This window comes from Schistocerca piceifrons, chromosome 2 (genome assembly GCF_021461385.2).
Source record: "Schistocerca piceifrons isolate TAMUIC-IGC-003096 chromosome 2, iqSchPice1.1, whole genome shotgun sequence".
NCBI classification, from domain to species: Eukaryota; Metazoa; Arthropoda; class Insecta; order Orthoptera; family Acrididae; genus Schistocerca; species Schistocerca piceifrons.
This window is the reverse complement of record NC_060139.1, coordinates 563,723,604-564,300,319: the sequence shown is the minus strand read 5'-3', so window position 1 is coordinate 564,300,319 and position 576,716 is coordinate 563,723,604. Positions and strand designations below refer to the sequence as shown.

The window sequence follows — 576,716 nt, the reverse complement described above, 5'->3', positions numbered from 1 at the left end:
TCAAATCAGTGTCCGTAAATAAATCTTCATGTACGTTTCTATTACAAGTATTTCAGACAGGTGAAATAACATTATGGAATACAACAAAAAAACATATCATTTTACCTTCAAGTCATCCAGAAGACAATGATTTGCAATATCAGCAGAGTCCTGTGTTGTAGCTTTGTAAGCAATTTGGTCAGCACAGAATAGTCCGTTTCATGCAATCTACTCACATGCCAGGAAAACACTATCATTTCTAGGTTCCACAATGAGCCATAATACAGGTGGTGCCTACTTTATAATTAGAGGTTATGAAGTATGGAATAACACAGGGCTTGTGGTAACACATATTGTTAAACATGCACTTGTGACGATAATAATAAAACAGTCATGATTCGATGAGAATAGATATAGTCGACTTCTATTAGTTTTATGAGCAAAATCAGTGTAGTCTGAGAGCATTCCACATGTTCAAATTACAAATTGTCTCGCACGAGGGTATTACATTCATTTCAGACATAGGAGTTACTGATACAGATTATAATCTATACAGTCATTTAGTACATTCAAGGGCTCTCATCGTTATTTTATGACATCCAGAGTAGGTACAAAACTATAAGCTATCTACTTCCTAACATTAAATAGCCATACCACTCCTTGTAATGGAACCACCTATAAGATTTTACCGTGTCTCTCTCTTCCGATGTATCGGAAAACAAATACCGTCTGCATGTTGACATCATGGTTATTACATATACACGCATCGTTCCATTGGAGCTGGTGGCCAGTTATCGTAGTCGCTTGCACAGACTTGCATAAAGTTCTGTCAGCTGTGCTGGAGGAAGATCATATCCAGCAGACTATCAATCACAAGAGAGAGTTCCTCTGTAGTTCCTTTAAAAGCAGTTTAATGCATTGTTTTTCAGCTGTAACCCATACAAGCAGTGTATAACTACAGCTTTGTACATTGCCATACATTTTGTTTTTTTACCATGACTCTTAGGTATGTGTCAGGTGCTAAACAGACATTTACATGTTTCTAATCTTTGGCTCTCACAAAAACATGAACACCACATAGTGTTAATTATACTGTTCCCACAACACACAGGATGTTAGAAATGAAACACAGAGCCGACGTTTCTTATCGGCAAAAATGTGGAGGACAATGCAACATATGGAAACTGGAAAGTTTTGTAGCATTGTGAAGTTTTCGAAACAGGTGTCCAAAGGTGAAGATCTATACAGTTAATCTCATCTTCCAGAATGACGAGGTAGCAGACGTATTGGTGTTTCATTTCTAAGATTATTGTTTCCTCATTTCGTAGTCATGTACATGATCACTGTTCTGGTGTTGACCATCACCGGAAGGTGCTGTTCACAACACACCTGGAGTAGTAGAAATAAAAAGAGGTGAAACAAAAAAAAATTGTAGAAGCCACTGCAGCATATGGAAATAAGACGAGTCTACAGCATTGAGTAACACCTCCAAGCAACTGTCTCAAGGCCATGACCCCTACGTCAAACCTCATGCTCCACAGTGACAAGTAGCAGAGATCCAGTGTTTCGCCAAGGCTCTCTCCATATCAGACAAGTGGTGTCAGTCAATCATTATGTGGTAATCAATAGCGTGCCAGTGCATGGATGCGATGGAAAAGACACTGTTGATATGGGATGATGTACTCTCATAAGCAAGGCAAATGACAGAGAGATAAATTTCAGCAATTTCACCAGTTGTTCCATAATTTCAATGTCAGCCAATTATACAGCAGAATGTTTCCCAATTTCTGTATTAACACTAAACCCCCATTCACTACTTTGCAACTACCATATACTAGACTGCAAATGCAGTTAGATGAATGTGCAGTACATCCATTCGATCATATACACTAAAGTATACCAGAGAGTGTCCTCTAACGATGGAGTTAGGTTATTACAACTGGCCTACTTTACGTGGATGGGAGTCACAGAGTATTCTCGCATTCGTAGAATAAAGTCAGAGATTGAAAGATCCCCCCACATTGTCCTTGACCAACCCTGCATGCAACACGGTTGCTGGTTTAATCTGAAAGTAGAAGTAGAAGTAGGAGGGTACTATACTAGCTACATTCCACGTCTCGTGAAGGAACAGGGCGAGCTGTGTCCATAAATGCTGTTGAGCAAAGACTGTTCCACACTAGTCCTACTCACTGCATCTATCCAAGTCACAAGATCTCTCCAGATGTGTGCATGTCAAGCAGGTTAGCACCCCTCGTGAGTGTATAATAGACATAAGAGTGTTGTGGTGATATAACAGATGGCTAAGAAGAAACATATGGTTTATACATGATGGTACTGCGGTGCATGGCATTTGTGGTTGCAAAGATGGTCCTCACCATGGACGTTGGGAGTGAAGTTGCGCATCATGCAGCCTATTGCGCACAGTTTCAGTTATAACACGACGTCCTGTGGCTGCACGAAAAGAATTATTCAACATGGTGGCGTTGCTGTCAGGGTTCCTCCGAGCTATAATCCGTAGGTAGCGGTCATCCACTGCAGTAGTAGCCCTTGGGCGGCCTGAGTGAGGCATGTCATCGACAGATCCTGTCTCTCTGTATCTCCTCCTTGTCTGCACAACATCGCTTTGGTTCACTCCGAGAGGCGGGACACTTCCCTTGTTGAGAGCCTTTCCTGGCACAAAGTAACAATGCAGACGCGATCGAACCACAGTAATGACTGTCTAGACATGTTTGGACAACACAAGCCATATAGCTCCTTCCTGATGGAATGACTGAAACTGATCGGCTGTCAGACCCCCTCTGTCTAATAGGTGCTGCTCATGCATTGTTGTTTACATCTTTGGGCAGGTTTAGTGACATCTTTGAACAGTCAAAGGGACTGTGTCTGTGATACAATATCCACAGTCAAAATAACAGGAGGCAGTGGGAGAGAGAGAGATGCAAACTGTATCCTGCAGATGAATGTAAATGAATTTTATCATGATAATTCAAGTGTCTGGATAGAATTTAATGCCCTTGTGCATGACAATTTGTAATTTGAAGGTGATAAATGTTCTCAAACTGCAGCGATTTTGCTGATAAAACTAAAAGAAAATGGACTGCGCCTATTTTTGTGAAAACAGGCTGTGATTATTGTCGCAATTGTGTTTTCCTTTTTAATGAATGAAATTTTTAATTTTTTCCCAGCAGGATAACACCAGTTGTATGACATCTTCAATTTTTGAGCTGTATTGCGATTTTAAATACTCTTCATGTAGCGCTATGCATATCGTTGAGTAATTAGGACTCATCTTTATGATTAATTACGTAATTAGTTTCCCAAAATAAATAAAGTGCCCTAACCTAACCTTCCTCCCCTGCATCTGGACAGTTTCCATGTGTTGGGGGGATGTACTTGATCTTTCTGTCCAGAAGGACCGAGGTTTGAGTCCCAGAAAGGTCACTGTCTTTTTGAATTTCCCGCCAATTGCAGGGTGAGGGGTGAGGTGGGACGTCGTCACAGCTTTGGGACAAAGAAATTCCTGCCATTTTTGAAATTCCCACCATTTTCTGAATTTCCCATCAAAATTCGAAATTCCAGCCAATAGTGTAAGTGATTGACAGGGAGGGGAAGGGGGGAAGGGGAGGGGAGTGGGAGGGTGTGGGGAAGGGTTGAGGAGGGGGAGGTGTGAGGTAGGGGACTCACTGCCGGCTGAGGAAAACACATGATGTCCTCTGGGGTGAGGTGGGTGGTGGGGCATAATTAATTGATCAATTTGATATCAAAATTGGGGTGGTGCTGGCATCACCCTACTACTGTCATCATCTTGTTCTTCCTCATACTTCTCTTTAGCCACTGCCTGTCACAACTGCACAACACACACTTTAGTCCATGTTGCGGCTTTTCAGATGGTGTTTTTTCACTTTTTCTGTACGCTATGTAAGTCTTCAGTGTGGTGCCTCTTGAAACACCAGACATTTCGGCTATCTTAGTTATGGAAGGGCCAACGGCCTTACCCCAGCGGTAACACCAGTTTCCATTAGCACTGTTGGCCTGGGCTAGCACTTGGATGGGTGACCATCCAGTCTGCCAAGTGCTGTTGGCAAGTGTGATGCACTCAGCCCTTGTAAGGGAAACTGAGGAGCTACTTGATGGATAAGTAGGGGCTCCGGTCTCATAAACTGAAATACGGCCGGGAGAGCGGTGTGCTGACCACACGTCCCTCCATATCCGTATCCAGTGACGCCTGTGGTTGAGGATGACACGGTGGCCGGTCGGTACCATTTGGCCTTCATGGCCTGTTCGGACAAGTTTTTCAAGCTACGGAAGCACCCATCAATAAGACCACCAACAATTTTCCTCATCCGAGTCTACTTAGCTCTCGTGAACACAACTGAAGCTTGCATCATATTGAAGACATGCACAGGTGCAGTTCGAGGTCAAATACAACAGTTCAGCATGCAGGCTAGGCTAGCATCTGAAGCTATATTCAAGCATGCATTTCTCTCAGTATTCTCGTATTTTTGTCCAACCCCTGCAGTTTATAAAGTCCGCATTCGACCAGTAAATGAACGTATGCCCATTTCTTAACAATGTCCGACATACAGGCGTTTTAAAAATCACTGGCGTCAGTCTCAGGTCCTTCTTCACCAATACTCACGTGCGAATACAACCAGAGTGACATTAGGCTACGTAGTGCCTTTGCCGAGCATTTCAATGCGCACTTCATTTGCGCATGAGTGGGCGAAGAGTCCTGGAAGTACTGTATACAAGCTGTGTACCTCATTTACAGTGGCCTCCGAAGTCGTCCGATCTTAATCCATATGATTACTGTTTCTGTGGTTGGCTTCGGAGAGAAGTGTACAAGCGCAGAATGACAAGAAAGGACGAACTTCTCGCTCGTATTTTACAAGCTTGTGCTCAAGGGACCATAAGAATGAGCTCAGATCAGTGACAAAGCAGCTGTCCACAAGAGCTGTGAACGGCATTGCAGTTAACGGTGGACTTTATGGACATCGTTTGTGAGGAAATGTACACAAATAAACAAAACATTAGATCACAATGTTTCATTAACCATCACCTGCATTTGTCTAATTTCCCATTGTTTGCATTAGTTTCCGCGGAAAATGTTAAAAACAATACCTGTGTTCATATGACGTTTTTTGTTCAGAATCAGTATCACCTCTCAAAGCACTTACCTTTCTTCTTGACTTACCCTCTATTACTTCTCCCTAAATACATCTCGCGAAACGATCAAGGAGGTAAAATCAGAGAGATTCGAGCCCACACTGAGGCTTACCAGCAATCATTCTTCCCGAGAACCATTCATGACTGGAACAGGGATGGGAGGAACTGACAGTTGTACACGAAGTTCCAAACAGAAAACGCCGTAAGGTGCTTGGCGGAGTATAGATGTAATTGGAGATGTGAATGCTTTGACAACTCTCATTAATTTGTTTGCACCGTGACATAGTTAATCGCTTTAGTGCAGTACCCCCAGCCTTTCTTATACCATTATCCCCGAGTGCAATGTGCAATTAGAGACATTAGTTAGTAGCTCCACCGCCCCCCCCCCCCGCCCCCTGTTATCTGTTGCCTCCCCCCCCCCCCACTCTCCACCATATTATCACCAACTTTAGTTCCTACCTAAACTGTAGAATAAAGAATTTTCTTAGAGTAGTTGAATTTTTCAAATTATGAAAGATGAATTATATTTAGTTTGTGTATATGTGTTTGGAGGAGGGGGAGTTCGAATGAACAAGGAAACAATTCGTGGTGCATCATAAATGCTACCCACAACGCCTCCTCAGTGAGGGTAGACACTTGTTACAACACATACTTCCCATGCATTACTCCTCTCCATTGTAACATTTGCTGAACTTGCACATTGCAACCCCATTTAAAATGAGGGCCGCGCGGGATTAGCCGAGCGGTCTACGGCGCTGCAGTCATGGACTGTGCGGCTGGTCCCGGCGGAGTTTCGAGTCCTCCCTCGGGCATGGTTGCGTGTGTTTGTCCTTAGGATAATACACGTTAAGTAGTGTGTAAGCTTAGGGACTGATGACCTTAGCAGTTAAGTCCCATAAGATTTCACACGAATTTGAACATTAAAAAAAAAAAAAAATCAGGTTCAGACGTGTGCACTATATTTACCTGTGCGTAAATCACTTGATTGCTGCAATCCTTACTTCTGAACTGGCAGAAATTATAAGACTTCAGGCTATTAATGCTTTGCGTCTGACCACAGCCACTAACAGTAATAGTAATAATAATATAGTAATAATAATAATAATACCGTGTACAGCATTATAGTAGCCCTTATGTAGTTACTGCCGTTTCGAAGAGAGTAATGAAGCAATTTCTGGACTACTGCAGTTGTTACCTACGATTTGGAGGAAACATTTTCTTCAGATATTTGACATTTGTTACGTATATGTCTCACTTTTATCATCAGCGATGTACGGTACAAAGCACAACGTATCTATGTAGCGGGTGAACTTTGTGAGAAACCTGTAACCTCCATCGCATTAATGCTACTAACTGAGAACTTATACAATCAGTATTAGAATCTTGCAAAATTGTGATAATAGTAATGATCTTTTGAAAATAATTTAGCCTCGTGACTGAAGCAAAATCGCGACTTTTAGTTTTTATTCCCGGAAAATTCCATTTTTCCCCTCAGAGTGTAATTAGCCCCATGTTGGGAACCACTGCTTTAGCCTAACTAGCAAGAAACTTGCAATTCAGAGAAATGCAACATTGGAAAAGAATTCGTCCGAAAACTGAGGAACTGCATGTCACGCAAGTGATTTAAGAAGTATAACAGGAACTAAGTCTCACAAATTTACAACGCTTAGCGGTATGATTGTGAAGACAAGTAGGTCTTCAGCCTCTGGATATGCGAGGCTGGAAATGACGGGAATGTTGTAATGTTTTTTCTTTCAGTCGTTTCCACGTAGGTTCGGGATGTTGGTCTTTCCGCGTTTTTTCTCAGTAGTGGGCGTTTCCCTTTCTGTCCTACCTTTCCTGTGCTTTCCGGGTTGCAGACTCTCAGACTCTACGAACCGTGTCGAAGTTGTTGACAGCTGGCAGGGTCCGCCTAGCGGTTAAGCCGCAAGCCCATCCATGTGACCAAGCGCCGGTTGGTATGGTCGAGCGGTCCTAGGCGCTTCAATCTGGAACCGCGCGACCGCTACGGTCGCAGGTTCGATTCCTGCCTCGGGCATGGATATGTGTGATGTCCTTAGATTAGTTAGGTTTAAGTAGTTGTAAGTTCTAGGGGACTGATGACCTCAGATGTTAAGTCCCATAGTGCTCAGAGCCATTTGAACCATTTTTGTGAGCAAGCAAGTGAAAAGTGTCCTGTATTAAAAACTGATTGTGGTTTCTAGAATTCTTTGACGTTTTCGAGACTCTTAGTTTATTCGTCGAAAGTTAGATAACAAAAATGGAGAACGATGTACGGTATTTAAAATGTAAACATATTTACTATAATGTTCTTGGGGCAGGGAGAGGGGGGGGGGGGGGACATGCCTTCTTGCAGAAGGTCATTCATGTGGCAGAGAAACTGTGGAGCCTTTGCCCGAGCGCGCTGCTGAGCAAGTAGCGTTGACAGAGGCAGGTGCTCGGGCAGTGCTGCCACTCCCTCGCAACGAAAGCGGGGCGTCACCGGCGCTATCTGTGTCAGCAGGGGAAACCTCGCGCGTACTTTTCCGCTGGCGCTGCCCGTCACTCTTTGACAATGACTCAGCGCCCCGGCGCCGACAGCTGAACGGAGCGCCCGAGTTCCAACGAAAACAAAACTGATCGCGCTCTGCGGAATTTTTCGACTTTACTCCCGCCTCCTTAGCCGAGGACGCTGACGCGCTATTGTGCGGAGGCAGCTTCTTAAAATCCATATGGTGGTGGTGGTGGTGGTAATGGTGAAAAATTTTGACCGCCGTTATTTGGCCGTCGATGTGTAGAGGATAATCTCGATGATCGTCAGGCAGCTGGATCCCAAACTTTTCGGCATTGTCTTATAGAGTAGAGGAATGCGATACATTTGAAGATGATCCATTTAGTGCAGTGGTTCCCATTTTTGTAGTAATTACATCCTGAGGGGTACAACTGTTTTTTTGAGGGGTGAAAACCAAAGGATCCGATTATGTTTTGGTCACGAAACTAAATTACGCTCAAAAGATCATTATCATTACCACAATTTCATAAGATTGTAAGGCTGATTACATTAGTTACCAATAACTATAGTCCCCCCAAATACATCTACATTATTGTGTCCCCTACTTCACGATAATACAAAAGGAGCTGCCCTTTTGTAACTTTTTCCATATCCTGCCTCCCCCTCAGTCTTATCTGATGCTGATCCCACACAGCTCAGCAATACTCCAGAAGGGCGGATAAGCTTGTCTATGAACTCTTTTTAGTAGACCTGTTGCATTTTCTAAGTGTTCTGTCAATAAATCGCATCCTTTGGTTTGCTTTCCCCACAACATTATCTATGTGATTGTCTCAAATTAAATTGTTCGTAATTGTAATCCTCAAATATTTAGTCGTGTTTACAGCCTTTAGATTTGTGTGCTTTATCGTGTAACAGAAATTCAGTGAATTTCTTTTAGTACTCGTGTGGATGACTTCACACTTTCCAGTATTTAGAGCGAATTGACACTTTTCGTACCATACAAATATCTCGTCCAAGTCATTTTGTAGTTGCGTTTCATCATCTGATGACTTTACTAGACGGTAAGCGACAGCATCATCTACAATTAATCTAAGAGGGCTGCTCAGATTGTTCCCTAAATCGTTTATGTTGATCAAGAACAGCAGAGGGTCTAACGGTTATTTGGGGAACCTCAGATATCACTTCTGTTTTACACTTCTGTCTACGTTACTAAGAACTGTGACCTCTCTGGCAGGAAATCATGAATCCAGTAAAACAATAATTGAGACCATACTCCAGAGACATGCAATTTAATTAGAAGCCGCTTATGAGAAACGGTATCAAAAGCCTTCAGCAAATCTAAAAATATGGAATCAATTTGACATCCTCTGTCGATCGCACACATTACTTCATGAGAATAAAGAGCTAGTCGTGTTTCACATGAACGATATTTTCTAAGTCCGTGTTGGTTATTTGTCAAGGGAATTCATAATTCTCGAACATTGTGTATGTTCCAAATTCCTACTGCAAATCGACGTTAGTGACATGGGTCTGCAATTCATTTGATCACTCCTATTTCCTTTCTTAGGTACTCGTGTGATTTGTGCTACTTTCCTGTCTTTACGTACGGATCTTTCAACGAGTGAGCGGTTGTATGTGATTGCTAAGTATAGAGCTGTTGTATCAGCACACTCTGAGAGGAACCTGGCTGGTGATATACAATCTGGACCAGAGGCCTTGCTTAGCTTTGTTAAGCGATTTAAGCTGATTCACTACGCAAAGGATATCTACTTCTAAGTTGCTGATGTTGGCACTAGTTCTTGATTAGAATTCTGGAATATTTACTTCTCCTTGTGGCTACCGTTAAGTGGCTCTTTACACGCTGAGGTCTGACTGAGCGGATCATGTTTGCAACGGACTGTCTTCACATCTGGCCTGTAGTATTCAATTCGCATTAACATCTTCCAACAACAGTGTAGCTTTCGCAAAGTCCTGAGTCAGTAGTTCGAGAGTGCAAAGTATTTTCCGGCCATGGCCAAATTAAGTAAATTTATTCCATCCTGTGTTCCTGTTTCGGAAGTTATAAAAAGAGAAAAATTAGCACGGAGAAAATGGACAGAAGACTGGCTTCTAACAAGTGTGACGCTTTCCCGTGTTAATCTTTTGAAGGAGCTAAACATTGAAAAAGAGCACTGCTTTTACTACCTAAGACGAAGAGACATTCTTTGTGTTGCTGTAGTACGTTACACCGCAACCGTATACACGCAGAAAAGAAACTATAAGGGAAAAAATAATCATAAGTGCTTATGAAAGACATTGAGGTACTTGGCAACCGGCAGAAACTATAGTTATCTGAAGTTTTCTGTTGTGATTTCACCTTCATTGTTGAGCCACATCATTCAAACAAGTCGTGCCATATATGAAATTCTAAAGCACTTCATCTTGTCTGTACAGTTGGTCTGCGTTAATTCAAGCGCCGTCAGACAGCGCAGGCCGAACACAAGACGGTAACACAGACGAAATTTTCAGTCGGCGGTTCATTCACACGCAGCGACTTGTGTGTAATAACGTTGTCTGTCCAGACGTGTCGGTTCAAATATCTGAGCGTTTAAAGGACCCTTACGACGTGACGCAACGTCGTAGAGGTTATAATTTGTGAGACGAATGTACGAAAAACATTTTCGTCACATGGTCCGCTCTCTACAGTCTTACTTCGTAGTTTGTACCACGCATCTATGACAATACAACTAAGCGATACACGCCACATATGCTTAAATATCTCATAATAATGTCATCTCCGAGTTGTCAGTAGTTCCTGATATGGACCAGAAATTGCTTGATTATTCACTTTGCAATAGGTAAACGAACTATTTAAGAGAACAGTGGACTACACTGATGTAGAGCCTACACAGCATTATTACCATCATTATTACTACTGTTAGAGTCAATGTTCATAGATAAAGAATTGGTAGCCTGAAAATCTTCCAATTTCTGCTAATCCAGAAATAAGGAGTACAGCAATCGAGTGGTTTACAGACAGTAAGTATAGTGTACATATTTTAACTTGGTTGATCTTAATTGGGGTTGCAGGGTATAGTTGAAGCAATTGTCACTGGGAGGAGGAGTAATGCAGAGGAAGCATGTTTGTAACAAGTGTCTACTGGTACCCTCAGTTGTGAGTAGTTAGCTTTTTCTTTCTTTCCTTTTTTTATTTGGTTTCAGGCAGAGCCCGTTTCACCAGATATAAGCTTTCTTTTCTGAGAAAGAGTTGTAGATAGCACGTGTACTGCGCTGAGATTTGCTTCTTATTGCTTAAAACAAAGTTTTTAGAAATAAGCAGTACCAGTGATCTTAGTGACTCGTTAGTTCATGGTTCCATGAAACGTCTACGAAAACTGAATATAATTTACCTTTTCGTAATTTCAAAAATAAAAGTGTACCGAGAAAATTCTTTTTCATTCTAAAGTTTATTTTGGCGCTAATATTGATGATGGTGAGGTAAGGTGAGAGAAGGGGGGCTTAATAGCTAATATCTGATTGAACTCATAGGTAATGGTCCCACGAAAGCTTGGAAACCACTGATCAAGTGTATCAGGATGTTAGATTCGGCAACTATTAGATAGGTATAGATTACGGATAGGAGAAACATTCCAGTAACGGTCGAATGCGGTATTAACAACATGGTGCGCGACTCAGTCAAGCCAGTGAAATATCTAGCCTAAACGTTTCGGAATGGCTTGAAGTGGAACAAGCTCATAGGTCAGTTGCAGGGGAGGCGAATCTCCGACTTCAGCTAACTGAGAATATTCTGGGAAAATGTGCTGGTATCACATACTCTATGTCAACTAAAGTATCCGGACACCTGGCTGGAAATGACTTACAAGTTCGTGGCGCCCTCCATCGGTAATGCTGCAGTTCAATATGGTGTTGGCCCACCCCTAGCTTTGATGACAGCTTTCACTCTCGCAGGCATACGTTCAATCTGGTGCTGGAAGGTTTCTTGGAGAATGGCAGCCCATTCTTCACGGAGTGCTGCACTGGGGAGAGGTATCGATGTCGGTCGGTGAGGCCTGGCACGAAGTCGGCGTTCCCAGACATCCCAAAGGTGTTCCACAGGATTCCAGTCAGGACCCTGTGCAGGCCAGTCCATTACAGGGATGTTATTGACGTGTAACCCCTCCGGCACAGACCGTGCAGTATGAGCGGGTCGATCGTGTTGAAAGATGCAATCGCCAGCCCCGAATTGCTCTTCAACAGTGGGATGCAAGAAGGTGCTTAAAACATCAACGTAGGCCTGTGCTGTGATAGTGTCGTGCAAAACAACAAGGAGTACCAGCCTCCTCCGTGAAAAACACGACCATTCCATAACACCACCGCCTCCGAATTTTACTGTTGGCACTACACACGCTGCAGATGACGTTCACCGGGCGTTCGCCATACCCACACCCAGCCATCGGGTCGCCACATTGTGTACCGTGATTCGTCACTCCACACAGCGTTGTCCACTGTTCAATCGTCCAATGTTTACGCTCCTTACACCAAGCGAGGCGTCGTTTGGCATTTACTGGCGTGATGTGTGGATTATGAGCAGCCTATCGAACATGAAATCTGTTGTGACGTAACAAGACTGTTACGCCACACTGAAGTAGCCGAAAGAAAGGCACGCGTACACACACGCCGACTGGCGTCAAGTCTGGAACAAGATACGTTATGACTGCTATCAAGAAAATACGTAGCTTTGGAATATACTTAACTTTATTTACTCCTTGTGATACATCTCTCTTGACTATACAAATGAGACTCGTAAGATACATGCACTGTTACAATTGGCGCCTTGCTAGGTCGTAGCCATGGACTTAGCAGAAGGCTATTCTAACTGACTCTCGGCAAATGAGAGGAAGGCGTTGTCAGTATTGTCGCTAGCAATGTCGTCCGTACAACTGGGGCGAGTGCTCTATCGTATATCGAGACCTGCCTTGTGGTGGCGCTAGGTCTGCGATCACACAGTGGCGACACGCGGGTCCGACATGTACTAAATGGACCGCGGCCGATTTAAGCTACCACCTAGCAAGTGTGGTGTCTGGCGGTGACACCACATTCCTCCCCCGCAAATCGGCGAACGGTCGTGTTATAAGGCTTCCGCCTGCCGTGGGGAGGACCCCATGTTGACGTATGCGATGAGGTGGGGAGCCTAACAACAGGCGAGGCTGTGCCACCCGCACCCGGCCATTCGGTCCGAGGGGAGCTAGGAAACGCCTGAAAACCTAGTCCAGGGTGCACGTCAACATGCGGTGTATGCGCCCGTAAAGAAACAGGAGGGGCCGAAGGGTCGACCTCCATTGCGTCGGGGTACCCGACGCGCGATGACGTCATGTGGTCCGGAGCGGGCAAGAGGTCCCTGGCGGAGGACGGCTGGTCACGGGAAGCGATCGGCGGCGCGTGACCCAGGGAGGCGCTTGGCGGCTGCAGCGAAGCGTCGAATGCGGGCGGCGCCGGCGGGAGAACAGGCGGCGGCGGCGGCGGCGGCTGCTGCGGCGGCGCGTCGCCATGGGGCAAAATGGAAGGCATCGTCGGTAACACCTGGGGATGAGGCGAGCCAGTAGATGGGTCCCCAGGGCGCTGACCGGACGGCACCGTCGCTGAAAGCAGACGGGGAGCGGCAGAACCCGTGCGACGACAGAGGCGCAGCTGATTGAGATGCTGACGCACCTCACCAGAGGCCCCCAAAACCAAATACATCGCGCGGCCGAGGCAGCGAAGAATGCGCCCTGCGAGCCAACGCCGTGAACCTCGATAGTTGCGATAAAATACAACGTCGCCTGGAGCAAAAGCAGGAGTCTGCCGCTGCACAGGAACCTGATGCGGCGGATGCAGCAAAGACATCAGGGTTCGATGAGGACGACCGTGGAGTAACTCAGCCGGCGAGCGACCATCTCGGGGCTGAGAGCGATACGAGGACAAAAAGAGCAACAACGCGTCCTCCCGAGAATGCGACTCTTGCAACTTCAACATCTGTGACTTGAAAGTCCGGACCAATCGTTCAGCGGCACCGTTTGACTGAGGCGAAAACGGCGCGGATGTCAGATGTTGAATACCATTGGCCTGGCAGAATGACTGAAATTCTGCGGACATGAATTGTGGGCCATTGTCGGAAACAATAGTCTGCGGTAGACCTTCAATGCAAAAGATAGCAGACAACGCTTGGATGGTGGCGGAGGACGTCGTGGAAGACATCCGGACAACAAAAGGAAAATTACTGAAGGCATCTACCAGAACCAACCATCGAGCATTCCAGAATGGACCAGCAAAATCAATGTGCAAGCGTTGCCAAGGGGAAGTGGCTTTTGGCCATGCAAAGACTTTCCGCGGCGGCGCGGATTGTTGTTCGGCACACGTCATGCAAGAAGAACACATATTCGTAATCGCAGCATCGATTCCGAACCAAGTACAGTGCTGACGAGCAAGTTGTTTCGTTCGCACTATACCCCAATGTCCTTGGTGAAGAAGCCGTAAAACAGAGGACTGTAACGAACGTGGGACCACGACTCTGGACTGATCATTATCAGAACGCAACAACAAAACACCACGTCGAACAAAAAGTCTCTCCTTGTGAGCAAAAAATCGGCGAACCAACGGATCCGCAATCCGAGACTTTGACAAAGGCCATTGCGTAGAAACAAAACGCAAACGGTAGCAAGGACAGGGTCAGCAGCTGTGGCTGTAGCTACACGACGAAAATCAATCGGAAACGATTCGACCACTTCATCGGTTTCCGAATCAATGAACATGCAAGCAAGTTCGGAAGAATCGAATGCTTTATCCTCAGCAACAGGCAAACGGGACAACATATCGGCGTTTCCGTGCTTAGCAGTGGACCGATACAAGATATCGTAGCGGTACTGCGAGAAGAAAATAGACCAGCGAATGAAGTTCTGCGCTGTACGTGGAGGTACAGGCGTGTTCGGATGAAAAAGCGATGTCAAAGGTTTGTGGTCTGTGATGATGGTAAAGTGACGACCATACAAGAAATCACGGAACTTAGTAACACCAAACACGAGAGCCAAAGCGTCTTTCTCTATCTGTGAATAATTTCTTTGCGCAGACGAGAGCAATTTGGACGCAAAGGCAATAGGGCGATCATGGGAGCCAACTTTGTGCACAAGCACAGCACCGATCCCGAAATCCGATGCATCTACCATCAACAAAAGGGGTTTCTGGGGATTGAATGGCGTAAGGCAAGTATTAGAAAGCAACGCCGATTTCAACTGGCGAAAGGCGCGTTCGCATTCCGTCGTCCAGACGAACAGAACACCTTTACGGCGTAAGCAATGAAGCGGAGCTGAAATGGAAGAGGCATTGCGCACATTTTTATGATAATGGTTAATTTTACCCAACACACTCTGTAGCTGCTTCACATTTTGAGGGGAAGGCAAATCTTGTATGGCACGGAGGTGCTCTGGACTCGGATGTATGCCTTGGGCATTGATGACATGGCCCAGGTACGGTAAGTCACGAACAAAAAACACACATTTGTCCTTCCGCAAGCGAAGACCATTTTGTCGCAAGACCTGAAATAATGTTCGTAGGTTCGCAAGATGATCTTCTTCTGTCTGTCCGGAGATCACTATATCGTCCAGATAGGTTGCTGCAGTAGGGACCGACGCACAAATAGTTTGTAAATATTGCTGAAACAACGCAGGGGCGGATGCACACCCGAATGGCAGTCTTTTGAATCGGTACAATCCAAGATGCGTGTGAACCACCAATACGCGCTGGGAGTCGTCGTCCACCAGTATTTGCAAGTACGCAGCGGCTAGGTCCAACTTTGAAAAATATTTTCCCGGGCACAGTTTAGCAAAAAGATCTTCCGGGCGGGGCAAAGGAAAAGTAGCAGTCACTAGTTGTGGATTCACTGTGGCCTTGAAGTCCACGCAAAGTCTCAATTTTCCGGAAGGTTTTGGCAAAATTACTAAGGGTGAGGCCCAGAGAGAAGCTTGCACACGTTCAATTACACCCTGTGATTCGAGATCGTTTAATGTTCTTGCGACCTCATCACGCAATGCGTGGGGAACATTGCGCGCTCTGAAAAATTTCGGTTGCGCGTTGACTTTCCGTTCCAAATGTACTTCATAGTTTTTAGCGCAACCTAAGCCCGGTGCAAAAATGTCTGCAAATTCGTCACATAAGCGAGAAACACTGTCTGCAGGCACAGTCTGATTCACTGATAGGACCTGATTTACAATAGACATGTTAAACAACTGAAATAAATCTAAACCAAACAAGTTCACTGCAGAAGAAGAACGAAGAACGTAAAATGACACAAGTTTTGTTTGTCCCTTGTATGTTGCAAGAAGGCTGCACTGTCCTAACACAGGAATTTTCTGTCCTGAATATGTGGTTAGCTTAACATTTGCGGAACGCAACGGAGGTTTGCCCAGTTGTTTGTACGTGTCGTGATTGAGCAATAAAACAGCAGCTCCGGTATCGAGCTGGAATGGTATGACCGTGCCATGAAAGTCCAAATCTACAAAAAGTTTATTGTCCTGCTGACGACAAGAGCGACTGTCGCGTGCAATTTGAACAGACACTGGTACAGAATCACTTGCTAATTGACGTGATTTCCGGCGACGTCGACGCACAGTTTTTGCGGGACGAACACAGTCACTGTTAGAGAAAGTGTCACTGGACGAAGTGGAATTAACGACATGAATGTCCATGGGCGAAGGTCCACGAGCCTGAGTGTCCTTGGTTCGATTCCGGCGCGAAGCAAAGGGCCTGGAATGGTTGTGATTGTCTGAACTGAGCTTTTTCTGGCAAACACTTTGGACATGTCCTTTCCTATTGCAGAAAAAGAAAATAGCGTGGCGTGACGGGCAATGTTCACGCGAATGTCTAGTAGCACACCGCGGGCATGATTTCACTGCATTTGTGTGCTGGCGCGGCACACCTGGCTTAGAGCGCGGCGGCAGCTGAGTCGAAGTGCGCGAGGCCCGGTTACCGGGCCGCGCAGCGCGTCCAGCGGGCCGGTTAATGTTACACACGGCTGGCGAAGTTTCAAAAGATTCCTGAGCACAGTCAAGTGTGTCTTGTCTATCTAATATGTCTATCACTTGTTGAAGGGAGGGATTAACTAGTTTCAAAATTTGCTCCCGTATGCGAACATCAGAAACGTTCTGTGCAATTGCATCACGCATCATTGTATCTGAATAAGAAAGGCCACAGTCACATTCAAAGGCACAGTCCCTAGTAAGGCCTTGCAATGTTGCTACCCACTCCCTATTAGTTTGACCGGCTGTACGTTTTGTACGAAAGAAAGTATACCTTTTTGCAACTACATTAACTGTTTCTTTGAAATAGGCATCTAAAGCAGACAAAATTTCTTCGTAGGACAGAGTTGCTACGTCGCGTCGGGGAAACAATTTCACTATCACACGGTAGGTGGACACGCCAACACAAGAAAGCAAAAACGGCTGCCGCTCATTACCTTGAATTCTGTAGGCGGCGAGGTGAAAGCCAAACTGTCGGGACCATTCTGGCCACGATTCGTGCGCCGGGTCATAGTGCCTAAAAGGCGGTGAAACTGCGAGTTGTGGCTGCGGAAGCGGTGAAGCGGCGGCTGCCGCATCGGTTTGAATGGCACGTTGACCCTGGACGAGCTGTCCAAGGGCATCCAATAACGCCTGCGTCTGCTGATTCTGCAAGCGATAAAATTCGGACAGTACATCTGGCGAAGCCATGACACAAGTAAATGTGCGTCTGCTGATTCTGCAAGCGATAAAATTCGGACAGTACATCTGGCGAAGCCATGACACAAGTAAATGTTAGCAATCAGGAAAAACACTTTTCCTTCGTCGCCAATCTGTTGTGACGTAACAAGACTGTTACGCCACACTGAAGTAGCCAAAAGAAAGGCACGCGTACACACACGCAGACTGGCGTCAAGTCTGGAACAAGATACGTTATGACTGCTATCAAGAAAATACGTAGCTTTGGAATATACTTAACTTTATTTACTCCTTGTGATACATCTCTCTTGACTGTACAAATGAGACTCGTAAGATACATGCACTGTTACAATTGGCGCCTTGCTAGGTCGTAGCCATGGACTTAGCAGAAGGCTATTCTAACTGACTCTCGGCAAATGAGAGGAAGACGTTGTCAGTATTGTCGCTAGCAATGTCGTCCGTACAACTGGGGCGAGTGCTCTATCGTATATCGAGACCTGCCTTGCGGTGGCGCTAGGTCTGCGATCACACAGTGGTGACACGCGGGTCCGACATGTACTAAATGGACCGCGGCCGATTTAAGCTACCACCTGGCAAGTGTGGTGTCTGGCGGTGACACCACAAAATCCACGTTTTCTCACCTCCACCCTAACTGTCATAGTACTTGCTGTGGATCCTGGTGCAGTTTGGAATTCCTGTGTGATGTTCTAGATAGATGTCTGCCTATTACACATTACGACCTTCTTCAACTGCCGGTGGTGTCCAGCTTCTCAACAGCCCGTAGACTTTTGTGCTGTATGTGTCCCTTCACGTTCCCACTTCACTATCACATCGGAAGCAGTGGGCCTAGGGATGTTTGGGAGTGTGGAAATCTCGCTTACAGACGTATGACACAAGTGACACCCAATCACCTGACCACGATCGAAGTCCGTGAGTTCCGCGGCGCGCCTCATTCTGCTCTCTCACGACGTCTAATGACCACTGAGGTCGCTGAGGCCACCTGGCACCAGGTGGCAGCACAATGCACCTAATACGAAAAACTTATGTCTTTGGGGGTGTCCGGATACTTTCGATCAAATAGTGTATATGAAAAACGGCTTAAAGGCCTACTGAAAACTCCTTGATTTCGTTTTATGAGATGTAGAGCACCTATATAGCCAGAAATAAAAATTATAGCACATTCAAAGACGATGTTGACTTTTATCTGATGACTGAATGTGACACCCAATAGTAGATGTACTGATAGTGGTTTCAATGCCATCTGCCAGCAGATGGTGTAGTGGCATAGCTACCGGAGTGCCTTCTGTGTCCATCCATCAAAAGAGAGTGTCCAAGGCCATAACAGCGACTCTAGATTGAGGTACTTTTCGCGATTTTGGGGGAAAATATTTCTGTGGGGGAACATTTGCGGAAATGGAAACCTTTGGAGAAAGTGTTGGGCAAGAAAATTTCGGTGCCTGGGAAATTGGGGAAATACTTTATCTGCCCAGCCTTACTACTAATGCTATCGCTGATATTTGACTTCAAACAATAATGCTTAGTTTTCTTAATATTCACTAGACGTCACTCTCTCTTCAGATCAGTCGATACACCTTTTCTTTTGTAGGACACGTTAGCCTGACTGCATGATACTTCTTCGTGACGTCACTATGATGTGCACATCCGAAGTTTCGATTGCTTTCAATGGCTATCGACTTTCGTGGTTGTATCGTGTTCTGAGGAGACGCCATATCGATTTCGTCGTTTTAGTTAAAGCCTGTGTTCGATGGGTTGCATATCATAACCTTTGTCCTACGAATATATGCTGTTTCAGATATTGAGGATCTCTCGAAATGGCGTTGATATTGGTAAGAGTATAATTAAATGAAAGGTAATGAGAATTCGGCGGTTAAGAGCCTTAGTAAAAACACAGGGACTGATTGCATGAGTTCACAACAGTGTAGTGAATAGAGGAGGCGAGATGGAAACTGAGATGTATGTGTTGCGCTACTGCCAAATCAATAGAACAAAAAAAAGCATGCATAAAGCAAATGTTGTGCCCCTAGCACAGATATTTTACTTTTTATTTTTCTGTCAAGCTGTTTTTTATTTACAAATTAAAAATTTTAGTTTATGTTCTATTATTCTTTGATATGTACAATAATTTTACCGCATTGAACACACAATTCCACCTCTGCAAGCTGCCAACAGTGATAACAAATAGTAGTTTAATGGAATAGTTAGGTTAAGGTATTTAGGGAAAAGTTGCTGAAGATGTATCGTTTCGAGGAATTTTTTTGTCTGCTGTGAGAGAATTTCGAAAACTTGATCTGGGAATGCTGTTGCTTATCTGTTAGCACTGACAACTCTACACAAACGCTGCTGGTCTCTGTCGTTAAGTAATGGCCATCGGCCACAGCGTTATCTGTGGTGAGAGGTAGTGCCTGAAATTTTGTATTCTCAGCAGATACTGTGGATCTGGGAATACTGAATTCCCTAACATTTCCGAAATGGAATGTCCCATGCATTTAGCTTTAACTACCAATTCGCATTCAGAGTCTTAATTCCCATTGTGTGGCCATAATCACGTCAGACAGTTTTGACATGAATCATTTCAATGCAAATGCCCGGTCCGCCAATGCACTGCCCTTTTATACCTTGTGTATGCAATACTACCGCCATCTGCATATGTTCATATCGCTATCCCTTTACTTCTGTCACCTCACTGTATTGGACTTTAAATGACCGTATGGCCCCTGCCATGGACAGCAAATAGCAATAACGATACTTTTTGGGACGAAAATATTCTACCACTGAATCAGTATCGTTTGTGACTGTTTTTTAAGAGCTCTCCAAGTACCGTAATTAAAAAACTATGGTTGAGTCTCGGGAATGTTGATCATATACCGCCATTCTTCTTCTCAGTATATCACCAGAGGGCATGGTTGGTATTTTCAGAGTTTCCTAGCAATGATAATTCTTCTGGTCTACACCTCAATTTTACATTTACATTCTCGCAAAAGGAAGTGCTTGCGTTTCCTGGCTAACTGGCACTCAGCCTGTGTGATTGGTTGGTTTCAGCACTGTCCACTACAGCCCTGCATTTAAATTTAGGCGCCATTTTTTGCACCAGTATGAAATTCATTGATTGTTAGTGTTTCCTTCTTCATGTTAAGGCAATTGTTGTGCTTAAAAATTCAATTCCTTTGCAAGTTTCAGGTGTATAATGTTGCTTTGTATTAGTTAGACGTGAGTCACTTTAACTTTACCATTAACATACATTTACACAGTAACTGCTTCATCAGGAAAAGGGCAACACAACGAATTAACGAATATGGACTCCACGACTGGTGGAAACAGTGGCGACTGAACTTAAAATACAGGCCGACAATGGACAGTGACATAGCCAAATGAACTATGGGTGCTGTTGAATTAAACATTAGACTGTTTGTAGACTTATTTAAAGCTTTTGATCCGATCAGTTATGATCTCCTCTTCACGAAATTCCTACTGATATGGTATCTGTGGAGTTATCACTACTAGTTTGAGAAGTATCTTTCTGGTAGGCAACAGATTGTAGCAATACGTCACGAAAATAAAAGCTATTTTTCAGTATGTAGTGAAGTTAGGTATGGAGTACTTCAAGGCTCTGTATTAGGCCCTGTGTTATTTTTTTAAATGATTTGCCATACCACTCACAATATATAAGTGACCTTGAGTAGTAGTAATGTTCGCGCGCAAATTGTTCTGCAAGGGCCGTCCGTTTATTGCAGATGTGTTCGCAACTATACACTGGAGCAGAATGACAAAAATCAACATGGCAATGGTTGGGTGACTGCTGCAATTGTGCGTTATTCAGGAGATACAGTGAAGGTCGTGGCAGGCCTGGAGCAATTTAATTGCAGAGATGTTATTGCTTAGTGCGCCTTTTAAATAGCTGAGGTGTTCAACAGGGACATTGGTATGTCATATTTCATGTCAGATATGCCATTTGTTGTGAGGACGAGGAATACCACTTGTCAGCAACAGGGCCAATCGCGTTCGCAAGTGATACAAGCGATTTTACGGTATTGAAGAATAGAGTGAAGTTATTTTACAGTAGAAAATGTCTGTGATTGCGGAATAAGCAGAAATATGATTTAAAATCAATTGCATGGTGGTAAACGAGAAGAAAGCGAATTGAATGAGCTTTAGAGACATCAGAATAAAAACCAGTAGCATATAATATTGGAATTATGGGATTCCAACTTTGAACGAACTTCGCCACATGCACACTGCCGGCCGGTGTGGCCGTGCGGTTCTAGGCGCTGCAGTCTGGAACCGCGCGACCGCTGTGGTCGCAGGTTCTAATCCTGCCTCGGGCATGGATGTGTGTGATGTCCCTAGGTTAGTCAGGCTTAGGTAGTTCTAAGTTCTAGGGGACTGATGACCACAGAAGTTAAGTCCCATAGTGCTCAGAGCCATTTCATTTCACGTGCACACTGAGCCCGAAACATTGCAAACCGTGTTTTCGGCTACTTGATAAGGACACCATTTGGAAACATGTTTCGAAACAGAAACATCTATCCGTAGCAGTGTCGGTACACATCAAAGTAAACAATATTTCAGGCTAATAACCACTTGTCACCGTTGCACAGCTCTACCGTGTGTATGTATGTGTTGTCTACTGTTTAGTGGTGTTGCGTTTACTATTGTGTCGTTTTAGCTTTATTTTTCTAAAATAATGGAGCGGTTAAGGCAGCAAATTCTTGATGTAATTGCCATGTACCAGGCGGACGATTGCTTATGGAACGTCCAGAGCAAGGTATATAGAAACAGTGTTAAAAAAAAAACAATAAAACAAAAACAACATGATACACTTGCAAATACTGCAGCAGCTCGTGTTCCTTAAAACGTGAGAAAAGAAAAATTATTTCCAGCAGACCATCTGGAAGTGGTGCAGAGACTTCATAAGACTCCAACTGATTGGGCTGTCGGTTGCTGCAGTTCTTGGACGATGGTAATGAGCCAAAGGAGACAACAGATACTGTGGAAAATGAGGTACGAAAATTATGCTTGTTCGACTTCATTTTTACTTGATAGTACACAGTCACATTCACCTGTAGTTATTTTACCACGGTACGCTTCCTTGTGTGCTTAAAAATTAATTATCAAACTCGTCTCGAATTTGTTTATTCGTGGTAGCAGCTTTCCTTGGTATATTATGTGCTGCAATGAAAACTGATGCAGCGTTCATCTCATCTCCATGTGCCCGGAAACATCTCATCTGTTTGTGAATTGCAGGAATGGAAGCTTCCATGTGAGATGTACTGGTTCCTTGCCTCAGCATTTCGCCTCCAAAAATTGTGGAGATACACAGCTGCAAGTGTGACAGTTTTTGCCTTCTCCAGTTTTAGCAACATAGGTTTTCTAAACACACGAAAAACTGAAGCCATAATGCGGAATGTGTTTTCAACAGCCATTCGGGCCCTAGACAGTCTGTAATTAAAAACTCTCTCTTTCGAACCTTTTAACATATTTTCCTGGGTAGGGCTTCATAATATTTTCCCGTAAAGGAAAAACATCGTCTGCTACAAAAACGTATGGTGGTGCCTTTGCGCCATCTGGTAAACATTCAGTCTGTGGCGAGTTTGGTTTCTTTTTCATAATTAACTCACTTATGCTCGCGTTTTTGAACTCTTCACCATCTGATATTCTGCCTTGACAACCGATATCTGCGTACAGAAAGTTGTAGCTGGCACAATGCTGAATGAACCTTTATAAATATAATATTCATTTCCACAACCAACAGGGCACTATAGCACATGTTTCCCGTCAATTGCACCGACACGATGGCGGAACTGAAGAATATGTGAGAACAAACGTGCTGTTTCACCCAAGTCGTTTTCAGTCGCCTGTATCTGATAGAAATAAATTTGATTTCAGGTTTTCGTACCTTCGCCAGAAGATATGAATGAAGATCAAGAGGATATGGCTGCATCTTCCAGTCCTCCAGCATGAAAAATCAGAAGAGCAGGTGAGAAAAAAGATATGCAGCAACCCTACAAGATTGTGTCTCGTCCGGCCGCTGTGGTGGAGCGGTTCTAGGCGCTTCAGTCCGGAACCACACGGCTGCTACGGTCGCAGGTTCGAATCCTGCCTTGGGCATGGATGTGTGTAATGTTCTTAGGTTAGTTAGGTTTAAGTAGTTCTAAGTCTAGGTGACTGATGACCTCAGATGTTAAGTCCCATAGTGCATAGACCCATTTGAAACATTTGCGTCTCAATTATTAACTATAGCGCTGCAAAAAGCAGAAGATAACAAGAACAGTGAATGCAGCACAGATGTTTGTTGTGTTCGACTAAAACACTTCGGGTTGGAGCCATTCCATCCTTTCATTTTTAGGACTGTTATTTCCTCCACGATCATACCGTAATTAGATCTGTTTTTCTTTTCCCTGATTAAGTGATGCAGGATTTTGTATTAAATTTGGGACCCAGATTACTACAGAGATCATAACAGTCCTTTAATTACGTCATTTCAGTTAATTTGGTATGGGTTTGGATGTTGTTTTAGGATGGTAAGTTGATAGTCTCAGCAAGCTTTCACAACATCAAAGTGTCATGTTGATTGGACATTGAAGCACCTCCCTACCAGATGGGCTAGGAACAGTAGTCTGGCTGGGTGGAATAAAGGAATCACTAGAATTGCAGTTGTTCTGTGCATTTCTTTATGGCCTGCACTAATCATACAAATTGCCCCTGTAGCAATTGTTGGACATAGACAGGACGCTAGTCATAAATGAACAGACTGTGAGCAGTATACTCATGTGGTAAAATCGCTTTACCTGTGGTAGCGTTGAAATGTTTGGCCCATCTTTTAAAGAAGTGTCTCTGTGCCTTTCTGTCGCCAGGACTCGGAGAGGTTGTTGAACTGTCTCATGCTGAACTGAGAGAGATATGTTGTGACTGGACAGCACCAAAAAATTAGATAGAGTGGGAGCTAGGCACTATCTTTTGAGGAAAAAATGGAGTTGGTCACTCATATTAGTCTCAGCTGCAACATTTTTCTAGAGTGGGAGTTGGTACATTTTGTTAAAACTTGTAAAATTCATAGACTGGCTACTGGATAAATAAACTACACTAGTTCAGAGGAGAGAGGGCAAGGTTTGTTATGTGGCATCCCAATGGAAGCGTGTGTAACAGCCTTTGATTTGGCAAATAGACAATTTTTGGTGGCTTCTCCATGTAGAGCTCTGAGGAAAATCATTCTCAGTCTTTTCACATCCTGGTTGCCTTTCTGGAGACTCTTCTTTGAGATATGTGTGGGCATATCTATTGGGGGACTTTGACTGCAGCTATGACTTCAATTTCAGCCTCTGAAAAAGATGTGTCTGGAAACATCCCAGATGCAATGGGATACCAACCTCTTGCCATAAGGCTCAACAACCAGGAGTACTGGTCTGCAGTGTCATTTCATTTCATAACAGGACCCCTTACACTATATACATCGACGACGTTCTACACCCCCATCTTGTTGCCCTTCATGGCCACCCATCCTGGGCTTACATTTCAGCAAGATAATGCCTGCCTGCATATAGAGAGACTTCCTACTGCTTGTATCCATTCTTGCCAAACTCTACATTGGTTTGCAAGGTCGTCAGATCTCTCTCCAGTTGAAAGCATTTGGAGTGTTATGGGCAGGGTCCTTCAACCAGCGATCTAACTTGCCATTGGACAAAATCTGGTCTGATATACTTCAGGAGGAGGTCCAAAAACTTTATCAATCAATGCCAAGCCAAATAACTGCTTGCATAGGGGCCAGAGGTGGACCACACATTATTGACTCGGTCAATTTGTGAATCGCTTTTTCCAGAATAAATCATCCAATTTTTATGAAACTGTAATGATTTGTTTGTCTGTACATGTACATCACATGTACCAATTTCCATCTAATTCGAATAGTTCCTTCATGGTGCATAGTTTTTTCATGTAAATTGTAGGTGGCACATTTAGTTAATTCATACATTTTTCTTTTCAGTATTTTGTATCTTGTCTGATGTTTGTTTGTGTCTGGTCAACTTGTTTGTTCTGTTTGGCATTAATACAGCTCTCCAATTTTGTGGAAGGGTGTCCTGATGTGGTGTGTGTTTGAGGCAGGATGCATATATTGAATTTCGTATGTGATAAACAAGTGTTCGCAAACATGAAATTGAAGTAGTGTGGGAATAAATATGTCTCAGTATGAGGGACTAGATGGCAGTCTCATTGAACGGGGGTTTGCATGAATCACTAAGGAATTCAGAGATAGTACTAAGGAAATGAACGGTGGTCTGCACATCCTTAGGGGTGTGCAGTGAAATCTGACAAGGCATCGGGTTCCATGCAATCAGTCTATGCCAAGTTTCTGTTCAGTGTGCAGACAACACAGGCACCTTGCTGGAGCTAGTGGGAAATGTGTTTGGTTGAATATGAAATAGAGAAGTAAGCATACCTGTGGGATGGAGAATGCAGTGTGGTCTGAGAGGAAATGAGAAAGACATGTGCATTTGTATTATGTAATTAAAATGTAATGATCAGGGATAGGGAGTTTCCATTAGAATAATGTAAGTTTTGTATGTATCTGAACCTGTGGTATGTTAATTACCTGTTCAGATTTTGTGAATGACCATCTTGATCCCGATGCAAAATGGCCACCGACAAGTCTGGCAGAAATTAGGAGCCACAGCTTGCTGCTATATTACTTGGTCTACTTTGTGCTTCAGAACAAAGGGTTCAGTGTGTCAATTGAAGGTTTCATCCTGTTGGTTGTTAGTTACTTTATTTGTGGATATTGTATCAGTAAGATTCAATGCCCCAAGCCAAGGGATGTTCATGACCATTTTGATCTTTACAGTTATCAAAATGGAGCATGGACCAATAAGTTTCTGAGAGCAGAGAAGGGCAAAGCAAAGGGTCATTTTAACCAGAAGGTATAAAATGTAGTAGTTAGTAAGAAGTGTAATAAGTTAGGACAGGATAGAGTGGCCACCACTGAAAAGGGATGCATTCCCAGTAGTCTAGGGGTCAGTGAGAAGCAAGAGACGTAAAGCACAAGTGCAGAACATATTGGAGTGAGTGAGTAAGTAGACCTTCATGGGACAAAAAGCGAGAATGACAATGAGGCAGGTGGTATCACAAAAGAAGATGAGTTAGTTTCAAATGTGTGTATGGGTGCATCCGCAGTCTCTGACATTGAAAGTGGTGATAGGATCAGTGTTGTCACAGTTCCAGATACTCATTCAAGTGATCATGGAATGCCTTGCATTCAGTGTGATGGAGGGAAAAGAGAGTCTGTCATGGTAGAAGAAATTATACAGGACTTAAGATGAGGTTCAAGGTAAGATATTAGGGAAAATTTCAGGTATTCAGGGACGACAGTAGAGGAGCACATCCTAAGGCCCAGACTGGTCAGTTTGATTGATCCTCCCCCTGACTTGACCTGTAAGGCTCTGTTTGGATTTTGTGACTGACCATCTTGATCCCAATACAGCAACAAATTATGATCAATGAGATTAACCTGCGAGTCATACGAGGACTTTACAAGTGCATTCCTGACCTGTCATTTATCTAGAGAGAAGCATGAGAGAGTCAAGTAAGTAATGATTGTGAGACATAATATAGGAGTATTCATTAGCTGGAATCCACTGAAACTTTTGGAAGATGTGATACATGGAAAATCAATTCCTCAACGCTGTGTTTTGTACTACTGGTCTCATAAGAATTTGCTATGAGAAGCTACCATTAGGTTACAAACAAGGTCCGGTGGCTGACTACAAAAATAGCCTTGAAGAATTTCAGGAGATACTGTAGGAATTGTGGTAATTGTCCTCACTATGTAGAGTGGATACAGCAAGAAAAGATACAACAGAAGGCAAACAGGAGCATGTACATGATGATGTGATAATGATTGGAGGAAGATATCAAAGGAGAGGCGAGCCTCAAGCATTTTTATAAGATGCATAAGCATTGAGAGTAATGAGTGAAAAATATTGGTATCATTGTACACAAGTCTGCCTGATTTTTTTTTCATTGAGTGTCTAGGAATTTAGTAAGTATGTAGTGCTGTTTATGTTATGGCCATAACATAGTATCTCCTTTCTTTCTCTTTCTTCTTTCCTGGGGGCATTTCTTTCTTCTGTCTTGTTAGTTGTAAGTTGTATATGCTTGATTGGGAAGCTGTACTTCAAAGGCACTCTAGTTTGTAGATAAGTGCATGGATCTGTTTTGCACTTATGTGGTCTGCCTTGAGAGACTAATATTATTGTCACAGAGTTACATTCTCCTACCCGGCAGGTTAGCCGAGAGCGCTGCTGTCTGGACTTGGGTAGGCACACAGGCCCCGAATCGAATCCGCCTGGTGGATTAACGATAAGGGCCAGTGTGCCGGCCAGCCTGAATGTGGTTTTTAGGCGGTTTTCCACATCCCCCTAGGTGAATACCGGGCTGATCCCCACGTTCTGCCTCAGTTACACGGCTCGCTGACATCTGAACACTTTCGCAGTATTCCATGGATTACACTCGTTGCAGACAGTTGGGGTACACTAATTCCTTCCCGGGGGGTACAGAGTGGTGGCAGGAAGGGCATCTGGCCACCCCTTCAACTAACATTGCCACATCCGATTAACCATGCCGAGCCTGCGTCTCCGTGGGAAAAAAGGCACAAGCAAAAGAGAAGAAAGAGTTCCATTCTCCTGCTGACTTCTTTAAGTTTAAGGCGATGGTACTGCATGTGTCAAGTTGAGTAATATGTACAAAATTGGTGATGGTGGACAAGTCAAACCAGATGTGGATTTAATTACAAACCTGAATCTTGCAGAAGAGGTGGAGATTCATTGTGGTAGGCAACAAGAATGAGTGATGAAAAAATGAGTTAAATAAAAGAAAAGCAGTTACCTATAATGCAGGAATTAAGTCTTTGTTCACACAGTGGAGTTTTGTTTTGTGTTGTCTGTTGGGGAATAAAGAGGTGATTGACAGTCCTGACATATATTACTTTTTCAAACACTTTAGAAAATACTGTTACAAGTAAGACTGAACGATAGTTGGAAACATCTGTGGGATCACCTTTTTTATAGAGGGGCTTCACAGTAACATACTTCATTCTGTCAAGGAAGATACCTTGATTTAGAGAGGAATTGATTATATGAGCTAGAACTTTAGAGAGTTGATTACAGCTGGCTTTTAGCAGTTTGTTGGAAATGTTGTCTACATCCAATGAATTTTTACTTTTTAGAGACACTATGGTTTTTCTTACTTCTTGCACGGTTATGGGGGCCATACCTATCATGTCTATAGAGTTAGGGAAAAGTTCTTTCAGAGTTTTTATTGCCTTTGCATGCTGTTTTCTCAGCAACAGTTAAAAAGTGCTCATTAAAGATTTTAGCTACAATATCTTAATTTTGAACTAGCTTACCTTCATTGTTAAGAGCAATATTTTGGGTCTTCTTGGGATAATTTGCACCAGTCTCATTTTGTATCACTTCACATATAGTTTTGATTTTATTAGTGGAGTTATTAATACATACTTTTTAATTTCTGGATGACATTGTTCAATATTTTACAGTATTTTTTAATAGTTATTTAAAAGGTTAGGGTCATCAGATTTTTTTTGAGGCAATGTACAACTCTCTCTTTCTTTTGCAAGAAATCCTAATTCCAGTGGTAATCCAAGGCTTGTTGGTGGAGTTTTTAGTATGGGTTTTATATATTCTTTTTGGGAAGGTACTTTCAAATATTAGAGCCACTTCATTACTGAAAAAGTTGTATTTGGAATTGGCATTTTCTACATTATATACTGGACACAAGTCTGTCGTTTTGGAGAAATGATTTAAAGATCTCAATACTTTCATCAGTAGATTTCCTAGTAATTTTCCAGTTGGGACCACTATTAATCTCACAAATGCTTGAATTGTTAATGGTAAGTCTTTGTCCATCATGGTCAGAGAGACTGTTCAGGACTTGGCTGACAGCTATATCATCAATCTTGGTTGTGTCAATAAAAACATTATTAATTAATGATTTTGTTTGTGAAGTTATTACAACAGAAGCAAGATTATATGAGGACATCAAGTTCTCAAGATCTATTCTGTCTCTGGAGTTCATTAGGAAATTTGCACTGAAGTCTCAAACAACTATGACATCTCTACTGAGTTTAAATATGTATATTAAGAGTGCATCTAACTGTTTAAGAAATGCTAAAGTTACCTGAAGGTGCCCTGTATAAAGCTACTACTGCTATGAAAGAATTATTTAAAGACAGCTCTATGGCACAAAATTCAAACTGTTGATCTATACAAAAATTCAGCGCATTAATTACAGTACATGTGATGCTGTTTCTGACATAGGTCACTACTCCACCTTTTTCTATAAATTTTCTACAGTAAGATGTTACTAAGTAGTAATTATCTATAGCAAGTTTTTCAATATCTGACATAACATGGTGCTCACTAAAGCACAGAACATGGGCACAATCTATACCTTGTGGCTCCTGGATATTAATTAAGAGTTCATTAATCTTGTTCCTCAGGCCACATATACTTTCATCACTATATCACTTGTAGTCAACGATGACTGCAAGATAACGAACACTAACTATAGTGAAAGACTCGTACTTGAGCAGTGTATTTAGGACAAGAGGATTTTCTTTTATTTTTCCTCAATAGAGTTTTTGAAGTATTGATTGCTTGCATTTGTTACACTTTGTTCATTTGTACATGTTTAAATTGGTAGCTTTCACGTGTGTAATCATTTGATGTGAACCATATGCCTTTTTTTTTTTTTTTTTTTAATTGCATTATGTTGAAGTTTAAGATGTTTGTTGGCATAATGGCATATGTCTTTTGTAAGTTTTGTTGTGTACGTATTAGTGTTAATAATATTCTTGTTCTAGTTGCTATACTCATGTAACAATCTAGTATGGTTTTGCTGTAATTGTGTAAGACAGGTAATGTGCGATTCTGTTTCAATGGGACCATCTCTCAAATGAGTGGATGAGTGACAGAGACTAAAGACAGTGAGCAATTGTCCCTTCATCAGATTTATACACATGTAAATCAGGGACTGTTGTTAGCTAGTTCAGTTTAAAAGTGTGAATAAGGAATAGGTTAATGTTTTTTGGGAATTTTTATGTTTGATGCCTGTAATTGATGGGATCAATAATGTTAGCTTTGGCACATGGTGGCTCATAAAACAAATGCCTTTAAGGTAATTCTTATTTATTGTTCCCTCTCAGTTGCACATTTTTAATTAGATTACATATATCGATCACTCTGTATCATCTTCAGATCTAAAACAAACTAAAACTAAAAGTGTACCATCTAATACTCAACAATAAGTAGAACAGATAAGCATTGTACAAAAACGTAGAGTATTTTGTAGCTGCTGTCAGTGTTTTAAATAGGTATATGTTGATAGTAGGGTGGGAGGTGGGGTGGGGGGGAAGGAAAAATGGAGTGGGGCTGATTGGAGGAGAGAAAAGGAAGCAGGGAGAGTGTTATGGGGATGTCAAGAGTTTAACAAGAGAGGTCATGCTAAAATTATAGAACATATAATTATGAAATAATTCTCATTGAAACATTAATAGTGTAGAACAGTGGTTATGTAGAATGTAAACAGCATAAACTAGTGAAATTATAAGATGAAACGAAGGGGACTGAGAGCAGGCAAAGAAGGCAAGACAATTTCATAATATCAATTTGCATGTATGGTTTAAAACTAATGACATTATTCGTTTCAGACTAAGGCATCATGTGAATAGGAAAATCTCAAAATACATAGCAGCAAGTGTATATAAACTAAAGTGGGGAAACTGTCCAAAAGTTTATGTAGGTCAAACAGGCAAGGCCAGCCGGTGTGGCCGTGCGGTTCTAGGCGCTTCAGTCTGGAACTGCGTGACCGCTACGGTCGCAGGTTCGAATCCTGCCTCGGGCATGGATGTGTGTGATGCCCTTAGGTTAGTTAGGTTTAATTAGTTCTAAGTTCTAGGTGACTGATGACCTCAGAAGTTGTCGCATAGTGCTCAGAGCCATTTGAGCCATTCAAACAGGCAGGGAGTTTGAAATACACTTGAAAGAGCATGCTTCGATTCATAGTCTAAAACAGCATTTGGTGAGCATCTCCTAACACTGAAGCATGATGTTATAACTACTGATATGCATTTGAAAGTGCTGCACAATGAACCTTAGGGAAACCTCTTGATAATATTGGAAGAAACTGAGATTTTTACAAACCATCTACAAGAGCCTGGCAACGCATTAAATCAGCAGAATGATATTATTAACAGTGCATCTTTTAGAAACTTTGAAAGCCTCTTCCAGTCATCCATTTCACTGCAGCACATGTGTGATCAACAGCCCTATTTACCAAGAAGAGACAGTAGTGCATTGGCTCACACACCCTCCTTGCATCAGGCTGGTGTGCAGACTGGATTCTGTTCATACTGAACATTGCAAAAACCCATATGGTACATATCAAAACCAAAAATTCAAAATGTGTAGAACTTAAAATACAATATAACAATCAACCTGTGAAAGAAGTTGTTACTGTCAAATTCCTGTGACTAAATGTAGACAGTAACTTAAGCTGGAATACAAGTATTGACTTCAATCAAATAAACACAGCAATTTTGCGTTTGCAATGCAAATACTAGCAAATTCCACTGACTTGAGTACATGAAAAATTGCTTATCATAGTTATTTTGAATCTGTCATTAGATATGGGATAATTTTCTGGGGAAGTTAAAGTAGTGTATCTCAAATATTAAAACTGCAAAAGAAAATTGTTTGGTACATGTGTACTGCACAGCAAACAGAGTAATGTCACCCATTATTTCGGAAACTACAAATCCTAACTGTTCCCTCCATTCACACTAACTGTTCCCTCCAAACACAGTTGTGAAATTATAATCTTCCTACACAGCAAACAAAAATTATTTGAGGAGAATCATTTTAACCATACATATAACAAAAGAAATAACAATAATTTCATACTACCCACATACCAGGTGAAATTACGTACAGACTCCACGGTATATGGGGGATGACAATCAAATTTTAAGAATGATGCTGCAGCAGATTCTTGGGAGAAATGCTACTATTCAATAGAAGAATTCATAGAGGAGGAAATTATAATTTGAGCAAGGGAAAGTTAAATGTTAGATTTTATTGTATGTATGTATAACAAAATTGTGTTATTATTATTATTATTATGCTGTTTATTAACATCAGCTATTCTTTGTTTATGGCGAAATGTTACCACAATTTGACGTGTCTCCTGTACCTGAATCAAATGATTTCGATTGTGCACATTATGAGACAAATAAACCACAGTTCACAATTCACTGCAAAACTGTATACCATACAGTGCCACAAAGCAGGAGAAAATGCAATTAAACATAACTGTCACAACTTGATCTCTACAACTTTAGTTGCTGCCCATAGTTTCAGTTTTATAATTTATTGTTTTATATTTCTAACACCTTTATAAAAATTATGCAATTCTATTTTTATACTTTCAGAGTAAGAACTTATGATTTTATACTTTCAAAGGTTCTGAATACTTCAGATACTAATTCAGTTTTTGTTCCTTTATTTCTACTTTTATAATCTACTATTTTATCCCCCTTTTACAGTTTTATGCATTTATTCTGGTAGTATAACAGATAGATTTTACATTAGGTACTGACTTTTGCTATTTAGTGCAGATTGCTCTTTTGTTAGCCCCATAGCATTCCCGACTCTCTTCCAACCCTCCCTCCTCCCTCTCCCTTGTCTACTTTGCCCCTTAGCAATCCCCTTTTGTTCCATTTTTTAATTTCACTAGTTTATACTTGAGGGAGAAATTAATTGTTGGTAAGGCGGGTGTCAGGTTGAGATTCATTGGGAGAGTCCTTAGAAAATGTAGTTCATCAACAATGGAGGTGGCCTACAAAGCACTCGTTCGACCTGTACTTGAGTATTGCTCATCAGTGTGGGATCCATACCAGGTCGGGTTGACAGAGGAGATAGAGAAGATCCAAAGAAGATCTGCATGTTTCGTCACAGGGTTATTTGGTAAGCGTGATAGCGTTACGGAGATGTTTGGCAAACTCAGGTGGCAGACTCTGCAAGGGAGGCACTCTGCATTGCGGTGTGGCTTGCTGTCCGGGTTTCTGGATGAGGTATCGAATATATTGCTTCCCCCTACTTATACCTTCCAAGGAGATCACGAATGTAAAATTAGAGAGATTCAAGCATGCATGGAGGCTTTCCAGCAGTTGTTCTTCCCACAAACCATATGCGACTGGAACAGGAAAGGGAAGTAATGACAGTGGCACGTAAATTGCCCTCCGCCACACATCGTTGGGTGGCTTGCAGAGTATAAATGTAGATGTAGATGTAGAAAGTGCGGTGCCAGCACTCAACTGGCCCGTTACTTTGCGGATGATATGCTGTGGTGTGGATGTGCCAGATGCCGCAAATGTTACAAATCTCTTTGAACAGGGCCGACTCAAATTGTCTGCACTGGTCAGTCGTGATGATAGCTGGACATTCGAAATGTGATACCCATGACTCGACGAAAGCCAGAGCAACGGTTTCTGCCATAATATTGGTGGGGGTGGGGGGGGGGGGGGACAGGGACAGCCTCGACCCAGCGAGTTGTTCGGTCGATAGACGAGAGAACATAACGAAACCCATTAGAAGGGGGGAGAGGGCCCACAATGTCAATATGAATATGCTGGAAACGCCCAGGAGGGATCGAAAAGACGCTGAGGGGTGGTGAAGTGTGCTTGTGTACTTTGCAGCGTTGGCATGTGATGCATGAGTGTGCCCATTTCTGGCAGTCCTTGTTGACATTTCTCCACACAAAGCGCTCTGCTACGAGGCAGGCAGATGCACGAACACCGGGGTGGGCTAAATTATGCAATGCGTTGAAGATAGCTCGACGGAGTGTGGTTGGGAGGAGGGGGTGTAACATGCCCGTACTGTCGCTGCACCAGATCTCACCAGAAATGCCAGGGAAGGTGGTGCGGAAGAAGTGTAGTGAAGAGGTAGAGTTGAAATCAGGTTTTGTGTCTCCTCGTCGGTGGGTTGAAGGTTAGGCAGTTAAGAGAGGTCTAACAGTGAATGGACGGTGTCGACTCGTGAAAGGAAATCAGCAACTATATTGTCAGCACCCTTTATGTGTCTGACATCGATGGTGAACTGAGATATGAAGTCCGTGAATCTGAAGCGGCGAGGAGGCAGGTCAGCTGGCGGGTTTGTGATGGCCGCAGCCAGGGGTTTGTGGTCCGTTAAAACATAGAAAGGGCGTTCCTCAGCGTCAGGCTTAAAATGCTTGATTGCTTCGTAGACTGCGAGCAACTCCCTGTCAAACGCGGAATATTTCCATTGTGCATTGGTGAGCTTGCGCGAGCAGAACTGCAGAGGCAAAGTTTGGCCGTCGATTGTCTGCCTAAGGACAGTGCCCATGGCAGTATCGCTCACATATGTGGTGATGAAAAGCTGTGCATTGGGATGAGGGTGTGCGATGGTGCAGGCCTTGGCAAGAAGATTTTTGAGGGCAGTGAAAGAGTCAGTCATAGCAGACGTCGATGGAACGGGCCGAGATCCAGAAATTTTGGTGCCTGCCAAGGCATCTGTCAGTGGAGCCTGAATCTCCGCAGCCCAAAGTAGATGTCGGCGATAATAATTAACCATCCCCAGAAAGTGCTGGAGCTCTTTAAATGACGAAGGTCTGGGTAGGTTTAGTATTGTTTGTACTTTCTCAGGGGGCGGTGAAATGCCGTTGTCAGAGACCCGAAAACCAAGAAAAGTGACAGCGTTTTGATGTAGCTGCAATTTGTCCTGGTTGATCTCGATGCCTGCTGCCCGGGAGTGTTCATAACAGTTCCCACAGGTCGAATGTTGTCATCGACAGAGGAGCTGAACACAAGAATATCATAAAGATATGCAAAGCAGAATTTTAGTTCGAATAGCACTTTGTTGATGAAGCGTTGCCGGGTCTGGGTTGCATTTTTCAGACCAAAGGGCATGAATCAAAACTGAAATAACCCTATCGGGGTGGTGATTGCTGTTTTCTTGATCTCTTCAGGTGCCATGGGGATCTGGTGGTAGGCCCATTTGCAATCAATGACAGAGAACGTGGTCGCACCTGCGAGGGAACTGGTAAAGTCGGCAATGTTGAGTATGGGGTAGGTGTCCATAATTGTTCATGCGTTTAGTCGTCGGTAGTCTCCGCACATGCGCCAGGACCCATATTTCTTGGGTGTCATATGTATGGGCGTAGACCAGCTACTGGCAGAGGGTTCAATGACACTGGAGCTTAGTAGTTCAGAAATCTGATTTTTAAGGTCAGAGAGGTGCTCGGGACAAAGTCGACGTGGTTTACTGGAGATTGGGGGACCTGGTGTGAGGCGAAGCTTGTGAACCCTGCCGTTGTTGAAGATGGAAATGTTGCCGGCAGAGCGGGAGGCGGTTTGTTTACAATGTGTAGCGGGCGGGGCAGGCGAGGTGTGGTCGTGGTGTTCGGAGCCACTCAGCGGATCCGACGGGAGCGAAGGTGGCAAAGTGTCCCAGGAGATAGCGCGACAAGATGGCCGCCGACCCAAAGCAGTGGCACTGTGGTCGGGTGAGCTCAGTAGAGCTCGGGAGCCGTTAATGAGTCCATTGTCCGAGGGCGCGGCCTGTGGCAGCACGGTTGCGGGCGAGACGCTTGGCGCGAGTGCACTGTTGGGTGTGTTATCAGTAGCAGTCGCACGGCGGTGCGCAGGAGCCGAAGTTGCGAGGGGTAGCAGGAGGTAAACACACGGAGGCTCGATTGCTGGGACTGCAAGCAGATTCGGCGCACTTACTGTCCTTGCTTTGTCCTTGCTGTAGTGTCTGTAGTTCCTTTGTGCATCAGAGAGCTGGAGCTGAGTTTCGTGGAGCTGGAGGGAGAGCTCGAAGTTTTCCTTGTGTAAGCGAGCAATGTTTTCAAGCTCAACAAGGCACTCGTGCGTCATTTCTTGTAATGTCATCGACAGAGACGAGTATGTACGGATGAGATGAGCCCGGACCGATGTGTCTCGGGGGGGTTGCTCGACGGAACACAAGGGAAGCGAGTCTTGGACGGGTGATGAAACACGGTGTTTCACACTAGGTCCGGTGAAAGTTTGTGGTGTTGCAAGAAGTCAATACCTAATGAAGGTTCGTCAATTTCGCACACCAAAAAAGTCCACTCGAGTTTGCAGTTTGCGGAGAGTGAGACGATGTGGGAAGTTGAACCCGAGCATTGTAATTTAATAGAATTCACAGCTCACAGTGAAGTATGATGAGGGTGGATGTTCAATGACACTAAGGACATAGGCAGCAGCAAAACATCGGTGCCTGTGTTCACTAGGAAAAAGTATCCCAACGAAATGTCTTTAATATAAAGTCGTCCGTAATTGTTCCCGGACAGAATGGAGCACTGGGAGGTGCCTGTCATGATGTGTGCAGGAGGCGGCACCCGGAGCTACCTGCGATTTGCATTTGGGATGTAGCAGGGTGGTCTGCAGTTCCGTGCCGCCTCGCCAAACCGTGAGTGGAAGTAACAGTAAGGGTAGTGTGGTTACAGATTCGGCGCACTTACTGTCCTTGCTTTGTCCTTGCTGTAGTGTCTGTAGTTCCTTTGTGCATCAGAGAGCTGGAGCTGAGTTTCGTGGAGCTGGAGGGAGAGCTCGAAGTTTTCCTTGTGTAAGCGAGCAATGTTTTCAAGCTCAACAAGGCACTCGTGCGTCATTTCTTGTAATGTAGTGTGGTTACATTTCCTGCAGAAGGTTCGTTGCCAGTAATGGTGGCTGAGGTTCGGTGGCTGCATCCGGTTCAGTTGCAGGAGGGGGTGTGACCATGGTTGGTGACGTCCCAGTTGCTTGTTTACTGCTTCCCGGAGTGAGCAGAACGGTCGGCACAGTGCGGGCCCAGCTGCGTCCGGACGCAGGACTATGAGCCTGAACCTGAGACTTGTCAGGTAGGCAGTGGCTGGCAAAATAGAGCAGTGATGCATCATGTAGCTTGTCAGCAATTGTCATTCTTTGCTCGGCGGGTTCGGGAGATCTCTGAGCCAGAGCAAAGCGAATGTGAGGAGATAGTTTATCTAACCAGTTGGCGAGGAGCGCTGTGTCAGAGAGTAGATCGGCACTGACCAGGGCACGTAGCTGTCTTCAGATCTGGGAAGGTTTGTCATTGGCTAGTTGCTTGACGTGGAGCACTTGCCGTATTGCTGCCTCAGTTCAGCATGCAAGCTGATGTAGAACTGTCTTTTTGGCTTGAGTGTACTGGGTAAATGAGTCCGGGGTTTCGACCAGGTCAGCAATCAAGTCCTCCTGGGCGTGCAGGTGGGTGATGAGGCACAGAAACCTGGTCGACTCGTCAAGTTTGTAATGGTCGAACACTTCGTCCACAATTTTGAACCAGGTTGTTGCTCCGTCGGGATTAAACAGCGGCAGCGTTGGTAAACGTTGTAGAATGTTCGGAAGAACAGGTTGAGTTGAGTTCATCAGGGCACTGCCTGAATCGAGATGTTGTTGCTGTAGTATTCCAGGAGAGTGTGCCTCCCGGGGATGTGGCAACGACGGCTGTTCGAGTGGCAGCGTGAAGGTGACATGTTGTGGTTGAGCGCGATCCGTCGTGATGCGGAAGGCCGACGTGGGTGAGACACCATAATGTGTCGGTTGCGGAAGCTCAACACGTTGCGGGTGTGTTCGGATTGACGTGTTGCGGAAGACTGATGCGGATGAGGCACCGAGATGTGCCGAGAACGGTAGCGGAAGCTCGACTGGAGCCGGCGCTGGGGCGACAGGTGAGAAAAAGTTCAAAGTTTGAGAATGCGTGTTAGTCCGTGGAAATCTTGGCGTATGCTCAGAGCCGGGGCCACCTGTGTTGCAGGGAGGCTGCGGAAGTGCGGGCTGTCCAGAAGCACAGTGAGGAAAATGATGTCGAACGTGGGACGGAATGTGTGAATGTTCATTGTTCATAGTCACTCCACTCAAAATGGTGTGCGGATAAGGTGAATGTTGTGGCACAAAACACTGGGGCGTAGCAGTGGAACGGAGATGGAGGTCAGGCACAGATAACAAGTTATTGTTCCTGTTGCAGGCTGAGGTATCGAAGTAGGAAGGCATGTGCTTATGTTGAACCAAGGCAGGTGCGGGCGTGGTCGGATGCTGAGAAGTTAGACCTGTAAACGAAGCAGTTCCGGCCACATGGCAGTTATCCGTGTGGTACAGCACGGATTGCGGCATGGTAAATCGTTGTCCTGGCGGTGGTAGGTTGTCCAACGAAGCATTTGCAGAAATCAGCATTGGTTTTGCACTGCACGGAGATCCGTAAGAGGTAATTGCACAGTCAATGAGGGAGGGCACACGTGGTGGGAACAAAGGCGTTTGATAGCCGGTGTCATGCACACTCCTTACCTCATTTAGTGTTGCAGTCTCGAAAACGTCTGGTGAAATCGGCGTAACCGTCGAGTGAGAGGCATCGTGTTGCAGTCCTGGTGGGTGTACATTGCCCGCAACACGATGCATGTCGATCACAAAATCCAGCATAGGTGCTGGGATGAAGTCATTGTTCAAATGCTGTGTCGATGTAATACACGCGAAAATAACCGACGCGGAGGTTGCAGACACAGTAAAACGGCGAAAACGGAGGACGTTTCAACTCGGGGTCACCAGCGAAGGAGAAGTTCGGGTCGGTTACACCAAACAACCCTCCCATTTTGCAGTAGCTCATTTATTCACCCAAACACAAGCAAGGCTTACAAAGAACTGCTTAAAGATAATGCTTAGATTAGTTCAAAGACGATACTCAGATCAATGCTGGTGTCAACCTCTTCGGCGCCACATACTGTTTACATTTTACACACCCATTGTTCTCACTATTAGTGTTTCAACGAGACTTTTTACATAATTGTATGTTCTATAATTTTAGCACAACCTATCTTGTTAAGCTCATGTCATCTCTACCAACCTTCTCCCTGCTTCCTTTCCCAACCCCCAACCAGCCACACTCCATTTCCCCTTCGCATTCCCCCCCCCCCCTCCTACCTCCAACATATATGTACTTAAAAAACTGGTGCTGTTGCAAAACATAGTACTCTGGTAAGTGGTTCTGAGTAGACAAGAGTTGCTGACACAGCTATGTAGGTAAATTCTACATTTATGTGCAATTCTTATCTTATCTACGTATTTTAAAATATTAGATGGTACATATTTAGTTTTAGTTTGTTTTCGATCTGAAGATAATTCAGAGTGTTCAAAACATGTAATGTAATTAAAAATGTTCAACTGACATGGAACAATGAATGAGAATTATCTGAATTATGTTAACTGTTGCTGAATCTGTCAAGATAATTATGTTGACTGTAGTACAAGTGCCTTTACTTTAGTATGTAAAGTAGTGTACAGTTCAACAGCAAGGTAGTAGAGTTTTTTTTGGCAACAAAGTTGTGTCAGTGTTTATGTTGACAGGTCATGAAGCTAGGCATCAGCTGTATAGTGGCAGTCCTGAGAAATGAGAATTATCTCATTTACTTGTAAGAAGGAAAAAATAATATGTATGGCTTGTGACCTGTGAACAGAAGTAATCTGTCTTGAGGAGGGTAACGATACAGTCACTTTTTGTGTCCTCCTGATTTCCTCACAATCTCTCAGGTAAAACCTTGGGTAGTACAATGGCTTCAGGGTATCTGGTGATTTCCCCTCCTTCTGAAATGTGTAAAGATTGCCATGGGATTTCAGGATGACATCAGCACCTTATACATATAATAAAATTACCTTTGTTCATGTACTCCTTGGAGTGAAACTTTGACTCACTGTTGTCCATTATAACCAGGTAACTCCATCCTGCTGCAGTGTGATCTTGCATTCTCAATGAAGGGGAAGTAGGCCAACTGAATGGAAGACTATTTTCCTAGTCTGTCTCAATTTCACTATGCATTGGATACCTTCCACATCCTACTAGTATCCTTAGTATGTTATATCTATTCGCTTTTCAAAAAATATATTTATCACTGAACCAAAACTCTTAGTTTCTATATTTACATTATGTTATTCATGCCTACTTTGTACATTAATGTTAGACCCAAAGTGGGGCTGATCAAATCACTATCATATAGAACCTTGCAAATATCCAGTAACACCATTAAGATTACTCTGTTGATTGTTCCTAATTTTCACATTAATGCCAGATCCATATTGTGGCTAATCGAATCATTATGGTACAGAATCCTCCAATCATGCAATAACACCACTAATATTCCCCTATAGCTATTGACCTATGTTTTAAGTATATTCCCTCATTTCCCATTGAAGAGCAGAAAACCAGTGCATCAAATAGTAGAAATCAGTGTTGAATTCAATTTTTGTATTCATTCTGATCTAGCAAGCAAACTTCACTACATCATAAACTTAGTGCTGCTGCATGAACATACTGACAGTAAACGTCCACAAAGACACACAAGTGTTGCATGTCACTGATGTGCTGCTGCAGCTTGCCCAGCTCTGCCATTTTTATGCACTCTTCTTCTATCACTAGCAGCCGTCAATTCTTATTTCATTTTTCATGTCTTCTATGTATTAGTTTAACTTCGTTCTTGTAACCACCCACCTCAAGTTCAGTTTAGAACATACTGACCTGTTGCTGGAACTGACTAAATATGCTTCTGATGAATTAATTACTTTTTTAAACAGTTAGACTACAACAGAAGGAACAACTCCCGTTGAAAAAAGCAATTCCATATCAAAGAGTTGCATTCTGACTACAAAATACTTATTTCAATTTACCTCATTTACAGTCACATTATTAATCATAAGAATATTTGAACAATTGTAGAAAGAAATACCTTATTTCCTGTTGCTGCCTTGCCTGTTCCAAATATTGAAGGAAATTATAGCCCCCCAAGAATTGCAATATACTGATGTATAACTATGTGTGTTTAATCCAGTACTGTTTATGCTTCAAATGTGAAAACTGCTTATGTATATATGTTATTAGAATGTAAGTAAGAGGTTTGTTAAGTGTGGCATCACATTTCAGTTTGTTCCGTGTATGTTAGTTGTTGCATTTGAAGATATATTTTTAATGATTACTTTATTTTAGGAATTTATTCCCTAATGTATGTTTATCTCTGTTAAGGAGCAGATTATGCTGCATTCCCATTATGTGCTCTGCACCACTTCACTAGTTTACCCATTTGAGAGATTGGCATACTTAAAACAACGTACATGATATGGAAGACGTCTAAACTAACATTATCTCCTTCTCCCAATCCTCCCTCATTAATGAGACTAATTGTGTTCCTTGTAATTCACATTTTGCTTCGTGACTGATTCTTGTGAGTATAAGTAACTAGAGGAAGATATGGCTATCATGGGAACTAGAGCAGGAAAGCTCTCCCCTTTTTATCAGTTAAGTTCTGAAGATAAATTTGGTCATTTTGCTATACATGACGTAGTACTGGAGTATAAAACATAATATTGACTTTTTTTCTTAATCTAGTTTGTAGTAGTTAGCTTAGAAACTAATAAAGCTCTGAGAATATGTAGCTATTTAGAGACTTAGCATGCCACATTATGATGAATTAAGTAGATTTAGTTTAGCCCCAATTCCTCACATTTCCCAGAAAGATATATAAACTACTTGACTTTAATTTTGTTTTTTTGCTATTCTTAATGCAACAATGTGTTGTCACTTCATTCCCAAAGCAAAAGAACAAAAAAAGTAATTCCTGTAATTTCTAACTTCACTGTCCCAGCTACAAGTTTTAAATTATAATGATCGACTGCCATTCTTATAGGATGATAATGCAGTACCTCCCCAGTCACTGTGCTCATTCAAGCTGTACAAATTTCAGTTCATCTTCACGTACCTACCAGCCAGTACCAGCCTGGCAGTTACACTATCCTGTCTTACCATCTCCGTTGCATCACCACACCACAGCCACTGCTCATTAGAAAGCCAGTAATGTAACTATTATTCTTATTGTTGCTTTCCTGGCCTTCAAAAATTGCATATTGTAATATAACCCCTTTAAATTGTTATTCTTCTTTAATAGTCCCTCTCTTAGTTGTAAGCCTCTAATCAAAGAAAAATTTCCATATCACTTGGAGTTTTGGGAGGGGAGAAAGGGGAAAATGTATAAATATTGTTAAGTATAGTAAAAGTCTCAATATTTTCTATCTTTATTCTGATGCTGAGGCAGAGAGGGAAGGGCCATGTGCTGTACTGTTAGTGCTGATGCTGTGCTGTCAGCACTAATGCTGTGGCACTTCCCACGCGACAAGTGAGCTTTTACCAATCAGATCATTCAAGTTTTAGCAATAGCAAATCTGGGAGGCAGTTCACTTTCTGTTACTAGTCTTTGAACATGTACGATCAATCTTGGAGAGACAAGTTTTCCCTGATGCCTCCCCTATGTAGGACCTCTGTACCCCTTCTTCCCAATAAATCACTGTGGTGTCAATTATGCCTTCATCTTCTTACCCCTAAATTCACGACCTATCCTGACACCCACATTCCTAGCTTGTGCAGACTGTATATATATTCATCCAGTTTTTGAGAACGAGAGCACTTAGAGACTTCCAGCTAACTTTAAACATAATTGCAAAATTTTTTAAAACTTTTTCTCACATACATGCTTCACATTAAATATTTAACACATTAAAACATTTGTAAAGCTGTTTTATACAGGGGAGTCTGATTTTTTAAATAATTGGGATTTATGGTCACTTACTGTCTGGAAAGAAACATTTTGAAATTAAGAACCATATACTTCACATATGGGTGGTAAAGCAAAGGGTATGACATTGAAGCATAACTTGGTATCACCTGGGGCTACTTCTACCATATTTGCTAGATACATGGCTTATTGCTTGTTATTTGTATGAAATACTGTACTAGTAATGCTCCCCTTACTGCTGGGGATTGGGATATGGATGAGAACGGGTGATGTAAAAGTTTTTAAAATTGATATATTTGTATTTATTTCCTGCATTTAATTGACCTGGAATATTTTTAAAATCATGAAGTGCAATTTGTCCTTTACTTGTGCTGTTCATTGTGTCAACCAGGTCTTAAGAATGGTCACTGCAGTGAGCCAATCATTTTGTTAACTGTTTTGGGACCTAAGATGAAGCCACATAACTGAATACCACAGATAAGTTTAACATCCTCTGTGGGGTTGTATAGTGTGAAACAGAGGAGAATCAAACATGTATGTGTGCAATATATGCCACATACGTATATGTTCAACATCTCCTCCTAACCCCTTGGATCGATTTCAACCAAACCCAGAACATATTACTTACTATCTGGAAAGAAATGCTGTGAGGGTAAAAAGTGCAAAACTCCAATTTGGGACTTGGGTGATAACGCAGTTGCGAACAGAGGAGAGGGTGAAAGTAGGAGATGAACAGAGGGGAGAAGGGAGTAGAGATAGTCTGAGAGAGAGGGGGAACGGGAGATGGACTAATAGAAGGTTTGAATAAATAAATATCTGGGCAACACAGGGTTTCTCAGCTAGTAATACATAAAAAGCAGAAGCATTCCATCAGGTATGACATAAATCAAAATTGTCATGGGGAAAGCATAAACTAAATGTAAAAAGCTACCTCCTTTTGCAGTTAACTTAAAAAGAAATATTAAGTAATGTATAAAACACACACATACATGCACACACACACACACACACACACACACACACACACACACACGAGCACGATCTGTAATGCATGTGATTTAAATCTACAAATGAGATATTAGGGCAAAGCATATTAACTCAAACTGATGAACTTTTTACATTATTGTTCTTCTTGTGCTACTTATTGTTTTCCTTATTTTCTGATGGTGACACCCACATTAATGAATTTTAATTTTTTCTTAACTATTTTTCTCAGGGTGTACAAAAGCAACCTATTAAAGTTTTCTATACTTCTTCTTTACCTCAATAATAAAAGTCTGAGATACACATGAAGATATTTCTCACACATCCTAATGAATATGAAATAATCTCTTTTGTCTCCTCTCCCTGATACCATATCATTGGCAATTTTGAGTGAGCCGGTCCACACATTTTCTATAGTGCCTACTTCAAAAATGTCTTCTTTTCTGTCAGTAACACTCCCTGGTTAATATTTGCCTTTATAAATTAGAATTAAGTAGGTTTAATTTACTTCTGTGCCATCAAGACTGCAGATGGAAAGTGACTCAGCAGATGCTTGAAGCAGGTCTTATAAAAACTCATCTGAATGATGTTCAGAGATTGTCCCTTGATCATGTGAAGTGTCTTCCTCATCTTGCCTCACTTTATTGATGATGTGTTTTTCCAGGGATGCCTCCAGTTTTTGCTTCTTTTTAAAGTTTTCTCTTCTCTTTTCCTTTTCAGTTTTTCTCCTTTATCTTTCTTAAAGCCTTATGATATTCTTTTCATTTTTCTTAAGTAACTGTATAATAAGTTTATTTTTTATTTATTCTATTTTTAATTTTTCATCAACAGTTCTCAGTCAACGAAGGTTGTCCTTCCAGATTTCCTCAGGTTTTTAGTGGCCTTTCTGAGATAAGATTGTCATTTTGGATTTAGATTCATGAACCTGACACATATGAATACCTTTTGGTACTGGTACATCAAAAATGAATGTTTCAGTCTGAAGAGATGTAGCTAACGTGTTGTATTGTAAAATCATACCTTCTGTTTGATTGTCTGACGAATCTCCATTCTGCTGAAATAGAAGGGCATGTTTCCAACACACTGAGTCCAGCAGATCTTTTAAATTCAGTTTCCAGTGGGCTCACTGAGTGATTTAATGGTTCATCTAATGTCATGTTTGACTTTTCCTGTCTTAATCTTACTTTGATTAAATACTTCTTCCATATGGAAAATAAAACTGACTGTTTAATCTCCATGGATCTTGACTAGTCAAATAATCTGTTGTGAGCAATTCATGTGTATGTGTACGGAAATCTGATTGCAGAATCTGTAGAAATGTATGAGTTTCCTTCTGAGAACATAGCTTTCCATCATGCATTATGTTTTTCATTAGCTTTGAATAACTCTGTAGTCTACATGATTATTGAAATCTGTTTTTTCGACATTGTAAGAAAAGATTCAATATTTTTTAAAAGCTTTCAGTATTTTCTCCTTGTCTGCAGTAAATTCAATAGCTGCTTTGAAAAGAGAAGTGAAATTTACATCTTTTGGTATTCTTTGCTCCATCATGTTTTTGTTTCCAGTACCCGGCAGTATTCTGCCTTGATTTTAGTGACTGGAAAACACCCTCACAAGACTGAAGGTTATTTGTTGCATTTGGTGATAAACTGAAATTGAAGTTCTCTTCTCTCAACAGAACTTTAAATGAGAATTATGACCATCTAAAAGTATCAAAATAGGTAAAGTAATTTTTTTTCAGCAACTAGGAATAAAAACAGCTGGCACAGTCTTTATTACTCAGACAAAATGGATACAATGCAATCAATGATAGTTAATAATTCCAGTCCACATCCAGTCATTGTAAATTGCAGGACACAACAAGAGAATAATCCAGAGAGCCTAGGCCATGTAAATCTATCAATAAATCATACAACAGCATCCAAAATGTAGTCCAGTTGAAATACAGTAACCAGTTAGGTCATAGAAGTACAGTGGAAGTGAGCTAGAGACGTTAGCACATTAGACATTTGCCATTTGAAGTGTCTTGCACCTGCTCAGCATCCAGATTTTATCTCTCACTTGATGTCAGTGGCCAGACACATGTGAAACCTACTATTGCCTCTTAATGGCTGCTGGATGATTCATCAATAGTAGAAATCACAGGGTATGGACCTCACTGTTGGATTACAAAGAGACAGCATCTGTCCTCCCTTTAATCAGCATGTAAGACAGGAAGTGTCCATGGCAGTATCATGATTGCCATGCTGGAAGGAGGGAGCTGTGTGTGGGTAAGCTAGCTAAAGATACACTGTCCATCTCAGTGTAGGGTGTCACTGTGCCTTCTCATTGAGGTTGGTGCATGGTGCTGATGCTGGAGTCGGTTGGAGCTGATGTTCTGGACTCTGAGTCTGTCATGGAAGTCAGTGGTGCTGGAGATGGGAAATGGTCCCATCCCATTGGGGGGCCAACTCTGACAGTGTTGATCCTGGGGATGTGAGTCTGCCAGGCATCTAAATTTATGGAGGCAGTGGTGGTTATCTCAAGGTAGAAGTTACCAAGTGTGGGTGCAGCTGTTTGTCATGTCACCTTCTGAGGATGTGAGCCCAAACTTCTGTGTGCAGTGAGTAGAGAGGTTATGGCTTTTGTAGGCCTCAGGAGGCCCCAGAGCATCTGGTGTCACCAGCTTTTCAGCAGTTCCACTGGATTCCACCCCTATCAGTGTGGTCTTGTATGAGACCAGGAACTGGGTCAGGATCTCATCCTTAGGTGCAGCTGACAGAATCTTCTTCATTTGCATCTTAAAGAGCAGAAATCCTGAAACTTCTGGATGAAAATTCAGAGGCACTGTCTGAAATGACTGTTTCTGAAGCCTCTTCAATGGAGAATGTCTTCTGCAAGATGTTTCTTGTCTCCATTGCTGCAGTATTTGACAGTCATAGTGCATACAGAAACTTGGAAAATGAGCCTATGATAATGAGCCATGCCCTTATGAGAAAAAAGATGGCAAAGTCCACATGGGCGCAGTACTATGGGCACCTTGGCATTGGCCAGGCATGGAACTGTTTTGGGGGCTTGACTTGGATAGGATGCAAGTCTCTCAGAAGTGGGCTGTCCTCTTGGTGTCCTACATAATGACAGGGTCAGTACGCATGCCACCTTGCACCTGCCTTCATGCTTGTCATCACCCAGTGGTCAGTAAGTTTGACACACTGGGATGGCCAGCTGAGAGATGTCATTCAATGTAACTGTACAATCTGGATTCTGTTGTTTAGGGAAACATATGTGCAGAGTTCTGGAAGGAAGTGGGGTGGAAGACTTTCTGGCCAGCCTCGGTAAAAGTATTTTGTAACTTATTTGAGGGTTAAGTCCTCAGCTGCACCCTTCACAATTACGGACACACTAGCATAAAAGTCTTGTATGTGGTTTTTGTAAGGTACCATCTATTTGGAAAGACAGTGTTTCCCAGGAGTCAAATATGGAATCTGGTCCCATAGGTAGTGTGGATAGGGCATTGGCATTAGAATATTGTGCTATTAGCTGATAGTGAACTGAAGAATTTTATTTGCTGAGAAAGATGGCCCAGCACTCTAGTCATCCTGCGATTTTTCTGGAAGGTGATTCTTAGGACTGATCAAGGAAGTTAAATGTTTGTGGTCCATTATGAAGTGGAGGTTTCTGCCATAAAAAATGCTTGAAATTCTTGGATGCCAAATGTGACAGTGTTTCTTTTTTGATTTGTGAAAGACTGATCTTGGATAGAAGTGATGTTTTAGTCACATACGCAAAGGGTTGCTTATTCCCACTTCACTTTTGTGAGAAAGGAAGGGTCATGAGTCATGTTGAAATCACTTGGTGGCCAGGGTAAGGAAGGCATTTCTGTGGGTCATATGTTGCGACAAGGAGTGGACTTTACATAACACTTTAACTTGTGGAAAGTCCTCTTATACTGCTATGACCATTCACTTTTATACCTTTCTTGTGTTCATTATAAAGGCATCTGGGGAACTTGTTGGTATATTCACACAATTTAGTTCATTTTATTGTAGTGTCTGAAACAGCAGATGTAAGTATGCCAGACTCACTCTTGCAGCACCACTGACTAATATGTCATCCAGATAATGGACTGTCTTTGAGATGTTTTGAATTAGTACGTTTAAAAAAATGTTGAAAATTACTGCCTCAATAGCAAATTTGAAAGGCAACCTAATGCATTTGTAAAATCCAAATGGGGTGTTGATGATCATGAATTGCCAAGAATGTTTGTCTAGTTGCAATTGCAAATAAACTCTGGCAGATCAATTTCAGAGAAGTACTATCCACCTAATAGTCATCACATGAGTCCTTCTGTTCTTGAAATTTGAGGAGTTGTGAATTTATAATCCATTAAAAGTCAGTGTAAACAAATAGGGAGTCATTTGGTTTTCATAATACTATCAATAGTGTGGGATATGACTGGTGTACGAATGTCTTGTTGCACATGATGATTTAATTTGGAACTGACAGCTTCTCACATTGCCAATGGCACAGGTGTAACTCTAAAGTAGTGAGATGCTGCAGAAGAATGGAAGCTACAGAAGTATTTGCATACTCTAAGCCTGGTAAAAAAAACTGGTGCATAGTGAATCAAGATCATCAAATGGTACAACTGCTGGTTCAATGTTGATGTCATCTACTGTTTTAAACCAAAAGATGAAAAAGGAATTAGACAGCTGATTTTTTTGGTACAATGCCAGTCTGAACATAGGTTTCCTCTTTTACAATAGAAACTGGTGAACCATTATCAACAAGATATTTTATTAATTGGTTGTTGGTCATTTATGGTAGACAAAACTGCAGCAACTGCTCTGAGAAAGGGGTCACCTTTGGCTGTAATGTGTTTATGCTGCTGGAGCATTATTTGTGTGACCTGGTGCCACTTTTGCAAACTTCAGCCACTTGTCTGTGTTTAGAGCATTGTGCATAGTGCATTCAACTATATGGGTACGGACTGTGCATACGTTTAGCAAAATAATCTGGGAACCTTGCATACTGCTTCCTGCTCTTGCTATGGCAAGGTTGGGCAGTTGAGGAACTACATGAAGACTGTGAGGCAAATACATACCACTGCTGATTTGTTGCTTGAGCTCTGTCCCTAAATGGATGTTGGGGTTTGAATCCTAAGTTGAATGATGAAAGTGAAGACACTTGCTGTGATGTGAATGGCACTGCCAATTTATGAAATGTACCTGATTTTTATCAAAATTTTTCTGCACAGCATTTGATATTTTAGGTAGTTTTACAGGAGATATACTGCTTTTCCCAAAATATGGCTGTGCTGCATCTGGCATTTCACAAGATTTTGCTATTGTTAACACTTTTTCAAGAGAAGAATTTGTTAATTTCAGTGCCTGTGCAACCATATACTTCTTTTTAAGTGTTAACAGCTGTACAATCCAAGCTGTCAGGCAGTGTGGTTGTTGATGGGAGCGACTGTAAAGGAATTTGCAATATGCAGCCGTTCCCGTCAGCCACCACAAAGAGTGTGAACTTGGTTTGTGTGGACAATACCTAACTACTACATCACACTGTAACATTTCAGCAAGGATTGTTTACAGTTTATGGGTGAAGCTTTTGAGACCAGCTGCAGCATATGATTCACGCAACTTCTCATGATGACGAAAAGCGTAGATGCTACAATATGTATTTGCTGCTCATAATGCTTGGATGGCAAACTATGGATTTCAGACAAATCTCAATACTCAGGTTTATCAAGAGGATGTAATTTTTGTAGAAGACACAGTGTTTTGGGGTTAGTAGATAGCGCAGAAAAACTTCCTGTTGAAAAACACTGGTGGCGTTATTTGCCTAAGTCGAGATGCAGACACCTGTAGTAGGATTTTTTTATATGTCCATCCTTCTGATTGAAGGTTTAACAGGTTTCACTTATGCAATAAAATGGAACACCTGCAGCTGTCCTTTTGATGTTGTTTACTATATAGCTACCAGTTTTGGTGGTTCAGTACACCACTTTCAGGCCTTAACTGATGCTGAGGAAATAACTCGAATTGTATACATGATTCCATCAGTGGCCAACATCCAAGAACTTCTTTCTGTAGACTGTAAAAGTGATGTTGTGTCTCCAGCTGTCAAATATCAACTTATTGTGAATCTAAAGGCCAAGTGAGAAAGAATCTGAAGGTCAGGTTAAAAGAAACAAAAATTAGAAAACAAATGGTAAAAAAAAAATTTTGGTATAGACCTGTGGCGCCGATGAGGTCGACACCAGTATCGGTCTGAGCATCATCTTTGAACTAAGCAAAACATTATCTTTGTGTAGTTCCGCCATCCAGTTCATTGTAAGCCTTACTTGTGTAAAGAGGTGAATAAATGAACTCCTGATTATAAGGTGTTGTTTGGTGTATCTCACCCGAGCATCCACCTCACTGGTGACCCCGAGCTGTAACATCTTCTGTTTTTGCCGTTTTACTGTGTCCGCGGCCTCCATGTTTGTTATTTTCGCCTGTATTACATCAACACAACATTCGAACAATGGCTTTGGCCCAACGCCTAATGCTGGATTTTGTGATCAACATGCATCGTGTTGCGGGCAATGTACACCCGCCAGGACTGCAACACGATGCCTCTCACTCATCAATTACACCGATTTCGCCGGACGTTTTCGTGCCTACAACAATAAGTGAGGTTAGGAATGTGCATGACTCCGGCTATCAGACGCCTTTGTTCCCGCCACATGTGCCCTCCCTCATCGATGGTGCAGTTACCTCTTACGGATCTCTGTGCAGTGCGGGATCAATGCCGATTTCTGCCCACGCCTACCTTGGTTCAGCATCAGCACATGCCTTCCTGTTTCAATGCCTTGGCCTGCAACAGGAACAATGGCTTGTTATCTGTGCCTGACGTCCATCTCCGTCCTACTGCTACGCCTCAGTGTGTTGTGCCTCAACATTCACATCCGCACACCGTTATGAGTGAAGTGACTATGAACAGTGAACATCACACATTCCACCCAACGTTCGACATCATTTTCCTCACTGCGCTTCTGGACAGTCCGCACCTCTGCAGCCTCCCTGCAACACAGGTGACTCCGACTCTGATCATACGTCGTGTTTTCCGCGGACTGGCACGTGTTTTCAAACCTTGAACTTTTTCTCACCTGTTGCCCCCGCGCTGGCTCCAGTCGAGCTTCTGCTCCTGTTCTCTGCACATCTTGGTGCCTCATCTGCATTGGTCTTCCGCAACACGTCAATCTGCAACCTCAATTGAGACATTACGGTGTCTCACCCGTGCTGGCCTCCCACGTCGCGACGGATTGCGCTGAACCACAATGCGTCACCTTCACGCTGCCACTCAACCAGCCGTCGTCGCCACATACCCTGGAGACACACTCTCCTGGAATACTGCAGCAACAACAGCTCGTTTCAGGCAGTACCTCAATGAATTCAACTCACCCTGTTCTTCTGAACGTTCTAAAACGCTTATACCGACACTACTTCTGTTCAATCCCGACAGGGCAACCATCTGGTTCAAAATTGCGGACGAAGTGTTCGACCATTTCAAACTCGATGAATCAACCAGATTTCTGTGCCTTTTCACCCACCTGCATGACCAGGAGGACTTGATTGCTGACCGGACTCAGCTACTTGGTACACTCTAGCCAAAAAGACAGTTTGACATCGGCTTGTGCGCTCAACTGAGACAACAATATGGCAAGTGCTCCACGTCGAGCAACTAGGCAATGACGAACCTTCACAACTTTGGAGACGGCTACGGGTCCTGGTCAGCAACGATCTACTCTCTGACAAATCTCTCCTCGCCATCTGGACAGATAAACTACCTCCCCACATCCGCTTTGCTTTGGGCCAGAGGTCTCCCGAACCTGTCAAGCAACGAATGACAATTGCTGACAAACTACATGATGCATCACTGCTCTATTTCGCCAGCCACTGCCTACCTGGCAAGTCTCAGGTTCAGGATCCTCGTTCTGTGGCTGGATGCAGCCAGGGCCGCACTGTACTGACTGTTTCGCTTGCTCCGGGACGCAGTATACAAACAGCTGGGATGTCACCAGCTCTGCCCTCGGTCGTGCCCCCTCCTGCAACCGAACCAGCTGCGGCCACCGAACCTCAGCCACTGCCTCTGGCAATGAACTTTCCGCAGGAAATGCAGCCACACTACCCATACTGTTACTTCCACACACGGTTTGGTGAGGCGGCACGGAACTGCAGACCACCCTGCTACTTCCCAAATGCAAATCACAGGTAGCTCCGGGTGCCGCCTCCTGCACACATCATGACAGGCACCTCCCAGTGCTCCATTCTGTCCGGGAACAATTACGGACGACTTTATATTAAAGACATTTCGTTGGGATACTTTTTCCTAGTGAACACAGGCACCGATGTTTTGCTGCTGCCTATGTCCTTAGTGTCATTGAACATCCACCCTCATCATACTTCACTGTGAGCTGTGAATTCTATTAAACTACAATGCTCGGGTTCAACCTCCCATGTCATCTCACTGTCCGCAAACTGCAAACTCGAGTGGACTTTTTTAGTGTGCAATATTGAGGAACCTATACTAAGCATTGACTTCTTGTGACACCACAAACTTTCACCGGACCTAGTGCGAAACACCGTGTTTTATCACCCGTCCAAAACTCACTTCCCCTGTGCTCCATCGAGCAAACCCCCCCATGACACGTCCGTCCGGGCTCATCTCATCCATACATGCTCAGCTCTGTTGACAATGTTACAAGAAACAATGCACAAGTGCCTTGTCAAGCTTGAAAACGTCGCTCGCCTAGGCAAGGAAAACTTTGAGTTCTCCCTCCGGCTCCACGAAACTCAGCTCCAGCTATTCTACGCAGCAAAGGAATTACAGAGACTGAAGCAAGGACAAAGCAAGATCAGTAAGTGTGCTGAATCTGCTTGTAGTCCCAGCAATTGAGCCTCCGTGTGCTTACCTCCCGCTACCACTCGCAACTGTGCTATCAAGTCTACCATAATATGTACTGACAGTTCCACAGGCTCACACTCTGCTAACACGGCAGCATTTGCCACTCGGCCGGACACGAGTGCGCATGCGCAGCGAACGTCACATGTTCCCTTACTGACAGCTCCTACCCCTCCCTTCGCGGACAGCACCTCAAACTATGCAGCTTTGGCTCCTGCACGCTGCTGTGCGACTGCCACTGACAACACAAACAGTGCACTCGTGCCTAGGCTTCACCCGCGACTGTGCAATACTGCCATCGGTGCTGTCCTTAGCCAGACAGTCAACGGCCAAACTTCGCCTCTGCAGTTCTTCCCGTGCGAGCTCACCAAAATATTTGCAAGTGGTTTGAAAATGTAACATTTGTGAACATCAGCAATTTAGGGAAAAGATATCACACAACACACAGTTCTCATCTAAATGTACTTGGAAAAAACGTAATAGTAAGAAAAATTTTAGAACTAGTAAATAAAATCTCAAATGTGCAGTGTGATAGAAAAGGCATACCTCTCATGGACAGGAAGTGTGTGTTACCTGGAGACTCAAATGTGAAATCTGCTGGCAGTGAAGACCTCTCCAAGACAAATGTGAAATTTTATTAATGCAAATGAACACCCCAAATGTTAACAATTCACAGAAAGGCACAGCAGTTGTGGAACAACAAACACCAGAAATAAGTGAAACAGCAGCAGCACCGTCATTATCATCAGAAGCACCAACAGCAGCAACAAGAACAGCAGCACCAGTAGCAGAACTAACAACAACTGGAGCAGCAACACAGCAATGCTTAAGGAGGAGCCAAAAGAAAAATGCATCTGTGCTATTCAGTGATAATTTTTTATAGTTTCAAGCCAAGAAGAAAATAAAAATGTGAAAAACCAGCCTGCTAACTCACAGATAAGTCACAGCAACATCTTATTTTTAAACATTCATGGTCTTGAAAGTAAAATTGAAATTCTAGAGGAGTCATTGCCACAGAATAAGTATTCTTCCTTATGTCTATCTGAACATGGGCTTAAACCAGAACAAATACAGTACTATGTACCAGAAGGTTATAAACATGGAAACAGTTTTTGCAGATCTCAGTACCGTAATGGTGGTACTGTTATCTATGTTTCAAATGAAATAGAGTGTAGAGTACTAGATCTTAGTTGGGAATGTGTAGAGAAACACTTTGAAATTACCGTGGTCATATGTGATATAATGAAACTTATCATAGTATGTATCTATCATTCCCCTGACTCAGATGATAAAATTTTCTTAGATAATTTAGACAGTGTACTGTGCTACATAACAAAGTTGAAACAATATGTAACTGTAACTGGGGGACACTTTAATTCAAGCTTTGATGTAAGCTTACACACTACTTAACCTAAATTAAACAAACTTATGCTAAGGACAACACACACACCCATACCTGAGGGAGGACTCAAACCTCCGACGGGAGGAGCCGCGCGAACCATGATAAGGCCCCTCACACCGCACGGCTACAGCGGGCTTAATTTAAAGTTATTTGTGCATTGCCTTGTAAAACACTGCACCAGGCAAAATGATACCAAACTATGAATGCTGTTCTCGATCACAGGATGAGTTGGTTGACGTTTGTAAGCAGCTGAAAACTGCCCTGATTACTGTCAAACGATCAGTAGCTGCTCCAAATCAATGTGTTGGAAGAGCTCCTGAGAGTTGTGTGCCTCTGATACTGGTACCAGAGATACCTCAAGTACTATCCTCTTCTGCAGATCCTGTCTCCTCCGTATAATGTACGGTATCTGTTCTTACACATTCAGTTGACTGCAAGTGGCATGTCAATGATAGATTTATGCATTCTATACAGGGTGGATTGGGACCAGAGAAGACTCACGGTGTTGTACCAATTGGTCTAACTAACTAGTTTGAGGTGCTGTCTTTCACTAACAATTGAAACTGAGCCAGTGGGACTCGCTTCATCTGTTTTGGGGAAACCTGTTTCGTCCAGTGTCAAGAGGAGGCAAATACAAGAGTGTATAGGTCTATTAATCGACAGTAGTTCAAACGTATGGTGAATGACAGTACCCCTCATGGAAATAGCAGCGAGGGACAGGAAAGGACATCAGGCGCACTCAGTGTGCATGCCTGGAGGCCTCATTCAACATGTTGAAGGTGCTGCTCCGGAACAAATGATACCCGTCGTCTGGGCTCTGACTTCATACTTGGGTCATTCCAGCCACTGGCAGAGAAGATTGAGACCAGTCTTGTGCATGAAGTTTCAACGAAGCTCACTATTTGCAACGTTGTCCCCAGAACTGAGTCAAGTGGATGGACTGAACCAGAGACTTTGAAGGTTTTGTAACAAACTAGACTGCGAATTCTTGGACTTGCACCATAAAATTTGAGAACTGTAGGGGCCCCTGAAATGGGTCAGGTGTGCACTACACATCACAGGCTGCTATTCAGGTAGCTGACTGTGTGTGGGGTGCACACATAGGTGTTTTAGATTAGGCAACTCTCCATCCAATCCAAAATAAAATATCTTGAAACTTTCAGCGTAAGGCAGGAACATGTAGAGGAACTATGGATCAGTTTTAAAAATATAGTTAACCAAACACTGGATACATATATACCCAGTAGAATAGCTCATAATGGAAGGGACACCCCATACCATACTGTCACTGTAAAGAACTTCTCGAGAAACAGAGATTACTGCATAATATGTGTAAAACAAATCACAGGGCTGTAGATAGAGAAATGCCGAAAGAAACAAGTTTGGCTGCCAAGAGAGCAATCCCTGAAGCCTTCAATGACTACCACAGCAGAATATTGTCAAATGATCTTCCACAAAAGCTAAATAAATTCTTGTCATATGTAAAGGCTGTTAGGGGCCCAAAGTTAGTGTCCAGTCCCTAGTGAATGAGATGGGAACTGAAATTGAGGTTATCAAAGCAATAGGTGAAATGCATAACTCTGTTTTCAATTTTTCCATTACAAACGAAAACAGGGGGAGAAGATGCCCAGTATAATTCTCCTACCATTGAAAATATGAATGGAATAAGAATTAGTGTCAGTGGTGTTGAGAGACAGCTTTAAAATTGAACAAGACTCCAGGGCCCAATGGTACCTCTGACAGATTGTATATTTAACTTGTGACTGAATTAGCTTGTCTTCTAACTATGATCTGTCATAGATCCCTCGAACAAAAAACTGTGCCCAGTTCTTGCTAACAGACACAGGTCACTTCCATCTACAAGAAAGGTAGTAGAAGTGATCCACAAAACTACTGTCCAATATCCTTAACATCGATTTGTTGTAGAATCTTAGAAAGTATTCTAAGCTCAAACACAATGATATATCTTGAATAGAATGATCTCCTACATGTCAACCAGCCTGGATTTCAAAAACAACGATCATGTGAAACCCAAATAGCACTTCTGCCACATGACATATTGAAAGCTTTGCATCGAGGCAATCAGATAGATGCAGTATTTCTTGATTTATGAAAAGCATTTAACTCAGTATCGCACCTATGCTTATTGTCAAAAGTATAATCATAAGGGACATCAAGTTAAATTTGTGACTGGCTTGACTTTTTGGTACAGAGGACGCAACATGTTATCTTGGATGGAAATCCATCATCAGATGTGGAAGTAACTTCAGGTGTGCCCAGGAAAGTGTGTTGGGATCCTTGTTGTTTATGTTGTATACTAATGGTCTTGATGACAATATTAAAAGCAACCTTGTGCGTTTTGCAGATGAAGCAATTATCTGTAATGAAATAATCTACCTGAAAGCAGCTGTGTAAATATTCAGTCAGATCTTCATAAGATTTCTAAGTGGTGCAAAGATTGAGAACCTGATTGAAATGTTCAGTAATGTAAAACTGTGCACTTCACAAAATGAAAAAAACATAGATCTTATGACTAAATACCAGTGAGCCACTGTTGCAACAGCAAACTCATACAAATATCTGGGTGGTACACTTTGCAGGGATATGAAATGGAATGAACACAGAGGCTCAGTTGTGGGTAAAGCAGGTGGTTTAGTGGTAGAACAGTGGGCAAGTATGATCAGTCTAGAAACAAGTTTTACGAATCACTCATATGACCAGTTTTATAACATTGCTCAAGTTTGTGGGACCCGTACCAAACAGGACTAACAGGGTATATCGAAATTATACAGCGAAAGGCAGCACAAATGGTCACAAGTTTATTTATTCCATGGGGGAATGTCGCAGAGATAGTGAAGGAATTGAACTGAAAGACTCTTGAAGACAGATGTAAACTATCCTGAGAAAGTCTATTAACAATGTTTGAAGAAATAGCTTTAAGTGATTACTTTAGGAATATACTACAATCCCCTCAATATCGCTGACATGTGAATTGTGAGAATAAGAGTATAATAATTGCTGCATGGACAGAGGCATTCAAATACTCTTTCTGCCTGCACTCCATATGCGACTGGAATGGGAAGAAACACTAATACCAGGTAGAATGGGACATACCCTCCGCCCTCAGTTTCAATTGTTAGTGAAAGACAGCACCTCAAACTAGTTAGTTAGACCAATTGGTACAACACCCTGAGTCTTCTCTGGTCCCAATCCACCCTGTATAGAACGCATAGATCTATCATTGACACCTCATGGTAGTTTGCATAATATAAATGCAGATGTAGAAGTAGATTACAACAACGTATTTTTCAAGCTCAATGTGATGTAAACAGGCCTAACAGAGAATAGTACTTTTAGGGCAAAGCAATAAAAGAAACTGATTTAAAACGAGTATAGCATATGAAATTGAAAAGTGAACATACGCACATATGGGTGTAGCACCTGACATGTAGCAATTGCCATGATATATACACGGGCGTAGCAGTGAAAAGGTTAATGGCAGAAGTAAGTATGTAACATGTTTGCATTAAGTAAGCCACTTGTATCCAAATAAAAATTCTTTTCTTTATCAGAAAAAAATTTTTCAGCTTACGTACAAATTCATCTTAGCTTTCTGTTAGAAATTTAATATTACTGGATAGATGATCAAAGATTTTGTGTGCAACAGAGCTCATACCTTTCTGAGCTAAAATCTACTTTAATGAAAAGTAATTAAAGTCATTTTTCTCTTCTAATATTGTTGTTACTGATGCCATTATTCCATCTGAACTGTAGTGGATTATTTACCACAGACCTCAAGATGGAAAATATCTACTGTGATACTGTAGTTAAAATGTACACAACAGCTATACACATTATTCTTGTGGCTCATTTTTGTGTAGTGAAGAGTTTGTGTCTTAAAGAGAGGTACTGTAATATACAGTTCCATATGAATAGAAATAAGCAAAGTCTGTCAACATACTGATTTGTATCTTTCCAAGGATTACAACTGTATGACGTATAAAGTGTCTGACCTGAGTTCTTTAAGAAGCTCATATGTTTTTTTTTTTACCAACTTAAATTCTCATCAATACTAGCTAAACATTAGACATGGAAAGATTGTATGATGATGTAAATGAAAATTTAATTTAATGGCGGACTGGAACCTGATAGTAGGAAAATGGATACGAGAAAAAATAGTAGAAGACTATGGATTGGGGAAAGGAATTGAAGAGAAAATTGCATTGTACAATTTTGCACAGAGGAGAAATTAACTGTGGGAAATATTTGGAGTAAAATTCATGGAAGAAGGGAAAATTTAAGGCTATGCTAGAAGGACAGGCAAATGGAAAATGAGGTGGTGTATTTGTTGCAGCAGGCAAAAAACTCAAATCCACTGAGACAGAAATTGAACCTGCATGTGATATTGTTTGGGCAAGATTCAGTATCAGAGGTGGGCATAAAATGTTGTCTGGATCCTTCTATTGCCCACCAAATTCTTCTCTTGATGTAACTGAAAACTATAGAGAAAACTTCAGTTTGCATGTATGTAAGTTTCCCAGGCACACTGTAATTGTCGGTTGAGACTTTAATAATCCAACAATCAACTGGGAAAACTGCAATTTTGTTAGTGGTGAGTGTGGTAAGGGATCCTATGAAAAAATGCTAAATGCTTTCTCTGAAAACTATCTAGAACGGATAATTTGGAACTCCACTCATGATGAAAATACATTGGATCTGATAGCAACAAACAGATCTGACCTTTTTAAGGATGTCCACACCAAAACTGGTATCAGTAACCATGACGCTGTTGTGGCTACAATGATTGCCAAAGTACAAAGGAAAACTAAAACAAAGAGAAGGATATAGATGTTCAATAAACTAGATAAAAAATCAGCAGTGTTGTTTCTCAATGAGGAATTTGAAACTTTCAGCACAGGGCAGGAGCATGTAGAGGAACTAGGGCTCAAGTTTAAAAATACAGTTGACCATACACTGGATCGATATATACCCAGTGGAACAATGCATAATGGAAGGGACACTCCATGGTATACCATCACTGTAAAGAAACTTCTAAAGAAGCAGGGTCTACTGCATAATAGGTGTAAAACAAATAACAGGACTATAGAGGTAGAAATGCTGAATGAAATATATGTGGCTCCCAAGAGAGCAATCCCTGAAGCCTTCAATGACTGTTGTTGTTGTTGTTGTTGTTGTTGTTGTGGTCTTCAGTCCTGAGACTGGTTTGATGCAGCTCTCCATGCTACTCTAACCTGTGCAAGCTTCAATGACTTCCATAGCAGAATATTGTAAATGATCTTCCACAAAAGCTAAATAAATTCTTGTCTTACATAAAGGCTGTTAGGGGACCAAAGTTGGCTTCCAGTCCTTAGTGAATGAGATGGGAACTGAAATTGAGGGTAACAAAGCAAAAGCTGAAATGCATAACTCTGTTTTCAGATGTTGCTTTACAAAGAAAACCCCAAAAGTGTTACTTGAGTGTAACCCTCATACCACTGAAAAGATGAGTGACATAAATATTACTGTCAGTGGTTTTGAGAGACAGCTGAAATCATTAAAACTGAACGTAGCTCCAGCACTCCATGGAATCTGTGTCTGGTTCTATTGTGACTCTACAGGTGACTTAGTCCCCCTTCTAACTATAATCTATCATAGATCCCTCAAACAAAAAACTGTGCCCAGTAGTTGGAAGAAAGCACAGGTCACTCTCTTCTACAAAACTGGTAGTAGAAGAGATCCACAAAACTGCTGTCCAATGTCCTTGACATAAGTTTGTTGAATCTTAGATTTTAGAACATATTTTGAGCTCAATCATAATGAGATATCTCGAAGAAAATGACCTCCTGCATGCCAACCAACCAGGATTCCAAAAACAGTGATCATGTGAAATTGAAATCGCACTTTTATCACATGACATACTGAAAATTTTGGATCAGTGCAGTCAGGTCGATGGAGTATTTCTTCATTGCCAAAATGCATTTGATCCAGTAATCCATGCTCATTGTCAAATGTACAATCATATGAGGTAACAAGTGAATTGTGGCACTGCACTGAGGACCTTTTGATAAGGAGGATAGAGACTATTATCTTGCATGTAGAGTCATCAACAAATGAGAAGTAAATTCAGGTGTGTCGCACAGAAGTGTGTAGGGACCATTGCTATTCACGTTGTATACTGATGACCTTGGTGACAACATTAATAGTAATGTCAGACTTTTTGCAGATGATGCAAAAGTCCCACACTAAATAGGACTAACAGGGGATATTGAATATATACAAAGAAAGGCAGTACAAATGGTCAAAGGTTTGTCTGATGTGTGTGAGAGTGTCACAAGATGCTAAAGAAACTGAACTGGCATACTCTTGAAGACAGATGTAAACTGTCCCGAGAAAACCTGCTAATAAAGTTTCAAGAACCAGCTTTCAATGATGACTCTAGGGGTATACTACAACCCCCCTACTTATGATTGATTAGGATTACGAGAAAAGATTGGAATAATTACAGCATGCACAGAGGCACTCAAAAAATCATGCTTCCCACGCTCCATACATGAGCAGAACAGGAAAAAACCCTAATAACTGATGAAACAGAACGTACCCTCTGCCATGCACCTCATGAGGGTTCGCAGAGTGTAGATATAGATGTAGACGTATACTTGAAAGAAACCTGGAGACATCAGAAAGTTACTGATAGATTTTACAATCATAAGACATAGCTTTTAAAATTAGATTTTAAACTGCTAAGTATTTCCTAGGGCAGATGCGGCACATGCTTTATTGCTTACTAGTTGACCCTCCATACATTGTCCTATCCAATTTTTAATATATTTGTCTGTTATCGTGTTGTGAATTTGTGAAAAGCTATTGGTAATGTGTAAACAAAGTAAAAATGCGGAAAAGAAACATATTTTTGAGTGATCATTGTATTTAGTATCGAAAGTGCGCGTCGATATTCAGTTTCAGGAGGAGTACGTTCAGAAGTACGATTATGGGGTGTTTTATATGCGGGATTAGTTCCATCTACATTACAAATGCAAATGTGTGATACGTCTGGAACGTGATGGCCTAGAAACCATGTGCTATTGTTCCAAAGATTGTCTCAGCTGAATTAAGCTTAAATTTTAAGTCAATCAAATGATTTATTTTCTGCCATTATATTTGAAATCACAATGAATCTCGAGGTGTTTTATTCACATTTCGATTTCTGTTGCAAGATTGACGTTCAAGTAAAAAATCAAACCAAAGATATGCTTTGTTTCGATTGGTACGTGCCCTTATTTGCATGCATGTTACGAGCTGTGCCTTTATTTGTATTTGCTTCACGAGAGGAGCTGAGGCGTCTTTATTTGAATATACGTTACGAGAGTTACTGCGTCTGCGCTCCTTTCGGAGACATACTTTGGCTGGCGCACCTGTGTGAGGCCATATTGGATTTCTTCAGTATCGTACTTGGTGTGTTTTATATTATAATCACATTATCACTTATGTCCTATAAATAAATGCTGTTCCAAACTACTAGTACTTAGAGAATCTCTCGAAAAGATACAGTTTATTCATTTAAAATGTAGGATAAAGAGTTATTGGCGTTTAAAGATTTCACGAGTTTTTTGACACAGGACCAAGGACAAATTGCTATAATGTGTGTGGTGTAATAAGAAACACCTCTGGTAGTGAATATTGAGGTTAAATAACACAGACGGTTGTTTTCTCATTCATTGTTCTGAGTACTTCTGGGACTTGTCATTTTCAATAATTTAAAAATTAAGCTTGAAATATGGAAACGTGAGTGAATATTCAAAACACCTTGAGTATCTGGTAAAAACAAGCTGCCTCTTATCATCAGAACAAGAGGCATTGAAAAGACTGACACATTTGAGAAAGAACAAAGCGGTGAGTCAGTCTCACTGCCAGCTGGGTATAAAGTATAATAGAAAATTTATAAGGTAGTTGTTTTAGGAGACTTCATTTACAAACAAGAACGTCTTCAAATAATGCAAATATGCAGATGAAATCCATCCGGTACTGGTGCAGAGATGTTTCTGCTGATTCCTCAGTTACTTTCAAGAGCAGAGGTAGAAGTTTACTTTTCTAGCAGTGAACTGTAATTTTTAGTGCAAATTAGATCATACTCTACAAAACCTGCAAGTTTCAAGTACTTTTTGTAATACACACAACTATGTAAACAACTAGTATGTAGTTGACAGGTTCTCACTTTCAAAGAAAGAAAGTACAGCAAAAGTTGTAATTTTTCAACAAATTAGAACATACTTCACACAACCAGAAAATTTATGTAGTGCTAGGGGAGCTTTCCATACTATATACCACGAAGTAAATAACGAGTGTGAAATGGGAAGTTTGTCATCTTCAAAGAAAGAACAGATAGTAATGCTATCCATGTCTACAATGAATGAACCAGCCGAAAATATAAATAGTTCCTGTTGTGTTCGTCTGCTAGAATTGCTACTGCAGTCACAATGATGCCTTGACGACAGAGACATCAGTGGTTGACGCAAGGGTGGGGGGATAAAGGGGATGTATTCCCTCCTCTCACCCCTGGTATTAGAAAATGTATGATAATACAAACATTTTATAAATTTGCAGAAGTGTAACACAACAAGAAATGAAAATACTAACAAAATTGTTCACCAGCTGCTGTTCCTGAAAGACCAAACTGAAAACCTCTTCACTTCAAGAAATTTCAAACAGCAGCAAGGATAAACTTTCAACAAGAATATTTATGCTTTGTGCAAATTATATTTTAAATATTGATTTGACTCAAACCACCCAAACTGATTCATTCCCCTGCCTTCCCAAAGTTTTTTAGTTAAAGAGTAATCTGGGATCAGTAATTAAGGAACATAATTTCAAAATGTATTGAGTGCATTTTTGAAGTACCATCTATTTCTCATATGAGGCACTGAGAGCACAAGTGGACTAACCCACACTTTTTGTGAATTTGAGGTATTGACATGTTGTGATAACAGTATACGAGTATTATGCAATGCATGTTGATCTGTTTGTTTATCTGAAGGTTTGTCTAATGTAGCATCGTAAACATTGCTGTTGCACTCAACCGCCGATGGATACCGTTGAGAGCAGGAGTGGACTATGCGTCATAGTCCATTTGTGCTCTATGCTCTCCGTCCACTGCCATTGCGCGTGACGCCGGCGAACGAAAGACTTGTGTATTTAGTGTGGAACAACGTATTGGACCAGTGACCACGTGGACGTGTATTTCAGTTGATCAGCATGGCAGCCCCTGCGAAAAGCGTGGAGGAGCAATTGGAAGGTTAGTTTGTATTGTGTTCCATTCCTTTTTTGCGGATAACATTGTCGATTGTACACTAACGCGTTCATATGCAAACACGTCTAGATGTACCGTATCTCGAATGGTGACTTTGTTCAGAAAATGCAGGTTGTTTTCCATACGAAAACAGAATGACATACAAACAATACTTTATGTATTGCTATTTTGTGTAATCAAGTAACGATCACTTGTAATGTTATGTGTACAACAATGTTTTACCGCCCGCCGAGTTGTGTTGAGCAATTGCTTCGCCTGTGGATACCAATACACACGTTGACCATTACTGTAGTGTAGTTAATATTACATTGAGGGATGGATATTGTTATTACAGAGATGTTTGCGTCCGATGGGGAAGTGCCGGGAGACGCGAGAGCGAGCACGGCTGCAGCAACAACTGTTCCAGAGGACGTGCCAGAGACGAACGACGATGCCGTGGTACGGAGCCGAGGAAAGAAGCGCCTTAGAAACGAAGATAAATGGCTTCGTAACGTTAGGAAAGAACGGAGAGCTCTAGGTCAAGAGTATGTAAACCGTAAGGGTAACCTTGTACCTCGAAAGGAATTGCGGAAAATCAGCGAGTGTACGTGCCGGTATGAGTGCCACAAACACATCAACGAAGAACAGCAGGAACAAGTGTTCAATGAGTTTTATAATTTAGGCAGCCACGATCTGCAGTCGGCTTTCCTGTTTACCATGATTAAAGTCGTTGATAAAGCACGGTCTTACGTAGGTCAGCAACATTCACGTAGGGAGAAGACGAGATTGTATTACTTGCTCAATTCAAATGGGTCTGAAACGAGGGTGTGCAAAAGATTCTTTCAGAATACTTTAGCCGTATCTGCTGGAAGAATCGATAGGGTACTCAAGAATAAAGGGGAAAAAGCCACCCCTCCTCGTGATGGTAGAGGTAAAGGTGAACCTGGTAATAAAACACCTCGCCACAAAGTTGATGTAGTAAAACGTTTCATAGAAAAATTCCCGGCGTATGAAAGCCATTATGCGTATCATAAAAATAACGGTAGAAAGTATTTAGGACCAGATTTAAATTTATCAGTCATGTATTCACTGTACTGTGCAGAGGAGCAAATGCCCGTTTCTCATTTTATTTTCCGCAAAATTTTTTACGAAAACTTCAATTTGTCATTTCATCCACCAGTGTCCGACTCTTGTCGAACATGTGATGCTTTGCAGGTAAAAATAACAGCTGCCGATAATGATAAGGAGAGGACGGAGTTAATTGCAGAACGTGAATTCCATCAGCAAAAAGCTGAGTATGCACGGGCAGGTTTACATAGTGATACATTGCTTAGCAAATCAGATGGTAACGTTACAGTGATAACATTTGATTTGATGAAAACTTTGCCTACACCGATCATCTCAACTGGAGTTTGCTATTACAAACGTCAGTTGTGGACATATTGCTTTGGCATCCACAATATGCACAATGATGATGTATACATGTTTCTGTGGCATGAATCCATTGCGTCGAGAGGGCCACAAGAAATTGGTTCTTGTTTGCTGTACTTCATACGCAATTTTGTCAGGACTGAAAAACTAATTATGTACTCTGATCAGTGCGGAGGCCAGAATAGAAACATAAAGGTTGCTGTACTGTGCCAATACATTGTCAACAGCTCAGAGTTCTCTGTGAAGGAAATAGACCATAAATTTTTAGTTAGCGGACACTCGTACCTGCCCTGTGATCAGGATTTTGGCTTAGTTCAGAAACGAAAAAAGTATTTTCCTAATATTTACCGTCCTAAACACTGGAATGATGTGGTAGTGAGTGCCAGAAAAAGGAATCCATTCAAGGTAATTAATATGAATGCGGAATGTTTCTTTTCAACAAAACAACTCGAAAGAAACATCACGAATCGAAAATGTCTTCTGGCAATTGTAAAGTACAATGGTTGAACATACAGTGGCTGCGGTATGAAGCAACCAACAGATTCAAAATATTGTATAAATACTCGAACCAAAACCAAGAGCCATTTCAGGAAATTGATGTGGCCAAACGAACATCCACATGCATCAGCAATCTCGAACTGCTTTATCCTAATGGAAATGTAATTACAGAGGCAAAAAAGAAGGATCTGCTAAGTTTGCTTCCGTATGTACCTCCACTTCATCATGATTTCTACAAAACGTTACAAACGTCATCAAATGCTGTAGAAACATTGCCTGTGGATGATTTTGAAATGTAACACAATGCGTAACATTACAGAAACCAATGTAAAATGGTACATGTAATGTGTACAATGTATACTAGTAATGAATACTATTGTCACATGCATCAGCGTACTAACGGACCTGTCATTGAGAATGTTCAACTACTTGGAGCGAAAATGGACTAAGCCACAACAAAACTGCTAATATTCTACTATATAGTACTTTTGTAATTTATCTATGTCAAAATATTGTTCAATAAAACCACAGTTACATCATATGCATGTTACAAGGCTGCAATGTATCACAAACATACATTATTTGTGGGCCCGTATTATGAGACCTGTTTCCTCCATATTGACTTCTCCGGGGTTAGTCCGCTTGTGCTCTCAGTGCCTCATATACTCTTCAACTCTGCTTTTACTGACGGCTATCTTACGAAGTAAACTCTGGATTATTAATCTAATTACGACTTGTGTGAAGCAGAAAATTTGCCGAAAATGTTATCGTAAAGAGATGCGAATCCAGAACCCTTGAGGCCTTGGCTACTAATACCAAACCGACCTGTTTATTATAGTTTCGCCCATAAGCGTTTCATATTATGAATGTTTAGTTGCAACCAGATACTTTCAGGTAAGACCTGTATTACACTGTAAAAGGTCACATAAAATACCTAAATAAAAATTTACTCTTGATAAACATAATAAATTCTAGAAATTACATAGATTTAACGTGAAAAATGCGTAACTAGCGAAACGTTTCATTATTTAAATGTGAATGACACAGTTGCAGGCCTTCTAAAAATATCGATTGTCGCGAATGAGATTAAGAATCGGCATGTCTTAAATACGTTGTTTGTAAATATGAGGGGCTACTTTAATAAGTACAAGTGAAGCATTTAGTCGCCCATTCTAAAAAAAATTGCATAGTTAAATCCTCTCACTGTAGGCAATGTCACGAGTCAGATAGTGGTGAATGGCTTGAGCTTTTCTTCTCGCAATCCGCGGTTTCACGCGCATCTGTTTCCATTTTTCTCTATTTTCAACCAATGCACTCACCACCAACATCACATTAAATGCAGTTCTACAGATGATTCAAAATTCGGCTTCCATTCCCAAGCAACTACGACGAAAAATTTTGCTGTAGTGTAATAAGTCAACTGACTTGGTTTGGTCAAAGAAGTTTAACAATATCTTTGGCAAATGCCTTCATCCAAGATCTCTCCTTCTGGAATACAGGTCTAACAATGGACATGATAGCAATGAAACAATGTGAGTCAACATTCTCGTTACGAATTAGCAGAATCGCTGGAATCTGATAGCTTTGTACGTGTGGCAGCCGTACCACATAAGCAAGTGGACAGCGGCGCGTCACTATTCACACTCGAGGGCAGATTTCACCGTTTGGTCAACCATTACCAACGGTGCAGCGTCCACGGGCGCGGAAGAGACAAAATCGGAAGCTAGTGCGTGCTGGACCTCGGTGCCATATGGACGTTTACGGCGATCGTTGTTTCTGCCAGCCGCGGACCATGTGAGTCGAGTACAATGCGCGTTCCCCAATGACGCATACGTGAATTTTAACAGGCGCCGAACGGAGTCCCGTCCTGTCCGCGAATTGAAAGGCGCCCCGCGAGACGAGTCGTGTTTTGTGCATTCCGCTGCACGCGCGTCGTTCGTCTCACAGCAAACTCGTGACTACAACACACACTCGATCACTGAGGAGTGGGCACCCTCTGGGATCGGTGGCTGAGCTGTTTACAGCAGTCCAGCGACCGCTGTGATTGAACATTTCGGACCAACCATCGTCGATAAACATATTGTTGTTTAATCACGTGTTTGACTGATTTTTGCGAGCCTAAACACTGGACTTAGTGGGTGGATGCGAGAGTAAAAGTCGGCTCACAGCATGACGGATTTGAAAGCAGTAAGAACAACCCACCAGCTTCGCACGTTTCCAAGAGTCTTATGTGCTATACCGATAAGCATGTCTTCATAGCGTTCAGATTCAGTCAAACGACGTGCCACAAGTTACAATATATTGTTGATTAGTGTGTCGTATTTCGGAGGTTGCAGTGTTAGTTATTTAGCAATGGAGAACAGAAGAAAAGCAACTTTGTTCGGATTTTTTTCGTCTGCGAACAAAAGAAATTGTTTAAATCCAACAGAAATTACAGGTGTAGGGAACATTACTTCAGAACCTGATGAAGACATCCCTTAGCAGTTGGCAACAACAAAAGTAGATGGAAGTCAACATTACCAGTGTACTGAATCGCAGCCAGCCACACCTAATATTCAAAATACTCATTTAAACCCAAGACAAAAATACAGCCAGTATGACATAGGTACCTTTTCTTCACAGTAGTGCTGCCACAGTGATTGGAAACATATAACTACATTTTGAAATCCTGAGCTCCACCTAAAATTACAGATTTCATTGTGACAAAACAAATTTGCAATTTCGACATCGTTGGTTGTCAGAATTTCAATGGTTCTCTTATTGAGAAGTAAATGAGGGCGCTTTGTGCGAATTCTGCGTTACTTTTGCAGATGAATTCTATTCAGGGAAAGGTGCGCATGATCATTTGAGCTCGATAGTAAAAAATCGTCCAGAAAAAGGAAAAATGCTAAACAAGAATTTGGAGATAATGAAAAGAAGGGCATCAAGCTAAAGCCTGCATTTCATTTCACAATTTTATATAAGAGTTTCAAAATTAGACAGGTAATGTTAACATTCAACTGAACATAAAAAATGCATTAGGTGAAAACAGGGCAAAACTTTTCCTTGTTGTTAACACTGTTTTGTTTTGTAGATTAGAGGTATTACCATTAACATCACACAAAGATTATGGATAGCTGTCAGTAGGTGAAGGCGCAAGTGGAAATGACGGTAAATTGAGGGCACTATTAAGATTCTAAATTGAGGCAGGAGGTAAAACTCTAAAAATCCATCTTGATAGTGCAGGTACTAATGTGACGTTTCAGAGCAAAGGCTATTTGAATGAAATTATTGATGCTGTATGCAAACAACTTGTTGAGAAATTAACACATCTCAGTTTTTCAGTGTGGTGGCAGATGAAATTGCTGATATTTGTGGGACAGAACAGTTGGTGTTTTCTGCTCAATACGCCAGTAAAGACAAAAATATTTTCTTAATAGAGTTCCTCAAATTTGTTCCTGTTTATGATCTTCGTGGATTGGCTTTGGCCAATGTTATAAAACAAAACCTCCATGACCTGAGATTACATTGATACACTCCGCACAAAACGCAACACCGCTCCTGGTCACGATCGTGCCACCTACCGTCACCTTCGTGAAGCTCCTGTCTCTTTCCTCTCCACCCTGGCCAGGCTCTACAATGTAGTCCTGTCCACCGGTTACTACCCCGACCTGTGGAAAACCTCCCGTATCCTCATGTTCCTTAAACCTGGCAAACCGCCGTCCGCCGTCTCCTCCTACCGTCCCATCAGCCTTACCTCGGTCTTCAGCAAGGTCCTGGAATCTATCCTCACCTGCCGCATCCACCGGCATCTCCGCCAGCACCGCCTCCTTCCCGTCACCCAGTGTGGCTTTCGGCCATCCTTCTCTTCCGACGATCTTCTCCTTCACCTCACTCATCTCCTTTCCGAACAGCTTAATTCCCGTCGCTCCGCAATCTTCCTCTCCCTTGACCTCGAACGCGCTTATGACCGCGTCTGGCATTCCGGTCTCCTCTTCAAGCTCCAAACCTTTGCCCTTCCCATTAACTACGTCCGTCTGATCGGTTCCTTTCTCTCCCGCCGTCCTTCCTATGTCACCATCCATAACACAGATTCCTACACCTTTTTCCCCTCCGCCGGTGTGCCCCAAGGCTCCGTCCTCTCCCCCCTTCTGTACCTTTTGTACACGGCGGACATGCCGCCGCCGTCGCCCCCCGTCCACCTCCTCCAGTTTGCCGATGACACCGCCTTCCTCGCCCTTGCCCCCACCCTGCAACGCTCCCAACGCCTTCTCCAATCCTATCTTGACCGGTTCACCGCTTGGTGCAACCAGTGGTTGCTCAAGGTCAATCCCTCCAAAACCCAGGTGATCATTGTAGGCAAAACCACCCCTTCCTTCCGCCTCCTTGATTTCTATCTCACCGTCTATGGCCGTCCTATCGCCCTCACTCCCACCCTTAAGTACCTTGGCGTCACCCTCGACCGTCGCCTCTCCTGGACTCCCCATTTCCAGACGATCCAAGCCACGGCACGTTCCCGACTCCGTCTCCTCAAGCTCCTTTCCGGCCGCATGTGGGGTCTGGACCCCTCCACAATCCTCACAACCTATAAATCCCTCATCCATCCTATCCTTTGTTACGCTCATCCAGCCTGGATCTCCGCCCCCCCCTACCTTCTATAAATTCCTCCAAATCCTTGAACGCCATGCTCTCTGCCTTGCCTATCACATCCGTCTCCCCTCCCCCACGCGGATCCTGTATGATCTCATCCCCTTCCCCCACCTCCTCCTTTTCCTTGAAAGGATACGGATCCTGTACACCTCCCGTAAACTTGATCCTCCTCACCCACTCGTGTCCCCGATCCTCTCCCACCCCCGCCCGCTGCCGCGCCTGTATTCCCACGTCCCACCCGGTCTCCATCTCTCCACCCTCCTTACCCTCTCCCAAGGTGGCTTCCGCCAGCTCCCCCTCCCTGATGATGTCCTCCTCCCCTGCATCTATCCCTCCTATCAACTTTGATCCTCCCCCCCCCACCTCCTGTGTCCTTTCCTTCAGGCACCCTCCCTCCCCCCTTTCCCTTCCCTTCTCTTTCCTTTCCCCCCTCCCTCCTACCCTCTCCTCCGGGCTTCCCTCCCCCTTCCTCCCTCCCCCTCTCTCCTTTGCCCATGGCATCTCTGCTCTCCCCTCTCCCATTTCCCCTCCCACCTCCTCCACCTCCTCTCTTGGCAGGTCCCCGGACTCGTACACGCTGCGTGGACATTCGCGCGCCGGAGATCATCGCCATCAGTGTCTCGTGAGTGCCGTCATGTTTAGTGTTCAGTGTTCCCGCCGTACTCCATCGTTCACCTGTGCCATCGCCATCTTCAGTGTTAGTGCGTTGTGACAACAGTTTGTAGTGAATTATCGTCGAGTGTGAACGGCTCCGTGTTTGTCTTTATGTGTCTACTGTTTTATTACCCACCGTTATGTCACATTTGTGTATTCTTTCTGTTCTTTCTTTATCTCCTCTACGGCTGAAGAGTGGCGTATCATGCTGCTGACAGCCTGCCTGTTTGTACGGGTTTGAAAATAACAATAAAGAAAAAAAAACCTGAGATTAAATCTGGATGATGTCTGTGGATTGGGTTTTGATGGGGCAGCAAGTATGAGAGTTGTGTTCAATGGGTGTGCTGCAAAATTCCAAGAATCCTCTCTGCAGGCAGTTTATGTTCATTGTACTAACCATTCATTAAATTTTACTATTAGCCATTCATGTACTGTTTCTGCAATGAAGACCTCTTTATGCAGTGTAAACAAAATCATCATATTCTTCAGAGCTTCCCCAAACAGAGAAATACTGAAGGATAAACTATGAAAGATATATGCTAAAGCAAGAAGATCATGGCTTATGAAATTCTGTGAGACCTGCTGGCTAGAAAGGCTGGATTGTGTTTCCTTGTTTGTTGAATTATTTTCTCTCATTACTGAATGTTTGTCCAAAATACTAGAAATCCAAGATGCAGAAACTTCAAACCAAGCATTTTAATTTTTGGCAGCAATAAAAAAAAAAACAGACAATCTTGGTGCTAATGGTTGTAGCTAGTCAGGCTTTCAGCCTGTCACATGGTTTAGTCAATTTACTACAGTTAAAATAGGTGGATCTTATATGTGTGCTGATCTTTATGAGAAAGTAGAAAAGAAAATAAAAGAGTTTCGATCACATTTCCCTCAACCACACAAGGAGGCACAAAGTGTGGCTGAACATACTGAAATTAAACTGGAAATTCCAAGAACCATGGGGAGACAAACACAGGGCCCTAACTTGGAGGCAGAGAGTCAAGAAGTGTACTTTAGGCTTTCAGTTTTTCTTCCTTTCATAGACTATTTCATCACCCAGCTCCAGAATAGTTTTTTTAACCATAAGGGAACATTAAAAACATACAAACTTCGTTGCCAAAAAACATAGTGTGAGAATCAGATGAAAACTTATAAACTACTGTTGGTGCTATAGTAAATCAGTGACCTAATGATGCTGATGCACAACAAGAGAATTTGTAGAGAAGAAACTCCCTTAACCAGAAAGATCTCCAATTACTGCACACCAATTTTATTTACAATATCTTGGAATATGTGTAATTAAATTATTTTTCCCTGTTCTCATAAAGTACTGAAACTTCTCTCCATATTGCCAGTAAATACAGCAACATCAGAACGTTCGTTATCAACATTACAGTACTTGAAGATACATTCAAGGTGCACAATTGGAGTGGACAGATTAAATGAACTGGCCTTGATGTATATTCACAAATGCATAGAAATAAAAACTGATGAAGTACTGGGTGTAACGCCTAAGAAGCCTTGTCACCTTGTTCTGTAACTGCCATTCTGCCGTTGTTTGTGTATCAAAGTCATTATAATGTTTGTTACTATATTGCCTTAGTTTTAATTATTACATTTTACCAAAAACTCGAATCCCTCTTTTCCCCCTCCCCCCCCCCCCCAAAAAAAACGTTTATCCGCCCCTGAAAGACATCCATCGACGCATTCAAGAAAGGAGCACCTCTCGTGACGTACACACAAACAAAGGCAAGTTTGACTGATTTGCTGTGACAGCACCATGATGTAGTCACAGTCTAAAATAACAGTCATGCCACTTTGTCTAGCTTTTGTTACCAACAGCGATAGCAGCGCCACACGTATAAAGCAAGCGACACTCCTGAATTTGATATTTTTGTGTTATGGTTTTAGTCCGCAAAACAGCTACGCAGATGAGTGCGAATACTAACGTTTATGTTGAACTGCAACATAGTTTTTACAATATAGGATCATATGGTGCCATAGAAATCGACAGTAACTGCAAAGCGCCACATCGACTTTTTTTAGTTTCTAAGGACTATGGAAGATACAAAATGGTACATTACAGGACAATTTATTTACGATCCTCTCGTACTGTGCAGATGTTTACCGAATTGTGTCGTTTCCCTCTAATAACAAAAACTTGCTAGTAAACAGCGGAAGACCTGACGTTTTGCAGCAGGACATTGTGTATCTACCATACAAAGTGGAGTTTTGTTCACTATACTTTCAGCCAAATCATTGATTCTGAAACATAGAAAACCTATATGGAATGTGATACTCGCATCATTTAATATATGAAATAAGTCACCACAGCTGCAGCTTAAGAGAAAACGACACAGACACAATAATAAATCATCAAAAGCAATAAAACTGTTTCCCAACAAAGAAGAAACTCGTTCCACAATTGTTGCTAAATTTAAGCCAGAAACGGCAAGAATGTTCAACATGTTTGCTTGTGAAGGAAAAGTAATTACATTAACAAACTTATTCTTGTCTTGCTGAGTGAAGTGTAAGAATGGGCCAATCATTAGATTACATAAAAAATGTTTATGAGTCAAGGAAAGTCCTTATGAGAATAACACCAGACAACAATGGAAATATAGGCTTTCCATGCATGAAATACATATATATATTCTCTTACTGAGTAGCTGCAAATATACACGTATTAGTTAGTATTTCTTCATGAATAAGTTGTAGCTTATTTCATTGACTTAGCGTGTTTCGGCCGGTTTTACATGTATTTCACGATAATTCATATCTCTTGGTACTTTCCTAATGCATAGAGCATATAATTATAACAACTATTTCCTTAATTAAGCAGAAAATTACTATTACACATCAGTGGAGGATACATGTGGGAAACGTGCGCTCCCCCTTGCGGGGCTGGCCGCATTTCCGTTCTGCGCAAATCCCGCTAGTCGGCCCGCACACTATTTGTTTCGTCAATCGATTCGATTGAATCGAGTTGTCGAGTAAATGTACCTTCCTTCGTAGGAAGCGCGCACGCGCCATCGTATTTTATACGTTTCTGTCTGGCACATAGATAGCTAACACGTAACTACGAGAAAAGTCGCGGCCATTCTAGTGACCTTGATACGTTATTCTGTCTGGCATTTGTTCGGGAAAAGTCGCGAATGTTCTACTGTTTTCTTGCACAGAAAATATTCGATACATAGCGTTATAAACAGTGCTGTTTTTCTGGGGGAACGCTGGGGGATGCGTACCCCTAAACTTTTTCGTCGACAAAGTAATTTTTTTACGATGTTGAGAACTTGGAAGAGTGCCAAAGATTTATTTCAAGGATGTAAATTTTTTATTTCACTTTTTCATGTTGGTAATCATAATACAAATGATGCCAGTGCAGTTTTTGGTGGGAAAAGCGATGCCATTGACTGTTTCAAGCATTTAGAAGCTGTGGCAACCGTTCTCGACAACTTAACCGCTGGCAGCCAGTTCGACAAGCATCTAGTGCCGTCGCCCGCTAATAGTGGGCGATGGTAGTGCTAAACGGATTTGCGTACGCTCAAACGCCGAGCTACCTACCGATAGATGTCTCTACAGTCCCGCTACCATGACGGTGTTGATGACGTCATGGCTAAAAGCAGACGGATGGTATTCCATGCTTCAGTTATAAGTAATTTTCGCTGCATTATATCCAATGTTGGAGTACACTCAAACTCTTTTTTAGGAAAAAAAAACACTGGTTATATATACGGACTATTCACCGAATAGGGAGCTAGTTTACATTCGGAAGCAGAATATTAAGACTGAAGAATGAATAAGTAAAAAGTCCTAGTTGTAGCAAGTACAAGTGTGAAGATTAGTCAAGAGAGAGAAGTGAATCAGTGCTTCTCTGAATTACCGTTCTTTGAAGAAGAATCACTCTTTGCGATTAAAACGAGACTAATGGGAGAGATTCTTCAATACAAGCAAACGAGCATAAACACCCTTAATGATTGTGATTCTGTTATGCAAGCCTTGTCTGATTCTCGTAGATCTGACTATCCTAATTTGCACACGCTATACAAAATATTTGCTTGTCTATCTGGATCTGTTGCTACAGTAGAAAGAATTTTTTCTACATTGCAGTGAACAAAGACTTGGCTGAGGTCGAGAATGAAGGAGGATCGACTTAATGGCTTAGCTCTGTTGAACACTCACCATGAAAATTAATTGTCCTATTGACGAGGTTATTAACCAATTGCCAGGAGGAATAGACGCATAGATTTCATCATTTAAGGACGAGAACTGCAACTGGAACTTTTTTATATCATAAGATGGCATTGTCTTGTATATGTGTATAAACAGTTTAAATAAAACTTCCTTAAACTTTGCATGTGAGTTGATTATTTTTTATTACGGTAAAAGTAAAGGTAGCTCAAGATATCTTTACCACCCCCTCCTTGAGGCTTTTCTGTATCTGCCACTGCTATACATGTGACTGACTGCTTTCTCAATGCTTGGATCGCTAGAGCCCCTCCAGGTGTCAAATCATAACAACTTTCGCAGCACTGAGTGTCGTAATTGTATTTATTAGACTGTGATGTAGTAGTAAAATAAATAGTTCACGGAATAGAAATAAAATAAATACTTTGTTGGACAGCACAAAAGTAAAACCAAATTAAATTTTATTTTAATTTAGGTTGGAGTACGTTTTTCCAGATTTTTCTCCAGATTTTCGAGATTTTTTCGAATTGAAAACATTCAGTTGAGTTATTCCCATGCAAAAAAACAAAGAAAGAAAAACAATCAACTTAATGTGCAGTTCCTATCGTCAGTTATGATCGAGAGTGCATACAAAAATTATGAATTTTTGCAGTTTGTCGGATTTCCCTGACATTCTTTTGTAACTGGCTTGATTAGTTTCTGTAAACTATTCCAGGACCATAATAAACAAAAGAAGAAGAGAATTATGTCCATTTATCTTTCAAATCTTGAGGTCGTGAGATTATATAAAAATTCTATAGAAAAAAGCACTTCTACATTTTCCTGTAGGTTCCAGTTTTGTGGGGAACTTTTCCAATTTTTCTTTACCTAAAAACGTTATTCAGACTATTATAAACATTACAAAAGATAATCCAAATCAGTCCAGCCATTCTCAGTTGATGGACTTACCAACATGCAGCATTTAATTTTTATTTATACAGATGATGTGCAGGTTGAAACTGGATAACCTGTAGGAAAATTAAAGGAGGTGGAATCTGGATAAAATAAAACAACCTATGGTTGTTGAGAGTTTCAGAGGAAGCATTAAGCTTCTACTGAGAGAAAGAATTGGAAGAAATATGACAGAAAATGAAGAGACAGCTTTGAGAGATGAAATTGTGAAACCAGCAGAGGAAGAATAAGGCAAAATAATATAGTGCAGTAGAAATAGAAATCCATTGGTAACACATGAGCCATAGAACTTAACTGATCCAAGGAGAAAATATAAAAATGCAGCAAATGAAGCAGACGAACGGAAATACATGTGTCTATAGCATGATGTTAATAGGAAGTGCAAAACGACAAAGCAAGAATGACTAGATATGAATTTTAATAGCCATAAATGTGTCTTTGAAAAAGGAAAAGTTCTTAGCATCTAACATATATTTAAGAGCAAGAAATTCGTTCCTGGACACATTAATCTGTGTTGTATCTTTCTATGGATGTACACATAGATAAAAAATAGTATAGAGGAGAGAGTATACATTTTTGGAATGTGGTGCTACTGAAAAACGCCGAAAATTAGATTGGTAGATGAGATAACCTTTGACGAAGCTCTGAATTGTGAGGAAAAAAACTATAGCAGAACTTGGCTAAAAGAAGGGCTGGCTTGATGAGACACATTCTGAGGCATCAAGATCTGATCAAATTGATTATAAAGTGACATTGCAAGCTTCCAGGTTCTGTCAGCTGGAAGATTTTGGCAGACGTTGACAGTTGTAAGATGGAAGTTGTTTTTGTCAACGATCACAAGCTGTTGCTTGGTGTGTAAAAGAAAAGGATCTGACTGACAGGGTGCCACTGAAAATAACTACCTTGAATAAATATAATATTCTCGCATATTAATAAAAAAATAAAAAAATATTAATGAGTATATTCAATCTCATCATGATTGAATCTTAAATTTTTGACAAATCCATTACTTTAATAAAATGGCAAAGGTAATGTAAATCAGAAGACTGGGAGGAGTTGTGGTCTAAATAACAACCGATTTAGTTTTGCTTAATATTAACTGACAATTGATGGCTAAAGAAATGCTACACAAACATTTTATCTGACAATCCCTTTCAATAATATGTGGTCTATGGGTAACAAAGTTACCAACTGGGGATCAATGCACCCACACTAACCAGAACTACACATTATCTGACTTCATAAATATGAATCTGTGGTATGGCCCAAAAACTACGCTACTATCAAGCATGTATATTCAACTACTGGACAAAGAAAAATAAGGTGCTGAGAAGCATATATTGGAGCCCTCCCCGTAGCAGCAAATACTTTACCCTTCTGCAGGTGAGGTCACCCAGCACTCTAACGCTTTAAATGACCCGAAGTGATGTGAAGTTGGATCGCAAAATACACACCTCTCTCACATCAGTTGACTTAATTGATCTGCACAGCCGATCTTCTTCTTTGGATTGCCGGCCCCGTCGATCTCCAAAACCTTCTTCTCTGAAGAATAGTGCTGGTTACAGGAATTTATAAGACTCTCTCTCTCTACTTTTGAAATAATTTAGTACTCAAAGAATACTTTTAGTTCAGTCTTGGTCTATCTCAACATCCATCAATAATATATTCACTATTTCTCACACTAATATTCGAATGTTTACATGTCAACCAATTCGTCTCACGTTAGACTCGATAAAATACATTTGCAATAAAATTGGTTTCACAACCACAGAATTTATTAACCCGTCTTGCCTTTAGAGAGTCCAATACGTGAAATACTTAAAAGTCTCTATTCAATTGTTTATTTTTCTTTAACAATAATCACAGTCACTAAAACAGCAAAGAATACTATATTACTCCTTGTTCCTTGATTACAGCTTCTGTGGCGCTAGTGGCAAATACTTGTCAGCGTCGTTCGACCTCCACACTTACAGTCTTCCCATAACAAACTTCCACCCTGCACACAGAAACAGGTGGCACAATAGATACGTTTCCACTCTCCCACTTATATTTAAAATATCATGTGTTCGAGATGGTAGAATGACGAGTGATTGTAAAACTTACGCGGAAATTCTCAAAGTGCTACATATCCCTCACCTCAGCTCGAACACGCGATATTTTATACATAATCATCATGTACGTTAATATTCCACATAGCACTAATTCACATTTTAACCAGTATACATTCTATTTCTTTTAATAATCGAGAACAGCCTTTTTTAATACTTAGCTCTTCTTTTTTCATTCTAATTTGATAATAACAATTTGAGCATTTCACCTAATGTTGGAGTCAGTTCTTTTGCATCTAGGAATTGTGCGGACAACATTACTGATTTCTAATTGTAAACTCCAGGTGTCATAGACCCTTGATTATTTCATCCTTTGTTATAATTCTTTGTACTATTTTTTCTTTAGCACATACTAGTTTCATTATTCACAGTAGTTTGCAGTCTGGAGGAACTCTGGGCAAATGAAAGTGTTCTTTCCAACACTCATATCACATAATAATGCCAGTGGCATATAGAATTCAAACTTACCAGAATAATTCCTATAAGATGTGGGACTTCTGTCACAATACTGTACTTTCCCCCTAGGATTGGTACCTATACCTTACATGTGGGTTGACTGTATGAGTGCTCCTCCTCCTTCCATTCTGGAAGGTATGCCCCATCATAAAACATCTCTATTCATCAGGCCACAGGTCTTCCTATCTCTCTGCAGGTACACCTGCCCTATATCCTTGGCAAATGCCAGGTATGTCCCCTTATCCTTTATGAGTAGGCCTCATGGTTCATTGCCCTAGTATACATCTTTATGTATACTATAATTAAATATTTCCTGGTAAAAATAAAAATCTTTTTACAATTCACTCTCACTTCTTGATACTTCATTTAGTCCCTGGAGTCCTTATACTTATACTTACTTGGTATATACTATGTCTCTATACACTATTCAACATACAATATTTTTACTTTGGTTCTAAGAGTCACACTATCCTACAAATCATCAGAATATTTGTTAAGCTGACATTCCTTAATAATTATCACAATCGATTCCTCTCTGGCTTATGTTCTCTTTCTTTACACATGCCTCCTTCTTATATACTCTACGGAAATTCTTCAATTTGTTTTGTATAAATATGTTTTCCTATAAATGCGTGTGATGTAGAACCGTCACAATAAACAACAATGTGTGCATATTTACAGATGAACATATACCTTCCCCCTACAACACTTGATGGATCTCATCTTTTCACAGGTTTCTAGTCAGTAGTTTCATTGTTTGTGTAACTGTGTATCTTTGTGTGTATGCTGATGTGTGTTTGTGCAGCCTGATTTTTCGGCCTTCTTATCTGAAGATAAGTTGTAGGTTATTAGAAACCATAGAAACCAGGAAGGACTTCTGCTATAGAAGTAGATGAATATGGAAAGAGGGAGAAATATATAGGTCCTGAAACGAGAAGTAAGAAAGGACAAAAAATAGATGTGGTTGCTAAGATCGAAGAAGAGATGGAAGACAGCCCCAAAGAGAGGAAACCCCCCTTCCCCAGGACCCCTACCTCGCCGGTGCTTGAGTGAGAAGCCAGAGGAGTTATGGCGTTTAATGGTCTCCTACAGAATGGACATTCCCACCTTCACCTTCAAGGTTCCTGAGGAAAATCTTACCAACTGTATGAAAACAGCAAATGGTGAAGAATCAGGCTCACTTGTTTGCGAGAGTCGTTTGAAAGTTGTGATGTGTGTTTTGTGGTAGTCATGATTTATCTGTTGGTGTAAATCATGCTTTTATCTATACTACCCACCCCTTTCAACATCGATACAAACTCTCCTATCTACATCACATCTCACAAAACATTCTATACAAAATAGAAAATTATACACTACAGTGTAACAGTTGTTCAGTTCGTCACATTATATTATATTTTACACAGACATAATATTCTTATCCAGTTTTTTCATCTAGAGATCACTGTTTATCTGTGATACTTGTGGGGCGGCGGATGAGTTTGTAAAAATAAATTGCTGGATAAACACTTGCATGTAGAATCAGTTTCTGGCTTTTAGAATGTTGTTAATGCTGTCTTTCGCCGTTCTCAACACTGGCTCTCTATTTACTTTTTTGGCACCCAGAAAGTGATTTAATAAAATGTGGAGCCAGTACTTAGAGATCCTAGTGCCCACTTCATTTGAGATACCATTATAGCTGCAGCTTATAGCTCTGAGGAATTAGAAGATGGTCCGGGATTTCTAATCAAAAACGGTTTTCCAAAATAGTTGAGTATATTCTGAAATTCACTGATAAAAAACACAAGTATCCCTACAACCTAACTAACAGAGCAGTTCAGAGTCTAATGCGCTGATGCAACTATAAATGTCCGAATTAAATGTTGAAATGAATGCTCGCCATAATTTGATGAAAATATTTCATCAAACGCCACGCTAAATATTTGGTAGAATGTCTGTCCCGCGACGGCACGTGAAAATACGACAATACGCAAACTGAAGCTAAATAATGAAAATCATTCCAGAATTAACACTTCACTTGGAATGTTTTCATGGTTCCGCGTATCTCTAGTAACTTAATACGGCACCCGAGGCTGTTTGTAGCAGTGACACTGATGCGACGCGGCTCCCGACACAGATGGCGTGTCATTCAGCGTCTGGAGAGAACTGGGGCCTTCCTTCCTCACGCAGCGTCCTTATATATAAACCCGCGGTGCGGACGGCTAAGGGAACGCCTGATCAAATCGGTTCTCTCGTCTAGCCGCTGGGCTAGTAACGCACCACTTCAAGTTACATAATAATTTATAGCTTCTTTTGCTGATGGCCGATGAAGCTCTTAATTTAAACGTGCATTCAGCACGCAGGTAAGTATTGATAATAAAATTTTGACGTGGCTAAGTTAAATATTTTGGGCGAGAGAATTAATTTAATTGCCCTGCACGCAGTAGATGAGCTCTGAACTGGCCCTTTTGAGATCCGCTATCGCTATAATTTTATAGGTATTAAAAAGAAACTTTACACATCTTCATAGTCATAGCGGACCTCCAACCTATTTAAATCTAAACATCCTAGCCTTATTTATTAGCCTACTTAATCTATCTTGCTTCCTTCAGTTTTGAGCTGAAAACCAGAAAATCATGAATTTCCACTAAAATCTTAATTTGTGAAATCCAAAGTACTGTTTTTATTAAATCATTATGAAAGATGAATCTAAATATAAATTTTGAAGTCTCTAGCTCTTTTCTGTTGCGCCAATGATTTTTTCAGAAAAACGTCCAAATTTCGAAAATGGCTGAAGTTATCGAACTGATATTTAACACACATTAATTTAGTATTATTTCTGACATGGTAGAAAAGTTTTAGGTTCTTTGCTTGATTTTTAAGGTATTGCGCAACATTTATGACGTCAGAGCTAGTTACAGCAGACTGGCTGGCACACAATGGAAACTGATGTGAATTTACTACAGCGTGAGTAGGCTGCTTCCCTACATACTCTTAAACCAGTCTTTATCTTATAGTCTTATCCAGTTTTCTAAGTACTAACATTATAGGCTAGTTTAAGATTTTAGGAATAGATTACAGAATAGCTTAAGATTTGAAGGGAATTCAGTGCAGGAAAATTTTATTACAGAAGAAACACCAAAAACAACTCAGGATCTGACAGTCGTCACTCTGCCCGGTAACACAGAGAGTTAACGTCCATGGGGGACAGATGACTCCGCCTGAATCCCAAGGGTCTGATATTAACTTCACTTGAGCAAGTGCAGACCAGTACTTCTCGTTAAATTTTGTTTGAAAATCTCCCCACTGCAAAACATTCACCACTTCACTGGGTAACACAACATTATGTGAAGTTATTATATTTTCTACTCTGTCCTGGACAAGTTTAAATTCTTTCCACAAATTGTCTATAACCTTGCTGGTATTATTAAGTTTGGAAGAAGCATTAGGCGAAACGTTTCCAGAGGTTACTCTCGTGGCAACTCTTCGACCCAACATTTCTTCAAATGGTTCCTCCAAAATACATACATTTATAATATCGAAGTCAGATATATTCTTTTTGAAATTTTGTTCTATGTTATCTACTCGTGAACTGAGAACTTGTGTACTGGCACCTGTAATTTGCGAATCAATAATCGACATTAATTCCTTAGGCTGACCTACACTCTCTTTCAATGTACTTAAACCTTGTCTTACATTCTTGTATTCATTATTGTACACATCGTTTAAAGATTCAAAGTTTTCAATAGGTTTTGATTCTACATTATTACATTTATCTTCAATATCAAATTTTAACTTTTTTTCAAATTCTGGAAATGATCATTCTGTCTCTGATTAAAGTCAGTGAGCAGTTGATTTACATGATTGCTTAAAGAATTAGTTAGTTCACCTCTCAAATCTATTTTAAGACTTTCTACTTTAGTATTTAAAATGTCAAATTCAGTCTTCAAATTTCCCATACCTTCACATAAATTATCAAAGTCTTTACTTTGTGAATCTACCTTAGCACTTAACAATCCTAAAGTTTTATTCTGAACATCCAATTTGTTATTTAATTGAGTATTCACTGTATCTAATTCTCTACTTAAATTAGCACTCTATGCACCGAGTTTTTCACTTAAAGTCGCCCTTATTTCATTTCTCAAAGAAGCACCCTGGTCATCTATTTTATCATTTAATTGAGTATTTACTATGTATAATTTAAGACTTAGTTCCTTTCTTAAAGAAGATGAGATTCGCTAACTCAGACCAGTCTGGTCCCTCTGTACTAGTTGTCATAGCCACTGCTGGTTTGGAAGTCTGTTCAGCTGGCTGTACGTTTTCCATAGCTTTATCAACTTTAGATCTAGTAAGTATTTTAAAAAAACTGAGCATAATAACTACACTAATACAGTCTAGTAAACGGTTTCTTTAACTTTATACTCGAACAATTATTGTTTTTCGCTCACCCGGCGTAGAGTTTCTGGCTGCATCAGTCAGCAGGTGTGGAAACAGCACTGGTGAACAGTAACTCGCGGCGGAGGCGTCGGTTGCTGGTTTCCACGTCGGCATTGGTGAGTTGATGTAGAATCAGCACTGGTTAACAGCAACTGGTGCCGATGGTGTCGGATGTTGTCTCCGCGTCTGCGTCCCTGTGATGCATACACCGGATCTTCTTACTTGAATTATTCTCGTTGTATCTCTTCTGGGGTAATTCTTCTGATTCAAAAAGGGTATTTTTGGCTCAAAAACGGGCTGTTTATAGTGCTGATACAGTAGACGATAAATATGATGCTTTCCTCAAGACTTTTCTCGTGCCCTTTGAAAGTTGCTTTCCGTTAGAACGTTCAAAACAGGGTACTAGCACAAACAGGCAGCCTGGGTGGCTGACTAAAGGGATAAGAATATCTTGTAGAACAAAGTGGCAATTATATCAAAACGTTAGAAACAGTCAAAATCTAAATGCAGCAGCCCATTACAAACAGTATTGTAAGGTGCTTAAAAAAGTTATTAGGAAGGCAAAAAGTATGTGGTATGCAGATAGAATAGCTAAGTCTCAGGATAAAATTAAAACCATATGCTCTGTCGTAAAGGAAGTGGCTGGTCTGCAGAGACAGGTCGAGAATATAGAATCAGTTTGTAGTGGGGATGTCCGTGTTACTGATAAGTCGCATATACGTACAGTACTTAATAAGCGCTTTCTGAATATAGCAGGTGAACTAAATAGAAACCTAGTCCCAACAGGGAATCATATAGCGCTCTTAGAAAAAAGTGTTCCGAGACTGTTACCTGAAATGCTCCTCCATGATACTGACAAGAGGGAGATTGAGTTAATAATTAAATCTCTAAAGACCAAGAACTCTCATGGATATGACGGGGTATCTAGCAGAATACTGAAGTATTGTTCCACGTATGTTAGCTCAGTACTTAGCCATATCTGTAACTTTTCCTTTAGGAGTGGTCGGTTTCCTGACCAATTAAAGTACTCGGTAGTGAAGCCACTTTATAAAAAGGGAGACAGGGATAATGTTGACAATTATAGACCTATTTCTATGCCATCGGTGTTTGCTAAAGTTATCGAGAGGGTTGTATATACAAGGTTACTGCAGCATTTAAATTCACATAATTTGCTGTCAAATGTACAGTTTGGTTTTAGAAATGGCTTAACAACTGAAAATGCTATAGTCTCTTTTCTCTGTGAGGTTTTGGACGGATTAAACAAAAGGTTGCGAACGTTAGGTGTTTTCTTTGATTTAATGAAGGCTTTTGACTGTGTTGACCACAAAATATTACTGCAGAAGTTGGAACATTATGGAGTAAGGCGAATAGCTTACAATTGGTTCACCTCCAACTTTAAGAACAGAAAACAGAAGGTAATCCTCCACAATATTGAGAGTGGTAATGATGTTCAGTCCCAATGGGGCACTGTTAAATGGGGCGTCCCCAAGGGTCGGTGCTGGGGCCACTGCTGTTTCTTATTTATATAAATGATATGCCTTCTAGTATTACAGGTGATTCAAAAATATTTCTGTTTGCTGATGACACCACCTTGGTAGTGAAGGATCTTGAAACATTATCAAATAATGTAGTTCATGATATAAGTTCGTGGCTTGTGGAAAATAATTTGATGCTAAATCACAGTAAGACTCAGTTTTTACAGTTTCTAACTCACAATTCAACAAGAAGTGACATTTTAATCAGACAGAATGGGCATGTTATAAGCGAGACGGAACAGTTCAAGTTCCTAGGCGTACGGATAGATAGTAAGCTGTTGTGGAAAGCCCATGCTCAGGATCTTGTTCAGAAACTAAATGCCGCTTTATTTACCATTAGAACAGTGTCTGAAATAAGTGACATTTCAACACGAAAAGTAGTATACTTCGCATATTTTCATACACTTATGTCATATGGTATTATTTTTTGGGGTAATTCTTCTGATTCAAAAAGGGTATTTTTGGCTCAAAAACGGGCTGTTCGAGCTATGTATGGTGTAAGTTCGAAAACCTCTTGTCGACCCCTATTCAATAGTCTGGGAATTTTGACATTGCCCTCACAGTATGTATTTTCTTTAATGTCGTTTGTTGTTAGCAATATTAGCTTATTCCCAAGAGTTAGCAGCTTTCACTCAGTTAATACTAGGCAGAAATCAAATCTGCATGTGGAATGACTTCCTTGACTCTTGTGCAGAAAGGAGTGCAGTATTCTGCTGCATCCATTTTCAATAAGCTACCACAAGAACTCAAAAATCTTAGCAGTAGCCCAAACACTTTTAAGTCTAAACTGAAGAGTTTCCTCATGGCTCACTCCTTCTATTCTGTCGAGGAGCTCCTGGAAGAGCTAAAAAATTAAGCAAATTCCAGTGTTACATTCTTGATTTTCTTTATTTAAACTAACGACGTGTCGCCTGAATATGTTTCTTATATTTCATTTTATCTGTTTCTACAATCGTGTTATAATTTCATGTATTGACTCGTTCCATGACCATGGAGACTTCTCCTAAATGTGGTCCCACGGAACAACAAATAAATAAATAAATAAAAATAGGTAGAGGTCTTCTTTCCATTCTTTTAACGTTATTACTTTCGTACCTCTTTCACTGTGTTGCATTCACAAATTTTTTTATTTGATTTTTGGACTTAATACAATTACGCGAAACAGTCCTCTTGTCTTGTGATATCTGGTTGCTATGGCAACAAATCATATCTTCTGCTTCGACTTCCTCTCAAAATTCCCATTTTTTCCTGTCCTTTTCACTGTTCGCCACGTCCTACCGTCTTTTTGACGATAGAACGTGTGGAGTAAATATACAAACTTCATGTTTTCACCAATTAACAATGTATTGGACTATGCAGAATAACACTATCGCATTCCACATGGAAATATCTCCGTCTTCTTGTATTTCACTTGCTTTTCGAGCTTTATAAACACATTTACTTAACATTTGTAAACGAGTTAGTTTAAGAACCACTCGTAATTTATGAACCCGTCTTGGTGAAGTACTGAAAAGTCTCTATTCAATTATTCATTTTTCTTTAACAATAATCACAGTCACTAAAACAGCAAAGAATACTACATAATTACTCCTTGTTCTTTGATCACGACTTCTGTGGCGCTAGCGACAAACACTTGTCGGATTCGTTCGACCACCACGCTTACAGTCTTCTCATAACAAACTTCCAACCTGCACACAGAAACAGGTTGGCGCAGTAGATACGTTTCCACTCTCCCACTTATATTTAAAATATCGTGTGTTCAAGACGGTAGAAGGACGAGTGGCTCTAGAATATACGCGGAAATTCTCGAAGCACTATAGCACGACTCGTTTGCCGGGTGCAGTCGCGGACAGCAGAAATCTATTATTAACACAGCGCGCCCGGGAATTTGCAAGTACGTGGTCTCGCGTTCGGCTGATTTGGAACACATACACTTCCTTATGAGCCTCTGAGACCCCAGTGGATTCCAGTGCGCAAGTGAACCCGTTTGCTGGTCTGCCAAATCAATTTGACTCCGTGACATGATCATGTGTGACGGAATATGTCAAACATTTAGACGGTCAACTCAAAACAAATACGTACAGCCACCCACAACTTGTCATTTGTGTGATACAAGGAGCAGTACCTCTGACGGTTCAGATGGTGACTGGCACAGGCTCTAAGTGGTACACTAGCAAAGGACACAAGTCTCAAAAATGGTTCAAATGGTTCTGAGCACTATGGGACTCAACTGCTGTGGTCATCAGTCCCCTAGAACTTAGAACTAATTAAACCTAACTAACCTAAGGACATCACACATATCCATGCCCGAGGCAGGATTCGAACCTGCCACCGTAGCAGCAGCGCGGCTCCGGACTGGAGCGCCTAGAACCGCACGACCACCGCGGCCGGCGGACACAATTCTTATCGTCTAGACAAAGACCTGCCATTCTTTGCTAGCGAAGCGTCAGTACAAGAGAGATCTTCTCTACTGTCTACAGCTTTTCTCTGCAGCTCGTTAGCAAAGCACATCTGCATGCATAGACCACACCCACTTTGCACAAGCCAATCACGAGCTAGAGTTCAGCATTCGAAGTTGGGAGACAGCCCCCTGCTCTGCATACACAGATTTGACCAACCAGCGACTTTAAAAATTAATTGGGAGAAAAGGAAAAAAAAAATCAGCTTCGCGCCCCCATTCCCACACGTTTATGCCGTGTCTCTGCTAAAAGCATAACCTGGATGGAAGCACAGCCCTCCGAAAAAAGATCGCTATCTCCCTTCTGCGTCCGTTTTGAACTTTCTCAATAACGGCCATAAACTCGCTAAATGCATCCTGTCTTCACAAATATGTTTTGCAGCAGAGTCTGGATGCCTGGGCGCCACTGCCCTGTCCCAAGGAATTCGAAAAAACTCTCAGCCATCTCATCCGCTTTCTACCTAACAAGGGGCCATACTCAGCTTTATTGCTGCCCATCAGATCATACAATGCGCCGGTCAAAGCTGCAGTGACTCCCCAGCCCTAGTCAGCCTACATGGACGTGGCCGCCGACTGACCGGCACCACCTCCTGTGTCTGTACAATGAGACCAGGGGACTTGGCTGTCTGCAAACGTTTTCACTCAGGTTCTGCAGGAGAAAGCTCCCCTTGGGTCTCAACTCCCGTACGCTTTTACTGCTGTCATAACTCGGCACCCTCTTCCTTCGAGCACAGGTAAAGCCTACCGCTATTCCTTCTCTAGAGCACATAACGAAGAGCATTAACTATGCCAACCATTTCATCATATGAACGAAGTCAGCTCGTATCAAATGTAGGAACCAAGTAATAAAGATCACCTTCCCTATCGATATTAAGCAGTATGACACCGTATCAAAAGTGAGAATGCCCTGCAATCTCTCATAGTATGGATTAAAAATTGTAGAGGGAGACCAAGGACTGACTACAGTAAGTAGATTCATCTGGATGTGGGCTACAAAATAGATAAAGAGATAAACAGACAAGCACAGGATACACTAGCTTGGAGAGCCCATCATCAGTCTTTGTAGAACGAAAATATACATGTCTTGAAATTTTGGTGGTTCTGCTGTGTTCAATAACTTCTATTTTAAAAAAATTATTGCTGTGCTATGCCCTTTGAAGTACAGAAAAGGATGTTATACTATTTCGTAAAATTACGTGGGAGATCATTTGTAGAAAACCTGTCAATAATCCTTATAAATATATTTGTCTGCTGCTGCTTGCCGACTAAAACTGATAAGAACTTGTATCATCTGAAGGAAGAACTAATTCTGCTAGATTTGTATAAAATTAAGATCAATGAATATATGAGAAAAAAGAGGGGACTTTATATTGAGCCTTATGGAACTACATTAATGATTTCCTCCTAATCATAAAAAATATCCCCTGTCTATAGTTAATGAATTATGAATCAAGACTTCCTGATTTTTTTATGTAAGCATGACTTGAACCATCTGTTATTTATATCATTACTTCCATAAAAACTTAGTTTTCGTTACAATATCTTGTAATTTACACAGTAGAATACTTTGAATAGGTCACTGGTTGCTTTAACAGCACATTTCCTTCTACTGTAACTACTTCTACTGAGAAATCTCCATCAGCAGGCGTTTTTCCTCGCTTCGTGCCTCAAATCACTGTACATACTTCAATGCACATTACTTTTAGAATATCGTTAATTAACTGTGTTTGTGATTCATCACTTGAAATTATGCACATTTACAGAAGTGTTTGTTTGGGGGATTGCATAGTTTTCTATCTGTTGTGCTGTCTACTATTTCAAGTGACGAGAGGCGGTGTATATGTAGGACAAATTTCAGGTTTGCTATCTCCAATAGCTTCTCTTACTAAATTTTTATTGTATATTTTCACATAATGCCATATTTACAAAAAGTTTGCCTAAATTGGCGTATCACCTTAAATTTTTGTTACTGCTTGTTCAAAATTATCACATTGTCATGAAATAATGTCTCACTCTATTTGTTATTTTCTTTCCTTTTCCTCCCTTTGTACTCATAACATCTTTTGTTGTTTTCATACTTACCACTGTCAAAAGATTTCCCTGTATACCTTCGTTATCTAAGAATGCAATAACACCATCACTAAAGTGTTGTAAAAAATTCCCCCTATTCAATAAATTCTGATTATCTATATTTCTAATGTCCTGCTTAATGAGTCTGTTTTTTATGTCCTTATATCGAATTTGACTTAGCAATGTAGTAGCATATCATTGCATACAATTCAAAGGTGGTTTAATGTTGTCTCAGCCTGTCAAATTTAATTATCGTTTGCTAAAGTATTTTCATTGATATTAGTTCCATTTTGTTCTCATTATTTCCCCTTTCTGTTTGTAATTTTCTGAAGAAATATCCTGAGGAGCAACACTTCGTTCTCCGAAAGCGCTACTAATGTATGACCTGTGTCATATTAAGTCGATGTTGAAGAATTTCCTGTCATTTATTATGTTTTGTATCTCTTTGCAGAGCTTTTTAAGCCCCTAATCATATACTTAAATGCCTTATGTTTATTTTTTTTAAATATGATTTTTATTCTGTCTGAGGACCAGTTGTACAATCTATGTTAGCAGCCAGTTAAGCTCTATTCTCGGAATAGAGCGAGAAACGCGTTGATCGAACCCGGAATAAAGCCTAATTGGAGAATAAACTCGAGATAACGTAACCAGTAATTTCTGGCCTGTTACCGAGCTTAACTGGGGAATAACGTTTCAAGATGGAAGATGAGTGACGACGCCGACTCCGAATTTATATCTAGATTTTGCTAATCAAAGAAAGCCGTACTTTGTCTTGTACGTGCGAAACTGGAGCAGATGACGGACAGATGAGCCTATTTCTCTGTTTTCTTACATAATACTATTTATTTGTGGTAACATGCATTCGATTTCAGTGTCTCGTGAATTCCGTCATGTTTTTTATGTAAATCAGGCACATTAAAATGATGATTCATAGAAAAATAGTCTTCTCCATTCGGCAGCATGTCTTACAAGTGCTACAGTAGCAAAAAGAACTATTTCTTTATATTTAACAGTCACTTACATAATATATTTAAAGAAATCGAAAAACCACACCAGTTACGTTTACAAATTGCATTACCAGCTTTTTCTGTTTTTGTCAAACATCGATTTTTCGTGTTCCAAAACGCTTTAACAAAACAGTAGTGTCCCAATCCCACCAATAGCAGAAAATATTGTTCCACTCTATTTTCTATTGGGACTGTCCTTTTTTGTAACATCCAAAGCAGTGTCAAAATAACTTTCCACCTGTTACTGAAAATGTGAGGATTACAGGCCCATTAATGCTTCAGAGGAAGGAGATTGTCTCCAAAGTGCCATTATTTACTGAAGACAGTGAACTATTTGTTCTTACTCAGGCTACGTTTATCACAGTAAGATTAAGAGGAAAGTAAGACTTTTTTAAATTTGGTGCTTCCCCAGCTATAGAATGTAGTTGTTGTTTCTCTGTTTTCAGTATTGTCCACATAAGCCTATCCATATTTATCATAAAATAACAGCTGAATTTGTATGCTATAAGAACAGAACAGGAATCCAGTTATCTCCATAGTTGTAGCTTGTGGAAGGAGTGCCTGGAATACTATGTTTTAAATTTCCTTGAGTATAAAGTTACTGTACTGTCAGTGTTCTCCTTTCTGTCAAACTGTAACCAGCTGAAGATAACTTAAACTGAAACATTTTATATTGTTCTTGTGTGAGGTACCATTTTTTCTGAAATTGATGGCTGATTATGATTGTTTAATGTAACAAAAATTTGATAGCTCACTAATGCTCATAGTTCACTCAGCCAAATCTATAGCAGAAAATATTGTTCACTCCTATATCCCATCGAGACAATAACTTTCCATCTTTTAGCAATTGCTTCAGAGTAACAAAATAGACCACCACCTAGTATTATTCCCATAAACTTGTAAATTATTTGTATTTGCTCAAGCCAAGTTTAACACACTAAAATTAATAGGAAAGTAGTTTTTTTAAAGAAAGCTATAAAAGTCAGCTGTTGTATTTCTCAGTTATTAGTATTATCCACATAACAGTGGAAGGGGTCGCTGCATATTATGTTTTTAAATTACTCTTGAATTGTCTCATGTCATTCTTTTCTTTCTTTCAGAAATGACTCTGTTCTACCAATGAACCAGTTACTACAGACGCTCAGATATTTTGCCTCTGGTGATTTCTTTCTGTCCATTGGAGACTTCATTGGTATTGACAAAGGGACAGCCAGCATGATTATTAAAAGGATTTCTATGACACTGGACAACAGGCACAAGAGACAATTTTTCAATTATTTCAGTTCTCTGATGTAATTACAAGAGAGAAAATAAACAAATATATATGGATTAATATATTTTTATTCTGAAATTATTTGTATTAATTTTTATTTTCTCATCCTAATTTTGAGCTTTATGTTCCTTTTTTAACCAATACAGTTCCTTCTCCCTTCTCTAGTTCTTGTCAAGGTACTTTTGAAGCAGCACCATCTGCATCTCTGCTAATTCTTTCACATTTGAGAACAGCTATTTTTATTCTGAAAACAAAACTGACAGTTATAAGCTGAGATTACAAGAAAAGAAGAAAGAACACAGTGAAGGCGCCAGGCCTCTGGTTACTTCCCCTTTCCCTTCCTAGACCACATACAGGTGCTAGAGATGACTGCAGAACCCAAAATTACGTATAAAACAATTTCTCAACCATTTCTGGTGAGATAAAATAACAGAAGCCTCCAGTTTGGTATGTGCCATAAGTTCATTTTCACCCCAAGATTATAAAAAGATAAAGGATGATTATTGTAAATGTTGGCATCTTATTCTTCATATACATCCTCAATATAATTAATAATCATCTCATCACAGGAACATTATTCATATATGTCCAAGAACAGCAAAAATGAATGCACAAATAGTATTCAATAATTTAGCAAGGGTATTTTCTGTGTAACACCCATAGCAGCTGCAATGAATGAATCGTTCCAAGATGTAAATACAACCGAAACACCTTTCAGAATTTTCAGTCAAATCAGTCTCCATGATGTCACAGTTTGTTAGAGAGACTGTAAAGCAGACTGCATTTCACAGTTGCTTCTATTTATGTGCCTGCTTATAGATGAATTCACCATCTACCCTACAGCTATATTTGATGGAATATTATCGTGTACAAATGTTGCATCTTTCTGTTGACAACTTTATCAAATCGTGTATTTCATCGTACACAATTTGGAACTTACAGTCCACATATGGAGTGCCAACAATCTACAGCCACTGCCACCTTTTCTGTGCTTAATATTTATGTCTTTCTTTCTTTAAAATAATGATAATAATAATAATAATCGTACATCCGTTGTAGCTCCTCTGTCGATCTATGTGAGGTTGTTTGTGAATGGAAACTGTTGCATTAGTTTCCATATACTTTATTCGGAAATCTAGAAAGATCTCTTTCTGGTCAAATAGCAAACACCTGATTATTTAACTGAATTCAAGGTAGGAAGTTACACATATATGTACCATACCAATTTGGTTAAATGTTTTGCACTAATATTTTCACTGAACGAGACAGCAACAGTTATCGTTTTTTCTACTACACTTTGACCTCATTCACAGTATCTACTAGCTTCAAGGTGTTCTCAAGTGAAAAGTTTTGCGATCTGGAACGTTTATCGATCATGTTTCTCACGCTATTTCTGCAGACGACTACTACATAAAAGTGAAATGATGTACGCGACAATACCCAGAGTGCTCTTCAGTTGTTGCCAACTTAACTCAGGAATTACTAACCGAGGAATAAAATGGCGACATACAACACACACTCCAAGTTAACCAGTGGATAGCCCATTCCTCGTTTAGCTAACCCTGGATTTATCGTGAGATGTACAACTGGCTCTGAGATCCCTTCAATAATAATCGTTTTTATTATTTCTAGATTCCTTCCTTACTGCTTTCATCCGTACTAAAACATATATACTGATTTTAATTCTACACTCATGCTAATAAATTAAGGATAATGCTGATACATGGCGAAACAACGCTCTGGTGGGCGGTTTGCGGGTTTAAATCACTTTGGGGTATGACCATGTGGTGCATTTGATCTGCGGTCGTCGCACAGTGTCACTGGCAGCAGTCCACATATGCAGAGGTGTGTTGGGGCATGTCAGAGTATGGTGCAGCGAGTAAATGTGCAGACGTTTTCAGACGTACTAATGGTGTCTGTGTGTTGAAAATGGCTCAAAGAGCACATATTGATAATGTTATGAGGGGTAGAATACTAGGGTGACTGGGGGCCCTCCGTGTGCCACAAAATGTGATCTCAAGATTATGGCAACGATTCCAGCACGCAGGAAACGTGTCCAGGAGCTACAGTACGGGACGTCCACAGTATACAACACCACACGAAGACCGATATCTCGCCGTCAGTCCCACAGATGGCCGCGGAGCACTGCAGGTAGCCTTACTCTGGACCTTACTGCAGCATCTGGAACAGTTGTCTCCAGACACACAGTCTACAGACGACTGAACAGACATGGTTTATTCGCCCGGAGACCTGCAAGGTGCATTCCACTGACTCCTGGTCACAAGAGAGACCGTAAATCCTGGTGTCATGAACACAGTACATGGTCATTGGAACAGTGGTCCCAGGTTATGTTCACAGACGAGTTCAGATATAGTCTGAACAGTGATTATCGCCAGGTTTCCATCTGATATGAACCAGGTACCAGGTACCAACCCCTTAACGTCCTTGAAAGGGACCTGTATGGAGGTCATTGTTTGATGGTGTGGGGTGGGATTACGATTCGTGCATGTACACTCCTGCATGTCTTTGACAGAGGAACTGTAACAGGTCAGGTGTATCGGGACGTTATCTTGCATCAGTATGTCTGCCTTTTCTGGGGTGCAGTGGGTCCCACTTTCTTCCTGATGGATGATAATGCGTGGCCTCATTGAGCTGTCATCGTGGAGGAGTATCTTGAAACAGAAGATATCAGGCGAATCGAGTGGCCTGCCTGTTCTCCAGACCTAAACCCCATCGAGCACATCTGGGATGCTCTCGGTCGTCGGGCTACACGTCTTCAAACCCCTACGACACTTCAGGAGCTCCGACAGGCACTGGTGCAAGAATGGGAGGCTATACCCCACCAGCTGCTCGACCACCTGATCCAGAGTATGCCAACCCGTTGTGCAGCCTGTATACATGTGCATGGTGATCATATCCCTTATTGATGTCGGGGTACATGCACAGGAAACAGTGACGTTTTGTAGCACATGTGTTTCTGAACGGTTTTCTCAACTTATCACCAATACTGTGGACTTACATCCCTGTGTCATGTGCGTTCCCTATGTACCTATGCTATTAGCGCCAGTTTTATGTAGTGCCACGTAGTGTGGCACCAATCTGCAATTATCCTTAATTTATGAGTATAAGTGCATATGGTCCTCATATTTTATCTGCACTTATGATAGCCTTACTAAATCTCACTTCTTTTGTTGGAATTTTGAAACTGAATTTGGAATATTTACTGCTTGTTCTAGAAAATTTTGTCGATACAGAAATGCAATTAGGTAATTCATAGTTAGTGAGAAGACTATAGTTACCATAATTCACTTACTTTTTTAATATAATTTATGTGAGGTTAGACAACAAAATAACTATGAAATCGATTTTTGAAAAACTGACTCTTTGTGAGGTAATGAGATATTTGGAAATCATGTGGAAACAGTATGTTGGATAGTGTGCTGTCTTAAGGAAAACGATTAAATAATAAAAAATCTGTGTAATGCCTGAAATCAATAATTAAGATAGTAAAATTAAATCTATATGAGCAATAGTAAAAAAGGGAAACCTGGCAATCAGTTAAGTAATGGGAGGAAATCACTATTAAAAAAAAAAAGAATCCAAGTAATAAATGAGAGCAGTCAGGCTGCTGACATATTTAATAGTCATTTTCTTGAAATAGTTCAAAAGACTGGCATGCATAAATCCAAAAGAGTATTTTTCACTTTTACTGACATAGATGCAGCTTAGCTCCATCCTGATAAAACTGCTTTTCTTTAAACACATTAGATGATTTGGAATTTCCCTCCCCGAGCATTGTTCAATGCAATGGCCTTGCCGCAATGATAACACCAGTGCCTGTCTGATCACTGCAGTTAAGTGCATTCAGGCTAGGCTAGCACTTGATTTAGACAGGTAACAGTCCAGGTCTGCTGAGTGGTGTTGGCAAGCAGGGTGCACTCAGTCCTTGTGACGCCAATTAGGAGTCACTTGACTGAGAAGTAGCTGCTCCAGTTACGAAAACTTACAACAGCTGAGAGAGCTGTGTGCTGACCATATTCCCTCCGTATCAGCATCCAGTGACGCCAGTGGGCTGAGGAATTGGCGGTTGGTCGATACCATTGGGCCTTCTGTGGCCTGTTCGGGCAGAGTTTAGTTTTAGTTTTAGTTTCAGCATTGTACAATACGGTTGTGTGGGACAACTATCAAGAAATAAAGCAATACAATATTTCAAAGAAGCAATGTCTCATACATACAGTCAAATTACAATTACTGAATACTCTGCCTAGTAAACTGGAAATGTAATTAACTCCCTCAAAAACAAAAAACTCTCATGTACTTGACAATATTTCAATTAAAGTACTAAATTTCGTTTCCACGCATATATGCAATGTATTCAGCCACATATGCAACACAGTTCTGCAAAAAGGATATTCCCAGCCAGGCCAAAATATGTTGTTGTCAGACCCCTTTACAAAAAACGTACTGAGACAGACATTAATAATCACTGAACAGTCTCACTACTTACCTCCTTCTCGAAGGTACTGGGTAAAAAAATATGTATGAAAGAACCATAACACACCTCTCTCAAACTAAGATATATAGCCTTCATTAGGATTTCAAAGGAGTTGCTAAATTTAGATGAAACACAATACATACAATTTGGTACTGCAGAAGGACTAAATAAACCATAAGCAGTAGTGTATTAATACATGAAACAGAAAATTGTAAATTCTTTATTGTTTTGATGCAGAATCTGAGTTAGAAGTCACATGTTACAGATCTTCTGAAACATCTAAGTTCTACAACTTGTGCATAATGGAAAACATAACATTTTGGAGAGGAAACTGTCAAAAATAGACCTACTTTTAGTATTTTCATTCATTAATGTCTCATGGTATCATAATCTGGAGTAACTCGTCATGGCATGGAACTGAATCATAAGGATAATATTATGTGTTGTTTACTGTAGATCCAGCCTTGTCTCAATGTGATGTGCTCACCTGCAAGAGTGTAATGGAGAGCTAATCATAATATTCTGCTTGTAATGTACAGAGGTCTAATAATATCTAAAATCGATTATGGAAGCATGTTGCTCTGTAGAGGTAACAGAAAATTAATTTCGAAACTAGAAATACTCTAGTTTGGCTGCAACATGTCACACTCAGGAGTTACGCATTCCATGCAAACAAATGCACTCTAACAGAAGCTACAGAAATGCCCAAAGCCTTGTGACAGAAATTAACGATGTGTATATATTCCTACTAAAAAGACTTTCTGCAATTGACCACCCACTGATACAGAAACTTGACAGATTGTTTCAAGAAGAAATAAATCGAGAGTTGATTAAAATAGCTCTAAAATCAGAATTTTATACAAGCTTCATAAATTAAAAGGACATTCTTTCTAAACTCCAAAGAACACCAACATATCCTAATTCAAACTACAATTATAATGAAATAATATCAGAAGCTGATATATTTTACTTTCAAATGAAAGCAAATGACAGAGCAGAATGAATATTAAAAACTGACATTGCTGATAATTTTCCATAATATTTCCATACTTAAACTGATGACTCCAGAACCACAGATAATCACGATGTGGTTCGCAGTTTTCTATGCCCAAGCACACGTTACAAAAAAATTGATTTTGCTTCAAAATGAAACTTCTAGTTTCTCATCTGAAGCTACAGCTATATTTGCAGCTTTAAAGTATTCACAGAACTCTCCAGCTAGAAACATTTTCATTTTAACAGATGGAAGATGTTTAGCTCAAGATATGGAGACACCTGCAATACTCAAAAAATCTAATCCACTATCAATGGAAACTATCTCTTAAATATGACAAAATGTATGTGGATCAAAGGGCATGCTACGATTAAATAGAGGGTTGTAGCCAAAAGAAACAAAACTTTTACACTTATTATTCACATTTTAAATACAAATCTTTAATCCAATTCATAGCACTCTCCACTTGCACTAATAAACTTGTGTAAATCTTACTCCATTTTCAAAACATTGTTTAAGTTGATCTTCTGTAGTCTTTCATTGCACCGCCATCTTTTTTTTTCATCCTTGCAACACCACCAAAACTCTTTCCTACATGCAATTTTGTCATATGATGACATGTTGGAGACCGTGGCTGTTTTGAAGACAAATGTTGATCGTGTTAGGACAGCAACCAGCCACAAATTTACTTTGAGTTCCTTTATTCAAAGGAAACCGTTACCGGTTTCGAATCGTTGCGATTCATCATCAGACGGTTTACACGCTTTCTTTCTACATTTGGTGTGTTTTTTACAGATTAATTGTCGTGAAACGTCGGTTTCGAGTGATTGTTTCTATAACGTTCATCCAATAGATGTAAATGCATTCCCACTGCATCCTCGTTGTTGCACACGTAATAGTTCTCACTGTACACTTTAGATTTGTCACTGAGTTCATTCCAACCACGCACCACATTTTTTATGGAAAAGCTAGTCACCTATACCTGGGCCAGTAAACCATCTCACTTGACAGCTCGCGTGTAGTTGGCTATACTGTGATTGCATGGTTGCAGTAGCTGCCACCGCACACGCCCACTGCTCTGAAGTACACTTTGTAAATGTAAGCTACAATCGTCGCTTAGACGTAAGTACAACAAAGGTCGTTTTTCTAACAATGGAGAGAACGAAGAAGGAGACTAAGCGTTTGATAGTATATGAAGCTGGGAAATAACAACACCCGAAGTTAATGACAATATCTATGAAAAGTCGTTCCAAATTGTTACAGTAACAGTCGCATGTAAAACGTCATATAATAATGTACTCCACTGCATACCAAAGAACAAGCTATCCACACTCACAGAAAGAAATAAAGCAAGACACACATAGCCTACTCAATAGCAGAGAGAAAGAATTGATTCTGTACACATTTACAGTCACCAATTTACGATGTCAGTGGAGCAGTTCCATCCAATTCTTCTTCACTATCATCAGAGTCGCGCCAAAACCGTTGTCTTCATCTTCATCATCATCATCAAGAGAAATCATTAATTCTTCGTTTTCACTCATAATCCCATCTGTAGCCTGTGCTTCTCTTATGAGTTTAGCAACATGGTCCACTTTCTTCCTCCATGAGGTAGCGTCTAAAGTAGTAAGACGTTCATGTAGCAGTCTTTCCACTTCTGTTATAGTAAAAGTCTTGTTGTTACTTCTAATGTACGCCTTGACTTTACTTCAAACCAAGTAAGTTGGATTAAAATGGCAGTGTTAGGGTGGTAGCCTAATTACCAAGTTACGCTGTTTGCTTGCAATTTCATCCACAACATATTTAGGCGCAACAGGCTTATTTTGTTTTATGAGCGAGTATAACAGCAGCTTTGTCATGCTCATGTCAGCAGCAATGTCTCTCCCCTGTAACCACTGCACCATAGTTTCTTTATGGTCACTAGCAGTGGGAATTTTATCTAAAATCACGGAATGGTACGGTGCATTGTCCATCACAAACACTGTCGGAACACTTAACCCGAGCAACAAATTTTTAAACCACCACAGAATTCTCGGGTGGTCCGTATCCTCATGATAGTCACTGGTTTTCCCCATCAAAAAACTAAATGTTCTTCAGGCACAAAGCCATCTCAAAGCGGAGAACCATAGTTTAGAAGCAAATCAAGATTTTTAATTTGCACTGCCTACTCTCTTTCATGTGGAGCAGATGACTGGATTATAGGCAACACACTGCAAATGCACTCTCCAGGGTGCCTACACTCAGCTGCCTCTTAGGGGCATCACCTATAACAAAAGGCGACTAGCGCTGTTGGGAAGAGTTGGCGAACATTTCGTCCCTAGCAATTGTTGCTCCTCATGATGTGATAGAAAAACCTTCAAACATATGTATTCTAAGAGAAGCAGAGGTGGAGATGCATTGAATATATTTTAGTGTAAATCAGTGTATGTATGTAAACAAACATAACAAATGGCGTAAATGGTCAGCATGTTGTCATATTTCCTCTGGATGAATACGTTCTGTAATAGTAAAACTGAGTCACTCCGTAGTGTAGCGATAGGTCGCTGTTATGAGCCATAGAATATGCAAATAATTAACTAACTTCTCACTTAACATACATGGCTCTGAGCACTATGGGACTTAACATCTATGGTCATCAGTCCCCTAGAACTTAGAACTACTTAAACCTAACTAACCTAAGGACAGCACACAACACCCAGCCATCACGAGGCAGAGAAAATCCCTGACCCTGCCGGGAATCGAACCCGGGAACCCGGGCGTGGGAAGCGAGAACGCTACCGCACGACCACGAGATGCGGGCACTTAACATACATATTCCTTCACTATAAAATGAATATTTCCATTAAACTTCGCGTTTTAAATAAAACTCTGATTAAGTCATTAAAAACTTTAGATCCACTGTACTGATTTTCTCGTCATTGTGTGTATATTAAAGACAAACATGTTCTGACCGAGATTTTTAGGATCTTTTCCATGGTTGCAAGGGCTATGCAAGAACTGGAAATACCCTCGCAAATATTCCCAATTCATGCTCTCTTACCATCATCTCGCCTGACATTTGGCTGATGTGCTGGTAAAGAACCTGACTCTATAATGAGGCAGAAGTCGAATCCCACTTTGCCTTAAAGGATAGATTATGAAGAGCATTTAAATGAACGCTGAGTGACAGTTCAGATTCTGTGTTTGGAAACGAACGCCTGCCAGCATTGACCTGAGAACATCTCATACACACAGACACACACAAACAAAAATGAAGCGAAAATATACTTCGGGTACACACAATACCGAAGACAATTATATGATGGGCAGTGGATCTATGAACTGTCGCCTGCACTCCTGTAGTTAATTACTTCCGAATGTAGATGGCGGATGCTGTGCAGTGTGTTAACACAGTTGAACATAAGAGTCGCGACACTCCCTGCTATAAAAGTTGTTACCGTTTGACACCTGGAGCTACACTAGCGCTCCAAGCAGGGTGAAAGGAGAACTTCAGATGCGTCGTAAGCATGGCGTTTGTTTTACATCGCTTTCCTACGTGATTTACGAAATATTTGACTTTTTTTGCCTCCTAGAGTTTGTGTAATATCAGAAGACATAGATGTTTCTAAAAACATGGTAAAATAAGAGCAAGTAGGGGTAAAACTCATGAATCCAATGGCAAGTTACAATACATTCGTGAAGAGACAGTTATGACATTGGATGGAACTGCAGCTTACCACGTTGATATCAACGGAATATAAACACATAGATTCACACATAAGAAGCACATACATGTACTTCTACATGCAAAATGGACCGAACCCCTTCGTCGTCGTTCCATAGGCCTACTGTGTTTTAGCCATTTTCGCTTGTTGCCACACACAGTACGACGTTCATCTTTATTATGGGACAAGCATCTTTATTATGGGACAAGCAACTACCAAATAAGGGGAGAAATATACTGTAAGTGTAAACCTCAAGTTCTCGAAGCCAATAACACAGTCAGAAGTGCTGTCATGTATTAAATTTTCCGATAGAGACATTTCATCCAGTGACATATGCACTAGTTTATCAGTATCTGAGAAACGCTGTACCTTCTGCTTTGAAAGGGGAACATATTGTCGCTTATCCCACATTTTATCTCTATGCCTTCAACATACCTCTGTAATGTACACACGAATGCAAACATAAAACCCTCTGACAAAACCTGTATGCCTGAGTGCTGTAATATGATGAATTTAGAGCAAACAGCTGAGTTTTGTCTTTCCATCTTGGAGATGGCATGCTAATCTGGTTTAACAACAAGTCAAGGGCACCTTTTTTTTAAATATTGGGATCCTACCGTCTTCAAAGTTTGTTTGTCCTTCTTCACTTGAACCTTCTGGTACAGCTTCTGTTGCTGTCTGTACTTAAAATGATAGGCACTTTCCTCGTCCCATAACAGTTTTCCATGAAGTCCAGCGATCTGCACGTTCTGATACTCCATACGCTTTTTCTAAACACGAATAACTGCACTTAATTTTACCACTTCATCGTCAAAGCAGGTCTGCGTTGACGATTCAGATGAATCTGGCACTGATATATGTTGAGTTGAACTGACTGCTTTTGTGTCATATGAGTGTTTTACAGTTTTAGACGGATTGTCGAACATCTGTAGCAGTCTCCTCTGCATCGTCACTTGAGGTGGCGTACTTGGAATGTCAGACAATTGGTTAACTGCATTCTACACGAATTTATTATTGTCTGCATTCATGAACTAGTTTTGTTGGACGTGTAGCAGACAAAACTTAACATTATTATAAAGGTAAACAGGATCTTTTTTCATAAGATCTTCCAGTCTGTTATTCACTAGCCATTGTCTACTCCTAAAACGAATCAATAATCATCGATATTCATCTCATTTGCAAGCGAATCCTGACGATGCAGTTTAGTAACATAATGGTTTTTATCTCTCAGGTTCCTTAGGAAACCTAAAAAAAAGACATATGTGGCACCTTCTTCTTGATGTTGCTGGAATTTATTGCGCTACGGTACGGTCCCATTAGTAAAAACCATTGTACGAACAAAAATAAACATCTATTATTCGCTTTCGCTCCACGATAGATCCGAACTCAACAGTTACTGAGAGCTTGGCCCGTTGCTGGCACAGTAGGCAACAAAATCGAGGCAAAATGACGCGACTGTTATGTTGGACTGTGTTGTTAGACTGTGCCACAGTCTAACATAACAATCTCGACGCTCAATGCTGCAAAAGTTGTTACCGTTTGACAGATGGAACGACACTAGCGCTCCAACCAGCGAGTCATGTGAACCTCAGACGTGTCGTAAGCATAATGTTTGTTTTGCATCCATTTCCTACGTAATTTAGGAAATATTTGAGTTATTTTCTTGCCTCCAAGGGTTTATGTAGTATCAGAAGGCATATATGTTTCTAAAAATGATTCTAAAATAAGCGCAAGTATGGACAAAAACCTTGAATCTAGTGGAAAGCTACAACACATTCCTGAAGAAACACTTGTGACATTGGACAGAATTGCAGCTTACCACGTTGATATCAAAACAATACAAGAAGCACAGACATGCACCTCTACATGCAAAAGCGATCGAAAGCTCATTTATCGTTCTGTAGGCCTACCGTGTTCGTCATTGTCACCCGTTGCCACAAGTACGACCTTCATCTTTCTATTATTCTAAGTGGGACAAGCAACTGCTAAATAGTGAGAGAAATATGTTTAAAACATTCTGATGAGCTGATTACATTACATTTCACGCAAAATCAAATATCTGAATAATTTTCAGTGAACAAGGTGCTATCAAAATAATGTCATCACACGAAGTGACTAACAACGGATGTGAATGGCTAACTGCACTTAATCTAACCACTTAAACAGGAAAACTGCAGGTCTGTGTTGACGATTCACACGAATCTCACACTGATCGTTGAACTGGCTGCTTCTGTGTCATAGGATTGTTTTACAGCTTTAGATGGATTGTCGAATCTTTGTGGCAGTTTCCTCTTCATAGTCAGTTGAGGTGACTTATTTGGGAGGTCATACAGTGTGAGTACTGCACTCCACACGAGTTTATTATTGTCTGCGTTCATGAACTGGTTTTGTTCGAAATGTAACGAATAAAACCTAATATTATTATACAGGTAAACTGGGTCTTTTTTCGTAAGATCTTCTTGTCTACTATTAACTAGCTATTTTCTGCTCCTAAAACGAAACATTAATCATTAATACACATGTAGTTTGCAAGTGAATCCTGTCGATACAGTTTAGTAACATGATGGTATATACCTCTCAGGATCCTTGAAATGAAATGAAGTCCCATGCTTCTTTACAGAGCGTAGGGGAACGATGCGGGAGACCCGCACCGCCTTACTAGGCAAGGTCATAATGGAGGTGGTTTGTCGTTGCCTTCCTCCGACGTAATGGGGATGAATGATGATGATGTAAACGACACAACAACAGGCAGGAAAAATCCCTGACCCCGCCGGGAATCGAACCCGGGACCCCGTGCTTGGGAAGCGAGAACGCTACCGCGAGACCACGAGGGGCGGACTCAGGATCCTTAGGAAAACTAAAAAAAAGACAGGTGTGGTGTCTTCTTCTTGTTGTTAGATTAGATTAGTACTCGTTCCATAGATCATGAATACGACACTTCGTAATGATGCGGAACGTGTCAGGTTAATAAAAGTTGTCTATACAAGATATTACTTTACACAAAATATTACATGCCACGTAATATTTTTAATCTTTTTTTTGTTGGGGTTGGGTAAATTACCCACTAACTATATCAAAAAATTCATCTAATGAGTAGAAGGAGTTTCCATTAAGAAACTCTTTTAATTTCCTTTTAAATGCTATATGGCTATCTGTCAGACTTTTGATGCTACTAGGTAAGTGACCAAAGACTTTGGTGGCAACATAATTTACCCCCTTCTGAGCCAAAGCTAGATTTAACCTTGAGTAGTGAAGATCATCCTTTCTCCTAGTGTTGTAGCCATGTACATTCCTATTACTTTTGAATTCGTTCAGGTTGTTAATAACAAATTTCATAACTGAATATATATATTGTGAGGCTACAGTGAAGATCTCTAGCTCTTTAAATAAGTGTTTGCAGGACGATCTTGGATGAGCTCCAGCAATTATTCTGATTAAACGCTATTGGGCATTGAACACACTTTTACTGAGTGATGAGTTACCCCAGAATATGATGCCATACGAAAGCAGAGAATAAAAATAGGCATGGTAAGCTAATTTACTGAATGTATATCACCAAAATTTGCAATGACCCTAATAGCATAAGTAGCTGAACTCAATCATTTCATCAGATCTTCAGTGTGTTTTTTCCAGTTCAACTCCTCATCAATGCATATACCTAGAAATTTTGAATATTCTACCTTAACTACCGATTTGTGATCGAAGTCTATATTTATTAATGGTGTCATTCCATTTACTGTGTGGAACTGTATGTACTATATTTCGTCAAAGTTTAATGAGAGCCTGTTTGCAGAGAACCACTTAATGATTTTCTGAAAAACATTGTTTACAATTTCACCAGTTAATTCTTGCCTGTTGGGTGTAATAGCTATACTTGTATCATCTGCAAAAAGTACCAGCTTCGTGAATATAGAATGGCAAGTCATTCATATATATTAAGAACAGCAGAGGCACCCCATTCTTGATTGTTCCCCAGCTTGAGAAATCACCAGTTTTTTTGCATATTATGCGAACTGCTAATTTCAATTTTCTGCCCTCTTCCAGGTAGGTGTGATTTAAACCATTTGAGCGCCGTCCCATTCATACCACAGTACTTGAGCTTATCTAGAAGTATTCAATGATTTACACAATCAAAAGCGTTTGAAAGATCACAAAAAATCCCGACAGATGACTTCCGGTTACTCAGAGCATTTAATATTTCATTAGTGAAAGTATATATAAAATTTTCCGTTGAAAAACGTTTCTGGAAACCAAACTGAGATTTTGTTAAAACTTTATTTTTGCAAAGGTGTGAAGCTACTCTACAATACATTACTTTTTCAAGAAATTTGGATAAGGCAGTCAGAAGAGAGATTGGGCGGTAGTTGTTGACATCAGACGTATCCCCTTTCTTATGCAGTGGTTTAACAATTGCATACTTCAGTCTATCTGGGAAAATACCCTGCTTCAGAGAGCTATTACATATATGGCTAAGAATCCCATTTATCTCTTGGGAACAAGCTTTTATTATCCTACTGGAAATGCCATCAATTCTATGTGAGCTTTTATTCTTGAGAGAGTTTATTATCTTCTTAATTTAAGAAGGAGAGGTGAGTGGAATTTCATTTGTATCAAATGGTATTGGTAAGGCCTCTTCCATTAACTGCCTTGCTTCTTCTAAAGAACATTTAGATCCTATTTTCTCTACAACATTTAAAAAATGATTATTCAAAATGTTTTCGACTTTGGGCTTGTTGTTTGTCAAGGTTCCATTCGCTTTGATGGTAATGCCGTTACCCTGTACTCTTGGTTGCCCCGCCTCCCTTGTAGTAATATTCCGAATTGTTTTGAGTTTGTTATCAGAGGTATTAATCTCAGACATGATGCACATGCTTCTGGACTTTTTAATGACCTTTCTTAATGTAGCACAGTAGTTTTTATAATATGTGGCTGTTATTGGGTCATTACTCTTTCTTGTTGTTAGAAAGGAAATACTGAAGCGTCCGATCCCGCCCGTCTGCTTTGACCCATGACGTCGCAAATATGGCGGAAACGACCATAAACCACGATTCAAATATGGCGCATATAAAGTCGTTACGTACACATTATGAGGACGAAAATACATCGAAAAACAAACATACACACTTTCCACAAAAAGACTAATGACACTAACGGAACAAGCGCGGGAAATGGGGTGTTTTTGGGTGGTGGCAAACTAAATATAAACACCCACCCCTATACAAAACCACGCAAAACGACGAAAAGAACCTACATCACAAAATTGACACATCTGGAATCGGACACTTCCCTTGATCTATATAGCTCAACAGCAGCTCCCGATCCCATAAATTAGGATCAAATACTTTCCTTGGCCTATATAGCTCAAAAACATCTCCCGATACCAATACCAACATACACAGCCACACATTGGGTTCGAACACTTCCCATGACCTACGCACTTAATTTTATCCGTCATATCCATTCCTGAACAAAACAACAACCGATTAATTTTACTAAAATTACCACACGACGTACAGTAAACAACACTATATTAACCTTCACACAAAATCGTTAACTCATTGAAACGAATTCCACTACAAACACAGCCGACACTCTAACAATTATGGATAATGAGCAAAAGCAAACTGAGCCCATTACCCCACACAAACGAAAACCCCGAACATACCACCAGAGAGCCCAACAAACCACAACACGACGACATCTATAAACACGCCACACTCACGAACCAAACTCCGCGCCGTCATGACGTCACACACGACAACGCCCTTACGTCACGGGTCAAAGCCGACGCGTGGGATCGGACGCTTCTGTCGACCCGTTAGATACAGTTCCCTTTTGTGGTTACAAGATATTTTTATTCCTTTAGTAAGCCAAAGTTTTTTGCATAGTTTCTTATAATTAGATTTAACTACTTTCTTGGGGAAACAGTTTTCAAATTCTCTTACAAGTGTATCATGAAATGACTTATATTTTAAATTAGCATCGGGTTCCTTGTACACCTCATCCCAGTCTAACCGCTGAAAATTTCTTTGAAATATCTAATTGCTGAGTCATTGTTGCTCCAATTTATTGCGGTAAAAACGTTCCCGCTTGTAAAAACCATTGTAGAAATCGAAATAAACAACCACTATTCGCTTCCACGATCGCGCCGAACTCACAGTTTAACTTACTGGCCGCTTGGGGCGCTGCAGACGCGGTGGTAGGCAACAAAATCGAGGCGAAGTGTCGCGACTGTTAGACTGTGGACTGTGCTATCTCGTTGTCACGTGCTTACCTAATCTCGTTGCCATTGATATGACTATGTTTGTGTTTAATGTTATCTCTGAGACAGCCGGGAGTGTTTGAGTAATGGTGTAAATAATCACAGGTTGTGCTTGACGTTTAAGAAGACCGCTCTCTGCTAATTCGTGGGCCTGCGGGCAGAAAGCTTTTACACAACGTCGAAATTTACGCCAGCCATCATGAAGAAGAAGGTAATTGAAGATTTTCATAACAAATGTGGTACGGTAATGTTTTACAGAAAATGCGTTTCTGTAGTCTGTTTTTCTGAAAACTGTATTAAATTAAGGATGATTATCGCATCTATTTAAATTACATATTACGCTTACATATTTGTATCTCCCACAACTCTCTTGTTGACACACAGGTCAAGTATTATTATGTGCTGATAATCTTAAAAGAACACTTACAGCAACCTGCGACATCCTTGAACACTACCTTACGTACGTACATAATTAAGAAATGGGAGATGACTTCATATACATGCAGAGCCCGAAAATCAACTTCAAGTCAAAAATGTAGTATATTTGCTGAAATGCCCATGTCTGTGTATTCAAGGCATGTCTTAGTAGTTTCCTAGGTGTTCATTATGAGTAAACTGAAGTCGGTCGATAATGAATGACTGTTGGAATCTCCGTGTATGGGAAATGACAGGAAATAGATCTTCAACTTCGCCCTGCGTACCAAGATGTTGTAACTGCTGATTGATTCTACTTCCTTCCCTCAGCAGCACCATTGCTGAACTGTTTGGGAAAGGAAGACAATAAGTTTGTGTCGCAGTTAGCGATATGTTATTTATGTTTCTGAACGAAGGTTCCAAGATACCTGGCTGTTTTTGGAGTAAGATCTAGCTGATGACAGTGGTAATCAGAAGTTTGCTACAGTGTCTTGAGCTATTGTTAGCGACAAACAATTCTCTGCCTGTATTCTAGACTTGGAATGCCCATTGTGTGCAATGATATGAAACTGAAAACATTAAATAGCTCTTCACTGTCTGAAACTCATAATTCTGTTCATCATATAAATGGAGTGGGACCATAAACACACTGAATACTGATGAGACCACCATTTGACAATGTGGGAAACTGTGTGCTTGTTGATACCACCCACCTGTTTTGACATCATCAAAATGGTGGATGTAAACCACTATTTGGAATCCAATTTGCATAAAATATGGGTCATACCAAGAAATACATTAATGATGTCACAGACTGTCACTATCCAATGTAACCTGCATGTGTGAGCACATAGAAGATAAATCCATCAGCACGCCTTACGTATTAAAATACCATATAGAAACAAAAAAGATATTTATTCTGTTCTATGCATTTATGGCCTGACAAACACATCATCATTGCATCAAAAGTTGTTGAGCTCTAACATGAATTGGTATAGCCTATTTAGTCAAACTATTACAAGTGCTGGACAAGAATTTGCTCCAGTTGACAAGAAGAATGGACAGCATAGGTAATGAGGTGATGTTTTTCATAACTACAGGTCCATATTTATTCATCCATAGACCATTCAGTACAACAGTATTTGACATGCTAGATACATTCAGAAATAATATGATCATAGGCTATAGGAAAAAGATAGGGCAGCAAGTCAGCTATGGCCTAGTCCATCTCCTTAGAAAATTGGGGAAACCGTTGCGAACACAAGTCAGGATGCAGAGATGGGGAATAGACTGTGGGATATAATAGGCTTATGATATTTCGATGGAAAAAAAAACATTCCTGAGAAAGTGAAAATACATTAACATATCACACAACACTGCTGAAAAGTACAACATATACAAGAAGCTTCAAGTGAATGATATAATTAAAACATGAAACTTTTTATATAAATCACCCCTGAAAAAATAACACATGAACACACTATATAACATTGCTGCAAAGTAGAACACATGAACACACTAAACATGCCAGCATTAAAGCCATCACACCTAGTACAGCACTTTCTTAAAGACTTAGCACTGCATCTGAAACAGGGCAAACAGAAAACTAATAGCAGAACATTCTTTTGCAAAGACAGATCATATAGGGCACATCAGTTAGCAGAATCAAAAGACCTCTATCATAAATGAGGGCCTGGTGTTCCTGTAAGCTAACAAACTCGCTCACATTGCAAAAATTTAAGAAATGATTTTAACTGTGTCCTAATAGCCATTCCCTTCTCCAACTTCTTTATTTAGGGTGGTTGTGCATTATAAAGAATAATACTATAATGGCTGATGTGTATTTGAGTACATGTTGCTTAGATTTGATTAGATTCAGTTTTCGTTCCATAGACCCAAAAAAAGAGTTGATTCTCATGGGTGTGGAACATGTCAGAATGTATAACATGACCGTGCTCTGTGTGGATACTACCATAGTTGTGAGTATTATTGTTCGGTGTGGAGACTCCCATAGTTGTGAATATTAAAACTGTGGGTATTGGAGTTGGTTTGTGGATCACCAAGTTTACCTATCATCAACACACATCTGAATACGAACAAGGATGGCACAGCAAGCAAATAAGACTTATTAAATAGGGGCTTGCAGTGAGCCTTAGCAGAGCTTCAAATAGCCCTTTTTTGTAAAGAAAAAATTTCATTGAATCAACTATTTTATATTTAGATTAAAGTACAGTCTTGATCATGTTATGTCTGTTTTAATGAGTAACCGGTTTCGGTTTTTTCTATAAAACCATCATCAGATCCATTGGCTCCTTTGGGTTGGTAGGTGGAGCTCTCCTTGCAGTTGACTGCACAGCAGCAAGGAGAGCTCCACCTACCAACTCAAGGGAGCCAATGGGTCTGATGATGGTTTTATAGAAAAAACCGAAACCGGTTACTCATTAAAACAGACATAACTTGATCAAGACTGTACTTTAATCTAAATATAACAATTAATTGATCACTGTATTCCAAAAATGTTTACCGAAATTGTGCAACTATTTTATCACAGAAAACTATTTCATAAGCTGCTAGGGACTAGAAGTAACTAAAATGAGCCATTCTAGCATCATCTAAGGAACAAATGTAAGAAATAATTCTCAGAGCAAAACATGCTGAACTAAGTCCCTCCCTGGGAGACATTAGTTGCTTGGTCTTTCCAGTTTGTCTTGATCAAGATACATTCCTAAAATTTTTGTGCATCATACCCTTTCCAACTCGATTCTGATCACTGCCAGTTGTCTTGGTTTTGATTCACCTTGCTAAATTTTCTTCACATTAAAGATGAATCTGTAGACATTTAACTTTGATTACAAGGACTTGAGGACTTCATCAGTTGTTGAAGACAGAGATACCTTAATATTACTCTGTATTATACTAGTGTCATCTGCAAACAGCATGAGCTTGGCTCCAGTTCACAGGTGCGTATATCATTTATGTAAATAAGGAACAGGAGGGGACCTACCACACTAACTTGGGGTACACCCATTTCGACTTTCCTTGGATGAAATACTAATCTGATTTTATGATTATAGTGAGCTGATGTGAGCTCCAGAACCTGTGATTTATTTTGCAAGCATTGAAGGAAACCCAGAAGAATTTTAGAAAGTGAATTAAAAGTTGGGGAGAAGAAATAAACATTTTGATGTTTGCTGATGACATAGTAATTCTACAAGAGATGGCAAATGACGTGTAAAGTCAGTTGAATAGAATGGGTTACTGCTGATTTTTATTTATAGGCTTTGGGCTGTGGTCCAAGGCATATTTATCTGCCTAATGTTTTGTCTCTAGCACTGAGAGACAAACTGTTGGGCAGTGAAATATAGCCTAAAGAGCATAAAACAAAAATCTCCAATGGTGCAAATACCAGCCATGAAAGCCTGTGTTACAGTGGATGATGTCTTGAAAAGAAGTTGTAATATGAACATCAACAGAAGGAAACAAGGTTAATGGAATGTAGTCAAATTACAGCAGGCAAATGTTGCAGGAGTTGGGTAAGAAAATGAGACATTAAAAACAGTAGATGAGTTCGTTAAATGGACGGCAAAATAACTGATGAAGGCTGAAGTATAAGGGATATAAAATGCATATTGGCAGTAGCAAGAAAAGCATTTCTGAAAAAGATGAATTAGTTATCATAGAATATAAATTTAAGTGTCACAATGTCTTTCCTGAAGGCTAGATAAGAGAATAAATGAGTTTCTGAAATGGGTTTGCTACAAAAAAAATGCTGAAGATTAACTGGGTGGATTGAATAACAAATGAATTGAAGGAAGGTATCTTTTGATAGGATACAGCAAGGAATTGTCAGTTTGATAATGGAAGTGTGTGTGTGTGTGTGTGTGTGTGTGTGTGTGTGTGTGTGTGTGTGTGTTGAAGATTATAAAAACAACTATTAAACAACTACCACCATCAGAATAAGCTGTGGTGCTGAAGTGTTATGTGGTCTCATAAACAACATGAATCAACTGTAGTATATTCCTTGAAGTGTGATGTTATACGTTCTGTCGGTAACACCAGTGAACTTTATTTTTGTATTTCGATTGTAGATGTCAATCATATGTTTTGTTTGTAACATGTTGTTTATTTCTTGTGATGGAGGTTTTGATCTTATTGTTTCTACACCTATGTAAGCCCAGTGGATGTAGCAGTCTGTTGAGAAGAATGATGTTTCAGATTGTGTTGTAACCGAACCGTCCGATTCCACCTGTCGGCTTTGACGTGTGACGTAAGGCTGTCGTGGTGTGTGACGTCACAACGGCGCGAAGTTTAGTTTGTGAGAGTGGCGTGTTTGTAGGTGTCGTTTTGATGTGATCGGTGATGCTCTCTTGTGGTGTGTTTATGTGGTGTTTGTTAGGTGATGTTTTTGGTTTAGTTTGTGTGTGTGGCGTGTTTATAAGTGGCGTATTGTTGTGGTTGGTGGTTCTCTCTGGTGATGTGTTTATGTGGTGTATAGGGTTCATTTGCGTGGTAGCATTGCACATATGTGGTATTGGTGGTGATTGTGCTTTCAGCGGAATATTTTTCAGTGAGTTAACGATTTTTGTTTTGTTATGTCGGCATTAGTGTAGTTTTTTTTTCTGTTTGTCTTGTGTGAACTTTGGGAAATTGCTTTGTTTATGCCTTTGATAGGTATGGATATGACTGACAAGGTAAACAGTTTTCGGTTGTCGGCCATGATGGGGGACAGTGCGTTGTCTCTAATAAAATTACTCCAGTTATTCGGCCTGTGAAATCGTGAAGTGTTCAGTGAGTCGTGAAGAAATGAGGCTTACTAAAGTTCCGGCATCTTGGACCAGGAAACGGCTATATGTGGAGATGTTGTAAGGTTAGCAGGTCAAGGGAAGTGTTAGATTCCAATTTTGTTGGTTCGTTGTGCTTTTTGAGGTTGTGATGATTGTGGACGTGTTTTTAGTTTTGGTTTTCATGATTTGGTATTGGTAGTTTCTGTTGACCAATATAGGTCAAGGGAAGTGTCCGATTCCAGTGGATATTGTATTTAGTTGATTTTGGGAAGGTTGTGGTTGTTTTATTTTATTGTTTTTGTCATTTCGTTTAGTGGAATGTGTTTACGTTTAGTTTGTCCCCACCCAAAAACCCCCAATTTTTCCCGTTAGTTTCATTATATTTTTGGAGGAATATGTATTTGATGGTTTTTCGATCTATTATTGTGTTTGTTGTCATGTTTACGTAATGACGTCATAGTCGTCATATGGGAGTTGTTGTGAATGGTTGTTTCCGCCATATTGGTGACGTCATTGGTCAAAGCAGACAGGTGGAATCGGACATTTCCGTTTAACCTTTTTTTATTGGGTCATTTGAACTACTGATACCAGACATCAGTTTAGATGTGTGACATATGATGAATGTAACATATGTCATGTGCACAAACAGAACATTGGGAATATTAGTTTTGCATCTGTATAATATTTTGGAATACAAGCTGGGGAGGAAGGGGGGGGGGGGGGGGTGCAGATGGATCAGTAGTGTGATCCGGGGTCTAGATTAGCTTTTAAGGGGACAGTTTTATTGTGAGTTGATAAAACCAATGAATGTGAAGTTGAATTGACATAGTGATCTTTAGCATAGTACATGGTCTAGGTTAGATTAAAAGATTACAGTTTGACTGTGAGTTGGTGAACCCAACAGATATGATTTTATGAGAATTACTGTAATTCTTGTTGTGGCGTGTATGTTGTGGATGTTGGATTTCAACAATTCGTTTACGTCTGCCATCTCGATGATGACTTCACTTATAATACATACGAAAACATCACTTAATCTGACACATCTAAGTTGTAGCCTTGGGCCTAGTTTAGCTTGGAAGGTGACAATGTGGTTGCGTGTTACTGAAACCAATGAATGCAATAGAACAATCTTTTTCTAAATATCATTGTGCATGCCATAGTTACATTTCTGGCCTTGATCCAAACCACCATAACTCCTCTTTTCTCTCTGTGGTTACATGTTAGTTTTTTGTATGTTTGATGGCATAAATAACAAAAATATGCCCAGCACAAAATCCATCCATCCTGTGGAGATGTCAGAAGTATATCGTGTTTTATTTTGCTAAAATTTGTGTTTTGTTAATGACATTAACCATTGGCCTTTCTGTAAGGCATGTATCTCTGGCATGTTGATGACGATATAAACATCTTATCTTTTCAGTATTGCATTGTTAACTAATCCCACTTTATATTTACCAGACAATCTCCTAGGTATTCATTGTTCACCACAACATTGTGTTGTATGATAAAACTCAGCACTTGTAAAGGCATTAGAATAAATTGAGCTTTAAGGCTTTCTATTTCTCCATACCAAAGTCAATTAAGAATAGTTAAATTTTAAAAGTTCTTATTTCTTAATAAATCAGTCTTAATGTGAATATCTGAGTGGAGCACTTTAGGAGTTCAAGAGAAAGAGAAAGGCCTTTGCCGCAAGAGAGGCCACACAAAGTGAGTACAGCCATACAATACATACAAGTCACCAGCTGCATCACTGTTTTCTATGTTAAAATTAGCTTTTATAGGAGATACAAGTTTCTTGTAGTAACACAATCAATTTGGAAAATAAAATAAAAATAAAAACAGGGTTAGAACATGTTTGAATAATTGCTCTGGATGCTATTCAAATTTAAACTAAAGAATGATGTTCTTTTGGAGTTCTAGAAAGGTGGGGACCATGTAACTGCTTAGTGTGAGACCAGAAAGCTGTACTTTCAGGGCCCTTACCTGTTTCTACTGAAAGACCTACTGATAATTTTAAGGGTTTCAGTACTCTGATGGTTATACATACGTGTTTGTTGCAAGTGATATATCTCTATCTCCAACCAATTTCTCAATACAGATTATCGATAATAGGAATAAGAACAATCTACATACAGACCTAAAATCACTTACCTTGTTCCAAAAAGGGCTCCAATATTCAGGAACATACATTTTCTATAAATTGCTAGCAACCATTAAAAACTTGGTTTCAGACAAAGCACAGTTTACACAGAGTTTGGAAGACTTTTGATAGGCAACTCCTTCCACTCTATAGATTAATATTTTAACAGGTACTGTTAGACCAGCTTAAGTAAAAATTCTGTTAGATTCCACTTTTGACAGCACTTGGTCACAACAGTCAAGATTAGGCTACGTATTTTGTGTATGATAAATTTATTAAAAGTGCATTGCAGTGTTTTATTCTGGCATTGTACCAATTCTGTAAATATTAGCAGTTCCAGTTTATTGTAATATATTCATCTATTTCGACAGTCCCCTGAGAAATGATCAGGGTAGTAAGTATTATATTCAAATGTTTTATGTTTTTTTATGTTATACTTTCTGACATGTTCCACACCCATGAGAATCATCTTATTTTTGGGTCTATGGAATGAAAACTGAATCTAATCTAAGCAACATGTCAGTGTGCTAGTGATTTTTGTAATTTTTAGTACTGGTGGCCTTGATATCTTGAATAAATGTATACAATAGTGATCCAGTTAAATCTCTGACTTCTTTGTTTAATTTTAGTCTGTGTTACACATTCTGCTACTGTTAAAAAGAATTTGTTGGATTTGCTAGTTAATGTTTTCACCTTTTCATCTTTCTCACAACTAGTGTGAGATAAATCCATTTCAGTTACCACAACTTTTATTGTTTCTGTGTAATAATGATGCAGAGAATCATTGCCTTATTAGATTTTTGTCTTCCAATCCATGTTTTTTGCTGTTGTGATTACATAGTTGAGGATGTTACAGGTTTATTAATTTTTCTATGTACACATTATTAAGATTCAAATTACTAACCATTCATTTCTCAAAGTTCCGTTCAGACTATCACTAACTAACTAATTCTGAAGTAGTCTATAACTGACAGCAATGGAGTCCGCAGCTCGTGGTCGTGCAGTAGCGTTCTCGCTTCCTGCGCCCGGGTTCCCGGGTTCGATTCCTGGCGGGGTCAGGGATTTTCTCTGTCTCGTGATGACTGGGTGTTGTGTGCTGTCCTTAGGTTAGTTAGGTTTAAGTAATTCTAAGTTCTAGGGGACTGATGACCATAGACGTTAAGTCCCATAGTGCTTAGAGCCATTTGAACCATTTTTTTGACAGCACTGGAGAACTGATTGTGTCACTGGACTAGCATTCAGGAGAAGTAGTGTTGAAATCTCCATCTGAACAACCAGATTTTAGTTTTTTGCAGTTTCCCCAAATTGCTTACACGCAGTGCCGGGATTCTTCCTCCGAAGAGAGCACAACTGATTTTCTAGCCATTCGTTTTCGGTCTCGTGCCCCATATTCAATGACCTCATTATTGACAGGATGTTAACCCCTGAAATCACCTCTTCTTGAAGCATGTCCGTGTGTGAGAGAATTTCATAAAAATTTTGCTTGACAAACTACTGTATACTACCATTTCTGTAAATAGCATTTAAGTGGATTATTATTATTATTATTATCATCTTCACTTTCTCAGACGTTAAGTCCGGTTAAAAATGGAGTGACGCGGACCTTGATCAAGCGTCACTTACTTTTAACTGTACGGTATGTGTTATATTGCATTTAGGAACTTTCGGGTAATTGAACATGTATCAATAATTACGGATTTCTGTAGCTGTATATATATGTTTGGATGTAGCTGTATTGCATTGATGTACTGGTGGATATTGTGTGGTATGACTCCTGTAGTTGATAGTATAATTGGTATGATGTCAACTTTATCCTGATGCCACATGTCTTTGACTTCCTCAGCCAGTTGGATGTATTTTTCAATTTTTTCTCCTGTTTTCTTTTGTATATTTGTTGTATTGGGTATGGATATTTCGATTAGTTGTGTTAATTTCTTCTTTTTATTGGTGAGTATGATGTCAGGTTTGTTATGTGGCGTTGTTTTATCTGTTATAATGGTTCTGTTCCAGTATAATTTGTATTCATCATTCTCCAGTACATTTTGTGGTGTATACTTGTATGTAGGAATGTGTTGTTTTAAAAGTTTATGTTGTAAGGCAAGCTGTTGATGTATTATTTTTGCGACATTGTCATGTCTTCTGGGGTATTCTGTATTTGCTAGTATTGTACATCCGCTTGTGATGTGATCTACTGTTTCTATTTGTTGTTTACAAAGTCTGCATTTATCCGTTGTGGTATTGGGATCTTTAATAATATGCTTGCTGTAATACTTGGTGTTTATTGTTTGATCCTGTATTGCAATCATGAATCCTTCTGTCTCACTGTATATATTGCCTTTTCTTAGCCATGTGTTGGATGCGTCTTGATCGATGTGTGGCTGTGTTAGATGATACGGGTGCTTGCCATGTAGTGTTTTCATTTTCCAATTTACTTTCTTCATGTCTGTTGATGTTATGTGATCTAAAGGGTTGTAGAAGTGGTTATGAAATTGCAGTGGTGTAGCCGATGTATTTATATGAGTGATTGCCTTATGTATTTTGCTAGTTTCTGCTCGTTCTAGAAAGAATTTTCTTAAATTGTCTACCTGTCCATAATGTAGGTTTTTTTATGTCGATAAATCCCCTTCCTCCTTCCTTTCTGCTTAATGTGAATCTTTCTGTTGCTGAATGTATGTGATGTATTCTATATTTGTGGCATTGTGATCGTGTTAGTGTATTGAGTGCTTCTAGGTCTGTGTTACTCCATTTCACTACTCCAAATGAGTAGGTCAACATTGGTATGGCATAGGTATTTATAGCTTTTGTCTTGTTTCTTGCTGTCAATTCTGTTTTCAGTATTTTTGTTAGTCTTTGTCTATATTTTTCTTTTAGTTCTTCTTTGATATTTGTATTATCTATTCCTATTTTTTGCCTGTATCCTAGATATTTATAGGCATCCGTTTTTTCCATCGCTTCTATGCAGTCGCTGTGGTTATCCAATATGTAATCTTCTTGTTTAGTATGTTTTCCCTTGACTATGCTATTATCATCATTATTATTATTATTATTATTATTATTATTATTATTATTATTATTATTATTACTGGGTATGAAGTTATCATCATCTAACCAACCACCACTGATAAAGATAGTTTGTTATCTACCATTTGGCATGGATATGGATCTTACGCTGAAACTATTGAAGAGACATACAAACAAGACTAGAAAGTTGCTAAGCTTTTGGAAAGTGTCTGAAATCAAACTAGTAATTCTGACATGCATGCCTTTAAAATACGATCTCACAGACATAATTCGTCTGCACACTGGTATAATCATTGCCTTTTTCTTTTTAAAGTGTTATTAAATTACAAAGAGGTTTCGTATGAACAGCAGTTTTTTCAAGAGTGTATGATGATATATTTTAAAAGAAATCCCCCCTCCCCAGTAAGATTTACCACAAAAGAAAAGATTAAGTTGTAAACTTCTAGGATGCAAGTGGTTTAAGGATACTGTTTGGCACAAATATGTCATATTCTTCTACTTGAGTAGTTTGAAATGGCAGGGTCCCTACCCTGAATGAGAATATTAATACCTGGAGACCGAGACTGAGCGTAGCTCGAGCGACACACCTGTATTCAAAAGACCACACTTGAGTACAACTCTGGCTGCAATGTTCATTATGCGCAAGCCATGTATCGGTCAAAAACTGGTCTCATTTCATATGAGAACAGTGGAGACATTTTGCTACCTGTCACTTGACAGGTGCTGTCATCTGTTGAAAGAGACATTAGCATATGTAACAGCTGCTGTCACAGTGGCTGAGCCGATAAGTGATTGCATTGATGTAATTTTGTGGATGTACTCATTAGGTATTACTGTTTGCTACAAATATGTCAAAGCAAAAAATTTCGATGCTCAAGAGGAAGATATTGCTCAATAACTCACTTAGCTCTTTTTAAGGGCTAATTATACTTTCTGTCTTCATTATTTTAATATTTTTGATCTATCAAAGAGTTGAAGTAGACATGAAAAATAAATCTTGTGGCTTGGTTCTTTTCTGGCATGTGCTACTCTTGAAGATATATCAGTTACACATGTGCCAGTAATGCTTTAAATAACGGCACAAATGGCCGGTTTTTGTGGTCAGATATTGCTTTAAGTGACTGGTTGTCAAAGTGTTAAACATAGCACATGATAAATAGATACCAACTCCTAATTAAACATGTAGCTTCACAAGTTTGTGGACATACTTGAAAACAGGTTACATTAAGCAGATATTTCACTGGGCAAGTGACGTGGGGTGTTGACCCATCTTGTATGAAAACAAACAGTTGCACACTTCCATAGCAGGAAGCACGTCCAGTACAAAGAGGTCTCAATAACAAATAACATGCAGGCATCATGGTACAACCAACAGGTCCTCTGGGAGTATTCTCCTCAAACAAGAACAGATCTAGAATAAAGGTGTGTTTCAATCCACACCACAGTAATATACAGCGAGTACAATGGCACTTTGTGCACAACACATGGTTTAACACTATCCCAGATTAGCAGTTCTATGTATTTACTGCACCCTGTAATGTAAGATATGCCTCACCTGTCCATAGAGTATTGCCTGGCCCCATGTCATCATCTTCGACCCATGCCAGAAACCAAAGAGCAAATTCAGAACATTGCTGCTTTCAGTTGCTGCACCATCTGGAACTGCTGTGTGTATCAGTGTAAAATAGACCATGAAACGTTTTGTGCTATTGTCCTTGGGATGGATGATTCTTGTGACACTCCACAAGCACTAGCTCTACCCAGAGCACATGCTGCATGGTCAGTTACAGGAACAGCAACCTCGTCAATAAGTTTTACCGGGATAGGGTGCCTTCCTCTTGCAAGTGACACGCAAAGCTCAGCCGTGTTTCACTATCATCTTTAAACAATTTTTGTATATCAGGCCTCTCCTAGGGCCTTTCAGTCAGTGATATTCTCTTAATGCAGAACTGTACAAGGTCTGTTCAAAAAATTCTGGAACATTTATAATTTCGCACCAGTGGTGCGTTGGAGTGAAATGTGGTTAGCATCCCTGGACACACCTGTGTTTAATGTGCAACATCAGGAAATTTCATTGTTGTATGTTTGTTAGTTATTGTTCAGTGCTGTATAGAGTAGAATGTTCTGTTGCACAGTTTACGAATTTCGAAATGGCAGAGTTAGAGGAGCAACATATCTGCATTAAATTTTGCTTGAAACTCAAGAAAACATTTACAGACACACACCAAAGCCTACAGTGATGGATACTTAAGCTGTACTTGGTGTTAGGAATGGTACACACAGTTTAAAAATGGCTGGACGGAAGTTAAAGATGACCCTCTTTCAGGACACCTTTTGATGTCTACTGATGACACTCATGTCAGGACCATCAATGAAATTGTGCATGCCAATCAAAGCCTGACTGACTGAGAGATTGCAGAAGAATGTAATGTTTCAATTGGATCATGTAATGAAATCGTGACACAGCATCTTGAAATGCATCTTTTTGTCCCAACTTCATCCCACACCTTATGAATCAATACCAGAAAGACCATCCTCTTGCAATCTTGAAGAGCTTTTGGATCACGCAAATGCAAATGAGTTGTTTCTTAAGAGAATCATAACTGGTTATGAGACGTGGATCTACGGTTATGATGTTGAGACCAAGGTCTAGTATTCACAATGAGATGGGAAAGGTTCTCCAAGACCACAAAAAGCTTATCAGACCAGGTCAAATGTCAAAGCCATGCTGACACTATTCTGTGTCTTTGAAGGATTAGTTCATCATGAATTCATGCCACAGGAATAAACTGTTCATCGATGGTACTAATGGAACATGTTGTCACCCCCATCTCCGCTTCCATCTCCCCAGGTCTCTCTGGGCTCTGCACTCCTTGACCTACAGAAGAAGGAGAAGAAACATAAGTCCCTGGGACAATGCCCCTCTGGTGCCCCTGGAGGTATCGACTCCCCTTTGCAACCTGAGTCTGACCTCTTCTTTATGGATGTCACCCTTTCCTTGTTTGTGATGGATGGTGATCCAGTAGCATGACCAATTTGAGCCCATTAGCTCTCATTTGGATCCCCATTCTGTGCTTATTCAATGGTATTTTAACAGATGTCGCCTTTGGGAGTTGCATTCCCTTACTTCCTTTTACTCTGCAGCTTGTGTCATTCCACAGGAATCTCATTTTACTGATTCTCACTCACCGACCCTTCGTGGGTTCTGTGCTGTTTGTCAGAACCAGATCTACCCCTTGAGGGCTTCAAGTGTCTTGCAAGTTGGGTCATATGGACATTGTTAGTTCATGGATCCTCCTTCATTGGTAGTGGTTGCTGTCCAGGTCCACTCGGATTCTGCTTCTTCCTCCCCCTTGAGGATTTTAATGCCTATCATTTCTTTTGGGGCAGTACTGTGTTGCATTGTCGGCTTCTCATAGACTAGTTCCTTTCAGCCATCACCTATGCCTTCTTAACAGTGGTTCCCTTCCCTGCTGGGTGGCCTTTGTACAGATCCCTCGGTACTCGTGGAACACTTGGCAACACACTTTGCGATGGTGTCAGCATCGGCCTCGTATCTGGCTGCCTTCCTCCTCCTGCAACAGGGAGCCAAAGTTTCCCACTTATGTTTTACCGCTTGTTGAGTGGAATCCTGCTGTGAACCTTTTATTGAATTGTAGCTTCTAGTGGCCCTTTCCTCTTACCACAATTCAGCCCCTGGCTCTGATTCTATCCATAACCAATTGTGTAAATACCTCAATCCTCCACAGTGACAAGATCTCCTCTGTATGTTTAATCGTATTTGGCTCCAAGTGTTTCCCTCTGTCAATAGAGGACAGTATTGTGATACTTGCCCATAATCCCAGTAAAGACCTATCGTCCCTCGATAGTTACCAGCTGATCAGTTTGACCAGCATCCCCTGCAAGTTATTAGAACGGATGGTGGCTTGTTGACTCTGTTGCGTCCTTGAATCTCAGGACTTTCCGTCTCACTACAAGTGTGGCTTTTAGGAGGGATGCTCTATGATTCAGCATCTGCTTCGATTGGAAACTGCAGTTCAGCAGTCCTTTTCTCAGCACCGCCATCTTGTCGCATTTTCTTTGATCTTCGTAATGCCTGCAACACAACTTGGCACCATCACATGTTACTTACACTCCATGGGCAGGGTCTTTTATTCACTAGTTCCTGTCCCACCAGTCATTCAGGGTCCTCAGTTCTCTGCAGACTGAGGAGAATGGCATTCCCCAGGCTTCCGTGTGGAGTCTCTCTCGTTTCCTGTTCACTATTAATGGACTCGTGGCCTGTGTCAGACTGGTGGTCACCACTGCTCTGTATGTGGATGATTTCTGTATTGGAGCTAGTTCCCAATCAGTGGCCTCTGCAGTGTGACAGCTCCAGGATGCCATCCAGCATCCCTTAAATCATGGTGGTGCATTTCTGTCACTTTACTACAGTCCATCCTGGTCTGGAACTCTACTTCGACGACCAATGCCTGTCTGCAGTCCCCCAGTTCCATTTCTTCGGGGGTCTTTTTTTTGACAACAAGCTTACTTGATTGCCCCGTATCTGGCTTCTGAAGATTGGCTGTTTCCATAAATCCAGTGTCCTTTGCTTCCTTGCCCACATGCTTTGGAGCAGCAATCGTTTGACGTCCACTTTATGGCTCAGCTGCCCCTTTAATACTGCCCTTCTTGGACTCAATTCACCATCGTGATATCTATTTGGCCACCAGTGCCTTTTGCACCAGCCCAGTTTATAGTCTTCTGGTTGATGCTAGGATCCCTCCCCCTTTCTGTTTAGCAGTCACATCTCCTGGTTTCCTGTGCTATTTCTTTCTGCTCTTTTCCTGCTAAGCCCTCCTATTCTATTTGTGGCTCTGGGACGTCACCAACCCACTGCCCATCCTTTGGTATGTTTACCAGTTGGGTTCTCTCCCAAACACATCTCTTGTTTAGTCCCTTGGCCATGGATTCAGATGATTCTGTTTCTAGTTCCAAAAGGTTCCAGTGCTGTTCTATTGCTTGTTCTGCCTGCTTGTATGGGAGTTTCAGGATGCTGCTTTTTCTTACACCAACGGCTCTAAATCTGCCTATGGGATATGCCTTCAAATCTTCTGTTGGCACAGAACACCATCTCTCACCTGCAACTTGTGAGGTGTTTACTGTGGAACAGATGGCAGTTTACCAGATCCTTTGCTTTATTAAACTGTCTTCTTCACCCGAGTTTTTGTATGTGTGGACTTGATGAGTGGCCTTCTGGTGGTTTTTCCGCCAACGCTTGGTGTCTGCCACCCATGACCTTCTCACCAATCTTGACCATTCTGCTCGTTTGGTTGTGTTCCTTTGGGTTCCCAGCCACATGGGTATCCCAGATAATGAGCTTGCCGTTTGTCTGGCTGAGGGGTGGCCAGCCACCTACCCCCTCCTCTCCATGACCTCTTGGAGGGTAGATTTGCTGTTTCGTGTCAAATTTCTTTTCTCTTACTCATGGGCCAAATATTGGTTGGGCCACCCCACCTTTCTAATGAACTTCATGTAATTAAGGGGACTCCCACCACGTGGTGTTGTTATAACATCTTCTGCCATCTTCGAGTCAACCATACCGGGTTGACCCGAGGTTTTCACTCTGTAATGAGCTCCCGCCCCTCCTTTTGTAGCTATGGGCCTTCCTCATGGCGATCCAACTGAGTGATGTGGCGCAGTGGCTAGCAGATTGGACTTGCACTCGGAAGGACGACGGTTCAATCCCACGTCCGCCCATCCTGATTTAGGTTTCCGTGATTTCCCTAAATCGCTCCATGCAAATGCTAGGATGGTTCCTTTGAAAGGGCACGACCGACTTCCTTCCCAGTCCTTCCCAAAATCCGATGAGACCGATGACCTCGCTGTCGAACTAAATATGCCCTCCCACTCTCCGTCTCACAAGTGTTAGGAGACGACCCTCTCATGGTTACATCCTCCCAAATTTAAGTTCCTGAATTTCCTCCCAGAACTGGAGTCCCTTGGTAAATGTTGGTGTTTGTTTGGGAAGCCTTCCCTCTTGCCTCCATGCCAGCCAGGTATTCTCCCCCTTTTTCCCTTTATTTGATCTAGTCTTTTATGACAGTTAGTTCTTCTGTCTTCTTCCTATGGTGGTGTCCTCATTTTGTCGTGGTCATGGTATGGTTTGGGGATCAGGGTGGGTTGGCGGCAGTGCCAGTGTCCCATCACATGTAGCACCTCTAGGGTGCCCCCTGCTCTCTTGCCCCCTCCCCCCTTCATCTCCTCAACTTTTTCTTTCCCTGCCACCTTGAAGTTCTTTTGTGTCTTTTTTGGCCAGTTTCCTTTCCCTTCGAATTTATTGTGCTGTTGATGTTGTTCCTTCCGTAGCTTATGCCGCCTCGGATCATGGGACTGATGACCTCACTGTTTGGTCCCCTCTTCCACCCCTCACTCCAGTCAATCAACCAACCAACCTTTCACAAATTTCATTGAGTGAGAAGGAAAACTTTTTCACAGGTTCCTTTCAGGATTGCTCTCTGAGGGCACTGTATAACACTATGATCAAAAGTATCCAGATATCCCCAAAAACATATGTTTTTCGTATTAGGTGCATTGTGCTGCCACCTACTGCCAGGTACTCATATCGGAGACCTCAGTAGTCATTAGACATCATGAGAGAGCAGAATGGTGCGCTGCGCGGAACTCACGGACTTCGAACGTTGTCAGGTGATTGGTGTCACTTGTGTCATACGCCTGTATGCGAGATTTCCACACTCCTAAATATCCCTGGATCCACTGTTTCCCATATGATAGTGAAGTGGAAACATGAAGGGACACGTACAGCACAAAAGTGTACGGGCTGACCTCGTCTCTTGACTGACAGAGACTGCCAGCAGTTGAAGAGGATCGTAATGTGTAATATGCAGACATCCATCCAGACCATCATTCAGGAATTCCAAACTGCTTCAGGATCCATTGCAAGTTCTATGACAGTTAGGCAGGAGTTGAGGAAACTTGGATTTCGTGATCAAGCAGCTGCTCATAAGACACACATCAGACCAGTAAATGCCAGATGACTCCTCGCTTGGTGTAAGGAGCATCGACATTGGACAACTGAAGAGTGAGAAAACAGCGACTCGTGAAGGTCACTGTCCTTATCCATCCAGCCCCCTCCATGTTCGCATTCCAGCACTACACAGCCTTCATTTCACCGCCACACTCAGTTTTTTAATTTCCTTTTTATTTCTCCCTTTCTGCTACTCCCCCCCTCCCCCCGTCCCCCCCTCCCCACCTTCTCTCCTGCCCTCTGTCTAAACTGCAGCACTTCACTGTCTGCCACCCCCACCATACTATCTCTCCACCACCCTGCCCCAGCCTCCTCCTTACCCCCGTCCAGTTGCCACTCCCATCATGCACTGGTGATGTTGCTCGTGCTGTGGTTTTAGTTGCCTGAGACTGCAGACGTGTGTGCGAGTTGCATTTGTGTGCGCGCGCGCGCGTGTGTGTGTGTGTGTGTGTGTGTGTGTGTGTGTGTGTGTGTGTGTGTGGTGTTGACAAAGGCCTTAATGGCCGAAAGCTATAATTGTGTGAATCTTTTTGTTGTGCCTGTCGTGACTCAGCATCTACGCTGTATGGTGAGCGGCAACTTTCCTTCTCAATATTGTTACATTCCATCCTGGGTTTTCCATTGTTTTATTATAATAGAAAGGTGATTGAACCACAGTAGGCTTTTTGGTTGTCAAATCCACCTCTTTGTTGCCATGAATTGTGCCATACTGTCCTCCCAAAAATCTGTTAAGGGCTAGACAAGAACCATACAAAATGAATAATATGTTTTTGATTAACCCCCCACCCCCGTGACCAGTAACTGAAGCCTTTCACGGTGTTTGGTACTCAAAGAAAGGTTATTTTCAAATCCCATGATGTAGTTACAGAGTGAGATTGTTACAAAACGATGTGGAAACCTCACTGTCAAACTTTGGAAAGAGCATGCTGCCTGCAGTTCCCCCCCCCGTCACAAAAAAAATGAATGAAGTGTGCACTGCCCACTCCTCCAAATTCCTGTGTTAGTTGTAACTGGTGGGTTGCTATTGCAGAATCATGAATAAATAACATTTTTATTGTATGTCCGTTATTTAACTTAATGAAGATAGCAATATACTGAAATTTATAATGTTTAAATGCTTATGCTGTGACCTGTAGTAACTATAATGAAATAAAAATCTGTGTTTCCTGAACAGCAGAAGTTCAGTGAAGAACTGATGACAGTAAATTACTTTGTCAGTATGCTGAACATAATTCCTTTTTTGACACTGGGTAGGCAGTCATTGCTTTACAGCAGCAGATGTTATTGTGCTGTCAAAACATTATCAACATTGGGAGACAGAGCACTTGTAGAGATCATGAATATGTCATTCAGTCTACATTTAAACCATAGTTGAAGGTGGTTGCCCTGAATTGAACTATTGATTGTCAGAATAAAATAATGCAGTAGATGAAGTAATTTACTGTCTAGCAGAGTTCACATGATACTGATCATTTAAGGAAAGCTAAAACTGTGGAAATCCGGTACAGACATCTGCCTTTCATATCCATTGTCCTTGATAGTTCGAGCAATCCACACATTTCTCATAAAGTTTCTCAAAGCTTCAACTTGCCAACTTTCTCCTACATCCTTATTTACAGAACTTTTAGTCCCACATTACAGTGAGGGTTTGTCTAGGCAGTGTTGAAAATACTGATAGATACTGGACTGAAACTGAAGCTTTTGAGTGAGTCTGTAAGAAGTATATGGATTACTCAGTTGCCAAAAGTAGGAATCTTACTTTAACACCCAGTTGTTACAAGGTTTTGAAATACTTTTTCTTCATTGTTAACTATATTATTTGTTAATGTGATTTGTGCCTTTTAAATACACACATTTATCATTAACATTGTGTTGTTTCAGGTTTTGCTTATGGGTAAAAGTGGGTCAGGAAAGACCTCAATGCGATCCATAATATTTGCAAATTACATTGCTCGAGATACTCGACGATTGGGTGCTACAAGTAAGTAATAGTTTTTTTCCAATGTTGATATCGCATATTGTACCAGTAGCAGTACCAAATACTTTATTTTTTAATAATGACTTCTTTTATGACAGTTGATGTTGAGCATTCACATGTACGCTTCCTTGGAAATCTTGTTCTCAACTTGTGGGACTGTGGTGGGTAAGTTACTGCTCTAACCTTTAATGTTATCTGGTAACACCAGTATGAGATTGCTGCATTTGCCCCTTTGTTTTTAGGCAGGAAGCTTTTATGGAAAACTATTTTGCTAGCCAGCGTGACAACATATTCCGAAATGTTGAAGTCCTAATATATGTCTTTGATGTTGAAAGCAGAGAACTTGACAAAGATATGCATTATTACCAAAGCTGTCTTGAGGCCATTCTGCAGAATTCCCCTGAGGCAAAAATTTTTTGCCTGTTGCATAAAATGGACTTAGTTCAAGAGGATCAGAGAGATATGGTATATAAATCTGTGGCTTTCTTTGTTTGTCAACTAATTTTTAAATATAGTTTTGATGTGTGCGGCTTATTGTAAGTTATGTATATGGTAATCTGTAAGTATATGACTGTGAAATGTTAAATTAGTTTTCAGATTATTTTTTTAATTATGAACCACTTTTATATCGGAATGCTACAGATCTTCCGGGAACGAGAAGAGGATTTGAAAAAATTATCGAAGCCACTTGAATGCACCTGCTTTCGCACATCTATCTGGGATGAAACATTGTATAGGGTAACTTTCAGTGACATAATTTTTCTTTTATATTGTTGTTACTGTGTTAATCAGCTTTAGTGGTTATGTTTTCTCCAATTTTACTTATAGCAGTATGTTAAACATTTTGGCCAGCATATTTATTTATGCTTGTTCAGAAATCTATTGTCATTGCTCCAGCATAATTAGTCAATTTTGACTTTGTTCTGTTGCAGCATTATTTGGTGCACTGTATGGTGTCCAGGCTCTTAATTTAAAAAGGAATTGCCACAACATGTGAAGTCATCACATCCTTTTAGTTGCTATTAGTAAACAAGAGTTGAGACAAGTGTGGAAGATTCTCTCATGACAGAGGGGGGTAATTGCTTGGACTTTTATGTTACAAAATTCACTAATGGGTATCAAAGCAAACCTATGTATTAAGTTTCGAATGCTAGATCTCAGCTATAATTTCCATTTCTATAGAGAGGAATATCTTGGGTACCTACCCATATGTACTAGCAGTTCTTAAAATCTACAAACATGATACAGAATTTTATTTTATTTTGTCCTCAATATACAACTTTTGTGAAGTAAGACAAAGGAAATCTTGGTGCATCAAGTAATGCTTTGACAGAACAGAGACAGAATCTAGAATTGATATCATAGCAATGTAAAAATGTGTTAAGCGCGTGTAAACAAAAATATGTTTTCCAGTGTATTCCTTCGCTCTTGCTCCAAGGTAAATTTTTCAAATCATTGGTTGTTGGAAGTGCTGTGGAATAAGGTTGAGAACTTTTAAATACAAATCAGCTTTGCAATTATTTAATTAAATAATTACTACTAGGTACCAAATGGCAATAACTCAAGCAGAACTGACAGTAAGAGATTAAGAACATTGCTGAATCTCTAGCAGTTGCAACTTATAAATAGTAAACAAAACAAGAAAGGGCAACTGCTTGCTTGTTACACTGGTGGTTGGCAGATAAAAACACACAATAACATGCAAACTTTACCAATATTCATGTTACCTCTTTCTTTTTTAGCAGAAGTTCAAACTCTTCACCATGCTTTCATGGAACACTACCTACAATTCTCCATAAAAACCAAACCCACCACCTCCTTTCTAAACCTTTTGGCCAGTCCTGTTCTCACAAATAATTATTTTGCATCAAATGCTAAATCTACAACCAAAAATGTTGTTCAGTCAGCTCAGAACCAGATTTTCTCTACCTTCTCTTGCCATGATACCATCCTATGCTAACTAGGTTGTGGGCCACTTACAAGAATCCTTCCAACACACTAACACCTGGAATCCTTTGTTTGGTTTAGACTTGTTGACATCATGTTTGTAGTCTGGGTACATAGCAGGGATAGCCTTTGCCGTTCCTTTCAGAACCTCGACATGCACTCGCAAATCAGTTTCCCTAGCTCTTTTTAACCGGATAAGCTGTCTCCATGGATGTTTCTCTCTCACATACAAACACCTCCCTTTAAAAAGTTTATATTCAAGACAGACAGAAAACGGTACGTTCATTCTGACAACAGTCACTCACTCCATATTAAGCAGTCCTTCTCCTACAGCCTTCAACATGCAAGCAGTGCATGTGCAATGAGAAGCAGGTGTTACCCAAATGTGCTAGTAACCTTTCCAGGTCCTTTGCAGGTGGGTAATATCTTGTGTATTTAGTTCAGAAAGAGATGTTCCCCGCCATCTCTTTCCGTAACACCAAAACACCATTGACATGCTCAATTAGCGCAATATTCTAACCCATCCCTAAGCCAACTCTGCTTATTCACCACATGGTACCTTTCTTTGTGGACAATATAGTTGTACAAGATCGTAATTTCCTACTGCTATTCAGTCACAAGCATTTCCTACTCTATAAAAAACAGGATTGCATGTGAAAGGAGCTGTGTTATATACCAGCTGCAATGCAATCACTGTGCAACATTCTGTGTTGGGATTATTGCAAATCAGCTGTCTATCTCCAAGAATGACCACGGCCAAACTTTAACCACAAATGAGATCATGAAGTTGCCGTAGTGCTGAGTGTAGCACCACCAATACTTTCAAATTGATTCTCTAGTACATGTGTCATTTGGATCCTCTTCCTCCTAGAACCAGCACCAGTTCATCTGAGCTACATAGATGGGAACTATACCTCCAGTGTATCCTCCACTCTGTGAATCTTCCTGGCCTAAACCTCTGCCAGTCCCCTTAAAACCCCTGTACATGTACTCTCACTCTTTGCTCTCCTGTCATTTTGTACACCACATCTGCTTTGCCCAATCCTTGTACTCGCCTTGCCCCCACACCTCTCTACCTATAAGTCTTCCCTCTGTTACACTTTGCTACCCCCCTCCCACCTCCAGTCTTATTTGTTTTGTGATTGTCAACTTTTTCAGGCATACCAGCTGTCCCACTATCATGCCTCCCATAACCTCATCATACTTTCCTTGTCACATCTTATCTTCCTCACAGTATCCATACATCTTCCGTCTTCCCCGGCGCCTAACTGCCTGAGCAACCACACGCAAGCCAGTATCATTGTGGTTGTGCATTTGAGTGTCTGTATTGTAGTATGCACATGATGCTGTTTACTGAAACTGGGAAAACAGTGGTAGCTCAAAAGCTGATGAAATATTTGTGATGGTACTTTATTTCTGTGTATCGTGCCTCAACCACCTACAGAAAGGTTAGTGCCTTTCCTTACTTTTGTTTATTTTTTCCTTCCTGAAATTTCAGTTATTGTAATAGAACTCAAAAATAGTTGTTTTTGGAACAGAAAGGGAAATGGGGAAGTAGAAAGAAAGGCTAATAAGTAAACAAGGCTGACAAATTCACCCCAAACTGGGAAGTGGAGTCAGAAACTACAATGAGGTTCTACCACTTGTGACACTGTATTACTTACTACAGTTACTGCGTGGAGCTGGGAAAGTCACCAAGCAAGCCAGCCAAATAATGAACAGGGTCAAGTAACAGGTACCGAAGTATTGTATTGCAAAGAACTTCATTCACTACACTGCAGTGGCATCTAGTGAGCCATGCTGGGCATTTGAAGCAGCTCATGAGAGGCTGTACCTCCTCTAACACCGGCTCACTAAAGATTATGCCCACTATATTCTCCATGGTATCTTACGTAAATGGGACTAGAAGATACTGGTTTGAAAATTATTAACACATTTCATTTCAAGTCTGAATTGATATCGAGGTCATAGGATACTTTTGAGCTAACATTCAATATTTAGCATACATAGTATCAATAATGTCCACCTCATAGCTGAGCAGTGCAGCTGACTACCATTCGGAAGACCTATGTACAGTTCCCAGTACTTCGACGGATATTTTTTGTGCAAAGAACAGGTTGCATTCAGCCTCCTGAGACCAATAGAGGAGCTCCTAGAATGAGAAGTAGTGGCACCAAGGCTCACAAGACAAGCTGACAAGCCAAGAGAATGATGTACAGCCCCATGGCTCTCCTTACTACAGCCAACAAATCATGTTATTCAATTTGTACGTTGAGCAAGCAATAAAGGGAACCAAAGAAAAATTTGGAGTATGAATTAAAGTTCAGCGAGGAGAAATAAAACCTTTGAGGTTTGCTGATAACATTGTAATTCTGTCAGAGAGAACAAAGAACTTGGAAGAGCAGTTGAACGGAATGGATAACGTCTTGAAAGAAGGGTACAAGATGAGCATCAACAAAAGCAAAACGAGGATAATGGTACTAGTCAAATCAGATGGAAGTAGTCATATCGGATGATGCTGAAGGAAGAAGATTAGGAAATGAGACACTAAAAGTAGTAGATGAGTTTTACTGTTTGGGCAGCAAAATAACTGATAATGGTTGAAGTAAAGAGGATATAAAATGTAGGCTGGTTATGGCACAAAAGCATTTCTGAAGAAGTGAAATTTGTTAACATCGAATTATAGAGTTAAGTGTTAGAAAGACGTTTCTGAAGGTGTTTGTCTGGAGTGTAGCCATGTATGGAAGTGAAACATGGATGATAAACAGTTAAGATAAGAAGAGAATAGAGGCCTTTTAAATTTAGTGCTACAGAAGAATGCTGAAAGTTGGATGGATAGCATATAAGTAATGAGGAGGTACTGAATAGACTTGGGGAGACAAGAAACTTGTGGCATAACTTGATTAAAAGAAAACAAGGGATCACCAATTAAATATTGAATGGAAAGGGGGGGGGGGGACCTTAGAGGGACATCAAGAGATGAAAACAATAAACAGATTCAGAAAGATGTAGATTGCAGTAGTTATTAGGAGATGAAGATGCTTGCACAGGATAAGAGTAGCATTGAGAGCTGCATCAAACCAGTCTTTGGACTGAAGACAATAGCAGCAACAACAACAACAACAACCGCAGCAGCATTATAACACCGTCCTCAGGGGTCTGATTGTGTGTTTAGTTTTTTGTAAGAGTACCAATAATGATTTGCCAGGAATTAGTAGGTCAAAGATAGTAGTTAAACTTGAAAGAACCACTTATGCATTAGGTATAGAAAGGCAAAAAAAGTGTGGAAAAGATGGGGACAGGAAAGGAGGATACATGATGTAACTGGGGAAATAATAACAATGAAGTTTAATAGAGAAAAATTGACACTAAAAAGGAGGGAAGAAATACTGTGTAACTGAGAGGGTTAGGGTGTGAAGCCCCACATAAATTTAGACATAATGGGCAACATGTAAAGAGCCATTCCCCAGCTTTTTGTAATACTAGTGTGGGAAGGAGGAATACAAATAACCAGAGTGGTGAAATACGAACCCATATCTCAGTTATATTCTGTAGCATGTTCATTAATGCTTTGTATTTGATTTTATAGGCTTTTGCAGTATTCTGACTAGAGCACATATGCTATGGTTTATTTATAATGTGTCTCTCATGTTGTGCCTATCAATATATGCCATTACATTATTAGCATCCTGACTTTTGATATTCAGTTAGTTGTTATTTCTAACTTCTTTTTCACTCACTGCCTGTCTTCTAATCCAGTGTTTGAAATGATTCACATTTCATTCTTGCATATGTTGATATCACAATATCTCTCTCTTTCTTCTGCTGAAGGAATTATTTTAAAGTTCTACAAGCTACAGATTAAAGGCTTTATTCAAATCAATTTGTAAGTCTGGCTTCAGTATTTTGTCTCTGTAAATGTTTGTATTCATTTTTGACACCCACATTAGTTACGTTTTTTTGTTGTAGGCATGGTCTTCTATAGTGTACATGTTGATACCAAATGTAAAAGAACTTGAACAAAGTTTGAATCTGTTTGCAAATATAATAGATGCTGATGAAGTTCTTCTGTTTGAAAGAGCAACATTTTTGGTTATTTCTCATTGCCAGCGTAGGCCTCATAGGGATGTTCACAGATTTGAAAAAGTATCTAACATTATTAAGCAATTCAAACTTAGCTGTAGGTAAGTTTATTGTAAGTAAGTGCACTATCTTTCCTGAGTGCAAAAATTTATTGTGAATACCTGTGGATGTAATGTGACAATTCCAGTACTAACTTTTGTTATTATCAACAGCAAGTTAGCAGCACAGTTCCAGAGCATGGAAGTAAGAAACAGCAATTTTGCAGCTTTTATTGATGTTTTTACATCTAATACCTATGTAATGGTTATTATGTCAGATCCAGCAATACGTAAGTATATCCAGTGTGTTGTACCTATTGTTGTTAGTTTGTTTATGGGTGCTGTAAAGGAATAAATAACTGATACTGCTTTAAAAAATACAAAATTATATTTCAGGTATGTCGATCTCATAACTTTTTACAAATAAATATTATGGAATGTTCTCTCTCACATTATTTACAAATGAACATTATTTACATTCTTCATCTAATATATTACAGTTTCATAAAATAAACATTCATTTACACAGCATTCTTAAATATAATTATCAGTGAAAAATTGTATACAAATGTGTACAGATTGATGACACATTACTTGTACAAAAAATAGGAATACTGATACAGTAATTATTCATTTTTAGCATGATCTACATGCATTAATCACAGCAAGAAAACTCAACATTGTTCATACACAATGATTGTACACTTTTCACTATAAAAAACATGTACATGTGATTGTACTCAGTCAAGAGCAGTCTTTTTCATAGTTTCCATACTGTAGTTTTGATTTTGCCTGTAAACAAAAAAGAAAAATTGTTATTTTACGCGTGCAGAAATATTTTGGAAGTATTTACATCAATATTTTAGAGGGGCACATAGGAGTTTTCCCCACCATCAAGTAAAGTTTAATTCTTAATCAAGTTAATGATGTAAATTAATGAATGTAAACAGACTGTATCTTGAAACACTGCACCAGATTTATGCATTCTGCAATGCAAGCTAATTGTTTCAACAATTCCTCATTGTGAAAAAGCCTGTATCATTGTTTCTCATTTAAAATCAACTGTAAGTTAAATTTCTTCTGCTTCTAGGGTTCCATACCTCAATTGATATCACACTTAATCTAGTTTTTTTTAGGATCCTCTCTCTATTTAGTTTGTCGTCCTTTTTCTCAGCATAGTTAATTGCAAATATTTAGACCATCCATTGCACTTCGATAGACAGTATGTTTTGGACAAGGTCATTTCAGTAGTTAATGGAAATAATACTTTGAAATATAAAATGTTCCTTATTGTTGTTTAATAATTTTTACACTAATATTACACTGTAGTTGATAGCTGTAAGAAACAGCAACATTTTTTCTAGAAACTTATTTCATTTTCTGTTTTTTCAGCTTCTGAGGCTACACTGATAAATATTCGCAATGCAAGGAAACATTTTGAAAAGCTTGAGAGAGTAAGCCAAGCACAGAGTGCACTCTCTAAATAAGTTGGTCTGGACACACTTTGAGATTGAAACAATCCTCTGCAATGTAAGGTTTCATAAGCATATTTATGAAGCACACCATGTGGTAAAAGATTCATAAAGCAAGCATGAATCTCTACGCCTCGAATCTGCTGCGTGTGATTTCATTGTGCTATAATTTATCATATGTGCGTGTGGCTATTGTTTGAATTATGACTTTGCAATAGTTTTGTAGCAAAAACTGTACCATCTTCCAGTCTGCATTTTCTTTAACAGTGAGTGGGTTGAAGTATGTGGTCATAATGGGAAAGAAAATTTGCTTTTATGAAAAAAGCCACTGCTTGTCAAATATGCTACCAGTCTTTCACAATGTTGAGAGAGAGCGAGTGTGCTGTATTTCTTGTATTTCTCTGCTCTCTATTGTATATTGGTGCTATTAGAAATTCTATCAGTGAAAGCCAAGGGATCACAGTTTGCTACATTTCTTTCTGCATATTTTTATTTTTATATATTGGAAGTATTTGATAAGAGACATAAACATTTGTTGTTGCTGTCATAGAACAGCTGTTTGCTTATTTACTACAAACAGATACTGCTGATGGTTGCATGTGCATCTCATTGTTGGGTAGTATAAATTTTATATGTGTTACTTCAATGTATGCCAATTGTTGTTAAATAAAAAAAAAATATAATTTGCATCTTACTAATGCTTCATTTGTGTATCATACATATCACTCAGCCAGGCACACCGGTAACTTGGTTGTGAGGGACTAACTTTGTCACATGACCAGGTACAGTCATGATTCAGTGCCAAGTAGGACACATTGTCACCTTGTAGGATGAGCATGAGAAGAGATCAGAAAAAGTGAATTGCAGAAAATGCCTTTACATAAAGCTGTGGTAACTTGCTTAACCACTAATTCTGCTGACTATAAAAATGAGAAATATGAGGTAATGAACAATACAAGGATGGCGATGGAAGGTACAAGAAAATGACAAGAAAATGATGACAAGCAAATGTTCAGTAAGTTAATGGTATGCAAATCTTGCAACGAGGGACATTACGTGGAGTGGAGCAGGATTCATGTGCCTGCCCCAAAGCAGAACAAATGAAATGACACAGTTTATATTTTATTAAGTGTATAGATAAATGTATTATTACACAGCAAGTTCTAAGACAAACTTCAGAACTGTTGCCACTCAGAACTGGACTTCGAGGCTAGCAAAGAAACTCTGAGAAAACTGTTCCTTATATGGGATATTATTTTAAAGGGCACTTGCATGAGTCTGTAATTAAATGCAGATGAGGCAACATACTTGCAAAAAGAGCATAATACATTAATTTTTTTACAAAAAATTAAGCATCTGCATTATGCAGTCCAGTTGTGATTTACTTATTTGTGCATAGTGATAGTGCCCAGGAAGCATTGTGAAACTACAGTGCCAGGTAATGATTCATTACTGTGAATGCAGAATTTTGTTTTGTGGTCATTTCTCCTCTATGACTATAACACTATCATGTAGAAATGGACAGAACAAAATTAAAAATACAAAGAGAGAAGTAAAGCCAAACTTTTGACAGTTAAGGAGCACCAAAATTTGCCTCTTTATTCTGCTGACAAAATCTTGCAAGAAACCTGTTTCGTGCCTACTGCCTCCATACTACCTAGTCCTAAATCCTGTAGAACTGGTCTGGAGTTTTGCAACAAATAATATCTGAAATCGTAATACAACATTAAGCGTCTCACTCTTTCGGCATAACGCTACTTTAATGTTTTTTTCAACTTTGGTGCTTTTATATTAAAGTAGATTAAAGTAGATTTTATGTTGCCCTCACAAGGCTGAGATAACCTCCTTCTAAACCTTTCCACCACAAAAAATTTTTGTGGTAATCAGAAATCAAATCCAGGGCCTGTACATTACTAGCAAAAAGCATTAACATTAGACTATGTGGCCAGTTTGCTTTTGCTGCTGTGACATTATTACTTTTGTGACATTAGAAGACTTCCAGAAAGTGTATGACAACTACTGGGGAAGAGAGACTTTGACGGACGAAGAAACTGAAAATATAATAGAATCAACTGGCATTATCAACCATGACTGAAACAGCAGACAACAAATCAACTAACAAAGCTGTGAAAAATAGCGACATCACTGTGGAAGGTAGTTGTATGGATACTGCCAGCGAAGTGTCGTGAGGAGCTAAGATGAGAAATACTGTACGTTCTGTTTTCGTTCTAAATGAGTACCCACCAGATGTGTAAGTGTGTGACAGAGCTTCAATAGTAAAATAACTGAGCATACACTCTTGCTACATCTCTTCCCTGCTTCTTGGGCTAAACATCAGTGCTGCCAGCCACTCTGGCCAGGCAACCAGTTTGTTCTGCCAGTTAATACAGACAGAATGAGAGCACTATTACAAAGCCTCATGGCTTAGCACCATGGCTGAAGGATGATTGATATTAATACTTATTTTGATTATAGGATACAGACAATGAAAACTTGCAAATTGTCTTAGGAACAGTTTGGCAGTTAAAATTAAAGCAAAATTGTTTTGGAATGTGCAACTTAGTCAGTAGCAGTTGCAGGCAACAGGCTTGGCAAAATGAAGAGAGTGGTGATATACTTTAGTGAAACATTACGATTTATGGACTAAAAGTTCTAACATTGACATATATGACTAGTCATACCAAGTCCAGAACCAAGAGAGGCATGCCCTAATGTGTGAATGAGACGAAAAGAAAAGTATGAGATACCAATTTACTCTCTTTGAATTAGGAAGAACCCTCTCAGCGGACACCGCCTTATAGTAGGCACCTTCAGTGCCGGGCGGGAGGGTTTGCGTGCTTCGGTGAAGTCGAGAGCTATGCTGGCGGTAGCATAGCTACTGGCAGGGTCTCCCAAGCCGGACTGGTCCCGACAGAGGAGCCAGACAAAGTGTGTCCCACAACATAGGGCAGTGAGGGCTCTAGAGGCGTAGTGAAGCCAGCTTCCCTAGAGGAGTAAACCTCATACAAATCCTGGTCCTCCAGGTTGGGGGTTGGGCATGGGGCTAATAACCCCATACTGTAAAAAAAAGAATATTACGGAAATTCAACAGAAGCCTCGGAAACTGGATGGAAAGCATGTATCACAACCCCGGCAAAGGAAACGGATAAAGGATCTAACAGTAGCATCATGGAATGTGAGGACAATGCTTCAGCCTGGAAAGATGAAAGAAATAGCCAATGAAATTTTAAAATTCAAATATGATATTGTAGGGCTACAGGAAATAAGATGGCAGGGGAATGGGCAGATAGATAAACCTGAGTACTCATTGGTATATAGTGGACCAGAAGAAAGAACAGGCCAACTTGGAACAGGGTTTATAATAACTAGGGAAGTTAGGAAAAGCCTTCTAGAATTTGAACCCATAAATGAAAGGATGTGCAGACTCAGACTAAAAGGTAAATTTAGGAATATATCAATAGTTAATGCACATGCACCAACAGAGGAAAAAGAGGATATAATTAAAGAACAGTTCTACAAAGACTTGGAAAAAAGTATACGGTGCAGTACCTAAATATGACCTGATGCTAGTAATAGGAGATTTTAATGCAAAAATAGGGAGGAATGAACATCTGTATGGAGTTTATGGAAAATATTCACTACATGAAGAAAACAATGAGAATGGAGACTTACTATGCCAATTCGCAGCAAGGAATAATATGATTATTAAAAGTACCTGCTTCCCACATAAAAGGATCCATCTGGGTACTTGGAAGTCTGCAGCCAATGGAGTAGTCAATCAGATTGATCATATTTTAGTGATTGCAAGCCACTCCACGTCAGTTACGGATGTACGGAGCTGCAGAGGACCAAACTATGATTCAGACCACTTTCTGATAAAATCAGTCTTGAGAGAGAAACTGTCACTAAGAAATGGCAACAGAATGGGAAAGATGATGAAATGGAATACAGACAAACTGAACATCCCTGATGAAATAAAAAAATACCAAGTAACACTAAGCAGAAAGTTGAGCAATGAAGAGACCACAGTAGGAGTAGATGAAAGGTGGAACAGGTTTGAAAAAGCCATTAAGGATGCTGCAGAGGAAATAATAGGCATAAGAAGGAACAGAAGAACCCAGGAGTGGTTTGATGAAGATTGCAGGTCAGCAATAGAGGAAAAGAACAGGGCAAGAACAAAAATGCTACAGAGAGAAACCAGAAATAATGTGGAACAATATAGAGAATTAAGGAGAAGAGCTAACAGACTGTGCAAGAGAAAGAAAAGAGAGTGGAATAAGAAGAAATTTCAAGAACTAGAAGAACTAAAGGAACAGAGTGAAATAAGAAAGTTCTATCATGCCATAGACAAAATGAAGAATAGATTCCAACCAAAAACAATGGCCTGTTCCAGTAAAGATGGGAAAATGATAAGGGAGGAAGAACAGATAGTGGGAAGATGGGCAGAATATTTCAAAGATACACTAAGCACCAGCCTAGAAGATGAAGAGACAGCTGCACAGGAGGGAAGAGTGGAGCTGGAAGTAGACAATGAAACCAATGAGGCAAGAAAACCAACACTACAAGAGGTCTCCCAGGCTGTGCACAAGTCAAAAAACAATCGAGCCCCTGGGGAAGACAGCATAATTGCTAAATTAATAAAAACTGGTGGTGAGGCTGTAATAAAGGAACTGCACACATTAATATCAGATATATGGGAAACAGAAACTATGCCAGATAATTGGAAAATTGGAATAATAGTCCCCATTTATAAGAAAGGGGACAGAACAGCATGTGAAAACTATAGAGGTGTAACAGCTTATAAGATCTTCACAAGTATATTAAACGAAAGGATACGGAAGTGTGCAGAAGGCATACTAGGGGAATATCAGTGTGGCTTTCGACCGGGCAGAGGAACAACTGATCAAATATTTGTGATAAGGCAAATGATGGAAAAGTTCTATGAATATGATATAGATCTGCATTTCTTATTCATCGATTTCAAACAAGCCTTTGACAGCATAAATCGGCAAGAACTATACAGAGTACTGAAAGAAGTTGGTATATGTGCTAAATTAATAAGACTAATCAGAATGACAATGACAGAGACAAGAGCAAAAGTAAAGGTCCTTAGCAGAACAAGTGAAAGCTTTGACTTTAATAAAGGTGTGAAGCAAGGGGATAGTCTCTCCACTGTCCTATTCAACATTGCCCTGCATAGTGCAGTAAATAAAATCAACAAAAGAGGCACCATATTTATGAAAACTAGCCAGATATGTGCATACGCTGATGACATTGCTATAGTAGGAAGAAATACCAATATACTCCTAGAAACATACCGGGCAATGGAAACAGAAGCCTTAAAAATTGGCCTCATAGTAAATGTAAACAAAATATATGGTAATGTCACAATCTGAGGCCAGAAGAACCCCTAAAAACCTAAACATCAATGGGAAATGCTTCAATGGAGTGTCCTCTTTTAACTACTTGGGAGCCCTAATAACAAATGATAACAGTATTGGAAAGGCTATAAGGGAAAGAATACAAGCAGGAAACAGAGCTTACTTTGCAAATATGCAGCTTTTCAAAAGTAGCCTTGTTACAAGAAAAACTAAATTGCTAATATATAATTCCCTAGTCCGCCCAGTTATCACATACAGCTCAGAGGTATGGACGTTGACAGAACACGATAAAAATGCTCTAAGAAGCATTGAGTGGAAAATACTACACAAAATCTATGGGCCAATAAGGGAGGAAGAAGGCTGGAGAATACGCTATAATGCTGAATTACAGGAGTTAATACAAGGCAGGGACATAGTAAAATTTGTTAAATCGCAGCGAATACGATAGCTAGGACACTTGGGGAGAATGGCAGAGGATAGAATTCCAAAGAAAATGATGAAAGGTATGATCCATTCAGTTAGGCGAAAAGGGAGACCTAGAAGAAGATGGATCGATGAGGTAATAATGGATATCAGCAATATGGGAGTCCGGGGGTGGAAAAGAGCAGCAAATAACCGAGAAGTGTGGAGGAATATTGTTGAAGAAGCCAAGGCTCACCAAGGGCTGTAGAGCTACTGAAGAATGAAGAATTAGGAAGAATAAGAGGTTAACATTCCACTGATAAAAAGCCATTGACAACAAAGCTGCAGAAATATGGATAAAGTATTTATTTATGGTCTTGTCCAAGGAACTGGCAGTAGTTGGGGAGGGCGAACTAAAAACTGTGGTGAAGCCCAGAGACCCATGTGATGCCAACCAGTTGCAATGTCATCCTCTGCCAATTGTGCCTTTTGGACATGATATGGAGGTTATGAGGTCAGTATGACACTCTCGGTCACCAGCTTTCCAGACCTCGAAGCTCGTATTTCAGTAGCTCCTCAACTGGCATCAGTAAGCTGAGTGGACCCAGTTCCAGTACTCCCATTAATGAATAATCCATGGCAGTACTGGGAATTGAACTTGACTGTCGCACTGACCATTCGGGTACTGAGGGAGACTCTGGCAAAAACTAAATCGAGAAGATTTGAACACCAACACTCCTGAACTCTTAGTATGTATATTTTTGCTTTTGGCCTATTTTACAAAGAATAAGTTATTACTCTTGCATCCTTTTATTCCATATATATATTGGCTTATTAGTACTGTTTTCTTTTTGGCAGATGAAATTTTTTGTGTTTTATTCATTTGCAGAAAACTGAACAGTAAGCAAAACTGTGAAACTGTTAAGTGATATGTGCAAATTTCCAACACGCTCATTGCTGACAGATAGTGATTTTCAGTAGGTGGCATTTTCAAGTTGCCTCTGAAGACCCTGCAGAAGCTGGCAGTTTTTTTGCTGTTAAGGATATTATTAATACTTTTGTCAATTTTTATTAAGCTTTTTGTCCTTGGAATGGACCCATCCAATAGAATGTCAGGACAATCTTACATCACACACCATAAGACAGATAAACATGAACTCTGTTGCAGAGGACATAATGCAAAAGACAATTTTAGTGTTTCATAATGGTGAATGAAATGATTAGATGAAATTACTTTGGGAGAGTCTTAGGCTTTTTAGCTTTTTTATTTACTGGTGTAGAAAATATTTTAATTATTAGTTTGGGTGAATCCACTGCTGCTTTTAGATTATTTATAGTACGTGTTAAAAATGTGCGGTGCTCATCTATTTCGGTGCTACGTCCAATAATTTTTTGCAGTTTGTAGTAAATGTTTTGCTTTGTTTTTTGACAGTGCACAGAACTATTGTGAAATCATAATGGCAAACAGCATATCATGTCTATAATTAAGCTGTATTTGATAATAAGTGGCACTATAATGTACCGATTGCAGAATTCTTGGAGCAGCAACTACGTTCGGTAATTTTGTGGTGCTGTGGGTAGCAGAGATTGATCTTGACTATGACTTTAGCAGTGAGCATTTCATGCAAATGGGCAATGGCTTGTGGTGCTACTCTTACATTATGTTACACAGGAGTTGTAGCAAGGTTGACAGATTACGTAATGGCTCACGCATGCGACTGTGAGCCTGATAGTGGTACTATCTCTAATAATCTGCTTTGATTACATGAAGGTATGGCTATCACTGGGCAAAGCAGATGGTTGTGCATGAGGCAGATCTTTAGTAGTTGTTGTTTATGTGGTTGGATTAGAAGCAGGAGGGTTTGAAGGGTGGGTATGTTTGGTGGCTGTGAAGAAACTGCTCCACATGTTAAAGACATGATGGGAACTCCACAGACTTAAGCAAAAGTGAATAATGTAAGCTGAATTGGAAGATAGATGGAACCAGGCAAATACTTTAGAATAAGTTCTCACCTGTTAAGTTCTCCACTGTTTAAGACTTGGTGAAAGGGTAATTGTTTAGCAAGAACGGGAAATATCTGATATGAAGATTGAAATCTGTAAAATTTTTCATAACAAAGACAGCGCTGCCACTAGAGGAGTTCTGGAGATGATGATTGTAGTGAAGACTCACAAAGTAACATTCAGAGTAATCAGTTCTGTTCAGCACTTTATCATTCCTGTTTAGTGTGCATAATTACTGAGCCGTAATGAAAATCTGTCCAATCGTGCTGGAAGTTACTGCTTTTTTGATGCACGATGCTTTGTAATGGGATCCACTTAAAGTTGAGTAGTATAGCTTTTACTAATTTGTGTGCATGATTCCTGTGCTTATGAAACATACATTACTGATTCAGACTAATGCAGGGAAAGTGAGGGAATTGACATTTTTGGAGCTTGACTATTCGTTATCTACACCTAGAACAGGGAACAAATTTCAGTCTTTCTTGAACTAGACAAATGGGATGTTTCATTTATTGGGTCTTACACTCTCGCAACAAAAGTTATACTTAAAGGATTTGTTTATGTACTGGAGAAAGCTGATATAGAAATCATCTTCAGGGAATTAAGATTAATAACACTAAATTGCAAAATCTTCAGTAATTGATAAATGAATCGTAAGAACAAATCAGTCTGAAATAACTAGTGTAGTACAGGGGAGTCTGCTCTACATTTCTAACAGTGAATTAGAAATTAACACCAGTGTAATAAAGTTAAAATAATAGCTGAGGTGTCTTTTGGGACTGCTAGTTGTAGAAGTGGCCTGGTTTCTTTTCCTTAATCCTTCACTTTACACAGTTTAATTTAAGGAGCAAAATGCAAATCATACACAGCTGAAAATTTAGTAAAATAAAGCCTGTGTGTATCTTAATATAAAATAGTAGGTGATAAATGCTTTCGAGAGACGCGAGACAGGGCATTTGACATTGCTATCCTTCAATTCATGTTTGGATATTAGGCTTTTAAAACTTCTGTAACCCGGAGGTACTAATCAGCTGCATTAGACTGCTGCTGTATTTCATTAAAATAAATCAAAGTGTTTGGTACTTTGTGTTTGTATGATGAACTGTAGTGGCATGTAATTGGAAAACTGAAATAAAAATATAGGATGGCACTGACACGTTTATCAGTGAACAAAGTCAAGGTCATGCGAAATGGCTCGTAACGTTACAGAGGAGGCAAGACAAATAAAACATAAATCAATACCTAACAATGTATGTGCTATATGCCTATTTTTCTCTCTCTCTCTCTCTCTCTCTCTCTCTCTCTCTCTCTCTCTCTCTCTCTCTCTCTCCCCCCCCCCCCTCCTTTCTCTCCCTCACGTCCTCTCATATATTAAAGAGAGTCACTTGCGAGCCAAAACTACTCATGGTCTTAAACTTATTGTGCATATGTATTACAACCACAGTTTTCAAATTGCAGCTCTACATGAGCAGCAAAGTTCTTTTGGAAAAAATGAAATGTGATTTAGACATTACTTAATATTGCCACAGTTACTTAACCTGAAAAATTATTTATTATGGACCATCAGTTTATTTTCATAGTAGTCATCCAGACACTCACAAGAGCTGGGGAGCTAAAGCAGTAATACTGCTATTGCAAAATTTACCTCAAAAATGAAACACGTAACATTTTGTCAAGTTTTTCAAAAAATAAAATTTTATCCAGAAAAAAGAGAGGGTGGACTTGGAGGATACATTACTCATTAAATAGGGAAATTGCTCAGCCCACAAATCAAGGAAGACACAATAGGACATGATGGTAAAATCAGCACTGAAATGCTAGCTATAGATGGTATTTGAAAACCCAAAAAGTTAACAACATTGCCAATTAACATGTCAGGAATAAATGAAGACGAGATTGAAAATAAAAGCAGAGATACACCATAAACAGACAGTAAAATAGAACAATGAAATGCCCACACATTTTCTGTTCAGATACAACATCCCAACAACCACCACCACCACCACCACCACCACCACCACCACATTCTTTTCCAACTATTTCTTTGCTATACTGTTCTTTCCTCATGATTACTCCTGGTACAAAACATCCTCTTACCATTACCTACTCTGGCTCTTATCAAAGTAAGACCTGCTTCATTAATAGTAAAATTAGTTTCGAAATGCCGTATATCTGGTGATTCAATAAGGACTTCAGAATTGGTCACTTGTGTACACATTTATTGGACTGACTAGAAGGGCTGTTTACGGTGTAATTATGTGGCAAAATATTAGGGGCTTTCAATAAGTAAGGCAACACATTTTTTTTCCTGAAAATGCTGCTTCTTATTCCTCACTTTTTTTGGCTGCAAAACCCTATTTTTCAACATATCTCCATTCAATACAATGGCCCTATGCCACGTTACTCAGAGGCCCTGTATGTCTGCATGGTAGCCCTCTTCTGGGCGATGTCAGAAACGTTTGCTGCATCAGTAACTTATCCATCCTCTACGAACTGCTTCCTGTGGAGTGCATCCTTCATCGGGCCAAACAGATGGAAGGTGCGTGATCTGGACAGTATGTTGGGTCAGGAAGAACAGTCCAATGAAGTTTTGTGAGCTCCTCATGGGTGTGCAGACTTGTGTGAGGCCTTGCGTTGTCATGGAGAATGAGAAGTTCTTTTGCAATTTTGAAGTGATGAATACACTGAACTCATTTCTTCAGTTTCCTGAGGGTAGTACAATACACTTCACATTTGATTGTTGCATCATGAGATAGTACATCAAACAGAAAAACCGCAAATTTACTGAGGATGCAGCTTTGACCTTTTTCGTCGGAGAAGAGGTGATGTGGCATCACTCCATGGATTGCCTTTTTTGTTTCAGTTTGAAGCGATGGACCAATGTTTCATTGCCTGTGATAATGTTTGACAAAAGATTGTCACAGTCAGTTATAGCGTGCAAGCAACTCCATACATATGCTTTTTCATTGCTCTTTTATGGTCTTCTGTTAGGCAGCAAAGAACCCAGCAGGCACACACCTTTGAGTACCACAACTGGTGGACGAATATGTCAGTCCTACCAACAGAGAGGTCCAGTTGCGCGGCGAGGTGTTTGATTGTGATCCGCCAGCCACCTTGAATGAGTGTGTCTGCACATTTCAACATTGCAGGAGTCACAGCTATGTGTGGCTGGTTAGCAGGCTGGAGATCTGACAGGTCAATGTGACCTTGTTGCGATGATACAAATGAGGCATCTAGTCATCATCACCAAACAACTCACCATGCTTTTGTTCATTGCCAGGTCTCCCTAGACATTCTGCAAGCACCTATGAATATCTGTAATGCTCTGGTTTTCTGGTAAAAGAAACTCTATGACAGTTCTCAGCTTGGAAAGCACCTCCATTACAGATGCCATTTTGAACGCACATATAGCACTGCTACATATCAGGAGTTCATGAAACTGTAAGGGTTCAAGTGTGGATATTCCACGACATCTCACATGAAACACCGCATGTTTTGCATTACTTACTGAACGTCCCTCGTACGTCAAATTTTTTCATTCATAGTAATAAATCAGACTCCTCAAAGCAATAATGCCAATTGTTTTAATATGATTGTGTTCACAGCTTCTGAATGTGCTTTGTTTTGAATAATCAAAGAATGTAACAACTTTACAACAGAATATTCAAATCACATGATACATTTTTGAGTGTCATATTTGGTACAGTGGGGCCAGCTACTCATAACATAATATAGCAATTATGATTCCAAAAAGACTGCTAAGTCAGATTGCTTTATTTGTTACAATAAGCCCTACTTCTGCAAATAACCATTGTCAGGGCATCTGTAAGTGAATGGTGCATAATTTTGGCACAATATTTCCAACATTCTTGGTAAATATTAACTAGAAAACAATATTATAAAATTTGAATATAATAGAGGGAAACATTCCACGTGGGAAAAATATATCTAAAAACAAAGATGATGTGACTTACCAAACGAAAGTGCTGGCAGGTCGATAGACACACAAACAAACACAAATATCCACACAAAATTCAAGCTTTCGCAACAAACGGTTGCTTCATCAGGAAAGAGGGAAGGAGAGGGAAAGACGAAAGGATGTGGGTTTTAAGGGCGAGGGTAAGGAGCCATTCCAATCCCGGGAGTGGAAAGACTTACCTTAGGGGGAAAAAAGGACAGGTATACACTTGCACACACACACACACACACACACACACACACACACACACATATCCATCCACACATACACAGACACAAGCAGACATTTGTAAAGGCAAAGAGTTTGGGCAGAGATTTCAGTCGAGGCGGAAGTACAGAGGCAAAGATGTTCTTGAAAGACAGGTGAGGTATGAGCGGTGGCAAATTGAAATTAGAAATTAGCAGAGATTGAGGCCTGGCGGATAACGAGAAGAGAGGATATACTGAAGGGCAAGTTCCTATCTCTGGAGTTCTGGCAGGTTGGTGTTAGTGGGAAGTATCCAGATAACCTGGACGGTGTAACACTGTGCCAAGATGTGCTGGCCGTGCACCAAGGCATGTTTAGCCACAGGGTGATCCTCATTACCAACAAACACTGTCTGCCTGTGTCCATTCATGCGAATGGACAGTTTGTTGCTGGTCATTCCCACATAGAAAGCTTCACAGTGTAGGCAGGTCAGTTGGTAAATCATGTGGGTGCTTTCACACGTGGCTCTGCCTTTGATCGTGTACACCTTCCGGGTTACAGGACTGGAGTAGGTGGTGGTGGGAGGGTGCATGGGACAGGGTTTACATCGGGGGTGGTTACAAGGGTAGGAGCCAGAGGGTAGGGAAGGTGGTTTGGCGATTTCATAGGGATGAACTAAGAGGTTACGAAGGTTAGGTGGACGGCGGAAAGGCACTCTTGGTGGAGTGGGGAGGATTTCATGAAGGATAGATCTCATTTCAGGGCAGGATTTGAGGAAGTTGTATCCCTGCTGGAGAGCCACATTCAGAGTCTGATCCAGTCCCGGAAAGTATCCTGTCACAAGTGGGGCACTTTTGGGTTTCTTCTGTGGGAGGTTCTGGGTTTGAGGAGATGAAGAAGTGGTTCTGGTTATTTGCTTCTGTACCAGGTCGGGAGGGTAGTTGCGGGATGCAAAAGCTGTTTTCAGGTTGTTGGTGTAATGGTTCAGGGATTCCGGACTGGAGCAGATTCGTTTGCCACGAAGACCTAGGATGTAGGGAAGGGACCGTTTGATGTGGAATGGGTGGCAGCTGTCATAATGGAGGTACTGTTGCTTGTTGGTGGGTTTGATGTGGACGGACGTGTGAAGCTGGGCATTGGACAGGTGGAGGTCAATGTCAAGGAAAGTGGCAAGGGATTTGGAGTAGGACCAGGTGAATCTGATGGAACCAAAGGAGTTGAGTTTGGAGAGGAAATTCTGGAGTTCTTCTTCACTGTGAGTCCAGATCATGAAAATGTCATCAATAAGTCTGTACCAAACTTTGGGTTGGCAGGCCTGGGTAACCAAGAAGGCTTCCTCTAAGCGACCCATGAATAGGTTGGCGTACGAGGGGGCCATCCTGGTACCCATGGCTGTTCCCTTTAATTGTTGGTATGTCTGGCCTTCAAAAGTGAAGAAGTTGTGGGGCAGGATGAAGCTGGCTAAGGTAACGAGGAAAGAGGTTTTAGGTAGGGTGGCAGGTGATCGGCGTGGAAGGAAGTGCTCCATCGCAGTGAGGCCCTGGACGTGCAGAATATTTGTGTATAAGGAACTGGCATCAATGGTTACAAGGATGATTTTCGGGGGTAACAGACTGGGTAAGGATTCCAGGCGTTCGAGAAAGTGGTTGGTGTCTTTGATGAAGGATGGGAGACTGCATGTAATGGGTTGAAGGTGTTGATCTACGTAGGCAGAGATACTTTCTGTGGGGGCTTGGTAACCAGCTACAATGGGACGGCCGGGATGATTGGGTTTGTGAATTTTAGGAAGACGGTAGAAGGTAGGGGTGCGGGGTGTTGGTGGGGTCAGGAGGTTGATGGAGTCAGGTGAAAGGTTTTGTAGGGGGCCTAAGGTTCTGAGGATTCCTTGAAGCTCTGCCTGGACTTCAGGAATGGGATTACCTTGGCAAACTTTGTATGTAGTGTTGTCTGAAAGCTTGACGCAGTCCCTCAGCCACATACTCCCGACGATCAAGTACCACGGTTGTGGAATCCTTGTCTGCCGGAAGAATGACGATGGATCGGTCAGCCTTGAGATCACGGATAGCCTGGGCTTCAGCAGTGGTGATGTTGGGAGTAGGATTAAGGTTTTTTTAAGAAGGATTGAGAGGCAAAGCTGGAAGTCAGAAATTCCTGGTAAGTTTGGAGAGGGTGATTTTGAGGAAGAGGAGGTGGGTCCCGCTGTGACGGAGGACGGAACTCGTTCCAGGCAGGGCTCAATTTGGATAGTGTCTTGGGGTTTGGATCATTAGGAGCAGGATGAGGATCATTTTTCTTTGTGGCAGAGTGATATTTCCAGCAGAGAGTATGAGTGTAGGACAGTAAATCTTTGACAAGGGCTGTTTGGTTGAATCTGGGAGTGGGGCTGAAGGTGAGGCCTTTGGATAGGACAGAGGTTTCGGATTGGGAGAGAGGTTTGGAGGAAATGTTAACTACTGAATTAGGGTGTTGTGGTTCCAGATTGTGTTGATTGGAATTTTGAGGTTTTGGGGGGAGTGGAGCTGGAAGTGGGAGATTGAGTAGATGGGAGAGACTGGGTCTGTGTGCAATGAGAGGAGGTTGAGGTTTGCTGGGAAGGTTGTCTAGGGTGAGTGAGTTGCCTTTCCAGAGGTGGGAAACCAGGAGATTGGATAGTTTTTTGAGGTGGAGGGTGGCATGCTGTTCTAATTTGCGGTTGGCCTGTAGGAGGATGCTCTGAACAGCCGGTGTGGATGTGGGAGAGGAAAGACTGAGGACTTTTATTAAGGATAGGAGTTGACGGGTGTGTTCATTGGCTGAGTTGATGTGTAGGTGAAGGATTAGGTGGGTGAGGGCAATGGATTGTTCAGTTTGGAACTGGTATAGGGACTGATGGAAATATCACTGCTGGAAATATCACTTTGCCACGAAGAAAAATGATCCTAATCCTACTCCTAATGATCCAACTCCCCAAGACACTATCCGAATTGAACCCTGCCTGGAACAGTTCCGTCCTCCGTCACAGCGGGACCCACCTCCTCTTCCTCAAAATCACCCTCTCCAAACCTTCCAGGAATTTCTGACTTCCAGCCTTGCCTCTCAATCCTTCTTAAAAAACCTTAATCCTACTCTCAACATCACCACTGCTGAAGCCCAGGCTATCCGTGATCTGAAAGCTGACCGATCCATCGTCATTCTTCCGGCAGACAAGGGTTCCACAACCGTGGTACTTGATCGTCGAGAGTATGTGGCTGAGGGACTGCGTCAGCTTTCAGACAACACTACATACAAAGTTTGCCAAGGTAATCCCATTCCTGATGTCCAGGCGGAGCTTCAAGGAATCCTCAAAACCTTAGGCCCCCTACAAAACCTTTCACCTGACTCCATCAACCTCCTGACCCCACCAACACCCCGCACCCCTACCTTCTACCTTCTTCCTAAAATTCACAAACCCAATCATCCCGCCATCCCATTGTAGCTGGTTACCAAGCCCCCACAGAAAGTATCTCTGCCTACGTAGATCAACACCTTCAACCCATTACATGCAGTTTCCCATCCTTCATCAAAGACACCAACCACTTTCTCGAACGCCTGGAATCCTTACCCAGTCTGTTACCCCCGAAAACCATCGTTGTAACCATTGATGGCACTTCCTTATACACAAATATTCTGCACGTCCAGGGCCTCGCTGCGATGGAGCACTTCCTTTCACGCCGATCACTTGCCACCCTACCTAAAACCTCTTTCCTCATTAACTTAGCCAGCTTCATCCTGCCCCACAACTTCTTCACTTTTGAAGGCCAGACATACCGACAATTAAAGGGAACAGCCATGGGTACCAGGATGGTCCCCTCGTACGCCAACTTATTCATGGGTCGCTTAGAGGAAGCCTTCTTGGTTACCCAGGCCTGCCAACCCAAAGTTTGGTACAGACTTATTGATGACATTTTCATGATCTGGACCCACAGTGAAGAAGAACTCCAGAATTTCCTCTCCAACCTCAACTCCTTTGGTTCCATCAGATTCACCTGGTCCTACTCCAAATCCCATGCCACTTTCCTTGACATTGACCTCCACCTGTCCAATGCCCAGCTTCACACGTCCGTCCACATCAAACCCACCAACAAGCAACAGTACCTCCATTATAACAACTGCCACCCATTCCACATCAAACGGTCCCTTCCCTACAGCCTAGGTCTTCATGGCAAACGAATCTGCTCCAGTCCGGAATCCCCGAATCATTACACCAACAACCTGAAAACAGCGTTTGCATCCCGCAACTACCCTCCCGACCTGGTACAGAAGCAAATAACCAGAGCCACTTCCTCATCTCCTCAAACCCAGAACCTCCCACAGAAGAACCCCAAAAGTGCCCCACTTGTGACAGGATACTTTCCGGGACTGGATCAGACTCTGAATGTGGCTCTCCAGCAGGGATACGACTTCCTCAAATCCTGCTCTGAAATGAGAGCCATCCTTCACGAAATCCTCCCCACTCCACCAAGAGTGTCTTTCCGCCGTCCACCTAACCTTCGTAACCTCTTAGTTTAACCCTATGAAATCCCCAAACCACCTTCCCTACCCTCTGGCTCCTACCCTTGTAACCACCCCCGGTGTAAACCCTGTCCCATGCACCCTCCCACCACCACCTACTCCAGTCCTGTAACCCGGAAGGTGTACACGATCAAAGGCAGAGCCACGTGTGAAAGCACCCACATGATTTACCAACTGACCTGCCTACACTGTGAAGCTTTCTATGTGGGAATGACCAGCAACAAACTGTCCATTCGCATGAATGGACACAGGCAGACAGTGTTTGTTGGTAATGAGGATCACCCTGTGGCTAAACATGCCTTGTTGCACGGCCAGCACATCTTGGCACAGTGTTACACCGTCCGGATTATCTGGATACTTCCCACTAACACCAACCTGCCAGAACTCCGGAGATGGGAACTTGCCCTTCAGTATATCCTCTCTTCTCGTTATCCGCCAGGCCTCAATCTCCGCTAATTTCTAATTTCAATTTGCCGCCGCTCATACCTCACCTGTCTTTCAAGAACATCTTTGCCTCTGTACTTCCGCCTCGACTGACATCTTTGCCCAAACTCTTTGCCTTTACAAATGTCTGCTTGTGTCTGTGTATGTGCAGATGGATATGTGTGTGTGTGTGCGAGTGTATACCTGTCCTTTTTTCCCCCTAAGGTAAGTCTTTCCGCTCCCGGGATTGGAATGACTCCTTACCCTCTCCCTTAAAACCCACATCCTTTCATCTTTCCCTCTCCTTCCCTCTTTCCTGATGAAGCAACCGTTTGTTGCGAAAGCTTGAATTTTGTGTGGATGTTTGTGTTTGTTTGTGTGTCTATCGACCTGCCAGCACTTTCGTTTGGTAAGTCACATCATCTTCGTTTTTAGATTTATTATAAAATTTGTTACATATGTCAGATGGTTTTGACATCCATATATTATTGGGATTCTGTCCCTTTCTCTTTGTCTTAATTACACTCTGTTAGTGTCCTTGGAGTAATAATTGTTGGCTGTACTACAAATAACTTGTTAGTGGTCTTGTATAATCTCTGGTTGTTTCATAATATTTTGTGTCTATCTGTTTTCTTGATTGATAATTTCAATAAAGTTTTCGATGTATTTTCTTGTGTTTTAGGTTGATTTGTTTATTTATCTATGATGTAAGAATTATTTTACCACAATTATGTACTGAATATTTCCATCTTAAATTATACAGATACCCAATAGTGCAAAGATATGGAGCCTGTAATAATGCATTTTGTATTAGCTGACATGTAATACAGCATGCCTGCATGACAAGAAGTAGACTGTCAGTGAGAATACCATAGTGTCAGCAAGAGGATTGACTGTACCTTCTTACCTACTTAACCATGAAATGAATAATATTTATTGCTAGTTTCCCAGAAGTTTTTATATTTAACTTCGTATTGCACCATATGCCCTGATTCCAACCACCCACATGACATCACCTGTCCTAGTTGTTCCTCTCATTGGCCACCACCTTCTAATTCCTATTCTCCCTCTCCCTTCCACTTCCATCATTATTTTCTATTTATTTTATGTTAATATGTTTTGTCCATCACTTTCTTTTCTTTAATTAGCTGCTCCCCCTCAATATTTTGTACTTTCAACAATATTATGAGAAGGATAGATTGCTACTCAGCAAATAAAGGAGATGCTGAGTTGCAGGTAGGCACAACAAAAATACTGCTATACATTTAAGTTTTTGGTAAAAAGACTTTCTGAAGTAGAAAACACACATACAGTCACACAAGCACAACTCACACACACAACTGCTGTATCTAGCCACTGTGGGAATCAGGTTGTGTGTTTCCTACTTCATAAGGTCTTTTGGTGGACAGCTCAAATGCATACCACTACTAGTTTTTTCTCATAATGTTGTCCATACCCCCCTCCCAAGTCTGTGTAAGGCCTCCACTCATCAGTCTCTTTCATTACATTGTACACTCTTCGCTTTTGCTGCCACTCTCTCAAACTGACCATCATCACTGTCTCCTCTGTCCTTGGTTCCCATTGCTATTGCCTTCATTCACCCCTCTTTCACTGCACTTTCTGTCTCCCATCATCACTGTCTCCTCTCTCTTCCAACATCACTGTCTCTCTGCTGCTGTATTTCAGCACAAAAAAGTGTGAATATGTTTGTGTGTCAAAATTTTTGCTGAAGAAGGTGGGATGAAGATTGAGGCAGTTGTTCCCCACTTTTCTGTCAGAGCCTTTTAAGAAGGAGCATATTCAACTTTTTTTGTACTCTGACAGTAGCATTTTCAGGCTGGTTCCCTTCTTTGCCTTCTTACAGCAGGGTTTGCTGCTTATATAAAATGGATTTTGTAGGTCAATGAAGTTATGACAGTTTGTTTCTATACACTACTGGCCATTAAAATTGCTACACCACGAAGATGCCATGCTGACATGAGGAAAGTTTCCAACCGATTTCTCATACAAAAATAGCAGTTGACCGGTGTTGCCTGGTGAGACGTTGTTGGGATGCCTCGTGCAAGGAGGAGAAATGCGTACCATCATGTTTCCGACTTTGATAAACGTCGGATTGTAGCCTATTGTGATTGTGGTTTATCGTATCACGACATTGCTGCTCGAGTTGGTCGAGATCCAATGACTGTTAGCAGAATATGGAATCGGTGGGTTCAGGAGGGTAATACGGAACGCCGTGCTGGATCCCAACGGCCTCGTATCACTAGCAGTCGAGATGACAGGCATCTTATCCGCATGGCTGTAATGGATCGTGCAACAAGTCTCGATCCCTGAGTCAACAGATGGGGACGTTTGCAAGACAACAACCATCTGCACAAACAGTTCGATGACATTTGCAGCAGCATGGACTATCAGCTTGGAGACCATGGCTGTGGTTACCCTTGACGCAGCATCACAGACAGGAGCACCAGGGATGGTGTACTCAACGACGAACCTGGGTGCACAAATGGCAAAACGTCATTTTTTCGGATGAATCCAGGTTCTGTTTACAGCATCATGATGGTCGCATCCGTGTTTGCCGACATTGTGGTGAATGCACATTGGAAGCGTGTATTCGTCATTGCCATACTGGTGTATCACCCGGCTTGATGGTATGGGGTGCCATTGGTTACACGTCTTGGTCACCTCTTGTTTGCATTGACGGCACTTTGAACAGTGGATGTTACATTTCAGATGTGTTACGATCCGTGGCTCTACCCTTCATTCGATCCCTGCGAAACCCTACTTTTCAGCAGGATAATGCACGACCACATGTTGCAGGTCCTGTACGGGCCTTTCTGGATACAGAAAATGTTCGACTGCTGCTCTGAGCAGCACATTCTCCAGATCCCTCACCAATTGTAAACATCTGGTCAATGGTGGCCGAGCAACTGGCTCGTAAGAATACGCCAGTCACTACTCGTGATGAACTGTGGTATCGTGTTGAAGCTGCATGGGCAGCTGTACCTGGGCACACCATCCAAGCTCTGTTTGACTCAATGCCCAGGCGTATCAAGGCCGTTATTACGGCCAGAGGTGGTTGTTCTGGGTACTGATTTCTCAGGATCTATGCACACAAATTGCATGAAAATATAATCACATGTCAGTTCTAGTATAATATATTTGTCCAATGAATACCCGTTTATCATCTGCATTTCTTCCTGGTGTAGCAGTTTTAATGGCCAGTAGTGCAGTTTGATACATGCACAGAAACAACAAATAAGTACGGATAATGTAATGTTAACAAAAATTTGTCTTGTATCCAATGCAAGTTCATTTTACCCTACTTTAGATAAAGAAGCAAAATATTTTTAGGCTACAGCTAAAGTATACCAAAAGATGTGGCGTTTGACTAGTAAGTATGAAGAATTTCATTTGACAAATAATTTTTTTAAGATGCTTATGCCACCAGGTGCACCATCGAATAATTTCCAGTTCAAGACAGTCTGTATATGAGTGAAATGCTTGTTATACAGAGACAGCACTTCATAAAGTGTTATTGATGAAAAAAGGTGATAAAAGCATAGTTTGGTGACCCCAGAATGACCCAGAACCCTCACCAACGTGTTCACCACATCAGTTAAAACTACATTTAAGCCTCAGGCCAGGTATTAATGCATAAATTACGTAACTTTCAACCTCTGGATATCGGTAATGGATAATGATATCAAAAAAAGTTTCAAAGCCTGAGAATGTCATCTTAAGGATATTTGGTAAAAATGTCGACGTTTTGCCGTGGATAGAAAGTACAGAAATGGCTATCCCCACAAGTGGTACTTTTGGTACCAAAAAAGTCACAGATTTCCAGAGCTTTATTATCAAACTGCCCATGAATAAATGGTGCTTTTATGTCATCTAAGCCCACCCTAGACCACACGTAATGCAAAAGAATCAACCAATTTGTTCAGTTGGCCTGGGCTGGGAGGAAATGTGTGATCTTTAAATTTTGACTCTGTACTGAAGGATAGCTACAGTATGTCCATTATTCCAGTAGGCATACAAATGGTCACTAGGTCAAGGGCTATCCAGAACACTTGACTCACTTATCACTGTGATCAATAGAATGCGAGATATGACCATCTAAAAACTTGTCTTTTCATGCGTGGAGTTTTGGAACATTGGTACCATGCACAGTCATCGAAAAACTTATTTTTCATTCACTCATAACTTCACCCACTACTATTTCGCAGCTTTTCTTCTCGGTGCATATATCAATCACAGAAAAAGGAGTGTCACATTTCAGTTGCCATTGTATGTTACGTTACCTTTTACTGTTACAAATTTTGTATTAAAATTCTTTGGACATTATTTACTATTAAATGTGCAGTGTAACAGTTCTCATCTGAGCAATATTACAGATAAGTGGTGCACAGTAAGGTACTTTTAGATGCTTTTTGAATATTTGTCAACTATGTAAGTTGTTTAATTCTAAAAATAATGTGCCCCTTCTTGTTAATATAGTATTTTTGTAGCAGCAAGAAACAAATGCAATTAGGTTTGGAAAAAAAAACCAGTTCGTTACATAAAAGAACACTAAATACACATAACAGTATGTATAGATGGGTGCAATCATTCTAAACAGAAGTGAATAAAAGTCTTCACTTAAAAGTGGTAATATTAACTACAGTCAACTTGCAAATATGGTATGAATATGTCTTCTATCACTATTTTGTCTACTACCACTCTTTTGGCATAAGCTTTATGGGTGCCAAGATGAAGGAGAAGAAAAATTACCAACACAGACCCACATTATTTTTGAGTAATGAATATAAATAATATGTGGCCTGATACCGTATGTAATAAAAATATGATTTAATGCATATATTTTATAACAAAAAGAAATTGTGTTAATACGTAGGCCAGTGAATACTCCAATAAGAAAGCTTCAAAAGAAGGAAGCATTACTGCTCTTAAGTGCGGTGCAAGTTGGAGTAAGTGTTTGATGTTGGGTTACATGATGAAGGGATAGTGAAGAAACACATTTTTGTAACTAGCGTTATTTCTCTTTTGCTGCACTAAGTGACCATTTATCAGGAGGTGAAAAGGTGCCAACAGAAGCATAATAATCATAAACAGTGTAGGTGATTGCTATATTACTCTTACAAATACAAAAATAAGGGTTAAAATAAAATGTGTGTATATAGTTTTCTTCCAAAAGATCTCCTATCATTAGTAAACTTTCTCTCAAAAGAGAAGCTGCTAATAAAATGGAGATCAGAGGAAAGAACATCTGAATAAATAGTGGGGAGGGAACTCTGACACAGTATGGAATCTGCCAAAATGAAATTACATTGGCTGCTGTTTAACTTGGTTACCATAACAAATGTGAATATATGTTGGAGGGAGAACACTCAACTCACCTTACAGCAGTTCCATGTCCTCAACATCTTGTAACTACAGTATCATTTAAATTGGTTCTTTTTCTTCTAGGATTGAAATACTGCATTGCAGTTTGACTTCGCTCCTAAAATTAAAAATAAAAAGTTTGAAACAGAAAATGATCTTTTAAGCTTTTGACGTTTTATTTGATATAGTATGCTTGATTGACTGGTGAGAATAATGTCAAATAAAAACAAACTTGCATATGTTTGAAGTTATGAATAATTGTAGGATTATGATCAAAGAAACTGAGGAATTAGGCCTTTACTGACCAAAATAAATGACATAATTTCTATAGAATCTTGCAAAAGATGTAAATGAACACAGGCTTGTGAGCAATAAATCGATGTTGTTGTTGCTGTTGGCTTCAGTTCGATGATTGGTTTGATGCAGTTCTCCATACTGCTATACCCTATGCAAGCCTCATCACTTCCAAATAATAATTACAAACTGTAGCCTTTTGAACTTACTTGCTGTATTCATCACAATTTTTACCTCCTTCCATTTACTGCCATTAACAAATTGACAATTCCTTAATGTCTTAGGATTAACACCTTCCTATTACCCGTCTAATCTACAGTATTATTCTTATCTTGCACTGCCGGCTGCGGTGGCAAAGCGGTTCTAGGCGCTTCAGTCCGGAACCGCACAACTGCTACGGTCGCAGGTTTGAATCCTGCCTCGGGCATGGATGTGTGTTATGTCTTTAGGTTAGTTAAGTTTAAGTAGTTCTAAGTTCTAGGGGACTGATAACCACAGATGTTAAGTCCCATAGTGCTCAGAGCCATTTTTCTATTGCACTACATTGCACTACTTGCAGACATCTCTTGTCTGAATTGCTTATCATTCCTACGTCATCTCCACACAGTGTTACATTCCAGACAAACACTTGCTGATATTTGGAACATCCTGGGTGAAATAACAACAATGTTAACAATAATATCAATAATAATAATAATAATAATAATAATAATAACAACAACAACAACAACAACAATATCCTTTCCACTTTCTAATACTTGAATTCATATTAGATGTTAACAAATTCTTAATTTCAGAAATATTTTTCATGCTATAGCTAGCATGAATTTTGTATTCTCTTTACTTTGGCCTCATCAGTTGTTCTGCTACCCAAAGCCAATTTCATCTACTACTTTTAGTATCTCTTTTTCTGCTCTAATTCCTTCAACATAACATGAAGAGAGATGAAAATTTAATAGTCATGGGGGACTGGAATTCAATACTGGGAAAAGGAAGGGAAGGAAAATTGTAGGTGAATATGGAATGGGTGTAAGAAATGAAAGAGGAAGGCACCTGGTGGAATTTTGCATGAAGCACATACATCACTAAGGTATGATAGATACTGCCTAAAGGAAAATTAGAGAGACCTTTGGAGAAAAGAGAACCACTTGTATAAATACCAAGAGCTCAGATGGAAAACCAGTTCTACACAAGGAGGGGAAGGCAGAAAGGTGGAAGGAGTATATAGAGGGTCTATACAAGGACAATTTACTTGAGGGCAACATTATGCAAATGGCAGAGGACATAGTTGAAGATTAAATGGGAGATATGGTACTGTGTTAAGAGTTTGACAGAGCACTGAAAGACCTAAGTCGAAACAAGTTCCCAGAGGTACACAGCATTCCATTAGAACTACTGATAGCCTTGGGAGAGCCAGCCATCATAAAACTCTACCTTCTGGTGAGCAAGACGTACAAGACAGACGAAATACCCTCAGACTTCAAGAAGAATATATTAATTCCAATCCCAAAGAAAGCAGGTGTTGACAGGTCTGAAAATTACCGAACTATTAGTTTAATATGTCATGGTTGCAAAATATTAACATGAATTCTTTACAGACAAATGGATTACTTAGAAATGTTGGAACATGCGAGGCAATACTGACCATACGATTTATTTTAAAAGGTAGATTAAGGAAAGGCAAACCTCCTTAGAGAAAGCTTTTGACAATGTTGACTGGAATACTCTATTTCAAGTTCTGAAGGTGACAGAGGTCAAATACAGGGAGCGAAAGGCTATTTACAATTTGTACAGAAACCAGGTGGCACGAAAGGGAAGCAGTGGTTCGGAACGGAGTGAGACAGGATTGCAGCCTATACCTGATGTTATTCAATGTATATATTGAGCAAGGAGTAAAGGAAACAAAAGAAAAATTTGGAGTAGCAATTTAAATCTATGGAGAAGAAATAAAAACTTGGAGGTTTGCTGATGACTTAATTCTGTCAGAGATGGCAAAGGACCTGGAAGAGCAGTTGAATGGAATGGAGAGTGTCTTGAAAGGAGGATATAAGATGAACACCAACAAAAGCAAAACGAGGATAATGGAATGTGGTTGTATTTAATCAGGTGATGCTCAGGGAGTTAGATTAGGAAATGAGACACTTTAAGTAGTAGCTGAGTTTTGCTTTTTGTGAAGCAAAATAACAGAGAATGGTCGAAGTAGAGAGGATATAAAATGTAGACTGGCAATGGTAACGAAAGTGTCTCTGAAGAAGAGAAATTTGTTAACATCAAGTATGGATTTAAGTGTCAGGAAGTCGTTTCTGAAAGTATTTGTATGGAGTGTAGCCATGTATGGAAGTGAAACATGGATGATAAATAGTTTGGACAAGAAGAGAATAGAAGCTTTCGAAATGTGGTGCTATAGAAGAATGCTGAAGATTAGATGGGTAGATCACATAACTAATGAGGAGGTGTTGAATAGAATTGGGGAGAAGAGGAGTTTGTGGCACAACTTGACCAGAAGAAGGGATCGGTTGGTAGGACATGTTCTGAGGCATCAAGGGATCACCAATTTAGTACTGGAGGGTAAAAATCGTAGAGGGAGACCAAGAGATGAATACACTACGCAGATTCAGAAGGATGTAGGTTGCAGTATGTACTGGGAGATGAAGAAGCTTGCACAGGACAGTCTCTGGACTGAAGACCACAACAACAACAACGTCAAACTGGTTAACTTGTTTTGCTTTTGTTGATGTTCACCTTATATTCTCTTTTCAAGGCACTATCCATTCCATTTAATTGCTCTTCCGGAACCTTTACAGTGTCCATGGCAAATCTCAAAAGTTTTTAATTTTTATCCTTGAACTTTAATTTGCACTCCATATTTCTTCTTGGTTTTGTTTATAGCTTGCTCACCGTATAGACTGAAATAACATTGGGGGTAGGCTACAACCCTCTCTTGCTCCCTTTTCAGTCACTGCTTCCTTTTCATGTCCAGTGACTGCAGTTTGGTTTCTGCAGAAATTGTAAATAAACTTCCACAGCAGGGTGTTGATTAACAATTACACTTATTCTTCACTGTCCACCTTATAGTGTGTGATTGATAATTTCACAAGGCCATTCCACCAATTACTACACACATAATGTCTCTTATGGTTCACAGTGTGAATATCCTCAACTCTCGCATATATTACCTGACAGAGGTTTGATAATGTGAATAGTGCAAAGTTCCACAGTAATTCAGAGTGTCCTTTTAATGATATGTACCCTTACAATTGGCTAGTTAGGTCAGGTCGAAGGTTGGAGGAAGGCAGGGACATAATACTCCAATAAGACCATGCCTAATAAACACGCTGTGAATAGTTAAGGACAACTTCACCTTGTTTCTGAATAAATTTTTACACATCTCACCAGACTCTTTGTGCTTTGATCAATAAGTGATCCATGAGAAGAGATGTTAGATGCTCTGCTTAGTACATGTAAGTTCCAGTGATGTCATTGTCCTGGTCCAGGTGGAAAATATTAGGGTATAGCACCAAGATAACTCAGGCAATGTCTTGAGGCCAACTGGTGTGGTAAGCTATTTCTGTATCCACATCTTGCCAGATGAATTATCACTTAATAGGCTATAACATGACTTTAGAAGTCCAATTACTTCTAGCCGGCCGCAGTGGCCGAGCGGTCCTAGGCACCTCAGTCCGGAACTGCGCAACTGCTACGGTCGCAGGTTCGAATCCTGCCTCGGGCATGGATGTGTGTGATGTCCTTAGGTTAGCTAGGTTTAAGTAGTTCTAAGTTCTAGGGGACTGATGACCTCAGATGTTAAGTCCCGTAGTGCTCAGAGCCATTTGAACCATCCAATTACTTCTTCGTCTTTTTATTTAGGGACAATAAATTGCAGAGCTTTAGGATTCTGAAGGTAGGTTAGAGGAGTTTGATAGGGAGGTAAACAGATAAAAATCAAATGGGAAATAATAGACTGTATTATCAGAAGTATAGCAAGAAAATGAAGACCCAATAGATTTAAAATGTGGACTGATTTCATTACAGAGCAACAGAGAAGGGAGAAAAATCAAGTGTAAGCTTTACTGTAAACAGAAAATTAGACAATGTTACAGGTACTAAAGCAATCAGAAACAGAATAACAAGCAGGAGCTTTATAAATAAAAAATAAAAAATGTCTCATGGAGAGCATTCATATGTTGGCAATCACACTCACATCCTGAGAGCAGTTACAATACTTCTACGAATAATTACAGAATTTGATAAACGACTGCAAATCTCACTGCAATAAAAGTAATTAAAATGTCATTTTTCAGAGGGAAACTTTAAATATTACACTATATATGACATAATCCTATGTTAACAAAAGTTGGGGAGCACAACAGTATTTGTCCTTAACATGGTTACAAGAATGAACCAGACAAACTGTTTTTGTTACAAACCAACTGGAACAAAAAATGGAATTGCTTATATCTTATTTAAAAAAATAATAAAGAATGAAACTGTCCAAGATATGGTAGTCCTGAAGCACTCATGCATATGCAAGTGAATATAGACTCAAAAGATGATGGGAAAATAATAATTTTGGAGCTATACGTAATCAGACTCACCAGGCAACAAGTAAGAAATGTAAATTTTCAAAGTTTATTTTATAATGGGAAGCTATATCAGGTTAAAATAATCTTAGAAAATGGGATGAAAGTGGAAATTATTTAACAAAGGTACTTATGCAATCAGCAAATGATGTCACATGGATGAAGAAAGCAGAAAAAAAGAAAACACAAATAGAATGAGGCAAGTATTTAATGGTATGGTGCAAGTTTTGAACAGTGATAGAATCTGTTGAATTTCACAAAACTGTTCAAAAATATCTTCAAGACAGTATGAGAAGACACAATGAAAATTTGATAAGAGAAACACTAAGGATGTGAAGAAAATGAAACAAAAGCTGATGTTTGGATGATGGCACATTTCAGCTATTAAAATGGCTAGTGGCACAATAACTAATAACAGAAGGAAAATTGTATGAGCATTCAAAGGTTTCATTGGTATTTAAGAAATATAGATAAGTAATAATGAAAATTATGATGTTCCAGATGAAATGTTAAATGATGTTATGAAGTATAAAGAAATAAATGGTGCCTGGATGTGAGATGTTATAATAGGAAAGGAAGTTAGAAGCATAGTAATACAATGGAAAATTACAAAGTTCCTAACAGAATGCCTGTGGATCAGTGCAGTTCCCTGGAATTTGAATACTGTAACTATTCTTCTACACAAGAAAGGGGCAGGCAGGTGTAAGATTGAAGATGTAGTCCTCTAGGCCTCCTCTATATAATTTACAAAATATTCACTCAAATCATTACCAGCAACTACAGGAAAAATAATGGATTCAGTGAAGCAAAGGTACAATGTGATTTTAGAAGTGAATAAAGAACAAAGGACCATTTGCAAATCATGAAAAAAATTATATGATGCAGTATTCTTAGATTTTCCAAAAGCTTTTGACAGAAAGGTACATTGAGAATTTCAGAATTAGTAGAGTTGTCAAACAAGGTGACTCTATAGTATTAAAACTATCCTCAGCAGCCCTACAGTATTTTCAGATTCTTAAACTGGGAGCACAAAGAATGAATACATGTTGATAGATCATACCTAAACCATATCACTTTTCCTCTAGTGCAAATAAGCTTCAACAATAATGGTTGACCTTAAGAGAATAAATTTTAAAGGTGGTTTGAAATTGAATAACAATAGGAAAAAAATAATTTATAACCAACACACTGAAAAGAAAACAGTACTAATTAACAATGCAGTCATACACTGAAGAGCCAAAGAAACTGGTACACCAGCCTAATATCATGTTGAGCCCCCGTGGGCATGCAGAACTGCAGCAGTACGATGTGGCAAGAACTCAACTAATGTCTGAAATAGTGCTGGTGGAAACTGACACCATGACTCCTGCAGGGCTGTCCATAAATCCGTAAGAGTACAAGGAGGTGGAGATCTCTTCTGAACAGCATGTTGCAAGGCATCCCAGATGTGCTCAATAATGCTTATGTCTTGGGAGTTTGGTGGCCAGTGGAAGTGTTCAAACTTGGAAAAGTGTTCCTGGACCTACTCTGTAGCAGTTCTGGACATGTGGGGTGTCACATTGTCCTGATGGAATTGCCCAAGTTCGTCAGAATGCACAATGGACATGAATGGGTGAAGGTGATCAGACAGGATGCTTACATACACATCACTTGCAGAGTCGTATCTATATGTATCAGGGATCCCATATCTCTCCAACTGCACGCGCTCCACACCATTACAGAGCATCCAACAGCTTGAACAGTCCTCTGCTGACATGCATGGTCCATGGATTTATGAGGTTGTCTCCATACCCGCTCACATCCATCCACTTGATACAATTTGAAACAAGCCTCATCCAACCAGGAAACACGCTTCCAGTCATCGACAGTCCAATGTCGGTGTTTACAGACCCAGGCGAGGCATTATGATTCATGTTGCTCAATCATCAAGGTTACACGAATGGGCCTTTGGCTATGAAAGCCCATATCAATGATGTTTCATTGAACGGTTAGCACGCTGACACTTGTCGATCGTGCTATATTGAAATCTGCAGCAATTTTCCAGAAGGGTTGCATTTCTGTCACATTGAACGATTCTCTTCAGTCGTCATTGCCCCCTTCTTGCAGGCTCTTTTTCCAGCTGCAGCAATGTTGGAGATTTGGTGCTTTACCAGATTCCTTATATTCATGGTACACTTGTGAAAAGGTCGTACTGGAAAATCCTCACTTCATCATTACCTCAGAGATGCTGTGTCCCATCGCTCGAGCGCTCATTCAGACTCACTTAAATCTTGGTAACCTTCCATTGTAGCAGCAGTAACTGATCTAACAACTGTGTCAGACACTTGTTGTCTTATACAGGTGTACCGCAGTGCTGTAATCTGCCTGTTTACATATCTTTGTATTTGAATACACATGCATATACCAGTTTCTTTGGCACTGCAGTGTAGAAACAGTTGATGCGATTTTGTATTTGGAGCCATTGATGACAACTAGCTAAAAGGAAAAGATGTAAACAGAAGAATAAAAGTGGCCCTGTATGCTTTTGATAAACCAAAATAAAAACTGATTTTCCAGTATGTCCCAAAAGGAAAGCTTACAATCAGTATGTGCCAAAAAAGCTTATTTTCACATGGGAGTTAAACTCTGTTACAAACTTCACAATGTTAAACTCTACACTGAAACATCAACAATACTAGGAAAAGTACAGATTGCTACTCACCGTACAGGTGACCTGTTGAGTTGTAAACAGACACAACAGAAACACTGTTCCACATTTATATTTCGGCCAAAGCATTCTTCATCAAAGAAAACATACACACATTCACACAAGCAAGCACATGTCACACACGTGACTGCTACCACTACAGTACTGACTGGACTGTGACTGTCGCGTGAATAGCTATCTGGAGGGGAAGGGATAGCAGGGTACCTGCCAATGCTGCTCCTGGCAGTGTCTAGCGCCTGCAACACAACGTTCATCTCTCCTCCCACTTGCACCCTACTATCCTATCCCCCCCCCCCCTTCCTCGCGCCACTCCAGACTGGTATTCACGTGTCAGTCGTGTGGTTGAGGTGTGCTTGCTTGTGTCAGTTTGTGTGTATGTTTTATTCGGTGAAGAAGGCTTTGGCTGAAAGCTAAATATGTAACAATCTTTTCATTGTGTCTTTCAGCAACACAGCAGGTCAACTTTATGGTGAGTAGAAATCTATCCTTCTCCTAATATTGTTAAATGCATGTAGTGTATTATTTAAAATTTGAAATATGTGTGCATAGAAATAACTTTTACCTGCATAAATATTAAGTGACTTGTCCAATAACTAAGAAAGTTATTTTTGCTCTAGTCCAAGAAATAAGAAACGTCTGAGACAATAGCGGAAAGTAGGTAGATGACATTACAAAATATGCAGGGGCATTATGGCTAATGATAACTGCACCTCCTGATTGTCATAATAAAGGCTCAGTTAACCACGAGAAGTACTTGGGAGCCTTCCTGAATCATGACCACAAAAGTGTATCCTCAACAAACAACACACGAGTGTTGCTTGTAGGTGTCCCAAATGTTTTCAACAGACTGATGTCTCAACCTTGTGGACCACCTAATCACACTTTATTCTTGTCATTTTGGTAGCCATGAGCTGTTGTGTTTTCTTGATGAAAGTTACTCGTGGGTGCTGCAGGCCAGCAAGTGGATGCACTTGATGTGAGAGTAGGTTCATGTGTGGTTTACAATGAGTGACAATGACAGACTTTAAGGGCTCTTGTACTGAAGAAAGCAATAACGTGAAATTTATCAATCATACTAATCGTTGTGTTTTCAGATACACCACATTGTGGTAGCAAGCAGTTCCATATGTTCCGATAGAAAGAGTTGCCTACTATATAAACTGCTTTGCAATATTGTATACGTGTTCTTGTCCTTGAATTTAAGCAAACATATAACACGCAAAACTGAAAGGACACTCTGGATGGATGCCACTTTCTTCTGCCAACCTTTTAACTGTCAGTTTCATTCCATTTAAATACTCTCTCATGAGAATACCTTCACTGGATGTCTGGCCTGTTACCTGGTAGGGTGCCTTATGATTCATGATGTACTCCTACCCTGTGTATCAAGACTCATCCCTCATGACCTTTTTCCATGACTGTATGCCCCACAATGTGTTATGAGTAGAGAAATGTGAGTTGGATGACCCATGCTCAGTGGTTAGTATTATTCAACATTGAGATGGTGAACATTTGCCACAATTTTTTTCTCCTCAATTCTACTCAGTACCTCCTCATTGCTTACAGAATCTAACCATGTAATCTTCAACATTCTTCTGTTGCACCACATTTCAGAAGCCTCTATTCTCTTCTTGTCTGTTTGCCATCCATGTTTCACTTCCATACATGGTCATGCTCCCCACAAATACTTTCAGGAAAGAGTTCCTAACACTTAAATCTATATTTAATTTTAACATATCTCTCTTCCTCAGAAATGCTTTTCTTGTGATTGCCAGTCTCCATTTTACACCCTCTCTACTTTGGCCATCATCAGTTATTTTTCTGCCCAAATAAAAAAACCTATGCACTACTTTAAGTGTCTCATTTCTCAAGGTAACTCCCTTAGTATCAACGGATTTAATTCGACTAAACTCCATTATTGTTGTTCTGCTTTTGCTGATGATCATCTTCCTCCTTTCAAGACACTGTACATTCTGTAGAACTGCTCTTCCATGTCCTTTACTGTCTCTGATGAAATTACAATGTCATTGGCAAACCTCAAAGCTTTTATTAATTCTCCCTGAACTTCAATTGTGACTCTAAATTTTTCTTAATTGCTACTCTAAATTGTTCTTTCATTTCCTTCACTGCTTGCTCAATGTACAGATTGATTAACATCAGGGCTAGGCTACAACTCTGTCTCACTCCATTCTCAATCACTGCTTCCCTTTCATGCCCCAACTCTTATGACTGCCATCTGGTTGCTGTAAAAGTTATAAATAACCTTTCATTCACTGTATCTTAGCACTGTTAACTTCAGAATTTCGAAGAGAATGTTGCAGTCAACATTGTCAAAAGCTTTATCCAAGTCTACAAATGCTATAAATGTAAGTTTGCCTTTTCTTAACCTATCTTCTAAGATAAGTGGTAGAGTCACACATGAACCTATATTTCTCTGAAATCCTAAATGATCTTCCTTGAGGTCAGCTTGTACTAGTTTTCCATTCTCCTGTAAAATATTCGTGTTATTATTTTGCAGTTGTGACTTATTAATCTGATATTTTGGTAATTTTCACACTTGTCAGCAACTGCTTTCTTTGGAATTGGAATTATTACACTATTCTTGAAGTCTGAGAGTAATTTTCCTGCTCCACGCATCTTCCACACCAGGTGGAGTTGTTTTGCCATGGCTGGTTCTCCAAAGGCTATCAGTAGTTTAATGGACTGTCATTACTCCCAAAGCCTTGTTTCAATGTATGTCTGTCAGTGCTTTGTCAAATTCTTCTTGCAGTATCATACTTCCCATCTCATCGTCATCTACATCCTCTTCCATTTCTATAATACTGCCTTCAGCTTCATCTCCCTTGTATACACCTTCTATATACTCCTTTCACCTTTTAGCTTTCTTTTCTTTGCTTAGAACTATTTTTCTGTCTGAACTCTTGATATTCACACAGCTGCTTCTCTTTTCTCCAAAGGCATCTTTAATTTTCTATTAAGCAGTATCTATCTTATCCCTAGTGAAATATTCTTCCAAATCCTTACATTTGTCCACTCCTGTTCAGCTATTTTGCACTTCCTGTCACACTCATTTTTTCAACTTTGTATTCCCTTTAGCCTGCTTCATCTTCATATTTTCTCCTTTCACTAGTTAAATTCAATATCTCCTGTGTTACCCAGGGATTTTTACGTGGCCTTGTCTTTTTACATATTTGATCTGCTACAGCCTTCATAATTTCATCTCATAAAGTTAACCATTCATTTTCTACTGTATTCCTTTCCCCTGTTCTTGTCAACTGATACCTAATGCCCTCTCCGAAACTCTCAACAAGCTCTGGTTCTTTCAACTTGTCCAGGTCCCATTTCCTTAATTTCCTACTTTTCTGCAATTTCTTCAGCTTTAATCTACAATTCATATCCAATAAATTGTGGTCAGAGTCCACATCTGCCCCTGGAAAAGTCTTACAATTTAAAATCTGGTTCTGAAATCTCTGTCTTACCATTACATAGTCAATCTGAAACCTTCCGGTGTCTCCAGGTCTCTTTCACATATGCAACCTTCTTTCATAGGTCTTAAACCAAGTGTTAGTGATGATTAAAATATACTCTGTGCAAAATTTTAGGTGGCTTCCTCTTTCATTCATTTCCCCAGTCCATATTCAACTGCTATTTTTCCTTTTCCTACTATTGAACCCACGACATACTGTAAATTGTGCTAAATTGTACATAATGCCCACATAGCACTCACCTGTCATACCATTGGCAATCACTAGATCTGATGACATCCCAGTCAGGACTTGTACTGCATTATTCTGCTTGCCAAGGTGACAGAAGCACTTTTTCTCTCCAGAGTACACTAACAGTGTCTAATTTAATTGCTCATGAGTGTATATACACTGAAGCACCAAAGAAACTGAGTATAGGCATGGTTATTCAAATACGAAGATACGTGAACAGGCTGAATGTGGCACTGTGGTTGGCAATGACTATATAAGACAACAAGTGTCTGGTGCAGTTGTTAAACCAGTTATTGCTGCTACAATGGCAGATTACCAAGATTTAAGTGAGTTTGAATGTGGTATGATAGTTGGCACATGAGCAATGGGACACAACATCTCTGAGGTAGTGATGAAATGGGGATTTTCCCATACAACTATTTCACGAGTGTACCATGAATATCAGGAATCCGGCAAAGCATCAAATCTCTGACATCACTGTGGCCAGATAAAGATCCTGCACAAAAGGGACCAATGACAACTAAAGAGAATCATTCAACATGACAGAAGTGCAACCCTTCCTCAAATTGCTGCAGATTTCAATGCTGGACCATAAGTGTCAGCATACAAACCATACAACGAAACATAATCAATATTGGCTTTCATAGCTGAAGGCCCACTCATGTACCCTTGATGACTGTGTGACACAAAGCTTTACGCCTTGCCTGGGCTCAGAATTAGTATTGCTTGCTGCAGGTTATAATGCACAGGTAGTATTGGGAACAGAAAGCTGGTTGAAACCAGATGTCAGTGAAAACGAAATCTTAACTTCAGATTCGAATGTTTATTGTAAGGATAGGTTAGTGACAAATGGTGGCAGAATGTTGATTGCAGTAAAAAATTTGATAAAATCTAGTGATGTTACCATGAATGTGAATTAATCTGGGTGAAACTGAGTATCAAAGAACAGTCAAAAATGGTGATCAGATGCTTTTATAGACCACCTGGGTCAGGATCTGTAGTTGTAGAGTGCTTCAGGCAGAACTTGCAGAATATCATTAGTAATTTTCCTGATCATGCTGTTGTAATAGGGGGTGACTTCAACTTACCAGGTATAGATTTGGAGTGTTACACCATCAAAATTGGTGCCAGAGACAGGGATTCATGTGGTATTGTTCTGGATGTCTTGTCCAAAAAATTACCTTGAGTAGATAGTCAGAGGACCAACTCATAAGGGTAACATCTTAGACCTCCTGGCAACAAACAGACCTGAACTTATTGAATCAGTTAACATAGAGGAAGGTATCAGTGATCATAACACTGTGATAGAATCTATGACGACGGGTCCCTCAAGGCATGTTAAGAAAAGTAGGAAGATATATTTGCTCAGCATGGGTGACAGGATACAAATTTCAGAATATCTCAGCAGTCAGCATCAAGGACAAATATGTGGAGAACAAACGAAAAAAATTCAAAGGCTTCGTTCAATGTGCCCTAGACAAGTATGTTCCGAGTAAGGTTTTAAGGGATGGGAAAGATCCACCATGATTTAATAGCCATGTCAGAAAAGCACTACGTAAACAAAGAGCACTTCATCTCAGATTCAAGAGAAGTAAAAAGCTGAATGAAACAAAAATGAGAAAAGCGTTGCGTTCAATGATTTTGAAAGTAAGACATTGTCAATCAACCTGAGTAAAAACCCTAAGAGACTTTGGTCAAACATAATATCAGTAAGTGGGTCAAATCATCTATCCATTCTTTCAGCGACCACACCAGCACTGAAATGGAAGATAAGAGAGAGAAGGCCAAAATGCTGAATTCGGTTTTCTGAAGTTGTTTCACCACGGAAGATTGTAACATTGTCTCTCGTTTCGATCATCGTATGAAAGTCGAACTGCCAGATATTGAGATAGCCAATCACGGAACTGAAAAGCAGCTACAATTGCTTAGTAGTGGAACGGCGTCAGGACCAAATGAGATACTTAAAAGATTCTATAAAGATTATGTGAAAGAACTTGCTCCCCTTCTAGCAGTAATTTATTGTAGATCTCTTGAGCAATGAAAGGTACCTAACAACTGGATAAAAGACTGTAAGACAGATCGACACAATTATAGACCAATATTGTTGATGTCAATTTGTTGTAGAATTATGGGACATGTTTTATGCTCAAGAATTATGATGGTTTTGGAAAATGAACATCTCCTCTATAAAAATCAAGATGGATTCTGCAAACAGAGATCATGTGAAACTCAGCTCACTCTGTTCCTCCATGGGGTACGCAGCACAGTGGACAACAGCGCTCAGGTTGATGCTGTGTTCCTTGATTTCAGTAAGGCATTTGCCACTGTCCCACATTGCCGTTTAATGAAATAAATATGAGCTTACAGAGTATTTGAGCAGACTTGTTATTGGATTCATGACTTTCTTGCAGGTAGAAATCAACATGTCGCTCTTAATGGAACAAAATTGATAGATGTAAAGGTAATACCCGGAGTACCACAGGGACGGGTTGACGGAGGAGATAGAGAAGATCCAAAGAAGAGCGGTGCGTTTCGTCACAGGGTTATTTGGTAACCGTGATAGCATTACGGAGATGTTTAACAAACTCAAGTGGCAGACTCTGCAAGAGAGGCGCTCTGCATCGCAGTGTAGCTTGCTCGCCAGGTTTCGAGAGGGTGCGTTTCTGGACGAGGTATCGAATATATTGCTTCCCCCTACTTATACCTCCCGAGGAGATCACGAATGTAAAATTAGAGAGATTAGAGCACGCACGGAGGCTTTCAGACAGTCGTTCTTCCCACGAACCATACGCGACTGGAACAGGAAAGGGAGGTAATGACAGTGGCACGTAAAGTGCCCTCCGCCACACACCGTTGGGTGGCTTGCAGAGTATAAATGTAGATGTAGATGTAGAAGTGTGATAAGACAGTTGCTGTTTACAATATATATATAAATGATCTAGTAGAAGGCGTCAGATGCTCCTTAAGGCTATTTGCAGGTGATGCAGTTGTCTATACCAAAGTAGCAATACTGGAAGATAGTAAGAATTTACAGAACGACCTGCAGAGAACTGATGATTGGTGCAGGCTCTGGCAGTTAACCCTGAACGTAAATAAATGTAACATATTGCACACATACATAGGAAAAGAAATCCACTACTGTACAGCTACACTATTGATGACAAACAGCTGGACACAGTGTCTAATGTACAAATTCTAGGTGTAACTATCCGGAGCAACCTTAAGTGGAATGACCACATAAAACAGATAGTGGGAAAGCTGACACCAGACTCAGATTCATCGGAAGAATCTTAAGGAAATGTAACTCATTCACAAAAGAAGTGGCTTATAAGGTACTGTTTGCCTGATTTTTGAGTACTGTTCATCTATCTGGGATCCCTGCCATGTAGGACTGATAGAGGAGATAGAGAAGATCCAATGAAGAGTGGCGCGTTTCAGCATGAGATCATTTAGCTGGCGAGAGAGCATTAGAGAGATGCTAAACAAACTCCACTGGCAGATGTTACAAGAGAGGCATTGTGCACCATGGAGAGATTTACTATTGAAATTTCGGGACAGCACTTTTCAGGTGGAGTCGGACAATGTACTACTTCCTCTGACATACATCTCGCATATGTGTATGTGCGGATGGATATGTGATCCATCCGCACATACACAGACACAAGCAGACATTTGTAAAGGCAAAGAGTTCTGCCCAAACTCTTTGCCTTTACAAATGTCTGCTTGTGTCTGTGTATGTGCGGATGGATGTGTGTGTGTGTGTGTGTGTGTGTGTGTGTGTGTGTGTGTGTGTGTGCAAGTGTATACCTGTCCTTTTTCCCCCCTAAGGTAAGTCTTTCCGCTCCCGGGATTGGAATGACTCCTTACCCTCTCCCTTAAAACCCACATCCTTTCGTCTTTTCCTCTCCTTCCCTCTTTCCTGATGAAGCAACCGTTGGTTGCGAAAGCTTGAATTTTGTGTGTATGTTTGTGTTTGTTTGTGTGTCTATCGACCTGCCAGCACTTTCGTTTGGTAAGTCACATCATCTTTGTTTTTGGATGTATATTTTATTAGTTGCACCTTGTACTATTACGCTCAACAATCCTCACTAATACCACAATACAAAGGAACATGAAATGGTGTGTAAGGATTACATTCGACGTATACTTTCTACTTCTAACTTACTGTATTTTTATGGTTTTGCAGAAATTTTAGACTTGCCTCATTCACAGTTAACACAAGTTGTTCCACCATTAGCAAATGAGAGCCATGAGGGTATCATGAAGAACAATTCTTCTCTTATCATGAAGAACAATTCTTATCTTGTACTACTACACTGGTTCAACTTGTAACAAGTTTATGAGAACAACTATGATACCATTTTTAATTTCAGGTCAACTAAAAGTATAGCAGAAATATAAAACTCAAAATAAGGTTACTGTTTGTTTATACACTACTTAAACTTAGTTTTCTATTGTTTATAGACTACTTACACTTAGTTTTCTAAAGTATGAATTTATCTTTCCAAGTAACAATGGAAAAGTAACATCTGGTATGAGGCATACAACTGTTGTCAACACTGATATCAGCCAGAATGATGGAGATGCCAGTAACATGTTGTAAACCCAGAACAAGTTATATCCAAGGATAGACCTGAAACAGAAATGGGAAGGTAGTGTTAATCATCCAAGGCAATGCTGCTTGTAATTCTGTTATGTTTGATAAAAAGTAACAAGAAGAAGAAAGGCCAGTACTACAAGCAAATACATCAAATAAAAAGGAATATTAAAGTTTTGGAGCCAATAATAGTTTCTTCTGAATCCAAAACATAAGAGAATAAAAGAAGAAAGAGTACAAATTGCCTCAAGTAAAACACTAGCACATATTCTCTCTGTGTATACTACTTCTTCCTAATCAACAGTGCTTACAAATGCTGTACTGATTTGTCATGACTTTTAATATTATTTATTACTTATGAATTTTAATTTTCATACTACCTCTATGTCTTGTCTTTTAACTCAAGAATCAGTTTTTATCTATTTTTCTCTCTACCTGTGATGACACCTAAGTCCAAAATGTTGCAGTTTTCACATATTTCTTTACTATTATGTTACTGGCACCTGTTATTTGACTATGCTGAGCCTCCCTCTCTTTCAGTTCTCATGTTCAGCTATTCTTTCCAGATTTTATACAATCTCAAGACAATTTCAATCATTCAAATCAAACAAAGTGTATTTGTCAATTGACAAGTCATAATTATCCATATGGCCAGAGTCACATCTCTTCAACAGTACCAGTGGACTGGAATAGTTAAATTAAGGAAGGAAATAGACAAATATATCATCTCTCTGATCTTTATGTAGCACACTACTTACTGCTTCACCTAACAATTGATGATTAATGGCAGTCCTACTCATTGTGCAAAAGCATTGGAAGGAAAATATGACTTCATATTCTCAGTAAAATGAGAGCACTTGTTAACTGTATATGTGTGAATCCTTTGCTACAAAAGGGCTGATTATGTTTAACTGCATGCAACCTTATTCAGATACCAGATTAAGGTCTTATTAGATGCCTTTACTATCCAGAAGTACTCTTATTGCTAAAAATTACAAAACACCATCACGTAAAAGATAATTTTCTGGCAAAATGAAACAAATTAGGTCGGTCATAATGCAAAAGATAAAATATATTTTCTGTTCCTTGCTAATCTACTCTTCACAAGAAAACTAACAACAAGAACAACTGTTCTGGCCTTTCAAAATTTAAGTGCTTTTTCTACCCAAAATGATGTCTTTTACGTACCACAACAGAGGAAAAAAAAAAAATGCTCAGTTCATATTTTACATTTACCAATTAAGAAAAGATACACTCCTCTGAGACAGAGGTTGTGTTAATATGATAAAGGGAAGTCCTAGAGGGAATACAAACAAAGGAATAAGCTAAGCTACCATGCTCCAGTATGTCCAATATTTTTTATTCTGCCACACAAAAGTTCTTAAGTTGAGTTACCAAGTTAAAATTCTTGGTTATCTTGTATCTACAAATTATTGCCTCCAGTACGTGGGCAGTGCTTGTCTTTCAAACAATGGAAAGTCCAGGATTGAAGAACAAAAATATGGAAAGGATAGATTGCTACTCATTACATGGAGGAAGCATTGAGCTGCAGGCAGGCACAATGAAAAAGACTGCTAAAATATTTAAGGTTCCAGACAAAGAACTTCTTCTGAAATACACATAGTAAATGTAACACATTCATACGAGCACAATTTTCACACACAAGGCCACTGTCTCTGGGTGCTGGGCCCCTGATTGCTAATAATTTAGAAAAATGGATTTAAAAAATGATTTGTTATGTCCAAATACAAAAACAGAGTGAAAAGAAACTAGCACTTGTTCGGATATGTAGAGTCTTTTAAAAATTGTTGTAGTTTTGAACAGTTGTTCCATGTATGAGTGCCTAATGTTTTGAAGGTTATCTGAAATAATTGCCTATCTCAGAGACCTTGAAAATTGTGAAAGTCCTGGTGTTTTTTGGTGTTGCAGCCCTTTGCAGAAGCAGTGGACTCAAGCTTTTGCAGTCAATATTGCTTTGCCTTTTTGATAAGTTATCAGCAAACAGTGCTGTATGTGAAAAAAGAAATATGTAAGCAATTTTGAAATGCAATTTTTTCTTAAGGACTGACACTGGATCAAGGTTTTGAGAAAATATCTTCATTTTTTGAAAAGAGCACCCATGTCTCTCTACCATATTGTTATGTTTCAGAAGGTTTGAGGGGCATAGCTTCATTCAGAAGAATGATTTCCATTCTGGTGGTTCTTCTTCATGGGCAATTATGGAGAATGCTACAGCAGTAGACATGCTAGTGAAGATAACTGCTGGCCGGGGTAGCCGAGTGGTTCTAGGCGCTACAATCTGAGCAGGTTCGAATCCTGCCTCGGGCATGGGTGTGTGTGATGTCCTTAGGTCAGTTAGGTTTAAGTAGTTCTAAGTTCTAGGGGACTGATGACCTCAGATGTTAAGTCCCATAGTGCTCAGAGCCATCTGAACCATTTTTTTGAAGATAATTTGGTGTTTGTTATCTTAAGGTGAGGAAACCTTTGGCTTGCATCTGTGTGAAATTTTTACCATTCTGTACAAAATCAAACCATGGAACATCCCGGATGGAGTAATGACACTATCATAGAAAGGACAGCTACTACACAGCATATAGCGAAGATGGTGAGTCACAAATAGGCACGAATTTGGGAGGACGGCGACAGTTAAAACCCGTGTTCCTTAATCACAAACAGACAACTTGCACACCCCTGCACACACACACACACACACACACACACACACACACGCCACACGCGACCACAGTCTCCGGCTGCTGCGGCCGGACTGTGAGCAGCAGCATATGATGAGAGAAGTGACCTGGCAATGGGGTAAGGAGGAGGCTGGCACAGGGATGGGGAGCAGTAGCAGGGTAGGAGTGGAGGATGGTAAAGTAGGAGGATACAGGGATGAGGTGGGGAGAGAGTAGGGCAGCCAGGTGCAGTTGGGAGTTAGACAGAGGGTAGGGTGGGCAGTGGGAAGGGAAAGAAGTAAACAGACTGTGGGTGCGATGGTGGAATAGAGGGCTGTCTAGTGCTGGAATGCTAAGAGGGAAGGGGCTAGATGGGTAAGCAGAATGACTAATGTAGGCTGAAGCCTGGCACGTAACGGGAACGTAGGATATATTGAATGGAGAGTTCCCCCTTGCACAGTTCAGAAAAGCTGGTGTTCATGGGAAGGATTCAAATGACACTGACTCTGAAGCAGTCTTTGAAATGAAGAGCATCATGTTGGGCAGCAAGCTCAGCAACTGTGTGGTCCAGCTGTTTCTTGGCCACAATTTGTCAGTGGCTGGTTAGTCGTCATGCCCATGTAGAATGCAGCACAAGAGGTTGCAGCTTAGTTTATAGATCACATGACTGGTTTCACAGGTAGCCCTGTCTTCGATGGGATAGATGATGTTCGAGACTGGACTTGAGTAAGTAGTGGTGGAAGGATGTAACATACAACCACTGTGCTGCTTTCTATGTGGGTACGACAACCAACAATCTGTCTGTCCACATGAATGGCCACTGCCAAACTGTGGCCAAGAAACAACTGGACCACCTAGCCCAACATGATGTTCTTCATTTCAATGACTGCTTCACAGCCTGTACTATCTGGTTCCTTCGCACCAACACCAGCTTTTCTGAATAGCACAGGGTGGAACTCTCCCTGCAATATATCCTATGTTCCTATAACCCTCCTGGCCTCAACCTTTTTTAGTCATTGATTACCCACCAAACCCCACCCCTCTTCCCATTCCAGCACCAGACAGCCCTCTGCCCAACCAACACACCCCAAATCTTTTTACTTCTCTCCTTTTCTGCTACTGCCTGCCCCTTGTCTAACCTCCCAACTGCACCTAGCTGTCCTACCGTCTCTCCACCATGTCCCTGTATGCTCCCATAAGCAGCAACTTATAGTCTGCCACCCCTACCCTACTATTCCTCCCCCTCCCTAACCCAGCCTCCTCCTCACCTCCACCACCAGGCTGCTTCTCCCACCATGTGCTGTTGCTTGCACTCTGGTCTCAGCAGCCAGAGACTGTGGTCATGTGTGTGTGAATTGCATTTGCATGAGTGTGTGTGTGTGGGGGGGGGAGGGAGGGGGGTGTGGGGGGGGGAGGGGGGGAGGGGTGTCTACCTTTTTGGCCAAAGCTTACTTGCAGACAGTCTTTTTGTTGTGCCTATCTGTGACTCAGCATCTCTGTTATCAGGTGAGCAGCAACAACCATTTTTAAGGCTGCATTAAAATCAAAAAGCTTTGCTCATTCTGTACACCACATTCCATGACAGAGGAACAATGGCACATCAAGTGCTGTGAAATTTTAAAGAAAACTGACAGTGGTGGATATTTGTATGTAAGGTAAAACAGTAAAAAATCTTGACTTCAGTACTATGATGTTTCAGATGAATTACAAAAGAAAAAAAAGATTTTCCATTGCTTGGAAAGAAAGAAGAGGTTATTTGAAGATGAGAATACATCTGTTGCAATTCATAAAATCTGGTCTCCCCAGAAGAGAATGAAGAGGAACTTCTTTTCCATACGATAAGACACTGAGACATGTGGTGTTCAAGGACAATCACTGGAGGTGATTACAGAGTTGAGTTGTGGATGCACTGAAAACCATCTTTTGAAATCTGAAACTGAGAGTGTGGGACTTTTTATCGTGGTGATGCTCCAAAAATTTGTATTAACTGTCTACTTGCAATAGATTTCAAACATTTCTTCATGAGAATTCAATTATCCAGACACAAATGTGCAAGGCTACAATAACTATTTACTTTGCCATTGCTCACAATGTAAATATGAAGTAGAGTCACATAACGAATTGACTAGACATTATAAATTCTGCAGTAATGTGAAATACTCAAGTATTGTTCAATTCGTATTCAGACACGGCAGTAGTACAGAAAAGGCAGCATGGTAGCAGAATTTACTAAAATGATAATAGAGGCCCTTATAGAGGTAACAAAAATTTTTCTGGATTTGTCCAATGTGTTCATCACAGTAAATCATGAAATATTTCTCCACAGATTAGAGATGCTAGGAACAAAAGAAGCAATAAACAGGTGATTCATCTCTCACAAATATAGTATGCAGAGTAAACATTTCAAAGACCAACAGAAATCTCAGTTGCATAGAGAAACATCTATCAGAGGTTAAACATATCAAAATAGCTGTCCCACAATGGAGCATATTGGACCCAGTACCTTTTTTGCCAATATTAGTGCTTACCAAGTGAGTGTCATGCAACAAGACAGTACTCTGTTTGCTGACACCAGAGAAACACAATAATAATGCATAAGACACCAGGACTGGGCGGAGCTAATAACTTGCCAAGAGATGTACACAAATGATCAGAGGAAAATAAAGCAACACTTGATTTAAAGAAGTCAAGCAGTAACAATTTTGTATATATGCAAAAATAATAATGCTATTACATTAAAATTAAATGGTGACCCTGTAGGCTGTGGCACTAACACCAAGTTTTTAGGCGTGTGTATAGATACCAACTGAAGTGAAGAGAACAGATCACAAAGACAACAAAAAGAATTTAATTTTCACAATATTCCCTAAGGGCACTAGCATTAGTAATAGTAATTGCCTCAAAGTAACTTACTACACACATGCTCACTTAATGACTAGATGGCGTCAGTTGCGGAAGTATTGAATATAGAAGTTAATGAAAATAGTGTTATACAGTGTCAATCTTGCAAAAAGTGCACGAAACCTGTTAAAAGTGGCTTCATCTGTGTCCAATGTAACCATAAATTTCATTTTCGTTGCGGAAAGGTTGATCCTTCCCTGAGAAGCAACGATAATTGTGCGACTGTGGAACTGTGCGGATTGTAAACAAAAGGCTGCATCCCTTAATGATCAAGAAACGTATACGTGTGATGCAGCAAGGAAGACCGACAGTATCAAAAAGGAAAACCTATCATATATTACAATTATTGGACTCTTACAGGACGAATTAAAAAAACTGTACGAGAAATATGAATTAAATCCACACAAGTCGGAGCAATGGCGTGTTAAAACAAAAACCAAAGATGTGAAAATCAGTGCTTCATCCTCTGAAAATGCTCTGTTGTTAATTACTGCTGAGCTACGAGAGGACACAAAAAATCTGAGTGATGAAAACAGAAGACTCAAGCTTAAATTGGAAGAGAGTGGTCATCAGGTATGTCTTAATATCCCCAAACCTATGGAAGGATTGCCAGAAAGTGAAGCTACGACTAAAATGGCTCACAACAGGCATAGTAGTAGATGGGTAACTGTAAAATTGAAGGGGAGCGCTTACAAACATATTAACAATAAACATAGGCAGGACTTTGTGTTACCATTAAATAACAAATATAATTTGCTTCAAAACACAGATGACATAGAAACTGTATCAGCACACTCATCTGATAAGGTGGTGCAGGGCTCTCAAAACTTAGCGAACAGCCAAGTAAGGTATAAGAAAAAACGTAAAATCAAGATTTATTCAGACAGTTATGCCAGAGGATTAGCAGCAATGTTAACGGAAAGCGGACCTCGTGTGATTAACGAGTTTGAAATAGAAGGTACCGTTAAATCAGGAGCTGGTTTACAAGATGTTTCAACATCAATCAAGAAAGAAAGCACAGTCCTCGCGGACAGAGACTTTGTAGTGGTAATGGCCGGAGCAAACGACGTCAGCAGAAATGAAAGGAAGATTGCTACTTTGACACTGAAGAAGATTCTCGGAATGTTAACCCACACCAACATGATTGTTGTTAATGTGCCACATCGACATGATTTGCCCCAGTGGTCATGTGTGAATAAGGAAGTGGAGCAGACAAACAAGGAGTACAAAGCTATCTGTAAGCACTTTAAGAATGTTTCCTTAATTAACACCAGTAGTTGTAGCAGAGAATGGCATACCAAGCATGGTCAACATTTCAGCTATCTAGGTAAACGTGTTTTAAGTGATACAATTATCGGAATAGTATTGGATAAGCTAGAGAAGGAAAAAAGACCAGTAATGTGTTTGGATTATGTTTCAACTGAGATGACAAAAAACTTGTATGCATAGACCAGGTTGGGTGTTCTAGTAACATAAGGACACAACCTGGTCAACTTTCATGCAGTAACAGTAGGTCATGTCAACTAAGAGAATATGCAAAAAAAGAAATGCCTAAAGTAGAGTTTAAAATATGCTACCTCAATATTCAGGGCATGGCAGATAAAAACTTAATTGTCAACGAATTTTCAAATGAAAACGTGATAGATATTCTATGTTTAAGTGAACATTGGTGTAAAGAGGATGAGCTTGGGTACAAAGTATTGGATGATAGCACACTACTTAGTTGCTATTGCAGAAAACAGCACTTACGTGGTGGGGTAGCAATATATGCAAAAACACCTCTTGCACCAAACTGTGGCAGGATAGATCTCAATACCTTTTGTGATGAAATGCATTTTGAAATGTCAGGTCTAGTAATTGAGAGCCTTAAGCTAATGGTGGTGGTAGTAGTGTACAGGCCACCTAGTGGTGACCCCCATATCTTTCTGGAGAAACTTGAGGAACTCTTAATGTACATATGTATACTGAAATGGAAAAAATACAATGTTGTCATTGGAGGGGATATCAATTCAAGTTTTGATGTCCTGCAGGACAGAAAAACTGTGACAGAGCTCAAAAATGTGCTTCAACAATTTAACCTGTGCTATGTTAACTGCAAACCTACCAGAGGCTCATCCTGTCTAGACAATATATTTACAAATATTAAGACAACTTGTATGTCCACTGATGTAATTAGTTTCCCTTTCTCAGACCATGATGCAGTATATCTTAGTCTTAATAATGTAACTTCAGACTGCACCAAACCAGAATCTAAAACTGTGATTACTAGACCAGTGAGCAGAGAGAGGATGGATAGGTTTAGACATGCCCTCACTTATTTCAGTTGGGACACATGTTTTATTAGGCTTCAACACTGTTCAGCTGATATTGTATTCACAAAGTTTTTCTCCGTCTTTTTAAATGTATTTGAAAATAACATCCCGCTGAAAAAATGTACAGTGAATATTAGTAGTAATTACAAGAAAAGAAAAATGAAGGAATGGTATACTCCACAGTTAGGACAACTGAAAAATACTGTTATGCTGTATTCTAGTCAGTACAAAACCAGTAAATCAGAACTGTATAAAGAACTGTACGCTAAAGCTAAATGCAAGTACAGGGTTATTACAAATGATTGAAGCGATTTCACAGCTCTACAATAACTTTATTATTTGAGATATTTTCACAATGCTTTGCACACACATACAAAAACTCAAAAAGTTTTTTTAGGCATTCACAAATGTTCGATATGTGCCCCTTTAGTGATTCGGCAGACATCAAGCCGATAATCAAGTTCCTCCCACGCTCGGCGCAGCATGTCCCCATCAATGAGTTCGAAAGCATCGTTGATGCGAGCTCGCAGTACTGGCACGTTTCTTGGTAGAGGAGGTTTAAACACTGAATCTTTCACATAACCCCACAGAAGGAAATCGCATGGGGTTAAGTCGGGAGAGCGCAGAGGCCATGACATGAATTGCTGATCATGATCTCTACCACGACCGATCCATCAGTTTTCCAATCTCCTGTTTAAGAAATGCCGAACATCATGATGGAAGTGCGGTGGAGCACCATCCTGTTGAAAGAGAAGTCGGTGCTGTCGGTCTCCAGTTGTGGCATGAGCCAATTTTCCAGCATGTCCAGATACACGTGTCCTGTAGTGTTTTTTTCGCAGAAGAAAAAGGGGCCGTAAACTTTAAACCGTGAAATTGCACAAAACACGTTAAATTTTGGTGAATTGCGAATTTGCTGCACGAATGCGTGAGGATTCTCTACCGCCCAGATTCGCACATTGTGTCTGTTCACTTCACCATTAAGAAAAAATGTTGCTTCATCACTGAAAACAAGTTTCGCACTGAACGCATCCTCTTCCATGAGCTGTTGCAACCGCGCCGAAAATTCAAAGCGTTTGACTTTGTCATCAGGTGTCAGGGCTTGTAGCAATTGTAAATGGTAAGGCTTCTGCTTTAGCCTTTTCCGTAAGATTTTCCAAACCGTCGGCTGTGGTACGTTTAGCTCCCTGCTTGCTTTATTCGTCGACTTCTGCGGGCTACGCGTGAAACTTGCCCGCACGCGTTCAACCGTTTCTTCGCTCACTGCAGGCCGACCCGTAGATTTCCCCTTACAGAGGCATCCAGAAGCTTTAAACTGCGCATACCATCACCGAATGGAGTTAGCAGTCGGTGGATCTTTGTTGAACTTCGTCCTGAAGTGTCGTTGCACTGTTATGACTGACTGATGTGAGTGCATTTCAAGCACGACATACGCTTTCTTGGCTCCTCTCGCCATTTTCTCTCACTGCGCTCTCGAGCGCTCTGGCGGCAGAAACCTGAAGTGCGGCTTCAGCCGAACAAAACTTTATGAGTTTTTCTATGTATCTGTAGTGTGTCGTGACCATATGTCAATGAATGGAGCTACAGTGAATTTATGAAATCGCTTCAATCATTTGTAATAGCCCTGTATAGGAAGGCAATAAATGAAGCAAAGAAACTGCATAACATAGTAGACATTGAAAAATATAACAATAAATGCAAGAAGGCCTGGAGTGTAATTAACTCCACCGCACACACTAAACACAAAGAAGAAATTGCCATTACCCCAGAAGAATTTAATAAATATTGCATTCAGTCCATTGACGAAATTATTAGTTCAATAATCAAACCACCTGAAAATGCACTTACAAGGGAACCTCCCCATCGCACCCCCCTCAGATTTAGTTATAAGTTGGCACAGTGGATAGGCCTTGAAAAACTGAACACAGATCAATCGAGAAAACAAGAAGAAGTTGTGTGGAACTATGAAAAAAATAACCAAAATATACAAACTGAGTAGTCCATGTGCAATATAAGCAACATGAAGGTAAGTATAAGCTTAGGAGCGCCGTGGTCCCGTGGTTAGCGTGAGCCGCTGTAAAACTAGCGGACCTTGGTTCAAGTCTTCCCTCTAGCAAAAATTTTACTTTCTTTATTTTCGCATCCCTCGAGTGAAAATTTTACTTTCTTTATTTTCGCCAAGTTATGATCTGTCTGATCGTTCACTGACGTCACTGTTCACTGTAATAAGTTTAGCGCCTGTGTTTTGCGACCGCACCGCAAAACCTTGCGATTGTTATTGAAGTCGCGAGCTATATTTGCTGGATTCATATTGTCCACGGAATACATCTCACGTATTTAATGCACTCTCGTCCAAAGTAGTGAACAGTCAACTGCCAGCCAGGGAGCCTCGTTAGCAGGAATACTCTCTCTTCCATGCGCTGTAGTCAACTGACGTCGTGTGTTTCGATGTTTGTTTAGATGTGGCGTCCCCATACTACGGCGCAGTTACCTCGCATCGGACGGACGGACGGACAGATAATAATTGTCCGAAAATAAAAAATTAATCTTTTCAGTTGATGGACGACTTGAACTATGGATCTCTCGTTCTGCAGTCGCTCACGCTAACCACGGGACCACGGCACTCTAGAGCTCACATTGTCCGTGATGTTGCCTATGTTGCGCATTGACTACTCAGTTTGTATATTTTGCTTATTTTTTCATAGTTCCACACAACTTCTTCCTGTTTTCTCGATTGATCTGGATTCAGTTTTTCAAGGCCTATCCACTGTGCCAACTTTTAACTAAATCTGAGGGGGGTGCGATGGGGAGGTTCCCTTGTTAGTATTATGGACAGCTACTTTGAAAAGCTTCCCCCAAGCACCTTCACTTTCACAGAAGTGAGCCCAAATAATATCCTAAAAATAGTGAAATATTTCAAACCTTCAGTTAGTGTTGATTACTATGATATGTCATGTAATTTGTTGAAAGATGTTATTGATTGTGTGATTTATCCTTTAACCTTTTGTGTTAACAAATGCCTAGTTGAAAGTAAGTTCCCTGACATACTTAAAATTTCTAGAGTTGTGCCCATATACAAAAAAGGGGAAAAGAACTGTCCCGCTAGTCACAGACCTATATCCATAACCCCAGTTTCTTCAAAAATTTTAGAAACGATTATGTATGAGCAAGTTAGTGCCTACTTGGGTAAACTAAATATAATTAGTGATAAACAGTTTGGATTTAGAAAAGGTAAATCCACAATGGATGCAATGGACTCCGTTGTAAAATTAGTCCTAGATGTGTTCGAGGCTAGGGACTATGCCCAGGCTACATTTTGTGACCTGAGCAGAGCCTTTGACTGTGTAGAGCATGACACTGTGCTGAATAAGCTAGTTTATTATGGTTTTGATGACAACAGTATAAATATGTTCAGGTCTTTTCTAGAGAACCGTCAACAAGTTGTGTGCATTGGTAGGGAGAAATCAAATTTGGTTAATGTTAGGTACGGAGTGCCTCAAGGGTCAGTGCTTGGACCTTTACTGTTTATACTAATGATTAATGACCTGCCCTTATTCATAAATTCTCATACAATATTGTATGTTGATGACTTTTCTACATAACTTTTCTACATAAAAGCTCTGATCTAGGTACACTGAAAACACTGGCCGAAAATACCCTTGCTCAGTCCTCATTATGGTTCAAAGCTAATGGCTTCTTGCTAAATGAAAACAAAACCCAGACACTTTACTTTAGCCTCAAAGAGATTCCTAACTACCAGGAATTAGAAACTGTTAAATTTTTAGGTGTTACTATTGACAATAAATTGACATGGGAACCACACTTTAAAAATATATTGGCTAGGCTTTCAAGAGTTATTTATCTAATTAGAAATTTAAAAAGACATGTTCCCAATGACTATGTGAGATCAGCATATTTTGCCTTCTTCCAAAGCATCATCTCTTATGGAATTTTACTGTGGGGTAGTGGCTGGCATGTAAATGACATTTTACTTTTACAGAAGAAAATAATAAGAATAATAATGGATTCTGATAACACAGAACATTGTAAACCTGTTTATTAAATTGCAGTGTCTTACAGTAGTAAACTTATTCATCTACAATGTTTTAATGTACATTAGAAACAATGTGTCTATTTTTGTGTTGAGAAGTGATATTCATAGCCATAATACTAGAAACAGAACATCTGTAGGCATACCATATCATAGATTATCAAAATCGCATAACTCTTACCTAGTTCTTGGACTAAGGATGTTTAATAGACTAAGTGCTGACTTTAAAGAACTGCCTGTAAATATCTTTAAAGCTAAATTATACAAGCTACTAGTGAACAATCCGTTTTACACCATTGATGAATTCTTTGAAGATGAAAATACTGTATTCTAACGCGTACCTATTTTATGTAAACCAATTTACATCGATATAGTAGTTTCTGTAGAAATATATGCTCTTGACTTTGTCTATTGCTGTAATCAGCTGAACGACAATAAAATTATTATTATTATTATTATTATTATTATTATTATGGTATAAATTTCTGGAAAACTTAGGAAAAATTTTTAAATTACAAAAGATAAAAATGAAAATGAATAAGGGAGCTCACTGGCTTGAATGATTTAGAGAGATCATGGCTATGCCCTGTCAGTATATTTTCCAAACATCAGTGTATATCAAGAAAAATGTACATCACTATACCACAAATACCTGTACACACAAACCCAACACAGGAACCAGTGCACTTAGAAAGCAAACACAAAGTGAGAGCTCAAAATAGTATTGAATATTAGGGATTAAAACTAAAGTACCTCAACAAAAGTTTTTTCATATCTCCTTATAAAATGTTATTACACAGTGAAAGATTATTTAACATGTTGACTGCCATGAGACCAACAGACCCTAACCAGGATTTTGGACAACTTTGCTAAGCTCTATCCCTGTTCTTAAACCTTACCAGGCCTTTTCCTTCATCCCTCTTCCATCCCCTTCAACAGTTCTTGCAGAAGAAGGAGCCACTGGCTCTGAAAGCTTGCTAATTGAAATACCTTTTACATAGAGGGAAACATTCCACGTGGGAAAAATATATCTAAGAACAAAGATGATGTGACTTACCAAACGAAAGCGCTGGCAGGTTGATAGACACACAAACAAACACAAACATACACACAAAATTCAAGCTTTCACAACCAACGGTTGCTTCATCAGGAAAGAGGGAAGGAGAGGGAAAGACGAAAGGATGTGGCTTTTAAGGGAGAGGGTAAGGAGTCATTCCAATCCTGGGAGCGGAAAGACTTACCTTAAGGAAAAAAAAAAAAAAAACCAGGAAAACACTCGCATACACACACATATCCATCCGCACATACACAGACACAAGCAGACATTTGTAAAGGCAAAGAGTTTGGGCAGAGATGTCAGTCGAAGCGGAAGTACAAAGGCAAAGATGCTGTTGAATTACAGGTGAGGTATGAGCAGCGGCAACTTGAAATTAGCGGAGGTTGAGGCCTGGCGGGTAATGAGAAGAGAGGATATACTGAAGGGCAAGTTCCCATCTCTGGAGTTCTGACAGGTTGGTGTTAGTGGGGAGTATCCAGATAACCCGGACCGTGTAACACTGTGCCAAGATGTGCTGGCCGTGCACCAAGGCATGTTAAGCCACAGGGTGATCCTCATTACCAACAAACACTGTCTGCCTGTGTCCATTCATGCGAATGGACAGTTTGTTGCTGGTCATTCCCACATAGAAAGCTTCACAGTGTAGCCAGGTCAGTTGGTAAATCACGTGGGTGCTTTCACACGTGGCTCTGCCTTTGATCGTGTACACCTTCCGGGTTACAGGACTGGAGTAGGTGGTGGTGGGAGGGTGCATGGGACAGGGTTTACACCGGGGGTGGTTACAAGGGTAGGAGCCAGAGGGTAGGGAAGGTGGTTTGGGGATTTCATAGGGATGAACTAAGAGGTTACGAAGGTTAGGTGGATGGCGGGAAGACACTCTTGGTGGAGTGGGGAGGATTTCATGAAGGATGGATCTCATTTCAGGGCAGGATTTGAGGAAGTCGTATCCCTGCTGGAGAGCCACATTCAGAGTCTGATCCAGTCCCGGAAAGTATCCTGTCACAAGTGGGGCACTTTTGGTGTTCTTCTGTGGGAGGTTCTGGGCTTGAGGAGATGAGGAAGTGGCTCTGGTTATTTGCTTGTGTACCATGTCGGGAGGATAGTTGCGGAATGCGAAAGCTGTTTTCAGGTTGTTGATGTAATGGTTCAGGGATTCCGGACTGGAACAGATTCGTTTGCCATGAAGACCTAGGCTGTAGGGAAGGGACCATTTGATGTGGAATGGGTGGCAGCTGTCATAATGGAGGTACTGTTCTTTGTTGGTGGGTTTGATGTGGACGGACGTGTGAAGCTGGCCATTGGACAGATGGAGGTCAACGTCAAGGAAAGTGGCATGGGATTTGGAGTAGGACCAGGTGGATCTGATGGAACCAAAGGAGTTGAGGTTGGAGAGGAAATTCTGGAGTTCTTCTTCACTGTGAGTCCAGATCATGAAGATGTCATCAATAAATCTGTACCAAACTTTGGGTTGGCAGGCCTGGGTAACCAAGAAGGCTTCCTCTAAGTGACCCATAAATAGGTTGGCGTATGAGGGGGCCATCCTGGTACCCATGGCTGTTCCCTTTAATTGTTGGTATGTCTGGCCTTCGAAAGTGAAGAAGTTGTGGGGCAGGATGAAGCTGGCTAAGGAAACGAGGAAAGAGGTTTTAGGTAGGGTGGCAGGTGATCGGCGTGAAAGGAAGTGCTCCAATGCAGCGAGGCCCTGGACGTGCGGAATATTTGTGTACAAGGAAATGGCATCAATGGTTACAAGGATGGTTTCCGGGGGCAACAGATTGGGTAAGGACTCCAGGCATTCAAGAAAGTGGTTGGTGTCTTTGATGAAGGATGGGAGACTGCATGTAATGGGTTGAAGGTGTTGATCTATGTAGGCAGAGATACGTTCTGTGGGGGCTTGGTAACCAGCTACAATGGGGCGGCTGGGATGATTGGGTTTGTGAATTTTAGGAAGAAGGTAGAAGGTAGGGGTGCGGGGTGTTGGTGGGGTCAGGAGGTTGATGGAGTCAGGTGAAAGGTTTTGTAGGGGGCGTAAGGTTCTGAGGATTCCTTGAAGCTCCGCCTGGACGGAGGGTACGGAGTCATTCCAATCCTGGGAGCGGAAAGACTTACCTTAGGGGGAAAAAATGACAGGTATACACTCGCACACACACATATCCATCCACACATACAGACACCTGTGTGTATATATATATATATCACTTATCTGTGTATATAAATGTAAATATTTGTTATGTGTATCTACCTGGTGAATTCCATATCATGATCAATGGTTGATAAATAAATATGAATATGAAGATGTGGAAACGGGTTTTTGATAGAGGTTGGTTGTAAAGCATCATTCTTTAGCCGCATCTGGAAAAAAATCTCTAGGCACTTTGTATTTTGAGTGTGAGAATAATATATGACTCATGACTTTTTCTGGGATATTATCACAATCGCTAAAAGGGAGTCACAGTGTGATGTTGATGTAGATTTTAGACTTTGTACCTACAGTCCTCACATGTCTTACGTGACAGTAGCTGACAGATCTAGTCCAAAATTTGACACGCATTCCAGTGGTAGCACTGTTCTTACATGAATAATTGTGTAAGTTGGTAAAACAGCTAAGTGCACAAATAGCATAAATGCAGGATAAATAAAGCATGTATCTGCATAAACTTAAAATTCATATGTGTTGTATGGAATTGGTTGATGTCAGCAACTGTACTATAAATATAATGTTTACTGCTTCAGTCCATTTCTACTAATTTTAAACATAACATGTTTCAGCAACATGCTACCATCATCAGATGCTTTACAGTTACATGCACATTAGTCCGAAGTGTGATGAGGTTTATTTGCTGGGTGTGTCAGTGAGGTTACATACTGAAATTGAACCCTGTACAGAAAAATCAATTTATTTCAGTGTGTATCGTATATGAGTTGCATGTTTAAATCATTCATTGATGTCCTACTTTTGATGGATATGTATTTGTCTGGCACAAAGAGCATAGCAATAAACACAACTCCGTCGCTTGACACTTTCACATTTGGAATGTAAACAATTGAATGTAAAAGTCTTGAGTGATGGTGTTGTGTTTACTGCTGTACTCTGTGTGCCAGATAAATACATATACAATAAAAATGTAAGGGCATCAATGAATGGTTTATACATACAACTTGTTCAAGCTATACATTAAATAAATGGTCTTACTGTACAGAGTTACATTTCAGTAAGTAACCTCACCCATCAAATAAATGTTATCACATTTAAGACTTACACACACACACACACACACACACACACACACACACACACACACACACACACAAAGCACATGGTGATGGGAGCATGCTGCAGAAACAGCTTGTGCTGATAAATATTTGTGAAAAATGACAGAAGCAGTGGAAATAATTTCATAAATACATCTGCTTTATATTTTGATAACAGAAATTTCATGACTGTGTTGTAAACATGCATGATGTTTCAAAATTACGACGACAAACTTTGAAGATATGTAGAAGGTGTCTTGAAGAACAAAATGAGGATAAGAACCCATGCCCAAAAATGTCATCCTATGATGATACAGAACATAAAGTTACAGGTATTGGCACCTGCCTCTGGGCCTCTCCTCTGACAGCAGGCATGACTTCGTACGCAAACAGACCAGGAGCAGAACATCTTGCTATGTACGTGACAGCAGTCTGGACATTAGATGGTGCTGTTTCTAATTAGAAATCTATGTTATTTAACGTGACTGTTGCTACTTATTCCGCTTCTGTGGAGGGGAAAATGATACTTTTACATAAAGCTTAGTTTCTATGTCTTACCTCCTGTTTTAAATTCATAAATAATCATTATTATCCTAACAACTTACCAAAAGATGAAATTGTAAATCAGAACAACAAAGATTGTCCCAAAAACTGACAGTAGGAGTGATCCAATAAAAAGTGAAGTCCAATAATGGCTATGCAACCACAGCTGTAAATAAAGTAAGTCTAATTAATGCCTGTATAAAAGAACTATGTAGAAAGGTTATTCAGTAGTTGTTTAAGTGGAATAGACATTTACCTTAAGGTTGCAGACGACCATTACATTATGAAAAATTATTGTTCCAAAGCCAGCAAAATCAACTGGGCTACTGTCATATAGAAGCACTGGATTTGATGCCAGTAACAGCCATGGCAAGAAATAAGCAACCACTGAATGCCATATTCCTGCAAAGTAGAGAAATTTACTTTCTGTAGGCATTGCCAATGCATCAAATTCCTAACACAGCCACTATTAACAAATGTAAAATGCAAATTTCAAAACTTTTAATGGATAAATACAGTCAGCTGTTCTCAACAGCTGTTAATATTATGATACTACAGATATTGACATCACAAAATTCATATGATGATCATAGTGACATTCTGCCACTAAATGTATACACAACGAAACAGTATTATGAGAGGAGACAACTATTCACTGTGCAAAGGAAGCACAGGAGAATGTGAAGCCACATAAACAAGCAGTGACTATTGCAACACAACTTTGGAACTTATAATTTTCAATTTTCTGCCTGTCTTCTTCACTGAATCATTATTTCAGATGGAGCAAGTGAGATGAATGTGTAAGTTGAGGAAAATGGAGTGCTAGATACAATAAGGAGGAGAGGAAGAGTAAGTAGGAAGGTCAGCAATACATGGGTAGAGACATTTCCAACTGTAGACTTGAGTAGTCACTTACATAAATGCAATGAACTATGAGATAAAAGGCAAGGTCAATGGAGGCTATCAAGAAAACAGTGTGGAGGAAAATACAGCACACACAATATGAGAAGAGGCATAAAGAAGGAAGGTTAACATTTAAAGTCACATCAAAGTTGACGTCATTAGTGATAGGACACAAGCTTAGACTGAATGAAATAAGAGTGGTGGACAGCTATAGCTTATTTAAACATTCACTCTACTGTTTAGCCAAATGGAAAATTGGCCCTCAATACTCAACTGAACTGAGTCCTATGCATTAACTTCTCCACCAACCTACTTGGTGTGAGATAAGAAATAGAATGAGATTGCACATTAGCTATAATTAAAGAAGGAGTGGGAAGAAATATGAAATTGGTGGGGAGAGGGATGGAAATGAAATGGAAATAGGAGCAGAGTATTTTGGAGGAGAGGAACTAAGACTAGTGTGTGTGAGTTGTAAAAGCAGCCACTGAAGTTGACTAGTTAGTGTTGATCCACATGTGTTTCCATCTGTATGGTCAAGCATACCACTGTCCATAGTTTGGTAATAGCCATTCATACATGCAAATAATTTGTGGCCAAGCTCATATAGCAAATGGTGCAGTGGTTGCAACAAAGAATGTGCTAGATGGCTGAGTGCAATAAATAGATCTTACATCTGGTCTCTTTGGAGGATATATGGAAGTGGAGTTGAAGGTAAGAGTTTCATAAGATGGACTAGGGTATCTCAAAGGTAGTGCAAGTAATGGAATACCACTTTGGAAGAGACAGGTAGGATTTTTGGGAAAATATTTCTCCGCACAATTTGTAATAAAAGGCAACTGAAGCCACTTTCCTGACCCTGTTTCCAAATACTTCCTGTCCACTTCATTTAGGATTAAGACTCCTCCACACATCTACTTGTAATTAAATTGTTTGTCTATGTGTACATCTCACTCAACCAGTTAATTAAGCTGGGTGTGAGAGTGAACAAGTCATCAGGAATTCCAGGGTATGAATAAAGTGGACAGCATTGGACTAAATGTTCAATTGTCTGCTCTTCTTGATTACATTCACACACTGGTGAACTGATCCAGCCCCACTTCAGGTACAACAAGAGCAGACAACTGAACATTTAGTCCAACACTGTCCACTTTATTCATACCCTGGAATTCCTGATGACTTGTTCACTCTCACACCCAGCTTAATTAACTGGTTGAAAAACACAGACTTTAAGGTTTAATCTTGTCTAATATCATATGTATAAAATCATTTGCCTTATATCAACTGTATATTGTATAAAATCACCATACAATTAAATAAATAAATAAATTACTCTCCTCCTTTGTCACCATCTCACACCATATCCTCTCTTCCGTGCTCTACACTGTCTTCTCAACAGCCCACCTATATTCTGTCCCTACTCCACCATTCCTTTAGCCATGTTCTGCATTTCTGTGTGCAACATGTCTCTACTCCTGCAGCACCAGGTGTAGTTGTCTCTGCTGATGTATTCTTGGCATTTTCTTATGCAGCCTCTCACTCTTCCTACACCTGAATGTCCCCCTTCTTCCTTGCACATTCCATGTCCACACTGCCATGTCAATTAGAAACAACCATTTACTACATTTGGGCAATCACATCACAGTGTTTCAATCCTTGTTTATGTGGCTGTATGCTGATCAATGATTCCTCTGTATGTTGAGTGGTGTTCTCTCCCTTGTTCTTGAATGATTAGTTATAGCTTTATCAGAGTATAACCCTAAAAAGTGCTTCTGCTTGAAAACATTAACTACAGTGCAAAAAAATATTCGTTCTAGAAGAAAATAAAACTCTATGTACTGTTCAAATTTAAAAGTCTGCATTAGGAACTTATATAGTATTCATGAAATGTTTGTGTGATTCGTTATTTATGGAAAAGAATGAAAAACTTGAGACTGAATCTTTATAGTCCCAATGTTTTGTCTTTAAGATATTCCTTCTCAGGTGGTTTGTCATTTTCTGTTCATTCTCTACCTTACATCTGTATTTCCTTTCTAGCTGCAACTATCCTAGTTGTTGCCAATTATCTCCTTTCTTACTAAAGCCTATTTTGAGTTTTATTTCAATGTAGTTCTGCACCCATATTTTATGGGACAGTGAGTTCATGAACAAAGCTCTGCTGAACTCAGCCACATCCTTGCAGTGCTTCACATACTCAACCATTAAAAATTCTAATATTTCATTATAAAAAGAAATGTATTGTCTTACCCAAACATGTCCACTGGAAGAATGTTGACCAAGTCATATACACATTTCTTGAAATTTCTTTATAATAATGTGGGTAGGCAATTAATTTCGTTGATGGACGTGTTTGCTCAAATATACCATATATAAGAATTGGTAATGATGTGCAAATCACATTGAACATTGTTAAATACAAACTGTCATACAAGGCCTGAAAAATTAATGCCATACATCAATGTTTCATACTGTAATAACATGATATTAAGATATATTAAATAAACATAGAAATTTGAAAAGAAGAATGTTAGACACTTTCAAAACTTTTGTGTGTGTGTGTGTGTGTGTGTGTGTGTGTGTGTGTGTTAAGTGTCAACATGCAGTGTACAAATTTGATGTGATCTGTCTCAGGAAAGACAACTACACAGTTGTTAATCAATACTGCAAACCAATAAGCTAGAAATAAAGGCCCTTACAGAAAGGAAAATTTATTCTGGATAAATGTCCTCCAAATCAGAGAATCATATCCTCCTGGAAGAACCTTGTTAAAATCAGCTGGCAATTTTTGTCCTTACAATCCTCGAAGTTTCAGCTGTGAATGCCTATGAAAGCAAAACAATAATATTTCTGCATTTTATATTCTGACACTAAATCTACTACTCTAATGCTACTCTACTACTCTACTACTCTAATGCTTCCAGGAATATGATGCCCAAACAGAAAGACACTAAAATTTGTTCCAAAGTAAGAAAAATAGATTGGGAAGCATACAATATGATGAAAAGTGTGCCGGGTAATGGTAGACAGTCTCGCCAGTATTTGTCAGTGGTGTTCCCCATAAGACAGTAGGAATGCTACAAAAGTTTCTCCATTGCCATGAATACTGACAACACATAACCCCCCAAGAAAACATGAAAAAGGGGTGTTGTAATCTTCAAGCCAGATATGTGTTTGAGCAAAGATAGTTGGAAAGCTCCCAATAATACAAAAATGTACTGTGTTTCAATCTTTGAGGATCTGAGCAAATGAAAAGCCTTGTCATGATTCATAAGGGAATTATTATCCAATGGAAGATACTGAAGAGGTAACACTGCACAAGGACCAACAAAAGAGGAACAGGATTTTTGGCCATGCTGAAGTCCTGTTTGTTGAGTATCGTAGTTATGCAATTGTTACTGAGCTTAAACTTTGTCCTTACTCAGTGGAAATTTTCATCAAAATTGGTCAGCTCAGCGACTGCAGATGAGCAGCTTCCAGTTAATCTATCTTTTTTTCTATCTTTCTTTTTTTTATCAGTGGTGTTGACTGGTTTGATGCAATCTGCATCAACTTCCTTTTAGAGTCAGAAGAAAAGACAGTTTTAATATAGGCCTCTCATAAATTGCCACAGTGCTGTGTGCTTGATCCAAAGACCCCCAAACAGAAGAAAATACATAGGTAAAAGAATAGAGAGGTGACATGGTCAAATTTTGTGTTCAGTTGGAAAGGACTATTTAATAAGAAATTTCTAGCAGTAGGTCAAACAACAAATTCTCATTATCTTAAAGGCCTGGATTATTTATGGTTAGAATTCTTGGAATTCAACTGAATATTAAGGCCAAAACTCATGATTATGTTCCACAACAGTGTCCCTGACCTCAAATGGAAATTTGTATGTAGTTTTGTCTGCCAGAAAAACAATTATAGCCCTTGTCTGTCATATGTGTTCATCTATTTGACTCTAGATTCATGGTAATTCCTGCAACTCAAGCTGATTATGAACTGAGACCATGGTAACATCACACAGGGTATTTACAGGGAATGTACTTGAGTTTTTAAAGAGATCACACAAAAGGAGTTGAGTGGCTTTTACTTAAAAAATTTACATTTAATTAATGAAAAGTTGCTCCATTACCTGAAGATAAAGTTTCAGAACCAGCACCCTCCAAACACAGAGAAACTAATCAAAATTTACATTTATTCAGCTATTTATTGATTCTGTAATAAAAAAAAAGAAATTTTGAATATAAGTAGAGGGCCTGTCTTGTTGCTGTGCTTGTTGCTGCATCGGCATTTCTATATTTATCTGTTTCTGTAATTGTTTGCCAATAATGAAATAGTCCATTACTAGTGTAGGAGTTAGTGATTTTGGCACAAAATGGTCAGTTTTAAAAGTATTTCAATATTCTATCATTTAATTCTGCACACACACATACAAACACACACTGATTCCTCTCCAAAATTGCTTCCTACCAGAGTATTTGTTACACATATGAGGGTAAGGTAAAAAGTTCTTGGCCTGGCAGTGAAAACTTTGTTCACGTAAGTTTAATCTCTGAAGTGCAATTCTGAAATTCTATAAAATTCTCGTAACTGGCTGCTGTAACCTATTCAGTGGCCTGAAAAAACTTCAATTTGAAAATTTCTTTACATATGGAAATACCTATAAGTTAAACAGTTCTAGATCTGGAGAATAGGGTGGATGTAACATATATTTTAAATCCTTCTATTTTACCACTGCAGAAGCAATTTTATGGTCATTTGTACTGTCTTGATGACAGTCCCACCCCATTCACTTTTTTGTCCAGACCTCTTCTTGCAACTTTCTTTCTTTTTTCCGCCCAGAAGACTTGCTTATTGTTTGGTATTACTGTTTTATCCTTTTACAGTTAACCAGTAAGAAGAATCTATATTGCTTCCCAGGTAGGTGAACTGGTACAGAACTAGTGGCTTCCATCTACTGTTATGACAATAATTACATTTTTGTTTTGAAATGGAGGCTCGACACCACATCCACATTAATAGCTCAGGGCTGAAAATCTGTTGGATTCTTTTGAAAATGGTCCAAACATTTAAGAGAAAACTGTTTTTAGCCTTTGGTCAGCTTTCAAAAGTGTGACAATTATTTAGCACAAAGCTTTCTCATAATCAACTCTGCATGTCAAATATACTATTTTTTTGCTATGCTCATAGCCTCAGCTATTCCATAGAGCCTCTATTGACAAATGTTCAATTGTGCACTTTCTTAATGTTTTTAACTGTGATTGCACTTTAGGGATATCGTTTTTGTGCAGTTTTTTGAGGAAAGTTTGGCCTGGTTTCAACTTGGTCATCCATTTTGTAATTTAAAAAAAGGAAGAGTAGACTTCATCAACTTAGAATGATTTCTGTTAGTGACAATCCATCAAAAAGTAAGGATTTTGTGACAGTGCAGTGTTCCAGTCCATCTAGTTGAGCGACCGCATAAAAAAAAATTGTATCGATCAAGTTAAACACTTGGCTTTCATTACTGTGGAATGTGTACCAACATAATAAGAACAAAACCTCACTGATATCAATATCAGGTTGAGAACTTTTCACTTTGCCTCATATCAAACTTTAGTAATGTGTGAATTCGTGTTTCTGTAAATTAGCATATCAGCCTGGACTGTCATTGTAACATAATAATTCAGGTGTAGCTGTCAAACCACTTTTGTTTTTTAAAAAAGATAAAAGCCTTTTGTGACACATTTAAGTATGGCATGAATTACTTTAAATCATTACCTGTGTTGAATATAGGCAGTGGAACTGGAAAAAGACTTGCGGTGTGATGAAAAATATGTTTTTGTAAAAGAAGTACAGTACAAGTGTTGATATGCGCTCATAATACCAGTGGCCATGCACAAGAAGAGTGCGTCTCAGAAATCTGAATCGTGCAAATGCAAAATCTGAACACCTTACGGCTTGTCGACCTTCTTTTCCCACTATTCCTGAAAGAAAAAAATTATGCCTATATTAAAAGTAATATGCCTATGGGAAAAGTAATACAAAATACTGTAGTACTGTACTGGGGCTAAAAAATAAGTGGCACCAAACACAATGTCAGGAAAATTACAGAACAAGAACTTAATTACAAGACATTTGGCGGCATACAACAGTATCCACAAGATATAATTAGGAAAGTTCTAAAACTGAAGATAAAACATTAAAAAAATTAATAAAACTGGAGAAACTCTTCTACATCAAAATAACTAACAGGAGAAAGAATGGGAAATCCAGGATATTGTAACAGGAGAAAGAGATACACTTAGCTGCCACACCTGCTTTTCAGCACCATGAGGTTGTTCAAAAGCTCCATTACCAGTTTGTCCCATTACTTAGAAAGAGTTTTGTAGATGTCTATAACACTCCTTGATGGTTGCTAATGTGACACAGTTTGTCTCCTGAATGCATCTCTGTGATGTATGTTACTAAACGTCTAACCTGGATAATGTGCCTGTTGCAGGCTGCATATCTAATGGCTTCCAGGGGGAAGAAAAGTTTGATTTTCAATATCTCAAACAGTTATTGACTGAATTTAAAGAATTAAAATGCTGTCATAATCTACCCATTAAGAGCTATAATCTAATGTCAAAATTTCAGCACAATAAGTTAAGTATTATGGTTAAAAACTGTATAAATGTTGATACAGCATTATTTTAGTGTGTAAATTACCCAAACTATTCTAATCCAGTGCTTGAGAATGAGGGCATTAAGTGACTTCCAACAAACTTTATAAATAACTCCAATCCTTCACAAAACTTTCTCCGACTGACACCCTCCACAAAATGATGAAAGCACAAAAGCTTGTCGCTTACTACATTTTTGCTGTTCTTGCTGTAAAATTACAGCATCAGGCCTGACATTTTAATACATTGCTTCTTTACTACTACGTGTACAACTACATACTTACTCTGCAAGTCACCATATGGGGTATGGCAGAATGCGGCTTTACCACTACTAGTCATTTTCTTCCCTATTTCACTCGCAAATGGAGCAAGAGATAAACAACTGTCAATATGCCTCCATAGAAGCCATAGTTTCTCTTATCTTATTTTCATGGTCCTTAGGTGAAATGTAAATTGATGGCAGCAGAATCATTCTGTAGTCAGCCGCAAATGCTGGTTCTATAAATGTTATGAATAGAGTTTCATGAAAATGTGCTGTTGCCTCCAGGAATTCCCATTTGAGTTCAAAAAGTGTGTCCATAATTCTCACATGTTGACTGAACCTGCCAGTAACAAATCTAGCAGCATGACTCTGCATTGTTTCAGTGTCTCCATTTAGTCTGACCTGGTAGGGATTCCAAACACTTGAGCAGTACTTACAAACAGCCCATACTAGTGCTCTGTAGGAGGTCTCCTTTATAGATGAGCACAGTTAACCATTCACCTTTCCTACTGTTGATCTTATGTGCTTGTTCCATTTCATATTGGTTTGCAGTGTTACACCTAGAGGCTGTATTACACGGCAGCACATCACATTACTAATACTGTATTTGAATACTACAAGATTGTTTTTCCTACTCACCTGTATTAACTTGCATTTTTCTACATTTAGAGCTAGCTGGCATTCATCATAACAAATAGAAATTCTGTCTACGTCATCTCGAATCCTTCTGTAGTCATTCAACCATGATACTTTCCCATATACTACACTTTTTCAGACATTATCTACATATATCACTGGACATGTCAGCAAAATTATATCATTGTGCAACACACAGTTCAGGAGATTTGATGGTTTATACATGGAAGTTTGGTTCATTAAAGAATGGTGGTTGGGAGTTTACTGGTACTCTATAACATGAGTGGGGAAACTATAGCCTCTTGGCCAGTCCAGCCCTCAAACATCAATATGGAGGCACATGGATATCATTGAGCTACCTAAACCACAGAAGGTGGAGTGAATTTGTTTTTTATAATTCTTCTTCTGATCTGTATTTAAAAGTTTGCATGGAAGTCACCAACAGTATCACGATATTTCATAAAGTGCTTCCATAAAATGTTTTCATTGCATGAATAAACTTATTTCTGAACAGAGGTTTTTGCTGTTAGGGCACAACAGTGAAAATACTGTAGGAAAGACACATTAAACAAGAAACTAATGATGCATCTGACATGTGGAATGCAACAGTTTTCTCACAGTGATCTGTTATCTTAATATTTCAATGTGATGGTTGACACAAAAGGGAAAGATTGGACATGTTTTCTGATGATAAAGCTGTTGTTGCTTGGTTCTTATGAAGACAATGCAGTTTTTGAAAACTGGTGTCATCTCATCACAAAACATTCTGAGTGCTGCAGTGAACTGCTTGAAGATCAAGAGTGCAAAAGTCATGCCAAATGTTGGTTCATTCAAGTAATAACAACATTTTTCATGAAACAGTACAAAAATGATCCTGACAATAGACACATATAAAAGTATGAGTGACTCACTACAAAGCTTTCGGAACTAATAGTTCCTCTGTCTGTTAAGAGAGAGAGATACGTTAGGGAATTCTTTTCGTATCCTCATCCTCACAACAGGTGGATCTGTCATTCTTGAGTATAAGTAATCTGCCATTCCTTTTCAACCTGCTCCAACTTATTCATATATTCTCCCTGACAAATGAACTATTAGTTCTGAAAGCTAGGTAGTGTGTTCCTATTCTTTTTATATGTGTCTACAGACAGCAGTATATATTTCATCCCCTCAAATTAATTTCTGGCTAGAAATTCTGTCTCATAATCAGCTGAATTATTCTTTGATTCAAAAATGATCATGTAACTACAAAAGCTAGTTTTGTTGTTACATTTAATATTGCAAAATAGAACAAGTTGTTTAAATACACACATAAGTATCATGTGGCTCCACTTGATAAAATTTGTTAAGAGAGTGTGGGAGCTATGAGAAGAATGGCAAAAATATTCCTACCTAAGAATTATTGTATGGCATGGGCAAGTTTGAAAAGAAATATGATAAAATGTCAACTTTTCAGAATTTGAATACAATGATGATTGGTGCCTATGAAGTAGTAAAGTAGTGCATAAAGTTGAGTGGTCTGCACAATGAGTTTTTGTGCCATTTCAGAGATTCAGAAAATTGGAAAGTAAGTTCAAAATATTCTTAAGTATATTTATTGTAAACATGAAACATGTATGAGAAAATCTGCAATTTGAGCTGTTTACAGTTCAACAGTGTGCTTAAAGCTTCCTTTAATCCTGGTAAATCTTCCAGGTTGTATAGCCATGCTTCATGAGACATTTCCCTTCTTAACGACCACACAACCCAGAAGATTTACCAGCAGCTAAAACATCTGACCATGAAAGCCTACATTGTACAATCCCTTTAATTCTGAAAATATCAGTGACTCCTTCAAATTGCTAAGCAGTAAAGGATTTTGACAGGGGAATATGGTGATGTTTGCACCCCCATATACACTCCTGGAAATTGAAATAAGAACACCGTGAATTCATTGTCCCAGGAAGGGGAAACTTTATTGACACATTCCTGGGGTCAGATACATCACATGATCACACTGACAGAACCACAGACACATAGACACAGGCAACAGAGCATGCACAATGTCGGCACTAGTACAGTGTATATCCACCTTTCGCAGCAATGCAGGCTGCTATTCTCCCATGGAGACGATCGTAGAGATGCTGGATGCAGTCCTGTGGAACGGCTTGCCATGCCATTTCCACCTGGCGCCTCAGTTGGACCAGCGTTCGTGCTGGACGTGCAGACCGCGTGAGACGACGCTTCATCCAGTCCCAAACATGCTCAATGGGGGACAGATCCGGAGATCTTGCTGGCCAGGGTAGTTGACTTACACCTTCTAGAGCACGTTGGGTGGCACGGGATACATGCGGACGTGCATTGTCCTGTTGGAACAGCAAGTTCCCTTGCCGGTCTAGGAATGGTAGAACGATGGGTTCGATGACGGTTTGGATGTACCATGCACTATTCAGTGTCCCCTCGACGATCACCAGTGGTGTACGGCCAGTGTAGGAGATCGCTCCCCACACCATGATGCCGGGTGTTGGCCCTGTGTGCCTCGGTCGTATGCAGTCCTGATTGTGGCGCTCACCTGCACGGCGCCAAACACGCATACGACCATCATTGGCACCAAGGCAGAAGCGACTCTCATCGCTGAAGACGACACACACGTCTCCATTCGTCCCTCCTTTCACGCCTGTCGTGACACCACTGGAGGCGGGCTGCACGATGTTGGGGCGTGAGCGGAAGACGGCCTAACGGTGTGCGGGACCGTAGCCCAGCTTCATGGAGACGGTTGCGAATGGTCCTCGCCGATACCCCAGGAGCAACAGTGTCCCTAATTTGCTGGGAAGTGGCGGTGCGGTCCCATACGGCACTGCATAGGATCCTACGGTCTTGGCGTGCATCCGTGCGTCGCTGCGGTCCGGTCCCAGGTCGACGGGCACGTGCACCTTCCGCCGACCACTGGCGACAACATCGATGTACTGTGGAGACCTCATGCCCCATGTGTTGAGCAATTCGGTGGTATGTCCACCCGGCCTCCCGCATGCCCACTATACGCCCTCGCTCAAAGTCCATCAACTGCACATACGGTTCACGTCCACGCTGTCGCGGCATGCTACCAGTGTTAAAGATTGCGATGGAGCTCCGTATGCCACAGCAAACTGGCTGACACTGACGGCGGCGGTGCACAAATGCTGTGCAGCTAGCGCCATTCGACGGCCAACACCGCGGTTCCTGGTGTGTCCGCTGTGCCGTGCGTGTGATCATTGCTTGTACAGCCCTCTCGCAGTGTCCGGAGCAAGTATGGTGCGTCTGACACACCGGTGTCAATGTGTTCTTTTTTCCATTTCCAGGAGTGTATGTGTGAACCGATATTTTTGATCATAAAGCAATGTAAGCATGAACTGCATTTGTGTATGATGGCCAGTCATATTCAGATGTATCAGAAATCCAAAGAGATTTGGAGGAGTTCATGTGTGGATTCGAACACTGACATTAAACTTGATATATATATATTTGTTTTCAGTTTTGTTTAAGTTTGTTCTGTATTCACAAGATGTGGAAGATGGACAGTTACTAACATGGATATGTACAGGTGTCCTCATCTAATAGCCTCTTCTGAGACGCTTTAGGTAGAAGTATGTCATCAGCCCAAGCTGCCTACTCCTATTAGAATCTAGCTTCCTTCTTTGAAGACAGAGCCTTGACAGAGTTTTACATACACTTTCATAACATTTTCCTCCCTGACTGGCATGAGCTCCCTCTCTGTAGTTTGATCCTCGGCATGGCTTGGCTACTGGCCCACTGCATAACCAAGAACTCTGGAACTGGCACAAAAAGAGAAAAGTCTACCCATCCTTGCTCTATCGGACTGAGAATAGCAGACCATGCTGGCCAGTGTACTGTATTTACTCGAATCTAAGCTGCACTTTTTTTCCAGTTTTTGTAATCCAAAAAACTGCCTGCAGCTTAGAATCGAGTGCAAAGTAAGCGGAAGTTCTGAAAAATGTTGGTAGGTGCCACCACAACTAACTTCTGCCGTCGAATATATGTAGCGCTACACAGGCATGCTTTGCAGGCACAAAAGTAAATACTGGTGCCAAAACCTCGCCGTCGAATATATGTAGTGCTACACAGGCATGCTTTGCAGGCACAAAGGTAAATACTGGCGCCAAAACCTCTGTGTGTGTAAAAAAGTGGAAGACAAGCTTTTTTCTCTGCCTCGAGTTTCGACCACTGCATTTTCATACATTATCCAACGAAGTAAATACAAATTCTGTATTGTTCATCTTCGAATGTAGCAGCATTTCAATGTACTATGAAAATCCAACTGGCAAGACTGTTTGGGATGTTTGTCAATATGGCCAACTCTACATTCTGAATTTGTTCCTACCTATGAGAAGAGATGGTTGCTGATAGGAACTTTTATGAATTGTGAATCACATGCAGTGTTCTCCTCACCATAAGATTAATACGAATATAAACATTTTGCCATGTATTGTTTCGTGTTTGCTGCTATCTCATTTAAATCCTGTCTGCCTAATAAACTACAAAACTAGAGTGAGACAACAGCAAATGCGGAAGAATATACATATCATGTCATGTTTATATTCATATTATTATGCCTAATAGTGATACAGTTAGAAATTAAGCACGACAATTGACTAGAGTTTTAAATCTAAGATGACTCTAATTTCTGTGCGGAATGTAATGTACTAAAGAGACGTCTGCAAAGATTTTCAAACAGAGAAAAATTTTCACTAAACTCTCGTTCAGAACATCTTCTATCATACACAGTCTATCATTTGGTTTTTGTTGATCATTATCAAAGAAAGCAGCAGTGTGAGTAACAACAAATAGCAGTCTCTTGCCATTGTTTCGCCAATGAGACGATTCCTCTCTCTTTTATTTATTGTAAGCGGCAGTAGCGCGCACAAAAGCAAGCCATGCCGCGAGCGGCGACAGGCCGTAGACACTCATTATCAGAATGCGACAAACAGTGCAGGACACAGTACAGTAATGCATTTTCAGCTTAGAGTGACGTAAACACCTATAACAAAGAGAAAGGCACTTATCAGATCAAAGAAAAATAAGCAATCGATTCAAACCAGACGAAGCACGTGAAAAAGGAAGGGTACCCGTAAAATATGGATGGAGCGCCTGACGCATAGCAATGGCTACCTGGTAAAGCTTAACTGCTAAGCTCATGACTCGAACGAAACTACTGTAGCTGTATCGTCATTCATTCGACCTAAATTGTGTCTCATATTACAATGGACCAACTTTGTTTAGATATGGAGGTGCGGCCTAAAACTTTTCTCTCCCCCTGAATTTCGAGTCTCAAATTTCAGGTGCAGCTTAGATTCGGGAAAAATTTTTTTCCTTGATTTCGAGTCTCATTTTTCAGGTGCGGCTTAGATTCGAGTGCGGCTTAGATTCGAGTAAATACGGTGTATGGCAGATATCTTCATATGTGAAAATTCATTTATCAGTACTGCTTTGTAGGGATGGGGATTATCATCCCTTAAAAGGAGGCATGAGCTGTACGAAATTATGAAAAGTTGCATGTGTAAATGCATTAATTCATATCAGTAGCTCCATGCATTAAGGGCATGAATGAATTTATCTTTCCACAATGCTGAGAACACACAAAATAACTTGACTCATACCTTCACAAACAATGTGGTTAGGGAGGGGCAATGGTAATGGTGGCTGTGTTGTGAATGGCCATCATGTGTTAAGGAAGGTGCAGTTTAACAGCTGAAGCCTATGCACAAATGCATATCTCACATAATATGTAAGTTACAGCTAGCAAATCTGCAAATGAGCATATTAACAGGTTATGTGAATATGGGCAATAATTCGACAAATATAGACACTCAAAGTCAATAGTTTCTCACTGGAGTACTTGAAATGAAATAGCCACACATGGTGCTGACAATGTAAAATAAAGAACATATGTCATGTGGAAATTATGAGTCAGCCACATGACAACCTATTCATCTTTATTAACTAATAAAAATTTCTTTTCCTTTTCCCGCATCTTTCCCGAAGTAGTGAAACCTTGCAAGTACATGTAGCTATGTTTTCTCCCTCCTTTATCCTCTTTATTGTGCAGCTGGAACTTTGTGGTTTCTGAAATCCTTTGAAGCACACTTTTAATGGTATTTTTGCTTTCTCGTTTGCCTCTTTGTATGACATAAATTCAGTGGCATTACACATTATCACACTTTCCTGATTATGAAGAACTTTGCCTGCCCCTACAGTGCTTGGAGATTGCAGTGCCATGCTATGTAGTAAGAGAAAAGTGACAAGAAGTCTCTGAGTGTGCAGGTCAATTGATGACAGTCAACTTTGGTGACTGCCCCTTTGGATCAAAAGAATGAACTCACCCAGCACTCAGAATGACAAAAACCTTTCTGTGAGGAGCTAGCTTGTGTTGCACAAGACCTCCTAACTCCCACTATCCCCCCAATCAAATGCACAATGAGAATCATTCTGAAATCAGAACCAGAATTCATCTGAGAAGAGTATATTCCTTCATTCATTCATTCATTCATTCGCAGTCACATAGTGATATGCCTGATTTCTCAGTACATGAGTTTGTCTCTGCATTATTATCTCTCTCTCTCTCTCTCTCTCTCTCTCTCTATCTGTCTCTCTCTCTCCCTCTCCCCTGAGTGGAATGTCTAGCCAAACCAAGGCTTTGGTACACAATTTAGCATGAACCTGCAACTCCTTAAACAACTGTAAGTTTTGCTGGCTATCCTTCCTGCCTTTCTTCCTTCCTCCTGCTTTAGCCTATTATTTCAATGGGGTTAAACTTCCTACCGACTTCCCCCCCCCCCCCTCATCCATGTGTGCTCATTCTTTCTGCATCTAGAATGGTAAAATGTGGTATTATGCTACAAAGTGTTTGCACAATGTGTATCTCAGGCAGGACATGTTTAAAACTAGCTTGGTATTTACCCCTAGGTGGATATGGAAAACTGTCTAAAAACCACATCCAGGTCAGCTGGTACACTGCCAGCCCCATTGTTGATTAGTGTGGCATATTCAATCCAGGGCTGGCACACTTCTCAGAGTCCCAGGATGAGGCACTTTAATGGGATCAGCTATCTGGGAAGGTTTGCTGAGTATCTTCCTCTAGAAATAATTGTATTTCATTGTACTGTTAGTGCCAGATGTTGGTCATGTTGTGCAGTGGTTAGTTTTGCTCAACCTTATATTAGTCAGTGATGAACATTTATTGCAATTTTTCAGAAATGTCACACAAGCATTTAAATTATAGTTTGTGCACTTTCATCATGCGAGGACTTTCGGTCTGTTTCACGATGTCAAGGGACTCTGCCTTGTAATATAGGTCCAAACTAGGTGTCTGTTATATTAGATCATGAACTTAGACAAAGGACTACACTCTGCTCACAGTGAATACACAAACACAACTGAGATACTGTGTTTCAATGTAGTGTCTTTTCTTTTGTCTTTGAATTACCTGTTTTTCACATTAGGAAGTACTGCTTCCCTATCACAATGTACATTTCTGGTTTGTGTGCGATTCCTGGCAGCCATTGACAATCATATCTCACTTTTTCTCTTTCGAATTTCATCTTCCTCAACTTTACTTAAACATTGGACAACAGTATATTGTATATATGTTTTGCAAGTGATAACCATCACTCATTCTTTAAAATGCTTATGTAATGATTTAAAAATACATATCACTTAGAAAATATGTGAAGTAGTAACTGCTACAAAAAAAGAAAACATGACAGCATGCAGTATTTGCATATATTTAAGATCATAGAATCAACTAGTTGGAAGATATCCTTACCAATTCCCACATGTGCTTCCTGTATCATGGAAACATCATTAGCACCATCACCTATTGCAGCTGTGACAGGTTTCATAGGAGAATATTTCATTAACTGCACAACCTAGAAACCAATGATTAAAATAATTTCTTAACAGTACATGAAAATGGAACCATAGCCAATATCATATCATTTTAGAGGTTAATTTATTATACCTCACACTTCTGCAGGGGTGACATCCTGCAGCAAATAACTGCAGTACATGCTGTACATATTTCCCTAAAAGTTTCTGGGTGTCTAAGGGCATATCTCAGGCTCACTCCATCAACAACCAGTCCAAATTGTTTATGTCTTTCAGCATAAATTTGTGCCCTGTAAAGCAGATTGTAAAACTATCAGATGATTGCAAGGACAACAACTGTATAAAATAGACTTTACTTCAACAGTTAAGGTGGCAGATGGCACAGAAAATAACATCAGAGAGAAAATTGTACAAGCAATCAAAGTTTTCATTAAATTTTGTTGTTGTCCAGGACAGTTAGCAATAAAAACATTTGTACCACATGACAGGTGTAAAGTCGTTTAAAGTATGATGAAAGGAAACATGCCAGAAGATTGTGGTATTTCCACAGAAATGGTTAAAGCCAGAGGCAGAGTAAAACAAAAAGAATTTGCAAAATTATGTCGAGAATGTGGAGAAACACAATTAACCACAGCTGAAACAATACTATAGTTGCTCCACTTCACGAAAAAGGAAGCACACAAGACATAAAAAACAAACAAATTAAAAACAAAGATGATGTGACTTACCAAATGAAAGCGCTGGCAGGTCGATAGACACACAAACAAACACAAACATACACACAAAATTCAAGCTTTCGCAACCAACAGTTGCTTCATCAGGAAAGAGGGAAGGAGAGGGAAAGACAAAACGATGTGGGTTTTAAGTGAGAGGGTAAGGAGTCATTCCAATCCCGGGAGCGGAAAGACTTACCTTAGGGGAAAAATGGACAGTATATACAGACAAATGTCTGCCTGTGTCCATACACACGCGGACAGATACGTGCGCATGCGCAAGTATACACCCCCCCCCCCCCCCCCAATAAAAGTCCCCCCACCCCCAGAACCGGAACAACTCCCCACCCTCTCCCCCAAAACCCACATCCCCCCGTCCCACCCCCACACCCCCGACGAAACAACCGCTGGCCGCGAAAGCTTGAACCCTGTGTGCGTGTCCGTGTGTCCATCAACATGCCAATGCCCCCGCCCGGCAAGTTACATCATCTTTTTGTGTGTGTGTGTGTCCATATATATATATATATGGATACAATAGAGGGAAACATTCCACGTGGGAAAAATATATCTAAAAACAAAGATGATGCGACCCACCAAACGAAAGCGCCAGCAGGTCGATAGACACACAAACAAACACAAACACACACACAAAACTCAAGCCCCCGCAACCAACGGTCGCCCCACCAGGAAAGAGGGAAGGAGAGGGAAAGGCGAAAGGGTGTGGGCCCCAAGGGAGAGGGCAAGGAGCCACCCCAATCCCGGGAGCGGAAAGACCCACCCCAGGGGGAAAAAAGGACAGGCACACACCCACACACACACCCACTTCCAACCCCACACACACAGACACAAGCAGACATTTGTAAAGGCAAAGAGTTTCGGCAGAGATGTCAGTCGAGGCAGAAGTACAGAGGCAAAGATGTTGTTGAAAGACAGGTGAGGTATGAGCGGCGGTAACTTGAAATTAGCGGAGGCTGAGGCCTGGCGGATAATGAGAAGAGAGGAAGGGCAAGTTCCCATCTCCTGAGTTCTGACAGGTTGGTGTTAGTGGGAAGTATCCAGATAACCCGGACGGTGTAACACTGTACCAAGATGTGCTGGCCATGCACGAAGGCATGTTTAGCCACAGGGTGATCCTCATTACCAACAAACACTGTCTGCCTGTGTCCATTCATGCGAATGGACAGTTTGTTGCTGGTCATTCCCACATAAAAAGCTTCACAGTGTAGGCAGGTCAGTTGGTAAATCACGTGGGTGCTTTCACATGTGGCTCTGCCTTTGATTGTATATACCTTCCGTGTTACAGGACTGGAGTAGGTGGTGGTGGGAGGGTGCATGGGACAGGTTTTACACCGGGGGCGGTTACAAGGGTAGGAGCCGGAGGGTAGGGAAGGTGGTTTGGGGATTTCATAGGGATGAACTAAGAGGTTACGAAGGTTAGGTGGATGGCGGAAAGACACTCTTGGTGGAGTGGGGAGGATTTCATGAAGGATGGATCTCATTTCAGGGCAGGATTTGAGGAAGTCGTATCCCTTCTGGAGAGCCACATTCAGAGTCTGATCCAGTCCCGGAAACTATCCTGTCACAAGTGGGGCACTTTTGGGTTTCTTCTGTGGGAGGTTCTGGGTTTGAGGAGATGAAGAAGTGGCTCTGGTTATTTGCTTCTGTACCAGGTCGGGAGGGTAGTTGCGGGATGCAAAAGCTGTTTTCAGATTGTTGGTGTAATGGTTCAGGGATTCCGGACTGGAGCAGATTCATTTGCCACGAAGACCTAGGCTGTAGGGAAGGGACCGTTTGATGTTTAATGGGTGGCAGCAGTCATAATGGAGGTACTGTTGCTTGTTGGTGGGTTTGATGTGGACAGACGAGTGAAGCTGGCCATTAGACAGATGGAGGTCAACGTCAAGGAAAGTGGCATGGGATTTGGAGTAGGACCAGGTGAATCTGATGGAACCAAAGGAGTTGAGGTTGGAGAGGAGATTCTGGAGTTCTTCTTCACTGTGGGTCCAGATCATGAAGACGTCATCAATAAATCTGTACCAAACTTTGGGTTGGCAGGCCTGGGTAACCAAGAAGGTTTCCTCTAAGCGACCCATGAATAGGTTGGCGTACGAGGGGGCCATCCTGGTACCCATGGCTGTTCCCTTTAATTGTTGGTATGTCTGGCCTTCAAAAGTGAAGAAGTTGTGGGTCAGGATGAAGCTGGCTAAGGTAATGAGGAAAGAGGTTTTAGGTAGCATGGCAGGTGATCGGCGTGAAAGGAAGTGCTCCATTGCAGCGAGGCCCTGGACGTGCGGAATATTTATGTATAAGGAAGTGGCATCATTGGTTACAAGGATGGTTTCCGGGGGTAACAGATTGGGTAAGGATTCCAGGCGTTCGAGAAAGTGGTTGGTGTCTTTGATGAAGGATGGGAGACTGCATGTAATGGGTTGAAGGTGTTGATCTACGTAGGCAGAGATACTTTCTGTGGGGGCTTGGTAACCAGCTACAATGGGGCGGCCGGGATGATTGGGTTTGTGAATTTTAGGAAGAAGGTAGAAGGTAGGGGTGCGGGGTGTTGGTGGGGTCAGGAGGTTGATGGAGTCAGGTGAAAGGTTTTGTAGGGTGCCTAAGGTTCTGAGGATTCCTTGAAGCTCCGCCTAGACATCAGGAATGGGATTACCTTGGCAAACTTTGTATGTGGTGTTGTCTGAAAGCTGACGCAGTCCCTCAGCCACATACTCCCGACGATCAAGTACCACGGTCGTGGAACCCTTGTCTACCGGAAGAATGACGATGGATCGGTCAGCCTTCAGATCACGGATAGCCTGGGCTTCAGCAGTGGTGATGTTGGGAGTAGGATTAAGGTTTTTTTAAGAAGGATTGAGAGGCAAAGCTGGAAGTCAGAAATTCCTGGTAAGTTTGGAGAGGGTGATTTTGAGGAAGAGGAGGTGGGTCCCGCTGTGACGGAGGACGGAACTCGTTCCAGGCAGGGCTCAATTTGGATAGTGTCTTGGGGTTTGGATCATTAGGAGCAGGATGAGGATCATTTTTCTTTGTGGCAGAGTGATATTTCCAGCAGAGAGTATGAGTGTAGGACAGTAAATCTTTGACAAGGGCTGTTTGGTTGAATGTGGGAGTGGGGCTGAAGGTGAGGCCTTTGGATAGGACAGAGGTTTCGGATTGGGAGAGAGGTTTGGAGGAAACGTTAACTACTGAATTAGGGTGTTGTGGTTCCAGATTGTGTTGATTGGAATTTTGAGGTTTTGGGGGGAGTGGAGCTGGAAGTGGGAGATTGAGTAGATGGGAGAGACTGGGTTTGTGTGCAATGAGAGGAGGTTGAGGTTTGTTGGAAAGGTTGTGAAGGGTGAGTGAGTTGCCTTTCCGGAGGTGGGAAACCAGGAGATTGGATAGTTTTTTGAGGTGGAGGGTGGCATGCTGTTCTAATTTGCGGTTGGCCTGTAGGAGGATGCTCTGAACAGCCAGTGTGGATGTGGGAGAGGAAAGACTGAGGACTTTTATTAAGGATAGGAGTTGACGGGTGTGTTCATTGGCTGAGTTGATGTGTAGGTGAAGGATTAGGTGGGTGAGGGCAATGGATTGTTCAGTTTGGAATTGGTATAGGGACTGATGGAAAGAAGGGTTGCAGCCAGAGATGGGAACTTTAAGTGTGAGGCCTTTGGGGGTAATTCCAAATGTCAGACAAGCCTGAGAAAATAAAATATGGGAGCGTAACCTGGCTAGGGCGAAGGCATGTTTGCAGAGGGAATGTAAATAAAACTTAATGGGGTTGTTGTGGGGGTGTTGTGAGGGTGACATGGTATTAGAAGGTGGAAAGTGTAACATGAGGCTGAAATGAAAATGAAAATAAAAATATATGGGGAGCGATAAAGGTGAACTAGAAAGCAACTGGAGATCTGGTGTGAAAAAAGGCGAAAAAGTGTTGGTCAAAGCTGGGCTATGTTGATCCTGTGGTGAACTTGGGTTGGTAGACAACGATGTGTACAAAGGTTAGGTGGTTATGTTGCCGCCAAAACACATTAAAGGGTGGAGAAATTCAGGAAAATTTCGAAAAAACTGCGTGTAAATTTATTAAAAGGAGTGGTTTTGTGGTGGCAGATTATGAAAATGAGGCTAACAATTGTCTAACGAAGAAATAATGACGTTAAAACCTGTGGGAAGCGGCTAAAAATGATCAGTGATGTGGGAAAAACGGAAATGGAAATAAAGCGAAAGTTATTAGAACCCACCGAAATGGTTGTTTAATAGGTGAAAGGAACTGTTTGTGAACTAGAAATGGTGGATTTTATAGCAGTGGTAGTGTTGAAAGCGGAAAAATTTTTTTTTTTGTTTTTGGTTATGGTTTGGAAGTGGGTTACGTATTATTGGTATATATAGGGGGGATAAAATTGTATAGTAGATTACGGTAAAAAGGAGAAGGTGAATACAAAGTGAAACTAGTGGCAAAAACAGAGAGAGAAAATAAGACAACAGAAAAGATTTCGGAATGCAACAGTGAAATAACAAACGTGATTGTTGGGTTCAAATTAATAATATGGATATAATAGAGGGAAACATTCCACGTGGGAAAAATATATCTAAAAACAAAGATGATGTGACTCATTAAACGAAAGTGCCGGCAGGTCGACAGACACACAAACAAACACAAACATACACACAAAATTCAAGCCCCAACGGCCGCCCCACCAGGAAAGAGGGAAGGAGAGGGAAAGACGAAAGGATGTGGGTCTCAAGAGAGAGGGCAAGGAGCCACCCCAATCCCGGGAGCGGAAAGACCCACCTTAGGAGGAAAAAAGGACAGTATATACAGACAAATGTCTGCCTCTGTCTGTACACGCGCAGACGGATACGTGCGCTTGCACAAGTGTACACCCCCCCCCCCCCCTCCCCTCCCAAGGCAAGTCCCCCCTGCCCCCTGGACCGGAATGACTCCCAACCTCCCACCACCAAAGAACCCACGAAGCAACGGCTCACCGTGAAAGCTTGAACCCCATGTGCGTGTTCGTGTGTCCATCAACATGCCAACGCCCCCGCCCGGCAAGTCACATCATCTTTGATCTTTGTGTGTGTGTCCCCATATATATATGGATATAATAGAGGGAAACATTCCATGTGGGAAAAATATATCTCAAAACAAAGATGATGTGACCCACCAAACAAAAGTGCCGGCAGGTCGATAGACACACAAACAAACACAAACACACACACACAAAACTCAAGCCCCCGCAACCAACGGTCACCCCACCAGGAAAGAGGGAAGGAGAGGGAAAGACGAAAGGATGTGGGCCCCAAGGGAGAGGGCAAGGAGCCACCCCAATCCCAGGAGCGGAAAGACCCACCCCAGGGGGAAAAAAGAACAGGCACACACCCACACACACACCCACATCCAACCGCACACACACAGACACAAGCAGACATTTGTAAAGGCAAAGAGTTTCAGCAGAGATGTCAGTCGAGGCAGAAGTACAGAGGCAAAGATGTTGTTGAAAGACAGGTGAGGTATGAGCGGCGGCAACTTGAAATTAGTGGAGGTTGAGGCCTGTCGGATAACGAGAAGAGAGGAAGGGCAAGTTCCCATCTCCTGAGTTCTGACAGGTTGGTGTTAGTGGGAAATATCCAGATAACCTGGACCATGTAACACTGTGCCAAGATGTGCTGGCAGTGCAACAAGGCATGTTTAGCCACAGGGTGATCCTCATTACCAACAAACACTGTCCGTCTGTGTCCATTCATGCGAATGGACAGTTTGTTGCTGGTCATTCCCACATAGAAAGCTTCACAGTGTTTGGCAGGTCAGTTGGTAAATCACGTGGGTGCTTTCACACGTGGCTCTGCCTTTGATCGTGTACACCTTCCAGGTTACAGGACTGGAGTAGGTGGTGGTGGGAGGGTGCATGGGACAGGTTTTACACCGGGGAGGTTACAAGGGTAGGAGCCAGAGGGTAGGGAAGGTGGTTTGGGGATTTCATAGGGATGAACTAAGAGGTTACGAAGGTTAGGTGGACAGCGGAAAGGCACTCTTGGTGGAGTGGGGAGGATTTCATGAAGGATGGATCTCATTTCAGGGCAGGATTTGAGGAAGTCGTATCCCTGCTGGAGAGCCACATTCAGAGTCTGATCCAGTCCCGGAAAGTATCCTGTCACAAGTGGGGCACTTTTGTGGTTCTTCTGTGGGAGGTTCTGGGCTTGAGGGGATGAGGAAGTGGCTCTGGTTATTTGCTTCTGTACCAGGTTGGGAGGGTAGTTGCGGGATGCAAAAGCTGTTTTCAGATTGTTGGTGTAATGGTTCAGGGATTCCGGACTGGAACAGATTCGTTTGCCACGAAGACCTAGGCTGTAGGGAAGGGACCATTTGATGTTTAATGGGTGGCAGCTGTCATAATGGAGGTACTGTTGCTTGTTGGTGGGTTTGATGTGGATGGACGTGTGAAGCTGGCCATTGGACAGATGGAGGTCAACGTCAAGGAAAGTATCTGTCCGCACGTGTACAGACACAGGCATACATTTGTCTGTATATACTGTCCTTTTTTCCCCATAAGGTGGGTCTCTCTGCTCCTGGGATTGGGGTGGCTCCTTGCCCCCTCACTTGAGACCCACATCCTTTCGTCTTTCCCTCTCCTTTCCTCTTTCCTGGTGGGGCGGCCGTTGGTTGCGGGGGCTTGAATTTTGTGGGTATGTTTGTGTTTGTTTGTGTGTCTATCAACCTGCGAGGGCTTTCATTTAGTAAGTCACATCATCTTTGTTTTTAGATATATCTTTCCCATGTGGAATGTTTCCCTCTATTATAAGCAAATTAAAAAAATATATAAATTAGAATCTTAGAATTTTAATGCACAGTGTAATTGCTAAGGAGTCCTGTTCTTTCTCCATTCAAATATTGCATTATAAACATAATCAATATAATACCATTGAGCAAATAAACAGTGAAGTTACCATGGAACAATACTATTCAAAAAATGCTTAATAATCACAATTAAAGAGATAAGCCACAACCAAAACCATTCACAAATGACCAAGATGGATCAGCCAAAGATGAATAAATATCTAACAAGGTTGAGGCCGAGAGGATTATGGAAACATAGGATATATTTCACGGAGAGTTCCCACCTGTGCAATTCAGAAAAGCTGGTGTTGGTGGGAAGAATCCATGTGGCACAGGCTGTGAAGCAGTCATTGAAATGAAGGATGTCATGTTGGGCAGTGTGCTCAGCAACAGGGTGGTCCACTTGTTTCTTGGTCACAGTTTGTCGGTGGCCATTCATGCAGACAGACAGCTTGTTGGTTGTCATGCCCACATAGAATGCAGCACAATTGTTGTGGTTTCACAGATAGCTCTGCCTTTGATGGGATAAGTGATGTTTGTGACTGGACTGGAGCAGGTGGTGGTGGGAGCAGAGGTTGTCTTGAGATGGATGAGTATATTGTGTAGATTTAGTGAAATGAGAAATGTCCTGCCCACTATCCTTCCCACCCCTCCCACAGTGGTATTCCATTGTCCACCGAAACTACACAATATGCTTGTCCATCCCTAAAGAACTCCTGCTCCCACCCCCTTACCTCATGGCTCATATCCCTGTAACATACCTAGATACAAGACCTGTCTCATACATCCTCCCACCACCACCTACTCCAGTTCGGTCACAAACATCACCTATCTCATCAAAGGCAGGGCTACCTGTGAAACCAGTCATGTAATCTACAAGCTAAGCTGCAACCAATGTGCTGCATTGTATGTGGGCATGACAACCAACAAGCTTTCCGTCTGATTGAAACAAGTGGACCACCCTGTTGCTGAGCACACAGCCTAACATGACAGCCTTCATTTCAATGACTGCTTCACAGCCTGTGTCATATGGATCCTTACCACCAACGCCAGCACAGGTGGGAACTCTCCCTGCAATATATCCTACATTCCCTTAATATGTAAATCATACTTCAGTTTTGAGATACCATCCACAAAGCAATTCCTATGAAACAGCCAAGCATGAGCTACACAGGTTATGCAGAACCTATTATGCAAATGGACATTCAAGGTGGATGAAACTAGTAAAAGAGTTTGAAAATGTACTGAATGAGCTGCCACACTCCATTGCAAAAGTCTGTCCCGTGGAAACCATACGAGGACGAGTAGAAGGAGAACAAATTCTGAGGTGGGTTGAATGGCCAGAACAGAATGCTAATATTCAACCAGTACCATATAATAATATTAAGGAATTACTAATACGGGAGGCAGGGGAAAGACAAAAGAAGTGGGAGAGAGGTACCCCAATGCCATACAAGATGGGAGATTCAGGTTTGGTTAAAATAATAAGAAAATCATTAAAAGTGAGAAAGCCACAAGCAAATTCTGCTGATTAAAACGCCACACCTGACAGCAGTAATAGACCTATCAACTGTCCCAGATACACAGAAAGATAAAGGCATGTGTAACATCCAAGATTAAGTACCATTTTTAACCGAATGGGACAATAACAACAAATAGAAATCACCTTGTTCAAAATTTTTTGTATAAGAAGTATATTCCACATCTTATATATAACATGCAATATTAGGTTGGGCAGTGAACAAGCAATCTATTTTAAATTTTTCTAAAAGAATTTTTACCCAAATGGTGACAAGTGTGGATTGGAATAAAATCCCTGGGAAAAGGAAGACTGTTGGCAGTGTTGAAGGTTTTGTACCTGTTATCCTTGTATGAGTAATTTCTAAGGTGTAGTTAATTTTGTGAAATTTCTATTAGTACAGGCCCTGGTAGCAGGAATTATTACAGTGGTTAGCAACAAGACTGCACAATACATGCATGATATAATAGCCACACAATCCAGCCCAACAATACTTAAATAATAAATATTGAACTTAAAATTTTTCTTTGGATTATAGAGTAAGAATTTTTTTTACACTGTAATGTTAAGTTTTATAGGGGATTTTTTTCTTTCCTTTCCTAACCACACCTGGGGAGGGTTTATATAGGAAGGCAGCTGTAGTTTGATTAAGTTTTGTATGCTGGCTATGAGACAGTACTGTAATATAATTGGAAAAATATGTTTTGTGTTATTATACTAATCTTAAATGTAGACATTTTAGGATTGGTGTGAAACACTTTAATAACCATTAAAAAAACAGTTTGATCAAAATATTATCAAATATAAAATGAAGTTTAAATATTTCATAGGATGAATGAGCTATCTATTTTATTTGTATTCTTAATTGCCTATTTGGTCCCTTCCGCAGCATGATACGATAGTAAAAAAAAATGTATACTGGACAACAGTCCAACAGTTGTAATGTTAATAAATGAAGTTGTTTTCACATTAATTTATTATTTGTTTTGATGCTTGTCCATAGATATGGGGTAGCAAGTCAGAGGGTATGACACTTTCCGCTATTTTGTTGGTAACAATTTCAAGAAAGGGAACCATTTGATTAATAGGACAATCCTATACCAGCTTGATGTATAAATGAACTAGTGTACATAGTTGTTTTTTTTGATAAAATTGAGTACGAAGAACATTTCAAGGGTTGGAACAGTCCTTATCATGTATGAAGGTTTATTGTAGAGCACATTCTGTTGTGGTTGTTCTATTTATATGCTGAGGTATTCCTTATGGGCTATGTACAATAACTAGGACTGTAGTGCTGCACTTGACATCATCATAAGTGCAGCAAAGACTGCTGCATCATATGTGGATCTGAGGAATAACAGTGACCTGAATATAGTATACTGCAATTTCAATATATGGAACCCTTTTGTAACAACACTTCTCATTTTAATTGGTGGAATCTCTGAGTCTAAACCAGACATCAGCATTACATAAGGACAGATACTAATGATTAATCTGTTGCCTGATCTTCATTCGACTTGTCATAAAGTCTGACTTTAACTCCAAGTTGTCAGAATACTGATTTAATAAATGTTAACACTGAATCAAGACCTAAGAAGATTACATCAAGTTGGGAATTTGATGACTACTACAAGACAGATGCCTAGTGTACTTGTAACAAACATATTGACCAAACTCTTGCAGTATGATGCTATCCTTTTTGTTTTCATCTTTCTGGGTAAGCATAGCTCCTACCACCTGGGGAGGGTTTATATAGGAAGGCAGCTGTAGTTTGATTAAGTTTTGTATGCTGGCTATGAGACAGTACTGTAATATAATTGGAAAAATATGTTTTGTGTTATTATACTAATCTTAAATGTAGACATTTTAGGATTGGTGTGAAACACTTTAATAACCATTAAAAAAACAGTTTGATCAAAATATTACCAAATATAAAATGAAGTTTAAATATTTCATAGGATGAATGAGCTGTCTATTTTATTTGTTTTCTTAATTGCCTATTTGGTCCCTTCCGCAGCATGATACGATAGTAAAAAAAATGTATACTGGACAACAGTCCAACAGTTGTAATGTTAATAAATGAAGTTGTTTTCACATTAATTTATTATTTGTTTTGATGCTTGTCCATAGATATGGGGTAGCAAGTCAGAGGGTATGACACTTTCCGCTATTTTGTTGGTCACAATTTCAAGAAAGGGAACCATTTGATTAATAGGACAATCCTATACCAGCTTGATGTATAAATGAACTAGTGTACATAGTTGTTTTTTTTGATAAAATTGAGTACGAAGAACATTTCAAGGGTTGGAACAGTCCTTATCATGTATGAAGGTTTATTGTAGAGCACATTCTGTTGTGGTTGTTCTATTTATATGCTGAGGTATTCCTTATGGGCTATGTACAATAACTAGGACTGTAGTGCTGCACTTGACATCATCATAAGTGCAGCAAAGACTGCTGCATCATATGTGGATCCGAGGAATAACAGTGACCTGAATATAGTATACTGCAATTTCAATATATGGAACCCTTTTGTAACAACACTTCTCATTTTAATTTGTGGAATCTCTGAGTCTAAACCAGACATCAGCATTACATAAGGACAGATACTAATGATTAATCTGTTGCCTGATCTTCATTCGACTTGTCATAAAGTCTGACTTTAACTCCAACTTGTCAGAATACTGATTTAATAAATGTTAACACTGAATCAAGACCTAAGAAGATTACATCAAGTTGGGAATTTGATGACTACTACAAGACAGATGCCTAGTGTACTTGTAACAAACATATTGACCAAACTCTTGCAGTATGATGCTATCCTTTTTGTTTTCATCTTTCTGGGTAAGCGTAGCTCCTACCACATAGTTCTAAATTTATAGCTCTTTTGTACAATATAAATGCCACAAGCTTTGGGACATGGGCCAGTTATGGGCCAAAATTTAACTGAACAACTAAAATAGTCTGCAGACTCAACAGTGCTTATACACTCCTGGAAATGGAAAAAAGAACACATTGACACCGGTGCGTCAGACCCACCATACTTGCTCCGGACACTGCGAGAGGGCTGTACAAGCAATGATCACACGCACGGCACAGCGGACACACCGGGAACCGCGGTGTTGGCCGTCGAATGGCGCTAGCTGCGCAGCATTTGTGCACCGCCGCCGTCAGTGTCAGCCAGTTTGCCGTGGCATACGGAGCTCCATCGCAGTCTTTAACACTGGTAGCATGCCGCGACAGCGTGGACGTGAACCGTATGTGCAGTTGACGGACTTTGAGCGAGGGCGTATAGTTGGCATGCGGGAGGCCGGGTGGACGTACCGCCGAATTGCTCAACACGTGGGGCGTGAGGTCTCCACAGTACATCGATGTTGTCGCCAGTGGTCGGCGGAAGGTGCACGTGCCCGTCGACCTGGGACCGGACCGCAGCGACGCACGGATGCACGCCAAGACCGTAGGATCCTACGCAGTGCCGTAGGGGACCGCACCGCCACTTCCCAGCAAATTAGGGACACTGTTGCTCCTGGGGTATCGGCGAGGACCATTCGCAACCGTCTCCATGAAGCTGGGCTACGGTCCCGCACACCGTTAGGCTGTCTTCCGCTCACGCCCCAACATCGTGCAGCCCGCCTCCAGTGGTGTCGCGACAGGCGTGAATGGAGGGACGAATGGAGACGTGTCGTCTTCAGCGATGAGAGTCGCTTCTGCCTTGGTGCCAATGATGGTCGTATGCGTGTTTGGCGCCGTGCAGGTGAGCGCCACAATCAGGACTGCATACGACCGAGGCACACAGGGCCAACACCCGGCATCATGGTGTGGGGAGCGATCTCCTACACTGGCCGTACACCACTGGTGATCGTCAAGGGGACACTGAATAGTGCACGGTAGATCCAAACCGTCATCGAACCCATCGTTCTACCATTCCTAGACCGGCAAGGGAACTTGCTGTTCCAACAGGACAATGCACGTCCGCATGTATCCCGTGCCACCCAACGTGCTCTAGAAGGTGTAAGTCAACTACCCTGGCCAGCAAGATCTCTGGATCTGTCCCCCATTGAGCATGTTTGGGACTGGATGAAGCGTCGTCTCACGCGGTCTGCACGTCCAGCACGAACGCTGGTCCAACTGAGGCGCCAGGTGGAAATGGCATGGCAAGCCATTCCACAGGACTACATCCAGCATCTCTACGATCGTCTCCATGGGAGAATAGCAGCCTGCATTGCTGCGAAAGGTGGATATACACTGTACTAGTGCCGACATTGTGCATGCTCTGTTGCCTGTGTCTATGTGCCTGTGGTTCTGTCAGTGTGATCATGTGATGTATCTGACCCCAGGAATGTGTCAATAAAGTTTCCCCTTCCTGGGACAATGAATTCACGGTGTTCTTATTTCAATTTCCAGGAGTGTATGTGGGGGTACTCTTTTCTCAGTCTCATGCCACCTTCTGGAATGTTAACATCCACCTCATTTATGGCAACCTCCATTTTTAAGCACAAGTTAGTACCTCTAACAAACAATAATGGCTAAACTTTGACATAATTCTTTGAGATAGTTCTTGACGCACCGTGTTCACATTTGCATCCATTCCAATATTGATTCCATTCAAGGATACACACTTGATGTCATCACTGCCTTCAGTTCTTATAATTATATCTTGTGTCTAATTTACAGGATCCTATAACCACTACATTTGATTCTCATTATTATTAAGGCTTCACTAATCTCACAAAAGGGCAAGTATCACCTATGACATGATAAAAGTCATATGCCAACTGAATGTAAATGTTAGCAGTTGAGTGTCCTCCGCGATATGATGTAATGCACAATTTTGCTATCTAATTCTTGAATAATCCCCATTTTGACCTGTCTTTTCACTTTGTATACCTAATGAAGAAACCTGTGTTTTGAAAAGTAAGATTTTTTTTCCGCATTTGCATTGTGTGAATGTCAGCTGCAGTTGAACGACTAAAATTTTTTCTTTGATGTAGTTTCATTCTGTTGATTCAATTTCTATATAGACTATAAGGTGTTTCAAAGTCTTTGCATTTAACATTGAGGGTGAGATCACATAATGGGGAAAAACTTTCATTGGAGACAAAATGTGCACTGGCAATGCTGGTATCTCTTACAGAAGTTATACCCCAGAGAGGGAGCAGAACATAGGCACTCTGCAACATTCATATGAAATGATTGTTGCCTACCATCCAGATATCTGATTTGCATGAGAGAGAGCAAACAAAGCTTCTAAAATATCTTTCACTGATTAGAAACACTGATTCTTAAGGCTTACTTGTTGAAAATCAGTCTACCAATATACTGGGATAGGTATTCCACAGATGAAGCACAGGTTAGTAGACACTGTTAGTTTAGTGATATCTTGTTGTCCATGGGAAGTGTCAGTGAACATTTGATCTCTAACAAAAATTGTTCACTAAGATGTGATCTATCACCTCTAGTCAATTTATGCAAGGACTCTGAAACATGTTGTGCATATTTTAGCAATTGTAGTGCTTAGTCACAAATATATAAATGAACTATCAGGATATTGAAGCAAAGGTGTATGAACACATATACTTTACCTGAATAAGGCAAGTGTGGCTTGGCAGGATTCATCTGATCTTTGTTCAGTAAGGGATAGTTGCATAGTACCAGCCTTGAAGTGACCACAAGAGTAAGAGATGTTTACTGCTGTCTCTACTTTATCACCCGTCAATATCCATACCTGAAAAATTACAGTTTTCTCTGTATTTTACATCTATCTTAATCGCTTTGTTTAAAGTAGATTACCCTATACATTTAAACAGACTGGATATAAATTTTATTTCTGTAAACGTAAGGTCATATAAATACAGGTGTGCTCTTACAGAAAAATTTCTCCTACTACAACACATGAAAATATATAATTATATACATAATATATACGTACACTATTTTCAAATATTACTATGTGATAGCAACAAATATTTATTTGGACAAACTGGCTTTGTGAAACCACAGCCTCTTCATAAGAGCACTCATTATTTTATTATATATAATACACTACAATTATTTTCACTGTAAACAGTGCACACTGATCATGTGGCCTAGTGTGTAACATCACATGATCATGTAGCCTAGTGTGTAATATCACATCACAACTACATGCTCACTCAGGTTACATCCTTTCTTTCTCCCTGCTTACTGACATGCCCATGTTGTCATCTGGTTAACAGCATGGAAGTCTTCAACTTCTTAACCATTTAACTTACACCTACAGAGAGAAGTTGGGGAGTACCACTTACAAAGGACAGATGGGGAATATACAGCGGATCAAATAGAAGAAACACTTTTTATCTAGGGGTAAATATGTATCTGAGTAGAAGATTTATCTCACTTTATTAATGAAACTGATGGTGAACTCATACTTCATGGTATGCTGATCATAAGCAAAATAAATTCTCACAACAGTTTCTTTCTTTTATAGAAATTTCAAGGACTATTTATGCATCATGTAATAAATACTATTTTCTGTTCCTGCAAAACATGCAGTTGCTAATTCCTCATGTTACTTGTACAATTACTTCCATTAGCACTAAAACTTATATGCCTATTGCTACATTTTCTAAGAATTTAAATGTATGAAGGAGTAGCAGACAAACATGTTCAGTCCATTTTAATTGATCATCATTTTGAATGTCTAGGAAATTTATACAAAGAGTTTGATTGATTTCTTGCTTGTTAACTTCCTTTCCAGGGGCTTCAACATGGTTCTGAAACTGCACAAAATTCTTTTATGGATATTCAGAGTTAAAACATTTGCTGTAAATTTTTTGCACACCTGTTTTATTACTGATTTGATTGTAGCCTTGATTGGGACAATCCTATCATCAACAAATTACAACTATGTGTTAGGCCAGTACACAACCAGACACACCTGCAGTTTGTGCACATTATTCATCTACATGAGCCATCTAGGCATACCTCATAGATCAGCTAACAGCTCCTATATTTTACCACCTCTCTCCTTCTTTTCCAACCTCTGTAGTTACTCTTTGCAAAGTCAGGTCTGTAGTGCAATCATAATTTGGACTGATGACATTTAAGAAAGAATGACTATTTCACACACTTGAAGTCATTACTGGATTGAAATATTTTACTGTGTGTCAAGAATTCACTGCACTGACTATTTGCAGCAAGTTAAAACTGTATTTAGGCTGTAACTTGAATCTGAGCACCTGTGACTCTCATTTAAACTGGAATAAAGGTAATAGTATGTTGAAGCTGCATGTCGGTTCACATCATTTTTCCAAAATTTTTTAGAAGGTGTGTATAGAATCTCACCATAGGAACAATAATACCCTCAGAAAGTCAGTGTGAGTTTCAGAAGAATTCCTTTACTGCAATCTACCTAAGGCATTTGACTGGGTGAATTACAGTACTTTCCTAGATAAATTGAAGTTTTATGGGACTGACGGTATAGCCAAACAATGGATAATGTCACATTGAACCAAAAGAATGCACAAAGTTGTACTTAGTAATTCAACCAATATAGTCTGGGGCTGTAATTCTGACTGGAGAGATCAAGTTTTGGGTCCTCAAGGCTCAGTCTTCAGTTCATAATAGTTCCTCATATATGTTAACAATCTTCTGTCTAATATAAAGTTAGCAGAATTAGTTCTCTTTTGCAGATGACACTAGTATTGTAATCAATCCAAGCACACACATATAAATGGAAGAAATGGTAAAAAAAAAAAAAAATGTTTTAAAGGATCATTGACTGGTTTCCTGCAAATGTACTCACCTTCAATTTTAAAAAGATTTAACTTATTCAGCTCTGCACATCTAGGGGTAATAAGCCTATGGCAAGTGTGACACACGGAGAGGAAATAATAATAAATAGGGTGGAAACTTCAAAATCCTTGGGTGTCCATACTGATAAGAATTTAAACTGGAAAAAACCACATTTTAGAATTCCTTAAACAACTTAAAATCACTGCCAATCTTGCAGAGAGGCAAATCAGCAGGCTGACATATTTCCATTCAATAATGTCACATGGAATAATATTCTGGAGTAACTCATCTTTAAGAAAAGGAAACACACATGCACACACGCTCACATGTGCACGTGCATGCGCCCACACACATGCGCGCACACACACACACACACACACACACACACACACACACACACACACACACACACACTCATTCACAAATCAAGCACACCTCATGTGCACATGACCACTATCTCCAGCAGCTCGGTCCCAGCTGCCAGAGTTGGTGGTCATATGTGTGTAAGGTGTGTTTGCTTATGTGAATGAATGTGTATTTCCTTTTCTGAAGAAGGCTTTGGCTGAAAGCGAAATGAGTAACAGTCTTATTGTTATGTCTATATACAACTCATCGTGTACTCTTTATGGTGTGCAGCAATCTATCCGTGTCCTTATATTGTTGATACTCCAAGCTGGAGTTTTCATTGTTTCATCTCTAAGAAAGCAAGTCTTCATCGCTCAAAAATATGCTTCAAGAATAATATGTGGTGCTCACCCACTAATATCTAGTAGATATCAGTTTAAGGAGTTAAACATTCTGACAACTACTTCACAGTATATTTACTTCCCCCATTAAGTTTCTTGTAAATAATCCACTGAAGTTCAAAAGGAACGATGATGCACATAATTACAATACCATAAGGGAAAATGACATTCAGTACTACATATTAAGGTTTTCTTTAACACAAAAAGATGTGGACGATCCTGTAACAAAACTTTTTAATCACTTATCCAGTGATATAAAATACCTGATAAACAGCAAAGTAAAATTTGAAAACAATCTGAAGTTTCTCTTGACAACTCTTCTACTCCAGAGGAGAATTTCTATTATTTTAATGTGCAAAAGGTGGTGGGTGTGAATTACTGTATATTAAAAAAAAGAAAAAAAAAGAAAATCAAACCTTGACAGACTCTGCTGATAATATTTCTCATTTCAAATTAGAGTTACACCCTCATCTGATAAGTGTTACGGCAAAAGGCCTGTCCTTAATGCCAATGTGTCACCTTATACAGTAATGGGCTTTGGTCCAAACAATTAAAGGCTGTCCCAGAAAAACCTTCAATGAATGCTAGAATTATTTTAAACAGAATTCAATTAATGAGTCTGAATATAGCCTTCTTTATAGAATATCCTTTACAAAGGCCAAATTATGAATTTGAACTTCCTCGATACTTCCAAAGAACAGACTCTCAAGGGGGAGATGGACTAAATATAACATGCTGATGTCCACTCTTGTGAAGGGTTCCATAGATTTCATAACATGTGAATGACAAAACCTGCACATAATTTTATTACCAGACAGAATGCCTAGTCACAGCTATACCAGATGAAGATTTTAAAAGGCTCAAGGATCTGTTTTTATTTACTTCAAAATCTAGTTTTTCTTTTAGCTGATGTACAATGTATATCACTGAATAACTTGACAGTGTCTATGGAGAACCAGTTATCTGAGCACCTCATTTTTTCAGTTGTGTCAGTGGCACCATTTTTTTACAAGTTATTAAAAAATATTTGGTTTTTTAGATTGCAATGGTAACAACGATCATAGCTTAAATATTCACAGAATGAAATAACTAATGAACATTCACATTCCATGTATTTAGTTAGTTCATTAGCCTTACCTTGATACCTGCCGCTCTGAGACTCTCCAGAGTTTCTTGTACTCCATCTTGCAGTCGGTCCTCAACACCAGTAGCTCCTAGTAATATCAGTCCCCTTTCCATTTTTGTATAGCTTTTGGCCACAACTGACTCCCTTCTTGTGCTAAGAGTCTGCCTTGAAAGTTCAATCTGTGCCTTCAAGGTATTGTATTGAACCACATCCATCTTCCTACAGCCAACAACCATAGTCCGCAGGCCTCGCTGTAATTTACAATTTTTTCTCTCACCAATTGTATATATTTGCACTATAAATTATAAATAAGATTATAAAGAATAAGAAGAGGTACTGCCTGCTTAGGTAGAAAATTACACAATTTTATTCTGCATTGCAGCACACTCTTTAAATATTTGTTATGATTTCTGTACATACAAATGTAAGTAATTAAATATTAAGATACTAACACAATAAAAACAGCAGATATTTAAAATAATTGAGGAAGTAGTGGCCTTTTCTCAAAAAAGTGGATTTTCTTGTAATTTACTAGGTAAATTTAGCTGGCGTAAGCAGAAGTAGCATTAAGCTGAACATGAGCAGTTTTCTGTTGATACAGCATACACATTAAGTTGTATTTTGTTAATGTATATCTAGGCTCATTCCACACCATGAAGGTTCTCCTTCTTGGTGGGATCTACAGGTGCAAGACTTGTCCTATACACCCATCCAGCACATCCTACTCCAATCCTGTCACAGGCTTATCCTCCCATCGGAGGGTCAGGGCCTCCTGTGAATGCAGTCATGTCATATGCCAGCTCTTCTGCAATTTCTGCACAGCTTTTTATATGGGTATGACCACAAACCAGCTACCAATCTGAATGAATGACCACCACAAAACTATGGCCAAGAGCAGAGTTGACTGCAAATGACAGAACACACTGCTGAGCACAACGTACTCAACTTAAATGGCTGTTTCACAATCTGTGCCATCCGATCCTTTCCCCCTAATGTCAGCTTCTATATTAACACCAGCTTCTATAAACTACATAAATGTGAGCAGTTCTTGCAATATATCCTTCAGCCCCACAATCCTCCTGGCCTCAATCTCCTTTAGCCCCCTGCCCTACACCCACCTCCAGCTTGCCTCTACATCTACATCTATACTCCATAAGCCACCTTACAGTGTGTGGCAGACGGTACTTTGTGTAGCACTGTCAATGTCCCCCCCCCCCCCCTCCTCCCCCCTTTTCCAGTCATGAATAGTCCCAACAATTGTTGATATGACTTAGTGTGAGCTGGAATCTTCAAACTTCTATCATTTTGCTTTCATGGTCTTTTTGTGAGATGTGGATAGGACTATATTGGTTGACTCTTACAGGAACCTAGACCCTCAGAATTTTCACAGTAAAACTTACTACGATGCAGAGTGCCTCTATTGTAGTGTCTGCCAATGGAGTTGACTGAGTATCTCCAAGACATTTCTGTGCTTTTTAAATGAACCTGTAATGAAATGTGCAGCTTTTCTTTGGATCTTCTCTATTTCCTCTATCAATCCCAGAAAAACAGCAGTATTCGAGTATTAGTTGAATAAGGGTTTTGCAAATTATCTTGGTGTGTGGACTATGTTTTCTGATGATTTTTCCTATGAATCTCATTCTGGTATCTGCCTCATCAATGATTAGTTTTATGTGGTTTTTCCACTTTACATCACTCCATACACAGACTCCCACATGTTTTAAGCAAGTAACTCCTTCCACTGACTGTTCTGCAATTGAGTAATATTACAATAAGGGGTCTTTCTGTCTGTGTATTCACAATATGTTACATTTGCTTATTCTGAGGGTCAATTGTCAATCCCTGCACCAGGTGTTGATCCCCTGCTGGTCTGTCTTCATTTCTCTACAATTTTCCAGCATTACAACATCTCTATATCCAACAGCATCATCCACGAAAAGCCTCATGAGACTTCTAATTTTATTCACTAGATCATTTATACATACTGTAAAAGGTAATGGTCCAATAACAAAATCCCTTGTGGTACACTCAAAGTTATCATTACATCTGAAGATTTCTCTCCATCAAGAATGACATGTTGTGTTCTGTTTACTAGAAATTCTTCAATCCAATCACAAAGCTTGTCTGATATTCCATATGATTATAATGTTATCATTAGGTGATATTGTGGAATATGCTAATGGGCTCGCCGTAGTGCTAACACCAGTTACCATCAGATCACTGTAGTTAAGCACTGTTGGGCTTGGCTAGCACTTGGAAGGGTGACCTTCCGGACTGCTGAGCACTGTTGGCAAGGGGCTGCACTCAGTCCTTGTGAAAAAAAATTGAGGTGCTACTTGATTGTGATGTAATGGCTCTGGTCACGAGAACTAACAAACTAACAACAGCCGGAGGAGTGGTGTGCTGACCGCACACCCCTCCATATAAGCATTCTGTGATGCCTATAGTTTGAGGATGACATGGTGGTCGGTCAATACCATTAGGGTCTTCCAAAGCCTGTTCAAACAGAGTTTTTTTAGTATTAGGTATTGTGGAATTGTACCAAATGCCTTCTGGAGAGGATGAAAAAAAAAAAAAAACAGAATCAATATAGGTGCCATATCTACTGGGTCTTTCATAGATGAACAGAGTGAGCTGGGTTTCACATGATTTTTTTCAGAATCTGTGTTGATTCCAATGGAAGAGAGACTTCAATCCATTTACTGATTTAACATAATACCAAAACTTCTTAGGTTTTTTTTAACATATTGGTAAATAGAATTTTACTTTTGAATTAATTGAGCGTTTCATGCATGTCTTTCCTTGCATTAAATTTGGCTTTGTTCAGCTTTTGTTTCTCTGTTAGGCTCTGGATATTTTTAAATTTGAAGCAGGGTTTTCTTTTCTTTCATAGCAGCATTCTAACATGGATGTTTAACCACAGTATGTCTTTTCTACCTCTCAACACTATGCTCGGCACAAATCTGTCTGGGGCATATTGTACAATACTCTTGAACTCTGTCTATTTATGGTCAACATTTTCAGTCCTGGAGATGAATGTTACATGCTAACTGCTCAGCCATATTCAGTGATGCTATACCTTCATGAGCTGATTCTCTAATTATCTACTTGGTAGTTTTTGGTTAAGGCATTAAAAAAACTCACTATTCTCTGTCTCTCCTATGTGACCTAATCACTTGGGTCTCCCATTCTAGAGCTGATAATCTGAAATATCCCCTTAACACTACACCATGACCAAAAAGTTTATGCAAAATCTTCACCAAGTTTTTCCTCAAATGTTGTGCCACCACCGCTCTTGAGGCATTTAAGTATAATGTTTGATCCACTTCTAAGCACATCACCACCCAAATCAGTTCACATTTGGGATCTGTACTATCCTCACTATGTATAATTGTATTGCATAAAACACACCTCATCCACTTTGCATGAAACCTATATTTGCAACATACTTTCCAGTCAGAATTTAGAATTTCATTGCTGTGCATCTGGTGTCAGTCATCTTTCTGTCCCTGATACTACTTGGGCATTATTAGCATTTACATGTGATACTAGTACTGAGACCTTTCCAAGGATGCTCCTGCAGTTAACTAAAACTATATTAATACTTTCTTCTCCAGTTGGCATGTTTCTTTAATTTATGGGGCTGATACTCTACACTGTCTGAAACCGGAATATGCCTCAGCTGGTCTTTGTAAGAATGCCACACACAACCCACTATCATAGTAGCTGCTTCCTGAGTGTAGTGCACACCTGACCTTTTATGAGGGAGGGGGAGGTCCTACAATCATCCCTCTAACAGCAGAGGACAAGAAAACCACGTCCCAGATTTTCATAGAATTATCTGGGCCTCAGGTTTAAGCCTGCCCTCCAATTAGCTCCAAACCAGAGGACAATGACTCACTCAAGGAACAATGCTGCTTCCACCTCACTTTCTAGTTAGGTGTCTTCACCAAAATAGCCAGCCACCTACACGAAGCAAGGATGACCTTTGATTCAGCTAGCGGGTGTTATTCACGCCAATATGAGCCACAGCTTCTAGCTGTGTGCACCCAGTGTGTTGTCACTGCTGGAAGAGCCTCCCCATCTGCCTGCTATTTCCTTTCAGTCTCTATCACCCACCTATCATTGGAGCTCCCAGAGACAAGCAATGCCACCTTCTGTGCTCGTCTGGATCTTTGAGAAAGGGTAGCCCCAGTCCCAACAGATGAGGTGTCCTGTGCTACCTATGTACGTTCAGCAGTGGACAATGCCTAAAATATGTTTTTAAGGCATAAGGGGGCATCCATCTGACCAGTAACTACTCTTGCCTTCCACTTAGAGATTTGTGACTGTCAACTATTCACTGTTATGTGAGAGCCAATTGACCAGGATGCATGCATCTGAAGGTGCTGTGACATCAGGAATCCCAGGCAATACTGTAGGCACTGAAGCATTCATCTCAGGTGCCCCGATGTCGCTGTAGCCCTGGCCAATGGCCTGAAACCTTGCAACCATGCCCAACATAGCTTCAAGCTGTTTCCATTCTGTGGTCAATTCCTTCTGCATCCATACCCAGCAGACACAGTTCCTATTCATGTTTAATCAATGTTCATTTACACCACAAGGAATGTGGATGCAATCTAAGTACTGCAGCTATGCTGCGTCTGGTTATGAGTGTGTATGTGTACTCTAGCTTGAAAAAAAGGATTTGTCCAAAAGCTACAACAGTTAACAACTTCCTATTTGGGAACTGAGTAATATATGCTTGTTCTTTCTTAGGGAATGTCTCTGTGAACATTCCTTCTGTTTATATACAATATTCAAACATAAGTTCTGTATGCAGCATCAATTCAGGGCCACAGCGGCACCAGTTTTGGAAATTAGTTGCTCCTGATGAAGATGATGGAGGTAAATGTTGATAGCTCAGGGTTTTACCCTGAATTGATGCAGCATGAAGCCCAAAAATGTTTTATACATAAATTTTGCATATCCCATTTGCATTAAAAGCTCACCATAGCAAAATCTGTTATATGTCGCTGTGTTTCTTGCTTTGGACCATCATCTGCAAGTGGAATGACAGCAGACTCAGCACCCTTGCAAAAGAGCCATATAATTCCATCGTCATCTTCCACTATTACAGACATGCGTTTTCGATCTGTAAAGTAAATATACATAGTTTTTAAATTTAATAACATATTACATTTGTAATTTGAAATAAAAGGAAAGAAATTCAGTGCATATTAGCAAAGTGACAAGTTTATAAATGAAATCAAGTATGAAGTAACAAATTTTGTCTCAGTAGTAATCCCAACACTGGCCAAGTCGAACTCTCCATATTATCCTTTCTTCTGATGAAGAAACATATTTGAGTTTTAGAAGGAATGGATTGGTGCTTGTAGGAATTTAAGGCTTTTACTCAGTCCATGGAGTGTGCCTAGATGTTTCTACTGGAAGTGTGATGCCTCTGAATGGCTGGTGTCTGGATAAGTCTCAGTCGAGTGCACAGTTTTCGCCTGTCACAACACAGTTGTACTAAAGAGTACAAAATTTATATCAGTGTGGAAGACTGCTGCAGGTAAGTTCATTTGTATATAACATCTATTTGTAGAATATATGTCTTTGATTGTAACAATTTGTATGTAACATCATTGTACGTATTGTGGTACTTGATCCATTACATTTACAGGAAAAATGATGGACCAGAGGTGGCAGTAGAAACGGGTAAAAGAAATGCTTCCACAGCTGGATGGTTAGCATTGCTGTCCTTGGGGTAAAAGGACCCGAGTTCAATTCCCGGTACCTCAAATTTTTTTTAGGTTGTGGGTCTGGGATGGGGTCCACTCAGCCTCGTGAGGCCAAATAAGGATCTGCTTGAATAAAGTAGCAGCAGCATCATCCCAATATGTCCTATGATCAGAGATCATCACTCCTTGTACTGCCATGCAGACAGCAATCGGCCAGTTGGAACAGGCCTAATGTCTAATCTGTGAGTGGTGGTGGTGGTGGTGTTGGTGATTTTTCTCAGCTACTTCTTAAAATACTTCAAATAAATGTGTTGATACATAACTTTATTGCTTCTATAATATGGTGGTTATTTGTTAAGAAATTGGTTTTATTCCAATGGTTTATTTAATCATAGCAATCTTTCTCTCGATATCCATCAGCTACTGCTATCATCTGTCACTGTACTGCATAATTAGAAGAATGTATTTAATTGATTTAGAATTGTAGTTCCTTTCTTGTTATGTTCTCTCATTTGCCCCAAATTTCCTTAGTGCAACAAACACGGGAAAAAAAATAAATAAATAAAAAAAATGGCATCATTAATAATCAATCTCGGGCAAAATCATCAGATTCTTTGATTTTCAGTTTCAGAGTGACAGGAAGTGGGACAAGCATTTAGCATATCACAGAAGTTGAATAATGGTTCTTGTGTCGTACGGATCATAAATAGTAGCACAAATGAGCAGGCAATGCATATTTACAGACGTGAAAATCAATATCAGAAATAATTTTAGAGGCTAATGCATATATTTGGTTAACAAAAAGTATGTGTGTATGTAAATAATATTAATTTTCCTTGACAAACATGTAATTAGCAATGATAACATGACAACAAATTCAGACATTCACCATCACTATACAATAAGATTATTCAGCCAAAATATTAGGAAATATAATATCTATCACAGTTGTAAACAATTTTGAGAGATAAGGAAGGATGTACAGACCACTCTTTCAAGTAAATATGTTAATAATATGTAATGGTATACACTGAGATGACAAAAATCATGAGATACCTCCTAATATCATGCTGGACCTCCTTTTGCCCAGCATAGTGCAGAAACTTGATGTGAAATGGACTCAACACGTCATTGGCAGTCCCCTGCCTAAATATCGAGCCATGCTGCATCTATAGCCATCCACAATTTCAAAAGTGTTACTGATGTAGGATGTTGCGCAAAGTGGACTATGGTACTCACAGTGGAGCAGTGGGTGTTTGTTGTGGAAAGTTATGTGACAACAGAGTCGTGGCAACAGTGTGGTCTGTTGTATGCTGAGAAGTTTAATGGTGTCAAAGTGCCAGCAAAGAGTGCCTTGCAATGCTGAATCCAAAAATGGTGCCAGACAGGATCTGTTTTGAACAAGTCAAAAAACACTCCAAAATATGCCTGTACACCAGAAAATGTGGCTGCAGTTCACCAGAAAATACTTCAGAGTCTTACCAAATCAACCTGACACATGTCACAAGAGACCAGTATATCACATTGATCGGGCAGATGAATACTCCACCTAGATGAGAACATGCATCCCTACCAAGTGCCTGTTGTTCATGAATTAAAGTTAGCAAATGCTCTGCAGTGCCTCTAATTTTGTGAGTGGCTGTTCAATGAGATAACAATTAATGGCCTGGACGTGGATCTGTTCTTTATGTGTGATGAAGCCTGATTTCACCTGAGCGGTTATGTCACAGGTTCTGGGCAGCAGAGAATCTGTATAACTTCCACGAAAGATTGTTGCTTGATCACAAGGTTAGAGTTTGGTTTGCAGTGTCTGCATGTCATATCTTTCATCAGATGCTGACTTCAGTCCATTACATTACAAACATTTGGAAACCATTTGTGGGAGCATTAACAGAGGAGGAAAATACCTACTTACTTCCAGCAGTATGGAGCAACTGCCCATACAACCTTGGAACACATTTATGCAATCATCATGCCTTACAGAGTTCTTAGCAGAGCTCAGTCTGGTCATGGTCCTAGCTGGCCATCCACATCACCTGACCTGTCAGTGTGCAATTACTTCCTCAAGAACTGCGGCAGAACATTTTGGATGAGACTGCAGCAATTCAAACAGTCCAGCTCTGACCCACCTTCAGCAACTTGCTGACTGGGGTCTAAAAGTGCCAATAGATGAATGGTGGTCACTTTCAATATCTGCTACAGTCAGGTTAGTACTCTATTTCCTTTCCTCTGCTGTGCTTCATTGTTCCCTGTGTAATCTTACCCTCCCACACAACACTATTAAATTTTTCAAAGTGTCTTCATTAGTTTCAAAAGTTTTGTGGGGTGTAAGATATACAAAAGAAAAACTTTTTACTTATCTTCATTTTCTCTTGTTGTTGGCTCCAAGTCTTGTGTCTAGGGGCACATTTTTGCAGCTGAAATTCTGATTTAACGTTGTGGGTTCTTCATGACTAAATAACTGATGAAGAACTATCTGTTGCTATGATTTTCTTTTCTTTTATCCCATTCTTCTATATCACACTGACTTTACAATCTTCTTTTTCATAAAACCATCAGTTACATTGTTGTAGACAAAATTTAAAAAACACATGCTTTTCAATCAGAGGCATGCCCCCTACTATTCTGCAGTACGCATAATATTCCAAAGAGTTTACAAACTTTCTTGACCAAAGTAGAATCTTTACCACATTATATCATTATTTTGTAATTGATCCACAAATAAATTTAATAATTCATGTTAGATTGTGCAATTAATAATATATTTTGTAATTTCAAATATTTTTCAAAGAAGGGTAATTTTATGTACAGAGTATAACAAATCAATTTCTTTTTATAGATTTTAGCCTGAAATATAATACATTGTACACAAAATCAAATGAAATTCTTTCAGTGAAACAGCTGAGATGTTGTTGTTGTTGTGGTCTTCAGTTCAGAGACTGGTTTGATGCAGCTCTCCATGCTACTCTATCCTGTGCAAGCTTCTTCAACTCCAAGTACCTTCTGCAACCTACATCCTTCTGAATTTGCTTAGTGTATTCAACTCTTGGTCTTCCTCACCTAAACGAGATTCGAGATTAATCCTGGTATCGGCTACTTCTATAGAAAAAAAAGGTTATGGTAGAAGAGGGTGCCCCATTACACTTGGAACTCTGTGCCAATAGATGAATGGTGGTCACTTTCAATATCTGCTACAGTCAGGTTAGTACTCTTTTATTTCCTACTCTTAAACAGAGTATAGCCTAGGCCTAAGATGTCTGATATCATAAAGTATGCTATATTGTACATATTATAATAAAAAGATAAATAATAACTTCAAACTCACCAGATGTAAATTCGAGGCAATCTAGCTTTTTGTATCTACGTATTTTGCCTCTAACCTGAATAGTATTAATGTCACCTTCTTCTCCAAGAAAGACAACGCCACACCTGAAATGGGACAAAAAATTGAAATTATTTACAACTAACCTATTGATCTCACAAAATGTCATCCTGTGAATTCACTGAACTGATTTAAATATCTCATAAATGTGAGATTTGAAAATAAAGCCCGCTGAATTACAAACAATTTGTTGTAATTTTTTAATATTTTATGGTGAGAAATTGCCATAAACATTAGATGAAAAAGAAATTTTTAACACAGAATATAAATTCAATTTCCAAACTGTCCAAAGAGATGAAAAAGCCTTTTATTATTTTCAAATAGGCAGAATATGACCTTTTCAATGCAAGTGACTGCAGTAAGTATGGAAGACATAAATGAAACACAAACTGGACAATGTTTTTTTATAAAATTTATTTTAAATTACATAACAAAGTAAGTACGAGTGATGTTTAATTATTTGCTGTGGAATACAGTTGAGTCCTACATCTAACAATGATACTTCACACTTCCCATATAAACTTCCTTTCTTATCTATCACAGTATTCCCAACATAAGTATGGTATTATTTAACATATTAATATATTAATGTTTATTTCAAATTTCAAACTATCTGTAGAAAGTAAACATATATGAACAGAAGTGTATTTCGAAATGTCTGTTAACTCATTTAACTGATTAATATTTTCATATTGAGGGCAACACCTTCATTACATTTCTAGTATTGATTCCATGAATTGAGCTGTTGGTTTGAAAAAGTGATATATTTTTAATGACAAAATTCACTAAGGAATAAATATATTGGGAAGCTGTAGTTAGTATCCCTAGTTCCCTAAACAGGCTTCTGCAGGATGTTCTTGAGTTCACACCACATAAAACTCTTACTGCACGTTTTTGTGCCCGGAAAACTTTAGCTTGGCTTGATGAATTGCCCCAAAAAATATGGGATTATTTTTTGGGGCAATTCATCAAGCCAAGCTAAAGTTTTTTACATACTTACTGCTTAAGTGCAGATTTTTGCTGATGCCAGAGGCAACATTTGGGTCATGAAAGCCAAAATTGTTCGACTATATAAGGTCCATGTTATGGATGAATAACTTCAACAGTATGCAATTTGAGCATATAGTAGCTAGCTTGACATCCTGACTTGAGCACCATACAGTACTTTTCGGATTCTATCTGGAGCAATATTGTCATTCCAGAACTGTCACTGCACCAAGTGTAATTTTTAAAGGAAAATGGTATTCACTTCCTATGAAGTTCACAGACACTATCATTAATAATAATGCATACTACCACGTTTTCTGTACTGCTACTTGATGTTATAAGTTTCAACTGTAATGTTAATAGTGTTACGTCAAACCAAAATTTCAATTGTGTACATTTGAAACAGCTTTTAATACAAGCACAAATTCCTTATTCTGAACAATGTTTTCATATTTTATTTATGCTGCATTTGTTTAAGTATAATCGCATTTGACAAACAGTTTTATGAGCTACCATAGTTTTTGTGGACTGCTTTGATTTATGTAAATCTGCATAAATGAAGATTAATTATTTATGTAGAATGGGTATTGATCTGCAACTTAGCATTAACTATCATTTAATAAATTTCTTTGAGAATAAATATGCCAAGAATTGAAAACAGAATCAATGCTATGTATGTGTATATCAAAATCTTACCTTGCACTTGCCGACACTAGTGCCTTTTCATCTGGACTAGATGCTTGATAATCTAATTTTGAGTCCATTTCAACTTGGTCATTATTATTCACGCCATTATTTCCAGAAGTTATCTGCACTGAATGACACAAGGCCAAAGCGATCAAGAAGTGTTCTATCTCTGGCTGAAACAGATAATTATACTGAAGGCAAAACACATTACACTGAAAAGAGAAGGAAAATAACTTCAACTCTTTTTTCCCTACATTACCTAAATGTTAATATAATACAAGAGTTTGCTGCTTTTACCTCACAGCAGACATTACCATTATTTTGTAACTGTCAGTTTTAGTTGAACTTCTATCTTTGTTTATTAGTACTCTATTTAGTTTCCTACTCAAATCTCACTTAAACAAAAGTACAGGTTTCATAGTTTTTTTTGTGCATATCTGTTTTCAGATACATGATTAAAAAAATTGTTTTTCAGAATATAAAAATTAAGCAATGGGGCAAGCATTGCCTAAATAACAAATTCAGTGTATTATAAACCCATATCATTTGTCACACATTATGAACTGCTCACTGTATTACAAAAAGGATAGATTGCTGCTCGCCATAAAGATCACATGTTGAGCTGCAAACACGCACAGTGAAAAGACTGTTACACACTGAGGTTTTGACCATGAAGACTTCTTCAGAAAAGAAAATACACTCAAGCAAGGGCATATCATGCACACATTATCATGCTCTCTGGTAACTTTGGTCATGTGTGTGTGAGGTGTGCTTGCTTGTGTGAATCTGAGTGTTTTCCTTTCTAAAGAAGGCTTTGGACAATAGTTCAATGAGCAACTGTCTTTTTCACAGTGCCTGTCTGTAACTGAATGTGTCATCTTTGGGGGTGAAGTGCAATTTATCCTTTTTATAATATTGTTGATATTCAACTTGAACCTTCCATTGTTTGAACTACTCACTGTATAATAGGTGCACACTCTTTCTTGTTTGACCTTGGATGATGATAATTATTATCTTAGAGGGAGGTGTATGCAAACTCTGCCACGCTCAAACCCCTCACACAGTTCAGTTACTGTGCTCCATACTGAGCTTTGAGGTTGCACCAAACAATGACAAATCACTAATATTCTGACATCTTCCAAATCCTTCTGATTTAAGACTAGGGCATCAACATATCAAGAAAAATTGCATGAATAATAGTCACCCCGAGACAATAAAAAAATCATACTTGGGAAGATAAGCAATCAACTAACAGGAATTTTATCATAACTTTCATGGAAATGTATAAACATCACAGTATTGTGTTACAAGACCAATTATAGTTTCTCAAAAGTGCTCCACGTAGGTTTCATTGTGACTGAGTAATGTGTGCCTGCAGAGTGGTGCCCACAATATAGCTTCATGTATACCATACAAGAACGACTGAATGTTATTTGTCTTTGTTTTTTGACCCAGGGGGAACAAAATCATCTGAAATCTCAGAATAATAAAGGATCAATATGGATATAGTGCTTTAAGTAAAATTAAAATGAAAGAATTGGTGGAAAGATTAAAAACCAGAAGACACACAGTCACTGATGAAATGGAAGATTGGTATGGATCTGAGCTGAGACAATGAACTCATGTTAAACAAGGGATTACTGTTAATGAAATTTCATATTCGCAAATGATTTAAAGCAAGGCATAAATCCCCCCCCTCCCCCTCCCCAAAAATCAAGCATAATAAACATGGCTATAGAAGTACACGGCGTCACAAAAAAAGTAAATCACCCAGAAGAAATGGTTGGATGACAGTGTAACTTGACACACCACTGTAAATGATTAGAGTACCAATTCTCTATGACAGGTGGAATGGCCAAAAGCATGCGTTAGTGGTGCTTGTGCATAGTGTTGTTACTGGGCATTGTATGGCATATAAGGAGTGTGGAAAGCAGCCGTTGTCGAATGATCATTGGGAAGGATGTGGAGATGCTGCATACTCATATACAAGAAAGTTATGAGCACTAGGCAGAGTCAGAAAAGGGCTTCATTGTGGGTCTCCATTTGGCTGGCTGTTCAAATCCTGCAATATCCAGATTTGCAGGGCATTTGGATGTGACAACGGCCTGATATTGGACTATATGGGAATGTAGGTGCCATCTGAGAACAGGTAATTAACTCCCTCCAACTTTCTGTGTCATCATGCAGCATTGATGGCAGACTATCAGCAACTGGCCTATGTAATTTCTGTCCCATGAGTAGGCTACCATTAACACTACAATGCAACTGGCTGCGTTTGGAGCAACGTCATGACTGGGAAAATTGGACTGCTGACGAATGGCATCATACTGCATTCAGTGATGAATCACGATTATGTATTACTTCGAATAACCATCGTCATGTATGGCAATGTCCTGGTGAGAGACTGCACTCTTCCAATGTTTTGGAGAGGCACAGCAGTGTTACTCCTGGAGTTATGGTCTGGGGAAACATCCGTTGTAACTTCAGGTCACAGATGGTATGGCTGAAGGAACTCTAATGACACAATGGTACATCACAAACATCCTGTATTTTTGTGTGTTACCTCTCATGCAACAATCTCTGGTGCCATTTTTCAACAGGGCGACGCTCAGGCATATAACAAAGAGTTTCTATGAACTTTGATGTTGAGATACTCCTGTGGCCAGCAAGATCCCCAGATAACTCCCTGATAGAATGTGTACGGGACTATCTCAGGCTTCAACTACATCCCAGTTCCAGTATCAGGATATCACGGACTATTTACAACAGTGGTGGGCCAGCTTGCCCCAGAGAGGATGGCAATCAAAGGAGTAAACATGTTTCTGATGAAGAAAAAACACTTTTTTGACAGTCAAGGCCTCCATACTGGTCTAGCAGTGGTCCAGCAGAAGAGTTAAACAATGGCTAGTGTTCACTAAAGAGATACTTAATTGTAGCTTGTTATGAAATCAAAATGCTGCAGACTTCTCTCATAATGAGTACTGCTGCTTCTTGACAAAGTGCGTCTTTAAACATATGCACATATTAAGGATGCAATATGGCATCTAAAATTTGAAATGTTGGAACATTCACCGTAAAGCATGGACTTGGTGCCATCAAATTTTCACTGGCTTACACCTTTGAAAGAACATTTGATTGGTCATATTGTGCAGAGAACAAAAAGATCAAGGGACAGTGCAAAAGGAGTTGAAACCCATGTAAATAATGTCTGGAGGACATACACAATCTTGTGGATACACAGACCAAGTGTGTTGCCAAGCAAAGTGATTGTTGGGAAAATAAGGTTGAAGCTATTAAGTGATGAGAACTAGACAGTGATTTTTTATGGTGTGGGGCTTAAATTATATTCATAACCGTTATTTTAATGAACTGTTCTTTCATCAACGTTTGAAATTCAATAAACAGAAATAAATTCCAAATTTGACCTTTTTAATAATGGTTCATGGTGTGGGTTTCTGTAGTCATGTCGTAGTTCACGAACCACGGGCAATGTATGAGTGGCCAAGTAAGTGGTCCCGACAGTTGGGATACCAGTTACTTTGGAATAAGGCTGGGCATCTCGGACATATTCTGAGGCGTGGTCACCTTTGTGCTCATACGGCAAAGACTATCAAATCCACCGGTTAGTCCCTCAACAGTTAGGGGTAAAACCCAATGGGACTTGGGGCAAGTAAGGCTAGCAACCTGCGTCCCTGGTACTTTAAATATGATGCTGGCAACAATCAGAGCAAAATGATCGGACCTTTGGAGGTGACGGAGTCCCACCTCTAACTGACAGACCAGGGACTCCTAAGATACGACTTGGCAAACAAATGGTAATGAGATGGGGAGCTATTAATATCAATGGGGGATACTCTGGGAAGAAGGTAGAGCTGGCAGAGGCTGCAAGTAAGATGGGGCTGGACGTTTTAGCTGTTAGTGACATTCGGATAAGGGGTGAGAAAGAAGAGGAAGTGGGAGAATACAAGGTCTACCTGTCAGGAGTCAAAGCAGGAATAGCACAATGGAGTGTAGGGCTTTACATCAGGAAAGAAATGGAACCCAGCGTAGTTGCAATAAGGTATGTAAACGAACGATTGATGTGGATAGATTTGACAGTGTCTAGCAAGAAAATTAGGATTGTGTCAGTATATTCGCATTGTGAAGAGACAGATCAAGATAAGATGGATAGTTTTTATGAGGCACTCAGTGATGTAGTTGTTAGAGTAAAGGACAAGGACAGTGTTCTGCTCATGGGTGATTTTAACGCCAGGATTGGAAATCGGACAGAAAGGTATGAAAAGGTTATGGGTAAATTTGGAGAGGATATGGAGGCCAACAGGAACAGGAAACAACTCTTGGATTTCTGTGCCAGTATGGGCTTAGTAATCACAAACTCGTTTTTTAAACATAAGAACATTCATCGGTATACTTGGGAAGGCAGGGGAACCACATCTGTCATTGACTATATAATAACAGATCAGGAATTCAGGAAGGCTGTGAGGGACACACGTGTATTCAGGGGATTCTTTGATGACACTGATCATTATTTAATCTGCAGTGAAATTGGGATTATGAGGCCGAAAGTGCAGGAGGTCAGGTCCTTATGTAGGAGGATAAGAGTGGAGAAACTTCAGGATAAGGAAATCAGGCACAAGTACATAACAGCGATCTCAGAAAGGTACCAGTTAGTTGAATGTAGTCAATTACAGTCGTTGGAAAAGGAATGGACAAGGTACAGGGACACAGTACTAGAAGTGGCTAAAGAATGTCTTGGAACAGTAGTGTGTAAAAGTAGGATGAAGCAAACAGCTTGGTGGAATGACACAGTCAAGGCAGCCTGTAAAAGGAAAAAGAAGGCGTATCAAAAATGGCTACATACTAGAACTCAGGTAGACAGAGAAAGTTATGTTGAAGAAAGAAACAAAACCAAACAGATAATTGCAGCATCCAAGAAGAAATCTTGGGAAGACTTTTGAAACAGGTTGGAGACTATGGGTCAAGCTGCTTGAAAACCATTCTGGAGTGTAATTAGCAGTCTTCGAAAGGGAGGTAAGAAGGAAATGACAAGTATTTTGGACAGGTCAGGAAAACTGCTGGTGAATCCTGTGGATGCCTTGGGCAGATGGAGGGAATATTTTGAAGAGTTGCTCAATGTAGGTGAAAATACGATCAGTAATGTTTCAGATTTCGAGGTAGAATGGGATAGGAATGATGATGGAAATAGCATCACATTTGAGGAAGTGGAGAAAACGGTCAATAGATTGCAGTGCAATAAAGCAACTGGGGTCAGGTCTTAAATGGCTACACAGGATAACTGAAATGGCCTGGAAGTCGGGACAGGTTCCATCAGACTGGACAAAAGCAGTAATCACACCAATCTTTAAACATGGAAACAGAAAAGAGTGTAACAACTACAGAGGTATCTCTTTAATCAGCGTTGTGGGTAAAATCTTCTCAGGTATTGTTGAAAGGAAAGTGCGAGTATTAGTTGAGGACCAATTGGATGAAAATCAGTGTGGGTTTAGGCCTCTTAGAGGTTGTCAGGACCAGATCTTTAGGTTACGGCAAATAATGGAGAAGTGTTATGAGCAGAACAGGGAATTGTATCTATGCTTTATAGATCTAGAAAAGGCATATGACCGGGTTCCTAGGAGGAAGTTATTGTCTGTTCTACGAGATTATGGAATAGGAGGCAAACTTTTGCAAGCAATTAAAGGTCTTTACACGGAAAGTCAGGCAGCAGTTAGAGTTGACGGTAAATTGAGTTCATGGTTCAGAGTAGTTTCAGGGGTAAGACAAGGCTGCAACCAGTCTCCACTGTTGTTCATATTATTTATGGATCATATGTTGAAAACAATAGACTGGTGGGGTGAGATTAAGATATGTGAACACAAAATAAGCAGTCTTGCATATGCGGATGACTTAGTTGTGACGGCAGATTCGATTGAAAGTTTGCAAAGTAATATTTCAGAGCTAGATCAGAAATGTAAGGACTATGGTATGAAGATTAGCATCTCCAAAATGAAAGTAATGTCAGTGGGAAAGAAATATAAACGGATTGAGTGCCAAATAGGAGGAACAAAGTTAGAACAGGTGGATGGTTTCAAGTACTTAGGATTCATATTCTCACAGGATGGCAACATAGTGAAACAACTGGAAGCGAGGTGTAGCAAAGCTAATGCAGTGAGTGCTCAGCTACGATCTACTCTCTTCTGCAAGAAGGAAGTCAGTACCAAGACTAAGTTATCTGTGCATTGTTCAATCTTTTGACCAACTTTGTTGTATAGGAGCGAAAGCTGGGTGGATTCAGGTTACCTTATCAACAAGGTTGAGGTTATGGATATGAAAGTAGCTAGGATGATTGCAGGTACTAGTAGATGGGAACAATGGCAGGAGGGTTTCCACAATGAGGAAATCAAAGAAAAACTGGGAATGAACTCTACAGATGTAGCAGTCAGGGCGAACAGGCTTAGATGGTGGGGTCATGTTACACGCATGGGAGAAGCAAGGTTACCCAAGAGACTCATGGGTTCAGCAGTAGAGGGTAGGAGGAGTTGGGGCAGACCAAGGAGGAAGGTACCTGGATTCGGTTAAGAATGATTTTGAAGTAATAGGTTTAACATCAGAAGTAGCACCAGTGTTAGAACTGAATAGGGGATCATGGAGGAATTTTATAAGGGGGCTATGCTCCAGACTGAACGCTGAAAGGCATAATCAGTCTTAAATGATGATGACGATGATGATGATGATGATGATGATAAACACAACAGTGTAAAAAAATTACAGTTCTGCTGCAACCTCCTCCTTTTAAGATGAAGAATGTACTTAAATACTGGGTACATTTTAATCTTTACTGGTGTGTGGCTAATATTACTGTCATTACAATTTGTAAATAATGAGACAAATGTAAAAATTAGGTCTAGCTGGCATGAAAAAATACAAAATATGCAGGTCAAAAATTTGTTATTACATTCACACATATACACTTTGTTCACTTTTTTGTAATTAACACACTGACATTTGACTGTATTGTTGTTTATTTAATTATGACCTGGGTTTTGACCATTGTTGTATATTTAATTACGACCCAAGTTTTGGCCTTTTATGCCATTTTCAAGTGATTGAATGTATGTCATTAATATATATTGCACAGGACATCAAGCTCAAAATTGGCCATAAATTAAGAAAAATATATAATAAATTTCTAACTTATGGCCATTTTGAGCTTGATGTCCTGGAATATATGTTAATGACATAAACTCAATCACTTGAAAAACAGCATAAAAGGCCAAAACCTGCATCACAATTAAATGAACAACAATACAGTCAAATGGCTGTGTGTTCATTTATAAATTAGTGTATGACTGTTGCTCAGTAACATCACAAACTGTTTCCATTTTTTTTCTTTTACACAGTCACTAAAATTTTCCAAACACTTTTGAAACTGTGGAACAAGCTATTAAAGTATTTTATGACAAATATTCATGCTTGGGATGCCAGCCAGTACAGAGCTGAAGTTTTCAATGCTTCATTGTCATACAGATGTTAAGGAAGACTCCGCTATCAGGCTGTAGGTACAGATGACAGTCACTGCATACGAGATCTCTGTTATAAAGTGGTGTTCAAAAAGTTTCCATCTGAGTTTCTGACACACCTTATGTGCAGATTTTCATATAATGCTCTCCAGGACACCTGCAGTAACTTTATAGTGAAGTGACTAATTCTGCAGTTATGATTTTCTGATTTTCCACTACTTTATCACTCACATGCACAAAAATGTTTTCTTTTTTCCTCCTCATGCACATTTGTATGACCTTTACTAAGTACAAAACGCTTATTTTTCATTCACTCCCTTCTGGAGGTTCATAAATATCATACAATTATAGGTGAACATCAACCACATATCCTATTTTGTACTAAGAAATCAAATCAATGACCACAACTCACACACAGTTGTATTGTTAATTTTCCAGGCTATTTAACTCCCTACCACACAGACATGAGGATTGATCACTATCACACAGAGATGAGGAAACAATGATATGATGAATTTTGGTTACTTGTATACACATGGTCCATACTATCTGTTGTGCAAGTACATGCTGTTTATTGCTGTCACATTTTTTGGCTAAATGGCTTTAGATGCATCAAGTAAAGATCAGCAGTAATATCTGTTTAAAAAAACACTTGAACACTGACAACATGCATGGCATGTTATATACATTTGCTACATTTGGTCATAAGTTCATTGTACTAATTAAGAAAACAGTTTTTAACCTATAACACAACTTATCATGAAGAATACAAACTAACAAAAAACAATTTGTAGACACTTACTGTCATGCACTGTAAGAGAATACTGTTCCTTTCTGTGCCATCTTCTGTAAGCCTGAATAGTTCTCCATTATTCTCAACATATGCCACTCCCCCAATTGAACAGCGGCGAAACTGCATATCATTTTCTGTTAATGTTCCTGTTTTATCTGTAAACAGATATTCAACCTGTAACAAAATGACAAAAATTATGTGCCTGAAGCAATAATTACCACTATGTAGTACTCATTATTTTATTCACATAAGCATGAATTGTTAACCCACCCCATATTTATTAATAAGATTCAGTTCTCTACTTGTCTTCCTAATATTAGGTTATCAAATGGCTGCAACCAGTGACATAATTTTCACTTCTTCATACACAAAGATGATTCTTATTTAATTAAAAAAAGTGGCTGTAGCACAGCATTAAAAGACAAGCTTAGTGACAACAAATTATAATAAGGCTTCCTGACATACACTATGTGATCAAAAGTATCCAGGCACTCCCAAAAACATACATTTTTAATATTAGGTGCACTACGCTGCCACCTACTACCAGGTACTCCATATCAGCGACCTCAGTAATCATTAGACATCGTGAGAGAGCAGGATGGGGTGCTCCGCAAAACTCATGGACTTTGAATGTGGTCAGATGATTGGATGTTACTTGTGTCATAAGTCTGTATGTGAGATTTCCACACTCTTAAACATCCCTAGGTCCACTGTTTCCAATGTGACAGTGAAGTGGAAACATGAAAGGACATGTACAGCACAAAAGCAAACAGGCCGACCTCATCTGTTGACTGACAGAGAGAGGGTCGTATGTGTAATAGGCAGACATCTATCCAGACCGTCATACAGGAATTCCACACTGCATCAGGATCCACTGCAAATACTATGACAGTTACGCTGAAGGTGAGAAAACTTGGATTTCACAGTCAAGCGGCTGCTCATAAGCCACACATCACTCCAGTAAATGCCAAACGATGCCTCGCTTGGTGTAAGTAGTGTAAACATTGGACAATTGAACAATGGAAAAATGTTGCGTGGAATGACAAATCATGGTACACAATGTGGTGATTCATTGGCAGGGTGTGGGTATGGCGAATGCCCGGTGAGCATCATCTGCCAGTGTGTGTAGTGCCAACAGCAAAATTCGGAGGCGGTGGCGTTATGGTGTGGTCATGTTTTTCATGGAGGGGGATTGCACCCCTTGTTGTTTTGTGTGGCACTATCACAGCACAGGCCTACACTGATGTTTTAAGCACCTTCTTGCTTTCCACTCTTGAAGAGCAATTCGGGGGAGGCGACTGCATCTTGCAACAAGATCGAGTACCAGTTCATAATGCACGGCCTGTGGCAGAGTGGTTACAGGACAATAACATCTCTGTATTGGACTGGCCTGTGCAGAGCTCTGACCTGTATCCTGCAGAACACCTTTGTGATGTTTTGGAACACCGACTTCATGCCAGGCCTCAACGCCTGACATCGATAACTGCTCAGTGCAGCGCTCCATGAAGAATGTGCTGACATTCCCGAAGAAACCTTCCGGCACCTGACTGAATGTATGCCTGTGAGAGTGGAAGCTGTCATCAAGGCTAAGGGTGGGCCAACACCATATTGAATTCCAGCATTACTGATGGAGGGCGCCACAAACTTGTAAGTCACTTTCAGCCAGGTTTCCGGATAGTGTAGTTACTGTGCATCAAACTGGGATATGAACATGCAGTTTTGCCTTTACAGGCAATTATCTTACTCAAGACTGAGCTACCTAGCTCACTGCTTGAATTCTTTCAGTATTCCACTGTACTTAACAAAATTCACAGAAGCTCTCTTATACATCTGCAGTAGAGCCTCCAGTTCTGCGCACGTTTTTAATCTGTTGTGGAGTTTAACAAATTGGACATCCCATGGCATAGTAGAAGATTCATTTTGTGAACTTATAATAACTTTGAAATTACCAATTGTAAGAAATTGTACTCATAGGAATTGCTTCGATCCACAATGAGAAATAAAGGACTAATGTTACTCTCAAATATAATATGCACTTGTATTTTGTAGCTCCCTCTTTGTACTTCAAACTCATTGAACCTCTTAATCTGACAAAATGGCATTGTCTAATGCTGTGGTTACTGACTTATTTGAGATCATTACCCATAAATGACATCAGATATCATCCAATACCCTGAACAGAGCTTGGGACTTAATTAAACATTAGGCCCCAAAAATTTAACACTACTACTTTCAAAGTGACAAATTATTTATATTACTTACTTAATGTTAAAATAACCAAAATTCACACATTTTTTACATTTTTTTCGTAACCAAGAAATAATGGGTCAATGGGATGTCTGGTTCTGCTTATTTCTAACAACACTTTTCTGTATTTTGTTTGGTAACCACCACTGGACATCTTAAGTCATGATGCAAGTTCGCTCAGTTTTTCACTTTCATTTTCATTCTACCATAGTCAAAGGTCTACTTTCATACCTCTAAGTTGTGGCAAATGCAATATATATTCTTAAGTGTTCTTTCTGTAATAATATAACTACAAACTTTTTGCTTAATTAATGGCAGTTCTGTTTCATGAAAATCTATATATAGTAGGTTGCCTTCTCAGGCCCAAGAAATTATACTTCCACTTGAATTTCACTATTTGAAAATATTCCTTAATTCAGAGAAACTGGTCTTACAACTCACATATTTACTCATCAGTTTTCCAAATCAGAAGAAAAGTTACTATTCCAATTTTTTACCAATGATAAGTGATAACTACTACCAGTAGATGAACAGTAAGAGAAATAAACAGAAGAGTAAAAATAGTCTACAGTGCTCTTGGTAAACTAAATTACTTTTCAAAGTGAAGTTTTTGGTGTTTATGAAGTTGAGCATTTACAAACAGTTCATTCGAGATGTGGTCTTTTTACATGAAGGCCTTTCAGATCTGGGAGTGGTTCAGTTATGAACAGAGAGATGCATGTTGCAAATAACTAGGAAAAATTGCATCCGAACAGGTCTTGAATACCCAATGGCACTGACCGACTGTCATGTAATCATCAGACTATTGGTGTCACTGGATGCGGATATGAGCAGGATGTGGTCAGAGCACGACTCTCCCATTCGTTGTCAGTATTCATGACTGACTAGGACAGACAGGAATGCAAATAAATACATTAGGGGGTAGACTAGAATGAAAGACCTACATGTGATAGTGACAGAAAAAAATGAGATGTGAGGTGAACAGTAACCAGGAAGATGGATGGTAGATGGCCAAAGGAAGTTATTTTCTGGATTCTGAAAAACAAGAAAAGACTGATGAGACAAATTAATGGCAAGTAGGTAGAAAAGTAGAAAAAAGTTGTTAAGAGAAACAGGGATTTATATTGTTGAAGGTAGCAATGCCCGGATATACCTAGAGGAGGCTTTTGTCCTAATGGGAAATTGCTATTGCTGATGATCTGTCGTATATTAGAATCTACTGTAATAGTAATAACAGTGATTATCAAAAAATAATAATTTAGAGTGGTCACTAAATCTTCATCAAAACTATTTAGTAGTTACTCCTCATGAAGTTTGACTTTGCCTTTCAGACGTAATTGCCCCCAGGTTGGGAACCACTGGTCTAGCAAATGACAATACATGAAATGTACAAATGTTTTTAATCTCTCTCTCTCTCTGTCACACACACACACACACACACACACACACACACACACACACACACACACACACACACACACAGAGAGAGAGAGAGAGAAGAGACAGAGAGAGAGAAGAGACAGAGAGAGAGAGAGAGAGAGAGGGGGGGGGGGTAGGGGGGAGTGAGAGTGTTTGTGTTTGGTTAACAATATTTTTCAGTAACTCTTTTATTTATGGAAATAAATATTACTGAACTATGCATAATAACAAAGCTGTCTTAGCAATTTTTGCAGTACAAACAAAATAAATTTTGCTGCAGTCAACATTAAGTTCAGTTTTATACCTGTCCCAACTCTTCATTTAGATCTGAGGTGTTGCATATAGCTCCCTGTTTTGTCTCTTCACAATATAGCTCAAGATCCCATCCAAAGAAAAGAGAGCCAAGAAACTTCTGCAATTCTGGAACAAATTTCAATGAATTTTTTAAACTATCATCCTCACATTTATGAACAGGCACATATACATAAACACTTAAATTTACATCCTGTTTTCCTCTTTCAGAACTAAAACGTTTGTGCAAAAACCAACACATATGATGACTAATTATCACATATGTGTATAAATACTGAAAACAGGAGAACAATAAAACAAGTCTGGCAAACAAAGGCACAGTGTGATGAATGTATTTCTGGTTTTATAATACAGTTTAATTCTCTTTCCTTTTGTTAAAATTATTCACACACATAGCTTCCTTTTTAACAATTGTTCTTTAGCTTTGTGTTTACATGTCTAGTTTGTATCTTTCTTAAATGAACAATTTTCTAAAACATGTGTTCTTTTGTCCTGTCACTGGAGATCCTCCTCCACATTTTCCAGCTTACAAAATAAATTTGAAACATGTTCTTCTTCTTTCCTTTCTTCAGTGTTTTCAGTATATTTTATATTTCTCATCTGAGACTGATCTGTTAATAGACTGAGTGAAAAGTCTCCCACATCTGCAAAACACTATTATTTTCTATAATGTACTATGTCATTAAGTGAATATATTTATAATCCATTCTCTTATTTATCAACAACAGTTTCTCTGCGTGCTTCATGAATGTATTTTTTATGTATTACAAAATCTTAAACATGGCTGTGATCCAGCAACTGTGTAAATTCGAAGAGGTTGAAAAATCAGCCAAGCAGTTGAAACCAAAGGTTTATTTACTCCTTAACCTAGGTTTCAATATTTATAAAAATATCTTCTTCAGAAGGATTGGACCTTGTTACATCATATAGTAGTAAGTTACATTAGCTGTAGCTGAGTGGCTCTGGTCATATATAAAATTGGTATGAAAATCAGAAACATCACATGCCTTGGCTTGAGATAGCAGCCAGGTTACACACATTGTATGTCAGAATAAATGCACAAATTTATTCACCCACTGCTAAAGATTCTTGTCTACATAAAATTATAACAAGAGTCCAAAGAATAAAATGTTTATGTAATGTAGGTATTCACCATGCCAGAGACAAAAGAGAGCTTCTGAGGAGTTTTAAGATAGGGGGGAGGTACTGGCAGTGGAAGCTGTGAGGCAGGCCACAGCCTGTAGGTGAAGTAATTATTGGTAAGTATAAAGTTGATTAAGGTGAGCAAGAAGGATGTCAAACGTCTGGAATCAGGTAGGCACTGACTGAGGAAATGTTCAGCAGCAGACACACCATATACATGGGGAATGTTAGCATAGAGGGAGATAAGGTGTCTGGTGAGAGTGGGATGGACACAGATTTCGGACAATCTAGGAAATAGTTGGTGTCTTTAATATAGGAGGGAAATCTTTGTACTCTGGGTAGCAGGTGTTGATCAAATGAGGCATATATACATTCAGTGGATGCTCTGAAGTCATCAATTACAGGATGGACAAGATGATTGGGTTTGTGGATTTTAGGAAGAGATAAAAGGAAGGGGTGCATGGTTTGGGTGGGGTAAGAAGTTCTATGGACTGAAGTGTTAGTCCTAGTGAGGGGCCTGAGGTTTTTAAGGAGAGACTGCAGGTCAGTTTCAATTACAGGGATGGGATCTTAATGGCAGATGCTGTATGTAGAGGTGTCAAACAGCTGGTGTAGATCTTCACTAACATACTCCTGTAGGTCAAGTACCACAATGGTAGATCCTTTGTCTGCTGGGAAGGTAACAATGGAGTCAATGGATTTTAGGGAAAACAGAGCCTGGAGTTCTGCAGAGGACAGGTTAGGGTCATGTTGTAGGGACCTGAGGAAGGGTTGTGAAGCAATGCTGGATGTGAGGAAGGCTTGGAAGGGATGATTCTGAGATAGTGGTGGTCAATCAAGTTGGGATCATGGTTGGAACTGTTCAAGACAGAGTTCAGTGTCAGGTATGCTGTGGGAAAGGTTTTGAGAATGGGTTGCAAAGTAATATTTCCAATTGACATTACATGATTAAATGCAGGTTTAGGGCTGAAAGTGAGAACCTTGGATAATACAGATAATTCAGGAGGGGAGAGTTCTTTAGATGAGAACACTGTACTGGTTCTTGTGATTATGAGTTATTATTGGTCTGGAAGGCAGTGGTGAAGGCTGTGGATGTTAAGGAGGTTAGCCAAGCTTGGTTTGTAGGAGAGAAGTGGTGGCTGATGGTGTGGTTGTTTAGGGAGCTGCAGAGGGACAGGGCAGGAAATACCATTGTTGAGTAGTTTAGGAGGAGGTGAGATAGCTTTTTGAGATGCAGGTGTGGCATGTTGTTGCCTGCCTCTTCAACCCAGGTTCTGGGTGACTTTTCTGAGCTTTGCCCTTTTTTTTTTGCTAAACCTCTCCAGGCCTTTTCTTTCACCCCTCTTCCTTACCCTTCAACCCATCTACCAGAAGAAGGAGCCACAGGCTCTGAAAGCTTGCATACCTAAAAACTTTCTTTGTATGTGTATACTCATGCTACTGCTTGGTGAGTAGATATTTTGTCTATACAATTACTTTATACTGTCATAAGTTAGTTTAATATGATTTATTTCCTTTACTAGACATTTCATTCTGGACTAATTTTCCTTCTTGTTTCAACTGAATGTCATCACCATGTTCTGAACTGATAAAAAGGAGCACACAGGTTTATCCAGTGTTGTGATACAAGAACATTCCATTAATGTTTGTTCCATAGGTCATGAATATGACATTTTGTAATGATGTGGAACGTGTCTGTTTAACATAAATTTTCTTTATTCAATATAATCTTTCTTTCTTATTTTTTATTTTATTTATTTTTTATTTCATTTCTCATTTGCAACCCACTTAGTAAATCATTACAGTCTTTCACAACCAAAGAAAATACTGGTCTTGGCTCTGAATCAACTAATGATTTTCAGGAGAACATTTCTGTTTTTCAATGTTTCCTTTGCTTAAAAAGTAACACTAATTTTTTTATACGATATTCATATATGTATGAGAAGGTTTATTGCAAACTTGTTCAAATATAATAAAAGTTTGTAAAACAATAGAATTTAATGCTGTTTCCTCCAGTTTTTCTCAAAATTGTCAAAGTTTAACCAGAGCAATAGACTGTTGCAATGGCTAGTTACCGCTTGCAATAGTGCTGCATGAGTCAATGTCACACAATTGTTCAAGCAACATTGACACGGTATCAGGAGCATCAACGTATCAGGAAATCTGCAGCCTGTTGCAGTGTGTGTATTATTTGCCAAGCCCTGCCCCTTCCTAATTCTTCAAAATAAATTTGCACATGACCTCAATAGCCCAAGATGACCCCTATAAATGTAAGACTAACCCTACATATTCTAATAAACCATGTAAAAATGTTGACTTCAGCAGCAATAGTTTAATCTGCTAATATAAGATGGCCTCATATTTTTCAAATGATCCAATAATTATAGCCCAAACCACCCACAGCTTCCACCTCCATGACATTTACCTTATCATTTACAGCCTATCCAGTTAACTAATACACTCAAATATCTCAAACTAACACTTGACAATGAACTAACATGGAGATACCATCTATTAACCATACAACAGAAAGCCCACAATGAACTAAAATTACTAAAACTACTAACTGGCTGAACATGGGGATTGCACCCTTCCACAATCTTCCACACCTGTAAAGCTCTTATCTGACCCATCCTCTGCTATGCCAATGTGGCATTGACTTCCGCTCTTCTCTACTTTTACCACACCCTACACATCCTTGATCGCCAGGCACTCTGACTAGTCTTTCAGGTCCGCTTACCCTCCCTCACCCACATCCTCCAACAAGTCATAACATTCCCCAGTCTACTCTTCCATGTTGAACATCTCTGAATATCCTATGTTACTCATAAACTCGACGCTTCCTGCCTCCTGGTTTCCTGATACTCTGTCTCACCTCTATTACCACATTCCTCCAATACTGCACCCCCACTCTCTCCACATCCTCTCCCAATGAAACTTGAATCACCATCCCTTGATCGAGCATGAAATTTGCCTCGATACATTAGCTTGCTACCAGATCTAGGATGTCTGTACCACCCTCTCCTTCTCTGGGGTCCCTTCCCCTCCAATTCTCTCCAGCCATTTCCTAGATCTTGGTTTGGAACCGCATCCCTCTCTACTCGTCCCCTGTCGTTCCTCCAAACATTCAGCCACACAAACCCCCTCTTACACACTAAATTTAGATGCTACATTCCATCCTTATCCCTAGCACTCAACATCCACTCAGCTCTTCACTCATCTATGTATCTACTTTAATCAGTCATAATATCGGCCCTTCCATTTTATTTTATGAAATTGTCTATCTGTTTTTATATATTCGAGTGCAACACTCATTTTCCATTCATCAATGTCTATATTTTAATTCATCACCAAGCCAACCTTTTATATTTTAACTTATGTAACTGATGATCTGTCTTTTTATTGTACAAAACGTTTATTTTTGTCAGCCACCATGTCCAGCTTTTATATTATGTTTTAAGACTTTACTCTCATGTGGCTGAAGAGTGGCAAATTTTCTCCAGTGACAAACCACCTCTTGCCCATGTTGGGCAGTGGGGATGAAATGACAACAAAGAAAGAAAGAAGAAAAAAAAATAATGACAAATTTGGGGAAAAACCTTGTCTTATAATAATACTAAATGTGAAAGCAAGAACTTACCTCAGGAATATTTCAATAACAGACTCATATTATTTGGCACATAATCTGTACAGTGAAAGAAGAGCCCTGACAACTAAGGGGGCTTGACATGGCTTATTTGCATTATTAAATATTCAGTCATGTAACATGAGTATGTATATGTCCCAGTGTTGCCAAGGCTCTAACAATGACTACTGTTTGCAGTCATGTAGCTTTGGTACAGCAGGTGAAAATTGGCAACAGTGCTTCCATATGTCAGGGCTCTTATTTTTCTGTATGATGTATACATAGCCCTTAGACCACCAGGCTATTTTACTTGACAGTAAGAATAACAGATCCTAAATTTGAAGCAGCTGGAAAATAACACTGAGCAGTATTGGAAAAGAACATTGAGCAGTATCAGTGAACCATGAGTTACATCAAGAAGATGGCCACTGAATTACAGCAAACATTGCTTTTATGTAACGAAAATTTATCAATACATTATGTAAAAAGTTCTGTAAAATGGTGTAAATGTTGCCCATATTTAAAACATTTTATGGCTTGCTTCAATGGGCCAAACATATAGCGGGCTCCTAAAGTATATGGCTGTATGTTATGTCAAAAGGCAGCTAAATTTTGAATAGTTCTGCACATTCCCCTTCACCAACCACCAGACAGCTTACTGCAAACATCACTGGAAGTTTATAACAGCTCTCCCCTAGATTGCACAGTGGCTACATTTCTGTAGCAATACATTTTCTTTCATCACTGATGACATCAGCAGTTTGGTCCCTTAGGAATTCACACACATTTGAACACTTTTTCTTTCACTGACTTCCCATAGATTGCACAGTGGCTACATTTCTGTAGCAATAAATTTTCTTTCACCACTGATGACATCAGCAGTTTGGTCCCTTAGGAATTCACACACATTTGAACATTTTTTCTTTCACTGACTCCCGCAGTAATGCCTTGTAATGTTTGCCACTACACATAAGCAGAGCACTTCTCCTCCATACTTCCCTATGGATATCTTCTTGACAATCTGCTTTCTCATGTAACATGCACTATAATTATGGTTATGTGTGATATTAGTTTTGGTATTCAGAGAAATATATTCAGCTACACTTACCTATTGTAACATACAATGATATAGGTATAATGTAATTGAAGAGCACAAAGAAGGAAAACATGTCCCCCACTACTTGGAGGCCATTTAACTGTGGTAATGGACCCACATAATAATCTGCCACTGAAACACAGATAGAAAACAAATCAATGGCTAAATGTAAAATGTTGATATTAAACCTACAAATAAAAGGAAATAAAAATTACAGTATATAGATAACTCATGCATTCTTTATAAAAATTTGGAAGGATTAGTTTGATTAACAGCAAATAAACTTTCCTACCTAAGTGGAAATTTGCAACCTAAGTGTGCACTCTTTCATAGTAAAATAAGAAAAAAATAAGAAAGATGGCACATGCTGCAAAGAGACAGTATAGAACAATAAGACTACTGGAACTTATCAGGGTAAGGAAGCCAAGGGATCATGAGAGCAATTCATTGAATGATGCAATCTTAAGCCAACAGTCAATGAATTAAATAAGCACAGAATTATGATAGTAATCCCACTCTTAAACTCATGACCCCACAAAATGAATTATAGAACCAGTACTACCCCCTACTTGATTTTTCCGTTTGTGCACAAGATTCTACCAAATTCTGTTATCTACACTAATGTGCTAAAACAATTCACGCACTGCCCACTACAAGACTGAATGCCACCTGGTGGTGCTGGGAGCTTGCAGAAGTATATAAAAGGCATGGATATGAATCAGGAATCATTTTAGTGATGACAAAAAGGAAAAACTGGAATAAATCAGAGGATTACTTTTAATTGTCTTGTTGGAGACAGTATGCTGTTGTTTTTCTTTGACCTTTGAACTGACTTACACAGCCAGTTATAAAGTCACCTACAGCTTAAAGTGGATCCCAAACCGTAGAGCAACTTGGCATTTTTTGCATCAACGGACATTTCCATATGTGAAAGAAGTGATAAGTGACAGATAAAGATCCTAAGACTGACCAGAAATCAAACCCAAGAGCTTTAGAACCATAGTCTGTAACTTTACAATAGGGCCACAATAATGATAAGGCCCACTAGTGGAGAAATCCACTGACATAAGTGCTTTAAAAAAGGGCATATTGTTGTGGCACAGCATCTGGGGAAGAGCATCTTGGATACAGCAAAGCTGTTTGGCTGTAGGTGTGCCACTGTTGTGAGCATCTGCAGAAAGTGGACAACCGCATCCCATCATGGAATGTCAATGTCAGATTTTTGCCTGCTATGTAAAGCAGGACAAGCAGCAATCAGCGGCAGATTTGATGACAGAGTACAATGCTGAAATTAAAATGAAACCCAAACCATCAGCTGCTTACAGGCATTGATACATATCAATGGGGACAGTTGAAAATGTGTGTCCTGACCAGGACTCAAACCCGGGATCTCCTGCTTACATGGTAGACGCTCATCCGACTGAGCCATTGAGGACACAGAGGATAGTGCGACTGCAGGGACTTATCTCTGGCATGCTCCCTATATGACCCACATTTACAACTTACTGTCCACACACTATATTTTTAGTGCCCCTGCCCACTACACTCAGTACTCGCAGCAGTTAATCTACCGATTCCCGTAAGAGTTTGAACAATGTGAGTGCATCCGCATGAAGAAGATTATTGGCCAGTAAGCTTTATCTATATGAAGATGGTATCTATTCTTTCAGACAAGTCTGAAAGAACAGATACCATCCTCATATGGAGTACAATGCTGGTGCAGTCACATGCAGTCTGAAACACCTCAGCATACACTGCTGAACATGGGGCTCTGCAGCAGATGGTCCCTTGGTGTCCCCCTGTTGACCCACTGACATCATCAGTTACAACTGCAGATGGGCATGAGATTACTGAGGATGAACTGTGAATCAATGGAAATGTGTCACCTGGTCAGGTAAACCATGTTTCTAGTTACATCTGGTTGAAGTTACGTTTAGAAATGCTGTCACCCAGGCGAACAGCTGCTTAAAACCCGAAATGCGCCCTGGATACAGACCAGCTGGGGCAGCATTATGCTATGAGGGACATTCACCTCGGCTTCTATGATACTTGTGGGAGTAGCTGAAGACACCACGACAGCCATGGACTATGTGAACAATATTGCAGACCACCTGCACCACTTCATGCTTAATTTTTTCCCCTGGTGATGATGTCATCTTCAGGCAGATATTCAACTGCCAGTGTCACAAGGCCAAAACTGTACTATAGTTATTTTAGCAGATGATAGTGAATTGCCGATGTTGCCTCAGCCACCAAATTTTCCAAGTTTCTAACATATTCCTTTGTCCTGTATTTAGCCTTTGATATGATACTGGCAAGTACTGGGTGAGAACGGAAAAAGAACAGATAGTGACTCACAGTATCTTATTAGCCATTGAACAATAAGCATGCACATAAATTAGGTTTGTATCTTGTAACTTAGATACTGCAAAGTACTGAGCGAGACACAAAGAATGGAAAAAGAGCAGATAGGGACTCACAGTATCTTATGAGCCACTGAGCAATAGGCATGCACATAAATTAGGTCTATACCTTGTAGCTTAGCTGTTGGACAATGACGTTCTTCAGAGATAACAAACAAACAAACAAACAAAAACAGTAAAATAAACACAGCTACATTGAACCAGAAGAGTGGCATGACTGGTGTGAGAATTTATGTTGGGTAGACAGTGACTGAGAGGAATAAAGAGGTGAGGGAAAGGGATAGTTGAAGGGATGGGAAGGTAAGGGCTAGGGAAAGAAGGGGCAGTGAGGGAAAGCGATTAGAATTTGGTGCCAGTGAACTCATCCTGGTGCAGAACAGGAAAGTTATAGTGAAATCTTCTCGGGTGATCAGCCGAGTAAAGGCGTCGTCTTCTCGCAACGTTTCGAAGGGTTTCGTACCCATCATCTTCAAGCAAAGTGTCGAGATGCTGTGTTGCGCGGTCCTATAAAGGCTCCTGGACCAGTGACTGATTCCAGGCGCCGACCAATCAGGTACCTGCGGAATCGGCCGCCGCGCCAGTGGTGGGGGGTTCGCGGCGCGGACCGGGCGTCGAGTCCCTGCCGGTTCCTAATACGTCTGTGGCCGCTACCGTCTTCGTGCCGGAGCGTTCTCTTCTAATTTTAGTTATTGCGGGATTCCAAGCTGTACTAAGTTGGAAACCAGTGTCTCGATTGATCAGGTTGCTGTTCAACCGAATTTCTACAGCCTCTTTGAAAACTGAATCCCAAAATCCTTTAGCGTCACACAGCTTCTTCGTACCCTCAAAGAGGAAGGTGTGTCCTTCGTTAAGGCTATGTTCCGCTACCGCCGATTTTTCTGTCTGACCAAGGCGTACATTTCTAATGTGTTCCGAGCGCCTCTGCGTGATGCAGCGCTGCGTTTGTCCGATGTATTTCGTACCACATTCACATTCAATACTGTATACGCCCGGAGTCTGCAGTCCTAGGTGGTCTTTGACTGAGCCACGTATGTCCTTAATTTTACTTGGGGCATGAAAAATTGTCTTGATGTTGTGTTTCTCCAGAATGCGGGCAATCTTGGCTGTTGGCGGTCCCGCGTATGGTAGAAATGCGAGGCATCTGGTCTCATCTTCTTCTTCTGGTGTGTCTACCTTCCTGCTCTTGTGTAGGGCGCGCGAGATTTGCGTCTCATTATAACCGTTGCTGTGGAAGGTCTTCCTTAGGTGTTGTAACTCTGCAGGTAGGCTGTCATCATCACAGATAGACTTGGCCCTGTGCACAAGTGTGTTAAGCACTGAGTTGCGTTGTGCTGGGTGGTGGCAACTCTGTGCATGAAGGTATAAATCTGTATGTGTCTTCTTCCTATACACAGCGTGACCCAAGGTGCCATCAGGGTGCCTCTTGATTAGAATGTCAAGGAAGGGCAAGCTTCCGTTTTCTTCCACCTCCATGGTGAATTGTATGTTGCTGTGTATGCTGTTGAGATGTCGCAGGAAGTCTTGCAGGTTCTCTCTGCCATGTGGCCACACGACAAAAGTGTCATCCACATATCTGTAAAAGGCTTTAGGTTTCAATGGGGCGGTGTCCAGGGCTATGTCTTCAAAGTGCTCCATGTAAAGATTAGCGATGCCTGGAGCTAAGGGGGACCCCATGGCTACACCATCCACTTGTTCATAAAATTTGCCTCCACACTTGAAGTAGGTGTTTGTTAACACATGCCGGAACAGCTTTATTGTGTCCTCACTAAAGCGTGTTTCGAGCAGCGCTAGGGAGTCTTCCAGCGGTACTCGTGTGAAGAGTGAGGTGACGTCAAAGCTGACAAGAAGATCTTCTTTATCCAGGCGAAAGCCTTGTAGTACCTTCACAAACTCCGCCGAGTTCTTGACATGGTGCTCACAGTGACCCACGATCGGTTTGAGCAGTTGTGCTAGGTACTTGGCTAAACCATATGTCGGTGAGTTGATGGTGCTCACTATGGGTCGCAAAGGGACTCCGTCTTTGTGGATCTTAGGGAGCCCATATAGCCGTGGTGGTGCCGGTGCTCTGGGGTACAGCTTCCTGATGACGTCCTTTTCCAGTCCAGAGTCATTGAGCAAGGCGATGGTCTTGTGAGTCACGGAAGCTGTCGTGTCCTTGTCCAGTTGCTTGTAGGCAGTATCTTGTAGCAGTGAGTTTATCTTCTGCCAATAATCTTCTTTCCTCAGTATCACCGTGGCATTGCCTTTGTCAGCAGCTAGAACGACAGTGTCCTCATCCTCACGTAGGGCCTTAAGAGCCTTCCATTCAGCAGACGTTATGTTGTTCTTGGGCATTTTTGCCTTCTCCAGGACCCTGCACGTCTCTCTCCTAACTTCCTCAGCTGCCTCCGTAGGGAGGCCGCGCACGGCTTGCTCGATGCTGCTGATAATGTCTCGCTTAGGTAGTGTCCTAGGTACTGGAGCAAAGTTAAGTCCTCTCGACAGCACTGATATTGTGGTCTCGTCCAGTTCTTTGCCTGCCAGATTGATGACAGTCTTGGCATTGGTTGTGTGGTCGGCATGTTGCCGGGCTCCAGACAGTCTGGTGAACTTGCCACATTGTTTTTCCGTGGCTTTTCTCTTGTGGATCTCACTGCTTGCATATGTGTTTCCGTCGATCCACTCCCATGTGTGTGGTGGGAGATAGGATGCCAATCGAAGGTGTTGAGTAAGCAGCATCCTTGCGTTCTTATCTAACTCCTGCCTGGTGACCCGTATGTGTTCGCGCACCAGGGCCGCACCGGCTCGTTGTAGTATGCGTCTGGTACTTGTCGTGCTAACAAGGTGTCGCAAGTTGGCAAATTTTGGCAACACTTCTTTATCTCGACACCGTTGTAAGAAGGCCAGTCTGCTAAGCAGCTTGCCCGTCTTGAGTCGTAGTTTCTGTAGCATCTGGTAGCTGCGATGGATATCCTCCCCGTAGAGGTATGTTAAATGTGATTTGAGACTTTCTCGGCGTATTCCATTCGTGAAATCTTCTCGGGTGATCAGCCGAGTAAAGGCGTCATCTTCTCGCAACGTTTCGAAGGGTTTCGTACCCATCATCTTCAAGCGAAGTGTCGAGATGCTGTGTTGCGCGGTCCTATAAAGGCTCCTGGACCAGTGACTGATTCCAGGCGCCGACCAATCAGGTACCTGCGGAATCGGCCGCCACGCCAGTGGTGGGGGGTTCGCGGCGCGGACCGGGCGTCGAGTCCCTGCCGGTTCCTAATACGTCTGTGGCCGCTACCGTCTTCGTGCCGGAGCGTTCTCTTCTAATTTTAGTTATTGCGGGATTCCAAGCTGTACTAAGTTGGAAACCAGTGTCTCGATTGATCAGGTTGCTGTTCAACCGAATTTCTACAGCCTCTTTGAAAACTGAATCCCAAAATCCTTTAGCGTCACACAGCTTCTTCGTACCCTCAAAGAGGAATGTGGTACGAAATACATCGGACAAACGCAGCGCTGCATCACGCAGAGGCCCTCGGAACACATTAGAAATGTACGCCTTGGTCAGACAGAAAAATCGGCGGTAGCGGAACATAGCCTTAACGAAGGACACACCTTCCTCTTTGAGGGTACGAAGAAGCTGTGTGACGCTAAAGGATTTTGGGATTCAGTTTTCAAAGAGGCTGTAGAAATTCGGTTGAACAGCAACCTGATCAATCGAGACACTGGTTTCCAACTTAGTACAGCTTGGAATCCCGCAATAACTAAAATTAGAAGAGAACGCTCCGGCACGAAGACGGTAGCGGCCACAGACATATTAGGAACCGGCAGGGACTCGACGCCCGGTCCGCGCCGCGAACCCCCCACCACTGGCGCGGCGGCTGATTCCGCAGGTACCTGATTGGTCGGCGCCTGGAATCAGTCACTGGTCCAGGAGCCTTTATAGGACCGCGCAACACAGCATCTCGACACTTTGCTTGAAGATGATGGGTACGAAACCCTTCGGAACGTTGCGAGAAGATGACGCCTTTACTCGGCTGATCACCCGAGAAGATTTCACGAATGGAATACGCCGAGAAAGTCTCAAATCACATTTAGGAAAGTTATATGCGGTGCTCAATAAAATAGAAGGTGTACACTGGGGGGAAAAGGGGGAGGGGTAAGGGTAGAAGAGGGTGGAAAACGAAAGAGGAAGACCGCAGATTACTATACCTCTCATATGGAGATTGAGATGTAGTCAGGGGGGAATAGTTCCACTTGCTACAGTTCTACTCCTTAAATAACATTTTCCCAATCATGTACTAATACTTGTGCTATAGTTATGTGAAATGACTAATTCATTATTCAAAGTGGTGTTCAAGAAACCCTATAGTTTAGTAAGTTATTTCATAATCTCTAATATGGATGCCTAAAAACAATGTATTCCAAAGATTTATTAAACATTTTCAATATTTCTAGAAAATGTGAAGTTGAGACTTTTAATGAGAAAATAGCTAGTGTTGATAAAATTCTGTACCTTAATCAACAGCCCATTAATTTCTCTTATCAGTAAACTTTCCAAAATCTATCTATCTAGTTATGTAGTTCCAGTTTTTCTGGTTACAAAGATTCTCACTTGTACAGGGAAAGCATGCTGAGTTTGTAATTATGTAAATGAGCCAATTTTGGTGGGCTATGTCAATTTCCACAGAAGTATACATTATATTTACAACATAGTTACTTTTATTTTGTCACTTTTTCATTAGCAAAAAATATATTTAAATGGACTTGCATGTTGCTGACTGTAATTTTGTATCCTCTGAATCTGCTCTCTTTTGTGACAATAACTAATGTGTAACTCCATAGTTTGAAATTTATTCTTAGGCACATCTATAAATGTGCATAATGGACAAAACTACAGTGAGGCTGCACTTATGAGACATTTTGGGCAGTATTTCACAGTGTCTGTATTGTAAAACCTGCAGTTTGTCTAAATCCAAGGATATCCACCAATACACAAACAACTTACTGTCTAAATGTAAATATTATCTACGAGTTGCAAATAGTATTCCTCAAAGAGTGAACAATTCCATGTCAATTAGTCCATTAATAGCATACAGTTGATAAGTAATAAAAAGAGGGAAGTTTTTACAAGAAATTACTATGTAAACAAACATATGTCATTTCTCCTTCAGAATTGGAGAGTGAAAATGTGCCGAAATTATGTTGTCACTATCAAAATACTCCTTGGTGTAGCGGAATTACTAACCTGTAATGAATATCTTGCATGAATTCTTATAGACAAGTTTATCTTCATAAAAATACGAATGACAATAAATGTGGAAAGGTGTCAAGCTAAATAATACAGTGTTGCACCCACCATTTGAAACTTTTTAAGGATTCAGTTATGCTGTTTAGGGTTGTCATTTTGGATAAACCTCTGCTCTTTCCCTAAGATACCGTTCCTAAATATCACCTCAAAAAGGTATCTAATCTATTGTCTTTATTTTCCATTTTAACAACTACAAATTTGTTGGTGAAATTCACACATACACAACTTCATCTCTGATAGTCCTTCGATAAATACTAATTGGACTTGTAGTACCAATCAGTAATTTACAACCAGTCCACAACCAGAGTCCTCAACTAAAATGCACAATGAATCAATTATCCACCTCTCTGTTACATGTCCACGAGTTGCAATATAATGCTTAATATAACCCTCTAACCCTGCCCCCCCCCCCCAATCTGTCCCTGTTACCTCCTCATGGAATCCAGCTAAACCTTGATGGCCTTTTCCACCCGCCACATCCCTTTTCCATCTGCCACATCCCCAGAACCTCCCTCCCAACACCCAACAAAGCAAAGAATCCAAACTCACAACATCATTGTTAACCTATCTACCAGAACCTTAACCCTGCAGAAGTTTCAGCTGTTTACAACAAAGCCACACATTATTCACTCGTGCTGGACTGGTCAAAGCCATAATATCCTTTATCAAAGCCATACTATTCTTCATCCACTTTATTGCTATCTAACACAGTTTTGCTGACCTTCTGACTCTTATGACCAAAATCAATTCAAAGTTAACATAGAATTTCACCTCCCTCATAATGTAAGTTGATCCAACAGGGACCCTCTATCACCTCCACTCAAATAACCCCTGGTAAATTTACAGAAATTCCTCGCCTACAACATCAGTTTCCTTCCTTTCCTACATCTCTTTCCAAGGACACAAACACTCTGACAGAGGAACGAACAACTATTCACAGTCTTAAAACATATCCAAACTTGATCATTCTCCTTGCAGACAAAGTCTCCACCAATGTGATAATAAACTGCAGTGGTTACCTGACAGTAGGTACATGCCAACTGTCTGGCTCATTCTCTTACAACCTAGTTGACTCACACCTCTAACCCACTGTCCACAGCCTAATTTCATGTACCAAGGACACCAACCAATTACCTCAAGGCCTCTGTGCCATCCACATTGTATTGCAATGTGGTCTCCCAACTTGTGGCTTTTTTAACAGAAAAATTTTCCTAGTGTAGTATAGCCGTCTGCAGGGATGGGCAGTCCCTTGTCCAATATGATGATGATCTAATAAGGCCTTCATTGATACTTGCTACCAGTCAAACCCATTCCACAAACAGATCTCACAAGTAGTATTTACATACAGTTCTAGTACAACAATCCTCCACTAACCAGCTGCACTCTGCTAGTTACCAAATTCAGCCCCGAGTGGGATAGTTTAACCAGATCCTCCATCAGGGTACTGACTTCCATTCCTCAAAAATATCCTTGAAAAAATCCATCATATCTCTTTCAAACTGGTATTCTGTTACCCAGCCAGTCTCTGAAATATTTGGTCGTATCTGTTTCTCACTTCTATTTGCCACATGAGTCAATGATGAACTTCCTCCACTGCACATTAATATGCCTTTTCTACACCTCTCCTCCTTGGTCCTCTCACTCACTCACCCTCAGAAAATTTCTCACACTCAACTGAGCCACAGTCCAAAACACTGCAGCTGTATCTGGCTGTTATGTGAGTTAGCTCTGCAGAAGACATCGCTGGAAAACCAAATTACAAGAACCAAATCTTGGTTATCTGTCTGATTCTGCTTAAAACATCGACTAAATGTGATTAATTATCTTTATTCTTTGTATTTCTGTATTATTCACTCTCTTTGCAGTGTTTCACAACTTTTCTCTTCCCTACTATCCATCAAATTGTAAAAATCCAGTTTTTAACGTTTAAAGTCTAATGATATCTTTTGTCCTGAATATTGTTTGTTAGATCACAACAGCATCACAGTTTTCAGTGAGTGACTTGATGTTGCAAATGCTAATGCAAAAATTAGAGGGAATATTTTGAGCTAAATCAAATATTGAGAGGATATTCAAATAGAGAGGAACCTCTGAGGAAGCAAGATAGAAGTTGACAAGCTTGCATAGACAGCAAAATATGAATTTCATATCCAATTACCACTAATAAAAGTGAAATATGTTTGCATATAATTATGCACATTTTGTTATCATTACAAAATACCCAGCTTTGTACTTAATATGCTACTCTTTAAACTGTTATCAATATTAATGAGAAGATATATTGCAACTACAGGAATAATGCCTCACTTGTCATTTTTCAGATTCGTAGATCTCTGAATTAAATAGTGCAGTAAAATTCTCAATTAATGAATAAATTCACATATAATTCATATCTTATGTCACAATTTCTTTCTAAATTTCAGAGTCACATTCAGTGAATACCTAATTCTGTTTGTTGAACAGTTTTCTCAGTGACTATAGAAAGGCAGTGATTTATCAAATGAGTTCACTAACATTTGTGACTTGATGAATATGAAAGTATCTTGTAATATTTTAATTTTCTTGTGCAAAAGAAATTTTTGCCACAATTAAAAGTAATGGATGAAAGCTGTGTTTGGTATAACACTTTAACAGAATAATGCAATTAAACAAATGCAAATGAATATCAAATACTACATTATAAAAGCTCAGCTCCACCTGCTTGAGGAAGAAATATTGCAACAAACTAAAACTTCAAACTGTGCTTCAGTCTAATGTGTCCATCATTATCTTGCCTCATTATTTAAATATTAATAATGACAGTTAATAAAATCATGTATGTCTGTTGACTAACAGTAAATACACAAAAGAGTTCAAATATTTTTTAAGTTAAATATACTTGATTGCAATCATTTTACAACAATTGTATGATTACTGCTGGCAGTTATTTTTTCTAGTACTTACCATAATCACCAACAAGCTCAAATCCATATTTGAGCCCCAGACATAGAAAAACTTCCAGTAAGAGCAGCACAAGGAAGAACAGCAAGAAACCATTAATCGATCTGTAGATGAGAAACCAGACAAATTATATTTTTCTGAATTGTTCATTTTGTTTCCTCTGTGTTCAATGATTATTTCCTGACATGCTGAAGTAGTTTCAGATAAAATACTAATCATCTGGAAGGTCGTCATTATGAATGAAATATATTTAAAACTATAATCAGAATGTATCTAAAAACAAAGATGATGTGACTTACCGAACGAAAGCGCTGGCAGGTCGATAGACACACAAACAAACACAAGCATACACACAAAATTCTAGCTTTCGCAACAAACGGTTGCTTCGTCAGGAAAGAGGGAAGGAGAGGGAAAGACGAAAGGAAGTGGGTTTTAAGGGAGAGGGTAAGGAGTCATTCCAATCCCGGGAGCGGAAAGACTTACCTTAGGGGGAAAAAAGGACAGGTATACACTCGCACACACACACACATATCCATCCACACATACAGACACCTCTCCTTCCCTCTTTCCTGACGAGGCAACAGTTTGTTGCGAAAGCTTGAATTTTGTGTGTATGTTTGTGTTTGTTTGTGTGTCTATCGACCTGCCAGTGCTTTCATTCGGTAAGTCACATCATCTTTGTTTTTAGATATATTTTTCCCACGTGGAATGTTTCCCTCTATTACACTGATATAATCAGAATGTGTATGTTATGTGTTAGTTAATAGTCACAGATTATTGTGCCACTTAAGAAGCTTAAATTTCAGATGAGTTATGATTAACTAAGTACAGTTACGACATGAAATGTATTCACAGTTTCGAATATGGACTACCATTAGCTGTATAATGAAATGATGGCCATGAAGATTTGTGCTAGACTGGGACTCGAACACAGTACTCGCTGCAGTGCCTCTTCCTTCAGAGAGGCATGCAGTGCATTGCATTCCAATATCCTGTACGGAAATGTTTATTTAAACTTTACTCTTTTCTAAGTTTTTTGTAATGCTTCGGAACATTATATTTGTCTTTGATTTTAAAGAAGTTAATTATCCTACAAATTCCATTTATTTTATTTGATCATAATTGGCATACATTTCACACTTTGGCTACAAAATTTTCTCATAACATTCTATTGTCCATTAAACCAAGAACTGTTATAATCTTTCATAAAAATCCAGTCATGAAAAAGAAAGTACAAATTGTTTATCAATTCAACAATGTGACATACTTTGCAAATCTTACAAAAACTCAGTTTCAAAATTTTGTTAAGTAATATATAATCATCTCTTTTCACTCCTGCATCCAGAAAAATATGTACAAAAGTTACTTTGATCAATAACTGTTTCTGGATTATTCTAGAACTCCAAGCTGTAATATATCAATGGGCTACACATAAAAAGTTGGGCAATCTTTGTTTCATTCTCAAGTGAGACAGTCTCAATTTTGATCTCAAGTAATGCAGTCTTTGTTTTGAGCTGGAGTCTTTGTTTTAGAAGCTGCATAGTATGTATCGTCTTGGTACAGTGAACAGAGTGTGTGTCATGTATAATTCTTTTATTGAGGCTGTGATTTACAATTGAAAATGCGTCTGAAGTTTGATAAAGTCTTGTTAAGTGGAGGATGTTGGTTATTATGAAATCTGTGGAAGTTGGCAAGGAGGCTCTCTTTAGCAATGTGCAAAAAAGGTAATGCACGAATTTTATTGTGCAGTATCTGTGGACAGAAAATAAATCACAATGACAAGCAAATGTGACTAACTATCTTCACTTACGCTTACAAACCTGCACCTAAACATCACTCCCTAGGCAACAAGAAGACAATGTTTGGAGCCCTGAATATATCAACGAGGCAAGAAGAATATTAAATAGAGTATTAAATCTTTTCTATTCACTGAAACAACCATTTGAGAACTGTTTTTCTGCACTGCTGTTTCACACAAGTACAATTACACATTTAAACAACTGTTTTACTAGCTGAAGAAATGCAGTTTATTCTTATGAAGTTATGTAATAATGACATTTGAATGAGACATAGGGGACAGTAGTCTTAGGAACCTCACATAAAATAAAGGAAAGCCAACCACTCACATTTAGCAGACTGACTTGTGGCACATACATGCCATTAACAAACATAGTATTAACTAGCTTTTGAGCCACGGTCAGTCCACTTTCTTTGGTTGGTTTTCAGCGTATTACCTCTTTTGAGGTTTTCATCACTAGCATTCTCCTCTCATAGTGATGCACCAAGTGTCTTTAAATATATTTCAGTTTTGCCATGTTTCTTACTCTACTGTAAGATCATTGCCTGACAATGTGAATAGCATCACACAAGTACAGTGATGATTTAAGTCAGTTTAGGAATAGCAACTGCAAAGTGGTATGGGATGGATGTCATGAGTGTAGAACACATGCATAGCCACACAAAGTAAACTTTGGATTTATCTATAGCTGAGATGGAAATTCAAGATGTGTTGCCATTGGTGCTACATGATATAAACATATACAGAACTACTACGAGTAATTTTTTATGAACTCCAAATTCTAACAATAATATAATATGAAAGGGGTATGTGGAGTTTGGTATTTAAATTCGTCACTGCAACTTAAGTCACTTGAGTACTATCAATTTCATATTAGCAAAAGTTATTGTTGTGATATTCTATCCACCTGAGAACTAACAAAATTTATAAAATTGTGAATTATGGATATGCTACTGAGTCGTGGCAATCGAGATTAAGATAAGGGAATATGTGGAAACTTCATAGATGGGTGGAAGAATTTATTAAAGTGAGACTGGTGAAAACTGCAGTGTGACCTGAGCCTGGAATCACAATGTACTGGAATTTTGGTTGAGTGTAATTAGCAGAATTGATGGCAGATATCAGCCGCAATGAGACGTCATTGCTGAACAGGTGTGAGTGGGTACCAACAAAATATGCAAGTCAGCATGGTGGGAATTCCGAGTGTGGCATCAGGAAGTCAGAATGGCTGGTGTAAGAATACTAACAGTGTCAAAAATAAGAATACAGCTTAGTTTACGGAGGCAGACAACCCCTCAACTACAACCTAGTGGATTCATACGAGGCAGTCCAGCACAAAAGGGAAAAATATTCCACCATAAAATCATGTACTGCCAGAGTTAGGAGGCACGGGAAATTATTTAACTTATCATTCTGAAAGTGTTTCCACTGGAGCAAGTGAGCTAGGCCCTTATATTATGCGAAGGAATAACATTCCTAAATTGGATTGTCTGACTTCACAGCAGCCCAGAAAGGTTAGCAGTGGGAATGACCCACTGTTAGGACAGAACGCACATTCCTAAATTGGATTGTCTGACTTCACAGCAGCCCAGAAAGGTTAGCAGTGGGATGACCCACTGTTACGACAGAACGCACTGGATGTTGGAAGAACTCAGACAGATGGCAACAGGCTGCTCCACCTTTAAGTTTTTAGTCGCCTTTGTTTTCAGTCACCTCGTGTTAACAACATCCAATCAAGAACAGCCACGTAGGCAGCATATTTGATTGGTGTTGGTAAGCTGATTGTGACAATCTACACAAATTTAGATGCTGGTAGATAATGAGCAAAGCTTATTCCATGTGATACACCATCACTCCAACATGTGTCAGTTTGTGAGATGATGTGACTATCTAGTTACTTACTGCTTCTGTATTGCAACTATGTCATCACTGATGACCTCTTGGTCATGATGGCACATTGAGATTATTTTGTGTCTTGGAGTATATTGTGTTACTTACTGCTATCAGCTCCAAAACTATACTGATATTGTGGTCTTAAGTCCCATGTGGCAGAGAGCATAGCATTACATAGTACAACAGTGCTGTGACAGTTTAGAATTGTAAACTCATATGTGAGTACATGTTTCATTTATGATGATAGTGCTGTGTTGATCAGAAATACTTGTGGTAGTATGAGCTCTGTGAATTTTGATAAATGCAATTATCACTTTATGTAATTGCTGTAACAAATGTATTCCCACCAAATTGGAGGACACTGGGCCTCTACAACACATTAAGATTTTACCAGATCTGTTTGCTTTTCATTTATGAGAGTACCAATCTCTCCCAGAGGTTTTAGAGTTACAAGCAGTTTGTTCCACAGTTCATTGTTGGTTAGGGCTTATTTTCTCTCAATCTAAACCAATATATTTTGTTCCCAGTGGCGCCAAAAATGGCTAAATTCCATTACGTTCCAACATGAGAGGATTTAACAATACTCTATTATGACAATGGGCTGCCAGACTTACTGTATTTGGCTATGTGACAATGAACTTTGAATTGTTCGGTCAGATCAGTATGCCATTTCTCAGAATACACTTACAACATTAACCAGCTCATTATAAACAACTGACTTGGTATTTGTGAGTGTGTAACACTGAATAAAACAAGACCAACATAGAAGTCTAGGATAACTTGAGTAGGATAACTTAAGCAGGACCATAGAAAATTTTCCTCTAAAAGACATGGGACCGGATGTGGCTTCAAGTTGGTTGAATGTAAATCATTTGTGAACTGCGTAGATACACTTACAATATATTTCCACAATATGTGGAGCAAGCTTTTCCAGCCATTTAGTTTTTCATAGAACTGGAAAGCATTTGACAGAATGAGTTATAACAAAAATTGGCATATTACTGATGCAGTTACAACAAAGACACTGAACTGCTGTCAAATATACTTAGAAATACACATGATGAGTACTAATTGTCAACAATGAGTTACTAAATTGTTAGCATCTGAGAAGAACTTTCTACTCTACACATCAACTATGTGCTGCCTTCCACAGGGAAACTGAATTAAACTATAAGAGACACTTTGCATGATTTCTGGAAGCAGGTTACTCAGTTTGGACATGACATTCAACAACTCAAATGGGTCTGCCCTGATTTATTCTTTACATCATGCTCTTTATCTCTCATCAAGGAAGGGACTGCTCTTTCAAAATATGAAGATTGTATTAATTATTTATTGTTTATGTTTATTTCTGCCTTTTTCTCTACACTTATGTCTGCTTTTTCTCTCTAATTTATCTGTACAGTTGTCAATGATACTCACCTTTCAACAGTAGAAAACTTGTTGCTTGTGAGCTTTGAGTTCAGAGCAAGTTTGGTCTCTTGGCCAGTGTAGACTGCACAACCTAAAACAAGTAATTGGAAAATACCCTAATGACACTTTGTATAATGCAGTATAAGAAATTACTATGTGTAGAATTATGCAGAAATAAATTGTGGACAGAGAGCAACCTAACTGGCCAGAATAAGATACAAAACTTAATGGCTGCTTCACAACCTGTGACATTTGGCTTCTCCCTCACCTCCAGCACCTTCCTCCTTAATATCAATTTTACTGAGCTGGGAAGGTGGAAATTTGTCTTGAAATATACCTTTTACTCCCTCAACTTTCCTAGCCTCAATCTCCACTAGTTCTTGTGCACCACCTGTATTTGGTTCCTCATCATTTGCCATCTCCTCCCTCCTACCTCCACACAGCCACTCATTCTCCCTGTTACTTTTCCTCTATACCCTTCCACATCCATTGTAACAATTCTCTCTCTCTCTCCATATTCTTCTTCTACTCTGGGTTCTCTTCCTTCTCCATGAACTCTCCCTTATTTATCCCCTCAACAACAATTTCTTTTTTAAAAAGATTTAAAAATGGGCTTCGTCCAAAAGCTAGGGGATTCATAATTTTTCCTGTGCACAGCTCAGTACCTCAGTGGAAAGTATTAATCTGTCCTCTAACATATATTGTATACCACCAGTAAAGCTTATATAGTAAGGGCTTGATATTTATAACTTTGATTTCAAAAGGAAATATGATTTCACTAAACATTTTCTTTTATGCCAAATTAAGGTCAATGTCATGCCTCAGGTCAAGCAGCTTCAAAACATAGTTACACTCAATTAGCCTCTGAATTTAAACAGTCTCTAAACTACATTAGAAGGTTAATACTTCTCAACTGTGATGTTAAGTTCTCCTGATCCAAACGACAAACGAATCAGTAAGATACAACATCACTACATTTTTGTTTACTGATTTATACATGTCTATAAAGTTGCTTTACAGCAATTTTGCTCTGCTTACAAAAGCTGTTATAAATCAGTTTATAACACAATATATTTTCATCAGCAGTTAAGACAAATGATTAGCATTATGTTGTTATAAATCAAAATTTACTAAATGTTAGTATATTGTTGGTATATGTAATCATAAAACAATGGAATTTATAAACATATAGAGAACAAGAAACAAGTGACTGTACAATTAACTGAAGACTGAATATTAGAAAAATTCACCAATACATTTGGAGAATCCATGTTGAAAGTGGAGTGTGTTATGAACATAAATTGGGAAAAAAAAATCATTCACCATTAAATTTTTTCTGGATTGGATAGAGTACAAACAATGAGCTGAGGTGTTGAATGATGACAGTCACTTAGAAAAGTATTGAAAATCATAAGATACAATAAAATCATTGGTTGTAGAAAGTCCCTTCACTTCAGTTAGTGAATACATACTAGATGCAAAAAACTGGAAGTAGACATTAGTGTAATATCTGTGATAATTAAATAGCATACGTGATTATTACTTTCAAACTGACAATGCAAAACCTGTACCTGATCCCTATTTGCACAACAAAAACTGCAAAATTAATTAATTAATTAATCTTGAGGACAGTGACCTTCTTCATAGCTGACAGATATTCTCTCTCTCTCTCTCTCTCTCTCTCTCTCACTCTCTCTCTCACACACACTCACACACACACACACACACACACACACACACACAGATGTGCAGCTACATTTATAAAACTATTCACCTTCATTTATATGTTAACATGCAAGAAAAAATCAATTATTTCAAAATATTTGCCATTTTGTCTTATTTATCTAGCTCCTAACTACTACAGTTTCCAATTTGACAACAATAAAACTGTTGATCCATTGTTAATTCAAATAACTTTTAACAATTTGTGCCCTTTCTGAGACTGGGCTTGGATGAACCCTTCCTTCGCCATGGTACCTGTACTTTTTAGCCTTTATTCTTCTTTTCTTTATCCTTCTGTCAATGAAGAAGTTTGAAAAATGAGGAATATGTGTGTGTGTGTGTGTGTGTGTGGGAGAGAGAGAGAGAGAGAGAGAGAGAGAGAGAGGACATGATTTGTTACTGGTCTGCATATTTGTTGGAAGTTTTCAAAATTATTTTGATGACACCTTTTCAGGTAATACTAGCATACCAGTACTGGGTATCATTACATTTTTGGACTCTTCTTTGAGGAGATCACTAATGTTCATTGGAAATAATGTGAGATCTTCCTCAATTTCATACACTGACAAAGACAATACACTGGTTTTGGACAAAATAACATGGATACTAACAAAATGCACTGTAGTCCAACTTGTGAAACAAAACTCCCTGAATCCTACTGAGAATTAATTCATGTCAACAATGGCTACCAAGTTTATACTATTCATTGCAAAGAAACAGTTCTATTTTCTTGAGGCTCATCTTGCTAGATGATGGGTAAAAAATATGTATCTGTTTTTCCAATACACACCACAATTATGCAGTAATGATTGTGGAGACCTGCCAAAACACATTATTTCATTCTCAATTGGATCAAATGCAATGATTTGCTGGGAACAATGTGTGTGTCACTGTACAAACATGATCAACTAAAATGCTTTCATGGGTCTTATAAATTAATCAATGAAGAAGTTTGAAAAATGAGGAATATGTGTGTGTGTGTGTGTGTGTGTGGGAGAGAGAGAGAGAGAGAGAGAGAGAGAGAGAGAGGACATGATTTGTTACTGGTCTGCATATTTGTTGGAAGTTTTCAAAATTATTTTGATGACACCTTTTCAGGTAATACTAGCATACCAGTACTGGGTATCATTACATTTTTGGACTCTTCTTTGAGGAGATCACTAATGTTCATTGGAAATAATGTGAGATCTTCCTCAATTTCATACACTGACAAAGACAATACACTGGTTTTGGACAAAATAACATGGATACTAACAAAATGCACTGTAGTCCAACTTGTGAAACAAAACTCCCTGAATCCTACTGAGAATTAATTCATGTCAACAATGGCTACCAAGTTTATACTATTCATTGCAAAGAAACAGTTCTATTTTCTTGAGGCTCATCTTGCTAGATGATGGGTAAAAAATATGTATCTGTTTTTCCAATACACACCACAATTATGCAGTAATGATTGTGGAGACCTGCCAAAACACATTATTTCATTCTCAATTGGATCAAATGCAATGATTTGCTGGGAACAATGTGTGTGTCACTGTACAAACATGATCAACTAAAATGCTTTCATGGGTCTTATAAATTAATCATCTGTTTAGTATTACCATTCAACTTCCCAAATAATTATATGACTGTCAACAGTCATTGCAGTGCCTCCATTATGTTTCACAGTTGGTAGCAGAAACTATAGCTAATACTTCCCATTATGATCTCAATACAGATATACATTCTACAGCAGGTAATGGTGTAAAAATAAACACATTCTTTCATACTCCAGGTTTTGTGCCCCTGACCCCACATGAATTCACCTGCTTCACAAAAGGGTTGATGTTACCAATCCTACCATAAATCTTGCACTGGCCCTTTCTTGACAAATGTCTTCTTATTAGATGTAATAATTATCTTTAATATCCATCTGCCTCTGCCCTATAGTTCTGCCTCTGCTTAATAGTCCAGGTTTTCTTTTTATTACTGTATTAGCAGACAAAGAAAGAATTTTGTACTAGGCCTATGCTGCCAAACACTTAATACAGATTCACCACTGACAATTTCCCCTCACTGGAAATCTGGAAGGTCCCATATAATGAAAGGTCAATGTAAAACCACAACAATGAGAGATTTCCTGGTGAAACATCACATCCAGAGATGTCATACATAATACAAAAGGAAAACAAAGTTGGATTTTTTTGTCACTTTTCACTTATTTGATCTCTGACAGAGATTTATTACTCTGAAAAAGACCAGTTGTTCTGTGATTTGTTTTCTATCTTACATGGGGTAAGTAGACGTTTTATTGTCACTTGCTCTAGGGGGTACACCAAACCACAGGTAATCAAACATATATTCCAGTAAATCCTCAATAAACTGAATTCATGAAGTGAAAAAAGCACTAACAAGTGTGGGATGTAGCAAAAGTGACATAAAAACACAACAAAGAGAGTCAACCTGGCTATGCAAGGGTGTGATACAAACAGCTACAAAGTACAACAAGCAATGAGCCATGCTGTGATCTTGGGCCACAGGCTCAGTGTCAAACAGTCACTGATGGGTGGTGCCACATAACGTGCATATCTCAGCAGTGGCTCCCCTTATGACAGCTGCCCGCAGCTGCTAATTGCAGCCATAGTACCTCTGACATGTCCACGTCCATGCTAGGCAGGAAATCTAAATCACTGTTGGATGCAAAAGTTTGGTGTCCACATTAAACTGTATATTGCTCTATAACTGGCTGAGCATGCCAGTTCAAATGTTGGAGGAAGGTGATGGCACATCACTTTGATTGGGACAATACCTAGTGAAGTATTGTGGTATTCAAAAGAGACTTTGGATTACTGAAAACTTTACTGTTACTTACTGTCATTGTGCCACAGGTAAATCAGAAAACAAGTTTTGAGTGAGAGATTCTTATACTGAGATTTTGATTAATTTTATCCACTCCTCATAATGAATGTTGTCTCAATTACGAGCAAATAATACAAAACAACTTGAGATCTTCACAATAGCTATGGTATAAGCAGTCTGTGCAATAAACTAGATGCCAATGCAATTCTTAAAATAGTTTTTGTGTTTATTGATGTTCATTTATCTACTGTAACTAGGAAATAAGCACTTGAAGGAAATAAAGAATTTACGTGTACTAATGCAAAACTAGAAAAGATTTACAAATGAAGAAAATTTCATAACTCACCATATATGTAATCTGTGTTCTTGAGTCTTGTACCTCTAAGAAGTATGTTTTCTGGTCCCAGTGGTGCAGACAAGCTAACTGAATGTCGTCTCACAGAACTTATGCTCTGGACACTGTTTCTCCTCATTGTCACCCTCTTGCTACTACCTGCATTGTCACATTCTTCAAACTGTGTTGCTGAAGAATTCCTTTTCAAGCCATTCCTTAATGAAGTGGAATCCCTTGACACTGAGTCTTCTGCCATGTGACATGTTCTGAAGCTCAGTGAACTGGTTCTAATGCTAGCATCACTATTCACTTTAATCACAGAATTCCTATTCACTGGTGCATCAGTACTGATCTGGCTTGCTCTAAAACTCACAACACTATTTCGACCTATAGGAACATCACCATTAACACGAGATGAAGAACTCCTTAACAAATTTGAATCTTGGTCTGAATCACTTGATTTGATTGTCATAAGACTAGTTCGTCCAAGAGGTATTTCTCCATTTAGCTGGACAGCTTCATCAGGAAAAACTTCAATTTTTCCATAAAATTTGTACAGATCAGGTGTTGGCTGTTCACATTCTATTAATGCATGGAGTGTTGCTAACTGTTCTGGCTGTGAGAAATAACGAAGCAGCTTGGGACACAGGAGTGTCTGAAACGTAGGAAGTAATCATTCAGTGTTATCATGTTCATGTTAGTACTATTACTACTAAGAAAACATCTTGTATGAGACAAATTCTTGCAAATCTTAGTACCTCACCATTTCCATGATAACATACAATTTCTGAAATTGTCACCAGCTCCTGATTTTCACATTTTCATCATGCAAAATTCACATTACAAGAAAGAAATGATGTCATAAAGAAATGTTCACCATTAATGAGTCAAAGTTGGTGTTGTAAAGTACCATTAACTATTAGTACATAACTGTACAATACAAAACAACTCCAGAACTCAACACTGGTTAGATAATTTCAGAGAAGCAAGTTGACACAAAAGCTGTAAGACAGCAACCAGTATGCAGAAATTTAGATGTAACAATTGTAACAACTGCTAGTTATTTAACCATCCATTAATATTAAGTACATCACAGTTCTGTAGCTATGACAGCATCATTGTACAACAAAATTAGAACTGCAGTAGCTTTTGTATTTAGCTGTACAGTATTTTTTTATATCTTTATGGAATTGCTTATAAAATTTTATTTTACATTAATAAAAAGTAGTCTAAAACAATAAAAAATATTATGAATATTCATGTATTACATACCTTAAGGTTAGTTTCACCATCAAGATTTGCAGTGGTAACAAAACATTTCCCATCTTTCTGACTAGAGGATAAAAGCACCATATCACATGGAATGTCACTGTCATTTTCAATCCTTATCAGATCACCAACGCATAACAGTTTTGCCTTCACTTTCTGAAAAATGAGAAAGGAGAACCAGAATGACAGAAAATCCAATATATTTTATTTATTCTTAATTATGTTAACTGCTGTAGAATGAGAGTATAACCACAGCACAACAAAAAAACTCATGTTTGTTTCTAATCTTTCCACAAACTATTTTATGGATATGTTGACTGACTGCATCTTTCAGCATTCTGGTGGATAACTTCAATGACTGACTGTCTTATTCTTAGCTTTATGAATGCTGCAGTTCACAGTACACATAATCATTATGCTCAGTAATGATTCTATCAGCATACAATGTCCTTTCAAAAAATTCCGAGACATTCGTTATTTCATGCCAATGGTGTGCTGGAGTGAAATGCAGTTGGCATCCCTGCACATACCTGTGTTAAATGTGTAACAGCCAGAAGTTTCATTGTTGTACATCTTTTAGTTACTGCTCAGTGCCATACTGAGTAGAATGTTGTGTTGCACAGTTTGCGAATTTTGCAGTGTTAGATGAGCAACGTATCTGCATTAAATTTTGTATGAAACTTAGGAAAACCTTTACAGAGACACACCAAATGATGCAGAAAGCCTACAGTGGTGGGTGCTTAAGCCATACTTAGTGTTATGAATGATTCACAACATTTAAAAATGGCCAGACGGAAGTTAAAAATAACCCTCATTCAGGATGTCCTTCAACATCTACCAGAGACGCTCCTGACAGAAATGTCAACGAAATTGTGCATGCCAATTGAAGACTTGCTGTCCAAGAGATTGCATAACAATGTAACATTTCAGTTTGGTCATGTCATGAAATCCTGACACAGTACCTTGGAATGCACCAAGTTGCTGCCGAGTTCATCCCCGGTTGATGAGTCAAGACCAAAAAGACCTTTGCCTCGTAACCTGTGAAGAGCTTTTGGATCACACAAATGAGAATGAGATGTTACTTACAAGAATCATAACTATTAATGAAACATGGGTCTATGGTTATGATGTTGAGACCAAGATTCGGTCTGCACAATGGGTCGGGAAAGGTTCTCCAAGACCAAAAATAGCTCATCAGGTCATGTCAAATGTCAAAGCCCTGCTGAAAGTTTTCTTTGACTTTGAAGGACTAGATCATCATGAATTCATGCCACAGAGACAAACTGTTAATCAATGGCAATATCGGGATGTGTTGTGGCAACTGTGAGAAAATGTGGGAAGGAAATGGCCTGAAATGTGGAGAGACAATTCATGGCTCTTGCATCACAATAACGCATCCGCACATTCATCCCTGTTGGTGCATGACTACTGCACAAAAAACGAAATCATAGAGCTGCCTCATCGTCCATACTCTCTGGACCTGGCCCCTGCAGAGTTTTTTATTTGCAAATTTGAAAATCCCGTTGAACAGACAAAAATTCGCAACAAAAGATGAAATAAAAGAAAATTCACAGAAGGTGCTTTGCATGATCCAGCAACAGGTGTACCACAACTGCTTCCAGAACAGGAAACAGCATTGGGAGCAGTGTATCAATTGTGAAGGAGAGTATTTCAAAGGAGACCATGCACAATAAGAAAAAGGTAATTGTAGAAAAATTTTGTGGATAAAGTTCTGGAATTTTTTGGATAAACCTCATATAACAGTGAATATAAGAGTATGTACAAGACATATTTTACTGAGGTTAGCCGAACCATTGACCATTTCCAATAGTGAAATACATTTTGCAACAGCTAAACCCAAACCAAAATAACATTTAAAGATAAGGTATGCAATTAAACCTTTAAAGACATATTTTTAACATTGATTCGTGACTCCATGGAGTGCTGTGTGCACAACAACTGTATATGTTAAATTAAAAGGAAGGTCAGCGTTGGTTATTGATAACTTGATACCAGTGTCTGAGTTTAATTTGTACCCCACAGCAATGAAGATGATCACTATGTGATCAAAAATTGATTCTGCTATCAATAAAACATCAATATTATGGCCAATACTGACCTTCCTTTTAATTTAATATTTTTAACAGACATAAGCAAAGAAAAATGAAAACAAAAGATCAAATAATTTATTTCAAACCTTTTTAGTTTAGCTATGGTTAATAACACAGCAGTTACCTATTTCATCTGCCAAGACATCAGAGGAGGTGGTGGTTGGCTGAGAAGTAAGGATAACTAAATTTTCTAATGACTAAAACTTCCCTACTTGTTCATTTTTAATACAGTGATTCAGTTAACCTACACAGATATTTAACCTCACTTTACCATACACAGTTTTCTTAACTATGTAGTGGTAGAACTGGTGCACAAAACTTATAATTTTTACTTTTACTCCAAATAAAGAAAGCTTAAAGAGAGTAGTTGTAGAGTGATTTAAATGGAAAAGTACCCAGATTTTAGAAAAGACCTTAGCATGATGTCTGGCTGACACTGCTTGTAATATTTGTAATATCAAAGGAAAGATCAGCCAAGAAAACTAATAAGTAGCCATTACAGCTATGTCTACATCTATACTCTGCAAACCACTGTGAAGTGCATCGTAGAGGGTACATCCCATTGTACCAGTTGTTAAGGTTTATTCCCACTCAATTCACATATGGAGTGTGGGAAGGATGATCATGTCAATACCTCTGTGTTTGCTGTAAATATTTTACTCTTGTCCTTATGATACCTATGTGAGCAATACATAGGGGGTTTAGTGTATTCCTAGAGACATAATTTAAAGCTGGTTCTCAAAACTTGTTAGTAGACTTTCTCAGGATACTTTCTGTCTATCTTCAAGAGTCTGGCAATTCAGTTTCTTCAACATCTCTGTAACACTTTCTCATAGGTCACACAAACCTGTGATCATTCATGCTGCCCTTCTCCATATACATTCAATATCCACTGTCAGTCCAATTTGGTAAGTACCTCACACACTTGAGCAGTATTTTAGACTGAGTCAAACACATGATTTGTAAGCAATCGCCTTTGTTCACTGACTGCACTTCAAAAGCGTTCTGCCAATAAACTGAAGTCTACCACCTGCTTCCCTCACAGCTGAGTCTTTGTGATCATTTCCATTTCATATCCTTACAAAGTGATACACTTAGATATTTGTAAGAGTTGGCCAGTTCCAATTGTGACTCATTAATATTCTACATTAACATTATACTCATAGGATACTAGTTTTTTCATTTTGTGAAGTGCACAACTGGACATATCTGCACATTTAAAACAAGCTGCCAGTCTTTGCACAACTTTGTAATCTTATGAAGATCTGACTGGATATTTATGCAGCTTCTTTCAGACAGAACTTCATTACAGATAACTGCATTATTTGCAAAAAGTTAGAGATCAATATTAATATTGTCTGCAAGGACATTAATGCACAAGATGAACAGCAAGTGTCCCAACACACTTCCCTGGGGCATACCTTCTACATCTGATGATGACTCTCCATCCGAGATAACATGGTGCATCCTCCCTACTGAAAAGTCCTCAATCCAGTCACATTTTCCACTTGATACCCCATTTGATCATACTTTTGACAGTAAGCATGGGTGCCGTGTATACATGCCTTCTTTCCTGCCAATGCAGCTCACCTAGAAGTCCTTTCCTCTCCTACTTCTCTCCTCCCCCTCCCCTCCAGCACAACCCCGTGCCACCTCCAGATTGCTGCTCATGTCAGATGCAGTTGGGCCTTGCTGGAGGTAGTAACCATGGATGTATGAGTTGTTGTTGTGTGAAACTGTGGAAGTTCTACATCTGAGAAAGGCCTTTGTCCCAAAGCTTATATATTTTTAGTATTCTTTTCATTGTGCATGAAAAGCTCAGCAATGTCTTCTATTTTCTATTTGCACTTATCAAATGTTCAATGCCTCAACAACATGATAAGTGGTTACCATTCCTGCTTCCATGATTTGCAAAATAAATTATTTTTAACTTGTGGCAAAAGCCACAGCCCAAATAATAATTTGTAAAAAATAGCAAATTGCAGTACATTGAATGTTGAACGATGAGTTATCTATCTGTGATAGATCAACTATCTTCCTAAATGGCCCCTTCATCTCTGTTTAATAATTCTGCATAAATGTGTTGGCAACTTTCAGATATGCATTTAATTAAAGAATATCTTCATATACTACAATGTACATAAAATACATAAGAATAACAAAATGACATGCCACAAATGGGATGGAAATCAGTAGATGTGATGTGTGTGCACAGACAAACAAATGATTACAATTTCAACAAATTTGGTTGATTTATTCAAGAGGATATATAGACCATTCAATAATGCATTTGTCCATCTCTGGTCCTTATGATTTATTTGGTTTGGCATTAATTCATAGAGCAGCTGGATGTCCTTCTGAGGGACACTGTGCCCAGTTCTATCCAACTGGTGAATTAGATCATGAAAATCTTGAGCTAGTTGGAGGGGCCTGCCAATAACGCTCAACATGTTCTCAACTGGGAAGAGATCTGGTGACCTTGCTGACCAACATAGGGTCTGGCAAACATGAAGACAAGTAGAAGAAATTCTTGCTGTGCATGGGCAGTCATTAACTAGCTGAAATGTAAGCCAAAGATGGCTTGCCATGGAGGGCAACAAAACAGGGCTTAAATATTGTCAACTTAGAATTGTGCTGTAAGAGTGTCACCGATAACAACAAAAGGGGTCCTGCAATGAAAAGAAATGGCACCCCAGACCATTACTCCTGACTGTCGGGTTGTATGGTGGGCGACAGTCATGTTGGTATTGCACCACTGTCTGAGACATCTCCAGACACGTCTCCACTGGTCATCAGGGCTCAGTTTGAAGCAGAATTCATCATTAAAGACAGTCCTACTCCAGTCAATGGGATTCCAGGCTGAAGACGTGTCTGTAGATGCCATGGTCAGCAGTGGGATATCAACCTGATTGTCATCTGCCACATGGACCAACAACCAGGAGAGATGGCCGGGGGTGCCCTTTCACTTCACAGCAGGACACCTTTGGTAGTCATCAGTGACACCCTTACAGCACAGTGATACACTGACAATATTCCAACCCCCTATTGTTGCTCTTTGTAGCAAGCCATCCTGGGCTTACATTTCAGCAGAATGATCCCTGGCTGCACATGGCTTGAGTTTCTATTGCTTGTCGATATGTTTGTCAACCCCACTTCAGCCATCAAGCTTACTGGATCTCTCCTCAATTGAGAACATTTAGAATATTATGATGATCTAAACTGCCCATTGGACTAGATTTGCCACAATATCCCTCAAAAGGACACCCAAAGCGAATAACTGCTTGCATAAGGGCCAAAGGTGGACCAGTGCATCATTGAGTTACTCAATTTTCGAAACTCTTTCTCTTGAAAAAAAAAACATCTTATTTTTCTGAAACTGTAACCTTTTGTCTGTCTGTACATGTACAACACATCTACCAATTTCCATCCCTTTCAGGTAATTCATTTGTAGTGCATCATTTCTTTTTCCTCTTCTTCTTATTCTTTTCTCTTTAAGAGTGTATTTGAGAGTACTATCCCCTGAATGTATGTAACATATATAATTATTACTCTGACATTCCAGCAACTGCCATATTTAAAATGCTGAAAACAACTAACCTGAGCACATCCGTTGCGGATGACCGTCACAAGAGCACCATTTACTTCTCTGTCAGCACAGTGTCTCAGCCAATCCTCATAACCTTGTTTCACCATAGTCACCACTATCACAAAAACGAGAGGCAAAATACTTGTTAGTGGACTAACTGGACTTTCAATAGACAACTGAAAAAAGAAAAGAAAAGAAACAGAATTATAGCACAGTGAATAACAGGGAGAAATTTTTAAAATTATTATAATTCTCACCTCCTCCACTACAAGCTAAAGTATAGGAATATCTTACAGTAGTCTATCTAAAACATTATGTACAATATAAAAATAGAAAATGACAGGCAGCATTGAAACATTATAATTAATCTCAAATTAAGTGAAATGACTGTATTCATGGGAAGTAAACAATGGAGACCAAAAACCATGATGAGAATTTATGGAATTGAAACAGAAGAAAGAATGAGCAAAACAAAACATTGCCCCCTTAAGAGGGAAACTTGTTCTGTGAGTGTGCTCATGATTATTTGTTGTTTTGAGTGGGATAAATGAAAGATACAGAGTCATCTTTGGTACATTATTGTAGAATATGACACCAAAGTGGTTGCAGTTTCATGTATTTCTCTTGTTCTATATACATTTAGCCAACTTGTGGTTTTTCCTTTGTCTATACATGAAACTATATGGCTCAGAAAAATTCACTTAAAATTCTAAATTTTAACATCTTGCATGTGTACTAAATGTCACTGTTGTGTGACTGCATGGCAGATTGAAACTGTGTGCTAGACTGGGATTCGAATCTTGGACCTATGCCTTTCATGGGCAACTGCTCAACTGACTGAGCTATCCAAGCATGACTCATGACCCGATCTCACAGCTTTACTTCTGCCAGTAACTCATTTCCCACCTTCTGAACATCACAAAGTTCTCCTGCATATGTTGAGGGACTAGTGCTCCTATAAGAAAGGAAAAACCATGCAAAACCACAGCTTAGCCACAGCCTGGGGGATTGTTTCCAAAATGAATTTTTACTCTGCTGTGGAGTGTGCTTTGAATTGAAACTTCCTGGCAGACTAAAACTGTGTGCTGGACTGGGATGCAAACCTGGGACCTTTTCAAAGGAAACTACTCAACTGATTGAACTATCCTAGTGTGATTCACATCATTCTCTCACAGTTTTAAATCTTCCAGCAACTCATCTCCTACCTCCTACATGTCACAGAAGTTCTCCTGCATACTTTGTAGGACTAGCACTCCTTGAAGAAAGGATATTGTAGAGACATGGGTTAGTCATGCTCTATGTGCTGTTTCCAGAATGAATGAATCAGAACTTCAGTGAAGTTCACAGAGAGGTGTAGAAGCTCTGTGTGACGGGAAGAAAGCCAATGTACACTCCGTGTGCATACCAGGGGGAGTCATCCAAGATGTGGAAGGGTCCTTACGGATGCCATGAAGGGTACAGGGTGCAGCCAACTGCAGGTGGTGGTTCATGTTGGCTAATGATGTGTATCGCTATGGATCGGAAGAGATTCTCTCTGGTTTCCGGTGGCTATCTGAGTTGGTGAAGACTGCCAGTCTCACTAGCAAGATGCAGGCAGAGCTCACCATCTGCAGCATCGTTGACAGGACCGACTGTGGACCTTTGGTACAGAGCCAAGTGGAGTGTCTGAATCAGAGACTCAGACAGTTCTGCAACTGTGTAGGCTGCAGATTCCTCGAATTGCGCCATAGGTTGGTGGGGTTTTGGGTTCTGCTAAATGGGTCAGGTGTCCACTACACACAGGAGGCGGCTACACAGGTAGCAGGGTCTGTGTGGTGTGGACTGGGTGGTTTTTCTAGTTTAAACAGTCTTAGGAAAGATCAAAATGGGCTCCAGTCTCAAAGGGTACAGGGCAAAGAAACGATGAGAATTGACCAAGCAACAGTCAGTATTGTAGTTGTAAATTGTCACAGTTGTGTTGGAAAAGTACCAGAGCTTCAAGTGGTGATAGAAAGCACTGAAGCTAAAATCATTATAGGAACAGAAAGCTGGCCAAAGCCAGAGATAAATTCTGCCGAATTTTTACAGAGGCGCAAAACGTGTTCAGAAAGGATAGAGTAAATAAAGTAGGAGGTGGTGTGTTTGTGTCTGTTGGTAGTAGTTTATCTTGTAGAAATAGATAGTTCTTAGAAATTACTATGGGTAGAGGTTGTACTCAATAGCCGTACCAAAATAATAATTGGCTCCTTCCACCGACCTCCTGACCCAGATGACATAATAGCTGAATGCTTCAAAGAAACCTTGAATCTCGTTACAAATAAGTACCCCACTCATACAGTTATAATTGGTGTAGACTTCAATCTACCCTTGATTTGTTGGCAAAAATACATATTCAAAGCCAGTGGTAGACAGAAAACATCTTCCAAATTTGTACTAAATGCTTTCTCTGAGAATTACTTTGAACAATTAGTTCATGAGGCCACATGAATTGTAAATGATTGCGAAAACACTCTTGACCTCTTAGCCACAAATAATCCTGATCTAATAGAGAGCATCATGATGGATACACGGATTAGTGAACACAAGGTCATTGTAGTGAGGCTCAAAACCACTAAAAATAAATGTAAAATATATCTATTTAAAACAGCAGATAAAAATTCACTTGATGCCTTTCTAAGAGAGAGTCTCCATTCCTTTCAAGCTAATTGTGTAAGTGTAGACCAGATATGGTTCAAATTCAAAGATACAGTATCGACAGCAACAGATAGATTTATACCACATAAGTTAATAAGAGACGGGGCTGATCCACCATGGTACACAAAACACATCAGAACACTGTTGCAGAAGCAATGAAAAAAGCATGCCAGATTCAGAAGAACGCAAAATCCCCAACACTGGCTAAGTTTCACGGAAGCTCGAAATTTTGTGTGACGTCAATATGAGATGCTTTTAATAGTTTCCACAACAAAATATTGTCTCCAAATATGGTAGAAAACCCAAAGGAATTCTGGTCATATGTAACGTACACCAGTAGCAAAAGACAGTCAATACCGTCACCGCGTGATAGCGACAGAAATGTTACCAATGATGGTGCCACTAAAGTGGAGTTACTAAGTACAGTTTCCCATAATTCCTTCATGAAAGAAGACGAAGTAAATATTCCAGAATTCAAAATCAGACGAGCTGTTAGCATGAGTGAAATAAAAGTAGGTATCTTAGGTGTTGCGAAACAACTCAAATCACTTAAGAAAGGTAAGTCTTCCATTTCAGAAGAACTGTGCACTTGAAGGTTGCAGCACACCTTTTGCCCTGTATCATGGGATTGGGTTAATGGAATGATTTCAGTCAGGCTTGACTGGATCCATAGGGATTAATGTTGTCTGCAGATGTCAAAATTTGATTGCCTGTTGCCAAGCAGCCATCACTACCAAGGACAATTGCATGACATTCCAACGTCAACCTCTTGGAGAAAAATTCGGACGAGGCACTGCTGTCTACATTAGGTAAATGACTTCATTTTGCACCAACATCTACAGTGCCAGTTTTAATAAATTTTATGACTGGTGTTGAAGCATCCATACAGTGTCTTTCTTTGAAGACTGCACCAGAAGTGAAACTTGTCGTGCTCTTTTAAAAGCTCCTTAACGCCATAACTTAATGTCCACAGAAATGGCTGCACTATGGAATCTCTGAGAGGATCCTGACATAGTGGTTCTGAAAGCTGATAAAGATAATGCAACAGTACTGTTACTTCATAGTGAGTATGTTGATAAATGTATGATTGATTAAGCAATTATACCTATGGTAAGATTGGATCCTACACAAGTGCAATGGAATACTTCTGCGCTTCTGAATTTTTCCTCATTACCTCATGGGACCATCAAGAGGTTAATAATTGATAATAAGTTTCAGGTGGACATCACCGCTTTGTTTTGGTGTTATCGTTCATTAAGCTATTTCATGTTCAACCATGAATACTTTGGGCAGACTTATGGTATGAGCACAGATAGCCCACTGCCTCCCCTGGTGGTCAACCATTTTCTGTATAAAGATGTTGAAAATAGAGGGCTTCAATCAGTGGCCCTTAAAACAACTATATTTTGGAGGTATGTCAATTATAACATTCACAGTGTCGAGTCATGGAAAAAATAAATTAATGGAGTTTTTCCATTACCTCAATTCCATACATAGGAACATCCAGATCACTATGAAAATAGAGAAAAATGGTTGTCTGCTTCTCCTGGATGTTTTGTTTTAATGGATAAAAATTAGGACATTTGGTTTCTCGTAAGCCTACACATAATGACTTGTATTTACTATCATCAAGTTGTCATCACCTGTCACAAACTATGAGTGTCCCTACACCACTTGCACACAGAGCTCACACAGTCTCAGATGCAAGTAGTTTTTCTAAGAGCTTGCCCACCTAAAGACGGTGTTCAAGGAAAACAGATATTCTGTCCAGCAGATTAACAGGGCCCTACCAGTTTTAATCAAGAACCAGGGAATTGATAAAAAATAGGTCATACCAACAATGTCTTTAGCTTTTCATAATTTTGCTGCAACATTTCGTTTAGGAAGCCAAAAATCTTCCATAATTTTCAAGTGAATGTTGTTTGATGCCCACCATCTAAGACTGTCAGTGTGCTGGGATCAGTAAAGCACAATTTACTTTTGTGGAAGGCTGGAATTTACAAAACGCCTTGCCAGTATGGTATGGCTTACGTAGGCCACAAAAGGCACTCAGGGAAGAGTACTGCACTGAACACCTCTTGCCTTTTGCAACCGAGCAAGTCTTCTAATTGTCAAACACTACATTTCCACTGGACATTCAGTGGAGTATGATCAAACAATAATTTTGGTAATAGCACATCTTTTTGGGTCTCTATTATTAAAGGATCCAAGGAAACATGGTGTTGGAAAATCTGATGAACCATGACAGCATCTATCAGGCATGTAAAGCATGGAATCCTACCACCTCCATGATATTTGGCAGCTGAGGTGAGCTGCAATGCTAAGGACCACTGAGTTCCGTGGTTCCACCAACGAGGGTGGTGCCACCAGATTGTGTGGTCTGTCTGTCAATTTGGTTTGGCTGCACGCCCAAAACACCAACAGCATGCTCTACTTGTGGAATAGAGGACGTTTTCGTCAGTCTTTGATGTGTCAGCTGAAGATGGTAGGTACCCAATCAAAATATCAAGGAATGTAATAGGTAATGACAAACTAAAAAGCACAAAATTTCTTCAAACACTCAATTCACCAGGAAAAATTTTAAAGTTTAAGCTGGGTTCTAAGTCAGAGAACCTATTCTGTATGCTCGGACCTTCATTAACAGTCTGCAGTGAGGCACTGTGCCAAACAGTTTCCAGAAATAAACTTTGCCTGTTGCCCTTTATCTATGATTCACAGGATATCGTGTGACAAAAGGGCAAGCTGAGTTCCACTAGAGCAATGGACAGAACTTTTCTGTCTCAAAGAAATTTATTATATTCCAACTTAGAATATGTGGAAGAATTGTAAGTCAGTTCTTTCACCATTTTTATATGGGACTCACCAGCTCTTTTTTCCCGCCAATTGGGTCTTTGTGCTAAGCAAGAGATTTGTGATACACACAAGTGAAGTAATGGCCAATGCCAAGGAACACTCTCACCCGAACTGGGGTTCCATCACAAGCTGGTGACTTATTTGTTTTCAACTCTTTCAGTTGTTTCCCAATGTCAGGGATGCCTATTTCTTTGTCCTCCATATGGGAATCTGTGATAGGGTCAAATAATGAGATGTTTGTATAATTCTTCTGCATGAGTGATTTTTAAACACAAAATTTGAAACTTAAAACTTTTCCTTTGCTGTCTGGTTGATGAGAGACTGAATAGAAGTCTACGACCCACTTAGATATTCAAAATCATGTGACTGTGGTGCTGCAGGTAATGCTAAGGTACACTAAAAAACCAAAAGCTACAAAAAATGAAAACTATTATAAAAAATGAGCCCAGCTGTCTTTTACAAAAACATCTGCATTACCAAAGTCGTTAAAAACACATACGCAAGTAACCCTTTTCTAACAGTGCTGGCAATCGATTTATACATCAAGATGACATTAATGTTTATACAGCTTGCCTGTCCTAACAAGATGTAGGCGACATTTCTTGGTCTGCAAGCCTACCAAATTTATCAAAAATTACATGTTGAACAAAAGAGTAAGATGACAGTTATCCACAAGCAATCTTTCAGAAACATGCTAGATGATGTGATGGTTCTGTTGCAGGGAGAACTGTGAAATTTAAATTTTTTAATTAGTCAGTGATGGAATGTTCATCACTCATCTCTAGTACAACTAATCAAGTGGGTTTTAGGGTGCTGAAATTCTTGAATGGGATAAAAAACAAAAGAAGAAGTAAAGATAACTACTCAACATATAGCAGCTAAACTGAAATGCAATACTGGGATAATGAAGTAAGCTTAGAACATCTCATAATGCATACAAATTGTTCAGTCTCATTAATATGACCCCTGTCAAAAGCCTGAATAATAACCTGGGGCGCAAAAAGTAAGTCAGCGAGGTTCTGGAAGGTACTGACAGCGATGTGGGGACATGTTGACTCCAGTGCCGTGGATAATTGCACTAGGTTTCTCGGTTGAGCACCCACAGTGCGAAGAACAGTCTGATCGAACCACACACAAGCACTCCTCCTGGTAGATGCCATCTTATATAGTAAAAGCAAACTGCATGTAGGGGTGGGCCTGGTCCTCAGTGATAGACACATATACGTGTTGATCCACTGTGTCTTCCAAAATGATGAGCTCACCGAGGGAATGCTAGGAAAACAGTTCCCAGGCCATAACTCTCTTCATCCAGCCTGGGCCGTTCCGACGATCCTTGCAGGGTGTTTATTCTCAAAACATGATTCAACTGAAAAGGCCATCTGTTGCCATTCAGTGGACGACTAGTTGTTCTTCACTGCTCATGAACAGCAGTGAGCCTACTTGCATGAATCAGGCACCTGCTGCGGGTGCCCACATACAGCGATGTTAACTGAACAGTCACCGAGGGAACACTTCTGGTAGTTCCTTGGTTTGTTTGAGTGGTAAGTTCCTCAACAATTGCACATATATCCACCTGCACATATCTCTGCAGCCATCATTCACCCCTGTCATCTACAGCCCATGGTGCACCACAGTTGCTCTGTCACTGATGTTGGATAGGGCCATTTTGCCATGTATGGTATACATTAATTATGGCAGCATGGGAACAGTTTACAAACTTCACCATTTCAGAAATGTATCCACACTTGGCCCAAAAGCCAGTGATCACGCCCTTTGGATGGCAGATAAATCACACTGTTTCTGTATTACAACAACAACTGCGCTGTTTTCTGCATACCCTGATACACTTTATATACCCTCCACTGCTAGTGCTATACATGCCATCTGTGAGGGGTTATTGCATGCTGACATTGAGCATAGGCGGTGGTGTCATTAATGTGACTGGACCATGTATAATTCTCTCTGAAGTCTGATCCTTCATCTTTGTCTACCCTCATCTGTGTTTGTGTTTTTTATATTAGTTAGCTCCAAAGAAAGACAGTGTTCAAAAGATCAGCAACAATGTCAATATTTTTTATGTGCCTGTTGAACACTCAACATCTCAACTACATGGCAGTGGTTAGTCTTAGTGCTCCCATTACTATTGCTGAGTTGGCATAAGTACATCTCTGACAGTTGCAATGGGCTGGGTGCAACAGCTTCATGGGGCTACCTCGACTAGTAAGTAATATGATTTTGTAAATGTATTTACGGCAACATCTCAGTGTTATCACAGCTCTGTAGACTGCAGTTATTTTCACCTGCACTTATTAGCACTTCGCAGTTGAAAGCTGGCAACAGTACTGCAGGCTGTCAGGGGCTTCTTACACTGTCTCAACTATAGTGTGCTTTAGTTCATACTAAACTCTGTGTTTGCAGATTTACAAAAAAATCATTTAATTTTTGTGGACCATATCATTATTGATTTTTAGTATATTATACAAGCTTATAATTATTGCTTTATACAAATATACAGTACTGACGTAAGAGGTGGCCTTTTCTATGTTTATCATTATGAAAAGGAATGTTGCTACTCACCATATAGCACAGATGCTGAGTTGCAGACACGCCCAACAAAAAGACTGCCACAAATAAAGCTTTTGGTCAGCGCGACCTGCGTCATAAATAGATGACAGAGTCACACACACACACACACACACACACACACACACACACACACACACACACATGACTGCAGTCTCAGGCAACTGTAGCCACACTGCAAGCAGCAGCACCAGCGCATGATAGGGGTGGTGACTGAGTGGTGGTAAGGAGGAGGGAGGGGCAGGGAGGGGGAAGGATAGTATGGTGGGAGTGGCAGACAGTGTACTGCTGCAGGTTAGATAGAGGGCAGGGAACAAGGTGAGGACACCCTATCCATATTCCTCTAGAACCTCAACAACTTCTCCCCCATCTGCTTTACCTGGTCCCACTTAAACCCAACAAGCCACCTTCCTAGATGTTGACCTCCACCTCAAAGATGGCTACATCAGTACCTCCGTCCGTATCAAACCTACTCACCACCAGCAATACCTCCACTTTGACAGCTGCCACACATTCCATACCAAGACAGTGACAAGCAGCCGCTCTCAAAATATACTGAGGGTCTCACTGAAATGTTTGCAAATCGTAACTATCCTCCCAACCTATGAACAAAAATAAATCTCCTGTGCCTTATCTGTCCCACCTTCCACAACTTCCTGAAGTCCCACTGTCCAGCCTCAGAGGAACATTGCTGTTATAACTCAGTACCACCCATGACCAGAGCAACTGACTTACATTCTTCACCAGGGTTTGACTACCTCTCATCATGCCCTGAAATGAGAAATGTCCAGTCCACTATCCTTCCCACCCATCCCACAGTGATATTCCACTGTCCACCAAAACTACACAATATACTCATCCATCCCTACACAACCCATGCTTCCAACCCCTTACCTCATGGCTCATACCCCTGTGATAGACCTAGATGCAAGACCTGTCCCAGACAGCCTCCCACCACCACCTACTGCAGTGTGGTCGCAAACATCACCTATCCCATCAAAGGCAGGGCTACCTGTGAAACCAGTCATGTGATCTACAAGCTAAACTGCAACTACTGTGCTGCAATCTATGTGAGCATTACAACTAACAAGCTGTCTGTCTGCATGTATGGCCACCAACAAACTGTGGCCAAGAAACAAATGGACTGCCCTATTGCTGAGAACGCTGCCAAACATGACATCCTTCATTTCAATGACCGCTTCACAGCCTGTGCCATATGGATCCCTCCTAGCACAACACCAGCTTTTCTGAATTGTGCAGGTGGGAACTTTCCCTGCAATACATCCTACCTTCCCGTATCCCACCTGGCCTCAACCTTTGTTAATCATTGTCCTCACCCATTCAGCCCCTTCCCTGTTCCCACTCCAGAACTACACAGCCCACATTCCACCATTGCACCTAGTCTTTCTACTTCTCTCCTTCACCCCCCCCCCCTCCCCCACCACCCTGCCTCCCCATCTCTCCCCTGCCCTCCGTCTAACTGGCAGCACCTTACTACCCACCACCCCTACACTACTATCCCTCCCCTGCCCCACCCCAGCCTCCTCCTTACCCTCACCAAATTGCCACTCTCATCATGCACTGGTGCTGTTGCTCACAGTGTGGCTACAGTTGCCTAAGGCTGCAGTTGTATGTGTGTGTGTGTGTGTGTTTGTGTTTGTCATCTATTTTTGATGAAGACCTTACTGGTGGAAAGCTTTATTTGTGGCAGAATTTTTGTGTACCTACCTGCGACTCAGCATCTCTGCTATATGGTGAGTAGCAACTTTCCTTTTCATAATATTGTTACATTCCATCCTGGATTTTCCATTGTTTGATTATATTCCTTTATATTTAAGTACTGATGTCATTATTCACAACTTACCGAAATAATGGCTATGCACAGAAAGTAGAAATTTGCTATGCGGCGGAACTGCTCAAACAAGTTTTTTGGAAGGAAGTTCCATGGAGAGTACTGCAACAAATAGGAAAAGAATGTAAGTCACATATATATCTTCATTATTAAACTGTAAAGATGCAACTTTACCATTATTATTGTTACAAAGCAAGAAGTTACAGATATAAAACACGTTTGTCATAACTTTCTAGCAAGTGTATTTCTGGTTGTGGTTGGAGTCTTTTATCAATTGATTTGACAATGCACCTTGTAAATTTCTTCTGAAGCAGGTAATGGAGAAAGCAAGTGCCGCCCAACAAGAGGACTGGTGTGAAGGGACCAGTTCCTACATCCCTCTTGCAGTGCAGCTACTAACTATGCTTTGTGCCTTATACCAAGCACCCTCTCTCACTGTGATTGATGAGCTTTCTATTCTATCAATAAATGCTTAAAAGGAAGAAAAAACTGCTTTCACACTAATTATAACACAAACAGGTCAGCCGTAACATGGTGAAATTAAAAGTGAAATTCAACAATGCCTACCACATTGTGAATGCACATAGTACTAGTAGCCTGATCAGAAGCTAGATCCAAATGGGATTAAGCCTTTCAGCTTCTGCACAATCAAAACAAAGGAGCTAAACATTGTAGAAACAGTTTACAAATCGTAATTTGGATGCTGTCAAGACATTTCATGAACAATTTCAACAGTGTATTTTTTTATATAAAAGAAATAAGATGTCAAGACTTTAGCAGATTGAAAACTGCATGGTAATGAAGATATTTATAAAATGAAAAGGAAGCAATGTTGATTTCATAGTTACAGTGTAGCTGTTTGGTCTCTATCTTCCATCATTACTTTATGTCAATTATTTAAATCAGACAAATTTTTTGCAGCTTGGATATAAGCAAGCACAACCAGTCTCGGCACAAACAAGCCCACCAGGAACTGACTGACTGCTGCGTCATCCTCTGCTGATGGTGTCATTTGGATGTAATTAGGAGGGGTGGTGACAGCACACAGCTCTCCCAACAACTGTCAGTTTAGCAGACCGGGTGCTGCTACTAAGTAGCTCCTCAACTGGTGCTACGTGGCTGGGTACACCCTGTTCCAGTCCTCTCACCGAGTAAAATCCCTGGCAGTACTGGAAATTGAACCCAAGCCCTCTGCCTGGTAGGCAGCCATGCTGACCACTCAGCTATAGATACAGCCAGCTAGGATACGGGCTTGCATAATTACTGCAACCATCATTACAGAGATAATCAGCACAGGGATTAATGTAAATTTTAAATTATTCCATATGTATGATACTGGTGAAGGCATTGCAGCTACTGCTATCACTTTCTCAGTATGTGCCTTAGAACAGATGGTGCAGGGATACCAAGTCAGACACCGCAAATCATTGTAGGACTGCATCGGAGATTTAACAATAGTACCCAATGCAATGTGCAGATGAATGAAAGTTCCTAGTCTTATGATATCAGTAAACAGACTAGATGCATCAGTCTACACTGACATAGAATAGCAATGTGCCAAAACATTAACATACAAGGACATGTACTATTAGTAATACTTAAATGGAGCAGGCATTAAAAAGAAATCTAACCATGAATATCTTTTTCAAAATAGATTACAGTTGTTGCAACACTGATTACAATGTACAGAGAAATAGTCAGTCCTACCCCAACTCATACAAATTGTTAAAGTACAACATAAAGTATTACATGTGTGCTCTCGTGCAATGAAGACAGTGCCCATCAATTCATTTCTGGTGGAGGTATTAAATCTGCCATAATTTTTATGCCATAGATACCTACCTGCTACTGGATGAAGAAGGAACTTCCACCAACAGTACAAGAATATATTGAAATTAAACACCTAATTGATCATTATCATTGATCTGCAGTGCTATTTACATATAATACATGTGAACTTGAAATATGTGATGTTCCTTACATGACAGCAGCCTTTGAAGACTACAGAATCATTATTATGAGCTTGGCTGCAAAAGGAGATTCTGCTACATGTGTCAGTGGAAAGGAAGCTGTGTAGTGCTGGAGTAGGAGCAGGGAAGGGAATAGGTGGGTGATCAACAGGAACTAGTGAAGATTCGGGTAAGAGGGTTATGAGGACATAGGATAGATTGCAGGGAGAGCTCCTATCTGTGCAGTTCAGAAAAGCTGGTGTAGGTAGGAAGGATCTGGATGGCCCATGCCATGAAGCAGTTTCAGCAACTGGGTGGTCCTGCTGTCTCTTGGTCACATTTATTGGTAGCTTTTCATGTAGACAGACAGCTTGTTGGTTGTCATGCCTATGTAGAAAGCAGAACAGTGGTTGCTACTTGGTTTGTTGATCACATGACTGCTTTCACAGGTATCCCTGCCTTTACTGGGATGGGTGATGTCTGTGACTAGACTCAGGTAGGTGGAGCAGCAGTGGGTTGGGAGAAAGGATGTATTAGGGATGGACACAGATATTGCGTAGGTTCGGCGGGCAGTAGAGCAATGGAATACAACAATGGGAGGGGTGCGAATGACAATGGGTAGATACCCACTTCAGAGCACAATAAGGGGTAGTCAAAATCTTGGCAGAGAATGTTATTCAGTTGGTCCAATCCTTTGTGGTACTGAGTCATGAGGGGAGTAGTGCTCCTTTGTGGCCAGATTATGGGAATGTGGGATGTCACTGGAGAGACACAGCATGGGAGGTCATTTCTGTAGAAGGTTGGAAGGGTAATTTAGGTCAGTGAATGCCTCAGGGAGACATTTGCTACATTTGGAGAGGGACTGTTTGTATTAACAAATGCAACGGCCATGGATGGCTAGACTCTATGGAAGGGAGTTTTTGGTATGGAATGGGTGACAGCTGTTGAAGTGGAAGTGTTGCTGGTGATTGATAGGTTTGATATGGATGTAACCATCTCTGAGTTCGAGGTCAACATCAAGGAATGTGGCTTATTCTGTTGAGCAGGACGAAGTGAAGGGAATGGGGGATAAGGTGTTCAGGTTCTGATGGAACATAGACAGGGTTTCCTCACCATTAGTCCAGGTCACGAAGATTTCATCAACAAATCTGAACCAGATACGAGGTTTGGGATTCTAAGTGGTTAGTAAAGATTCCTCTAGATGGGCCATGAGTAGGTTGGCATAGGATGTAGCTATGTGATTGCTCACTGCTGTACCAAGGATTGTTTCAAAGGTGAAGTAATTGTGGGTGAGGATATGCGAGGGTTGAATGAAAAGTAATGCCGCCACCTTCATTAATTGGGTCTGGATGGGAAAATTTTAATAAATCAAACCCATAAATAATCCTTAGAATGTGGTCTTTAATTACCAATATTCATTTTTCCACATAATCACTAGCCAATTGGATATATTTCTGCCAATGATGAACAAGTTTTCTGAAGCTGTCACGGAATAAGTCGACACACTGTTTCCGCAACCACAGTGTCACAGTTCTCTCAACGTCTTCATCAGAAGCATAATGATGTCCCCGCAGATTGTCCTTCATTATCAGGAACAGATGGAAGTCAGACAGTGCTAAATCTTGACTGTACGGAGGAAGCCGTACGATGGTGAGATTCGTTATCTGAAGTTCTGCTGTGGTGACACTTGAAGTGTGTGGCCTGGCACTGTCATGCTGCAGGAAAACGTTTCTCTTTTCCTTTCGGACCCTTGTTAGCCGTCGTTTCAGAGTTCGCAGCATTGTGATGTAATGCTCTGAATTTATTGTTGTTCCATGATCAAGGAAATCAACCTGGATAACACCATCTGCATCCCAGAACACTGTGGCCGTGATTTTTCCATCTGAGGGCTGCGTCTTGAATTTTTTTTTTTGCGGGGCGAGTCTTTGTCAATATTTCATAGACTGACGTTTCGGCTCTGGGTCGTAATGGTGTTTTGTCTCCTGTCATAACTGAATGGAGAAAGGCGTTACCTTCATTCTCATAATGCGAGAGAAGTACCTGGCAAATTTCAAGTCTGTGTGCTATCATTTCTGGAGTCAGCATCCAGGGTACCCATTGTGCACAGATCTTCCAATAACCAAGCAAAGCAATAATGTAATCCACATGTTCTTGTGAATTGCCGATTGTGCTTGCAGTTTCTCTCTGAGTGATACAACAATCGACCTGAATCAATCTGTCAACATTTTGCTTGTGACGTTGCTGGACATCCAACTCTTTGTTTGTTATGCAGGTCAGATGTTCCCACCTCAACATCTTTAAACTTACCCACCCAATGACGCACAGTACTTACATCAACACAATCACTATAAACTGCTTTCATTCTCTGACGAATTTCCATTGGGGTGACACCTTCTGCTGTCAAGATTTCAATGACTGCACGTTGCTTAAATCACATTGACCGACTGTCTGTGGAGGGTTCCATACTTTACACTGTAACAACACAACCGCTCAATGATAAGGATTCCCGCCAACTGGAGCTGTAGAGAAGAGGCTACGGAGCGTGCCAGTACCTGCCGCATACCAATGCTGCCAACTGTGGAAGAGTTACGAAGGTGGAGGCATTACCTTTCAATCAATCCTCGTAATTAGTCATGGTGCCCAGGAAGGAGGTTGCAGGTTTGGTGCCAGTCAGGCTCCAGGAAAGATAGTGTTCACCAGTGGTAAGGCCATGGGCGTTAGGGAAGTTAGTGTAAAAAGCCATCATCAATAGTGATGAGCATTCACTGTTTGGCAACGGAACAGAAACTGTGGAGTTTTTGTGGAGGAAACAGATAGCATATATTAAAGAGAAGGGTAGATTACAAATAAGATATTGAAGGCATTGGTCCATGAGAGCAGAGATTCTCTCAGAGGGGGCACAGTAACTAGCCACAATGGGGCATCCTGAGTGGTTGGGTTTATGGACTTTATGAAGCATGTACAATGTAGGAGTGTTGGGAGTAATACAATGGAGTCACTGTGGCAGGGTTTGTAGATGGGCAAATCTGAGAGGTGGTGCTGTCCTTCCACAGTTCAAAATCATAGTGATGGAGCCTTTGTCTGCACTTATGATTATAAGGTTAGAATCAATTTTTAGGTGGTTGATTGCAGTTCTTTCTGTGGATGTAAGGTTAGTTTCCATGTTGAGGGATTTGGGAAGTGATGGCAGGCAAGGTTTGAGGTTAAGAAATTCTGGGGTGGAGAGGGACCACAGTTGGATGGAGGAGTGAACTAAGTCGGGCAGGGTTCAACATTGGCTTTGCATTCAGTCTGATTAGTAGGATTGGTGGTGAAAAGGTGTTTCCACTGTAGGGTCCCGGAGAAGGATAGAAGACATTTAATAGGTCCATCATGATTGAATTTGGGAATGTGGCAAAAATAAGGCCTTTGGAAAGGAATGGTACTTTTGTGAGAATGAGGTTTTTGGAGGAAAGGTTTTGAGTCTCTTAAGGTTCTGGATTCTGTATGGTAGTGGGAGTGAGTTTTTGAGGGTACGGTAAATGTAGTTTGCTTCTAGTACATAAAATCTTTTTAAAACGAATGTGAACAGTCTAATGAACAGATTTGAAAACATGGCTGAAAATCTAATACAATAAGACAAAAATAATGTATAGCCATTATGATGACAAGAAAACAGTACAAGTCAACAAAGAAATCATAGAACAAAGTCATTACTTTTTTGCTTGAGGCCAGTTGAAGACTAAGACAACACAGACAGGAATAAAAATAAAAGATTAAAAATGGCATGGAGTACCTTGGCAAACACAATGGAGTTTACAAAATATCTCCCACTGTGTCTGAAGTGAATGTTTACAGATCAGTGTGTAGTGATAATTTTGACTTAAAGCAATGAGACATGAACTTATAAGCTGAAAACCAAAGAAAAGTGTGAGTTTCTCTGCAAGCAGTGGAGAGGTACAACTTAGGAATTACTAGGAGAAACATGGAAGTAAATAATAGGATTAGCAAACAGACTGGAACAGAAGACATAATTATGGTTATAATGAGAGTGGATAGGACATGTAGCCAAAGATGGAGCAAGTAAGTCCTTCGCTACATTCCAAGACATACAAATAGGCTGAGATGGGTACATGTCATGACATAAGAAAACACACAGGAGTAATGTGAATGCTTAGAGCTAATGACTGTAATGCATCCGAAAGTCCAGATGAGGGCTTTATATAGCAGTGTTTATCAAATGGCTGTTAGTGCTAATGATGGTAATATATGAGATTATGAGCAGATGAACAATAACAAGATTGTTATATTATGATGGCAAAAATATAAATAAGTGACAAGAAATATGTAGATGGATGGGAATGCAAGTCCAACTGACGACTGACTGTAAGACTTCAGTGGCTTCAGTATTCAACAGTGCGGCAAAATCCCTGCAGTATGCTTTTGAATCACTAATAGCTCGCTCAGAAAAATTACCCTGTGTTTAAGTTAGGCATTTTCGTAACTCTTGTTTGCAATATTAGAATACCGTATCAGGTGAGAACGAGAGCATTTTATGCTTTCCGTCGGGTCACCTAAGAATCGTGAGGTAGTGCTGGATCTTTGCCGAATATTATTTCATTCTCTTCAAAAATTAAATGACATTCGAAGCTATATTGTTTCTTTGCTAGTCCCTTTTTACGTCTGAACTGCAACTGCTCACATCATTGCTGGTTAGTTGGACCGCTGGTTTGCCAGTACTGTCCAAGTTTAATGCACCGGTAAAGCTATTGTCCTGCTTAGTCTATGTGCGTGTAACACAGCATAAAACGTATCCTTATGAGCGTACTTGACTGTACTGGTCACAGCTTGGCTTCCAATGAGATTCAAGCAAACGCAGAAGAATACATGGCGCCGGCCGGAGTGGCCGTGCGGTTCTAGGGGCTACAGTCTGGAACCGCATGACCACTATGGTCGTAGGTTCGAATCCTGCCTCGGGCATGGATGTTTGTGATGTTCTTAGGTTAGTTAGGTGTAAGTAGTTCTAAGTTCTAGGGGACTGATGACCACAGCAGTGAAGTCCCATAGTGCTCAGAGCCATTTGAACCATTTGAATACAGGGCGTAATGTTTACAACAGGTTATTCTTATGATGAACGGAGTACAGCTAAAGAGTGCAGAAATTTTTGATCGGCCTTCTTATTATCTTCAGAATTTTCTTAAGGTATTATAAAAACTGCTGTGTTTTGTACAGTTTTGTTCGTGATCGAGACATACAGATTTGAAGACACTTTAAGTACTTACATGAGATATCAACAGACCCAACACAAGCGGAAAGAAATGTGAGTGACGCTCACCAATTGTCCCCTTCTTTGCAGAACGTTTGCCTGTAACGTACGGTGGAATATTTAATTTTTGCAGTTTATCTGAATATCCCTCACTCTTCATGCTGCGTATCGATGGATGTTTTTTCAGATTCACACATGAAACCTTCTGTATTGACTTCCATCTCTAGCCAAAGTAACAGTGAACGGTCCTTTCAAGTGGGAGACCGTGCTTCTGGATTCAGTGAGCTGTAGGTGTGGCGTGGTACCTAAAAAGAATTGCTGCCTGTTGACGTGTTGTTTCTAGAATCAGAAAAGAAAGCATTGGTGCTACCCAATAACTATCGATTAGATTAGGAGCTTTTTCATTGCTTTCACCTAATACTTCGAGCACCTCCTGAGAAATTTTTCGATTTCTATCGTGTGTCATTAACTTCATTCGATGAACTATGTGAAACACTGAAATAATTCTTTCGGTTGGTGGACACCAAAATGAGGAAGCATAGAGCAATGGAACAGAGGGTGGCTGTTACTCTGAGGTGGATGCACAACAAATTTCTTTGTTGTAAAAACCTACTCGATCGTACTACAAAATAACAGTGAGCAGCAATCGCAATGCGTCAACGAGCCCATACAACGGGCCAGGACACTGTCGCAGAAACAACGAAAAAAGCACGAAAAATTTAAGCGAACTCAAAATGTTCATGATTGGCGATCTTTTACAGAAACTCGAAATTTAGCGTCGACTCCAATGTGAGATGCTTATAATAGTTTCCACGAGACTGAGTCTCGAAACCTGGCACAAAATCCAAGGAGATTATTGTCGTATGTAATGTACGCTGGCGGCAAGACACAATCAATTCACGACAGCAATGTAAATACTATCGATAACAGTGCTACTAAAGCAGAGTTACTAAACACAGCTTTTCCAAATTCCTTCACCAAAGAAGACGAAGTAAATACTTCAAAATTCGGATAAAAAACAACTGCCACCATGAGTAACTTAGAAGTAGATATGCTCGCAGTAGTGAAGCAACGTAAATCTCTTAATGAAAGCAAGTCTTCAGCTCCAGACTGAATACCGATTAGGTCCTTTCAGAGCATGCTGATGCATCTCATATAACCGCCCGCTCCACGAGATATCCATGTTCAAAGACTGGAAAACTGCACAGGTGGCACCAATATTCAAGGAAAGTAGTAGGAGTAATCCACTAAATTACAGGCATGTATCATTAATGTCGATCTGCAGCGGGATTCTGGAACATATATTGTGTTCGAATATTACGAATTATCTCCAAGACAGCGGTCTATTGACACAGTCAACATGAATTTAGAAAACATCGTTCTTCCGAAACATGGCTAGATCTTTACTGACACTAAGTGGTGAGTGCTATTGACAAGGGATTTCAAATTTATCATGTATTTCAAGATTTCCGGAGGGCTTTTGACACTGTAGCTCACAAGCGGCTTGCATTCAAACTGCATGCTTATGGAATGTTATGTGACTGGATTCGTGATTTCCTGCAGAGAGGTCACAGTTCGTAGAAATTGACGAAAAACCATAGAGTAAACCAGAAGTGATTTCTGGTGATCCCGAAGGTGGAGTTATAGGCCCTCTGCTGTTCCTTATCTATATAAACGATTTAGGAGACAATCTGAGTAGCCGTCTCGTTTATCGACTAGTAAAGTCATCAGAAGATCAAACCAAATTGCAAAACGATTTAGAAAAGATATCTGTACGATGGGAAACCAGCAATTGACCCTAAATAATGAAAAGTGAGAGGTCATCCACATGAGTGCTAAAAGGAATGCGTTAAACTTCGGTTAAACGATAATTAGTCAAATCTAGAGACAGTTCATTCAACTAAATACCTTGGAATTACAATTACCAATCTTCATTGGCGGAATACCTAGAAGATTCAACAGATCTACTAAAGAGACTGCCCACAACTACGCTTGTCCGTCCTCTTTTGGAGTACTGCTGCGAGCTGTGGGATTGTTACCAGGAAGGATTAACGGAGTACAGCGAGAAAGTTTAAAGGAGAGCAGCACGTTTTGTGTTATTGAGAAATAGGGGAAAGAGTGTCACTGACATGATACAGGGATCGTGTTAGACATCATTAAAACAAAGGCGTTTTTCGTTGTGCGGAATCTTCTCACGAAATTTCCAACAAATTTCTCCACTGAACGCGAATTTATTTTGTTAGCGCCGACCTACACAGTCAGAAACGATCATTATAACAAAATAAGGGAAATCAGTTCCGGAACAGCTGCCAAGTCTTTTAGCAAAGATGATACTGTCCTGCATTCTTGCTAATTTAAATGCTTCGGTGTAAAACATTACAGAATTTGTCTATGTCTGATTTTAGGCCTTGGTTCGTAATTCTTCTTGTTTTAGAAGGGATCCGTTCTCCCTCACTAATACTTAACTCGCAGATGATCGCTATCCGCTTCAGCTTCGTCGTTTCTAATTGTGCTATCTTCTTCACGTAAGTTGAGTATGTTCTGGAAAGAATCATGTATGTGACAGCATTTGAATGCGTTCTATTATTTAGAATAAAATACACGAGTATCGTATACTTTGGTTATGCATATTTTGTGCTGAATAACAGGTGATAAAAATGGCAGGAGGTTAGAATGAATATATTTAGTTTTTTCAGTTGCTACAGAATCACTCTTTATTTCTCTACATCTTTTAATGTGCCTCAAATATGAAATATCAGATAGTTCTACTTCTTTTGTGTATCATTCTCTAAAAACTTGATGGCTGTCATTAATATATTTTTGTAAAACTATTCTTCTTACAGGTACTTAGCATCTGGCTGATTCAATTATGTGTACTGAAACGCAGCGCGAAGGACGACAAGCAATTAATTCACTTTATCTATTGTGAAAGCTCCCATAAGGCTCTGTGTAAAGCTGGTAGCAGGCGATTCACTTGACAAGCTAAATTGCGGCTCAGTGAGCCGAGGTCGAAGCTCTGACTCCCTCGTGTGAAAGGACGCAATGTAACGCGAATCGTCTAACGTAAGCTCTCTCCAGCTGGAAGCACGGCCTCGCACGTGAAAGGGCCCTTAACGTGGCGACGTTACCCGCTGCTTGGTCGATCAGCAGTACCACCGAAGGGCGTCGTAAGAAGCCGACGTTGGAAACCAGTCGCAATTCTGGGCTACTGGTGGTGGTAGTCCGCCACTGAGCGCCACAGGAGCCCAAAGCGTTGGCAGGCTACTGTTTACCATTCAATTTCGAACGTTTTTCTGTTCTTGAATGTGTATTTGTCTAGTAATAGGACGCAGAGTGACGTCATGGGGAAGTGTCACCACGGTGAACTATGGGGATATGAATCTACATCTACATCTACATCTGCATCTACATTTATACTCCGCAAGCCATCCAACGGTGTGTGGTGGAGGGCACTTTACGTGCCACTGTCATTACCTCCCTTTCCTATTCCAGTCGCGTATGATTCTTGCATAGTCTGCCACTTGAGTTTGCTAAACATCTCCATAACGCTATCACGCTTACCAAATAACCCTGTGACGAAACGCGCCGCTCTTCTTTGGATCTTCTCTATCTCCTCTGTCGACCCGACCTGGTACAGATCCCACATTGATGAGCAATACTCAAGTATAGGTCGAACGAGTGTTTTGTAAGCTACCTCCTTTGTTGCGGGACTACATTTTCTGAGGACTCTCCCAATGAATCTCAACCTAGCACGCGCAGTGGTTAGACACTGGACTCGCATTCGGGAGGACGACGGTTCAGTCCCGCGTCCGGCCATCCTGATTTAGGTTTTCCGTGATTTCTCTAAATCACTCCAGGCAAATGCTGGGATGGTTCCTCTGAAAGGGCACGGCCGACTTCCTTCCCCATCCTTCCCTAATCCGATGAGACCGATGACCACGCTGTCTGGTCTCCTTCCCCAAAACAACCAACCAATCAACCTAGCACCCGCCTTTCCAACAATTAATTTTATATGATCATTCCACTTCAAATCGTTCCGTACGCATACTCCCAGAATGCGGTGAACCTAAAGTATTGGGCTAGTTAAGATGGCGGCCAATGGCTTCACGTTTGTAACGTAATGCCATCTTTCCTCTTTTTTTTATCTCCATGGAAGAACCCATTTTAACGAATACTTTGCCAGCGGAAGAGCCACTGAGAAGTGCTTCTCAGTGGCTCTGTGTGAAGGCGACTTTAGAAAGGTGCGTGAAATTTTGCCACACTCTTAAATTTCTGTTATCTGTCCTACTGTGAGACCGGCGTAGATCCAAAGAGGGGGGGGGGGGGGGAGGTGTCATGAGGATCATCAAGCTGCCCCCCTCCCCCCCCAAACGCTAAAGACGTGTTATTTTTATGTTTATCAATTTTCAAGTTTCGTAGACAATTTTCGAAAGATAAAGTAGCATGAAAATGGTGTTAAAATGGCAACGAAAGCAGCTATGCAGGCTGACCGGCTGCAGAGAACATTCCGGCCAGGCAGGGGCGTCTATTCACAAGCTGCTGTCAGCAGCACCCGACACGGTTCGTGAGTCCGCGAGTAGAAGCAGCAAATGGCAGAATTTCAGTAAGACAACACAGAAAGGGAAAGACCTTCCACTACAACTGAAAGCAACAGCAAAACTTATTCGAAGGTTTGCAAAAATTGCATCCACCGTCTTGTCTCATAGAGGGATAAACGAACTAACAGTTATGACGATTACTTTTGCATAACAAACGGGTTACTTACTTTTTCCATCTGCCTAGTTTTCATTTGACTGCCCCTATATAATAAAACATTTTATTTTGCTATTATTTTTAAATCCTTGGCAACTGTGGCACGTTAAAAGTGGGAGTGACAGTAAATTGTTATTTGAGGGAGGAGAAGGTGAGAGGAGAAAGTAGGGACCTATGACCGTCTCACCTTTCCTCCTCCTTTTCCTCAAGGAGACAACCCTGGTACAGTGCCTTCTGCATCAGCCAACCAGGGATTAATTTCGGCCGGAACGCCGTTGCGGCACCTCCCACGGATTTTTCTTTAAATATTTCGGTTTTATTGTTTTTATTATAAGAAAGTATCTCTTAAAAACCTGAATTTCAGAACACCATTTTGTAAAAAATGATTTCAAATTGTAAGTTTTATAAGTTTTACAATATCGGAACTTGTGATTTTTGTGGCTGAGAGGAGGAGGAGGGGCGTTTTTATACGGTTGAAGAAATGCGTTCGGGAACCAAAAATGTTAGAAATCAAGCACAGTTACCAATTAGTTCCTCAACAGTTTCTACTGTGGATTCAAATATCAACAACTTCATGTAACCCCATAGAAACACAAATCATGTAGAATTGTGTATTATTTTATAACGTAACGCCACAATCATCATTTCAGTAACATATGACTCACATGCATTGCTCCCTAGGGACTGCCTGAAATCTTCATTTCCTATTATTGCTTTTTATTTCAAAATACTCAATTTAAACTCGTCTGGGGTCAGTATAAATTTATCTCTAAATGCTTGGGAGTAATCTGTATTTAGATCTCAGATTTTAAATCAAGTCTTTAATTTTTTGATTTTGTAAGACAAAGACTTAATTTTGCAGACGATTACATAATATTAACAAGAGATATGGAAAATCTATGTTATACAAGGAGTCCCAAGAGGAATGGACAATATTCAGGATTATGGCAGGAACGATCATTCTAGGCAAAAAGGTCTAGTAAACATGGGCTCTAAAACGTATACCTTAAGAGCTAAGAGCACTTCTTCATCTTCGATATTGTAAAACAAATCTCTTCTGCTGCAAGCTCTTTGCTTTCTATATTTTGGCAGGTGGTAAAGTTCACGGAAACTAAGTAGATAGTCGGCGCAGTGGCTGATGGAGGCGACCGTATAGACATGTCCCATTTAAAGTCACTCTCATTAGCCATCGTGCCGAAAGTCAACTTAGTTCGCGCAGTCAGTAGTATAGACCAAAACATGAAAAAAATGTCCAGTAAACATGGGATCTAAGGTGCATACCGTAAGAGCTATGAGCACTTGTTCATATTCCCCACTGTGAAAGACATCTCGTCTATTGGACAGTACGTATGGTGTAAATAAAAAAGTGTCGGAGGTCAACAGCGTTAAGGGTAGAGCATCAGTATCACAGATTCACAGAGACAACGTTTCTACACACGTAAACCACCGCGCAGGATGGGCTCAAGTGTTTGGCGAATGATGTCACCAAGGGCGTTCATGCCCAGAGGCAGAGGAGGGTGGGGGGGGTGTGGGGGGGGAGGTCGAGAGCACCATCGTGCAACTACCCCTTCAAGCTCTCATGGAAAGAAAAAAATATAGTGTAGTCAGAGGCTATTCAGATGTTATTCTTTCAAAAACTGATTGAAAAGTCGGTATTACGTATGTTGGAGCTGTAACTTTTTTATGGCGACTTAAAAGTCACCTTTTGTCTTCCATAATTTTAAAAATACTCGTTAACCCCCAGGTCTAGGTGCCGTCCTCCCCCTCTACAACATATCGTACGGGCGCCCATGGAAGTCATGTCGCCTCTATAGAGGCACACGGGGTGACAGTCCGCATGCTGTGTCAGATCGCCACCCATTTGAATGTGGGGGAGTAAGACACCCATTTTCACCAAGACTACAAGGAGACGAATGCACCACACAGGCTTCAGCGGCAGATGAGTGACTATTTCTACATCTTCATCTATACTCTGCAAGCCATCTTACGGTTTATGGCGGAGGGTACTTTGTGTGCCACTGTCATTTTCCCCTTTCCCTGTTCCAGTTACATACGGTTCGTGGGAAGAACGATTGCAAGCAAGCCTCCGCGTGGGTTCCAAACTCTCTAATTTTACCTTCATGTGTTTTCGCTGGATATACGTAGGAGGAAGCAATATATCTGTTGGCTCTTCTAGAAACGTACGCTTTCGGAATTTTAATGTACCATACCGTGATAAGGAACGTGAGCACCTTCGTGACACTTTTGCACTTACTAAATGAACCTGTAACGAAACGTGCTGCTCTTCCCCAGATCCTCTATATTTCCTCATTCAATCCTATCTGGTGCGGATCCCAGACTGACGAGCGATATCCAAGTATTGGTCAAACGAGTGTTTGGTAAACTGTTTCCTTTGTTGATGGACTACATTTCCTGAGGATTCCTCCAACGAATCTCGGTCTGGTATCTGCCTTACCCGCGATCAATTTTATGTGATCGTTCCATTTCAGATCGCTCCGTGCATATACTTCTAGATATTTTATGAAAATAACAGATTCCAGTGATTGTTCTGTAATCATGTAATCATACAATAAAGAGTCTTTCTCTCTCTATGTATTCGCAATACGTTACGTTTGCTTGTGTTGAGGGCCAACTGCCACTCCCTGCGCTAAGCATCGATCCTGTGCAGGTCTTCCTGCATTCCGCTACAATTTTCTACCCTTGCGACTTCTCTATATACAACAACATCACCCACGAAAAGCTTCACGGAACTTCCGACGTTATCTATTACGTCATTTACCTGTGCCGTGAAATGTAATGGGCCCCTAAAACTCCCTTGGGTCACACCAGAAATTACTGGTATTTCTCAAGACTTCTCTCTATTTAGAATGACGTGCTGTGAACTATTTGATAGAAACTTTTCAGTCCAATCACACAGTTGGTCTGATATTCCGAACGCTCGTATTTTGTTCACTAGGTGGCAATGCGGAACTATATCGAACGCTTTCCGGAAGTTAAGGAACACGACATCTTCCTGGTCGCTTGCTTTCTTTCTGTGTCTCGTGGACGAACAGAGCGAACTACAGTGGTGGAAATATTTACTGCATCACCATGAATTACTTCGTCTTTTTGTCTTATGCAGCAGTTTGCATCAGGTTATACCAGTGCCATTGTTGCTAAACTTTATTGACATATTCTTGACTTAATAGTCTGACTTCTTCACGCATGTTTTCCTACAATACACAACTCTTCGTAGTTGTTTGGTTTTACAATGGAACCAGTGTTTATACTGCCATTTTGAGTTGAGACTTTACAGTGAGAAGATGGGCAGGTCAGTTGAATTAACGCCGGAAAAGAAAGCTGCTATAATTGCTTATTCGTCTGTTGGTATCAGCACCAGAGAGATACCTCTAACACAGGATTTAAACAGTCTACGATTTCGAGGTTACTGAAAAAATACAGGAAAAAAGGAAATGTTGATCGTGAGAAAGGAAGAGGTTGGAAAAGGGTGTCTACTGCCAAACAGGGCAGGGTATTAAAAAGGCTTTCGCTCAACGATCGTCGCCTGTCATCAACTAAACTAAAGCGAGATTGGGAAGAAATGTGCGACATCTCAGTAACCAGTAGAACTGTAAGAAATAGACTACTGGAGGCTGGACTCTCAGCCCGTCGTTCTAGAAGGAAGCCTTTATTGACCAACATAATGCTACAACAGCGACTGCAATGGGCACAGGCAAATGCGACATGGACAACAGAGATGTGGAACAACGTAATCTTTTCAGATGGGTCCAAATTTAGTACTGCATGGCTCAGATGGAAAAGTGTTCGTACGTCGAAGAAAAGGTGAAGAATTTTTGCCATCATGCATAACACATACAGTCAAACACCCACAAGGACAGATGGTCTGGGGGTGCGTTTCCAGTCACGGAGTAGATCGTCTGGACTTCACCAATGGCACTGTCAATGCAGATGCCTACATAAGCATCCCTGAAAGGAAACTTATGCCAACCATTAGAGACCAGTTTGGAGATGTTTCCAATTGCATTTTTCAGGAAGACTCCGCTCCTTGCCATAGAGCTTTGAAGGTGAGTCCTATGACTGATATTTGTACCAAACACGAAGCAGATTACGTTCTTGGTTAATTATCACTTACTTCTAAATTTCAGGTAAAATTTTTCCTTCGACAAAATGGGGTTCGAGTATTAGAGTGGCCTGGAAACAATCCTATTGAAAACTGTTGGAAGGTTATGGGAAATGCTATCACCAAAAATAAGCCACGAAATACACGGAGCTGTTGAGACCCTTGTGCGTGTGTGGTTTCATGAACTGAGTGGGAAAAACATTAAAAAGTTAATTCTTTCAATGCCTTCACGATGCCAAGCGGTGATTAAGGCGCGTGGTGGAGCAACAAAGTATTAAATACAAACAGTGTGTTCATATAGGGCAACACAAACATTGAAATCCATCAGTGTTATGTTACAACATTAATATGCAGTGTTTATTTCAACATTAGTATTCATATTTCAGAATACCGAACAGAATAGCTGACATATCCACTTAATCTCATTTTTCAGGTAAGTGTTAAATTATAAAAAACAAACATTTTTATAGAAACAAAAATTAATAAAACAAATTGACAAAAATTACTGTGTATATTCATTTCTGATAGAAATCAAGAGAAATCAGGCAAATGTAGCTCAGTTATTCAATTATTGTAACAAAAATTTTTAATTGTAAGATGTGATGCAAGAAATATTTCCACCACTGTAAATTTCACACGATCGTTGCTTTCGGAACCCATGTTGATTCCTAAAGAAGAGATTTTCGGTTCTGGAACTGTAATACGCGAGGATAAAACATGTTTTAAAATTCTACGAACGACTGGTGTCAGAGATATAGGCCTGTAGTTTTGTGCAGTCTGCTGGCCAATAGTTTTGTGCGCTCTATTCGACGACTGTTCTGGTGTGTTAGTGGTTTCCCACGGCTTTCGGCTAATCACTGAGCTGGGTTTTTTCAAAATAAATATCGCGTTCTCAAGGCTTAGTAGCATTTAAATTCAGTTAAAAATTATAAATAGTTCATCAAATGAAAGAGCAACTCAAACAGATTTTATTACAAGCATTCAATGTGAGCACCATTTGTCACGTGGCACTCGGTGAGTCGATAGGTGAATTCTTCCGAAACCTTGATCAGTTTGTCTGAAGTAATTATTGCAACAACTGCTTCAATCCTGTTTCTTAAACTTTAGAGCTTGTAACTCACTCGTTCAACAAGTTGTTCGGTCACTCTCTCCTCAAGACTCAATAGTGTCTTCAAACTGATGGTATCTCTCGGAGGATTACAATGGAACTTAATACCGAACGCACGTTGCGATGTGACAACAGCTCCAGTCCTTTCAAACTATAAAACGCAAGAAGCTCTCTGTTCATTAGTAGCCATCTTTGCTACTAGCGCTTTCTAATGGAAGATACTGGAAACGTGCATGCGCATGTGCACAGGTATACAAACAAAACTGAGTTAGTCTTTCATTTGATGTATTATTTATAACCGTAAGCTGAATATAATAATGATACAATGCCTTAAAACACCAATATTCATTCTGAAACACCCTGTATATCAGAGAATAGGGAGCAATAAAAGAGACAACTAGAACGAAAGTCTAGTTTTAAGCAGATCGCCCGAAAAGGGGCAGTAAATGGCTTATCTCCTAGGAATAGAAGGATTAAATTTTTTCCACAAACGTAATTAATCAAGAATCCAATTTACCTTTCGTGTTTGACTGAATTTTCTCATATTGAGAACTTAGAAGGAGCGAACTAGGTTTTACTTACAAAAAACTTTCAAAATATCAATCATTATTGCTGACAACCGGTTTCGACAGTTGTAACTATCTTCCGGTCTTCAGAAAGTTTTTGTTATAAAACGTACTCTGGGGAAGAGACAAATGTCTTCTATACCGTAGCATTAGATTACTTAGCGAAAAGGGCTGTTTCTGTTAATAAATATCAAGTATTTGACTGGATGATGCTATATGAAAACCCAGATTGGGTATTGATTGGAAACACTATTATATATCTGACTAATATAGTGTGAAGATTTCAGGTGACATTTGATTTCAGGAGTATACACTATGTAATCAAAAGTATCCGGACACCCTCAAAAACATACGTTTTTTTATATTAGGTGCATTGTGCTACCGCCTATTGCTAGGTACTCCATATCAGCAACCTCAGTGGCCATTAGACATCGTGAGAGAGCAGAATGGGGCGCTCCGCGGAACTCACGGACTTAGAACGTGGTCGGGTGATTGGGTGCCACTTGTGTAATACGTCTGTACGCGAGATTTCCACACTCCTAGACATCCCTAGATCCACTGTTTCTGATGTGACAGTGAAGTGGAAACGTGAAGGGGCACGTATAGCACAAAAGCATACAGGCCGGCCTTGTCTGACAGAGACCGCCGACAGTTGAAGAGGGTCGTAATGTGTAATAGGCAGATATATATCCACACCATCACACAGGAATTCCAAACTGCAACAGGATCCACAGCAAGTACTATGACAGCTAGGTGGGAAGTGAGAAAACATGGATTTCATGTTCGAGCGGATGCTCATAAGCCACACGTCACGCCGGTAAATGCCAAACGACGCCTCACTTGGTGTAAGGAGCGTAAACACTAGACGATTGAACAGTGGAAAAACGTGTGGAGTGACGAATCACGGTACACAATGTGGCGATTCGATGGCTGGGTGTGGGTATAGCGAATGCTCGGTGAACATCATCTGTCAATGTGTGTAGTGCCAACAGTAAAATTCGGAGACGGTGGTGTTATGGTGTGGTCGTGTTTTTCATGGAGGGGGCTTGCACCACTTGTTTTGCGTGGCACTATCACAACACATTCCTACATTGATGTATTAAACACCTTCTTGCTTCCCACTGTTGAAGAGCAATTCGGGGATGGCGATTGCATCTTTCAACACGATCGAGCACCTGTTCATAATGCACGGCCTGTGGCGGAGTGGTTACACGACAATAACATCCCTGTAATGCACTGGCCCGTCCAGAATCCTGACCTGAATCCTACAGAACACCTGTGGGATAATTTGGAACGCCGACGTCGTGCCAAGCCTCACCGACCGACATCGATACTTCTCCTCAGTGCAGCACTCCGTGAAGAATGGGCTGCAATTCCCCAAGAAACCTTCCAGCACCTGATTGAACGTATGCTTGAGGGTGGAAGCTTTTATCAAGGCTAAGGGTGGGCCAACACCACATTGAATTCCAGCATTACCGCTGGAGGGCGCCACGAACTTGTAAGTCATTTTGAGCCAGGTGTCCGAATACTTTTGATCACATAGTGTATGTATCTGGAGAGCTGTTTAGAAACTATGCGTGACTCGGAAGGATGAAGTCCAAACACCCCGTGGAAGAAAGGTGGACTTACTTTCTTAAGGAAACCGAAAATTCTGAGCGCAAATGCCAACTACTAAAACATGCGAGCATTTGTTTTCTAATTCCGCACACAACGCCATTGTGGAAAGAGAATTTTCACTGATGTCCGACCAGAGGACTGATGAAAGAAACAGACTGCTGCCAGGGACTGTGGAATCAGTCGTATAGTTCCAGTCTGACAAGCTGACTTTCATGGAGTTTTATAAAAACGCAAAGAGAAAAAAGACTCACTGAAAAAGGTAAAAATCTTCCGAAAAATATGGTGTACCGACTACTTCTGCCGCAACAAGTTCCATGCAATCGTGTCCTAAATAAAAAGTAATTACATTAAATAAATTTATTACTTCATTTCTACACCTCCATCTCAGAGTGTCCCGACGAGGTCCCAGCTAGACAAGGCAATCCTATACGTATGTGAAAATGTCCATGTGAACAAAGTGCTTTGTTAAATGTAAATGGTTTTTTGTCCACAGGCCACAGTATAACGAGCTGTATTTTATTCACCATAATGACAACATGGCATCAGGTACTAACTCACACTGGACTAAATTTTATAACAAAAATGTTTTGAAGACTAAAAGATGACAGTTACAACTATCGAAATTAGTTGTCAACAATAAAGACTGAAAGTTTTTTCCGTTCTTGTCTTTCTCATGTACATGGTATCCAGGAAGAGCGACACAATAAAAAGAATAAAACTGGACGTGTGAAGGGTTACCTTGGCAGAGATGACTCTGTTGTCGGGGTACTTGATGCGTTCTCCGGTAGCTGGGGCACCTCCAATCCACACGCTGCGGGTGTCCCCCACAGAGGACACGCGGTTACCCTGCAGACATACAAATACGGCTCACCTCACATACACTTAAACCACAAACAACATATTCACAATCTATTACATCATGAAAGTGTTTATGACGAAGTGTAAATTACACACTCGCCGCGCCTTTTAACGCCATTACGCTTTCAGCCTTTGTAGCATCTACAGCCTCTCAATAGCACCACTTAATTTTTTTCGCTTCTGAGTCACGAAACACGACAAATTAAAGGATATAAAACACTCTCTTACTTTGTTTCTATATTACTATTAGATGAATAGCATGCGTCTTGCGTTTCAAAGAGTACATCGCTAATCGTAATCCTACAGTGTTGATCTCATAGATTATCAGGAACTAAGATAACTCGCCAACTCTAAGGAAACGAGAAACAAAACTCTACAGAGGTATATGTATATCAGTGAAACGCGTGACACACATTTAATTCCTATACATCATAGACACATACCGTAGCGTCAAGTCAAACAACAATTCCTGTGTTGCCATATCGCACTCACTCAGTGCTACTACAGACGACAACGTTCAGAGAAGTTAAACATGCGTCTTACGCAGATAATAATCTGGAGTTTAGATACACAGACAATAATTGTTATTTTATTGAAACTCTCGGCTCGGTTTCGGATTATTTCTACAATTATTCAAAATCACACCAATTAGTTAAGATTCATACATCATTTATGGAAACTAACACTACAGTAACATGTACAACATGTAATGCAGTAGAATCGCTGGAGAAAGAAGGATAATGAGGGAGATTCGAAGGAACAGAAAGGGTTCTTTGAGACCCGGCCCATTTAAGAGCCGTTTTTCTTTCCACTTCATGTTCCAGTGTGCTGGGCGTGAGTCAGAGGATACACAATTGGGAATATTTGAGAGAGGGTTTCCAGTTCTAGCATCCGCCTGATAACCAAGGGAGAATTTGATCGGATGCGGGTGTTGGTAGCAATTTATTTCTGAGACAATGTTACCAATTTTTACCAGACAAAAATTAAAAATTAATCTCTGTCTCTCTCTCTCTCTGTGTGTGTGTGTGTGTGTGTGTGTGTGCGCGCGCGCGCTATGGCAAGAGAGAATGTTACACACGTTACTGTCGCTGCAGAACCGATGCTATTAATGGCAAATGATCTGTGAAAATATAATAGGGTATATTTGCATGGCCAGTGGGCAATGGTAATTTGGATGCTGGATATAATTTCTGTAGTTGCCTCAACAAATGCGAAATCAGAACAGCAGAAACAGTTATCTCAAAATATCCCAGTTCGCAGAAATACAGCCAAAGACGTTAAATCGACAGTGCGAAGCCATACGTCTCTTCCCAGTTCGGGTCTGAGCAGCGAGAGAAATGCTCTAATCACGTTCGTGCTCAACAGTCAAGCGCGAATCCATCGCTTCTGCTGCTTCGAGATGGCTGGGTGTGAAAGTGGCGCGATTGGGCTGAGCAAAGGTTGGGACTTTGTACGGGCGCTGATAACCGCGCAGTTGAGCGCCCCACAAACCAAACATCATCAACATCATCGCTTTTGTGTAACTGCATGGGGCGACGTATTTCAACTGCATGGGACGACGTATCTCATATCGCTTACTGATAACGGCACGGAAGTTTGGAATCGGACCCTACTGTTGTAGTAACAATACGTCTCTGTAATTTTATAACAAATTTCCGAGAAAGAAAATCAGCACTTGTTGCCGGCAGACACAAAATGGGTATGAAGAAGTGTTCATCGAATTAGTTTTAGAACCTGTTCCCAAATACCGGCAACAATCTTGGTTGCTTAAATACAAATAGCTAAAAGTGCGTTGCGTGTTGGAACGTAGGCGTTTAAAGTCCTTTTCAGCTAGGTATACGAAACTTTATTTAGTTCGAGATTTTCGCAAATGCGCTTAGCCAGTAGGCTATATGTATACAGATTAAAGTGAGGGTGATTTTAAAAGTATTTGTTTATCATTATGGTGAACCTCGACGTTTTGTGAGAGATAAAATGCCAAACTACGTTGCACAGTAATTACGCGTTAAAATAGCTTCATAAACGCTTGGATGAGGTGGATCAGTATAATAGAAGAAGACAACTTCGCAACACTACTGTATTTGACTTCTCACTTTCTTTTCATGTATCCTTTTTTGTGCTCTATAGTTAACTCTTTCTTGCTTAAAGCTACACACCTTGTTGAACGGCCATCTCATGGTAATTAGTGAGATCTATCTTCCAATAATACTCCTGTCGTATTTCTACAGTGTATCATGCACTATTCGTCATTTATTTTTCGCATTTTCCGATATTATTCGACATAGTTTTGTTGTTAAAATCATATAGTCTGTTTATTACCTAACGCACAGAGTCAGTTATAAGCTGACATAGTATTTCATCAAGATCTTTGTTTCGTTCGTTTTATAGCAAAACGGAATCCATTTAATATTTGCTTGGGACAGTGCGGACTTTGCTTTTTTTTCAACGGGTAAAAACTGGGCAGTTGGATTCAAACATGACTTACTTCTCTTGAAGACGGCTGACATGAAGGTCATTCCAAAAGTGCAGCCAAGCAGGAGATCCTCGAGAAGAGCACAGTGTGGTACCGAATGATCGTCGGTTAAAAGAGTACGAAACAACTTATGTCATCGACGTACCAGAACAAAGAATACGTTACGTTTTATACCTCTGTAGAAGAGTTATATCGCGTTTGTTGAATGCTGACCAAAAGCTAATGCAAAAGCGTGTTTTTCTCCAGCATTATGTTATCAACATGCCACCTTTGTGCAGTACAAACGTCGTTATTAGCGCAACACGTTTGAGGTATTCCTTACATCTTCAGGCAATTGTGATACAGCATCAAGACGCTTCAAGTGTGGTATATTGATAATAAAAATTGCCAGTAATAAACTGCTGTCATGAATCATTGCTGAAAATTATGGCTGAAGGTTTGGTGGAAAAAAAGAATCGCAGAGGCACTCCTAGATATCAGTATACAGCTTGTTTCAGGAGGAACGGTAAATATTTTAAGAGGTGGGAGTATATGCTAATTCGAATAAAACCTTCGATACAATATGTGTTCAGTTTTTACTGGTTACAGCTGTTAGAATGCAACCGAAACTAACTGGTAAGTAAAGGCAAACAATTAAGTTCGAAGTTGCTTTTCATAACTTTCGTCTCCAACTTCAATATACTATCGCATTCTTTTGACAACAGTACTGTGTAGCTGTTCTGAAGTCGCCTTATCTTCCTTTTACGACTGGAGCATTATTAATAATTCGAATGATGAGTTCATCTCTTGTGTTTATTTTGTCTTTGTAGATTCCACCCTTAGGGTATCCCCACTGACAAAAATCTTACGGAGTAAGGTGCGGGGATCTTGGTGGCCCAGAGACGTGACGGTCCGGCTCTTGAATCTGGTACTCTGTGGTTTGGGAATCATCTATCGTATTCTCTACAAGCAGCAGCAGCGCTTCCATTGTAAAACCCATGTACAAATACCGTATCGGCATACTAAGCATTTGTAAATACGTGCAGTGTGCTTAAACGATACGTAGAATAAGCCAGCAAATCACGATCATAACTTGAATTTCAAAACAAGATTGACAGTCGATAAAAAACCCATAGAGAATGGAGTACCAATACCATGACCATGCGCTAAATGAAAACTTATCTGTATCTCTGGCGCCATTAAAAACTCGACGTATGATACACTATGTTCTAAAAAGTATCCGGACACCCACAAAAACATACGGTTTTCATATTAGGTGTATTGTGCTGCCACCTACTTCCAGGTACTCCATATCAGCGACCTCAGTAGTCATTAGACATCGTAAGAGAGCAGAATGGGGTGCTCCGCGGAGCTCAGGGACTTCGAACGTTGTCGGATGATTAGGTGTCACTTGCGTCATACGTCCGTACGCGTGATTTCCATACTCCTAAACATCCCTTAGTCCACTGTTTCCGATGTGATAGTGAAGTGGAAATGTGAAGGGACACGTACAGCACAAAAGCGTACAGCCCGATCTTGTGTTGACTGACAGAGACCGCCGACAGTTGAAGAGGGTCGTAATGTGTAATAGGCAGACATCTTCCAGACCATCACACAGGAATTCCAAACTGCATCAGGATCCACTGCAAGTACTATGACAATTAGGCGGGAGGTGAGAAAACATGGATTTCATGGTCGAGCGGCTGCCTTAAGCCACACATCACGCCGGTAAGTGCCAAATGACGAATCGCTTGGTGTGAGGAGCGTAAACATTGAACGACTGAACAGTGGAAAAACGTTGCGTGGAGTGACGAATCACGGTACACAATGTGACAATTCGATGGCTAGGTGTGGGTATGGCGAATGCCCGGTAAACGTCATCTGCCAGCGTGTGTAGTGCCAACAGTAAAAATCGGAGGCGATGGTGTTATGGTGTGGTCGTGTTTTTCATGGAGATGGCTCGCACCACTTGTTTTCTTTTGCGTGGCACTATCACAGCACAGGCCTACATTGATGTTTTAAGCACCTTCTTGCTTCCCACAGTTGAAGAGCAATTCGGGGATGGCGATAGCATCTGTCAACACGATCGAGCACCTGTTCATAATGCACAGTCTGTGGCGGAGTGGTTGCACGACAATAACATGTCTGTAATGGACTGGCCTGCACCGAGTCCTGACTTGAATCCTATAGAACATCTTTGGGATGTTTTGGAACGCCGACTTCGTGCCAGGCCTCCCCGACCGACATCGATACCTCTCCTGAGTGCAACACTCCGTAAAGAATGTGCTGCCGTTTCCCAAGAAACCTTCCAGCACCTGATTGAAGGTATGCCTGCAAGAGTGGAACCTGTCAACTAGGCTAAGGGTGGGCCAACACCATACTGAATTCCAGCATTACCGATGGAGGGCGCCACGAACCTGTAAGTCATTTTGAGCCAGGTGTCCGGGTACTTTTGATCACATAGTGTATGTATCTGGAAAGCTGTTTAGAAACTATGCGTGACTCGGACTCCTAAAATACACCGACGGAAAGAAATCGCAGTACCAAAAAATAATTAATGTAGAGTAATGAAATACGTTTGTTTAGGGAACATATTTAAGTGATTAACGCAGCAAGAACACAGGTTAACGTAAGCGAGAGGTAAGCCATTGCAAAAGTGAAATGCTGGTACATTAATAATAACTGGTGTAACCGTCAGAATGTTGAATGCAAGCATGCAAACATGTTTGCCGCATGTTAGTTTGTGGGATGAAGTTCGATGCCTGTTGCACTTGGTCGGGCAATACTGGGACTGTTAATGCTGGTTGTAGATCACGATGGCGTTGTACGATGATGTCCCGTATGTGCTCGACTGGAGATAGATCTGGTGACTTAACAGACCAAGGCAACATGACGACTTCAGGCCATATGGTTTTTATATTTAATGAAAATCGATTTATATCTTACGTCAAATTTAGGATTCTCTTTTGTTCGGAATTATCTGTAAATAATAAGAATTTTGTCGAAGTTCGAAATATATTTTTTTATTTCGGAGATCTGTTTGTTAATTTATGATGTTATTTGGACTCTTTTTTGCCAAGTGTATGTAGATTTCTATTTTCTCAAAGATGCTCATGGAGCTTCCATTTTGGGCTTTATGAAGAATGTAAAGACTATATCTTCTGCAGAGCGTTGATTTCCGCGAAAATGATGGACTATCATTACAGTGCGTTTTGCACAATCTGTAGCTGCAGAACAGCATATAAATTAAAAATTGGAACATAAAAACTCAGAATGACTGAAAAAATCCTTTTGGATAGTAACAAAATTAATCAACAAAAAATGCCTCTTCAATGTTTCACAAAGAGAAGAAACAGGGAATAAACCTTTAAAAAAACACTTGTTAAACTTTGGTGACGTCTTCAATTCTTTGTTTGCTTACGAAACTTCATATCTGATCACGTTAACAGATTATCTGTATTACTTCCATCCCATTTGTTTTTAATGTTGACTGGCATAACTAAAGTTGAATAAAATGTGTTTTGGAAGCTACGTTTTTATTTTCTGGAAAAGACCTAAAAAAAAGACCAGCATTGGACTGAATAAATGAGAGTAATTTCCCAAAAGTACCCTTAATTAGCACACAGAACCGACTTTTAGCAGCGTAGGACAGAACCACTTCCTCAGTTTGAGACATTATTGTTAAGTCAGGCCAACTAGATTGCAGAATTCGTAGCTGTAAGACGGTATTTGGTGCTGTGTTGCATACCATAGAATTGAGAAAGTCCAAATCTATGGCGATGTAATCTCTTCTGCTTCAGGAAACAATACCATCTTTTTCCGACTGATGTTCTTAGCTCAAATGTACATACATACAGTGGTCGTGTTCTTCGAGGGCCACTACAGAAGCTCTGCCGTGTAAAACTGAGTGTATATTCAGAAAGCGTTCACGGAGCTTCCTTGTCCATATTAAACGATAAACTACTGTTGTTATTCCGTTGTGCAGTAAAGGGAGGTGGCGTCTTTATGGGAACTGGAGGAAGGACGAAGGAAGTTTAGACTGCTGGGCCATGTTTATGTTCTCCTGGGAATTGGCGTCGGAATCTGAGCGCCACGCAATCAGCAGATCGATATGGGCGACAGAGAGGAGATCGAGAACATAATTTCAGCATGGTTCTATAAAGTTACGCAGCCATCTTGTCTGCATATCAGCGCCGAAATCGCCGCCGCGTCTAGGAAACGGTATAATGTTCCGGGAACAGAGAGACAACCGAAAAAATTCAGAATGTGTAATTATTGCTAAAGTCACAATGTTTTCCGTCTGGCTCAACAGAGTTAAACATGCAATTCTGTAGAGTCGTTGTTAATCACTGCTAGGAATGTGTGAGAATTCTGAAATGAATAAAATGCTATACCCAGATTCCAGTGGTGGGTGGGGATGAAGGGGGGAAGAGACAGGTTCCCCCTCTTGCTGCCCCTTGCGGACGCATATGATTTGAAATGAAAGTGTCAGCTACATTTTGCATGTTGAATAGCACATGAGTAAACTTTATGCAAGATGGTAGCCAGGCCTGCTCACGACGAACCAGAAACGAATTCGTACGACAATTTCCGAACAGTGTCTGGTTCGTTTTCGAAAAAACAAAAGCGATTATTCGCGTTGGTATGCGGCAATGGGTGCAACACAGACATACCACTATACTCCTGAATGAAAATGGCAATAGAAATAATGAACATGAGCCGGTTTTTCATCTCCAGAGAAGGTGAAGACGATGTCACCAGTGGGAAAGGCCATAGCACCGGTATTTTAGGATGCGAAAGAAATTCTGCTAGCCAACTGTCTTCAAAAGAATGAAACAATAAATGGGGAATATTATTTTTGTGGTGTCACCGCCAGACACCACACTTGCTAGGTGGTAGCTTTAAATCGGCCGCGGTCCATTAGTACATGTCGGACCCGCGTGTCGCCACTGTCAGTGATCGCAGACCGAGCGCCACCACACGGCAGGTCTCGAGAGACGGACTAGCACTCGCCCCAGTTGTACGGACGACTTTGCTAGCGACTACACGGACGAAGCATCGCTCATTAGCCGAGCAGCTAGTTAGCATAGCCTTCAGCTAAGTCAATGGCTACGACCTAGCAAGGCGCCATTAGCATTACATTGCATTTATCTAGAGAGAGTCTCACTTGTATCATCAAGAACGCTGTATACAAATGATGGATTAAAGTTAAGTATTCCAGCAGCTACGTACTTTTCTTTATAGCATTCATTACGTATCCTGTTTCAGACCTCACGCCACCCTGCGTGAGTTAGCGCGTGCATCTTGGCCGCCTCTTTCTATTAGTGTACGTAGTGTTGGCAAGTCTGCCGACACTACAATTTTAACCTTCTAACGGATCTGGATGCAAAAATTCAGAGAGTTGTTTTGCAGAAGAAAAATATTATCTTTCATCAAGATGATGCATCCGCTCACAAAGTTGTATTGAGAATGTGCAGGATCTGCGCTATAAAGTGTTGGAACATCCGCCCTGTTCCCTTGGTGCGACTGTTCAGACTTCAGTCTCTTTCCAAACCTTAAAGTCTTCCTTGCTAGTAAACGTTTTTCGTCCATACAAGAGGCGATGCAGCTGCTGACGAGTATCTTGCAGCACTTCCACAGGAATATTACAGGATGGAATAACGCCTTCTCAGTATCTGGCTGAAAACTTTTCAGATCATCCTCGTAATGTGAATCGTCCTCGTAATGTCGACACCAACAAATACCTGTTGAAACATGGTGCGTTACTGAACATCTTACGTTTACTCTCGAATTTCTAACAGCCCGAGAGGATGCTGCTAAAAAGACCACCATATCGTCTTCAGCAAACAGCTGTATTTGGTAACTTAGTTTCTGAGAATGTAAATCATAGATGTTTTGCAAATACCCCCGAAACAAAGGAATTAAGAATGCTGTTTATAACAGCATACGATGTAAGGACGAAACGATGCACGGAAAAGGTAATGCCATGTTGTAAAAATAAGCATAACAACTAGCTACACTGAAAATTGAGATAGATATAGAATGAGAAATAAAGGAATTCTGTTTTTGACAAAATAAGATTACAGAAAACGGGTGCATCAAAGAATAGCCTAAACAAAAACCCAGCAAACATCGATTTTGTTTTTCTCTTGATATCAACTGTTGCCTAACATTGTGCCAGAATCGAATATTTAAAAAAAAATTTTGAACAGATTGTGAAAACGACTTTGTTCAGTTGACCAAGCAAACCTTTTACAATAGGCATCACTACGGAGGCTTGGTGTTCGTAGTCTCAGATGGGCAGTTGTATCATGTCGTTTACTGTGGTGAGAGTGTATAAAGTGTACGAGGTTGAAACCTGGTGTCGCAACATAACCTATGCCTCTTGAGTTCAAGCAAGGGAACAACTGAGCTTAAGGTTCCAACCTGACTTAACAGTTTGGCATTTAAAATGACAAATGCCCTGCCTGCTTGAAACACTGCGACCAAGTCTGGAATTTAATCCAGAATACTGGCGTACTGTCCGGTGATTAGGAACTTCACATCACCACTTCTTTCCCTCTCGCCGGTCGAATACTAGCAACGAAATTTTCTTTGATCGCCAAGGTCCGAACGTCTACGACTAGTTTTTGAGCCACCTCACTAGCTTGCGTTAGCGATCTTGGATACGGAGGCGAGTGATTTGCATTTTACGTTGAATCACTGAAGTCATATGCACACTACAACTATTCATAATGTACCTGCCAGAGGGAAGCAAAAGAGGCGCAGACGGAAGTCCTATTCCACTCCCTTGACTTGCTGTCGGAAAATGCTAAAAATAAACGGGTTCGACAAAATATAAAGTGGCTAGAGTTGAGAATTCATAAAGAGACGAACATATGAAAAAGCCATTGCATAAAATGAGGTATGCTTAAATGTTCTAGACAAGTTAGGTTAGCAGTAGTAGGAGAAGCAAGCAGAAGACTTCTGGGAATACATTTCCGCCTATTACGAACCAATTATTCTCTTCAATGCCCAAACCTGTTTCGGCACTTCGTGCCATCACCGACCTACTCAAAAGACAGGAGACTCAAAAGAAACGTTTAATAAATATAAGCTACACATATTTGTGGGTGTACATCCAGATAAGAAAGGCAGGGGTGTAGTGTGATCGAGTGTCTTCAAAACTGTTTATCGAATCAACATTTAAAAAAAGAAAATTACGTTTTAAGTTCAGACTATAGCACTGCAACGAGACAGTCTACAAACAGATACAAATGCAAATAAGTAAATTAGAGGCATTGTGTGCTGTACGTGTGATAGTTGCTGGCGTACTGAGGAATAAGTGGCCACTGTATGAAACTAATGTCACTCATAAAAGGAAGATATGCGACAGTGCTTCCCATAAACGGTGAATAATATATTTACCTTTATCCAGGGCTGTGGGTGTTTCTTCTTGCTTTTCTTCCTCCAGGCTCTCGCTTGAAACATGATGCGAGGTGAGCCTCTGCAGTCAGGGACATCCCTATCGTCCTCAAAACGTACGCAGACATCCTTTTGCGTAGATAAGATTTGCAAGTACAGCGAAGTTTATTATGAGATGCATTTTGCAGTACATAATGAAATTTCGGTGCTTTCAAGCTTTGAACACAGTCCGGCTACACTTTCACTAATCTCGAATCGCCAAAAGATACTGTAGCTTAACTGATGACTACTGTTTCCAGTCAACACTTTGCGAAGCCCTAGATTTGCGACGTGCGGTTGATTCTGTTGCACATCCTACAAACTGTATAGCTAATTTCGACCGAGTCAGACCCTCGTCTAATTAGCAAAAACTTTTGTGACGCAAATCCTCAAGAGATCTGACGACCACTGTACAACAAACAGATGAAGTGCACTTGAATTCCAAATTGGCACCTCGCAGCCACTGTCTCGAACTGAGTTTTCTTGGAGTTCACACGGGAAACAATTGCACCGATAACTTCTCCTTCACTTCGCAGGACCAATACTCGATTATTGAAACTGCAGGCTATGACGTCCAAACACTTTGCTACTTAACGATTGCGTGTAAAAGAGCGATTATGCCACTTAAAGCCACTTTCTGGCAAACGGACTCGCCAACGCCACTCAGGGCACTGACAGAGTCAAGAAAGTCGACTCGGCTGAACGTCAATACCAACAGGCAATTATCACCTGTTGCGTCCTCCTGGAGGCTGTTAAACCAATCAACAGCGCGGTAATGAATGTGGTGGGAGAGGGAGCGTGGGAGGAAGGCGGAGGGGGGGGGGGGGCGGTTGTGAAGCGTAGGTTCGTACGTACTTTATATTCAGTTAAGGAAGGGAGCTACTTTTAAAATAATTAGATCGCCACGTTGCGTCGCGCCGAATGAGAACTTATTGTAGACGAATCTGTTACTCAAACTGAACTTTGAAGCACACAGTTGCTATGCACTTACTGTTGTATGTTTCACAAATGTGTTGCGGGCTAGGGTATTAATTTTTTTGGATATTCGTTTCATACCTTAACTGATACGTCAAAAGACAACAGTTTTCAACTGTTGATGGAGTAAAATATAAAATCGAGAGTCAGGGATTAGATTGCCACTTTCTAGAAGAGAAGACTATTTGAGTTTAAAGTTCTGTCCATGCTCAGTTCATTAGCAGCATAGTGTAAACTCGAAATGGACAGGGTCAACGGCCTTGCCTCGTTGAACACAACGGTTCTCGTCAGATCATCGAAGTTAAGGAACGTCGAGCGTGGTCAGTACTTGGATGGTTAAGGAACGTCGGGTGTGGTCAGTACTTGGATAAATAACCGCCTGGGTACGCCGCAACTTGCTGTTGGCTACTTTCCCCTTGACATTACGGCAAAGGGCAGCAGGGGTTAGCTGGTCCCGGCGGAGGTTCGAATGTTCCCTCGGGCAATGGTGTGTGTGTTTGTCCGTAGGATAATTTAGGTTAAGTAGTGTGTAAGCTTAGGGACTGATGACCTTAGCAGTTAAGTCCCATAAGATTTCGCACACATTTGAACATTTCTTGCAGCAGGGGTGGTGGCATAAAGTTCCTGATCACCAGACTTTGTACCAATTTCTGGGATTAAATTCCAGTCCTCTCGGCAGTGTCTCGTGAAGTGATGGCATGTGACACTGCTGACAGTGATCCGTTCATCGGATGAGGACGTTAAGCTCGGCGCCCTCTTCGTGATATTCTAGAGGAGTGGGCTACGTGTCTGCAGCGCGTTTCACCTTCTCCATCTTATCAACACACAAACATGACACAACACTACACGCGCGCAAATTACAGTCACCTACTCTGTAAGATACACTTAAACACACAAATATACTTCACGAAGAAAAGATGCCATTGTCTTGAAGGACAAAACAGGCTCTCCAATAAGGCGGCTGAACGTGTCCTTCAGGCGCTCCCAGCCAACAACGCCATAGTACTTTACCTTTTAACTGCACAAAAGTAGGGTAGGCTTTTTCGGGGTAAACATCCTGCGGTTCGCCCGATGAAATTTAGGGAAACCGCTGATCCAAGTCCTGTTCCTCAGAAGGACCACTGTTCAATCACACATTTTGTTAACATTCAAGAAATCGTGCCGCGACACGTTGGTAGCCCAGCATTCTGATTATATTGACCTCTTGTTCAAAAGCCGTTCTGGAGCACTATTAAGAAAAGCTACAGCAAGCACAAGCGTTAGCAGGCAAAGTACATGACAATGCGTCAAAGGAGCCAACTAAGGTTAGACAAACACGAAATCGTAGCTAGAAATAGCGTCATAGCTAGTATTTGTATTTCCTAACATCAAAAACACAGTTGACTTGATGCAGCGTCACGTACTGGCAGTTGAAAATGTTTTACGAATCAGTTATCAAGAAATGCATGGTCAGTATCAAATGGTTCAAATGGCTGTAAGCACTATGGGACTTAACATCTGAGGTCATTAGTCCCCTATACTTAGAACTACTTAAACCTAACTAAACTAAGGACATCACACACATCCATGCCCGAGGCAGGATTCGAACCTGCGACCGTAGCAGCAGCGCGGTTCCGGACTGAAGCACTTAGAACCGCTCGCTCACAGCGACCAGCGGTCAGTATCTTGACAGTAACATCTACAATAGTGCATCATTTAGTAACATGGTTTTCGTAATTTGAATATGAAAGATCTTTATGCCTGGATGAGTCTGTTTCGTTCTGCCGACGACTATTTGATTGGTGATCTAACGTTTCGTTTGGGTGTTATTGTGAAAGAACTCTCCTCGATTGCTCGTGCAATGGAGGATAACTCGTTAAACTTCATCTATCCAAAAATCTATTAGTTTATTCCACTCGTAGAGAATTTCATCTCTGTTTCAACAATTAAGGTTGTAGAACATCTGAAGGCACATCGGGAACTTTTTAAAATAAAAAAAATCAGAACAGTCAATTGTTGAACTACGTTAATTCAGAATGAAAATAAGAAATAACATTATTATAATAAGAATGTATGAGAATCTACACTATCGGGTCAGAAGTATCTGGAGACTATTAATGGGCTTTAATATGAGGTGTGTCCACTCTCCCTTTTTACGACAGTTTGAACTGTGCTGGGGACAATGAAGTGACTTAAGGCCCGTGAAGGATGGCACTCCGTTCTTGCCGGCCGCTGTGGCCGAGCGGTTCTAGGCGCTTCAGTCCGGAACCGCGCTACTGCTACGGTCGCAGGTTCGAATGCTGCCTCGGACATGGATGGGTCTGATGTCCTTAGGTTAGTTAGTTTTAAGTAGTTCTTAGTCTATGGGACAGATGACCTCAGATGTCAAGCCACATTATGTAGAGCCATTTGAACCATTTTTTAAGCACTCCGTTCTTCCTCAAAGAGTCGAAACCAGAGAAGGTTGGACGCTGGGATCTGGAGCGAAGTCGACGTTCTGCCTCACCTAAAGAGTGCTCCCTTGGGTTCAGGTGGGGACTCTGGGCAGGGCAGTGCATTTCACGAATGTAGGAAAGTTTTTTTACCATAAAACACTGCCTTACAGATGCTGCTTTGTGACAGGGTAAACTGTCATGCTGATACAAACAACCATTGTCTCCGAACTGTTCTTCAAATGTACTCAGTACACAGTACCGTAAAATGAGTCACTTTCTGTCGCATTTAATATTTCCTTAAGCGCCATATGGAGAACAAACCCTAACCACGAAACAAGTGTCCATAACGTAACACCACACGTCTGTACTTTAATGTTGACAATACGCATGATGCCAGGTAGCGTTCTCCAGGCATCCGTCAAACCCAAACCCCCTCGTCTCATTGCCACAGGATATAGCGTGATTCAGTCTCCATATCACTCGTTTCCAGTCATTCATTGTCCAATGGAGTCCCTCTTTACAGCTCCTCAAGCGTAGCTTAGCACTGACTACAGAAATTTGTGGGTCACGAGGAGCTGCTCCACCATCCTACCCTATTTTTTTAACTCCCTATGCACAGTCATTGTGCCAGCTGTACTACTGGCAGCACTTTGAAACTCATGAGTGGTTTCTTCTGCTGGTTTCAGCGGTGTTTTTAAACAGCCTTCACAATGCGCGACGGTCCCCGTCTGTCAGTACATGAGATCTGCCTGGTCTTGGGTTAGCTGTGGGTGTTCCTTCGCGTTCCCACTTCAGAATCACATTGCCAACGGTCGACTTGGGCAGATGTAGAAGGGCTGAAATGTTCTTGACGAATTAATTACTCAGATAATATGCAATGACTAGTCCACATTTGAAGTCACTGAACTCTTCTGACCGACCCATTCTGCTGCTACGACGACTTCTCTGTTGTCAACACAACACTCCCTACCTCCTTTCATTCTAGCAGTTCCGCCTCTCGTGACATTTTGTGTTCAGTTCCGCATCACGTAAGCGTGTCCGGATATTTTCAATCAGCTATCATAGTTCATTATGCCAAAGGCCTTGCCCTGTGGTAACACCAGTTCCCGTCTGATCACCGAAGTTAAGCGCTGTTGGGCTTGGTTAATACTTGGGTGGGTGACTGTTCGGCTCTGGACAGCGCTATTGGCAAGTGGCGTGTACCCAGCCCTTGTGAGGCCAAAGGAGGAGCTACTTGACTGAGAAGTAGTGGCTCTGGTCACGAAAACTGATAACGGTCGTGACGCCACTCGGCTGAGGATGACACGGCGGTCGGTCGGTACCTTTGAGCCTTCCGAGGCCTGTTTGGAAGGACAGTGTGTGTGTGTGTGTGTGTGTGTGTGTGTGTGAGAGAGAGAGAGAGAGGGAGAGAGAGAGAGAGGGAGGGGGGGGGGAGGCAGAGTATTTTACTGCATGAGGGCTATTTTGTTTCGACCTCCGATTGACTGCGAAAGTTTTGCGCAGATTTGTTGATCAAGAGTCTCTATTATGCCGTGGCCGAGCGGTTCTAGACGCTTCAGTCCGGAACCGCACGACTGCTACAGTGGCAGGTTCGAACCCTGCCTCGGGCATGGATGCTTATGATGTCCTTAGGTAAGTTATGTTTAAATAGTTCTAAGTTCTAGGGGACTGATGACCTCAGATGTTAAGTCCCATAGTGCTCAGAGACAGTTGAACCAGTCTCTAAAATGCCAGTCTAAGGCACTGCAGTCACAGACTGTGCGGCTGGTCCTGGCCTAGGTTCGAGTCCTCCCTCGGGCATGGGGGTGTGTTTGCTTTGTCCTTAGGATAATTTAGGTTAAGTAGTGTGTAAGCTTAGGGACTGATGACCTTAGCAGTAAAGTCCCATAAGATTTCACACACATTCTAGTCTTCTAATATGCCCATCTATTGCATCACATCACACTTTTCAGTTTCGAGCGTATGGTGTGCACCTAAAAATATATAGAAAGTAGTGTCTCCTGCCAAGTGTAAGGTGCCTGCTAAGAGATTTCGCCTCATTTCATGCAGCCCACGTAACGCAAGTGTCATGCGTCTCCTCCTTCGACACAGTTGTCGGTCGCGCACTGCCGGCGTAATCAAGACGCTTCTGAATCGTTTTCGATGCGAAGTGTTTGATCTCTCAAAACACGGCCCGGACTTGGCTACCTCTGATTTTTATCTTTTCGTTCACAAGAACCACTGGCTACGAGGACAGCGTTTTGACAGACGACGAGCTTCAGACAAGCGTAGGGAATAGGCGGAAATCATAGGTGGTTGCCTTCCATCACGAGGGTATTGAAAAGTTGGTACCACGCTACGACAAAAATCTATGTCGGAGTGCGATTATGTAGAGAAGTAGCTGGAAGGTGTAGCTAAATGCTGCAAATAAAATATTTGCGACATTGGTTTCCATTTCGCGACCGATCAGAGGTTTTAAAAAAATAGACCTCGTACATTTCAATAATGAGAGAAGAACCGGAAAGTGTCGATAATGACCTGTCAGGAAGAGCAACTATATTGTTCACCTGGAACTATTTCGGAAAGCCCAAACAAACCTGAATTCTCTTTACAGGCACAGTTTTCCTACGTTGCATAAACTTAGTGAAATGCTCTTGCTTTAACAATGAATGTAGACAACGCTCGATTTGGAGAAAGAGAAGTCACGACAACACTTTGCGATATCCACTGGTATTACTAACGGCACGTGCAGTGCGGAGGTTCCGACCACATAGGAACGGTTTGCAAGTTTGGAGGTCCCCGCGTCACTCACCTTGTGCGGGAGCACTTGCGGAAGCACACAACAGCAGAGGGGCTCACTAAGTGGGAGGCAGGAAGCGATGCGCCGGATTTAGCGGGCGCGAGGGCGAACGAGTCAGTGCCCATCTGGTATAAATACCTATTCGCGTCCACCGGACTACCAAAATCCAGAGGAAGATATTGCAGGAGCTCCCGCCCATTTTTGTTACACACTGTGACAGAAGCACTGCAAGTGGACAGTACAAAGATACACTGTCTAATGCGAAATCCGATGACGGTGAATAGCGCCGTTTATATTGATATGTAACTTGGTTTGTTGATAAGGGAGTGTATGTAACACAATAAATTGCAGCTATAACAAGAAAGGCGCTAAATTAATTGTTTGATTATCTCCCTTATGACCGACAGAGGTGTGGAACAGAACATCCACATAAGTACTAAAAGAAATCCGCTAAATTTCGCCTACGTGATAACTCACACAAATCTAAAGGCTGTAGATTCAACTAAGTACTTAGGTATTACAATGTCGAATAACTTAAATTGGAAAGATCACATAGATAATGTTACGGGTAACGCAATAAAAGACTGCGATTTATTGTGAGAACACTTAGAAAGTGCAACAGATCTACTAAAGAGACAGCTTACACCACGCTTGTCCGCCCTCTTCTGGAGTATTGCTGTGCGGCTTGAGACCCACATCAGATAGGACTGACGGTGAACATTGAATAAGTTCAAAGAAGGCAGCTCGCTTTGTACTATCGCGAAATAGGGGAGAGAGTGCCAGGTACATGATACGTGAACTGGCTTGGCAATCTTTAAAACAAAGGCCTTTTTCGTTGCGGCAGGACCTTCTCGTGAAATTTCGATCACTAACTTTCTCCTCAGAGTATGAAAATATTCTGTTGGCCCTCATTCACGGAGACATGATCATCATCATAAGATAAGAGAAATCAGAGCTCGCACAGGAAGAATTAAGTGCTCGTTTTTCCTGCGTGTCGGTCGAGAGTGGAACCCTCTGCCAGGCACTTAATTGTGAATTGCAGAATAATCATGTAGATGTAGATTGCAGCACTGTTTAGTTACGCTTTTCTTGTAACCTACAGACATTTACTCAAATATAATGTTCCGTTGAAGAATAAGAAACAGAGAGTAAACAGCCGATATTGTATTTCTACACAATAACGCAAAGTTTCGTTCTCCATATTTTGAGATAAATCAGTTAATGAATGCGCATAATAGGAAACTAGTATCAAATGCGGTATTTAAGTTATTTAACGTACCAGATAAACCACCATAGCTGTAGCTGAAGAGAAAATTACCGTACAAATGTGATAATCAAACGACAAAAAAAAACTGTTTTCCAATTGCCGGCCGCGGTGGTCTAGCGGTTCTAGGCGCTCAGTCCGGAACCGCGCGACTGCTACGGTCGCAGGTTCGAATTCTGCCTCGGGCATGGATGTGTGTGATGTCCTTAGGTTAGTTAGGTTTAAGTAGTTCTAAGTTCTAGGGGACTGATGACCACAGATGTTAAGTCCCATAGTGCTCAGAGCCATTTGAACCATTTTTTGTTTGTTTTCCAATTAAAAAGAAAAAATTTCCGCAATTGTTGCTGCTTCAGACCCACAAATGTCAGAACTTTTCTATGCAATCGGCATTTGGAAAAGAAGTAATTATATTACACAAATAGGCCTATTCGTGAATCGGAAAGTCGACTGAAGTGTAGCAATATGTAAATCTTTAGACTTCAAACAAAATTGTTGCGTCATATGAACAGCAAGAAAAATATTTGTGTCTTATTCATTCCTTTCAGTGCAGTTATATGCAGTTTCGAGAGAATTTCTTCACGAACACATTGTAGCTTATGTAATTTCATTTATGAGTTTTGGCGCTGTTTGCATTTATTTTACAGTTACTCATGTATTTTTATATTTTACTGACACTTGGCATGCAAAAATATAATAACTATTTCGAAAATTAATTAGAAAGAGAATTATAAACAAACATTAATCTTACGGCAAATTTGACGGTAAGGCTTCCTTGTTGTTGTATTACCGAGCGAAGTAGTGCGGTGGTTACCGCACAGGAGTCGCATCGGCTGCTTGGCGGTTCAAGTCCCCGTCTGGTCACCTCGATCACGGTTTTCCATGGTTTTCCTAAGTCGCTTAAGGCGAGGACACTACTAACCTCCTTCATATCCTTCCTAATCTTCCTTCCTTCCATTCTTTCCTCACTCAGGCTCCTCAAAAATGAGGGCTTCAGTCTGTGACGTTACGCAATCTGTCCAGCTGCAGGACCAGAAGGGTGGCCTAAGCCACAGGCGTCAGTCTGTCGGCATTTGTTAGGCCCACCAGGAAGACAACTGCATCCGACCTCAGTAGCTCTCCTTAAGAGGTAACTGTCCGGTCCGACATTTCGTAATTGCGACCTATAATTTTTTATACAGGAAAATATACCGAAAGAAAAACCTTGTCAAAATTTTAACTTCTAAGTGCTAAGACGCAGTGCGAGTATTAAAAAAATAATGACGAGATTTGTTCAAATTCGTAGCTCGCCAGGCACCTGGATAAATGTATACTCCTGTCGTAGCCTTAGCAGACAGCCCGTGCGTAACACGACGGGCATGGTTGACGGCGCTTCGGTAAACAGACAACACGACACAACGCGATAGAAATTTGTAAAGCGAATTTTAGTTTCCGTTGATAGTTTCTCTGACACAGTTGTTTACGTTATTATTCGCTCGGATTTGCAACTACTATAATACCCACAATTATCAGCAGCTGTCTTTGCGGTCTGAGGAAGTGTTAGCAAGGAGATAAATGTGAACTAATTTTCATTGTCAACTCTTCGTGTATGCTTGTTAATAGCATCTGGCGTTGTATAGGTTCCAATGGTTCACAGTAGTGTGGAATCCAGTTAACCTTTTCAACCTTGCAAAGATGAAATACGAAGAACTCACACTCCGTCTGCAGGCCACGAGTGGCCTACTGGGACCATCCGACCGCCGTGTCATCCTCAGAGGAGGATGCGGATAGGAGGAGCGAGGGGTCAGCACACCGCTCTCCCGGTCATTATGTTGGTATTCTTGACCGAAGCCGCTACTATTCGGTCGAGTAGCTCCTCAACTGTCATCACGAGGCTGAGTACACCCCGAAAAATGGCAACAGCGCATGGCGCCCGCTGTACGCAATCGAAATCGCCTACTTCTCTTTAAGACTTACATACGTTTTATTTATTAGTTAATTTCTTCGTCATTCATTCGAATGATGTCGACATTTCGTTAGAAATTGTGCAAACATTAGAGGAAACGGAAAATACTACGGTCGATTCCGTGAAATGTGATTCGAACTTTAATTGTTGTGCTAATTAAAGTACAGAACGAAAACAGTAGACTTGTACCTTCCAAGTCCACAGAAAAAATGTACAGTAATAGCTTTCAATGAGAAAGAAAAGGCTATAAATCTTTAGTTAAAAGAAGGACGGCGAAAACGCTTATACAGAAGCAGTGTACAAAGCCGGTTTCATTTGTAAAATCTGAACCTTAATTGCATAAATAGATGAAAGTTTACACGAAGCACGAAATATGCGCCAAATTAAAACTCGCATAAGTGTGAAAGAAAACCTATTCGAAAGATTTGGAACTGCTCTGAGAGTCAATGCATTACAGAGGGAGATTTACGAGTCTGGACGCTCTGGTATGCACGTGAGATGAACATTACGATTCAGGAAATTATATGGAAAAGAAAGTTACAAGATTACGAAGCTTACCTCAAGTAAATGTGTAGAGGAGATATCATTAATAGGTAATACTATAGAGAACTTCGTAGCTGACGAGAAGACAAAGTTTCTTGTTATCCTCTACATGCTGCGCAGAAAGCCAGTCAGTCAGGTTTCGTGCAAACCGCACTTTATCATTTAGAGGGAAAAAAAGATAAGAGTCGCTTGTGCATTCCATGAATGCTGTGACACATTCGTACACAAAAATGTCAGTCATAAGTAACAGTGGATTCTGATTCCGCTGCTTTATATTTGTCTTCACGAACATAAGGCAAATTAGTGCCATAAATTGAAAAAAATGGCTGTTTAATTGCAAAAATCTTGTAGTCGACGTAGCAGAATCTGCAAAAATAATTTTCAATGTTACATCCGAAACGTCTTGTTACCATTTGCAGAAAATAATTCATTGCTTTTGTTGGACTCTTGGTCTTGACTTAACGACACCCCTGTCTTTAGAAGGACTACGAAAAGATTGCTAATATAATTCAGGTTCCAGCTGGAACTAATAGTGTGATTGAGCCTCACGATAAAAAGTTTTCAACGGTCTATAGCATTTTTTAAAAAATGTCGTGTAATATAATTTCCGTTAGCTCTTCGTCATTCGAGGTTTATCGGAAGAACGGTATTGCAAAAATTTGAGTCATTTCTGCACTGTCAGTTTGCATCACCACATTTTACGGTAAACTGCACAATATGCAGAACAACAGCCACAACCGTTTAGTCCATTCCAGTTCTATCTAAATAAAACTAATAACTACTGTTAAGTGCCTGAATGTATTAATTTTCTTTTATAAGATGTGCCTGGTATAAGGATAATTTTTGTTTTCGTCATCCAGTACACACTTTGCATTTTTGTGGCGATTAGTGGGAATAAACAAAGAATTGTTTCAGAGTACATTATTCAAAACTTATCATAAGAACTGTGCTACAGGAATTGTTGTAGAATACTTCAAGTCAACAAATTAAAGTCTCGCCTTATGAGAGTCATATTTAATGGAATATCATGCACTGCCTTGATTTTCCTTCTTCTGCTAGTCACTTGTGTAGCAATTACATCTGCAACAGCTTAGCAGTCGAAATGAACTGCAAATTATTTAAAAAATGTAATGATTTGAGGCATTTTTGGTAAGGTTTAAGTACTTAAAATTCATGTGTGTGCGCTTTCGACTTCGTGCTACACGACGCTACATCCTCTTGTCACAGCTGCATCTGCTTACTTGCCGACTCGCGCGCTAGGCAGGAAAGGCTGTACAAATCGGTGTTATAAGCCGCTCTTCGTGCGGCAAACATGAGTAATTAAAACATTTTTTAAAAAATCCTTGCAGTCCGCCTTAGCAGATAAAATTTCGGCAGTGCATTTCTTTTGGCTATTCTCTGTGAAAAATCTTACGGTAGATTTCGGCATGTTGGATTGGACCATTTCCTTGTTAGACCCAGCGGAATCTAAATTTAACAGTTCTGTTGGCAATTCATGCCGTTGTTTAATTGACAAAGAACAGCTGATATTCCCTTTGTACACGGTTTGCAACTAAAATTAAGACCTTATGAAGACGATATGCAAGATTAGATGGGTAGATCACATAACTAATGAGGAGGTATTGAATAGAATTGTGGAGAAGAGGAGTTTGTGGCACAACTTGATAAGAAGAAGGGACCGGTTGGTAGGACATGTTCTGAGGCATCAAGGGATCACAAATTTAGCATTGGAGGGCAGCGTGGAGGGCAAAAATCGTAGAGGGGGACCAAGAGATGAATACACTAAGCAGATTCAGAAGGATGTAGGTTGCAGCAAGTACTGGGAGATGAAGAAGCTTGCACAGGATAGGGTAGCATGGAGAGCTGCATCAAACCAGTCTCAGGACTGAAGACCACAACAACAACAACAACAACAACAACAACATGCAACGAACATCAAATTGGTATGACGTATAATACTTGCTTGCACACACACACAAACACACACACACACACACAAAGCCTTTCAGATCAACTGTGAAAAGCGGGTAGGAGTAATTGGAAAGATTATACCGTAAGCTTCTTATTCAGAAATTGCTTTTCGATGTAGTTTGTTTGTATGGGGATCGTGATACGCCTCGTGTAAGAAGGTGGAATTTCTGCCAGCACGTTTCGGAATTAGGGAGTGGCACGATCATGGCCGGTGGTTTATCGTTCAGTGACACTGCTGCTATCGTAGGTCGGCATTCCACGACTGTAACGCGAATATTGAAATGATGTGCTCAGTAGGGCCTTACTCAGTGCCATGCAGGATCTCAGTGGCTCCACGCGACTAGCACCTGAAAGGACAGACATACTGTTCCTATAGCGTGCATTCTCTATCGTCAAACACATGCAGTAGCTGACATAATGTTATGGGATGCCACTGGGCACACAGCACGATCAGCTCCTGTTCTCATAGCCGCTAAATTGGACAGCAGTCGTTAAATTTCAGAGGTTTTATGGCCACTGGCTGTTCCGCCTTTGAGCTCTGTTTTGTGCTCTCCTACAATAAGATAACGCAAGACCACATGTTGCCCACGCCGGCATGACCTTGCTCGATATACAGGGTGTTCGATGTTGTGTTGGATAACATGTTATGCAGAAATCTCACCTTCTGAAAACAATTGGTCGTGGTTTGCCGAGAGATTCTCTCACCATCACTTATCGCCATTCCAGCTGATGGCACAGGTTTGAAGCAGCCTGGATTGACGTACCCCTATCTGTCATCCAAGCACACTGTGATTCGGTGCCCTAAGTTAGGACCGTTGTTACTGCCAGAGGTGGCAGTTCTGTTTAGTAAATTTCGCACCCCGTACACCCCTAAATCACCCACAGTTTTAATCATGTGTTCTTCATACTATACCGTACACGCACCATATCAAAGCTTCGTTATTTTCCATCTCTACTGGTGTTGCAGTTTTAATAGACACCAGTTTACACTAGCAGTCGACATCTAAACTTGTCCTCAAATTCTATTAACCTAAGCTTCGAGGGGAATACGAGTGCGTCAGGGTAACTGCACCCCTAGAGAAAATCTGAAAACTGTCGTTAGAGTTTAACTGCACAAAATGTTTTCTGGATAACCATGTATATTTCTAGGAGACATCTGCAAAGTACTGGGTAAGCGGTGGTCACCCAAAAGAGGATGCCGCCTCCCACTGTAGCTGCCAATGCCAGGGTCCTGCCTTGCAAGGCCAACAAACGATTGCAGGAACGCCTCGCGGCGCCGTCCTTGGCGATAATTGTTGTCGCAGCTTGAATGACGCACGGCTGCAGCGTATCCTTTCACTGCACCAGCAACAGCTACCTAGCATCGAGTTTCATGTGTTTTCTACATTGTGCGCTGCCACGTCTCAGAGCAGTCAAATTATTTCAAACTTCGCAAATATGCCTCTCATCGAAATACATCCCGACGATTCTATTGCTTCAGCTGACCGCCCATCGTCATACAAGCACGCTTACGGCTCTTCAAGTCTTATCAGTTATACGTGGTCGTCGCGTCCGTCTCCAGTAGACAGCTTCCAAGAAGAACCACTTAAGCGTCCAGTTTGGGAACTCTTCAGGCCGCATCATTAATACTGTCGTGCCGCAAGGATCTGTGCTAGGGCCCATTATCTAAAATCTTATCAAAATCCGACGTGTCAGTCGCCAGCCGCGCGCACTACTAAATGTGTGTAGACGACACTGTGGTCTTCAGACGCAGCACTGGCCGACACTCCAGAGACACGGTTGATCGCGTAACGACGTTGGTTCTCTGGTGACCCTCGGCTTTCAACGTAGAGAAAAGACAAGACATTATCACCTGCCATTACAACACCTCGATTAAGATACAACACGCCTACGTTGATGGGAACCCAGTGCGACAGATCAGTCTCCTGTGTTACCTCGATGTCACGTTGGACATTCAGTTTACATGATGCCAGCACGTCCAGGAACTGTGGGGGAAAAGCGGAGGGTCGCCTCAAGCGTTTACATACGCTGGAACCCATTTTCAACGTTTACGTGACACTTCGCTGTCATCCTGCTCAAATAGTACACCGACTTGATCTGGAGTATGCCGCCGTAGTGAATGGGAATTCAGCGGAGCCACAGATCCAGCTACTACAGCGTGTCCGGCAAGATCTGCTGCCACAATAATCAGCACGTCATGAATGAAAGAATTAAGGAGACCATCAATAAAAGACAATCAAATGCAGCACGAAAATCACGGACTGATCGAAACGGAAGAAAAACCCGGAAGACTTTAGATTCAATACAATCGGGGCATATGGAAGAAGACTCTGCAAGGATTTCATTCTGCGCTACACTATGGGGATACGCCGCATTAAATCGTCTTCGTCGCCGTGTGTTCTGCCCGCATTATGTCGCATCCCTCTTAATAAGGGTGACTTAGAGTCCCTCAACCGGCTCTGACCCTTGCGAAGATTGTTGCATCGTGCTTGCTTTCAGACATTTCACGATGTACGCGCCAACAGCCATCTGTCCGATGGAACATAAAACATGATTCTTCTAAAAACGCTGTCACCACATAGTGGTTGCACAGTTGCGATATGCCGCACGGGATTAGCCGAGCGGTGTCAGGCGCTGCAGACATGGACTGTGCGGCTGATCCCGGCGGAGGTTCGAGTCCTCCCTCGGGCATGGGTGTGTGTGTTTGTCCTTAAGATAATTTAGGTCAAGTAGTGTGTAAGCTTAGGGACTGATGGCCTTAGCAGTTAAGTCCCATAAGATTTCACACACATTTCAACATTTTTTTGAACAGTTGCGATATTGGCGTGCAAACTCCAGCCATCGTTGCCGCCTGCTGCGGAGCCCCATACACAGGAACGTTCGCTTAACGGTCTTTGAGGATACGCTGTTGGTAGCCATTTGGTTCACCTGGGTGGTCGGTTGCTCAACAGTTGCACCTCTATTCGACCATACACATCTCCGCAGCCGTCGTGCACCCCAGCCATCTATGGCCGGTTTTGTATAGCGCCATTTTTTCATGCACGGTATACTTTAATCACGGCGGCATGTGAACAGTTTACAAAGTTAGCCGTCTCGGAAATGTTTCCACCCTTAGCCCGAAAGCCAATGATCATGCCCATGCCCTTTTGGACGTCGGATAAGTCTCTCCATTTCCGATCTACGACAAAGACTGCACTGTTTTCCGCAACCCGTACCCGACACTCTTTACACACCCTCCACTGCTAGTGCTGCCACCTGCGTCTGTGAGTGGTTACTGTACGTTGACGATGAACATAGACGGTTGTCACCTTAATGCGACTGGATCTCGTATAAGGGGCGATCAAAAAATATCCGTCTGAGGGCGTTTCTGCAGCTTACATGCAACCTAGGGCGAGTCTTACGCGGGTATATCCGCGACCATTTAAGGTCAAAAGTCCGGGGAAACTGCGACAAGGGGTGCCGCTGCTTCATGATAACGCACGTCCCCATATCGCAAATGCCGTAAAGCAGAAGTTACGCCCACACAAGTGAGAATATCTCGAATATCCGCCCTATTGACCCCATTTCTCCCCATGCGATTACCACACCTTCGGTCCCTTAAAAATGGCCTTGAAGGGTTGACGATTCCTGTTGCGCGAGGATGTGCCGCAGGCAGCAGGACACGTGTGTTTCACCAAACGAATATCAACCTGGTCCGTTTGTGAGATGATTCTCTCAATGTTCACGGCCATTTTGCTTGGTTGGCATGCCAATCCTGGGCTGTACGGCTTTCGAACGGAAACTTGCAAGATCCCCCCGCTTCTAAACTGATACTGTTATTACTCAGCTTAGCCGCGAGTCCGTAGTGGGTGGTATATGTGACGTACAGTATAACTGGTCAGCATTTCCGCCCGGAATTTGCGAGTGTAAGTCGGACCTTCCGTGATCCGCCTTGGTGGGTCGTGTCGTCGGATTTCCTCCAACCTGTGCGCGGTGCATCTCTAGTAAATGTCGTCCCGTGCACATTCTTCATTGGCCCATTGGATGTCTCTGTCGGTGGAAGCTAATTATCTGAAATTGCTGTCGATCAACTTTGGGGTATCTATTTACTCGAAATTAAGATTCAGAATCCAGTAATATCACTTTTATTCCTATTAGATCAATAATGAAACACTCATGTCACAAACTACTCGTAACCGAGAGCACGGCTACCATCGAACAAGACAGGAAGAGCTCTTAACGCCGACTGCCGACTTTGGCGCGCAGTCCGTATCTCTTACTAGTTTCGTCACAGTTCGTGAATTTCCGATCAAGTTCGTGCTTACTAAGATATGCATTTGTTAATGAACGGGTGTGAATTTTAACGAGGCAAAATTATGATAAATAGTTTTAAACATCCAGAAGCTCCTCCTAGTATTCATGTTGGGTTGGGTTGTTTGGGGAAGGAGACCAAACAGCGAGGTCATCGGTCTCAATGGATTAGGGAAGGACGGGGAAGGAAGTCTGCCGTGCCCTTTGAAAGGAACCATCCCGGCATTTGCCTGGAGCGATTTAGGGAAATCCTGGAAAAACCTAAATCAGGATGGCCGGACGCGGGATTGAACCGTCGTCCTCCCGAATGCGAGTCCAGTGTCTAACCACTGCGCCACCTCGCTCGGTAGCATTCATGTTGTCATAAATGACTTTAATTATTAAATATAAATAAACAAAATCGATGACTTTGGCGCCAAGATGGCGGTACTATCCGTCATGTATATTTCCCAGGCTAACGCTTGTTGCTACGGTTCAGCGCTGAGCCCCACTCCACTACGCGCGACATATGGTCGCTTCGTCACCTAGCCAGCCAGCGTGGGAAATGCTCTCCGACTCATGGCCGGCTACGGACTACAGCACTTCCTAACTATCGTGAATACATCAGTAAGAGACAATAATTTATTAAAACTGGTAAAAATGTCTTCCTCACGTAAGAGCCACCTTACAAACTTTTTGATCACCCCTGATATTATAAAGCAGCTGTTCAGTATTCCTATTAATTAGATGGAACTGCACTTCGTTGTTATCTCGTTGCCGCGGTTAAGCTCAACGGTCCCAACAGAGAATGAACAGACAGGAGGGAGGTCTGGCGCTCTTCACGGTTACGATTCCCATGTACATGGAATACTACTTTGTGATTGCAGCTAATAGGTGGAGTAATTGGTATTATTTATCCTTGTATATGTTCAACTTAAGAGATAACCCACCACACCTTTCAGTTACGGGCTACATTTTCACAAGACCTTCACTCGGCTTTGTACTTCTACCTTCATAAATTTAATGATGCTCACATCACTTTAGACTAGCGGCAGAAGTACATTTAAAACAGCACACGCGTAAGACTTTTGCAGAGGCCCGAAACCGGTTAAAACACATGGGATTGTATTACATACTTATATGGCACTGAAATGTAGAGAAGAAGTACATCCACTATTAAAAATCATACGATTTCCAATATCTAACGCTGAATATGATATTTTGAGAAAAATATGAGAAATACGGGATGCCATTTGGCAACGAAAGATGTTGACTGATTATTTAAGATGACGGAACCACTAATACAACGGCGTCCGATAAACTTCATACTGATGTTATCTGTAGGGAGATACGAGGCGGCTCAATTAAATGTAAATATGTACGCCATTACATGAGGGGAACGTGTAATTGTATGTCAGATATGCTCTTACGCCCCCGAACTTAACCACCACCTCGGAAGTCTCTACAGGTTTCTAAAAGAAGCGTGCGCCTTGCATCATGCAATAACGCCTCACTGCTAACCAAAGCCTTAGCACTTTTTTTCTTACGAAATATCCCAGCAAATCCCGTTTAGTTAATATATTTTCCACAAGACGCGCTACATCCGCGACGATTCAAAACAATTTCGTAGATTATCCGAAAAGACGCTACTACAGCCTATGTTTATCGTGGCTAACTTTCCTTCCGTCCGGACTATAATACTGAAGTTTAGCCGACCGTAATTGTTCGGTTTCGCGAATGAGGTGCTGGAGGCGACGAGCACAACATTTGCTGGCGTGTCCGCTCCCCAGCACGTTATCACTCGCCGGAGGCTATTCATGGTCACCTGACTGGGAGGGGCAGATAAATCCGTTAGCGAAGGCCGACCCGACCCGGCGTAGCCACGTTTGCTTTTCTCAGGCGCCGTGGCGGCGGAGCGGAGCAGCCTTCCGTGTAGGCAGCCACGCGTCGCACCGACCTACTCGGTCCTACCTAAACGCTCATTTGATTTCTTCCCAGAACAGGTATCTCGCGGTGTCCTCGTAATAAATATGGGAATTAAACGAGTGTCGGAAGTGAGTCACAGGCTCAAAGTGTTGCAACATAAAGGTACTACAAGCCGCGATGTCGATACAATCTGTTAGTTATTTACTTCGTATATTTTCCGTCTTATGTGCAAAAACCAAATTTCAGAACTGTCCAAACATCAAGTGCAGTTGAACTTTGTAAAGCAACAGAAATGGAGACACAGATTGTACAGACGCTGCTAATTCAGACATTTGGCAAATTTAACGATAATCACTAGTAAATGGCTTCGAAAAAGAAAAAAATGCTGCATTCATTTAATAAATATCTGATGTGGTAACATCCATGAAGAAATCACGTACTTGTTCCACAGATCAACTGGTACATACTTTTATGGGAATGAGTCAGCTTACAGCAGCAGTTCCCAACCTGAGGCGTAAAACTAAATTTTCGGACGGGTAAAAACAATAAGCTTCCATCGTGTTTCGATCCCGGAATTACATAATTTTTAAAGGATCATTACTATTATCACTATTTAGTACGATTATAATAGTGATCATATAAGTTACCAATAGTTAATTTTTTCAGATATTAGTATTAAACTGTGACACAATATAGTGAAATGAATGTATTAATTCCATCTTCCTTCTATAGTCCACCCATCAGACATACTTTGTACTTTTTATCATGCATCCATGACAGTAACATTGAGAGATACACATAACTTGTGTTCAAACAATGAAAATGTTCTCCGAGTTGTAGGTAGTTCCTGCTGTGGACCAGAAATTGCTTCATTATTCACTTCGGAAGAGATAAACGAATTAAATGGCAGCACAACTCAACAGTAACTATGCTGTAGGGCCTATAAATTATTATTATTACTATTATTATTACTGTTATTGGTCATAGACAAAGCATTAGCAGGCTGAACTCTCCCAATTTTTGTCATGTCAGAAGAAAGGGTCCAGAAATCAAGTGGTTTACAAATATCGAGTATAATATACACAATTTTAACTTGGTTGATTTTAAATGGGGGAGCAGGTGAAGCAAATGTCGGTAGGGAGAGTAATATTGGAGAGGTAGCATGTTTTCAACAAGTGTCTGTCCTGCATGTGGCAAGAAGTTACAGGAGTTGTAAATAGCACTCGAAACGCACTGAGAATTTGCTTCATCATTCTATAAAAAAAGGTTGCCAGAAATGAGCAGTACTAGTCGTCTCACTGTCTCATTAGTCCGTGGTTTAATGAAACGCTAATATAATTTACCTTTCGTTATTTTACAAATAAGTGTTATAAGAGAAAATTCTTTTTCATTGTAAGGTTTACTTAGGCGCTAATACTGATGATGATCAGGGCCGAGGGCGGGTGTTCTAGCTAATATCTGCTTGCACTCTGAGATGTTGGTCTCGAAAAGGTTGGGAGCCACTTGTTTACAGTATATGTACACATTATTAGTATTATTATTGCAGAACATTACTTTTTAGTTCTAATCACTCAACTGCATTCAAAAACTATTTTTTAATTCTTTTTACTGGCTTTCAATTTTTAAATAAAATTCCGTCCATGGAGTAGAAGGAGTTGTCCATGAGAAATGATTCTAGGTTAGATCTGAAACTTGCTTTAATACCTGTTAGAGATTTTAATTTAGTAGTAAAATCATCAAAAATTTTAGTTGCTGCCTACTGAACTCCGTTCTAAGCCACTGACGGGTTTAATAGTGAGAAATAAATGACATTTTTTTACTCTAGTGCTTTAGGTATGGACAGCACTATCGTTCTAAAAATTGTGATGTATTGTTAATGACGAATTTCGTTAGCAAATGTATGTACTGTGACGGCGCGGTTAAAATGCATAACTCCTTGAAGAGGTACCTACGAGACGACCGCGAGTGAACACCCCAAATTATTCTTACTGCTCGTTTTTATGCAATCAATGCTTTCTTTATAAGTCGTGAATTACCCCAGGGAGTTATTCCGCCAGACATTATTTAGTGGAAATATGGAAAATAAGTCAAGAGGTTGATTCTTTTTCTTCGAGACTAGCAATTACACGATGAGCAAAAGTAATTGAACGTATTTGTTTGAGGAGCTCAGTACTGTGCTTCTTCCAGTCAAGAGTTCATCAATATGCTCACCCAAAAGTTTGGAGCAGTCTAACCTGTTTACTGACTCATCATTATGTGCTACATCAGTTGTTGGTATGTTGTACAGACCTGAATGCAGTGTGTTTTCTCAAAAATTAGGGAGACTACATTTTCAGAGGTTCATTTAACAATTCTTTGAAAAACATCATTGTCAATCTCTTCTGTTGCTTTATATCTCGTGGGGTTTATTGTAACTCCAGTATCATCTGCAAAAAATACTAGTTATGCTTGTTGGCTGTTAAGTAAAAGGTCGTTCACATAGTGTTGAATGCAACGCCCTCAAAGGTAACGTTATTTTATTGACTACTGAGGTGACCGATAGTTCATCATTGTAGGAATATATGGCAATAAACTGAGCCCAAATGAAACACACATATCACAGTAAATGGTACCCAAACAGTGTACCCTTCCCCCTGGCGACAACACAGGCGTATATTCTCGCATGCAAAACGATCGTAAAGATGACGAACGGCATCCTCCGATAGATTGTCCCAAGTATCTTGTCCCTTTTGTTGCAATTCGGCAATGGTTCATGCAGACGCTGAAGAACGAGTAAGTTCTCGCTTTGTCATGTCACATACGTGTTCAGCTGGCGAGAGATCATGTGATCTCGCTCAGCAGGGCAGTAGTAAACCAAGAAGAGCACGGCTGCGTCGCAGCAGCTGTATGTGGATGTGCCTTGTCCTGCTGAAGTAGCACACCACCTTCCTGCCGAAGAAACTGCTGTAGCATGGAGATAACAGCTTTCTCAATGTAGCTAGTTACATTACCGTGCAGATACAGCAGATGTGACCAGGAGTTATAGGTGATAGCCTCCCACACCATGAAGCATGGGATGAGGCCTATGTACCGTGGGCGAGTAAACTCTGGAATATGCAGCTCACTAGGTCCACGCCACACGCGTATATGTCTATCACTTGCATACAGACAAAACCTATTCTCAACAAATTCAAATGGTTCAAATGGCTCTAAGCACTATGGGACTTAACATCTGAGGTCATCAGTCCCCTAGACTTAGAACTACTTAAACCTAACATCACACACATCCATGCCCGAGGCAGGATTCGAACCTGCGACCGTCACAGCAACGCGGTTCCGGACTGAAGCGCCTAGAGCCGCTCGGTCACAGCGGCTGGCTATTCTCATCACTGAAGACAACAGAGTGTCATTACACTCTTCAGTCTTCTCTTTCACGACACCGGAGCAGCCATGTTTGGCGGTGTTGTGGTGTCAGTGGACAACAGAGTGTCATTACACTCTTCAGTCTTCTCTTTCACGACACCGGAGCAGCCATGTTTGGCGGTGTTGTGGTGTCAGTGGTAGCCTGGCCAGATGCACATGTCATCTTAATCCTGCCGCAAGCAGTGGTCCCTGATGACACAACTGGTGCTACATGTGCCCGGATTTCGTCGCTGGATGATGTTTGCTAGGCCATCGCTGTTCGCACAATGCGTCAGTCTTGACGTTCGTCTGTACTACGCGGACGTCCAGAACCTGGTGTCTCGGTGTGGGAAAGTTCCACAGAGACTGTTGAAAGCAGCGACATACCACCGATATATAGTGTGCAACACATGCAACAATCCGTCGATACGTCCATCCAATTTCCCACACGCCCACAATGCGACCCTGCTCAAATGGCTGAAGCTGTTCAGTACGATGATGCACCGGTGTGTTGTACCCTAGAATGAGTGTTGTTAAACTCAGTACAGTTACTGCCAGCAGAGTCAAAACAGAGGGTGCACAAACAGGTCTCCTCAGCCCTATGATCGCAGATGACTCACTAATACTACAACCCCTCAATATGTACACATTATAGCCTGGCGCCATTGAACACAACCTTTGAGGGTGCTGCATTTTGTCCTCCAGCAGTATACATAAAGTATAGAAGTGGACCTAAAATTGAACCTTGTGTGACTCTCTTCGTTATTTCTTCCCACTTATCAAAATTTTCTCTCCTTATTTTATCTGAATTATTCAGCACAACTTTTCCTATTCTGTTTGTTAAGAGTGATTCAAACCAGTTGTGTGTAATCCATCAAATCCATTAAACGTAAGTAACGTAATTTACACAGCCAAATGCCTTAAAAAGATTGCAAAAACACCAAAGGGCGATATTATTTAAGGCTTGTAATATCTGGTGATTGACTGTATAAACAGCATTCTCAGTCGAACAACCCTTCCGGAATCTAATCTGTGATGTACCAAGCAAATTGTTTCTTTTTAAATGTGAGACTCCTGTTGAGTACATTTATTTTTCAAAAAATTTTGGAAAAGGTGTCGGTAGGGAAATACACCATTGCTTTTGGGGCATTCATTGGGTGTTTTAGAAACACATTGCTCGAAAGATGAATTCGAAATAGTTTCTATCTATGTGAACTTCTTCCCCAAAGCAAATCATTAAAAACTCTCAATCTATCCCCCTACGAGTAGTACTAATATATTACTATCAGGCTCTTTCTAAAATAAATTTTAATATGCATTGGTTCAATAAGTGTTTATTCTTGTCTCTGCATAATATCAAGTGTGTGAAGTAAGTAGTGTTATAAACATCAGGAGGCTATTCCTATGTCCTGCAGAACAAGAGGTAGATACAACCACACTGTCAAAAAACCTCCCATTCCAGAATAATAGCCCATTGAATATTTGCGACTTGTCGTTGGCACGGATGGCAAAAATACTACTGAGAAGCTTGCACGAACCTGGTTCTAGGTGCTTCAGTCCGGAACAGCGCTGCTGCTACGGTCGCAGGTTAGAATCCTGCCTCGGGCCTGGATGTGTGTGATGTCCTTACGTTAGTTAGGTTTAAGTAGTTCTAAGTCTAGGGGATTGATGACTTCAGACGTTAAGTCCCATAGTGATAAGAGCCATTTGAACGATTTGAAGCTTGCACGATGGTAACAGGCCAAGACATTATTTAGTGAAGTTACGTCGGTTCCCACATTCTGGCAAACTCCAGACAGGTACCAAGGCTACGCTACATGGAAGAATACAGTATGGTTCCTGTTGTACGTCGCAACGTAGTACAAATCCTTTTATGGTAACTTTGATGTGAATGTATTTCGTGTGTGATTGCGCCTCAGTCTATTTCCTGCTACATTCACACGTTGTTTACCATGACTATTGAACGGGGTCCTATGTTATGGCCACCTCGCGCGCAAGACCTCACCCGAGTATTCTGTTATCGGAATATAGCAAGTATCTTGTCTACACTGACAGGCTGGATTGTGTGGATTGTCTTAGGCAAAAACACGGTGGCGATGTATTTGTGGTGCATTTGGAATACTAATAAGCGTAAGGTAGTTCATGAAAGAATAGAAGATTAATGTTTAACGTCCCATAGGCGTGAGATTATTAGAGACGATGCACAGGCCAGGACAAGAATGTAGAAGGTAACGGCCGTGTCCTTTTGAAAGCCGTCACTCACGGAAACCAGCGGAAAGTGTTGAGGTCGAGAGTGAGTCTGGCCAGGATTGTTAAGGAGTGCTCATCTTTAGGCAAAGATAAAATTTTTCACTGGCCAAGAGGAAGTTTGTATCTCACACATGGCGCAGATAGACACGCCCAGGTGGAGCCGAGAGGTGGTGCATTAGACACGTTTCTCATTTCGGATATAAGACCACGAAAGGGTTTAGAAGAAAACACATCGTAGCTCAATGATAACAATGACGAAGCGAACTTGCAATCAGCAGTGAAAGAGTGATTCCTGTCTCACGTTCCACATTGGCTGTACAACTGAATAAAAATGGGGGATATTCGCCGTCAGCAGTACAGAGAAACAAACAACCTCTGCTGAGACGGCGCCCTTGCTTAGTATGTAAGCCAACGTGAATTGCACTGATGAGCCAAAATATTGTGACCACCGCCCACTGCGTGATTTAATGCGGTATGGTGGCGTTGTGGGCACATGACGCGATTAGAAATGTATGTGGGCTAAGCAAACATAAATGAGGAGTCATTCTAGCAACGATACAAGCCGCAAATTAAAAAATTCACTGACGTAAGAGACTTTGAAAAGGGGCAGATTGTTTTGGCCCAGCGCCTGGGAACAAGCATCTCGGAAACGGCGAATCCTGTCGACTGGTTCACGTGCTGCTGTCGTAAGCATCTATGGGAAGTGGCTGAAGGACGGTGAAACAATGGGAAGGCGACGAGGTGCCCACGTCTCACCACAGAACGTGTCCGCCCCCGGTAGCTGAATGGTCAGCGTGACGGATTGTCAATCCTCTGGGCCCGGGTCCGATTCCCGGCTGGGTCGGGGAGTTTTCTCCGCCCAGGGACTGGGTGCTGTGCTGTCATCATCATCATCATCTCATCATCCTCATCGACTGCAGGTCGCCGACGTGGCGTCAAATGGAAAGACCGGCACCCGGCGAACGGCCTGCCCGACGGGTGGGGGGGGGGGGGGGGAGGGGGTGCCCTAGCCCTTAGCCATACGATTAAACAAATAAATAAATCACAGAACGTGGCTGTCGGAGGCTTGCCAGCTCTTAGGGACAAAGTTTCCATGTTGACCCAACGTTACAATTGCTGTGGGCACGGAATCATCGAGATTGGACCATGGAGAAATGTAAACGTGACGCCTTGTCGGATGAATCACGTTTCTTGTTACAGCAGGTCGATAGTCGTCTCCGGAGATATCGTCATTCAGGCGAACTGTTGCTCGAAAAATGCAGCACATCAGGGCAGTTGGGGCAGTATTACGCTATAGGGGGCATTCAGCTGGTCTTCCATGGGACCTGTGGTAGCTGTCGAAGGCACCATGGTGTCTGTGGATTACGTGAACATTCCAGCAGACCACTTGTACCCCTTCGTGCCCCGACGGCGACAGCATCTTCCAACAGGATAACTGTCCGTGTCACAAGGCCAGAATTGTGCCGTAGTGCTGAACTGATGTCTTGACCACTAAATGCGTCTGATCTGAACCCTTTGAAATACTTCCAAGACGCTGTGTGGTGTGAAATCCAAGCAGTCAAACCAGCGATTCGTAATTTAGAGGTATTACGTGACCTGAGAAAGGCCATCTGGTGCCACATACCGCCTCCGGAAACCTTCCAAGGGCTTGTCGCATACAAGACATGTAGGATCGATGCTGTCCTGCATTTCAAAGGTCAACCGACACACTCTCAGTCAAACGGCCAAAACGTTTTGGGGTCCCTGGTGTATAATTGAATAATACAATAAAAATTAAGGAAAATTTAAAGATAATAATTACATCGATTGGGCCACTTGTACAAAACTTAAATTTGGATGGTCGGGTGGGTATCGGAAGCCCCATCCTTTTTAATGCGAGTCCAAAGTCGAAAACATGCGCTATCTCGTTTGGTAGCAGTCAACGTAGAGCAGATGCGAAAATTGTATTTGATTAGGTGGGTTTTCATTTTGAAGAGAATAATACGTTTCAAACATGTCAGGGACCGTTAATCTCGAAATAGAGACGTTGTACATTGTATATTTTATGGAATTTTTCTGCCTCGTTCTCGATAAGTAGTTTTGTTAGCCATGTGGTATGTTGTTAGACTTTCCTGTATAAAATATTGGTGTGGATCGCTATTGTTTGATCTCCTTACACATGTGTCAAGCTGTGCAACAAAACTAGTTTCATGATGTTCAACTTTTGTACTACATGTCATGTTCTCTGCAACACGGTCATTGGAAAGATAGACCTTGCAATAAAGATCATCTTTAATAGAGCATCACCTGTTTTCGGCGCGTTATCTTTAGTTTACATAACCTTGAACGAAACATTATGTGAAGATTAGATTTCACAAAGTTTGGTTTGAGATACGAGTAGTCAATACACTTCGTTCTTTTACATATTTTTGGGCTTTCAGTATTCAATCCAATTTCGTTTTTGCCGTAAAATGCACATTTACTGAGACATCAATTAATGAGCAATGCAATATCTAAGAAAGGAAAGGAGAAAGGAAAATTAGAATTTTAAGTCCCGTTGACAATAGCGTTTTTACATACTAGGCAGAAGTGCGGAATGAAGCACTATGGTGTTGCAAATCAGTCATTGGGTTTTCAAAAGAGTCAGCCTCGCTTTCGCATTACGTGAATTAGTAAAACAAAATGTATAAATACGGATGTTCGGAGTGGTTTTTATAGCAAGCCCTTTTCAATCCCGAAGAAGGAGTGAAAGTTATGGTTCAGCCCGCCTTTGATGACGATGTCCTTAGAGACATGCCCGGATTGAAGAAGTACCATGAATGAAACCGGCTGTGTATTTTTCAAAGGAACTACCCTGGTATTTGTCATGAGCAATTTAGGGAAGACACGCAAAACCCTAATCTGGATCTTTGTTTGCAGATCTGAACCGTCGTTCTCCAGAACACGAGTCCAGTTTCTTACATCCTGCACCAGCTGATTCGCTAACACCGAAGCAGCTCATGCTGACAGAATGACAGGTAATGAACAAAGTATTTATTTTTAAAGTATCCTTGAGCGTGGTTCCCCCTCTGTTCACGGAGAAATAGTGGATAACACTAATCAAAACGCCTCCACAAATAGAAATCTGCGTCTGTCACAATGGCCATGCAGAAACCTCTCACCGCTCGCAGTCGCTGCGACACATGAGTGCTGTTTACAAATTGTTGCCAGACTGATTCTAAACTGTTGTCAAATTGTTTCCATGTCTTTAATTTCCGGAAAGCTTTTGACACCGTTCCTCACAAGCGACATCTAATCAAATTGCTTGTCTATGGATTATTGACTCAGTTGTGCGATGGATACGTGATGACCTGTCAGAAAGGTCCCATACGTATTAATTGACGGAAAGTCATCGAGTAAAACAGAAATAATACCTGGCGTTCCCCAAGGAAGAGTTATAGACCATCTGCTGTTCCTGATATAAATTAGCGACATAGGAGACTATCCGAACAGCCCTCTTAAATTGTTTGCAGGTGATACTGTCATTTACCGTATTGTTAAGTCATCAGATGATGAAAACCAATTGCAAAATGATTTAGACAAGATATCTAGATGGCGCGAAAAGTGGCAACTGACTCTAAATAATGAAAAGTGTGAAGTCATCTACACGACTGCTAACAGGAATCCGCTAAATTTCGGTTACACGGTAAATCAAACAAATCTAAAGGTTGTACGTTCGACTAAATACTTACGGATTACAATTACGGATAACTTAAATTGGAACGATCACGCAGACAATGTTGTGAGTAAAGTAGGACCGCGTTTTATTGGCAGAACACTTGGAAAGTGCAACAGGTCTATTAAAGAGACTGCTTACACCATGCTTGTCCGCCATCTTCTGGAGTATTATACGTTTCCTTTAATTTACGTTTATGGTCACAGACTTTTTGTAAACAGATTACCGGTTTTGTTCTATAATGACCATCATCAGATCTGCAGCAAAACATGGGAAAAACATAAATACACTCGCAGATTGTCTACAGCTTAAAAACAATACATAGACCATAATGAAAATTACTACTGACAAATATATGCATTTGTGCGCTTTAAGTATGAAGAGGCATACCTGTTTTGTAAAAACAAAGTCCTAATGTACTGCAGCCATCATGGCATCGTCAATCAGAATCAGAATCAGCAACAGCATCGTCAAATATATATAAATAACATCATATGCACGAGTCATGTTGTCAGTAGCACTACTGTTCAGAACAAGCTGCCGTACAGTAGACACAAGATGTTTGTGTTGTAAGTTCACCAGATGTCGCTAATGTCGGCATACACTAGTTTTCAATAATTAATTGAACAGCGAAAATAAAGGGGGATACAATAGTTGAAGTCTGTAATGAGCTGGAGTATTCCTGTGCAGTGTGAGATTCTCACCAGAGTGGATTGTCGGAGGGCATTGAAAAAGTTAAAAAAAGTGCAGCTCGTTTTGAATTATCGTGATACAGGGGAGAGAATGCCACGGACATGGTACATCCATTGAGGTGGCCATCATTAAAACAAAGGCGTTTTTCGTTGCGACACTATCTTCTCATGAAATTTGTCACTCACTTTCTCCTCCGATAACAAAAATATTTTTTTGGAACACACCTCCATAGGGAGAAATGATCACATAATAAAATAAGACAAATCAAAGTTCGCAAAGGAAGATTTAGATGCTCGTTTTTCCCGCGCGCCGGTTGAGAATGGAACGGAAGAGTAATGGCTTGAAGGTGGTTCGGCGAACTCTCTCTACTAAGCACGTAACTGTGAACTGCGGGGTCATCATATAAATGTGGATTTATGCTGTCGTACAACCATGCTATAGTATCTTCAAGCTAGAACCTCGCTATCCTGGATGGAATTTCCCGATACAGTTCACGTGAATGTACCGGGGTTGGGCAAAAATACGGAAACACGGCGAGAAATGCATGTTTGAATATAAATGCAACTGCTAGCTATACCTGCAGGTTGCGCTGTTGCATTTTACCACGAAGAGCACCTTTGCAATGTTCTCAGTACGTTGCAAGTGTCCGTCGTAGACATAACAGTGGTGTGTGTATCTGGGAGTGCATGATGTCAGAGCTAAGTGAATTCGAACGAGTGCAAGTTCTTGGTGCTCGTGTGACGGGTGGTTCCATAACCAAGGCAGCCGAAGTGTTTGGTGTTTGAAGAGGCATCTTATGGAAGATTTATACCGCACACAGGGAAAGCGAAAAACATTATCTACTTCTACATCTACATTCATACTCCGTAAGCCACCTGACGGCATGTGGCGGAGGGTACCTTGAGTACCTCTATCGGGTCTCCCTTATATTCCAGTCTCGTATTGTTCGTGGAAAGAAAGATTGTCGGTATGCCTCTGTGTGGGCTGTAATCTCTCTGATTTTATCCTCATGGTCTCTTCGCGAGATATACGTAGGAGGGAGCAATATACTGCTTCACTCCTCGGTGAAGGTATGTTCTCGAAACTTCAACAAAAGCCCGTACCGAGCTACTGAGCGTCTCTCTAGCAGAGTCTTCCACTGGAGTTTATCTATCATCTCCGTAACGCTTTCGCGATAACTAAATGATCCTGTAACGAAGTGCGCTGCTCTCCGTTGGATCTTCTCTATCTCTTCTATCGATCCTATCTGGTACGGATCACACACGGGTGAGCAGTATTCAAGCAGTGGGCGAACAAGTGTACTGTAACCTACTTCCTTTGTTTTCGGACTGCATTTCCTTAGGATTCTTCCAATGAATCTGTCTGGCACCTGCTTTACCGACAATCTATTTTATATGGTCTATTCTTTCGCTTGCGCCTTTGTCGCGCATTTTGCGCGGGGTTGGCGTGGTTAAATCGGATTTGGCATGTTAATGTGAAGGGGTGGCTGGATGCCCTTCCTGCCGCCACCCTGTACCACCCGGGACGGAATCAGAGTACTCCATCTGTCTGCGTCCAGTGTAAATCATGGAAAAGTGCGGATGTGTTTCAAAAGTCTGTGAGTCGTGTAAGTGAGGCGGGACGTGGGACCAGCCCGGTATTCACCTAGGGGGATGTGGAAAACCGCCTAAAAACCACATCCAGGCTGGCCGGTACACCAGCCCTCGTCGTTAATCCGGCGGGCGGATTCGATCCGGGGCCTGCACGCCTACCCGAGTACAGGAAGCAGCGCATTAGCGCTCTCGGCTAACCTGGCGGGTGATCAATTTTACATGGTCATTCCATTTTAAATCATTCCTAATGCCTACTCCCAGATAATTTATGGAATTAACTGCTTCCCGTTGCTGACCTGCTATATTGTAGATAAATGATAAAGGATCTTTCTTTCTACACTCCTGGAAATGGAAAAAAGAACACATTGACACCGGTGTGTCAGACCCACCATACTTGCTCCGGACATTGCGAGAGGGCTGTACAAGCAATGATCACACGCACGGCACAGCGGACACACCAGGAACCGCGGTGTTGGCCGTCGAATGGCGCTAGCTGCGCAGCATTTGTGCACAGCCGCCGTCCGTGTCAGCCAGTTTGCCGTGGCATACGGAGCTCCATCGCAGTCTTTTAACACTGGTAGCATGCCGCGACAGCGTGGACGTGAACCGTATGTGCAGTTGACGGACTTTGAGCGAGGGCGTACAGTGGGCATGCGGGAGGCCGGGTGGACGTACCGCCGAATTGCTCAACACGTGGGGCGTGAGGTCTCCACAGTACATCGATGTTGTCGCCAGTGGTCGGCGGAAGGTGCACGTGCCCGTCGACCTGGGACCGGACCGCAGCGACGCACGGATGCACGCCAAGACCGTAGGATCCTACGCAGTGCCGTAGGGGACCGCACCGCCACTTCCCAGCAAATTAGGGACACTGTTGCTCCTGGGGTATCGGCGAGGACCATTCGCAACCGTCTCCATGAAGCTGGGCTACGGTCCCGCACACCGTTAGGCCGTCTTCCGCTCACGCCCCAACATCGTGCAGCCCGCCTTCAGTGGTGTCGCGACAGGCGTGAATGGAGGGACGAATGGAGACGTGTCGTCTTCAGCGATGAGAGTCGCTTCTGCCTTGGTGCCAATGATGGTCGTATGCGTGTTTGGCGCCGTGCAGGTGAGCGCCACAATCAGGACTGCATACGACCGAGGCACACAGGGCCAACACCCGGCATCATGGTGTGGGGAGCGATCTCCTACACTGGCCGTACACCACTGGTGATCGTCGAGGGGACACTGAATAGTGCACGGTACATCCAAACCGTCATCGAACCCATCGTTCTACCATTCCTAGACCGGCAAGGGAACTTGCTGTTCCAACAGGACAATGCACGTCCGCATGTATCCCGTGCCACCCAACGTGCTCTAGAAGGTGTAAGTCAACTACCCTGGCCAGCAAGATCTCCGGATCTGTCCCCCATTGAGCATGTTTGGGACTGGATGAAGCGTCGTCTCACGCGGTCTGCACATCCAGCACGAACGCTGGTCCAACTGAGGCGCCAGGTGGAAATGGCATGGCAAGCCGTTCCACAGGACTACACCCAGCATCTCTACGATCGTCTCCATGGGAGAATAGCAGCCTGCATTGCTGCGAAAGGTAGATATACACTGTACTAGTGCCGACATTGTGCATGCTCTGTTGCCTGTGTCTATGTGCCTGTGGTTCTGTCAGTGTGATCATGTGATGTATCTGACCCCAGGAATGTGTCAATAAAGTTTCCCCTTCCTGGGACAATGAATTCACGGTGTTCTTATTTCAATTTCCAGGAGTGTATGTATTCGCGGCACGTTACACTTGTCTACATTGAGATTCAATTTCCATTCCCTGCATCATGCGTCAATCGTTGCAGATCTTCCTGCATTTCAGTACGATTTTCCATTGGCACAGCCTGTCGATATACTACAGCATCATCCGCAAAAAGCCTCAGTGAACTTCCGATGTTATCCACAAGGTCATTTATATATATTGTGAATACCAACGGTCCTACGACACTCCCCTGCGGCACACCTGAAATGACTCTTACTTCGGAAGACTTCTCTCCGCTAAGTCACAGTGAGGACGAAAGTGGGATTTAAGTGATGGTGAGGGAGGGTCTGTGAAGAAAATTATGACGAAAAATAAGGGGATGGCAGCTGCATAAATCACTGCAGAATTGGATGGCGCGCTCGCGAACCATGTGAGCACCAAAACAGCACGAAGGGAGCTCAATAAGCAAGGAACTGCAGGGCGAGCTGGAATACAAAAACCTCTCATTAACGATGCAAATACCCGTAACAGGAAAACATGGTGCTGAAGTCATAAAAACGGGACTGTGGAACGATGGAAGAAAGTCATTTGGTCGGATGAGTCTTGTTTCACATTGTTTTCAATTTCTGGCTGAGTTTACGTCCCAAGAGTGAAACATGGCGAGGGTTAGATGGTGATCTGGACAATCATATCGTGGTATTCCATGTCCCTCCACGATTACTCCGTAAGGTCGCAAGACTGCTAAGGATTATGTGACCATTTCTGCTGACCATGTCCATCCCATGGTACAATGTATGTTTCCCAATGATGATGTCGTGTTCCAAGACGACAAGGGCGCTGTTGATACATCTCACGTGGTCCAGGACTGGCTTTGTGAGCACGGGGATGAATTGTCGCGTCTCCCCTGGCCAACAGATCTCAGTATTATTGCTTTGGAGAGAAGGGTGCGTGACGAGTATTCACCTCCAACATCGTTATCTGAACGTGCCGCTACTTTGCATGAAGAATGGTATAAGACTCTCTTGATAACCCAACAGGTCCTGTATTTATCCATACCGAGAAAGAATTTGGCACAATATCCCTAAGGAGGACATCCAACAACTCTATCAGTCAATGCCAAGTCTGATAACTGCTTACATAAGGGCAAGAGGTGGAAAAATGAATGCGCCATTGACCTGCTCAATTTGTGAAGATCTTGCTCTTGCACTGAGGCTTCATGAATGCTGTTCCTTTGCTGTTATACTATTCGATACACGCCGGCGTATAATACGAGGATGGTTTGAAAAGTTCTCGGAACGGAATAGAAAAAAAGCACTTACATCACTGAAACTTTTTTTATTTTTCAATGTAGTCTCCTTGTAGATTAATGCACTTGGTCCAACGATGTTGCAGTGCCTTGATCCTATCTCGAAAATGAGTTTCCTCCAGGCCTGCAAAATAGTTTTCAACTCCGGTTATCAATTCTTCGTTTGAAGTGAATCTTCGTCCACGAAGAAAAGTTTTCAGTTTTTGGAAGAGATGGAAGTCTGACGGAGCCATATGAGGTGAATAAGGCGAGTGTGGCAACAATTTATACCTTAGTTCGTGTAATTTTGGCATGGCGACAGCACGTGTGTGGGCGCATTGTCTTAATGGAAGATGACTTTCTTCCCTGCTAAATCAAGTCTTATCCACGTATATTTTGGTGCAATTTATCTAGGAGGTTAGCACAGTATTCTCCAGTATTTTGTTTCCCAGTGGAGGGATAATCTACAAACAGAATCCCCTTCGTCTCCCAATACACTGATGCCATGACCTTTCCCGCCGAAGGAATTGTCTTTGCTTTCTTTAATGGCGGAGAATCAGCAAGTTTCCACTGCTTTGACTGTTGTTTTGTCTCTGGGGTATAGTAGGGCACCCAAGTTTAATCTGTGGTCACAAACAGGCGCAAAAAATCTTGTTCGTTCCTCCTAAAACGGGCCGAACATTGTTCCGATGTGTCCATCCTCATGCGTTTTTGATCCAGGGTCAAGAGTCGCGGCACCCATCTTGCAGATAATTTTTTTCATTTCTAATTCTTCAGTTAAAATGTGATATACCCTTTCAGATGACATCTGGCAAGCGTGAGGAATTTCGCACTCTTTTAATATACGCTCCTCCATGACCATTTTGTGCACTTTTGCAATGATTTCTGGAGTAGTGACACATCTTGGCCGACCACTGCGCGGAACATCATATAAGCTCTGCCGACCAAATTTAAAGTCATGTGTCCTCTTGGCAACAGTTGAATATGAAGGAGCAGAGTCCCTCAGTATTCTGGAAATCGGTATGAATGTCGTTTGCTTTCATACCTTTCTTTACGCAGTCCTTAATCACTGTCCGAATCTCGATTTTTTCCATCTCCGAAATCACTACGCGGGAACAACAGAACCACGTCACCATCACAGCTCTCTTCCAAGAGCACTGACGTGGTACGTGTTTACAGGCAACAGTTCAATGAATACCACGTGAACAACTCGTTGCGCTAGCGCTGACCTCTCGTGGTGATTCCGAGAACTTTTCAAACCACCCTCGTACAACGCTCTCATTCCTAGGTCTTCGGTATTGTCCCACTTCGAACATATTTATCCACCAAATGGAACTAAAATTAATGTAGCAGAGTAGCAACGTTATCTCCCAAATGGAAATTCAATGGCTCGCTAACAAATCGTTACTACGTCAACCAGGCTCTCGCACAGTGATCGATGTAAACAACAGCCAGACGAATATAGCAGCACCATTCATTACTGCACGCAGTGGCTTCTTGCCACTGCACACGTTGTTCACGTAATCGTTGAAAAGACGCTTGGCAGAACCATATTTCGCAACTGAGCAGATCCAACCTCTACCCTTAGGCCCAACTCCCGTGTTCTAGTTTACGCCGATGTGTGTCGGATCGTGTGACATCATGTCAACAGTGTCATGAAGCCTTAGTACAAACAGTTTGCTCCCAATATTTTCAACAAAGGCAAGTGTGCGAATTGCTTTCGTCCGAAAGAGGAGCACAGCGCTGAGGTTCTGGAAAGCAATAGATTCAACATACCCTTGAGAACGGCTATAAGGACGAAATCATGACTGTGTAAAATAAGTGAACAATTAACCGCCAAATGGCGGAAATCTCTTTTAAAAAGCAAATATAGCTGTGCGTGTGAGATTTCCATGTTCGATGCTGTATTAGCCCCAGGGCACTTGTAGAGTCATCACAGTACTGCAGCACCAGGCGATAGCCACCTGCCACAGTGTAACTCCGTGACGCGGGAACTGGAGGTCGTGTTTACGCCAGCACTTGTACGTGCGTCAGAGGGGAGAGTGCAGCTCAGCTGAGTACCGTGGGAGGGGCGGATCTCCTTGACTGCGAATCCCTGGCAGCCTTGAGCCACTGGGTTCAAGCCTCGGCGGCGGGAAACGGTACGCTAAGCGCGGAACGCAGACGGTGGCGCGGTGTGCTGACGCTGTAAAGAGATAATCGTTGTCTATCAGGTGGCCTGAGTGCGATTTACGGAGTGGTACACTCATACAAATTCTTCTTTACTTACTCGTCATTTACAGTGGATGGCTTATTCAGCAATAAGTGGATCAGTGATATCTTCGGCATATCGAGATAAGAGGAGCGAGCTAAAGATGTTCCGATTGTACAGCTGCCAGTGAGTCTTAAAAATAAGGACGTAAGAGGCGCTAGATAAGGATGTTCCGATTGTACAGCTACCAGTGAATCTTAAAATAAGGACATAAAAGGCGCTAGATAAGGATGTTCCGATTGTACAGCTGCCAGTGAATCTTAAAATGAGGACAGAAGGCGCTCCATATCATATCACCTAGCATTTTTTGGCCAAACAAAGTATACCTGACGTGTAAAATTTTATAAAGTAAGTTTGTAATGGTAATAATAATTCATGCCGAAAGGGTCAAACTTGTTACGATGTGAATGACGCGGTAACTTTTCGTGAGCGTTAAATATCCGCAAGATAATTCGAATGTATTAAATCAAACCTTTTGGCTATAAGAATGTTTATATTACCGAGTTGTTATAATTAAACTTTCCTATTTAACACGTTATAACACGTAAAACTAATTAGCGTACTAGTAACAAACTTGGTAGAATTAATATCAACGACATGGAGAAGAGAAATAATGCAGAATCAGTTGAACTGAAACGCACTCAATGTGCTGCTACGGTACATCATATCATTATATACCAGTACCATACTGCTACAAAAGAGGCTCAATATGGCTCCCATCAGTGTTCAGAAGAGTCTGAAAGCGCAGGATTGCATTTTGCACAGCAGAACGAAGCATGTCCGTAGGTCTGCTGGCTACCTCTCTTGATATGCTGCGCTTCAGATCACCACATTTGTGAATGTTTACCTGGTAAACGCTCTCCTTCAGGTGGCCCCGCAGCCAGAAATCACATGGAGTGAGATCAGATGATCGTACCGGCCAAGAATTTGGAAACGACCGGCTGATAACATTTCCAAATGTGTTTCGGTGAAGTAGGTGATCTTCACGAGCGATGTGCGGTGGGCCAACTTGCATGAAAACTGTTCAGTTCAATGCGTCTCTTTCCTGTAGGGCGGGTATGACATGCTGGCGAAATATATCGCAGTAATGCTGGCCAGTCACACTGCACGTCTTTACTCCTTGAGCGCCAACTTGTTCGAAAAAGAATGGGTCAATGATGAACGCAGCCGTGAAGCCACGCCGTACAGTGACAAGTTCACCACACTTCATGCACAGTGACTGGAGGTGAGGACCTCCAGTCTCGGCAGTTGTGTGTGTTCACCTCACCCGTCAGAGAAAAATGAACTTCGTCTGCCCATAGGATGGTCCAGGGCCAACCCTCGTCAAATTCAATCCTTGCGAGAAAGTGGAGAGCAAAGTCAAGACTCCGTTGTGCGTCCTATGGTGGATCCTGCAGCGATACCATTTGAGAATAGTTCGAAGTATTTTCCGTACAATGGACCACGGGATGTTCAACTGTCGTAAAACAGCACGCGCAGGGCCTGACGATCTGGAATTGCGCGCAGCGTTGTCTATCATAGCAACAGCGATTTCATCAACCACCTGTGGTACATCTTCTTCATCATGCTCCGCACAGCAGGTGGAGAAAGGGGATCCTTCTGTAATCTTTTCAGTAGGCGATATTCTCAAAGTGCATCTGCAGAGTTTCGTTGTTTAGATTATAGAGCTTCATCAATAATGCCTTGCTCCTTTTATCCAAGCTCATGCTGACACGTCAACAAGTGCACTGCGGCCGGCCAGGTCTATGGGAGTATGATTCACGATGGCTAATTACGGCACCTGGTGGCCGTAGCTGGAACTTCACGGTGGTGCTGTGAAGCATGGGAATCATGCACCCCCTATTCTGCACATTAACATTACCAAGTTTGTTACTCGTACGGTAGTTAGTTTCCGCGCTATAACGTGTTATATAGGAGAAGTTTAACTGTAACCACCCGGTATATTTAGCGCTACGAACATTGACTCGTCAGTGTGTGTAACAGATAGAGTACGCAGGTTAACATGCACTATCTGAACGAAAGTACCGGTGTTGACCACTAGATGTAACTAAAAGTGGACCCGCCAGTTCAAAAGGAGGCGGATAGTATTGTTTTGACGGTAGAGAAACGGTAACTGCAGAATGGGTCGATCAGGAGGGTTCAGCGACTTCGACCGTGGACTAGTCAGTGGATGTCACCTGAGTAACAAATCCATCAGAGACATTTCAATTCTTCTTAACGTGCCCAAGTTGATTATTGGTGGCATGATTGTGAAGTGAAAACGCTGAGAAACAACCATGGCTAAAGACCTTGTGTACTGACGGATGGGGTCCATCGAGCATTTTGGAGGGTTGCTGTAAGATATCGCACGAAATCCGCGGAAATTCTCACTCTTGAATTACAAACTGCTAGCAGTAGTCCGCCAGCATAATGTGGGTAGGGATTTAAAAACAGTGGAGTACAGTGGTGGAGCAGCTCTTCTTCAGCCGGATATTGTTGTAGTCATTGCTTAATGACAATTGTGAATGACTAGTGATTTGGAGTGATGAATCACGATATACTCTGTGGAAACCCGATGGAAAGGTTTTAGTTTAGCGAATACCTAGAGAATGTTGTTTAGTGCCAATAATTAAGTATGGAGGAGACGGTGTTATGGTGTGGGGGTGTTTTTAACGTGGAAAGTATGTGGTCCTCTTACTGCGCTTAAGAAAACACTAAATACCGAAGGATGTGAACACATCTTCCAGCAATCTGTCCTGCGTACAGTAGAGGAACGTTTTAGAGACGGTGATTGTTTGTATCAGCACGACACAGAACCCTCCTCATAAAATAGCACCCGTAAGGCAATGTGGACAACATCCCTCAAGTGGACTAGCCTACCCATTAAGTCTCGAACTGAACCTAATGGAACACGTTTGCGACGAGCTGGAACGTCGACTTCGCTTCAGATCCCATCGTCCAACATCACTTTCTCTGGTTTCGGCTGTTGTGGAAGAACAAGTGCCATTCCTCCACAGAGATTCAGACGCCTGGCTGTAAATATCTGCAGCCGAGTTCGAGCAATCATAAAGCCGAAGAGTGGACACGCCTCATATTACTTTTGATAAGATAATGTATGTGATAGAAAATAACCGTACAAAGTACACAGAGGACAGCAAAATGAGCAGAAGTAGAGGCTGTATAGTTGTCACCATTTTAACTTTCTCTGTTTACCCCTTTAACTAAGTATCTCGAAGCAAAATAGTTCTGTTCATACGGAATGCTTTTTCTTAGTTGAGTAATCAATGTATGAATCCAACTGCTAGCTGTAACGTCACATGTTGCTTCTTGTTCGGATGGCGAAAAGCAGAGCAGGCCCGACATGTGTTTCATGAGGTCTTCTGCAAGCAAGTACTGGGATCACAGTAGATAACTGAATGTGAGATGTTTCAAGAGTTAATCGATGTGGAGTAAACACCTGAAGATTATCATTTTAAAAACAAGGAAATATCTATGTTTGACTGAATTATGAGAGTCCCACTCAGAGATCCTAATGAAATTTATGCGGCAAGACATTTCCTTCACAAATGGGTTCCCTGTTTATCTGTTTTCAGTGTTTCTGAATATTACATTTCTGTGCGTTCTTGCATGACTCTCTAATTTCCTCCGTGTGTTGCAAGGTTTACTATTTTAGTTCTAGAGAAGAACATGGAGTTTACATACGTGCAACTAAAGTATGATACGATGCACAAAAATGGTTCAAATGGCTCTGAGCACTATGCGACTTAACTTCTGAGGTCATCAGTCGCCTAGAACTTAGAAATAATTAAACCTAACTAACCTAAGGACATTACACACATCCATGCCCGAGGCAGGATTCGAACCTGCGAGCGTAGCGGTCGCGCGGCTCCAGACTGTAGCGCCTAGAACCGCACGGCCACCCCGGCCGGCCACGATGGCCAATTCACGGGATTTTGTATTCAGTCTTGCTCTTTTGCAACCAAGACGGAAGTGATTTCCTCTTACTGTATTCTTACGGTGTGGTAGCCGATGAAGATATTCTGTAAAAATATGTTCTGTATGTCTAAATATCTACCGGGAATTACTAAAAGGTTCAAACTCAGTGTAATTAATTTGACGAAGGCAGTGAGAATACCTGTACCGAAATTGTACTTATATTACATCGTTCTTGAAATATATTCAACTAATTGAGAGTTTGTACAATTTTCGTACTACTAACAAATTCTCCGTTGTCACAACTGCCTAAAATTATCGCTATTCGAAAATGCATTGTCTCCTTACTATGCCTTAATATCTGTTGCTTAATAACATTACCAAAACTTCTCTCATCCTCAGAGTGCACTACTCTCTACGACTAAACATGTCATTATTCGAATCTTTCACCACGTGGCAGCTATTTACTCAATCTACTGGACAAAATCCTTTTATGTACAGCATTTTTCCAACATAGATGAACTGTACTTCTCCTTTATATTTCTCTTCTTTCCTATTTATTTAACACTAGCTTAGCGCCAGCTGATTCGCTCACGTAGACTGTATTGTCTGCACAGATTTTTGGTTTTTATTTAATCGACTTTTTATGTTGTACACATAATTAATTGCAACATATTTTAAACTCTTCGCTATCTTGGCCTGCAAGGTCGCCGGGTGTCTCGCCAGTTGAGAAGGTTTGGAGTATTATGGGGGACCCTCCAGCGAGCTCGGGATTTTGACGATTTAACATGTCAGTTTGACAGAATCTGGTGCGATATGCCTCACGAGGATATCCAACAACTGTGTCAATCAGTGACAAGCCGAACAACTGCTTGCATAACGGCCAGAGGTAGATCAACACGTTATTGACTTACTCAATTTATGAAAGTCTTTCTTCTGAATAAATTATCCAACTTTTCTGAAACTGTAATAATTTGTTTATCTGTGCATGTGCATCACATCTACTGATTTCCATCCCATTCGGATAATTCCTACGTGGTGTGTCTTTTTTGTTTTAGAGAATATTTGCATAAATATTTTCGTCCCTTATTTTACCCCCTTAGGGATTGAATTTCCAAAAGACACTGAAAAACAATTTTTTTACATTTCTAACCGAGAAGGCAAGTACAAAATTTCAGAGATTTAGTTCGAAAATGATTTCACAATGCAATATTTCCATTAAAATTTTCATCCCCTATTTTATCCACTTGGGGTTGAAGTTACAAATACACTGGAACTCGTATTTTTTTAATTTCTAACCGAGAAGCCAAATAAAAATTTTCTTAGATTTGGCTTTAAAAATATTCACAATGAAATATTTTCATGAAAATTTTCAGCTCCTATTTCACCCCCCTTAGGGAGTGAATTTCCAAAAACATTGAATCACTTTTTTTTATTTCTAACCGACAAGTCAAGTACCATTTTCCATAGACATATCTTTAATATTTAAAAATGCTTTAGTAGCTATTTACAATGATTTATTTTCAAGGAAAACTTTCACCCACTGTTCACCCACGTAGGGGTGCTAAAACACGTCGTTCGAACTTCAAAATTTCATCAGTAGCGACATACTTTCAATAAACCTTTCATCCCGTATTTCACAACCTTAGGGATGCAATTTCGAAAAATCCCTTCTTAAGCGATGCCTACAGTACAAGATCAAACCCTTTCCAACTTTCAGTGATGTATCAGTCAATCAGGATGTTCGCGTTTATAAACGAGTATATTGATTGAAACTTCCTGGCAGATTAAAACTGTATGCCGGACCGAGACTCGAACTCGGGACCTTTGCCTTTCGCGGGCAAGTGCTCTACCACAATCTATATTGATTAATTCCGACTGCCAGTCCCTTTCGTGTTTTGACGTTATAACATTGACTAAAAGACATTTCGTCGAACTCAGAAAACAGTTAAATTTATAATCAAGTGATCCCTTTACTGTCGGAGAAATCAACATGGATGTCCCAATTTTAAAAGTACAACAGAGTGTAGGATATCCACGTCGGCATTTTCTCTACGAAACCTGTGGCTGGTTTCGGAATCACGACAAAATACTGCCTGTGTGAATCGTAGGAAATGTGGGTGTGGGTGTGCGTGCGACCGCGCCTTCTAGAAATTCCGTACAACCGACTGTCACATATACGAGGCACTTTCAGCAACAAATTTTTTTCTGGACGCAGGTTGTTCAGGATTCCAACACATGATATTATTCTCCACTCTTTTGAATGCAAGACCCCATTTTTTTAACATAATCTCCGTTCAATTCGCCGGCCGTTGTAGCTGAGCGGTTCTCGGCGCTTCAGTCTGGAACGGCGCGACCCCTACAGTCGCAGGTTCGAATCCTGCCTCGGGCATGGATGTGTGTGATGTCCTTAGGTTAGTTAGGTTTAAGTAGTTCTAAGTTCTAGGGGACTGATGACCTCAGATGTTAAGTCCCATAGTGCTCAGAGCCATTTGAATTTTTCTCCGTTCAATTCGACGTCCTTACGCCTGTACGCCTGCATTGTACCACTCTTCTAGTAGACGTCGAAGGCAATTCCTTGTTGCATCAGCAACCTCTCCACCATCCACATACTGCTTCCCGCGGAGTGCATATTCCATTCGGCCAAACAGATGGAAGTCGGAAGGTGCGAGATCCGGGCCGTAGGGTGGATGTGAAAGAAGAGACCAAAAAGTTTTGTGAGCTACTCTCGGTTGCGCAGACTTGTGAGAGGCCTTGTGTTGTAATGGAAAGGAGAAGTTCGTTTGTATTTTTGTGGAGACGAGTACGCTGAAGTCGTTTCTTCAATACGCTTCAGAGATGGTCCTTGCACCATGAGGGAGGACATCGAACACAACCCGTGGTTCAGCGCCTGTGATGATGTTCGACAAAAAAGTGTCACGATTTGACTCGTAACGCGCAAGCATCTCCGCTCAGATGGTCCTTCGTTGCTCTTTATGGTCGGTGGCGAGGAACCTAGCGTGTACACACCTTTGAGTTTGTGGACGATTGTGTCAGCACTACCAACAAAGACGTCCAGTTGTGCAGCGAGGTGTTTGATGGTGATCCGTTGATCACCTCGAATGGGAGTGTCCGCACGTTCCAACATTGCAGGAGTCACAGCTGTTTGCAGCCGGCCGGCACACGGGAGATTTGCGCGACCTTGTTGCGATGATGACAGACGCGTCGCCCAACGACTCACCGTGCTTTTCTTCACTGCACGTCACTGCGAGCGCCTGCGAATATCTGCGATGTTCTGGTTTTCTGCCAAAAGAAACTCAATGACAGCTATGTGATGGGAACGTACCTCAGTTACGATGCCACCTATCGGACTTTCATGAAAACTGTAGGGTCTGAAGCCGGAATATTCCACGATGTCTCACAAAAAATTCCACATTATATGAACCGACATTGGCCGAGAAAAACTAATTGCGCGTTACTTATTGAACGCCACCAGTACAACGCACAGACTTACTAAAACTGATTAGACCGCTCACTGGCGCTAGTGTAGAGCTCCCGCAGTGAGGCCGCTATTTGCAAGGCAACGCTGTTTTTGCACTTAGTAAATTATGTCTTATATCCGATGAATCGTCACATATACAATGACTTAACAGATTCAAATAACGTTCATGTGGATTTTGCATCCCTGACCTTAGAAAAACGTGTGAAAATGAAATGGCTCGTTCATGTGGTAGCCGAGATTACAATTATTCGAGTCCAAGCTAGTTGAATGAAAAATTCGAGAAAGGAAAGTACGCAGATAAAATAATATCATACAAGAATGAAAAATAATCGCAAAACACAGACGCAGAGTATGTCCCGGGAAATATTAAACAAGAAGCGACAGTGAAAAATTTAGCGAATGATAAACTAATCTACTATACGCTGCTTCATAAGTTTATGCAATTATCTTGAGTCGAAAACTTGACAGATTTTCGCTCAAACTTGTAAGAAACGAACCCCACGTTCTTGAATAGATATTTATAACCTCCCGTCTGTTGACGGAGATCTAATACAAAAACTTAGGAAACTACATTCGTTTGAGACAGCGTTGATTACCCACGCAGAGAACACGGCAACTGCCATAACCACATTTTCCAGAGACATCGTTCAGTGGACGAGGAGTCAAAATAAGCGAACACATATCTCGGCTTATCCTAGATACTCTACCTGTTCTGAGAAAACGACGGTCAACGTTTTCCATGTAATTTTGAGGCGTTTTCTGGCGCGACACTCGTGGCACAGTGGCTACCGTCGTGATATGTCATTTATGCGCCACGTGTTCGTAACCCGTTATGGTTTTATTCGTGTTATTTTATTTTTTTCATGCATCTACCGACGTTCATAGAAGATCACTAAACGAATGTTTCTCTTTAAGTTAGCGGATTGTAAAATTACGGATGAATTGTAAAATTACAACTGGGTTTCACTATGTCATACATTATGTATGGTACTTTCGGGGGATACAACATTTTTAGATTCTCATATTCTTCTATTTCATTTTTACATCTATTTTTTTAAATTCTTATATTTCATTCTTGTCTTCACTCTTCAGAAAGATTTGGCGCAACACTTTGGATGATAACTATCGTAGAAACATCCGAAAGACAGAAATTACGAACACCACTAGTATCGCGCAAAGGCAAATTTGCCAGAGCGACATTTCTTCGTATGAACCTCACTCGCGAAAGACACGTCGGTAACATCGCTGAAAATTCCACGCGCTGACAATAATTTCATTGAAAACCACGCACAACGGATCATTTTTCCGAAAACTGGCGCCTGCAACGGATTGCGAATCAAGACACTCTAAAGTAATTTCAACGAAAACCATTTCGAATAATTTTGTCATTAATTTAATGCTTTTATAAATTCATTCATCATACAATTAGTAGACCAATATGGACAACGTTATTTCACTATACATTGGAAAACATTCGTGAAGTAATCTCCTACTGACATGGGTGCTGTTGTGGTCTTCAGTCCAGAGACTGGTTTGATGCGGCTCTCCATGCTACTCTATCCTGTGCAAGCCTCTTCATTCCGAGTAACTACTGCAACCTACATCCTTCTGAAGCTGCTTAATGTATTCATATCTTGGCCTCCCTCTACGCTTTTTATCCTCCATGCTTCCCTCCAATATTAAATTGGTGATCCCTTGGTGCCTCAGAACATGTCCTACCAATCGATCCCTTCTTCTAGTCAACTTGTGCCACAAATTCCTCTCCTTCCCAACTCTATTCAGTACCTCCTCATTAGTTACGTGATCTACCCTTCAAATCTTCAGCATCCTTCTGTAGCACCACCTTTCTCTTCTAGCCTACACTGTTTAACGTCCATGTTTCACTTCCATACATGGATACACTCCATACGAATACTTTCAGAAAAGACTTCCTGACAATTAAATCTATATTGTGTGTTAACAAATTTTTCTTTTTCAGAAACGCTTTTCTAGCCATCGCCAGTTATTTTGCTGCCCAAATGGCAAAATTCCTAGTCTAATTCGCTCAGCGTCACCTGATTTAATTCGACTAGACAAATGAAAAATAGAAGCCGGCCGGAGTGGCCGAGCGGTTAAAGGCGCTACAGTCTGGAACCGCACGACCGCTACGGTCGCAGGTTCGAATCCTGCCTCGGGCATGGATGTGTGTGATGTTCTTAGGTTAGTTAGGTTTAAGTAGTTCTAAGTTCTAGGGGACTTATGACCACAGCAGTTGAGTCCCATAGTGCTCAGAGCCATTTTTTTTTAAAAATAGAAATAATAATCGGGCTTCGAAGACGGGGCTCAGAATTACGAAGCCGTGATGCTTGCCACTGCGGAAAAACGTGTTCACTTATCTTATCCCCTCTTGCAGTGACCGAAGTTTCTGGGAAATCGTATTCCTTGTCAGTAGGAATTATGAAGTAAACATCCTTCTATTTTGGTCTTCGCTTTCTTTTCGTTGTCTCTTATATCCTTTAAATCACAGGGCAGTAATCATATTTGTAGCCGAAAATGGCGGTCTTCAATTCGGGCACAGTTTCCTAATTTCTCCACTGCGGTGTGGTAGGACTTACAACGCTACACTGCCATGGCTTACGTCAGCGGTGGAGGGCGAAATGATCACCTGGTACCTGTTTTACACCATCTACAGGGATCCAAAGCGAGCAGAGTGCTCTTTTAAGGGGGTGACTAAATTTTTGTCTGGTAAACTTAGACGTCGCAGATGGCCCAAAGGCACATACAAACGCACAAACGTTTTTCAGAATTGAAGTTTTTTTCTCAAGTGCGGCAACACATCATGTCTGTGAATAGTAAATAAAGCCAACATGCCCATAAATCCTTTTGCAGAAGTCTCAGCACGACTAAAATACGTAAAATCGACAGATAACTTTTTAGTATAGCTGTAGCACTGAGACAAGGCGACGGACAGACACATTGACGACACATAGCGTGGTATGTTAAAGTGTTAGTTGCTACCTGAAGCACGCGGAGGAGTCGCCTCCACCAGCGGGCCATGACTGGGCCCCAGCTCCCGCAACAGCGAGCTTTACTTTGCGCCGCCGGTTCCTTGAACACATCGAAAAAAATAAAGATAAGCACTCATTCATGTACCTTAATCATTTCTCAGTATTACATGTACTGCGTCCAGTACGAGAGTAAATCTTATCTGCGTCATTATCGTCAGACTTGAATGGCAACATCGACAGTCTACTTCCGGTAGATAGAGTCGGTTGATCAAACTATCAGCGAGTAAGGGTACGTGTACCGATACCAGTACGTTTAATCTGTCAGGTGAAGTATCCACTCCTATACAGGGTGTCCCAGAAATGTTACGATAACTTCGAGGCGTTATGGAAGGTGTCTTGAGGAACAAATCGAGGATAGGAACTCGTGTGCGGAAACGTCATCCTATGTCGTTACGTAGCGTCGAATTTGCAGGTACCGGTGCCTGCCACTAGGCCATGCCTCCAGCAGCAAACGTGACTTTGTAAGCTGAAGGATCGTACGCTGAACGTCTCGCAATGTTGTTTGTTATTCAGTGATCGCGTCTGATTGCTGTGATCGACACTGGAGAAGATGGAGCCAGCTGCTGTGTAGACATGCTTTGTCTCCTATGAATGCGATGCTCTGTTGCCTAGGCGGATGACGGATTCAGATACTGGTTTCAATATGCAGTTTATTTTTCTTCTGGCGATTTTAGAGGGCTACTGGAGAAAAATAAACTGCATACTGAAACTCATATCTCAAACCGTCATCCGCCTAGGCAACAGAACATCGCATTCATAGGAGACAAAGCATGTCTACGCAGAAGCCGACTCCATCTTCTACAATGGCGATCGTGGCAATCAGTCGCGATCACTGTCTGAACAACAAACAGCACTGTGACACGTTTCGGCTACGGTCCGTCAGCGTACAAAGTCACGTTTGCTGCCGAAAGGGTGGCCTAGTGGCAGGCGCCGGCGTCTGTAGATTCGACGCTCTGTAGCGTCATAGGATGACGTTTCCGCACACGGGTTCCTATCCTCGACCTGTTCCTCAAGACACCCTCCACAGCCCTTCGAAGTTTGTGGTTCAAATGGCTCCGAGCACTATGGGACTTAACATCTGTGGTCATCAGTCCCCTAGAACTTAGAACTACTTAAACCTAACCAACCTACGGACATCACACACATCCATGCCCGAGGCAGGATTAGAACCTGCGACCGTAGTAGTCGCGCGGTTCCGGACTGAGCGCCTAGAACCGCTAGACCACCGCGGCCGGCTCGAAGTTTGTGGCAACGTTTCTGTGACACCCTGTGGAGTTACACTACTGGCCATTAAAATTGCTACACCAAGAAGAAATGCAGATGATAAACGGGTATTCATTGGACAAATATATTATACTAGAACTGACATGTGATTACATTTTCACGCAATTTGGGTGCATAGATCCTGAGAAATCAGTACCCAGAAAAACCACCTCTGGCCGTAATAACAGCCTTGATACGCCTGGGCATTGAGTCAAACAGCTTGGATGGCATGTACAGGTACAGCTGCCCATGCAGTTTCAACACAATACCACAGTTCATCGAGAGTAGTGACTGGCGTATTGTGACAAGCCAGTTGCTCGGCCACCATTGACCAGACGTTTTCAGTTGGTGAGAGATCTGGAGAATGTGCTGGCCAAGGCAACAGTCGAACATTTTCTGTATCCATAAAGGCCCGTACAGGACCTGCAACATGCGGCCGTGAATTATTCTGCTGAAATGTAGGGTTTCGCAAGGATCGAACGAAGGGTAGAGCCTTGGGTCGTAACACATCTGAAATGAAAAGTCCACTGTTCAAAGTGCCATCAATGCGAACAAGAGGTGACCGAGACGTGTAACCAATGGCACCTCATACCATCAAGCCGGGTGATACGCCAGTATGGCGATGACGAATACACGCTTCCAATGTGCGTTCACCGCGATGTCGCCAAACACGCATGTGACCATCATGATGCTGTAAACATCCGAAAAAATGACGTTTTGCCATTTGTGCACCCAGGTTGGTCGTTGAGTACACCATCGCAGGCGCTCCTGTCTGTGATGCTGCGTCAAGGGTAGCCGCAGCCATGGTCTCCGAGCTGATAGTCCATGCTGCTGCAAACGTCGCCGACCTGTTCGTGCAGATGGTTGTTGTCTTGCAAACGTCCCCATCTGTTGACTCAGTGATCGAGACGTGGCTGCACGATCCGTTACAACCATGCGGATAAGATGCCTGTCAACTCGACTGCTAGTGACACGAGGCCGTTGGGATCCAGCACGGCGTTCCATATTACCCTCCTGAACCCACCGATTCCATATTCTGCTAACAGTAATTGGATTTCGACCAACGCGAGCAGCAATGTCGCGATACGATAAACCGCAATCGCGATAGGCTGCAATCTGACCGTTATCAAAGTCGGAAACGTGATGGTACGCATTTCTCCTTCTTACACGAGGCATCACAACAACGTTTCACCAGGCAACGCCAGTCAACTGCTGTTTGTGTATGAGAAATCAGCTGGAAACTTTCCTCATGTCAGCACGTCGTAGGTGTTGCCATCGGCACCAACCTTGTGTGAATGCTTTGAAAAGCTAATGATTTGCGTATCACAGCATCTTCATCCTGTCGGTTAAATTTCGCGTCTGTAGCACGTCATCTTTGTGGTGTAGCAATTGTAATGGCCAGTAGTGTATTAGTGACTTACGACTGTAAGCAAAGATAGTGTCGTCTTTAGCTTAGTCCAGCTCATTCCTGTTACAGATGTAGCATACGCATGATTTCTGTAGTTACTATCCGCAATTCCTTGATATTTCTCCAAAACGGTTGCGTTTGCTGTTCTATCCACGTAAGGAAAAAGGAATGAACACGGCAACACTATTGGATGAAGATACCATTAACTTTTCTTCCTCCTACCTTTGAGTTTTCATGTCAGCTTGGAACCAGTCAAAAATCATTCACTGGCATCGTGCAAATTTATTTTTGTTTCCCACGTCCAGAAATGAAAAACTTGGAACGCAGAATACTGTGTATGCTCTGTATATTTCAGGGACAAATAGAGAAGGCTACAGCAAGCATGACTTAGAAAACCTTGACGCAAAACTGACTCTTGTTCTAACTGACGGAACATTGATTTTCTTTGTCTAAATTACTTGTCTGTTCATCAAATGCCACAGACACGCTTCAAACTGCCCTTCCTTACTCTCCTTGCGCTTGCCAGTTTTGTTCTGCCTAAACCTTCCGAAATGAATGGACAATGAATGGCTGACTATTGCTGCATTAGATATAACTGAACAATCTAAAGATGAACGTTGAACGTCATCACTACACGTATATGTCCGCCCCGATAACTGAGTGGTGAGCGTGACGGATTGCCGTCCTACGGGCCCGGGTTCGATTCCCCGCTGGGTTGGGGATTTTCTCCGCTCAGGGACTGGGTGTTGTGTTGTCTTCATCATCATTTCATCCCCATCCGGTGCGCAGGTCGCCCAATGTGGCGTCGAATGTAATAAGACCTGCACCAAGGTGGCCGGACCTGCCCCGCAAGGGGCCTCCCTGCCAATGACACCAAACGCTCATTTCCATTTACTACACGTATATAAGATTTCATCTTCAGGAAACTATATATAGAAATTTGGTGACCAGTTCTGAGCCCGGAAAATATCTACGGTAGTACTCACAAATTTTTCGCCTGCAGTTTAAAAATAGCAATGAATAAAATGATTATTATCAAAAGACTGAGAAGAATTTATTCTTATCTGTGACTGATCATTACCTTCTGGTGCTTTTGAAGCCAGCACAAACATTCTCGCGGCGATCGCAAAAAATACTAGGTGTGGAGGCACTGTGGCAGATAAGATTTCTGTTGACTTCGCTTCACATGAATGTCAAAGTTTATGACGCAAGTCTGTGGATGTAATATGTGATATCGCCCTAACGCATATGCGTTCTACGAATAATATCTTTCAGCTAATGCGATATGGATAACTGCTATCTTACCTAAACAGAAACGAGATCAGACATCCGGAGCATCTATTATTAAAAGCGTTCGCGTGCTGAGTCGGTGCTGCATTCGAGAATGAGGGAAGATTCGCAGCCACAGAGAAGGGGTACCATAAATCGCTAGAATCAGAAGCTATGGGAAATAGGTTAAAACCCGGGATCGATGGTCCCAACGTCCAGAGTTCATTTACACAATGACATTTGAAATATTATGTCATCAAAGACATAAACAATGAACAAGTCAATTATCGTAATATATGCATGCAGCCACATTTTTACGGTCTAGTTTAACTGACAAATGATTTGTGTGTGTCTGCAGTACCTTTTCTGTATATACATATTTAGATAAAAGTTAACTAATAACCTCAAAAATGATGTGCATTATCCATGCTGCTTCGCTGGTCTATGCTCTCATCACCTCCACTTACATTAAACACACACACACACACTACGTCTACACTCTCAGCGCGACCTCCGTTAAAAATCGCCGGCTGCCTAGTTCGTATGTTCTTCGCTGACGATTATGGACTAAAACTAACTACTGCTACGTTCGACCCGAAGGCTGACCTGAAATTCCTGATGTTATACAAGGCCATAAGAAGGAAAAGAGAAAGAAAGCAAAATGGGGCTCCTGCCTTTCCGTCGGGGAGACGTTCGCTTTTTTGTAAACATAAGCAACTTCATCAGTAGTAACAGGCTCTTCAGAAATCTATGGACAATCGATGTTGTATGTGAAAATGAGATAACTTAAGTCTTTTCTCACTAGAGGGTAACTTCAAAAAGAAAGTTACACATTATTGTGGCAGGCCAAGTAATTTTTATTGAATGCTGCGCTACACTTCTAAATGGCACCGATACGGGACATTGTTATCCGTGGTTATTGTCGGTGGCCTTCCATCCCGATCAGTACCACCCACATCCCTGCAGCCATGGTTGGTTGGTTGTTTGGGGGAAGAGACCAAACAGCGAGGTTATCGGTCTCATAGGATTAGGGAAGGATGGGGAAGAAAGTCGGCCGTGCCCTTTCAAAGGAACCATCCCGTAATTTGCCTGGAGCTATTTAGGGAAATCACGGGAAACCTAAATCAGGATGGCCGGACGCGGGATTGAACCGTCGTCCTTCCGAATGCGAGTCCAGGCGGCCTTGATCAAATTGCTGGCACCATTTCCTTACGGCTGGACGCGGCATTCCACTCGGTCCATATACTGCCAGAATTTCACGGTGACTCTGTGTGCAGTTTAGACGTTTTGTCCGCAAGAATAACTCTGTCCCGCGTACTTTCACATTAGAGTGTGTGTCCTGCAGCCGCGCCGTGTCACTCACACACTGTGAAGCAGCTGTCATCTGTACCGCGGCAAAACTATCTGCAGGAAACTCGGAACATGTACTCTCTTTTGAGAATGCGCCACTCTCGTTGCGCGATGGTCTTACATGTGTAACTTACTTTCTGAAGTCCCTACGTGTTTGTTTAATGTGCTCAGAAGCGTTGTTGGTTAAGACCACGTCACTAATTCGGAAGCCACGCGGGCTAGCCGCGCGGTCTGGGGCGTCTTGTCACGGCTCACGCGGTTTGCCCCGTCGGAGATTCGAGTCCTCCCTGGGGCATGCGAATGTGTGTGTGTTGTCCTTAGCGTAAGATACACTCCTGGAAATTGAAATAAGAACACCGTGAATTCATTGTCCCAGGAAGGGGAAACTTTATTGACACATTCCTGGGGTCAGATACATCACATGATCACACTGACAGAACCACAGGCACATTGACACAGGCAACAGAGCATGCACAATGTCGGCACTAGTACAGTGTATATCCACCTTTCGCAGCAATGCAGGCTGCTATTCTCCCATGGAGACGATCGTAGAGATGCTGGATGTAGTCCTGTGGAACGGCTTGCCATGCCATTTCCACCTGGCGCCTCAGTTGGACCAGCGTTCGTGCTGGACGTGCAGACAGCGTGAGACGACGCTTCATCCAGTCCCAAACATGCTCAATGGGGGACAGATCCGGAGATCTTGCTGGCCAGGGTAGTTGACTTACACCTTCTAGAGCACGTTGGGTGGCACGGGATATATGCGGACGTGCATTGTCCTGTTGGAACAGCAAGATCCCTTGCCGGTCTAGGAATGGTAGAACGATGGGTTCGATGACGGTTTGGATGTATCGTGCACTATTCAGTGTCCCCTCGACGATCACCAGTGGTGTACGGCCAGTGTAGGAGATCGCTCCCCACATCATGATGCCGGGTGTTGGCCCTGTGTGCCTCGGTCGTATGCAGTCCTGATTGTGGCGCTCACCTGCACGGCGCCAAACACGCATACGACCATCATTGGCACCAAGGCAGAAGCGACTCTCATCGCTGAAGACGACACGTCTCCATTCGTCCCTCCATTCACGCCTGTCGCGACACCACTGGAGGCGGGCTGCACGATGTTGGGGCGTGAGCGGAAGACGGCCTAACGGTGTGCGGGACCGTAGCCCAGCTTCATGGAGACGGTTGCGAATGGTCCTCGCCGATACCCCAGGAGCAACAGTGTCCCTAATTTGCTGGGAAGTGGCGGTGCAGTCCCCTACGGCACTGCGTAGGATCCTACGGTCTTGGCGTGCATCCGTGCGTTGCTGCGGTCCGGTCCCAGGTCGACGGGCACGTGCACCTTCCGCCGACCACTGGCGACAACATCGATGTACTGTGGAGACCTCACGCCCCACGTGTTGAGCAATTCGGCGGTACGTCCACCCGGCCTCCCGCATGCCCACTATACGCCCTCGCTCAAAGTCCGTCAACTGCACATACGGTTCACGTCCACGCTGTCGCGGCATGCTACCAGTGTTAAAGACTGCGATGGAGCTCCGTATGCCACGGCAAACTGGCTGACACTGACGGCGGCGGTGCACAAATGCTGCGCAGCTAGCGCCATTCGACGGCCAACACCGCGGTTCCTGGTGTGTCCGCTGTGCCGTGCGTGTGATCATTGCTTGTACAGCCCTCTCGCAGTGTCCGGAGCAAGTATGGTGGGTCTGACACACCGGTGTCAATGTGTTCTTTTTTCCATTTCCAGGAGTGTAGATTAAATAGTGCGTAAGCTTAGAGACCGATGCGATGACCTCAGCAGTTTGGTCCCGTAAGAACTTACCACAAATTTCCAAATTTTCTAATTCGGAGGTTTGTTTCCTCCTGATTATAGATTACTTTCTGACATTGAACGTAACTTTACGTCGCGCATAACGATCTGTGCAAGAAAAATTCTAATTATTTCTATGTAGATCCGTGCTTTCTATGGCCAGCAATTTAGACTAGATACGAGTCTGTAGAGCTATACAAGTGCAGAGAATCGTACCGACCATGACAAGCCGACGGGGCGAGCAAACATTGCACACTCATGTTCAGAAAAAGCAGATCGCCTTGAACGACTAGAGATAGGACGTTCATATTCACGGGACATGTGCATTGCATGTTCTGCAGGAATGATTGCCAACTTGAACCATGTCGGCCCACGGGTTCAAGGTCAAATTTGGTATCGCGGCGCAACACCACCTACCGGTAAAATGTGCCTGCGGCTCTCGATGTCGATACAAACCGAAGGTGACTTGAGCAGACGAGCAGGATGCCTCGCAGACTTATGTGTCAACCGTACCGTCAAATCAGTGAGTCTGAAAGAGGCGCATTATTGGCATGAGAAAATGTGGCATCCATCCGGAAAGTTGCTGCTTATATGGGAGGAAGTGTTTCGGCAGTGCAATGGATGTATGCAGAATGATTCATAGAAGGCCGTAGAACACGGAATGGGTCAGGTCGCACCACACAGACCATCTCCCTTGAAGATTGACATCTCATCCGAATGGCGTATGCACGATAGATTTGCATCCTCCTCGGCTCTGGCGCAAAGTAGAACAGTGTAACGCAGAGGTGACAGTCTGTCGCCGTTTATTACGGCGCGAGTCACCTGCGCGTCGTCCATTTCTCTGCCTCCCTTTGATGAGTGTGCAGAAACATGCCGGACGGCGACGGAACATGGAACGACGTCACTGGGGACAGGAAAAGCATCAGACAGTGTTCTGTTTGTTTGAAAATGATGGTCGCATTTTGGTTCGTCTTAGACAGAGGGAGAGGCATCACAGCGACCGCATTCGCACAAGAGATACAGCGCCAGCGCAAGGCCTTATGGTGTGGGGTGCTGTTGGGTACAACCGAAAATCGCAGTTGGTGTGTGTCCAGGACACTGCGGCCAGTGTGATCTATGTGAAAGACGTCCGGTGGCTCGTAACCATGCCCTTCTGCATAACACCTCAGACGCCATTTTTCAGCAAAACAGTGCATGACCACTTGTTGCACGAACACGTGCCTTCTTGGTGTCACATGGTGTCAGCCCTTCGCCCTCACCCGCCAGATCACCAGACTTGTCGCCAATAGAGAATGTGTGGGCTATGGTCAATTGACGGGTGCTGCACTGTGACCCAATGTCAACCACCACAGAAGAACTTTGGAAAAAGGTGAATGCAGCATAGATGGCTGTACCACAGGACGCCAGTCGCACCTTATAAGCATCGGCTCCATCGGGCATGGAACAAGTTATCAGGACCCATGGCGGACCCTGTACCTGCTAGGCAACAGGCAAAATGCTGAACCTAGGAGACTGAAATGCTAATAATTTCTGCAGAACATACTACTGTACATGTAGTCTTTCAAAGTGTTCTGTTTTTCTCTGCACACGAGTGTATATATCGAAGGTCTATTTACGAACAGAATATACAAAATGGTATCTCGTTATTAATATCTGTTAAAGTTGTAAGTTATAGGCGTAAGAAAAACATTTTCAAAGTGCTAAATGATCATTTTTCGCGTGCTGGCCAACGCTCCCCAAGTCAATTCGACAATATGAAACCTGATTCCAGATTTTTTGTCTAAATAACAGCACCATGACTGGAAATTTAAGAAAAATAAACACATTGCTCCCAAGCATTAAGAATAATTCTGATAGCCTGTTTTCGACAAGGATTTCAAAAAATGGTTCAAATGGCTCTGAGCACTATGGGACTCAACTGCTGAGGTCATTAGTCCCCTAGAACTTAGAACTAGTTAAACCTAACTAACCTAAGGACATCACACACATCCATGCCCGAGGCAGGATTCGAACCTGCGACCGTAGCGGCCTCGCGGCTCCAGATTGCAGCGCCAGAACCGCGCGGCCACTTCGGCCAGCTAGGATTTCCAAATTTCTTTTTAACAATAGGTTACACAAAGACATCAAATCCTTTGTTAGGTAGGCCATTACATAAAACTCAAAGAACAAATGTAATAATAGTAATTAGTTAAAGGGGATGTTCTTCAACGTGATTTGTGGAATTTAGTAAAAGATCGAACAGTACATGTAGGGATTTATTTTATTCAGTAAACAGATTTTGTTTACCTCTGACTGCAATAAAACTTAAGTGAATAAAATATTATTATTATTATTATCCACTCTCATACTCCGAAGTTAAGTAAGGAAAGTTATTTATAGTGTTCAAATGTGTGTGAAATCCGGGACTTAACTGCTAAGGTCATCAGTCCCTAAGTTATTTATAGGCCACTGCGTAAAATACGAGCGTAAAAAATAAGCAGACATTTATAGACAGTCACAAATAATTTTATCAGTACAATATAATTCATTTTCAGGCTCAAACTTTTATCTTCTGGTATTTTTGTTATATATTTCGTGTACGGCATGTATGTAGGTATTCATCTTAATGATGTCTTTCTGATGTTTTGACAGGATATACTGTTTTTGAATTTGGTATATATGTTTTAAAGTTACTCTGTTGAATGATAGTGAATCACTAGATACGGAGACAACAAGGAGAAAAGTGTAAGACTTCTGATATTCGAAGAAAGAAGAAAACTCCAGACGTTTGCAATGAAAGGGGATGTTACTGATGCTCTCGAATCATGGTTCGGGTACTATCACTGAAGCTATTTGTGTCCTTGGGACGATAATGAGTTACCATCAGTAGCACCTACTTAGTCAAGTAGGCCTCAAACAGCAGACTGAAAGCGGACGTAAGATATATTTTAATTCGAACGCTAAGCTATCATAACCGTTCGTACGGTTCAAAGTGATCTCCCTAGTGTTTTATTTAGTGAGATTTCGATTGATACGTTGTCTCTTAGTCCCAAACAATTGAAGTATCTCCGGCAGTTCTACATTTCAAACCAAACCATTGTCCAAGGTAAGCCATATTAATTTGTCACTGTGCCATGAAGCCAATTTATCCAGTGTGTTCATTAAGTATACAGGATGAACCAGAACTCCACCGACAAAATTTTGGAACTTGTTCAGGGATATTTTCTGAGTATATTTGTGTATGGCTCGTTACAGAGGTATACTGTAATTATGGTTCATTCGGTTTGTTATGATAGTTACCATTGCTTTCATGACAATGCCCTCGCAACAGCGAAAAAGCGTGTAATATGCAATGAACAAAACATCCAGCACGAAACACGGAGTAATGCAACATCCGTCAGATTCAAAAGTGCTGTGGTGTGATTGCTGTTGTTGCGGGAACAGTTCAATATATGTTAGCGTCGTTGTGTGGCGCTCTCTCATTGCATTCTGAGAATCCTTGCACGGCGTGCGTATTGGACAACTTTTTATCAGTCAAACCACCCACACTGTTAACGGTCGACTAAAACTGCCGGAAAAACAAACCCGAGAGGCAACCGAGCAGCACTGAGTGCAAGGTCGAGAGCGAAGCGTAAGGTGGGCGTTATCACTGTGCACAGCACGTATAGTGACTGAATGGAAAGCTTGTTAACAAACAAGACACACAGCGCATACCATCAAAATGTGTACTCTTATGAGATATTTTCAGTGCAGTAAAGATACAAAGACATCTACGAGTTCCTTCCTCGGGCATGGGTGTGTGTGCGTTGTCCTTAGCGTAAGTTAAAGTTAGATTAAATAGTGTGTAAGCCTAGGGACCAATGAACTCAGCAGTTTGGTCCCATAGGAACTTACCACAATTCCCCCCCCCCCCCCCCTCCCCTCCCTAAAAAAAATCTACGAGTAAGAAATCAAACGAACACAATTTCTCTGTGACGAACCATCTCAGAACAGAGCCGTCCCGAGGAGATCCTGCGTCTCTGGTAGTATTACCAAAGACACCCCCCCCCCAGTTAAACTAACTTTTTTCTGCTCAGATTTAACAAATTTTATAAGTACATTTACTAAAACTGAAGCATTATTGAAGAATATTACGTAAACGAACTGTACTGATGAAAAATATTCCACACAACAAATGAAATGTATCATTGTAGTAATTGCAAATTGTACAAAAATTCTAAAAAAAACTGAAAGTGAAGTAAAATGTATGTCGAGAACCAGAGGAAATTCTGGTCCTACGTAAAATCCCTGAACGGACCTAAGGATTCTCTCCAGTCTGGTGTGGCAATAGAAGACAGCAAAAGGATATCAGAAGTTTTAAATTTCGCGTTCAAGGCATCGTTCACTTAGGACAAGCGTCCCAAACATACCGTCGTTTGACCATCGCACGAACTCCCGCATGGAGGGCTTACTCATAGATATAAACTTAGCTGGCATAGAGAGACAACTGAAATAGTTGAAAACCAAATAAGCCGCCAGATCCGGATGGACGCCAATTTTACAAACAGTGATCTACGGTATTATCCTATTACTTAGCTTACTTTTATCGCGAATCTGTCACCAAGAGCAGAGTCCCAAGCGACTGGTAAAAAAGCTCGGATGACTCCTGTATACGGAAGGGTAAAATGACGGAACCCCAAAATTACAGACCAACATCGTTAACATTGGTTTGCTGCGGAATTATTGAACGTATTCTGAATTCGAATATAATAAATTTCCTTGAAACGGGAAAGCTTCTATCCACGAATCGGCACGGTTTTATAAAGCACCGCCCGTGCGAAACATAGCTTGCCTTTTTCTCACATGATATACTGCGAACTATGGGTGAAGTGCAACAGGCAGCTTCCAAATTCCTAGACTTCCGAAAAGCATTTGATACGGTATCTCAATGCAGACTGTTGTACAAGGGTATAGGGTAGGTAGCCAGATATGTGAGTGATTCGAAGACTTGTTAAATAACAGAGCCCAGTATGTTGCCGTCGACGACGAATGTTCACCAGAGACAAGGATTTCGTCAGAAGTGCACCAAGGAAATGTGGTAAGAGTGCTACACTTTCTATATACAAAAATGATCTGGCAGACAGGGTGAGCGGCAATTTGCGACTATTTGCTGATGAATGCTGTGGGTACGAGAAGGCGTCGTCGTTGAGTGACTGTAGGACGATACATGATGACTTGGACAAAATTTCTAGTTGGTATGATGAATGGCAGCGAGGTCTAAATGTAGAAAAATGTAAGCCAATGCAGATGAGTAGAAGGAGCAAACCAGTTATGTTCGAATACAGCTTTAGTAGTGAAATGCTTGACACAGTCACGTCGATTAAATATCTTGGCGTATAGTTGCAAAGTGATATGAAATGTAACGAGCGTGTATGGGTTGTAGTGAGGAAGCTGAATGGTCGACTTCGATTTATTGCGAGAATTTTAGGAAAGTGTGATTCATCCGCAAAGGAGACCGTATAAATGACACTGGTACGACACACTGTCGAGTACTGCTTCAGTATTTGGGATCCGTTCCATGTCGGATTAAAGGAAGACATCGTAGCAGCTCGGAAGCGGGCTGCCGGATTTGTTACCGGTAGTTTCGAACAACTCGTAAGTATTATGGAGATGATTCGAGAACTCAGACGGGAGTCCCTGCAGGGCGGGCGACGCTCTTTTGAAGGAACACTACTGAGAAAATTCAGAGATCCGACCTTTGAAGCTGACAGCAGAACGATTCCACTGCCGCCAACGTACATTTTGCACAAGGACAACGAAGATAAGAGAAATTAGAGCTGGTACGGAGGCGTATAGACAGTCGTTTTTCTCTCGCTCTGTTTGCGAGTGGAACAGGAAAGGAATTAGCTAGTAATGGCAGAGGGTACCCTCCGCCACGCACCGTACAGTGGCTTGAAAGTTTGTGTGTAGATGTAGATGCAGATCTTAGTGTTTACTGCAGATACAGTACATTGGCTTTAGCGTGATGTATACTAAACAACAGATTATGTTTGCTCCTCCTAAATTATTATTCGTGCATAAATTATAATGACTTAAATGAAATATCTATAATTAAGAGTTGAGATAATACCCGTTTTCAGGAATTATGTTTTTATTATAATTGCACTTTATATATGCATGCTTTGAGCTAAGCAAACTCACTGATTAAGTCATTGTCAAGTTAAGCACCTGTGTCATATTCTGTCGAGAAGATAGATACAAATTTTCACCTGGTGGCAGAAAGTGGAATTATTATTTTTTTCAGCTTACTCTGTGAGTGCACCGATTAATGAACACACCTAAGATGTTTCTGCTCCCTGCGATGTATGCAGCCCACATTGCAACACTCGGAACACCGCAAGTCTACCACCTGGTACTTTCTCCAAATCTGCTGGCAGTATCAGTTCGTGGGTTGCCAAGAGACTGGAGCACAGTCCCCCCGCCACTACGATTTATGAACTCTGTCATAGAGTTAAAGCTCCATGGAATGACGTAGCCGTTTCCGTCATCCGACTCGACGCCCAGTCTCAGTCGGGTGAGAGTCGTCATTGTTGCCAGAGGTGACAGCTCTGTGCACTCAGTCTCACACGTTGCGTTTCCCCTAATCACCTACAAATGCAGCCATGTGTTCTCCTTATAATACCTAAAATTTCGTTATTTTCCATCCTCAACGAGGTTACAGTTTTAATGGGCTGCTGCGTATATGCAACTGATACGCGTTTATCTTACGTGGTATTTGATGAAATGTGAATTCATGTTAACATACAACAAAAATAATAATTACGAGGGCGTGCTGAGAAGTAATGCCTCAAATTTTTTACGTGAAAACGCTTAAAGCGTTTTAAGCAAAACAAACTTTATTAACATTCTGCATTGTATTTTCATGTCTACGTATTTATGTCCTAAAATAGTCATTCCGGCGACGAACACATTTCTCCCAACGAGAGCGCAGTTTGTTGAACCACTCCTGTAGAATTTTTGGCTTTATTGACTTTATTGGAAACTGATGAGAATCAAATGGAGCCAATCGGGACTGATCGGCGACAGTGAACCCAAGACGTCGATTGTTGAAGACGATGCAGCGCTCGTCTGTTGTCTGGCATTGTAATGCTGTAAGAGAGGGCGCTCCATGTGCGGACGGACTCTTTGAATTCGTGCTTTCAGTTTTCTGGGGGTCTCACAGCACCCTGCAGAGTTTGTGATGTCACCTTTAGCCATGAATTCCGAATGTACCATATCTTGAACATGAGCATGACTTTGCCTGCAATGGCACAGTCTTGAACTTTTTAGGTATCGGTGGCCCTTTACGTCGAAACTCCATTGGTGCTCTGTTGTTTTCGTGTCAAAATATCCAAATTAAGGTTTCGACACCTGTCGAAATGTTGTTAAGGAACCCATCACCCTCATGCTCAAAAAAAAAAAAAAATCGTTGACAGATGTCCAATCTTCTCCGTTTCATGCCAGGAGTGAACATTCGAGGCAAACACCGTAAACACACTTTTCTGTACCGTACCGCAGTTCTGGAATGGTGGGCTCTACACGCTCTCATGAAAATCCACACTTACCTGTGTTATCCAACGATCTTCTCTGACCAGTTTATGAACATGAATCTGACGAATCTCGTCTTTTACCATACGTGGTCGGCCCGGGTTCGATTCCCGGATGCGTCGGATATTTTCTCCGCTCAGGGACTGGGTGTTGTGTTGTCCTTATCATCATCGTTTCATCCCCATCGACACGCACGTCGCCGAAGTGGTGTCAACTCGAAAGACTTGCACCAGGCGAACGGGCTACCCGACGGGAGGCCCTAGACACACGGCATTTCCATTTTACTGATGATGCAATCATCACCGTACACAGCTCTCATTCTTATCCAGATTTCAATTGGAGGCATGTTCTCTGCGGTTAGGATCGCGAGTACAGCACGCTGTTTCTAACGCACCGACATAGTACGCGGTACAGGTAGCAACTCTTCGAGCGACAGACGGTTGCAACCTGCGTCAGCTAAGCGGTAAAATGAGCCGAGTAATATGCGTGACATGTAACGCCTCAACCAACATTACAACAGAATAGTATATTCGGAGGCATTATTTTTCAGCCTGCCCTCGTTTTGCATAGGCAAAATGGTAGTCCAATTTGTCAACTTTTTGCGCTACTTCGTCAACGTGTCTCTCATTTGAATTCAGCATAAGATATCGTGTCAACGTAGCAGCCGTGAAATGGAATTTATACGCTAGGGCATGGCTGTCATTGTTGCGGAGGATTCCTACATTCCTATTGATCAATGCTCTGATTACCAATTTCGATATGTTGATTCACTTTTTCTTCAGTGTTATTTACGCAGATGTTGGGAGCTATTTAATGGTACTGTGTATTATAACAGGTAATGAACTCGTGATTCGTAGTATGCCCGTTGAAGCATCTGTCCGCTTCGTATGAACTGCATCAGCGATTAGATGGCAAATTTATAGTGGCCCAGTAGCCAATCACACAGAGGTAGTGGCTTCGAAATCAGGTTGTGGGAAAGAGTGTCGTCGTATAAATCTGTCTGGAGAGGAAAAAACACGTTGTGGCTGGAGTTCTTCATCGCCGAATTAGGCGTCAAGATCCGGGTTCAACACACACATTTTTTCCACAGTGTCCTTTGGAGGCAGGGCGGGCTCGAGAGTCTCCTTGGTGATGTTGAAGAAGAGGAGGCTGTGCAACGTTCCCAGATTTCATTCTCTACCTTCCTTTCGTTTCATATTCGTCCTTAACTGTACAATACAACAGTTCATCCCTAGCTAAGGTCAGTTATCGTCGCCTTACAGAACCACATTCGGCGTTTTATATACACAGGTCTAGGGAAGGCAATGGAAAACTGCCGCTATTAGACTTCGCCACGAGTGCAGCGTAGGCTTTTATGTATTCTAACCGAACTCTCACTGAGATCATGATGTCGATTTAATTGGTAAAGTGTGCTTTTGAAAGGAAGGGAATTGCAATATTACCTTCGTCTGCAAGGTTTCACACGTCAAAGATTGATTTGTGGGTAATCGAAAAATGGCAGACTTTTATCGGTATTGCGATGCGCACTGGCCACTATCTCCGAGAGCAAACAGTGGTCAGATAAGGCCCTTCTACAGCTACATGTCCGATCGTGCGTGAGCGCAACCAACGAGCCACTTTACCTTTGAAAAGCTTGGACAGTGCTAAACACGACGTTAGTGTCAAACGTCCAGTGCGCTTGAAACTCCGTGGAGGAGGGCGGGGGTTGAAGAAGGGGGAGTCTGTTACAGTTCTCAATAAGGTTTCAACCTGTCGTTTCTTCGTACAATCGTTCTAAGCTCTGCATGTATCCCACAGATGTATTTCCCGTTGAAATGCACACACGGATAAAAATTGGATGTGGTCGGGCTCTCCAGTCTGCGCCCTTACTTTGAGTAAATAACGACTCTCCGACTGACTTAACTAGTCACGCGTCACGGCTGGGTTAAAAAGGTTGTCTACCAGTACCTCACCTCTGCCTTCCACGCTTCCCAGAGCCTCTCATTCATCTCTTGCTGGACGTTCATTCTTGGAAGAACGTGTATATCTTGAACTGGCTTAGCCGCAGTTTGTGGGTCGTTTCTAGAACTAAACCTCCAGTCTTCATAGGCGAGCACGCCGAAATGAAACTCCATGGCAGCATGGAACTGTGTATTCGGACGTCTTGGGTTTATCGACAGTGCTATCCACAAATGAACTCCTGTGCAGCTCAGAGCTTCAGTCTGTCAGACCAGCTCTCTAAACCATTTCCCACCAAGTCCTTTCTCATCGGGGTCCTGGAAAGTATGAAGCAGAACCTATGCGAATTTGGTAAGTAGAAGAGATATGCTAGTAGTCTGAGGCTTGAAGGTGGGACGCCAATCGTGCCTGGATACCTCAGTCAGAAAGCGCACTGCCCGCGAAGTCTAAGAGTCATATACACATCCAAAAAAGTTTTGCATAACCCCGGTTCACAGAACTCCTGAAGATAGACGTTGGCTGTAGATATTATATCACAGACAGTCCCTTTGACTATTCAGAGATGTCACTAAACCCGCCCAAAGATGTAAACAACCATGCATGAGCAGCGCCTATTAGACGGACGGAGTCCGACAGGCGATCAGTTCCAGTCATTCCACCAGGAAGAAGATATACGGTTCAGTAGTTCAACCTTGCCTAGACGATCAATATCGCGGTTCGATCACTTCCGCATTGTTACTTTGTGCCAAGAAGGACTCTCAACAACGGAAGTGTCCACGCGTCTCGGAGTGAACAAAAACGATGTTGTTCTGACATAGAGGAGATAACAGAGAGACAGAAACTGTCGGTGATATGCCTCGCTCAGGCCGCCCAAGTGCTACTGCTGCAGTGGAAGACCGCTACCTACGGATTCTGGCTCGGAGGAACCATGACAGCAACGTCCCCATGTTGAATAATGCTTTTCGTGCAGCCACAGGACGTCGTCTTACGACTCAAACTGTGCGCAATAGGCTGCATGATCATCGGGCGCCGAGCAGCGCGAGCTGTGTGACGGTCACAAAGGGGTGGCGTTTTTACATCGCACCGTTGTGAACGTATTGCGGAATTGTCGTGTCGATAGGTTGACAGGGCGAAATAGGACTCAGGAGAGCCTCCCTGGAATAGCTGGGGATAGAATGGATAGCGAAGGGAACGATGAAGACCCAGGGCCTCAGACGCAGGGGCCCGACCGAGAGCAGGCCGGCCCCCCGCCAGCTGTACGTCCGCGGCCTTCCAGGCAAAGAATTAGCAACAGGGCTGAGGTAGATCTCGCGAGTAGGTTTGAGCCAAACACCACCAACACACAGGAAACAGATGTCAAATATGCACTCAGACAACAAATTCAGAAGCTACAACAGGCACAACAAGACAACAACATGGCGACTTCCCGCAAAAACCAACCAACCAACCAATCACGACGCACCACGACAGGACACAGAGAAAAACTCGACCAATGAAGACACAAATCAAACATACGACGATGACAACATTTCACAGTACTACCGCTCTTCAGAATCTGAATCATCTGAGCAAGAAGAGATGGAACAAGACGATGGGGAAGGGGATTTCCAAACTCCTCCCCCACGGAAAGCAGCAAAACGGAAGATCACAGAAGACGACACAGCACACCACAAACAATTTAGCATTCAAACAGAAATCGATTTGAACCTCTCTCACCTCCAACACAACGAAGCAATAGTACCAGAAATCCAGCAACTGCAACCCAACCAACTCCATCATCATCAAACGCTCCTCAAGCCATCCCAAAGAAACCAAGGATCCCCCCCATTACTATCCAGTACAAAGTCCACTACCTAACGCTCAACGCAGCATTGAAAATACAGGCTATCTATAAAGGAGACACTATCAAATATCACTTTGACTCAATGAAAGACCAACGGACAGCACTCGACTTTTTTCATCATCACAACATTTGCAATTTTACTCATCAACCGCAAAGTGAAAGACACCTAAAAGAAGTGATTAAAGGTTTACCAGAAACAGTCACAGAAACAGAAGTGGACAAAGACTTACGATACCTCAACTTCAAGCCAAGAAACGTTCACCAATACAAGAAAAGAGACAATAATACAAAACAATTACGACCCATGGACGTCTTCTGCGTAACACTTGACAGAAAACCAGAAAATGACGCCATTTACCACGTCTGCTACATCCTTGACACAAAGGTGACAATTGAATCTTATCAAAGTAAAGACGGTCCATCACAATGTAAAAAGTGACAGGGTTTCTTTCACACCGCAAACTATTGTTCTATGCCGACTCGCTGTGTCCGCTGCGGTGCCGCCCATAGAGCAAGAGAATGCAGCCCACCAGTAAATGCTACATCACACTGTATAAACTGCAAACAAGATGGCCACCCCGCGTCCTTTCGCGGCTGCGAAGATTCCAGAAAGCAATACGCATTTATCAAGCCCAACGACCAAGAACCACCACTCCAGCAGTAGCAACAATTCAACCAGCCATAAAGAACACACAAATGCCAACTCCAGCTGAAGCCAGCCGCAGAGGACGCGAAACATTGGCAAATCTCCAGACAAATCAGGAATCACCCTCAACTACCCAGACACAACAGGGACCAAATTCAACCTCAAACCAAACAACTGGACCTGCTTCCTTCCTCGACTTCCTGAACCATATTAAAAACTTCTGGCAAAACACACAGTGGACGAACATCATATCAATCATCACCACCACATTTCAGCAATTTATGACTGCACCAGACATCCTATCAAAAATAATGGCAATTGTCGGTGGAGTAATGAAATTATTTGGTACCGACAATGGAAATTAGACCTACCAGGAAACAAAACCTTCGCCGGCCGGAGTGGCCGTGCGGTTCTGGGCGCTGCAGTCTGGAGCCGAGCGACTGCTACGGTCGCAGGTTCGAATCCTGCCTCGCGCATGGATGTGTGTGATGTCCTTAGGTTAGTTAGGTTTAATTAGTTCTAAGTTCTAGGCGACTGATGACTTCAGAAGTTAAGTCGCATAGTGCTCAGAACCATTTGATCCATTTTGAAACAAAACCTTCGTTTTTGTAACTTTAACGCCTCAGGACTACACAACAAAAAAGACATATTAAATGAATTCGTAGAAGAAAACAAGATCGACATACTATTTGTTACTGAAACACATTTACGTCCAACACAATCTTTTAAACTGAGGAATATGGTATGCCACCGAACAGACCGAACCAACCGACAGGGAGGCGGAATGGCCATCTTCATTCGCTCACATACACGACACAATCCTGAAATTACGCCACAAATGACATCATTAGAAGCCACAATAGTAAAAATAGAAACAGACAAGGAAAAATAACCCTGGTGGCTGCATACCTCAGCCCCAGAGCAATATTCGAAGAAAATGACTTGCTACAAATATTTGATAACAACAACAAAATCTTACTGGCCGGCGACTTAAATGCAAAAAACACCACGTGGAATGCCCGACGAAACAATGCACGCGGAAACACAGTATATAACCTACAAGGACGACTAAATGCTGCAATTTCCGCTCCTGAAGATATTACCCACATTCCATTCAATCACCGCCACCAACCGGACGTCCTAGATATCTGCATAACAAAGAACCTCGATCCCAACCTGCATCTCCGAACCTTTCAAGATCTCACCTCTGACCATCTTCCTATAATCGGCCACATCGGTAACGCAATAGAATCGCCTCAACCACGACACAAAACCACAATAAATTGGGACCAATTCCAAAGATGACTAAATAATAACATTCGTCCCACACTAGACCTAACAACTACTCAAAAAATAGAAAAAGCCATCGGCTCTCTAACAGACAAAATTAAAACAGCCTATAAGAAAGCATCTACAACTAACATATTTCCTGAAACAAACGTTAACACTCTGCCACCACTTATACAAGGTCTCAAGTACCTCAAAAACGCAGCTAGACGCAGATGGCTCCAAACACGCAATCCGGAAGATAGAAGACAATTAAACAGACTCAAAAAACAAATACATCACCGTGTACAAGAATGGAGAGCCGAAGTCTGGGAAGACCGTATGAGCACCCTGCAACTCCGAAACAAAGACGATTGGAAATTAATTAAAAACCTGCGACGCACAAAAACACATAAACCGGCCTTACTGCACAACAACAACCAACCTCATCTTCGACGCCTTCAGTCAGGCAGAACTGTTTGCAGCTACCTACGAACAACAAAATACAATAGAACCTCAAGGAAACCAACAACCTCACATACTGAAATATCAACAACATGTGACAGCTACAGCCCAGAATATACGTCAGACACCACCTCGCGACCTACCAGAACTAACCACTCCTGCGGAAATAAAAATAATTATCAACCGACTCGGCACAAACTCCGCTCCTGGACCGGATCTGATCTCCAACATTCAACTCCAAAACCTGCCTAGAAAGCCCTTAGTCCTACTGACCAGAATCATCAACGCCTGTTTAATCAACCATTATTTCCCACAAGCATGGAAGATCTCCAAAATAGTACCTGGAAAGGACTTGAAACAACCACATACTTACAGACCGATAAGCCTACTCCCAACAATGTCAAAGCTCCTGGAACGCATCCTGCTCCCAAGAATTCGACAAACCATTACTTGACGGCAACATCATCCGACAAGAACAATTCGCATTCCAAGAAAAACTGTCAGCAGAACTCCAGGTCCTCCGTATTACAGAATATATTGCACAAAACATGAACCTCTCCAAGTATACAGCCGCAGTTTTTCTAGACGTCGAGAAAGTATACGATAAAGTATGGAAGGACAACCTTGTCACAAAACTAAAAGACCAGACCGACATACCTGAATGCTATATCAAAATGATTGCTAGTTTTTTACACGACCGGAGATGCTTTGTGCAGATAGATAGCAAACGATCAGCACACAAAGTACTACAGGAATGAATACCGCAGGGTTCGGTACTTTCGCCAACCCTATTTACCGTATATGTAAACGACATCCCGAAAACAGAAACCTCGACAATAGCGCAATTCGCAGACGATACAGCACTTCTAGAAACGCACAGACGACTATCAACAACAATAAATAGACTACAAAAACAAGTTGATTACACAGAAAAATGGGCCAAACTAAACAAGATCAAAATAAACCCAGAGAAGACAGTCACCATCATATTTACACGCCGTCGACCACAAATCCACGACCAAATCGAGTTAAACGGAACGCAAATACCATGGACAACATCAGTAAAATACCTTGGCGTAACAATAGACAATAAAATGTTATTCAAGCAACACATAGAACAAAAACGACAACGCATATCAAAAACCATCCATGCAATTTACCCTCTTCTGGCCAGCAAAGAAATGTTTCAAAGAACAAAACTAAACATATACAAACCAATGATGCTCTACGGCTGCTCGTCGTGGGGCATAACCAGTAAAACCAACAGGAAACCACTTCAGACACTTCAAAACAGATGCTTAACGCTCATTCTTAACGCCCCATGGTGGACGAGCACAAGTCAAATACACGAAGAACTAAACATGCCGACAGTGGACAACCAAATCAACACCTCTACAAGAAGACTCATTGAAAAAATAGGCCCGCATCTCGTGGTCGTGCGGTAGCGTTCTCGCTTCCCACGACCGGGTTCCCGGGTTCGATTCCCGGCGGGGTCAGGGATTTTCTCTGCCTCGTGATGGCTGGGTGTTGTGTGATGTCCTTAGTTTAGTTAGGTTTAAGTAGTTCTAAGTTCTAGGGGACTGATGACCATAGATGTTAAGTCCCATAGTGCTCAGAGCCATTTGAACCATTTTTTTTTTGAAAAAATAGAAAGGCTCAGACCTACCAGACAGCAATTACAAGAATTGTCAACTGTAGAACCAGCCCCTTGGCACAAAATAAGAGTTCCGCTATCCATATTACAATACAACTAAGAACCAAGATGCAAACCAAATCGGAAAGATCACAACAAAACAACGAAGCAACAATAAGTATATATAAAATACCAAGACTGTGGGCCTCAAGGACCAATAAACTGTGCCCAAAGGGTCTTTAATGAATACAAGGTGTCCCATTTTTTTGTTTCAAATAAATAGTGTCCCCAGAAAACCTACCCCGCACACTTGAGGGACCAACCTCCTCCGGAGGTAGAGCCCTTGCCAACGCACAACACACAAAAAAAAAAAAAAAAAAAACCACGACACCACGCAGCGTGGTGCAGAGGGCCCCAACAACATGCCGAATGGACCACTCAGGATTGGCATCACGTTCTCTTCACCGATGAGTGTGGCATATGCCTTCAAGCAGACGATCGTCGGAGACGTGTTTGGAGGCAACCCGGTCAGGCTCATCGCCTGAGACACACTGTCCAGCGAGTGCAGCAAGGAGGAGGTTCCCTGCTGTTTTGGGGTGGCATCATGTTTGGCCGACGTACACCGCCGGTGTTCATGGAAGGCGCCATAGCTGCTGTACGGTACGTGAATGCCATCCTCCAACCGATAGTGCAACCATATCGACAGCATATTGGCGAGTCACTCGTCTTCATGGACGACAATTCGCGCCCCCATCGTGCACATCTTGTGAATGACTTCGTTGAGGATAATGACATCGCTCGACTAGAGTGTCCAGCATTTTCTCCAGACATGAACTCTATGGAACATGCCTGTGATAGACTGAAAAGATTATGAACGACGTGACCCACCAACCACTTTGAGGGATCTACGACGAACCGCCGTTGAGGAGTGGGACAAACTGGACCAACAGTGACTTGATGAACTTGTGGATAGTACACCACGCCGAATACAGGCATGCATCAATGCAAGAGGCCGTGCTACTGGGTATTAGAGGTACCAGTGTGTACGACAACCTGGAGAGCTACTAGTAGTCACAATAAGATTGGTGTGATAGTTGTTGGAGGAAGGCTGGTGCTCGCCAGAATGTGGCAAGAATGGTAAACTCTCTCTCTCATCACAGCCTTCTTGGCCAGGGAACCAAATGATATATTCCAGCAGGATAATTGAAGACCTCATACTGCAGTCCATACCATAATGTCCGGATTCTGCGCTTGACTGCCTTGTCCTCTGGTATCTCATCCACAGAGCATGTCCAAGATGCATCACATACTTTCACACCAGCCTCCAGCTAATAATCTTCAAAAACAGACACGGCATGTGTTTCAGACATGACAGGGAATTCCTCAAGATTACATTCGCAGGCTGTTTGCTTCCATGCTACATCGAATGCAAGAGTCTGTGTGTGCTACACCTCACACTGATGTTGATTATGGACATCAGTTCCAAATGGAATGAATGATTAATCAATAAATACTCATTATGTAATGAACGTGTCGATAAAGTTTCATAAATTTCGAGCTGGTGCCCCTTAGTACAAGAATTTCCATTGCTATCAGTTTATTTCAGTGGAAGTAATACGAACTTAAATAAGTGATCTCTCAGTTGTTAAAACAGCTTTTCAGCCCAAGACAACGAAAGAAATGGAGGATCCTACCTGAATCCCAGACACAGCTGCTTTAATCATTCGTTCAATACAGAGGTGCTATTCCAATACGGTTGGAGAGCCTCTGCAATGCTGTTCGAATTTATGCCGAGTACCTAGTGAGCTGAGGAGTGAATGGGAATAAGTTCGAGGAGGAAGGCATGCTAGGGTAGTTGGGCAATTGTGCAAAGCCACTGTGCCAGCCAGGGTGGTGTAGTGGTTAGCGCATCTGCCTAGTGAGAAGGAGACCCAGGTTCGAACCACAGCCTTGGTACAAATTTTCATTCGTCGCTTCAGTCTGTTTATATACGTCACAGATGTTTGAGACCTGAAAAGGTCTGCGCAACCACATAGTTTCATTTGAACACTGATTGTCATACAATCCAGTAGAAAGGTGTCAGCTTTCTACCCGCCAATAGCCTTTCAACCCCCCCCCCCCCCTCCCTCACTCCAAACTCCTTAATTGTTGCCGTCTCTCACAGAAATTCTGACCCACATCATAATTGTTTTGTACTACACATCTCTATGGCTACCGGTTGCTTTATTTTCAGAACGACCCTACACTTGGTGAGGATTTTACCAACCGAATAATATTTCCACAAAGCGATGGTGGCTGGTCTGCTTCCACAATATTGTCGCTACACCAGCACATCACAACAGTCACAACGTAGCGGTAACTTTGCGGTACAGTCCACTTCAAAGAAGCGGCAGTGCAATGAACCTGACACTGTCACCGCTGCCCCACCACATTACTAGCCGAGTCACGGTTAACAGCTAAACAGGTTGCCAACGACCATCAGCGCGCCGGGACACTGATGTGATTATGACGACGAAAGCACATTTCCGAAGAGCGGGACTACAACCCGCAGCTTCCCTCGCCCCAGCACTGGTCCTGATTTTGGGGTTTCCCTGATGTTATTTTCACAAGTTCTCACCCTCAACCCTCATCGATTACCGATTACTCTGAGTTAATGACCCGTCTCTAACCATCTTCTAACCGACGCACTAACAATCTTTTAACCGACTTTACGTCAAATTCTTTAGTTTCCTAATGCTTTCAGTATTGATTGCCGCCGTCATATTTAGTAAACCAATTGTAGTACCGCGAGATTATAATTAAAGTGCTGTTACTCATGAAGGTCCAGTGTGAGCTGTAATTATTGCATGGAAGCGAAATTTGTTAGATATACTGATGCTTTAACGAGAAACAGATTTACTCTCGAAAAAAATTAGTTCTAATTTTGGTTTTGGCCACCACGTGTAAATCTGGCGCTGTACACTGTGTGAGACTGTGACATCCACGCTGTCATTTGACAAGCCATAACGGTTAATAATAAAATCAACATTATGGCTTTCTCACTTGTTTGACCTTTTCAGCACACGTCCCGTTCCTATTTTATTACGTATGGAAACATTTCTGTATATCTTTCTTGCGTTCACCGCACCGCACCTGGTGTCCAAAATTGGAACTAATTTTTTTCAGAGTAAATCGGTTCCGCATTAATGCATTAGAATATCTGCCAGGTTTCGCTGCCATACGATAACTACAGCCCACAATGGACCTCAGTGACTAGCTGCACTTTATTTATAACCACCCGGTACCAGATAGCGGAATTTCACATTTCGCGCCGTTTTGTAACACCAGTTTAAAGTCGGGTAGCGCTTTGTGAATACCACAGTACTTCAGAAAGAAATAGTAACAATCTCTGTTTTTCTGTGTAAAAAGAGATTAGAAAATATTACAAATAGCAAAACTTGTTACGTGCTTACTTGGAATCGTCTGTAACAACCTGTACGGCGCAACTGTGGCGACATACTTTGTACGAAATAAAGATCTCTCCTTCCTTACCGACACCAATGCAGTGGTGCAATGCTTCCAGCATCAAGATTCAAACCATATAGTTTCGCGTCCAATCCCACCGCATTAACTTGTGGAAGTAGCTGTTCAACAGCTAAAAACTTCTGAGCTCTCTCTTGTCTGTTAGCGACTAATCGTAATATATGTGTAGATCGAAGGTTAACCGTCATAATAATAGTTTTCCTTTATTCTGAAATCAGTAGTATCTGAACCAGAGCGGATTCTCCCCCCCCCCCTTTTTCCATTTAACTTTGCCCCTTTCCATTTAGATGCAGTCTTTAACATATCAATGCGTGAACTGCCCTTTATGTTTCACGTTGTTGGTTTATGAGTGTAACGGAAACCACGTGGGGAATTCCCATGTTCTCTACCCCTCTGTCGGTTCACCACTTTTATGTAAAATCAAATATACTGATTCATGGTCGAACTACATAGAACCACTGATTGCTAAAACCTTTTAACTATCCACCGTGGGCTGTCAAATTCTTTAAACAGGATGAATTCTACTGCATCAAGTATTACATTAAATTTCTGGCCAGTTTTAACCGGTGACCATTTTCAGATTCCTGTAATAACAATTCCAGCACAGTAAAAACATAAAATAGTTCTCTGGCATCGTTACGCTTTGCATATTGTAACTGCTTTTACACTAAATGCTGTTTCTTCAGTGATATGCGTGTCGTATTTAAAAACTATTTAGTGTTACGAGTGCTTAGCCGAAACATGTCAGTAATTTAATACACGATGCAACAGAGGTCGTCTGGTATAAGGATTTGACAGTCTACTGAACACATTTAAAATGTTTTTCGGATTCAGAGGCTATGGGCCCATACATGAAGGAACTAACATACAAAACCAGTTAACAGCAATTACTAATTTTCTGTTACGAATGTCTAACTATAGGTAAGAAATTATTGGAAGATAAAATCAGTGATATGCCATATCTTACCTGATTGTTAGACAACTTGTCATTATTTTCAGACACGGCGCATAATTACTGATACCGTTATCACTAAATCGGCATCATGAATACATTTGCCGGAAATGTACCGTTATTTTATACAAGTCCCTTACAATGAATTGAAAATCGCAGTGCTTGCAATCAATTTTTACCAGCAGTGGGAATTTCGTCCACTTAATTCATAGGTAATGCACTCGGAATCGAATTTAGAGTTATTATACACGATCCAAAATTTCGTTCTTTCGATAACCAGCTTAGCAGTAACATTATTCCAACGCTGAAAGTTCTTTTGCGACGTTTCTTTTAGCTGCTACGGGTAAAACAGTTGACTGTATTCTTGAAACTTACGTATCGTTATCTGTACTGAGCTCTTGTGAACTGCCTAAAAACTCTCAGCAGTAAAACATTTAAGATGTCACCACGGAAGTTACTAGTGTGAAGGTTTTGCGCATCATCCTACCCATTGCAAGCTACCGTTGCCCATGAACAGAATATTTCTACAACGCAAAAAAAAAAAAAAAAAAATGTAGCTGCCTCGACCTCCATCCCAATCCACGAACATTTTTTGTAGACTCAGACGGTGAACGTAAACGTCACTTGTGACCGCGAATTTCTAAACGTAGATAGCTGAACCTTCTTATGCGGTTTCGTAATATACGTTTGCTGACGTGAGACATTCTTGGGCGATTGTAAGTTATCTTATCGATTTCTATGCCAGCAGCCTTGCCACAGTGGTAACACTAGTACCCATCAGATCACCGAAGTTAGGGGCTGTCGGGCTTGGCTACCACTTGGATGGATCACCGTCCGGATCTGCCGAGTGCTGTTGGCGAGCGGGGTGCACTTAGCCTTTTTTTTTGGTCATCAGTCTACTGACTGGTTTGATGCGGCCCGCCACGAATTCCTTTCCTGTGCTAACCTCTTCATCTCAGAGTAGCGCTTGTTACCTACGTCCTCAATTATTTGCTTGACGTATTCCAATCCCTGTCTTCCTCTACAGTTTTTGCCCTCTACAGCTCCCTCTAGTACCATGGAAGTCATTCCCTCATGTCTTAGCAGATGTCCTATCATCCTGTCCCTTCTCCTTATCAGTGTTTTCCACATATTCCTTTCCTCTCCTTATGAGGACAATTGAGAAGCTACTTCACTGAGAAGTAGCCGAGACCCTTCATGAAAACTGACAAGGGCAGGGAGAGCCGTATGCTGACCATATGCCCTCTGTATCCGTATCTGGTGTCGCCTAAGGACTGAGGATGACACGGCGGCCGGTCGGTACCGCTGCGCCTTGATGGCCTGTTCGGACGGTGTTTGTTTTATTCCCCTTTGAAGGGGGAACACAGCTTACCTCACGTTTTTATAGCCAGAGAGATGAAGCATTCCTCTCCTTTTCCTTGCAGAGTTTTCACTTCATGTTCCGTCAACGTTAGAGTTTAAAATGGACTTAAACTTCTCCAGTTATTCCTTTAAGTATCATGGAAGAAAGAGTTGCACTTAGTTCTTCCGTAGAAATCATGCCGACATTGAACTAACGTCATTTATGAAAAAGTAAGGGGAACACAAAACGGAATATCCTGATTCTGTTTCCACCATCTTCGAGTTATTTCTGAAATATAGCATCACAATGTTCAGCTAAACGGAGCATAATTCAGAAAATAGATTCTAATGCTGAAGTGGCAGCGTCGTTGAACAAGAACGCAGCGAGTACAGAACCTTCCATGTTTCTTCGGATGCTACAAAACTCAGTTGAAGACCCATTACTTTTTTTCGTTTTATCCTCTTCTAATTGTCACCAATGTGTTGATGATTCCCAGCTGTACGTAAGTGCCAGCGTTAAGAATCTCTCTATCATGAACTATGGTCTTCGTTCGGCATAAGGGTGTGTACAAAACTTGGACCTCAAAAGGAGCAAAGGAGCCACATGTTTCTCACCGCTTTTATTTTTCTCTGCCCTTCCTCTTCCTCCATTTTTTTTCTTCTATCTTCATTCTCCTTCCATTTCTCCTCCTTTGCTGACTTTCCCCTTTACTTCTCCTCTTTCTCTCTCTGAGCCTGTCATCAATTAACTCTGCAGCGACGGTTAATTTCATCATCGTCGTAGCTACTCTTCGTATAAGATTACTTTGATCTGGTGTAAATGCTTTATATTATTATTATTATCGTCTTTACATAACTGTAAACGCACTTTCCGTTGTATTTGTAACAAGAGCATCAAGAAGGATGCTTTACCCATGAAAGTGATGCCGATAAGGCTCCATTCTCGCCAGATAAATTACATACATTAACAAATAGAGAAGCCGAGGTGACATATTTCGGAGTGCCAATGTGTTGAACATTTGAGAAATTGTATAATGGTACGGGACTGGAACCCAGTGCCTACCTTTATGAGCCACTGCGACACCGATTTCACTCAGCTTGCACACTTGACAGATTGACACAGAGCTTCAACTTTCCGCTAGCTTCGTGTTAGAAGAAACGTCTCTGTGCAGTCTAGAAGATATGGAGAGGGGATAGTGACAGATTGGAACCTTCAGTGAGTCGGTCTGTGGGGCGCACGAGTAGATAACAACCGGCAGCGCACCGTCCGCGGAAGACAGGTTTCTCTGTTCGATTTCCAATGCAGTAAGCAATTTTAAATTGGTAAAAATGTTGAAATAAATACATACTTTCGTTGTGTTAGTGGCAAAAATCGCACGTCACCACGAATATCGAATAACAAGTGAACTGGAAACTGAATCCAAGATACATCTGGAGAAGAACAATCGGTTTATATAATATAAAACGCTAATGCTTTCTATAAAATCTTCAACAAATTTTGGTTCTTTTAGTTTATCCCAGTTCCATCTCCTTAATTTACTAAATTTCTGCAATTTCCTCTATTATATGCTGCAGTTCGTAACCAATGAATTATCGTTAGAGTTCATGTCCTGCGCTGCAAATGTTTTGCGGTTTAAAATATAGTTTCTAAATCTGTGTCTTCGCATTATACGATCATTTTAAACCTTCTGGTGCCTCCAGGTCTCTTTTACGTATGAAATGTCCTGGCATGGTTCTTAAATAAGTATTGGCAATAATTAAATTACGCTCTGTTTGAAACATCAGTCACCACACATATGGCTCTACTATTATACAAAGACAAGTCATTGTTTAACGTTGTTACCAAAAATCTCGAAAAGCTTTTACTTCAGATTTTTATACAATTCTCTAACAAACATTCGGATAGACATAAGCTATATATTTTGAATATATTTAATATACACTGATAAGCCAGAAGCCGGCCGGAGTGGCCGTGCGGTTCTAGGCGCTACAGTCTGGAACCGAGCGACCGCTACGGTCGCAGGTTCGAATCCTGCCTCGGGCATGGATGTGTGTGATGTCCTTAGGTTAGTTAGGTTTAATTAGTTCTAAGTTCTAGGCGACTGATGACCTCAGAAGTTAAGTCGCATAGTGCTCAGAGCCATTTGAACCATTTTTGAACCATAAGACAGAAGATTATGACCACTGCCCACCGCGATGCTGGATGCCGCCTGGAGGATTTGCGGGCACGTGGCGCGGAAACAAAAGTATGTAGGCGGAGCAGACACTGACGGGGGATCAACCTAGCGAAGATATTGACTGCAGATGGGGAAATCCATTGAGATAAGCGACTTTGGCAAAGGTCAGGCTATTATTACGCAGACCTGTGAACAAGTATTTCGAAAACGCTGAAGCTGGCCGAACACCTGCTACTTTCGTGAGCATCTAAGGAATGAGGTAGAAGGACAGTGAAACAACCACTAGGTGCTAGATGGTTGGACGTCCACGACTCTTCACAGACGTGGGGTTCAGAGGCTTGTCTGCTCTGCAAAGTAGGACCGATGGTGATCTGTGTCATCACTGCCGCAAAAGCACAATGCTGGTGCACACACTTCGCTGTACATTGTTGAACTTGGAGCTTCGCAGCAGACCACCCCTATGTGTTCACATGTTGACCCAACGACATCGTCAGCTACGGCTGTAGTGGGCAGGGGACCATGGGATTCGACCGTCGATAAATTGGTACGTGTTGGCTCTTCGGATGAATCACATTTTTGTTCCACCAGGTCGATGATCGTCACCATAAACGCCGTCATCGAGGGGAACCACGGCTCGAAACGGGCTGCGCGCCCCGGACGCAGGCTGGTGAGATAGTGCTGTGCTTTGGGAGACATTCTCCTGCGCTTGCATGGGACCTGTGGTAGTAATCGAAGACACGCTGTCAGCTGCGAACCAACTGCATTCCTTCATGCTTCATGTATTCCCCGACGGGTATGTCATCTTTCAGCAGTATAACAACAGTCCGTGTCTCGGAGCCAGAACCGTGCTACAGTGGTTTGAGGAGCATTATAGTGAACTCACGTTGATGTCGCGGCGACAAAATTCGCCTGATGTAAATCCTATGGAAGCCATCTGTGTCGCTATCGGGCGGCATCGCTGTGTACGCAGTCCGCCCCCGGTAGCTGAGTGATCAGCGCGACAGAATGTTAATCCTAAGGGCCCGGGTTCGATTCCCGGCTGGGTCGGAGATTTTCTCCGCTCAGGGACTGGGTGTTGTGTTGTCCTAGTCATCATCATTTCATCTCCATCGGCGCGCAAGTCGCCGAAGTGGTGTCAAATCGAAAGACTTGCACCCGGCGAACGGTCTATCCAACGGGAGGCCCTAGTAACACGACATTTACATTTACTGTGTATGCAAATCAGCGGCCCGTTATTTACGCGAATTACATGACTTGTGCGTGGACATCTAACGCCACATACCTTCACAAACCTACCAACAACCTGTCGGGTTCCTGATACGCAGAATCAGTGACGTACCTCGTTCTAAAGGCGGACAAACAAGCTCTTAAGCAGGTGGTCTTAATATTTTTGCTCATCAGTCTATAAATATACGAGTATACTTAATATATAAAGGGGAAACGTGTTAACAAAAATTTCGAAAAGTTCTTCACCGATTTACCTCCAATTTTTACACGACAATCTGATGAACATTCAGACAGATATACGGTGTACATTGTTTTAAACAACGATCAGCAGGTTTTCTTTGAAGACCAATTACGTGAAAAAAAATGCTGTGTTTTGCTTGAATATGTGCGCTTCCAATTTCTTTTTCGCAGTCAGTTAAAAATACGATAGCAGGACATGTAAATCATTACAAAAGTTACTCATCCCACATTATTCTGTCTTTTTATATACACATTTTCAAACAAAATTTGTATTCACAACAAAGTGTGGTTTCGTTTTCTTCTTTGTTGTCAGTTTTACAGAAAATAGGAATATTGTACTTATGGTTTTTCGGCTTATGATTAGAATACTACCACGGAAAGTGAATCGTCCGAAACTTTGTAATTTCATCCATTCGCACATTGAAACTATGCAAAATACTGCCACTGAAGTTACGTGCTCACGGCTGCAGGAGCTGGAGGGGTCTCTCTCACTCATCGTATACAACAAGGCTCAAGATCTGAGAGACGGAATAAAACTGGAGATTTGTATGAATTACAAACAAACACTCTTATATATATATATATAGTTACTATAATAACATTAATTTAATTTGATAGTGTAATAATTTTATGTAATATTAAAATTAACTAAATTGCTTCAATTAATGTGCAAGTCAAAGAGAAATGCCAACTTAACATAAAGAAATTAGATGATTGTTGCGAGTTCTGCGTCACAGCTATGATCATAAAGTGATTGGAAGAGGAATAATCAGAAATGTCTATTTACGGTTATCAGGACAATATTTCGAGTTTACAAAGAGATATCTTGGATTATATAAACAACTGATAGGAGACATACAATGGATACCCAATGGAAGGCAACCTAAGAGAATGTGGCATATTTTCCATATTGGATAGTAAAACTACATGTCAGAAGGAACAAAAGATGAGTTCTGCATATACAGAATTGATATCAAAATGTGCCAAATTATCTAATGGCTGATGAAAGAAGAAAAGCCAATTTTACATGTAACTTGAGTCCATTTCGTACAACCCCTGCGTAGCCGAGATCGACAAAGCGTGGATGTGTAGTGGCTGTCGATTCGAACGTAGACGATAAGAATTCTGGTGGTGGACGAATTTTTCACTGTAATTGTTTTGTTGGCAGGAGGACGAGAGGTTGTGGCAATGCTGTCCCTTTACGCCAATGTTCTTGGTTAAATTCCAAACCTGTCTAAAGTGTCACATGGAATGAAAGCGTGTGACTCTACCGATGGTTATGCATGTTGAGATTGGCAAACCCATTGGTGTTATCCGAGAAGAGCAGCTTGTGTGTCGGAAATGGGTAGTCCTCTCTCCCTACTCTTCCGTTAATATCAGCAACACAAACACGTCACGAAAGTTTCACATGGACTCACCACAGTAACCAACTTTCATCTACACTTACTACAGAACACTCACATTTTGCGAAGGAAATATGGCAACATACACGAAGAAAAACTATGTATCCAATCAAGAGCCCGCCAACGGCCTTGCCACGATGGTACGGAATTTGAGCAATGTTGAGTTCTGCAAATTCTGGGATGGGCGGCTGTGCAGGGAAAACTGGGTGCCGTTGGTTTTAAGGACACGCAAATCGCCAGAATGGTGTCCAATTGAAAGACCTACCCCAGACCGTGGTGCCACACGACATTAATTTATTGTTTATTAAGCGGCTGGACCCGCCCGTCAAGATTTCGACAGTCAATCATGAGATCCAACTTTACTTCATCGACCTCCCAAACTATAGGGATCAGCAGTGGCTGGCTACTGGACTAGCGACTCACCATGAGGAGGAGTACGGGTCAGCGTGGAGAGATACGGCCCGACAGGCCAGCGCCGACGTCGGTGTCGCGTGCTGCGACGCGGAAGACCAGCTGGTGCGCACTGTCAGACCTGCGGCGAGGTCTGCCGCAGGCGCTGGCGTGGGCAGGTGTCGTGATAAGGCGGGCCCGTTGCCAGGCGACCCGCGATAGCGCCGGCTTAACCCGCGCCGCCGCCTTATCTGCAGCCCGCGATTGACAAGTCGTGCACAAGGGGGGCCGACGAGATGACAGCCCGCTCGTCTAACCCCCCTTCAGCCAATCTCAGGAAAGCCGATTGCACTACCGGAACAGAAAGCACTCTGAGACAAAAAAACGACACATCGTGAAGGAATTGTCCACATGGGAAGGATATTGGTAGATGCGGTGTACATGTAAAGACAAACAAATGATTATAATTCCAGAAAAATTGGATGATTTATTCGAGAGAAAGAGCCTCACAAATTCAAGAAGTCAATAAGGCGTTGGTCCACCACTGGGCCCTATGCAAGCAGTTATTCGTTTAGCATTGATTGATAGAGTTGTTGGATGTCCTCCTGAGGAATGTCGTGCAAAATTCTGTCCAACTGGCGCCTGAGATCATTAAAATCCGGAGCTGGTTGGAGGGCCCTGCCCATAATGCTCCAAACGTTCTCAATTAGGGAGAGATCCGGCGACATTGCTGGACAAGGTAGGGTCTTGCAAGCACGAAGACGAGTAACAGAAACTCTCGACGTGTGCGGGCGGCCATTATCTTGCTGAAATGTAGGCCCAGGACGGTTTGGCGTGAAGAGCAACTAAACGGGGCGTAGAATATCGTCGACGTACGGCTGTGCTACAAGACTGCCGTGAATGACAAGCAAAGAGATCCTGCTATGAAAAGACATGGCTCCTCAGACCATAACTCCTGGTTGTCGGGCCTTGAGGCGGGTGACAGTCAGGTTGGTATCCCGTCGCTGCCCGAGCCGTCTCCAGACACGTATATGGCCTGCAATCTTATTGACTGGTGTAGAATTATCTTCAGCGATGAGTTCCACATCGGACTGATCCTCGATGACCAGCGAAGACGTGTCTGTTAATGTTCGAGACTGCGGAGCGATGGAACCTGACCTCACCCTCCACATTGCCTGACAACCAGGAGTGAGGATCTGGGCTGCCATTTCACCTCTTTGGTTGTCATCTGCGGTACCCCTACAGCACAGTGCTACGTCGACATATTATACTCCCCGTTTTGTTTGTCCTTCATGGCAAGGCACCCCGACTTACATTTCGGCAACACAATGCTCGCCCGCACATGGCGAGAGTTTCTACTACTTGCCTTCGTGCTTGCAAAACCTACCTTGGCCAGAAAGGTCACCGCATCTCTTCCCAACTGAGAACGTTTGGAGCATTATAGGCAGAACCCCCCAACAAGCTTGGGATTTTGACGATCTAATGCGCCAATTGGACAGAATTTGGCACGATATCCCCCACGAGAACATCCAGCAACTCTATCAATCAGTGGCAAGCCGAATATCTCTGTGCATAATGTTCAGAGGTGGACCAACGCGTTATTTACTCTGCCAATTTGTGCAGATCTTTATCTTGAATACATCACCCAATATTTCTGAAGCCATATCCATTTGTTTGTGTGCACATATCCACCACACCTACCGATATCCCGTTCCAGTCGGATAATTCCTTTGTTGTGTGTCGCTTTTTGTCTTAAGAGTGCATTAGTAACCCTCTGAAAACAGCACATTGGTCGCTTTGGTACGCTGTACATGCTACAGAATTGGTACAAGGCGGTGAATTGTCTCTCCGCCGCTGACGCAAATCGTAGCGGGGAAATGGTGTGTTTACGTTGCTCTGTTGTATGGAATCAGCTAGGTAAGGCGGGGTCGACGTAGAGACGTGACAGAGTGGCAGAAATTAGACATTATATTTGGGCGAGACCTTGAGTACATCGTGCCCAATTTCTTGGTGTTTCAAAGCGGACTGGCCAAAGTGTCTACAAGGAATGGTGTACCACTAGCAGGCAAGTAACATGACGTAAAAACAGTGGTCGTATAAACACCTAATCAATGACAATAACTTTCAAACACGACAGCAATTGCAGCTGTCACTGAATGCATGGCCATCTCCGCCATTTTGCGAGCCAACATTGCGAAGAAATTGCGTGTAATGGGCGTTTGGAGCGGGGAACCTCCCAAAAGGCCGTTGCTAGCAGCAGCAGCAACTGAAGCTGTACGTTTTCAATGAGCCGTACAGTAAAAAGTGGATATGAGCTGACTGGAAACGTGTAGTGTGTCCAACAAGTAGCTACTTTGCCTCTTTTCAAATGATTCAAGGCGTCGAGAGTCCAGGCTGGCCGCAGTTTAATGAACGGTGTAATTCTAGACGGAGGTGGTTGTGTGATGTTTTGAGGATGTCTGCGTACCAATACTTGGTCTCACTCATTCATGATGCCGTGAAGATGAATCAGGATGTTTATTTAAACATTCAAGTGGCCAAGTGTTTCCGTTTCTTCTACAGCTTTGTGATGAGTATGTAGTGGACACTCTAGTGTTCCAAACTGACTACAGCAGTGTTCACTGGGCTGGACATATGCGTTCCTGGTTCATGGATACTGAGGCACTATAAAGCTCCAAGGTTGGTGCGCTAAGTCACTCAAACGCACAGAAAATGTCTGGGACTATTTGAACAGCGGGTGAAATGCCCGGGCATCTATGAATTTTGGGCATTTGTCCAGGCATTTACCCTGGGCATTTGCCCCAACTTATGAATGCCTAGGCATTTTACATTACTATGTCTTACCATGAAAATATCAGCCCAACAATGTAAATGTCGACGGTATTCACCGAGTGTCTTGGTTGGAAACAAACTTGCATTCATTCGCAGTATCTACTATTGATAACAGTAATGCCTACTTTACTCTCGTCCTAAAAGTTTCATTCATTATTGCTCGGCTGTGTCTCGGCTTTGCTTTTCCAGCAGTGTAAGATGACACATAGCAGTATGGGTATGTATACTGGTGATGGGTTGGCCGATATGCACTTGGTGCATGTGTTCACTGAAAGCAATGGAAGAGTGGGGCAGCGACGCAACCCGTAGCGACGGCAACCACGTCACAGTATTTTTGCGTCTGACGATTGTTTCATTACGCTGTGCTTTGGTTTAAGTTTTCCCGATAGCATGTGGCTACCGTTATATGGTAGTACCCCTCATTCACCAGTAGTACGATCTTGTGGAAGGACTCTGACGACCAAGCTGTTTAGCATCCAACTACATTAAATTCGTCCATCCATCCAAGAACAGACACCACTCTGTCACGACTCTGCGGATGCATACACGCACGATGAAAGATAATACCGACATCAGCCGCATGAGGCCATTGATATAATTCAGTGACGACAAGCGAAAATTTGTACCGGACCGGGACTCGAATCCGGATTCCCCGCTTTACGCGAGCGGTCACCTTAACTGCTTCGGCTGTCCGAGCACGCAGAACTATTGTCTGACAAGTTGGGTATCTGGGTTGGATGGGTAGCGTGATCGGATAGCCGAAGAGATTCAGGCGACCTCTCACGTAAACCAGGAAATCCGGGTTCGAGTCCTGGCACAGCACAAATGTTCCTTATCGTCACTGAATTATTTCAGAACACTCGTACGTCTGACACCGGTATTTTTCTTTCAGCATGCATTTTCACTGTTGCGAAGGCATTTTAGTAGCAACAAAGTTAACTTGGGTAACAAGCCGAGTAAATCATGACTGGAACAATTCAACAAAATGACGCAAGACCGTGTGTTGCCTTTGTGGTCTTAAGCTATCTGGATGCGGGGGGTGCCCGACTGTTGCCCTGGCCAGCACGTTCTCCAGATCTCTCACCCATCTAAAACATCATGTCATGGGTTTACGAGAGACTGGCAAGCTTCCACTCACCAGCCACCACGACTGATGAGCTCCGTCACCGAGCTGAAGCAGCGAGGAATATCATGCTCCTGTATGCCATCCAAGCTCGGTGCGAATCGAAACTTGCACCCTTTTTACCCCCATATTACCTACAAATTTAGTCAACTATGTTCATACTACAACGTACGTGCACAATAAGCAGAGCTTCGTTACTTGCTATCTCTCCCGACGTTGTAATTTCAATTGCCAGACGTGTAGGTGGCTGTATTTTACACTGTAGAATAACACTGCATCAGTAATCCTCTAACAGCTCAATTATACGTGCTGTGGCTGTGTGCGGCGCAGAAAAGTGAATGCGGGTAGCTGATGTGTTACGCCATGTCGTCCACAGCTACAGGAACAAGCGAAAGTGGATCCTCCGTTTGTGGATTGTTCAGAACGCGGCCGCTGGGCCTTTCATTTATTGATTGATTTGGCAGCTAACGGCCATTTAGACAGCTAAAAGTTAAATAATAGACATGTAGTGGAAACAATGTATTGGTTACATGATAGTAATACAAATATAACAACACTAACGATTAACATGGTTGTAGTGGCACAAATACAAATAAAGGTACACGTATATGTTCAACAAATGTGTTGAACATGTCGTGTATGAAGTTAATATAGAAAATTAATATATACAACAAAAAAAATAGGAGCACTAGAAATACAACCTCTCAGAGCCTCCCCGTGTTGGGTTATTATTACAAAGAGATATTGGCTGCTTCTATAAATTTGAAAAGTTCTTTGGTATATGAAGCATTATTCAGAGAAGGTACAACGGTGCCACTCGTAGAAAACTCTACTTTCAGACGACGTAAATGTCCATAGAAGAGTGTGTGAGTCCCATTTTGGACATGCAAAGAGGATGCGATTGAAATCACCTTCGCCGGCCGTTGTGGCCGAGCGGTTCTAGGCGCTCATTCTGGAACCGCGCGACCGCTACGGTTGCAGGTTCGAATCCTGCCTGGGGCATGGATGTGTGTGATGTCCTTAGGTTAGTTAGGTTTAATTAGTTCTTAGTCTAGGGGACTGATGACCACAGCTGTTAAGTCTCATACTGCTCAGAGCCATTTGAACCATTTTTTTTTAAACGATGGAGCGTGGGAGTGTTACTGGTGACAATCTAATATGTTAGTTGGTAGCTACACCAAACAAATCGGCAGCAGCAAGTAAAAGTGCGTTAAAAGTACACGGCGTAGGGTGGAAGTAAAGCTGTGAGGGCGAGTCGGAGTGCTGGCTGGCTAGCTCAACTGGTAAGAGCACTGCCGAGGAAATCGGATGTTCCGGGTCAGAGCTCACGTCTGACACGTTGTTTCATCTGGCAGGAAGTTTCAAACAGCGCGCATTACGCTGGAGAGTGAAAGATTCACCCTGGAAACAAATCCGAACTTTCGGTTTTAAATCCTGAGTCAGTCCTCGGATTTCAGTCGGTCACTAAACAACCACTGCCAATTGGTCGGGGTTTAGGTTGAACTGTATGTGCCGCTGTAACGCGAGGGGCAGTCAGTTCACAGGTCAACGGCGTACCACCTCCACCAGCACTACGCCTAATTAATTACTGCGGTGTTCAAACCGGGGAAATGCTCAGTATTTTGTTCAAATGGTTCAAATGGCTCTGAGCACTATGGGACTTAACTACTGTGGTCATCAGTCCCCTAGAACTTAGAACTACTTAAACCTAACTAACCTAAGGACATCACACACATCCATGCCCGAAGCAGGATGCGAACCTGCGACCGTAGCAGTCGCGCGGTTCCGGACTGCGCGCCTAGAACCGCTAGACCACCGCGGCCGGCTGCACAGTATTTCAAAGACACCATCCGACGCCACACCTAAGACTCTATGTAACAGTCCGATTACATTCGCAATTTTTATTCTGCCTTGAAGAAATAACTTAAAACGTAAATCTAGGATGATGTATTGAAAACGTTTGCTATGTGGTAGTATAATAGCTACAAGTGGGAATTCTTTTATTATTGTTTCTGGGAAATTTGTCATATTTCAGCAGGCTTTATTCACAAAGTGAGTGAATTATACATTAGTAAATGCCATAAACTAGTGCTCCCCACTCCGTCCCCCTCCATGGGGGAGCTTACATAGGGCGTCGGTTACCGGTGTTCGCGTAATCGCCAACATGACGCACTCACATATTAATATCTAATTATAAAGCCGTAAAGAGAAACAAGTACATAAATAATAAGATACACAATATTAATTTCGACAAGTGAATTTGAAGCCAGTATTGCTCCAGAGTACTAAAGCCCCAGAAGTCAGGGCAAACTAGTCAAGACCATATCCCTAGCCCACGCCTTCCCTGAACATCGGCCGGTGGGCTGTCATTCGTTCAAAGAGGCCGAAGACCCACACGGTTCCAGTTCTCTCACGCTGAAGCCTAGCTTGAGGAATTAGCGGGCAGATGAAGGTGTCCATGTCCCCCTCCAACTGAGCGACACCGTCGAGAACTCGATGCTGGAGCTGCCGGCCGGAGAGCGACGGGACGTCGTATTTTTCTGCCTTCTGCCGATGACACCAGTCGGTGTCTAGGTAGTTGCCGACGATCTGCGCGTCCACGATGTGATCCATGCCGTCCTTCGCCGCCACGATGTCGGGCTTGCGGACTTCCTCTGGTGTGCAGAGGTGAGGCTCGACGGAGAGGTCAAACCCCTACTGATGGTGAGACAGCCCGCGTGCGACGTACTTCACTACGGCGTCATGACGCCGCACGCGGGCTCTGCTGGTAAGCACGCAAGCATGGACGATGTGGTTGGCAGTCTCGATGGCGTTACACCTCGCTCGGCACTTCTTCTCCCTGTCACGGCCGCGGCTCCTACGGGCTCTCGATGGCAAGGCGTTGATGCGCGTGCTGGTGCACGCCACATAGTCGCGGCCCGACACGGAGCGACCGCTGTCCTCGATCCAACAGTGTTGGCCAGGTATCTTAGCCGACGACAGCAGGGAAGCCCCGTCGAAGGCGAGATGCAAGCGCGCGGCCCACATCTCCCCGCCCTTTGCAGCCGTCTTCAGGAGGTGACCCTCCCAAGTTACGATGCCGCTCCACCGCCACCACCTCCCCCAGGCCTGCGTCGGTGGCATGGGGACCGAGCTGCAGCAAGGCAACGGGCCTGTTCCGCCTCAAAATCGGCCCCATGAAATGAAGTGATCGTATGGCATTGTTGGCTGGGATGTCTCACTCGGATTCGGCCGCCAAGTGCAAGTCTAATTTCATTCGGCGCCACATTGGCCGACTTATGGCCCATTATGAGGATGAAATGATGATGAGGACAACACAACACCCAGTCCGCGAGCGAAGCAAATCTCCGACCCGTCCGGGAATCGAATCCGGGCCCAGTGAATGGGAGGCAAACACGTTACTACCCAGATAAGCAGGCGAACGTCGGCCCCATCTAGTGGGCAGGCGGGATACCGAGGCCCCCCTGGCTACAGGAGCGTGGAAATAGACCAGGGGAGTGTTCGCTGGGAGGAGGAACCATCTCCTTGCCGCAGCCCGAACACAAGATGTCCGGGGCCTAGAGGGCGCCGACACAGGTGCGACTCAAGGCGAAGCCACGGTACAGGCCGGGGGAAGTACGTCCCTAAGTCTGTAGAGCCGCTGCTCCGGCTTCAGTGGCGCACGTGGTATGACACTCAGTTGCTCCTCGATGTGGCGCCTCGGATGGAAGAGAACTGCAGTCCCAGGTAGCGGAAGGTCTCACCCACACCCAGTGCCGGCAGGGTTGTGTCGCCGGCAGTGAAAGTGACGTCGGAAACGACCTTCACCTTCTTATCGCGGCCAGACGCCACGAGCGTGAGGGTGAAACACTTCTGCGGGTTCCCACGCAGCCCCAGCTGGTCGAGGGCTGCTACCGCTGTATTAATGAGAGACTGTAGACTCACCCCTTCGTCGAAGCAAGCGAAAAGCCGGATGTCATTTGCAAAGACCGCTGCGTTAATGTGGCGACCCAACACCTTGGCACCTGAGGGCTGCTGGCCTAAAACATAGTCGACAGCGAAGTTAAAGGGGGAATTCTTTTATTATTGCTTCTGGATTATATGTTAAGAACATCCGAGTCGTCACCCAGCTGCACACTCCAAGGAAAGTAGTACCTGCACGAAGGATGAGAACTCAGTGGATACCAGGAACAGTGAGCCAGGCAGGATAGAGTGTACACATGCAAGTGTCGTGCCAAAAGAAGATTCGATTCAAACTAAGTGCACGTCAGTCTTTGTGTTGTGTTCACCTCTGACTGGCGGTGTTTTTATTTGCGTCCAGCCAGGACAACTCAACTCGATCTTGATTGATCTGTCTTTAAGACAGATAGTATTCAGATATTATGAGGCGCAGCTACTGTATTTTTTTCTGAAAGAATATATGGGTATATTTGTGGTCAGCAGTATATCGTTTTTCTTTCATTTTTAGAGAGGATACTGTGACGGTCAGATCACTTATTTATAATTAATTAAAGTGTAGAGTTTATTTTTATTAGTAACTGTTACGGGAAGTTGAGAGAGATGTTTATTCATTGACTAGCTGTTACCCGCGGCTGCGCTAACGTATCAGTAGCTTAATTACGTTGAGTGATTGTAAGTAAACTGTTATACGTGGAAATGGAAATGAGCGTTTGGCGTCATTGTCCGGGAGGCCCCTTGCGGGGCAGGTCCGGCAGCCTTGGTGCACGTCTTATTACATTCGACGCCACATTGGGCGACCTGCGCGCCGGATGGGGATGAAATGATGATGAAGAAAGCACAACACCCAGTCCCTGAGCGGAGAAAATCTCCGACCCAGCCGGGAATCGAACGCGGGCCCGTAGGACGGCAATTCGTCACACTGACAAGTCAGCTATCGGGGCGGACACTGTTATACACGCAATAACGTCAACGGCCCTCAAGTGTCTGACAGTAGTTGGCAGGTGTGCGCATCTATGCATCTTGCTATCGAAGTAGCTATACATTATACAACGCCTACCGGGGTGGCCGAGCGGTTCTAGGCGCTACAGTCTGGAACCGCGCGACCGCTACAGTCGCAGATTCGAATCCTGCCAAGGGCATGGATATGTGTGATGTCCTTAGGTTAGTTAGGTTTAAGTAGTTCTATGTTCTAGGGGACTAATGACCTCAGAAGTTAAGTCCCATAGTGCTCAGAGCCATTTTATACAACGCGTACATCATGCAACAGATTTAATAATTTCTTAACATGATTTATGCGTACTGATCTAAAAAACAAAAAAGGTGTTCCGTTTCCTGCCTCAACCTCTTATGGATAGCTTTTTTTTGTTTTGCTTTCTTTTTTCTACATTCTGAACAAGCCTTTGTTCTTCCTCAGGGTTCAAGCTACCTCCATACTAAATTTCACCAAAATCGAAAAAAATGTATGTGAAATCTTATGAGATTTAACTGCTAAGGTCATCAGTCCCTAAGCTTACACACCACTTAACCTAAATTATCCTAAGGACAAAAACACACATCCGTGTCCGAGGGAGGACTCGAACCTCCGCCGGGACCAGCCGCACAGTCACCAAAATCGGTTCAGCTGTTTAGTCATAAAATGACAGCAGACAAAAGCACGTTCGCATTTATAATGCCACTATGGATGGTACGGATTGAAGCGGACCACTCCTTGAAATTGCTTATTCACACTCGGGGTGGCGGAACTCAATCGCCACAGGAAGTTGTAAAATAAAAAACCGCGGTCAGATAGCATATTTTAGAACCTTAGTGTGGTTTTGGTGTTGAAACATTTGTAATATCTGGTATTTTTGTGTTAGGCCCCTGATAGGCAGGTTCACTGGAAAAAAAAAACTCTTATGTTTGGAACTCTTGTGATTAAAACTGACCATTCAGTAGAAATAGCGGACCGATACATGTTCCAAACAGCTGTTACGTAGAGAAAGCTTCGAATGGAACAGCTTTCTTTTCTTTTCATTTTTAATTTCCAACTCTTAATGGCCGAGATAAATGAAGTGTTGCTTCATATGCCTGTTGCAACAGATCTGTCACTCAAATTCGAGGTATCCGCAATGGCTAAATACTAACTCTCAATAAAACAAATTTTTTGTAACAAGAAAGCCAATGAACATGGTAAAATATAGTACTCTTTACTGTGATTGATGGTGTTGGACTCCTTTTTGAACTGGGACAAGCTACGATTCTCTCCTGATCACACGGTAGGGAAGCTGAAATACTGTCTCGATGCTGTGCGCAGAAGACATCCACGTGCTGTCCAAGATTTGGTGACAGTCACTTATTCCGCAGTGAAAAAGACAAATACATACTATGATCATTACCTCCAGCACCAATTCGACAGGGTTACGTTGTGGAAAGATACCTTCTGTACAGAAACGATGCAGTGGTTCTAATGCTGCACTGTGTTGTCGCCTGTGGTCACTTGTCTCGGCCTGGCAAGTTCCTCGCAAAGCGGCATCGCGTGTCAGCGTGCAAATCGAATACATGACGAGTGCGCCGTCCCATAAAACCGAGCGATACGGCACAGCTCCCATATTCGGCAGTAGTGGGGTTAGAGCGCCGCTGGATCATCAGGATTTACTATTTCTGATTGGTTTCCCTAAAGTACCTTACATGAATGCTGGGACCGTACCTTAAACGAAGACACGGTCGACCGGGAAAAGTGCATTTACGGTGTCGGCAGCATTTCCGTGATGGGCAGATGTTGCCAAAGGCGGCATGAATTTCGGGAAATCAAGACGACCAGTCATTAGTCAGATGTTGATAGCCATTGTAAATGTCGTTCTTAATTTATTTCGTTTCTTAAATGAATTTAATTTATATTTTGTTTGTCGCAGGAATTAAAAAATAATTTTTGATATTAGTAGTAGTTATCGCAACGAAAACCTCAAAAATGGTGATATGTTTGACATTAATAGCCAAATACCTGAGAACTAACAAAATAAATACGAGCAGTCGTGATAAATTTTCCGGCATTTGTGAAACGCTGTTGTGTCACCGACTTTCTCGTTACATAATCGTAAGAAAGTGAAGAAAGACTTGGGCAAAATTTACGCGTGGTGTAGTCAATAACAGCTCTCTTTAAATGTGGAGAATTGCAGGAAAATGTCTGCAAAAAGTAAATAACTGGATAGTATGCTGCTTCAAGATTAATTATGAATATCTGGAACACGTAAAATCATTTAAACTTTCAGAGGTAATACCATGAACCGATATGAAATGAGATGAACCCCTTAAATCAGTATTTGCGAAGGCGAATAGAGAACTTAAATTTGTTGGAAGCACTCCGAAAAGTGTAGTACACCTGAAAGGAAATCGCATACAACACGCTACTGTAACTAATTCTGGAGTACCAGTAAATCCACGATTCTTTAAAGAATCGAAGTACCACGTATAAAATAGCTTCAAACGTCTGATTATTTTAAAAATGAATTAATTTGTTGAATATTTGACATTAGGTATGTAAGGGAGAAAAGTTTAGAAAAGGATTGAAATTATGTTTAAAGTATGTTGGAAGTTACTAAATGCTCTCATTATGAAACAATAGATGGATACAGTCTGGGTAATTTGCGCTCCATTTCAAGCAAAAGCAAGTTTTTCACGCATATCAATGTTTATGACGTCATATTACCTGGTCTATGTGTCTTACAACGATATCATTTTGCAGGTACATTCGGTGGTATACGTGGATTCTGTCTGCAAATTGCGTTGCGAATGGAGTTAGTAGTAAAGACGTAATAAATTAAAAATTCGTGTCTGATGCTGAAGTTTTCTGCGTGAACGGATAAAATGTAGTAAGCGACAAGCTTTTTTCTTTTTGTCATGTTAAGGGAGTGTCAGCGAGAAAAAGTTTTGTAAAGGTTTGAAATTGTGCGTACAGCTTGTTGGAAGTCGCTTAGAGCTTTCATTCGTAAATACTGGACGAATAAAGTCGCGATGATTTGCGAGAATTGAGCTACGCTACCTCAAGACTTACAAGTATACACTATTTCTAACTGTTGTCTTACTGTGTTGAATCTTCGTTATACATCTTTGTGAGTAGATTCTGACAACATTTAAAATTTTTAAATTCGAGCAATAACTACGCGAAATATTGAAACACGAATTTTGTTGTCGTTGGAAGCCGTTAGATGGACAAATTGAAATTGAAGCTGGTTTCCGGATTCCGTGATAGTCGCTTAGTTATCTACGCAGGTTGCTCCAGCTCTAGGAATCCTTATAGAGTATGCAGGACAAGAGGTATCGAAACGAATGCAGAGACGCCATGGATCGTAATGGGTCGTTGAGTCAATACGAAAGAGTAACAGAAACACACGGGACAGAACTTAAACGGGGATCACAAAAAAAAGGCGACTTGCTCTTGCTATTGAGGAAACTTCGAGTAGCGGAAGATAGTGCTGCAAGTCTCCTGCTACCTCGCGTAGTGACTAAGTTAAGAGGGATTAACTCACGCAGAGGCTTATAGACGGCCGCAACTCCCTCGCTCAACACGCGAAATGAGTACGTCATAAAACAATAATCCACTACGAAGTAACCACCACCCCGTCACCCGCCACATGTCTTGAAGTGTCTTGGATACCATACTGCAAGAAGACGAGAAGTTTTGGGCTGCACAAAATATACTTAACACTAACATTAACAGACCAGCAAAAAAAAGGGGGGGGAGAGGTCGGAGGTATATATAGCTAACACATATCATCGTGTGGCTGCAGTTTCAGAGTGAAAAGATTGAATTTATTATAACTTTACAAAATCGGATTTTTTTCCCACGGATCGTGTGACAGACGCTCACTTCTTGGGCCGCATTGATACTTGATTTAGACCGCATACAGACCATGGGCTGGGCACGTCCGATGTAGAGCCATTCCTGCGCTAAACGGACGCCGATGTGTTGTCATGTTGATACAAACATTTGCCGTGCATAAAGAAGTATAACATTACTGCTTGCTCTCAGCCACACGCTGCTATAAGCAATAAGGAACGATTAGCTGTAACGTATCTGCCGGCCGGGATGGCCAAGCGGTTCTAGGCGCTACAGTTTGGAACCGCGTGACCGCTACGGTCGCAGGTTCGAATCCTGCCTCGGGCACGGATGTGTGCAATGTCCTTAGGATAGTTAGGTTTAAGTAGTTCTAAGTCCTAGGGGACTGATGACCTCAGAAGTTAAGTCCTATAGTGCTCAGAGCCATTTGAACCATTTTTTGTAACGTATCTGACACGCAAAAATCAATACGACGTTCCACGTCTACGATTTCTTGGTTAGTCTCTAGTCAGTTATTTGACGAAAGCAGCAAAATCAACACTGAAGTGCCAAAGAAACTGGTATAGTCATACGTACTCAAATACAGAGATACGTAAACAGGCAGAATACGGTGTTGCGACCGGCAATTTCTATATAAGACAAGTATCTGGTGCAGTTGCTACAAGCGCAGGTTATCAAGATTTAAGTGAGTCTGAACATGGTGTTATAGTCGGCGTACGAGCAATAGGAAACAGCATCTCCGAGGTAGCGATGAACTGAGGATTTTCCCGTACGACCATTTCGCGAGTGTACCGTGAATATCATGAATCCAGTGAAACATCAAATCTCCGACATCGCTGCGGCCGGAAAAAGATCCTGAAAGAACGGGGCCTATGACGACTGAAGAGAATCGTTCAACGTGACGGAGGTACAACCCTCCCGCAAATTGCTGCAGATTTCAATGCTGGCCCCCAGCGTGCGAACCATTCAACGAAACATCACCGATATGGGCTTTCGGAGACGATGGCCCACCCGTGTACCCGTGATCGCTACACTACACAAAGCTTTACGCCTCGCCTGGGCCCGTCAACACCTAGATTGGATTGTTGACGACTGGAAAACATGTTGCCTGGTCGGACGAGTCCCGTTTCAAATTGTATCGAGCGGATAGACGTGCACGAGTATGGAGAAAACCTCATGAATCCATGGACGCTGCATGTCAACAGTGGACTGTTCAAGATGGTGGAGCCACTGTGATGGTCTGAGGCGTGTGCAGTTGGAGTGATATGGAAACTCTGATACGTCTAGATACGACTCTGACAGGTGATACGTACGTAAGCATCCTGTTTGATCACCTGCATCCGTTAAAAAAAAATGGCTCTGAGCACTATGGGACTTAATAAAATGGCTCTGAGCACTATGGGACTTAACATCTGTGGTCATCAGTCCCCTAGAACTTAGAACTACTTAAACCTAAGTAACCTAATGACATCACACACATCCATGCAGGAGGCAGGATTCGAACCTGCGACCGTAGCAGTCGCGCGGTTCCGGACTGCGCGCCTAGAACCGCTAGACCACCGCGGCCGGCGGGACTTAACATCTGTGGTCATCAGTCCCCTAGAACTTAGAACTACTTAAACCTAACTAACCTAAGGACATCACACACATCCATGCCCGAGGCAGGATTCGAACCTGCGACCGTAGTAGTCGCGCGGCTCCGGACTGAGCGCCTAGAACCGGTAGACCACCGCGGCCGGCGCATCCGTTCATGTCCATTGTGCATTCCGACGGACTTGGGCAATTCCAGCAGGACAATGCGACACCCCACATGTCCAGAATTGCTACAGAGTGGATCCAGGAACATTCTTTTGAGTTTAAACGCTTCCGCTGACCACCAGACTCTCGAGACATGAACATTATTGAGCATATCTGGGATGTCTTGTAATGTACTGTTCAGTAGAGATCTTCATCCCCTCCTATTCTTACGGATATATGGACAGCCCTGTAGGATTCATGTTGTTAGTTCCCTCCAGCACTACTTCGGACATTAGTCGAGTCCATGTCACGTTGTGCTGCGACACTTTTGCGTCCTCGCGGGGGCCGTGCATGATATTAGGCAGGTGTACCAGTTTCTTTGGCTCTTCAGTGCGTATGCGGTATATAAATATTAGTGCAACAAAACCAATCTGTATGTTTTTCACCCCTAAATACTGGCTACTATCCCAGTACGGGTGAATCGTGATTCATTCTGGGTGTAGGTAGTAACGCTGTTTGTACAGGCTACGGTTTGGTCATGATTCAATGGCCGCTAGGTTTATACACGTCAAACTATACGGGTCTGTCTTAACGTAAGTAGCAAAGGCTTAATTCGATATTTACTGAGACAATTACGTTAAATAATTAAATGAAAACAGTTCACTAACGTAGTTATCTCTATTTTATTCATCCATCGTAACAACAGAAAAATTGAGCCTACGCTTGATTCGAACCCGAATTTACTGCTTCTCAAGTTACATGTTTCGTACAGTCAGACCTGACTGACATGTAAGAGAAGAGCATTTACTTAGTACCGATACTCCTAGAGTAATCACCACTCTAAAGTTTATATCGAAGTCGTTAACAATAGCCGCATCCTGTTGCTAGAGAGTGGAGGGCTATCGCGATCGGGAGCCCGCAGACATCGCAGATGCTACGGTTGGTACACCAGCGCCGGCCGCGGTCACCGGAGGGCACTTGAGTTTAGCACCGATCACGCCAGTTGACCCTCGCAGCCCGTGACGTCACCGAGATCCTTGGAGCGTGTATTCCTGTTGGGCCACACAGGGCAGCCGCGGACTCGGCCAGCCGTGTGCTGCCATGATAACAGCCGTTCGGTTTAAAGCGTAGCTTCTGACTCCGGCCTGGAGTAAGAATCTGCCGCAGACTTCCCACCGACTACATTGTATTTCAAACTTCCCGGTCAGATTAGAATTGCGTGCTGGGCCGAGACTCGAACTCGGGACCTTTGCCTTTCACGACTCACGACCCGGCCTCGTCCTCATAGGTTTACTTCCGTCAGTAACTCACCTATCCTCCAAACTTCACAGAAGTGCATCTGCGTAACTTACAGGACTAGCACTCCGGGAAGAAAGGATATTGCGGAAACATGGCTATGCCATGGCCAGGTCATGTATCCGCAAAATTCTTTCTTCCTGGAGTGCTAATCCTGTAACTTCCGCAGAAAAACTTCTGTGAAGTTTGAAAGATACGTGAGTTACTAACGGAAGTAAAGCTATGAGGACGACAACGGGTCATGGGTCGTGAGTTATCCTAGGTTAGTTCAGCCGATAAGAGCACTTGCCCGTGAAAGGCAAAGGTCCGAGTTCGAGTCTGAGCTCGGCACTCCAGGAAGTTTCATATGTGCGTACACTGAGCTGCGAAGTGAAAGTTTCATCTGCACACATTGTATTTGCTACAACAGCACCTGGAGCGAAGCTCCATTTCACCGTACGCTTTCAGATGTTCCAGTTTTGGAACACGGTCTGTGTGTGTGAAGGCTTTTGGGACTTAACTGCTAAGGTCATCAGTCCCTAAATTATCCTAAGGACAAACACATACACCCATGCCCGAAGGAGGACTCGAACCTCTGCCGGGATGGAACACGATCTCTTCCACTCTCCAGACACAACTAATTATTCACAAAAAATGGGAGGGACGGAACACTGGAATTTAAGATTCCGCCTACGACGACGTCATTACAGACGGAACAATTAACTTGGATTGGACGAAAAGGAGGCAGTCAATACAGTGGCCTCTCCGTATAGATCTTCCGTGAAACCGGAGGCAATGTAAGGGAGCCACAGTAAACATGAATATGGATCGCCGGACAGGGCTGTGAACCCCGTTCCTTCCATTTCTCGGTCCACTATTTCAAAAGCTGCATCACCACGCTCGATATTACTCTTGTTCAATCACTGCAGGGTTTTCCCTGAGAATCGAGTGTTCTTGCCAAACTGGCATGCTTGCTACCAACTAAACACCACCCTTGTTCAAATGGTTCAAATGGCTCTAAGCACTATGGGACTTAACAGCTGAGGTCATCGGTTCCGTAGACTTGGAACTACTTAAACCTAACTAATCTAAGGACATCACACACATCGATGCCCGAGGCAGGATACGAACCTGCAGCAGCGCGGTTCCGGACTAAAGCGCCTACAACCACTCGGCCTCAGCGACCGGCCTCACGCTTGTTTCCAAAGTTATACTGATGACTTTATCTTCTTATCTTATTTCGTTTTTCAGTCTTAGGAGGTTCACACGATATCGGAAGTTATTTTCGCAACGTTGTCGTACTTTTAACGAAGAGAAGAAGGTATCAACAAAATAGTTAGTTGCAACTGTTCAGTTAATCGGTTCTGTAACCGCATATTGTGCGCTCGGTCCCGATGGAACTATTTCGGATCTAGTTAGTAGTAACTCATCTCCGGAACGTAGTCAGCAGCAGGAAAAACCGTAAAACATGCGTTCCTAATCACCACACCGTACGCCGTCTCCGGGATAGAATCTTAGACCTCTCTCTCGGAGCTGATTCGTCCGTAGTAGGCTGTGACGAATATCGCGTTTTATTCTCAACCTTCCTTCCTTTTCTTTACACTATCATCCGCAACCATATAAACACAACAGTACATCTGCACCGGAGCCCATCATAAACATCTACTCTTTACAGACACACTTTTGACTTACTATGCTGAGGAAATCAAAATTCTGCAACACAGGTTTTCAACAAAAATTATAACAACCTTGACATGCGAACTAATCATTAGGCGAGGTTAAACATATAACCGACATGAGAATCTTTTTTTCTATAATTGGGTAGCACAGGGTAGTTCCCTTCGAAACGAGCGTCACGACAAGTTCTTACCATCTGACAAATATAATCTTTGTCACTGCACAACGTCATTCGCTCTTCTAGACTCGTATCCAGATGGCTTCTGCTTCCCCCTCTTCTTCTTGTTCTTCTTCTTCATCATCCTTACGTACCCACCCATTTGAAAGATTATTCGGCTGTACCCACCCATTTCAAAGATTATTCGGCTATTTGCTTCGGTTTAACACTCGTCAGAATACACTGGGAGACGAAAAGTGAGGCCTCCAGAAGACATGCATGAATGTCAATGTAACACCGCACAAGCGGTATGTAAATAATCAGAGTTACAATTCTCTGTGCCAGGTAGCGCGGTCACCAGGGTGCATTAATGTTGTTCGTTCTTCCTATTATTACCAGGCCTGGTAGGGCATATAAGGGCTGTGAACAACGTCAGATGTTGAGTAATTACTGTGAAGCGCACGGAGATGCCGCGTACTCGTCCGAGATATCGTTACGAACACCTGGCGGAGTTTGAAAAGGGTCTCACGTGGGTCTCCATTTGGCCAGCTGGTCGAATAGTGCAATATTCCAATCTGTGGGGCATTCGGGTATGACAGAGGCCCTATGCTGGACTGTTTGGGAACGTGTGAACAGCCATACTCTTCGTCAAGGTTTCAGTCGATCACGTCTGACCACCACAAGGAAGAGGCCCCTTATTTTGCTCCGAGCACATCGTAATCTCTTGTCATCTGTGCCTGCCATTCAGGAACAAGCAATGGACTCCCAGAAACATTCTGTGTCGTCATGCACCATTTATTGGAGACTAGCAATATCCAGACAAGCGAATTATCGTCCCAAGCGTAGGCTGACCTTAACAACACAACACAATCTGCTGCATTTGGAGTGGTGCCGTCGCGGGTTGAGTTCTGCGGTAAATAGTGGTTCTGCCTTACCTCGGATGACCATCGTTGGCGAGTATTGCGTCGACCTGGGGAGGGGGGTGGGGAGGGGGGGCATTCTTCCACTGTTTTGGAGAGGCACGGTGATGTTGCTCTGGGCGTCCTGGTGTGGGGAGTCATCAGGTACGGTGTCAGGTCACGGCTGGTAGTGACTGAGGAAACTCTGACGCCACAGTGGTACGTCACGGACATCCTGCGTCCCCATGTCGCATCTCTTACGCGGTAGTACCATTGTGATATTTTTCAAAACGACAATACCCGTCCACACATACCACATCTCTCCATGACCTGTCTGTATGATGTTGAGGTACTCCCTTGGCCAACAAGACACCCAGATCCGAACCCGATAGAACATTTGTGGTACAAGCTCGGGCGTCAGCTCCATCCCAATGCCAGTACGAAGGATATCAAAGACCAGCTACAAAAGTTGCGTGCTACATCTCCTCAGGAGGGGATACACTGACTTTATGACACAATTTCCTACCGAATCAATGTGTGCACCCAGGCCAGACGGGGTGCAAAGTCATACTTACAAGTGGGTTCATAATGCCAAGTCCTTCGTAAATCTGGATCGATTTTGTAATCACCGAAATAACATCACGTACGCTCTTCACCCATGAAGTTTAGTTGCCCCCTCCTCTTCTCAGAGCTTCACTTTTTATGTCAGGCAGTGCACTTACAAGGGGACCTAATGGACTGGCCCTTCTCGACTTTCTTCATTCTTATAGTATTTAAAGCTGCGCACGTAGACATCGATTTCCTAAGGCAGTAGCCGTCAAGCAAGTCACAAAAAATCGCATTTGAATATTACAATATTTCCCAGCGCTTTTACGCACAAAACAACTCCAGTTTAATATCGAATTCGTCGGAAACACGACGCAGTTGAAGGAACAGGAAAATACAGTGAGTGAGTGAATGTCTGTGTGTGTGTGTGTGTGTGTGTGTGTGTGTGTGTGTGTGTGTGTGTGTGTGTCAATGAGCGTGTAGTTACGGTCCACTGTGATGATATTCTTTATTATAACATCGCCCGGAGACAATATTTGGATGACTTCACACGAGGAACAATCATCGAGATATTGGGAGCAGACGAAGAGTGACGATATAGCCTAGGAGGTCGGTATTGCTTACAGCATTGTTTCACGTGTTGCTGCTGCCCAAATGAGAGGTGGTGGTCGACCACGGTCAACTACAGCAGCAGATGACCGCCACACTGTGCAACAAGCAGAAAAGCACCCGCTTCGAACAGCGGGTGCAGTTGCAACCATATGTAACGGGACTGCAAGGCACGCAATCTCACGTTCCACAGTGGCACAGCGACAGTAGGGGGTGGTCTTTTTGCCCGACGACCAGTGCGTTGCGTTCCGCTGACAGCCGCACATTGATGGCACACTTGCCAATGGTGCCAAGAACATTAGGACTGGACCAACGAGGAATGGGTGCGTGTGTTCTTCTCCGATGGGAGCAGATTCAGTCTGAGTAGGGATTTTGGACGTACTCTCATATGGCGAGAGGTGGGAACACGTTTGTCCCCTGGAAGATTGTCGAACGTGATCGTTTTGTGGTCCAGGTATTGGCGTGTAGCAGCATATTGTTGTAGGAGCATACTGATCTCCAAATCCTTGAACGCTGTGCACTCACGGGTCAATGTTATTGTGACACTACGAGGTGCGACAATAAAAAAATGTTGCTTACCGATTTAGTCAAGTTTAGTGTTGTCTCCATCAAAGTAGTTCCCTTCTGATTGCACACACTTTTTCCAGCGCTTCTGCTATTGATGGTAACATTTCTGGAACTCATCTGTAATATCCTCCATGGCACTCGTCACAGATTTTTGGACATCTTGTGTTGTTTGAAAATGGTGTCTCTTGACCACCGTTTCGACTCTTGGAAATAGATAAAAGTCGCACGGAGCGATATCTGGTGAATAAGGTGGCTGTGGTAGTACTGAAATTTGTTTTGAGGTTAAAAATTGCTGTACTGACAGAGTAGTATGGGATGGCGCATTATCGTGATGCAGAATCCAATTAACAGCAATGTTGCACAGTCATGAAGAACTCTTTTATGAAGTCTTTCTAAAATTTCTTTGTAGTAGTATTGGTTAACTGTTTGTCCAGGTGGCACCCAATCTTTATGAACAATTCCCTTGGAATCAAAGAAGCACACAAGCATGCATTTCACTTTTGACTTTGACATGCGAACTTTTTTTGGTCTGGGTGATACCCTTGAGCACCATTGCGAACTTTGGCGCTTTGCCTCTGGATCGTACTGAAAAACCAGCTTTCATCACCAGTGATAACACGGCTCAACAGTTCTGGATTGATTTCCGTTTGCTCTAACAGATCGACTGCCACGTTTTTCCGTGTTTCACGCTGTTGTGGTGTGAGATTTTTGGGGACAAATTTTGCACAAATCTTTCTCAAACCAAGATCTTCAGTTATTATTAGACTAACCGTTTCTCGATTGATGTTTAGTTCTTCTGCAATCATTTTCACAGATAATCTTCGATCAGATCATACGAGTTCACGCACCCTGGCCAAGTTGACATCCGTCTGTGAGGTTGATGGTCGTCCACTGCGGTCTTCATCTCCAACAGTCGTTCTGCCTTCTCTAACATTTTATGCCAACGAAAAACTTGAGCTCTTGACATAACCTCCTCACCAAAAGCCTTCTGAAGCTTACCACAAGTTGTCGCGTTTTCACCCAACTTAACGCAAAAAGAAATGGCATACCGTTGCGCAATATTATGTGGTTCCATTTCCGTGACGAGAGACACAAAGACGTTTTAACTTATTTCATCAAAACTTACGAATGAGCAGTTGCATCGATGTGACGCTTGGACTAGAAGCAGCTTAAAGACCAAGTTCAAAGATATTGTGCCTACGCAAGCCTGCAGGGTTGCCACATCTTGCAAAGAAAATCAGTCTCATTACTTTATTGTCGCACCTCGTATACTTCTCCGCCATAAGCATCTTTTCAGGGTTGCTTTCGAGCGTGACTACAGTTTTACGAGTGACAACGCGAGACCGCATCGCCGGTCGAGGAGCTCTTAGGAAAGGATATTCGGCGAATGGACTGGCCTGCCTGTTCCTCCGTTTTAAATCCTATCGAACACGTGTGGAATGCGTAAGTGAGACTTACAGCAACACGCCCACATGAACCAACGACCATTTAGCCGTTATCAGCCGCGCTCGTGGGCGAATGGAACGCCCTATCACAAGAACTCCTTAGCAAACTTGTGGCCAACATGGGACAACGTAACTCATCGCCGTTCGTGGTGATCACAGACACTACTAGGAACCATGCCCCGCCTTTTGTAATGTCTACACGAGCATCATAAATCGCGATGGCTTCAGTGTAATTATTGTCTTTGAATAAAAATATCATTTCTGTTCGTCCCATAGAGTATTTCTTTCAGTTAGCTTCTGTACTACACTGTAGCAATATTTTATCCATCTTCAGTGACTGTAGTCGTATATAATAAAATAATAAGCAACCAGTTGCATACAAAAAATTTAATTTCTTGCGATAGGCATAACCTTCTAAAGAAGAGCACTAAGTGCCCGAAACCGGTAGTGAAATTAAATTTCTTGTATGCAACTGGTTGCTTATTATTTCATTATACACTGTAGCAGTTCTTTCTACGTATGGCCGAAGTTTTATAAAGCTATTTTACTTGGCAATGACACAGAATGTGAAAGTTACTTTCGTCCTTAAGTTTAGCACACTAGCGTATTTGACTTTCTGTTTTATGTTTGGCATTTCTGCACCAACATTTTATTTACTGTAAATACTCGCATTTTTATATGAATAGTACCGATATAAAAATAAAAGTTTCATTTTAAAATTACTATTCCGCATGCTGCATCCCAATACATCTTGTAAACTCACTGGGTTACAATGTTCTGATGAATTTGAACGTCCGAATTCCTGCGTGACAGCTGAAGGGGCGCTGTCTCCCAATGGCCGTGTTCCGTAGTGAGATCTCATGTGAGCGCCTACCTCTGTGCAAATTTTCGCTGCTTTTTAGCAGGATGTTTCAATGTTATCCTAGAGTAACACACACCACGTCAGCACTTTTCTCTCAAAAATCATGTAGTTTCCTGTCTATTTGAGTCAAGGAATCTGTTCACGGCGGTTTACCCCATGATATTGGAGTACTCTATACATTAACACAGCAGAAACAATGGAATAGTTTAGTCTTCTAAAAGATGTAGCTGCCTAAAATCAGAAGGTTGCCTTCAACACTACAAAACCGGAAGGTTGCACCGCAATGCTTCCGAATCGAGATTGGACTCCAAATTTTTAGTCTTCTGTGTCACCTTAAACGCGTATCCACACTTAAACACACACACACACACACACACACACACACACACACACACACACCCACACACACAAAAGCGCGCAAGGATACGGACAAGAACAGGCAGAGACTATTAATACCCGTAAAATTATCACTCATGAAGGAACTACCGAGTACCTCACGGAAGCCTAATGCATCTTCTATCACTTTAGTTTCTCCGTCTGCTGAATTCTGTGCCCCATTCTTGCAATGTAGCTCTCTTGCTAAAAAAGAATGCGTGAAATTCGTCCCCGTAGCATTGGTCAACTTGTAACGTTAAAACGTGAGGTATCTCCTCTTGCTACAATTCTAATCATTAAATTAATATTTTTAATGCCTTGTTTTCCAGTATACACGTGATGCATACACCATGTTTATGGAATAGTCAAATTCTTATTCATGCGGTACCTCACTAAACTTTATTATTCACCATATAGGTTATCGATTGCTGATGATAACAGTATGTTCAGTTCACATACAAACAGTTAATTCAAATAAAATTCATAATTTACTACACCAATGAATCATGTGTACGTCGAAATTCAATCTCCCTAGATGTTTGTTTTAAGATTATTAAGTTCTCATAGCTTTTTGAAAGCCCTCGTTGTCCTCTTCTAAGCAAAAGTTTTGCTTTTCCTGGAAACTTAATAGCTAAAATTGTTCGCATTCAAAATTTTCGTGTTCCAGGATGTTCCAACCTTAAATCGAAATTCATCCCAAAATCTTGTGTTGTAGTTTTCCAGCCCCGTTTTTTCTGTTTTCTAAAATGACGCGTTAATTTCTTAATTACTCCAATTAGAAAATTACGCTTTCTAGAAAATAGGGGATGAAAAGTTTTATAGAATTATTTAATTATGAATTCATTTTTAAAGCTAAAGCTATGAAAATCTGTATTGGTCTTCTCTCTTAAAAATAAAAATATAAATGAGTAAGTGTTTTTGGAAACTGAACCCCCCGGGAGGTGAAATGGGTGATGAAACATTATTAAAAAATTTTAAAGCTGTATTTATGAAGACTAGTACTTCACTTCTCGGTTAGATATACAAAAATGTGTGTTAGGGCAAGAAAAGTTTCTATTGAAATATCACCACAAGAAAGCAAAAGGCATGTTTAACGAAAAGCTTGGACTCCAGCATCTAGAATTGCCTTTTGGTCAGAAGTACATTAAGAAAAGACAACGCTTCTATGGCCTTAACTAGTTCTAAAAATTTAGAAGATGTTGCGATTTGTGAACATAAAAATTCGGTTAAAGGAAAACAAAAAAAATCTGTGCAGACCATACATCCTACGGGAGCGAAGCAGCGGCCCAAAGCTAGTACAAAAATAAAGAACAAAATTAGGATTAATAGACAAAGAGGCTTGAACATGACTTGTAAATTCAGATATACCGCGTCACGCACCTTCGATCGGCAGACCACGTACTCTAATCACAACGCATGGCACAGAGCCTACCATCAGTTACCGATATTGATCATGGCTAATAAACGATGTTGTTTGCCACAATCCTAAACTAAAACAATGTCCTGAAAAGCATGTATCATTCACTTATGCTAGCGAAGTTTTCAGAATTAAATAGTCGTTGTTGCTGCCAAACCGCGCACTTGATTATCATGGGTTAACGTGCTGTACTGTGTCACGTCAAACTATTCGCCTGTGAGCGTAACTGCTTCTCTGGCCTGCGCGCCCGTGCCGACGGAATTTGCAAGTCACGTCGCGAGATCAGCAAACAATGCGATGCGTCGTAGTCGTAATCACAGTCGGGTGTGGCAACGGCGTGACGAACTGCTCCTACGGCTCGCTGGTTGTTTCTCCGTATTCTCTCCAGCACCTCTCATTTATGCGCGTTGCTTATTTCCTGCCAGTTAACCTAGGGGTTATCTCAAAGCAAACGACGCGACAGGAATCAAAATATTATGTCTCAAAACTCCGCGTATCGCTAAAACAACGCGTTGTCCCTCTTTCGGTAAACAACCGTGTCGCAGCTGCCAAGGAAAACAAAAAGAGAGTACGCACTAACAGTCTCTCGAGAACCCAGCTTAGGTTTCCACTGTTACGGTACCATAATGTGTCTGTCAGAAAATAACGATCTATGTCTACAGCTGCATACACTCTCTGAAAACCACTGTGAAGCACATGGAGGAGGGTACTTAACGTGGTAACATAAGTCAGGGTTTCTTCCCATTCCAATCGCGTCTGCTGAATCTGCTAAGTCGCTTCTGTCTCTTCTGCAGTTAGCCTGATCTTGTCCCTACAGGAGCTATACGTAGTATGTTGAAGATCGTCTCTAGATTCTTCACCTGATACTGGTTCTAAAAACTTTATAAGTACATTTTCGCAGGATAACTGATTGCCTGCTCTGGTTTTCCAGCGTTTCCGTGACGCCCTCCAGCAGGTCGAACAAGCCTGTGACTATTCGAGGCGTCCTTCTTTGTGTACGTTCAATATTTTGTAGAGTTTACTACACTCGAAAGTATACGGTTCATAGAACTAAAATAAAACTGGGGAATTAACTAATTGTAGGCCTCAAGCCTGGCTTGTGTCCGACAAAAATTGCTCAAATTTTAACCCTGGGTTACCAAACTCTCGCAAAATTTACGATTGCATGTCGTATCCCTTCGTGGTTCCCACCAATCTGGAAACATTAGCGACACGTGCTCTTGACTACCTTCGTGGGAAACGTAGTTGTTAACAATGGCTCAGTTATTTACTGCCTGACTCCTGCGGTTTGCTGGCACTGGTGCTCATGTCGTAAATATTAAAAATGCTTAGTAATGGTGTGCTTGTTTTCTAAAATCGACACACTTGAAATTTCCTAGCAGATTAAAACTCTGTGGCCGACCGAGACTCGAACTTGGGATCTTTGCCTTTTATGGGTAATGCTCTACCAACTGAGCTAGCCAAGCACGACTCACGGAAGCTATTCACAACTTCACTTCCGATAGTACCTCGTCTCCTTCCTTCCAAACTTCACAGAAGCTTGCAAGATCCCCTCGCTTCTAAACTGATACTGTTATTACTCAGCTTAGCCGCGAGTCCGTAGAGGGTGGTATATGTGACGTACAGTATGACTGGTCAGCATTTCCACCCGGAATTTGCGAGTGTAAGTCGGACCTTACTTGATCCGCCTTGGTGGGTCGTGTTGTCGGATTTCCTCCTACCTGTGCGCAGTGCAGCTCTCGTACATGTCGTCCCGTGCAGGTTCTTCATTGGCGCATTGGATGTCTCTGACGGTGGAAGCTAATTATCTGAAATCGCTGTCGATAAACTTTGCGGTATCTATTTACTCGAAATTAACATTCAGAATGCCGTAATATCACTTTTATACCTATTATATCAATTATGAAACACTCATGTCACAAACTACTCGTAACCGAGAGCATGGCTACCATCGAACAAGACAGGAAGAGCTCTTAACGCCGACTGCCGACTTTGGCGCGCAGTCCGTATCTCTTACTAGTTTCGTCACAGTTCGTGGATTTCCGATCAAGTTCGTTCTTACTAAGATATGCATTTGTTAATGAACGGGTGTGAATTTTAACGAGGCAAAATTATGATAAATAGTTTTAAACATCCAGAGGCTCCTCCTAGTATTCATGTTGGGTTGGGTTGTTTGGGGAAGGAGACCAGACAGCGAGGTCATCGGTCTCAACGGATTAGGGAAGGACGGGGAAGGAAGTCTGCCGTGCCCTTTGAAAGGAACCATCCCGGCATTTGCCTGGAGCGATTTAGGGAAATCCCGGAAAACCTAAATCAGGATGGCCTCCGGAATGCAAGTCCAGTGTCTAACTACTGCGCCACCTCGCTCGGTAGTATTCATGTTGTCATAAATGACTGTAATTATTAAATATAAATAAACAAAATCGGTGACTTTGGCGCCAAGATGGCGGTACTTCCCGTCATGCATATTTCCCAAGCTAACGCTTGTTGCTACGGTCCAGCGCCGAGCCCCACCCCACTACGCGCGACATATGGTCGCTTCGTCACCTAGCCAGCCAGCGTGGGAAATGCTCTCCGGCTCATGGCCGGCTACGGACTACAGCACTTCCTAATTATCGTGAATACATCAATAAGAGACAATTTATTAAAACTGATAAAAATGTCTTCCTCACGTAAGAGGCACCTTACAAGCTCTTCTGTGGAGCTTGCAAGACTAGCACTACTGGAAGAGAGGGTATTGTGAAGACATGGCTTAGCCACAGCATGGGGAAGTTTGGAGGTTATGAAATGTGGTATTGGAGGAAGTAAAGCTGTGAGGACGGGCCCTGAGTCGTGCTGGGGTAGCTCTGTCAGTCGAGGATTTGCCCGTGAAAGGCAAAGGTCCGGCATACAGTTTTACGTGAAATTTGCTGAAATTTGACATTTTCTGTTTTCTACTCTATAATGTACTTTGAACTTTCCTGAACATTTTGGTATATAATACATTAAAACCAGACAATTGTGAGACCTTCAAATAATATTTTGAATGTTGACTTGTGACTGTCAAATTTTGTGGCTATGCATATACTGCCAAAGTTGAGCAGTCATATCTTGGGAACTGTACCGTCTAGAAGACTATGAATTGCTTTGTTTTTTGCGTACTGCTACGTCTCAGAAGTTGGCATTACGAATAAACAAATCAGTCCTGTGTTTCTGCTAGTTTTCGTTGAAAGTAGTAGGATTGAGGGCGATTTTTGTAGTAAGCTAACTTCTATTGCTTTTTATACAGAAATAAAATGACTAAGCGTAAAAGTAACTTCAAGAAACGCAAATTTGCGGGTAACAGATATGTGAGACCTGCATTTTCAAAAATGGTTCAAATGGCTCTGAGCACTATGGGACTTAACATCTATGGTCATCAGTCCCCTAGAACTTAGAACTACTTAAACCTAACTAACCTAAGGACATCACACACATCCATGCCCGAGGCAGGATTCGAACCTGCGGCCGTAGCAGTCACGCGGTCCCAGGCTGAAGCGCCTAGAACCGCACGGCCACACCGGTCGGCACCTGCATTTTCTGCTGAAGTATTTGAAAACACGTGTGCTAGCAGTGAAGGAAACCACTATAATTTTTCTGAAGTGACCACGCTCCCTAGTGTATCGAAAAGGAAAGTAACTTTACAAACGGGTAACAGTGGTAAAAGTAATGATATTATAGACAAAGTCATTATTGATCTGCAAATCGTTGTACAAATTCTTCCTGAAACTGTCTCTTGCTGCCTTTGTGGTGGTGAAGTTAAACTTAATGAGGGTAATGGAGCTAGAATAAGTGTTGTGTCTAAATTAAGTATTAAATGTCAGAAGTGCAAAAATGAAAAAGCATTTCGTACTTCACCAAAGTGTTCAGGCAATGAATTGTATGAAACTAATGTGAGACTGTTCTATGGCCTTAGATGCATTTGTAAAGGTGCAAGGACTGGTAATGTTCTCTGCACTGTGTTGAATTTGCCAAACCACATTCTAGGTACACAAAATACGTAACAGCAATTGGGGACTCTGTAAATGCTGTGGCTGAAGATTCAATGGCTGCTGCTACATCAGAAGCTGTTGAACAAAATGAGAGTGACACAGACATCGTAACTGCTGTGGCTCGATCCTGGCAAAAGCGTGGGTTTAGTTCTAAAATGGTTTTACATCTACAATAAGTATTGACACTGGAAAAGTTTTGGATTTTTAAGTCCTCAGTAAGTACTGCCAAGGTTGTACTGTGAACCAAAAGAACAATATACTTCATAAGCAGCAGTGTATACATAATTATAATGTAGTGGAGGACTGGAGGTAAAAGGAGCAGTAACATTTTTCAGCGTTCGCAGAAGGAGGGAGGTGTCAGATATGTGAATTACTTAGGTGATGGAGACAGCAAGGCTTTCACTGCAGTACGAAACAGTAAGCCATATGATGTTCCTATACAAAAACTTGAGCGTGTACGATATGTCATGAAAAGGATGGGAACAAGGCTGCGTAACCTAAAAACCAAGCTGGGTAACACAAAACTGTCTGATGGAAAGACCATAAAATGTATTGGAAGACTAACGGACAAAGTAATTGATGAATTACAGGAATATTATGGGAAGGCCATTAGAGATAACTGACAATTCAGAGAAGATGAAAAGAACTGTGTGGAGCACTTTCTTCCATCGAATATCAACTGATGAAAAGTCATCTCATGCTTTGTGTCCACCTCCATCAAACACTTGGTGTAAATATAGGCAAGCTGAATTTTCTGGCACCTTGCATGAATTTACACATCAACATTCTCTTCCTTTGGCAGTAATGGGGGTAATCAAACCTATTTATAGAGATTTGTCAAATCCTGAGCTACTAAAGAAGTGTTTACATGGGAAGACCCAGAATGTGAATGAGTCCTTCAATAACGTTGTATGGTGCTGTGTGCCTAAAAATGTATTTGTTGGCCTTATGACTCTAAAATTAGCAGTGTCTGATGCTGTAATGTCTTTTAATGGTGAGAACTATGAAAGACTTATGGTTCTGAAGAAGTTAGGGATAAGATTTGGTCAGAACACAGCTAAAGGACTGCGGGAACTGGATGAGCTTCGTGTACGTGAAGCAGAGTTAGCTGCTCAGCAAATGACAAAAGAAGCAAGAAAGAAAAGGAGGAGGCAAGCACTGGATTGTTGTGACACTGAAGAAGACACAGACTATGGGCGCGGGCAAATCTAGTGCATAAAAGACGTAGAAATGTAAGTCTGTATAAGAATTTGTAATAAAAAAGTTTTAAACCTCAGTATCTCTGAACTACCTTTTTTGCAATAAATGACCCGTTTTCTAAGAACGTACTGATGGTATAGACATGAAATTTACAGAGCATGCCAAGTGTGAGATTCAACACATGTGGAACTAGAATAATTAAAATATCCTGAATTGTTTTGGTTTTATGTTCATTTATTTACAAAACTCTGTCAAAAAATTGAGTGTTTGAGAAAAAAGATAACATGCCCCACAGTACAATTTTAGTAATAATTCTAGTTCAGTGTATCTAGAAAGGTGCATTCAATAATTATGGAAAACTGTAAGTTGGTGTCTTAAAAAGTTTCTAAGATAATGTGTCACAAAATTCGATAATTTAACACTGGTGGCATAGGACATACAATGTCCCCTTAATCTGCCAGGAGGTTTCATACCAACGCAAACTCTGCTGCAGAGTGGAAATTTCATTCTGGAGTCGGCATACTTGTTTCATAGCTTTTAATTTATCTCGGTGTGGCAGTCCAGGGGAAATATCAAACAGTCACAGTTAGAAGACTGCTAGCGTATATCACGTTGGCTCTTCAGTGTTGATCTCGCCTTTTGCTACTGAAATTAGCACATTATGGGGAGATTCATTTTGGCACTAATGTACTGGGTCATTTGCTTCCAGAAGCCGATAAAGGCACAGACATTATAGAATTAGGTAAAGAGAGATTTTCTTTAAGAAAATGATGTTGAGTGTACAGATGACAGTTGTGTGGACCCAGACGTCGTAGCAGCAAATGAGGAGTCGGATGAAGAGCCCGGAGTGACCGTGCAAGAAAGCAGAAGACTCTCTACTCTCATTTTGTGTGTAAAATACTCTTGGAGAAACAGCGCTTACAATAATTCGAGAAAATGGTTCAAATGGCTCTGAGCACTATGGGACTTAACTTCTGATGTCACCAGTCCCCTAGAACTTAGAACTATTTAAACCTAACCAACCTAAGGACATCACACACATCCATGCCCGAGGCAGGATTCGAACCTGCGACAGTAGCGGTCACGCGGTTCCAGACTGTAGCGCCTAGAACCGCTCGGCCACCCCGGCCGGCGCACTTACAATAATTTGTAATTACTGCATAGCATAAGTTATGACTTCTTTTCCCATAAAATTCTGAGCAGTAAAATTATCATTATACAGTATAATGCAGTACATTTTGTACTTATTTTATATGTACCATACCACTGGATATCTAATAATCGTAATTAACTAGTGCATAACTTATAAATTATGACTTCCTTTGATTAAAATTTGGAGTAGTAAAATTTACGATGGATTAGAAGTAATGTAATATTTTTCCTCCTTTATACAGTTTCACAGTAAAAGTCAGACTGTCGTTGCGCTTGCTATTAACGTTCTTCCTCGATTAGGGCAGCAACATTAATTTCGACAAAGTATTTTATAGAGCACTGCATATGAAGTCGAGCGAGTTGGAGCAGGTTTTAAACGCAGAATCCAAACACGCAAAGCTTGGGGTCGAAATAACAGTCAGATAATACCGATTTAGCTTTGGCGTGGTTTCCTGAAAACTAATGCTCGATAAACTAAAGTCTTGAATGCCTCACATAACTTTGTTCTTTTGCAAAAAGTAATACGAAGATAAAAACCGGCTTCATCTGAAACTCATGTGAAACGTTTAATAGACATTTATGTTTCAGCGCATGACCACAGTTACAACATCAAACTATTCTCAACGATGCAGTTAACGTTACCAGTGCTGCAAAATACTTTTCTTCACACGACCTTCCGAAGTAGATATGTTGTTTGTGTTTCGTACACATAGATAAAATGAAATACCATGTGTTCAAAAAATTCATTGCACTTCTTAATTTATATGTTAATACGCTAAGCATGTAAAGCTCATTGTCAGTCAGATAACTCAGTGAATATCGAAGAAAGACAGTTGGCACGACGTTTCTCACAGACTGCGGCCCTTTTAAGCTGCTTTGTGTGAATTGAGCGGTACACTTCTACTACGAGCTTTCCGTCTGACTCAAAGAAACTGTTAACTCTTATTGTTTAGTGCCTCTGATACTGAAGTGTTTAGTCAGTAAATGCGGTACCCACTGACACAAAAATTTCCGGAACACAGCTTATGAGAGACAATGCAATATGTAACCTTAGTATACATATTGGAAGCCGGCCGTGGTGGCCAAGCGGTTCTAGGCGCTTCAGTGTGGAGCCGCGCGACCGCTACGTCGCAGGTTCGAATGCTGCCTCGTGCATGGATGTGTGTGATGTGCTTAGGTTAGTTAGGTTTAAGTAGTTCTAAGTTCTAGAGGACTGATGACCTCAGATGTTAAGTCCCATAGTGCTCAGAGCCATTTGATCCATATTGGAACTCAGCGATCGCAATGAACTAGTAATAAAATATTATGTAGAACAATCTTGATCGCACAATAATACTTTTATTCGTGAGTCGGTATCTGCCCAATGTGGATCATCTTCGGACTGTACTCCAGTGATGAGGAGTGGAGACGATGGCATTGAGCAGGAACCGTGGGTACCTCCCGCTGATGCGACTGTTCGCAGCATGACACAAGCTGCTCACTGCACAGAGCAGTCGGCAACCCATGACAGCTTCCGGGCATGGGCTCCTATTCCAAATATTACGTACTCTCTCCCCTCTTCAAGTCCTAGAAGTTTGTAATGGGCATTTCCGAACTCCCTTATGCGTTAAGCAACAAGAGCTGATACTTATTCAGAACATTAGTAATGCTAGCATATGCTTGTGCCCAAGACGAAAAGATATTCGACCGATACGAGGGTCATTCCAAAAGAAATGCACACTATTTTTGTAAAAATACAGTTTTCATTCTGCATGTGCGAAAGTTCTACAGTGTGTAGACACATTCTTCCCGCTTGTTTTTAAACTTAGTTCAACCTGTTCCCGTGAGTGGTGCTGTCACAGCATGTCTTCAAGGTGACTGCTACACTTGACGTTCGTCAGAAGCGACGTGCTGTCATAGTAATTCCTGTGTTGTGAAAACGAGACAGTGGGAAACATCCACAAGGTAAGGAGATGCTGCTGTCGAACGCCGTACAGTTTGTCGGTGGGAAAGCAGGTTACGTGATGAAAGCGGGAACGGCAACATTGAGGATTGTCCCCGCAGCGGCAGGACTCGTACTGCACACACTCCATACAATGTGCAGAGAGTTAACGAACTGGTGACTGCTGACAGACTCATCACAGTGAACGAACTGTCACGCTACATTGGGATAGGGGAAGAAAGTGTTTGCAGAATACTGAAAGTGTTGGCGTTAAGAAGGGTTTGTGCCAAGTGGGTTCCCAGTATGTTGACAGTGGCTCACAAAGAGAGAGAGAGAAAAAAAATAACGGTATGCAGCGAGCTTCTGGAACAGTACGAGAATGGTGGAGATGAATTTCTTGGGAGAATTGTGACAGGTGATGAAACATGGCTCCATCATTTTTCACCAGGGACGAAGAGGTAATCAATGGAGTGGCATTATGCAAATTCACCCAAGGAAAAAGAAATTCAAAACCACATCTTCTGCTGGAAAAGTTATGGCTGCGGTGTTTTTCGATTCCGAAGGACTCTTGCTTGTGGACATCATGCCAAGTGGAACCACCATAATTTCTGATGCATGTGTGATGACACTGAAGAAACTTCAAGCTCGACTGAGTCGTGTTCGACGACATCGGCAAAAGCAAGATGTTTTGCTGTTACATGACAATGCATGGCCACATGACAGTCAAAAAACCATGGAAGCGATCACAAAACTCGGATGGACAACACTGAAACACCTGTCTTACAGTCCTGACCTGGCTCCATGTGACTGTCATCTCTTTGGAAAACTGAAAGACTCTCTTCGTGGAACAAGATTTGAAGATGATGACTTCTTTGTGCACACTGCCAAACAGTGGCTCCAACAGGTTGGTCCAGAATATTACCGTGCGGGTATACAGGCGCTGGTTTCAAGATGGCGTAAGCCAATTGAGAGGGATGGAAATTATTTGGAGAAATGGAAATAGTGTTCCTAAAGGATGTATCTACACACTGTAAAACTTTCAAATATGTAGAATAAAAGATGGATTTTTAAAAAAAATAGTGTGCATTTCTTTTGGAGTGACCCTCGTAATAAGTAAATAAATAGACAGACAGATTATAACGTGTGGCCGCACGTGGTAGCCGCGCGGTATAAGACGTCTTGCCACGGTTCGCGTGGCTCCCCCTGCCGGACGTTCGAGTTCTCCCTCGGGCATGGGTGTGTGTGTTGTCCGTAAGTTAGTTTTAAGTTAGATCAAGTAGTGTGTAAGCCTCGGGACCGATGACCTCAGCAGTTTGGTCCCTTAGGAGCTTACCACAAATTTTGATATATATATAACGTGTGACTGGACGCGTCCGGCCATCCAGATTTAGGTTTTCTGTGATTTTCCTAAATCGCTACAGCCAACTGCCCGGATGGTGCCTTTGAAGGGGCATGGCGGATTTCCTTCCCCATCCTTGGTTCATTCCGCGTTTGTGCTCCGTCTCTAATGACCTCGATGTCGACTGGACGATGAACCCTAATCTACCCACCACCACATGTAGTCGATGCACAAGGTCTAACTTATCTAGTATCCTACAAGCTCCTTCTCTGTTGCTGCTGTCTGCTATAGAACACGCTACCCTGCACTCTCTGCACAATTCAGTGTTCCGATGCATCTAAAAGAAACAGAGGCCCTTCCATCACCCTCATACCATTTCCCCCCAAAATTAATGTGTGTATCCAATTTTTCTTCTCTCAGACAGTAAAGCAAACGCTCCCGCGTTCTCCCAGTTACGCTTCATTCTCTTTTCATTTCCCAATCAGCCATATGAATTTCTTTCCTCCAATGTTCATTAATTTCAGTTTATCACCTTCCTCTCTCTCTCTCTCGCTCTCTCGCTCTCTCTCTCTCTCTCTCTCTCTCTCTCTCTCTCTCTCCCACCTGTTTCCTCCTAATGCTCATACTTTCAGTCTACTTGCCCGTAATTTGTTTTCCATTTTTGTACTTAATCATGAACGAACGTTAACTGTGTTTCTTTTCTGCAATATAACAATTTCTAACCACTATATTCTATATCCGCTGTAACTTAAAGCACGATTATCGTAATGAATGTAATGTAAAATACGTGGAATGCCTATCTGGATGCAAGAGAAGGCCCGAATTTTGCCAGGTTAAATAAATGAAACAAATAAATTACCTTCTTCTGCTAGTGTCACTATATGTGACATTGCTGCAATATCTCATTGCACATCCATATATGGAACAGAATGTTTCGATCCGGATACCATTCGAACACGTGTCGTACTTCTTAAGAGTTATTTCGCTGGTTCAGGTGCCTTACGCGCAACGTCCTTAGCAGAACAATACAAAAAGCGACTGGAAGGCGCCCTTCAACGCGCCCAAGGACATTGCCGGCACGGTTGGCATCGCCCGGAATCTGCAGGGGCCAATTCTGTCCGCGATCCGCCATTTAGATACGCCAGCCGAGGCCGCTGTTATCCTGGACCGCTGTCTCCGTGTTGGAGGCGACTTCTCGGAAACGTTAAAACACTGCCTCTACTACAGTTTTGGTCGGCTTGTTGACGCTGCGAAAGCGGTTTCTTGAGTCTCTGTTCCGTTTGTTGATACTGTTCTCATCGTACGCAGCGTTCTCGTGTTCTCTGATGCGTCGTAAGAGAATAGTGTTTTGGTGTGCTTTCGTTGTTAACAGCTAATGCTTGGTTTTGTTGTTCTCTTCAGTCAGGCCTCCATCCTCTGCAAGCCTCTTCAACCCCGAATAACTGCGGCAACATATATCCTTTTGACTCTGCTTACTGTATTCCTCTCTTGCTCTCCCTCATGATTTTCAGCCCACCCCCCTCCCCCCCAACACACACTTCCCTCCAATACCAAACTGCCGACCCGTTGATGTCTCAGAATGTGTCCTATCAACAGATTCCCTCTTTTAGTCAAGTTATGCTACAAATTTGTTTTCTCCTCATTGTTTACGAGATCTACCCATCTAATCTTCAGCATTCATTTCAAAAGCTTCTATTCTCTTATTGTCTGAAATGTTTCTCTATCACATTTCAGTTCCGTACAAAGCTACACCCCAGACCAAAACATTCAGGAAAGAGTCCCTATTTCTTAAATCTATATTCAAAGCTAACAAATTTCTTCTCTTCAGAAACACTATTCCTCCCATTCCCAGTCTATATTTCATATCCTATCTATATCGGCCATAATCATTTATTTTGCTTCCCAAATAACAAAACTCATCTATTACTTTTAGTGTCTCGTCTCCTAATCTAATTCCCATAGCATCGCCTGATTTAACTCGACTTCATTCCACTAGCCTCGTTTTGCTTTTGTTGATGTTCATCTTATATCCTTCTTTCAAGACACCGTCCATTCCGTCCAATGGTTCTTCCAAGTCTTTCGCTGTCTGTGACAGAATTACAACGTCGTTGGCAAACCTAATTTTTTTTTATTTCTTCTCCCTGAATTTTAATTCCTTCTCCAAATTTTTCTTTGGTTTCCTTTACTACTTGCTCAGTGTACCAATTCAATAGCATCAGGGATAAGCTAGAAACCTTTCTCCCTCCCATCTCAATCGATGTTTCCCTTTCATGCCCCTGGACTCTTATAACTGGCGTCTGGTTTCTGTACAAGTTGTAAATAGCCATTCGCTCCCTGTGTTTTACCCCTGCTACCTTCAGAACTGCAACCTACAGCCTTCTGAATCTGCTTACTGGTCTCCCTCTACGATTTTTACTCCCAACACTTTCCTCCAATACTAAATTGGTTATCCCTTGAAATCTCAGAATGTGTCCTGTCAACAGATTCCTCTTTTAGCCGAGTTATGCCACAAATTTCTTTTCTGGCCATTTCCATTCAGTACCACCTCATTGATTACATGATCTACCCAGCTAATCTTCAGCGTTCTTCGGAAGAATCAAATCTCGAAACTCTCTATTCCTCTATTGTCTGAACTGCTTGTCGTCCACGTTTCACTTCGGAACACGACTACATCCCAGACAAGTACCTTCAGAAAAAAACTTCCTATCATTAAAATCTATATTCGATGTTAGCCAATTTTTCTTGAGAAACGCTTTTCTGGCCATTACCAGTCAATTTCTACATCTTCTCGACTTCGTCCCTCATCAGCTATTCCACTCCCTAAATAGCAAAACTCATCTACTACTTTCAGTGTCTCTTTCTCATGTATTCGATTACATTCCATTCTCCTTGTTTTTCTTTTGGTGGTGTTATATCCTCCTATCAAGACACTGTCCATTCCGTACAACAGCTTTTCTAAGCCCCTTATGGTGTCTCGCAGATTAACAATGTCGTCAGCAAACATCAAAGTTTCCATTCAACTGTTCTTTCAAGTCCTTTGCTGTCTCTGACAGAATTACAGTGTTATCGGTAAACCTCAAAGTATTTATTTCTTCTCTCGGAACATCAACTCCTACTCCAGATTTTACTTTGGTTTCCTTTACTGCTTGCTCAGTGTACAGACCCACTAACATCCGGCATAGGCTACAACCCCGTCTCCCCCCTTTCCTAATCACTGCTTCTCTTTCGAATCCCTCAACTCTTATAATTGTCGTCTGGTTTCTGTACAAGCTATATATAACCTTTCGCTCCTTGTAGTTGCACCATGATAGTTTCACAATTTCGAAAAGTGTATAGCAGTCGACACCGTGAAAAGCTATAAACATAGGTTTGCCTTTCCTTAGTCTATCTTGTAAGATGGTCGTAGAGTCAGTATTGCCTCTCCTGTTCCTACATTTCTTCGGAATCCAGATTGATCTTCCCCGTGATCGGTTTCTACCGATCTTTCCATTCTTCTGTAAGAAATTTGTGTTAGTATTCTGTAACAATGGCTTCTTAAACTGATAGTTTGATAATATTCAAATCTGTCAGTACGAGGTCTCTTTGGAATAGAATTATTACATTATTTTTGAAGTCTGGTAGTATTTCACCTGTCTCGTACATCTTGTATAACAGATGGAACCGATCTGTTGTTCTGGCTGTCTCAAAGGTATCAGTGGTTAGGAAGCAATGTCGTCTACTGTGGTGCCATTTTCCGACTTCCCTCTTTCAGTGCTCTGTCAAATTCTTCACTTAGTATCATATCACCCATCTTATACGCGATGCAGTGCATCAAAGTGACCACCGCCTATGTTCGACGTCAATGTGCAAGAACCATTCACAGAAGGTGGATGGCAGCACTAGCTGTAGAGGGTATATAAAACGTGTTTGGGGGGATGCGATATACAGTGCAGTCGTTGTAATGTGGAAATGAAGCGGTGTATCTGACGTCCAAATTGGCATGATCACTGATTTTCGGGCCAAGGGTGGATGCATGCCCGAAACGGCTAAGTTTGTAAACTGTTTGCGCGCCGCCGTGGTTGAAGTATACCATGTACGGCAAAATGGCGCTATCCAAAACCGGAGCCGAGGGAAATGTGATGGGCCACAGGCCATAGATGGTAGCGGTGAACGGTGGCTGCTGAGATGTGTACGGTCGAATAGGCGCGCAACTGTTGAGCAATTGACCTTCCAGATGAAGGAAGGGGCTACCAACAGTCTCCTGAACGACTGTCCAGCGAACACAGCAGTGTATGGGCCTCCGCAGCAGGCGTACGGTTCGTGCACCCATGCTACCTGCTGCTCGTCGGCGACGAAGGCTGTAATTTGCACGCCAGTGCTGCAACTGTATGTCTACTGAGTTACGACAGGTGGCCTTTTCAGGTGAATCATTTTTTATGTTCCGCCGGACAGACGGCCGTTGTCGTGTACAGCTCTACAACAATCGTCGGAAGGGTCCACGCCGAAGGAGGGAACGTTATGGTCTACGTGATGTTTTCGTCGCGTCCCCTGGGTGATATCGTCATTCTGGAAGGCACAATGAATCAAAATAAGTATGTATTTATTCTTAAGGACCACGTCCACCCATACATTCAGTCTGTTTTTTTCCTTGGCACGGATGGGATATGCCAGCAAGACAATGCTATGAACGACAAGTTCGCAGCGTATTTCTCAGGCAGCCAACTCCCCGGATCTAAAGCCAATCGAGGGTCTGTGGGACCAACTAGATCGGGCTGTTAGCGCCATGGATCCTCAACGGAGAAACAGGTGGCAATGGCGCTGGAGGCGGCATGTGTTCCACATACCTACGGTACATACCAAAACCTCACTGAATCTCTCCCTCTACGTTCGCGCTGCAAAAGGTGCTTTTGGCAGGTTGTTGCAGTAATGTGACTGGACCTCATATGAGGGTTGGAACTTTAGTACTGGCAACTATTCATTTACAGCTCGTACAAAACAGATACGTGTTTCAAAGTTTTACTGACCTTTATAGTAGTCACCAGCATTGTGTATAACCCGTTGCTAGCGATGTGGAAGTTGTAGGACACTGTTAACAGTGCCAGTTGTGTTGACAGTTTGAGCGGCGCGGTCTATTGACCAACGGATTTGTAGCTGTTCTGAAACTAATGCATTGAAGTGTTTCCTTCAGTTTAGAAATCGAGTTGAACTTACGAGGGCTTAAGTCAGGGGAGTGCAGTAGGTGGTATAGCACTTAGCAGCCCCATCAGTCAAACAAATCAGTAACAGTTTGCACTGTACGTGCTTGAGCATTGTCCTGCAAAATGATGATCAGATCCTGTAGAAAGTGTCATCACTTCTGTCCCTATGATATTCATTTTTGGAACACAACCTACGACCAGCTTAGAGCTGAGGAATACGCTGCGAACTGTGTCGTTCATAGCATTGTCTTGCTAGCATATCCCATCCGTGCCAAGGAAAAAAACAGGCTGAATGTATGGGTGGACGTGGTCCTTAAGAATAAATACATACTTATTTTGATTCATTGTGCCTTCCAGAATGACGATATCACCCAGGGGACGCGACGAAAACATCACGTAGACCATAACGTTCCCTCCTTCGGCGTGGACCCTTCCGACGATTGTTGTAGAGCTGTACACGACAACGGCCGTCTGTAAGGCGGAACATAAAAAATGATTCATCTGAAAAGGCCACCTGTCGTAACTCAGTAGACATACAGTTGCAGCACTGGCGTGCAAATTACAGCCTTCGTCGCCGACGAGCAGCAGGTAGCATGGGTGCACGAACCGTACGCCTGCTGCGGAGGCCCATACACTGCTGTGTTCGCTGGACAGTCGTTCAGGAGACTGTTGGTAGCCCCTTCCTTCATCTGGAAGGTCACTTGCTCAACAGTTGCGCGCCTATTCGACCGTACACATCTCAGCAGCCATCGTTCACCGCTACCATCTATCGCCTGTGGCCCATCACATTTCCCTCGGCTCCGGTTTTGGATAGCGCCATTTTGCCGTACATGGTATACTTCAACCACGGCGGCGCGCAAACAGTTTACAAACTTAGCCGTTTCGGGTATGCATCCACCCTTGGCCCGAAAATCAGTGATCATGCTAATTTGGACGTCAGATACACCGCTTCATTTCCACATTACAACAACGACTGCACTGTATATCGCATCCCCCCAAACACGTTTTATATACCCTCTACAGCTAGTGCTGCCATCCGCCTTCTGTGAATGGTTCTTGCACATTGACGTCGAACATAGGCGGTGGTCACTTTGATGCACTGCATCGCGTATAAGATGGGTGATATGATACTAAGTGAAGAATTTGACAGAGCACTGAAAGAGGGAAGTCGGAAAATGGCACCACAGTAGACGACATTGCTTCCTAACCACTGATACCTTTGAGACAGCCAGAACAACAGATCGGTTCCATCTGGTATACAAGATGTACGAGACAGGTGAAACACTACCAGACTTCAAAAATAATGTAATAATTCTATTCCAAAGAGACCTCGTACTGACAGATTTGAATATTATCAAACTATCAGTTTAAGAAGCCATTGTTACAGAATACTAACACAAATTTCTTACAGAAGAATGGAAAGATCGGTAGAAACCGATCACGGGGAAGATCAATCTGGATTCCGAAGAAATGTAGGAACAGGAGAGGCAATACTGACTCTACGACCATCTTACAAGATAGATAGTCCGTCGAGGAAATATTGCGACAGCATCAGAGATGACTTTGCAAACTACTTCGTTAGCCCTGAAGGTGAAGTGGCTTGGCAGCTGCAAGAAATGTAATTGCTAGAAATGTTACTTGAACGTTAATGTGGTTAGGCCTCATTGTCCATCTGGCATTGTATTTGTGATGTGCATTGTGCAATTATTAGTATGTTAACTGAAAGAAGTCACATTATTGTATTCACTGAACTGAATGGAACTTACAATTAAAATTATAGTGTGTCGGGAACTTGTACCTCAATAATATTATAATGTTGTTGTTGTGGTCTTTAGTTCAGAGACTGTTCTAGGCGCGCAGTCCGGAACCGCGCGACTGCTACGGTCGCAGGTTCGAATCCTGCCACGGGCATGGATGTGTGTGATATCCTTAGGTTAGTTAGGTTTAAGTAGTTCTAAGTTCTAGGGGACTGATGACCACAGATGTTAAGTCCCATAGTGCTCAGAGCCATTTGAACCATTTTGAAGTTCAGAGACTGGTTTGATGCAGCTCTCCATGCTACTCTATCCCGTGCAAGTTCTAGGGGACTGATGACCACAGATGTTAAGTCCCATAGTGCTCAGAGCCATTTGAACCATTTTGAAGTTCAGAGACTGGTTTGATGCAGCTCTCCATGCTACTCTATCCCGTGCAAGCTTTTTCATCTCCCAGTACCTACTGCAACCTATATCCTTCTGAATCTGTTTAGTGTTTTCAACTCTTGGTCTCCCTCCACGATTTTTACCCTCCACGCTGTCCTCCAGTACTAAATTGGTGATCCCGTGATGCCTCAGAATATGCCCTACCAACCGATCCCTTCTTCTAGTCAAGTCATGTCTAGTCAAGTCATATTGTAATAAATAAATGAAATTCATTTTTGTAGAAGCCACATATGCGTAAATAATTGTAATTAAGAATAATATTTTAACTCTATATTCTGGACCATAAGGTGGAACGCCTTAAGATGCAGAAGAAACGGGGGCGAGGGAAGCAAATGTGCTTGAAGGTTACTACCCTCCTAGGCACCACTTCGTCGCTATAGTCACCGCTTTTGACATCCCAAATAGCGGGGCAACTTTCTACTTCACTTATAAAATCTTCCGTGGTAATGAAATCTAAACTCATGGCTACAATGTGCACTGTACAAAATACAATGAATGTGTCGCGGTACTGTCTCAGAAATGACTGCCTGTCTGTTTACACATCTGCAGCGCCGTGTCTGTGATCTGTGTCCCAGTGCGAACACTCCAACTCAAACTAATGCATGTCCGGCGGTGACTGCTGTGAACACAGTGACCGTGTCCGTCACATGTGGCGAGGGTGAGTCACTGCTGCGTCTCAGTGGCCCGGTGAGGCGGTGTAGTGTTCCGGTGTGAATGCTCCAGTTCAAACGAATGTAACTCTGTCGGTGACCGTCGCTGGTGACTATCACCAGTGTCCCAGTGTGAAACGGGCATAAGGGTTCAATGCTGTAGAGTACTCTTTGTAAAAGCGAATTGTGGTAACGAGTGCGGTTTGGTTGACTTCGTGATCCTCGGAGTCTCTACACACGGATACGGATACGTAAATGGAATCGATACACGTCTGGGAAGACGGCGCGGCGACGCAGTGCTGTCGTTGGAGCGCTGTCGGCGCTCGCGTCTGCCCAGCCGTGCCAGAGGAAGGCAAAAGCAATACTGTGCTGCGCTGACAGCCCGCGATGCGTCAGACGCCTCAGTACATCCTCCGAGTTACTTGTCAGTATGGGGCCCTTACTAGTTAGAATGAGGAGAAACAGAGAAGATCCAATGAACAACAGCCCGTTTCGTCACGGATTCGCGCGAGACGGGCACGAAATGCTAGTCAAACAGGGCAGATACTACAAGACAGGTGTTGTTCATCATAGAGAGGTTTACTGTTAACATTCACACTAAGGATGTCACGCAACATGTTTCTTCCTCCCACATACGTCTTGCGATATGACTAGGGGAAGAAAATCTGAAAAATGGAGTCCATATTGTTTACACGCAGTCGCTATACGCGGATGCCTTTCGCGAATGGAACAGGGAGGTACACAAATTGCCCTTTTCACACTTGATAAAAATACAGGGTTATTTTCAATTTTAGCTAATTTAGTTAATACATGCCGATTCATCTAGCCCTACCGCTGTCGTTTTATGCAACCTGCAATGTTATATCTGCCCTCCAAAAACCACGCATATTCTCTCGTTCGCTAAGCGCAAAACTATTAGTCCTACAGAAAAAGTGAAGAGGACTCTCTTTGAAGGAAATTTAATGTAGTTAAATTTTGTACCGTGATACATTTTCGCCAGAGGCCGTAGTTTTCGAGTTATTCAAGAGAAACGTACGAAAAGTGACCTTCAAACACACCACTACACCCACACTCAGCCCCTACCTTTCGGGATTTCTAGTATATTGTTCATAGCATTCATTCCGACTAGTGAACAAACAGCGTAAACAATTACATCGTTGTATTTGTCAGGCCTTCTGACTACGAAACTACAGTGCTTGCAACGGTGAAGTTTGGATCGAACTGTCAACGAAATTAGCTTTTAACGTAACAGTTACATAAGTCGTTCTTCTTACGGGCACGGCCCGCATCTCGTGGTCGTGCGGTAGCGTTATCGCTTCCCACGCCCGGGTTCCCGGGTTCGATTCCCGGCGGGGTCAGGGATTTTCTCTGCCTCGTGATGGCTGGGTGTTGTGTGCTGTCCTTAGGTTAGTTAGGTTTAAGTAGTTCTAAGTTCTAGGGGACTGATGACCATCGATGTTAAGTCCCATAGTGCTCAGAGCCATTTGAACCATTTTCTTACGGGCACGTTTAAATTAACAATATCAACGAAGTAGCCTACTATGCTGGCGGCATAATAGCCAAATCGCTAGCGCCCAAAACAGGACGAATATCGGAAATAGGTTGTCTACTCGGAAGTTTTTGAACAGTGGTAGGAGGGAGTGCCGTGGACAACGTACTAGAAATCCTTATTGGTGAGGGATGGTGTGGAGGTGGAGGTGCGTTTGAAGGTCACTGTTGTAAATTTTTTCTTGAATAACTCCAAAACTGTGGCTTCCAGCGAAAACGCACCCAGTGCAAAATTTAACTAGATCAAATTCCCTAGAAAAAACGTCGTGCTCTTTTTTTCTGTAGGACTAACAGTTTGCATGTAGCAAGCGAAAGAATATGAAAAACTCGCACGTGGTTTTTGAAGGCGAAATACGACATTGCGGGTTGCGTAAAATGACAGCGGTAGGGGCAGTTGAATCACCTAGCAGATGTACACATCCTTAACAGACACACAGATTTAGCAGCAATCACACACAGACCTAAACAGTGCACAGGATCCACCTTGGGGGACACAGTAGACCGAACACCAAATGAAAAATGCATTAATACATTTCTTACACTATTTCGACAGTGCTCTCAAGTAAAACATTATGACAGATATTTACGTAAATAAATATTAACATAGTATTTAAAAAAACCGACAATTATCTTTTTTTATACTCCGTATGTTCGGAGGAGGTATCACAAATAAACGATGCTGAGAGTGAGTAGCGAATACGTGGGTACTGTTACGAATTATGACATACAATATGAATTTTTTGCATGAGATTCAGAGGTGGCAGGATACCCTTCCTGTCGACTACCCCCCCCCGCCCCCCCCCCCGTTAATAATCAATAATCCGTTGTTATATTGTGAAAATCTTCGTATCGGGCTAGGACATCCATAACCGGCGATATCTTCGCAAATAGTGCAGAACCTTCTGGAAATTCTCTGAAATTTTGCAAGCTTTTCAAAATCCACTGCACTCTGGGCATTACCAATTAATTAAATAAATAACAGCTAAATAACAGAGCTACATACACTAGTACTTCAAGGGAAGAACTAAAAGTAATAATAATACTAACGAAACAATGCATTTTAATAATAAACTTAAAATCAGTTTCTTAAATAAAACTCAGTGACGTGACATAATTCATATAATTTGATGGATTGCCGAGAGAATGGCGCGCCAGTACTCATCATCCATTGCAGTTGACGAAGTCTGGCACAGAGTCGAAACAGCATGGACTGACGTACTCGTGTCTGTCACCTAAGCTCACTTTGAGTAGACACCCAGCTAGCCAAGAACCATGACTGGTGCAGGGTGGCAAATCCGTGTTGTAAATTTCGCACGCTGTACATCTCCGAATCACCTACAAATTTAATCACGTGTTACTGCTATACTGTATAATAATATACCCATATATATATTTGATATCCACCGTGGTGTGCAGTTTTGGTGGCCGCCAGGGTGTATCCAGCTGCCGTTTTCGTGAAGTTGTAGAAGCGAATATGAATTTCCTGACTTAGCACGTAATTTTTAACGTTTATAGCTGCCGTTCAGACACGGACTTAAGTTTTTCTTTTAATGCATGTATATACTTTTTTCTAAGATGTTGCAAAAGTCCTTCGCAGAAAACTTCAACGGCACAACATGTGTGGAAGTTAAAATAGCTGCAAAATAACAGCCCCGCTGTCAGGAGATGTATCCCGCACTGTGCCAAATGTAAGCAAACTCTGGCCTGAGAGCATCAATCTGCGCTCTGCTGTTGTAGCGATCAGAAAACTCAGTCGTGAAGCTAGTCACACTTTCATCATGTATACGATAGTCTCAAACGTAGATATGGTTTTCGTTTACGGCGAATGTCATCAGACTATTAGAGCAGTGTCGTGTTTGCGCAGTGAAAGGTATCCTGATCACGCCAAACTCTCACGATCTGTCTTTGCAAACATTATTAAAAATGTCATGAAATTGGAAATGTGATGAAGAATATGCACGGAATAATTAGGTAAATAAGTATAAATTTTTAGTATAATGCGTTTTTAAATCAGACTAAAAAGTATACAATAATATATCTTAGTTCCATACATTTTCCTAACCCCATTCAGATAGTTCTGAAGATTTGAACTTGTGAATTTATAATAGCAGTGAGAATAGTTGTAAGAATTATAGCAAAAAAGTGGAGCTCATGCGACACATAACTGCTGCATGAATATTTCAGCTCCTACCTACTATCTATTGATGCGCCCAACGTTTTTCGTCTAAGTCTTACAACTAACGTCACAGCTATAAAAAATTCACAAGCGAAAATTTTCAGCAATATCTGTATGGGGCTAAGAGCAATTACTTTATACTTTTTATTATGATTTAGAAACGTATTATGTTAAAAATGTATTTTTATTTCAATCATTATCTTCTGCTTTTAGTCTTATATGTGTGAAATTTCTCAATTGGTCTTAAACAGTTTGATCTGACTACACTTCTTATTTAAATACTTATTTATGTATATACTAGCTTTTTACGAGCGGCTTTGCCCATTTGCGCATATTTCACTTATATTGCATACACCTCCTCCTCCCGCACTGTCTGTCTACCTTCTCGTCCCTCCTCTCTCTGCTCAGCTGTGTCCGTCCGCTCGTATACCATCTGGAACACATTCCGAAACTACCCAGATAATGCGCCAGTCCTGTAGAGTGCTGAGACGTCAGGTGTTACTAACGTTTTCACCCCCGCCTCTACCAAACAGACTGGCAAGAAAGCGAGTTGATATAGCACTTTTATCCAGTTCTGAGTTATGCTTAAGATTTCAAGTCTGCAGCTCATCCAGAAGTTAGTATAATATCAACTGCAAAATTTGTACCAAACACACAGACAACGAAATGACCTAATAAAACGGTTTTAAAAAGAAGAGCAACTGAGAGAGAAGTGCAACTTATGTTTTAGGATGCTATCTCACACCGTTTTTCGTTGTTTGTCCAAATCGCTTAAGGCAAACCCCGGGATTGTCGCTTCGAAAAGGACACGGGAGATTTCCTTCCCCATCTTTCCTGAATCCGAACATGAACTCAGTCTCTGATGGCCTCGCCGTCAGCAAGTCGTTGAAATCTTTCTCCCATCCTTCTGCTTTGTTCCCTAGAACGACATTTGGAGGCACTGACGGCAGCACAAATAGGCTGTCCACATTGCGTTCTCAAAGGCACGTATCTTGTCTGTTCTGTAGTACTAAACACAATATAGTGACATGTATTCCTCGTGTTGTCGCAATTTTCACAAACGATAGGGTATATAGACCGTTTCAATGAGTATTTACGTCGAGAAACGTAGGATACGAATTGTAAAGAACATACAAAAATCGGAAGAAGGCACCTGATATGGTGGGAAAGTCTGCAATACGAGTCAAAGCCACGGCCGCAACTCAGTGAAAATGGCGCACCTGTCTTTGTCACAACCCAGAGTGACTGACTGTTCACGCAGACAGATGAGGTGTGAGGGCAGTTTCTCCGATTAGCGCGCGAAGGCGACTCCAGAATGGGAGCGGTTCGTTGCTCACTGGCGTGAGCGCCAACTAACCTCAAAGGCCGCGGGCGCCCAAGCCGTGCTAAGGCGGCTCCACAAAGCGCCCCGCCGCACACTTGCGTAAGCGCCTGTTTCACCGATATTGCTGATATTTTATCACAACTGAAGATAGGAAACAGAAAACGCTGTAAATGGCAAATCTGACATTTGTCAGGACAATGAAATACGTTGTATCGTTATTTGTCCATAACTGATTTCTGTTCAAAAAATTCAGAAGATATTCTGATACCACAGAGTTATACTGCTCAGTGCAGAAAATAATGAGACAATTACAGGGCGTAACACGTATAAATGCAGATATTTTTATATGTGGTACCTTAATATGTACGTGCATCGGTGTGTTGCCTAGTTTTTTCTCTGAGTCGAACAGTGTTCTCACAAACACCTCACAAACGTGCTTTCTGCACGATTGTACATCAGCATTAAGAGAATTACGCCTGTCAGTAGAGACTAACTGTTTAGCATCGATGCGTCTACGCTTCAACACCTGACTTGCTGCTTAGGGCAAAAAAAGCGTTAATGGCTTGCTTTTGTCGCACGTACTTGCAGGTTCTAGCCAACCTAAAACCGTACGACTTGTAATGGCTATAATTATCAGCCTGCAAAAGAGGTAAATACAGATGCAATGTTGTTCAGTACGCTGACCTCAGTCACCAATAGAAATATCTGCACTTACAAGGGGAAGGCCTCAGACACGGCCAACCGATTCGGCTCAAGGTCGCTTGTGTACAGCCTAAAACGAAGGACTCCAAGATATTTTTGGTCGACACCCCCGCAATTTTGAGAAAATTGCCCCTAAAAGTTATGACGAGCAATCGACTCAGAATTGGCAGGATCGATAGATAATTGTAAATAGAGCATTTTCATCATCAGGTATGGGGTCCTCAAACGCAAACTTTTCCAGAAATCGAGGAAAGAAACTTTTACAACTGCCGCTTCTGTACCCCCATGGTAAACGCCTTTCGCCGACAGCACCGATAGTCGCCGGCACGGTAGCTCGGCATTGGACAGAATTTTGTGCGGCGTCTCTCAAGAAGACATCCAATAACTCTTATCAATTAATACTAAGCTGAATAACTGTTTGCATAAAGGTCAGAGATGGACGAAAGCGTTACTGACATGGTCAATTTGGAAGCTCTTTCCTTTTAATAAATCATCCAACTTTTCTGAAATTGTAACTATTCCAGACACCTCTGAATAATATATCGATAATCATACAAAGATCATGATGTGTAATTAGCCTAAATAGAAGTGAAACAAGGGCACCGCTCTCTTTTTGCTCTGCTCTTTGGTTCTTTCCTTTTGGCTCTTTACTCTCTTGCCATCGTACGTGTCTCTCTTGGTTAGTTTGACTCATGCTACGCTATTAATTCTGCGGATTTGATGAAGTGCTCCTAGGAGATCGTTCTTGGATAGTTGCTTAATTATTTTCAACAGGAACTGTTATTAGAAACCAGAATATCAAGTATGTGTATTTGAATATCGCGCGTTTCATGTAAAGGATCTTTTGTTTTAAATATGAGGCATCAAATGTTTTCTGTGAGGAATAGTATCAGTTGACTTTTATTTCTTTAAAATATACTGTTACAATTTAATTATGTTTCATTTACAAACCTGTCCTTGCTTTACAGGTTCACAATTTTGTGTGTTTTCTTAGATACGGAAGCATTTCTTTTGGTTATTATAGTTTGCGTGGGCCCTTCATGCGCCCTAGTCATTTGTTGTGAATTACGATAGAACTTGCAATCGTTTTAATATTACGAAGTCCGATAGTCAACTTAATACTAATTTTCGCAAGGAAACATATTTAAATTCACGGCCAGTAACAAATTCCACACACATTTGCTCTCCAAGCCAAAACTGTCAGCCGTTGATACTTCTAGAAACAATCCCATTAACTTCCGTAAAAGTTCAGAATTAACTCAGGCATTTAATGAAAGAAGCCCCAGTTTCTTTTAATGGTGCCGCCACTACTTTTCATTTTAATATAAAAATAGATAATTGTCACCCCGAAATTTCCTTCCATATTAATTGCAAGTAAAATAGTTAACTCACAATTAACGGACGATGACGTTAAGTGTCCCATTCGGACAATTCCTTAGTGATGCACAGTTTTTTCTTCTTTGTCATAGAGTGTACAAAAGTGAACAGCCGCCTGAAGATGAACGTGTCGGTTCGAAACCGTTAATGGCGATGTTTGTGTAAATAAGCAGCATTAGTAACAGTGGCTTGTTACTGTTTCATTTATTGCAAGAATCTGCTTGTGTTTTGTACATAGCCACGATCTCAAAATTGTCATTTTTAGACAAAATAATAGGAAGAAAGCGCTTGTTCCAAGTGCCATTTACACGAAGGCACTCCATTTTACTTTTGCTATGGTACAAATAGAGCATTACGTTCTAAGTAGTAGAACTGTAATCACCAAAAACCACTTCTCATATCTTTTAAAATTTAGACCTCCAGAGAGGAGCACAGCTTAGCACGAAGACCATACGCAACTATCAACGCATGTTTGGAAGACTTTCTCCATAGTTTTCCACCTGGATCAAGTCTAGGATCATGCTAAAGAGTACTCAGATCACAGTAGCACCGAAAATGCGTTTTGTGATAAAATGGCACTTAGAACGTTTTTCATTTACACTGCTGAATTGTCCAGCCTACTAAATCGCCACGTTATGTCTGTGCTCAGTACTTCGTTGAGTCACACTAAACAGAAACAAACTGAAATGTGGAAAGTAGCAATTAGGGTTGGAAGACGTGTGCCCTAAAGCTTGCGTCGGTCACCGAAACATCTCGGTACTTGCAACATTATCTGTAATCCAAAAATTACTGTTACGGGCGTGACAGAAGTGAGAAGACATCTCATATATCGTCCCATTCTCGTATGGAGCACACGAAGAATGATTGCTTAAATGCCCCCGTACGCGCTGTAATTAGTCTAATCCTGTCATCGCGCCCCTACACAAGAGATTCGTAGGGGTTTGTAGTACAGGGCCCGGCAAAAAGACCTCCCTTATTTCAAAACAGAGATACAGAGGAAACACTTTTATTTGCGAACTATTACGTTATTTTACATTAGTTGGTTTTAAAAATTATGGCCAGTAAATTGCTTCCTCCATTGTTGAAGCACTGACTAAGCCTTTACCGCAAGCTGTCCACAGTTCTTCGTGTCATTTTCGGTAGAATGGCAGTCGCTCCCTGTTTGTTTGCCCCCTTCGAGTTTGCAGGTTTGTACACGTGAGGCATTAAGTGTCCCCTACGAAAAAAGCAAAATCACACGGTGATAAATCGGGTGATCTTCGGGGCCAGGTGATGTCTCCTCGCGAAGAGAAATAAGATGTTCTGGAAACAGCTCCTTCAGATTTTCTGGAGAACGCCAAAAAGTGTGAGCAGTGTTTGGTATTGCTGGAACCAGACTTCTTCCTCTTCATGGTCTCCAACAAAATGGTTTAACATACCTGTAGGTCTCTAAAATGTCGTAGTAGGAATTTGAATTTTTCTTCGAGAAAACACGGATACCACACACCCGATTCAGCAACAGTGCACCAGACTGTCATACAGTGGCTGTGAAGTGTTCGTTGGCGAAGTTCCTAGATGTTTTCTGCTGCTCAGTAGCGGCAATTTTGCTTATTCACCGTATCAGACAAGTGGAAGTGGGTATCATCAGAAGAAACCAAAATAGCGCATGGGGAAATGTTCTGAATAATTTCCTTACACACAGCTCTGCAAGTTTCAGAATCTCTCACATTTCATTGTTGATTAACCATCATTTTCTAGGGGTGCATGTGAAGATATCTGTGTTGGTCTTATCAGACAGTCCCAGAGCAGGTGCATGTTCAAGTGCCGAACGCTTCTGAGACTGCTGGACGGAAGCTCTCACACGAGTCACATTTCCGGCGTTGTTACAGTCCGAGGTCAGCCAGCAGATTATTTTGCAATGCAGAACCTGATGCTTTAAACTTTGATACCCGAACTCGAATAGTTTTTGTATAAGGAACAGAATCTTGTTGCCCAAGTTTGAACTGAATGCGAAATGCTCGCTGAGTAGTAATCACAGAACCACCATTACGGATATACTCCTCTACAACCAACGCACGATGGCCACCAAGCCAAGCCATTGCGACTTCTGAAAATGGCACGTACACCGCTATCGATCGATACCTCCTCCACAGCTGCGCGGTTCCCCCCGTCGGAGGTTCGAGTCCTCCCTCGGGCATGGGTGTGTGTGTTGTCCTTAGCGTAAGATAGTTTAAGATAGATTAAGTAATGTGTAAGCCTAGGAACCGATGATGTGAGCAGTATGGTCCCATAGGAACCACCTCCTCCACAGAAATAACCACACCGCAACTCACACAGGTGTCCCTTCAAATACGGTAGTTCTTTGTTGCCGGGTCCTGTGCGTTAGTAGATTTCTCACATAATGATGATTCTTGAAATTTTTTACGTAGGCTTTTGCGGGATGGTTGCGTCTATCTTCAAGCGTCTGCCAGATAATAGTTTTCAACAGTTCCATGTCGCTCCCATGAGTCAAACAAATTTGCAACTGTTAGTGCTGCCCTACTTTGTACATTTTCAATATTCCCCGTTAGCCCTGTTTCGTATCGGTCCCCAAATCTGAAAAATGTTGCAAGATGGATATCACAAATGTTTTGTTATCTCCTTTGCAGACAGACTGCATTTCCCTTGTATTCTACCAACGAATAAAAGTCTGGTATCTGCTTTATCTGCGATTGAGCTTATGTGATCGTTCCATTTCATATGTTACAAGTTGTTGCACTCAAGTATTTGTATGAGTTAAATAGCTCAATTTGTGAATTATTGTCCGCAGCTCGTGGTCGTGCGGTAGCGTTCTCGCTTCCCGCGCCCGGGTTCCCGGGTTCGATTCCCGGCGGGGTCAGGGATTTTCTCTGCCTCGTGATGACTGGGTGTTGTGTGATGTCCTTAGGTTAGTTAGGTTTAAATAGTTCTAAGTCCTAGGGGACTGATGACCATAGCTGTTAAGTCCCATAGTGCTCAGAGCCATTTGAACCATTTGTGAATTATTGATACTGTAGTCATAGAATATTAACAAGCAACCCCTTGAGTGCGAGGTCGCGGAAAGCCATAGATGTTTACGGCATTCTACGCCCCTCATATTGTGTACCATGCAACCACAATACTAGCTACTAATGGCAACAGGGGTGGGACTGGAGGTATCCAATGATGCACACGGCGCGAGGCTTCGGACAACAATTGCTGAAGGAACACAACGAATTTCCCAGAGTGATAAAGAAGTGGCATTTGAAATATTAGCGTTTCTATAAGATGAATCAGTGGACTGTGTGGTGCCGTATACGCTCGAGTGTGCGGACAGTGTACGTTGAGGATTACAATGATGACGATACCTGCTTAACAAGTGAAAGTGATACTGAAACAGGTGCCGAGCCATGAAGTTCATCACCCTTGTCGGACAGGGAGCTACAAATGCCGTCTCCAGTGAAACGAATTAAAAGACAACCGTTTTCCAAGGAGCGGCTGCTAAACATGATTACGTGCATGGAAGATCAGCAACAGAATAGTAAAAAAAGAGAAAGAAAAAAGGTTTAGAACAAGCCCGCAGTAATGTGACCGTGTAGTGCATAAGAAAAACTACGGATATTCAAGGAGGCACAAAGTGTACTTGTTACAAAAACTGGTGTTTGCGCGTCTCAAGGATGCTCGATACATTTTACAGGATGTTCTCGATAGTGACGTACTATGTTATGCACATCAAACTGCGCGTGACGTAGATTATAGTGGTTTCAAGGGAGGAACTGGATGGTTGCATAACTTCAGACAGTTCTACAGAATTGGAAGACGTAAGAGAACTAAATTTCAGTCAAAGCGTCAACTTGACTGTACACATCAAAACGCGGAATCGGGCCGAAAATTTGTAGATGAGATAAACAAACTTACCCCACTGTTCAATAAGGAATTTGTTTTCAACTATAGCCAGTCGTAATCTGAAGAGGAAATGAATATGAAAGGAACCGTGGAAATCAGATGTACAAAGAGGGCTGTACGAAGATCAGCTAACATAAATGGCTTATCGTGTTAATCTGGATGGTAAACTGGCTGGAAAGTTATCTATTGTGCTACGAGAAGTTGGAGGTGCTCTGCTCCCTAGATTCTTTCTCGTGTGAGTGATCTTGCAAGGGCAGCAGGGGATATTTACGTCACAGCAAGCAAAAGTGGGAAAATGAGCATAAGAGAACTACAATTATGGTATGAGCACTGCTTTTGGACAATAGCTGGTCAAAATAGCTTGCTTTTTCTTGATTCCTGGTCTACGTATGAAAATCATACTCCTTTAGAGCGAACTATCCCTCCTGAAAATTATGTGACATTGTAATTCATACCACCTGGAAGACTGGACAAATTCGGCATTTGGACTTTTGTTTTTTCCGTGCTCATGAAACATATTGTCGCACTGTCAGCAGCTACACCTTAAAGGATAGCCCTGTTCATGATAAGCTCCATGATAATTTCGTATTCGGTTGCATGCCACCACATTCCGTCAGTTCTCGTCACCCAGTAACACAAATATGATTCTACGTTCATTCTTTAAGAGTGGATACCTAGCTGAACGTCATGCACGGTTTGTAACTTCGAAGGAGTTCGCCTTCAATCTTCGTGGTGCAAATCTTTGGTATCATTGTGGCACGACATTTTTCATTCATTGTTCATGGTGCGAGTTAATGCTTTGTTTTGAACATTTCTTGAATGTCAACGATGTCCATTTTGTGAAGTGTAATACATACAGTCCATAGACGGTTTATCTCTGCAGCCTCAAGACATTCGTTTTCTGTAGCCCTCCTGATGCACATGGTGAGTCATTAACAGCTAATTATTTTTCCTGTCATGATTGATAACACAATACTTCCAAATGAACTTTACTGAAGACTGGACTTGCGATCTCGAACTCAAGGGGTTCCTTGTGAGTTTTTTCGGTTGGTGAAGTGCACAATTTTACATTTACGAACGTTTAAAACAAGTTGCGAAAATTTTCGTCACTTCGAATCTCATCAAGGTCTGAGTAAATAGTTGTGCAGTTTTCTTCAGACATTACTTCATTAATGTAAGTGCATCATTTTCGAAAAGTGGTAACTTACCGTTAATATTGTCAGCAAGGTCATTAATATGAAACATGATTAGCAAGGCACCCAACATGCTTCCCAGCGGCGAGGACAAAATTACTTCTACATATGTCGATGATTTAACAACGAAGATAACATGCTGCGCTCTCCCTACTAGGAAAGTCTCAATCCAGTTACGAATGTCGTTTGATACCTCACATTATCGTATTCTCGTTAATAAGCGTCTGTGTGGTATTGAATCAGACACTTTTCGCAAGTCAAGAAGTACTATGTCCACCTGTCTTGCACGATGAATATTATTTCTTCGAGCCGTTTGTTTGTCTCCATGTACGCTACATTAATCTTGTATTGGCGATTGTGCCTTCAGTTTATTCAGCAACATTCGTCACATGTCACTAAGTATGATAGGCTCAAGTATGTATCGCTTAAGAAAGCAAAACCAACGGGCCGACACGAAACCATGTCATCTACATCAGTGAAAAACTTCCGCTCTCGCAACTACCGATTCTGAAAGTTGGCGGCTTTTCACGTACTACAAAGGCACGACGTATTAGAGTACAAAGTATTACAACGCGTCACAAGTGGATTCTTCAGCCCCTCGGAAAACTTCCACTTAATTCTTGAGACGCTTGCAAACAGATATAAGCCCACACACTAGGGCTACAATACTAGTGACTGGGTGACAATTGTCTCAGATCTAAATTAGAATTAGTCCTCCGTCCACCCTCCATCCCTCCACCGAGATCCGACTAAGGGTTTTCGAAGTTTCCCCATGGCTGCAATGGAAATACCCTCCCAAATACTTCGAATGAAGAGCGTCGTACTCTGCACTTGGGACGCTGGGATTTTACTGGAAAGAGCCGAGCTCTACAGGTGGCTAAATTCCACAAATAACCAGCCAGCGCTGCCCAAGCCGAAAAAAGAAAACACTCGAATGACAGCTCACAGTTTGCTGTCTCAAATTATAATCGTCGGTATTTAATTTGTACTTTTATGGATTTTATGAAGTAACGATTGTGTTATCATTTTAATTTATTCATACAGATGAAATAATGCAGAGGAGTTGCAGGCTGAGTGCCAGAGGGTAGCAGAAGAGATAAGATGTGGAAAGGGAGGTAAATGATCAGTGGTTGAGCAACAGGAGGAGTACCATAAACTGGGATTTTCGATCTTTGCCACGTTAAAGTGCACCTGATACTCGTGCTGATAAAATTAACAGCTCTCTTCGTTCGATTTTTTCCCTGGTGAAAATCTGAAGGTAGCATTAAGCTCCAATTGTGATTACACTCCTTGAGCAAATAGTTTCAGCTCCGAGAGATGGATATCATAAAAGCAGTAAACGTATAGCGAGATGAGACGGGTTATTGCTGTAAAACAGCAACTTATAGTAAATGCTGTCTTTGTAATTTCAAGCCCTTTTCATAACTGCATCGTGTGATACTCTGAAGCTCCGAAGTAACTGATAATGGTATGCGTATTCAAATACAGAGATATGTAAACAGTCGGAATACAGCGATGCGATCGGCAACGCCTATATAAGACAAGTGACTGGCGCAGTTGTTAGATCGGTTACTGCTGCTACAATGGCAGGTTATCAAGATTCAAGTGCGTTTGAACGTGGTGTTATAGTCGGCGCACGAGCGATGGGACACAGAATCTCCGAGACAGCGGTGAAGTGGGGATTTTCCTGTACGGCAATGTACCGTGAATATCAGGGATCCGGTAAAACTTCAATCTCCGACATCGCTGCGGCCGGAAAAGGATCCTGCAAGAACGGGACCAAAGACGACTGAAGAGAATCGTTCAACGGACAGAAGTGCAACCCTTCCGCAGATTGCTGCAGATTTCAGTGTTGGGCCATCAACAAGTGTCATCGTGCGAAGCATTCAGCCAAATATCACCGATACGGGCTTTCGGAGCCGAAGGCCCACTCGTGTAACCCTAATGACTGCACGACACAAAGCTTTACGCCTCGCCTGGGCCTGTAAAACCCGACATTGGACTGTTGATGACTGGAAACTTGTTGCTTGGTTTGACGAGTCTCGTTTCAAATTGTATCGAGCGGATGGACGTGTGTGGGTATGGAGACAACTTCACGAATCCATGGGCCCTGCATGTCAGCAGGAGACTGTTCAAGCTGGTGGAGGCTCTGCAATGGTGTGGGGCGTGTGCAGTTGGAGCGATATGGGATTCCTGATACGTCTAGATACGACTCTGACAGGTGACACGCACGTAAGCATCCTGTCTGATCAACTGCATCCATTAATGTCCCTTGTGGATTCCGACGGACTTGGGCAGTTCCAGCAGGACAATGCGACACCCCAGACGTTCAGAATTGCTACAGAGTGGCTCCATAACACTCTTATGAGTTTAAACACTTCCTCTGGCCACCAAACTCCCCAGACATGAACATTATTGAGCGTATCTGGGATGCCTTGCAACGTGCTGTTCAGAAGAGATCTGAACCCCTTCATACTCTTAGGGATTTATGGACATCTCTGCAAGAGTCATGGTGTCAGTTCCCTCCGGCACTACTTCAGATATTAGTCGAGTCCATTCCACGTTGTGTTGCGGTACTTCTGCGTGCTCTCGGAGGGCCTATACGATATTAGGCAGGTGTACCAGTTTCTTTGGCTCTTCAGTGTACACAGTTGTACTAGTTCTTTTATATTTAACTATCGGTCTTTGTCAACTTCAGACAACTCACGGGTTAGCTGTATCAAAGGAGAACAAAGTATGAATAAAGTGTATACAGTTATTAAAGATAGTGCTCATAAAAAGATTATTCATACATACATTATACGAACATTATTCACAGACTGTTACACAAATATATGAAGAGTATAGTTAGACAACGTATTCATTTATGTACTCCACAATTGAAATAGCTACTCAATTTTAAATGTTCTACTGTAGTTTAACGTATTATGTCCTGCATCTTGCAATGAAAATAAAATTAAAGTGCCTGGTACAACCCCGAGAACGAGTCTTTTGTTGCCATGACCAAAATATATTAAATTATAGTCTCAAAGGTATTCCAAACAGTTGAACTTGGAAATTCACTTACTGTCTAATTACAACCAGGGGGAGCTCCATGACCTCGAACGTTAAGCAGTCACTGGATGTCACCCGATTAACAGATCCATAGGGGATATTTCAGCTCTTCTAAAGCTGCCCACGTCGGCTGTTGGTGATGTAACTGTGAAGTGGAAACGCGAAGGACCACACCACGACTAAACCAAGACCTCACGTCGAGCATTCTACATCTACATCTACATCTACATTTATACTCCGCAAGCCACCCAACGTGCCACTGTAATTACCTCCCTTTCCTGTTCCAGTCGCGTATGGTTCGCTGGAAGAACGACTGCCGGAAAGTCTCCGTGCGCTCTCGGATCTCTCTAATTTTACATTCGTGATCTCCTCGGGAGGTGTAAGTAGGGGGAAGCAATATTTTCGATACCTCATCCAGAAACGCACCCTCTCGAAACCTGGACAGCAAGTTACACCGCAGTACAGAGCGCCTCTCTAGCAGAGTCTGCCACTTGAGTTTGCAAAACATCTCCGTAACGCTGTCACGCTTACCAAATAACCCTGTGACGAAACGCGCCGCTCTTCTTTGGATCTTCTCATTGCGGAGGAAGCTTGTAAAAAATCGGACGTAATGAGTGGAAGGAATCACTCGTGAGTCCCAAAGCGCTATCAGCGTGCACCTGGGACAATGACTCTGTATCGGGAGTTAAAAATAATGGTGTAGAACGGTCGAGCAGCTCTTCATATGCCACACATTTCTGCAGTCAGTGCTGAGCGACGCTTTAGGTGGCGGAAACAGCGACGCCACTGGACACTGGATGACTGGATGTGGAGTGATGGATCACCATTTGCAGTGTCAACAGCGGAGTACGGGGGAGGTGCTGTTGCGGTGTTGAGGCGTCTTTCGTGGTTGTTTAGTGGTTCCTTAATTGCGCTTAAGAAAATGGTAAATGTGGAGGCATATGAACACATTTACATGACTGTGTACTGCGTACGGTAGAGGAACAGCAAGGAGACGATGTTTGTATCAGTATGACAACACACCTTCTCAAGAACTAGTATCTGAGAGCCAATAGTTTGTGGACGATGACATCCCTGAAATTGACTGACTTGGCCAAAGTCCCGACCTGAACCCAACGGATCACCATTGGGGCGAGTTGGAGCGTCGAGTTCGCTCCATTCCCTCCAGGTCCAGCATAATTCACTTTTCTGGTATAGACTCATGTGAAAGAAAGGGCTACTATTCCTCCAGGCATTCAGACAGCTCGTTAAGGATCCCCAGCAGTATAACGCATCCCACATTACTGTCCACTAACATGTGTCCGGTTACTTTTGATCAGCTAGCGTACACGCAGTTGGAAAATTTCACTATAAATGAGAGAATGAGGGTACAATCAGTTATCTATATATAGGGTACGTCAAAAAGAATCGTCCGATTTGGCGCGTCTATATTTCTGAAACTAATAAACATGTATAATGAATTTTGTATTTTGATGAACCAGAAACTCAAAACTTTTTTTTCGTACATTTTCATAGGTGTTCAATATGCCACCCTCGAGACGCACGGAATCTGTCAATCGGTATTCAAATTGTTCCCACACTGCAGCAAGCATGTCTTGAATTGCACCTTCCACAGCTGCTGTTATGTGGTATCTCAGTTCATTCATTGTTGGTAACGAGTCACATAAACAGAATCTTTTATAAGCCCCCACCAGAAATAATCACATACAGTCAGGTCCGTTGACCGTGGAGGTCAGTAATGTAAGGCTGAATCATTTGGTCCAGTGTAACCGATCCTTTTTTTTCTCTCTATTGTATTTCAGTTCCCCATAGGGGCGGGCTGGCAGCAGCATATGCACTGCTTTTCAGCCGAAAGACATAGAACAAACAATAGAAGACATTTAAAAATATACGAAGGAGAAAATATGGTGAACATAGATGTAAAAAAGGGAGAACATCATGGAAGGCAATAGACAAAAAAAGGGGCGACTGTAAAATGGAGATAAAAACCGTAAAAAAGTAGCACACACAAAAAACCATACACTGGGACAATTAAAAGAACACAAGGCACAGTATGACCGGAGCATAAAAGTATCGACAGATGACGTAGCACATAACAAACACTGACAGTGAAACTCAAGGCAGCACACAATTAAAATCACACCTCTTGACGCACAGGAAAAACAGCACTAAACACAACACTGACGTGGCACATTGACGACGATCAAAACGGAGGATCTGCCAGGCGCAAGGAGATCAGGGAGACCGGAGAAAAAATGGTACAAATGATTCTGAGCACTATGGGACTGAACATCTGTGGTCATCAGTCCCCTAGAACTGAGAAATACTTAAACCTAACAAACCTAAGGACATCACACACATCCATGCCCGAGGCAGGATTCGAACCTGCGACCGTAGCAGTCGCGCGGTTCCGGACTGAGCGCCTAGAACCGCTAGACCACCGCGGCCGGCGGAGACCGGAGAAAGGGAGGGAGGGAGGGGAAGAGAGGGGGGGAGATGGGCGGGGGGCGCGCTGAAGAGGACCAGGTAGGGAGGGATGTGGGCAGGAAAGAGGCAAGGATGGGGTGCAGGGTCTCAGGGGGGGGGAGGAGGAAAATCCGCTCTGGGAGAAGGAGGAGAGAGGAAAAAGGGGGCTCTGGGGAGGGGGGAACAAGGCCAGGTTATAGTTGGAAGGAAGGGTAGATGTCACGGCGATCATCCGGGAGGGGGAGGCGCTGGAAATTGCCCTGATGAAGGAGATGGAGGGTGTGGAGGTGGAGAGAGGGAGGGATGAAGGATACAGCGATAGAGGCACGGCAACGGGCGGGGGGTGGAGACGAAGGAGGAAACCAGAGGGTGGGGGGGGGACCAAGCCTGCGGACAGTGTAAAGGATGCGGAGATGTTGGAGGAACAGGAGGAGGTGGGGGAAGGGGATGAGTTCATTCAGGAGCCGTGTGGGGGAAGGAAGGCGGATACGGAAGGCATGGCGGAGCACATGGCGTTCGGGGATTTGGAGGGCCTTGTAAAAGCGGGTGGGTGCGGAGATCCAGGCAATGCTGGCATAACAGAGGATAGGACAGATGAGGGCCTATCCATCGTTCAGTAACCATTTGATTTAAAAATTCTCGCACTTCCAGATACCAGTGTGGCGGCGGCCCATCCTGTTCGCAAGTGAAGTCGTTCGAATCAGTCTCCAACTGTGGGGAAAGAAAGTTCTCAAGCATATTGAGATATGTGCTTCTTGTAACAGTGTTCTCGGCAAAGAAAAAAAAGGGTTCAAATGGCTCTGAGCACTATGGGACTCAACTGCTGAGGTCATTAGTCCCCTAGAACTTAGAACTAGTTAAACCTAACTAACCAAAGGACATCACAAATATCCATGCCCGAGGCAGGATTCGAACCTGCGACCGTAGCTGTCTTGCGGTTCCAGACTGCAGCGCCTTTAACTGCACGGCCACTTCGGCCAGCCGGCAAAGAAAAATGAACCATATTCTGTTTCCCGTGAAACTGCACAAAACACAGCACACTGCTGCTACCTAGCGGGAACCGTTTAAAACTTGAGAGCTTGCTCTTTCCAGCAGTACATTGTTCATGCACATATCTCAAATAACATAATAGTTATGATTTTTTTTAACTTGGATCATTCTGTTTGATACACCCTGTATTTCTATTAGTCGCAACTTAAATTGCAGTAAAGCCATGCTACTTACAACTTTTTATCCCACAGTCAACGTTCTATCAAAATAGTCAAATTACATTAAAAGTATAAATACGGTACAATTACAAAGAGCGTACTGTACACAGATGCAACCAGCCACATAGGAAGTAGTAGTCTAAGAGCTGGATCTGCTGTGAATGCCTTCATTTTGCATTGAGCACCAAACCTGACTAAAGTTTATTCTTTATATAATTATGTGACACTCTCTCCATAATTCCTATATAATGTATGTATGAATACTCTTTCTATGGGTTACTAGCTGTAGTTACTGTATACGTTTTACATATAGTTTGTTCTCCGTTGATACAGGAGACCCGTGGATGGTCTGAAATCTCAGTCAATAATAAAACTGGATTACACAAGACAGTTTCTAACATTCAGGAAAACTGTCGAACGCCGACTGCATAAAATATTCCAATGAATTAGAACATTTAAACATTAACTCAGTGCAGTTTGTGCTTTGCACAATATCTTCTGACCTGGCAACAGTTTAAAAAAAGTCCGGCCGTGATAATGAAAGGAAGAGGGCAGTTTCGGTTTAAAACAGATACTGGTCAAACTATTCTTCTGTGGCCAATAAAAGCACAAATGCAACTTGCTACACACACGAATAAATGTTATGTATCGATCTGCAGAAATGAATTTAATCGAAGTAGCCCCAAAAACTATTAATACGTGATAAAACAATTGCAGATTTAACCGTCTATCACGGACGGTGCGGGAAGAGCGCGCGACGGCCGGTACACACGGGACGTGGAGGCGGGCCGCCACCCGTCAGCCGGCAGACGCTGGGGAGCGGCCGTGCAGACTCGCGGGCTGACACCCACGGCTGACCTCAGGGCGACGCTAATCTGTTTAGATCCCGCGCCTGTTAACGTGCCTACACTACGTCAGCAAGCGTTGACCTTACAAAATACACGTAATAACTTTTTGCAATCGCGTGCTCCGCGCTGCGTCAGTGTAGCCACTGGCGCCATGCGGAAGTTTTTGTGACAGGCGCAGCTGAATCAGAACTGGCATCACTCTTAGATACGAACACAGTCAAAAACAAATTTTCCTGAGGAATACACGAATAAGTGTGCTATGGTTTTAAAAAACTCACAGCAATAACAGAAAATAGTCCAAAGGAACGTCTTTTGACTCACGGGTTCTTTGGGCAAAGAATTATCGCAGTGAGTGAAGGAGATAATAAATGACTCTCACTCACTCGTGTAAAAGCATTAATATTACCAGTAGCATTATCACTCTAAGCCATTGGCATTTGTTCGATTAAGAATCCTACACTGCACTATCCCATCAAAAGTATCCGGACACCTACATTGAAGCGCCAAAGAAACAGGTAGGCGTATTCAAATACAGAGATGTGTAAAGAGGCACAATACGGCACTGCCGTCGGCAACGCCTATATAAGACAGCAAGTGTCTGGCGCAGTTGTTAGATCGGTTACTGCTGCTACAATGGAAGGTTATCAAGATTTAAGAGAGTTTGATCGTGGTATTATAGTCGGCGCACGAGTGATGGGATACAGCATCTCCGAGGTAGCAATGAAGTGGGGATTTTCCCGTATGATCATTTCACGAGTTTACCGTGATGTCAGGAATCCGGTAAAACAACAAATCTCCACATCGCTGTGACCGGAAAAAGATCCTGCACGAACGATACCAACGATGACTGAAGAGAATCGTTCAACGTGACACAAGCGCAAGCCTTCCGCATGTTGCTGCAGATTTCAATGTTGGGCCATCAACAAGTGACAGCGTGCGAACCGTTCAACGAAACATAATCGATATGGGCTTTCGGAGCCGAAGGCCCACTCGTGTGCCCTTGAACACTGCACGACACAAAGCTTTACGCCTCGCCTGGGCCTGTCAACACCGACATTGGACTCTTGATGACTAGAAACTTGTTGCCTGGTCGGACAAGTCTCGTTTCAAATTGTATCGAGCGGATGGACGTGTACGGGTTTGGAGACAACCTCACGAATCCATGGGTTGTGCCTGTCAGCAGGGGACTGTTCAAGCTCGTGGAAGCTCTGCAATGGCGTGGGGCGTGTGCAGTTTGAGTGATATGGGACTCCTGATACGTCTAGATACGACACTGACAGGTAATACGCACGTAAGCATCCTGTCTGATCAACTGCATCCATTCAGTCCATTGTGGATTCCGACGGACTTGGGCAGCTCTAGCAGGACAAGGTGACACCCCATACGTCCAGAGTTGCAACAGAGTGGCTCCAGGAACACTCATCTGAGTTTAAATACTTCCGCTGGCCACCAAACTTCCCACATATGAACATTACTGAGCATATCTGCGATGCCTTGCAACGTGCAATTCGCAAGAGATCTCCACCCCTTGTACTCTTACGGATTTGTGGACAGCCCTGCAGGATTCATGCTGTCATGTCCCTCCGTCCCTCCAGCACTACTTCAGACATGTCATTTTGCGGCACTTCTCCGTGCTCGCGGGGGCCCTGCACAATATTAGGCAGGTGTACCAGTTTTGTTTGACTCTTCAGCGTATTAGTGGACATTGATAGGACGGCTTAAAGTCTGCTGGGGACTTTCAGTGAGGTATATGAATGTCTGTGGAGTAATGGCAACCCATTTGTCACAAAGGTTTTCGACTTTGTTCAGATCGTGTCTCTAGGTATGAATGTTGTTGTCCTTAAACCACTGCCTCACAGGTACTGCTTTGTGACATGCGGCATTGTCATGCTGATACAAGCAATTCTAGTCTCCGAACTGTTTGTGCACTGTACGCAGTACGCAATGCTGTAAAATGTGTATATCCTTGTGTCTTTAACATTTTCTTAAGTGCAATAAGGAGGCAACGAAAAACAACCTCCCCTCACACACACACCTTAGCACTGCCTCCCCCGTACTTCGCCGTAGGCACTGCACAGTTGGCAGTTTGGAACTTACGAGTGACTCCCCTTCGCTGATTTCGGGGATTTTTATACAGCCACCCTCCGCACTGCTCGACGCTCTCTGTCTCTAGCCGAAATTGTGAGTAAGGTTGAAGTCAAATATTTACTGATTGATCACTGTCACTCCCATAATGTATTCGACGGTTGAAGTCGTTTGGGTGAAACTTACGTTACTGCAAACCAATAACGAACATTGGAATCAAAATATACTGAGGGAAACGAAAAATTGAAGCCGCAAAATTTACGCTCAAACATCATTATTGCGCCATCGGCAGCTAAGTTAAAGTAAGACTGCCAGCTTCAAGAAGAAATATAGTTCACGAAATCAATGCACTGAATCCAAAATGTGTTTATTCTTTATTTGTAGTACAGTGTAGTCTCTTGTTGAAGACAGAATTCTTGGACGCCTAACATTAAGTAAGATAATGACCACAGCTCAGCAACCTTGATGTACCATAAACTGCGATTTCTATGTTTAGTCGACAGTTCCGAGAGGAAATTTTTCCACGTACACCAGCAGAAGGTCATCCAAGAGTAGCTGCTCCACAGCAGTGCCAATACCTGATTTTAACTTTATCATAAAAACCAATACCACGGCAAGACAACTGTTTTAAAAGCTTACAGATGTTTCTGGAGTTTCAGTATTCCTCTGTCTCAGGAGAGTTGGCTTGTACGTCAGACGTTCAACTGTGTGATTTCCGCTGACAAAAGTTCAGGGGTAAGTCTCTTCATTGGTCACCAACATCAAGATTGAACCACGAATGAATAGAGGGGCGTGCTGTTCACATAGAATTATGGCTTCAGTTTGCAGAATCATTCTCGAAGCACTTTCATCTGGAGAGAAAATGGTAGTCGATACAATTAACGCAACATCTTGGAAAGACACGGTGTTGGTGAGGGCATAGTGCAGGGAAGGAATGCGTTAAGTGAGCGCACAGAATCTCACATCTTTGTTGGTGGCCAGGGGAATACTGTTCACATCCATAGGTACGTAGATTACGTACTGTAATCGTATGTTTCATTTTTCCGAGGTGCAGTTACCTCAAGTATTCTATTTACGAAAAATATTCTCCATCTGCATCGAGCCGTTATGGGGGGACTGGCCAGAAAGCTCTTAAACCACGTCAGTGAGAACATGTGATGTAGCTACCAAGTATGTGTGGCGGCTATAAAAGAGATGTAACCATATCCGCTATTTGTTGTTGCGAAAGAGGTTTTTTGGTTTTATTATATTACTGTAAAAAAAGTGTATCGTCGTTTTCAGAACTACGCTAAATACATGTTTTGGACGTTATTGTGTATCCACATATCCCGTAACCGAATTTCGCTTCGTTCTGTATAACCATTCCAACATCCTATTCACGTAGTATGCACTCAGTTCTTGATTATGCTTGACTTTTAGTCCCTGCGCTGGAAAGAGATCTTAAAGTAGGTGCAATGCTTATCAAGAACGGAGTTGGATGCCCGGAACTGGTTGTGCACGTCTTCAGAATGAAGTGTAGTGAGTGGAGCAAAATTGATTTAAAAGAAAGAAAACTTTTTTTTTCAACGTCCGATTGGTTGCGCAGTTAAAACCACAGTGAGAATCCGGCGAACCGTTTCGCAGATGTGTGTCTCTAGTATACCCTCCCATCGCCTCACGTCGAACTTAAAAGTTCTGAACGTACCGCGAGAACGTGAAGATGCCTAGAGCAATAAATAGTCTCCCGCCAAATGTGAAATGCATGCTGTCATTCAGTTTATATACGCTGAGGGTTTCCCCCTGATTTCATGCAATGCACATAATGTTAACTGTCATGCTTGACAGCTAAGTGCGGCAATGGTGCAGGAACTTTGAATTAGGACGTTCATGATGCAGGCGGTCAGGGAAGGAAGGGAATGTCAACCGACGATCTTGTTCGGCGAGTGGATCAGGCGATTCGAGAAAATCGTCTACGAAAGGCACTTCAGAACATGCGAAGAGGAGTGTTGTCATCAAGCATTACCCTTCTTCATGAAAATGCTCGACCGCAGCTGCAACAAAAACGGGACAGTTTTTATACAAGGTGAACATTAATTAAGCCGACAAACAGCAGGGATTGATTTCTGACTGGAATGGAGGAAAAAAGTTTTCTTTATTACCTCAACTGTCGCTAGCTTTTCTTGTAATACGCAGTTCCTCGGCCAAAAGTACACTAGTAAAGTAATTATCTAACATTGTATTTCTACCAGAATTTTTTGCCAAGTTCCTTCAGTGGTTACTATCCTTTCTTCTTTCCAGTGTATATGATGTCATCCACGGCATAACTACTGTTTCACATCTGTAAGCCAAAAGACTTGTTAGGTTTTTTACGAGTACTGTACGTCATACTACACTTTCCTCTAAAAGAAACGCGTTGTTAGTCTGCAGTAAAGATTTGCACTCGGATCAAGGGCAGTTTTATAGCTATAGGTAAACAATCTCCATGTATTACTGACATGTGCTAATCTGTCCCTTTCAAGTGGTGTTCTAGACCTCGTCATACTGCGCATTTCTTCTAATATTTTTGCCGAGAAGCAAGATTGATAGTAAGAAATCATTTCACCAGACAAAAAAAGTTTCCTTATAGTAATATGAGAATTCTTTTTTACGGTAGGTTAGATCAGTATCCCAACAAACGTTTATGGTTTGTCATGGTAACATCTTGCATTTTCCCTTCTCGCTAGGCCAGCATCTTCCTTTTTGTTTCTATTCTTTAGAATTTCGTCCCACATTTCTATTGGGAAAAAATATTGACAGAACCGTTTCATATCCGTTTTATCCCTCTAGCAGGTTCTTGGTAATTATTAAATGTTAGTTTTCCTCTCTGTCCCTGATTTAGCAACTCTGTGATTCATTACGAATTGGTAATAACCTGTTATCTGTACTGGATATCAATCTCCAACAAATGGCACCTGGTTCTCGGCGTCTCTATCCAAATATTCATTTGAAGCATTAGTTAACTTTGCTGAAAATGGTGATCATCAGTGAATATATGTATGTTTCCTTTCTGAAAGATACCGCCGAGTTCTCTCCGTCTTTGTCCAGTATGAAATTTTTGTTCGTTCCTATCGACTTCCATGTCGCCGGGACATCGAATAATGATCTTTCTTGTGAAATGGCAAATGAAAGGAAGACCAGTAGTTGCGATGCAGCAGAGGAAAATATGGATAAAAGATAATAATCTTTCAACTGACTCGAGGAACAAAACAGAAGCTATTTATGAATTAATGGATAATGGCGATCGGTAAACAGTTATGTTTAAATTGTCCTTTTAGCTGCATTTGTACTATCATCATACTCTGTTTCGGCAACATAGAATCGAACACTGATTTTTTTTCTTTATTTTTATGTTTTGAAAATGCTGCAATACCCCGTTTCTTAAGGAATAAAAAAACATTGAGTTCCTTTGAGCCCGTGAATAGCCATTCTAAGAATCTGCTATGTAGTGTTATAATGTTTATGTGTAAGCACCGATGAAATTAATATATAGCTAGAAAGATTTTGAAGGAAACTTCATAAACGCGTTCACTACGGCGCGAACTTGAAAAAACGGAGAAATGATCAACAGAGGAAAAACATTATCATATTTTTTCCGTAGTGTTACTTGTCACTAATTAATAGCATATGTGGACTATAAATTAATGTGATACATCACAGTATAATCAGACCAAAGTCTCATCCAGTTTGCACTGTGACACGCTGTTCCTTTCGGCGTTAGTAAACAATACAGGCCCTAAGTAAACTCTACTGGTGCTAATTTTCAAAAGAAATGATAATGTTCATCAGATAAATCAAAGTGAAAACTGTTATCACATAGTACCAAAACTTTAAAGAGTGTCGGTATAGGGAAATAAGTACAATATCTCGTCAAGCTACATTCAAGTCAGTTTTTGTTTTTTCTCGATTGCTAAACTCACAGGTAAGCTTCAGTAAAGGTGATTTCTTTAACTACAGGAGACTTCAGCATATCGTAGGACGTAGGCCATGCTTATACTCGCTCACTGTCACTGGACGCATTATCTGTATGCCATTGCTCATGTGCGGTATTTGAATTAAGCGCAAGCCACCACGTGCGCGCGCACTTTGCCGCACTCCGTCCTTATTTTGTTCTCTATCATAGGCTGCCATCTGGTGGCAGCCACGAGAACGTCATACTCCCGTCGTTCTTTTGTTCTCAACGCCATATTGATTTGGGCACGGTGTTGCTTCGCGTGGTGCTGTTAGTTCAGTTTCTCTGGCCGGTTTCACGGGAATATTACGTATATTGACTAGTACTGCGACTTATTCGCTCATTGAAAGTAAGTATTGAATTTCTCGTGATCGTAATTATATAATATTAACACGACCATCATACAAATCACGTGCATCTTTCCCACTATAGTAAAATTTTACGTTTTCCTTGTTTTAGTTGCGGCGTTCGCGTTACAGTAGGAACACATTTGAAAATTCAGCATGCCAGAGTTAACAGAGCTTGAAAAGGCATCGTCCTCAACAACAGAGGCGCGGACGGAAGCAGCTGCAGCCGGTTCGGGAACCGAATCCGACTCGGACGATACAATCCCTGAGCTTGAAGAAACTGGTGAGAGTACAGCTAGCAATGCTTTTCCGAGTGCAGCGTCTGGTATACCTGTGGACGCCATCAGCAAAGAAAAGCAAAGTCGTGCTGAGAAGAAGGCGCGCAAGATAATGTCGAAGCTTGGCTTGAAGCCGGTTCAGGGAGTTAGTAGAGTTACCATTAGAAAATCAAAGAATATTCTCTTTGTAATAAGTAAACCTGATGTTTTCAAGAATCCGGCATCCGATACATACATTGTGTTTGGCGAAGCAAGGATCGAAGATTTGAGTCAGCAAGCACAAATGGCAGCTGCGGAAAAGTTTAAGGCAGCAGACGTGTCGGGTGCTGCTGCAGCTGTTGGAGGAACTGCAGTTGTCTCTCCCATACAGGAAGAATCGGAGGAAGAAGATACTGATGAGACTGGTGTCGAAGAGAAAGATGTAGAATTGGTCATGTCACAAGCTAATGTTAGCCGTGGCAGGGCCATCAGAGCCCTTAAAAACAACAACAATGATATTGTGAATGCAATTATGGAACTAACAATGTGAATATAATACTTCGTTATTGTTTTTGGCATAAATGTGTTTTACAATCCTTCAAGCTGAAGGATTTTCTCCTTGGCTGATAATGTGCACTGCTCTGTTTGTAAATTACAGTGATAAGTGTTGTTATTGGCGCCTGCCTGGACAAATCTCCTAAAAAGGCACAACAAATGAACTTTCCTCATTTTGTGCGCTCTGTTGTTATGATTGCAAGAATTCTGATTTATTAATTTTGAGGTATACGAAGTGTGCCAATGTGTTCCCATTAAAGTATTTAATTCACGAAAAAGTTTTTGTTACTTTCATCTAAAGCCCTACAGTCATAATGTTAGTAGTGTGAAGCAAACCCTCTAGTAAATGTGTGTGCTGAACAGTGCAGAGCTTGTAAGAGAAACGCAACTTTGAGAAATGTGGGTTATGCTATTTGTTACAAATTGTTTACTTAGAAACATACTCTCCTCAGATATGTGACATCTTGTCATCTACTGCTTTTTATCCTTAAAATTGTTCATACATTATGCAGCTTCTATAGGATGGTAAGTAAATGATTCTACAGCCTGTGTGTTTACTGCTGTGTAAACTGCAATGTTAATCAGCACCACTGAGTAAAAGTTTAATTTTGCCATGAAATAGTTGTCATTGTAGTATGTTGTATTTGATAAACATTGAGAAAAGGTTGTGCAGCAGTTGTCAGTGACTAGACTGAATTGCTATACATATTCCTGCTGTTTGAATTAATGTGAACAACTATTATTATCAGTGGTTCATTGGCATATTATGTTTACATTATTTATGTGAATATGCTAGTTGGTTCTCTGATATATGGAATAGAAGTGTTGACAGTCCCGATTTTAAGTTAATTTATTAATGGTTCTCCTCCTTGCTCATCCATCAACTGTTTAGAGTAGAGTGATATGTTGTGTAGTTTGAGGCTTATGTTCACCATTTGTGCTATGTTTAATGCTTATGATTATGATATGTAAACACTCCTTTGTGATTTGTTCACAATTTTCCATTTTCAGAATGAGTCGGCAACATGGGTTTGATAGAAAAATATGATAGGGGAAAGGTTATTTACAGAAGTGGCAGCAGTGTGCTGATTTTGGCAATGAGCAGCCAGGAAGTTAATAACTAATGCTGTTCCTGCTCTGTAGTTAACAGGATGTTGTTTATACCCCTGTGTGCTCTGTTAATTACTCTCATAAAGTGAACATTTCGTAACAAAACACTTGTGTTAATACGAACATCACATAATTCGAAGCACTCGGCTGTCGTTGCCAATATAGGGGTCGACAGAAGCGTCCGATCCCACGCGTCGGCTTTGACCCGTGACGTAAGGGTGTTGTCGTGTGTGACGTCATGACGGCACGGAGTTTGGTTTGAGTGTGGCTGTCTCCAGTTCTGTTTTATCTTATTTTATTTACTTTTCTGATCTGTTCGTTCTATCTCGTGAGATTTTTTTTTTTTTTAATTTAAAAACTTATTACTTATTTTAATTATGTTTCCTCGAATTTCTGTTTTAGTTTATTATATTTATCTTTCTGATCTGTTCATTCTATCCCGTGAGATTTTTTTTTTAAATAGACAAAAACACTAATCAGCTACTGAAGCATCTTTATCTTCTATGGGTTGGAGGGGTTACGACCCCTGGGGGGGTGGGTGGGTATTCATGCATGGCTGTCTTCACTTACACGTTGTAGCTACGCAAGGCGTCTAAATTTGTTTATATTTAGTTTGCCCCCCACCCAAAACACCCCATTTCCCGCGCTTGTCCCGTTAGTGTCATTAGGCTTCTAGTGGAAAGTGTGTGTGTGTTGTTTTTTTTTTTTGTTTCCGCCATATTTGTGACGTCATGGGTCAAAGCAGACGGGTGGGATCGGGCGCTTCCGTATTTCCCAATATAGCACACAACACTGCCTCTGCTGTAAGTAAAATTTAACCAATTTGAGGATATTGTGTACATTAAAATGGAAGTTTGTGGTTGGGGTGGGGGTCACCAAAATTTTGTTAACAGTTTCTGTTAGTAGCATGCATTATGTTGATGAAATATTTGACCTGTTAGTTACTGTTATGTTTTTAGCACGTACAGGATGCAATGTTTTTTCATTACTTACAGTGCAGGAATGTGTATGGTGCTGCCCAAGTTTGGAGTAATGTCTGCCTAGAGTATGCAGATATTAGTTAGAATAATTCGTTACTTGTGGAAATTATTTAGATATTGAAAAGCAATTTACAAGAGCGTTGTGTTTTACCTGTGACATCAGTCTCTCTCTCTCTCTCTCTCTCTCTCTCTCTCTCTCTCTCTCTCTCTCTCTCTCTCTCTCTCTCTGTCTGTCTGTCAAAGGTGAAAAATTTGGTATCCTGATCCCCTTGAAATCGTTGTGGTGACAGACTGATCTATAGTGCAGCACAAAGTGTATGTTGGAAAGTAATAATATGGTTGAAAGTTGGTGAAGCAAGTGAATGTGAATCACAAATAAAAGGTTATGGTAACAGACTGATCTGCAACATAACTTACTGTAATATTTATGTTCATGCTACATATTTCACACACTTTCCATCAGAAAAATTGAAACTTCAGAAAAGGTATGTTAGGTAATAACTAAGCTTCCGAGTATTTCGGTGCATACTATGTACATATATTATTCATAAACTACAATAATGCAAGGATGCTCACTACGTAACTTAGCTCTCATATTGTTCTTGAATATTGTAATCAGGAGATCAGTGTCGTGTATTTAATATACAAATCTAAGCATTATTTCAGAATAGGCATGGCTATTTTTAGAAAATAGTTGAGTACCAAAACCAAATATTGGTTGTGAAATGGTCTACCTTACTGCTATATTAGAGATTTTTTAACAACCTTCATATTTTTACTGACCCTGAGACATGGTGTCAGGCAAAACTTACTTTTTACAGGGTGTGGGACATACATCTGTTGTGGTCACCTAACAATATGGTACAGGTACTAAACTGTTTATTGTGTTACGGGTCTAAAGAAAACTAAAATGACTGCTAACCTTTCTGACAATGTTCTTCAAAAGAATTAATAGACTAACATAACTAAACTGTCCACCCTGTCTGAGCAGCCAGGTAGCAGTACTGGGACAATGTGCTCCTCCCTCCCTGTCCTCTTTTTCTCTGAAAAAAACACATTCAAAAGCTAGGTAACAATTTTAATTTTCTTTAGGTGCCTGACAACAAATCATCTTCACTCCTTCAGTTATATGTTGTTGTTGGCCCATGACCCACGATAAAGTTGTACTACTGTGGTGGGTTTGGCTTTTGTGTCTATCTTGGCTGCATTCTCTGTGCTGTTCATTGTAGGTTATGTGGATTCCTATTTTCTGATCCATTATTAAACCAACTCCTGTGTTACCCATGTTTGACTTTGTATTTATAACACTATATTCACCACACCAAAAAGTTCTGTTCTTCCTACCACCAGATTTAATTAATTCCCACTATAACTTTAACCTGTCCCTTTCCATTTTTAAATTTTCTCACCTACCTGCCCAATTAAAGACTACAACATTCTGTACTCTGACCTGTAGAATGCCAGTTTGTTTCTCCTGATGACATCATCTCCTGAGTCATCCCTGCCTGGAGATTCTAGTGGAGGGATGTTTTACCTCCAGAATATTTTACCCAAGATGAGGCCATTGTCATTTAACCTTACAATAGAGCTGCGTCCCCTCGGCTGTAGCTTCCCCTTGCTCTCTGCCATTCGCAATTCCAGTACAGCAAGGTCATTTTTGTTTGTGTTAAAAGGCAAGACCAGATCAGTCGCTCACCCAGACTTGCCCCTGCAACTACTGAGAAGGTGTCTGCCCCTCTTCAGGAACCACATGTTAGTCTGGTCTCTCAATAGATACCCCTCCATTATGGTACACCTATGGGAGGGCTATCTGTATTGCCGAGGCACACAAGCCACTTCACCAACGGCAAAGATTGACGGATCAGTTGTGTTTTTATAAGTTTTCCATAAAATATCGCCTTAAGTGCAATAGCCTTGTTTTCTAAAAAAATAAATAAAAATAAAAAATTTGAATGTCTGGATGTGCAAACTTTTTTATGTTATGAAATTTATCAAGTCCAGTCAGCAACTAGATTTAACAGATATTAATCTGCATTATACTGTGTGTTTGGCTATATCACAGCCCATTGTTGTTTATAGTTAAATCCAAACACATGTAAACTTACAGGCTTTGTGTCCCAGTGTTAATTGCCTGTACATAGTGTTATGTCTAATAAATAATATACATGGTTCTGGTCGTTACATGATCGTTATCTGCTGTATCTGTTCAACCAAGAGAGAAATTTGTTGCACTAGCAGAAGAACAAAAAGTTGCAAATACATTTGTTGATAATATTCTGTAGTGCAAATGTTTCTTCATTTGCCACAGTCTTCATCTTAGAGCCGTATCTTTAAGACATCTTTTCCAAACAGCAAGGTGGTGTGGAAAGATGAAGTGCTAACCACGCACAATTGCTTTTGTGGAAAGTGAGTGCGCGGTGGGAGTGTAATTCTTGGCCACGTCTGAGGCAGAACACAGTGACATTGGTCTGTGTTAGAATGTATTGGAATTCATCACTCTGTCAGCTATGTTCTTTTAGAACATCTAGTGGCAGTTACGTAAAATTGCCTGCTGTCACTCTAATTGTGGGGTTTGAGTGATAAGCCCCTCATATTCTGCTCACCCCAGTCTCTTTTTCCTCTCTGAGAGTTCTAAATGTGTGTGTAGCCAGTTGTTGGTGATTTCCTGATAGTTGGATGTATGTACTGATCAGCTATCCTGTCTCCTTATAATTTGTTTTCATGAGTAATTTTCCCTTTTCTACAGTTAATGTTATTTTGAGCCACTTGCATAATATGTAACAGTCAATACAAAATATGGCTTTCAAATAATAAACTGTATATTATTTTATTGTCCTAGAATGATTTGCCATAACAGAAATACAGAGCTAAAAGAAAATTAAAAATATCAAATTTATTTTCTGTGCAAGGTGTGAATAAATCCTAAGATGTATTTATGGGATATGATCTGCTACAGGAACTTAATGAAGCCAAATTCCAAATGCAGTCGTAGCAATGAGAGTAAATTGCTAAAGCTAAGTTCTGGTAAGCAGTGAACTAGGTGAGTGGGTAGTCAGTCAGCAATTTGGGAATAACCAGAATGCCATGTGCTTTTCACCCATTGGGTATAATATATAAACAAAGGGTTCTCTAATTATTGAAAAATTGTATCAAAAAGCATGAACTGTAAAGAGTAAATAATTTAGGCGTGAAGATTATCAGTTACCAAATAGCGTGGTGGTGTTGAATTGTCGATAGGCACACATTAGAGAGAAGGAAAAGTTGCTAGCTTTTGGCATAAATCATTCCTTAAACTAGAGTACATTGTGTGGTATATTTGTGCTCTGACTTCAGAATGTATTTATTCTGAAAGCTAACAACTCTCCTGCCCCTCGTCCCCCCTACTATTCCACTATTCAGTGAGAGGGGTCCTTTACTTCTAAATTATGTTCTACCAGAACTTTCCTACTATATAAACTGTAGTGACTTTGACTCCTAAATTGACTCAAAGCAGAAACTACTGATAGTCATATTACACTTAAAACTAGTAGCAACAGTGTGTGGTAGCATTGGGCAAAGAGATGGGATTTTGCTACTAGTTTTAGTGCAGACTTCTCTTTGAGAGAATGCTAAAAAATTTAAGCTACTGTTTAATCATGCATTTATAATGTTTCTGTAGGTCTTATTTTGAAGAACAACCTTCATGGGTGTGAAATGAATCATCTGAAAGGAAAAAAAAAAACCTAACCTTATTTGTTATTACTACACATATCATATCCATAATCATATAGTTGGTCTAGTAAGCTTCCAATTTTTCATTCTTGCAGAAAAATAGGTTTTGTTGAACTCTACAAAAGATGGCAAAGTTTATGCACTGATTTGAAGCACATTTTGTCTCACCAAGTCAGATTTTATAGTTCGGAATAAGAAAAAAAATTACTGCAGAAAAGGGTGGGTGAGGAACCAATTCAAAACACAATTCCCACATATTTGTTGTTGTGAGACATACACTACTAGCCATTAAAATTGCTACACCATGAAGATGACGTGCTACAGATGCGAAATTTAACCGACAGGAAGAAGATGCTGTGATATGCAAATGATTAGCTTTTCAGAGCGTTCACACAAGGTTGGCGCCGGTGGCGACACCTACGACGTGCTGACATGAGGAAAGTTTCCTACCGATTTCTCATACACAAACAGCAGTTGACCGGCGTTGCCTGGTGAAACTTCGTTGTGATGCCTCGTGTAAGGAGGAAAATGTGTACCATCACGTTTCTGACTTTGATAAAGGTTGGATTGTAGCCTATCGGGATTGCGGTTTATCGTATCGCGACATTGCTGCTCGCATTGTAGAGATCCAATGGCTGTTAGCACAATAAGGAATCTGTGGGTTCAGGTGGCTAATACGGAACGCCGTGCTGGAGCCCAACGGCCTCGTATCACTAGCAGTCAAGATGACAGGCATCTTATCCGCATGGCTGTAACGGATTGTGCAGCCACGTCTCAATCCCTGCGTCAACAGATGGGGACGTTTGCAAGACAACCATCTGCACGAACAGTTCGACGACGTTTGCAGCAGCATGGACTATCAGCTCTTTAGACCGTGGCTGCGGTTACCCTTGACGCTGCATCACTGACAGGAGTACCTGCGATGGTGTACTCAACGACGAACCTGGGTGCACGAATGGCAAAACGTCATTCTTTCAGATGAATCCAAGTTCTGTTTATAGCATCATGACGGTCGCATCCGTGTTTGGCGACATCGCGGTGAACGCACATTGGAGGCGTGTATTCGTCATGGCCATACTGGCGTATCACCCGGCGTGATGGTATGGGGTGCCATTGGTTACACGTCTCGGTCACCTCTTGTTCGCATTGACGGAACTTTGAACAGTGGATGTTACATTTCAGATGTGTTACGACCCCTGGGTCTACCCTTCATTCGATCCCTGCGAAACCGTACATTTCAGCAGGATAATGCACGACCGCATGTTGCAGGTCCTGTATGGACCTTTCTGGATACAGAAAATGTTCGACTGCTGTCCTGGCCAGCACATTCTCCAGATCTCTCACCAATTGAAAACGTCTGGTCAATGGTGGCCGAGCAAGTGGCTCGTCACAATACGCCAGTCACTACTCTTGATGAACTGTGGTATTGTGTTGAAGCTGCATGGGCAGCTGTACCTGTACACGCCATCCAAGCACTGTTTGACTCAATGCCCAGGCGTATCAAGGCCGTTATTACGGCCAGAGGTGGTTGTTCTGGGTACTGATTTCTCCGGATTTATGCGTCCAAATTGTGTGAAAATGTAATCACATGTCAGTTCTAGTATAATATATTTGTCCAATGAATACCCGTTTATCATCTGCATTTCTTCTTGGTGTAGCAATTTTAATGGCCATTAGTGTAGAACATTGTCCTAGCATCTTTATGTGTACCAATCCCTGCCACTTTCCAGTCAACTCTTATTTCGTATTATTCAGCTATGAGGTATTATAGATGCCAGTAATGCTTATACTCTTTTCCAAGCTATCTATTAGGATTATTCCTTAGTAATCCCAAAAAACAGGCTACACCCGTACCCACTGATAAAATGTTTGTGCTTTCTTTGTTGTACCCTTACTAGGTTTTGTTGTTATTTTGTCTGCTATTCCAACTCTGATCTAATGATGGATGCATTTTTCATCAATAATTATGAGTCAAAGGAAAATGCCCTGGAGTTTGTGACAGAACATTATGTTTTAACATTCTCACACACAGCTTTTCTGTGATTAGTTTTATATGTAGGATATTGTGTATTCATTCAGCTGAGATGCTTGCAGCCTCAGCAATTTCGTGTACATTATATAAGTGATCTCGCATTATATAATCAAAGATTTTTGTAATGCTCTCCATTGTGGAAACCTCAGCAGCACAATTAGAAACACCTTTTCTCTTCAGTGTTTAAGTGATCATATTTTAATCTCATTGAATCAAAAGTAAATGGGCTTCAGCAGAGTGCTCACATTAACTCAGGTTGTCTGTCTAGCAGCTCAGTCCTTAAAATGAAAGTGCTTAGTAATAGCTAGAAATTAATTTTTTTGTGATGTTCCACTGTACCTCCTATGAGCTACATCACCACATGGGATTATTATCAATATTTAGCTCATAGGCACACCCACTTCAATAATTTGTTTATAGTTGCCAAATAATCGTGTTTGTTGACAGTGACACTATTTGACAAAATTCATCACTATTTCATGGGCATATAGACTTATCAGAATACCCTTATACATAGTAAAAATAAATGCAACTGTTATAGTGGTGTTCACATGAGAAGGGGAGGGGGGAAGGTGGGATGATGTGCAATGGAAAATAGTAGTTTACCATGTGAAATTCCAGCCAGCAGCACCATTCTGCTGTAGCAGTTTACAGAGCTCACCTTGAGTGCATGTAGAACAAACATTTAGAACTGATTTTTCATGTTAGGTTAGGTACGGCGAGGTTACTGAGCCACTATAGTATTCATTACAGGTTGCATATAGCAAACATGGAAAGTATTATGTTAAGAATCAGGGTAGGCAATGGCTGGAGCGATGACGTGTGAGAGAGATAGAGAGCACACTGCTGAATCAGTTAAATGTCCTCCATCTCTCACTGTGCAGAAGACACAATGTGGCTGCCTTCTTACATGAACACTATTGTACCTTCTGTAGGGAGGTGTTCACGAGATTAGTGCTCTGTAGTCATACATTATTATTGTGAAAGATGAATATGACACTGAAATATTGATTGTAGAGTTGGTCAAAAGGCTGAAGATTCCTGGCCTGAAGCTTAATACCGCTCAAATTACCGTTGACAGCAATGAAAGGTTCCAACATTGGTACATGAAATAGCGGAAAACATGACTGAGATACTCCCTGCTGAAACCATGGCATGGCATGTATAAAATGGGCATTATTACCTGGCTGTTTCTACACATTTCTACAAAACCAGCATGTGTCGAGACAAATCCTGTGTCTGTCAGTATAGGTGAAGAGAACATTTTTTTCTTTTGTTTATAATGGACAGTTAGCGGCCAGGAGCTAGCCTCATGTTCGGCCATTTTTACTGCAAAATAACAGCACACAGTCCTCTAGAGTACTCTCCAAGATATCGTAGATACATAATTTGTATTTAAGGCTCGTGAGTTGGTGGTGTTCACTGCAGACCAACACTATGAAGCGGATCTTAAATTTTTATGTGTCATAATAGCGGCTGAATGTTAAAATGATGTTGGATATGTTTGTCAATTTGATGGGCAGGTTCCCAGGTGACAAAAATTCTTGCTGTAAAGTGACAATGTGCACACACTTTCTTTGAGGTGTGCTGTGGACACAACAGTATGACAGAAGCCACATTGTCCCATCCATTCTACTGATCTGCACCAAGACTGTAGGTTTACACTCATCTTCATAATGCAGCTGGCTGTACACACAGGTTTCCTACAGTTGATGTTTCCAATAAAAATTATTAAATGAAATACAGGGTGATTCAAAAAGAATACCACAACTTTAGGAATTTAAAACTCTGCAACGACAAAAGGCAGAGCTAAGCACTATCTGTCGACGAATTAAGGGAGCTATAAAGTTTCATTTAGTTGTACATTTGTTCGCTTGAGGCGCTGTTGACTAGGCGTCAGCGTCAGTTGATGCTAAGATGGCGACCGCTTAACAGAAAGCTTTTTGTGTTATTGAGTACGGCAGAAGTGAATCGACGACAGTTGTTCAGCGTGCATTTCGAACGAAGTATGGTGTTAAACCTCCTGATAGGTGGTGTATTAAACGTTGGTATAAACAGTTTACAGAGAATGGGTGTTTGTGCAAAGGGAAAAGTTCTGGACGGCCGAGAACGAGTGATGAAAATGTAGCATGCATCCAGCAAGCATTTGTTCGCGGCCCAGGAAAATCGACTCGCAGAGCTAGCAGAGAGCTGCAAATTCCACAATCAACTGTATGGAAAGTCCTACGAAAAAGGTTACCTGAACGTCAACTACCCAAGGCGATGGATCGGCCACCAGGCAGCCCGTGACAGAGCACTTCATCACTGGCCTCCAAGAAGCCCTGATCTTAACCCCTGCGATTTTTTCTTACGGGGGTATGTTAAGGATATGGTGTTTCGGCCACCTCTCCCAGCCACCATTGATGATTTGAAACGAGAAATAACAGCAGCTATCCAAACTGTTACGCCTGATATGCTACAGAGAGTGTGGAACGAGTTGGAGTATCGGGTTGATATTGCTCGTGTGTCTGGAGGGGGCCATATTGAACATCTCTGAACTTGTTTTTGAGTGAAAAAAAAACTTTTTAAATACTCTTTGTAATGATGTATAACAGAAGGTTATATTATGTTTCTTTCATCAAATACATATTTTTAAAGTTGTGGTATTCTTTTTGAATCACCCTGTATAAAAAACACAAATGATGCAAGTTACGAGGATGATGCCAAACTCTTTTGAGCAGTTTAAACATTATTTGTGGAAGAAGAATGTCCTGAAGTATTGTTTTGTTTTTCTTTGAATTAGCTTGTTGAAGATGATCACAGAAGAATATAAAATTGTACACTAAAACATACGGCAAGATAGGAATTTTGGATGGGTATTATTTTTCTGTCTTTTACTGGAATTGAGTAAATCACAATTTAGCTGAAAAGTGTTTTCATTATTACCAACAAATACTATTAAGATTAAAATGTACAGTGTCTGATATGATTGTGTTACTTGTGTCATCAACCAAAATTACAGTTTTAAAGTCACTGAAGTGTTTTTTTTCTGTAGGTCACGAGCCAAGAATGGTCTCAGTTCTGACATTGCGGCTCTTAATAGATAATGTTCCCACAGCATGAGGCTGGTTTTTTTCTCAAGGTGCAATTTGTCATTGTGGTCCCTCTGATTTCTGCCATCCATACGAGTGGGACACCATTCTTCTTATTTTAATTTCCCCAACTAGAATTTTATGGTCCACAAAATCATAGTCTATGCCAGGATCATAGAATACATCATGACAATATTTTTGTTGTTTAGCTTGGTCAGGACTCCATCTAGAGACTGGATATGGTCTTCTCTGTAGATAATACTTAATAGGAGCCAAATTGAGAGACAGGTAGCAAGTTATGCTGTGAAAAAGGATCAGTACTCTATTTCATTCTACTTTGTCAAATGTTTTGGAAAGATTCCAGGTGGGACAAAAGGCCTGTAATCAATCATTTGTATTGCGGGCTAACACTGATACACACTGAAGTGTTCCAAGATACATCCCATAGCCATTGACTGATTACAAAGTTAACTAAGGAGTAGTACTATAAAGCAGATTTTAATGCTTTTGAACATTTTGATAGAAAGAAGAGTTAGGGACCTTATGGTCTTCGTAGATTGTATTTTTGAAACTGTCTCTCGCTGGAGCTAGCATCGTCTGCCAAAGTAAACCTAATGCATCTGCTTTTGGATATTTATTAGCAAGTGAAATGGTTGCTGCTGCTGTAACACAGTAACTGTCAAAATTGGTTGCCAATGACTTTAGTGTGTCATCATTTCTGCTAAAACTATTACCCAGAAAATCAGTTTCGTTTGCCACACTGTTTTCATGTCATTCTTGTTTAATAATGCCCCAGATGGCTACACCTGAAGTGTTATCCATCCCTTGTCTCTAATGCTGTAACTTTACTATCATTTGTTTTAGGGTAAAACATATCTCTATCTGCCAAGGAATACATTCAAGAAAGAGGTAAGTTTTATCTGCATTACAGAAAAAAATTCTATAAAGAATAAAAAATTATTCTTCAGTGCTTCTCTGCTGCTGTCCTTTACCTGTGCCACGCACACTAATCTCAAAGCATTGCAGGAGACAGGATGTAGCAGAGATAAGGAGGAACACACTGAAATAATAGTAACATATGAATGGAGTTTCATTAATGAATTGCCTTTTCTGCATTTCCATCTCCTGGTTGGTGGCTTTTTTATTCCCTGAGCATTGAGGCAGCCTATACTGGATGTGTCAGGTAAAGTGTTTTTCTCTGTAATTTACAAAATAATAAGTGAAGGGAATATTTATTTGGAGTGCTAAAAGTAAGAAACATTACTCTTTCTGCAAAGTTATGAATATTGTTTATTTGGTTATTGCAAGCAGTTACAGTTCTTTTAATCACTATTTCCTATCATGCAGCATATACATTTAAACCAATGTTTTACAAATTATTTTAAATCAAATTTCCACCAACTTTAGTTTGGGAGCTAGAAACGTTCAATATTTTAGGCATGAATACAGCATGCTGTGCGTAATTAGCTATGTTCAGAATGATATTCTGGTGGCAGAATGTTCATGTGAGTGAGGACTTCAAATGTATGCCAATTTTCCTGAATGGAACAATTCGATATGCCTTCTAAATGATCTGCTTATGAGGTGAAAATTGCTGGCATCACAGAGGGACACTCCCACTGTTTGAAGTCATCGTGGGCTGTGAATTCAGTAACATAAACACAGTTATTCAGGTATCTGCTCCCCCCTCCCCCCCCCCCCCCCCCCCCCAACCTTCAAAGGAAGGAAATCTACCAGTGTTAAATTGGGTGGCAAGTCAGCCATTCCTGGGACCACAGTGTATTAACCATCTTCCAGGAAATCTGTTATTCAGTTCTTGCACACCATCATACACAGAATGGGCTGTGTGCCAATCACACTGCATCTAAATATGGTCTCTAATGTATAGACTGACATTTTCAAGGCAAGCACCAATTATGTCAATGAGAAAAGCTTTTTACATTGCACTTGTCAGAATATTTGCGAAGCAGTGTTGACCGATGATTTCATCTCCAAGGATTCTGCAGACACATTAATGGACTACCATCTTAGGTGACTGATGAGGCATACTCATCCAGGATTTTATGTGGACCAGTAATACATATTGTGATAGTTCACTGCACCATAATTTATGAATATGGATTCATCAGGGAACATAACATTTTGTAAGATGTTCACAGTAAAATTATCCATGATACATTCACAGAAAGTAACACTCTGACTGAAATCATTCCCTTGACAGTTTCTGTGACAGTGGCAGTATTAGCCACACAGATGTACAACTGATACCAGTGACTGTAGGAACTACTTGTAACAAGAGGATAAGAGTGTATTGCAGCTAAAAGAAAGGCTTTCATACTCTCACTCCTTGCTTGGTTTTTTGTGTTACCACTGCACCTTAGAATGTAATGGCTGATGGATCTCTCTGTTCAGGATATCTCAAAGCATAAGCCATGGCTGCTTCATTGGCATTTGCTGAGCATCAGCAATATGTCAACATACTTGTTAGATGTAAATGCCGTGTTTATTCCTTCTTGGTATCTGTGGCAGACCAAACATCTTTTTCGTGCGGCCTGAGCTGCCTTGTATACAGGAGTATAAGCATCACTTCAAACAGTGCATTGAGGAAACTTGTTGCTCCATAACACCGGCAACTTCACATCTCATGTGCAGGTCAGTTGTTGAGTTGTGCATTCAGGAAAATGGGCACTCATTTGAACCCTCATCCAAATCGAGAGTCCACCACCAAAACATCCACATGAACAAACCCAAATATATACAGCATGATGCACCCACCCCAAAAACTTTGAACATTTATAGCTCACTAACTAAAATGGATAGACATTTGTTTTTAACTGATTTGTACACAGTTCACATAAATATATCTTCTATGTGACTGAAAAAGGTAGCTTTCATTTTAAAAAAATTGTAACTTGTTGCGGTATCTCTCTGGAAGATAAGTAAATAAACTAAGTTCATAACTGCACATAAGGAATAATGTTTCTTATGCTTACCTATCGAGATAAATATTGTTTCCTCTTGTTATTTTGTAAGTTACAGAGGAGAAACCTTGTTTAAATCACTATAAATGTGTATCCCAGGTTGGATTTTCTACTGATTTGTTACATAGATGTTGTTATTTCAATTGTAGTGTCATGCCAATGGACAGACTGTGCTGAATAACATTTTTAGTATCTCATATAGAATTATCTGTAGCTGCAAAGCAAACCTGCACTTGTGTGTAGGAGTAAATAAAGATGTATCTGATGTCATCTGGTGACACATTTTTCTTCACTTCTTCCAATTGATGTTGCAACTATTCAAGGCACATTATCAGTATGCAAACTAGGCCAGACTCCTTCCCATCATGTGCCCCACAACCTGAAGGGTGTGGGTCTGCTGATCATGGTAGGCATGATAGGTAATGGAAGTCTTGGAGAACAAACTATGTAATGCAAGAAGTGTGTACATGACCGTACTACCACAGTAAGTGCACATGTCTCCAGTGAAGGAAAAGCAGCTGACCGGGTGGGTGTGCACATGAGTCTTTCCTGCTTTGTTTTGCGTCCTCAGAAACACAAGGTATGCTCACATAGAGGAGGTTTTAGCTCTCTCTACCATCATGCCTGGAACTAGCTCAGTATGTTACCAGCCCATACATTCTCAATGTTGTCACCTTCATAAATGTCCATCACTAAAACTGAGGCAAAGTCTATTCTCATCACTAAAAAACTTCCTGTCACTACGTCGTTGGCTACACTGTCAGACACTTATTTCATGTTTTTAAGTGTGAGAGGAAGCTGACAATTAACACCTGTAATCCCAGCCCAGCTTCCAGCAAATGGTTCCTCACTGTTCCACCAGATACAACTAATCCCGACTTTTAAGCACTTTACTCTGAGATTGTTCACTGGAACATACTGTGTAAAATTATGAAGATTGCAGGGATAAATAAAAAGAGTGATAAGTTATCTACAACTGGATTTCAGTTATGTTCGTCAAGGGACATGAAAGAGAAGCAAAGTTGAGAAGGGTGGTAGCAAGCAGTAATGGAAATCAAGGCGAGATTTGGAAAGAGAATAGGTGAATTAAAGCTCAGGGAGAAGAAATAAAAACTATGAGGTGTGCCAATGACATTGTAATTCTGTCATAGATGGTAAAAAAATTTGGAAGATCAGTGGAACAGAATGGCTGATGAATTAAAAAGATGTATGTAAAAAAGTAAAACAAGAGCAATGAAATGCAGTTGGATTAAATCAGATGAATTAGTGAGACACTGAAATTTGTATATGAGTCTTCCTGATTAGGAACTAAAATAACTGATCATAACTGAAGTAGAGAGTATATAAAATGCAGCTGCATAGCAAGAGAAATTGTTCTGAGAAATATAATTTTGTTAACATTGAATGTAAATACAAGCTTTATGGTATGTTCCTGTAAGGTGTTTGTTGTGCTGTAGCCATAACATGGAAGTAAAACGTGGATGATAAACAGTTCAGCAAGAAACTTCTGAAATGTGTTGATATATGAGAATGCTGATGTTTAGATGGATATATCAGTTAACTAATGAAAGAGGTGATTACAAAATCGAGTCAAATTCATGAAGAACCTGGCATTACGAGTCCACTCATCAGAATGACATTGCACCTCCTCTGGCTTGGATGCACACACTGATTCTGTTGGGAGGAATCTTATAAAGCCGTTGTACCTTTTCCTGGGGCAAGGTGGCCTTCAACTGTTGTAACTGGTCCTTGACATCCAGGATTGTGCCACTGGGATGGTATCGACATGTGCCCAGACATGTACTATTGCTGAGAGGTCTTGGGGGGACCTTGCTGGCCATTAGTGTACCTCAAAATCATGCAACAGTTCACAGAGACATTGGCCGTGGGTGGGTCAGCACTGCACCATTGAAAAATTGCCACCATGGCGTCATGATTATGCTGCATGAGAGGTAACACATGAGGACGCAGGATGTCTGTGATGTATCACTGTGGCGTCAGAATTCACTCAGTCACTACCAGTCATAACATGAAGTCATACCCAGTGGCTCCCCACAACATGACGTCAGGAGTAACTCCTCTGTGCCTTTCCAAAACTATGGTCATTGTGCTGCTACAAAACTGTGATTCATCGCTGATCACGATGTGATGCCATTCATCACCATCCCAGTTTGTGGGTCACGATGACACAGCAAACGCAGCTGTTTGTGTATGTGGTGTTAATGGCAGTCTATGCACGGGATGATAATTTCCTGGTCCATCTGCTGCTGGTCACTGACGAATGGTGTGGAATGATACAGAACGTTGCAGACAGTCCATTACTTGTTTTCGGATGGCAGCCACAGATGTGAAGGAGTTATTATGTGGTTGATACACAGTGCGGCGACACTCCCCTGTCGTGGTCAGAAGTTGTCAGCGGGAATCTTGACAAGGATTATGCCTGTGCTCACTTTCCCATGCAGTTCAACATCGAGCCATTGTCACATCCGATTGCCCCACAAATCTGGATATTACATGATACCAGCTGGCCTAATGGAGACCGACAGTGAGGCCTCTTTCAAACTTTGCTAGATGCTGTCTCACGCTAGTGTGTGCCATCTCCGTGTCCTTCACAGTGATACAGTGATAGCCAATATCTGACGCTGTTCAAGCTTCTTATACACCCTATTCTGCTTGGCAACAACGCCAAACACGAACAATACTAATGTTCTGTGGTGCACGTAATATTGCAAATTATACAGTTTTCTGTTGACATTCAAGTGCTGTAAGCTTTTTCCTAACAATAATAGATTGTCCCACTCTACTCAGTCCTTTCGACGAACATGAATTCATATCGTGTGCCATAGACGTAGTGAGGGGATCGGCTACATTTTTGAGGTTTTTACTTACATTGATATCCAAATTTCTCTCAAAATAGCCAGGTCTGGTAGCAGATTTCGACTTAAAAACTTCACTTTTTCTACGAGTACACAGTTCGTGATTAGTAATGTTGTATTACAATGCATGCTGCATAACAGTTCAACATCGCTGACGTTCCTGGTGTAACTTCAAAAATTATTAGTAATGTGGAAAATCGTCAGGATACGTGCCAGTAGCAGAGGCAGTGTTCCCTGATTCCCTCTAAATAACTGTGCGTGCTGCAGTGTGTGATTGTGGCGTTCGTTGGGCGTAACGACGCTGACAGCACCAAGAACGGGGATTTTCCGCCGTTGCTGCGCAGCGAGGGGCACGTAATAAAATTTAATACCACACACACGTGTTCTCAGGGCGGATTTACAACACCTAAGCACCTATAGAAGTTCAGGTGCACGACTGTTGCTGCAATAGAGCGGAAAATCCGACAGTAAACAACGCATTGATTCCTGCAGTGCTGGAATGCGACGACGAAAAGAAAGCGATAGCGGCAAGAGGAGGACAGGTGAAAAACACTTATTGTATGCTGTCGTTTATAAGCTGCTGCTGGTAACGATGGTAGACACAACTCTTATATTTATTAAGGAATTAATTTCTCAACTTTCACTATCCAGTATTTAGTGGCACGACGCGTTTCGGCAGCTGCTGCCATCATCAGATGCGTAAATGGTTCAAAAATGATGGTTCAAATGGCTCTGAGCACTATGGGACTCAACTGCTGAGGTCATTAGTCCCCTAGAACTTAGAACTAGTTAAACCTAACTAACCTAAGGACATCACAAACATCCATGCCCGAGGCAGGATTCGAACCTGCGACCGTAGCGGTCTTGCGGTTCCAGACTGCAGCGCCTTTAACCGCACGGCCACTTCGGCCGGCAGATGCGTAAATATAGTAGATACTGCTATATTAGCTGTTAAGGGACAGCACAAGAGTCTAGAAATTTTTTTATTTTAGTATGGTGTATTACGAGAATCTTTATGACGTGTAAAGTGCATAATATTTCTGACTACAGTAACTTAATTTTTCTGCACAGATGTAGAATATTCAAAACAGACCTCAATGGCATACCTGGAAAATAAATCATCTCGTCACGTCACATGCACAGGCAATTAATAACTGATGTATAAATAACATTTAGTTACCCAATGACGGCAGCATTCGGTCGAAATGCATCATTTCAATATATGATGGATAATAAAAATGACTGAAACTGAGAAATTTGTATTTCATCAATTTCGTAACAGAGTCGCAGAACTCAACGAATTTCACGCGATATAGGCAAATTTATAGTTCTGATGCGGTATCCGCTCCTGTTACTCGTGTAGACGGAACATTGTATAACTATTTCTGGTCCAGTACAGTAAGATATGCAATGTACCAGTTATGCGTAATACTTTACGATGTTATGATAGTAGTCGTCGCTGAAATCTGTATGAGGGGAAGTCAAATGAAAGCCTAACACCCGCAACAAGGGGACCATGGAATGGTTCCATTCGAAAGTAATCACCACATACGTTAAGCCGTTCATCCCATTGGGAGACGAGACGATCAATTGCGATTTCGTAGAACGCGGTCGGCTGTTGACGAATCCACAACGCTGTTGAAACCGCCGTCCACACATGTCTTTCGCCACGTGGCCAAAGATGTGAATATCACACGCCGAAAGATCTGAAATGTACGGAGGCTGTTACAGTGTTTCCCAGTCAAATCGCTGACAGGCAGTGTGGGGGTGGGCGTTATAGTGCAAGAGGACGATTCCGTCCGACTGCCCGAGGGCAAACGGCAAAGCCAGCCAGCAGTGAAATCACTCCACATCTCCCCTGCCGAATAAATTCAAAACTGTTCACACAAATTCCGGTAAACGTCATGATGATCTTGTTCTTTGGCTGAAGGGGCCCTCTGCTCGTCGAGTTCCTCGAGAGTGGAACCACAATAAATGCTCAACGCTATGGAGACTCTTTGCAGAAAGTGCGATACGCCATGAAGTCAGAACTCCCGGAATTATCCTGTTGCACAATAGTGCCTGCCCCCACACTGCCAATTGGCCGAAGGCAACGCCTCAGTGATTTGGTTGGGAAACATTGCAATATCCTGCGTACAGCCCAGATCTTTCGCCGCGTGATTTTCCCTTCTTTGGTGACCTGAAACAAGACAGGCGTGAACGTCGATTTTAATCGGATGAGGAAGTGCAAGAATGTGTGCTGTTATGGACACGCCAGCAGCCCACCTTGCTCTTTGTAACAGGAATTGATCGTCTCGTCTCCTGGTGGGATATATGTCTTGACGCGTGTGGTGATTACTTTCGAACGGAACCATTCCATGGTCCCGCTGTGGCGGGTGGTCGGTTTTCATTTGACTGCCCCTTATAGCTGAAGGGATGGGGAAAAGGAAGTATCGTAGGAAGGGAAGGATTAGGTATACATATCTACAGCAGGTCGGTGATGATGTAGGATTCAGCAATATGCTGAAATGCAGAAGATGCTTGACAAACGACCAAATTGGAGAATTGAATTAAACCAACTGTAGCGTTGATGGTCATCACAACAGATTCTGTACCTAAAGTTGCAACAATGGACTATGCAGGCGCGTCGTATGCATCCGCGGACCCGCGTGTTTCTCCGCAGTTTCGGTGTCTTCGCGGATGCTAACGCCATACGAACGTCATCCGCATACAAAGTTAAGGAAGGCTGTTTTGCTTCTTCGAATGAGAATAACTACGAACCTCGACGCCAACAAGGTGTGAAACAACAAAATACGAGAGCCATTTTGCAGCCCCGCTCGCTCAGCTCGCGTCAAGGTGAAGGCCTGCCGCTGCCCGCCTGGGTGGCTGCGCGCTCACCGCATCGGTCACGTCCGCACTGCGGACCCGGGCAGCTGCAGCTGACAGCGCTCCGCTCCTCCCTGGCCTTCCCTGCGGCACGACTCGCTGCCCTAGCTCTTAACAGCTTACGGCTATGTCCCGCGGCAGACAGCTCTAGCAAGAGGTCGATCTAGAACGTGAGCCGCAGGAGGTTTTGCCCCCACTTAAAACAGACCGGGTTTCGTTTTGGATGAGTTATACTTCGTTAAGAATACCACACCAATCCCTTGTCTAAATGTCGGTGCTTATACACCACTGGCCATTAAAATTGCTACACCAAGAAGAAATGCAGATGATAAACGGGTATTCATTGGACAAATATATTATACTAGAACTGACATGTGATTACATTTTCACGCAATTTGGACGCATAAATCCGGAGAAATCAGTACCCAGAACAACCACCTCTGGCCGTAATAACGGCCTTGATACGCCTGGGCATTGAGTCAAACAGTGCTTGGATGGCGTGTACAGGTACAGCTGCCCATGCAGCTTCAACACAATACCACAGTTCATCAAGAGTAGTGACTGGCGTATTGTGACGAGCCACTTGCTCGGCCACCATTGACCAGACGTTTTCAATTGGTGAGAGATCTGGAGAATGTGCTGGCCAGGGCAGCAGTCGAACATTTTCTGTATCCAGAAAGGTCCATACAGGACCTGCAACATGCGGTCGTGCATTTTCCTGCTGAAATGTACGGTTTCGCAGGGATCGAATGAAGGGTAGACCCAGGGGTCGTAACACATCTGAAATGTAACATCCACTGTTCAAAGTTCCGTCAATGCGAACAAGAGGTGACCGAGACGTGTAACCAATGGCACCCCATACCATCACGCCGGGTGATACGCCAGTATGGCCATGACGAATACACGCTTCCAATGTGCGTTCACCGCGATGTCGCCAAACACGGATGCGACCGTCATGATGCTATAAACAGAACTTGGATTCATCCGAAAAAATGACGTTTTGCCATTCGTGCACCCAGGTTCGTCGTTGAGTACACCATCGCAAGCGCTCCTGTCTGTGATGCAACGTCAAGGGTAACCGCAGCCATGGTCTCCGAGCTGATAGTCCATGCTGCTGCAAACGTCGTCGATCTATTCGTGCAGATGGTTATTGTCTTGCAAACGTCCCCATCTGTTGACTCAGGGATCGAGACGTGGCTGCACGATCCGTTACAGCCATGCGGATAAGATGCGTGTCATCTCGACTGCTAGTGATACGAAGCCATTGGGATCCAGCACGGCGTTCCTTGTTACCATCCTGAACCCACCGATTCCATATTCTGCTAATAGTCATTCGACCTCGACCAACGCGAGTAGCAATGTCACGATACGATAAAACGCAATCGCGATAGGCTACAATCCGAACTTTATCAAAGTCGGAAACGTGATGATACGCATTTCTCCTCCTTACACGAGGCATCACAACAACGTTTCACCAGGCAACGCCGGTCAACTACTGTTTGTGTATGAGAAATCGGTCGGAAACTTTCCTCATGTCAGCACGTTGTAGGTGTCGCCACCGGCGCTAACCTTGTGTGAATGCTCTGAAAAGCTAATCATTTGCATATCACAGCATCTTCTTCCTATCGGTTAAATTTCGCGCCTGTAGCACATCTTCGTGGTGTAGCAATTGTAATGGCCAGTAGTGTATACATGTACTGGATTCGCGCTACTTTGCATATAAACCGCAGCAATGCCGTGAAACGAAAACCTTTTGACCGCCCCTTGTACGTGATTATGCAATTGATTTTGAGTTAGCAGACCTCTACAGTGCCGAGGAGACGTTACTCTGCCTCAATGACACCATCGTGTCACGATATAAAATCAAAGTGTGTGTACACCGTTACCAGTATTTCACTTAGCACTACGAGGGTGGCCAAGGTTCTGCAGACTGTGGCTACGAGACCGAGTCAATGGCTGGGAGGGGAGGTGAGAGGAGATGGCAGGGGGATGCTGTTCTTTCAGTCTTTCCATCTGTGTTCGGGGAAATCAGTCTTTCTGTCCATTTTTGCCAGTTGACTCACAAACCGTGTTGAATTTGTTATTGGCAACAGATATGGGCACCGTGGGAATCTGGTATCTTTATATGCCTGGAAAGTTGTCTGCAGACGATCGGGCCGGTAACCAGTGGGCTACCAACGTATAAAGTATACTGTGTCCATCCTATTTTGTAATTTTCTAGAGTCCTTGCCATTTTAGAGACCCTAACATTTCATGCTGTCTCATTCTCTGCAAATTAGATGTGAAACTACTGGGTGTCCGTTGTAAAAGTCGTCAGATGCATTTTTTCTGTCGGTTCGGCATACATTTTCAATTTCGCTTTTGAAGTGTGTAGCTAGCCCAGACAAATACTTCTCATCCTGTCTTTTATGCGACGCTTAGCATCGACGGAAAGTGTCGGTTTGTTTTCTGTTACAAACAAAATAATTATTAACGCTAACGTTTACGTGCCCATTCGATAGAGTGGTCGCAAATTAGTCTAGTGCGATACGCTTTTTATCGCTATATATTAACAGGAATATTTAAATACGATTACTAACCCATACTACGGCATCGACTGAGTACTGCTGCTGCACGACAGTAGCAATAAGCGTGTGCCAGGATGGTGCTGCCGCTGCTGGAGTACTGGTTACTATTCGTGTTTTTCTAGTTCTGCTAATACGTATCGATAAAACAAATATTGTACTACACTAATTTGGACACTTAAAATTCCGCTTTAAAAGTAATTTTGTTTGTAATGGGAAAAACAGACACTTTCCCTTGACACTGGAAATTTTGTTTGTAATGGGAAACAAACACGCACTTTCCCTTTACACTGGTTGTTGCATGAAGACATGATTAGTACACTACAGGACATTAAAATTGCTACACCAAGAAGAAATGCAGATGATAAACCAGTATTCATTGGACAAATATATTATACTAGAACTGACATGTGATTACATTTTCACGCAATTTGGACGCATAAATCCGGAGAAATCAGTACCCAGAACAACCACCTCTGGCCGTAATAACGGCCTTGATACGCCTGGGCATTGAGTCAAACAGTGCTTGGATGGCGTGTACAGGTACAGCTGCCCATGCAGCTTCAACACAATACCACAGTTCATCAAGAGTAGTGACTGGCGTATTGTGACGAGCCACTTGCTCGGCCACCATTGACCAGACGTTTTCAATTGGTGAGAGATCTGGAGAATGTGCTGGCCAGGGCAGCAGTCGAACATTTTCTGTATCCAGAAAGGTCCATACAGGACCTGCAACGTGCGGTCGTGCATTATCCTGCTGAAATGTACGGTTTGGCAGGGATCGAATGAAGGGTAGAGCCAGGGGTCGTAACAATCTGAAATGTAACATCCACTGTTCAAAGTTCCGTCAATGCGAACAAGAGGTGACCGAGACGTGTAACCAATGGCACCCCATACCATCACGCCGGGTGATACGCCAGTATGGCCATGACGAATACACGCTTCCAATGTGCGTTCACCGCGATGTCGCCAAACACGGATGCGACCGTCATGATGCTATAAACAGAACCTGAATTCATCCGAAAAAATGACGTTTTGCCATTCGTGCACCCAGGTTCGTCGTTGAGTACACCATCGCAAGCGCTCCTGTCTGTGATGCAACGTCAAGGGTAACCGCAGCCATGGTCTCCGAGCTGATAGTCCATGCTGCTGCAAACGTCGTCGATCTATTCGTGCAGATGGTTATTGTCTTGCAAACGTCCCCATCTGTTGACTCAGGGATCGAGACGTGGCTGCACGATCCGTTACAGCCATGCGGATAAGATGCGTGTCATCTCGACTGCTAGTGATACGAAGCCATTGGGATCCAGCACGGCGTTCCTTGTTACCATCCTGAACCCACCGATTCCATATTCTGCTAATAGTCATTCGACCTCGACCAACGCGAGTAGCAATGTCACGATACGATAAAACGCAATCGCGATAGGCTACAATCCGAACTTTATCAAAGTCGGAAACGTGATGGTACGCATTTCTCCTCCTTACACGAGGCATCACAACAACGTTTCACCAGGCAACGCCGGTCAACTGCTGTTTGTGTATGAGAAATCGGTCGGAAACTTTCCTCATGTCAGCACGTTGTAGGCGTCGCCACCGGCGCCAACCTTGTGTGAATGCTCTGAAAAGCTAATCATTTGCATATCACAGCATCTTCTTCCTGTCCGTTAATTTCGCGTCTGTAGCGCGTCATCTTCGTGGTGTAGCAATTTTAATGGCCAGTACTGTGTTTGTTTGGGCTGACTCCAGCTACACATTACAGGAAGGAAACTGCAAGTATCTTCCGAAACGCCAGAGAAAATGCGCCTGCTGTCTCTTAGGAGGGACTATATGCTTGACGAAAGAAGTGCTCAGAAGGTGAGGAGGAAAAACATGAAACTCACAGGTCAAGAGGATATGCGCTATTATTACAGCTATTATAAAATCGAGTCAAATTTACAGTATGTGCCCATTTATCAGTTTTACGATGCACCCCTCTGGCCTGGAGGTATGCAATGATCAAAGCCATCGTATCTTCTCCTGAGGTAAGCTGGACCACAGCTGTTATAAATGGTCCTTAATACCCTGCATTCTGGCAGTGGAATGAAATTGACGCCTGAGCTGTTCAGAGACATATTTTACTGGGGTAGGTCTGGGGATCTTGCTGGCACGTTGTGGAAGAGCATTTTCAAGTTGATAAGCCGCACCACAATACTGTCACATGAGAGGGTGTGCCGTCGTCTTAGGTCCCTGAAGCACTAGAAGCTGTGTTATGAAGTAATACCTGATGGCTCTCCACACCATGACGCCTGGACTAACACCGCTGTGCCTCTCCAAAACATTGGACGAATGAGAGCTCCCCCCAGGTCGCCGCCATACTAGCCAACAAGGGCATCTGGGGTAGGGCAAAACCGTGATTCATTACTGAACACAGTCCGACGTCATTCATCAGCAATCCATGTTTCCCAGTCATACCACTGCTCCAACCACAGCTGTTCGTGTTATGGAGTTAACAGCAGTCTACACATGTGGTGGTATTTCCCTTGTCTGGCTGCTGTTAGTCTCCATTCAATGGTGTGGGATGATACAAAAAGTTACAGGAGTCCATTACTTATTCCTGTATGACAGGTGCAGATGTGAAGAAATGGTGATGTGTTTGGGGCACTGTACGGCGATCATCCCTTGTGGTGGGCAGATGTGATTGGCCGGAACCTTGACAAACAATACTCCAGCCTTAAAGTTCAAATGTTGTGCAACATTGAGCTGCTGTCATCCCCAGATGCCCCACAAATCTAGACATTGCACAGGTCGACTACATGGCCAAATGGAGGCCCGCATTGAGCTCCCCCTCAAACTCTGTCAGGTGTAGGTAACACTGTGTTGCACAGGTCCATGACATCATATCTTTTACAGTGATCATTCAACATTAGACACTATTATGCTCCTTATATATCGTACCAGGTCTGGTAACAACAGTAAACATAAACAACACCATTGCACTCTACTGTCCATTCGACCTGTCAGAAAGAATTACAACTCTACTCATTTAGATACCGCCCGATGGCATGTACATGTACTCGTACAAAGTTACATTGACATCTGACTGTGGCTTCTGGATGCTTCAGTCTTCTGTCAGGCAGTGGATATAAAAACAATTTTAGAGAAATGTTCTTTGTGGTTGGGATGTTGAAAACCTTCCTTCCCACCCCCTACTCCTCCTCACCACCTTATGGATGTGTACCCAAGCTGAACTACCCAATAAGGTTTTGCGTCATCTGCAAACATGTGTGAGGATCACTCAAAGGGGGGGGGGCAAGGAACAAAAAAATTAGTCTTCCGAAACAAGACAATAACCAAATTAAAGGTAGCCTACTCATTTGTCAAATCACAATCTGCTGCTGTGCAACATCTAATGTTTTACTGCTTCATGGCATGCATTGTAACGAGCTTGGATCCTCCATGGCGTACTGGCCACAAGGTGGTCAAGGTGTTGCTACAGACTTTGGCCATTCTGAGGTCTTTCAGTGCGTGAGGGGGGTTTGAGCGATGATGCACCGAAGTTTCATCTGTTCCAAGGACGCTCTGTCGGGTTAATATCAGCAGATAGCAAACCTGTAGTCGAAACGTTCACTGTAAAGGAGGATCATGTCCCAATAGTGCGCATCCCTCAGATCATAGATAGGGTTGAGGAGAGCCTGACATCGGTATGTGGTACTGCCCCAGAAGCTGAAAACCACCGCCTCACTGACACTGTGAAACAGTGTGCCTAACATGTGCATTGTTACCTGGCCTAGTCCGCGCTCTTATACAAAAATCATCAGCCATCGAACAAATCCTGTACTCAATGGCGAAGAAGAGTACCTGGAGTCAGTTATTCAGTTTCCATTCAAGAATGTTCCCTTGCCCACCTTCCTCGCAATCAGTGCTGGAGCATTTGTACTGTTGTTCATAATAGATGCCTAGAGCCCAAATCGATGGGGGCAGATGGATGTATGTTGTTTTGCTCAAGACACCTTTCCCAATTGCCTCCAAAATTCAGCGTGCTGTTGAGTTAGATTCTCTCCTGGGTTTCTATGAGCCATAATTCGTAGACAACAACCAGCATGTTGTTGGACTTGGGAGATATACTACAAAGCAGATGTTCCGTGTTTTGTGTACTGAACGTTCGAATGACGTCATTGTCGTATACACCAATTTGCCCGGGCGCTGATAACCTCGCTGTTGGGCGCCCTAAAACACTAATAATAATCATCATCATCATCATCACCAATTTGCCGAGCGACAAGCTGGTTGCAGCATTGTGGCTGTTTGGACAGCATGAGGCAGACTAGGCCAAGTGCAACAATAAGGTAGCACAGTGGTAAAACAGCCGTTTGCACATCACCAGGTCACGGATTTGTTGTTCCAAGCACAGCTGGAAACAGTGTTTTGGTATGGCAAGTGGGCTGTGGCCGAGTATAAATAACAATTACTTTCGGCAGCAGTCCAGCATCGCCTCCAGGGATGAGAGGGCCTCGCTGGACGACCGAGTGATCCGGGACAGCATGCCGCTGCTACAAGTTCGAGCCTCCATCGCAGCTCCATCTGCTAGTGCCAAGTTCTCCTCCTCCGTTCCACTGGCGGGCTGCCTCCTCGCCCTCTCCAGCAGCGGTCAGAGTCCTGTCCTGGAGGGCAGTTCCATGCTAGTATGGAAACGTACGCTCCACATTCCGTCACTTGCTGGGATGAGTTCCACTGCTGGAGGCTGGCAATCTCTGCAAGCAACTCAGCAGTCTTCAGCTCCACTGGCTATGACCGCGAGTGGTCATGTTCCACTAACAGGGCTGCACACCACTGCATAAGTTTATGTAGTAACCATTCCAACCTCACAGCACGGTAGCCGTCAGCATGCCCTGTCATGCTCCAGTCCCTACCATGTGCTGCAAGGGGGTGTGGCCGCCGTCTACAGTGTAGTCGAATAAGCGGTAATATAATGTATTACTTTAGATGCTGTCTGTCTATGAGCACCACAGCTTGCTCCCACGACTTTGCCACACCACCACGGCCTAATGTTGCACAAAAGTTGTCCTACACTCTCGGACCACTTCAGTACAATGACAACGTGTGGTCAATCTCAGTTTAAAATGATCCTTCGTGGCCAGCTGGTAGACTGGACAGTCTACAGAAGCCACATCGTCCCATTCACGATTAGAGGCACAGCAAACACCACAGCTCTGAGATTGCAGATATACTTTTAGCTTCCTTAGACAGACAGCTGTAAAAAGTGATTTATTATTGTCAAAAGTCTTGGAAGATATGTTTCCGATAAAAAGTATCACAAAATGTCAGAAACTGTACAAATCATGAAGATTGCGAAAATTTAGTTGAGCAGCATTTTTCCTGTTCCTAACTCAAGAACGCGCCGATGTCTGCCAGGGATATCGGCTGGGTGGTTATAATTAAAGTGCAGCTATTCACAGAGATCCACTGTGAGCTGTAATTATGGTAGAGCAGCGAAATTAGGTAGATATGCTAATGTGTTAATGTGGAACCCATTTACACTGGAAAAAAATAGTTCCAATTTTGTCCACCAGGTGCAAATCTGGCCCTATACAGCATCTCATAGATGTCTTCGGTGCTCATATTGAACAAATTGTCTAAGCGACGGTTAATAATAAAATCAATATTATGCCTTTCTCACTTGTTTGACCTTTCCTGCCCACGTCCCTTTCCTAGCTCGCTATACAGAGTGAAGAAAAAATTGGCACACTTGGACTTCGCAGCGCGAGTCCTCACATACTAGCAATACAAAAATGTTCAAACAACTTCGGGAATTCAGCCAGGTAATATGTACAGCGACCGCCGATATTTCGGCTGGACTACACCCCGCCATTTTCCAAATGGAGTGTACTCCCGCCGAAATATCGGCGGTCGCTGTAAATATTACCTGGCTGAATTCCCGTAAGTTGTTTGAAAATTGTATACGCCAGGAGAAACTCAGGTCTCACAATACAAAAATGTCTCTCACAGTCCGCAGCTCGTGGTCGTGCGGTAGCGTTCTCGCTTCCCGCGCTCGGGTTCCCGGGTTCGATTCCCGGCGGGGTCAGGGATTTTCTCTGCCTCGTGATGACTGGGTGTTGTGTGCTGTCCTTAGGTTAGTTAGGTTTAAGTAGTTCTAAGTTCTAGGGGACTGATGACCATAGATGTTAAGTTCCATAGTGCTCAGAGCCATTTGATTTTTTTTGTCTCTCACAAAAGTTCGTCCTGCGCATATTTCGGGTAGTAAATGGACGTTGAAGACTGGCAATCTGGCAACACTGTAATATCATGTATGTATCTGCCAGCATGCAGCAGTAGTGCAGCGCAGCTGGTGCGGAGGATAGCGTTTTGGGTTAGCATGCAAGAGGTCGAGAGCTTATTTGTTTACGTTTGCCAAATGTAGTCTGCTTGTTACCGTATCTGGCGTCTTAATCGTCATATAGCGATTAAGCGTGTCGTCTACAAACCATTTGTAGTTACATACTACGAACACAAAAATGGAAGTACACTCGTTTTCATTGGTCAGCTTTTAAAGAAGCCTTTTGCACATCGTGAATGCGAATTGTTTCGCATCACTGCGTCTTCTAGATTCCAAACTTGTTTTGTGTGTACCCTCCCCCAATGGTCCCATCGATTAATACCAGCTGTTAATCTTGCCACGTTCAGGTCCATTACATTTCGTTAGGGCCTTGCGTCACCAGCAGGACTAGCAACGTGCTTTGCAAATAATTTCGATGGGATCATTGGAGAATGGTACACAAGAAGCAGGTTTGGAATCTAGTAGATGCAGTGCTGTGAAACAATTCGCGTCCAAGACGCTGACCAATGAAAATGATTCTACCTCGTTTTCTGTGTTCGTCATACGTAACTGCAAATGTTTTGTAAAAGACGCACTGCAGACGCCGTATGATGATAAAGACGCGAGATATCGTACCACACAGACCATATTTAGCAAATAAAATAAATACGCCTCAACCCAAAAACGAACCCCGGATCTCCCACATGCTAACCCAAATCGCTATCCACAACACAGCACTACGCTACTGCTAGTCTCACAAAGTTAGTTACCATACGTGTTGTGGTATCGATAGCTACGATGCCACGGCGTAGGTGCAAGTTCGTATGTTGGCACTACAGCACCGACACCGACGACAGCGCCCTCTAGCCGGCGCTGTTCAGCTCTACGAGCGCCGCTGCAGATTCTACCCATTTGATTCCGAGAAGACGACCTAGCAACATTGTTTCTACTTCATAGGGGGCTAGCGTTACTGACTTTGTTACTTCTGTAATAGTTTGTCCAACTATTAGTAGCTGTTAGATTTGATGAACGGCTTCGCACGTACGTGCTCAACTGTACGCTAAGTTAAGTAAAAGAGTTATAACCTAAAAAGCTGCACCGAGAATCTTACCTCACCTGCTGCTACTCACTTCCTACATTCGGCCTACCCAATCAGCTTACAGGGGCAGACCTACGCGCCGCCTTCCAGGCGGGATACAAAACATGTTATTAAAGCGTTGCCAGATTGCCTATCTTTAAGGTCCATTTACTGCCCAAAATATGCTCAGGACGAAATTTTGTGAGAGACATTGCTAGTATTTAAGGAATCGCGCTGCGAAGTCCGAGTGCATATCTACCAAGCTTCGCTGCCATACACTGTGGATCTCTATGAGTAGCTGTAGTTTAATTATAACTACCCGGTATTACGTCCTTGTGGGTATCCACTCAAAAAATATTGAAAAACATAACTGGACGGTCATGTATGAATACTTAACGAAAAGCTAACCAGTTTTGAACTGTATATAACTCATTGACAGGCAACACGTTATCCTTGGATGGACATCCGCAGACGCAGAAGCAATTTCGGGTGTGCTCCAGAGAAGCGTGAGAAGGCCGTTACTGTTTATGCTGTAACAGTTTAATGGCTTAACGGATGTGTTCATCGTTAACTAAGACCTTTTGAAGATGATACAATTGTCTATGAGAAAGCATAAACATTTATAATGCCCAGAAATATCTTGACAAAATAAAACCGTGCCTTACGTTTAGCGAAAAACTATCTACAAAATTCGAAGAATAACTTTTGAAGATGGCACGTACACTATCTGGTTAAAAAATATACGGACGCATGTTAGTGCACATTAATGTGGAACGGAACACTATATAGCTGTTGGATGAATTATGACTTAAATTAAAAAAAATTACATTTTGTCTGACATAATGAATTCACGTTAGTCTTCGCTTTGATTTGTGTTACTCTGTGACTGGAAACTTCGAGAACTTCTTTCTTTCCGGTTCTCTTTCTCGAAAACGAGTATCTGCCTATTCCTCAACTGCAGAGAACGCTTTAGTAGCGATTTCTAAGAAACATAGAAGTATTTGTTTTGGACTACTCTCTGTGAGACATGGGAATAGTATTCGGGAGGACGGCGGTTCAGATCCTTGCCCTGCGCTTGAGACTTAAGCTTTTCATGATTTCTCCAAGTCACTTAAAGTAAATCGTGCGGTGATTATTTTGAAAAGCACTCGTCCAATTTGCTTTCCCACCCTAATATTCCTTCATTCTGCGAAATCAAACTAAAACAATCTTGCAATTGTTGTAAATTACAGCTGATCGTCCACTGGGAGTAAAGATCATGGCTAAGACTGATGTATTGGGAATCTTCTGTTTCCGCAGCGTATTGAGTAACCCATGACCTTTCGTGCACCCGGCCGGATGTAGTTAACTTAGTTTGCTTTTGAAGGACAAGGCCCTCACGACATAAAACATTTCTGCACGTAATCCATACTGCGCACTCTGAATGAGCTTCATGGGAAGGCGTTCTCTTCAAACTCTTTCGTTGGAGATTAAAATCACGCGCTGGATAGAGCATCGAAGAAAGAGTAGCCTTTGTTGCCACTTCTACATCTGCATCTACACACTGCAAGCCACATATTCCTAAACAGCACGTCAATTTTATGCAGCTCGGAAACGATTAGTGGTGGAACACTGCTACTAGAGCTCATGAGTCCATATACCGGCATTTGGATCCAGTCGTAAAAGATTTGTAGTCTGTTAGCGACATTTCAGCGGCATGTATGATGGAATTGCTTCTATGTTTTGAATTCCCAGTTCGCGGAAGACCTCAGCATGCTAGCAGAGCGTGTTAAGTAGCTCTCCACTCTCATCCAAGACAGCGCTGTTATACACATCAAAAAAAGTTTTGCACCACCTCGATTCCGAGAGTTCCGGAACCTGTACAGAAAATTGCAATAGAGATCAATATAAACATCATTTCTACCCTATTTATTGCTCATGAAAACCACACATTGCATGTTGTACCACCATACAGCGAGACCTTCAGAGGTGTTGGTCCAGACTGCTGTACACACCGGTACCTCTAATACCCAGTAGCACGTCCTTCTGCATTGATGCATACTATCCACAAGTTCATCAAGGCACTGTTGGTCGATATTGTCCCAATCCTCAACGGTGATTCGGCGTCGATCCCTCACAGTGGATGGTGGGTCTCGTCGTAAATAAACAGCCCTTTTCAATCTATCCCAGGCATGTTCGATAGGGTTCATGTCTGGACAGCATGCTGGACACTCTGGTCGAGCGATGTCGTTATCCTGAAGGAAGTCATTCACAAGGTGTGCACGATGGGGGCACGAATTGTCGTCCATGAAGACGAACGCCTCGCCAATATGCTGCCGATGTGGTTGCACTATCGGTCGGAGGATGGCATTCATGTATCGTACAGCCGTTACGGCGCCTTTCATGACCACCAGCGGCTTACGTCTGCCCCACATAATGCCACCCCAAAACATCAGGGACCCTCCACCTTGCTGCACTCGCTGGACAGTGTGTCTAAGGCGTTCAGCCTGACCGGGTTGCCTCCAAACACGTCTCCGACAATTGTCTGGTTGAAGGCATATGCGACACTCCCCGGTGAAGAGAACGTAATGCCTATCCTGAGCGGTCCATTCGGAATGTTGTTTGGCCCATCTGTACCGCGCTGCATGGTGTCGTGGATGCAAAGGTGGACCTCACCATAGACGTCGGAGTGAAGTTGCGCATCATACAGCTTATTGCGCACAGTTTGAGTCGTAACACGACGTCCTTTGGCTGCACGAAAAGCATTATTCAACATGGTGGTGTTACTGTCAGGGTTCCTCCGAGCCATAATCCGTAGGTAGCGGTCATCCACTGCAGTAGTAGCCCTTGGGCGGCCTGAGCGAGGCATGTCATCGACAGTTCTTGTCTCTCTGTATCTGCTCCATGTCCGATCAACGTCGCTTTGGTTCACTCCGACACGCCTGGACACTTCATCTACATCTACATCTACATTTATACTCCGCAAGCCACCCAACGGTGTGTGACGGAGGGCACTTTACGTGCCACTGTCATTATCTCCCTTTTCTGTTCCAATCGCGTATGGTTCGCAGGAAGAACGACTGTCTGAAAGCCCCCGTGCGCGCTCGAATATCTCTCATTTTACATTCGTGATCTCCTCGGGAGGTATAAGTAGGGGGAAGCAATATATTCGATACCACATCCAGAAACGCACCCTCTCGAAACCTGGCGAGCAAGCTACACCGCGATGCAGAGCGCATCTCTTGCAGAGTCTGCCACTTGAGTTTGCTAAACATCTCCGTAACGCTATCACGCTTACCAAATAACCCTGTGACGAAACGCACCGCTCTTCTTTGGATCTTCTCTATCTCCTCCGTCAACCCGATCTGGTACGGATCCCACACTGATGAGCAATACTTAAGTATAGGTCGAACGAGTGCTTTGTAAGCCACCTTCTTTGTTGATGGACTACACCTACCTGGTACCCGCCTTACCAACAATTAACACTTCTCTTGTTGAGAGCCCTTCCTGGCACAAAGTAACAATGCGGACGCGATCGAATCCCGGTATTGACCGTCTAGGCATAGCTGAACTACAGAAAACGCGAACCGTGTACATCCTTCCTGGTGGAATGACTGGAACTGATCGGCTGTCGGACTCTCTCCATCTAATAGGCGCTGCTCATGCATGGTTGTTTACATCTTTGGGCCGGTTTAGTGACATCTCTGAACAGTCATATGGACTGTGTCTGTGATACAATATCCACAGTCAATGTCTCTCTTCTGGAGATCTGGGAACCGGAGTGATGCAAAACTTTTTTTTGATATGTATATTCTCAAATACCACGTCAATTACTGTACTTATACTAACCTTTCTTGGTCTGTTACATCGTTAACGACAAAATAGTTGTATTTCCATTAGGCGTAAGGGTGTTTATTAACATTCTATCGAACAAATGGCCCTTTGAAACGCAGCACCAATTCGTTAAAATGGGGAATGCCCTGGCTGTGACATCGTTATCGTACAGGTTTCCCAAATAAGGATTTTGCCATCATCTCGAGCGTCGTATAAAACGCTAAATTTTGCACTGACGCTTAATGCTAAATCCTAACATACCGAGCAGTACCACAACTTCAACAAAAATACAGGAAGGAACAGATCTTTATGGAACTGAAGGAAATACTGGCCTATTACGCAAAATTTTCTATGTAGATCAGCTGAACATTAAATCAGTAAGACCACAGGCACTGGCCAAATTCTTTATATGGTAATCTTCTCCTGATTTCCAGTCATGCAGGCGTTGGCACGATAGGTTATTGTGAAGCCTATTTCTCTTGGAGCACTTTTCTCTCGAAGTAACATCGTGGTCTAATTACGCTATAGACGACAAATGGCTGACAACAGTAACTACCGTAAAATACGTAGGAGTAACCAGCGAAGCAATCTAAACTCGAATTATCAAGGTTGTAGGAAAAGCAATTGCCAGGCTGACAGTCATTAGAAGAATTTTAAGGAATGTCTTTTACTTAGAATAAAAGTGGATTACAAAACATTCATTCGACTGCCTGAATGCGACTGAGTATTGCGCAATAATATTGACGGTCTGGGAGCGGTATCGGGCAATTCCTGCAGAGAATTTGTGATTTTTGAATATACAGACAAGTGATACAGCGAAGCCATATGAATACATCAGGAAAGAAAGATGAAATGAATCATCTGTTAAAGTGTATTGAAGGGAGTAGTTTGGTTACATGTGTAACACTTATCCAGTAATGAGCTGTATAAACATTTGACAAAAGTGTTCAAGCGCAGGGAAATACACTCAGCAGCTACTATCGATATAAACCCGTCCAGGCGATAGCAGCGTCCCCTGGCGAGGAATGACTGCTAGTCAGACATACGCACGGTGCATGTAGTATTAGTGAGCGTGCTGTCCTTGTGTAGAATGGGGAATGCGCGCGATCTGCCTGAGTTTGACCTAAGGCAGATTGTCATGGCCCAGAGGCTTTGCACGAGAATTTCGGAAACCGCACCACTTGTCGGGTGTTAGAGGAGTGCCGTAGTGAGTGTCTTCAATACGTGGCGAAACCAAGGTGAAATCACGTCCAGACGTCGTGGGGTTGGTGACCACCCCCATTAGAGATGTCGCACGTCGTAATCCGGGCAGACTGGTGAAAAGCATAGGCGGCTAAATGTGGCGGAACTAACATCAGACTTTAATGCTGGGCAGAGTACAAGTGTGCCTGAATACACAGTGAACCGAACGCTCCTACAGATGTCCCTCCGCAGCTGACGACCCGTGCATGTGCCAACGTTAACACCATGTCATCAGCAGCTACGACTGAAATGGGCACCTGATCATCGGCACTGGAACTTAGTGCAGACACAGGGCATTGCATGGTCTGATGAATCCCGACAGCTTCTTTATCACGATGATGGGAGAACGCAAATCCGTCTTCTTCGTCAGAACAGCTTCTTGACGCCTGTCTTGTGGAACGGAGACAAGCTGGCGGCGGCTCCCTTATGCTCTGGGGAACATTAACGCCGGCATTCATTGATCCAGTTGAACTTGTGCAAGGCAACCTAACGACCAAGGAGTATCGTACACTGATTGCAGACCACGTACACCCCTTCACGACTATCATATTTCCTGAAGGCAGTGGCATTTTTCAACAAGATAAAGCGCCATGTCACAATGCCAGGAGTGTGATGGAGTAGTTCGAGGAACACAGTGGCGGGTTCCAATTGATTTGCTGACTTCCCCGCGCAACTCGCTAGATTTGAGCCCGATCGACTGCATATGGGATGTGATTGAACGTGGCGTCAGGGTTCATCGATCCCCTCGCCGGAATTTACGGGAACTGAGTAACTTGTGTGTGCAGATGTGTTGCCATCTCCCTCCAGCGACCTACCAAGGCCTCATTGCTTCCATGCTAGGACACGTTGTCGCTTTTATCCGTACCAAAGGTGGGCATACTGGCTGTTAGGTAGGTGGCCATTATGTTCTGGATGATCAGTATACTTATTCAGTATTGTTAGTAACATTTAAGTGCAGCAAAATACTTATTCAGTAAACAGCTGTAGAAACATTTGACAAAAGTGTTTAAGTGCAGGAAAATAACACTGCAACTGCTTATTTGTTCTTTTCAGAAGCGTAGAATTATTTACTGCAGAAATACATAGCAGCACTACCTACCGATGCTTTACATAAATGTGTCTTACTCTTTTTCGAGTGTACATATCGCTTTCAGCAATCCTACAAGTATATGAACAGTATCTTTACTGTGGACATGAGGTTTAACGAAGTTGAACAGTTTGTTGAAAACTTCCTCGTTCATGTTTAAATTGCCACGTGCAGAACACCTTCCAATCCACTTTTTCGTCCCATCGCCTCCACCTCTTGGTTTTTTTCAGCATGAAGCGATTGCAATCGCAGTACAGGGCCTACATATTTGCTGCGACGACAGAGTTCTAACTGAAGTGTCCAGGGCATGAATACTGGGCAATAATATGTGCCGTTCTTGACCTCGCATTTCGCTCAGTGATTGTCACAACATTATTACTCAATAAATATTGAGAGAATGAGGGCCCCTTGACGGAGAAACTCATTAAACTCCAGCCACAAACGCTACAAGAAAGGTCTACTCTTCAAACGCCAAGAGAATACGTTCCGAGAACAGTTGGGCAACAGCCGCCACTTTAAAAGAGTAAACTGGTCGCTTTGGAGCACTGCACATGGTGTAGAACTTGTACAAGGGTATCACGTCACGTGTCACCTCTGACGTAGATCATGCCAGTGAAGCTGTGTGTCCGTGGCAGTCGGTTGTATGATACCGGCGCAGTACGATCGTTCGATGTGCGGACGTGACAGAATGGCAGAAAGGCGCTATCGTGTTTGGATGTGCCCATGACGACATCGTCAACGAAGTTGCATCATTTTTTGTTGGCTTATCAACGCGTACTGTCGAAGATGTCTACAAGAAATGGTGTACTACTCGTAGGCATATGGCATAGCTTAAGAAGAGTGTTCGTAAAAATAGGCTAACCGACAGGGATTGGAGTCTACTGTCAGATCTTGTTAATGACAGTTGGTTTCGAGCCCTACAGGAATCGCTGATGTCAGTGAATGCAGGTCCATCTCACACAGCGTCCGAGCGAATACTTCGGGAACTACATGCAATGGACGTCTGGAGTCGGATACCTCGTAAAAGATCATTCACATACAGCTGCACGTCTTCAGTGAGTCAACAACAAATAAATTGGGCAGTAGCTGGTTGGGAGCGTATAGTGTGGTCTAACGAAATATGATATTGTCTCTTTTCAAATAATGAAAGGTGGGAGGAGGGGGGGGGGGGGACGTTCACTGATACCCCAATGATGCGTTTAACTCGCGATGGGTGGAGGGTGTAGCGCTGGTTCTGTGATGTTTTGGGGGAGTTTGTCGTACCAAGACTTGGTCCCACACATTCTGATTGCCGTTAACGTGAATGGCAACGTTCTCGTGACAAAGTGTTGCCCTTTCTTCTACATATTCGTGACGACTCCGCTGCGGACATTCCAGCCTTGGAAGACATCAACAGGCGTGTTTACAGGTCTGTCCCATACATTCCTGGTTTGACGAACACTCAGGTGCCTTACCGCAGTCGACTGGTCTGCTAAATCATCCGATCTTTATTCCATAGAAAATGTCTGGGTTACTTTGCAACAGCGAGTGAAACGTATCAATCATCATCCCCGCAATTTGTTAACTCTATGGAGTCTAATCAGCTATGAGTGGTTTCAGCTGGATGGGGCATACCCGAAGAAATTCGTGGACGCTCTTCCCTGCGAAATGAGGCCATTATCTAGGTGGTGTCAACGCGGTGTCTGTGTCGTGTCTTCCCAGGGAGTGGTTGATTATTTTGTACTGTGTGCTTATTAACTACCACGATTCGAGTTCCTCTGCTTTGTGATGGGCTAGTATCAAACAAGCTATTGTGTTTGCATCTATTGTCCAGCCAATGCGTGGTCCAGTCACATGAATGTGACCACCGTCTATGGACGACGTCAATTGCAATAACCACTAGCAGGCCACCCGCTGGAAATACGCTTACCTTTTGAATAGGACGGGCATATCTCCTGTATCGGGAGAAAACAGGCAGTGTGATATTGCAAATCCAACGTAGATTTCGGATGGAACTACAATTACTGTCTGATGTAAGTGGTTCTCATCGAAAGCGCTTATGTGTGTCGTACTTGAGTATTCTCTAACACAAGAGGTGCAAAGCCAATGTTTGCCATTCTGACTACTGCATTTAGAGAAACCCGTCCACATGTGTAGTGACTGGGAAAGTGTAGCATCTATACAAGCCAAGGGTCTGAAGTCTGGCAAATTCTAAAAAAAATATGAAACTTAGTTCTTATGAATGATGTGACTGGGCCACGTTCCCCCGGAACAATGCGGAATATACATGCTTTCTCGGCACGATCCTCGCACTGGATGGAAACAGAATGGAAAGCATATCTTCCAACGATCACAGTAGGCGCTGTCGTTCGTGTTCAGGGAAAGCTGAAGTTATGTGATTATGTTTCATCAATATTATATTGCTCGGTTACGGTTTGCCTGGCCGCTTAGATAGCCGTTATCCATGTACAAGAGAGATATTTATCACTGCCCAAGAAACGAAAATGAACGCTCTCTCTCAGTCTGTGTGTGTGTGTGTGTGTGTGTGTGTGTATGTGTGTGTGTGTGTGTCTGTCACTCCAAATCAGCGCGAGCGGGGAGGGAGAGAGAGAGGTTTTTTTTAAAGTGTTAACAAATGCAAAATATGATCCAGGAATGAAGGTAAACTATTTATGAGAATGCGCTGGAGTAACTGGGTAACAGGAATTCCGTTCTTTTCTATCGATAGTCGTTTATCTGGTGAATTAAAAATAGTAAATAATTAACAGCAGTGAAACGTCTGCCATATTTTGCTCTGTTTTAATGTGGTTGGAGAGTTTCTCTAATATAGCTAATTCTGTCGATTCGTTTTAGTTAAAGGAATATTTTGTGTGGAAAATTATAAAATCGTTTTATATATTACGTGAACAGAGGTCGACGCTTTCTGTCTATGCTTCTGGCCACGAAGCTGGGAGGATGCAAGCGGTGTCGATAAAGGTTGGAGAACACGTCGTAAAGGACTTCACGTGCCGCGATATAACAAAAACGAACTATGGGTACTAAAAGTTTTCCAGGAACGAAATGTTTATAATGTTTATGTTACGCTACACCAGCTATTTCCCGTTTTCATAGGAGCTGCCGTAGGATAGATGTTTTTGCTACTTATGTACTTTTAATTAGCGCTGATTATGACGTAGTTTCGAGAGAAGAATGTGTTAAGCGATAAGACATAAGCACTGGGCTCAACGGAACAGGTAGTCCCACACAAAGCAGCAGCTGTCGATAAAAGTGAAATAAAAACTACTTTTATTGCGTCGTTCTCTGTGAAACTGTTGCATTTGGTGCCAAATGTCTTCCTCCCATCATATGTACATTCATTTATGACTTGTACAATAGCTTACCATAACTGCAATTTTATGTCCACTTTATCGCGGCTAACACTTAAAAAGAAACTAACAAATTTCCTTAATTGTTTTTATTGCAATATGAAGAAAAGTGTATGCTTCAATATTATTTTAACCGATTTGTTCCATCACAATTATTTACTTTCTTTTCCGTTTATTTTGATTTTTAGAGATCCGCACCACAATCAGTAAAAACGGAACCATTATAGGATCACTTTGTTGTCAAATGGTTCAAATGGCTCTGAGCACTATGGGACTCAACTGCTGTGGTCATCAGTCCCCTAGAACTTAGAACTACTTAAACCCAACTAACCAAAGGACATCACACACATCCATGCCCGAGGCAAGATTCGAACCTGCGACCGTAGCAGTCACACGGTTCCGGACTGCGCGCCTAGAACCGCGAGACCACCGCGGCCGGCTCACTGTGTTGTCATCTGTCTGTCTGTCCGACTAGTAAAGACCCTTTTCCTCAGGAACGGGTAAATGTATTAAGTTTAAATTTGTGTCATATACTTAAGTGTATGTTCCCTTGGCGGAGCAATAAAACTGAAGCTTCTAAGTCAATGCAATCAAAAAATACGCCCATTTATGTCACATATTTTGATACTCGCAAGTAACTCATCAAACCCTATAGGGTACATCCCGTTGGCGTAGAATTATAGAATTAGGCAAGGAGCAAGGTTTCACAATACAAGTACAGGAAAAAGTCCGGAAGCTGTTAATCTGATATTATCTCACGCGGAAAAAATTTTCATTTGTTATCATAACGTGCAACCATAAGTTATCGAAACATCTTCTATGCGATTTTGTTGTCTTCATATCCACTGCCTGCCTGAATCGAAATACTGTACCCTAATAATAGCTCCATTCGTGCTGAAAAGTTGATTTTTTTGTTTTTGCGAAACACGTTATCCATTTACCCCATTTCAACACGTGGACTTTATGATATAATTTCATAATCGATTATCGATTACTGAAGCAAAGTCAATCGTGACACTTAGCAATAGATTCCTTGGCCCTATCTAAACTGATATTACTTAAATTCTATTTTTTAAGCATAAGACATGTTTATAACGACAACACAACCTTGTTGATTTTTTACTGATTCCATAGATATTATACGATTCTTATGAACCTGTATTTTGGAGTTCCTGTAAGAAATTCATGTTACGAATGTTGAAAACAGTTAAATTCATCGTCCCATATTTTGAGACCATGAACTGATTATTTACAAAACTAAAGACTATAAAGGATAGCAGACGTCAAAGGGGACGTACTCATTCGGTTAATTCGAAAATTGTCTCACATATTAATGGAGAAAGTTATGACGCAGTACTGAAATTCCATCAAAAAACTCTTTACAAAAGTACCGTTCTTTCGACTAATGCTAGAGGAGAAAAGATCATGTTTTACAAATACAATTGTAACTCAAACGCATTACGTTAATTAATGTTAATAAAATATTTGTCACAATACTAAATTCTCCAAAACATCGGAAATATTACAGACTCCTAAAGCCTAAGACTAGTCTTAGAACCAGCACAAAAATTCCTCTAAGATGAGATATTTTACTCCTCATTTCACAGTCGTTTTAAATTTCTTAAAAATTATATTTATTTTATTTTTACAGGTTGGCGGAATGGGTTGGGAAAGGAATACTTAACTGAAATGTGGTAGCTACCACATTTGTACACTTTACTATTAATTTAAAATACAAAGAAAGAAACTCATTTTTAGTTAAAACTATTATAAATGAAAATAGTGCTATCAAATGGCTCTGAGCACTATGGGACTTAACTGCTGTGGTCATCAGTCCCCTAGAACTTAGAACTACTTAAACCTAACTAACCTCGGACATCACACACATCCATGCCCGAGGCAGGATTCGAACCTGCGACCGTAGCGGTCACGCGGTTCCAGACTGTAGCGCCCAGAACCGCACGGCCACTCCGGCCGGCATAGTGCTATCATTCAAGGAGCTTGATTCGACTTTGAAGTACATATCTGTACTTAGTTTTTGAGATCTCGCGTCTATACACAGTACGGTACAGGGCAGTTCAATGCGAGGTGATGTTGAGGTAGGCCACTGTGACCGGCAACACCTGTATTTTTGTGAATGCATTCCAAAAGTAGGTTGACAACAGTGTAAAGTCATGGCCAATGGCTGTTGTTATTATGAGCTCTGATTGTGATTTTTGTTTACGCAATAAACGTCATAGAATGAATACATGGTTCTGACTTACTAATATTTATACCTAGCACGAGTGAACTTTGGAACCAAACTCCTGGAATCGACAACAACTCGTTTGATTCATCACGGTATTGCAAAACACAAAAGCTGTAATTGTAGCATCTGTTGAATGGGGCCTTAGAATTAAATTTTTTTTATTGACGTCGATTTTAGAAAACATCACAAGTCCTTTTACGAACTACGTTCAAATTCTTTTAGAGGGTTTTTCTCATTGGTACACATCCAGCAGATATATATATATCCACCTTTGTCTCATTTGGTTCTTCATCGACGAGGAACACACACTGCAATGGCACATTTAGAAGCGACACCCGTGTCCGAACCCACGACCTCCGCTTCACGGTAAAGCGACGTGCGCAGCTGCGAGTGGTTTACACGGAAGACATGGACCGTGAAGACTAAATAAATGGAAAGCACGTGCTTGTAACGCCGAGAACACGCCGAAAACTGTTTTCATGTGCGCGCTGACAGTTTTACGGTCTGCAATGTAAACGGAAAGCCGTACACGAAGCAGTTCCTCGCAGAGATATATTGCGGTGGAGGTTTATCGCACACAAGTTCGCCTCCGAGGCGTGCGAGCGAACGGATAATTTTGGGAAACTACCCGGCCGTTTCCATGCCTTAACGACTCACAACAGCTAAATAAAGAGTTTGGTCATTGCTGTCGATAAACCTCTGCGACGTTTATCCCAAGGAGTCGAGGATAATCGACTGTGAGGTCACTGATAAATAACTTCATGAAATCATTGTCGTGCTACTCCTGTAATCTGATGTGATCAGCGAGTTCACTGATGACATTAAAAAGCGACTACAGATGTAATTCCACGTTATTGTCACAAGCTGACAGGTTGATGGCCAAGTAATAGTTGTTCGTCACCTGGGGAGAACAGCTTCCTCAGCTCCACGGGAGACAATCAAATTCGTAAAACAACAAGCCAAGCAACGCAAGTTAATTTTTACCAGCCTCAAGATTTCTACGACTCTCGGATACGGAGGAGGAGCTGACTTATGAGAATGTCTACATGTACATCTGCATCTACATCTATACTCCACAAGCCACTTTACAGTGTGTGGTGGAGGGTACATCGTCTGCCGTCATCACTTCCGTCCTTCATGTTTCATTGACGAATGGTGCGTGGTAAGAGCGACTATCGATTAACCTCCGTATGAGCTCTTTTTTCGCTGATTTTCTCGTCATGTTTGTTTCGCTGGTCATCTACAGGAGGAGGTAATATTTTGTCCGACTCACCTTGGGACGTAAACTCTCGGGATGCCAACAGTAAACTGCTCCGCGATGCACAACGCCTCTCTTGAAGCATCTGGCACTGGAGTTTTTTGAACATTGTTGACAGTCTCATGCTTACTTTCCGCTCCTCTTAGTTCTACGTTCTGATGGGCAACTTTTTCTACTCTACTGAAAAGTAATTTCAGAGAAAACCTTCAATTTTAATTTTTTTTCTAATTAAAATTAGCACTGTAGTACAGTAATGTTAAGTAATTTCCGGCATTGCACTTAAATTAAATTAAATGTACATCTTGACTTCTTTCCACGTTCCATATCCACGGGATCCACGTAATACAGTACAATAGTAACCCACTGTTACTATATGAACAGTCCTCCTCTTTGAACAACATGGAAACTTACTTAGAATATTAAAAAAAAATAAAAAACAGGATTTATTACATGAAGTGTTCTAATGTTTCACAGCCGTCGAATAAACTGATGTATATACGCCATTTGTCCATATCCCTAGTTGAGTGGTAGCGCACCATACTGCCATACGGAGGATCCGAGTTCGATTCCCACTACTGTCAGGTTTTTCTCCTTGGTGAAAGGATTGGAATAGGTTGCACTGAGCCTCGTGATGCCAGCTGAGGAGTTACTTGTCCAAGTAGTAGAGGCTCCACGTCACGAAAATTGACAACGGCCAGAAGGTCGGTGTGTGCTGAGCCCAAGTCCCTCCACGCAGCACCTTTGACGTCGTTGGCATAGGACGACACAGCAGTCGGTCGGCACCGATGGGTTAGCCACGCCCTGTAGACTGAGTTTACGTTTATATACGCTATCTGATCAAAAGTTTCTGGACATCCCTTGTGTGATGCGGTGTTAATCACTAGATACCACGAGAGACGGACCCACCAGCATAAAAAGGAGGCGAGGAATATTGCGTTGGCAGTAGAGAAGCACTAACAGCAGGTTGGACCGGTCAGAAGGGTCAGTGGGGCTCTAGTGTACATCTGACCCGAATAACAAATCCACCAGGGTCATTTCAACTATTCTAAAGCTGACAAAGTCGACTGTTGGTGACGCAGTTGTGAAGTCAAAACGAAAAGGAACAAGCACAGTCAAACCGAGACCCTGCACACGTCATGTACTGACGAATACGGACCGTCGAGCATTCCGGAGCACCGTTGTAAAAAACTGCATGATATCAGCGGAATGAATCACTCGTGAGTTCCACCAGCAGACCAGCTGGCATTATGAGAGTGCGTAGGGAATTAAATAGAATGGCGTACAGTGATCCAGTAGCTTCTCATAAGGCACACATTTCTGCAGTCAGTGAAAAACGATGCTTGAGGTGCTGTTAAAAGCGATGCCACTGGTCAGTGGTTGACTGGAAACGTGTTATTTGGAGCGATGAATCACGCTGCACCCCGAGGCTGCTCGAGGGAAGGGTTTGGGTTTCGGCGAATGCATGGAGCTCATTACCTGCCGTCATGTACAGTGCAAACAGGAAAGTACAGAAGAGATGATGTTACGATATGGAGGTGTTTTTCCTGGCGGGGTGTAGTCTCCTTATTACACTTAAGTAAACGCTAAATGTGTGGGATGTGAACACATTTTGCAGCACTGTGTATTGCGAAGAGTAGAGCGATAGTTCGGAGATGTTGACTGCCAGCATCAACATGACAACATCCGCGAAGCACAAGCTATTTTTTGACAAAATCGTCCCTGAAGAGGATTGGCCTGTCCAGTGTCCCAAGCCTGAAACCAATAGAGCACGTCTGGGGTGAATCAGAAAGTCGTATTCGCTCCAGACAGCAGTGTCCAGCATCACTACCTTATCTGGTTTTGGCTCCTGTGGGAGAATGGGCTGCCACCCCTCCACAGACATTCAAACTCTTCACTGAAAGTGCCCGTAGCAACTTTTAAGCCATCATAAACTGGATGGTTGGGCACTCCCCGTATTAATGAGCACTAACAGGTGTCCAGATACTTTTAATCAGGTAATGTAGTTCACTGACTGGTGCAAACCTTTTATACTAGGCGTCACTACGGAGGCTTGGTGCCCGACAATAGTGTAGATACGAGGAGCGTTCAATAAGAAATTCGACACTTTTTTTCTCAGCCTGTTGCGGTTGAAAAAAGGCAGAATTGATTGTGGGATATCCTTGAATATTCTCCTTCCAGCCCCTGAAGTTTCATGAACTTCCGATAGACGGCGGCGCTATAGATAGCCTTCAAAATGGCGTCTGCAACGGAGGTGCGTTGCATGCAGAGAGGTGTCATTGAGTTTTTTTTTTTGGCGGAAAATCTGAACATCGCAGATAATCATAGGCAGCTGCAGAATCTCTACGGAGACTTGGCAGTGAAAAAAGCACGATGAGTCGTTGGGCGAGGCGTCCGTCATCATCGCAACAAGGTCGCGCAAGCCTGCCCGATTGCTCGCACTCAGCTGTGACCCCTGCAACGTTGGAATGGGCGGACAGTCTCATTCGCGGCGATCGACGGATCACACTCAAACATCTCGCTGCAAAAGTGGACGTCTCTGTTGGTTGTGCTGACACAATTGCCCATCAATTGGGGTACTCAGAGGTGTGTGCCCGCTGAGTTTCTCGCCGCCTAACAGAAGTCGATAAAGAGCAACGAAGGACTATCTGTACGGAGTTGCGTCGCGTTATACGAGGCTGATCCTGACAGTTTTTTGTCGAACATCATCACAGGCAATGAAACGCCGTTTCGTCACTTCGAACCGGAAACAAAACGGCAGTCCATGGAGTGGCGTCATACCACCTCTCCTCCGAAGAGAAAGTTCAAAGCCGCACTCTCAGCCGGTATAGTCATGGATACAGTCTTCTGGGACTCTGAAGGGGTTATTCTGTTTCATATTTTTCTCGTGGTGCAACGATCAATTCTGAAGTGTGTTGTACCACCCCCAGGAAAGTGAAGAAACACCGAGCAAGGTGGCGCAGTGGCTAGCACACTGGACTCGCATTCGGGAGGACGACGGATCAATCCCGCCTTCGGCCATCCTGATTTAGGTTTTCCGTGATTTCTCTAAATCGCTCCAGACAAATGCCGGGATGGTTCCTTCGAAAAGGACACGGCCGACTTCCTTCCCCACCCTTTTCTAATCCGATGAGACCGATGATCCCGCTTCTGGTTTCCTCCCCCAAAACAGCCCAACGACAAAGTGAGGAAACGACTTCAGCGTGTTCGTTCTGACGCAAATGCAAACGAAATTCTTCTTCATGACGACGGAATATCTCACACAAGTATGCACACCCGAGAGGAATTCACAAAACTTCATTGGACTGATCTTCCTCGCCACGCGGGATGAGCCGAGCGGTTTAAGGCGCTGCAGTCATGGACTGTACGGCTGGTCCCGGCGGAGGTTCGAGTCCTCCCTAGGGCATGGGTGTGTGTTTTTGTCTTTAGCATAATTTAGGTTAAGTATTGTGTAAGCTTAGGGACTGATGACCTTAGCAGTTAAGTCCCACAAGATTTCACGCACATTTGAACATTTTTTTGGTTCTTCCTCATCGACCCTACAGCCCAGATCTCGCACCTTCCGATTTCCATCTATTTAGCCCAATGAAGGATGCACTCCACGGGAAGCAGACATGGATGATGGGAGGTTATTTCTGCAGCAAGGCGTTGGCTGCGAAGTCAACCATTAGAGTGATACCTATGCGGCATACAGCCCCCCCCCCTCCCCCCCCTCCCCCCCCCCCCACCCAGTAAGATGTCGTAAGGGCGTCGCACTCAACAGAGTTTATGTTGAAAAGCATGGTTTTGTAGCCAGAAGAATGGGGGATAACATGGTGATTGGGATCCTGAATAAAACCAACCTGAATTCAGAAAAGAAAACGTGTTGTATTACTTATTGAACGCCACTCGTAAGACAATTTTCCCGGGTTTTATGCCTACGTGTCTACGTTTATTTGAGTGACCCATCGAGTATGAATGTCTGTGAAATGGGTATTGAGATGAGTGGAAAATAATTTTTTGGTTATCTAAAATTGCTCTCATAATGTCATGTAACTATAGTACGGTGTAAGTTTTGCCCATAAGCGCTCGGCAGAATTAGAATGTCATTACTTCATTAATACAGAGAGATATAGTTCAAAAGTATTGTGAATTTTGTACGGGCAATTCATGGGCATCTCAACAATTCGCATTCGGTATTTGGAATGAATTTGGCTTAAGGAGTCGAAGACATAAATTTAAGTGAATTTTGCTTGTGTACGACAAGCGCAACGCCTCAGATGTTGCTATATTTTGCTTATCGTGGAGGAAGGGGTATCCAGCGTTATTATTGTATTTTGTGCTACAATTTACGTGCCGGCCGGAGTGGCCGAGCGGTTAAAGGCGCTACAGTCTGGAACCGCACGACCGCTACGGTCGCAGGTTCGAATCCTGCCTCGGGCATGGATGTGTGTGATGTCCTTAGGTTAGTTAGGTTTAAGTAGTTCTAAGTTCTAGGGGACTGATGACCGCAGCAGTTGAGTCCCATAGTGCTCAGAGCCATTTGAACCATTTTTTAAAATTCACGTTACAATGTTCTGCAAATTCTGAGGACGAGAAGTAACATAACATATTAACTATTCGGTGGAAACGAATGAAAGTATCGGAGCATTTTGCCGGAGGTCTCCCATTCGTGCACAGAAAGCTGGACGTCACATGACGTGAGATCAGAGTGACTATAGTGCCACAGCGCCAAATGGGGCTGGCCCCACAACACGAAGCAGTTGAAGGAACGGGAGAAGAATGTGTGTGTCAATCAGAGAGCAGTTACGGTGCACTGTGGTGATGGTCTTCAGTATACCATGACCCAGGGACGACATTTGGATGACTTCACTCGGGGAAGAATCATCCAGAAACTGGAAGAAGGACGAAGTGGGTGAATGTAGCCCATGAGTTTGGTGTTGCTCACAGCATTGTTTCACGTGCATGGGGAGCGCTCTGAACCGCAGGCGCTGCTACCACGATCAACTAGACCAGTAGATGACCGCAACACTGTGCAACAGGCAAGAAAGGACCTACGTCAAACAGTGGCTGCAAATGCAACTGCCTTCTAAGAGGAGTGCAAGGGATGCAATCTCACGTTCCTCAAGGGCACGCCTACTGCATGGGAAAGGGAGGGGGGGGGGGGTGGTCTCTCCGCCCACGATTAGTACGCTGTATTCCGTCGACATCCGCACTCTGGCGAAACCGTTTACATTGCTACCAAGAGCATAGGGACTGAACCACAGAGGGGTAGGGTCGCATGCTCTTCTCAACTGAAAGCAGATTCAGACTGAGTAATGATTCTGGACGTACCCTTATACGGCGAGAGGTGGGAACACGTAATGCACCTAGGAACATTGTACAACACGATCGTTTTGCTGGAGCAGGTGTTATGTCTGGGAAGAGATAACGCTGCGTGGACGTACTGACCTCGAGCTCTTCGAACATGGTATGCTCACCGGTCAACGGTATTGTGACAGTGTAGCCCATCCCCATGCGCGGTTTTTCAGGGCTGTGTTCGTCTCTGACCTCATTTTTATGGGCGACGATACGGCACCGCATCGAACAGCGCACGTGGAGGAGCTCTTGGATCGAGAAGATGTTCGGCGAAGGGACTGCCCTGCCAATTACCACGACTTAAATCCAATTGGGCACATGTGGGATGCGTTGGGGAGACACATGTCACCATTCAGCATGTCACCATTCAGCAGCGACTATTTAGCTCTGTTAGAGGAATGGAAAGTCCAACCACAAGAATTCCTCACCAACCTTGTGGCCAGTATGGGAGTACGTTGCAGAGCATATGCCTTTTGTAACATCGGGGAGACCACCATAAATTGGGATGAATTTAGTGTAATTATTGTCTTTGTATAAAAATTCATTTCCGTTCGTCTCGCTGCGTATTTCTTTCTATTATCTTCTATAGTATACTATACTATACTGTAGCATTTCTTTCTATGTACGTTCCGAGTTTCATTGATGTGTGTTAGTTGGTCGTGACACATCACGCAAAAGATAAGTTTTGCACACCAATATATATTCGACTTCCTTTTTTAATAAATTATCCTACCGTAGCTTTGTGGAGTGCCTTCCTAGTACGCCAGAGTGAAAGAGGAAAAAAATGGTTCAAATGGCTCTGAGCACTATGCGACTTAACTTCTGAGGTCATCAGTCGCCTAGAACTTAGAACCAATTAAACCTAACTAACCTAAGGACTTCACACACATCCATCCCCGAGGCAGGATTCGAACCTGCGACCGTAGCGGTCGCTCGGTTCCAGACTGTAACGCCTAGAACCGCACGGCCACTCCGGCCGGCGTGAAAGTGGAGCTATGACGTTCGGCAAGTTAGCAATTTACCACACAGTGAAATATATTTAGGGATGGAATTCTTCCGTTTTTCCTTCCTGATGGCAAATGTTTAATCTTTGTTCATTTGTCGAGAACAACATTATAAATTGTACGACATAGATAGTAATACTACGTATACTATTGCGTCTACTTTAAAATAAGCGGAACGGTTTGGACATCAGTGTAATCTGGAGGTGATAACTCAGATTGCAGTATAGAAATCTTACCTGTGGATGAAAATTGCACGAAATGTATACACTTCGTATTATTCAATAACTGGTTGCCAGTAGACCCACGCCGGCTGGTTTGGCCGAGCGGTTTTAGGCGCTACAGTCTGGAACCGCGCGACCGCTACGGTCGCAGGTTCGAATCCTGCCTCGGGCATGGATGTGTGTGATGTCCTTAGGTTACTTAGGTTTAAGTAGTTCTAAGTTATAGGGGACTGATGACCTCAGAAGCTAAGTCCCATAGTGCTCAGAGCCATTTGAACCAACCAGTAGACCCACCTGGGCAGCGCGCTTTAGTACGCCGTTTCCGAGATTAGGGGAGGCGTGCTGACCCGAACCAAATCCACCCCGGCGATTAACGGCGAAGGCTGGTGTGCCGGCCGGTTCAAAAAATGGTTCAAATGGCTCTGAGCACTATGGTCACCAGCACTCTGAGGTCACCAGTCCCCTAGACTTAGAACTACAGGGTGTTTCAAAAATGACCGGTATATTTGAAACGGCAATAAAAACTAAACGAGCAGCGATAGAAATACACCGTTTGTTGCAATATGCTTGGGACAACAGTACATTTTCAGGCAGACAAACTTTCGAAATTACAGTAGTTACAATTTTCAACAACAGATGGCGCTGCGGTCTGGGAAACTCTATAGTACGATATTTTCCACATATCCACCATGCGTAGCAATAATATGGCGTAGTCTCTGAATGAAATTACCCGAAACCTTTGACAACGTGTCTGGCGGAATGGCTTCACATACAGATGAGATGTACTGCTTCAGCTGTTCAATTGTTTCTGGATTCTGGCGGTACACCTGGTCTTTCAAGTGTCCCCACAGAAAGAAGTCACAGGGGTTCATGTCTGGCGAATAGGGAGGCCAATCCACGCCGCCTCCTGTATGTTTCGGATAGCCCAAAGCAATCACACGATCATCGAAATATTCATTCAGGAAATTAAAGACGTCGGCCGTGCGATGTGGCCGGGCACCATCTTGCATAAACCACGAGGTGTTCACAGTGTCGTCTAAGGCGTTTGTAACGCCACAAATTCACGAAGAATGTCCAGATAGCGTGATGCAGTAATCGTTTCGGATCTGAAAAATGGGCCAATGATTCCTTTGGAAGAAATGGCGGCCCAGACCAGTACTTTTTGAGGATGCAGGGACGATGGGACTGCAACATGGGGCTTTTCGGTTCCCCATATGCGCCAGTTCTGTTTATTGACGAAGCCGTCCAGGTAAAAATAAGCTTCGTCAGTAAACCAAATGCTGCCCACATGCATATCGCCGTCATCAATCCTGTGCACTATATCGTTAGCGAATGTCTCTCATGCAGCAATGGTAGCGGCGCTGAGGGGTTGCCGCGTTTGAATTTTGTATGGATAGAGGTGTAAACTCTGGCACATGAGACGATACGTGGACGTTGGCGTCATTTGGACCGCAGCTGCAACACGGCGAACGGAAACCCGAGGCCGCTGTTGGATCACCTGCTGCACTAGCTGCGCGTTGCCCTCTGTGGTTGCTGTACGCAGTCGCCCTACCTTTCCAGCACGTTCATCCGTCACGTTCCCAGTCCGTTGAAATTTTTCAAACAGATCCTTTATTGTATCGCTTTTCGGTCCTTTGGTTACATTAAACCTCCGTTGAAAACTTCGTCTTGTTGCAACAACACTGTGTTCTAGGCGGTGGAATTCCAACACCAGAAAAATCCTCTGTTCTAAGGAATAAACCATGTTGTCTACAGCACACTTGCACGTTGTGAACAGCACACGCTTACAGCAGAAAGACGACGTACAGAATGGCGCACCCACAGACTGCGTTGTCTTCTATATCTTTCACATCACTTGCAGCGCCATCTGTTGTTGAAAATTGTAACTACTGTAATTTCGAAAGTTTGTCCGCCTGAAAATGTACTGTTGTCCCAAGCATATTGCAACAAACGGTGTATTTCTATCGCTGCTCGTTTAGTTTTTATTGCCGTTTCAAATATACCGGTCATTTTTGAAACACCCTGTACTTAAACCTAACTAACCTAAGGACATAACACACATCCATGCCCGAGGCAGGATTTCAACCTGCGACCGTAGCAGCAGCGCGGTTCCGGACTGAAGGGCCTAGAACCGCTCGGCCACAGCGGTCGGCCTGTGCCGGCCGGGCATCCTTCATGTGGCCTTTAGTTGGTTTCCCTCATTCGACTATGTGAATACCGGTATGGTGCCCACGTCTCGCCTCAGTTTAAACGTTCGCACGCTTTCATATTTAACAACAGGAGACACAGACAGTTGGGGTACACAACGTACATAGCGATAAGGGGGGAGGGGGGAGGATGAGGGGAGGGGGGTGGAGTGGCGACAGGAAGGGCATCCATTCACCTTCTGCTTTGTTCATCGCCAAATCCAGTGATTAAGATGCCGACCACGTGAAGATAAGGGAAAAAAGCCATAAAAAAGAAGAAGAGATTGATTGGTAGCACACACGAACACTATCGAATTTATCTAACTCTCACGATCTGATGAAGATACCCTTAGTCGGAGTCGAAACCAGGTCAATGCGATAAAATTTGTGCAACCGATTGGCCATTTTCATCCTTCATTATCTAACTCTTGTCACATAAATATATATCCATACATCCACATAAGTTAGCGTTACAATATTAGTTCTTTATAGCTCTGAGCCTATATATTTTCAACATATTGAGCGGCTTTTTTGTATGAACTAGACCTTTGTAGTGCATACCAATGAAAACTAATTTTGTCTCATTTGACGTATTTCGATTTGCGTCCGTAGCATCCAGTTATTCACCACTGCTGTTACTATTGGAATAATCTACGAAGACATGGCAAATAAATGTGAATTTAAGTCTTAGCTCAAAATGTAAACAAACATGACAGTTTAGGTTGGCGACAGGCGCAGTACGCGGTGCTCACGCCATACGTATTCCTGCTCCGTGGTGTGACCGTACGACAGTGCCGGCGGCCAGCGTTGTCAGAGGATACGGGGCTGCCGAAGCACAGAGTATCTGCTGCTATGCTGCAGCTGCGCCACCGGATGGAGATTGTATTAACGCGTAGGCGCGTGCAATGTCAACCTCCACTGCGGTTACGCTTCGTACTCACAGCCTAGCGGAGATCATAATGTTGTAACATTCGAACCCACTTTATGTTTACTTTAAAGTGTCCTTCTTTGCTACTAATATGCTAATGCTGGAGTCTAGGTTTTAATGTGTAGCTATTAGTTTGAACGGCAATGGGTTAAGGAAAACGCACTTCACTGTTCTATAAACCCCATACTATTACGTCATTACGGTTAGCGTAAGAATTGCATATTTCCTATAATTCACTTAGTTTATTATTTGCATTATTTTATGTAACAGGTAAAATTTAAAAATTTCATTATTAATAATATTTTCCAATATTGTAACCGTAAGACTCGGAAATACACATATCAGGGAAGTGAGCTGTAATAAAAATAACTAATGTGAGAGAAACAAGAGAAGACGACATACAAGATGATAGTTGTAGCGGTATTTCTCCTTCCTTCTTGTTGAAAAAGCGTACACGCCGTTGTAAGTTAAACATTGGAAGGGTGCTGAAATTTTTTGGTACCTTAGGGGACGCATTGGTAAATCACGCAGTCACAGTGCACATACGGAGCAAGTTCAGATGGCTCTGAGCACTATGGGACTTAACATCGGAGGTCATCAGTCCCCTAGACTTAGAACTACTTAAACCTAACTAACCTAAGGACATCACACACATCCATGCCCGAGGCAGGATTCGAACCTGCGACCGTAGCAGCAGCGCGGTTCCGGACTGAAGCGCCTAGAACCGCTCGGCCACAACGGCCGCTTACCGAGCAAGTAACTGGCTTTATTCTGTATACATGCAAACAAATACACATTAAATTAAGCTAGACCTCATAAATTTTGTCTGGGACAAGCCGTCCCAGAATTAAATTTAAAACTGTTCCCATTCCGTATCCCCAGGTTCATTTGGTTGTAAGGCAAGTGCCTGAACTGGAAAAGAGTGTGAAATCGCAGTGAATTCTAAAGAATGCGAAGTGAAGAGGAATGGTAATTTTTGAAAAATAAAACAGGATATTGGTACCAAGTAGCTTGCTATACTGAGAGCATGTAACAACATGTAAAGTTAAAGCTGCACTACAGTGATTACGATAATATGGACTGGATTATACATGAAAAGGAATGGTGCAGCTCCATTTGGTATAATTGTGTGGTCGTCGCCTTCTCGCTTAAATAATTTGAATATTTTTTTTGTTTGATAAATTAGAAGTGCTGGGTCGTCATGTTGACAGTCGCGTAAATTTCGAGAAACTGGTTAATATCACTGTTCATTTAAATCATAGTACCATATTTTAATGAAGACTAGTTGTTGCTGTGAACATTTTGGTTTTTCAGTGCATGTACAAGAGAGAGTTTTGATACTTCAAAAACAACACTGCAACTGACTGCATAATGGAACTGTCTTACGAAAAACTGAAGCCCACTATGCCAAAAGTGGCGATCTGTTCCTGAAAACGTCAAGCGAGAGATTCACTAAACAGCAATGGGCAGCCATACTAACGACAAAGGAGGACGATGTGAGGAGCTTTGGCTATGGATAGCGAGAAGGTCTACATAAAATAGCCCAAGTGAAACTCAGGACGTGCTTTAGGCCATGTACACCAGAGCAGTTTACATAGTTTCGTGTACTATATTCAAAATAATTCAGAATAAGGTAACGTATTTTAAAATACTCGCTCCAAGCTCCTTTGCCGCACTCGAGGTATTATTACAAATTGTGAGGATGACTGTGGATGGCGAAAACAGACTCGTTAAGAAAGGCACTTTTCGAATCTCTGAAATACGACAAATACAAACAAAAATTTCATATTGTATTTTGATATGCTAACTGCACTAAACAGAATTTCATGTAACTAAATGTAACGAATGTCCAATTTCACTGCTATTTCCGTTTATTTTATGATGTTCTCTGTTTCTATATCTGAATATGTGTTATGTTATTCACATTTTGTTATATCTGTTTGATAGCAGCGCCGTTTGATGTGGAACTGCTGGTGTTTTGTTGGTGATGTATTAGTACGAACGGTAATCAACAGAAAGGCAGATTGTAGGTATCTGAATGAGTTTCGAGAGTTAGTAGGCGCTCGTACACGTCATTCAGGTACTGTACTCGTATTGTGTTTCACTGTGACTGGGCGCACTCTGTCATCGTGCAAGACCACAACGAATTCCAGGAGACTTTGTATTACACTGGTGCTGCAAACCTTTGTTACACTGATACGACCATTACGCACATATGATGGTATGAAAATCACCAACAACGCCTGTTGATATTTTTATTGACTGAAATTTGAGCGAATAACTTACAACAGTGTAAATTAAATGTTCTTAGGGCAACTTTGATACTGTTTTCGTATCTGTGCCCTATGAAACATAATAACCCATTTTGTATTTGTCTCGAGATTGGTTCAAATGGTTCAAATGGCTCTGAGCACTATGGGACTCAACTGCTGAGGTCATTAGTCCCCTAGAACTTAGAACTAGTTAAACCTAACTAACCTAAGGACATCACAAACATCCATGCCCGAGGCAGGATTCGAACCTGCGACCGTAGCGGTCTTGCGGTTCCAGACTGCAGCGCCTTTAACCGCACGGCCACTTCGGCCGGCTGTCTCGAGATTATCTTATGACAGTATCGTGTTAAATGGTGGATTAGATAGTCTATTTGTTTTTTAATTATTCTTTGTATGTCGCTTTCCATCCATCCAGACACATATAAAGGTATAATGTAATTCAATCAAAGGGCTTGATGGCAAAGAAGTTCATTGCCGTAGCTGATGTAGTGTTCGCCGCACATAAGGCTTACCCATAGGTGACGTAAGCCTCGTACGCAGAATGTATCAGTAGTTCCGCTATCCTGGAAGATTTATGTCCTGTGTTGTACCAGGAAACAAGTTCCAGTTATATGCAAAACTCATTTTTCAGGGAGCCCAAAAACAAAACTGCAACAGTGTTTGAGAAGACATAGCCCCAGAAAATTAGACTGCACGATACTTTTGAGATAAGTAGTGTTTCGATAATGCGCCTGAACAGTAGGAACATTAAAGACTGTTGCGGATATTTTCTACGGCACTGCTTTCGGTATGTGACCTTATGGCCATCTAATTCTGGAAATATAATTCTACAGCTTCTTCTGACAAAGCAGAGTATATATTAGTTTAAGTTGTTTCCTCGTACGAAGTTACATATGCTTAATAAATGGCAGATTCCGACAAATAGCAAACTTTACATCCACAGTATACTGAAACGAGTAAACAGGACGGAAGTGGAACCCATGTTACACAGCGATAATATGCTGTAAAAGTCCTACTGGTAACATAATAAAAATGGTAAAATGCCGTTGATACACTCTTTGGATATTTCCAATTCAAGTCATGTTAATGACTGTGTATCTAATTTAACAATAAAATGTTATTTTGCACGTAAGAATTGTTTCAAAAGCTTTGGATAGATAAGCCAGTATTTGTGTAAGTCTGTAAGTACCATATGGCAGAACATGAGAACAGTAAAATAAGAGATTATGGAATACCTATCGACAAAATACTGGTCGTGGACGAGTTACACTACCATGGGTACCAGTACTGACGTGAGTGCTTGTACAGGAGAGTCCGAGTCAGTGTTGTGTTACGTTTTTAATGACGTCTTGTTTACGTGAACTGTACACTCTGATACGTTTTTGAACAGGTCTAGAGGAGAGAAAGTGGATTACCGAATAATAAATACGCTCTAAGACAAAAAAGAAAAAAGAAAAAAAGACGACGCGCCACGAAGGAATTATCCGAATAGGATGGAAATTGGTTAATGCGATATACCTTTACAGACAAGCAAATTAGTACAATTTCAGAAAAAATGGTTGATATATTTACGAGAAAGAGCTTCACAAATTGAGCAAATCAATAAAGCTGCTACGGTCGCAGTTCGAATCCTGCCTCGGGCATGGATGTGTGTGATGTCCTTAGGTTAGTTGTGTTTAGGTAGTTGTAAGTCTAGGGGACTGATGACCTCAGATGTTAAGTCTCATAGTGCTTAGTGCCATTTGAACCATCAATAAAGCGTTGGCCCACCTCTTGCCCTCATGCATGCAGTTATTCTGCTTGGTATTGATTCATAGCGTTTTTGGATGTCCTCCTGAAGGATATTGTGCCAATCGTGCCAAATTATGTCAATATTTTAGCGCACACTCAGGGCCATTCTTTTGAATTAATTATTTGAAGTCAGGTTGTAATTTTTTTGAGCAGTCAGATTGCGTTACGCTAGAATATTGTGGGTCAGTGTTGACATGATAAGAAAAAGGAAAGAGAAAGTAGGCTCAGTACCAGAATGAGATTTTCACTCTGCAGCGGAGTGTGCGCTGATATGAAACACAGTTTTAATCTGCCACATTGAACCATTTTTTGAACCGGCCGGCACACCAGCCTTCGCCGTTAATCGCCGGGGTGGATTTGATTCGGGTCAGCACGCCTCCCCTAATATCGGAAACGGCGTACTAAAGCGCGCTGCCCAGGTGGGTCTACTGGTTGGTTCAAATTCTACGCCTTTCATGGTAAGGCATCCTGGGTTTATATTTCAGCGAGATAATGTGTAAGTGGGCTGTTTCTGTGTTGGCAGCGCTTTGCATTGGATCTCTGACTGCGCTTTCTTTGTAAGAGACTCTGTGGCTGGTTGGACTCGTTGTTGCAATCGCCAGTAGTGTTGGGCAGTTGGAAGTTAGTCGCCAGCAGTGGTAGAAGTACTGTTGAGCAGTTGGAGGTGAACAGCCAGCAGTGGTGGATGTTAGATGTGAGAAGTTAGCATTGATGGAGGGTAGAGGTCTGAAGTGTTAGCGTAGGCTAACGATCCGTACATGTTCGACTTGGAGATTGAATATTATTCATGATTATGTACCTTTGACTAGGTGTCAATGACGATTTTAAATCGTGTTTGAACTGGTTGTCACATTATTAAGGTAAAACATACATTATTTGGTTTGTAACAAAATCTTTCCTTTGCTAACCAGATGCCTATTTGTAGATAGTGACTGTAGTAGTTAGAATCTTTTATTTAGCTGGTAGTATTGACGCATGCTGTATTACAGTAGTTCGCGTAATGCAGATTTTTGTGAGGTAAGTGTTTAATGAAATGTATAGGTCATTGTTAATATTTCTTTTTAGTCAGGGCCATTCTTTTGAATTAATTATTTGAAGTCAGGTTGTAATTTTTTTGAGCAGTCAGATTGCGTTGCGCTAGAATATTGTGGGTCAGTGTTGACATGATAAGAAAAAGGAAAGTGAAAGTAGGCTCAGTACCAGAATGAGATTTTCACTCTGCAGCGGAGTGTGCGCTGATATGAAACACAGTTTTAATCTGCCAGGAAGTTTCATATCAGCGCACACTCCGCTGCAGAGTGAAAATCTCATTCTGGAAACATACTCCAGACTGTGGCTAAGCCATGTCTACGCAATATCCTTTCTTTCAGAAGTGCTAGTTCTGCAAGTTTCGCAGGAGAGCTTCTGTAAAGTTTGGAAGGTAGAAGACGAGATACTGCCAGAAGTAAAGCTGTGAGGACGGGGCGTGAGTCGTGCTTGGGTAGCTCAGTTGGTAGAGCACTTGCCCGCGAAAGGCAAAGGTCCCGAGTTCGAGTCTCGGTCCGGCACACAGTTTTAATCTGCCAGGAAGTTTTGTTAGGCTCAGTACGTTCAGCTTTACTCAGCTATTTCAGAATCAAATAACGTAGAGTTTCATCTTCTCAGTCATTCTGCAATTTAAATACAGACACACTCATTTAGACTAAGTAAAGAAGTTTCGTATGAACGCCCGTACACGGAGAAAGTGTCTCCTGATTGTCTCGTGTTTGCCAAACCCTACCTTGGCCAGCAATATCGGCGGATCTCATCCAAGATGAAAACGTTTGGAGCATTATGAGCAAGACCATGCAACTATCTTAGAATTTTGACGATCTAACGTGCCAATTGGACAGAACTTGGCACTATATCCCTCAGCAGGACATCCAACAACTCTGTCAATCAATGGCAAGCCGAATAATTTCTTCCGTACGGGCCAGAGGTGGACCAACGCATTACTGACTTGCTCAGTTTGTGAAGCTCTTTCTCTTAAATAATTCATTAATTTTTCTGAAATTGTAATCATTTGTTTGCATGTACACATACATCACATCTACCGATTCCTCCCATCTGCTTTTTTTTTGTTTTGTTTTAGACTGTATATTTGTTTCTGTAGAGATTGGAGGCTGATGTTTTCCTTTGAGCTTTTCCTTTACTTGTGTTGAAGTGTACTCCTGTTTTGTCATGTGGAGACTATCGGTGGGAATTGGATGCGGTCCAGGAGCTGTGAGCTGTGTGGTCGGACCGCGGAATGTTGAACTGCTGCAGCTTCTGATTATTGGCATTGCAGTAGTGAGACACCAAATCGACTATATATTAGTAAAATCGCGTTTTAAAAACCAAATCAAGGATTGCAGAAGCTACCCGTCTGCGGATATTAATAGCGATCACAACCTTGTAATGATGAAATGCTTACTCAAACTCAAGCGATTAGAGAGAAAAACGAACAAAGTATGGAACAGAGATAACCTAAAGTCTGAAGAACTAGTGATCCCTTATGCACGGAAAACTGATGAGATGGCATCAAACATTATTCCCGGGAGTACTAACGAGGAGTGGAAACAAATCAAAGAAGGCATACATAAAGCAGCAGAAGAATTTATTGGGAAAGCCAAACCTGTAAACAGGAAAGAGTGGATAACACCTGAAATAATTTGTCTAATGGAAGAAAGAAGACTATACAAAAATGCCTCTGACGAGCAAAGCGAAAACAAATATAGAAAGCTTAGAAACCAAATAAACAGAGAATCTAGGAAAGCAAAAGAAAATTACCTCAACAGCATTTGTAAAGAGGTGGAGGAAAACATGGTTAAAGGAAAAACTGACTTGGCCTACAGAACAATAAAACAAAACTTTGCTAAACGGAAAGTAAAATCTTCAGGAACTATAAAGAACAAAGAGGGCAAGGTACTATTTGGGTATGACACGCTGAAGAGATGGCAAGAATACATTGAAGAGCTATATCAAGGAGACCCTCTAACAGATAATATGATAGAATTAAGCGAAGAAGTAGAGAAAGAAGAACTAGGGGACACAATTCTGAAAGATGAATTTGAAAAAGCACTAAAAGAACTACCAGATAAGAAAGCGGCAGGTGTTGATGATATACCTTCTGAACTAATTAAGAAATCAGGAGACAAAATGAAAGCTACATTACTGCAACTCATACAGAAAATATACAAAACAGGTGAAGTTCCTGAAGACTATCAGAAATGCATCATAGTCCCCATACCTAAGAAAGCATCTACTATGGACTGTGAAAACCATCGAACACTCAGTCTTCTTTCACACGCATCAAAAATTCTAATAAGAATAATTTTGAAAAGAGTTGAAAACCAATTGAATAGCACTCTAAGTGAAGACCAATTCGGTTTTAGAAGCGGTGTAGGGACGAGGGAAGCAATCTTATCTTTAAGACTAATAATTGAGAAACAAATTTCCAAAAACAAACAAGTATTTATAGCCTTCGTAGACCTCGAAAAGGCATTTGACAATGTTGTATGGCCAGAAATGTTTAGAATTCTGAAGAAGGCTGGTCTGAAATATAATGATAGAAGGATAATCTTTAAAATATACCAAAATGAAACAGCCTTAGTTAAGAAGGAAAACAAAGAAGAAACAGCAAAAATAAGGAAAGGAGTGAGACAGGGATGCCCACTATCTCCAGTAATTTTCAACGCATATATCCAAGAAGCAATAGACAAAATAAGAGAGAATATTGAAGTAGGAATAAAACTTAACGGAATGAAAATAGATATGTTGCGACATGCAGATGATATCGCCATAATTACAGAAAGGAAAGAAGATTTAGAAGCCGCACTCAATGAAATGGAAAACACCTTAAAAGAACAGTATGGAATGAAAATAAATAAGAAAAAGACTAAAGTGATGGTGAGTGGCGCCCTGAACTACAATGAACCCATACGAATAACAATAAAGGGAGAGAAACTAGGGCAGGTTACAGAATTTAACTACTTAGGTAGCAAAATAACAGCAGATGGAAGGAGCAAAAGTGACATTAAAAACAGAATACAACTTGCCAAAATAGCATTCAATGGAAAAAGAAACTTACTGACGAGTAGAAATGTTAGTTTAGACGTAAGAAAGAGAGTCATGAAAACCTATGTGTGGAGTACAGCCCTTTACGGATGTGAAACTTGGACTAGCGGAAAAGAAGAAAAGAGAAGATTAGAGGCATTCGAAATGTGGTGCTACCGGAGAATGGAAAAAATCAGCTGGCGAGACAAGGCTACAAACGAAGATGTCCTCAGAAGAGTGAAAGAAAACAGATCTCTTTGGCGAAATATACAGAAAAGAAGAATAACCTTCATAGGTCACATTTTACGGCATAACAATTTCATTAAGAGAATATTAGAAGGACTCATTGAAGGAAGAACTCGCCGAGGACGACCTAGATTAAGCTACATCCAACAAGTAATAAATGACATCGGGTGCCAGACCTATGCAGATATGAAGAAGAAAGTTGACAAAAGAACGGAATGGCGTGCTGCTGCCAACCAACCTGTGGGTTGATAACCGAAGAAGAAGAAGAGAAGAAGAAGTAGTGAGAAGCTTATCCATGTGTCGCAGGTCAAAGCGAGGCAGGCGACCCTAATTTAGACTGATTGTACGTTTGCAGCAGTGCAGAGAATCATCCTGGTCCGCCAGTAGACATATCAGATTAAATCCACAGGGCAGTATGGCTCTGAGCACTATGGGACTTCCCCAGCATCTGAGGTCATCAGTCCCCTAGAACTTAGAGCTACTTAAACCTAACTAACTTAAGGACATCACACATATCCATGCCCGAGGCAGGATTCGAACCTGCGATCGTAGCGGTCGCGCGGTTCCAGACTGGAGCGCCTAGAACCGCTCGGCCACACTGGCCGTCCCACGGGACAGTACTTTGCATAGTTCGTTCCGTGCGCCGCGCATCGCCAGAAGCACGTCGACTTGGCCGCAGCTGGTAATACGATTTCGCGCAACGACACGGAAATTTAGAGGACGGACGAAAGGAACGTCTCAGAGTTTTCGCAAAAATATCCAAGAAATGGACTAAAATTGAAAGTCAACGCAGCTAGAATCGGCTATTTCTGTGCAAACACTGCCAAGAGAAGCTATCGTACCGGGCTATGTCATTGTATCGAGCCTTTTGCCTGTGTACTCGTCTCCATTACATCTATTCAATTAAACGTGAACTTTTACATACATTTAAAATAGTTTCCCCAAACACCTTCTGGTATGCATGAAGTCATTAGTTCCAGTTATATATATCATACCTGAACCTGTAAGTTTTTCGTATAAATTAGGTTTAATCTTAGTAGCATAGGCCCCTTTCCTTGCTGCGTTAAGTACATAGCCTAGTATGAGAGCCTTGGTTACCGGAGTTTACGCCGAACCAGCCAATTCCGACCTCCTTGTCTTTTTATTTCAACTCATTTCGCGGATACCTTCCCGAAAAGTTTCGACACCAACATTAACATTCATTGTATCACTGTACTCATATTTTCAACAGCCTTCTAATGCTGTTGAAAAGTGTATCGTTCCATTATAAAAACAATTGTTTCATTATCTCGGTTGATACATGAGTTCATCATCATCGTCATCATAATTATCACTTTAAGCATTATGCCTTTTTTGTATTAGCTGTTACGGTGAGCCGGCCGGGGTGGCCGAGCGGTTCTAGGCGCTACAGTCTGGAACCGCACGACTGATACGGTCGCAGGTTCCAAGCCTGCCTCGGGCATGGATGTGTGTGATGTCCTTAGGTTAATTAGGTTTAAGTAGTTCTAAGTTCTAGGGGACAGATGACCTCAGAAGTTACGTCCCATAGTGCTCAGAGCCATTTGAACCATTTTTTGTTACAGTGTTCATTGCTTGCTCAGTTTTCCTTGACTTCTTCTCCAAACTGCGTTAAATCTTCTTATCTGGAGAGGTAATCTTTCTCCACTCATTCTTTCGAGAGGTCCAGTCCCGTTTCTCCTACTTTCTTGTATTTTATTGAGGATATTAAACGTATTCAGTTATTCCCTAACTTCTGACTTCCGAAATTGTCAGGTCTTGTGCTCCCCTTTACTTCTCTTATACTCTTAGAAATCTCATCTTCATTGATGTTTGTGACTTTCTTGGCATTCATTAATAAAACACAATTCACTTCCGTAAAAAAAGCATTGGGACTGTCCTTGTCTTATAAAATTTCAGTCTTGTTTCTTTCCTCGCTTTATTTTTACACTTCGGTTTACTGCTTCACATCTAATACGAAACTTTGCTGATTTTTTCTATATGTCTTCGTTACTTCACATGTGACATCGCAACGTAATTACCTAAAATGTTTCACCTGTTCTATTAGCCTGCTGGTGTATTACTAGCTGACAAACCCAGTATTACCATGGGTACCCATCTTGCTAATTTTCTGTTAGAAACGAAACTTCATGTGTGCTCTTGCAGTAGGCTCGGCGTGAGATGATCCCCGATAGATTCTGCATGCTGGGCACAGCAGCTTCGAATGTCTAAAACGCGTTTTTGTAATTGTCCTTATGGCGACGCCTCTTTGTAGCTCTATAATCGACTATTATTTTCGCCTACAGTCGTCTGCTCTTCGCATTTGAAATCTGTCAAAAGCGCTGCCAGGTATCAGGGATTTCCTAACTTGACTCGTCTGTAGGAGTGTCTTAGTAGTAACGAACAAATGTATTAAGATTCTAGGCGCTACAGTCTGGAACTGCGCGACCGCTGCAGTCGCAGGTTCGAATCCTGCCTCGGGCATGGATGTGTGTCGTGTCCTTAGGTTAGTTAGGTTTAGCTAGTTCTAAGTTCTAGGGGACTGATGACCTTAGAAGTTAAGTTCCATAGTGCTCAGAGCCATTTGAACCATTTTTGTATTAAAACTTCATGCATGATGCGGCATTTTTTGACGCATCTCAGTATTTATGACGTCATGTTTCTTGAACTATGTGTCGTACAATGATGTATTTGTGTAGGTACAATCATCGGCGTACGTAGTTACTGTCTGCGAAACGTGTTGCTAGCAGAGTTAGTAGCAAATAACAAATAAATTGAAACATCATGCACAATGCGGTAGTTTCTCACGCATCTCTTGTGTTAGTATCGTTTTATCTGCTGAATTATGTTTCGTGTCGTGATATAATTTTGCAGGCGCATTTAGCCGCATATTTGGATGCCGTCTGAGAAATTTATTGCTAATAGAGTCAGTAGCACAGAAGTAATAAAATTAAACGTCGCGCATGATGCGGCAGTTTCCCACTCATCTCATTGTTTATTACGTCATATCTCGTGAACTATGATAGGTATGTGCTTCTTACCCCCAAAGGGATTGTTACCTGACAGTAACGAATATGTGTACCAAATTTGGTTGATATCGTTCCAGTGGTTTAGGAGCAGATGTGAAACATAAATAGACACGTACATGTATATAAAACTGAACTCCGTCCGTACTGGCCTTGGAAGGCCCAACGGAACCGACCGGCCGCCATATCATCCTCAGCCTACAGGCGTCACTGGATGCGGATATAGAGGGCACGTGGTCAGCACAAGGCTTTCCCAGCCGTATGTCAGTTTACGAGAACGGAACCGCTACTTCTCGATCAAGTAGCTTCTCAGTTTGTCTCACAAGGGCTGAGTGCACCCTGCTTGCCAACAGCGCTCGGCAGACTGGATGGCCACCCATCCCGACAGCGCTTAGCTTCGGTGATCTGACGGGAACCGGTGTTGACACTGCGGCAAGGCCATTGGCCATACATACATGCATAAATGTATGGATTAATCATAATTTTTGTCTGTACAGGGTGTTATTCTTCTCTGAAATCGTCAAATGGTACTCTCCAAATTTCTTAACTGGCAAATGTATTCCCCGTTGTAGGACATTTCAAAGGAGTTAAAAGGATTAAACGTACATAAAGACCAACATAACAATCCCGTGCCACAAAGCAAAAATCTTTACGTGCAGGTTAGAGGTACAGGAGTTATGATGAGCTGCAGCTAAGCAGTGGTAGCGGGAGCTGGGATCGAGTGAAACGTTCCAATGGAACGAGAAAATGCCGTGCGACTGGTTTCGCTGAAAACGGCGTCGTAAAGCCATGGCGAGCAGTCGCCTCGCCTCGCCTCGGCGCAGCCTTGGCGGTTTTTAAGCGTGTTTACGCTGCCACGCCAAAAGCGACAAACGGCCCCCGTGTCATCGCAGACCGCCTCCACCAGAACAAACGCTGCTTGTTGTCCCACACGCGCCCTGCTCGCGCTTCCGAAGGTCGTACTGTGGTGTACGGGAAGGTGTCGTGGGTGAGTGACGCTAGGCGGACACAACGTGACTAGGACAAAATTTCTAGATGATGTGATGAATGGCAGCTGGCTCTAAATGTAGAGAAACGTAAGTTAATGCAGGTAAGTAGCCGGCCGCTGTGGCCGAAAGGTTCTAAGCGCTTCAGTCTGGAACCGTGCGACTGCTATGGTCACAGGTTCGAATCCTGCCTCGGGCATGGATGTGTGTGATGTCCTTAGGTTAGTTAGGTTTAAGTAGTTCTAAGTCTAGCGGACTGATGACCTCAGATGTTAAGACCCAAAGTGCTTGGAGCCATTTGATTTTGAGCAGGTGAGTAGGATAAACAGTTCCATAATGTTAGAGTACAGCGTTAGTAGTGTACTGCTGGACACAGTCAAGTCGATTCAATATCCAGGCGTAACGTTGCAAAGCAATATGAAATGTAATGAGCATGTAAATACTGTAGGAGAGAAGGCGAATGGTTGACTTCGGTTTAGTGGGAGAATTTTAGGGAAGTGTGGTTCATCTGTAAAGGAGACCGCATATAGGACACAAGTGCGACCCATTGTTGAGCGCTATTTGAGTGTTTGGGATCCGCACCAGGTCGTATTAAAGGGAGACGTCGAACACTTCAGAGGCAGGCTGTTAGATATGTTAGCGGTAGCGTCGAACAACATGCAAGTATTACGGAGATGCTTCGGGAACTCGAATGGGAAGGACAAGTTCTTTTCGACCACTACTGAGAAAATTTAGAGAACCAGAATTTGAGACTAACTGCAGAACGATTCCACTGCAGCCAACGCGCATTTCGCGTGAGGCTCATGAAGAGAAGATTAGAGAGATTAGGGCTCGTACGGAGACACAAGGATAGTCGTTTCTTCCTTACTCTTTCTGCGAGTGGAATAGGAAAGGAAATGGCCAGTAGTGGTACAGGGTACCCTCCGGCACGCACCATACGGTGGCTTGCAGAGTGCATATGTAGATGTAGACGAGTCAACCTCTCTCTGCTAACTGGCGCATTGCTCTCGTACGACAGTCGTCTAAAAGGAAGAAAGCTCCACTCATTTGATGACTATCTTCTTAGGAATTAGTTCAGGCCCGAAGATTGAGACCGAATCTCGTTGGTGTCCGTGGGGTATACAGACATACGAAGTAAGATCCCTATCTTCCCTTGCTGTTGTGGAACTACTGAGACCACGAACTTCGTGTCCAGCATTCCATTAAGTTGTTCAGACATATTTTCTGAGTATATTGGTTAAGGTTCAAAATGGTTCAAATGGCTCAAAGCACTATGGGACTTAACATCTGAGGTCATCAGTTCCCTAGACTTAGAAGTACTTAAACCTAACTAACCTAAGGACATCACACACATCCATGCCCGAGGCAGTATTCGAACCTGCGACGGTAGCACAGCCGCGTAGTTCCGGACTGAAGTGCCTAGAGCCGCTCGACCACAGCGGGCGGCACTGGTTAAGGGATGCGTGATCTCTGGTGTCGCATTACGGAGTAATAACGCAATTATGATTTATTCGGCTTGTTGCCGCAGTTATCTTTGTTTCTTTGAAAATACCTTCGGAACAGCGAAAACACCTGCAATATGCCATCACCAAAACATCCAGTATAACACAGATTAATGGAGCAACCTCTACACGAAACACATACACTTTTATCACAATGAGTGTAATCTGCTCTGTTAACGTATAGTGCAGAACCTAACAAATACAGAACTTGTTTTCTCACGGGTACTGTTAAGAAAATCAACCACCATGATGACGACAGTGTACAGCAGCTCTTAACGCACTAATAACATTGCCACAAAAAACAGCCGCGAGGCAGCACCGAGCAGAACTGATTGCGGCTTTGAGAGCAAAGAGTAAATTGGGAATTTCTGTAGTCAAGTACCGTGAGAGAGTGGAATAATTTTGTTTTGCTAACAACACACACAGCGCTTAGCGCGCGACATTTCCACTTTTGTGGAAATATTTTCAGTTCAATACACATCCAAGGACAGAGGGGGTAAGAAGTCAAACGAAATTCATTTGCCCTGCAACTTCGCACAGATGACCACGTGTTCTCTGTATAAAAACACTGAAAATATCCCTGAATACCCTCCGAAATTTTGTCGGCGAGGTTATGGTTAACTCTGTATGTGAGTCTGTGGAATATGGACGACTGTAAGTAGAAGCCGTGACTTGTAGTTCACCGTGGTGTTTGTGACGTTATGCTTGTGAAAAAAGAAAAGAAAGCGGCGGCTGATAGTCTACTTGAAGATCCCTAGTATTGCGATTTCTGTTAACGAGCCACGCGGTGAAATATCACCATCTACAATGACACGTTATCTCATTTATGAGACATTGGGATGAGGTCCCTGATCAGTATGTACTACCTCTACTCTCTGTCATCCAAAACGTCAACCGAACATCTTGTGGTCTAAGGCCCTCTTCCTAGCGTGCTTTATCGGTTGCTATTGATAAAATGGTTAGTAATTGATGGATATTTCCTAACGTACCATTCGTGATTTTGATAGCAACCACCGCCACAAAGAAGAGAATATCTGACATGGAAATCACTCTATCCACAAGATGATATCTGTAAGATGAAACCATTAAAAAACCGTATTGTAAGATGAAACCATTAAAAACCGTAGAGTGTCAAATTCTATTGAGTATGTACATACAAGAACTGAAAAAATCACAGAACCAACAAGGAGTTGTGCAACGTAAACAAAAGTTGGAAGGTGTATTTCTACAACTGAAAGATGATGTCTATGCAGATTTCGCACCAGTCGCATAAGAGTGGCGCTAGCAACGGCTCTGTGAGGATGAAGACCAGGTTTGCTTTAAATACACGCTATAACGGTTACCTTTAGATTGGAAGTGGTGAGTTGATCTTGGTCAAGAATGTCTTTAAGGCAACAAAGACGCAATTACCAACACCTCATAGAGTTTGAACGAGGTCGTGTAACAGGGCTAGGAGAAGCTGGATACTTCTGCGATGGTGCAGAAAGACTTGCAGGAAAGTAGCGATTATACATGACTGGTGCCAGCGGTGGACACGAGAATGTACGGTAGAGTGAAGACCGGACTGCGGACGGCCACGTGGCGCTAACGAGAGGGAAGACCATCCTGCCCGGCGTCTAGCTCTGGCGCATCTTACTGGATTGTTGTTGTTGTTGTTGTTGTTGTGGTCTTCAGTCCTGAGACTGGTTTGATGCAGCTCTCCATGCTACTCTATACTGTGCAAGCTTCTTCATCTCCCAGTACCTACTGCAACCTACATCCTTCTGAATCTGCTTAGTGTATTCATCTCTTGGTCTCCCTCTACGATTTTTACCCTCCACGTTGCCCTCCAATACTAAACTGGTGATCCCTTGATGCCTCAGAACATGTCCTACCAACCGATCCCTTCTTCTGGTCAAGTTGTGCCACAAACTTCTCTTCTCCCCAATCCTATTCAATACTTCCTCATTAGTTATGTGATCTACCCATCTAATATTCAGCATTCTTCTGTAGCACCACATTTCGAAAGCTTCTATTCTCTTCTTGTCCACCCTACTTATCGTCCATGTTTCACTTCCATACATGGCTACACTCCATACAAACACTTTCAGAAACGACTTCCTGACACTTAAACCTATACTCGATGTTAACATATTTCTCTTCTTCAGAAATGCTTTCCTTGCCATTGCCAGTCTACATTTTATATCCTCTCTACTTCGACCATCATCAGTTATTTTGCTCCCCAAATAGCAAAACTCCGTTACTACTTTAAGTGTCTCATTTCCTAATCTAATTCCCTCAGCATCACGCGACTTAATTCGACTACATTCCATTATCTTTGTTTTGCTTTTGTTGATGTTCATTTTATATCCTCCTTTCAAGACACTATCCATTCCGTTCAACTGCTCTTCCAAGTCCTTTGCTGTCTCTGACAGAATTACAATGTCATCGTCGCACCTCAAAGTTTTTATTTTTTCTCCATGGATTTTAATACCTACTCCGAATTTTTCTTTTGTTTCCTTCACTGCTTGCTCGATATAGAGATTATATAACATCGCTTCCCTTTGATGTCCCTCGACTCTTATAACTGCCATCTGGTTTCTGTACAAATTGTAAATAGCTTTTCGCTTCCTGTTTTTTACCCCTGCCACTTTCAGAATTTGAAAGAGAGTATTCCAGTCAACATTGTCAAAAGCTTTCTCTAAGTCTACAAATGCTAGGAACGTAGGTTTGCCTTTCCTTAATCTAGCTTCTAAGATAAGTCGAAGGGTCACTATTGCCTCACGTGTTCCAACATTTCTACGGAATCCAAACTGATCTTCCGCAAGGTCGGCTTCGACCAGTTTTTCCATTAATCTGTAACGAATTTGCGTTAGTATTATGCAGCTGTGACTTATTAAAGTGATATTTCGGTAATTTTCACATCTGTCAACACCTGCTTTCTTTGGGATTGGAATTATTACATTCTTCTTGAAGTCTGAGGGTATTTCGCCTGTCTCATACATCTTGCTCACGAGATGGTAGGGTAGTGTCAGGACTGGCTCTCCCAAGGCTGTCAATAGTTCTAATGGAATGTTGTCTACTCCTGGAGCTTTGTTTCGACTCAGGTCTTTCAGTACTCTGTCAAACTCTTCACGCAGTATCGTATCTCCCATTTCATCTTCATCTACATACATCCTCTTCCACTTCCATAATATTGTCCTAAAGTACATCGCCCTTGTATAGACACTCTATATACTCCTTCCAGCCGGCCGGTGTAGCCGTGCGGTTCTAGGCGCTTCAGTTTGGAACCGCGTGACCGCTACGGTCGCAGGTTCGAATCCTGCCTCGGGCATGGATGTGTGTGATGTCCTTGGGTTAGTTAGGTTTAAGTAGTTCTAAGTTCTAGGGGACTGATGACCTCAGAAGTTAAGTCCCATAGTGCTCAGAGCCATTTGAACCATTTTACTCCTTCCACCTTTCTGCTTTCCCTTCTTTGCTTAGAACTGGATTTCCATCTGAGCTCTTGATATTCATACAAGTGGTTCTCTTTTCTCCAAAGGTCTCTTTAATTTTCCTGTAGGCAGTATCTACCTTACCCTTAGTGAGATAAGACTCTACATCCTTACATTTGTCCTCTAGCCATCCCTGCTTAGCCATTTTGCACTTCCTGTCGATCTCATTTTTGAGACGTTTGTATTCCTTTTTGCCTGCTTCATTTGCTGCATTTTTATATTTTCTCCTTTCATCAATTAAATTCAATATTTCTTCTGTTACCCAAGGATTTCTACTAGCCCTCGTCGTTTTACCTACTTGATCCTCTGCTGCCTTCACCACTTCATCCCTCAAAGTTACCCATTCTTCTTCTACTGTATTTCTTTCCCCCATTCTTGTCAATTGTTCCCTTACGCTCTCCCTGAAAGTCTGTACAACTTCTGGTTTAGTCAGTTTATCCAGGTCCCATCTCCTTAAATTCCCACCTTTTTGCAGTTTCTTCAGTTTTAATCCACAGTTCATAGCCAATAGATTGTGGTCAGAGTCCACATCTGCCCAGGCAGCTTTCTCTTGCGTTTTTTACCCCCAATCCATATTCACCTAGTACGTTTCCTTCTCTCCCTTTTCCTACTAACGAATTCCAGTCACCCATGACTATTAAATTTTCGTCTCCCTTCACTATCTGAATAATTTCTTTTATTTCATCATACATTTCTTCAATTTCTTCGTCATCTGCAGAGCTAGTAGGCATATACACTTGTACTACTGTGGTAGGCGTGGGCTTCGTATCTATGTTGGCCACAATAATGCGTTCACTATGCTGTTTATAGTAGCTTACCCGCATTCCTATTTTGCTATTCATTATTAAACCTACTCCTGCATTACCCCCATTTGATTTTGTGTTTATAATCCTGTAGTCACCTGACCAGAAGTCTTATTCCTCCCGCCACCGAACTTCACTAATTCCCACTATATCTAACTTTAACCTATCCATTTCCCTTTTTAAATTTTCTAACCTACCTGCCCGATTAAGGGATCTGACATTCCACGCTCCGATCCGTAGAACGCCAGTTTTCTTTTTCCTGATAACGACGTCCTCTTGAGTAGTCCCCGCTCGGAGATCCGAATGGGGGACTATTTTACCTCTGGAATATTTTACCCAAGAGGACGCCATCATCATGTAACCATACGGTAAAGCTGCATGCCCTCGGGAAAAATTACGGCCGTAGTTTCCCCTTGCTTTCAGCCGTTCGCAGTACCAGCACAGCAAGGCCGTTTTGATTAGTGTTACAAGGCCAGATCAGTCAATCATCTAGACTGTTGCCCCTGCAACTACTGAAAAGGCTGCTGCCCCTCTTCAGGAACCACCCGTTTGTATGGCCTCTCAACAGATACCCCTCCGTTGTGGTTGCACCTACGATACGGCCATCTGTATCGCTGAGGCACGCAAGCCTCCCCACCAACGGCAAGGTCCATGGTTCATGGGGTAGGACCTTACTGGATATGCAGCAGCAATTCGAACAGCAGTTGGCACCACAGTGACACAACGAAGTGTTGCCAATCGAATACTTCCGCAGCTCTGAGCCAGGTGCCCTATAGCCTGCATTCCACTGATCCAAAGCACCGCCATTTCCGACTTCAGTGGTATCAAACGAGTGTGCATTGGAGGGCACAGCGGAGGTCTCTTGTGTTTTCTGATGAAAGCCTGATCTGTCTCGGTGCCAGCGATAGCCGTGTGTTAGAAAGAAGCCATTTGAGGGCCTGCAACCAACCTGTCTGCGTGCTAGACACAGTGGGCCTACACCTGGATTTACAGTCTGCAGTGCGAATTCGTATGAGAGCACAATGTCTGCAAAACTACTGGTCAACCTGGTGATTCGACCTTTCGCGGTACCTTTCATGAGCAGCATTCCAGGGGGTGTTTTTCAACAGGATAACGCTCGACCACATACCGCTGTTGTAACTCGGAATGCTCTACAGAGAGTTGACATGTTGCCTTGGCCTGCTCGATCACCAGATCAGTCTCTTTTCGAACACATATGGGACATCATCGGACGACAGCCTCTGCGTCATTCACAACCGGTATTAACCGTCCCTATACTGACCGACCAAGTGCAACAGGCAGTGAACTCCATCCCACAAACGAACATCAGGCGCCTGTACAACACAATGCATGCACTTTTGCTTGCTTGCATTCAGCATTGTGGCGGTTACATTGGTTATTAATGTACCAGCATTTCACATTTGCAATGGCTTATTTCGTGCTTGCCTTAACCTGTGATCTTGGAGTGTTAATCACTTAAATGTGTTATCTAGACAAATGTATTCTCAGCATTCCATTACTCTACATTAATTATTTTTTGGTGTCGCGATTTGTTTCAGCCAGTGTATAAGATGTTACTGGCCAGTTCCAAGTTTCTGCAACTACAAGCTGGCCGCTGTGGCCGAGCGGTTCTAGGCTCTTCAGTCCTTAACCCGCGCTGCTGCTACGGTCGCAGGTTCGAATCCTACCTCGGACATGGATGTGTGTGACGTCCTTAGGTTAGTTAGGTTATAGTTCCAAGTCTAGGGGACCTAAAGAAAAGATTATATCGAATACAATTTTTCGTAGCGGAAAAGGGGGGAAGTCATTATAAAAAGGAGAATGTCAGTAAATCTCGCTAATTAAAAAATGTAACAAATGAATGTGCAAAAATTTATTAGTTACGAAAAACCATAAGAGTCATAACATAGAAAATTATAGACTAGAATTAGTTCTTTATTAACAGAACAAAACTTTGTAGGCTCATACAGTTTCTTTGTAAACTATGTTCATTCATTGTTTCTTCATTTCCGCTCTGTGTCTGATCCTTAGCACTTGCTCTTATTGGTTTTGCAAGAACAGTGTCATCTTGATGACGCAGTTTCTCGTTACGCATTTGTCATTTTTACAGTTTTGGCAGCTGGGAAAAAAACTGTCTAGCCTCTTCTCCGCAAAAGTCATTAGTAATAGGTTGTGAACCTACAACAAAAACACCTTCTTGTAGTTTTTTAAAAAGTAAATGCAGGTGTAGTTGTTTCAGAAATTTAAAATAAAAACTGTTTTAAGTAAATAATTCAATAAAAATGATGATAACAATAAGGATGAAACAAAACACACTCGCCCTTATATGCATAGTCAGGTAGATAGAACTCTCCTTGAGACAGATTTTTCTGTCGGAACCGTAAGTGGCTTGTTGATAACATGGCGATTCCAGTGGCCAAGGAATGTATTTGTATAACCCAAGAATTGGTGATGCTCTTTTGCAGCCACTAACTCTCTTGCTGGACTAGGAGGAAATATAACTGATCGCGGTGTGCAGACCAATATCTTACAAAATCCCTGTCTATTTCGACAACATGAAAACGTGAGGGTTTCGATCTTGCACTCTCTGTTTCCTCTATCCAGTCTTTGAGCATTTCAACCCAATTTTTGTTTGTTTGATATCGGCCATGTTACGATCACATTCGAGATACAAGTGGCCACGGATTGGAAAAGTCATTTTCACGTGCTCAAGTCTCTTGACGTAATGAACGATGTAATGCAGTAATAGTCCAATTCTTGTTCTGCCCCCAGCAAGAGTCTGAAAATACATCTAATTTTCTAACACAGGGATCAAGAATTGTCGTCACAAATAAAACAAAAAGAAAGAGACCTCGTTAGACCCTTTGTAGGCTACTGTTTCATCATACACGAAGAAGTATGATTCATCGGTTGACAATATATGAATATTAAACATGCACAATGTTAACTGTCTCTTGTAGTACACGTCGTTAGTTGTGATGTTAGGGGTAGGTAAGTTCTTCTGGAAACCCATAGTAATACTTTCACATTCTTTTGATGCCCTGCTGTTTGCTTTAGAACTTCTTTTACGAATATAAAATATGTCAGATTTTAATAAGGGAAGTTTTTTCACCGTTGACAGTTGATTGATTTCTTTTTCTGCGTTCGCCCTTTCTGAGCTATTTTCTGGGTACAATTTCAAAGTATGTTCAACAACTCGAATTTCGGCAGCATGCGTATCACAGTAACTACAAGTGTCCATTCAAGGGGACCCGAAACCGACTTTAAATTCTGTATTGAAAACAAGTCTATATTTTTCATACGACACAGACTGAGTAGGGTATGATTTCTTAAATGACACACATCTTACTGATTTTTTATATCTGGTGGGAGATACACTTTCTTAGAGGTTTTCAAGCTGTAATGGCTTCGGTCATCTTTAAATGAATTAATGTCTTGGCGAACTGCATCAAATGCCTCCGATGTCACACGATGTTTCCGATTAGAATGTTGGCCTCGACCGTACTTAGGACTCACACCTTTCTTCAGATAACGCTGTATTACTTTTAATTTTTTAGATATTCCATGAAAAGATGTAAAGGCTTAAGAACAAACATCTACTTCAGTGACAGAATTCTCCCTCTTCACTCATAGCGATATGGATAACTGTTGTCACGAAATTTAGCTTCATTTTCTGGTTGCCTAGGTCTCCTTTGCGATATACTAGTTACATTAATTAGGCCTGCCAAGTAAGCATTCTGCTCATTTACAGTCATTTTGTTATAATTAGGTATAATATACCCACGTTCTGCGTCAGTGTTACTCTGAAAACATTTCAATCTGGAACACTTACAATCCAGCCCTAATTCAATGGGTGGATGATAAAAGATTTTTCTCACGTCGGAAAGTCGACCTGTTCTCTTCCTTTTCTTCGTTGAATGTGACAGTTGGCTTTCCTCACCTTCATTTTCCATATTCACTTCCACAGTTCAGTTAAAACGTAAAACAAACTAAACAATTGACTCAACACACAAAGCACTAACTTAACCTCTCCAACAGCACGTGCTCAACACCTGATAATCATAGACAATGGAACGTAAACAATAACTGCGAATAGTGCTGCCAACTGACTAAGTCGCTTTTGCTTAGTTTCACACTGACTTACCTACTTTTTCCCTTGGACGCTATATTTTGAAACGGCTGTAACTTTGAGATTATCCCCCTCCTTTCCATGACATAAAAACTGATAAAAGCAGCTTGTTGAAAGCTTTCTGAAACTGTAATAACCTAAAATTTCATTTTTTTACGTAACCCCTTTTTCCCGTGGACCCTTCAATTGTAATATGGGAAGTACAACAATGTTTACTGAATGGTTTACCTTTTTGCTGTGTTTGGCATTGCAATTGCACACCTTTGAAAATATCCATAGGCCGGTAATGTCATATATACAGGGCGGTCAGAAACACTGGAAAGCTTCTATGGTTTGTTGCAGGGTAGGTTGCGCTGAGAAATAATTGTTAAGAGAAAAATTTGATACGTTCCGCCGTTTTTTAATTAATTAGCACTGAAGTTAGCCGTTCCGCTCGTAAATTGGAGCTGCCGCCAGATTCACTTAGTTGTTCTCAATACTTAGGAGATAACACACGAGACTGCTCAGCCTTTGCTCGCTTTCGATCCTTGATACCGTTCCGTATGCAGCTTTTGTATCGCTCTGCTGTTCGGTTGTAGGAAACCAAACGAAAGGAAGAATATGTTTGGCGAGACCGTCTCTGGCAGTCCGCTCGTAGTTGTGGGTGCAACGGCCTGATTGGCTGACGTCAATGCTAATTAACTCGGAAACGGAGCAACGTATCGAATCTTTTTTTTAACAATTATTTCTCAGCAAAATCTAATCTGCATCTACGTTACAAGGAGTGTACATGGTGCAATTAAGATCGTCTTGCATATCAGAATTTGACAGACTTCAGTGTCTTTTTTTATTTTTTAAAAAATTGTTTCATCATTTAGAAATTACATCGAGCTGCAGACCAACACGTGAAGAAATTTAGGCACTGTTGATTTTAGCAAGATTGCGCGTCACACTAATGAGACATGTTAATGTTTGGAGAGACATTTTTGATGTATCACTGCAATGCCATATATATGGAATCAGTCACAGTGTTCTACCATCACGTTCATTGTTGTCGATAGATGTAGTATGCATTATCACAAAAATCAAAAGTTGGTTCCATGGCTTTCCATTGATACTACGCTAGTCCTTACGATTTCTTCAAGAGAACAATGCGTGATTGCCCACAACATCACTGTGTTCAGAGAAGAGAACAAGGATTTAGTCAGTCATGTACCGGCACAGGCCGAAGGCAGAATTGCTTTAGGGTTTCACTTCCGCAAATGTAGAAAAACAACCTGGCAGAGCCTGTAAATACCGCTACAGTCGTAACGTTATTTCATTTAGAACACGACCCGTTTCGGGCTCTTATACGCCCATCTTCAGGTATTGTGACCCCGAACGCCGCTGGGGACTTGTACACGATTCGGTGTTTTACCAGCGAGACTGTGTTCTGCGCTCGTTAATAATACATCGAGTCCTGTACTAGTCCACCGCGGCGCACGGTGTTACTAATAACACCTGAAGATGGGCCTATAAGAGCCCGAAACCGGTCGAGTTCTTAATGAAAGAACCTTACGACTGTAGCGGTATTTTTAGTCTCTGGTATAATGCTTAGTTGCGTATGTTCTTCCGACAGGTTTGTTTGTAAAAATTGTGGCGTTTTAGATTTGTGGCAGATCATAACACAGTGATCTCAATATGTTGGTTGTGAAATGTGCGAATCTGGGGAACAGAGAATCTTCCGTCATCGTGTAGCACATTTGAGATACACCAACATTTAAAGTGTCCTGTGCAGTCTCATGGTTCAGTTTACGGTCCCTTTTTCTTCTGCAAAAAGACCGTTAAAGAAACGTGTATCTGGACAAGCTGAAAAATTGGTTCATGCCACAACTGGAGACTGAAAGCGTGGACTTCATCTACCAACGGGTTGGTCCTCCACCCCACTTCCACGACGATATTCGTGAATTCTTAAACAGGAAATTGAGAAATCGATGGATAGGTTGTGGTACGGTTGATGATCAGCAATTCACGTCATGGCATCCACGCGCTCCCGACCTAACTCCTTGCGACTTTTGTGTGTTGTTTTGTGAAAGATTACGCCTCACCTACCTAGAAACCCACCGGAACTGCGAGATCACATCAAGAGCGCTTTTGAACAAATTGATAGGGGCATGCTGCACCGAACGTGGGAAGAAGTTGATTACCGGCTTGATATATACAGAATCAGTAGGGGGAGCATACGGAGCACTTTTAATACGTGAAAAAAACTTTTAGTTTTTATATGTGTATACAAAGCCCCGTGGCAATAAGTCAAATAATATAGCTACAACAAATCTGTGAAATCGCTTCAATCGTTTGTAGTAACCTTGCATAAGAAAGCTCCATTGGGAAGCTAAATCAGAGGGATCTTTTTACTATCAGACCTCTGAGGTAGAGCTGTAAGATACGGAACGTAAATCTTCAAGCCATCTAAAACCGCTGAATTGCCCTACGGTTAACAAAAAGTAGGAATTTATTGAAAATAATGAGAAGGTTCAGAAAGAACAGCAAATGTGTAAGAGAAAATGGAATGGAGATGGCTTGTGCATGAAACCAGTCGCACTGACGGAGGATGGACTAAGGAATTTTCTTTAAATTTCCGTAAATTTATCTTAGACCTTTCGATTGTTTAACCAAGGTTCATCTGTTTTTCATTTCGAAGTCCACCGACAAAATTTCGGTGGCTGCTCAGGGATATTTTCTGAATATTTTGGTATAGGAGACTCATGGTCTACAGTCGCTCTTTACAGAGTAGTTGAATTTGATATGATTTCTTACTTCCACTTACATTTGTGGTTGTACTGCACCGAAAATATCTGCACAGCAGTGCAAATCTTGGTTGGATAGTTGGTTAGAGACGTTAAAATACTAAACTGCGAGTCATCAATAAACAATACAAATGTCGCTGGTGTGCGGTGTGTGTCCCGTTTGGGAGTAAACTGTTTCCAATCGGTCACGGTGCCTGCTGTTAACATCTGACCACTTTACTCTTCGCCCTCAGGCTTGCATTCAGTACTGCTCAGTTCTGTCTCCGGATTGTTTTCAAGGCGGCGTTAGTATAACGCTTACACTTGTACACACTAGTATGGACAGGTTGACTGATGAGAGACTTGGCCGATGCGCTCCTCTTGCATGGGTTCACTGAACGCAGTGGATCAGTGGCACTACGACTTTATGCCGAGTTGTTCCCGTAGCGATGGCAACCACATCACAGCACTTTTGCTACTGTTTCGTCTGAGGATTGTTTGGGCACTCTGTGTTTTGTCTTATAGGTTTTGGTGAGTGAACATTACAGGGTACTTCACTGTCATGAGGCCTTTTCATACAGACGAACGTAAATGGGGTACCAAATCGAAAACATCGTAATGACGTTATTATTCTGAAACAAGCCCCTCAATACCACGGGTCATTTATAGCAACATAGTCAGGAACGCATAGGCAACCAGTAGTTGCATACGTAAAGCCCACTACCGTGCGGTAGCCGCGTGGTCTCAGGCGTATTGTCACGGTTCGCGCGGCTCCCCCCGTCGGAGATTCGAGTCCTCCCTCGGGCATGGGTGTGTGTGTTGTCCTTAGCGTAACTTAGGTTAAGTTAGTTTAATTAATGTAGAAGTCTAGGGACCGATGACCTCAGCATTTTGGACCCATAGTCCTTACCACAAATTTCCAATTTTCCCACTACCGTGGTCAAGGCGGGACTCGAAGCTACTACCTCGATTTCACTGGGCACCGACCATACTTCTAGACAATGGATGCCAAGCTAGTTGTTGGGTCGAGTCTTCGTGACAAAAAGCAACCAACAACCCAACACCTAGACCCATTGGAATTTGCTAAAATGACATAACGAACTTTGTTTTGAAAGCTGAAGATCTTCGTAACAGGGGCGAGGGATATTATTCAGCAATGTGCGAAATGATGGCTTGTATCGCAGGTCCACTGGAGGCTACGTCTGCACCCTGGAAGCCACGGTGCGTTTGGCAGAGGTTATGTGGTGAACCAGATCCATTTCCCAAACTTTATGTTCCATTCGCGTGAAGAAAGGTTGCTGGCATCCCTACCTCTTTGTATAAATATTACACACAGATTACTCTTTAAGCCTGTCCCGAACGGCCAACTGCTGTCTACAAGGCAGTACGAGGAGCTATCTATGACCGTCGGAATTGTGAGCAGCGTGTTACCACTTTCTCCCCCAGTTATTTCCAGTAGCTGATTCCTGATGGTGCCGCTGCTTCATTATTCAAGTGGCTCCTCATCTGGTCTCACGAGGCTGAGTGGACCCCGTGCCAGACCTTCCTACATCAGAAAAACCGAGAAGCTACCGGGAATAGACCACGGGTGCTCTCGCACCGAAGGTAGCGACGCTAATCATTCGGATACGTTGTGCGAAATGTTACGAATTTTCCCTCTTGATCATTACGAGCAATGTACGCTGCAGCAAGTGGTACACTGACGTGGCAAACATCATGGCATAGCGACATCCACACATACTGAAGGCGGCAGTATTGCGTGTACAAAGTACGTATAAGAGGGCAGTGCATTGGCGGAGCTGTCAAACCCGAAAAAGGTTTCTGACGACTACGGTCGTACGACGGTAGTTAACAGCGGAAAACGTTAGAGAATTCAATATTCCGAGATCTCCAGTGACATGAGTGTGCCCAGAATACCAAATTTCAGGCATTACCTCACACCGCGAACAACGCAGTGGGCGACGGCCTTCACTAAACGACCGAGAGCAGCAGCGTTTGCGTGGAGTCGTCAGTGCTAACAGACAAGCGACACCACGTGTAATAACTGCAGAAATCAACGTGCGACGTACGGGGAACGTATCCGTTGTGACAGTGCAGCGTAATTTGGCGTTAATGAGCTATGGCAGCAGATGACCGACATGAGTGCCTTTGCTAACAGCATGACATCGGCTGCTGCTCCTCTCCTAGGCTCGTGACCATATCAGTTCGACCCTAGGCGACTGTAAAACGTGGCCTCGGGTTTCAACTGGTAAGAGCTGCTGGTAGGGTTCGAGTGTAGCGCAGACCCGACGAAGATATGGACCCAGGATGTCAACAAGGCACTGTCCAAGCTCGTGGTGATTCTATAATGGTGTGGGTTGTGTTTACATGGAATGAACTGATCATGGACTGGAAATTATTATATTCAGCTACTTGGAGACCATTTTCAGCCATTCACGGCCTCATGTTCCCAAACAACGATGGAATTTTTATGGATGATATTGCGCCGTGTCACTGGACAATAATAGTTTGCGACTGGTTTGAAGAAAATTCTGAACAATTCGAGCGAATGATTTGACCACCCATATCGCCCAACATGAATTACATCGAACATGTATGAGACACAGTCGAGAGGTCAGCTGGTGCACAAAGTCCTGCACCGGCAACACTTCCGCAATTATGAACGGCTATAGAGGCAGCAGAGCTCAGTATTTCTACAGGGGACTTCCAACGGTTTGTTGAATCCATGGCATGTCTAGCTGCTGCACTACGTCGGGCAGAAAGAGGTCCGACACGGTATTAGGAGGTATCCCATGCTTATGTCACCTCAGTGTTTATTTCTTGACTCGCATTTGGAAGCCAGGTGTTGAACCTGTAAGAGTAAAGCTATATGCGATGATTAGCGCCTTTCTTGTAGTGCCTTCCGTTTGAGTTTGTAGAGGATGTCTGTGACGCTTTCACGCTGACTAAACAAGCCCGCGACAAGGCGCCCTGGCTTTTACCGAGTCTCCCCTGTCTCCTTTGACGAAACCGCAGCGCATTGATGATTGCACTGCTCCACACTCAGTCAATCCAGCCGAATAGAAGCATGGTGCTACAACAACCGCTTAGTGCAACTAACGATTCCGCGTCACTTCCTTGCTGACATTCTCGCAGGCAACAACAACTTACCTGCATTCTTTATAGAACTAAGTATGTATGGCGTAGGTATGAATCATACACACAAACCTTCCTCATGAAACGGTCTTCTGCTTTTTCTTGTGTCTTTGCCCCGCACCAGCGCAGGGTCGGTGTGGCTATTAACGGATTTGGCACGTACTAGTCAAAATAGAATCAAATTCCTGACATTAACCTCCAGGTACTGACAGTAAAATACGGCGGGGGATTTCAATTCATCCAAATGGTAAAAAATTTTTGCAAATTATATACTCAAATCTTCTTCTTCAGTCTGTCTATCTGTTAGTGATCATGGCGATGTATATCGTAACTAGGTAGGTGCGTGAGAAACAGCGTGCTGTAATTGAGTTTCGAATCCGAGAAGTTGGTCCACACTTGAAAAATCCTCTTCTTCAGCGTGACAACGCCAGATGAGGCAAAAATTCGACGCCTTGGATTCACTGTCATCCGTCACCCTCCATACAATCCCGACTTGGCTCCATCCGATTTTACGATTTTCATCTGTTTTCGAAACTTGAAGAACGTCTTCGAGGACTTCGCTTTCATAGTGATGAAGCGGTGCATGCAGAGGTGAGATCGTGGCACCGGCAACAATCATTCTACAGTGACGGTATCAGCAAACTGACTTCTCGTTGAGAGAAATTTGATCGTCGCCATGGTAACTTTGTTGATGAATAAATATGCAGACATAAAGAATAAAGATGTAGAATGTTAATAACGTTTGTTTTATTGAAATAGATTTAAGAATTTTCACAGCATGCCCTCGTAGATCCTGATGATTAGTGCTCACAAACAACAGAACAGTGATTCAAGGCAAAACTGGTACTAATTGTTTATACTCTGTTACTTTTGGAAAAATATTAGCAGAGTGACTTTCTTAAAGCACCTTTATAAGACTGAACACTCTCTGGAACATGAGCAAATCGACATCTGAAAATCTTTAATCTAGCACCATAGTCACACCAGTAAATGTTTTTCATGACAAAGAGGCCATGTTCAGAAAGCTAGGTTAAAAGAAGAGGAGGCACTCAATGAATTTCATTTTTGAATACAGTTATGGATTACTATATATTTTAATACTCGTAAGAATTATCTTTTTTGAACGCAAGGAAAAGCTGTTTTCCATGAGAAATGACTACTCACAAGGTTAATCAATGAAGAAAAATTAATAAAACATTTTAAAGAATTTGCTCTCGAAATTTGGAAATACACGGGAAGGAAAAAAGGCACCACTTGCAGAAAAACAAATGATTACAATCCCAGAAAAATGGGTTGATTTATATAAGAGAAAGAGCTATAGAAACTGAGCATGTCATAAACACGTTGGTCCACTTCCGGCTTCTATGGAAGCAGTTGTTCGACTTGGGATGGATTGACAGAGTTACTGGATGTCCTCCTGAGGGATATCGTCCCACATTCTGTCCAACTGAAGCTTTGTAACGTTAAAAACCCGAGTTAGTTAGAGGGTCCAATGCTCCAGATGCTTTCAGTTTGGGGGAGAACCGAAGAGATAGTTCGCCAAGCACGAAGACAAGCAGGAGAAACTCTCGCCGTGTCTGGGCAGCCATTATGTTGCTTAAATGCAAGCCGAGGATGGCTTGCTGTGAAGGGAAACAAAACGGGGCATAGAATATCGTCGACGTACCTCTGTGCTGTGAGGATGCCGTGGATGACAAGAAAAGGTGTCCTACTAAGGAAACAAATGGCACACCAGACCATCATTCTTGGTTAACGGGACGTGTGACGGACAACATTCAGGCTGGTATCCCACCGCTGTCTGGGCCTTTCTCCAGATACATATTCGGCTTGGAATCGCATTGACTAGAGCAGAATTGTCTTTAGTGACGAGTCCTCCTTCAAATTGAGCCACGATGACCACCGAAGACGTGTAGGTGAAAGTATCTCGTCTTACGGACCGACGACCAGAGGTGATGGCCTGGAGTGCTATTTGTTTTCATAGCAGGACATATTTGTCATCTGCGGCACCCTTACAGCGCAGCGGTTCGTCGACGGTATTCTATGCCTCGTTTTTCTGCCCTCCAAGCAGCTCAGTATTTTGACAATATAACGCGCCAATTGACCAGGAGGACATCCAAAAACGGCAATTGACGGGCATAGTCCGGTGGAGCTTGTCCATGGCTGGCAGCTACGGACCCTGCTCCATGTGCTGATGGCGTCACCCTCCCACCCCGCTCGTGACCCTTTTAGCGTTACGTCTCAATTGCATAAAAATTTTCAGTTCACTTGCCGCGTGAAATTCGGATAAAATGTCAAGCTTTTGATGATACCAACCATCGTTTTCGTCAGGGACTAAAACTCACTATCTTGGACTGGCAAGGTTCCGTCTTTTATACCCACAGAAAGGCATCCAACTGGCTGGATTACGTCATGATGGCGCGTACGGAGGTGGTGCGCTCTATGTCTACAGATTTTTCTCGCGCTCTTTACCTGGCAATGCTTGTAGCGCTATCCATTGCACCAGGCGGTGAACTGCGAGAAGTATTCTGTGTTTTCTCCTTGTCAAGTACACGCTTCCATGCATTGCTAAGCGCATAGCCGGGGACTCTGTTGAAGTTGTTTTCAGACAGTCTGAGTTCACGAAAGTCAGTTTTAGTACCTGACGAAGATGATGGTGTCATCGAAAGCTTACAGTTTTATCCGAATTTGACGCAGCAAGTGAAATGAGAAATTTTTATGCAGGGAATCCGCCGAACTCAATTAATGCCAAGCCGAATAACTGCTTACATAAGGGCCAGCGGTGGACCAACGTATTATTGACTTTCTCTTGAATAAATGTCCGCCCCGATAGCTGAGTGATCAGCGTGACGGATTGCCGGCCGACGGGCCCGGGTTCGATTACCGGCTGGGTCGGAGATTTTCTCCGCTCAGGGACTGGGTGTTGTGTTGTCTTCATCATCATATCATCCCCATCGGACGCGCGGGTCGCCTAATTTGGTGTAGAATGTAATAAGACCTGCACCAAGGCGGCCGGACTTGCCCCGCAAGGGGCCTCCCGGACAATGACGCCAAACGCTCATTTCCATTTCTTGAATTAATCATCCAATTTTTCTGAAATTGTTATCATTTGTTTGTCTGTACATCTACATCACATCTACCGATTTCTACCGCATTCGGGTAACTCCTTGCTGGTGCGTCTTTTTTTGTCTTAGAGCAAATAACATTTGCAAATGTCTACGGTGTGTGCATGTTGAATGCCGCGACCGTACTGCAAATGTAGACTCGCGTCGATGTGTGCCGCTATTGGAAACAATGTGTTGAGGACGAGGGCGATACTTGGCGGCAAAACATCACTGCTGGATGAAACATGGGTGTACTGCTATGACGCAGAGATGAAGCCGAGCAGCCCAGAATGGGTGCAACGTGGTCAACACCCACCACAAAAGGCACGAGCGCTGAAGTCAGCCAACAAGGCCATGGTAATCACTTTTTCTGATTGGTACACTCACACAGTTCCAATTCACACTACAGTCACTGCAGATTACTATAAGAACGTTCTGAAGGAGCCAGCATAAGTGGCCGAGCGGTTCTAGGCGCTACAGTCTGGAACCGCGCGACCGCTACGGTCGCAGGTTCGAATCCTGCCTCGGGCATGGATGTATGTGATGTCCTTAGGTTATTTAGGTTTAAGTAGTTCTAAGTTCTAGGGGACTGATGACCTCAGCAGTTAAGTCCCATAGTGCTCAGAGCCATTTCAACCGTTCTGAAGGAATTCGTAAAGAAACACATCGCCAGAAAACGAAGGAACCTCATTGGCCAACGGAAGCTCACCACGCCACATGTTAGTAATGTTGTTATCGAGTTTCTGGCATAGAAACGCATCGCTTCTGAACACCGCCCGCCTTATAGTCCGGACATGGCTCTGTGTGACTTTTTCCTTAATCCGACGGCCAAAAATGATCTCAAGTGATGTCGGTTCGACGTCAAGACCAAGGCTGGAAAGCTTTAGAGGCGACCCTGAATGGTTTCCTGCACGTCTTCCAAGAATGGCAAACGGGGTGCGACAAATGCTCTGCATCGAAGAGGGAGTGCGAAGTATGTTGACCGGGACAAAAGTCTGTATGAGCGATGTTTTACATTAAATTGTTGTATGAGCATTAGTGCCAGACATTACTGAACACCCCTCGTATAAGCGCTAATCATAATCAAAATCCAGCCGACTTCTTTCTCACTCACGAAACCAGTATCATAAGGTCGTCGTGGAAACGTCACTCTCCTCATTAACGGTTGTCAAAGCACCGTGGTACTCCTCTACATCCAATTCTTCTCTTATATATATATATATATATATATATATATATATATATATATATATATATATATATATATATATATAACTAAACTCTGCCCGAACAGGCTATGAAGGCCCAACGGTACCGACCGGCCGCCGTGTCGTCCACAGCCCACATTCATCACTGGATGGAGGGGCATGTGATCAGCACACCGCTCGCCCGGTCGTATGTCAGTTTACGAGACCGGAGCCGCCACTCCTCAATCAAGTAGCTTCTCAACTTGCCTCACAAGGGCTGAGTGCATCCCACTTGCCAACAGCGCTCGGCAGACCGAATGGTCACCCATCCAAGTGCTAGCCCAGCCCGACATTGCTTAACTTCGGTGATCTGACGGGAACCGGTGTTACCACTGCGGCAAGGCCGTTGGCTCTTCTCTTATATAATAGACTAAAATCACGGCACAAAAATATCTTCGACACGAGCTCCTCTCGAACCGTAGCTTGTTACAGCCTGAAGATTTTTCATGATTCCCATTTTCGACAGCGTGCTTTGCACGTCTACATCATTGCGAAAAACTGTCCTTTCATTTTTCCTACTTCCATGTTCCAAACTTGTGTAATTTCCGCTTTGGCGCCACTAGGAATTTTTTGTAATAGACTCGCACCAGGCTGGTTGCTTCTGGTGCCAACAGAAATATACAATCAGACAAAGAACTGATTAAAATATAATTCCTGATTGTTTTCTTAATTATAAGTGAGAATTAATAACAGTTAAGATTTGAAGCAGAGTAAATTTCTGGTTACAAATACACAAAAGAGTAATGTTGGGCAGCGCTGGCGTATTTGGCACAGCTTTCAGATTACCATCCGCACATTTCATTTTCATTAGTTATGGCAAAAATGGTTCAAATGTCTCTGAGCACTATGGGACTTAACATCTGTGGTCATCAGTCCCCTATAACTTAGAACTACTTAAACCTAACTAACCTAAGGACATCACACACATCCATGCCCGAGGCAGGATTCGAACCTGCGACCGTAGCAGTCGCGCGGCTCCGGACTGAGCGCCTAGAACCGCTAGACCACCGCGGCCGGCATTAGTTATCCTACATGGTTTATGGCGAATATAGGAATCATGTTTGAAACAGGAAGATAGTCAACCTTTTTATTAGAATGATTCCATGATACCTCCAGTTGTTAATTTTTGTTTTATTTTCGCACCGTTTTACAATTTCAGCCTTAGGTCGTTTTGAAGTACCTAAATACACTTGCTAGGTCTCTGGTCATAAACAACTGCGATGTCATAATTGGCAGTTATCGGAAGACGTTGGCATAAATTCTTAGAAACAACACTTTCCGCTAAATTTTCAATATTTGAACCCGCAGACTTTTATTATCAAAGAGCTAACAAATGCATCTAGATACCTGAAATTGCGTAAGGTCGAAACTGCATATCAGGTAAGAAAAATATAAAAATTAACAGTTGCATGCATCATGGAATCATTCAAAAAATTCGTAGCAACTGTGCAACTGTCAACCCAGGATTAAAGAAAAACACTCGATTTAGTTATTTATTGCTGTCCAGTCGCAAAACTTGGTACCACGTTTCTAATGAGGACTAAGTTGACAGAACATTAAACTCAGACGTCACTTCCTTCGTTTGCAGACAGAATTCTTCAGTGGGCTGAGAGTCCGCTGTTTGGTAACTTACGAACTTCTCGTACTGCAAGACCAAAATAAACGTTAGACGTGTAGCAGATATCCAGTGGAATTACTCTCCCTGTGAGTAATGCTGTGCCTTTGAAGCCAGGGTCGTGGTAATCAAATACGGATCAGTGACGGTTCGTAGCCATCGCTTTAGCAAGACTTTGTATCTGCGATACGCCTGTGCTTGCGAATTTTTCCGACGCTGCGGTCTGGCGCCCGTATTAATAGCGCGCTCCGCGTCAGATTTTGCCACAGACACGGTAGCGTCGTAGCTGTTTACGTTCGCCGCGTCTAAGAACAACAAACGCGATAGACTTGGCTTGTTTAGGACAAACACTCTTTTTCTCTCCGAAATCTGCTGACACTGCACCCTTTTTGTTTCCTTCTGCCTTCATCCACCGAATGATACCTGCTAGCCTGCTGAATGGTCGAATCTTGTTACATTCTTGCCGACTCACACCGAATTACTTCGCCCTCTTGTCTCGATGGTTAAGGATGATCTTCGTGCACCCACAACTTTCACAGACATGAGGCAGGGACGGAACAAGAGTTTTGTGCCCTTGGCTGCGAAGAGCAGCAGTGACCGCGAAAATACTGGAGACAGGGCGGTCAGAGCCGTACCGCCCGCAAAGCCACTTACTTATCTCAACGGCGAGGCCGCTGGCACTAGGTTTTTGCGTCGTTTCGGGACTAAGTGAGCACGAGCTATAAAGATTGCGCAGGCTCTGCCCTGTCGCTGGACTTATGAGTAAAAGAGCTGTAACCCGGCGGAAATTGTTAGTACATAATGTCTCGTAAGTAAGTAATGTCTCACACGCCGTTAGGGGCCATACGACTTTCCGTTAGTAAACTGGGAATGCAAGTAGCACTCGCACACTACATGAAGCTGGTCCACAGATGAAAAACGGAAAATCGCTCCCTTCATTTCTTACTGGAGGCAAAAAAATAAAGCAGCTGACGTAACTGTCCGTACAAAAAGCATTCTAATAAGCAAAAATTTACATACAAATTTATTAGGGTAACGAAAAATAAATCCGCTTGCTTACCCAAAAAGCGGTCTTTGGCACACGTAGTTTTTAATTCTGAAGTTAGTGTAATTTTCGGATCCTGTAATGATACTTTCTCAACAAATACAAAGTCTAAAGAGAAAAATAAAAAGAAACAGCATATACTCGAGTTAAGTAAAATTTCTGACCCGCAGAACGTAATCGTAGATTTGAGAAGTAACGTGACCCTTTCCCACTAAATACAAATGTTAAAGCAGCACAATTTTAATGCCTAGTGGTACTGCTACAAGTTGTAAACGTTACCTCGATGGTATGATTTCAAGATCTCAACTTGACACACTTTCGTCACACTCCTTCCGAGATGTATTCTTCGCATTACTTTGATCTGAATTGTTGTAGGTAATTACCCGAAAACGTAAGGTTGGAAATAAAATAGTTAGGCTGTAATGGTACGTATTTTAGGATATGACAACATGATTCCTTCTGTTGTGGCGTAACAAGCTAGTTACGCCACACTGAGAAGGGAGCCGAAAGGCACGCGTACACACACGCCGATTGGCGTCAAGTCTGGAACAAGATACGTTATGACTGCTATAAAGAAAATACGTAGCTTTGGAATATACTTAACTTTATTCTTTGTTGGTTTACAACGTTCTTCTTGAGACATTTATACGATGACTCTCAAACTAGGTAAGGCTAATGGCGCCTTGCTAGGTCGTAGCCATGGACTTAGCAGAAGGCTATTCTAACTGTCTCTCGGCAAATGAGAGGAAGGCTTCGTCCGTATTGTCGCTAGCAATGTCGTCCGTACAACTGGGGCCAGTGCCAGTCCGTATCTCGAGACCTGCCTTGTGGTGGCGCTCGGTCTGCGATCACACAGTGGCGACACGCGGGTCCAACATGTACTAAATGGACCGCGGCCGATTTAAGCTACCACCTAGCAAGTGTGGTGTCTGGCGGTGACACCACACCTTCCAAATCTATCGATATTCAATTTCGCGCCTTGCCTTTCTACGTGGGTTCGTACTTCACCCCAATTTCCAGATGTTTCAACCAAATCAGCCAACTATGTCACCGTTATTTACCATACGCTTCTTTCTGCTAACTGTTCTACATCTTTTCCTCGCTTTATTTACTCAGTAACTGGAGACGAACGTGTAAATAACTCAACAGAATTTAGATTTTGGTGTCCCAGAGCGATCAGCTGCATTGTGCGTGTTTGAAGTATGTCCTTATGAGGATTTTTTCTATCATTCTAATAAACACACATTAGTTATGATGCCCACTAATTTGTTTTGGTTCTGCTTTAGTTGCTTCTCCCTCCTTGCCACCAGCTTGCAGTTGGTGATATACACTATGTTCCTTACGCCAGAACCAACCGAGGAATTGGTCTTAGGCAAAAGACAGATTACCTGTTCCTCATACATACCCACTGCGGACAGTGTGATTGGGGTATTGTTTACGCATACGTCCGAAACTATTTAAGAAAAGCACGGCCGGACTCGCCTCAGGGGTTTGAATTTCAAGAATGTACCCAGAGTCTGATCAAGAAGGGAGAGGGGCAGCTCATGTTGGTTTCTTGGTGAATAAGGAAACAGTTTTGAGATTACAATACAACGGCTGTGGGTTCTCTTACTACTAGTCAGTGAGAGCCCTTTGAACCATTTTTGAGACTTTCTTCAGTCTGATACTAAGCGAACACAGCTGTCTGACGGGACGTGATTCGGGAACAGTGTTATTGCTTCTGAAAGCACGTCACCTGCAAAAAATGGACGAGAAAAATGTGCCAAACGGTGAAAAGAGGTAAGTTCTAAAACTTAGCAAACCTTCGCTCTAAACTCCATCATTAATCACGTAGATCAGAAAACTGAAGTGAAAGAAATATATCTAATAATTTTTTTTAGAAGTGATCAACTGGTGTCACGATAAAAAGAGGCAAAGACTACATCTACATTTACATTTATACTCCGCAAGCCAGGCAATGGTGTGTGGCGGAGGGCACTTTACGTGCCACTGTCATTACCTCCCTTTTCTGTTCCAGTCTCGTATGGTTCGCGGGAAGAACGACTGCCGGAAAGCCTCCGTGCGCGCTCGAATCTCTCTAATTTTACATTCGTGATCTCCTCGGGAGGTATAAGTAGGGGGAAGCAATATATTCGATACCTCATCCAGAAACGCACCCTCCCGAAACCTGGACAGCAAGCTACACCGCGATGCAGAGCGCCTCTCTTGCAGAGTCTGCCACTTGAGTTCGCTAAACATCTCCGTAACGCTATCACGCTTACCGAATAACCCTGTGACGAAACGCGCCGCTCTTCTTTGGATCTTCTCTATCTCCTCCGTCAGACCGATCTGGTACGGATCCCACACTGATGAGCAATACTCAAGTATAGGTCGATGGACTCTCCCAATGAATCTCAACCTGGTACCCGCCTTGCCAACAATTAATTTTATATGATCATTCCACTTCAAATCGTTCCGCACGCATATTCCCAGATCTTTTACAGAAATAACTGTTACCAGTGTTCGTTCCGCTATCATATAATCATACAATAAAGGATTCAAGAGACAGAGACGCGAAAACATCTGTCGAAGGGCTGAGAAAACATTCACTTAGCCCCTTACAGAGGACATTGCTGACGCTCCAATCTCATGCCCAGGCCTTGTGATAAAAGCTGTGAAGAGTAGTGCAGCATGAGCCCGCGAGCTGAGCTCTGTTGGAAGTGAAAGTGGCGCTAGCGCTTGTGAAAATCGCGGACCTGGATCAGCTGTGGCCGTGAACCTACAGACACGAACGCAACGCACACATTGCACCCAACCCGCCAAGGAACTGGGAGTAGACTCTCCCATACTGCCTTCATAGTTGTCCGATACATTATTCTTGGTCTCTGTGGCACGAATCGCTGTAATTTTCACGCCAAAAGTTACCTGTGGTAGTACACCTTGAGTGCAATAGAGTAAGAGAAGCGGCATACGGTGTCTTGCAGTAAAGGTGTCGCAATGCTCAATAGAGTGCGCTTTGCTCAAACGTGGATAGAAATAAGGGAAATGAGTTATTTTTACATTCACTAATAGTTCCTTTATTTCAGCTGTTTCTCGTATTTCCTTGTCATCACACGTGCTGATGTTCGTCTCATTTCTTTTTCAGCGGTGACTGATCTCCTTGTAGGGAAACTGAAACAACAGGTGACTACAAAGTAATACAACTTTCACGATGGGCTGGCTTTTCTCATCCCACCAGTAGGATGTGCGCTGTAGTGGTCCCAGAGTGGCTATAAGTTGTTATTTATAAAGGTTTGTTAGCTATCCACTTTGAAACTATGCATGACTGTGAACGCTTTGCTGAACATAATTTTATACTTTTCACTTCGTTCTGTTACTGTGATACATATTATCTTTATGAGATGTTATTCTTTTAATGCAGTAATATTACAGGAGCTTTAAACGGCCAAGTACTGTTTTGCGCTGTCACTTTGAGTCTGGCCGACCAGTGTGGCCGAGCGGTTCTAGGCGCTTCAGTCTGGAACCGCGCAACCGCTAAGGTCGCAGGTTCGAATGCTGCCTCGGGCATGGATGTGTGTGATGTCCTTAGGTTAGTTAGGTTTAAGTAGTTCTAAGTTCTAGGGGACTGATGAGCTCAGATGTTAAGTCCCATAGTGCTCAGAGCCATTTGAACCATTTTGAACTTTGAATCTGCTGTATTAGATGTGTAAAGGCACCGATATATGGTTCGCCACTGAAATTTACTATGAGAAAATTTTAACACTGCCTATTAGGAAAGGCAATCTCAGAACGTCTGTGAATAGCGATGGCGAAGCCAACACCCCTGTGGCAGCTTCTGCAGATGGAGAAAGCTGTGCGTGAACTTTCGTAATGAGCTGGCTTTTCTCACAGAATTGTACACAGTCAGTTGCGACCAACTCCTGTGGACAGACGACCAGCAGTCTGCACTTAATTTAATTGTAAATGCCCACAGCTGTTACGCCTGGGTGACAGGAAACCCACACAAAATTGTGAAATTCTCTCTGCATTTGTCAAAGGCAAGGGTGGCGCACGTTGACTGCATCTTTCACTATTGTTTACTTCGCAGTCCGCCCTAGGCAGTGCTTCTAAGAAGCTCTTGCGAAGCCATCCCACTTCTCGGCACTTTAACATTAGTACACAATGAGGCATCCCCATACTCCTCATTTCTGTCAAGAAGCTTCAGTGACCGATATTAGGCGATGTACACTGCCTCACAAAAAAAGTGAGCACCCAGGAGAGGTGGTCGAATGTCAGCGAAACTTAGTACACAAACATATCATCGGTAAGTACAGATATGTAAATGATTACAGTTGCCATTCACTGTTACAGGTGGAATAGCCCACAGAGAATGTCAGTGTTGTTCATGTTAAAGAGTTGTTAGCAGGCCTCTTAGGATATATAAGGGACATGAACAGCATCAAGATGTTGAGTGGTCACTGTGCAGGACACGGAGATGTCGCGCACTCGTGTGGGGTAGCGTTATCAGAATCTTACAAAGTATGAAAGGGGCTCCATCATGGGTCTCAACTTCGCCGGCTGATCGAATATCCAGATCTGTGAGACGCTCGAATGTGACAGTGGCCCAATGCTGGACTGCATGAGAAAGTGAGAACAAGGATATTCGTCGTCAAGGTTCCGATAGACCAGGTCTGACCACCACAAGGGAGTATGTCTGTATTGCGGACCGAACACACCGTAACCCCTTCACGTCAGGGCCTGCCATCCAAGAACGAGTACTGGATCCCTGGAACATTCTGTGTCATCCCAGACCATGGATCGGAGAGTAGCAACAACCGGACTAGGGAATTACCATCCAATGCGTAGGCTGTCGTTAAGGCCACAACAAAAACACCTGTGTTTGGAGTGGTGCCTTCAGCGGCAAGCATGGACTGCTGATAAATGGCGTCGCATCGTGTTCAGCAATGAATCGCGGATCTGCACCATGGCCGAAGACCATTGTCGGCGAGTATTACGGCGACCTGGAGGGAGGTCCCGGTCTTCCAATGTTTCGGAAAGCCACAGCAGAGTTTACTCCCGGCGTCATGGTGTCAGGAGCTATCGGATTTGACTTCAGGTTGCGGTTAGTAGTGATTGAGTGAACCCTGATGGTACAACGGTACGTCATGGACCTCTCGTGCGATAGTATTGTAGCGCCGTTTTGCAACGGAACAATGCTTTTCCACGCATGGCACATGTCGCTATGAACTGTCTCCGTGATGTTGAGGTACTCCAGTAGCCAGCAAGATCCCCAGATCTGTTTCCGACAGAACATGTGTGAGGCCAGCTCGGACGTCAAACCTGTCGCAGTACCATTATCCAAGATATCAGCGACAAGTTACAACAGCTGTGCGCCAGCTTGCCTCGTGAGAGGACACAAGGATTTATGACGGCATTCCGACCCAAATCAGTTCACGCATGCAGGCCAGATGGGCGGTCATACTGGTAAGAGTTAAATATTATAATTCTGTATTATTTTATTCCTGGGCATTCGTGTTTTTGCCAATCTTGATTAAAGCATTTACTCGTAAATTGACTGTATTATACGTTAATATACGAATAGAAATAAGACACCAGATCACTTGATGTTTGTTCTTGTAGTAATTCATTCATTCATTTATTTGTTTTATTTTATTTGGGCTCGCATGTTAAGGCAAGTTCTGATTAAAGTATATGCCCACATATCGACTTCAGTACGTGCAAACAACATCAAATAACATTTCTAAGTAAAGTAGGTATATGTCATATCTTCGTGTCAAGATCTTTGTAACAAGCAACAGTTGTATAGCACATGCTGGATGCTGACGAAGTTTCGCTATCACAGTGTGAATACATACAGATCATATAAAAGTGTGTGATGTGGTGTACCGATTCGCTATCAAAATGGAAGCAGTCAGATGGACACTTAACTGAAAAAAGTCGCCCATACTATCGCAGTAAGTAAAAAGCTACAAATTCTGCATCCATATCGACAAATAAACAATACTTGTAGCGATACATTAAAGCATGTTCCACCTTCTTGTAACAGAGCTAGAACGCAGCATTATGCTAGAAATAGATATGTAACTTCCAGAAAACCATCTGAAGATGAACCTGGGAAGGTTCGAAAACCGGTTCATGGAATAATAAACAACTATTCAAAAAAGTGGTTGGTTGCAGTTTTATATATTTATATTTCGTGAAGTTTCGTTTCGTTCCTCCTCCTCTTCAGTGTCATTCACATTTTCTGTCAGGCAGCGTATGCATCATAAGTTGCTTTTTGTCTCATGAATGCCCTCCATGATCCACAGACGGTGAACTTTACGGTTTTTATGTAACAGGCCATTTGGAGTCACAGGTGTGAAGAGGTCATTCGATTCCATACGAGAAGGAGCTATTGTCCATCACGTGTCATGGATAACAACTGAAATCGTCTTATGTGTAGTGCCTCGTCTGAAAGCTGTTTTCACTGCTGATGGTCCTTACAAACAACTGTAGGTGCTTATAATCTATGTTGGCCACTACCAGAATTATTGAAACAAAGAAGTGTAAGCATTCAGAAAATAAATAACTTCACTGTTAAAAAATGTTTTCTATACATTTCTGTGATAATTGCAATGCTGTTCTGGCACTACATATTGGAACTGTTTGTTTTTCGTTTTTACTGTGTCTTTTATTTGGATTCTGTGTTCTGTGCTTTTTAATTCGAGATAAACTCGATTTTTTTACATCAAAATTTTCGTTCTGCCTATATAACTACTAAAATGCGCATTCCTTACAGTACCCGTTTCGTTTTATCTGACTAAAACATAATGAGTGGTCTGGAGTCAAACCCATTTTCAATTTTGGTTAGATTGTAGATCAGTTCGGCCACTGAGCTATTGATATGTGTTTCTTTGGCTTACAGCGTTCTGGTGTTTTCTGCTGACACCTGGAAGTGTTGGTGCATGCACATTTCTCATGTATATTCCTGTCTTTGACACTGGTCTATTTTGTGAATTTCCACCTTGACTTGCAGCAATATTCATTTCCTGATCGACACAAAATTTATTATTCTGTGTTGCATACGTTGCCAATTTATATACTAGACTCGGTATTCATTTTCCCTGACAATGTGCTCTTTCTCTATGCTTGTTATGAGTAGTAGGTCGTTTTTTAACTTGTTTCATAATGTGAGTCGGATGAAGGGGTGTTTCATAAGTATAACTGATCAAGACAGTGGGGCAAGGGCCAGCTTAAAGACGAACACGGGATGTGACCAGTGAACAGAAGGGTGTAGGAAGGCAGAGTGGGCGGTTATGAGATGGAGAAAGGCATGTAGGAGACCGGGAGATCTACATCTAATTAAATATTACACAAGCCACTGTAGAGAGTACTGCGTAGGGTACATCGTACCAGTATCATCAGTTTTCTTTCCTATTCCATTCGTGCATGGGGTGAGGAAAAAATGACTGTCTGTAAGTCATTGTAAATGCCAAAGTCCCTTTTGTATTGTTCTCGTAACCCCTGCCTCCGCCAATGCCTTCCCCCATCCGCGAGATAGTCACGTTGGTTGCAGCGAAATGGTGGCGTAGTCACCTTCGACAACACTTTTTCTAAATATAACCAGGCTTTGCCGAGGTCTAAATCGTGTTCTTCCAGTGATTCCCATTTAAGAGATTGAGCCGAAATGGAGGAGATAGTAGAGAGAGAAGGGAACACTATACTTCAATAGCTTATTAAGGGGACCACACCGTGGTTCAGGTCGAAAAAAATCGATTTTTGGTTTTCATCATATTTCGATAGATTAAGGTTTTATTTAAGTACTCTGAAAAGTATTTTGCTGAAAAAAATTTTTTTCGAGCATTTAAAGAGCATTTTCCTGCCACGTGTGTTTATGTGCCACGCCCACTTTTCTGTTACCCACTGTCAACCCACCCACTGCCAACTCTAAGCCATATGGAGATGTCATTATTACCAAAATAGAATGTGTAGGCCATGTTCAAAAAACGTTTGGGAACAAGGCTGAGAAAACTAACTGTTGATATGAGAGGAAAAAAATTAGGAGATGGAAAACTGGTGACCAGACAGGGTCAGTTAACTAAAACTGAAATAGAAAACTTGCAGGTACACTATGGGCAGGCAGTTGGGAGAAATAAAGATAATCTGGAGACAATGAAGAGAGGTGTTAGGGCCATATTCTTCCATAAGTCCTCTACTGATGATAAGCCATGTCATGGTTTGTGCCCATCAGGAGAAAATTCGTGGTGCAAATACAATAGGGTTCAGGCAACTGGAGAATCTTATTCTTACCAGCATTCTCTTCCTGCTGCTGTTTTTACAGCAATTAAACCTATTTTCAGAGGCTTGGCTCATCCTGACCTTCTAAGGAAATGTCTGCATGGGCAGACACAGAACCCAAAGGAATGTTTCAACAGCATAATTTGGAACCGCATTCCTAAAACTGTATTTGTAGGTATGCATACAATGAAACTAGGAGTTCATGATGCTGTTATTTCATTCAGTTGTAGTAATACTGGAAAGTGTTGGGTACTGAAAAAACTGGGAATTAATCCTGGTGAAAATATGATCACAGGGCTGCAACATTGCGATAAAATGAGGATAGCCGATGCAGATAGGTCTGCATCTAATATGGCCAAGAAAGGAAGACAAACATCCAGGAAGGTGGAAAAGAAGCTGTAAGACCCGCTAGAGGCCAAAGAAGGGCTATCATATGCAGCAGGACAGTTTTAATTAACTGTAAGTAACAAATTCCAAAAGTTGTTTCTTTAAAGTCAATTTCCCGAAACTAAAATTTTCAGTACATATGCTCCATTATATCAGAAACTATCATAAATAGATGAATGAAATTTTCAGAGACTCTACATAACATAAAAAGCCACCTCTGGTACTACATTTATTAATATTCCCCCATTAGGAAGTTCACAAAAAATATTTTCCGCAGAAAAAAATTAATATTTTTTGTTAATAAATTTAAAAAAGTATTTCTTAAAACTATGGATAAAGTAGATTTTAGTACAGTTGACTCTATTAGTATCATGTAACATACAGTAAAAGTATTAAGGTCCTGCATAAAATAGTTTTTTTCAGAAATAGGTCAAATACTTGCCTAAATTAACATGGGTTACGTAGACAGGATGTGGCCCCCTTAAACGTATTGTTTTTAGAGCTACAGTCGAACCATAATTGTTAATACGATTGGTTCCATAACACTGATCATGTTTTAATCTATTAAACGTGTGAATTAGTAAGCATATTCGTAGTTGCGTAGACGAAGTCAAAATTTTTAAAGTAACTAACTTCAGAGACCAAGGCCAGATAAATGCAAAGTTCACGTGTTTCCGCCGGCAGTAAAGAATATTTCCGGTGGTCGGTTCCTTAGGCAAGACTTCCTGCTTGACGCGCAGCTAACTTGTATAGCGGGACGCGCCGGCCTACCGCACGCTGCCCCAAGGTCCCTGCCTGCTGCTGCTGCTGTGCCGGCCTGGAACAAACCGCCGGTGGGGTGGAACCGCACCGTTTCGGTGACATCACGTCCGGCACCTAGCCGTAATGATTTCCGCTCTGTTTTGCGGCGCCACTCCGGGAGCAAGCCAGACAGAGCTGTTGCGCCATTTCCAGACGAGATGTGCGTTACTCTTTTAGGAAATATGTCGGCAGCCACCACCCGTGGCCTTGTTGACAGAACTGCACCGGCTTTCTTCTAGGATGATGATAGGAAACAGACGCCAGCGCTGCCTGCCCAAAATTCAAGTCCGTTTTTCCTTATGAATCCAAAGGTCGGCCGCTGCTGCAGTAGCCGGCCGCCGTGGCACAGCGATTCTAGGCACTTCAGTCTGGAACCGCGCGACCGCTACGGTCGCAGGTTCGAATCCTGCCTCGGGCATGGATGTGTGTGATGTCCTTAGGTTAGTTGGTTAGTTAGGTTTAAGTAGTTCTAAGTTCTACGGGACTGATGACCTCAGATGTTAAGTCCCATAGTGCTCAGAGCTTTTTTTTTTTTTTTTTTTTTTTTTTTTTTTTTTTTTTTAGCTGCTTCAGTGTGTCCCGCCGATAAGGCAGTAGTAAACTTGTAATCAAAGACGTCAACGAAGTAACGGAGTACTCTAGAAAAATAAATACGAGGGTTATTCGGAAAGTAAGGAACGATCGGTCGCGAAATGGAAACCAAAGTGAAAATCCTATGAAGTTTTGCACAGGCGCGTTGGTCAGTGTCTCTAGTATGGCCGTGGATCGCGTTACGTCGTTCTTTTTAGTTCTGAGCACACAGGGAGCAATAAAGATACCTGGAACAATAGTGTCTCTCGCCAAGTACGAGGGCCTGGTAAGAAATTTCACCTGAAGCTATGCAGCCAACATTACATATTTACATATCTGTCGTGCGTTCTCTTCTTCAAGATGATTCTCAGCCGCATTCTGCAGGGGCAATGAAGATGCTTCTGCATCGTTTTCAATTTGAAATGTTTGATTACCCACAATACTTCCCGTAATTGTCTCCCTGTCAGTTTCATCTCTGCTCACATAAACCGCTGGCTATGAAGACAACATTTTGGCACAGACAACGAGCTGTAGGCCAGAGTAGAGAACTGGCGGCTACCTTCTATAACGAGGGTATTGGAAAGTTGGTACAACGCTACGACAACCGTCTAAGTCGGATCGGGGACTTTGGAGATAAGTAGCTGGAAGTTGTAGCTAACGGTTGCAAATAAAACAGTTTTGATTTTCACTGTGGTTTCGATTTCGCGACCTATCGCTCCTTACTTTCCAAATAGCCCTCGTATATTAATCTGCTATTTTGTTCGTGGTACTAATTTTCAGCATCTGTAGCATATATTATTCAGGATAAAATTCAGTCGTCAATTGCAAATACATTTTTATTGCGCTTTACCAGTCATTTGTCATCTTCAGAACCTTGGTACTGGTTTAAAAGATGTCAGAATCTTCTTCACGAAAGCACAATGCAATGATGTGTCCAGAAATATAAGTATTGTATGTGATTCTTGTAAACACAGATTGACAATTTATATCTTAAGCTGTTGTACTAGTAACAAAAAACGTCATCTATATTTACAATAATCATATACAATGTGTACATTTCTGGACATATCATGGCACTACGCTTCTATGAAGAAAATGCTGACACCTCTTAAACCAATAAGAAGCTTCTCAGAATGACAAATCAATTTGTCGAAACCGGTGAAGCGCATAAATATGTATTTGTGACTGATAACTGAATTTTATTCTCAGAAATATTAATCTCCTTTGGATAAAAAGCTCATGCCGGCACTTCGTACAATGCAACAGTTTGGCAGTTGGACAAGGAAGCTGCTATATTCAGCGCTTATCTTGCTATAAAGGAAACAGAGGAGAAATTTGGAAAGGTGATTAAAGTTAATCGAAAAGAAATAAAAACTTTGGTGTTTGCGTGTGGCATTGTCATTCTGCCAGAGACGGAAAAAGACTTGGAAGAACAGTTGAACGGGGAGGATAATGTCCTGCAAAAAATTATAACATGAACATCAACGAAAGTAAAACAAGGGTAGTCGATTGTAACTGAACTAAATCAGGCGATGTTCAGAGAATGACTGGAAAACGAGAGACTAAAAGTAACAGGCGAGTTTTCCTGTTTGTCAGTAAAGTAACTGATGATGGGCATAGCACAGAGAGAATATAAAATGCAGGCTGACAATAACAAGATAAGCACTTCTGAGAAAGAGGTGTGTTTTAACATCTAATGTCAGTTTACGTGTTAGGCAGTCTTGTCTGAAGGTATTTGTCTGGAGTGTAGCCTTGAAAGGAAGTGAGATGTAGACGATAAGCGGCTCAGACAACAAGAGAATAGAAGCGTTTGAAATGTGGTGCTGTAGAAGAATGTTGAAGATTAGGTGGGTAGAACGAATAAAAGTTGAGAAGGTATTGAATCGACTTGGGGAAAAATGAAATTTATGGCACTACTTGAGTAAAAGAAGGGATCGGTTCACAGTACACACACTGAGGCATCATGGATTTATCAACTGGGTGATGGAAGAAAGTGTGTGTGTGGGGAGGCGGCCGGTTAAGTTGTGGGAAAGGGGCAGACCAAGACTTGAATATAGTTAACAGCTTCAGACGGGTGTAGGCTGCAGTACTTGCTCGGAGATGAAGGGGCTTGCACAGGGCAGAGTAGCATGGAGGGCTGCGTCACACCCGTCTTCGGACTGAAGACCACAACAACGACAAACCTTCAAATGCAGTCGCCATTCATCGGCTTCTTACAGCAAGCAAAACGGAAGTCAGGTCTCAGTGGGACGAGGATCTGGAGACGTAAGTGTACTGTCCAAAGCTATCTTTAATCGCTGAGATGAGATTCAGTCACTGCAGTTTCACTGCTAATTTTTTTTTCATACGCTGGTAATAGCTGTAATTCAGACGCTGGAGACAGCAATAATTTAATCCTCGGTCATTCCAAGTTCCAGCAACATAGTGAACAATTTCTTTGTGAACTGAGAAAGCTTACGGTACCATCGTCTGTAGCATCACTGTTCTTCTAATGGCAATTCTTAGTTGTCCGACAGTATTTATTTAAGTTAGTAGTTTTAGAATCGGACCACATACTTGACGAGAAGGTGCAATCACAACTTTTAGTGGTTAATTACAAGACCGACTGCATCTCAGAGACTTTAGAAACCTGTTTGTAAATTTTTACCAGAGCAAAAATTAATTTCTACTTCTGTGTTTAGATATTAAGAAGCTTTTCCTGTTTTTGTTAGTGGTGAAGAAATGTTGTTTAGCCACTTCAAAGTATTGTGCTCGTTTCTCTGTTGCAGAAAACTGTTTTTTCTTTTTTTTTGTAACTTAGAAATGAACACATTAATTTAAGCAACTATGCAATATTCAGTTTTCTGTAATCGTTGACGACTAAACAGTGTACTTGTTTATGGTTAGTGTACTGCCGCTGAAGGCTCAATAAAAAAATGCGTCCCGTAAAGTGGTGGTGAATCTCCTTCTTTTCTGAACTCAGGGTTTTAAGTAAATTAATTACACTAAACATAGGTGTCAACGAATCTTTCTGTCAGCATTCTTGTGTAAAAGGTTGTTGCTGCTCTAGCTATATCGTTTGAGGAATAAAAATTTGATGTTTCGAAATGATCTCCAGCCTTTTCTTCACATGTAATGCTGAGTTGTGAACAAGAGACTAGAAATAGTTCACTTTACGTTGAATTATTATTCAGAATCGACGTGTCTAGATAACTAGAAGAGGAATGTGTGGATGTTGTAAGGAATCTGCTAAAACTTTTAACATTAAGATGAAGACTTCTTACGGGAAACCACGGAAAACAAGTCATGTTGGCCGGATAGACAACTGTATCGCGACCTTCCTGCGCCACATCATTCGGTCGAATGCGAGATGAGAGAGGACTCGGAGCGGTTGTTTCTTCGCATGTGAACAGAACGAGGCTCGCTTTTAACGCTGGAAGAGAGTTTGGTAGCTTCCTCACGCGCTTCAAGATCACCTTGCTTTGTCTATCTAAGTAGGAATTTTTGTATAAAATGCGCCAATTTCTAGCAAGAGTAACAATAGAGCGCCGCTTAGAGACACCAGCACTGGTAGGAACGGCGCTATTTAGAGCGTTGTGCAGCGTGCACTTTTTATTTATCTCTGCGCCTTTCAGTCATTGTGTTCCGTTCTTGTTAGAACAGAACGAAAGAGAACTTTTTCAAACATTCTCTTGGCTATACGACGGCGTCCTAATGTGGTACAAGGTCCAATCTCCCTGCTGTTGTTGTAAACAGGCTTTTCAGTAAGGAGACAGCTTGTGATGTGATAGAGCGGTAATACCACCACTGGTGAGAACCCGATTCCCACCACAAGAATCCTGTCCACTGGCATGATTTCATATGCATCTCAAGATATCGACAAAAGATTTTCCTTATGGATAGACTCGCAACGTTTTTATCTGTCAATACTACAGCAATTAAGTTTTTAAAAATAGAAGAATGTAATTTCTGAACGGCATTAGAGAACTTTTGATGAGAGAATTTTAGGAAAAAAAAACAGCCTGAACAACTTTCTCCATTCAACTGTAATTAGCAGTTTCGGCTGAATCAGGCCATCTTCAGATCTAAGACTAGAATACCGGAGGCCGGATGCCAGCACAGGCGTCAGCTGCTCTGCGTTGTAACGCGCACCGGCTGACGCCGAGCCACTTCTAACGCCAGAACATAACTGAATCTTTATTGCCACGTTAAGAGTAACGTTACGGCAACGGACCGATGCCTCCGTTCTCAAGTTTACTATTTCGCAGAGAAGTTTCACTAAAGTGACAGCTGACATCCGTTCTCCGAAAACACAGTTTTACTTAGTGTTCGATTTGCATGGGTGTCCGAGAATTAAGGACGAGTTTTAATTTTGCGCCGTTTTGTTATATGGCGGTTGGCAGCCGTAGTTTTTCCATGTTTGTTATCTGCATTCCATCCCATTAGTAGCCGGACAAATTCTGTGGTGAGCACTGTTGTTTGATGTTTATTTTCGTCATGGAACAGATGACAGAGCAACGTATCCAAATGACAAAAAATTATTACAAAAACAGCGAAAGTCCCACGGCAACCGTTCCGTTATGCTTCTCCAGCCGTATCATCAGTTCGGAAGTTGATCTGGAACTTTCACACCAAGGGGTTTATTTCAAACGTTAAGGAAACAGGACGCCCGCGTTCTATTCAAGCACAAGAAAACATTGTTGTCGTGCGTGACAATGTGGCCGTAAGCCTCAGAAAATCGGTTCGCGGACGAGCTCAATTACTTATCACAAAGTTTACGTATGAAATCTTTTCAAGAGATATGAAAATGCATGCGTAAAAGATTCAACCTACAAAAGATTTGAAGCCTGCAGATCATAGAAAGGGACATCGATTTGCTCAATGGGTCTTGGGTCGGAAGCGGAGAACGAGAACTTCACAAAAAGAAATATTTTCTCAGCTTAAGCGCACTTCCACCTCACTGTGTACGTCAATAAGAAGAACTGCAGAATCTGGGGTAACGAAATTTCGCGAGTACTGTGGAAGATGAGACGCATCCACAACGCACAATTGTATGGTGTGGATTTTGGGCAGGAGGAGTGATCGGCAGGTACTCTTTTGAAAATGATGAGGCAGCCGCCGTCACTGTGACCGTCGACCGTTACCGAAACATGCTTTGATTGTTTTTTGCCTCTTATTGATTAAAACGACAATTTTTGGTTTCAACAAGATGGTACGAAATGTCACACATCCCGTGAAACGATTGCTCTGATGAATGAAAAGTTTCCTCAAAACATTATCTCTTAGCGTGGCAACCAGGAATGGCCTGCCATATCATGCGATCTTACACCTTGTGATGTTGTTTCTGGGGTTTGTAAATTCAAAAGTGTACGCGAACAAACCACAAACAGTACAGGAATTGAAGGATGAAATTAAAAGGGTTGTTATTGGCATCCCACCAGATGGCTGTGAACACGTTATCGAGAACTTCACTCAACGCATTGCTCCTATTTCGCACGTAAATGGGAGAAGTTATTTAATGTGTTTGTAAAAAAAAGGAAAAGACAGAGAAACATTATATTTTCAATAAATTTTGTTTGTTCCATAGCATTTTAATATTCGTCCCTATTTCCCAGACGCCCTTTAGTAGCAGCTCTTGTACGCCTGCGACCAAAGTAACACATATTTTCTAGAGTTTTTCGAAAATCTGTGTCTTGTAAAAATGTATGTATGTATTTATGTGTGAGAATAACTCTGGAAAGCCTGGATCAATTTCAAACAGTTACCATCTGGGAAGAAGCACTGTGGGGGTTACGAAACACCTACGTTCCACGGGGTTGTAGTTGGGGCTGAAAAGGGGGTGACGTAGAAGCCTAACTCAGAAACGTCTGCAAAAATAATTGCAACTAAATTTTCTGTACACATGACTTTTTATTTGTATATAAATAAATACCATCTCTAGGGATTGGGGGTGGAATGCCATGACATGCAAAAATTTTCCCATGCCGATTTTTCCGACCGCTAGACTCATTGGTTACAGTTCCGATGACGTATCACCTCTAGGTTTAGGGGAGTGAGGGGACGAAGCGGGGAGGAGGGGAGAGATCGGCATCTCTTTGTACCGCCGGAAACAATTTCTACCAAACTTGGCGCATGTATCACTTGCTGTCTGGAAAAAATTGCTGTGGGCAGTAAGGCACACCTATAGCCGAAGGTGGGGGTGAAGAATAGTGGTTACATAGAAACACAACTCAGAAACACCTGGAGAAATTCCAAGCAAATTTGTTACGTACATGACTCCTTATCTGTATGAAAATACTGTGGTAGGCAGATACCTCTACTGCTCCTAAGGGTGCGGGTGTGGCTGAGAAATGGTGGTTCTTACCCAGACAGAAATACAAGTTTCCTCAGGATTCAGATGAAACCGCAGAGGAAAATTCGCTACAGATACAGATGAGATACGTGTAAAATGTGTTATATATACAAGAGCTATTCGGAAAGTAAGTTCCGATTGGTCACCAAATGGAAACCACTGGGAAAGTAAAAAAAAAAATGTTTTATTTGCAACAATTAGCTACACCTTCCAGCCACTTCTCTACATAGTCACCAATCAGACTTAATCATTTGTTGTAGCGTGGTACCAACTTTCCAATACCCTCGTCATAGCAGGCAGCCGCCTGTGCTTTGGGCAGATTCTCTACGCTGATCTACAGCTCGTTAACTGTGCCAAAATGTCTTCAAAGCCAGCCTCTCGTGTGAGCAGAGACGAAACTCAGCGCGAGCCAATTACGGACTGTACTGTGGGTGATCAAACACTTCCCATCGAAAACGCTGCAGGAGCATCTTCATTGCCTCTGCAGAGTGTGGCCGAGAATGGTCACGAAGAAGGAACCGTATGACAGTCCGCTCCGAACTGAGAAGAGCAACGTGTCGTGATCGACGGGCAGACTAGAGACTGCCCACCACATAAGTACAAAGAATTTACTTGTCGAGTAGCCCTTATATATATCAGGGCTATTTGAAAAGTAAATTCTTAAGTAATAATAATATATACAAGGACTTACTTCAGAATTTATATATATATATATATATATATATATATATATATATATATATATATCACAGAGCTTGTTATTTGATTAACGTCTGTAGTAGATCCAGCATATCATATGCATCCCGACTGTTTGTTCCTGCTGCATAAACGGTTCTTCCATAACCGCCGAAAGGATATCAGGCTCTCCTGACTGCATTCTATATTGTGGTGCGAGGAGAGGAACAAATTGAAGTAGGAATCTGCTCCCTATTTTAGCTGATGACGAGACAAGTGTTGCAAAACTTTTTAAATGTTATGTAATGTTTGACCCTAAGGTTTTAGGCAGGAGCCTTTTGTGTTTTACAGATGGGCTGGCATATTCCTTTTATTCCAGCGGCTACCCATCCACAGCTACCTGTTGTACAAGTTTCTTTCCAAATTTTCCTTTTTTGTCATAACTTTTATGACTGACAGAATGCGAAACTTTCTTATTTCTCTTTCTTTGTGTATGTGTGTGCAAATTTTCAACACTTTTTATATATTAATTCCTAGTATCGTTTGATATTTCTCCCACTGTCATCAACACTTATCTCGTAAAAATCAAATACGGGCGCTGTAAAGACGTTGCTGTAACGTGACCAAACCATCATACAGTCATCATCTTCATCTTTATCGTCATCATCGTCATGGATGAAGGCACACTGAGGTAGATGTCTTTGCTAAGGAGGACTCTTAGGATTGAGGAATAGGCTATTTTGGAATCCCAATTAGTGATTAGAATTAGAACTTCATCCAGGGAAATGTAGAACAATGATTGGCTGGAGTCCTACTGAAGTACGGGAAGAGTTTACAGACAAATACATTTTTTTTTCTTACGGGACGTCTCACATATGATAACCGTCGACGTTCAAGAACCGCCATCGCATGCCTGAGCTTCAGTTACTGCTGCTTCGAGACAAGTCTGCATTAGACGGTGTTATAACATTTCCGCAGTGTGTATCTGGTGAAAAGGAGGGCTCCGACAATTTCAAATTCGGTTGCTTTGATTGCTGAGTACCTACAAATTCCCTATCGATACCAGTTACATTGTTACTATCGGAAATGTATTACGAGACTTACAGAACCTTACACGTGCTTTTAGGTGAAGATTCGCGTTTGCTAAGGAATTGCAGACACTATTGAGTGAAACTGGTAATAAATTGAAAATTCCACAATGAGATTTTCACTCTGCAGCGGAATGTGCGCTGATATGAAACTTCCTCGCACATTAAAACTGTGTGCCGGACCGAGACTCGAACTCGGGACCTTTGCGTTTCGCGCGCAAGTGTCTACCAACTGAGCTACCCAAGCACTACTCACGCCCGGTCCTCACAGCTTTACTTCTGCCAGTAACTCGTCTCCTACTTTTCAAACTTTACAGAAGCTCTCCTGCGAACCTTGCAGAACTCGAAAGGCAAAGGTCCCGATTTTGAGTCTCCGTCCGGCACAGAGTTTTAATGTGACAGGAAGTTTCAAATTGAAAACTGTTCTTTTGATTACATGGTATTATTAGTTATTAATGTAATTGCACTGGCTGTAAGAGACATTTTCAGATATCAATTTAAAAAAAGGGTATCGTCTGCAAGTGCCAAGTGAATTTCCTGCTAAGCACGGTGCAGAGAGAGACAACCGGGAAGGTGTTAGTGAAGCTGTTAGAGCGCGGCCAGCTCGGCGCACGGCCGTTATCAGGAGCTGAGCGTGCAGAATGGCGACGCGCGAGCGCGTCCAACGCTCCCGGTATCTGCGGCCGCACGTGGAGCAACACACAACACACTTACGTCTCCGCTTTCCTCATCCAGCGACTGCTCTTCCACTCCGCTGTCAACCGTCGCCTTCGACGGCCACAGCAGCTTGTACACATACTGAGGAAACATAGTCATTGTTGTGACTATTTACACGTTGGCACTTGTCCGACGTCCTCTCGAGACGGCCAGCGTAACGGCAGGGAAGTCCGTCACCCGAAGCGACGCGCAGGGATCCTCGACGGGGAACTCGCGAATCGGAAACCACGAGGAACCTACATCGCAAAGAGATCCGCGAAACCGCGCAAAAGACCAACCGCTGTTTGATTTCGGGACGGGTGCGCTAACTGTCGGCGGTGCAGCATTTCGTCGGAGCGCCCCTGGACGCAGCCGGGGACCCGGCCGGCGGAAGGAACTGCGCGGACATGCCGGCGCGTTACCGCGGCAGCGACACTCGAGCGAGGCGCGCGCTCGCATCGCGGCCTGACCTCAGCGACGCCGCCGGCCGCTGTGGTGGGGAAGAACAGCGGCCGCAGGGCTGCCAACCCCGCGCCGCCGCGCCTCCTTTCCCTTCGGCGTGACGCAACTCAGCGTGGCGGCGGGCAACGCCCACCTGGGCTCTTCAGCGTATAGCGGGGCAGCACGCGCGAGGTCTGCCGAAAACGGCAAACTAAATCACAAGGTGCGATTGCGAAGGGTGTCCCATAAAGAACGCACATTTGAGTGCACAATGACATTCAAATTGATGGATCAAATTAAGTACCGGGTGATCGAAAAGCCAATATAAATCTGAAAACTGAATAAATCACGGAATAATGTAGATAGAGAGGTACAAAATGTTGACACACAAGCTTGGAATGAGATGGGGTTTTACTAGAACAAAAAAAAAAAAATTCAAAAAATGTCCGCTTCATCTGATCAGAATAGCAATAATTAGCATAACAAAATAAGACAAAGCATGATCTTCTTTACAGGAAATGCTCAATATGTCCACCTCAACAATAGCTGTAGTCGAGGAATAATGTTGTGAACAGCACTGTAAAGCATGTCTGGAGTTTGGTGAGGCATTGGCGTCGGATGTTGTCTTTCAGCATCCCTAGAGATGTCGGTCGATCACGATACACTTGCAACTTCGGGTAACCCCAAAGCCAATAATCGCACGGCCAAGCATGACGAAAGTGGCGGCTGAGCACACGATCATCCCCAAACGACGCGCGCAAGAGATCTTTCACGCGTCTAGCAATATGGGGTGGAGCGCAATCCTGCATAAACAACGTACGTTCCAATAGGTGTTTATCAGCCAGGCTGGGGATGATGCGATTCTGTAACATATCGGCGTACCTCTCACCCATCACGGTAGCTGTCATTGACGTTTCGCTGTTCAGCGCCATCTGTCGGACATTTTGTGAACTTTTTTTTTCTAATAAAACCCCATGTCATTCCAGGCATGTGTGTCAATTTTTACCTTTCTATCTACATTATTCCGTGGTTTATTACGTTCTCAAATTTATACTGACTTTTTGATCACCCTGTACTTTACATCTTATTGCGGTGTATCCTACTTGTCATTATGTATGAGATTTATTACTCAAATGACTTCTATGACTTTGCATGTCCACTCTCGTTCTTACAGTGAAACTTTCCGTACCTTTTCGACAAATTTGCATATCTACTTCTGAAATGACACGATGCATCTCGACATTGAGTTCTGGAAATGATCGGTTTCCTGGCGCACACTTCACATTTCAAGTACTCCTTCGGAAAGAAATCACAGTGAGCTACATCACAAAATCTGGGTGGCCATCTCACGTCAGCGTTGCGAGAAACCATGGAGGGGACTTGCACCCCTGTTGTTTTGCGTGGCACTATCACAGCACAGGTCTACATTGATGTTTTATATACCTTCTTGCTTGTCACTGTTGAAGAGCAATTCGAGGATGGCGATAGCATCTTTCAACACGATCGAGCACCTGTTCACAATGCACGGCCAGTGGCGGAGTGGTTACACGCCAATAACATCCCTGTAATGGACTGGTCCGCACAGAATCCTGACCTGAATCCTATAGCACACCTTTGGGATGTTTCGGAACGCCGAATTCGTGCTAGGCCTCTCCTCAGTGCAGCACTTCGTGAAGAGTGGGCTGCCATTCCCCAAGAAACCTTCCAGCACCTGATTGAACATATGCCTGTGAGAGTCGAAGCTGTCATCAAGGCTAAGGGTGGGCCAACACCATATTGAATTCCAGCATTGCCGATGGAGGGCGCCACGAACTTGTAAGCCATTTTCAGCCACGTGTCCGGATATTTTTGATCACACAGTGAAGGTGTAGACTTTAT

General features: G+C 41.8%; 4 protein-coding genes and 1 pseudogene across 4 annotated transcripts; 3 read left to right on the top strand and 2 right to left on the bottom strand.

The window, feature by feature from the left end:
• The first annotated feature begins 63,495 nt into the window (after positions 1 to 63,495).
• On the top strand, positions 63,496 to 65,549 carry LOC124775588. Its single transcript, XM_047250418.1, has 2 exons — positions 63,496 to 63,617; positions 63,967 to 65,549. Exons 1-2 carry the CDS (start codon positions 63,578 to 63,580, stop codon positions 65,547 to 65,549), a joined length of 1,623 nt encoding a protein of 540 aa, XP_047106374.1. The 5' UTR covers positions 63,496 to 63,577.
• A 41,173-nt stretch (positions 65,550 to 106,722) lies between these two features.
• LOC124777472 (ras-related GTP-binding protein A) lies at positions 106,723 to 134,332 on the top strand. Its single transcript, XM_047252899.1, has 8 exons — positions 106,723 to 106,942; positions 126,002 to 126,101; positions 126,197 to 126,263; positions 126,341 to 126,563; positions 126,741 to 126,836; positions 132,015 to 132,229; positions 132,341 to 132,456; positions 133,559 to 134,332. Exons 1-8 carry the CDS (start codon positions 106,931 to 106,933, stop codon positions 133,651 to 133,653), a joined length of 924 nt encoding a protein of 307 aa, XP_047108855.1. The 5' UTR covers positions 106,723 to 106,930; the 3' UTR covers positions 133,654 to 134,332.
• Positions 132,588 to 574,776, bottom strand: LOC124777471 (phospholipid-transporting ATPase IF-like). Its single transcript, XM_047252898.1, has 26 exons — positions 574,416 to 574,776; positions 365,547 to 365,636; positions 310,178 to 310,285; positions 290,095 to 290,184; positions 280,133 to 280,297; positions 274,428 to 274,580; positions 273,168 to 273,810; positions 268,271 to 268,352; positions 263,161 to 263,261; positions 252,529 to 252,648; positions 246,645 to 246,760; positions 242,684 to 242,848; positions 234,374 to 234,537; positions 232,634 to 232,737; positions 228,577 to 228,719; positions 223,597 to 223,836; positions 219,523 to 219,665; positions 205,019 to 205,175; positions 204,824 to 204,926; positions 195,247 to 195,452; positions 191,752 to 191,938; positions 188,861 to 189,006; positions 188,667 to 188,770; positions 171,696 to 171,855; positions 155,940 to 156,043; positions 132,588 to 132,958 (listed from the first exon to the last, which is right to left on the bottom strand). The coding sequence occupies exons 1-25, from the start codon at positions 574,515 to 574,517 to the stop codon at positions 155,960 to 155,962; spliced, it is 3,876 nt and encodes a 1,291-aa protein (XP_047108854.1). The 5' UTR covers positions 574,518 to 574,776; the 3' UTR covers positions 132,588 to 132,958; positions 155,940 to 155,959.
• LOC124777473 (nascent polypeptide-associated complex subunit alpha-like) lies at positions 467,237 to 468,477 on the top strand. The gene is made up of 2 exons (XM_047252900.1): positions 467,237 to 467,389; positions 467,500 to 468,477. The coding sequence occupies exon 2, from the start codon at positions 467,544 to 467,546 to the stop codon at positions 468,192 to 468,194; it is 651 nt and encodes a 216-aa protein (XP_047108856.1). The 5' UTR covers positions 467,237 to 467,389; positions 467,500 to 467,543; the 3' UTR covers positions 468,195 to 468,477.
• LOC124778530 lies at positions 553,167 to 553,284 on the bottom strand (annotated as a pseudogene).
• Positions 574,777 to 576,716: the final 1,940 nt, after the last annotated feature.

Excerpts from the sequence above, each read along its gene's own strand:
- LOC124777472 (XM_047252899.1), top strand. Across the intron at positions 126,564-126,740 it reads AAGAGGATCAGAGAGATATG|ATCTTCCGGGAACGAGAAGA; the intron begins GTATATAAATCT and ends GGAATGCTACAG. Across the intron at positions 132,457-133,558 it reads TATGTCAGATCCAGCAATAC|CTTCTGAGGCTACACTGATA; the intron begins GTAAGTATATCC and ends CTGTTTTTTCAG.
- LOC124777473 (XM_047252900.1), top strand. The coding sequence starts at position 467,544 with ATGCCAGAGTTAACAGAGCTTGAAAAGGCATCGTCCTCAACAACAGAG.
- LOC124775588 (XM_047250418.1), top strand. The coding sequence starts at position 63,578 with ATGGCAGCCCCTGCGAAAAGCGTGGAGGAGCAATTGGAAG. Across the intron at positions 63,618-63,966 it reads CGTGGAGGAGCAATTGGAAG|AGATGTTTGCGTCCGATGGG; the intron begins GTTAGTTTGTAT and ends TTGTTATTACAG.
- LOC124777471 (XM_047252898.1), bottom strand. The coding sequence starts at position 574,517 with ATGACTATGTTTCCTCAGTATGTGTACAAGCTGCTGTGGCCGTCGAAG. Across the intron at positions 290,185-310,177 it reads ACAGAGTCATCTCTGCCAAG|TACTCTCCATGGAACTTCCT; the intron begins GTAACCCTTCAC and ends TATTTGTTGCAG. Across the intron at positions 242,849-246,644 it reads TAAATGAAGAGTTGGGACAG|GTTGAATATCTGTTTACAGA; the intron begins GTATAAAACTGA and ends ATTTTGTTACAG.